Below are 576,716 nucleotides of genomic sequence, written 5' to 3' on the forward strand. Positions count from 1 at the left end.
AATATTATAGGTGAAGCCGCCAGCAGTATCTGCAGTTAAGCCTGTCTGCCACTTTCCAGTATAAGACCTTGTTTTCACTCATGTAATGTTGCCAATTTCTAGCTGTTCAGGATGAGCTTTTCAATCCTGAGTCTGCTTCAAGCTGAATTTTTTGGGAACTTGCAGCAGAAATATTTCTGCTGCTTCTAAGATCGGCATTAAGAGAAAACACATTGTTTCACAATAGTTTAAAATTTCATCCCAATACCTATTTCAGAGCTGGGATGGGAAGTTTTACTGAGTAAGAGAAGAATACAGAGGAAAAAGCAGATAAGTTCCTTTTGTTACCCTTGACCAAAAGGATCCACCCGAGCTTGGCCGCGTTAGAAGCTGCTGAAAATTGTTGAGGTTTTGCTCGCGCGTGCTCAGTCCAGACGGAGGAGTTGGCAGCTACATTTTGCAAAGCCTCCATAGCAGCACTGGGCTTGCTAGACTGGGTTGGATCTGTAGTCAGTCTAGTCTGACCAACATTCTCCCTGACAGTAGGCTGCACTGCTTAAGAGGAAAGGATAAGAAACTCCTGAGTCAGCAGATAGAGATGGGATCTATTCCTCCTTTAAGGTCTCATCCTAGTTAATAGTGGCTTATAAAAAATATGATCAGAATGACTGTCAGCAGTTCAGTTTTAAATTGTGTCTTTTAGAAGTCTATAATTCAACCATAAAAATTCCTTACAGGCTGAAATCTGGCTTGTACTCTTAGTTCAGAAGTCAAAATTCTCTACGGATTTTTTTAAATAGTCTGTTTTGAAGTGAGAGAAAAAAGTAGTCATGAACAAATTCTGGACATTTCTTTCACAACACACTTCATCATTCAGTTATGAAAAGTATGATAAGTTTTAAACAATTTGTTTCAAAGGCTGGTCAGACCTTAAAAGGAATGTGAATAATTAAAATCTTCACCATTAACACTAGACATTCAAATGTGAATGAGGTTCTTTGACCTGGGGATATTAGGAGTATTATGATATTAGGAGCTTATGTGATGCAATACCAAAACTTATTATTCTAGTTTACCTTATAAATGTTTAGATAGTTTATTAAATGCACATATTGAAAAGCAAGGGAGAATCCTTCTGTCTTTTCATGGCAAAACTCATTGTGAAGGCAGTCACTCGGATGGAGTATCACACAGCAGTTTTCCTAATTTAAACATAAGAATCACAGAATCACAGATAATGCTGAGTTGGAAGGTATCCACAATGATCATTGAGTCCAACTCTTAGCCCTGCACAGGACCATCCCCAAGAGTCACACCATGTGCCTGAGAACAGCATAACCTGGAAGTATCCAGGGGGAACAAGTAAGAGGTCCTCAGAGGGGGCAAAGCAGATATAAAACCTTTCTTGGAAGACCACAGTAGCTCTCATTACTACCAAGCTCCTCTTTGTAGAGGAGAAGATAGAGAAGCTCTTCCCATCCCTGGAATGCTTTCAAAGATACTGTGCTTGGCACCCTGAGGTTAGTGCGATTTCTGAGCAGATAAAAGCCAGTTACATGAAAAGGCAGATCCCACCCTCTTTCTTTCTTTTTTTTTTTTTCTTTCCTCTTTGGTGAGAAAGAAAGAAGAGCCTTATTCTGTCTGCAGTTCCACTGATTTCAATGGGAGTCTTCATGGAATAAGGTGCTGCTTCACCTAAGAGAAGCAGAGGAAGCCTTTAGCTAACTTGCTGCTTCAGGTTACTTGCCTTCTCCTTTCATATTTTCATGTCTAAATGTCCATCTTGGTGAAGAACATGTCAAGCCTTTCAGCTCATTATTTCCACTACATTTTAAAGAGCTGGAATAATTTGTGTATTTAGGCACAAGAAAACCGTCTTCCACTGTTTTTGACAATTGAAGAACACGGACTGAGGGAAGCAGAGGAAAGCTCTATTTACTAAACACCACATGTAGATTACCACTGATCGTTTTTCTAAGGAAATTTATGACCTGTGTGGAGTAAATAAACTCCCTTTTTGGTAAAGAATCTGCAGCCAATCATTCATTCTTGCTTAGAGACATTACTGTTCGTGTTGCTTTTATGTGGAAGGCTACAGTAAGGGGTGATGTTATTTCTAAATAGACAGTTGGCAACTAAAAAAGAAAAAAAAGCTATTTCTGACATTACTTATCATGAGATTCTTGCTAGATTATGGCACATTCACTCTGGTTCAGGAAAGAAAGAAAAGATAATGATAGGACAATTATAATTCTTGTAACTAATATGTTATCTTCATGCATGCACTTGCATGCCCAGCTCCATTTACTGGCAAGTTATGGCATTTTACACATCTGAAATAAACAGAGAGCTCTCAGTGTGTCCAGAATGTTTAGTAAGTCTGAAAGCTGTTTGCTCTCTATCTCAGAGTAAATGAGACAGACACTTTGCTTCTCCTGGCTGCCCACCCTGTACTCCCATAATTATGCTCCTTCCCTGCTGCCCTTCCTCTCCCTCATTTCTGCTCTGGGTCCAATAGAGATACAACTTTTTTTAGGAATTTTAGGCAATCATGACAATTAAGTGAGAAGAAGAAGTGAGAAGAAGCTATATAATGTTTTCAGAAATACGAGTGTTTCTCATGTGCAAGTAACTCAGCCATTTTTAGCTGTACCCCTCTTGATTTGCACTGGTGTGAAAGGGGAACTGGGCTGTTACTAAGTCTGCCTAATTTAATAGATGCACACAATATGTTTACTTATTTTCTTCTATCATATGTGAAATTATCAATACAAACTTTAGGACATACCATTCCACAACAAAAATATTTTGAATTTAAAACGAGCAAGTGCCTTCCTGAGTGATGATCCCATGTCCTTAACTCACCTCACTGCACTTCAGCATGTGGGTCCTGTAATGTCACTGGGACTTTGCCTCCTCTAGAAAAATGATCTGTTTCTGATGAGGGGTGTCAAAAATAGTTTTCCACCCTCAGATCCACTCAAGTACTAGTAGAAATAGCTGCCTCACTGGTGTGGACAAGGTCAGGTAGGTTCATTGCTTACTGTAGCAAATCATGCCTGTTGAGGGCTCATGGGACAACCTGCCTACATAGGATTTGCCTTGGAGTGCAGAGAAGAATTTGTTACAATAGGTGTTGAACTCACTGACTTTGTCTGCACTGGAAGAGAAGTTGTTTTCAACACTACTCCAAGGTGTGTGGAGAGTGGGTGGGCATTTTGACAGCAGTTGTCAAAAACACGTTGTTTCTCTGGGGTAGGTACACTCCTACTAAAATATCAATGGTCCCAAAGGACCAGTTCAGTAAACCTGTGACAGGGCAAAGCCTGCAATGACAGCATGGCCTGGGACTTTCTGTGCTGGTGTACACGTGCAGGAAGCCAGATGATGAGCAGGATTTTTAATCATCTACATAAATACAGAATTCAAGACCACAAGCCAATTGTCAAAGATTACGCTGCCTAATTCCAAGAACGGTTAGTGGAAGAAAATACCCACGTTATAGGCAAGTGATCAATACTCTCACCACGTGAAGCTGCTGACATAATAATTAATGCCAAATCTCGCAGCCCCCTCACACACTGTGTGCTCTTCTGAGCTCATGTGAAAAAGCATAAGAACTATTTTGCCAAACCAGACTGGATCAGGCATCTCTGCTTCTCAGATGTTCATTAATAATTGACCAGATCTGTGGAACCAACATAAAAGAAGTGGATTGTACCAGAGGTTTTCTTTTTCTATGGCATTTATTTTTGCAATTACAAAAAGAATAAGCTGGCATATGAGGAAGGAAACTGAAGCAGTAGTTATTTTTCAAACAGATAAAAGATGATGCTATTTTGTACAGAACAACTTTTAGTTGACCTTTGCAACGAATGCCATAAAATATTATTTTGGCCACAAATGGAACAACATTTTTAGGAGGATTAATGTTTAATCTGTCTGTCTGTCTGTCTATCTGTGCATGATTTTAAAGAGACTGGAGGAAGCTAGCAGCTCACTCTCACATATAATTGCATCTGTAAAACTTTAAAACTGTGCAAGATCTTTCTCTGCTGTGCTGGATGCCACTAGCATTAGCAGATTACCACAGAAAAAGAACCTAAGGTAGACAGTTAACTTCATAAGGAGACTTCCAAAAACCTTCCATCCCTCAAAAACTTTAATCCTCAACAAGATCTCGACTCTCACAAAACCCACTATAATATATGAACTGTTCAGTATGCTCATAGAGTTGATAACAGAGTATTTTTTTTTTTAAATGATAAAACCCAGAGCTATATTAGATGGGAGAAAGTAATTTTTGAGGAATTTTGAAACCCTGGAGAAAATTCAGAGGGGTCAATCACTGTGCTTATACTCAGGGAATATTTTTTTTTTAATTATCTCTTTTTTTTTGGCATTGGTACAGGTTTCTGTCAGACCACATGTCCCATGGCATTCTCACAATATTGCATGAGTACCATGACCATGCATTCATACTTTGTCTTTCCTGACCCTGGATGTTAGGTGAATGTGAACCTTAAAAAATAAAATGGACACTCAAAAATGTAGATACTTTACTTTTAAACAGAGACATAAAGGACATAGCAAGAATAGAGAAAGAAACTCTCCAGATTCAAGAGCTCTGTATTGGCACTCTGCAGCAGTTCCCAGTAAAAATGCTTTAGCTGATCCCAGCTGTAATACTGGCTCATTGGAAAGGGTGACTGGGTATGTCCTTTGGCTGATCTGAACACACTGCCTATAGTTTAAAATCAACATCCTGAGTTTTTCATAATTTAAAAAACGTATCTAATTCATTAGTGTAAGTGTATTTTAAAATGACTCTGTATTTTCCATCATGATACTGCATTGAAACTGGCAGAATGGAAATTGGAGAGGAGTAGCAAAGAAATAAAAAAAAGCATCCCGCTCTGTTTCCCAGCTACAGGAATGATCAAAGCTGCCAGAGAAGCACCTTATACAAAAGGAAGACTGTCTGGAGAAGAGGTAAGAACATTCTCAGGAACTCTGCTGAAGGCAGTGCTTCTTATCCAAAAGAAAGATGGAAATATGTAATTGTACCCTTCCTTTAAAACTAGCTCTTGCTGCTTTCCTATGTGTTACAGATCACATGTTATTTTACATTGGAAGCTTACTGCTAAAATCTAAAATGTAAGGGCCAAGTCCTGCTCTTAGATACACATGCACTCCAATGAGCTCAAAGAGAGCTGTGTTCATATGTTTAGCAATGGAATTTGGCCCTAAATATTTAAACATTTATTCACAGGGGGAAAAAAAAGCTTCTCTGATACACTTGTATCTCATATCTAATGTAGACAGATTACCACCACTGGGTACCCAAGCTGAGGCATAAAAAGTGTTGGGGAACCATAAACTCAGCATTCTACCTGCTCTGCATGGTCAAACAACATGAACATGTTTCAGAACATTAAGGAAATTAAACCTTTAGCAACCTGTGGCTGATGTTATTTATTCTGCAGTCCAGCAGTAATTTGATGCAAATTGCTGGCACTATTCCTACAAGTCAAGAAATTACTGTTTTGAATGGACTGATTCTGGAAACTTTCATTATATGAATATGCAATCCAGAAAGAACTAATATCCTCTGTTTATATTTTTTTCTGTAGAGGAAAGCTCAGTCTTCTGCCTGATTCTCACTTATCTTCCCAAGGCTTATGACTGGAGTCCATAATAATCTAACCATGTCATTTGGAAATGGTTAACCTGAGGATCCCACCTGTTCTCTGTGGCAAATGGCCCGGATGTGTTTTTGCTATGGATACAAAGGATTCAGAAACCTGCACTAACCATGGTGACTGGGCTTCCAGTGAAACCTGCTCCTGATACTGTATTTGCCAGAATACATCCTGTTACCAGAGTATCCTCTGTGCTTCTGGTTCAGTTGGGGTTAACTTTGGTTGTGCATTTTGTGCAGCACAGTGGTTTCAGTGAAATGCTGACAGTCAGGACAGTGAGAGTGATGGGCAGGTGTGATTACATGGGTCATGAATCTCTCTTGATGTTGTGCTTCAGTGAGCTCCTTGAGATCCATTAGCTAAAGCTGCTACCTGCTCCCCAGCTGGAGGAGTCTCTGGCTACAGAGTTGGCTCTTTCCCTTGCTTTGGAGAATTGGAGCGTTGCCTCTTCTTTACTGCTCTCATTTTTAGGTGACAAGGATATCCAGCATACTGTCAGAGTGCTCTTTCAAAGCTGCATGGTTTTTTTGGGCACAGTCAGTTTCATAAGAAAGACTCTGCACCATTTTTAGAGCCTTTTGGCTCTAAACCATAGAGGTTTAGAGCTCTCTAACCATAGAGGTCACCCTTGAATATCTCTGGCTATAGAGGTGCAGTGCAGGATGTTGCCAAAATGCTGTGACCTTTGTGGGAAGAATGTAGGAAAAAGAGCATGTACAGACTCGTTAAGTTAATTAATAATCATGGCCAGTTGGGCCTTCTACCCAGATCTTGCATCAGTGCTAACAAGGTGAGTTAGGAGTGATCTATGACCAAGAAATTCTTCGCTGGTACAAATCATGATTTTGGTTTGCTCTGGTGGTTATCTTGGTTGAGATCAAACCTCAAGCGTTACTTCAGATAATATATACAATTATTAGTATAAGCCTCCTTGATTGTGTGTGGAAACTCCCAACCTCATTTGTGGAAGCCATGGTTTTGAAAAGGGTACAACAAACAAACACTACTTAAGCCACAGTCTCAGTTAGGGCAGCTGATTGGAGAGGCTGGAGGAGTCGGTGGCCAGGAAAAGGACCCCTCTAAAGTAGTTTTTCTTCAGCTGCATTGATTCAGATCAGTCAGGAACAAAACTCTGTTTTTATCTTGCTTTATATTTAATTCATATGCTGCTTACTTAAGGGCGTGCCTACGGTGTTGGCTTCTGAGAGGAGTGTTAATACATGTGCAAAATGGCTACTACAGGTTGAAAGTCTTGGTCACACAACTGGATTACACAACATAAGGTTCTGTCTTCAAGATCATGGTGCTACCTAATTCTGTCTCTCCAGGTCTTTAATTTCCAGGCATTGGAATTACCTTAACTCCATTTTGGCATGGAATGCATCATTATTTTCATATTGTGCTAGTCTACTCTCCTGCTTTCATCCATACAAGCCAGGAGTAAATAAGAGTTGGCAACTTCATACTCGACTATTATATTGCAGAGTACACTTTAATCAGCACCCTAATAAATAGCATGCTCAATTAATTGGGACATTTGCCAGGAAACCAATTCCCTTCCCTGCACTTCAGTCACTGTAAATGATGGATAAATAGCATTCTTGCTGTTGTCTGTGAGCATATTTGTTGTAATTAACAGGTATGATTTGGTGTTTGCTGGCATGTGTTACCTCAGTAGCTCTGCTCACTTTTGAGCAGGCTCCCTGTTCCCATGCAGTTACTAAAAATAAATAAAGCAGAGATTTTCTTTTCACTATTTGCTTAAATCAAGGTAGTGCTTTTGTATCAAAAACAAAAAAAAAAAGATAATCTATATATTATATTCCTATATGGTTTTGACAATTACAGGTGGCAATTTAATTAGCAAGTTTCTGGTTTAATTAGTATGGCAAAGAGGACTTTGCCATACTATGGAATAATTTACAATAAAGGGAGGGATCTCTGCTGCAGCTTTCTAACACTATGTTTTTTGACCAGAGGCTGCATGGTGGTTTGCTTTAAAGTGGTATTTCCTTGAGGGAGATCCACAGAAGTACAATCTATTTTCATAAACTGGTATATGCTGTGATTTACTGTAGGCATGTGACACTTTCTCCTATTCAGACACGCTTTGCCAAAAAATTAAATAAAATTGAACACAGCAAACCCTTCTAATCCCTGCATTCCTCACAGATTGCTTTAATGGAGACTGAAGAAATTATTGGAAGTAAATGAATACAAAAAAGGAAATGGTACTGGGGAAATCTCAACAAGGGATCTTAAAACCCAGGGTGGCTATGGATCAGCAAAGGGTAGAAACATTTGTGTAATTAAAGGAGAACATAATTTGTGAGTTATCTGAAAAAAATTGTCTGGGTTGGCATTTACTTTGACTTGTTGGCTGGAGGAGAAGAAACCGCCCTGTACCACTGCATACGGTTCCTTATTAGCTGTGGCTTCTGCAGAGGCTCCGTCTCCTCTTTGGAGCAAGGAGGATTTCTTTCATTACATAATCCGGATTATGTTTTTTTTTTAATAGACTGAATTTTTTTTTCTCCTGTGTGTGCAAATTCTCCTTGCCCCAGTGCTTCTATACTGAGGTTATTATGCCGAAGGAATGCGAGTGTCTAGAGTAACAATGGTTCATTTTCGTTTAATGACTTTGTCGACAGGATGGAGACATTTTTGTGGTGTGATGAATTCACTCGGTCTCCCGTTGTGTTTTCTCCACATGCTTTGGAAACTCTCTCTCTCTCAGAATTGTGGCCATCCACTCCAGCAAGAGCTTCATTACTTTATATTCATTGTATTTAAATGACACCCCAGTGGTACTGACCTCCTGGGATGATTGATGTAAATTATATGCTATGTAGGGGGAAAATAAAATCTTTTTCTGACTTTTTATGTTCTGCAGAGAAATAAAAAGTGAAAACAAATGACAGAGAAAATCAGGCTTATTCAAAGTGAAACTTTGTAAGCATTATGGTTTGAGCAGACTCCAGCTTGTAAAAGTGCTGAGATAGTTTATAATGACCTTGTGATCTGAAAGGTGACCTGGAAAGGGGAAACAATTTTGTATGTGCCCTTTTTTGGTTCTGTACAATGCACAACAAAAACTTGATCAGGTTTTTTTCCTCTCTGTGAAGTATTGTAAGAATTCAGACCCAAGCAGGGAGCAGCCTCTGCACTTTTATGAGCTAGAGAAAGGCACACTACTAGAAAAGACACCTCACTCCTCTTTCCTCCTGTCTTCTAGCAGATTTTCTTGTATTGATTTCAGATTTCATAGCCAGTAGGTATCTATCTTGTCCAATTATTCTGCCAGGAGTTATTACCTACAGAAGTTGCAACAGGGGGAATGTTCTTTCATCAGTTCAGCTCATCACTGGGCAGCAGCTTCAATCCCTTCTGAACTGGTAACCTCTCACTGCAGGCAAAAGGGTTCTGCACAGCAACACAGTTTGTCAGAAAATATTTCTGTCAGTGCTTTTTCAGGCACCTCACCAAGTCACACTGCCTCTTTCCAAGCTCCTGGAAGTTATGTAGTTCACAGTGGACATGCTTAACCACATTATCCTAGTAATCCCCTTATTAAAATTACCATATGGAACTGGCATAGTAATTTCTCTATTTGTCTATGTTTTCATATTACTCTGTCCTACCAATTCTGATATACGTGAAACTATGCATAGAAATCTCAGTAATATGCTGCCTTGCCTTCCTCAGTTTAATGTAAAGTTTTGACAAATCATAGAATTTGGCTAAAAACTTGAGTTGCCTTGAGTTTTTCTGCAGTACCTTTCACAACTTGACAGAACGCTTTGATTCTCCTTTTGGCCAGGGTGCTCATCAGTAACCCTGCTTTGGCTGGGGTTGCCCAGATATTTTAAAATGTCTAACAGGAAGGAATAGTTTAGTGCATCCTCCTCGCAGCACTCACTAGACCTTGCAGTGCAGGCAAGAATCAGCAGCATAAGGCCTCTCGTTCTCTAGGATAACATCTTGGTGTTTTGCCCTGTTGCTGTCAGTGCTCGGGCTGGTATCAGCTTTACTTCCATAACCGTAAGCAGCAGCAGAAGGGAGGGAGGCTGGCAGCACTCGGCAGCCAGCCACAGAATCACCTCGTCTTTCTGAAGCTGATGTGGGAGGTGGGAACAGGGAGGAAGCAACGCAGAGGGGACTGGCAGAATGTTTATATGAAGCAGTAAGAAGGACGGGGAGTGAATGGTAGCCAAAAAAAAAAAAAAAAGACAACCTAAGGGTAGCAGAAGGAAGTTAAGAGAGAAAGACAGAAAATAAGACGGCCTTGTAATAAACTTGAATTCAGATAGCCCCTGGAGTGTTAAGATCATTGCAGTGGTTACCAGAGCTTTCTTTTTCCTCTTTTTCTTATCCTCCACTCCCCCCCCCCAAAAAAAAAGAAGTAAAATACTAAGATTTGCATAAAATTATGAAGTCTCTATGATGTCAGTTTCTTAGAATGAGTCCTAGGAGAAATTATATGAACCCTGTTCTGTGGGTAGGCAGGAATTTGAATTGAGATGGACTGAGAAGGTCAAAGAAGACAGAACATAACTTTGGAATTTATACACCCTGCAAACTTTCAAGAAAAGTAAGATTTTTGGTGGTGAAAAAAGCACTAACAGTTATTCCATTTACCTCTATTGGTCCCATTTATTAATTCCAGTTTATACCATGGTACACTTCAGCCTGTCTCCTAACAAACCTGCATGTGATGAGCGAAAAGACCAAACTAAACTCACAGAAACCTACAGTTAGGAGGTGTCGAAGGAAGAAAAGGTTGAAAGGAGAAAGGAAGGGTTAAAAGATGAAAGGAAAGGTGGCTTAATTCTCCAGCTCACCTAGTCATGCCCTTCCCCATCAACCTATTGAGCTGACAGGACACAGGAAAAGGAAAGCCACCATTGCCGGGAATCAGAGGAAAACACAGATATAAAACCACCTCAACGCCTTTCATCATCCCAGCATAGAACAGTGTATTTAATCTGGAAGGGACCTACAATGATCATCCTGTTCAACTGCCTGACCATGTCAGGGATGACCAGAAGTTAAAGCAAATTGTTAAGGGTATTGTCTAAATGCCTCTTATACACTGATATGTGTGGAGCATCGACCACCTCTCCAGAAGGCTGTTCCAGTGTCTGACCACTCTCTCAGTAAACTCATGCTTCCTAATGTCCAATCTAAACCTCCTTGGCACAGCTTTGAAGAATTAATGGCATGGTTGAAGTAGTACAACTTGGTATGCCATAGCAAGGATCCAGTGGTACTTGGAAGGCTAAAGACAAACCAGGATCGCTGTCGCTCACACTGTGCTATTTTTGAACACCTGTACAGGGCTGTAGCTGCAGAGATGAGGGCGGGCTGGCCTCATCAGCCAGACACCTATGTAAGCCCACACCTCCCTCCTGAGGGGGATCCAGGAGCCTCTTCCCAAAATTCTCCAGATTTTGGCACTCACAGTAGCCCTGGAGCTCTTCCCACTGCCGTCCAGCACCGCCCAGCGCTGACAGGGAAGGAAGGGGTGGCCATGGCCCATTGGGCAGCACCTGCAACAACCATCCCTGGAGGTGTTCAAGGAAAGACTAGACTTGGCACTTAGTACCATGGTCTGCTTGACAGGGTGGTGCTTGGCCATAGGTTGGATTAGGAGATCTCAGATGCCTTTTCCAACCAAAGGGATTCTGTGATCCACAGAATTCTTAGGGTATACTGAGTTGGAAGGGACCAACAAGGATCAAGTCCAACTCTTAAGTAAATAGCCCATACAAGGATTAACCCACAACCTTGGTGTTATTGGTACCAGGGTCACCTGCAGCAGGTGATGTAGGAACACATCCAGGTGGGTTTGGAATGCCTCCGGAGAGGGAGATTCCATGACCTCCCTGGGCAACCTGTTCCGGTGCTCTGCCAGCCTCACTGTAAAGAAGTTCGTCCTCATGTTGAGGCGAAACACAGTGTGTTTTTAGATTATGGCCACTGCTCCTCGTCCTGTCACTGGGCACCACCAAGAAGAGCCTGGCACCATCCTCTACTCACCCGCCTTTTGAGATATTTATATGCATTAATGATCCTGTCATTCTGTGAGGGGCGGGCTGAGGGGAGCGGCTGAGGAGAGAGTTGAGATGAGAAGAGCAGCCCAGGTGAGCGGCTGAGGGGAACGCCGGCAGCGGCGGCGGGAGGACGCGGTGGCGGCCCCGCCTCGCCCCGGCTCCTCCCCGCGCCCTGGGAGGCGCCGCCGCCTTCCATGTGCGGGGCGGCCGCTGTGGCGGAACCGGCTCCTCCCCGGCGCGGGCGGCGCCATTTTACCCCCCCTCCCTCCGTGCCTGCCTCGGCGGCCGTGGCGGCGGCGGGAACAGCGCGAAGCTGCCGCTGCTTTCCGTCCCCCTCGTTTTCTCGCCTCGGTCCAGGCGAGAAGGAAAGACCGAGGTTCAGTTCCTGTCCCTCGCTCTCCCCTCTCGGCTCTCCGCACACGGGGTGGGGGTGGGGGGACCGGGCACCACAAGCTGCTCCCACCCTCCTCCCATCCTTCCTCCCCTGCACATCTCGGCCGCCTCCTCCTCCTCCTCCTCCATCCATCCATCCTTCCCCGGGGGTGAGCCTTTGAGTGAGTCACCAGCGAGGGCACGCTCTTAGGCAGTGTGTTGCTATTAATTAACTTGGCGAGGCTGCTCGGTGTTGGGGCCTTCAGGAGCATTAACGGGGCGGTTCCTGCCCGCGGTACCTGCGGGGCGCGGGGGGGGGGCCGGGCCGCGGGGTTTTCTGGTGTCCTTGGGTGGTGTTACATCAGACCCTCCCCTGCTTGGTTTGTCGTCACGCAGCTAATCTGGAAGGTGTTTCTAGGACTTCTTTTTCATCTTTTAAAAAATATTCTTAACATTCTGTGACAGTGGCCAGGCTTTGGCCTGCAGTACGCTGCAGGTTGTTAATTTCTTCGTGTCACTCTGATGCTATGAAGTGTTACTAGTTTGTAATTTTTGTCTACAGGAAGTGGATTTTATTTATTTTGCCCAAACAGATGTGGTGGTTTATTAATTGTAATTCTATGTATTTGGCTGTTCATTCTTAATGTGAAGTGTTGGATACATACACTGATGCCCTGAATTGATGTAATTCCTGATATTTCAGAATGCTTACTTAAGGTCTATGGTATTCCTTACAGAAATTATTAGTCCTCTCAGAAATTAATGGTAAATGCTAAAAACCTAGGAATAACAGTCCAGAAGCATATTTCCCTATGTTAGCTTTAAGTGACTTTTCCACTCACTGTGTTTTTATACCTCCTTTGTACAGATCAACTGCTTCTGAGTTCCTAGAAATTACACAAATGGATGCTTTGTAGTTGATGAATGCAAAACACAATATACATGCAGAACATATATTACTGTGTGTGTGAAGGGGAGGCAGGAACCTGATGTTGTGGGCAACCAAGTTTGCTGTATGGCATTAGTGCTAATGATTAATTGTGAGACATTTGATTTCCTACGAGTGAATCTGTTTCAAGGTTTGCAGCAGTGTTGGTGATACGCTTACATTTTCTTTTGAAGTCTTTGATCTAACTCCCACATCATTCTCTTTCTTGATAGAGGCCTTGCTTTCCCTCTGGCTTAAGGCAGCAGTGCTTACTTGGCGGGATACAGTGCACCCTCCCTCTCTCCCTTTTTGCATATCTTTCTTCGGCGCTGGCCAGATCCAAGTGGTGTGGAAGGCAGTGTCAGTCCCTCTGTTAACTTCAGTGGACTTTGCACAGGCCCGTATTTGCATGTTACTAATATGCAAATCACATTTTGTTTTATTTTGGTTCCTTTTTCTCCCGTGTATTGTTGCCATGTAGATGGAAATGTTAATGTTAAAAGTAGCATTTCCAACTCTAACAGTTTTTCTGGAAGCCTCATCTCTGCTTGTGAAAGTTTGAAAAAGTTAGTTTTCAGTTAGAGAAAGAAATTCTTAGCTGTGATGTTCCGAAGAAAAGCTTGAGGTCTTGCCAGAATATGCTAAAAAGGCAGGAGGAAGAACTCCAAGTCATGTCTCTGAGAAGTAAACAACAAATCCTTCAGTGCATTAGTGGCATTTTACTTGTGACTTTAAAATACATGGATTTGGAGACATTACTTAAGGTTTAAAAAGATTCAGTAGCATTTAGATTATTTGCTGAGCCTCTGAGTATCATAACCAGCTGAATTACTCTCATGGGCTCAATTCTGAGTAGCACAGAATGGGGCTGGGATTTGATTAGTCAATTAGTAACTTCTCAGTGTAAGCAAACTGTAATTTAGCAAGCTACAAGTGTTTTAAGAATTGCCTACATATAGTAGTGTAGAGCAACAGTGAGTACTGTTCACCTTGTTAGTGCTGCTCTGATGTGATGCCCTCGGGCCGTGAGACCAGCTAGACAGTGTCTTTCTAGGTCATCATTGCAAGAGTGTTCTGAGGCATGAGGCCAAACCCAACAGTGTATAATTATACCATAGAAACTAATTGAGTTAATGCTCTTGTTGCAATTGTGAAATATCCAAATGTGTAGATACACAAGTGTGTGCAGAGAAGGAAACTAGTCAGGCCTCTGCTCTCATGGAACGAGTCAGTGGTGAGTCAGTTATGAGCTTATCTGGAGCTGATCAGAAAAACTGCCTGTCAAAGGTTCTGAAAATGGTATTGATTTGGTCTGTAATCTGTGTTTCAGATACTTGGCACTCACAATGCTGCAGGGAGTCGTTACTAATTTGAAGTAACCTTAGTAAGTGTTCTTTTGCAAGCTAACACTGGTGAAACTTCTATTTATAAATAATCTTTGGCTCTTCTCTACCCCTGTATTTTGCATACGTTTGAAGTATTGCATTTGATGACAATCAGACTTTCACAGAGTCAGCTGCAAAGTTTCTCGTTCACACAGCTCCTTAAACTGTCATAGGAGTAACAGTAATGGAAAAAGAGGTCAGGAGCTTGCATGGAAGAGGTGATTTCCAGTAGGCTTCTGCTGAAATGTTTTATTGAAAACACACACGTTTTTCTGTGCTACTTAAGCACATGGTTTTTAAAAGCACTTAACATTGAAGAGCTACCTTGATAATTTTTATGATTTGAGAGATTATAGCAAGAATTAAGCCAGTTCCTAAGTATACCTGGGAAAAATGTCTATTTTTGACTGAACAGGAATACATTTTAACAGACACTTATTGGTCATCACCTGTGACTGAGATCTCTGGAAAGGGTTGGTGGGCCTGAATGTTACTGACATACTGTCAGACCTGCTTTTTAAAAGCTAATTTTTGTGTTTGCAACTTACATTTTAAAACCATGGCTGTTTTTCCTGTAGTTTTCCTTGTATTAGCTGTTGTGCAAATGAACAACAGAGGTAGACATTTTCTCCTCTAGAGAATTTCTACTTTTGATGGCTAGCACTGATTTCTGAAAGGAGAGGAACAGCTCAACAGCAAGAATTAGGAGAAATTTTATATAATCTCACCTACGTATTTGGCTGCTCGTTTTTGATGAGACATTTTGGATAGATACATTGATGCCCTAACTTGATGGTTTTCCTGATATGGCAGAATATTCAATTAAAGTTAGGGTGGTGCTATATATTAAGAAATTATTTTAATTGCATTCCAAATAGTGAACCAAACACAGAGTGATGTGAAAAGAGGAGGATCAATGTGAGCAGTGTAAGAGATTGAGAAGATAATGCTACCTTGAAAGGAGATGAAGGCAGGTGAAGGTTTAGAGAGAGAAATTATACTGAGGAAAATATAGTTTAAGGCTAATGGTGACTTGGCTGTGCTTTATAGAAAATCTACTTGCGTTAGTAAAACCTTAAACTTTTAAGTTACTTTAGATGGAACTAAAGGTAGATGGGAACCATTGTTGGCAAATGAGCAGTAAAGCATATTGGCAGAACTAATTTGACCTTTGCATATAAATATTTTATGTTTTACTTGTCAGAATAAGCAAAATACTAAGCAAGTCACAGTTTGGGGCCTGTTCATCTTTGCATGCTGGAGTCAAGTGTGCAAGTCCCTGGTGACTTGAAGGTGTTCTTTATCATCAGACCTGTGTTTGCTTCACTGAAAATTGTCAGTGGTTCCCACAGGAAGATCATGGTCACTAAATTGCATCTCTATACAATTATTAAATAATTAGTATGGAAAGTTGAGAGTACTAATGTTTTATGAAAAAACAATTGCTAGTCCAAATGAAGTTATGGTTATAGGAGCCAGCTCCTGAAAGCTGTGGAAACTTTGCTGTTAGTTACAGGTTGTCTGGTCTTTACACTGTTTTGTTAAAGCATTTAACAAAATAAAGGAAAGAAAATAATTGATGTTTGATTTGCAGTGCCATTAACTGCCAGATGTGGCACAGAACAAAAAGTGTGCGTGTTCAGTTCAGAGGGAGATGGGCATATACATTAGATTAATTTTCCCCGCTTTCTTCTTAAAAATAAATATATCACTTCTGGGGAAGGACAGAGCTCTGATTAGACTGGAGCTAGAAATGCTGAGAGAAGTGTTTGTAAACATCTCCAGATGTGGAGGCAGAGCTCTCATGTAAGATTGCGCTGTGTGTTTCCCAGTCTCAAGTAAAACAGTCACATCTGTATATTAGTATTCTTTCAGTAGTCCAGACCATTCTGTGGTCTGTTTCAGAAGAAGCTTAAATAATTGTCCTGTCTAGCTCATGGGTGGACAAATAATAGCTTAAAATATGAGGACATGCAGAGTAATTTCAAGTAAAACAGCAGTTGTTACACACAGTGAAGTCAGAAGGGTATATTTTAGTCTGAGGTTGGTTAGTGACTTTTCTTTCCCAGCTAAGTCAGTGAGAGCATTGTGCTTGTTCACTGCTTTCATTTAAGGTCTTCAGTAAAATTAATGCACAAAGATACATTATGAAATGTAGAAATGAACATGAAGGATTATTTTATCTCCAGGGATGTTGAAGAGTTTTAAAATCATTAAGGTGCATGTTATTCTTTGGACCAAAATCTATGCCTGCTTGTATTAGTAAATTTGTTTTTTCCCTTTGTTATCAGCCATGCATCTTTCTTCTGTAACTTCTCCATGGGAATGAATGACTGAGTTGCCTTTTAAATGGAAAGGGGGGAATGATGTTCAGTTGTGTTCCTTGTATTCGTGTGGGCTTTTCAAGCATGTTTTGTTCCAAGAAGGAGTGTCACAGTTAAAGACGAGATGCTTATTTGTCTGGGTGGTGAAAGCTGGGCTGGGCACTGACAGCTATAAGATGAATTTTTCTTTTTGGTATTCACTTTAAAATAAAACTACCATAAGCAACTAGTCTATGAAGCAGTAAATGGAAGCAGCAGCAGCAGATGTAATGTGTTACCCTTAGCATGAATAGTGCATGCATTTCGCTTTGTGATACTTTGTTAATTAATTAAAAATTAAAGCAAGCTGAGATTGCATTCCCATCTTTGAACAATATTCTTGAATGCAGACCTGGTGCAGATGTGTCACTGCCCGCCCACAGATTGCTCCTAATCCTACATTTGGTCTGACTGTTCCCTGAAAGTTTGGGCCTTTGCTTTATCTACTTGGCTTTTGAAGAGGTGGTGTTTAGGGAATATAGAAGTTATTTATCCTATTGCCTGTAACCAAAGCCATTTCTTAATTGTTGCACAAAAAAGCTGATTTTTTTTTTTGTTAACCTGGACAGGCTTGAGGATGATAAACTAGTTCCATTATATACTTGGAATCATTAATTTGTTGTAAAATTCAGACCATACATGCCCTGTGCATGTCTGTGACCCTTTAGAGTGTTTCTAGTTCCAGCCTGCTTGAACAGCTCAGGAGAACTTAAGGACTTGGTGTTTTCATTTTTACTTTTCCCATATTACTGGGAGAGTGGGTGATAAGCAAAACAATATATGTACTCATGCATTTGGTAATTAATTATTGGTGTTTTGTTTAACCTTCTCTTATTTTTTAATAATTTTGAGTGCACACTCAGAAAGCTGGTCTTGCACATGTTCAGCAGGGGTTGTGGCTGTGTTTTTGTTTTTTAAAAGAAATGCACTAAAAAAAAAAAATCTGTATTTCCTGTATTTAATTAAGTTGTTACATCTCCAATTCCGGAACTGTTACTTTACACTCTTGTCAGCTGGTGAGGCCATGCATCTAGTGAAATACTCAGTGGCAGCAGACTAGTTAATCTAATTACTCTGAAGTAAAGAGTGTGAAAACAAAAGCATTAATTTTAATTTTGTGTTAATTCATAGTCATCTTGGCCTTTATTTCCTTCCTGTTTTGTTTGGGTTTATATAAATGAAAATTTGTCAGTCTGTAAATTTTTGCATGGTTTCAGTTTATATGCAAAATGTGTTTATGAAAGGCAAGAGAAGAGGACTGATGTGATAACTACATTAGATGTATGTTTATGAATTAAGTCATTGTGATGGTAAATTCTGCTGTTATTCAGTGCAAAAAGTTATTGCAAGGACAGTGCTGGGTTTTTTTGGTAATTCTGCACCTTTGTTGGCCTGTCTGTGCAAACCCACTTTTGTTTTAAACAGACTCAGTTTAGACTTAAATGTTTTCTTTTGGTGAAGTGACAGCTGTTATTACTATTAATGTTTGCTCTTCCTGAGTGAGTTTAGGTCACTCAAACTGTGTGTTTAGAGGACTGTTCTCTAGTGATTGTTTGGATGCACTTTTCTCTTGGATCTTCATGTGACATTTTGGCAATGGTGGCTGGTGAAAGTATTTGAGCAATATTTCAAGAGACTTGTTGACTGAGTATATGTTGTTAAGCCTGGAGAAGAGAAGGCTCTGAGGAGACCTCACAGCACCTTCCAGTACCTAAAAGGGCTCTGAGAGAGCTTGGGAAGGACTTTGGACAAGGGTGTGTGATGATGGGATAAGAGGGAATGGCTTTAAACTTAAAAAGAGTAGGATTATATATATTGGGACGTTCTTTCCTGTGAGGATGGTGAGACACTGGCACAGGTTGCCCAGAGAAGCTGTGGCTGCACAATCCCTGAAGTGTTCAAGGCCAGGCTGAGCGGGGCTTGGAGCAACTTTGGAGCAACAAGGTGTCCCTGTCCATAGCAGGGGGGTTGGAATGAAGTGATCTTTAAGATCTCTTCCAACCTAACCTATTCTATGACGCTATTTCTCTCTCTCTCTTTCTCTGTCTCTCTGTGTATGTATATGTATGTTAAGGCTGCATTATGTATGTCCCAAATAATATGAGTCAGCTTGCAGATTTTGTGATTTACTGTTATTGGCTAAATGTATAGCCTGTATATTAAATTCACATTTTAGGAGCAGTGGAATTTCAATTTTTATACATCTCTCAGCTTGCTCTTGAATAAGTAGATGGGTTATACAGATATCTCTTTGATTGTAGAAGAGTCAGTGTGAGTTAGTACTACTTGGTTATTTCAGGATGGATATGGATGTGAAGGAGGGCTATGAAATGAAAGTCTGCCTGGATGTCTTACTGTGGTGAGAGGGATGGGCCTGAACCTGATGAAAAATGACTTAAAATTTGTTTCCCTCAACTGAGATCTCTTTTGTTCTGCTGATTCATATGGAACAAGTACTATTTTCTGTTGTGACTCTTCAGTGTAAAAGACATTGAGATTGCAGGACATGCTTTAAAATATATTAATGATTATATACACATTTGAGTATGCATTTTTAACCATACACTTGATTGTAATATTTTACTTATGGGAAAATAATTTATAAAAGCTGGACCTCTTTGGATATAAACTCATAATTACTACTCCAGATAGTGTTAATCAGAAGTTATCTTCTTTCTAGAGTTCATGATTAAAATACAGCACACTGAAATAATCTGTGACCTAATCTGAACATCTGAATTCATTTTGTAGAATATGGCAAACAGCTGCATTTCAGTTTGGAGTTAAAACAAATACAGTATATCGACCCATTGAAGATTACTGTAGGCTTTTCAGTTCCATGATAGCTGTACTTATTGAAGAAAATTGATTTGAGAGTGCTTCTGCTTTTGAATGATTTTTTTTCTTTTTTTTTTTAATGTCCGGAAGAAAGGAAATAGAACATACGGAGGATGGGACTTTGATGTGTAAAGAAGTTAATTATCTAAACCATCAAACAAAACGTGGGCTGTGGAAGTAATTATTGTAAAGGGTCTGATGAAGCCTGACAAGCTGTTGGTTTTTAATGTCAAGAAAATGCTGTACACCTGCTTGATTTGAAAGTTAAATCATTGGGTTGCAATAGGAAGATCAAGTTGTTAGTGAAGCAATAGCCAATAAGCTTTCAGCTTTCAAGCCTACTGATACTTACACACATCTACAGCCCTGCAAGTGTTTTTTAATTAAACTGTTCTTGTCCACTTGGAGGGCAGGAATCTAGGAAAGGATTTACCCCAAAACAGGACTTGCATGAATTACAAATCTTAGACTATGAGGAGGCAACTGTGGAATTGTCCCAAGGTTTTTGGGAATTTTGGGAGAATGCTTCATAAGTTAGTAGAAAAGAACCTCATGGATAAAGTAAAATATCTGTTATGGATGGTCAAAGGAAATAGCCATATATATGATACTAAATTATATTAGTTTTAAAAACCCCTAAGCTTAAAACCCCCTTAAGTCTTTGTATGCTGTTCAGTTTTTAAACATTTTTTTTTTGTTTTTAAAATTAACTAATTTGACTGTTTAGGTTATATGACTCTGGTAATTGCTGATTATGACAACACTGAAGCCTAGTGTGTAACTACTCATATGATTAAAATCAGACTTTAGTGGGAGCAAACTCGTGATTAAAGTTACACATGTGCATAAGTGCTTGCAGGATGGGGACCCAAATTAGAATCTGCTTGAAGATGAACAGAAGTCTGTGAAAATCTACTTGAAAGCATTAATAAAAATAAGTAAACTTATGACACCAAGTTGGGTGGGAGTAGGGAGGCTGTACAGAGGGATCTGGACAGGCTGGATCAATCAACCAAGGCCAGTTGTGTGAGGTTCAACAAGGCCAAGTCCTGCACTTTAATCACAATAACCTCGTGCAGTGCTGGGGGCAGAATGTTTGGAAAGCTGCTTGTTGGAAAAGGCCCTGGGGGTGCTGGTTGGCAGAGGCTGAACATGAGGCAGAGTGTGCCCAGGTGGCCAAGAAGGCCGATGGCACCTGGCCTGTGTCAGCAACAGTGTGGCAGCAGGACCAGGGCAGTGACTGTCCCCCTGTGCTGGGCACTGGTGAGGCCTCACCTTGAATCTTGGGTTCAGTTTGGGCCCCTCAATACAGGAAAGATGTTGAGCTGCTGAAATGAGTCCAGAGAAGGGCAACGGAACTGGGGAAGGGTCTGGAGCACAAATCAGATGAGGAGCAGTTGGGGGGGCTCATCCTGGAGAAAAGGAGACTTGGGGGGACCTTCTTGCTCACTACAACTCCCTGACAGGAAGGTGTAGCAAGGTGGGGATTAGGCTCTTGTCTCAGGTAACAAGTGACAAGTCAAGAGGAAACAGCCTCTAGTTGTGCCAGGGGAGGCTTAGGTGGGACATTAGGATGTTTGTTCATGGAAAAGGTGGTCAGGCATTGGGATAGGCTGCGCAGGGAAGTGGTTGAGTTCATCCCTCGAGGGGTTTAAAAGACATAGGACATGGTTTACTCATGGACTTGGCAGTGGCAGGTTAATGGTTGGAATCAATGATTTTAAAGGTATTTTCCAACTTAAACCATTCTATAATTCTGTCTAAAGCATGAACGTCTTATTTTTCATCATTTGTCCAGCTGCTCTTGTGTCATTAGCCTTTCAAAGCACACCTTACTTTTTGAAGGTATGTTATGACTTGTATTTAGAGTATTATAAGTTTTCTTCAACCAAAGCAGAATATTTGGGATTGATTGCAATGCTTTTAATGACATTTAATATAAATCTGGTCCTGTACTTTAAGATTACTTTTTAGAAAAGTAATCTATCTTTAACCTTTGAACTTTAAAATGGAGGAAGGTAGGATCTCTTACAGCACAGCAAACTATATCAACATATATTTTATTGTCATTGCTACTGCTACAACTAATAGTACAAGAAATGAGCAGTACAACTCAACTGTTACTAGTGTGCAACAAGCTAGAAGAGGAAGAAATGTAGTGGGAATATATCTATATCCTTTTTATTGGGAGACTTACACAATGTGCAGTTTTTTGTTAAAACATTAAGGGAAAAATGAAACTCCCTTTTACATATTTATGAAGTTTTCCATAATTCAGTTTTGCTTAGTCAGTGTTTTAGTAAATTAAATATTTTTTAAAATGAAATAGTTCAAAGGCGTTTGACTTGCATATTATTAAAGAGGAAAACGTAGCTGAACTAATTACTTCATAGAATAAGAGTAAAATTATACTGTGTTTGGTTTGGAGTTTTTGAATGAGAAATTTGTATAGAAAAGCTGTAATCTATTTGGAATAAGTGTAGTCCCATCAGTCCTATAACTATCATGGTGTTCAAGTCTTACTCTTTTTTTAATGCATTTCCATTTTAAGTAGTGTGTGTACGTAAAGCTGGTGTTTTAGAAAGGAAGGTTGTGATGTCTGTGCTCGTTAAGTTTTAGCTTTTTCTGAGAATCTCTTTTGCTCCTGTTAGTTCAGTGGAGATGGTATGGGTGTGATTCACTAATGGTGAGGGTACTGCAGGAATATAAGAGGATGGTTTGGGTAGCAAGATACTGATGCCTGTGACTACCATCTATTCCAGAATAGCAATGTTTTCATCTTAATACTTCTCCACTGGTGCTCCTAGAATACTTCTAATTGGTATTTCAGAAATAGTGCATGTTTCCAACACTTTGCTTACTGTAAATATCAACTCTTACATTTTCTGCAGTGTCTCACATGGGATTCTCTTTGCATGCAGAACCTTTGCCTGCAATTCTACCCCAAATAGCTTTTATTCCCTTCTGAATATGTGGTGTGAAACCTACATGTGCTCTCTTGGAAATGAAATACAAGTATTAAGTGCTGTTATTTCTTTGTTTACTCAGATGAGCAGCACTGTGGCCAGCCCAATGTCAACAGTTGTCTCCTCAAGCAGTGGAAGAAAATCGACCAGCTTTACTCCTGAATTGCAGAGTATGATGTGAGTAACCAGGCAGAATATCTGGAAACGTCTGCCTTGTGTCTTCATCTTTCAGATGGTTTCTTGGAATGTGTAAATAAGGGTGATGAGGGGAAAAAAGAGCAGGTATTAGTGATGGAGCTGTTAGTATTTTACTTCTGATTTGTAAAACATTCAGAGGTGACTTGGATAAATAAAAACCACACCCTCTGCTGAAAGGAGAGAAAATGCTGCTGAGTAAAGAAATGCGTTTTTAATGCAAACTATAGAAGTCTTTAGAGACCTGTATTTCTCAGTCCTTCATCAAAGAAAGCTAAGCTTCCTGTTGTCATATATACTTTTGCAAAGAAATATGTTGTGTTAACATCTTTCAGTGTTAACACAACAGTTTACTGAGATGTAGACTGCTGAGATCATAGTATTGCTGATGCAATTTTGATATGGAATGCTTGGGTTTTAGCAGACAGGAAGTAAAATTGTTAAAAAAAATAGGTTATTCTTTTAAATGAACAATGGATTCTTAGAAACCCAGTTCCAGGCTGTGGCATTATATTTTTTTTTTTAGTTTGTAACTTCTAAAGCCTTGCATGCTGTTTAAACAGGTGGGTTTTGTCAGTCTTAAAGATACTAGCATAATCAGAAGGATTCCTTAGAAGAAGTCTTTATCTTGAGTGGTAATCTGCTACACTGGGCTGGCTGCAAATCTTCATTTTGTAGAAAAGCAACAAGTTGATGAGACAGTTTGACCTGACATTACACAGCATTTTTCCCCTTTCTATGTCTATCCGAGACACTGTGGGGATGGCAAGTAATGGTCTTGTTCCCATGTGGCTTCATGCTCTGATTTATCAAACACTTTAAAGAATATTTCAGCTTAAAACTAAGAGACATCTAACCAGCAAGGCTGCAGATGGGGAGCTGGGCTGCAGTGGCTTGTATCTAAAGTGCACATTTAAAAAATGGATGATTGTGAATGTAATTGTGGAGCAGAGGAGAGGATGCACATTTGGCAGTTGCTGATGTCAGCGGCACTTTAAAGGGAGCTTTGCTTTATGAAATCTTGCAGAAGTGTCTTACAGGACTTTTCCCTTTGTTCATTTGTCAGAGTTGAAAATGAAATGGAGAAAGTTAATCCCAGAGTACTGACATGTAAATCCATAGTTTCAAAGGATAGTGGTAATCATTGGCTCTTTTCACTAAAGTCTTGGCTCTGAAATACTGTCCAGAATGTTGTTTGGGATAGGATGAGGTGAAGAAGGATGAACTTAACCATGACTTTTAGACTACTTATATTTACTTGGAGTGATCTTTACTTTTCAATAATCTTACCAATATTGAAAAGCTGCTTTTTACTGTGTTGCTGCTTCTTATTTTTTTAATTTTTAATCAGTCATGTATAAATCAAAATAGTTACAGCATCCACATTCTAACCCATAGATCTATAACTATGTTTTAATGACAGAGACAACTTATTTATTAAAATTACAGGTATTTCCTGCATGTTACCATGATACCACCCTTTTGATCATTTTACTTTAGGTCATGAATTGTTGAATCATCTATTAATTTACTTGCATGTGGCTTTTAATATATTACCTTGTGTGAGTTATCATTTTTGGGTAGTCTTATCTGAAATGTTCTACTCTCTTCCTTCCTGTTTCCATTACGTTAGAGCTAAAGATTAGGTGAGGAAGAATGTCAAAGCTTTATTTTTATTTAAAAGAAGTTAAAGTATTTCAAAACTCCACAGATAATAATTTACCAACATAAAGACTGCATTTGGCTTTTTAACGTAATAGAAATATTTAATACCTTAGTATTGCTGCCTCATATTAGAAATGCTCTTTGCTTTTCCTTCTTTTTTACTTGTGAAGGAGTTCATTTAGGATCAGAAAGGTGTCTTAGGTCACTTCAGGCTACATTAGCACTACCTTTTTTTTGTTTCAGTTACAGGCATGACAGTGTTAAATAAGAAAAATGGTAGATCTCCACATCCTGTGCCAAGTCCCCCACCTGCCTTGCACTCACACTCAGCCTGTTCCTACTAGTTCCCTCTGGTTTCTTGTTACTGCTTTTAGGAGATACAGGATTTTAGGCAGGTAAAATGGTGGTGATAACAACTCTGTCTTGCTTTTCATCACATGTAGATTCACCTTCACTATTGTGTAGGAATTTCTGATCTGAGTTGCTAAGTGGGCAGTAGACACCTAAGGAGTTACTTGCCTCTCTGAAATTCCATGAAGAGCTCCCTTTTCAAAAACGAAGATGCAATTTGTTTTCAGTTAAAGGTCCTTAAGAGACTCTTGTCCAGTGGAGCATGGGATACATTCCACTGGAGTATTTTTCAGTTTAATGTAAATGGTATACTGATTTTTTTTCTCCTGTGTGTTGAATCATCTAAAATAGGTGAGTATGTTGTTACAAACCCAATGTTCTGCTGTATTGAGTTCTCTTCAGGTACAACAAGATCAGTGGTCTCCTTCAAGAGAATTCTCTTTGGTTATTGTTCACATCTATTAAAGTGATCTACACTGAAACATATAAGTGTTGTTCTTGGTGGAGAAAATAACTGTAACTGTGCTTAAAAGGCAAACAGCAGCCCAGAAGTTCAGAGTCGCAGCCCGTGCATCAATTTGGATCAGTGTCTGGGGAGCCTGGATTTTACTGAATTGTGGACTTCCTGATAAAGTATTTTGAAACTGCCTTCCCCGCCAGTGTACACATGATTCTGTCAGAACGTAGAAGTTATTGTTGGCCATAGAAATGGAAGGAATAGACATTTTCCTTTTGCTTCAGAACTGGTGCAGTTATCCTTTGAAAGCTGTGCAAACAGATCTGCTGTGCTTTAGAGTAACAGTTTTCAAAGCTTTATTAAACCAGCAGGAACTGAAGAAATTCCTTGTCTGTGATGAAAACATTGAGAGTTACATTTTTATTGTTTGCTGGGGGGAAAAAAAAAGAGATTTTTGAAAATGATAAAGTGCCAGGGATGAACCGCGTAGAGAAAAAAAGACAACTGTTTCCTTTGGCCTGGGCCATAAAATGAAGTTGTGCCTTTAAAAGAACTTTCTATGCTCTGACAGAAGCTGACATTTTTTATAAACAACATGATTTAGGAAGTTACGGATTCTCCCATTTAGGCAATTTATAACAAAGACACTCTGACGTCCTAAGATCGTGGGAGATAGTAAAGACTGGAGCATTACAGTGCAAGAAAGGTAACATCATCTTAAAGAAAAGAAAATAGAGGCTGTGTCTGCCTGGTTTGTTATTGTGAAGTTGAGTAGGGTCGCCTATTTCCTACTGATTGTCATCCCCGTGGATTGATCTGAAGAGTAACTTTGACTTGTCTTGCCTTTCTCAACAAAAACTTTTACACAGCAAGAGGATGAACTTGTGAGAAATAAATCCTATAGAGACATTAAGTGCTAATCCAGAATGGCATGTCATAGTTTGTGTTGATTTTAAAAATGGGCTGTTGGATTTTAGGAATTTGAAAGGCAGAAGGAACACAGGAAACAGTATTTTTGAAGAAGAATATAGAATCCTGTTATAACCCAGTAGCAGGATATGTAAATCTGTGGATAAGAATCTCATGGTTGGAAGATGAGATCCTTGATTAGTTTATAATTTGCAGCACTGAAGTGCTGAGTCAGGGTTTGATTCCCTGGAGTGCTTAAATTTATGTGTAATGATAAGCTTGTGGTTGATCCTTTTTAAGGTGAGGAGGTTATTCATGTATTACATCTGTTAAATACACTACACCTGGTTTTGAACCACAGCATTATTAGGGAATGAGCTGAATCCTGTTGTAGAACTGTGTTTTTATGATAAACCCAGAAATGTTTTTATGATAAGCTCTGAAATGTTTTTCTGATTTATTTAAGAAGGCAGGGAATGTATAGGAGTCTTGAAATCATAAAATACTGCAGAAAAGCTCAAATTGTGTACAAGTTTTTCATTGTATACATAGATATTTTATTAATAAAATGGTTCTGTTTTTCCATTAAGAATATTTAAGATATGTACTTGGATTTGAAGAAATTTTTGTGTTTGTCAGGAAAACAAATCTTTGATGTCTAAATAGTACTGTGATGGTGCTTAATGTGCTGATTACCTTAAGAAGAATACTTAGTCAGATTGTCACAGATCACCCAAACACATCAGTTTACAGTGCATCTTTTGCATGGTTATATTTGGCTTTTAACTGTTAAGACCTTGGAATTACCTGATATTTATCTTGTACCAATTTAAAACAGGGGAGTGCCGTATAGATCTTGCTTTAACTTCCACATCCTTCATTTGTATTTGGATGTTTTATTATGCTACCACAGAAGGTACAGCAGTAAGTGTTAATAATTAAAAAAAAAAAACTTTCAGCACATCTGGTGCATTTTGCCAAGGTTTATTTTATAACTTTGTTTGGCTGATCTACAGCCTGTTTCCAAACTCACTGCTAATGTGAGGTGAGTTGTGCTTAAATTATAGTTCTGCCCAGTAGATTCACAACCACGATGATTTCACATTAGCCACTAGAATTCATGATTTTAGAGATCATCTATTCTGTAATATAAGCACTACTTACAGAGTGAATTTCTGGAAACCCTGACAGTCTAAAGACTTGTGTTGAACAATTTGCTGATTTAAAGGGAAGTTTTCCCCCTCTCAGTAAAATGTCTTGATTTCTCAAAGCTATTATAAGTATTTACAAAAATACTAATTACTGTGATCTGAAGGTATTTGACAAATTGTTTTTATTGATTCATTGTGTTTTTTTCCCCTGAACACTCATAAGCAGAAGGAACAGAGACTGTACTCAAGATTAGTTTGTTATCAAAGGAATACTTTTAAAAATCCTGTAAGATTTTCTGATGGCAAACATTTAAAACTGACATGAATCAAGCACTTCAGTTTCCTACACCCTACACTTGATCCTGTGGGTGAGCCAGTAATTTTATGACAGCTCAACATTTGTAGGATTGGGCTCCAGATTTTTGTGTACTGCATTTTTTGTGCCTCAGTGTCATTGGTAGTGGTAGGCTGTATTACCACAACAATGCAAGCTGGTAGAAAATGCTGTTAGCTTTAATTCAGAGCAAAATGAAAATATGTGAGGAACCTATTTATATTGGCTGAAACCAACAGGTTGAAGCCCATCAGTGTGGATGCAGGAATAGGACACATAAAATCTTCCTGAAGTTACTGGAATTCATTTGCTGTGCAGGGAAGTAGCTATGGAGGATGCAGTTGTTGGAAGAAAACCTTAAATACCTGCTGGATTCTTTTCTGATATAAAAATTTTGTAAAAATCCATAATTCAGATAAATGGGTGACCATATTTATCCTTCAGGCTTGTGGCAACATGAATCATCAACTTGATAATACATTACTTAAACTGAATCAAGGGGCTGAACTATATTCAACCACAATGCCCAGATTGTCTAGTAACATTGGGAATTAAGTGCATTAAAAGCTGCCTTTTTTTATTTCTTCTTTGTACGTCACTTGAATATGTATATAATGTGAATCAAACTTAGATTCCCAATTAGCTCTTAAGGTAGGTTTCATACCAAAAATCAAAATTTGATGTTACAAGGTTATAAAGATAAACTTTAATGATGGAAGTAGTGGAAAAAAACAATGTTTTAATTGGGTTTTTGTAAGGCTTTCTGGTTATCTATTATATTTGCAGTAGTTTGTATTAAAATAATTTTGCTGCTAATTGATTATGTCTTTCCAGAGAGTGAAATTGGGTTTGGGTGTTTACTCAGTTTTCTCCAGCTTGTAGTTTATACCCATCTCTGATATACTTCAGTGTTGGGTTAGTGTGCAATAGAGATCTTAAAAAAATAAAAATCTTCATATTCCCTTTTTCTTTATGAATATATTCTAAATAATACTTTTTCCTTTTTTAACATCTAACAAATTATGGGAGAGACTTGGTAAGGATTGGGGCCAGTTCTTTTTAACTTTTCTTTCCTTAAGAGTCTTTGGACCTATCTGCCTGACTCTTGGGATATTTACTGTGGTCTCTGCTACTAAGCATTTGAATGGTTCCTCAATATTGTCAGTAGTATTTTCCAGTTTAGAATGGGTAGTAAAGAGTGATTCTAGACCCTGATCACTCATGGAGTATCTAGATTGAACATATTTTATTTCAGATTTACAAACATTGTGTATAGGAAATAAAATTCCATATAGTGGGATCTATACAATCTGCTCAGTGATAGTCTTAATTGTGTGTTGCAACCTTGTACCTTGTCAATCAAATAAATTATTTTATGGCTAATTATTTAGGATTTCTCTCCCATTCTGAGATGACAACAACCTAAGGAATAGCACTCTAAATCTTTGAATGTGAAGTGAAATTATCAGAAATATGATCTCTGAACTGATCCTTTCTCTCCTTGGTGTATGTGGATAACTCCTGCTGACTTAAGCTGAATTACAATTTGTTCAGCACTGAATGCCCTGGAAGATCTCACTGATTTTTTTTTTCTTTTTTTTTTTTTCCCCTAGCATTCGATGCTAAATTTGTTTTCAGACACAGAAATGTAAATTGTGTTTGATAATAACAGTGCTTATGTGCTAAAAGTGTTTTCTTATCAGTTAGAAAATTCAGGGAACTTGTCACTGGCTGCTGAAGAGATGCCCACCATATGTAACAGTAAAGCAATGCTGTGATTCCTGCAGGTGTGCTGTGCCAGTCTGGCTTGTGTTTGTCAGTCTAGTTTTAAATATCAGAATAAGTATCACCCAAATACTTCTGTCAAGTTACATGCTAACTAAAAAAAAATACACAGTATGCATTTCCTGTTATTTGCAGGACATAATTTACTGTTGAATATTTTACCTGAAGTGTTTTATTATATTACTTAAGATATTTTTAAAATATATTCTCTGTCTGATTTCTAGATCTTGTCCAAAATCTTTCTTCCTAGCTGTTACAGTCAGCAGCTATTTGGTTTTTAATAAACATCTAACTTTGTTATCCTAGTCTTCAAAACAGGAATTTTCTTATGTCTCTTTGAGACAGTGGATTTTGTTACTAAGTCCAGCTTGCAGTTGTTAAACCATGCCCTTGATTATTTTGTGGTTTACCATTTTATTTTTCTGTTGTACTCAGATGTATCAGTTTGACTCGCCCTCGTGAGGCAGATATAAGCATAAATGTGAGAGCTGCCATTCCCCTCATGCCAGGTTCCTCATGGGGTTTCCCCTCATGCCAGGCTCAGTTCTTCCCCAGGAAAAAGGCTTTTAGAGTGTTGGCTTTCATATGTCTTAGGTTTCATGGAATGCTGAGCACATGCAGACCCTGATTCTACTTGAAACAAGTAAATGATTATAGTGACTAGGAAGTTATGCTGAATAGACAGTCTAGATGATTGTTTTTAATAAAATGGTCCAGAATTTGTCTAGCATGCAACACAATGAGCCTGAATATTAATATTAATATAATCTTACATTAATAATAATTTATTATATTTTAGTGTATGATGAGGTATGGTAGTACTCTGTACACAACCCTGTTACCTTATGGCTTCTTTTGGCTGTATGCTTATCCCTCTCTGCTTTGAAGTTGATCAGTAAAATCATCTGACTTTGGATGGTTCATTTGGAATGATGGTGGAAGAAAACATCAGTAATGACCTGGCTGAGGGAGTGCTTTGGTTAACCAGACTGTAATTTGGGACTGTCAAGAATTTCTCTATTCTGTCCCATACTTGTTTACCATATTTGAACCCAGAATTGTGCTGAGATTGCACTGTTCAGAAATAACCAGTTTAGCCTACTGAGCTGAAATCTCTCTCTGCAAACATATATCATACCCAGGGCACTTTCTCCCCCCTTTCCATAGTGAAATGACAGCGGGGCGGTGGCAGCAGGCGTGGTACGTGGTTATCAGATCATGTGTGGCTGTTTCTGTTCACCTCAAATACATCAGGTGAGAGTGGTATGAGAGAGAAAAGGAGGAGCAGAGCTAAGTTTTCCTTTTATAGGTAGGATGGAATACAGGAAGGACGTTCGTTAGAGAGAGAAATTACTGGAGCTTTTCCTGATGCGGATGTGGTATTTTTAAGCTTTTAAAGGCAGAGTCTCCTCTGTGCACAGCTCAACAGGATTTTGCTGAGGAGGCCTGAAAGGATTTGTACAACTGGTAATAAAAGATGTAAGAGCTGAAAATGGAGTGAGTTTCAAAGAAGCTATTTGGGCATTCATTTTCTAGACTTCCGTGTTTCCGTACTGCGTTTTAAGGTGTAGTTATTTTAGACCTCCCTTCTGTAACACCGCAGTTTCATTTTGCTGTTTAGTAGCAGAGTTCCCTTGAAAGACAGCCTGAACTTGACCTTATTAGTGTCAAACAGTCTGAAATACATTCATTTTATCTCTTGCTTCTCTTTCTTTGTTTTTGTTACAGAGTATCCTGACCCTACTTATGAAGGGCAGGAGGCGATGGAGGATCTTAATTAACGTGTGGAGTAGTACCCACACATAGAGCAAAGAAAATTGTTGAGTGTCTGTACAGACTTATGAAGGAACGTTCCTGTAACTAATTTCCAAATTACACTCGTACTCAAAGCCTGCAAGAGAAACACAAGAAGGATGTTTTTATGAGGGAAGACTGAAGAGATTAATCTGCCTAACAGTTTTTTCTATAAACAAAATTAACTGAAGTCAAGCATTAGTCTGGGTTTATGTGTATCTTGTGTTTCTGCTCAACTAGTACTTTATTTTTCTCTTGTCAGTTCAAAGTTAATATAGGTTTTGCAGTTCATTTGTGAAATCAGATTTGCTAAGTATGAGAAAGTTCCTCTAAGGTTACTATGTGCACAGTTCTACTGAGTGCTGAGTTGCACGCGGCTTCTGAAGCAGATCCTGTGTTTGAAATTTTGTTTTGAATTGAAATATTTTACAATATATGGTTCCAGGATTCTGAGCTTAGATTCCTGAAACTTTCTGGTTTTAGGTTTTGACAGGTTGCTTTAAAGTATCATCTAGTACCTAAGTAAAAGATTATAAAATTTGGAAACGATCTATCCTACTTGAGTGAAGATGTACATATATTGTAACCAGATACTGTTTAAGCCGTAAATTAATTTGTTAAATTCAGCATTTTCTACTTTTTTTTTTTATTTCCCTAGTGTAATAAATTGTAATACATTGTTTTTAGCAGACTGAACCTGAAAATCCAGTTTAACTACAGCTATGACCATAACTGGCAGATGTCTGTTCTTAACTGCTGAAGTCTTTAAACTGCAGCTGCTGGCATCACACATTTAATTCAACACTATAGGTTGTGCATGTCAGCATGCAGTATTGTTACAGACATTATTCAGCCATACAGAACAGAAGAGAGGTGGACACTATAGCTATTAATGTCTTTTTCATTCTTCTGAAGTCATTCCATCCTGGGTAGATATTTCCAGTTGCATTAGAGAATTAATTGAAAACTTAAAGTTGGAATGTAAGTGACCAGAGTTAGAAGGAGAAGGAAACTGCAGATTGCAGGTGGCAAACTTGGAGCATCTTCCTCATCTAGGTGCTATTGCTGGCTCATTCAGCTCTCTGCTCCATGGCTTTGGAGGGCAGCACTTGTATTATTTTTTTAATTATTATTTTTTAATTTTTTCCTAAAGCACAAAAGCTGTATAATCCTTCCCAGGTTTTGTGGGACTGAAGCTGAAGTCTGGTCCATGCTCTCATGGGAGGTACACGATAGTCCTTAGTGGTCAGAGAAATGTGCTTGTTTTTCTCTGTCACTGCGAGTTCAACACAGTAATTTAGATTATGACGTTCTCCCTAAATTGGTCTGTAAGGTGATTAGTTTATCCCTGAATCCCAGAGTGGCTCTGGGACCTACAATGAACCAGCTAAATAATGATAGATGGAATAACTTCTCTTCCTGCATAGTTTCTAGCACTTTATAAATACAAGTGTATAAATGGCTTTATTGTACGCTTAATTTTCATCAGGTTAATCTACTTACTCTTCCATTTGACTTTATTACATATATAATAGATTTAAATCTTACTGTCTATATTATGAAGCTGATTTTAAATCCCATAGACCAGTATTGGATCTTTTCATGTGTTTTTGCAGAGCCTTCTATAATGATGCATGAAGGTGTTGCAGTGATTAGAAGGGGACCCACCCTCCCCTCCCTTCCCAGCCACAGGACCCACGGCTCCTGTGGCTGGGAAATAACCGAACAGTGTTTCTTTTAGCTTGACTGTAGAAATGGTAAATAATAATTTTGCAGTTGTGATAAAACTGGATGGCAGAAATGGCAGTAAGACCAATGGCTAAGTGGGAAGTGGGTGGAGAAGGGTCAAGAAGGAGAATGGTCTGATGGCATGTGCTAGTTTATTATACAAAATAACACTGGCCATTTCTTTAAGATGTTAGCAGTGATGAGCCTTTTTTAGCTTTAAAAATCACCACTACCAGGATGTGTAGTTTGTGTTTAAAGCTTTTTTCTTTTGCAGAAGATGCTGAGCAAATAACTTATTTGCTCTCCTGACTTGGTGGCCTTTTTTCCTTCTTCAGTTTTCAAACAGAAAGCTCTAAGGACTGTATGGTGTTAAAAAGCAGCAGCTTCTGACCTAATGTACCCTTGTCTGAACGATAATGTTTCTTTGTCACTTATTTTTAGCTCAGATTGTTTTTCTCCCCTTTCCCCCAACATGATTTGTACAACCTTTAAAAAATTGAGTAGTTGTGGTTTTGAATCATCCTCCGCTTCTAGACTGAATGAGTATTTCTGAAGAAGCACAGGATTGCTTATGAGTGGGCCTTTTTCTTACTTAAAAAGGCAACAGCCATGACAGTCCTACCCCTGAAAAAAAGAAGGAAAGATGTAGACCCCTTGTAGACTGCATTGTGACCCTCGAGAGGACAGTGTGTTAAATACTTATTTAGTTTTGTCCCAGTGGTATATTGCTAGCAGATGTCCTTTGTTTTCCTTTTACTATGATTCAGAGCCATTTGGATAAAACATTTTGAGGGAGTGTATTTTGGTCCTGAAATAAAGCATGACTATCCATTTAGAAACTGCAGTAATACTTCATTATGGATCAGTCTATATTTGACTCCTTGTTTGGGTGTAAAGCCTTTAGTATATCTAGTACAAGTCCTAAGTACTGTTACTGTGCTCTTGGTGAAGCACAGCAAGATAATATGAACATGTGATGTGTAAATACTGATTAAAAACAAGTCTTACAGTAATAAATTCCACAAAGTATAAATAAAGGTAACTGGCTTTATTATTATTTAGTGGGAGAAAACTAATTAATTTCATGGCAAGCTATTTTTTTCTTATTAAAGTAGTTCATACTTTTGTGTTAGAAAAGATCCCTGTTAATTTTACAAATAAGGTAGATCCCTTCTAAACCAACCTTGTAGTTTTAATTATTGTGTTGTTCTTATATGCTGAATTACTCACAGGAAATCAAGAACCTGAGGGGTCAGCTTGTGTTTTTTTTGTGCTCATATTCTCTGGGTTTTCATTTAAATGGATACACATACACATTAATTCCCAAAATTGCCAGTATTTCTGCACCAATTAAATAATAATAACATAGAATGAAATAATAGAAAAAAAGAAGGTTAAAAGGGATGTCTGGAGGTCATTTGGTCCAGCCTACCAGATTCAGACCTTAGATCTGGTTGCTCCACAACTATATGAGAAAAATGTGCTTTTATTTTATAGTCTACCTTGTTTAACTGCTATAGCCTACAGTAGTAAACTGCTTTTTCCAGTATAGCCAAGCTACTGTAATTACTCTGGAAATATTTTTAAATGTAGACTAGACCTTAATATTAAGCAGCATCAAAATTACTAAATAATATTAGATTTTGATTTTCTGGAAAGTCCCTTTCACTAGCCAAGTTGAAGAGAAAATACATAGTCGTTATGGAAGGTATGTAGCAATGTGGTTTAATATGTGACTCCATACCTATGACTGCTTATTCTGCTGGACTGCAAAGCTACTGCAAAGCTATACTTTAAAATGTAGACATTGGAGTAATTCTGCATATTTCCCTGAAAATGTATGTAATGTTAAACACCCCCCACACCTCCACAAACACTCTTTATTCCCTGTTTCTAATTCTTGGAGAACCTGCACAAAAACCAGTGATAACTACTATTTTACAGACCTGCTGTTCAGTTATGATAAAATGTTTTGTGTTACTGTCAAAACCACAGTATATTATATATGGCCACTACAGTGCTGAAGGCTACTGAAAAGGAATTTTTTTAAGTAAGGAGTTTGAGCAAACCTAGAGACTTGATAGAATATTGGAAAGGATGAAAAAATACCCCTCTATTGCCCTCTCTTTTTAGGAAAAAAGTATTCATGTTTTCATTAAAATAAATTTTGTCTATTCCTTTCTCTGCATGTGTGTATATAGGCTTGTGTACAACCATAACATTTTGCTGACTTCCAGTTAATATGAATCTACTTGGCTATCTAGGAGGAAACATGGGAATAAAAATATTAGCGTGGAGGAAGAGAGTGATCTGTGAGAATGCATTTTCTTAATATCCTTCCACTCCTCTCTTACTTTAAAGAACTTAGTGTTTTTTCCCCTCTTACTAACTTTAAATTGAATGTGTAACTATATAGTTGATAGATTTGTTCCAATCAGGTATTTCTTCTACATTTTATCTAATAATTTGGTAAGGCAGTTCAGTCGATAGCAGTGAAGGCAGACAAATAACTTTGTCTCTTGATTTAGAGCCTTGGTAATTCCAATTTGCTCTTGATAGTGAACAGATCAGTTGTGGAAATCAAATTCCATGTAGCTCTGAAACATTTAATACAAATAATGCTGCTAAATGTAGCTGTATGTAAATTAATTTTGAAAACTGTCGAGGCATAAATGCTGGTTGTCTGTGAATGGGATGAATTAGGAGGTTACAGAAATAGTATTGATCCTGGACTAGGCACTTGCAGGTCTGTTCATGCCAAGTGCCCTGGAACTGCAAGGAAACAGCCCCATGTAGTGAATACTGAAAATCTGCTAAACTGAACCAGCTTTGATACAAGTTAAACAGGGCTCGATGCATATCTGGTGACTTCAAGAGAAAGGTTCTGTAGAGGTTGGCAAACTTCTCTATTCTCTGTTTCTCTGTTAAATGCCAGTTTTATTCCTTCAAGAATGAAACTCTCTTTTGGAAAGAAATGTATTAAAACAAGCTCTGCCTGTGAGTTTGCACTGGCAGGATTCTCCACTTTGCCTGCCCAGGTAGTACCTTCACATACTGCTGCAGTTGTGTGCCCAGTGCTGACTTTAGTGACAACTCAGTATCTGTTGGGTCCTGTTATGGTTCAGATGAGTGAAAAGATAAGTGATCAATTTATAGAAGGGGAGATGAAACTCTAGGGGTTCTTTCTAATGAATCATAGAATTATTTTTGAAAAAGCAGTTCAGTGTTTGAATAATCAAAGTCAAGCATATTTCTGGAGCCAGGATTAGGATGGCAATATTTATCTTTGAATTCTTAAGACAGATAAAAATCAAAAGTCCAAACCACCAGCTATTTTTCTTGAATGTTTAGATTAATCCAGAAAAATAGACCAAAATTTTGAAAATGGCTTATTTAAACATGGATTGATTGAACTATTTAAGGGGCATTTAATTTCCTTCTTAAAAAGACTTCTCTGTGTAGCGACATAGGATTTCAAGGAAAGTTATTAATTGATTTGTCATTATGATCCTTTTGAAACAGGGAAGTCATAACACTGTTTTATCAGCTGGGAATTGAGGCCCTGGGCAGAAACTCCTGGACACCATCTAGTTTTAAATGGAGCTCTTTGTCTTTTCCTTATCTGTTTTAATAAAGCTTTCTCCACACTGATTGATGTAGGTGATGGTGAAATGTGTTTGGTATCTGTAAGGATGTCAGATTTCTCTGTTGGCAGCACTGCTTCCTCCATTCACACACAAGTGAAGATAGTTGTCTTAATAAAAATAAAATAGGACTTAGACTTTTTTTTTTGTATCATCCCTTGTTACATGTAAGTTTGCCATGTGGCTTTCCATGTGTGCCACATGTTTCTTGTATAAGCATCTCCTATTAAAGACAAGTGTTGGTAGCTCTGTCACTAACACTTCACATGCACTGCAGTGAAAAGCAACATCCTCTCCAGCCGATGAGAGCTGTCGCTGCTATTTTGGTAGTCTTTTGTTGCTTTAAATGTGGGGTGATGAAAGCATGAAGAACAGCTGCTGCTACTTTAATCCTTTAAGAGAGGTAATATTCATGTGTTTTTATTTGTGATCGGTGAAAGACTCATTTTTTTTCTTGTTGGAGATGAGAACAAAGATGTTGGGAACGTTTCAGTGCTGATTGTGAGAACACGGCTGTCACTCCTGCAGTGGAGAAATTCAAAAACAAGTCCACCTGTTATAGCCAAAGGTGGAGAAAAACTTATTACAGGGAGTTTTAAACTTCAAAACCCCAAACTTAAGTGTTTTTAGACTGAAGGAATGAGTAAGTGTCAGCATACTTTTAAAGCTCTGCAGTTGAGTTTTTGCATATAGTACAGGAGTTACAATCTGAATTACTGAAGTTATTCTGATATACATGCTTAGAGCTCATGCAGCAACATGTGCAAGAAGTCTTTATTTTTTGCCAAATCGAAATGTCAAGTATTTTTTCAAAAAGGTCTTGATGAGTTGGCGGCCTTTCCTTTCTCCAGTATGTCTCAGTGCTGGTCTTTGGAGACTGTTGGTAGAAGGATCTGTGTGATTGTCTTCATATCTTCTTAATCTTAGGGATTGGCATGATCAGTCTCAGGTAGAGAATTGGAGTCACTTCTTCTAAGTCTTGGTCAGGACCTCTGTCTTAAAGTATTTAATTTGATTGATAAGCCAAAGTAAGGTGGACCAAATTCAAATCTACTTAGAGTTGAAATGCCAGAAAGTAGTTGACTTGTAAAGCTATCAGTGTTCAGACATCTGAACTACTTTGTTAAAGTTTACAAGGGATATCTTTTACCAAAGATGAAGCATGTTTTATTTTATTTTTTTAATAGGAATTTTAAATTTTATCTGAACCAGAACAGAACCACTTTGAAGTCCATTAGTTGAGTCTGTGGCCATTTCTACCATTTGACTGTAAAAAAAGCAGCTGTAAACATAACTAGTTAGTTAAACTAGTTCATCTGTTACTGAAGCAGGACTAAGCCTAAGTAACTTAGTCGAGGTTTAGAATTTTTATTTTTAGTAATGTGTAATGTTAAAAAAAAAAACCAAAAAACAACTCATTGTTCAGTGTATTTTACAATTAGGATGTGCAATTTTTAATTTTTTTTTTTACTTATTTTTCCCTACTCCTTTTTTTTTTTGTGGAGTTGACATTTGGGTGCTTTGAAATTTGACTGAAGTTATCTTGCAGACATTTAAATATTAGTCTTAACAGGAAAAAAATAATGGTAGAAGTGATTCCTATTCTTATCTGACTTGTTTGACAACTAATGATTGAACTCGGTGAACTGAGGTCTTTCCAAACATAAACAATTCTATCATTCTATGACCTTTTTGTTGTAATTGCAGATTAAAAATGAGTTGTGCATCACTTACCAAAATCAGTAATAGAAACTGGAAGCATTTTAAAAGAACTTTACATAGTGAGAACAGACTGTGAGCGGATTATTTGGATTATTCTGGATTTTGAGTAGGATATCAACATGGGCTTTGCTGGGAATGAGATACAAATAACTGTGCATGTACTTGAGCTTTTTGCTGAGTAAGACCTCTTTATTTGTAAATAAAACCTGTCACTGAAATCTAGAGATACCAAGTCTCATACTTCTTATTGCCAGATTTTGTGCATTCAGATTCCCTATAGATAAATAGGATGTGAACTTGTACTGCCTTGTACACTCTGCCACACTTGCTTTTATATCTGCTCTTTTTCATACTAAATGGAAAGTTATTCATTCCCTTTTCATTCAGAATAGATCCTTCAGAGCAGCTGAGTCACTGCAAGGTTTCCATCCTACATTTTTGTGTGGGAAGTTGATTATGTACCAAAGCCCTTACCTTTATCAGGGAGTGTTACTTGTTAGTCACAGAATACAAGAGGTCTAGGACTGGGAGGGAACTAAAAATTCTACTTTTTCCATTTTAGATCACTGAGATAGGATTCTGTATTACCACACTGTCCTGACAGCCAGCTGTCTGATCTGCTCCAAACTCCCTAGTGAAGGAGATTTTGGGGCAATTTCCACAGAACTAACTTTGTTTTTGGAGAGTTACTCCCCTGTTTCTCTTGGGAAATGATGCTGTGAAAAACGGACTTTTTTGTGTTGTACAAAATATTAGAGGAGGGGCAATAAGTGTCAGTGACTCTGGATATAATGTGAAAACAGGTTGGATGTGGAGGATGTATTTTATCACTTCCTAATTGTTTAAAAAATAAGTAAATGTCTCAAGACACAAATAGACTTTAGAAACTACGTAGCCAGGGGTCAGACCTAACAGGCCCAGCTAATCCAAGCTGGCAAGTCCTATTGTGGCATACATGGCATAGTTGCAACCTGCCATGAAGTACTGAACTCCTTTGCTTCTGATTTCTCCTTGTCTTTCACCACAATGCTAAGGAAGAGTTGATTACCAGTAACTTTTTAGTGACTTACTCAGTTCCTTTAACCTTTTCATGTTGATCATGGTTTCTAAAACTGTTACTAATATCTTACTTTCTCCCGGTGTTTTGGGATTTTTTTATTCCCTTCTACCTTGAAAGGTGATGTCCAACAGGCCAAAAAAAACCAACAAACGAGTTCTTTTTGAGCTCTCATCAGTGAAACATGCAGAAGCCATTTTCTACTTTTTTCTGTGTACAGCAGACCTGATGGTATATCTGAGAATGAGCTGAACACCTGGCCCCCATTTAGCTTGTGACCCTTTTTAATTTTTAGATTTTTTTCAAAGTTACCATTCTTGAGAAGATTATTCACCTTTTTCCAATCAGCTGATTCTCTAAGTCTGCACTTTTACACTGGTCTGTTTAATCCTGTTAGTTTTGGGCTTTCTCTAATTGATCCAGTCTATTGTGTTGTCTTCAAATGTTTGTGTCTTCCAACTTAATGTCATAGTAAACTGCAGTAAATACAGTTTCTGTTCTCTCATCTCTGCTGAGTATATTAACCTAAACAAAACTGAGCATAGCATATCTCTGTGGACTCTTAAAATATCTTGTATTTTTCTTGGGAGTCATTGTTATCAACTACAGTTTGCAACGCTCTGTACTGCAACACTTACTCATTTCTGCCTTTCAGGTTCCCTTGGATAATATATAGGCAGCATAATTTTTTTTCCTGAGGCCAAGTTGCTTTGATTATTAGTGAAAAACAGGCAGCAGAAGGTCAGTTTCTCTGTGAAATTAATAATTTAGGTTGATACGGAATTATTTGTTATTAATCCGTTTTGCTTGTATTTGCACCTTGCTACTCTGCATCTTTCTGGGTTGACTCTTTCAGTCTGTTCAGAATCTCAGTTCTGGCAGTGGTTTCAGTGAAGAGTGTCTGTATGGAGGCAGATGCAGGACAATACTTTGTATACAGTGTCAACTCTGCTTTTAGGAAACTGGCTGAGAAAGCACAGTAATCAGCTCTTTTTGTTCAAAATCCCATGTGGTGCTGTTGCTACAACCAAGCCAGTCAGTGAGTTTTCTAAAATGTTTTGAATTTTTTTGAATTTTTAGTTGCAGCCCAAACCAGTTTTCTGATTGAAAGACCTTCAGGATCCAACCCAGAGAAGGGAACAGCTATATTTGGTGATGGCACAACTGTTAGCATTGCTTTCCTCAGGTTTAAAATATGCTTACACAAAGAAAATGGAAGCATTTTGCTAACAGTATTTGCTAAGCATTTTTCCAGCAAGAACCAAAATTACCAAGTCCTGACGTTGTGAGTCATCAGTGTGCCTTTTTAATATTTATTTTTTTTAGAACAGAGTTCTTAAACATACATCAAAATAAGTTAACCTTGGGGACAGCTTTACTTTGGGCTAAAACACACAGATGCTCAGCAAGGCTGAACTGATGGTGCTGTTTGTAAAAGTTACGCTGTTGTTACTGATTTCTGTTGTCATATAAGGGTCATAACTATGGATCAGTATTTTATGGTAGGTACTGAACAAATGTATAACAAAAACGTAATCTTCAAAATTCCTGTTAAAGAAATGAAATATTCAGTTTTTTCTTAAGCTGTCTAGAATTTTCAGGTGGCTCTGGCTTCTGTGTGGGACCAGGACCTCTGAAAGGCTTACCAGATAACCACTGCTATGTGAAAATCAGACGGCTGAAAAACCTTTAGGAAGGTGCTCATGTTCTTTTTGCTCACTTTGAAAGCAGAAGAATATGATTTGTGATCATAACACCTTCAAGTAGGTTTGGAATTGGCTTGTTGTGGAGCTGTGCCCTGTTCTATCAGAAAATAGAGCAAACAGTAGACTAGCGTGAAGATACTGGGAAACACCCTTGGAAGAGAACACCAGTGGCCAAGAACTGGCATTTGAAAATGGGGCCTGACCTGTGCTCCTTTCTTTCCAGACTTGAGAAGATCAGAAGCATGAGGGATTGAGAGCTGAGTGCTACCAGACAAGTTTTCCAAAGTCAAAATATTTCTCTGTGAAATGACGTTCTCCTGCTGCTTTCACCATCAGAAAATGCGTGGAGAATCATTAAACCAAAAAATAAATCTGCTGGGAAATGTGGCAGAATTATCAGAATTGCCATGAAAACAAGCTGTGTTACAGAAATTATGTGTTGCCAAAACGTGTGTGTTGCCTGACACTTGGTGCTCCGGCCCCCCTGAGCCTCTGTGCTGTCACCAAGGACAAGAGTTTTCTGGTGCTCCTCTCTTTGTTGTATAATCCCAGTTGCATGCCAAAGATAGCTTTTCCTTATCTCTTAAGGCTTCCTACTGAAGTTCATATAAAGCAGCCCAGAGGCTGCTGCCTCCTGACTTTGTTTTCCCTTGCTCAAAACACCGAAATCAAGTTTCAGGGTTCCTGAGGTATCACAGTTGCTTCTCTAATAGTACGAAAATTTGAGCAGTCAACTGTGTTGCTTTTTACAGACATCTATGGATATATATGTGTGAGTATAGAAAGCTGCAATTAAGTGAAAATCTGGAGGCAGTTTTTCTGTGTCAGACCTGTGCAGACAGACTCCCTCAGAGCTGCTACTGAGGCCAGAGCTCCTGAAGGTGAACATGCACATGTTCTGTTCCATCGGAACAGAGCAAAAGGTTCCCTACGTGAGTTCCTGGAGGGACCGTGGATCTCCCCTGCCTAGATGGTTGTTGGGAAAGGAAAGAGTTTACAGGTTAAGAGCATGAAGTTAGTTTTCCACCATCTGACCTTTCTCACATGCCAGCACACAGCAGCTTTTCTGTAGCATCAAAGGATGTTATTGTTTGCCAGGGTAACCGTGCTAATAAATCCTCATCACCAAATATGTACAAATGTAGCTATTATGTTATTTAAAAAAAACCTGTGCTACCATAAGTAGTTTTATTACTGTAACTGCATTTAAACTAGGCCTTTTTCCATCCTCACTGTCTGTAAAAATTTGCATTTCTGACGTACTCCACTGCTTTTCAGCATCACTTTAATCCTTCCTTAAGGTGCACTGTAACAGCAGGTGACAACAGTTCTGTTCTGTAATGTCCCAGTGGAAGAGAGGTACAGCTCTGGGCACCAGGCTGTTAGTTATAAAGATTTTGGGATGTGTATCATCTAAAGGATGTTTTTTATTGTAAAATCTATATGTTGTTGTGTCTTCCTCTTGCTCCGTTAACTGTTACTCTACATGTATTAAAGCTGAAATCAAGTAACTACAGTCTGTGTCAATGATCTTTATAGGATCTGGTGTGAGTTACTAGTTATTTATTCATGAATATTGTCCCCAGTCTGTGTGTGATAAGTGGTTGAGTGTTCTCAGGCTGTGGTAGAACAAAGCAAACTGGGTTTGCATGGAGGCAGGCACTTATCTGGTCACACTTGATCTTCATGTGAACCATGAATGAAGGTAGAACTAGGCTGCCCTTAGAGAAATCACTGCAGGTCATATTAAGGTCTTAGTTTCATCAGGTTTAGGAAAGAGTAAGGCTCACATCAAGGGATATTTTGTGTGTAGATCGTTGCATATTTGGGTGCGGATTCATCTTTAGAATATTTCTTAGGAAAAGTGGATGAAGCAGCAAAATTAGTGATGTAAAACTTAGCAGTCACATTAGTCATGTAATAATCAAAATTCAGTCTCTTATTGAGAAAAGACAAAACCAGTCTGTGCGAATTCGCAGATCCAAGTTTTGTCCATGTGCCATGTGTTAATTACAGTTCATGGCTTTGATGTCCTAACCTGTCTACCTTGTGTAGATGAGCACTTATCTCACTAATGAACTGGTTTTTGTCTTTGTAGGATTGCTTCGTGTTTCATTGTAGATGAGAAAGAATATCAGGGGTGCCTAGACACTGTTATCTCCAGTAGTACTAAATCTTCCTAAACTTGATGACTTGTGTTACAGTGTATTGCCCACTGAAACTGTACCTGGCTGTGCTTCTTTCTGTTATGAAGACTAACATGCTAGAATTTCATGCTGGCAGCTATTTCTGTTTGTTTCTGGTGGTGTTTTGCCTTTTTTTTTTTTTTCTTCCTTATACCAAACACCTCTCACACCATTTTCGTTGTAACATAAATGTATTGGCTTTTGTTTGACTGACTCTGCAGTCACTGTATTCACTTCTGCTTTACTCTGAGATTTACCATAATGAGCAGCTCGGAGCAGTTTGCTTTCTGAAAAACAAGTGACTCCTGGTAATGCTCAAGTGTGGTTTCTAACATTCCAGAGAACAGCAAATACTAAAACACAGTATTTTTTCCAACCTGAGCTTCAAAATAATAGAATATGGATCTGGCATCAAGAAATACTGATTTGAAATATGTATGAAATAGATTTCTAATGAAGAGGAAATTCGAGAAATACTTCTTTAAAAATTCTGGTGAGATACACAAACCACCTTCTGTAAGCTCTTTGAATATAACTAACATGCTGCTCAGTTTATTCAAAAAGGACTGTAAATTCTGGAAGTTTTAACTTGATATGTTTGCAGGTAACATGATTGATGTGTAACTCTAGAATGAAAGGGGTATTTAGAATCTTGGCTATCAGTTCACCAGTTCTTGTTCCCTAAACAAAGACAGGTCAGATATTAGTCTTGTCCTCTGTAAGTGTTGCAGTTTCTACCTTCATCCTGTGAATACAGACACATACAAACTCAGAAAATAGTCTAACATGCAAATGCCTATCGATTATTAAATAGGTATAAACAGGATAGTGGAGGGGGGGGTTGCCTATCTGTCATAAGATTTTTTTTTTTCATAACTTCTCAGAGGTATATCATATTATAAATGCATTAGAAATGTTTTGCTCTGAGGATATGTAGCATTCCTATAAAGGTTAAATCAATAAAAATGATTTGGCCACATTCCTAAGCATGGCTAGAACAGGTAGCCCGTTGTTTAAGGTACCCTTGAATTTCTGGATCAGATTATTATGGTGCAGCAAAAAGCCTTACTAAAGGCTTCTTACTGTCTGCAGACGTTCTGTGTTTCTGTGTGAAGATATCGTCAGCCTAAAAAAACCTTCAGATTTTCCGTGCTACTGAAAAATAAGAGTATTTTTAAGTGTAGAGGTCTCAAATGTTGTGCTGTGTGTGCTGTTAAGTTTTAAAGGAAGTTTTGCAACAAGAAGGGGTGAAGACACATCAGTAATTGATAACAACCAGGTATGTAAAGAAGAGAAAGAGGCATCTTTGATTTAAATCAGTGTTGAGACTAGTAAAATTGTTGTCCATGTAAGTACCTTTATTAGTTTGTTTAGATTTTTCTTATTTTATGCATATCTGATCAAGTAAAAAAGCCATTATATTATGTATATTTACTATATCTGGCCAGTTCAGTACGCAAGTAAGATTATAAAATGTAATGGTAGAAGACTTCCAACAATTTGTAGTTCAAATTCTTCTAATTTTATACAAAGCTGATAAAAATTTAGTAGCTATTAAATAGTGTTTATTCAGTGCATCTGGTTGATTCAGTAGTCAGTGCTGAAGTCTCACAGTAGACTGTTTTTATAGGTTTAGTGCATTTTAAAATCTTTCTTTCACATTGAGGAGCTACTGTATATTATTGTTCCAGGGCAGATTTGTGTCTTACACTGAGTGTATGTGCTGTGCATCCAGGCTCCTGACATTTTTATATAGGTTTTATGGAGCACAAGCTTACTGTAAGAACGTGTCACTAATCTTAGAGTGCAGATTCTATGGGTATTTTAAATTTATTTCACTCAGTCTTACTATGCCCTCTAAGAATGCTGGAACTGAAAACCAGTGCCTTTTTATCTTTGTTTCTTCCTTTTTTATTTTATTTTTTTTAAGTATGTGGAAAAAGGTTATACTACTCTTGAGTTATATCCTAAAACGTGAAGAGTAATTCTGATGATGAAGTACAAAGCCCACACTCCTGGTCACCAGGACTATGTGTCTCAAGATGTTTTTCAGTTGTGAAAATTTGATCAGTGAATTAACCACACATCCGGCTACAAACATCTTTGATCAGAATTGGGACATTCCAGCTCGTGTGTGTGTGTATGTAAGCTGGCTCCCTCGAGTAGGTTTTACACATGTGCACTACATATGTGCCTTGAAATTAGTTAGTGAATTAATATTATAATTCAAAGTAATAAAATTACACTCTTTCAAGCCTTTGTTTTGTACCTCCTGAGTATTATTATAATTTATCTTTTTATCTGGGCAAGCTCAAGTCTTCATTTATTTTAAGATGTGTTAATGCACAGTTAGGTAGCTCAGCTGTAATTAAGATTTTGCTTTTGCTTTTAAAGGTAATATTAAAATGTTACTTTAATGAGCTTAGAACCCCAAATTATTATGAGGTCATGACTGAATTAATTGCTATATGGAATAACAGAGAATGATTTTAGGTCCTCTTCCTGAAATGCTGTAAAATTAAAAGTTGTCCCAGTGTTTGCATATGCAATGCACAGTGGTGCACTAGAATGAAACTATTCCTGCTCCAGTATGAAAAGGATTTGCACTGTGGAAGATAAGTTTGTTCCCGTTTGAGGCTAAACTAAATTTGTATTACCTAGATGTTACTTTATTATTGACAAATAACTGGACTTCTTCTGAATGTCGGTTTCTTTAATAAAATGTCAGTATCAAGAGTGTAACTTCTGAATTTGTTTTAGTGTTTCTGTTTATGCTATTTAATCAGAAAGGGGGAAAATAAAAATATACTGAATAGCAAGAAAAATACAGCACTTAGTTTTGAACGTACAGAATTGGGTATAAGAGGGGTGGAAAGGAAGCAAAGTGAATGCCCTTTATGTAGAAAATCCTTTTGGGAAAAGGGAACATTTTTACTGGTGTACACTAAGGTACGGTGCCTAAGTAAATAGCTGCTGCTTTCTGGTGCTGTCAGTTTTAAATAAACCAGTCATTGTTATGGCTTGGTTATTCCACAAATACCCAAACGCTGCAGAGTTAAACTTTGATACCACTGATTGGAAAAATGCAGATGATGGAGTCTCCTAATGTGAATTTATACTGATGGACTTACTTGGAGGAAATAAGTTTTTCAGCTTGTGTTAAGAAGTAAGTACAGTGCAGGCTGTAGTGCTCTGTCACACAGCTGCTCCTGTGCTGGGTATTATACAAGAGCTGGTAGCATTAATTCATCAAACTCTTGTTAATAAAGACTCGCTAAGCTGGACCAGATGTGTCCCCTCAGTGTTACAGAGCTAAAGTGACACTTTTTAAAAGAAAGTTTTCTGTTTAAAGATGAAGGATTCTCAGTTGAATAGATGATGCTTTTGAGTGAAAGTTACTCATGGAACTCATAGAAAATGCTGCAAGGACACAGATGCCACAGCACTTCAGTGTTATGGCTCACCTAAAAGGCTTCTGGGGACATGATAAACTAAAATAGCAAATTCTGACATAGTCTTCAGAATTTTTTTTGTACTCCTGTCTTAAAATGACTTAAGTTATGTTGAATCCTGTTTAATTCATGTAAAATTATTCTTGCTGATTCTACATAAAGATTTGTGTTTGTAGTCAGTTACTGATCTATTATATTATTAATACAAAAATACAGTTGGGAAGTAATACCAGTCCTTGGCAGAACAACTCTGCATTCGTATCACAGTTCTTCCAATGCCGGGATGATGTGCCTTATTTTTTTGAACTCTTTCAGTGGAAATATACTGTGTCAAAAACACCAGCTGACCTACAAATAAGACTCTTTTGGCTAAAATGTGTGTTTTCACTTTGAAAGTTGAGGTGAGTTAAAACTTGGCCAGTCTAATGTCCACAAAAGCAGTTTCTCTCGTCCTGGGACTATGAGAAGAAGCAAGAAGATACCAAGAGACTGACTCCCAGATGTCTTTGTCTGAAGTATCACAAGTATTTTAAAGGGAGTACTTCTGCCATCTACACAATTTATGTAGAACACAATAATAGCATTAATCCTTTTTTTAAACAAATATTAAGACAAGAAATAGACTTCTTTTTTTTTTTTTTGCAAATACAAGACCCTGGCAAGTTCCTCCACTGCATATTAGCAGAGTTAGATGTGAAGAGTGGTAAACATTCTTTGGGGTACTGCTGGCAAATCTGAGCACAATAGCACATTCTCCTTTACAACTTCAGTGTTAGGGTAGAAAATATTGTACCAATAGAGAAGTCTTCTACATTTACACTGTTACTGTTTTGTTTTTTTTTTTAACCTGAATTTCAAAATTTTAGAAGTATAAGTTAGTAGGAATTAGAGGCTTGACGTGTTTACATGTGCATGTTTGCACATACACAGCTCATTAACATTTCTTAAAAGAAAGAATACCCTGTTCTAATACCACACATGGACACATTAAAATATCATGTGTTTTTAACTCTGTCGTTTCTGATTTGTGCTTAAGTGAATTACAGGTATTCTGAGGGATTAACACTCTCTGGCAGGGAATGTACTTAGGCGTAATCATTTATCTATATTGTTTTTCCTTAACAGAAAAACAAACTTTTCTTTTGCTCACATATATATACAGGGTCATATATATTAAATGCATCTGACAAAGATTCAGTTATTAATCACTTGTAACATCACCCTGCTCCAATTTGTTACCCCGGAGCCACTTCCCAGCATATGGTGCTTGCTGTAAGTGTGTGTATGTGCATACAGAGTAAAACTCATCTGGGGAGTGTTAATTGTCCTTGTGATCAGGGCCGGGTCCTTTTCTTCTGAACAATATTACATTATGTAACTGGCAGTGGCTCTGTCTTTCTGTTTTAGTAAACCACAGAGTAGATTTAGATCTAAGATATCTGACCATGAGGGATAAGTAAACAATGGTTTGGCACACTTACTGTTCAAATAAATTCAGGGGAAAATAAATGTATTTAAGGTCATCAGCTTTTAACTTTCCTTAATCAAGAAAATGATAATAAATTGTAAGTCATTATGAAATGCTAGCAATTCTGATGCAATTTAATACATAAAATAAGCTATGTGTATCAGAAATATAGTAACCATATTTGAATGAATTCCTGCCAAAAAATTTTGCCATGGGGTTTTTAGCTATAATACATTAAAACTTAAAACTATTGTTAATTCCAGAACTGCCTGACCCTAATGAATGTGGCATTTTTAAGAGACAGCAGAAGAAACTGTTTTTATCCTTTGCTCTAAAAATAAAGGTAGTTTTACTGGAGATGAAAAAATATTCGTAAGGAGAACTGTTAACACAGTGAATATCAAACAAAAATACCTTACTTTTTAAAGCACTCTGTGTACTTAAAGGAGAAATGTAGCCTTTTCCCCTTTAATATTTTACTATCCTAAAATTAATTTTTATAAATAAAAACATTTAATAAGGAGTAGGTTGTGCAAAGTAACTTAATTGCTCTGATTAAAATGACTTCAGCAGTTCAAGTGAGTCAGGAGAAAACCTATGGATTTTTCCCTCCTGGGGCAAGTTCATACGTGAAATAGGAAACTTATAGCTACAGAAGAAGAAGGCTAGAACAGTACACAGTATGGTAACAAGCAGAATAAAAAATATACAGGAAACAGATGCATGAATAATGGATTTTTTTTTTTTTTAATTGGAAGTGTTAAACTGTTTTACGATACAGTAACTCGAGTTTATTTTGTCTTTGTGCTCATCTTTAAAATATTCTCTTTAGGGTGTGCTTTTCAGTATGTTAAGTGGTAGGTCTTATATTTATTTGTAGAAGAGAGCGTGTTTATGTAAGGAAACCTGCTCTTAGATTTAAGCTTTATTAACTTAAAAACAAAAACACCTGAGAGCAGACGATAGAACTCCTTAGCTTGTTTCCCATAAGACTTTAGAAGGCAGTTTGAAATTAAGATATCTAATAGAAATTAAAGCTATTTTACATGGAGTGAGCAAAATTAATTTTGTCAATAACAGTCGATTCTTGTGGGGGTTCTGTGGTGGAGGAGGTGGATGTTTTCCGCGCTTTGTGGGTGCTGCTTTCTCCGGATGAAAATCTGTGGTTAATTCCTAAGTCTGGCAAAATTTACAAGGAAAATCTCTTTGAAATAAAGCTCAGTCTACTAATTTATTTCTGAGTATGCTTATCAGAATAAATGTTGCATTTAGGCAAATTAACTTTTTATATTGAAAATAACAGTTGTATATTTTCCCGCTGCAGTTTCTTAACTGCTTGTATGAAACTTGGATTTTCTCAGTGCTGAAGTCAAGACCTTAAAATGCTTTGGGTTTTACCATCTTAAACTCACTATTTATCTTGAGGCTGCCTTGATTAAAATATTATATACTCTAGGGCATTTTAAACATGGCAATTTATTGTAATTCTTATTAATGGAGTGTATTTAATGAGTTTTCAGAACCAACTCCTTCACGTACAACACACAATGTTGATTTTTATTGGGTACATAGAAAACACACTGATGGTCTGATTTTTCGGGAGGTGCCCAGCACTGACAGCTGCCCTTGGCTCCTGTCACAGCCAGGCAGGAGAAACGCTGCTGCTCAGCACCTTTGCAGCCTGGCCAGCACGGGATAATTCCTCCCTTCCCTCTCTACTTTCATTTCCACTGCGGTGTGCTGAACTCGAGCACAAAATAACGCCAAATTTTGCTTGTATTTTCAGCATCTTGCACTTAGAGTTTTAGAAAGTATATCTTCTTAGTTGTTATTCATGTTGCCCGTTGATGGGTGTCTGCCACAAGGTGTGACAGTCCTTAAACACAATTATCTGGTTCTCCTGAACTGTCTGCGCTGCCTAATTACCATCTTTTGCAAGCGTTATTTGCTCCTTTATTTTTCCCTTTTCACTTAAATGGATGCATTATTAGATGTTTTGTTATTTACTTAAGACTGCTCTGAGCTTCTTGTTCATAAAGTGCGACTCTCTGCTGAAAAGCAACCGAGAAAAATAAAGGTATAAGGTGCAGCTTTAAGATTAATATAAGCCTGACCATGACCAAGAAATCACACAGCTTGAGAGGAATTTCAGTATTATTGTTATGCTCTTAATGTGGGGTGGCAGAGCCTTTAAATATTTCTGGTAGAGTAGTTAATACAGCATGGAAGTTTGATATTTGTACAGTTTGTAAAGGAATTTGAGGTGTTACCCTATTTTGACTTCAGTTTTCAAGTATGCACTGGTGCATCATTAATCATAGGAAATGCAAAAATAAATAATATAGTCCCTTTGGATTTTTCATGTGAATACTTACCTTTTCCTTTTTTTGTATATACAGTTGAGGTATTTAGGTAACCCCTAACCTTTTGCTTCAACAAGGAGGTACAGTATAAAAATATTACCACAGTCTTCATATGAGCAGTTCTCTCTAAGAAAACCTCTAGATGAATATTTATTGAAAAAAAGCAAAGTTGCAATACAAAATGACTTAGCTTGGCCTGAATATTATATTTTAGACCACCAGTGAATAAAATTAAAAGCACATGGATTTCGAATAACTAGAAAAGGTTGTAATTGATTAGCACTGCATGAAAGTATTGAAGTAGAGTAAGTTTTGATTTGTGAATGGTTCTATTCAATAGAGATTAATCCTGTATGTTTGATAAAATCTTAGTGCCCCTAATGAGGTTGGTTTTTTTTTTCCCTCTCCCAGTTTATTTAACCATCAGATATTTCAGTGTTCTTCTAACAAACTGGAACATTTTGATCTTGCTAAATTTTACATCGATGTAGTTGATTTAAATAACGTTGGCTATTAATAGTCCATTTGAGACAGATAATTAAGCAGATCAGTGCATTTTGCTGCCCAGGAAGCCTGTGAGTGGTGCAGGGCAGTTCTGCAGGGTTTGGGGCTCTCAGATACCAAAAGCCTCAGCGTGAAGCTGCCGCTTTCTTGGTGCACATGAGAATAGCCATTATTGCATAGTTTGCACTATTATTTTTTTAAAGTCCTGGTATTTTAAATTATATTTTATGCAAAGCACAGTGATTCCTGAGATTTTGCTTAGCATTCACAATAATATGGATATGTTAAACAGAGCTGGAACAGAGAGAAAACTTCTGCTTTCTATACATAGATAATCAGAAATGATTTGTTTCTGTCTTATCAATATCCTAATTAAAATAAAAAACCCCTAAGATTCCTTACCAAATAATAAAGCAGTTGAGAATAGAGATGTACAAAAGGTTTGGGTTTTTTTGATGACTAAATAAGAAGGTATTGTAGAGTATTTTAATATAAGCAGAGTAATTTTTTTTGTTGTAACTCGAAGAGTTTAGGTTTACTGTGTCTCTCTGTTGGGATCAGCATCCAGAAATTACATGTGAAATAATTGATTGAATTATAAGCCAAATTGGGATCTGATTTCCTTTCGTCACAGAAATCCTCCTATTCAACAGAATAGAATTGAAAATGCCTTTTTTTTAAAATTGTAACTGTTGTTGGAGGCATTTCAAAAAGATTTCACTCGCTGAAATACTTCGTATAAATGATGTTTCCTAAATTTTATAATAAATAGGCTGTTCGGTTTTTGTTTTGTTTTTTTTTTCCTTAATGTTTATTTTCAGCCATTTTTCCCCCCTTCAAACGCTATGGATGTGAAGACAATAGCCTTTGCTGGTTGAAATGAATCCACTTATTTTTAAAAGCTTGAGAAGGTTTACATGGGCTTGGTGCAGTCAAAGCCTGGGTATAACTGACACAAGGAAAAATTGGGAGTGAAACACAGTATCTAGTTAATGCAAATGCACTAAATTGAAGAGGAATACATATGTTCACATGAACAGGAAGGGATCCTTCCTCGTTGCTACTCTTGTTTTTCCCTTTTATATGAAGTCAAAACCACGCAGACAAAAATAAGTGGAATAAAAATTTTGGGGAATACGGTTAATGGCAAAGATTAGCAGCGTGCGGGTTAATCATAGCACTGTTTTCCTGCCCTATTACGACTTGTCATTATGTTTCATCGGTTAATTCTTGATGAGAAACAATTAAATTCAACAGTCCTGAAGGGAGAAAGGAGGACGTGGGAGCAGTAGGAGATGTAGACAGTACAGAAAGGAAGAACAGATTGTGGGCTCTGACATGCTACTGTGTCATTGAACAGCAAATTCTTGAGTAACTTGGGTCTTCTGGCTTTTCTTCTTTTAAAAATAAACTCTCTCTCCCTTTTTATAAAAGTGGGTTTTTAAAAGCGTTGTCTTTAGCTCAAGATATATTGCTTACACATTGATAGAGTTGATGAGATTTTGTAGTCCCTTGCATCTGTTGTTTGTCTCCAAAGTGAAATTTGGGTACCCAGCCCTATTTGGTGAAGTTTGGGGCAAGTATTAATCACAGTATCACAGTACTTCCCACTCGCTTTAGGAATTATCAGAATTAGGTGAATTAAACAGTCAGACTCCGTGTTTTGATAATTTTAGCCAACTAAGTTTCTTCTAATCTCTTTTGGAAGTAAAAGCAAAAGAAAGTCCCTATACATGTAAACTGTATTTCCTGTTGTAAACACTGGGATAATGTGGTCTGGCTGTGCTTCTGCTGTGCTCCGTTAAGACACCAGTTTGGGTAGAAAAGTTGCTTTACCGGGTTTGTGTTTGCATTTCAGCTCAGTATTCAGGGTATTACAGCTGCATGACCAGCCATGGGTCATGGTATCTCCTCTGGTATCTATAGATCATGTACTAAATTGGTTTTCCTTCTGGCAGGAGCTATTCTTCCTTTCTGTTCCTACCCACGGTCTTAGAGCTTATTCATGTGCTTAACTGGGAACCAGTCAAAGCGTGTGAAGTAGGAGGGGTAAAAGGAACCCCAGTCATCAGTTCATTACAATAATGGGGATGTATAACTGAAAATGGTTCTGGCATTGTTGTTTTTCTTAGAAGGGGGGCAAGGGAGGAAAAGAAATAGGTTTAGCTACGGTCCCAATATAATTTCAACATGATGGACACCATTAAGAAAATCTTGTAAGTTTTCACTATTTTTTTTTCCTAGAGCTTTCAGAGTTTTCAGTTAGTCTTCCTGATCTGCTTCAGTAAAAGATGCTTTGAAAAAATTTTGTGACTATGCTTCTTGCAACTCATCAAGAGTGACCAGAATAAAGCATTTACCAATGTGCTTTAAAATATAATTTCATTTTACTTGCAGATGAATCACTTAAAGTCATGTTCAGTTCTATTTAATATTTGTGAGTGAGATGCTTTCTATTGATTCTAAGTCTGTATCTGAGATAAAGAAACTTTTCAAAGTAAGCAATGATAGAGGTGCAATTTTATAGTGTATTCATGATTTTTATGAGCATTTCTATGTACAGTGTGTATAAATAATTACCTCAATATACATATATGATTTCTTAAAGGAATCTGTGTTTACAGTTCAGAATATTGAAGTAAATATTTGGCAGTGCTCTTCTATACAGACTTTTTAAAATCCCACTTTCAATTAAACTTAAAATTCACCAGCATGTTAGATCATGTATTTTTTTATTTCATAGCTTAATATTTTAATGCATGAATGTTTTGCCTTGTTCATAATAAGTGCAATGAGAAGAATTTGCTTTTACAATTGAATATATTATCAAACAAGCTTTGCTGTGAAATGAGAGCAACTAAGGACTAGAGAACTGCAGATTTGCACTGATAACTTTATCTGAGATATATGCTTAAAAATCAGATGTCTAGAACAATGAAAGGGCAGTTTTGGGTAGGATGTGCTGCCATATGCTCCCCACTACTCATTTTCATCCAGTTTAGAGAACAAGCAGCCTGAACTCCTGTGATCTAAGTCTTTTACAGTATCTTTCATTAACCAGTCATGGTGGAAACATCTGAAAGTGTTACCAGAGTTCTTAATGAGATTCCCTGTGCTGTTGTTGATTAGCTCACAAAGTATTTTATCTTTTGCCCTAAGATAATATTAAACATTTCACCAGATCCCATCAGACCCTTCCAGATTTGTGCAGCTACACCTTGACCCCGGTGACAGCTGAGCACACACCTGCTGTCAAACACTAAGGACTAAGCCACCGACTTCCCTTTGCTCAGCTTGTCAGCTCTGTTAAGAACAAATTTGTTCTTAAATCTGCACAAGTTATTTACAGTTACTACCTCCCCAAAAAACCCCAACAACCAGGTATACTGTTTTAACACTAACATCCCATTCAGCATTTCTTAGTTTAGATAACTCTAGCCAGCATTGTTGAAAGAAAACTCCCGACAAGGGCAAACAGAAGCTCAAATATTGCAGCACTTACCCCAAAAGAAGTTTTGCTGACATGGTGTCACTGAGCTGAACAGGCTGTTTGATGCCATAGTCCCTGTCGGTTCACGCGGAGCTTTCACCTCCTGGTGTAAATACTTCTTGGATCCTCAAACTGAAAACACAAACCATAGCCAAACCTTGTTTTAGTTTTACTGTGTCCCTGGATTGCATAGGCTCTAGAGTTGGTTTTTTCCCTGTCAAAAAATTGTGTAGCACTGGTAACATGTGAAAAGCAAGGAAACAAAACAAAAAAAAAAGAGAATGAGCAAATATTTGAAGGACCTACTATTACTGCATAGACTGTGGTTAGAGAGCACTTACTGACTCTGTTGGTCTCAGTGGCTGGTAGTGACCTGCGGAGATTAACCATTTAAAAACCAGAGGCTTCCTTGCTGTCCTCCTGGAGAAAGTTTGCACCGCACTTGTGGTTCTGTGGTTGTTTGTGAGGCGAATGAAGCATTCACACAATCCAAAAAAGCAAAAGCTTTAAAACTCCTTTTTTTTGCAAGCACTGTTACTGGAGCGAGCGAGTCATGTGGCTGTGACATCAGAGGACTCCAAGTAGGACTGCCTACACTGTGGCTTTTTCTTTCTCTCCTTTTTTTTTTCTTTTTTTTTTTTTCTTTCTTTAATTTTTTTTTTTTATTTTTTTGTATTTTGACAAAAGGCCCGTGGTAAGGCCCTTCCTGGCATCAAGAGGGATATAGTTTTTTAATTTTTGTGACTCATGAGGCTTTGGAGAGAGTACAAAATGCTGTAAGAGCCCAAACTTCTGTACAGTTAAAGCATATGGACAGCAGAACTTTATTTGTACTCTCAGTTCAGGTTCCCCCCACTCTTCTTCCCCCTCCTTTTTTTTTTTTTTTTTCCCTTCTTATTTTTCCCCTCCCTTCCCTCTCCCTCCTCCATTACTGTGTCTGTGGAAAAGTGAGCAAAATTGGCACAAGTGGCTGTGTGAAATTCTGAACAACAGTGATGATTTACAATAATTTACATCTTTGGATTGTATCACGATCTTGGGTCTGCTTCATATTTGCTGGGTGGCTGGATTCCTTCTGTTTTACTTTTTCTCCTTGTCGTCTTATACTTGTGAATCTGTAACTCATTGTAAGAAACTTTACCTTTGCTAAGGTCTAGTAGCAGGCTGCTTGTTGGGCTTGTGTTTTTTTACTGTAATTGGCTGTCACAGGAGTGTTAGTCTGGGGATTCCTTTGCAAATCCTAAATCATGACTGCCTTGCTTTACATGCCTTCAAAACTGCTTGGCAGTTTTATGTAATGCAAATTAAGGGCAATTATGTTTCCTTTATATTTGGGGCAAAATATGTCATTTGGATATCAGAAGTAGTTGAGTGCTGCAGCCTGAGAGATGCTTTGGAATACCGGTGTTGGGAGGGTTTTCCGTGGCCGTTGTGTGGCAGAGTGAGCTGTGAGGGTTGGGAGGATTTGATTGCTCTGACATTAATTACTGCTTATTATACTTTGGGTGTTTAAGAGAAATAGAACAGTCTCAAACTTTTGGGGAGACTATAAATAACTGCTAATTCATTAGCTAATGTTAACACTTAGTTTTAAAATGAAACATAAATTTGATGCATATGTAAGGTTCAGATACTTCATATCATCTGTGTGTGTGTGTGTGTGTAATACTTTTTCATATACTTAACATATTGTAACTTTGACTTTGATTGTGTAACATAAACCCTGACTGTACTGGAATGGAGTGGGTTAACAAAAGCAGTATTTTTTTGTTTATAATAGAGGCTTTGAAATAAATTGCAAAATGCTGTGTGTAGTAAGGAATAATGGGCACAGACAGTGTGTATTAGTAGTCTTGATTTGCTCACTCAGATTCAGAACAAAATTGGAAACATCTTTGAGAAAGTATCTCATTTTTTTGCCTCTTTGGGCATTATATCTAGAACTTTTGATATTATCCCGATTGTATCACAGATGCACTGTAGTTTTTAAGTTTTAGCTGAGTGAGTTTAATTTTTTCCTTTTTTTTTTGGTCATATGTTTTTTTGGGGACAGAAGAAATGTGTAAAACATTTTCTAGATATTGCTCAGGTTTTATTTGTAAAATAAAATACATCTCCTTGAAGCTGCCATCCCTCCTTTTTTTGTTTTATTTTCCTTTGTCCTCAGCTTTCTCAGTAAGAAATTGGCCAGCAATGGTGTGATATGAATAGCTGGAGGTGTGGGTGGGGAGCAGGTTCTCTGTTTTGTGGGAATGAGAAAAATGAGAAAGGAATTTTTTTTTTGGTAACAAATACAGATTGTGTTTTGATTTTTGTTATATATTTATCAAAACAACATGAAACTGTTCATAAAAACTGCTTTCCTAATAATTATTTTAAGGTAAATTGCATTGTTCTTAATTCAGTACCTTGAAAGTTATTAGATATTGCCAAATTTATACAATTCTACCATAAAATGAAAAAGAAGAATTCTGCAAATAACCCATCTCCTTTGAAAATAAAGATGATATTTAATTCTCCTAACCATGGATTGCTTTTAATTTTTTGTATTTTCACAGTATGGTTAAGAACATCAGTGAAAAAAAACTTAGAGGTATAAAAATGATGGAAAGAATGATAGTATTTTTATATATACAGAATATATTTGTGTGCATTTATGTTTTAATCAGCTTGTGATGCAGCAAAAACTTTTGGAGGTTGCTGCCTGTTATTTGTGGAACTCTTAATTGTGAGCTCAAAGATTTTTCAGCTACAGTTGTGCATTGAAGATATTTATCAACTCTTTGATGGTAGGTAGGTGCAGTATTTTTATATAACAGATAACTCATGTCTTGATCTAAAATAATTGTTTCGATTTATATGAAAAAAGTTGTTTGATTTTTTTTTAAAACTCCACAATTTATTCTTAGCTCACATCTTTAGTATCAAAATATTGAACTTCCTAGAGAAGTCTGAATTTAAAAATTTATTGCATTGAAATGCTCTGCTCAGGCTTTCTCTGGAATGGCTTTTCCGTGCTTTCACTTGTGTATGCAAAGTTAGAGAATAACTTTGTTGCTGGTTTGATATGATACCTTTAAGATTTTTTTTTTAATGTATGTACTTTTTTACCTGTTCAGATCAAGAGCGCTACAGCAATGTCTTCATCTAGTAAGGCAAAATCCATTAAAAGCAGAAAAACAAATAGTGGAACTGGGTAATGGCAGATGTAGTTTGTAGAAAGTGTCACTGAAAAAAAAAAAGGCTGTTTTTTTAGTATAGAGACATTTTAAAGCCAAACTTGGAGACCAAGTACCTGTGAAACCGGTGGCTTCTTTTGGTCTAGTTTGCACTTCTAATGAAGCAGATGCAAGAATCCTGAAAATCCACTGTATAAACCAGTGCCTTGATTGCAGACGAGCTCCTGGCAGGCTCTTGTTTAAAAGGTAGATCTGCGAAAATGGAAGTTCACTTCTGAGTTCCATAGGGGATGCTTTGAGTCACAATTCCACTCACAAAGGAAGTATTATGCTAAGGAATGTCTCCGGTAAACTATGAGCTTGATCTTTGACGACGAATGAAATCTTAAAAGTCAATTGTAATGCAACACTAAAAGATAATTACATCTTTCACTGGTTTTGAAACGTGTTTTGGAACTTTTAAGCTGTGCTTTATTTCCAAACATTTTGCCTTATGTCACTCAAAAGGTCATCCAGCGTATAAACAGTGTGATACCCTGCTGAAAGTTTATTTGTATTTAAATGTTTGTTTCTATGCTACAACTGGAATGGTATAAATATTCTGCTTAGAACAGCGTGATGACAAACTTGTTAAATTGCATTTGCTTGCAAGTTTTACGATATATACTATAACGAGATCCTGATTTTCATAATACAGAGAGTCCTGGTGCAGTTTCCTCAGGTGCAGGTATTCCCTGTGGGTGTTGGTAATGTATCTGTTTCCACTAGAGCAGCCTCTATTTTTTTCCTTTAAGGAGTGAAACCTCTCCCCTTGGCTCTGTTTTTCAAACTGAGGAGTAATTATAATTTTTGGAGGAAGAGGACTGTGTTTTCTGATGGTTCTTAGCCAATACATTTAACATACTGTTCAATTTCAAATACTTGCACGTTTTAGGAAACTTTTGTTGTTAGACTTGGATATCTTGTAGACCTCTCATTTCCAACATCTCTGTGACAGCTCAAGTGTGCTGATACCACTTTTATACAAATCTGTTAAAGCAAAAGCTAAAACTGCCGGTTGATTAAAAAAAACCTGCAACAGCAAAGTTATTTTAGCATTCCTTCAGTTTGAAATGGTACTTATTGGTGTCTGCAAGCAAGAGCAATGAACATCTGAGTGTTACTGCTGCCTTTCCACGATGACTTTGTGTTCTCTGCCTTAGAACCTTTTTCTAGGTAAGATACAGTTTGAAGTGGACAGTTCCCAGGACCACTGAGCACATAAAGGGGGAAAAAGTGCTGTTACATTTCTAGGGTAAGCAAGTGTTGTCTGTTTTTTGTACAGTGCAATCAGGCTACTGAAGATCACATTAAACCTTAAACTGAGCTGTTCTTTAAATTAAGAAGATGGTCATCTCTTACCCAGTGAGTACGTTATGTCATAGCAAGTAGTAAAAATGGTTTTCATTTCCTTTGAGTTGCCAGCTCTCTCACTTCTTCATGGCACAGCAAAGATGTTTTCCAGTGAAATAATCTAACCCCTACTCAGGCTTTGAATAAGGGGCTACGTCTTAATGGTCAGATGTGTCTCACCTTGATTCTTCCTGCTGCTCAGACATTTTTTTTTGGCAAGTATTACTTTTCTTATGTTCCTCAAATACATGTCTTGTAGATTGTACAGCAACTGAGGAAAAAGCCCTTTGGTTAAATGCACCCATTCTAAACAGCCAATATATGGTGTTTAAGATCATCCTAACCTTCTAGCTATTTTCTCCTGTGTCTTTTTTTTTTCTTTTTTCTTTTTTTTAAAGTCAACTTGCAGAAAATATGGGAAACTTGTCTCATATAACAGCTGAGGATGTGGCTAGGTTAAGGCAGGAAACTGCTACCCACAATGCAATGTTACATACACTACCACTTAATAAAATTTATTTCAAACATGCTACTGACAAAACCAAAGAAAAATAATATCCTAACTATGCTAGTTAGTACACTAAATATATCTAGGGAAAAGTGAAAGTAATCTCTCCAGAGCCTTTCTTGCTTCTGGGATACAATGCTACTGGTAGTTAAACCAAGGCAGATCTCAGAAGTTGAAAAGTAGTGACCTATTTTTAGAAAATATTCACATTGCTCTGGAAATTAGTGATTATGTGCTTTTTAATAACAGTCAAAGTTATTTTATATAGGCAGAATTCAGATAAGCTCTCTCCTTAGATTTTTCTGGTTGGCAAAATATCCTCTTATGTAGTTTTAAAACTGGCAGCTTTTCGTGCTCCATCCCATTTTCAGTGAATCTTACCTTTGCTGTAGCCAAGCAGCATTTTACCTCTCCCTCCCACTTAATCTATTTGTAGGTTGGTGTGAAAATATTTTCCATGTCGTGTGTGGGAAAGGAACTGAGAAGAGGAAAGTTCATCTTCCTTGACTGTATGAAGATTTAAGAGCTCTAGTTGTGTTATTTGGTTGCCTGCCGTTTGAAGAGTGTAGTCCTTTGTGAGAGGTAAATAAATTAAGTTGAATTCTAAGCTAAATTTAATAGACTTGAATCTTCTGTGAATATTTCCAAATCTTGGACAGAGATATATGAGGTCACTGATGCTGCTGTGCCATAAATGCCCTGAAAATCTTGTTCTAGATACATTCTGGTTTCTGTTTGGTTTTAAATGCATGTATGTTAAGGGTGATCCTCTTACAGAACATTTTTGAAGCTCTTGCCTCTATAGTCAGAGAACACTTATCAAGAACAGCTGCTGGAGTGCTGTGGATCCTATCCATGGACTCATGGTGGTCTGCTGAACAACGTTCTTCAAGTTTGACAGGTGAGACAGAGACTCTCCAGTGCCACTGCTTTTGGATGAATCTAGCTGTGGTTGGAGAAAGTGCATCTTGCCAAAATATATGGGTAAGACCACACACAGCCTTTAAAATAGTTATTGTAAGCTTATTTTTAGGCAGTATATGTCTTGACAGTTCTTTTATTTGCATGCCAGTTTCACTGCTGCTTATAGATTTTTTCATTTATTTTAGTAATGGCAATTGCAGATTTAGATCTATGTTTGTAAAGCTTTTGCACAACATTTACACTGGAAAAATACAGACTTGCTACTTTCAAACCTCAGTCAAGATTAGAGAACAGATTTTAAAAAAATGTTAAAGCAGAGTATTCACACTCTTCAGATTTGGTGTCAGTGTTTTTATATTCAACCCCATTTTCAGGGGCATAGTTCAGCAATAAAAATTTGCTTCTGGTTTTAAAATTATACCAGTTTTAGTAGCTTCTGTGCTTGTATAAGTCTGCAGCAATGTAGATTTAAGACATGAAATTAGTTCAGTAAGTAATAAAAACGAATTTTTTTTTTTTAAATTGCATAGTTATTAAATACTGAATTTAGAACCTGTATTTTTTTATATGTTATAACTTCTGGGCAGTATTTTTCATGTATATTTTAATGTGTAGAATATCCTTTGCATTCTAAGTGCCTACTTCAACAGTTGGCTCCATAATGTGTATTTAAAATACTGTATGTTTAACTGACAGTGTAGAAGGGCCTTGCACCCTGTAGAATTTCTGAGTAAACAATACCCATTTGGTAGCTTTCAGAACAGATGTTTTTTAAATACCCCAAGAGAAATTAAATATAATACTGAAATGGAATATCATAAACCATTCATTGGGTAGTGATGCTTAAAAGTTATGGATCCACAATGACATGTTTTTTTCCCTAGTTCTGTATTTTCCAGATAATCTTGCATAATTAATGCATGACTATTCTCAGCAAAACATTACTCATTTTTTTTATTACTGAACATTGCATAGGACCGTTGTTTATCGCAGTGGACTTTACAGACAATTAAGGAAATAGTCCCTGCCCTGAGGAATATACAATTAAATATATGCAGCCAACCATTTAAGAAAAGTATGAAAAAGAGGGAGGGGAAAACCCCATTATAATGAAGTGTAATAAAAAATGAGTGATTTGAAGAACTTCATGGGGTAGGGAGAGTAGTTACTTGTAATTTTATTATTAACTTTCTCCACATATTCCAGCATGAAAAGTGTTGGTTATTTGTGTGCGATTGGCTAATCTTGGTTTCTGCTTGAACTTGAGCAGGATGGCTGATCATCACGGTTGCTTCTTAATTTTTTTGGAAATAAACCCCCCAAAAAACCAAACCCAACTCCATAACATTTCCTTATGCAGTGAATGCAAGAGGAAATACTTCTGTGCTGTTTGTGATACTTACATAAGTTTGAGATCCTCAGATCTGTAAACAGTATTTTCTAGGAGGAAAAAAGTAAAATCAGATACTTCCATCCTATCTCCCATTTATCTCTCAATGTCTTTTTTTCTTTCTTTTTTTGTGTGTTTTTCTTTTTCTTTTTTTTTTCAAGTGTTTAATACCTGGATTTACTACTTTGTCACAGCTCATCAACAGTCTAAGCTTTCCCTTGTAATTAAAAATGTATTGTGGTTTTCTGTTGGAGAAGAGATCTGAAGATCATTCATGAGAAAGAGTTGAAAAGAGGATGAGAAGGGCATGGAAAGAATAAAATTGGAAGGAGAGTTAAGAAGAAAATCTTGGGTTTTAATGAGTTTTGCTTTTAACAAAAAAAAAATTTTGTAGAGAAGGAATACTGAAGGTGAAAAGAAATGAAGGCACTGTAACAGGGTGAAGAACAAGAAGATGCCCAGGGAGTCAGCACACACAGGAGAAAATTGCACTCTGGTCTCCCAGGGCCTGGGAAACCCAGGTTGTTGTGAAGTGCCTGGCTGGGTTCGGGGTGGTGTTGAGCTCCTTTGGAGGGAATTGGGCTGTCTCTGCACAGCACTTAAAATGGCCTGGGCAGGTGTTCCTAGAGAAAAGTGGAACTTGAGAGATGTTATGGAGAGTATGGGAGATATTTGTATGAAATTTCCAAGGCGTGCTGGGTTGGGTGCAGAGTTGATTGGTTGATTTTTCACACCTGGAGGAGAAAGGCAGCATTTATAGATGGGACGTTCACTGTTGTCCAGATAAGCAGGTGTCAATTCTTTTTAAGATTTTTTTTTTTGTGTGTGTCATACTTTGAGAATAACAAACTGCTTGGTAACTGAATGGTGGTAATGGAGAAAAAGTACAAAAATGAATTGGCATCATTCCTTCCACTCACAGCTCTTCCTCCTCTGCCCTTCCAACCCTGGAAGTGAGGAAGCAGAGCTCTTTTTAGAGAGTGCTTGTGGATTGGTTGCCGGAATCGAGACCTGTAGCTTGTAAGATAAATAATACAAGCTTTGATGAAATATTCTGTGTGGATAAGGCAGTATATGTGTTATTTTCTTGTTAAAACTTAGCTATTTTATCTCTTTAACTATTTGTTTCTGTTCTATTTAGATGGATAAACAGTCATTTGTTTTAAGAAGATAAATCACTGCATGCACTCGTTAGCTCCTTGAGGGAAGTGTCTAGTGAGCACCCAACAGAACTGGTTCTTTAAAGCACTGACAGTTGGGTGAACTGGGTTCTTTTAACTTGGAGACTCAGTCTATAATCAAAGTGAATTGTTGTGTTTCCATTTCAGGACACAGGTTGTGGCTCTGCTGCTCGGCTGTGTTTAGTGTGAGGGGTCAGAGGTGCTAGGTAGGATGAAATCCTCTGTTTTGTCACAAAAAGATGCTGATGGACAGCCCAGAAACTGTTGGGAATTGCCTCCTGATTACAGCATGTGTGAGGACAGGCCACTAAGCACCTGAATTGCTTTTGGAACTGTGTGGCCAAATTCCTTGTTAGCAAAGGGAATAGGAGTGTGTTGGAACAGGACCCAGTGTTGTTGGAAAATTCAGCAGCAAAGTCATAAATTGGTCCAGGCTGAAAAAGAAATAAGGTTCACTCGAATCTTTTAAATTCTTTCCTTAAATCATTCTGCTTCTGGTATGGTGTTTCAGTTGTTCCAGCCCTGAAAAGACTGTGGAACCAAGGTTATCACTTTCTGAAGAGTAGTTCATGACTCAAACTGATCTGTTTCATGTGCTTGCATATCAAAGAGTGTGGTGGTTGGTTAGTATTTGCATGGAATTCTTTTTTTGTACCTTATGACATTGGTATTTTAAAGAATCTTTATTTTAGGGGTGGGGGATCTACATTACCGATTATTTCCTGTGACACTTACTTTGTACTAAAATCCATTAGATGAGGTTGGTTATAGGAGTTCTGCCCTCTATGACATTTGTCTCCTTTGGATTCCATACTTTATGTTTGTGATGCCAGAACAGCTCCTTGTATCCAGGCTCTTTGTGTCTTTGGGAGACCCCTGGGGATGTCCCAGTTGGTGCTCCCATGGCTCAAACAGTGCTCTGGGCACTTGCTGCTTTGCCAAAAACCGTAATGGTAACGGAAATGTGGCTTTTCGTGAGCCAGGGTTCATTCCCATGGCATGGGCTGTAGGGTTGTGGCCCTCAGAAATAACTAATCTCTGCAAGGTATAAAATGAGCTAATGTTTTATCTCTCAGAGTTTGTGCCTCTATTGCTGCATAGGTGGACTATATCTTATTTTAAAAAGAAACTTCAGTAACTGCTGGGATTTGGGCATAAGGCAGACTGTGCTGTTTTATGTTGCCATCTTTATCCTGCTCGTTTGGTAAAATGGCTAATTGTTGCACTTTCTTCAAAGTCTTTTAATTTTTTTTTCTTTTTAATGAACATCTCAATGTTTTCTTGCTTTTTAAGTCTAGTTTTGCCCAGTGTGTGTTTGCAGCAGCTTTGCAGCTGAATGTTTGTATTTCGGTTTCGGGAAAAATGATACCAGTCTGTTCAGAAATGGAGTATTTGCAGTAGTAAGTGGCATCTTTACAAGCTAAACATAATGATCAAAGAGTTGAAGAAATAACAAATTTAGTTGTCTTTTGGACAAAATTACAATGGAATAGCCTTTGGTTTGTCATTTAGCTTCAGTATGATTTATTTTTCTTCTCTTTTAATTGAAGAACAAATCCAATTCATAACTGAATGCAATTCAATCTTCTCATTTTCTGATGTGGGTAGAAAATATCTGTTTTATCTGTGTATAGAAGCTACAGTAATTCAAGCTTTATTTTTCCTTTTGAATAACAGAAATAAACTGAGAGTCAGACATTCATTACATGACATTATTATGCTCAGACACTTTTTTAGAATTCGTGAATTTTGCAGGACATTTATTCTTTGGGTGCTTTTCTTTTCTACTCTCATCAGTAGCTATTCCTGGATTGGACATGTGACAGATCTGCTGCTAAAACAGTAAAGATTCTCTACAAGGTTGCCTAATTATTTAGAGGTGAAATCTGAAGAACTTGTGAACAGAACTATTCCCAGCTGATAGTGGGTTTGGGTTTTTTACTTTGTTTTATTTTTTTCTTTATATCTGTGTTCTCCTGTTAAAAAAAAAAAGGAAGCTTAGCTAAACCTCTACACTGTAAAAATAAGTTGATTAAAAGAGCGCAGCAACTCTTAAAGTTTCCAGTGATCCTCCTTCCAACCCCATTGTGTCTGGTACATTACAATAGTGTTTATTGATTGCATTTTTTTTCATCCCTAGAACTCCTGACTCATTCTTTGCATGGAAGGAATGCTGCTAACTCCAGAGTTAGTTATTCAGAGATTTTTCTCGTTAGCAATTGCTCATTCTGGCTCTCTGCCATCTTTCCTGCACACTATTCAAACTTTAGTATGAAGAATTACTAACTTTCATGTGCTCTGCTGGCACATGTTACACTATGAGAATACTTAACAAATATTAATAATTTTCTTCTCTTCACAGTACTCTTGGGAGAAATATGTTACTGTCTGTATCAGATATATATATATATATATATAGCTTGGTTGGAGGTTCAGAGAATAAAATTTAAAAAATAAAAGGCAACTAAACAGACTTTTCAGTCATTCTGCAGTACACAAGTAAAGGTGTACTTTTTGTGAAAAGGCTTAGCTTTATCTCTACATCTTCATAAGGTGAAGGAACTCATGTTGTCAGTGATGGATGTTGTCAATGCTACAAATCAAATACCTCAGTTTAAACAGGGAATGGATAGTTACTGATCACTTCCTAAGAAGGGGCACGGTTGAAAGGAGTGTTCTGGTCCACTGTGATGTTTCTGTGTTCTTGTACATAGATGAGCTTCATTGTATATGTTTTCCAAAATAAAATTTACAGTTTGGACCTCAGTGTATCCACTTTTATGATGAAGAGCCTATGCAACCTTCTCTAGGTTCCAGTGGGTAGCTTTGTGGAGACCAAGTTCCTTCACAATACTGAAAGTGATAGATTGAGGATGCAAGTCTCCTTCACTTGAATATCAGGAGCTTCATGTGGCCTTAACTCCTGACACATTGGCCCTGTAGTTATTGATTTAGTTCCCTTTGAAAATAGGTAGTTGTGTTCAGCTCTTAACGTGCCCACAGTCTTATTTAGGTCACTGTTACAGTATCTCCACTTTAGTTAAAGATGATAAAAAAGTATGGAAATGTGTCAAAGAAACAGGCCTTAGGTAGCATTGTTAAATAAAGGTCTTTATTAGATGCCTAAATACTGGATCTTAAAAGTTTCAGTCCAAGCTTTTGACCAGTGGTTTTTTTTGTTTCCTTTGGTCACTTGAACTTGATGTGCATTTGTCTTGGCTGGATTTACCATAAAGCAGGAATGACTGTGCTGAAGTTGTTGCAGTTTTATGGAATTAAGAGCTGTAAAAAAGCAGAGAGAATGGCAAAGGGCTGTAATCTGTGGTGCTTGAAAGGTGAGTTGAGCTGTGGGGCTGAACCACAGGCTCCTCCATGAACCTTCAGGACTGGAGTAAATTCTTCTGTCCTTTAGTTTATTGTCTGTAAAATGGGAATGGGAATTTTCTCGTGTTTTTTCAGCTTCTTTTTTTAAATCAATAAATTTAATTTTTGTCACTTGAGGGCTGTTTAGGTACCAGTGATGAGGGTCATAGGAGTACCAACACTAGAACTGAGTTTGCCTCTGCCGTGTCTAATAGAGTTTTTAGTTCTTTCTTACTGAGAAATGGAGAAAACTGCCTGATACTTTGCCATAAAAGTAAAGTACTGATACCTTAGTATCAGTTCTACCTTAGATAGTTGAACTGATAAGTAATACTATGAATTTTTTTTTTTTTTACTTTATCCGTTGCAAGAATATTTGCATTGAAGCACTGAAGGTTTGTTTAGTAGAGTACTAGCATCTTTCAGTTGATTTAACACCCTTGATGAAATCTCCTACAAGCTTTCTGATGCCAAGTTTTCTTCTGCTTTTTTTTTCCCACTATCAAAGTTAATATTCTGGGAACTGCTTGAATTAGCTAAAGAAATTGCTAGTGAATATAGTACTGTGTATTACTGGATTTATGTTGCTATTGAGCCTGTAGCTCTAGGGACTTTTTTCAAGTTTGAGGAGGGTGCAGAACATAAGCAAGTGCTCTACTTAATCTTGTCGATTAAACATCACCATGGGGTCACCACAGCACAGTCACTGCCTGTCCCTCGTGCCTTTCTCAGTATAACTTATTGCTTTGTTTAAAAAAAAAAAATTCAAAAAAACCCAGGGCACTTACAAATCCTCTGTAAAACTAGACATTTCAACCCAGATCAACATTTTGTTGTTCAAAACAGGATAACAGCTGTGACTTTGTAAGCTACTGTTAGTGGTTTTTGGAGGCTAATTTGTCAGCTCGCTGGCACGCTGAGCTCATTTGCCGAGAGAAGTTGATGTCATCTCCCATCTCGTCCTTTGTCAGAGCTCAGCTCTCCTCTGCCTTAACCAGTGAATCCCAAACAGAACGTTACAGGCCAGGGCTGTTTGCCAGTGGCATTAGTTTTCTGTTTATGCAACTTCAATTTAGATCTTTCATGACTAAACACAAAATTCAGTTGTCATGTGAGAGTTGATCACCCCTTTCTTTTTTGTATCCTGTGTCAGTGATATGTGGCTCCTTTTTGTGTGCTTTGAATTAAAAAAAAAAATGTGAAGAGCAGAAATGTTTATTATTTTCAAGTATTGCTACTTAATTTATTCAAACAGTATTCAGTGTAGTTTATTATTGCTTGTTCTGTGTCGAGCACAAAATAGGGATTTTGTGACTGATTATTTAATGACTACAGCTATTGATTAAAAATAAGATTTCTCGGAAGAATGAGTAAATGTCTAAAATCAGTGATTATTAATTAAATGTCAATACTGCACATTGTTTCAACACAAAATTACTTAGAATTTGTGTTGAGCATCTGTTGAAACTGCAAAACCACATTTTTTCAGGTTCTGTCTTATTTCTAAGAAGTAAGTGCAACATTGTCAGGGAATTTGGTGGAACCCTGGTAGTTTTAATCTGGTAAATTGCTCCGTGGCTTTTTAGTAGCCTTAGTGTCTCAGTAGCTTTACAATATGTAGTGGGATATAAAGAAGAGATCCTTTCTTGTAAGATACCAGCTAAATAATAGATGAGACATTAAGGGTAGAAATAGTTAATTTTCAGACCAGAGCAAAGTTACTTGAAAGATCTACCAAGGATCCTGGAGAAGTGAGAAAGCTCCTGGCAAAATTATTTAGGAGAGTGAAATGCTGATTGTGTAGACCCAGCCAAGATATTGCACAGAATTGGTTGGGTGGTAAAATAGGTGGAATTTGTTGCTGATAAACCCAATGTCACCTGCATGAACTCTGTGCTGTTTCTTTTCACAGAGAAAGAAATTTACACTGGAGAACTCTCAAACCTGAGTGGTCGAGGCTTAGTAGTTGTTAAAAACTGATTAGATTTTAAAGGAATTAAGAATATCTGAGGAAAACAGTGTTAAGATAGTTCTGCTGTTGTGCTCACCCTGTTATAAAAAACAATACTGTAGAACTGAATGAATTCTGTAAAAGGAGGAGACACTGCCACTAAACTGGCAGGGTGCTAAAAGCCTGGGAAGACACAACTGGAAGGGGAATGTGATAGAAATCTGGAATATGAGCGATGTGGAGAAAGTGAATGGAAACAATTATTTCCCTTTTTCATAACAAAAACTAGGGGCACCTAATTAAATTATCAGATGGCAGGCTTAAAATGAACACAAGGAAGTAGTTTTTTAATAGTGCATAATTAAAGTGTTGAATTCATCATCTCGTTGCCACAAGGTGCTGAAGAAGCCAAAAAATGTAGTAGCTTAAAAAGGATTAAGAGAAAATCATGCAGGTGAAGTTTATCTATAGCTATAAAACACAGTTGTCTAGTTGTAACCTCAGGGAAAACTTCAGGTCTGTTGGAGGGAAAACCAAGTTGGGGCTTTCCCTAAGAATTCAGTACTGGCCTTTATGGAGAGAACTTGATCTCTGTGCAGATTCCTATTCTGAAGGGTTGTGTACAGATAAGGTGATAACAGCAGTGAGATTATAGAGCTACACACTGAACAGTGTTTTACCGGGGGGAAAAGTCACCAGATCTTCAAAGATCTGGTGTTAGTGCATAAATGAGTAAGTGCTGTAAAATCAGGATGCAGGAACTTAAGAACTTTAATTGCTTATGTCTATAAAGGTAAGTGGGCTTACCTTGTACCTTACTGTAGAATTACTTTTAAAAGCATGTAACCTCAATAGTATTAATTTGATTTGTAACATATCCATCATTCAAACATTAATATTTCACTGTGAGTTTTTCAATCAATAAGGTGTTTTCTGGTTTCAGTTTATCAGGTTAGTATGAGTGCCCTCAATAGCTGTAGGTATGATAAAAGTGGGGGTTCAAATGGGAAAGGAATTACTGTTTCAAAAACTCTGAAAAATGCTGCTTTTAAATAATGCACTTTAATCTTGTCACAGAATCACTGAATGGCCTGGGTTGGAAGGGACCTTAAAGATCATCCAGTTCCAACCCCCCTGCCATGGGCAGGGACACCTTCCACTAGACCAGGTTTCTCCAGGCCCCATCCAACCTTGTTTTGAACACTTCCAGGGGTGAGGCATCCACAGCTTCTCTGGGCAACCTGTATCAGTCCTTTTCTGAAGGAAATAACCCCATTGAAAGTTATGTGAATACCCATGATATTAAAGCTACTAAAATTCTACTAATTCATCTAAAATGACTGACTTTTGGGAAAGATTCATGTGTGTATTTACTATATCCTATTTTTTTTCCCTAAAAGTGTGCTTTGATGAACCCCCTTGGGCATAAATTTGATTCCATTTCATCCTTAGGTATGAAAAAAATTAAGCCTTAAGGTGGGATTAATAATAAAAAAACATTTAAAGATATAACATTATAGATGATAATTTATGTCTTAACATGTTGGATGGGCAAAATACACAGAAACCATAATGTGTACATCTATTATTAAATGCTTAATTTGAGATTTTTCTTTTATTTCAGTTTTGAATCCAGCATTTATCATCTTAGATTTCAGCCACATTTTTATATATGCCTGAGGGTGAACTTTATGCCTCTTTTTATGGAGTAGAAACACAAGAAGGTATCACATTGCCACCTGGACTGATCTATCCTCATATTGTCACAGATTTATGATGATCATATCCAAACACTTAGTACTTTCTTTGTCAGACATTTCAACACAGTAAACGAATAAATCAGAACTTCCTTCTGAAGGATTCATAGGTGCAAATGTATCTGATCACATCTGAAGTATATTCAGAACTCACTTTAAAAGCATTTGTACCGTGTTTTGGGATTGCAGAAGGACCACACGGATTGTAAGTGGTTCTTTAATGGTTGCATAAAACACAGACCTGTTTTCTCTGAATCGTGATTATTTTCAGAGGTAGTAGGTCAAAATTTCTAACTTCCCCTTCCTCTTTCCCATCCATTAAAGACCTTTGTGAGATAGTAGTTCTGTGACCTGACTGATTTCTGCATCGCCAGGTGATGGTATAAAAGCCTCCCACACCTCTGCCAGTGTGGGAACAAGGTAATGGAGCTGCCTTTCCTTTCTGTTGTTCTGAGATTTCAAATGGAATATCTGTAGTAAGACAGGCTTAGCTGTAGACTTCTCTTCCTCCTCTTCCTCCTGCCTGAACTTTTTAAGATAGTCCATTGATTTTTTTTTCTTTTTTTCCCCCCCTAGTGACAATGAATATTTAGATCAGCAGAAATGTCATTTTTATATTTTGATAAATTATTTTCCAGAACTGGATGGTAGGATGAAAGTTTTGTAGTGTGACAGCCTGCCTATGCAGTTACCTGCTTGCTAATCTGTGTATTTGTTGGAGATGATGAAGGAGGACATTTGAGATGAAATAGTTACTTTTTTTTCTTGTTAAAAAGGAAAATTACTTTTATTTCAATGCATAGACCTTATGGAATTTTTCAATGTCTGATGTTACTGTAATGGTATAAGACTAACAGCAAACACAACCCTCTCTTAAACAGTAAATTCATTTTGATTTTGCCAGAATGCCATTGCATTTTTTTATTTGCTTTATTGTTGTAGGAGTGTGAATATTTTGAAAGGATGTAAAACTGAAAACATTTTAGTCATTTTTATTTGCTGATTGCTGAAAAAGCCTGGAGTATGGGTTGAGCCAGACAATTAGCTTAATATTGGCATGTGTGTTGCATCATTAGTACTTCCAAATAAGCATCACCCAAATATGTGTTTGGGGTTTTTTTCCCTAGAAGTAACAAGTAAATAGCTTTGTGAAAATGTAAGCAAAGTGTTTAATCGTGAGGAATTTGTCTTGTTATCACAAACCCAGACTGAGTCTCTTGTTCATATATTTCACTATTTTGTCTGTAGCAGGGCCAGAATTGGTTAATTATGAAGAAAGTATAAAAATTGTGCAGGAGGACAGCTGTGCAAAGCCCGCCCATATGGGGGGAAAGAAAACCCACCCAACCATCAGTTAGTGATTGAAGTTTGTGAAATACAAGTGTATTTCCTAAGTTATAGATAACAGGAATTTAGGAATTGTTTAGTTCAACTTCAGCCTGAGGTATTGTGTTGTATTATGGCCATCAGCACGTTTTACAGAAAGATGAAAGCAACTTTGCAGTAAACAGATGGAATAATCAGCTTTCCAAGAAGGTCTCATTGTAATCCTTAACACAGAGATAAAATTTTAAACTTCAGATCATGAGGTTTGTATTTGTTTCAAAATATGTGAATACTAGTCTCAAGGATCTAAGAGTGTTTGAGTACTAATGGGTAATTGTCCATGTAAACATTGAGCTATAAAACCATTCAGCAAATCATTCAATGGTCCTGTTTTTCTTGATATTTGAGTCCTTTCCAGATTCGTGGAAATTTTCTTGTCCCATTTAGTCTTTTCTGAGGCTGCCCTTTGCTTATCTTTGTCTTGCTAACTTGTCCTACACATCGTAGTCTGCAAATGAGTTATACAACATGAGTACACTGTGTGGGAATTCTTTCTTTCAGTTAATGGGTGATCTGAGGGTTGGGCTACATTTTAGAAGGAAATAAGCATTTCTGTTCTTTGGAACTCAACGGAGAGAGAAAAGCTCCATGAAGCCTTTCTGCTTTCCGTCAGGGCCATGACATACAGGTGATGTGCAATGACGTAACCTCTCATGGTTTTGGTGGTATCATCAAAAGATTCTGAACCAACAGGGAATAGTTCCTTCTCCTGTTGATTTACAGCACTTACATCTCCTGTTAATGAATGATTCTGTATTTTACCCGTCACACAGATGTTTCAGGTTGATATTGAGAAGTGAGAGATTTGCTTTCAAGGCTTGTGAGTGAGAATACCCACAGATCAATAGATTTAGCTGTGAATTCCAACAGCAATGTCTCCTGTGTAAGAGCAGGACTGAGTACACTCTTTCCATTGGATGAAGAGAAACATTTAGTTTGTTTTGCCTCTGAACCTTTCTATTACTCAGAATATTTTAACCTCATAGAGTTGCATAGAGTTTTAAAAACTGGAGCAGTTAGTTCCAAAATATTTTGGGTCTTTTGGTGAGGGCTGCTTGCTGCCTTCAAGTTCCAGGGCAGTGTCTGTCTGAACTTGCTGGTTCTCATTACAGCATCCCCTGGACCAGGATGGGTCTGGTGAAAGCCCGTGTCCCTCCTCGGTGGTAAATCTCTCAGTGGTGGCAGAAACTTCTGTTGTAACTCTTAAGTACATTTTATTTCTGGTGTTAACCAGGCATGAATCTTCTCTTCCTGTTCTCTTATGGCTGAATAGTTGTTGCAAGAGGGATTCATTTCATTAACTTCACATTTGTGCTTGTCAGCGAATGCACCTGAGCGAGTGAGCACGACCCTCCTTTCTGTAGCCAGTGCTTTTCATACTCACACTGATGGAGAGCAGGGCCAGGAGGTGCAGTCTGCTACTTGGATGTTACTGTCAGAATTTTTGCCATAAATGTGTGCTGCTGGACTTGTCACACTGTGTTTGTTGGTGGGTCAGGTCTTTAAGGTGCTTTCTCTGTTGTTTTGTGTGAACGGTGTAAAATAGTGTTGTTATTGACTTTGAAGCTTCTCTTCTAGGCTGTGTAGCTGGACCTTAATCTCAGATATGCTTGTTTTTTTTCTTTTCTTTTCTTTTTAAATGTGCTGATTTAATATTTTTTTTCTTAGAGTACAACCACTTCTATTATATTTTAGTTCAAAATGACTGTATACTTCTATTACTTTTCCATATAATGTTTGTATCACTAAAACTCCTTAAAGAAAGACAGCTAAGAATTTTAAATTTTGTTAGGGTAATCTGTGTCATCTTTCTTTTTCCTTCAGTAACTACAAAAACCCCAAAGAAATAAAAACAATCCATCAGTCAATCCTAAGGCTTTTACCATTCATCCTGTTTCTTCTCTGAAGCGGATCCTGCAGTCACTTTTGTAAATCAGCATCTTTGCTTCTGGAAGCAGCTCAGAGAGGCTTGGCTGGGACAGGAACGTGTCCTGAGGCATCACAAATTTAACACCAGCCCATTGAAGAGACTCTCACCCCAACAGAGAAACTACACCTGACTTCCAGCAGTTTTTGTGTTCATTGGAACCTCTGATTTTTCACTCACACCCTCGATTGTTTGAAATCTTGGGAGAATGTAATATTAGTGGCAATATTAGTGACTGCAGCTGCAGTTAAACTGAGTTCTGAGCTAAAGGCAATGCTTACCTTTCCTCTTAAACCTCTCTTCTCTTCCTGGTAGTGGATGATATGTTCCCTTTTTCCCAAGTTTGTGATTTAGATGTCATCTTCAATTCCTCCAAGATTTACCTCAGAGCAATTATGGCATATTCTGATGCTGAGCGATTTGCAAGATAACAGTATTTCCTTCAAACTTTCAAGTCAAAGTTTAATGCCTTGTGATTTATTTTAATTAACTCTGAAAGAAGTTTTTTTTTTAGATTTTTTTTTTCTTTGGCATGTGAACTCCTTTGGAAATGTGTCTGCACAGCTTCTTTGTACTCTGTCATTGGAGCATGTAAGTAATCTGTGATAATAAAAATTAAAGGCCATTCCAAGAGGAATGAGAATAGTATGTAAAATAAAATACATCATCTAAATTAATGTTTGTGAGTGGATAATATTTAAAATGAGAAATTCTTTTAGTGCAGGTGTTACTTTTTTTCTGAGTTACTATTTCAAGTTCATTTTCATTTGCATTATGTCCATTGTCCTCTCAATAGCAATTGAAACAGTGAATATATTCTCACTGCACAACTTGTGTTGTTTTTAGGAAGTTTATTTCTTCTAAGAAAATAGGTGATGTTAAATATTTGGTCATTCCAGGTGGAAGTAAAATAATAATACAAACAAACCTTAACTCTAAGCTTTGAAGAAAATTGTTTAAAAGCATAAAATTCATATTGGGACAACTCTGTAATCTCAGAGCTGCCTTCTGTTTAATGCAAAGGCTCTGTGAGTCCTGCTCAGCCAAAGCTGAGAGCAATCACTGGAGTCTGGGCTGCTGAAAAAGATGGATTTTTTTTTTTTTCTTCCTTTTTTTTTTTTTTTTTTCATGCGGACTGAATTCCCTTTTACAAAATGGGCATGTTTCCCAGGAAAAACATGATACTTCACTAATCAGGATGGAGCCTTATCCTGCAATGGGACCTACATTTTGGTCTTTTTACCACATCATTGCTGTTTTCTACATGGACAAAAATAGATATAGAGTAAACCAACCCAAAAAGTCAATTATAGGGTTTTATAGTGATGTACTGTGAAAAAGTTGGTCATGTTTTTCATTATACAGAATGTTCTTTCCGAAGACATAAACAGAAAAAAGCACATATGTTTGATTTTAAAAATAACTGTGCTTAGCTGTTTAAAAATGCTGGAGACATTTTGGATAGTTCTAAATGATCAGCATCATAATTATATGATAAAACTTCTGTGTAAAGAACTGTCTGGTTTATAATTATTTAACTGTTGGGATTTTGGGGTTCAAGAGGTATACTTTGAAAAATTTCTCATACATATCTGAGAAGTCTGACTTATTCATCTTCCTCTCCTCTCTAATCAGGAAGTAACTGTTAAATCTGTGATGTCAGTTTAGGGGGAATGATTTAATTTAAAAAGTATTAACATGTGAAAGAAATATTGGAATGAATGAAAACAGTTTGGTCCACTGATATTTAAACCAGTAGTTATGCTGGGATAGCGTAGTGCAGGAGAGATGCTGAGGTAATAGCTACAATTATAGTATCAAAGCAATAAAAATTAATGTATAATAATAGAATTATAAACGAAAACCACATTTTTCAATTTTGAGGGCCTGAAGTTCAGTAGATAAATCCATAGTTGGACATCCACGGAAATGTGGTAGGAATTCCATAAGTATGGAGCTCTGGCCTGTGCTTCACATGGTTTTCATGGCAAATGGCAAATGCTCAGGACTTCTGCAAATGGGTCCAAATTCATTTAAGTTTCTAAATATGGGCACTAATATTTGAAAAATGAGAAAGATTTAAAGATGGTAAGAGTTATATCAATAAGAATAACTACTTTTCAAAGAGTAAATGCAGTTGGCTTTTTTAGGTAGCTTAATTTAATTTGTTACATTTAATTTTTGCTAAATGTAGAGCCCTAGAATCACAGAACGGTTTGAGTTGGATGGGACCTTAAAGACCACCTCATTCTAACCCCATGCCATGGGCAGGGACACCTTCCACTAGACCAGGTTGCTCCAAGCCCTGTCCAACCTGGCCTTGAAAAATTCCAGGGATGGGGCAGCCACAGCTTCTCTGGGCAACCTGTGCCAGGGCCTCACCTCCTTCATAGGGAAGAATGTTTTCCTTAGATCTCATCTAAATCCTACCTCCTTCAACTTCAGCTTCACTCCATGCCCTTGTAAAAAGTCCCTCCCCATCTTTCTTGTAGTCCCCCTTTAGGTACTGGAAGGTCCTATAAGATCTCTCCAAGCCTTTTAGTTTGAGTCTGATCCAGTTCCTAATAAATTTAATGGAAAATTTCGAAACTTTTTATTTATATGGTTATTGCTAATATATTTTCTTAATTTGCTCGTTGTTTTGCTTGACACTGAAACTATGTAAGCAGTTGCTTGCTTAGATTTATATGAAAACAACTTCAATCTTATGCTTTAAAGAAAAATAATTAATAAAAATTGCTATTCCTTATGTCAAAATCATCAAATGTATAATTTAATAATAGAGATACTAGATTGGTTTTTAATTTTTTAATGATTTTTAAGCAGTCTCTTTCTTGTTTGCAAATACTTTGTGTTTCCAGTACAGTGACCACAGTCAAAGATATTCTATTGCTTGGGTAGTGTCCTCCTACTCCTCTCCATTGTCAGTCTCATCTCTTTTATTTTTCCACAGAAAACAGAACTTGCCACCATCTTTTCATTTAGGTGCCATATTTATGAGGTGCTTCCTTTACATGTTCTGAGTAATTCAATACATATTTCCTCCTACTTCCTCAGTACAACTTGATTTCCCCAAGTGATACCACATTTCACTTTCTCGAACTTTTAGTATTGTATTAATTCTAAATATCTTCTAATTAATCCAAGGATGTCTCAGGCTTCCTTGTGCTCTAATTCAGCCACTGAACATGTCTTCAGTTTAGGCATTTAGTGGCCAAAAAGGCACTTTAGCTTCTCTGGTCTTACCTGCTCTATCAGTTCACCCTGATAAAAAGTACTTCCACCAAATATCTTACAGAATATTTGGCTGAAGCCTTTCTTCCAAAATACGGTTTCCAGATTTATAACATCAGAAGACAATGAATGTGTTGTCTATTGGTATTCTGTTTAATCAATCAATCAATCCCTTAATTAAAAAGTACATGCATTAAGTAATATTTGAGTGTGTCTGGTGTTGATTTCCAGTCACTTTGGCCATCTCCACTCTTTCAGGCATCTTCCTCCAGGAAATAGAGTTTCATTAGGCTATTGAGTCACCTCTTGATGTTTTTGCTAAGCCAGGAAAGTTGGATTCTTTCTCTTTTGCGATATTTTCTTGTCAATAACTTGTTTCTCTTATTTTTAAAAATGGATCCTGGGACTGGGCACATTATTTTAATATCTGTTGCATGAGTGAGGCATTGACAAGTGAAATAACTTTCCACTCTTATATCTGGTGATTGCATTAAGAGTTTTTTACTTAATATTGTAGTGAGTACTCTCGATAAATGGAATATCTGCTCTAAATCCTAATTTCTATTCAGTTTTGTCTTCTAAGTGTTGCCCCTTTTGCAGGAACAGTGTATTTTTCTCTGAAATATGTAGCTTTGCTTTGACATTTATATCAGATGGTGTTTGTTTGAATGGGCTCCTGTTTGCTGGGTAATCCACATCATGTTAAATGACTTTCTTGTACTGGATGGTGCTGAAATGACATCACATTGTGGGGGCAGTGTGGACTGAGGAGAAGGTGAGGAAACTGGAGAGAGAGGGATTAAATGGGAAAGGAAAAGATGGTGGTAAAAAAAGAGAGGGGTGGAGAAGGGAGCTCCAAGAACAGCTAAAATTGCCTCATTTCTCAGCCAAAAAACTGAGGAAGTCTCGGTTGCAGCATTCCTTGAAACTCTGATGTTAACAGAGATATTGAAAAAAATTATTTTTTTAACTAGGTTAAGTTGTGTCAGAAGTAGAAGTGCATGAGAGGTCCTTGGGGTCAAGGTGGTGCAGGAATTCCAAAGACAAAATAAATTATTCAGATGTATGCCCATAAGTATCGCTGCTGGGCTTAATGGAATCAAATTGTGGTTACAATAAAGGGAACTTTGTTTACATTCTCTGGATCCATTTTATGTAGTTAAGTCTAAGTAATGTTTCTTCTATAGGGATCATCACAGACTTTAAACCAGGGCCCAGCAATGGAATGCAACAGAAAAAAAGTGTGACTAAAGTATCTTTGAAATTCACTGTTCAGCCTGTAGTCAACTCCTTTAAATTTCCATTAAAATCACAGCTGCATTCACTAATATTATAAGTTAGCCTGGCCACCTGCCTTAACACCAAACTTTCTTTCAGGAAGATAAATAGTTTTCAGATTTCTCACTGCTGGAGAAGATCAACGAATCTCAGGGATTTTTTTTTGGTTCATGTAAATAAATGCATTTCTTTGTGACCACAAGGTAGGCTTCAGGTACTGTACAGCAATTTAAATTATTTCATTTGCATTTTGTACAAGTGAGGGGATGCATTCTGATGCTGCATTTGAACTGGATGAGACATTATAACTTGTCTAGAGGTGATGACCCTTGTTTCTAACTCTTTAAAATACTTTCTCGTTAACACCATGAGAAGTTGTATCTATAGGTAGAAATGGTGTTGGGATGGGAATGAATTTTAGACTGACACATCCAGTTACTGGTGCTCACATTTTTGTGTAAAGATGTGTAATGACTGTAATGTTAATGGAACATTGGAGCAAAAGCAAGGAGCAAACCCAGCTTTTGCAGAAGACATTTGGGGTGGCCTCTGGCTGTGAGATGATGTTGTAGAGATAAAACACATAAAGGGTAAAACAGGACTATCAGCAAGACAAGAGGGCGTGGTCTCAAGTTGTGCCAGGGGAGGTTTAGGTTAGGTATTAGAAAGAATTTCTTTACAGAGAGGGTGGTCAGACATTGGAATGGGCTGCCCAGGGAAGGGGTGGATTCTCCGTCCCTGGAGGTTTTTAAGAAGAGACTGGATGTGGCGCTTAGTGCCATGGTCTAGCAACCACAGCGGGGTTGGACCAAGGGTTGGACTTGATGATCTCAGAGGTCCCTTCCAACCCAGCTGATTTTATGATTCTATGATTCTATGACTCTCTAAGCAGGGCTTTCTTCTCACTGCTGCTGGAATTGTGCTGTCTTCTGGTGCTTCCTGAGCAACTTAATCTCCAGGCACCATCTCATCCAATAGTTTTTGAAGCATTGGCTTTTTTTCCCCCCTTATTTTGAAATTCCTCTATGATGGCCAAAATAAATAACTATCTTGTAATTTGTTTTCTAGTTCAGATAATTCTTGGCTTTGTAAGTAGATTCTGTGTTTTAGCACCACTGGCCTTGTTTTACTCTGACACCTTGGATTTGTGACTGTGGACCAGAACAGTTATTTGGGTCTGTGAAGAACAAAACTGCATCCTGTTACTGTCTAAAAGTGAGGTAAAAGAGGTTGAATACAGACCATCCATATCTCTGCATTTTGCTTTCTGATCTATGGCAAAGAGAGGAGAAACCCTTGATCATTCACGGAGCCTGACTTAGGAGAAAGTGAATCTAAAGTTGCTTATTTACCTCTCTTGAGAGTAATAGGACAATTAATGTAAATTCAGATATCTAATGTTTATCTATCAAAGTTTGGACTGGTGGACCAAAAGGTTTAAATAAATAATAGAGAGTAATGCTTGCTCCTCCCTTAGCATTGGGACTTACTGGGTCTCTCTTCTCTGTCTAGCTGCTAGAAGGACTCAATTTTATTTGGGTCTTCTGCCTCTCTAATAAGATGTTAATCAGCTTGTGGTTCATGAGTTGTTAAGGAGAGGCTGGCAGAAAGACTATAGTAAAATAAATACATTTGTCATCTGTTTTCTTAGAAAATAAACCTGAAGAATATAAAGGTGTAAATCACTGCTACTCTTGAGTCTGAACATAGGAGCAAGTCTGGAGAGCACTAAAGTTTTGGAAACAACAATGAAATAAGTAATCAGAAATCCTCAGAAAGGTTTGGGGAAGGAGATAATCGTCTTCATCTGATCCAGGGATGAACAGCATGTTCCCTGAAACAGACACCTTTCTGTGGGCAGGTGTGTTGGTCAAGTGCCATCAGACTGTAAACAGAACTGTTTATTTGTGAACTGAAATCAATTTGGAGCATCCTTGGAGCTGCAACTTAATTTTTCACTGATGATAAGTTTAAAACTTTGTTGAGATCAATTTTTTTTCCATGCTGTTGCTGTTCACCACCTTTCAGAACAACATGGTTATTAATGCTGCCAGAAGGTGGTTGCATCCACAAATACTGCACTGAAAATCCAGTCCTTCAGTTAATCTTATATGAGTTCTTCCCTTATTTGAGTTTTTATTCTGAGATGCTGCTTGGTGCATCCTGATGTTTGCTAACATTGTTAGTGTGACTTTACCTGGCAGATTTTGGCTGCTTGTTGCAACATTCTGAGGTTCAGCAGACACCGGGACCGTTGTGTGGTAGGGACTCTGCTGCTGTGCTAATCTTTCAGTCTGTAATGACTAATTATGAAGGGATAGGAAGAGAATTAAGGAGGTGTATAGATAGACATTTGCTACTTTTTGTTATGATTTAAAGTTTCAGAGCTGGCCATTGGTGCCTTAGACTGCTCATTATGCTTGGGAAGGAACTGTCCCATAAATAGTACCAAGGGGATGATAATGATGGTATTACTGCTTTTGGTAGTAGCACTTAATATTCAAAATATCTGTTAGCACTTGATTTGAATAAAACTCTGGTAACGTTTCAGGTAAATAAATGGAATAACTTCTTATATATTGCAAGGAAATTATCTACTGAATAAGACTTAGATACAGGAACGGAAGGAAAGAAGAAAAGTGCCTCTATGACTTTTTCGAATGAAGACCAATAATATTTTAGACGTAAGAGACAGAACAGGAAAATGTGATGCTCATCCTTCTGTTATTTCTTCACACTTTGTGTCATTTTATCTCTTCTTATTTGTACACTTCATCCTTCTCTGTGCCTGATGAATGTTTTCAGAAGTTCATTCACTTGGGGAATGATCTGATTCCCTTGAATATATATCTGGGGAATGGCTTTGACTCTGTTATTTCCCAAGGACTAACCAGTCTGTTTTCCCTGGAGGTCTGAAGTAGCCTGTACACAGTTGATTGTATATGAAAGTAGAAGCAAGCTTGCTGGACATGTTCCTTTTTGGAATGTTTTTGCTATTTTCCAGTGATTCTAAGTCATTTAACTCAGAATGAAACAGTCAGAAGGTACATGATTGTGTATTTCTTTGCTGGTAGAATGTTACCAAAATGTTAACTATACAAAATCCATAGTAAAATATGTACACATTGTACCTTTGGGCCAATAGCAAGATGGATTGGTAATTTTAGAGTAGACAGACCTACTGACCCATGCAGTGGATTTTGAATGCAGAATTTGGAGGGAAAAAAAATATCATTTATGTAAAGAACATGTAAAAAGCTGCTGAGATTTATATCTGACAGTTGCATACATACCATGAAATACTTTCTAATCTTCAATATTTTGAGACCACCAGGCTAAGAAAAAGGAGTGAACTTTTCCCTTTAAAGCAAGTGTGTCTTTGTGTTTTGTCCCAGAATGGTCCTGCCAGTTGATGATAATATTTTTCCATTTGGTTTCTGCATTCATAGGTGAAACTTTTGGGGTTAACTGTTGCCTTAAGACTTTCAGAAGGTTTATGGTGGTAGTTGCTGCTAATTTCAGGAAGGCAGTATTAAATATTTATATTTATCCTGAAGAGCTTTTGATCACAGCTCCATCCCACTCCATTTCTGAAGCCTGCATTTTTCTCCCGTCTGTATCAACAGTCCCAACTTCTTAGAAGTTGGAGATCATAAATAAGTATTTAAAGATATCTGAAATCTATTTAGTTCCACAGATTCCTCTCTATTACCCGCCTCTGTGCCACACACATACATGCAGAGGCAGAGCTTGGTGGCCCCATAAAAACTCAATATTGACCCTAAGGCCCTCTGAAAATCCGCTTTGAAATCTTGGTTTTATTTTCTTCAAGTTTTTAATGGGTAAAGTTCATATTCACAAGTATTTAAAAGGTGTGGATCAGCACCTTATTTGTGGTGTTATTTAAAGTCCTTCGTGTTCTCAAATCTGCTGAGGTTTTTTTCTTTTTTTTTTTTTTTTTTCTTTTTATTAGGATAATTACAGTGGGATTTTTTTTTTTTTTTTAATAATCAAAAAGTATTTCTTTGTCCTTATGTCTAAATCTTGAAAATTCCCAGGAGGGAAATTTTCACATTCTGGAGTTTAGGACAGAGTTTTGCAAGACGCCTACTGTGTTTGGCTATTTCCATCTTAATAAGAAGGGCTTTATGTCTACTAAACCACTATTTCTACGTCTTTATGGAATTGGGCAGTGCCCAGTCCCATAAAAAGCCATTATACCATGGCTGCAGCAGCAGCATTTCTACAGGTCAGCTACGTGATGCAGTCTTTAGTCACATGTAAAAGAAGTTAAAAATTGAGTATAGAAACTTCAGGAAAAACAACTTAGAAGTGAAGAAAATCTGTGATTGGCTGGGTTTATTTATGTGATTTAACTGGAGTGGTTTTTTTCACAGTCACTCAGACATCTCACAGAATAAGAAGATAAGGACAAAATTACCTACCTGGAACTGTGAATTACTTCAGTGTTTTTTGAATCACTGTTGAAATGCTTTGGAATGTATTTGTGTTTAGTGTAAATTGTTGCTTTATGTTCAGCATAGCATCCTGAAGCTTTATATTTGTAGGTTTAAAGGTGGGGATTTTTTTTCCTTGTCATTTAATAGTTTCTTATATTTATACTATTTTTATCCAGAATATTTCCATAATAACTTAAGGGAGAAAAAAGGATTTTATGATGTTATTTCAGAGCTGGGGAGTGGTAGTCAGGTAGAATTGGGTAGCTTGGTGGTTCTTTTCACACCTATCACACCTCAAAACTCTTCAGTGCTTCAAAAAAAACTAAGCTGAGTAGCAGAGATACCTACCAATGTTGCTGATGCTATAGGAACAGCTTAACTTTCAGCAATACTGAAGATATTTTAAACTCATAATAAAATAAATTTTTGTCTGAATACTTAAAAGATTTCTGAGGTGTTTGGGACTTCTCAGTAGAAATTAGAGGAGTTAATATGAAAAAAAGATCATACAATTGAAACTCTTCTTCAGCAATTTCATATTCACTTTATAGTGCACAGAAGAATGTCAGGCTATGGACAGAAACTACTCATGTGTCGATATACTGCTTTTAAAAATAAAACAAAAATTAGTCTGTTAAGACCAATTTGTTCTTTTGCAGGAGTTTTGTACATTGCACATGTAATTTTGCAAGAATGAAATTCTTGTAAAATCTGTTTTATGGCAGTTGGCTTCCTTTAGAAATGTTTTTGATCTGGTTTTATAAATGGTGTTAAGTATAAATGCAACATGTATAGGACTGAAACACACTTGTGAAAGTTTCAGGGAGATTTTGGTTTTGAAGAACTATTTGAATACTCTTCTAAGTCCTCATGTGAATTTATCTGCAAATCTGTAGTGAAATGTGCCATCTCCCTGTGAACTCCGAGTGGCTGTAGGGAGGACTGATCAGAGCTTTGTTTATATCATGTACTGGAATGGTCTGTTCCACCACTGATCAAACCATGGCTTGTGGTGAGGCTGGAGCAGGAGCTGGGCTTTACAGGAGCTCTGCACTGGGATTTGAATCTCTGTATGACCACATGCAGCTTAGACATCTTCCAGTGTGTTGAGTGACCTCTTTTGTAGCAACCTGGATACCTGAGCTCCAGGCAGGAATTGCAGACTTGGACAGTGTGTGTTTATATCAGGAACCAAATAAATATTGCTAAAGATAGTTTACTTTCTTAACTTTATTTTATTTTCCATTGAATTCTATGACCTTTTTTTTTGGTTTTCAAGGATCGTAATTTCAGGATTAAATGCTGTTTCCTGGAAGAATTTGATGAAATAACAGAAACGGACTCATTTTTCATGACTTAACTTTCAGTGTGGTCTTTTTTAATAAATTCTCAATATACCAATGAAATACCAATTTCTTGCCTAAAAAAAAAAAAAAAAGAAGAAAATTCAGGCATGAAGATGGCAAAAGACGCATTATCACATCATTAATGAGTTATTTGGGGCAAAAAAATCCCCACAGTTTCTACAGTATGCCTAAGTGGATCATGGAAAAGTTGAAGTTGAAAAGGATCTCCAGTGGTCATCTGACCCAACCAGCCTTTTCAAAGCAGGATCAGTTAGAGCAAGTTGCTCAGAACTGTGTCCAGTTGTGTTTTTTAATATCTCCAAGGATGGAGAACTACATCCTTAGCAACTTGTTCCAGCAGTTGACCACCCTCAAAAAAAAAATCAATTTTTTTTTGTTATGTTTAAGTGAAATTTCCTGTATTTGAGTCCATGCCCGTTGTGTCACCCACCAGATGGCTCCAGTTGGGTTTTGGCTTTTTTGGGCAATGTCTCTCTGTTCCTCCTGGATTGCCTGTGCTAATTCCACCTCTGCTATGCTTTGAGCAGCCTGGTCTGGTGGAAGGTGTTGGAACGAGATGGCCTTTAAGGTCCCTTCCAGCCCAAACCATTCTGTGATTCTCTGATTCTATTACTATGATTCCTTTTGTTTGCAGTAAGTTAGGAGCTCCTTGTGCATCCAAACAGACTTTCTGCCTCCTTTGCTTGATTATCTGCTCATTGTGATGGACCATTCTTGGGCTTGGAGGAGCTGATCAGCCAGGATCCTTGGATCCCTCGTCTCTCCAGGTCTGCACCCCTTGGATGCCTCTCTGGCCTGGAGTCCTTAAAAAACCCCTGTGATCATTGTCCTCACATTCTGTTTTTTGTCCCCACTATATTTTTAGTTTTTCATTTAAATCTGGCAAGGTTTAAGCTTTCCTTGAAAATTTTTTTTTTTCCAATGGCAAATAAGTTTCATGTTAAATCTGTATTGTAAAACTAGTGCTGTTTCCCAAGCCTTGGGGATATCCTGCCTGTGGAATTACGGGTTTGTGCTGCAGCTCTGCAGACGTGATTATTACCAATAGTAGGAATAATTGCACTGCTTGGCTGGTTTGTGGTCAGGCACTGTCTGATACCTCGATGTGGAACAGTTAAAATAAAAAATAAGAGCAGAAAATAGCTGAAATACTTGTAGGCAATGCTCCTAACTGGCAGTTTTGTTTTCTATAGTTGTGCGGGTATGATGAGATTTAATCGACAATAAATTCCGCAAGGTAAAAACTCCTGGATTTTGTCCTAGTTACTAAAAGAGGATGATGTGAAGGGAGCATTATACAATTATATTGTAAATTTTGAAGCAGTTTTTTCCCCACCCCTTTCAGAAATACTGTATATAAACAGAAGTAAATAGAGGGCAGCATATGTTCCATTTGAAGTTAGTTTAGATTAAGAAACTACTTGGCAATAGAATTGATGATTAGGTGAACATTAACGTTTTTATTGCCTTATATTGTTTAATGATTTTTCTTACTTTTAAGAAGTGACCCAATGTTTTCCCTCATCCCTTTGACAGATCTTCACTTCTTGGGCTTAGAACAGGATGTTGCTCCTATGTCGTGTTTCCCTCCTCCCCAGCTGTGACTGTGTGTAATGATCTATCATGAACACATGCCTGGAAAACTCTAAATGTTGAGGTTTCCTTTGCACTCAGAAACTTAGAGAATATAGGGAATTAATTGTAGCTGGAAGTAGGATTAATGCTAGTTAGGAAAGCTGTTGACTGTTAGTATGTAATATCGAACGTGTCATTTTTCATTGACCAGTTTTCATTTTTACCTACTACTTGAGTGACATTTAAACCTCAGTCATTACTATGATGGGGTAAATGAGGTTTTGGAAAGACAATATTTACTTCCATATAAATCGTAGGTTTTAATCCCAGTTAGTACTGTCCTTACTGGCAAAGCAGGTGATAGTCACAGCTGACTGTGGGCAGGAGAGAAACAGCATTCCCAGTGGGGGAACACTAGTGATAAAAGCAAAGTTAAAATACCTTCTGATTGAAGTAAGGATTATTCAACGTTTGGGTTAGAGAAGTTGAGGAGGTGTTCACAGGGAGAAGGAAAAGAAATGAATCTGTACAAATACAAGCCCAAAATCTCGAGATGTTTATAAACTGTCACTTGGACTGCATAAATTGAGAGAAAACTTTGGAGCAAAACTGAGCAGCATTTATACACTTATCTTTCCTTTCTTTTTGGTTCCCCTGCTTATTTGCTTTTCAAGTTTCTTTCCTGTATTTAGTTTTTCAGGGGAAAAGTGGTAACCACCCATGGATCCTGTTGCTGTGGGTCCTGTGATCATGATGAGATGGACATTGGTTTACCTGAGCAGTGCTCAGTGTCCTGGTAATGTTGCTGGAGGTATTTAGAGGATATTGGGTGTTTCTTCACTTCACTGCACAGTTTAGTGTTGAAACAATGCAAAAATCTGTATGAGGAAAGCTTCTGATGGCTTGGATTATCCATGAAACTTCCTTGGAGTTTCCAAGTGAACACTTGAATTCAAAACACTGACAGAAAATGTGGCACTATGTGTAAAATCAGATCTGAAAATCGTTCTGTCATAACTTAAGGGTAAGAAATAAGAAGAGCACAAGTAAGTTAGTCACTGTACAGCTTCAATAATTTAGAGTCAGTTTAGTTCTGGAATAGTTTCAATCTCGTAGTTTTTCAAGCATTTGCTTTTTCTGAGGAATCCTGTAGCTGTAGTTCTACCAAGAGTAACAGAAGGAACTTTAATTATGAATTTCTATAAGATGTTTCATGTTTATTGCTCTTATTGTTACAGAATTCCCCCTTGGTAAGGGATTTCCCCTCTGTTTCTGAAGAGGATTTGGGAAGAGGAAACTGAGATGGAAAATAGTGATGCCACAGATAATCAGGAAGGGAAGACAGCAGCTAATAAACTAAAAGAGATGTTCTTGTCAAAATAAATGTAGTAACAAGTAACCATCTTTTAAATCTTCATTTTTGTGGTGTTATACTAGTCAGTGTTTTAAAAGTAATGTGAAAATCTCAGTTACACATGAATATTTAACTGATATGTGAGCTCTAAAGCTTTGGTTTGTGATTTGTCTCCAAAAATGGTACTTTGAAAGAAAGTATTCTGAAGTGGCAGATCACAAATATGCGTTAAAGCTTAAAATGTTTTTCTTTGCCCTTAGTGGTGTTTTCTCATCAGTTTTTTATATATCATTAGCTGTTTTTGCTAGGGTTAATTCAATTTAACGTTTGGATAGAACAGTTCTCTCAGAAATAAAAGCCACTTTCTTGTGGCTCTTTTTTTTTTCTTATTATTTTAAAAGTAATTTTAAGATTCTATGACATGTCGATGCCATGTGAGAGGAGAGACTGCTGTTTTGTAGGTTCATGTAAGCACAAGTGGGAGGCTAAACGAGGTCAATCACATCAACACTGGCTCCTGCTGTTTGGCATAACCTGCTCCACAAGTATAGAGAGTAAGGAGAAATAATTTAGGTTAGATTAAAAGTAAATCAGGTTTTGTTTTTCAGTTTCTCACTTTTAAACCCTGTATTGATACAATAGAGTGCTAACCTATCCTTTATTAACAGTTCTTTTCTAATATCTGGAAGGATTCTTGTATTTAGTATGAAGAAGTCTGTTTAAAAGTATTTTTCCAAAACTGGAGTGCTAAAACTGTGAGCTGTTGGCATTGGAATTAGTTGCTTGTTTAATTCTGTGGCAGTTTTCAGACCTGTGGAGTGTCCTGCTCTCAATGTGATGCTCATCCAACCCTCCTTTAACTCGGCCCCACCAAGTGGGTTCCAACACCTGAGGCCTTTGCAGAGTGATGCTGTTGCTTCTCCATTACCCACAGGCTGTTGCACTGAAGGAAAGGTATCCCTTTGGAACCTTTTCCAGTCATTGGTATCCCACCACAGTCCTCTCCTGGCCGTCAGATACGTGTGACTGCAGTGAGGGGCTGTCCTAACCCAGACTCTGTTGTGATGTGCTGACATGTTTTACAGACTTCACAGCTCAATTGGGACTGGAAGGGAACCCTGGAGATCATCTGATCCAACTACACTGCTAAGGCAGGTTCCCATGGGGCAGGTTGCACAGGATCACATCCAGGGGTTTTGGATGTCTCCAGAGGACACTCCACAACCTCTGTGAGCAGCCTGTTCTCGTGCTCTGTCACCTCCAGAGACATTGCCCCTCCTATTCAGATTTAACTTCCCGTGTTTCAGTTTCCCGTTGCCCCTTTTCCTGTTCCTGGGCACCACTGAGGAGAGTCCAACCCTATCCTCTTCATACCCACCCTTCAAGGAGTATTTATGCTTTCCTCTTTCTCATCTATAGGAGAAAGAAGCTCATATCTGTAAGTATTCTAGATTTGGAATTTTTGACTGTCACATGCACCTGTAATCTTCAAAGGTCACTTTCTTGGATCTACAGACGTTTTTTCTTTTTCACAACACACTTGGCAACCAAGCCATTCCTTTGTCTCGTTCATAAATGCTCATAATCTCACTTGAGTATATTTAATGAATAGAAGATTCTGTAGTGTACTGCAGATAGAGAGCTTGAATGCATTTTAACAAATAGGATTACAGTACAAAAGGATTTTTTATGCTGGTTTGAGATTTAATTACTTTTTTGTCTACTTCCAAAACACCTTTAACAATTTTTCTTCTTTGTATAGCATACCACATTCTTCATTCAATTGCTCAATAAAGCATTTACCTGAAGTAATGAATATCAAATGAAAATTTTGTTTGGGAAAGGGAAGGCTTTGTTTCTGTGCTCTGATTTAAACGTGCTGTTTGGTCAGAAAGTGCAATGCAGGAATTCAAAACTCAGTGGTTTGGGACATTTCAGAACTTCAACCAGGCTTGCAGTTTTGTGTTAATTTCTTTGAGTAGCAGACCAGTGTAGACTGGGAAACCCAAAGATTTCTTGGAAGATGAGCTTCAAAACTGAACTCCAAATTTTACCTGTATTAATGACAATAATTATTGCACAGAATTGGAAAAGGTATGTAACTCGAGTTTAAAATGTGTCTTCAGTGCTTTGATAATTTGTTTAAAAAAGATGGTAAATACAGGGGAAAGACCAAATTAAAAGACAAAACATAAGGATAAATGAGCATAAGCATAAGTACACATAAATCAAACGCTGAATTAATCCTGTTTAGAAATACCACTAAATAGCATAAAACAGTAGTAACTGATTACACAAGAATGAGAAAACCTATAAAGTAACTTACATTAAGAACACCTTGTAAGAAAAATTATACCTTACTAATAGGCTTTAATCCTACCTTAAAAGGTAGGATTAGAAATGTAAAGCTTTATTCCTGAGGCATCCAGACTAGGATTGTTAAACTTTGTGCTGGGATCAGCTTAAAGCTTCTTTTAACCTGTTATATCATCTCCGGTGCTGACCAGCAGTGGATTTCAAGGAAGGGGTACAAGAAAAGGGGAAACATCCAGGGATGCTTCCACAGGATGCTTTCCTAACCTCTACCTACGTGGAGTTCAGACTTCCTGAGCTAGGGCTGTCTTTGTTTTTAGTAGCTCTCCGTGAATGGTTCTTCCATGAGTTTATCCAGCTGCTGTTTGAACCTGCTTAAACTTTGAGGAGTAGCTTGCAGCGAGTCCTTTAATTCTGTAAGTCTCCTCTTCCTGCTTATACAGCACAACTTGTGACAGTTATAAAAATTCCCTAATCTTTGGGTAGGAGGAGTGATTGGAAAAGTTAATGGGTTTTATCTGTTATTTCTGTAAGATAGTCTGGTAACAGCAGTTGGTCTATTTGGTGTGCGATAAATAAAGCAACTAAAACTTGAGTGGGAATAAAAAAATGATTGTTTTGTCCTATGTCAGTGGCTGATTAGTTGCACAATCCTGGTCAAACTATGTCATTTTTCCATGAGGTTTATTATCCTGGGACTGACTCTTAGTGTGTTAATGCAGGTGAGTGTTTTCTGACCCAGGACTGACTCATGTCCACCTACTTTGAGCAAAGAGCAAAACTTCCTACACTTGTTGATGTAGACATGACTTTATTTCTCCTTTTATGAAGTAGTCATCAAGCTCACATTAAGTAGGCTAAATCCAGGGAATATACTCTGACAACTATGAGTGAAAGTGTTCTGGGAGCCACTTAGTCTTTTGAGACCATGTGAGGAAACTACAGTATGACTCTTGCACTTGGTCTGTGGGTCATCTTATAGATATTTTAAATTATACAAGCCACATTAGCACATGACTCATGTTTTTAAAAATTGGAGGATGCTGGCAGTAAGCCAAGAAAAAGAACTTAATACTTTACACTTAGAATACGTTCTGCTTACCTTATTATATCAATTCCCTAAAAACACCTGTAATGCTCTGAAGCTCAGTGTTTATTTTCCAAATGCAATTAGCATAAGAAAATTTACCTTTTGTAACCTGTTTTTTGAACACCACGTACATGCAGAAAAGTACAGCTGTGACCACAGACGAAAACCTTTGACCAATGCCTTGTAAAATTGTTCAGTGCCTGTGTACCCCCCAAATGTAATTCAGGGTGCTGTCTTATCACCCCTCGGCTTTCTGGAATTTGGCTGAATTTTGAGCTAATCACTGGCACAGAATTCCATTTACTTTAATTTAGAAGACAGTGAAATTAAGCAATTTTCTAACTAACCTTTTCTAAAGGTTCAGTATTTGTAATGAGCAGAAGCTTTGGATAATATCTTGATTTCCCCAGAAGTTTCTGCTTGTAATGTGTGAATTGAGGTAGTTTTGTCCAATTTTTATTTTTAAGGAAGTGAAATAGGGCCTCTTGTGAACTTCCTCCAGTTACCTGCCCATAGCAGGCAGCTGGATCCACATGGTCTGTAAAGCTCCCTCCAACCCAAACCATTCTGTGCTTTTGTGTAAGCTCCAGTCTTCATTTTTAGAATTCAAGAAATTAAAATAATTAATTTATCGCTTGCACTATTGGATGACACCTGTTTTTAAGTGAAATAACAGAATTTTCTTTTTCAGCACAGTATTTAGTATGGAGGCCAGAAAACCCTACAAGACAACAGAATTTGAAATGCTTTGTCACTTAGCAGGAATGGCTGTGTAAAATACACAGTGGAACAAACTGAAATGGCATGACTTTCAGACCTTTGTACTGTTCTGAGCAATGGGTTTCTAAGTTTAGGACCAATATAAGGCTTTTTTTTCTTCATTCTTGGGCAGCAGTCCTAGTGATTAATGTGGTGATGGATAGCAAGGTATCGTGGTGAATTCCTGCATGTTCTCTGTGCGTGGCCCTTCTCAGTGCTCTGGTGCTGAACTGTGGAAGTGAGAGCTGGGGGAGGTTGTGATGTCTGAGGGGAGCACCTGGAGCCAAAGGCAGGTGGATCTCAGCGTGGAACGTGGTGCAGTGGGATGTGTGTGCCACAGAGACAACTCTGGGGTAGATGTTACAAGTTAAGTGTTAGGAAGATAGCTGAGGAGAGGAAGAGGAACCTAAAGTAGGATAACATGCTGGCAGGTGAGCCATAGGAAAGAAAGATGAGGGAAAAAATGGTAAGAGTTACGGAAGTGTAACAACTGGGCTGTGAGAAATCAGTATTGGGCCTGTAGGCAAGACAGGTGCTAAACATGGATGGTACCTGCCAATTCTGTGGATCAAACCAGAAAGGAATAAACTGATTCACGAGGCTTCTCCATTAATGAACATTCTTTGGACATAAGATTAGTTCTGAGTCTCGATATGTCTTTGCTTTTTTTTTTTAAACAGTAGTAGATCCTTCAAATATCCATGTAAAAATCTTCAGAAGCAATAAATGACCTCTCGTTTTTGCCTACAGCTGCATTAAATCAAGTGATAGGTGATAATTTCTTGGCTCTAAAGATTCCAAAATTGCTCACGATTGATACATGCAGGAATTGTTTGCCTTGAGATTAGCATGTGTGTTTATTTATTTAGGTTTTATTTTGAGAAAAAAAAATAAGGCAAATTGCTTTTTGTGAACTGTGTTAAAAGAGCACCAGTGTTGCAAAATGAACAATAAAAATTAGGAAATAATACAGTAAAGTTTACCTCTGTAACTGTGATTCATCTCCTTGAACTGGCACTAATTCCTGCTTCTGTTGTGTGGGGATGCTGCCCTGGGAAGCTGGAGCAGTTCCTTCGTATGGATTAATCCCATCTCACTGACTTACCCGACCATCAGGCCTTTGCTAAAGCCATTTATAGGATCAGTCACACTGTTGATAAGCTTGATATGTGACTTTCCTTTCTCAAAGGATTTTGTGAATTATCTTCAAACAGTCAGTTACTGGAATCTTGTTTTGTGTAGCACTGCCAAATCTGGCACCTTAAATAAAAGTATTGAGCCAAACAGTGAAATGCACTTGTTCTTATTATCTCAGAGCAAACAGTGAGGACTTATTCCAGGTTGAACTTCTGCCAGAAACAACTACCAAGAATAATGATGGAAATAGAATTTTTTTTTAAGAAACAATGCTGCCCTTTTTGTATCTGACTTGTCATCTCTCCTACTTTCTACTTCAGAAAACTACCTGTAATGCTGGTAATATTTAATACTTTATATTGAATACTTTAGTACTTGAGCAGATATGCCACTGACCATTTTACTCTTTCAATTCCAGTGTTGGTGGTACTGGTTTTCCAAGGTCCTGTTCCAGTTTTGGTGGTGCTTGGTTGGTTTTCTGTACCTGGAGTCCATTGACATGAAATCACCACCAATGGCTACAGCAAATTCTTCTAAAGCAGCAAAGTCCTTGCTTTGCAAAGCTAGACTGGTTTGGTAAAGCCTGTCCCAAATTCTCTGCTAACTAGCTCATAACCCTAAATCTTTCTGATGGGCAAAACTGGGAAGACATAATGGTTGGTAAATCTCTCTGACATCACTGACTGTGATGGTGTGTATTGGGTCAAAAGCACAAATGAAGATGCAGAATTGGCATTGATGTAAACTGGGAGCCTTCAGTCCTTCAATACATCTTAGTATCCTTTAGGGATGTACTTTCTTGTCATAAGTGATCAGTGTTTTAAACACTTGAGTGCACATTTCTGTTTGTGATCATCACTTCTTATCAGACACTCTAGAAATGTTTCTATTGTGCAGTTATTTTGTAGAGGAGTTGCTACAAGTTTATGGTAAAATTTAAGCTTGGTTGAATTCGTTTTCTAGCCAGACATAGTTTATTTGAGAAAAATTGGAATAAAAGATCCATTCTTGCAATGCTTCCCTTTGAAGGCTGTGTAAAATCTGTTTTGATTACTTCAGAGACTTTATTTAGCAGAGCTTGATTACGTTTTTCCATTCTTTTTGTACCGGCTGTTAGAGACCATTATATTTTATACATATCAACATGTTGGTATTTAAGGGCTTATTCAGAATTTCCATTCTTGGATCATTATTTGGAAAACCATTGCTACATTTCAGTTATTTACATTTTCCTATTCTTTAACTTTGGCATTAAATAAGCTCTTAACTAACCTGTAAATGGGCTCCATTAGGATATTTAGAAACCACCCTGTAAGCACTTTCAAGCTTTCTGTTCATCTGGAATTCTGAGATAACAAAGAGTGCTACTTTTATTTTTATAATACTGGTGCATGTTTCAAGGCTGGAGTTTATTTTAAGTGGATAATAGTACTCCACAAGTTGTTAGTTTTTCCCCTTAAGATGCTGAACACTTAAGTATGTGGGTCTATAGCTGATGGAAGGATTTCTTTGATCGAGTTGTGTATGTGGTGAATTTTAAGACAGAGACAATATGCCGAAATAAGAGATTTTTCTTTCCTGAAAGGCTTCCTCCTTAAGATGTGAAATGAATCTTGCTGATGAGTTATGTGTTAATATTTGGTTTTCAATGTGCAGCCCCCATGGCAGAATTGAAGAGCAAAGAGTATTATATAGGGAGTTCCATGGCCAACTTGTGAAGACTGGAGAGTGTTTTAGGTATTTAATTAAGCAAATACTTCTTTTCAGTGATCTGAAATAATAGTTTATATTTTCAGCAGGTTTACCACAAAGTGAGGATGAAAAAAACCCTGATTTGGATGAAAATCAGTGTTTAACAGTCTTGATCTTGGTTTGTTTGTTTGTTTGTTTGTTTGTTTTTTTGGTAACCAATTAAATGAATCAGCATTGGCAGACTGAAGAAAATAATAAGTAAAAAAGGAGTTCTTAAAAGTTTGTTTCTATAACACAGTAGAAATTAAATATCGGCCATGTTCAATACATTGATTCACTTTCATGGCTGAAAGCCAAGTATTAATAGTGTTTTTCAAATGTGGAGATCTTCTGTGCCACCTGCACTTTGAGTGTTTTTATTGAGGGCATTCTCCTCTTAAGGAAAGTAGAAGGTTTTTCATTGTAGCTGAGTTCTTTTAACACTTGTAAGCATAGAGACAATGCTGATGGAAATGGGGTATCCATATTTCTGAGGGGCTTGGCCAATCCAGAAAACCATATGTGATCTGTAGTAACAGAACTGTATTTCTGGTGTATTTTAATATGTACTGCAGGTAGTACAAGGCATTTCTGTGTATTTGAAAACCAACTCTAAACTAGAAACATATTTTTAAGTGCTTAAAATATAAATAAAATTATCTGCTTGCATGTAGTTAGTGTAATGTTGTTATATGAAATGTATATAGCTGGAAAAGAAAATAAGTATAGTCCTAATTTTCAAATTACAAGTCTAAACAAAGAAAAAGAAGCAGCTGTCTGCATATGTATAGTTAAAGTATTAGTAAACTCTAATTTTGTATTTTTTAGTACACTTACAGTACCATACTTTGGAAACAAATAGTATCCTGTATATAATATGGATGTATTTTGTTTCACAGCACCATGGAAATCTGTAACAAAATTTGAGTACTTAATTTTTGCATTAAAAATGGCTGAGAAACATGATTATATATTATAACAGGCATGTATACTGTATATTAAAACTAGAGCTTGCTAAAGAGTTCTTGTTTAATCATAGTATGTATAAGATGATTTTATCTGTCGTATCTTCATGCTACCCTCCAATTTTACTTTTTTGCTCCTGTCACATAGAAATTTGTGTTTGATGTGATAAGTAGATTTTAGCATCACTGGAGATACATATTGCTACACAGTATTGGCCATTAAGTGCTTGGCATCCCATGAAGATGAAGGCAGATAAAAAGTGTGATTACAATGGTCAGTGAAATTGGGATTCTCTAAGATTCTTAATAATGAAAGAAATGCAGGTAGAAAAATAGAAGTGTTTTGTGAAACAGAGAAACATTCCAGGATTTGCAGCAAAAAATAAAGGATGTCATCTAAAGTTCTAGAAAGCAGCAAAAAGGTGAGGAGCATGGATATTTTTAAGGATGGTTCTTAGGGACTTAAATTTCTTTTGATGTCCTAGCTGTAATACCTACAGGCCACTGCTGAAAGTACTTAGGCAGGTGTACAGGTTTCGAGCTGGCTTCCCACCAAGTCCCCGAAACTTGACAACAAGGACCTGCTTCCCAGAGAGGGAAGAAAAAAAACGACTTAAGCAGCCAAAGCTATAGCAAAAAATATATATATATTTTACATATAAGACAGATATATACAATGAGAATATTATATACTAGAACTCCAGGAATCCTACATAGCTCCCCAAAAGGGAAGAGGGGGAGGGAGAAGGGAAAAGGATAAAAAGGGGCAAAGACCAAACAAGTCTACACAATCCAAAAACCTAGTAACCAGCCAGCTGAAGAATTAGCAAAATCTCCCCACTTCCCTTTGAACAAGCAGGATGACTGGACACGGCCCAGGGCTCTCCCCTCACATGTGGCAGATAACAGCAGTCGCTGTGGGCCTCAGCTCCAGATAAGCCAGACCGGGACAGGGACCCACCGTTCTAGAACCTCGCCGGAAAGGAAGAGCGAGGTCCCTCCTGCTGGCTTTATTTATACCTCAAGTTACGTAAAGGAATAGCATGGAATACTTCCGTGATCACCTTCCTAGTTCCTTCCTGGTTACAAGCTGGTCTCCAGGAAGGCCTGAGTGAAACCATCACAGCAGGTAACAATTTGTGATTGGAAGAAGTTTTTATGATGAGGATGGTGAGGCCCTGGCACAGAGAAGCTGTGGCTGCCCCATCCCTGGAAGTGTCCAAGGCCAGGTTGAAAGGGGGTTGGAGCAGCCTGGTCTAGTGGAAGGTGTCCCTACCCATGGTAGGAGGATTGGAACGCAATGATCTTTAAGATCCCTTCCATCCCACACCATTCTATGATTCCATAATTTAAAGGTACCTTCTTTAAAGGTACCTTCTTTAAAGGTCCCTTTTGACTCAAACCATTCTGATTTTGTGATGCCTTCAAGTTCTTAAGTTTTTAATGTAATACAAAAAAAAAAGTCCTTCTTGGAGATTCTGGTTTAGGTCTCTTGAGTAACAGATTTTCAAACTTGTATATTCTACGTATGGTACCTCTACCTATGTAGTGTTATTTCAATGTGCTTTGAGGTTGATCTGCCTGACATATAGTTAGAATGCATATATTAACTATAGATTTGAGTTTCACTTGTAATTAAATTTCATGATAACATTTCAATACTTTCAGTGAAGACTTCATTAAAAAGTGAGAAATGGTTTATGTCACCCTCATGTTAATGTCACTTTTTCATGGCTGGCTTTCTACTCAAATTTCAGGCTCTTGGATGTTATCAATTAGGATTTTTTAATAAAACACATTTATAAACTTCCGTTTGCTTAAACTGTTAGACTAGCTTTCTTAATATTTTTATTTTTTTGCCACACAGGCTGTGTGTGGTCAGAAAGGTTTGAGATTGTTGTAGGAAATACTTTACATGCTTCTAAACTCCTCTGTGCTTGGGTGATCGTTGAGTGGCCAGATACTGTCACTGTGAGCCGTGCTGCTCATTTATACACAGCTTTAGTGATTGAAATCCCTTCCTGTTGTTAATTACCCTCATTATATTGACATTTTTCTGGTTTACAAAGGTTTTATTTTCAGGTTTATAAAGGTTTTGACAGTGTGTTCTTGTCTTGCTTAAATTTGCGGCAGTACAGCAAAATTTAAATGAACAAATGATGTTAAGTCGAATGGATGGCAATATGGTTTTCATTCATCTTTTTGCAGCATCTTTTCATCAGCCATACGTTTCAAGTAATTAGGAGAGTTCATAAAAGATATTACACTGATATTTAGACAGATTGAGCAGTAGATCGGACTGGTATTTTAAATTCTTTTTTTCTCTGCCTCTATATCTGTAGTGTGAAAAACAAGCTGAAAAGACCTTGCCTTGTCTGCATGCTCTGTTCCCTGCCTCGATGGATGTGGATGGGCTGGGGCACATTGGTTGGTTGGCATTTGACTTACGCAGTTCTCAAAGGAGGAGAGTTAGACTGGCCTTTACAAACACTTCAGAATTTATGGTAGGGTGTTCTTTATGGGATATAATGAAGGATTTTCAGTTTCACATTTGCTGAGATTCCCTGAGAGGGTGTGGAGTGTCCCTCACTGGAGATATTCCAGAACCGTGTGGGATGACCCTGCCTGAGCAGGGAGGTTGGGCCACATGACCTAATGTGGTCATCTCCAACCTGTCCCATCCTGTGATTCTGTGATGTTGTTCTCTGTAAGCAACAATATATTTCAGAGGTGTCAAGCATTAGGTGATTTTTACTTTCTCTTCCTGATCACTGTCAGCACAATGGTGTCCATTTGGCCTGGACTCTTCTCACTTTTATTTTCTATTGTGATGAGCTACAGAGGCCTAATAATTTAAGCTAATTTTTGCATTGTACCTTTACAGTCTGTGGCCTTCTCAGAAAAATATAAGACATAACCTATTTTTGGAAATCTTACTGACCAAGCTGATCTAGTAGGCAAGAAATCCAGTCACTTATCAAAGAGGAAGTAGCTGAGTGAGTCTGCCACTCATGAGAAGTGTAACACTCCATGGGTAGATTGAAATTTCTCAGTCTTGCCAAATCATTTGTACTTGATTTTCCAAAATGAAATTTAAAAAAAAAAAGTGTATTTTCATGAAGAACCAGTTTGCTGAACCTGAGAGTGACATGGAGGAGTTATCATGGAAATTGGAGGCCGGAGTGGATGAGAAAAGGAAGCGATAAAAAATTTAGTAGTGGAGAAAGAATAAGACAGAAGGAAGGTGTTGAGCAGGATGAAGTGAGTTGCAAGTTTTTGCAGGAGCATAGTTACAGTGGAAGTGTCAATTAAAGAAAATTTGCATGTGAAGGTGAGTGTAAAGCACTGGAAAATCTTTTGCTGACAAGTTGAAATACCTGTGATGCTTTGAAGTGATAGAAGTGTACAATGGTTTCATCAGCACTTGTAAAACTTGGAGGAAGAGAATAAGCCAGAAGAGAAACTTAAGGGGTTCAGGTGGAAAATGAACTGCATATGGTTTGCTAGTAGGGATAAAGACAGATGGATTTTGGAATGTACAAATTGTTACTATTCTCTGTTGGAAATGAAGGTAGAACATTTCAAATTGGAGCTGGTTCTACAGCTGATGTTTATTTGCAATGGCAAGACAATGGACTGTGCAAGTAAGTAGGTTCCCATTAATGGCCTTCATAAAGAATACTTGAGGCAGAAAAATGGAAATTCCAATATATGTGAGCTTACAGAGTGTTTTAATGAAAAATTAAGCTGAGTATTAGATAAAATTTAGCCTGAGTTCAGATTTGGACACCAAATTCCACCTAAGGCTCAGGCAGCAGTTGAGTCCTATAAGCTTTTGAAGGCTACCTGGTCTTTTATACAACTTACATTATCATACTTTACTAGCATTACTTTATCATCCCTTGTGGAAATTTAAACTGAATGATGATCAGAGGTCCCTTCCAACCTAAATTGTTCTATAGTTGTATTTAGTTTGATGGTTTATAGCATACTTAGCTTCACTTCCTCAACATATGCTCAAAAATGCCTGTTCTGGGACGTGGGCATCTGTCTCCCAGCTGTCTCCTACCTACAAACAGTTTTAGGAAGAGACACTTGAATTCTGCCTCTGTATTCCAGATGAAAGTTAAATGGACCATTTTGTTAATAATGCCCATTTTTTCAGAGTGCCATCATGGCATCTGCCTGGACTGCAGCCAGCTGGATGGGCCTTGTATCCCAGGGATTTGCCTTGTGTCCACAGAATGGGGATCAGGCTCTGTTCCTTGGTCCTGTTGAGCTGGACCAAGGTGCCCCCAGGGACAGGAGTCCTGGCTCCCAAACTGAGAACCTGACCCTTCATGGCACATGCATTTACAGAGAAATCATGGAATTCTGGAGTTGTGGTCCTATTCATGGAGCTGGTTGTATCCAACTGTGGTTTGAAGTGAATATACTTACACCTGGTAGGGGGTTTGGAAGCAGCTTGTGCCCTTCCAGCTGAATGTCCTACACATCTCTGGTGGCATGGCTTGGGAATAGTATTGGTGTGGAATCATCACAGGAAATAAAGTTATTAGAGGAAAAGATAGAATACATTTAATGAGCCAGTGTGACATTGGAGTACAAGAGGCTACTGTGAAGAACAAAGATATTTTTTTGTGGTTTAATTCTCTGTGGAGTATTGGCTCCTTCTAAATGTTACTCTGTTGTTGTTAACTCAAATTTCTTCTGAGATGCTACAATTCAGAAATCACTGGGTAGTGTGTTTCACAGTCAAACATACTGTAATTAATACCGTTTGCCTGATTTATAACAGCATGTATTTTTCATTTAATTCTTAAGTTTACCTTGTGCATGGTATCTCTTTTTTCCTTTTCTCTTTAAATACATGTTTCATTCAGTGTCTGCAGATCTTACTTCAGTGCTGACTATGTGAAATCTTACTTGCTGTGATTTGAGTTGTGGCATCATAAATTAAAGTACTGAGAGGTTACCAATTTTATTTTCCTGCCTGGGCAACGTACTGCCGAGAAAGTAAAACAAATTTAACAAATATAGAAATTTAAAATGCATAGGTTTCTGTGCTGTTAACATAATTTTTGAATGTGAGTATTGAAGTTGAGACCTTCTCTTCGGTATATTGATGTTGGAAAATGAAGAGACTGTGTGGTGACTGAATTTCCATTGACACTTTTTTTGCCATTTCTAGCAGTACTTACTTCAAACATTGAACGTTTCGCCCCTGTTATTTCAACTGTTCCTTGAAAATGGCTATTTCAAATCAATATTAAAGCTACATGTCTCATGCTGGCCTGTCACGTGATAATGTCATTTATTTTCACTTTTAAAATCGCTGATCACAGTGGAAAAATAACTTTAAATACATTTTTAGCTATTTTATTATATCTGCACGTATTTTTACAGCTTAACTCTCTTAAGAGGTGCAAAAGAAGAAACCGATTTTTCAAGTACTGTTTTATTCTTTGCTATTCATTTAAATAATATTTAGTTCAGAAATGCTGCTTCTGAGTTTTATGTGTTTTGAGATAAAAAGCATTTAAATGAGGCTTCATAACAAAACCACTTACTTTTGTTTCATAATAAAAACATACTGTAGAGATGGATTAGGAATAGAGTCCATATTGATCCAAATTAAAAAATGTAATAGTTACAGTTTTATCTTTGTAAATCACAGAGGAGAAAAATGTTATTTAGTGATTATTACAAGATAGTAAAGCAACATTAAGATCTAGCCTGGCTTTCTCTTATTTAACTGTGAATTTATATATTATTTAAATATAATAATTTAGTAAATTATAGGGAATTATTGGAAGCTTAAAATTATTGCAAAAAAAAAAAAACTCCTTCTTTGGAGTAACTCTTTGCAATTTCAGTGTTTCAGCAATGTAGAATTTTCAGTGCTTTGACTTCATGTAATTTATCTCAGCAAGTACCCATGAAATAATTTTTAATAAATCAAATTCAAACATGTGCTGGAACATTTGCCAAGATTATAGTGTAGTACCAGCTACTGCTACCTTAGACATAACGCTAAAATTCGGAAAAGAAATTTTATATTATTTTTATTACAGCAGGAAAATATTTTTGTGGAAAAATAGCACTTAAGCAGCCTATTTTTCATTTTCTATTAATGTTGTCATGAGGAAAAGATGTGAAGTCACTGATCCTTCCATCATTCACCCGTTCTCAGCCTTTCTGTTCAGGGAAATCGATGCCACCTTAAGTTTATTCTTACAGAATTCCAGGTATTAAATGCTATTGCGTGGATAGCATGTGTCAAAAGCTGTTGATTCTGTTCCTAAAAAGAGTATAGTTATTCTAAATACTATTTTATTGGAAATACATGAAGCTGAATATCTGAAGGCACTGTGTTTGGGCAGTAGGCTGGCTTTGTTGTGGGTTCTGAGAGGCAGGATCCTTCTGTTACTCCAAATATAACTGGCCTGAAGTCACTGTATAATAGATTACCACTTCTTTTGGCATCTGAACAGCAGCTTCAAGTGTGTCCTGTCACTTAAAAGTTACACAAAAAGTGGCACAGTTAATGGAAATTAGAAAGAAATTTAGCAAATTAAATTTAAAAAGATTCTTCGTGTGAAAAATCGGGAACAGGATAAACTGCTGAAATAGTTTTAAAATGCGGTTCTCTTTAGGGGCATTTTCCAATCACAGCATAGTACCGAAAGTTTGTTAAAGCTGTAACATTACTGACCTTAGTAAATAGTTGTGTACATTTTTCAGATCAGAAATCCAGGGACTGAAGTGACTTCAGGCAGCTGCAGCTTTTTGGGGGAGTGTCCTTCGGTGCAGCCGAAAGCACACGAGTGTGGATGGAAGAGCTGAGGGAGCAGCTCTTCCATAAAAGCTAACATAACTCTGTCATTTTAGAGTTAATCTTAAAATAAAGTCACCCTGGAAATCAATTTATTTTGGTGCTTTACTCAGGTTGCTTTTTTTTGTGGGTAGAAGTGTAAAAAATATGAAATTCATAATGCTTTAAAAATTGAAATAAGCATCTTGTGTAGGTGAGGAGCTGTAGTAAAAAACTGTGCAGCTGTGCATCTTTTACTATTTCTTGGAGGTTTTTTATACTTTACATGCTTTAGTGTGATATAATTTAAACACTATTTTCCCTTTTATTAGAAAATTTTAAATGTGGCTTTTGAAATAATCATTTTTGATACAAAGCAGGATGTCAGAACAGCGGAACTAAATCACCGCTTCTTGAAATCTGAAGACAATAAAACTTCTTCTTGGACACTTGATTCCTCCTTTCATGGTCCTGGGAGGCTGGGCATTATGAGTAGGCATTTTTAGACTGGGCATGATGAGCTCAAATAACTTGCAGAGTAAAGTGTACACATTGAGGTATGGGAGGAATAGTTCATTTTCCATTGTCAACTGCCAGGCAAGTCGAATTCCGAAAGAAGAATGTTATTAGTTACACATAATTTTAAAGGAGTCTGAAAAGAAGCAGCACGTTTACATAATCTAGATGTGAATATAAGGATACCGTTTTTTGCAGTGTCCTTTTCTGAACATAATTAAACCAAGGAACTGTAATCTGTTGTAGGTTCAGCTCAAGGAAGCTTGCTAGAAGTTAAATAACATTAATGTTTTAGTTGGAGCTCGTGTAGAAGAGGTATTATTTTAAACAAAAATGAAGTCTACAGCTATCTGGTTGTGAATGTCTCTCAATTACAGTGGCGTCCGTGGATCTTGGATCTGAATGAAGATTTGGCTAGAAATTCCCCACATCCTTAGTCTGTGTTTTCCTCTGAATAAGAAACAGCATGTGTGAATTACATTTGCTCTAATCCGCTCCATACAGGAGGCTCCAAATTTCTGTGAAAAATGATTATGCACGGTTCAAACCAATTTTGATGGAGGTGGGTAGATGCCTTTTTAGCTCAGCTGGTTAGAAGTTAAAGGTATTTAGAGGAGCACTGCCGAGCGGCCAACACGCTGATATTCGGCCGAACACAAACCCAGGAATAAGAAGTCACTGCCGTTGCAGACAATCACATTCCATCGGTGGTGTAACTTCCTGCATTTAACCGAACATGAAACATTATTCAGTGAAAAGGAAAAATACTCTTTTTCCTGAGTGTGCTACCCGAGCAATTAGAATGAATTGCTACTACTGTAAAGTGGGGAGTTACTGAATGAGATAATCTGTATTTAAGCTTCCCATAATACAAGCCTACGGAATAAAAACATGTTTCTCTTCTGCATCAACTTAAAATATTTTTACAGTTGTAGCTACCAAGTATATAAAGAGGTTTCTTCTGCTTTCACGAAAACGGAACATTTTTGTGTGTTATGGAAATAAATTTGAGTTTAAGTGCTGAGAGTGCTGCGATGCTCACAGCGTTTTCAGAGGAGTCACTGCCTCGGAAGATCTTCCCAGCTCCTCACTTTCCAGTTTCAGTCAAAACAAAGAAACTTTTACCCGTTGCTGGATGTGTATGAAAACTGCCAAACTGAAATGATGGCTGTGTGGGCATTTTCAGGGGCAAAGATAGTGCTCAGTGAAAAAAAAATATCTATTTGCAAAACTTTGGAACTATCGGTAATTTTTGTAAAGTGCAACAACATGAGTAACTTTTATACAATACTGTTAGACTAGAATCAAAGAATATAGTTAAGACAGAAAAATAATGCTACAGATTTAGTGCATCATTTCCAGTTTCTTGTTTTATAGGATATCTTGTGGCCTTGATGTGGAAATTCAGCCAAGTATTATAGTTAAAAATGGCATTTGCTTGTTTTCTCATTTGGACCCAGAGAAGGGACTGTCTGCATTTTGTATAGTCTATATACACAAAGTTTACCTTAGCTTTATTTTAAAAATATATATTATAAATAAACTAATGATAGACTTATGCTGTATTCATCATTTCTATTAAAAATTTTAAAAGAAGTGGATTTGTCTTCATTCATATGGAAGCACTTAAGGTAAAGGTGAAATCCAGTTTGTAAATGTCCAGTTTGGGCTGTTAGCTGAAGATTCCTGAAAGAAAAGAAAGTGCTATTTAGCTTCAGATTCTAATTCATGCAGAAATGTTCCCTCTCGGATGTTACTTTTGAATTAAAGAGTCTAAATTGCAGCTTTGACTGCAATTATCGGTACATCTTGGCTTCTAGATCAATGAAGGCTCTCCTGTGTGAGAGACCACTATCTAAGAATTGGAAAATCTCATGGGAATAAATCCTACAGAAACTCATGTCAAAGAAATGCAGAGAGAAAATATTCATCCTAGTGAAAAAATATAATTTTCGAGGTGCTGTTTCCCTGTCTCCCAGCAAATTAAAAAGGTCAAACTCCTGGCAGCTTGTAAAACAGAAGCAGTTAGCCCATGGCCTCACATAAAAATGCAGCAAGCTATTGCTTATATCCCACCTCTGCATTTAAACCAAGAACTGACTGCTGTTTGTGTTTTTAAAAATAGAAGTCTGTTTACTTTGATTAAGCAGTCCTGTGAGCTGCAAATATTTTTGACCCTCCCACACCTCTCCCATATTTTTTTTCTTTTGTCTTGGGTACAAGTAATGAATCTCATGGATTGTATCTGGACTGTCAGTGGGATATAATATAATTTACTTTACCGACTGATTCCCTTCCAGACGTCTACATGGGTTGAAAACTGGATTATGGTATTTAAGATACAAACTGTCTGCCCTTACTTGTCACAGAAAAATACTTGTCAGTTAAGCCACAAACTCATATAAATAAGACTTTGGTCTTAGAGCAACATATTTCTTAGCTGATGTTTGAAAATATGAGTTCAAAAGCTCAGTTCTGCAGAAGTCCTGACTTGTATAAGCCTTGTGTGCCTAATAGGAGAAAGCATTTTATTTATGGAATTTGAAAAGACAAATAGGGAAAGGGAGATGGGAGTATGTGTTACATACCTCATTGCTGAAAGAACAACTGTAGCATAACTGAGAAGAAATAAGAAATGGATAAATGTATGAGGGATTAGATAACAGTACAGTTTTTAATATTGAAGACATCATTCCTAGTATTTAGTCAAAGTTGATTTTACTTAACATATACTACATTAAAATAGTAATTTTTAAATAATATAAAATATTGTGCATACCTTACCTAGGCATTTTTCTGAGTGTTTCATAAAACCAGACAGAAATAGTATAGTTAAATGATTACATATCTTTATCACTCTTCTCTCTCTTTTTACTTTTAAATACTAACTTCTACTTGACTAGAACTGAGTCATACTTTCACACTGTATTAGGCATTTAATATGCTCTGTAATTTCTACCACCCTCAAGGAAGGAAAAACCCCACCAATTTGCTGATCTTACCAACATTTTAACAAAATACTTATTTCAGAATATTTCTGATGTTGGATTTATTCTGTGTCACTCCTTCCTGGAGGCTTCTCTGTGTGGCAGAAAGGTGTCTATGATTAAAAAATAAGAAAATCAGCCAAATGTTAGTTTTGCTTCATCCTGTGAAATATTTTTTTGTCATTCACGTTGGACAGTCCTGTATGTTCTTACTGAGTATGTGATTCAGCCTCACTTAAGAAAATTTGTTGGTTTTGTTGTTAAATGATCTAAACCAGCAGAAACAAATAAATGTGTTAATCTAAATAACCCAGCCATGGTGTCAGGAAGACTTGGATCAGCACTGTTGCCTGAATTAAGGTTCCTTGACCTGCTGTGGTTCCTCTGGTTCAGTAGCTTTGCCACACTCCAACCATTTGAGGTGATAACTCCCATATGAAAAGATGTCCTGAAAAGTGGCTGGTTGCTCCCACTCAATGGAAGGGTTTCAGCTGGGCATGAAATGCTCTCTGTGTTGGATCCCTACGGAGCAGTCTTGGCACTGGGCCTGTTGGGGTGTCACAGGTGCTTTTTCTGGCAGCTCAGAGAATCTGTGACACCTTCTCTTGGTGCCCCGAGACCAGATTTAAATATCTCAGTTGATTAAAATGGGGAGGATTTAAAGTGATACATCTGCTGTGTGAGGAGTGGGACCAGGCTTAAGCAAAGATCATCTATTAAGTTGTGGACCAAAAGAAATTGTTTGCAGCAGAACATATTTCCATCTATGATGTGAAGGAATAATGCAGGGTTTTGGTTTAACTCTGGATTCTTGCAGTTTCTTTGCTGTAAGCAATTATTTGTGAAAGCTGGAGAGTGCCTGGAAGGGGGGAGTGAGATGTGGTTTGGTGTGGCAAGGACCACCCTCTGCTGGATGAGAGGGATGGAACCCAGCGGGAAGACAAGGGCATGGGAGCAGGGCCCTGTTAGTGGGCTGGGACAGAGACAGGCATTCTGCCACTGGAAAGGGGAAAAAATACCTGTCATCTTAAGACAAGCAGTCCCACCTTCAGACTGACATTTCCAAATGCAGGCTTTGACAGCTCTTAATGTTGTTTGATGCAGTTTTGGTGCATAGTTTTATTTATTTGTGTGGTGATAGCACTCAAAGAGACCAGTCATGATTATGGTGGCTTTATGCAGATGGGAAGACAGCCCCTGTCCAAGAGGGTTTGTACCCTAAGCCTTGGCATGGACCAAATGTTATGCTCAAGAGCAGTTCCCTTCTCAGACAGTGGGTGAGCTCATATGGCTCAAATTGAGCAAAGTCTGACATGTTAGCAGGGGTTTATCCCTAGGAACAACCCTTGGAGCTGTGCCAGTAAATTCTGAGGGGCTTGTCATTATTTGCTGTTACAGACCTGTGATGGCTTTGAAATTCTTCCACATCCGAGTTTGCCAGTGAAGAAGACCTTGTTCACTTCTAGGATAGCATCTTGTTAAGATTAGGAAATACATGCCTGCTGCCTGTTGTTAAAGGTGACTGTGCTATTTCCTGTCATTTCAAACATTAGAACATTGCTAATAATGGGAATGCACGTTCAAGTGCACCAAAGTAAGGAAATCATTTATTATGTAGAAGTCACGGGGACATTCAGCACCAAAGAGCTCTTCAATGCAACGTATAAATTTCATTTATTCAGCTTTTTCAAATTTAGCTGCAGAACTGTCCTGCTGCATCTCAAGAATCTGCTCATGAAACTTTGAAAAGTGTTCAAGGAAAACTGTACAACTTCTTTTCCTGAATTGTAAATATTGCTGACAGATACTTACTGCATCCAGAGAATGGTTCTGTTCCTGCCTGTTTGGTTTAATCCTGCATGTTTCTAGAAGCCAAATGTTTGACCATTCCTATAAGAATGAAGATTTCTCCTGGCTTTTGTGTTGATTTGCTGGTTGTTTGTGTTTTTTTGTTTTGTTTTGCTTTGTTTATTTTAATTTAAATTTGTTTACGGGCACTTGAAGGAAGTAATTGAATTAAATATTTATAAAGGGAAAAAAGCAAGACTTAAGTTCAAAAAAATTATGTTTTTCATTAAGAAAGCCCCCTAGAATATGGACTGCAAAAGCCAAGGGCTGTACTGGTTCTACACCATATTTTCTCCCCAGTTTCCCAGTAAGAAATAAGGCAGACTTGAAACATTTTTTTTATCCTGTGATACTTTCGGTGCATTCCACTTATTTACTCTTCTGCCCTGTTATTTCTACTAAAGAATATTTTTGTAGTTAAGGTAAAGGTTTGATGCTTGCTTCACTTCTCTGAATAGTGCTTTGTGTGAGGTGTATAAATTTCTGCACCGTGAATATGGAGTGTAAAATTAATTTAAGTACAGCTTGTAGAATAAAACATTTTCTTGTGCAATACATTATGGTTAGAAGCATCAAAATTCACTTTCTCTGGAGTCAGTGGATTTAGGTTGTATCTTTTACTATTTCAAATATTTAATTTTTTTTCATAGCGTATTAGGTTGTGGTTTACAAAAGTAGTTGATCCTTTAAGCCCATATTAACAGGTGAGCAAACAGCATTGATTCTGTGTTACACTTATTTTTTGTGTGCATTAGCACTGAAGATGACCTTAGAAAATCATGTATTTAAATATTATTCTAATATAAGTGCAAAAGTAGGCGCTGGAAGTCAGGACAGGTAGATATTAGTAAGCTGCGTGGAGTATTTCTTTAAAAATAAATGAAATGATTGCTTAAAAGGCATGCCATCAAACATTTATTAGTACTCTTGCCATTATTTGCATCTCTCAAATCATTTTTTCCTTTAAAGTCTGTGTATAATGTTGCAAAACCCTTTTGGGTGGCAGGTGCAGTTAACCACATCACAGTATTCCAGTTCTATATTTACAGCAGGAATTTTCCTAGTTAAAATTATACTTCGCAAACAGTTTAAATTTTAAACTAATATTTTTCTTCTAATGAGCAGTTGGGAAAGTTTTCCATCACAAAGCATAATATCCAATGAAAAATACCTGTGTAACACAACGTTTTTTAAGCAAAGCTCAGAAGCTGCTGCTCCCCCCCAAGGAGAAAAATTCCTAATACTACAGGTGATTGTGTGGTGATGCAGTGTGATGTGCATGTCAGCTTATTCAGAGTTAATTAAGAGGGGACTTTGTGATTTATCTTTATTTATGCAGGGCATAATTTTCATTCTGAAACATTACTGATAGCTTTAAAAAAAATCCGGGTTTGATATATCAACATTAGAAAATAAAACATGTAGGGCTCTGTTAATATAAAAGATCTTAAAGTTAGGCTAAAGAACAGAGATAAGTGCCAATTGGTGATTTCATTTGGAATTGAGTTTGAATCAAAAGCACAAAATTGCTGTGGTTCATTTTTAAAATAAGGGTTGTGACCTGTCCCCGTGGCTGCAGCAGGAGCCTTCCCAGGCTCATGAGACCAATTCCGTTGTTGTTCCCTCTTGAGCCTTTAACTCCAAGCTTGGGAATTTTTATTTGTGTCAAGTAGCAGTGGGAAATTCAGTTCAAGAGCACTTTATCCATTTCCAGGTTTTTGGTGGGTGAAAAAAATTATGTGGGGGGTCTGTTTTAATCACAGGATCCTATTGACTGTCAGAAACATACAGTATTTCAGATTTAGTAAATCGGAAAGAAAAATATTATTAAGTCAACAGCAAAAATGTATTTAATGTGTGTGGCTTTTATCCAGTGTCGTGGCCTCTTGGGCAGATTTTTATTCCATGAGCTGACTGGGATTGTCTTATCTTCAGGTTGGATTTTTATGTAATGTACATGGCAAAATCATGCATATATAGATAGATATATAAATGTGTATATATGTGTATATGTATAATATATCTATGTATGTATATATAAATAAAAAATATATATATATATGTCTGGGATTCACTCAGGGTTATTAAGAAATACACAAAATGTCTACTCAGGCAAAAAATCAGAAGTTTATGGAGTTGTTTAAAAAAACCCAAATATGCAAGAAGTAAACATAAATACATAACACTTTATATATAAATATATAAAAGTAAATATATGCCTATGCTGCCTCCGAACCGCGTGGTTAGTAAAGCTTGTAGTAAGTAACCTCTGTACCAAAACATCCCAAATTATAACAAGTTGTATCTATTTTTAGCTTATCTTTTTAGCTGCAAGGGATCAGAAAAGATAAAATATTTTTTCTCTCCATCCCTTAGAAAACATATACGCTTAAAAAAAATTCTTGATACGAACTCATGGATTACTGATCTTGTTTTAATTATTTATTTTTTTAAGCCCGTTACATCCAAAAGGTTCGTGTTTCTTGGGTTAAGCCACTGATAGAAACAGTCTATTGCTGGAGACCATGTTTGATCAAAAGGAATTATGTTTTACCTGTTTCTACTTTTAGTTGAATTTATGTCAGGATAAAATAGTTCACAAATAGCACTTGAAAAAGATATTTTTCTTAGTGAGCTCACTTGAATTTACACATGCCAGGCCTGAAATCTCAGCCCCATCGACTTCCTTGGGATCCAGACTTCTTTCAAGAAGTGTATTTGAGGCAAAAAAATATTGACATTTCCTTCAGGTTTCCAGCCTTTTGATGTTCATTAAAAAAAAGTGTAATCACATTTGTTAATGTGCCTACTCTTACCTTTACCTAGAAGATACTTTGCTATTATGTGCTGTGATTCTTGAAATAAATCCATGTAAAAATATGATATTATTGGATTACCTCAGCTTTTAATAGAAATATGTACATAAAGCTCCAAATATGCAAAAGTAGAATTGAGAAGTGTTGGATTATTTTGAAATGACCTGTGAAACTGGGGGAGGGAAAGAATAATTTGTACATCTCATTTGCTGATAGCCATTAAAATAATTTTGTCCCAAGGTAATGTACCCGAGAGTATTTGAAATGAAACACACTAATGCAAGAGGATATCTAAGGTGAAAGATGTTTGTGTAATGCTAAACATAACCAAAGAAGCTGTGGTTTCAGCAAAGGTACCATGCTCTATTTTATCAAGTGCCAGAAGTTGCATAATGAAAGTCTTTCAGTTAAAAAAATATAAGTAAAGAAAACACAAAAATGCCACCCAGCTGGTAGAGATCTTCCTAATTTTTACCTGATTGTATTTCTGAAGAAATATGGCAGGGCCCTCGTAAATTTTCAACATGAACTGCATTTTTGTTGCCAATTTCCATATCCTTTTAAAAGTGCTGAAGCGTGCATTTGCTATTTATGTTTGCAGTAGACTGAGTACACTTTTACTATTTGTGGTTTCAGAAATTGGAAACAACCAAACAGTGGTGCTATGGTCTAAAAAAATAAATTTTAAACAGCTGCGGGACAGTATTTTTAGAATGGTAGGAGTCCTTCTGAAGACAGACTTGTAACTGTGTCTCTGTGCCCAGGAAAGCTCAGAGGGGTTTTCAAAATTCCAATTGTGTTGACTTCACACCTCTGGCTGCATTGTCTGGGATAATCTGACTCTGGGACAAATAGAGCTACTTGCAGGAATACCTTCACCCTGATATTTTCCTGCTATCCCTACGGGTGTTTGAATTACTTCAAGCAGTTTTTATATCAGATTCTGTATATCCAGTTCCCTCCAGCTTAACTATAAACTTATAAATGTCATACAAGATAGATAATTAACTATAATCGTATTTGTAGAGGTAATAAAAGGTTGTAGAAGACAGAAATCCAGTGTTATAATTCTGACTTATTTTGGCACGCCAGTTCTATTTGTTCCCTAAAAATGATCCTGTATTGTGAATTACTTATTCAGATATAGCAATGCTTAATGCTTAGAGTAATTTGATTAAAATAGATATTTTTAATTTCTTTGCCATTTCATTGGTGAATGTTGTCCTGCCCCAGATAATACTGTGCTACACTTTGGATCTAGTGCTCTGAAAACAACCAGCCATTCCAATGTTTTTTAGTTTACAAAAAAAAAGTTTTAATATTTTTTCTTGCAACCTTTCAGCAATAGCAGAACTTTTTTCTTTTACTCAACACAAGTAATTAAATTACATAATTAGTTTAGATTATATGCCTAGAAAGCATCCAAAATGATCACATGGCTTAGCCTTCTGTATAAGTGTGTCACTGTAATGTGGCAGCTCCTTTGTGGAGGCTGATGAATTTGGTAACTTAAGTCATAATGTGTACTCTGGTTTGCTAATTTAATTAATTGCTACTTTTGATTTTAGCTGCAGCCAGCTGTTGATTTAGAGCTTTGATCTAGGCTTTCGTTGATGTTAACTGTAATTACTTAATATAAATTTAAAATCAAATTAATTCCGATTTATAACAACTTTTTTAATGTCAGCTCTTTCTGGAGCTCAAATTGTAACCACATAACCATTCCAAATTTTGCAAAATCTTTCTCCAATGTCGGAAGAAATGCAGTTATGCTTCCGGTCTCAGCGACGACGCTGAGTTCTGTTCTTGCCGTAGTCCTGTGCCTGGAGCACTTTCTGCCCTCATCCTGTAACCTCCTGCTTTATTTACTGTTCTGTTTGTAGTCCTGAGTCGTGTGGATTTGTTGGCTTTTGGATCCAGCCTTCCAGCTTTGATTTCAGGTGACCATCCTAGAATGGTTTGGGTTGGAAAGGACCTTAAAGATCATCTCGTTCCAGCCCCCTGTCATGGGCAGGGACACCTCCCACTATCCCAGGTTGCTCCAAACCCCATCCAGTCTGACCTTGAACACTTCCAGGGATGGGATTTGCATTTGAATGTGAGTTGTACATAAATAACTTATCAGAATACATGCTGTATTTTGGGATCCAGCAGTAATGTTATCTGTAGTAGTTTTTAAGGCATAATAATATTTAATTATACAAATAGTGACTAGCCATTGTGTTGAAATGGTGGTGTGATTATACTCAGCCAAGAGTAAAAATAAAGCAGACCACTGACAGTTACTCTCTGAGGTTGTGAATGACCTTACTGTAACAAAATACTGTAATTTAAAAAAAATTATATGCCCTTGTTTTCAAAAGTTGAGGTCAGTGTAATATTAGTTTCAAATTCTGACAATGAATGGCACTTTATCTCTGTTCCAAGAAATACACTGTGTGTTCAATGTATTTGCTGTCAGTACAAGATGAAAGGATATGTTGCAATTGTTTACTTTTTAATTTTAAGAAGTAGAGGAAGATATAGCACTTTCACATCTGAGTTACAGCACTTTGATAAAGTTACTTTTCTGAAACGTTTCCCTGAGTACTTTCTTAGAAGAAACAATTCTGTCTGTTCAAAAGTGAAAAGGGAAACTAAGGAAGGATAAATTGTGAGTAGGGTTAGATAGTGTGCTGCTACTATGAGAGTCATTTTATAACCCACATCACCACTAAACACTGATAAAACAGTATTTCTTTCTACATGGCCTTCAGGCAGTGCTTGTAATTCTTCTGCCTATCAAAGAACTTTTGTGCCAAAAATAATATTTTAGACATAAACTTTGCAAGTTTTGTGTTGAATTCACTTTGCCAATGAACCTCCTAAATCAGGTACACTAAGTCCTTATCATTGTCCCCTAAGTATTAGAAATGAAGCCCTCAGTATTTAAAGAATGTATTATCTATTACAAGATTTAAAAAAAAGCACTAGATGATCAGGGTATAAATGTATGTATATGTATGCAAATACATATCTATGTGTTACTGAGTTGTTAATAACTTCAGATGAAAAGGTGCTGTAACAATACATTAGAAATAAAACATAAGGAATGTTTTTCATTAAAAAAGAATATAAATTATTCACAGAAATAATAAAAAGGTTCCAGAAAGCTTTCTTGATAGTAATTGATGTCAGTAATGGAAACCATATTTACTATCGAGTAGATATTTGATGTAGCAGCTTTAGAGCTGTTTTTGACAAAAATATTTTTGGTGCATTTTCAGGAAGATGTGTTAATGTAATTTGCATGACCTTTCAGATGGTCAAATGTAAAAATATAAAAATTTTGGGGAGATTCATTTCAGAACAGTTGTGTTTTGGCTACTCTTTGAATTAGGGTAATTTGCACTCGGACTTCAATTCCAAAATCCAGACATTCTTGAATTCTATGGACCAAGAATTCAAGTTGGATCTTGAGTTAAAAGCATGTCATTTAAAAATGGCAATGCTCTTCTTATGTGAAAGGAGTAGCTGGTAATTGATATTTTAAAAAAATATTTCTAACTGTATTTTTCAGTAAATTGGTACAAGCCATAATTTATAAGAATTTTCAGAAATTGAATATATTTAAACAGAATAAACCCTCCCTTTCTGTTGATATAACATTCCTGTTGTGTTATGTTCTATTTGACAAGGTTTAGGTGATCTTATACACTGTGAAAATCGGATTGTTTTATCATGTTTCTGCTTCAAAAGAAAGTCTTCCACTAACTCAGTAGAAACTCAAGTTCTGTTTACATAACTTGTTCTCTACTCCTAATTTTAATTGCCAATTAATTACATAGCTTGTATTTAGATTTCCATCAGAGCTGGTATCTTAATAGGATGTGTGTATTTTAGATTAATGTGTGAATGTCAGTTATCAACTAAGGTAATGCTTATGATAAATGGATTTTATCCCATAGTTACAGATGAGGTGTTGTGATCCTACAGCTCAGCTAATCTGCTTTGGTCTGGGTCTACCTTGAGTTCAAGCACCAAACTGACCCTACTCCTCTCGATTTGTAAAGATAAGGGTTGTTGCAGTGATTGAAAATCGATTATCCCAATAGAGTTCACATGGTTTTCAATGTTGTAACAAAAATTATCCCAAATCCTGGTCTCTGTCCTAATATATCTAGTTAATGCCTTCTTTTTTTGGGAATCTTAAATCTGGATCTAGCAAGTCACGATGATCTCAAGTGGACCTTGTTTGTGTGTGAGTTCTGTGATTTATGGTATGATTTTTGTCCTATTCAAACAGGTAGGTTCAGAAATGTGTTTATTCCTGGCACAATCTGATGAATGCTAATCTGTAGGTCAGTTAACTGTGATTTCTTAGGTTTTTTTAAGGGCTTTATGTTGGTCCCTGCTCATTGAATACAAAGTGTTCTATGAAGTCAATAAACTTATCTCTAAATTCAGGAAAGTATTTAAGAATCGTTTTAATCTTGCATCTTAGAAAGGGTCTCAGCTTTAAGGACCTCAGTTAGACCCACCATCGTTTCTCCTGGAAGGAGTGCTGTTTTCTTTGGTCCACAGGACTTCCTCTTTAAATTTCTGAGCTTTGACCAGTTAAAATGTCTTTGTGTGGTCTGATGCCTGAGGGTTTGGGAAAAAAAAAAGAAAAAAGTGTGTGACTTTGCCCTTTTTTTTTTTTCATAGAAATAGCAACTACAGACATCCCTTTTCCATTCCCATCTTTTTAGTTAGTTGTAGTTTTTAGCCAAATGCTGGGTCATAGATGAGAGTTTTAGGGTCATTTTTCATAGCAAGCAATTCTTGGCTTAAATTAGTACGATATAGGTGTGATAACAGCAAAAATGAGAGAAGCCTTTTAAGTACAACAGTGTTTCTGTAGTTGTATCAGAGCCATGTTTTAACATTTGAAACCAAATTGTAATTTGATTTGTGATTAGATTGGGTGGAATATAGTCCTATCTTCACCAGTTCTAAAAGGCAAATGGACCAACCTCTGTGCCCAGCTCTCCCTCCTCCAAACATCTCACTGGTGAAAACCCCTGAGCACAACTTGTGGTTTGGTGGTGGAGTAACAGGGGCAGAAATCACAGAATTGCTTGGGTTGGAAAAGACCTTTGAATCCCCAAGTTCAGCCTCTAACCCAGCACTGCCAAGCCCACCACTGAACCATGTCCCCAAGTGCCTTGTGCAGGGTCCTGGCCTTGCCCTCAACTTCCCATGGTGATCAGGCTGCAGGGTTAAAGAACTGGGAATTAATACAGCGAGATAATTAGGGAGTGACAAAGGACAAGGCTGTATAGAAGGAGAAAACAGAAGCTTCTTTAAAGCAAGTACTTAGGATCCAGCCCAAACTTCACATAAAAAACCTCCTTGAGGTCCAGCAGTGGAAACTGTTATGTGAGAGACAAGTTGCCTTGTGGTTGAAGCAGTGGTTTGGTGTGAAGAGAATGGATATGGTCTTTTCAGCATTGCTGGTGGTAGTTGTTGTAATCTTGAACAAACCTTTCAGCTGTGTTTTTCACAGTTTGCCTGTATCTTTAAAGTAACTTTCTGTGTGTGTGAAACTGATGGTTGTTACTTATAGATACATCAAAGTGTGATGAAAGGACATTTCTATTTACTTTTATTATTGAATCTTGCAATTCTCTTCTGTGCAGGATGGCTGTAGCTAAGAATTTCCATTCTGGTGTGGTGTAGCTACACTGTCTTGCTCGTGGCAGCCGAGATCATCAGTGTGTTTTGACCACATTAGCTGAGTGATAAAGATATCAGAGGTATTAAATTGCCCCTCACAGGCACAGTGTCTGGGCAGGGAGCAGTTTTTTTGGCCCAGCAGCACCTGTGTGAAGTGAATTAGATGTAGCACATGCTGTTTCTTACCTGGCAGGATAAAGGACAGGGTGCACGTGACAGGGAGGGATGGATGGATAGTTACTTGGGCAGCTGATGTGTCACGGAGTTTGAAAAATCAGAAAAATAGGAACACAAGGAAAAACTTAACACTTTGTTTAAAAATGGGGTTTCATCATTTTCTTCATTTGCTTCTGAGATTGGTCTTTGTGATGTAAATAAACTTCATCCTTACTTTTTTCTGTCTTTGGAGATTTTCTTACCACTAAAATATTTACTAGAGACAATGTGTTAATTGTTCTCTAATCTAAAATATTGTCCCAGAAGACTAGTTTCACAAAGGTATCAACCATACAGTAGCAAGTTACACTGTGTGTCTGTGAGAACTGTGGTGCACTGGGGACAGCTCACACCTCCTGTAACACCTGTAAATATTGCTCACGATCTGTGAGAAGATCTCTTTGGCAACAGATACTACCCCTGCAAGAGCTGGGCACCAGAACAATCAGCTGGGAATCCCTTTACTCTGCTTTGTTCAGTGTTGGTTTTAACCAGAACATTATCAGAGTTAAAAATAAAAAAGAATGGTTAGGTAGCAGTAATGTAAAAGGAATCGTAAGAATTGCTTGTGATTTTATTCTGAATTATGTTTTTTTCCATCCCATAATAGCCATAATAATTAGTCACAATCGTGGCCCATTTCCAAAACTTTGATTGAAATAAATTAGGTGGTTTGAGTGATCATTGAGTTCTTATAGAGCTTGATTTAGGTGAACCAGAATTTGTAGGGAGAGGTGGTTTGTTACATGAACTGAGACAGCTGGTTACAAGTGAGAATCTTTTAAGTGTTTAAACTCTTTTTCAGACTTCTTCATGCTGTTCTCTGGGTGATGATACACAATGAGCAATGCAGATTATGGGCTGAGGATAAAGATCTCCTTGCAGAACTGTTCTGTTCTCACTCTGGGATCAGGCACACGAGCAAGAGATTTCTATCCTTCTTTCCTCCCTTTTCCTCTCCAAAGATTTTGATGCTCTGACATTTTTCATTCTCCTTGGCTACAGCAATCTTTACAGATGTGCATCTATGAGATAAGCTTCTAAAAAAAATCAAGTGTTACCATAAACAATTATGAAAAATTGCTCCCAATCTCCATCTCTGAACTTGCAAATCTTGGCTCTTTGGGGCAGCTCACAGAGCTGAGGCTCACGTGCTGCTCTGGCTGTGGTTGTGTGCCTGGAACAGCTCACCAGCACTTTCTTTATGACCCTCCCCTAAGACCATGGCTTTGCTTCCTACCCTGCCACCGTTGCAGTTCGTGCTACTTTGACTGCTCTGGGGGAGCTCTGCTTTCACAGCAGGGATTTGCTGCAGGTACAAAAATGGAGCTGAGGTGGAAGAGCTTCAGCACAGTGGTTTGATGCCACCCTTGCAGCACTCACAGTCAGTAAGGATGGGCATGCACAGGCTGGGAAATTTTGCGTTTTGACACATACGGGCATTTGATCAGGATAAGTACTCAAGCATTATTTTGTATTTTGATTTTTTCCCTGATTATACCTCTAATTGGAAATTATTTAATGAACACTTCTGCATACCTGTGAGATTTTAGAAGGATGCCCTTCTAAACTTGACTCTTTGGAAGTCTTGTAATGACTTCTGAAATAATCCAGGGAAATACTTGCAGCTCTGGACTGAAATCAGCCTTAGTGACTGTCACTTTAAAACACATCAGCACAGAAGAGGGAAAGGGAGATTTACTCTAAGCTGTGGACAGTCAAAGTTTTAGCTTTGTAAGGATTTTGCTGCTCAGGTAAAGTTGAATACAAAAAAGCATTCCCACTTGGAAATTTGGAATGGTCACCCGCTGCTGGGGTTACACAGATTCATTTTACTCTCAGGCATGTGATGTGACTCTTGGGGATGATCCTTCTGGGTCCCTTCCAGCTCAGCATATTCTGTGATTCTCCCACTGAGAGTACAATCAACATGTCTCTCTGAGTATGTGTTTGCTTTGGGTGATGACACAGTTCTCGATGAAACAATTTACTTAGAGAAGAAAGTGTAATTTTAAACAAAAATTTTGAATACATTTGGGTAAATCGCAGCAATATACTGTGAGATAAAAATGGACAGAGGTGATGGATCTAAAATGATAACATCTGTAATAATATTTTTTCAAAAAACCTATAATTCGTGAAGCTGAAAGTACAGATTGTTTTTGAGGTACAGCAAAATGTCATCTCTGTAGTGAATCAGACTTATGGTAAAACTCCTGAATATTGTTACTCACCATTGTGATTTATTTTTATTTCCTCTGCTTACAAAAAGGTTCATCGATTATTGATTGTTTTATAGGGCCTTAATGGCTCTCAGTGCTCTGTAAAATAGTGTCTTCATCGGAAAAGGAAATTGTATCCTGACTTTCAGTCAACCTTTTTACTACTTTTCCAATGTAAACTTTACCACCAAGGGTGCTCCAATCTTGCAGGTGGTACAGAACCTCTCCCTTTGATTTGTGAACCTGTGACATTTTTTAAGCACCAGAAGAGCTTTGCAGTGAAGGAGTTTATAACATGCAACTGCACGGGGTGAATTGCCCCGTGTCACTGCTGGGGAGCAGTAAAATGTGGCAGTTCTGTTGCAAGCGATCAGCCGAGATACTGAGGAGTCTTATCAGCTCTTCTGTTCCCTCATCAGTTATCCATCCCAAACTCTGCATTCCATCACAAACCTTTCTTGAAGGCTCCTTTGAAGCTGTTATTGCCACCTGAGATGGTTCTGTGGCCAAGGTCCCTGTTCTTTGCTAAAAGTAAAAGTCTTGCTCTGGAGGTATTTAAGGAGCCTGGATGTGGCACTTACTGCCATGGTCTAGTTGAAAAGGTGGTGTCAGGTCAAAGGTTGGACTTGATGATCTTAGAGGATTTTTCCAACCTAGTTGATTCTGTGATTCTTCCTCAAAGTTTTGCTGAAAATAGGAGTGTGAAAAAGGCCATTAAAAATCTTGTTGGTTTTATGCTTTGCTTATGTTTGGCAAAGGAGAAATGTTTTGGCAAATGGACATTACTTGCAATTTATTCTGTTTTCTTTATTTTTACATGATTGTGAAAAAATCATTTAATTTCACAATACTTTTCCTGTACTATTGCTCACCTTCAAAAAGTATTTTCCTTATTAACAAAACACAATTGAAATGTTAGATACAGTCATTATTATTTCCTACTCTTATTTTTTTAAAGAAGGGGAGATAAGTTATTGTAAGTACATAACCTTTTCAGTAAGATGCAGTTGCTGCCAAGACTTGTGAATTGAATTAAAAAATAAAACAAACCTCTATACTGGCAAACAGACAATAAAAAAATAAGAATTGTAGCATCATTTATAAACTGTAGGATTCATAATAATTCAATCATAAGCTAGTTTAGTTAAATTAATTTTGAAAGTTCTGTACAGTGTACTTTAAACTTTGCAAGTTTGTGGAACCCAAACAATTAAATGTGGGATTAGAATTTGTAATTAAGACACATGTTTGGCTTGGTTTTCTACAACAGCATTTCCGTAGCCTCTGTGCTGAAACCAAATCAATTATTTTATCAGTAGTTGTTTTTATCTTTTTAATATAATTTTCAACCTCTCAGTTGACTTCTAAGAAATGCTAAAATCCCCTCTTCCCCAGGGGAAAAGAAGCACAACGCAGAAAGACCCAAAAAGCTGTTCATTACTGAAGCTAAATTACAGGCAACAGGAAAACCCACCATAATTCACTTACATATGCAAAAAGTTTTGTTTTCACCACCTAAAATAATATTTTTAGTTTCCAGTTCTGCTATGCTCTGCAAAACCCACCAATTTTGCTCTCATCCATTTTATAGAAATGCTTTACATCAAGACTTTTGTTTATAGAAATCTGATTTTAGAGTAAATTGAAAGTGCATACTTGGATACATGAGTTTGCTCTCTTTTTTTCCTTTGGCTTAGAACATTTGGTCTATGTTACAAATGTAAAATTAGTTAAATTGTAACTACCAAGAACTGAGTTTATGCTAACCAGGTCATTCCTGGTAAGGGAAGCAGAGTTTAGCATGGGGATAAATAACTGTTTCCCCACTGACAAGCCTGTACAGTTTATTCTTAAAAAAACCCCAGACAGACAAATTCTCATATTTATTTAGATTTAGGTAAAACATTTTTAGCATCAAATACTTTTTCTTTTAAAGTGTACTTTTTTTAAATTAATTTCCACAAATATTTCCAATTCCTAGTGAGTTCTGGTTTTCAAGCTGAAATTAATGTGCTTCGAAACCTTCATTTTAGATAAAAATGTCTCAGCCTAATTTTTAAAGATTAGGCTGAATAGGAAGTGAGAGATACCATCTCTTGTGTGCACTTCTGCCAAGGAGAAGTCTTATTCTTGAGAGATTTTATAGCTTCTCTGAAAGCAAACATAAAAATGAAGGGCCTATGGAGGCCAAGTAAGAAAGTTATTCAATAACATGAAACAAATCGATGCATTTAACTGTTGTTATTATTCAGTTATTATTTGCTCTCTGACCCAAAGAGCTTGAAGTAAAATAAAGTTCAACCTTTCTTTGATTTCCTGAATGGTTTTGAATCCGATTCTTTGACTGTGTAACAGAGCGTAACACTTTGCTGTATTTTGTTTTTGCAAGGAAGTTAACAAAATACTATATATTTTTCAGTAAAATGTGTGAGAGCTGACAGAATTTGCCACCATGAAAACTATTTTTGGCAACTTCTGCTTATAGCCTTCGAAGTAAGAACTAATAATATACTTTATTTACAAAAGTCCTTCTATCAACCCAGCTAAAAGGAGATTTATTACATACTTGCCTGTGCATTATCAACTGAAGGAACATACAATTCTACATGTTTATTTCAGTGATTTTAAATTTTTGTATCTTCTCAGGAGCAAGCCAGTAAAGTCAGAAGTTAAAGAACAGTTAAAAAGCTGCTTCAGTAGCAGACATTTTTAACTTTGCAGAAGAAAAGATCTATGATGTCATTTTTCAAGCTAGGTGTGAAGAATAATTTATAATCCTTTGTTAGTGGTCCTAGTAGTAACTTTTGTTGATGAATGGAAGGAGATTTCATTGGTATTTCCTCTTTTAAATATCCTTTTATCATACATGTACACTCAGAGCCGTCCTGTCCCCCAGCTCTGTGAGTGGAGTTGCATGAAGAGAATAAGAGATCATCTCTTTCCAACTTCCCTGCCATGGGCAGGGATACCTTCCACTACACTAGGTTGTTCAGACCTCCATCCAACCTGGAATTCCAGGGATGAGGCAGCCACAGCTTCTCTGGGCAACCTGTGCCAGAGCCTCACTGCCCTCAAGGGGAAGAATTTCTTCCTAATATCTAATCTAAACCTTCTGTCAGTTTGAAGCCACTCCCTCTTGTCCTGTCACTCCTGGCCCTTGTCCAAAGTCCCTCACCAGCTCTCTTGGAGCCCCCTTAGGGGCTCTAAGGTCATCCTGGAGCCTTCTCTTCTCCAGGCTGAATAACCCCAAACTCTGTCAACCTTTCCTAATAGGAGAGGGGTTCCATCCCTCTAATCATCTTCATGGCCTCCTCTGGACTTGCTCGAGAGTGTCATTGAGCCTTAAGAACATGTAGTGTATTGAGAGGTGACATCATGGCGTGGTCATTTGTCTTCATTAAATCAGTGCTGAAGCAGAGTAGGCAAAACTCTTCCCTTACCCCCTTGACAGTTGCCTTTTTCAAATTTGATGGTGAGGGTTCAGGAAAGAGCTGCTCATTCTTTTGCATTGCCATTGTTGCCGGAAAGGTCAGGAAGGAGGTAGTAATTTTGTTATTTAAAAACACTATCCAAATTTTGAGTTCATCCACCTGACATTGGTAAATTTAATGCCCTTTGTCATCCTGTGTGAAGAGTTAGCCCAGGTGCCTGCCAGCCTGCGGCTTAGGATGTGGATTTCTTTGGGCCAGCCACATCCAGAGCCAGGGGGAAGCAGGCAGGGTATGCAAAATGGACAGGGGTTGGGGCTGCCTGTGGTCACCCTGTGATCTTGCACACATTTTGGATGGGTGATCTCTGGGGCTTGTCCTCTTGTGACATGACAAATCAATGTTGTCAGGCTCTGTGTCGGTGATGTTACAGGCCAGACGTAAATTCACAGAATCACAGAATATGCTGAGTGGGAAGGGACCCACAAAGATCATCGAGTCCAACTCCCGGCCCTGCACAGGACCATCCCCAAGAGTCACACCCTGTGCCTGAGAGTATCAGCCAAATGCTTCTTGAGCTCTGGCAGCCTTGGTGTTGTGAGCACTGCCCTGGGGAGCCTGTTCAGTGCCCAGCCAGCCTCTGGGGGGAGAAAGTTTTCCTAATGTCCAACCTAAACCTCCCCTGACACAACTTCAGGCCATTCCTTTGGATCCTGCCACTGGTCACCACAGAGAAGAGATCAGTGCCTGCCCCTCCTCTTCCCCTCACAAGGAAGTTGTAACTGCAATGAGGTCTCCTCTCAGTCTCCTCCAGGCTGAACACACCAAGTGACCTCAGCTGCTCCTCACACAGCTTCCCCTCAAGGCCCTTCACCATCTTTGTTGCCCTCCTTTGGACACTCTCTAATGGCTCAATATCTTCCTTACGTTGTGGTGCCCGAAACTGCCACAATATTCCAGGTGAGGCTGTGCCAGGTCAGAGCAGAGCAGGACAATCCCCTCCCTCACCTGGCTGGCGATGCTGGGCCTGGTGCCCTCCAGGACACAGTTGGCCCTCCTGGCTGCCAGGGCACTGCTGACTCATATCCGACCTGCCATCAACCAGGACCCCCAGGTCCCTTTCCCAGCACTGCTTTCCAGCATCTCATTCCCAGTCTGTACAAACATCCAGGTTGCTGCATCCCAGGTGCAGAATCCAGCACTTCCCCCTGTTGAACTTCCTATAGTTGGTGATTGCCCAGTCCTCCAATTTGTCAGTCTTTCTGCAGGGCCTCCCTGCTTGTGAGGGAAAGTGTACAGTCTTGGTTTGAGGCATTTCTAAAGGTCTTTCATAAGGTTTTATCTTATGGGTATGAACCTATTTGTTCTTTCCTTTCTCATGAGGTAGTTGTCTCCCAAGAATCTCTCATTAACCATTATTCAGTAGTAACTATTACAAATAGAATGTACTTCTTCAGCTTCTTCAAACAGCTTTGCCTAAAATTTTAGTCATTTTTTTTCCAGAGTACAGACAATATAAGGCAAAACTTTTAGCAGGGATCTCGTCGCTTGCCATTCCAGCATTTTTATATTTGATGGCAGTTCCATTCTGATTACTCTGTTCCTGAGTGGTTACTTTTTACTTAAGTGTCTTGGAGTGAAAGAACTTAAATGCAATAAAGAAAGGCTGCACTTTGTCCTGTTCAGGAGATGAACCTCTTAATGATCATAAAAGTTTTCAGGTGTTTGTAGTGGCATTTTCATGTGGCTTTTTTTTTTTACCATATGCCATGTAATTGGTTTTTGTGGACTAGATGCTTATGAAAACAGTTATGTTTCTGAACATTGTTTAAAGTGAAAAGGAAAGAGGGCTGAAATATGAAAAGTAAAAGAAAAGAAAAAGATGAGTTTTTCTTTGCCTGAGAGCTGATATTTGAAAAGTTGCATCCTTTAATGCCTCTATTAAAGAGGCAATGCGAGGACTGCTGGCTGATTGATTGCCTTCTGAGAATGATGTCCCAGTCCCAGCATTGCAAGGGGTTATTTTGCTGACAGGATTGCAGCCTGTAGCTCTGGCTGGCACACAAAGGACTTGCCAGTGGCACTTCCCACTTCCTTTTCCAAACTACAGATTTTCTCCCCCATTTCCTGAGAGTGCAGCACAGACTCTGTTGTCTTGCCCCCAGTGATATCATTACCTGAAAATCGTGTTAAAACTCAGTTTAGCAACAAAAACTCTGCAAATAAACACATTGGACTCTACGTGGGTTTTCCTTTGGAAGTGTTATCTTGTAAAGCAAAATAAACTTTTTGAATAATCTTGGGAGTCTTCAGAAAGCTGAAAGGGGCAGGGGGAGCTTCCTGTGCTGAGTAAGGACCAAGCAGAATCACACACACAAATGGTCTTCAGGGCATATTAGTGTGTTTTTCACTGGGGACTTCAAAAGAGGATTCACAAGAACTTTAACATCTCCCCTGCATCATATTTGCTGCAGAGCTTTCTGACAGTGCCTGTCCCTCCCTGGTACTCCAGCAGAGCTCAGGCCTGTGGGTTGTCAGTGTGTTTCCTCTGGTGAAGTGATTATAGGCATTTACACTCTGTATTGAACATCTGTTCTTTATGGCTTTGGTCTACAAGTTAGGAGGGTTCTTTTACAACGTTTTGCAGCACCAGGCATGGGAACAAGGTGCTCATATGTTATGAACTTAAAATGATAGAGTATTTTGTGCCAGGGCTTACTTTGTTGGGGCTTGTTGGTTTCTCCTGTGAAGCTTTTCAACTTGTAGCACATGAAAGCCTCCCAGATATGCTAAACACCCTGGATCTCTGTAGAGATGCTAATGAAACAACAGTTAAGAGATTAAAGGCCTTTGGAGTGTACAAGCTGGATGAAAACCAAGTCAAGAGAGGAACTAAACAGTCCCCTTTGTATCCTCATCTAACCTGATTTGTTTTTGGTTGTTGAAAAGGTCTGTGGGATATTTGGAGCTCATGCTGCCTTGCTTCTGATAAGCACAAGAAACCACAACAGTAGCTACAAAACTTCAATAATTGAGACAATTTTTTTTGCTCCTCTGTATTCAATTTGGTGAAGTGTATCTTTAGCAATGTGTTTAATGATAATTTCTGTGATTCTACATTTTCAAGTCTGTGTTAATGCTGCTATTCCAGTTTCTCCAGGTTGCATAAAAACATCTGACATCGAGGTATGACCACAGCTAGTTAATGCATTTTTCAGTATCTCTTGACTTATGTTTGCATGGACTGAAATTATAGTGGAGGTCATTTTCTTTAAAACACAAATTGGCATATTTTCAAACTTAGTCTATTTTTCGAGTTGTAGAAACACATCCATTTTAGACTGCAAGCTCTAAGATCAGTTGTATCTGAAGTGGCTACTTAAGGGGTACTGTCACTGTTTAGAATAGCTGTTATTTCATGGTTCCCCACATTCAACATGATAATCCATGCCAGTCTTATCTTGGGCTTTACCTGTGTGGTTGTTCCATTAATTGGAATATAAGAATATGGTAGAAATATAGAGATGTGATTGTATGTTAATTGTGCTTGCACATTAATCAGTCTCACCAGCAGTTCTCTTGTGATTTTTTTAGTTGGTGAAAAGGCATTTGAACTCATAACCATATTTCCTACATGGTGTTTTCCTAAGCAAAGTACCTCTGCTTATTGTATTATACAAAAAAATTCAGAATAAAAATCATATGTAAGGGCAGTAAAGACAAGATGTTTCACTCACTGTGCTTATGGATTTGGAAGAAATGATGAGAACATTATTTCCATAAAACTGGGGATAAGGTAGGATGTGTTGTTTCAAGCTTGGGTAACTCAAAAATAAAATGACAACACATATGTCACTCAATGCTACCTGATTCTTTTTCAAGATAAGGTGTTTATCAGTGGTTTAAAACAAAGGGCTTTGTATTTTCAGAAGCATTATTTACCACTTGCCTTTGCAATTTTTGATGATACCTTGATAAGTAAAAGTAACATCCAGAGTCATTTTGGAATCTAAAACATGTAAGAAACCTAAAAGATACCATCTGGCTCTTACTGGTTGTAGACAGCTGTGGTATGTTAGGTGTATAATTTTTCATCAGTGAACACTAGAAGATCAGTGTTAGTGACATCTTCTGTGTGACTTCTCGTGTATTCATCATGCATTATGCAATGTTTGTCATTCTTATTGGTTAAAATGGCTTCCAAAATGCAAATGCTTAAAAATCTGTAGCATTAATAAGGTCATGTTATTTGAAATATCCTTGAAGTATTTAGTGGTTTAATATGCTCTTAGTTTTTGTCACATGTATTAGCTCAAAGTATAACTATCAGACTAATTACATCAGATTTATTTTGAATCAAAGGTAGTGGAGGGACAGGAGCAGATCTTGATTGTTTGATGAGTGGCCTCATGTGAACTGTCTATGTTTTAATTTAAATATTCCTGTCTGGCTTTTGGGAAAAGAGGGGTATTGTGAAAACAGTGCCAGGAACGATTCCAAATCATACATAGTGTCTGCATACTTTATGAAATAAAATGTCAGAAGGTGCTTGGTCACTGGTAACATTGAAAGTTAAGGTCTGTAATCTCAAAGAGAAAGGGTTCTAAACCAGCATCCAATTCACATACTGTAAAAATCTAAAATCCTTTTGGAGTTTGTGCAGCCTGAAGATCTGGTCATATCACTATGACATTGACCCTACATTTGGTCAGCTGAGTAGCTTTCTGTATTCCAGGGGCTGTACTGACTGAATCTCTTGATGCTTTTCAGAGCATTGAGTCCCACAAGCAGGTTAGATACTGACTGGAAACTGAAGTGAGGTAAATTAATACTAAAACCAAAGCATATTTTTACCAGTGAGATAGTCAGTGGAGTAGTTCAACACAGAGAAGCAGTTGTGGGTTCTTCATCAGCCTAACCTTTGTGGTCACAGATGAATAAGTCTTTATGAAGCAGAGCTCAAAAAATGACACTTGTGACTATGAGTTGACCCACTTTCTGTGAAACTTCTCCCTTTAGCAGTTAGAGGTGTGCCCAATTTTCAGGAAAAGTTTCTGGTCTGTCTTATCAGTGTTACCAGAAAAAGGGGAAGGCAAAGTATGAAGGCTGCAAATTTATGGTGGAGGTTGTTTTTTGTTTCAGAGAGAGTTTCCGTATTATCAATAATCTGGCCTAGGAGATCAAGTGCACCCTTGACAAGTTTGCAGACAGCATCAAGTTGGGTGGGAGTGTTGATGTGCAGGAGGGCAGGAAGCCTCTGCAGAGCAATCTGGATAGTTCTGGACTAGTGGGCCGAGGCAAACTGTGTGAGATAAGGCCAAGTGCTGAGTCCTGCACTTAAATCACAACAACCCCCTGCTGGGGGCAGCTGGGGACAGAGTAGTTGGAAAGCTGCCAAGCTGAAATGGACCTGGGGGTGCTGGTTGGCAGAGGCTGAACATGAGCCAGTGTGTGCCCAGGTGGCCAAGGAGGCCAATGGCACCTGGCCTGTGTCAGCAATAGGGTGGCAGCAGGACCAGGGCAGTGACCGTCCCCCTGTGCTGGGCACTGGTGAGGCCTCAGCTCAAATCCTGGGTTCCGTTTTGGGCCCTCAATTCAGGAAAGACATTGAGATGCTGGAGCGAGTCCAGAGAAGGGCAACAGAGCTGGGGAAGGGTCTGGAGCACAAGTCTGATGAGGAGCAGCTGAGGGAGCTGGAGGGGCTCAGCCTGGAGAAAAGGAGGCTCGGGGGGACTTTATTGCTGTCTGCAACTCCCTGAGCGTGTAACCAGGTGCAAATCGACCCCTTCTCCCAACAAATGATAGGACAACAGGAAACAGCCTCAGGTTGCACAAGGGGAGGTTTAGATTGGATATTAGGAGACATTTCTTCACGGAAGGGGTTGTCAAGCATTGGAACATGCTGCCCATGGAAGTGATCGATTCACCATCCTTGGGGGATTTAAAAGATGTGTAGATGTGGCTGAGTTTAGAGAGGAAGACAGAGAAAGGATGCCAGGATTTGGCTGGAAAACTTACTGATAGAAATCAGGAGCTGGTGAACTTGGATAACTGTGTCTTTCTGTTTTCTCTTTTATCCCCTAAGGTATGATGTCCATTTACTGTTGTGCCTTGTGGTTCCAATTCATTTGAATGCTTGCATCCAATTAAAGTTTAAGCAAATAGTTTTTTACACAAGAGGAGGACCTACTTGTACAACGTGAAAATCTTTCAGCCTCCATAAAATTGACTTTGCAAGCTGTGGTTTACATACAGAAGCCATTCACACACATGCAGGAAGTTTTCCTGACTTTTGCTAACGACAGAAAAGTCAATGAAATTAGAGAATAAATGATTCGTTGTAAATACTTAGTGAACTGTGACTAAGCACCTTTTAATAGAAAGTGTCAGTGTTTTAATTCCAGGGGCTAGACTGTTCATGAATAGTTATATTTTATAAGGTACTTTGTCATTGCTCGTGAGATATTTACAGCAAATCTTTTTTTAGTCGTTTTCTTTTTTTTTTTCATTAAGAAAACTCATGAGAATTTCCTGAACGTACAAAGCAGGCTCATGGTTGCACAGTATGTCCCTGAAAACAGCTTTCCATGCAGTTTGCATTTCCTTCCATCTTGATGGGCTGGGGTTTCAAGATGAGTGTTATTCCATACCTACCTTTGTAGATAATGCTTTTATGGGAAAGGAGAGGGGGGAAAAAAAGAGAGAAAAATGTTCTTGTAGTTCTAAAACCATGTTTATACTCTTTACTTTTCTGTAAGTGTCTGGAGAGATGCCAGAAAAAGTTCCTACTAGTCAGGATATGCATATACAAGTCAGTGGGGTTATTATGAAAAGAAAGAAAAAACACCCCATCTTATTATTTTTGTTGCTTAATTTTTAAGCATTACAGTCTGCTCCCTGTCAAAGTGATGGAAGAACAGCAGCCATTAGATGATGATTAAGCTTCTGGGGAAGAAAAGGGAGGAAAACGCTCATACATGGAAGTGATTTTTCCATCCAGCTTTATGCAATTTTGTGTTTTTCTCTGTCAGCCACTGATGAGCAAATTTAGTCTCTGTAAATCCTTCTTAAGCTGAGGTTTAGGAAGGCCCTCAGTTGCAAAGTCTTGGAAAGAGATTCAGCGAGGCTGCTTTGCTGAAATCTTACAGACAGCTAAAGCCAATAAGGGATTTGGTGTTTTCCAGGCATCAGGCAAAAGCTCCTGAGAATTGTAAAAAATACCCCTCTCTTGGAGGAGGAGGGAGACATCAGGAGCCTGAACTCTGCTGCATTTCGGAGGGAGGCAGGGACTCTTTAATACATCAAATCCCCATCTCCTGGGACTGTGTTCCTAAATAAGGCTCGCTCGTACATCAGCATCGTTGTAAGTTAGCTCAGTTCAGAAGCTGAATACTTTAATTTGTAACTTCGGAAATATTCAGTGTATTTTTCCTTAAAGGTAATGTAAAGCATGTTTGCATGGTTAGGGGCTGGACTGCTCTCAGTTATACCTTCATAAGCAAATTGAAGTGAGTGTAATTTCATGGATAATTAAATAAAAATAAAAATTTTAGAAGTATAAAAAGAGACTTTTCTTTGTTCAGCAAATGTTCACCATTTAATATTTTTATATAATAATATTTGTCTCCAATTGATTTGATGAGTCTCTTTTGATTAGTCAAAGGCAAGATGAAAGTAAGTAATTAGAATTAAGGCAGTGGAGGCTAACTGGGAAATTCATTTAAATGCTAGAAAATTCCTTTTTTTTCTTTTTTTCAAAAAAAAAAAAAGGTAAAATAGAAAAATCCTGCTGGGTCATGTCCAAAGGGTTTTTGGAAGTCTTTTTTCTCTTTTTAGATTTGTGAGCTAACTCTACAGACATTTCTACTGTACCTAGTAATCTCCAGGTGCAGTATGAAGCTAAGATTTTTTAAAAAATATAAACTCACAAAAATCAAGACCAGAAATTTCACATTTTATAAATCCCATTTATACTTTGGTTAGGTCTTTTTTGTAAGCTTAATCAGTGATTGCAACCTCATGGGGTCTTTTTCCTTTCTGCATTTACTTCGTAGCAGAAGGCTGAAAAAGTGCAACTTGCTGTTTGTTCCTTCCTCCTCATTGATAACAAAGAACTTGTCAGCAGAATTTTCTGAGGAAGACAAAATTAAGTAGTTCATTTTAGTGAATGGAGAAATTGAGGTGCTAATACTGTGGCTCTTGGGTGGGTTCCCTCCCACCTCCTAAGAAGGAGATTGTCCTGTGCATCTCCTGCCCTGCCTGGCTGAAGGACCACCTTCTTCTCCCCCTGGCAGCTGAATATCACTTCTGTTGCCATCCCTGGTAACCACACTAATTGCTTACATGGAAAAGGAATATTAGGAAAACATGAAGTGAGGCTAAAAATACATCCAATATGATATAGCAGCTGGAAACAGGGAAAGCCAGCACCTTCCACCGGCCAGATCTCCACAGACCACCAGCAAAGTGCTCCGGGGGCCACTGCAACCGTGAACCTCATAATGTGCACTGGAACATTTATATCAAATATCACCTCCTGCTTTTTACCTTGACCTCAGAAGAACTTCCCCAGCAAGCGATAAACAATAAACTTACATAGTGTGCCCGGCAGACTTGGGCTCTAAATAAACTCTGGCTGGTGCCACACATTTTCCAGGAAGCAGAGCTCACCATAGACCACACAAATCTCGGCCACGAGCACCATCCCTTGTCTGGTGAGCGAGGCCAAGCTGCAGCTCGAAGAAGCGACGACTGTGCCTGGATATAGAAGCGCAGTCAGGGTGTTTTAAAGGGAAAAAAAAAAAAAGAAAAGGAACAGCTCAGTGTTTTGTGGCTGCCCCTTCCATGGCACCTGGGCTGCCCTGGAATGTGGCTCTTGCTCTTTTCCTCTCTGACTCTGAAACTGAAAGGAAGGAAATGAGAAGTGCTCGGTAACTGCAGCACGAGGGGAGACATTAATTATTCTTCTGTAACAGATCTTTCTGATACCAAAAATTACATTTGCTTTTGCCTCTGTAGTGTGTGATTCAGTGAAACCACAGCTTTTCTTGGGGAATTTGGTCTCTCTGCGAGTCCAACCCTTGCTTCCTTGGCTCCTAAGGAGGAAGAGAAGGGGGAAGATGGGATGCTGGATGTCATTCCCTCAAACACGTCAGCTCCTCACTTTTGTCTATAGAGGTTAATTCTTGCTTTGGAAGTTTGGTTCTTTTTAAAAACTGTTTGACACTGAGCATCTGAGGGTTTTGTTTAAGATGCTGTTCAGGTACTTAATTTTTTCAAAAATGTTTTTATTCCGCGATCACAGAAATATGCAGTAAGTAATTAGAAGTCTTCATTGGAATGACTTTTGTACTTGTGTGCCTTTTTTCATTTTGCCTGGCTTATCTGTTTTGATAAATAAGGGAGTTAGGATTTTACCTGATATCATTTCATATTGTGTTCTACAGACACAGATAAAAAATCAAAGTACAGTATCCATGATAATGATTTCCTTTGTTGACTCATGTACTGGACATAACACTGGGTGGACTGTGTATTAAAAATAAAAAAAACAAACAAAAAATCTCCAACTTTTTAAATGCTTATATTTGATTGCTGATTTTGCCCCTACTCAAGCAGTCTGAAATTTTTTAATTAATAATTCATGCATTAATACTAATTCAATCTATAATTTTATAGTAAATTCTCTGAATTGTCAGTTATTCAAATTTAAATGCTTGTCATTAAATACCAAGTCATGCACGTTTTACCTGAATGAGCACAACTCGAGTTTGTCTTTTTTTTTAATTGAGAAAGGTCAGAAAAGACAATTTTTTTTAAAAGGCAAATTCGAATGAATAACATTGTTCTTTACACTGACCCTTTTTGAACTGTCATCAGTAAAGTGAAATAGGTAACTAAGCATTTCCTGAAGTCATGGGAGGGACCTGGGGTGAAAAAACAGAGAGGGCAACCATCTACACTGTCCTTTGGACATATGGGAAAACAGGGGTTTGATCTGTAGATTGTGTAAATAAGAAAATCTTTTGTCAGTATTCCCCTTTGGGCTTTTTGTTTGTTTGTTTAGGTTTTTTTGTTTTGGTTTGGATTTTTATATCCCATATATTTAGTTAAAAAATATATTGTGTCAGTAATAAAATGAGAAAAATAGCTCATATTTTTAATAAGACATTAATTATCTAAGAGATGGTTTAGCATCTGTGCTCAGTTTAGCTGCTAGACAGCACATTTTGGACAAAATAAAAAACTAGAGTGTAATTAGTAGACATGGATGTGGTCATCTCCCAGAGTCCTTGCTTTTGTTTTTGTAGCAAGTAGATCAAGACTAGGGTGACTGTAAAACATCAATATTTTATAAAACTCTTCTTTTCTTGTTCCAGAAATTCTGCCAAATTGTACTTAAATGAAGTCTTTGGAGGAAAAAGGCTGTGAGAGTTCTTTACTATAAATACATTTTTGTGATTTTAAGAAGAATGGGGTATTTATAATGGATTGAACCAGAGCTTCTCTGCTCTGTGTTATCTTTATAATGTTTGCCATAAAGTGCTTCCAGGCGACATCTTGACTTCTGTAATTTTTTTCTTCCTTCTCGTTGGTGCCTGGAACAGATTATTGTGGGTTATAACATTTTAAAACATCTAAGTAATCCATTTGAAAGCAGGAAAAGGAGCACACCATTGATATGTAATTGCCCTGACTTTCCAGAAAAGATTTTATCAGAGAACTTCCAGTTTCTTACTCTAGGGAGAAGGTTGCATAGTTTGAGTTCTGAAATAAAATACATTTTTAAAGCACTGAAATTGATATATCTTACAGTAGAATTTTACTCCCAGAAAAAATGAGAGTATTGGTGAGTTCAGTCCTTCCTGAAGTTAAATCTAAATTAAAACCAAGTATTTGAAATAACTATTCTGTATTTTAATTTCTTTTGTATCTTCTTGTCTAGGGGATGTATTTTATCTGTGCCTAGTGGAGAAATAATTTCTATTTTTCACTCACAGGTTCAGTGATAACACAGAGTAAGCACTGTCCCAGCTCACAGTGGTTTGGGTTTTGGTAACTGGGGAGTTGTGGTGCTGCATTACTTGTAGAAGGCGTGAACTGCCTTTCCCCAGAGTTGTTCATTTCAGTTTAGAGCACAGATTTCCAAGCTGTGATCTCTGAACCATTGATGATCCAGAAGTCACATTAAGTATTTCACAGCAGTTTTGTCAATATATGTAATAGATTTTTATAAATCAGGTCTAGAAATACTGCAAATATTCATTTCATAGTTAGATTTTACAGTGTTCATGAGAAAGGCTGGCATTTGTGAGGCCCTTTTGGTCTCAAGTATTTCTGTATTTTTGAGATAGGCCATGTTTTTTGACACCTTTTTCCATTTCTCCCCATTATTACAATGCTACTGCAGCACCTCTCTGACACAAGTACTGCAAAGGTGAATAATGAGAATACAGGCTCCCTACATGCAGGGGTGGACATTTTGGTTTACTATTAAAATTAAATTTAATTTGCTAATTTACTATTAAAATAAATCTAATTTGCAAAGCCTGATGTGTCAGTAGAGCACTTGTTACCCCCTGGCAATGGGAGGCACAGGAGGATAACTTGGTTTTTCTGTCACCAACCACTGTGGAAAAGTTGCTTCTCTTCTCCAGGCATTGACTTCAGGAAGGGTAGTAAAATAAAAAACTGATGTTATGAAACATGTTAACACCTGATAAGGAGGTGTGTTGTTTGAGACTTGGATATAATTATCATCGTTCAACACCCACAGATCTCGTTCATAAAATCATGATGTGGATTTTTAAAACAATGAAAAACGGCCCTGCTGTTTTGAAGAATATAAAAAAGAATAATATTATTTCTCAAAAAATTAGCATAAAACATGCATCCTCGTTTATGTTTTGTATCTTGTGGATTAGTTTAAATTGTCTTGTGGTTTTAATCTAGATTTAAAATAGCAAGGGATTTCCACATTTGGTTAACACTTACAATGTATATATACAATGAAATGATGTTTTGACTTCCTGCTCTCCTCATCACTTTTTCGCCCTGTCCTCATGAGAGCAGACTGGGAATTCATCTCCCTTGGCTTTGTAAATTCCAGTTGTGTTTGGGTACATTGTTGAGATGAACTTTTTCCTAGAGCAGAAGTGACTGATCCTAGTCCAGTCTGCACAGTTGACAAAGTCAGTTGTCTCATTTATTTCCTGAAAAACCGAAACCCTTTGTGATTGAACGAATGGAACATATTATGTTATACAACTGGAATAAATTATATCTTCTTCCTTGGCCAGTCATAAGGATTTGTAAAATTAATTTATGTTTAAGGCACTTAACTGTTAGAGTTTGGTGTATTCTGATTAGTATACAATGGCACTGAAAAGGGGTCTTGCCCACAGCTTTGTGTTGGGATAAATCTGCTGATTTGCAGCAGTTAGGAAGTGTTTACCATAATATAAGAGAAAAAAAAAGAAACCACAGGGGGAAGTATATTGGTTTTCATTAATAACGGGGCTTTTAGAAGCACCTATATGACACAGCTGTCCAAATTCTCACATTTACTTATTTTACAGAGTCACACTCCTCCTCAGCCAGTGTGTTTTGTGCATCCCACAGTTTGCAAAGAGTAACCAAGTCAGTTCAGTGGAACCATCTGTAGAAAGAATATTCTGCAGAGCTTTTAGCAAAGCTTAGAAAATTGGGTTCTGAAACATATATACCTATAAATAGTTCGTTGAAAGTAGACTGCTGTAGCATTTTGCATCAAAATTGACAACGTTTTGCATATTGACCCTGAGGGAGGAAAAAATACTTAAAAAACCTTTTACTCAAATGCATTTTCTAAGTTGTGTTTTTATATACATGTAATCATTTTTCATGTCTTAACAGTAGTCATAAAACTTTAAGTATGGATAATCTTACAACACTTTTTGCTTGAAATTGAGCTTTAATTTACATATTTATTCTTCCAATAACATAATATACAAGATTCTGCCTTGATTTTATGTATGATATTGCTTATGAAGAGAAGTCCTGGCTACTGGGGGAAGTTCATTCCTAGGGAGTAGAAGGAAGAAAATGTCATTTCTATTTCCAAAAACGACAAGAAGGAGGATCTGGGGAATGACAGGCCAGTCATATTCACATTGATCCCTGAGCAGGTCCTCCTAGAAACCATTTCTGAGCCTGTTAAGGATAAGGAAGTGATTGTGAGATGTCAGCATGGATTTATGAAAGGGAAATCACGTGTGACTAATCTGATGGCCACCTGTGATGAACTAACCACTGTATGAGGTGTGTATAACCACATAACCAGTGTGTGAGAGACGACCAGGGAATGCTCACCTTCAGCAAGGCTTTTGTCACTGTCTCCTGTAACATCCTCTTACACAAGCTGATGAAACAGATAAATGAATGGACAGTGAGACAGGCTGAAAACTGGCTGAAGGGCTGAAGTTCACAGGGTTGATACCAGCGACATGAAGTCCCTCTGGAGGGCAGTTGCTGGTGATGCATCCCAGGGGGTGATCATGGGGTCAGCACTGGGTAATGTCTTCATTAGTGACCTGGCTGATGGGACATAAGTGCACCAACAGCAGTTTGCTGATGGTGCAGAACTGGGGGGAGTGGCTGATAGACCCAGGTGGTTGTGCTGTCATTCGGAGGGACCTCACCAGGTTGGAGAAGTGACCCAACAGGAACCTCATGAAGTCCCATAAAGGGGAATCCTTCGAGGGATTGCCTCCAGAGGGGAATAACCCCAGCCACCTGACCAGCTGGAGGCTGACCAGCTGGAAGGTTGGACATGTGGCAGCAATGTGCTCTTGGGGCAGCACCCTGGGCTGCATTCAGAAGGACACTTCCAGCAGGTGAGGGAGGTGATCCTTCCCCTCTGGCAGCACTGGTCAGACCCCTCTGGAGTGCTGGACCTATTGCTGGACTTCCCAGTCCAAGAGAAACACAGAAGTACTGGAGCAAGTGCAGTGAAGGGCCACTAAGATGCCTGAGGGACTGGAGCATCTCTCGTAAAAGAGAGGCTTGAGAGAGCTGGGACAGTTTATCCTGGAGAAGAAAAGGATCAGGGAAACCTTATCAATGTCTATAAATACCTGACGGGAGGGAGTAAAGCTGATAGAGCTGTGCTTTCTTCAGTGGTGGGCAGTGACCAGACAAGAGCCACTGAGCACAGACTGAAACACAGGAAATTCCACTTAAAAATAAAGCAAACACTTTTTTACCATGAGGGTGGTCAAATGTGTGGGAACAGGCAGCACAGAGAGGTTGTGGAGTGTCCATCCTTGAAGAAACTTAGAACCCAACTGGATGTAGCCCTGAAGAAATTCTTTGTGAAGGGAATTGAACTGGGTATCTCCACATATCCAACCTCACCTCATCTGTGATTCATGGAATGGAAGTGATAGAGTGGTATCTTCCTTTTTCCCCCTTCTGTATTGCAAGATAGTGATTTTGTAGGTATGAATTTATTAAGGCAAAAATTGGATAGAAAATTCTTACTGCATATATTATAATGTTTTAAAAGAAACGTTAACAAAAGTTACCCTTTATAAAGGGAAAATTTAGGGTATTTTTTTGTTTCTACAAGTTATTGAAACATTCAAGATCAGCTTAAGAAGAGGATTCAGAAGGTTCATGCTTAAAACACTTTATTGAGTCAAAACAGAATGACCTCCCGTGGAGTTGGGAGACTTTAGCATCTCTGAAATTTATCCCTGAGGATTTTGTGTTATTCTTGATTTATGGTGCTGTCACTGAGGACAGAATTTGTCTTTTTGTGAGAAGAATTGAACTTTTCTTTTGGCAGGATGATGGGCATTGTTAATCCTGCTGCCTGGCAGACCTCACCATTTAAAAACTCAGGGTATAGACAAACTACTTCCACTTTCAGGTAAACAAAGTTGCTCTAACGAGGGTCTTACATTGTTTAAGTTCTAGTGCAGCAGTGAACTTGACTGATGCCTTTGGATGATGATTTCCACCCTGATAATTGAGAAGTGTCTGTAGGGAACTGTTAAGTAAGCATTAAAAAATTTCAATAAGCTCAAAATAATTATTCATCATGAAGTCTCTTCCTGGTTTTCCAATTTTAGTAATTATGAGCATCAGTGAAGCTCATTTCGGACTACAAATATGGAATTCCAACAACCATCTGTTAGTTGCAGGTGACATACATCATAGATTGGGGTCATTTCTCTTTTTTAAGTATTTTAATTCACATAATCAGGATTTCCTTTTGTGTACTTGTTTAACATCACAAGACCCCTCCCCAGTTTTTGGTTAACCTTAGTTTTTTCTGTTTCCAGCGGTGAAACTTCTCTTCCATCTGTGGTGGTTACAGAGGACTTCAGCTCTTGTTTTCAGATGTTTTTCTTCTAATTTGCTCTAAATGTTCCTTTTCTAAATTTTATCTGTTTACTTGTTGCTATGTACTTTTGAATAATTAAGTGGTATTATGTAATATTTCTCTTCTTGTTGTTTGTGCTTTTCCAATATCTGCAGACATCATCATGGCTTAATTTTAGACTGGAAAAAGCCCCATTTTGTATCTGACATTTCAGTTCCTTCCTGTACTTGCTGTTCTCACTAGTAAAGATTCAATAATTTAGTAATCAAATCCTTAAGAGTTAATCTGATAGTATTTAAATACTAAGGCAATAGGATGTCTTCACTTGCTGAATAAGTAGATGGTAATTAGTGACTTCCTAGAGCTCCTCTTGACTTCATAGGAGCAGGAATCAGTGAGTTACTGCTGTTCACATCATCAGGTAATGAGATACATCCCTCAGTTATTAGACATGAAAATGTGACTAATTGTCCAGCAAAGTATAGGTCTAAGAAAGGGAAATACATGGTCTCCCTTCAGCAGTTAGAGGAGGTATCAGTAGCACTTTGAAGCATTATAGAGATACAGGAATACTACCTGGGGGTGTATCCCGTGGGAAGGGGTGGGATAGACAAGCAGAAAAGCCCTGGTAGAGGAAGCAATGCTGGAAGAGATGCTGAAGTCAATACCAATTAACTTCATATGCAAAATAATGTAATTACTGTTATCCAGTTAACTGAATATTACAGCCAGTTATCTACCTATAAATCGACTTGGACATACAAATTGCCTGGTCTGTGCAGCTGTGTATGTACAGCCTTAACTTTAGTAGTACCTGTTTTAAAATTGTTGTAGGTTTTGAATGCTTGCTTTCATTGTAACTTCAACATAATTTTTCTAATCTTTAAAGAGAAGTCTAACACAGCTATGACTTGCAGTTTGACTTCTATATCTCTCCTGCTAAGTCCTGGTAAAAAACTATGTTCTGTGTGAAGTATGAAAACTGTGCATACTTGATTTCATTATTCCAAGCAGATAAATATTAGCTATGAACTCCGATTGGAATTAAGATTACCTTTTCTTTTAAAAGGGCTTTGGTAGAAGTTACCTGATGAGCAGATAAACATATAAATAGCAATATAAATTCCAGTGCTTTTCCAGGTAGCACTGGTGGAAGATGCTGGTTAGTTAACATAACTCAGTGCTTTGATTTGGTCCCTATTTCATTAAGCTCAGGCAATATAGAAAGCAAAATTATTTAATTTTGAAGTTAATGCCTCAGTAAGTTCACTGATGGTATTAGGAAGGAGTGGAGTCTACAAAACAGCAACCTGTCATCATCTCTCTCTCTGATACAATGTATCAATATAAAACAGAAATTATTTTGAGACCTTGATGTTTACCCCTCTCTTCCCTATTGAAATAATCCTTTTACTCAGGACAGTTTCTTCCTCCTGGATTTTGTTCTTTCCACTTCTGCTCTCTGTACAGTGTGTCCTCCTGTGCATGTCTGATCAATTTTCTGGTTTGGCACCAGTCATCCCTTTCCTTTCAGTCCCTACTTCTGCCTAATTTGTTTAGCAGCAGCCATGGCAAACACAGTGTAGAGAGAAGAGCTAACTTTAGCTTTTGAGACTTTGAAAAAGGTACCATCCTTAGCTTATTTTCCGTGGGATGTCTGATGAAGTGATAGGCTCATTCCCATACTCATCAGAAAGAAACCTGTAGTCTTTCAATTTTTTGTCATCGAAGGGACCAGATCTCCACATTTTTATCCTTGTCTTCGTAGTCAGCGTCTTATGGTACCAAGGCGAATTACTTCAAAATATTGTATTACTGATTTTCCAAAGTTTGATTTTATTGATTTTTAATGGTTTGAAGTTCTTGTCCTTCTGGTGTTCAAGTTGCTGGGTGTTTCCTGGATGTTCATGTGCTCAGTACTATACAACTGATCTTCTTTGTCACCACCTGGCTGTCAGGTTTCCAATAATTCATACATTTAGAAGGACACTTGCTTATAATATGGAAACATCTCTGAGAATTAATATGCTGCATATTCCAAATGCATTCCTGCCAAACTGCTGACAGAAAAGAAATTTACAGTGCTGAGGAGATGTGAGCCCAGGTGTTAGCCACTCCATATATATCTAGTAGTTGGGTTGTCCTCTGTGATTTTATGGGATCCTTGCCTGGTTTTAGATTTGTTCACCAGTGGTGAACACTTAGACCGTGATCAGTGGTAAATGCAGTAGCCTCAAGCTCAGTCACTCAGTGCTGGAGAGCCTCAATCCTCACACGCAGAGACACACAAGTCTCTCTGGCACTTGCAGGCACATGAATCCCTGTGATCCATGTTCCCAGTCTGGTTGCAGAAAGGAGCAAATAAATACCTCTGTGCTGAGACAGAAGAAGTATTTGCTTGTCCAATGTGAGATTGGATCATAGAACTATAGAATCATTCAGGTTGGAAAAGACCTCTGACATCATCTAGTCAACCACCAACCCAGCACTGCCAGATCAACCACTAAATCATATCCTTCAGTGCCACATCTACAGATCTTTTAAATACCTCCTGGGACGGTGACTCCCTGAGCGGCCTGTTCCAGTGCTTGACAGCGCTTTCTGTGAAGAAAATTTTTCCTAATATAGAATCTAAACCTCCCCTGGCACAAATCGAGGCCATCTCCTCACATCCTGTCACTTGTTACCTGGGAGAAAACACCAACCCTCGCCTGGCTACAACCTCCTTTCAGGGAGTTGTAGAGAGTGATAAGATCCTCTCCCAGGCCTCATTTTCTCCAGCTTCTTCATCAGACTTGTGCTTCAGACCCTTCCAAAGTTCTGTTTCCCTTCTCTGGACTCACTCCTTGTCATGAGGGGCCCAAAAGTGAACACAGGACTCGAGGTGAGGCGTCACCAGTGCCCAGCACAGGGGGATGGTCACTGCCCTGGTCCTGCTGGTCATACTATTGCTGGCACAGTCCAGGTGCCACTGGCCTTCTTGACTGCCTAAGCACACACTGGCTCTTCTTCATCCTTCATGTAGAGACAGAGAAGGAAAAGTGTTAGGGATTTCTAGAAAAGAAAAAAAAAAAACAGCACATATTTCCCACCAGACTCCCTCACTGCTTTTATACTTTCCCTAGGCTGGATTCGTCACATTTATTCAAGGTGGTAAAATCTGCATGATTTGGGGCAGCTTTGTTATGGTATGAACGCAGTAGAAGCCCCAGTAAGGGGAACTGTTTATTCTAGCTCAGTGCACTCCCAGCCGCCCTGGTTATAGTTCCTTTCTGGCCAGGACAGCTTTTGGAGCCTGTGGAGGACGGGAGGTTGCAGCAGCTTTCTGTCTCCACAGTCTGCTCTCCTGGTGGTCTGGCCACCTGGAGAGCTCTCCATCGGGGTGTTTGAACCATGCCTGGGCCGTGCCTGGCCCACAACCTTTCTTAGGTGTTTAACCCCCCAAAAAAATACAGCAAAAAGTGCTTTATCTATTTCTACAGCTGCCCAAGATTTTGAGGTTCTTACAAATATCAGTCCCTGCTCCATGAGGAGCTGTCAGACCTTATCTTGTGCCAAGTATGAGTGTGTGTTTACACATAGTACCATGATACTTCATGTAGGCACTTAGTGGCTTGGACATTTACCCTTTTGATGAGCCTGGAAACATCATTACAGGAACTTAAATAGATTAGAAATAGAAGCTAAAAGTAAACAATAAAAGCGCTGCAGCAGTCTTTTCTTTCTCCATGCTACTATTTTAATCCTCCTGTGAAAATCTGGGTAAGTTGATCCCCCCCCTTGTAAAAATGTTTCCTTAAAACAGACAAACCTTTGAAATTGGATCTTCTAAGAAGGCTTTGTTATTGCATGACATGTCTAATGGGTAGATCGTTCTATTACCAGGACCGTCTTCCATAACATTTTACTGCTTTGATGCCCTGCTAGTGTTGTATTTTGATACATTTCCTCTTCAGTATTTACCTGTGGAGGAACAGCTCTTTCTTGTTATTTTCAACAGAATTTTTATGTGTTTCATACGAAGACTTATTAATACTTCTAGTGAATGGAAGGTTCTTTAAAAGACTCTCATGAACCATTAAAATCAAAGCACATGTGAAGTGAAATTCATAACTTATATTAAAGCGTCAAGTTCAGTTTCACTTCCCAGAAGCAAGGGCACCAAATTTTGGGTGGTGGAGTTTTTTTTTTTTAGTGTTTTCTTTTAGTTCTTAACCTACTTTGTATTCTGCAACTTTGCAAAAATCTGAGCCCTCTGACTCTTAGTTTAGTGTTTATTCTGCTATAGAGAGGTACCATGCAAAAGTGAAGAAAAAAACGAAAGAGTTAAAGTAATAAACTACTTGTGCAGTTCTAATTATTACCTCTGGTAACACAAAGAGGTAAAAAAGGTTTGTGCTTGGGATCTTAAAACATGTTATCCTAGAAGCATGTTTGAATTTAGAAACATATCAAATGCTATACAAATACAATTAATGAATATAGAAGCTTTACTTTTATTTTAGTATCTAAAAGTCATAGATCCATTGCAAAGAAAAAGGAAGTGGCTGTGGGTGGGTGTGGTGGTTTTTACTTTCTGCTTAAACCACCATGCCAGTATCTAGTTTGCTGTGTGTGGGAAAGAAGTTGGCAGAAGTTACGTGGGAAAACAGTGAAGGCAAACTGAGATAGAAATAACTTTGGAAGGTAGAAAGAGTGGAAGTGAGGAAGGAAGTAAATAGGTGCATCTGAAACTTGATTTTCTTTCTAATCAAGTTGTGCATTGACCTTAACTCTTCTTCATGTGTCAGCATCAACTCTGGTGTATCACAGAATCACAGAATGGTTTGGGTTGGAAGGGACTTTAAAGTTCATCCACTTCCACCCCCCTGCCAAGGGCAGGGACACCTTCCGCTATCCCAGGTTGCTCCAAGCCCTGTCCAACGTGGCCTTGAGCACTTCCAGGGATGGGGCAGCCACAGCTCCTCTGGGCAACCTGTGCCAGGGGCTCACCACCCTCACAGGGAATAATGCCTTCACAGGGAATAATGCCTTCCTAATACCTGTTATAAGTGTGCCCTCTCAGTTTGAAGCCATTCCCCCTTGTCCTAAGGGATGTCCTTTTGTATCAGAATGGATCAAAACTATTAGATGTCTGTCTGCTTTTAGAACAATGTGCTGCACCATGTTTGCATCTCTTCTGCCTCTCCTGCCATTTGGGGAACTGTTAATTCCTTGAGAGATATTTCTGAATGCAGACAGGGAGGACAGCTCAATGTAGGAGCAGCATCCTGCCTCAAAACAAAACCAGAGTTTTGTTCTTGCACTTAGTTGTCTTTGGAAAAGAAACCCCAAGCCCTTTAATTTGTACATGTGGAATGCTGAGTAAAACTGAACAAAAGAAACGTATGTTCAAGATGATGATGTTGGCAACCAGGTGTTTACTGCTCTCTTGCATGGTTGTTTTATTTTGCATTTGAAACTTAAAAAGACAGAATAATTATTTTTAAAAATTAAAAGACCAATGATTAAGAATGAACATTATATTATGGTTGTGATAACTGTTCTGTTTGGTTTTATATACCCCGTGTGATTAAAAAAAAAATGAAAATTATCCTTTTCATTTACATATATACCTTATGGTAAAAAAAAAAAAGAAATATTTAAGCTTTATCCTCTATGTGCACTTGTTTTGAATCTGTGATGGTTTTAATATTATTTAATATTTAAATATACTATAGTAATAAATATTTCTATTTTTAAATGTATTTCCTATATACTATCTAGGTATTTGCAGTTTGTAACATATTTAATAGTCTCTGGATGGATTTCTGTGCTGTGCTTACAAGTTCTAGGAAGTGTCTGACATTCTAATCCATGTACATGTGCACTGCCACATAACAGAGAAGAAATTATTTGAGTTGTGCCTGTTTTTGAGATGTTGTATAAGATGTTATACAACACAACCATCTCTTTAAGATGCTGATAGTCTCAACAAGGGAGACAAATGATAGGGAACAAATCCAGAGTGTAATTTCCTCATGCTATGACTAGTGTAGTACAGTGGGTTATGCTCAGATGTTGCCAGAGTTGTTCTTGTTGTGCTCTTACATGTATCAGGCTGAAATTTGTTACCATTTAAATTAATTTCAAATGCTGTTTGCAGAATATTGGATATAATTTCATTATTGGATAAAGAAGAAGAACTATACTATAGAACTCTTGAGCTTTTTATAGATAAATTACTGTTTTATTTTATTTCAATGTAGAAGAATGCTTTCATAAGGAAATAATTGATACATTCAGTCACCTATGAAGATTTGAATCTTGCTTACAAATAAATTTTCACTATTTTTATAAGAATCTGTAGTGTTATTTTTGGCCTGCGCTCTTTAATTTACAATGTATATATTTCACTGTGCAAGTTTTTGTATTCTAAAAACTCAAGTTTAGGAGGAGAGAGAACATTGTATATTTAGAAATGCCCTGAAGAAATAGTAAAAAGCACCGGTGTTGTCTTTCACCATAATGATGTAAGAGTGGAATAGCATTTTTTTAATTATGATATCCATGCAATGATATTTTATTATGATATCCATGCAGTGAGCCAGCGTTGGGGCGTTGTATGGGAAATGCTCAGGCTCTTCCATGGATCAGAGGTGCTACAAATTGAAGGTCAAGCCTTCAGAATTTCTGCAGCCCCTGTGATGACCACTGCACATCCCAGGTCTAAGGAGCAGTCCCAGCCTTAGCTGGGTGACCAGCAGTCAAGGCAGGTGTAAAGAACAACTTCTGGCATTTCCTAGAGAAGGAATACCAGGAAAAGAAGTAGAAGAAAAGTAGAAAGAGGAAGAAATACCTTACAAAAAACTCATTGACACAATTCTTTATTTTATGACAGCTATTGGAGTGGCTTTGCCTTTTGTTTGCAGTATTGTAGGAACACTTTCATCTCTTTATGACCTCCTGTCATATCATGTTGCAGTGTAGACTTTAAGAGCCTCTCATATCTTATGTATAAAAATGTTTACCTTTAGTTTTTTCCTTCTGTATCTTAGCACTAGCCTTTAGATTTGGGATAAAATATCTGTTGGCATTTTACCTTTTCAAATAGTTATATGGTAATTTTCAAAGTGGGGGCTGCAAATACAGAATTATTTCTAGTGGTGCATATGCTACAGCTTTACCAACTCTTTTCTCATGGAATCATAGAATTGTAGAATGATTTGGGTTGGAAAGGACATTAAGGATCATTTAAAGAGTTGTAGCAAGAGAGGTTGCCATTGAAGACCAAGGCAAAAAAGTTGTTGAGTACCTTAGTCTTCTTGTCATTCATTGTTACCAGTTTACCAACATTGTTTATCAAGTGCATGAGGGGTGTACACAAATGTTCCTGCAAACTGGATTTTCCTCAGTTTCCTCAGTCTTTCAGTTTTTCTCACCACATGCTTTAATGTACACTCTTGCAGCTTTTTTGTTCCTTTAATCATATTATTTTGGTTTATAATAATTGCACCACTCTGAGAGATCCATTTCTTAATACAAGTGTATTAAACTTGTTGTTATTATTCATATTTTCTTCTTTTTGTCTTTCTGAAGACCAGTTGCTTTGTTTCTTTTTAATTTATTTCCATAAGCTTGCAGTAAACCTCTTTCTTTCAGGTTTTCCCTGGGAGATGCTCGAAGGCCACTCCATGAAACTGCAGTACTGGTGGAAGACATTGTCCACACTCAACTGATAAATTTGGTAAGAACATAACCAGTAAAATATTCTTCACTCTAAAACTCCTTCAATCCACATGACATTTTCGTGATCAAATGGCTAATAACATATTGTTCTGGTTTTAGAAACAAATAAAACACAGCAGCTGAGGGTGATGCTCTGGCCTCAAGAATCTGTAGAACCTCCTATTTGTCTTCCTTGTGGTTATGTCCTGTGCATGTGGGATATCTGCAACCCCACCTAACCCTGGGAATAAAGCTCATGGATTTGTTTGTTAAAAACTTAAAGTTGCTAAAAAGAAAAAAACTGGCAATTCATCTGAAGACTTCCTTGCTAAGTTTTTTTTTATATTCTAGTATTTGTGTTAATGCATCATTTACTTAGAATTTGTGCTCTAATATTCCTATTATGTGGTGTTTTGATTTCTGTCAAAAAATAATGCAGAAATATGAAACACATGAATATATTGAAAACCAATGAAAGTGTTATGTTAATGAGGCAGTTTTGAATCTTGTCTGTCAAAAGCAGCTCTAAATTTGAATGTCTCTATAGTTTTTAATTAAAGTTCAACAATGCCTCTTAAGAAATCAATGGTATTTTATGCCATGGCATGAATTTGCCACCTGACATTTTGTATGGAAAGGTATACAACTTGTAGGTTGGGAAGCATAACAGTTGTGTTTTTCTTATTATAGTCTTTAAAAGATGTGTAGATGTGGCACTTGGGGACATGGTTTAGTGGTGACCTTGGCAGTGCTGGCTTAATGGTTGGACTCGATATCAGAGGACTTTTCCAACCTTAATGATTCTCTGATTCAAATGAAATTACCACCATGTGTGGGAAGGGACATTATATGGGACTAACATATATAGATAACACTACTACATATTATGACTAATATTTACATCTGATGAGTCCCTGGATCAGCTAGAGCTTTGAGCTGCAAGTTCCTAGATCTCTTCTCTATAATGAGCCCTTTTAGCAGTCAGAAGGGTTTTTAAGTTGCAAGCTAGGTCCTGGTACTACATTAACTAGAACTAAAAATTTCTGTAAAATGGTAAAATTCAGAATGGGGCACAGCACATATTATAAATATGCCTGTGTATGTATAATATATATTTTATATGTGATTCATATATATTGTAGATGTATTTATAAATATATATTACTATCTATTTATATGTATTTTTATTATATATATTTTTAATAGAAATACACTATAAATGAATTTCCCACTGTTTGCCTGCAGACAGGTGTTTTCCTTCAGCTTTGCACATAATCCAGCAACCATTCAGTAGTTTCCTGCATCTCAGCAAATGCCTTGGCATCCCTTCCAGCTCTGGGCAGTTTCTTTCTGCTCATACCTCTGCAGCCCAACAGTGTATCCCTGTCTCTGCAGTCTCCTGGCACCTTTGTGCCGTGGATTCTTTCCTTATTACGCTCCTCTTGGTCTGTCCTGAACGTGCCCCGTGGCTCCTTGGAGGGGACAGCGTCTCTCCCCTCTCTGCAGGTTTCCCGCTGGTTAAACACGCTGCTCCGGGCGTATATTTGTAATTCTTATTGCAGCTTTAACTCTGACAAAGGAACATTTTCTCTCCGTTAATGACCCGTGTAATTTATGCAGAGCGGTGGCCGCGGCTTTGCTCTTCCCTCTTCCCTGCGCTGCTCAGCCCCGCTGAGCCGAGCTCTGCACCAGCCCCTGCCTTGGAGACAGTGCAACCTGTGGCCATGTGGGCTTTGCACTTTAATCAAAGCCGGGCACTTACTCGGGGGCCGGCGTGACCCGGGGTTAACCCTGCGTGGGGTGCAGGAGCGTGTAGGATTTCCTGACAGAAGGAAGAATGGGAACGGAGCGGCAGATAAACAGCTTTTCTAACCTTTCCCCTCCCAGCCCGAGACAGCACTTTATTTGTGAGGAAGTGAAAGTATCTTTAATAGCTCATTGCTTTGACCTCTGACATTCACATGCCGGAACTCTTAAATCAGGAGCGTTTTACATGCTCCGGACTCCTGATAGGGGATTTTGCACATTTGTCATCCTTAGCTGTGTGTCCTTATTGAGCTATTCTATGTAGTCATATGAAATTTTCACTTTAGTTGTAGATATTTGTGTGGGTATTTACCCAGTAGTAGAAAAATGGTATTTTCATAATTGAAGCTGACTGCAGATGTGAATTTATTACTCACCACCCAGATTTTGTCATATTACTCATGTTAATGGACTAGGCAGTTCTCACTATGTAATGTAGTAATTTCTTCTCAAAATTCATGCCCATTTTTTCCATAACTAACACATGTATAAGGCTAAACTGTAGAAATGACTTTTATGCCTGCAATAAAGCTGCCACGTTGCACACATCCTTCATAGTAAACATTTGTAAGAAGACCTTGTAGTTGTTGATTAAATCCAGGTTTGAGCTTATGAATTAAAAAAATAAGTTGCCAGCATGATTACCTTTGATTGGTTGACTTTTGATATCTCACAGGTTTATAGTTCCAGCTTCCTATTTTCAGAGTTGATCTGAACTCTATTAAATCAGGGTCTGGTATGGACAGATTTATACAGTCACTGCTTCAAACCACTCTACACTTCATGAAGTCCGGCTGCTGGAGCAGATGGGGCACTAACAAGGCAAATTCCTGGAAAGCAGATTCGTAAGAGTCTGCATCACATTTTATGATCAATTTTTGGGTGTATTTTGAACAATATGTACACTGCTTTACAGTAAGGGGAATTCTATTAAAAGCATATAGCAATGGGTAGAAGGAAATGAGCATCTCCAGAGGAAGATTCATGTCATCCTAAAATTACTTTCTGAGTTGAATGAGCTTGTATCTCTCAAGGAATTTATTTTCTCAGCTGACTAATAAAGGGATCCTTTGACAGCTGGCTGGGATTTGAATATCTAGGAGATAAGCCTAAAGGTTAAGAGATAAATTCTATCCAATTTGTGTCAGGATGCTAGCATGAGTTTGAATTTTTTATGCTTATATTGTAATTGTAATTCTTTTGTTATTTGCATATCAAGCAGTAGAAAACCATAAAACCCCTATGCTAGAAGGAGAAAGTTCTGTACATTTTTTGGTCAAGCATAATGTATTTGAAGAGCACAATGAATTCAAGTTTAGTATGAAATCAAATTCACCGTTAACTGATCTAAATATTCATCTATAGGTAAATGTTTAAGGGATTTATAGATGTCTTCATGTTACTCTAAAACTGTATTTATTTATGTATGCTAAGACTAGAAGTTCCAGTCAAGGCTATATTGTTCTATATGGTTAAGCACAAGAAGCAGTACACAAGCAGTACAAGGAAAATTGTGCCTGCAAAAAAGGTTCAACAGGGAATGCAAAATCACAAAAGGGACAAGCTTTTAAATAACTGACTTTTGGTGTGGAACAAGGCCTCTTTTAGTTCCTTCTTTTGTGATATTCAATAGAATCTGCATGTGCAGTAAGAAGGTTATGAAGCATCTTCTTTTATAATAATTAATATCCATTCAGACCCTTCAAAGGGAAACTCAGAGATCCTACTTTAGGACAAATCAATATTATTCAGCACTTTCTCAAAAAAGAAGAGTCTGTAACTAAGAGGAATGGAATAGGAATTTTTGTTCATTATTAAACTGTCACTGAGAGGTTTGTCATCAAAATAGCTTAAGTCTTGAACATATCCAGATGTAAAATTTTTTGGAAATTGTTTTATATAATATTTAAAAAAGAGGAAAAGTCCCTCCTCACCTTCACCAGCTCTCTCCAGAATTTTTATCATGCTGGGGTGGACCATAAGAAAATGTAGTCTTATTAGACTAATATTAAAACCTATTATTATCTTCTCTTGATAGGGCCATAGCTCCCTGTTCATGCTTCAGATGTCATGATCACAGGTGAATAGACAATAAGATCACGATGTGCTACTTAAATCAAAGAGACTGCTAATGAATTACCTTCCTCGTGCTGGGAATGTGTCAGCTGGGTGTTTGTTCCCAGAATGCAGTACCAGCAGTTTATTCTCAGGGCATGCTGAGTGTGGCAGAAGTGCAGACACCTGCTTTCACAGAATTTGGTTATAGATTTGAACTTCAGTCCTTTACATTTTTTTTTCGGAGATATTGAATGGCTTCTGGGAAGAGATTAGATTTGTTTTTACAAAGTGAAAGATATTTCAGCAGTAGAACAGGGTTCAGCAAGGGAATATGAAAATTACACATATACACACCAAAAATACAGGTAAGTAACTTTGTCTGTCCATGAAGGAGTGGCTGCTTAGAGGGGAGGCCACAGCACATTGCAGCAGCCTTGGACTGCATCCTTTAAATGTTTTATCTGCTGTAATTCTTTGTAATGTGTGATAAGTCATCGTGGAGGCTGTCATGAATGATAGAATTCATGTTAATAGAATTGTGGTTTGCTCCCTGTCAGCTGATGTGTGTCTGCTGGCAAATGGACTCTGATCTCTTCGACTGATGTCAAATGATTTAAGCCAAACCCACTCGGTTGGCTTTTCTTAGAATGCAGTAGCATCAACTCAAAGGAACTTCAGTTGCCCAAAATCATGTTGAACGTGGTGTCTGTTGGGATTTTTTTTCATCATTTACTTTTATCTTCCTATGGAAGAATTTAATTTCATACAACTTGTGCTGCTACTTAATACTATAAATATATCACTCTTGCTTCCTTTGTAGGTTTGGGTCCCATGTTACATATATGCATATATGAACACTTTGTGTGTACACATGGATAATTTTAATTTTTTTTCTTGTTTATTGCTTCTGGAAATTATTTGCCTCTTACACAGATAACATATTTAATTCAGAATCAGCCCTTTTGTCTCAACCAAAGCGCAAAGCACAGGTCAGCAGGTGAATAATCTGTACTGGAATGCACAGATTATATTAGTTTGCAGCAGTAATTCATAGGTAGAAAACTTAGAGTGAGATGCAAAGATTCATCAGTATGCCAAATCCTGAGTAAGTCCATAGTAAATCCATCCTGTGGAGTTAATTGCTTTTTATTGTAGGAAGTTTAGTTAAGATTGGGTAGTTGTTTGCCACTATTTGCCTAGGAAAAGGAAAGGTGAAAACACAGAGACAAGCATAAGGATAGGTTTAATCATGCAAAATGCTAAGTTACTTATCATCAGCATGAATTCTATGTTTTCAAAGGGCTGTACATTTTCTGGATCAACATGATGTACTTTCTTCACTTCCCAGCCTTTTTCCTGCAGCTGTTAACCATTTTATTGCAGTTTAAAATGAAAGAAGGAGGAGGAAAAGCTCACCTTCACATGCCCATCAGAAGAGAAAGACTATGACAATAGGAGAGGGAAGTAGAAAAAATGAATATTTAAACTGAAACAAGGTCCATTGAAGCCTGTTCCTACAGGTATTTTTTTTTAAATCAAGTCCCACTCGTTATTGGTTCAGAAACTGGATTAGTCATTTTAATGTTTGTAACCTCACACAGTTCCAGGTTTGTTTACTGCATTTTTGAACTGTTAGACTTGTAACCTTTATATACATAATTGTAGCATTTCTGACATTCCTTTTAAAAAGGAAAAAATTGTAACAAGCTCATTCATGAACAGGAATTGCCCACTGATAAAAACCAACAGCGTGAAGCAGTCTTCCCTCTTGATCCCAAAGGTATGTGCAACTGTCACTTATGCCACCCCAGCAACGGGAAAAGTCCTTGTTTTATGAGTCTGTTTTAAAACAGTAATAAAGTTTCCTGTGCAGGACATTAATTAGAGGGGTTATCAAAATAAGACAAACTAATATAATTTGTGATTGTACAAAATAAAGGAAGTCGAGGGTACCATAGGGACCTAATGAATCACAGGATGGAAACAATCTTCTGGCTAACTAAACATCCAGACTTTGTAGTAAGTCACAGGGTGTATGTGCAGCTCGGCAAAGCGGAACACGCTGTGTGTTTACAGGGATGGGATAAAGGGAGTTCACAAAAACCATCTGGGAAAAATCCCTCCACTACTCAGTCTGTTCCTACTGTAGAGTCAATTAAACAACATATATACATTTGCAGCAAACACATGGCACACCTGCCCTGGAAGAAATCAAACTGGAAAATAAGTCTGGAATATAAAAGATTCCCTGGGTACCAGCACTGTGCATGTGTTTGCATTTCCCATGTGGGATAGAAAAGAAGAGATGGGACTTTATCTCTAGCAAGTGGTTGTTAATTGTTCCCTGTGCGTTTGCAGCATTTAAATGTGGTCAATATTTGGATTTATTTGATAGATTTATACAGTAATTTATATGAAAATCCGTGTCCTGAGTTTTCTGGTTTTGATATGAGCTGTCACTTGTTCACCATATTCAGACCTATTTATTCTAAAGCACAGAATCTACTTCAGGAGATGATTCAGGAGTCCCAGTTAGGGATTCTGGGCTCTCTCTGTTCTTTCTCTTAAGATGAAGGATTTGATGACTTGGTTTTTTCCATGGGGGATCTCCCTGCTATGAGACAGAGATGCTGCTTTTTGCCTGGTCTGCTCAGCATCCAGGGGTGAGGAACTTCACTGACCTTAAAAGTGGAAAGACTAATATACTGTTATTAAGAACCCTAAATTATCAATGGGAATTAATATGTTCACATAAGTCAAGCAACACGTTCTATAGTAAAGAAAAAGATCCAAAGCATTGACTTAACTGAATGGAAAATACAAAGTGGTCCATGGTTAAAGGTTGGGTTGTAGTGCATATAAAATATAAAGAATGAAGGTAATGCAGGCAGCTGTAATACCAGTATTTCCCGATTTTTTATATCAGTCTGGACCTTTATTAAAAATTTCATAGATTTATGTGTTGTGCATGTATGTGGATACATATGTCTATATGTACGAGGCTGTTTTTTCCACCCTTCACACATCAGATTCCTGGTTGGGCTGTTGAGCAAAAGGAATGAATTATGTCTGAAATTTCGCTCGTGGGGGCTTTGGAATTTGTGGAATTCTAAAATATATATATGTACTCAATTCCCTTGGCTTCTGGGGCTTTTATGACACAACTGATAAGCTGATCCCAGCCTGAGATGCCAAAATACAAATACATCCTCCATTTAATTTTTGTATATAATGTTAGAAGTATAGCATAGGTTAATAGCTATTGGCATCTGGGATGAACTGAGATGAGCAGAGACATTCAGTGTGTACAGATGCAGGGTCCTGGATGTTTGGCTACTTCTATTGATGTCATTTACTAACAAATCAAGATGTTAAGTTTGAGAGTAATCATTCGATTTTTATTGCTCAATATGATGCTCTCTGGTAAATCAGTATTTTGATTATGATTTTGAAAATCATAATTACATTCCAAGTTACAGAAGTCAAATGGAAAACTGATATTCAGGGTTTCATTCTTTCTTTAACTCGTTTGTGTGATGTAAACTGAATATTACAAGTAAATGAACATGTATGTAAAGTCCATATCTGCACACAAAGACTCCTCTTGCCTTGTATTCTGATTCTGGCAGCAATTAGCAAATGAAATTAAAAGAATATAAAATTTATCAATGGTGTGCAACACACAGATATTTGATAAGGAAGATGAACTTCAAGTTAACTTACAAAAGCATCTATGTGTCTTTGAAATCAGCTCTAGAATTCAATAAACAGTGTGGAGGGGTGTTAATTATTATTTTTATCATCTTACTTGCTCTGTTTCAAGAAAGTGTCCATATATGTAAACTGGCAGTGCCTGGTGGCAGGTAACATTCCTTCTGCTTCTTCTCTGGGATCCTGAGTGGATTCACCTGAACAAACATAAAGGCAAACATGTTTTTCTAAAGCTGAAGTAATGATGCCAGATCATCTTTTGTGTCACGAGAGATAAATGGGCACTTCTAGCATGTGATTCTTCACAAAGTAGTCTCAAAGTAGTTATTTAACATTCTGGACATGCATTTTAAATCTGGACTTCTTAGTAAAGTGAGAGACATCTCACCTCTATGGCTTCTGGCACTAGCTGTATTTTTTTAATGTATGTGTTTAATCTTTCATTGATTCTGACAAAAAAAAAAAAAAAAGCAGCCTGTAAACTTTAAGTTGTGAAAGACACAAACTGATTTATGGATATCTGTGATGAAAATAGTGTAAAATTCTACATGGTCTTTAAGTGTAACTCATAAACCTTAAAGGTCATCTTAGAGTGGTTAACAGAGCAAATTCATTGTAGTTTTTAAATCACCTTATCTGATTTCAAGCAAACCTGATAGTTTCAGAATAACTTTTTTTAGAGAGATTGGCTTGTTAACAGTGTTATGCAGCTACAAGGAAATGTGGTCACAGCTGCTTCTGGTTTCTTAGCTAATCCACCTGATTGGAAACAACAGGTTTTTGATATTTTTCCATTTCTTACACTGACACCTAGTGTTCAGAGGTCCTGAGTTTCTAATACTGCACTTGGTTATTAATAAACAGCTGTCCATACCAAAGTTCTCCACCTTTGTCGACATCTTCCATTTCTGTTCTTCTGCAAAAGAAAACAATTGCTGAAGGCAAAGGTGGTACCATCATTCAAAACTATTTTATTTTGGAAATGGAAATAGTGCACAGCTACTGGAAAACTTGGCAGAAGCTATTTTACTTCTTGAAGCGCTGCAAGATCTGTTTTCTTAAAATTTAAGTGCTTTAGTTTTGGCAAATACAACCCTTTTGTGTCTGTAAGTGTCACTGGCCAACAAAAACAGCGATAACAGCAGAAACCCTTAGATCAGTATTTATTTAATTGTGGGAGATGTTGATGCATTTTATTTCTGGGTTCTTTTATCTTCCAGCCACGAGTTCTACCTGATAGGACTGTTGATGGCTGCACAGTCCTTGAGTGCACAGAAAATAACTTACACACAACAGCTTGCACAAACAGTCTTTTGTCTCAGACTTGCAAATAAATGGAGCAAAGTATGGACCGTAACTTGTTCCTGACAAAGACGGTAACTGACAGTAAGATTTGCTCTCTGCTTTACCTGTGATTTTGAAGTATGTTAACAGAAGAAATTTCATGTTCTAAAAAATTATATTACGAATTTTGTGTGACTGTATCTAAAATTATTAGTGATTTTCTTCTGTTTTAGTGGTGAGTTTAAGAAAAAAATGAAAAATATTCAGGCATAGAAAATTCATTTTAAGTTTATTCTTTATTTGATGATTCTTCCCTTTTTCTTTTCATGACTTTTCTTGTAGATGCACCAAAAAGCCACCTTTCCAGTGCTTGACCACCCTCAAAGTAAAGAATTTCTTCCCAACACTTAATCTAAACTCACTTTCTGTCAGTTAAAAACCATTCTCCTTTGTCCTGTCACTGCCCAGAGTGCCCATTTTCATTTCTTGGGTAAAGGCATTGTACTTCTGTGTGTGGTACATCAGATACTGTTCTACATTATTGCCTGTCAGTGGCTGATATTCCTGTGAACCAGAGCCTGCTTTGTGGAGAAATAAGACAGTAGAGAGAAATGTTACTTATAAGATACAATTTATTTTACTTCTTTCAGGCATTTATATTAGCTATTAGGAAGAAATTCCGTGCTGTGAGGGTGGTGAGCCCCTGGCACAGGTTGCCCAGAGAAGCTGTGGCTGTCCCGTCCCTGAAGTGTCCAAGGCCGGGTTGGACAGGGCTTGAAGCAACCTGGGATAGTGGAAGGTGTTCCTGCCCATGGCAGGGGATTGGAATGAGATGATCTTTAGGATCCCTTTCAAGTCAAACCATTCTGTGATTCTGGGATTTGTTTTCAGGGTGAGGAACATTCGGACTCAGAATGGTGATTTTTGTCTGTAAATGATGCCGTGAGTGACCAGCTCAGGTGGAGACATCTGTGTTTAGTCAGATAACTCCCCTATGACAGAAGTCTTGAAGCAATGCAAAACAGAAAGAAGGAAAACAGGAATTTCTCTGATGGCAAAAGGAGATGCTAACAGTATCAAAAGCAGCAGAAAAGTCAGAGAAAATAAAGACATACTAGAGGCCCAGGTTTCTGGCCAGGAAGAGGCACATAGTATCCCATATATGAACAGTTTTAAGGGATGGGATTTATGAAAAGTCAGCTTGGAGCTGATCCAAGACAGAGTTAGAAGAGGGGAAGTCTGTGCATTAGCTGAAAACTGCATGGTCTGTGTTTTTTAATAGATGAAGAGGGAGGAACAAATGGGAAAAGATTTGGAGAGACAGGATGGATTGAAATTCGGTTTCTTTAAAAGAGAGGATAGACGGAGGACATCTGTACACTGGGAGGGAAAGTACCAGAGAGCAAAGAAAAATTGAAAACTAAGTAGGCAGGATATGATACAGCTACTGAGGTGGGTCAGAGTTGGGAAAAAGGCCAGCAATTTATGACAAGAGAAGGTGTTCAGGAACAAAAACTAAGTGCAGCCTTATGGGGCATGCTCTTATTTTCTCTCTCAGAGCAGAAAAATTACAGAGCTTCAAGCAGAACCCAGGCTGTGAGTAAGGAAAGGAAAGCCTGAGATTCAGCAAAGAGTTGTTTAAATAAGTGGAATAAAGGAAGACAAAAACAGCCTTGTAGTGGGAACAGTTTGGAAGAGGTTCCCATGACACTTCCTCAAAATGTTCAATAGCAAGAGAATGGGAATAATTGAAAAAAGAGACAGAGGAGTTTGAAAGAGAAACTGTGGCCGGTGCATTGGAGCCTGCAGAAGGTCTGGTCTGGAGAATGAGTTTGGGAAGTAGCTTTACAGGACATTAAGTGCTGATGACAGGGAAGTCATCAAGAAGTAGTGAATGGAGTGAGAGTGAGCAGATGTGTTACTCCCAAATTGAATCTCTGATGAGGCCAGAGAAAGTAGGTGGGTAACGATGAAGCAGGTGGAACATGGCCATTGGTGTCACCTCGGAGGAGAGCACAGGATGAGGATGAAAGAGAGAGACAGATTCTACATTTCAGTGAAGAATTCATGGTAAAATAGAAAGTTTTGTGACAAGTGCTTCTTCTGTGGACAGCACCAGATGCGTGCAAGTGTGAGTGCGGGTGTCTGCACTGTCACATACATGCAATTGTGGATTCATATATATAGATTAAAAATAAGTGCTTATATAGTCCTACACAGCCTGATGCCAACATATCAACTTCAATATACTCAGCAGACATTGCTCCTAACAACCATTCTCACAATACTCAATAACTACATTTTTTATCATCTCTAATTCTTGAGTATGTTTTTATTTGCCATTTTTGCCTTATGTTATGTCATCATCATTCCAAATTAGGGAAAAAATTGGATCACTTTACCAATGAGAAATTAAAGTACAAAGAAGACGAAGTGAATTTTCCCAAAGTCATGAAATAAATTAATGGTAGAGCTGAAAAAAAGTGGACAGACTGTAGCTGAGAGGGAAGCTGTGCAAAGCTATTTTACACTGAAGGTCTGTGTCTCAGCCAATTGAATTTTTATTTGACAGTCCAAAGGCGTAATAACTTTTATTGTAAGAGGAAGAAAAATACATCAAGGCTAATATATAATGGAGGACCTACTAGGGATATGCATAAATGCATATCCTGTTCCCTGTGTATACAAGCTTAATTGTGTCTCTTTTAATTTTGCTGTTTGATTCAACAGGATTGTCAGGTAATCGTCCTATTGAAAGTACAGAAGAGGGTAAAATTTCAAATACCTTTGTAATCTCTTCTGGCTGTTAAACGAAAAGATTTATTGGTATCAAATTTTATTGCATTCTTAGAATTTAGGGATTGATTGTCTGCTAGTTTAGCTTGCTTGTCTCTTCCAGTTAGAAACCCAAACACAACAGAAGAAAGACATTGCATTGAAGCTGACATGCAACAAGTGAGTGAAAGTTCACTTGGCTTTTTCTCTCGGCACCAGGTGCAAAAGTTGGCTAAAAGTGCTGTGGCAGGCAGTTATTTTAGAGCAGTTTCTGGTTTAGTGTTTTATCAAGCCCAGGAGTGAAATATTCTGCAACTACTGCAGTTTCACAAAGCTGCTTTTTAAGGTAGAACTCTGAATTGTTTCACTAATTAAAATGGCCCAATACAAACATTAATCATACAGTAACTGTTAATGGGAGGGTTTTGAGGATTTATGGAGGGCCATGGATGATATTTTAAAAGTGTGTATAATTTTTTTTGTTTAATACACAATACACTTGCAGTCTCCAAATATACCAGGGGTTCTTGAAATCCTGAGGAGTATTTATGATTTTCTACATCCCCTCTTATAAATGCTGGAGGAGGTGTATTCATTTCTGGAGTAAAACAACTTTAAGCGTGTTCCAGTTAGTGACTTGACTAAATCTGATGGGTTTTTTCTTGAATAGCTGCTCCATTACCACCTTACAGTATACTTTAAAATACTAGCTCTCTAAACTGCAGCTTTCTCAGAGTGAAGGTGGAGGCTCAATGATGACATAAGCTCCAGAAGTGTAGAGTTCAAGTGGTTTGCATATGGGATTGCCAAATAACACGGGTTTGGTTTGTTTTCATTTTATTACACCGATTCTCCTCCCCAGATGTCTTGGATTTCTGTGGTACCCCCCTTGCCTTAGATTCTTGCTCCTTGTAACTAACTGCTTTTATTAGTCATCCCACTAATACTCAGCGTTTTTACTCAGCACCTGTTTTCTTCAAAGCACTTTGCAATAATAACTGGTTAATCCTCACACAGGTCCTGAATTTCAGTGTCATTCCCGGTCACACATAGAAAGTGAGCTTGATGATGTCCCTAAAATTGTGTAATGGCTTTGACACCTGTACTTGGACTTTGCCTGTTCCATGTCCCACTACCCAGGCTGATCCTTGGCCTCTCCACATGCTGGGTTTGTGGCACACCAGTTATAAATTGAGCATTTCCTTCTGGTTAATGACACATTTTTTACCCTGATTGCTCTGGAATTTGCATCCTGAACTGTGCAGAAGAACTATGCTGGAAGGAGCCTCAAGAGGTCATCTGAGCCATATCTGATCCTGAACTAATTTTGGCCTTTGTTCAGACAATTTCTTAAATATATGTATATAAGTGGGTGTGTATGTGTATATATACAATTATTTATTGAATCAAGCCCCATTTCTGGAAGAATTATGGATAAATGCCTAATCAAAGTTTAATGTAAACTACCAGCAATTGCTTTGAAATACTTGCACAGAATATCATGATTGAGATTGCTGTGGGAGGTACTAGTACAACAGATTTATACTGAGAAGGGCAAAGCTTTTAAATCTAGTGTTGTGCTTTCAGGAAATATTGCTTCCTTTTTTTTATTTTCCTTTTTTTTTTTTTTTTAAATTTTTTATGGACTTATAGCAAGAAATCCACTTACTAGCTCAACTAAGGTGGTGATTTTGCTGCTTAATAAACCCTCAACTAGTTTGACTATTCTTGGCCTATCCATCTGAAAGCTACAACTTTATGGAAACAGAATGAAATAAAGTGTTCTCTAATATGTCACAAATCACAGTTAAAACTGGAAATCCAGTCTGACACTGTGGTCTTGATTTGTATGGTTTGCCTACCCTTTTTTTGTTTCTGCAAGGCAGTATATGTGTTTGAAGGCTGGAGTTCCAGCCAGGATTTTCAGTCTTAACTGTGAATTTCCTTCCTTTAACAGGTTTAAAGCAAACCTTTCAGATTGCTTCAGTATAGCCTTTAGGACTTGAATTTCCTTTGTGTTCATTTTGGTCCTTTTCCAGTATTTATCTATACATTTGAAACTCCTTCAAATCTGTGTGTATGGGAGGTGATGGCATTCCTATTATATTCCTGTTAGACTTGATTCAAATGATGCCTGATTTTCAACTCAAATACTGCAAGCCTAAAATTCAGGCTGTTGCTCAAGCGTTACAGGGTTCATGTCCAGCTCAGAGGTCTCTGTAATTACGGTGTCTGGCTGGAAAACAAGAATTCCATTTCCTGAAAAATTGAGACGTTTTGACATTTGCTTTACTCTTTCATCAGAACAAAACTAAAAGCTTTTTTTAAAAAATTGTACAAACCTATTGAAATGAAGAAGAGTCTTTTCTAGCTGGTAGCCCAGGGTATAGGACAACAGCCCTGGAGAGGAAAGAGTTGCTGGAACAATGTCAACTTGAACCTGAGTGTCCCATATGCTGAGTGAATGCCATAATATAAGACTGTTAAATACATCCTTTGATGTTATTATTTTTCTGTAAGGTCATTGAAATATTGCTCAGTACTATATGCAAAATTGTTTCAAGGGATATGATTTTTCCAATAAAATATATTTCATTTCAAGGTACTGACCAGTACTCATGACTAAATTACAAATATATTTCACATGTGAACTTAATCCAAAATAATTCTTAGTAGTGATAATTTGTAGTTCAAAAATTCAGCTTAATCTTTTGCTTCAGCTATAGCTGCAGGATCTCGTGAAAGCTTGACTGCTTTTTGTTTATTCACCGTATTAGTGGTGAACATTACTTACAAAAAGTTATTTTAAACATTTTGCAGGTTTAACTCTGCTACATTGTTATAGTACAATACCAAATGCAGCAAACTATTGTCTGAACAGATTCGATGGTAGATATATCGATCTCTAGTCTCATCTGTGATGGGATTTTTTTTCTTAGCGTATACAACCCTCAGATACTGCTTTTACATAAAGAAGTATGTTTCCTTCTTTAAGGAGAGTTTTCTTCCCACTCCATTTGTTCTCCACAGTTTCATATTAGGACAATTTTTGGAAAGGTCACTATAGAGAAAACTCAATCCAAATGATTGAACCTGCTCCAGGGCAACTGGCTTTAGCAGGGGTGTTGGATTAGATGATCTCCAGAGGTCCCTTCCAACCCCAGCCATTCTTTGGTTCTGTGAATTTAGATAAATAAAAATTCTTTGGACTTGTTGCATCAGTACTACATGAAATCATTTGCATGTTTGAAGCCTGTCACAATTCTCTGCTATATTCTGTATCAGGGGTTGGTGGCCTCCATTAAAAAAAATGATGTCGAACTTCTCCATTAGACTAAAGTCAATATTGTAAAGTTAATTTTTCTCAGTACATTCTTATGAAGAAAAGCCACTTTGTTTAGTTCTGAAAAGCAAATACTGTCTTATTCCAAATTCCTTCTAAACCTCCCATCTGTTTTAATATCTGCAAAAATGTCCATACCAGTTGATTTTTCTGAGATTATTGTTATCCACATTGCATGTTATGTTTGTGTGTGCTGTCTCTCCTTGATGTGACAACATCCTCCTTTTTATTTGACTGTGTGATGGCCAACACTTCAATCCCATGACCCACTAGTATCAGTAGCATATTACTGTATGCTCCTGCAATAAAAATAATAAACAACTGAATAAATATACAGCAAAAAAGAGTAACTAAGTGAAAAAGGGACTTATATTTTAACATCTCTGAGGATAATACAATTTCAAGTTAAGGTAAGGACCTCAAATGACTCTTAGGCCCTTCTTGGGATGTTTTGGTAGAACTGTGGTCCACTATAAGCTGTCAAAGCTACTTAGAAGTGTCTTGCAGGGCTATGCTTGAAACAGCAGCTCAGAGTCATGGTAATGAAAGGTTTATGTCTCACCATTATGCATTTTGTGTGTATTTTTTGTATTCTTGCAGTCTTGAAAATGTACAAACACCTGTTTTGGGGAGCAGGGCTGGAATATTCCTTGCTCATAGATTTAATTAGTTATTTTGCTCTTATCTGCTGCTACAGCTCCTGGAGCCCTTTCTACCCCATCCACTCAAAAGATGGGTGAGAGGTGTGTCTAGCTGGATTTACACCTCAAATCATTCTTTATCACATCATTTCAGGGGTGTTTTTTTGGGGGGTGGCAGGTTTTTTATGAGCCATTAGGCTTTTCTGCAGTTAATCTAACAAAGACTTAATGTTACACAGAAGTTATAGCTCTGGTGGATTTCTGGAGGATGGTTAATGCAGAGCTTACATTTCATATTCTGAGGGAAATGTAGTGCCGTTCCGCCGCCGTATGCCATGCGTTTCATTAGTGCTGGAGACAGCAGGAGGCTATTTTGTGGAAATGTTTCTGTCACTGTCAGTAGAAACATGCCTGTCTGGTTGAAAAATAGCCTGTGTCTTGCCAGTTTCCCTACTTCTAAGCAATTGCAGTAGGAGGATGTTAATCTTAACCTGTCACAACCCATTTCAGATCCAAATTTTTATTAAAGTTCCAAATGCTTCAATAATATAAGTATGGGAGACAGGACTGTGCTCTTACTCAAGAGCTGCTACCCCTCTCAGGTGCAGGAAACACTTTAATTAGTGTTTATTAGTGTTTAGTAGTTAGATGTGCTGGAACTCCCAACCAGGCTCTGCCAAGGCATGTGAACCCTGCAGGGTTGGCTGGAATCAACTCAAGAGCACTGGATTGTGGATCTCATGTCTGTTCTGCTGACTGTACACCAGGAATTGCATGTGGGCAAAAAAAGGGGGTTTTGGGCTGTATCCAAAGCAACGTGAGCAGCATGTCAAGGCAGGGCATTCTGCCCCTCAGCTCTGCTCTGGTGAGACCCACCTGCAGAGCTGCCTCCAGCTCTGGGGTCCCCAGAACAGGAAGGACATGGACCTGTTGGAGCGAGTCCAGAGGAGGCCACCAAGGTGATCAGAGGGATGGAGCAGGTCTACTGTGAGGAAAGGCTGAGAGAATTGGGCTTGTTCAGCCTGGAAAAGAGAAGGCTTTGGGGTGACCATAATTGTGGCCTTCCAGCACCTGAAGGGGAGCCTACCAGAAAGATGGAGAAAAACCTTTTAGAAGGACTTGTAGTGACAGGACACAGGGGAATGGCTTCAAACTGACAGAGAGTAGCTTTAGATTGGATGTTAGGAAGAAATTCTTCCCTGTGAGGGTGGTGAGGCCCTGGCACAGGTTGCCCAGGGAAGCTGTGCATGCCCCATGCCTAGAAGTGTTCAAGACCAGGTTGGACAGGGCTTGGAGCAACCTGGGCTAGTGGAAGATGTCCCTGCCCCTGGCAGGGGATTGGAATGAGATGATCTTCAAGGTCCCTTCCAACCCAAACCATTCTGTGATTCCTTAGTGTATTTATTGTAGATATCCATGCCTTTTTGCAGCAACCCTGAGCATATCTGCCCTTACAGCTATGCCAGGATGATTTTTGGGAAGAACTAGTTGCCTGATGGAAAATGTAATTTCCTTGGTTGTTCTTAAAAAATATATTTGTGTCAGAGGCTTTTCTTGTGCCCCCAGGTTTGGGGTTTTTTTTCTGCTTTGGAAGCCTGGGCTGATAGTTACAACCTTTGTTCGGTGGATGGGTTGTTGGAAATGTATTTGGAATTAGATACTCTATGTCCTGGTTGACAGGAGAGGGTATGCATATGGGTGCCTCACTTCCCTCCCTGTTCTACTTGGAGACCAGTGAGATGTTTATGGATATGGGCTCAGTCCTTACACTGGACAGATGATGGTCTCTGCCTGAGTTGTGTCTCTGGAGGGTTAAAGGAAGATTTCATTTCCTGCCATTGCTCCAAGTCATCACAGTGAAGGGCTGCAGGGTGCGCTCCTGCAGGCATCTCTGGAGTTCTCTGGGAATTTTAGGGCTTTTCCATTTCCAAGTAGACAATACCTGAATGAGACATCGAGGTAATGATGTTCAGCAGACGGATCAGTGGTGTAATACACAAAAAATGAACTTACCACTTACCTGCGATGCCTCGCTGGTACCTCCCCTCTGAATCACTGCTCCTGTTTACTCATGAGCAAATAATGAATTTCAAAAGCTTGGTGTTTTATTCCTCCCTGCAAACCAGCATCCAGGCAAGGAAAGCTCATTCTTTGTTGCCAATAGAGATGTACTTGTTTCATTCATTGCAACAGCGTCTTCCTGATGAAATTGGTGTAGACAGAGAAAAGTCAGTGTGGGATAGGGCTGCAGGAATATTGTAGGGATCCAACAGCTGGAAAGTTGTAGAATTTAACCAAAGGAAGAAGTTAAGAATTAAGATGCTATCACTACTGTATTTAGTATTTGCTGGAGCTGAGCAGTCAACATAAAGCTGTCCGAATCCAAGACATTTTTATGCTGTATGTTTTGGGAGTTTTCCACAAGAAGTACTGTAGGCAAGCTGGAAAAGATGTGTCATGGCGCTGAATCCAAAATGACATTAGAAACGTTTTGCCAAGGTGCTTTTTCTTCACAGCATATCCCTTCTGTTATTCCTTATTCCTTACGTTACTAAGCATGATGTTCAAGGAGAACATCCCATCTGGATAACATTACCTGTAGGATGTGCAGCTTGTCTGTATCTTCTGGAGGTTAGAGTCTAATGTTAAACAAAGGAAGCTGATTAAAAACATCTGTAAAACATTTCCATAGTTCAGATTTTATACAGTGGGTATTGAATTACCTTGCACATGACTGCATGTCTGAACTAAAAATAATAAGGTAAATCTTTTCCTTTTATTAAAATTAGTATAATATTAATTTTATAGTTAAACTACATTTAACTGCTTCCCTACTTGGCACTAGAATTTAATGCTGCTGACATCACTATGTATTTTACATGCCACTGAGAAATAATTGTTCATTTATTGATGCAGTATGCTACAATAAGCACATTTTAGGTGCAGTCAAAATATAAACATTAGATTGAAATACAATTTCTTATGTAAAAGTATGGCATTTATTAAATGCTAAAGGAGAGACTTGCCAGCTAAATGTGTAATGTTTCTGACCATTAAATATATTATGTGGAATAGTTATATAGAATATATAAAATTATTGTAGTACTGCCCACTTAGGTATTATGTTGATTTATGAATTTGGTTAGAGTCCCTAGTAAATACCAAAATTGCTGATTCTGGGTCAGTATTTATTAGGTTGGTAAATTTTATGGAGAGGAAGGATTTGTGCATCCCAGAACTGACAGAGAAAGGTGTTATTTATGTAGTTAGAGAATGCAATTGTAATTTCAGAGGTGAGCTGAAAAAGGTTATATACTTTCTTCATATTCTAAATTACTTTCTAAAATAACTTATAAAACCATGTGTATTACAATAGTAAATATTACTCAAAGATCTAAGAGGCTAAGGCTCAAGATTTACTGTTCGGTATCATAAGCAGAAAATTCTTACCTTTCCACAGCTCCCTTCAGCAGACGGACTCCGACGCATGTATCAAAACAGAGAGGCAAACATCATTCTTGGGGAAAATATTTTGAAATTCAGAAAGTGTTTTGAAAGTTATTATCGTTATTGTTTATTGTAAGCGTTCTAAGATTGTGAGAATGAAGTGTTGCTCATAAATACCATGCAGGCTGAATGGCCAAGGGCAGTTCTCATCTCTGACACGCAGACTCCTACCCAAAGCAGTTTCATCCAGTTTGAGTACTTGTTTTTATGATGTTTCTACCAAAGTTCATAAAAAACTGCAAGTGCAGCAAACAGTAGGGTTTGTATATGAAGTTATTTTTATTCAAGGAGACTGGATAAGCACAGAAACGTTTTTTAGAACAGCGTAACGTGAACAGTTTCCATTTCACCAGTTATGACCTTATCTGTGCTGAGAAGTGTCTGGTATCTTATCTGTGTGCTTAAAAGGCAATGAGGTGTTTTATCATTTTAAAAATAAAAAGACATGTTGTCCCACAGTTGTGAGATTTACAGAGTTTATCTCACTGTCCTGCTTGGGAATGTATGTTTCAGCACTGATAATGTGGCTCATTAGATGACTGAGAACAAATAATGCTCTTTTTGAATCATATCTTAAGACAAGATGTCTTGTGATTATTTCTTTTGCTCACTGCAAGCTTAATGTTTTTGGCTGTGTTATTGCATGAGGTGTTTGGAGTTGGCTGATCTTGTAGCCCGAGAGAAGCAAAGCTGCTGCAGCTGCTCATCCCCAGGTCAAGCCAGGCCCAAGGCTGAGTGTGGATTCCCCCTGGGAATATGTGTAAATATGTAGGTCTACATGTATAAATTGATATATATACGTATGGTGTCCCTGGCCATGGCAGGGGCTTGGAACAAGAGGATCTTTAAGGTCCCTTCGAACCCAAACCATTCTGTGATTCTGTGATTAAACTCTGTAGGTCCCCGTAGCAGCTTGGCTTACAATGTCTCATGATTTTGGAAGATTACTGAAGCCCTAACAGGAGTTAGTGATAATTAATTTTAGAAATACAATTGGCAAAGTTGTCATCAGATAGTTATTGCATCTTAGGACTGAAATTGTCTCAAATTCCTGTCCCGTGAAGGTTCTGAAGGAAGGATTTGGGGGGTAGGTGAGGAAAAGTGATTTTTAGTAGGTTTGGACCTGTGTCAGTTCCCCAAGTGTGTGTCTCTGCTGTGTAAATGATATTCCCTGTCACATGTTGTACTGAATGATCACTTCAATCGGCATTTTTATGGCCAAAACCAGCAGCCTGGGGCTCCTGTGTCTTTATCACCAACGGTACTACATGAAGTACAAAGCTGCAAAGTTTACTTGACAGTTTGAAGCTGGAGTAATTTAGTTGTCTGAGACCTTAATGCAGCTCCTTGCAGTCCATCATCGCCGTTGGAGCAGGAGGGATGTGCTTGAAAGCTGGAACTGGAGGCGTTTGCCAGACGGGGCTCCAAACCAAATGCCAGATGAAGAATTGCTGTTCCTTAGTTTGCTTACTTTGTAATTGCAATGCATTGGGGATACTGGAGGAACTGTTTAAGAATGTTGGAACACCTGCATATGGCACAGCACCTTTATTTTAACAACCCTATAGGTGCTCATGCAGCAAATTATCACCCCAATGCATTCCCTTCATTTTGAGTTGAGTCTTTGCCAAACAAAAGACTCAGCTGATAGAAAGCTGGCTGAGGCACAATTGATTTTGGATTAGAACCCTGAATTTAACAGTGTGGGTCAATGGATGCTTTTTTTTTTTCCCCCTAAAAAAATGTCATGATTACAAACCCATTAAAACTGATTTAATTTAAACCCAGATTTTGTTTATCACATCTTTTAGAACTGAACTGGGTTATGTCTATGATGATTTGAAAATGACATTGTCAAGCCGAAAATTATATTAAAATATTACTGTCTTTTTGGTGTACATGACATTCATATAACACTTCAGCTGTGGAAGGGTTGCCTAAATAATATTCACAGGGCATTTTTATCTGTTTGTTCCTGACCTGTATGCCAGCCATATCACAGATAAATCAGATGGGATAGTCCAGTGTCATTGCTCTGACTGTTCTTAAAAGAAAGCATCACTTACAAATCATGAGTGCTAATTAAAATGAATCATGCTTTTAATTAAAAATAAAATCTGTACAGCCCTCAGCAGACTAATGATATTACACATATGCCATGCTTCATCCCCAGTGTAAGTTATTTTTTGTACTTTTTTTTCCTCTGTCGAGAACGTTCCCGTTATGTTCTCCCTCCTTCCCATTATCCCTGTTTGTTATTTCTGGTTTGTTTGACAGTCTGATCTCTCAAGGTGCTTGACTGAGTGTCAGCTGACGAAAAGACATTGGTTTTGTCTTTTAAAATGCTTATGATTCTCAGATTTTAAATTCTTAATTTAGGATTCTATTGCTTTATTTGCTCTGGGAAGTTATATATCTTTGGAACAATTGAATTCTTATAAAAGAACCACCAACAAAACTGTTTGTACTATAATGGAGGGTGGAGGCAACTCGCCTGCCTATTGAAGTGCATCTTTCATCATCAGAACAATAGCTGGTTCTTTTCCCTTGTCAACTGACCATCTTTTTTCCTTCCATTAATTAGCTGAAATCTTGAACAATTGATCCTTGGCCCTCCACTGCCTGCTCTGATAATCCCTCAGGATACTTGGGATAGGATGATAAATCAGAAGAAAAGATGTTCCATTTTTGTTCCTCTGCTGAGGGGAAGGTGCTGTGTCTGCTACGTATGGAAATAGAACCAATTTCCTGAGTTTTGTACTGGAATTTGTTATTTATTGATTGTATAAGTGCAAATGCCTCTGAGCTGCATTTTGCTGTCTGTATAGAGGAATATTTCTGTGTCTTTAAACCATAAATAAAATTTAGATAAGTGCTAATTGTTAAGCATCCATGTAGGAGGAGACACCTAATAGGTTTCTCCCACCAGTCTTGTCTTATGTGCCACTCAGGTGGATGCTTAGAGTGGGCAGAAGGGCAGGCATTGAGAGTGTCAGGAAAAAACCTTCATTCCCTTTTCATTTCATATGCCCAGTGATACATAGAGCTGACAGAGAGAGCTTTTAGGACAAGAAATTGTAGGGAAAATTCTGTTCAACTTCCAGCCCTCTGGCTGCTGCAGATGGAAACTTTGTAGATTTTGCTTCTGAATTCCAAACAATTATCCACTGGCATGTGCAAATACAGTTTTTTTCATAAGGCCAATCAACCACATCTGGTGGCTGATTTTTCTCAGGTATTGCAAAACCCGTTTTATGAGGGCAACATTTTATTCAGCAGAATAAAGATGTTTATAATTCTTTAAAAAATGAATACATAAGTTTTTAAGGTTTACCAAAACTTTTTTTTCCCTTAAACAATGCTGGTAAAGTATTGAGCTATTTCTGCTGCGCTTTATCTCAAGTGTTTTAAAGGAAACAATATTACAGAAAGCAGATCAGACCTGTGCTTAACTGCAGACACCATTACCTCTGCAGCCTGTAATTGTAACAGATGACAGATAATTCCTTCTCGACTGTCAATTCAATGATTCATCATTCACATCTCTGGGACTAGAGGTGGTGAAGATCTTGAGGAAATTAAATTGAAGGTGGCAGTAATTTCCAAGAACCCAAGGAAGGCTTTGAGAACTTTCCAAGCCATGTTGGTTAATGGAGGGATTCAGGACGGGTGTCTGTGGGTGTCATTTATTTCTGAGGACCAAATTTGCTGAATGTGCATTTGATGACTTGTAGTGGGAAAAGACATTGGAGAAAAAACTTCAGATGTGACTGAATGTCTGTACATTGCTTATATATGGCATTGCTTTAGCAGTGAAAACTTATGGCCTGAGTTAGGAATCTCACCAGACAAGATATTGTGTTACCTGTAGTATCTGCGTTGTCTTGAATTATGGCAATGTTCGTTTTTGCTTAAAAAAGCTGTATGTAAATTATTTCCTTTCTGTGATTAACCTAAGAGAAATGAATTAATCTGTGTTTCCACTGGAACTTAGTGATCATCAGGCCTGAGGCTTATGTTATGAGGTTTCCAGAACAATAATTATTATAAGGTTTAAAAAGAGTTTTTTCCTCTATTTGAAAGTGACTAAAGTATTTCTAAATTTTCTTTGAAATACAGAAGAAAACCACCTCTACACCAGGGTTCAGTGGTTTGTGTAGCTGCCTGGCATACACGGGAGGTTGATATCAAGTTCCTGCCCTGTTCAGGCAAGGGAATTTAAGCTTTCTCTCTTCTAGATGAGATCCATGAAAGCCATTTCACTTTTTTGTGAAGAATTAAGTAAATGTCTATTGGCCATCCCATATGATGTGCTTTAAAAAAAAAAAAGAAAAAAAGAGTTTTTTTCCTGGAAAAATCAAATAAGGAAATACTGATACAAAGAGGAGTCCTTCAAAGAGATAGTGAGAAAGACTGCCCATGCTTTTCAGTCACGTTTTGGCATTTGGTATTGAGAGCTGGTATGTGTATTTCCTCTAAAATAGTTTTGGAGAATGGCTATTTTCAAAAACAAAATGCATCCTGTCAGAAAATTGTTAGCAAACTCAACTTATGCTTCATGTTGCCTTTCTGCTCCCTTTTGGCAGTTGTGTATTCTCATGGCAAAGCTCTTGGTTATTGCAAATTTCCAGAATATCATGAGCCCAACTGCAAACAGTTGCTGGTATGATACACACACTTACCAGCAGTGCTCTCCCATTCTTTATGAATCCATCAAAGCCTTGCATTTTGCTTTACATTCCTTCTTATTGACACACTCTGGAGAGAAATCTCTCTTTGTAACTAATTCTGAATTGAAGAGCATAGACTCAAAGAATATCCTGAGTTGGAAAGGACCCATCAGGATCATTGAGTCCAACTCCTGGCCCTGCACAGGACACCCCAACAATCCGACCATGGGCCTGAGAGCATTGTCCAAATACTTCTTGAACTCTGTCAGGCTTGGTGCTTTGACCACTTCCCTGGGGAGCCTGTTCTAGTGCCCAACCACCCTCTGGGTAAAAAACCTTTCCCTAATATCCAACCTAAACCTGCCCTGACTCAGCTCCAGCCATTTCCTTGAGTCCTGTCAATGTTCATGAGAGTGAAGAGAACAGTGCCTGCCCCTCCTCTTCCCCTCACGAGGAAGTTGTAACTGCAGTGAGGTCTCCCCTCAGTCTCCTCCAGGGTGAACAGACCAAGTGCCTGCAGCTGCTCCTCTTACGGCTTCCTCTCCAGCCCCTTCACCATCTCCACAGCCCTCCTTTGGATGCTCTTTAATGGCTTCATATCTTCCTTATGTTTTGGTGCCCAGAACTGCACACAGGACTGAGGGTGAGGCCACAAAAATGGTTGACGGGACAACTGGTCATGCTAAAACTTTAGGAAAATGTCTAGTCCTCCTGAATGGATTAGAGATGGAGGTGCTTGATCCCAATAGCTGTGTAATTAAAAGACTTAGGCACTATTTTAGTGAAGAAATACTGCTGTTTTAATAGACCCCATTTTCATATATGCATCTCTCTGGCTTATCCTTTAAAGCTCAAAATCCAATGAATGGTGTGAAAGCTTTCCCTCTTTTCTTACCTTATTCTTACCACCATTGGGCAAAAATGGTCATTTTTCCAGAGTGCTGTGTTTCACACTTCAGTTTAATTTGGCTGATAATAATTTGTTAAGCAAATGTAAGTATGTAGAGCACAGGCTGGGTCTCACACATGAAGCACTCAGCCACTTCAGCAGTTCCTTTAAAATCCCACTCCAGCCTTATAAAAGCTGCAAGTGCAAAACAGTTTGCCTCTGTACCACTCGAACAGAAGATAAAGGTAACATGGAACTTTATGTTCAGTGTAACTCTTTGGCAGGTGTAATGTTGCAAGAAGAGGACTGGGTTGGTGATTTCCATCAGAAATACACGTTCTAATGAATGGGCTTTCTTTTTTTTTCTACCCCATGAACTGTTGAAGAGAGGGGAGAACTGATCATCGTGTGCATCCAAGTCTGTGACAAATAGAATTGCAAATGGAAAATATGGCACTTCTTGTATTTGGATGGAAGAGGTATTTTTGAGGCTCTTTTGATCTTCAGTCCTCTAACTATGAAGTGATCCTTCTCACAGTACTTACATCATTTTTAAATCTTACTTTAAAGTGGAGGGTATTTTTCAACCCAAGGAGAAACACCATATTCTTCTAATCTTCCTCTCCCTCCGCTATGTAATTCAATGTATCTTTCAACAGAATTTTCTTACTTTCTTTGGGCATCCCACAAATTTCTGTTCTTACCCTGTTTCCTTTTCATCAGTGGGTTTTTGAGCTTCATCTGCTTTCAAGGATTCAATATCATCATAACACTGATGTTTTGAATATTTCTCTCTCCACTCTTGACTCATCTGTGCTTATTCAGGACTGCATTCTGGCATGTTTCCCTAGAAGTACTTTTTTATGCACTGAAATTCAGGAAGGACAAAACCAAGCTCCATATCTTTTCTCCCTTAATCTCTGAGACTTGCTTAAAGCTGTAATGTTCTCCAGAACCTTCTGCCTATTTTTTCCCCTGTGTCTTCCTTATGGACCATACCTAAATCTTGCTGCTTTTTAGAGTCACAGAATCATTAAGGCCTCTAAGATCAAATCCAACTGTTAACCCAGTACTGCCAAGTCTGGCACTAAACCAGTCCCTAAGTGCCACATCCACATGTATTTTAAACACTTCCAGAGATGGTGATTCCACCACTTCCCTGGGCAGCCTGTTTTTCAACATCATATTTTATGTTGATAAACATAGTGTGTTATCAATAATATCAATTTTAGGTTATTCAGCGTAATATTTTACATAGTTAATCTTCATATCCATATTGCCAGAACTGCTTCCATGTTCATTATGATAGGAGTCATTCCTCTTTATATTTTTAGAGTAGGATTTGACTATTTTGTAATTCAAGGAGAATATTAGTGCCGTGAACAAAATCAAACGTACTGCTTTCAGCTCAATGATACTTAACATTTACTCTGCTTCTATTTTCCAACCTTTTAACAAAAATAGGAAAACAGGAAAAAGTGAAGTGGTAGAACAACCCTTTTTAAATTGGAATAATTACTTATCTTGCTTATTTCTAACTTCATTGAACATTTAGTAGATATTTGTGATAATTCTTCACTGGAGATTTACTTTTTTCCAAAGTCATATTATTTAAATACTAAATAACCCAGGCTTATTCTTTTTGAAGTAAGAAATTTATTTTTGTCTTGGCTAACTTGAACATGACCAAGTACATTTTTGTCACGTACTGAAACCAGAACGTTTTTCTTAACTGAAATAGGGCATAGAACATGGCAAAGTAAAAGCTAATTACAGAAAAACAAGAGTGAAAAAGGGATTTACAGCAAAATTTGCTTTTAAAACCTTAGCGGTACATTTCGAAAGGTAAAGAGTTTTAGAATGTTAAAAAAACCCCAAACCTGAAAGGACATAAAAATTCAGCTGTCACACATTCAGTCACACATCGCTGTGTTTTTTCTCCTAAAATCAGGAGTATGAAATGATTTTGAGTAGAGATCATGTTTGATTGGGCAGCAATCTGGAAGAGATGTGTGGAGGAAATTGTAGAAAATTTTAAGAATATCGTGAAACACAGATGACATTTTGAAAATGAATATCTGTGTTATAAGGAAACTGTGCTAGAAACGTGTAGAGGAAGAGATGAGATGCAAATGCACCCTACTGCCCACACGTCCTTCCCAGTGACCTCAACCCTGGCTTGTGAGAATTTGTACTGTGCTCGTCTACTCCTGAGCCCAGACTGCCACTGGTGTCCACAAGCTGTGGACAGGGGATTTTGTGAAGCAGATGGCAGCTACAGATCAGGTGCTGATTTAATTTGGTGCTTAGATCAGCTTTGAATTGTGGTCCCTGTGGTGAAGGGAAAGTGCTATGCTCAGTTTTCCCTGAATCTTGCTCATTCTTGAAACAGGTACTGATGTGGGATGTGGGAAAACAGGCAGGAAAGAGGATAGATAAAAATAGTTAGGAAGGGGAATTCTGTGATTCCCTATTGCCCCATGGAGGTGAACACAGTTTAGATTATTTTTCTTGACAGAGAGGTAAACTGTGGCACATTATTATTCTGGTTTAGATGGGTCGAGAGACACACTTGAATTATGACATATAATTATAAAATAGCTATTCCAACACACCACTGGCTACACCATTATAACAAAAAGTGAACTTGCACTAATCTTTCACCTCCATAAAATAATGCAGGACAAGAAACCATTTCAGTCTTTAGCTCTGCCAAGACCAGGAGGATTCACTTCCTGCTTGCTTGGTGTTGCTGGTTTGCAGGAAGTTCTTTCTGACCTAACTATAAAGCCTGAAATCGAAAGTAATATTTCTAGATTGACTTTAGTACTTGAGATTCACAGACTGGAAGTAGGAGTAAAAGGAAATTTTGAGAATTAATACATTTAATTTCTAGGACTCACGTACATGTAATCGTGCTGCAGCCATAAATGCCCTTGTATGCACTCAATGGTTGACACACACTATCATAGAAGCTGCTTATTAATATTTAGATGAGGAATTTTTCATTTTACACCTAAGATAATATTAGTAATAGAATCAGGCTGTAGATGGTAAATACAACACTATTTCTGCTTAATTAAAAACCCTTTTCATTATAAGAAGCTATTAATAAAAGTACATTGATCTTTTATAGATACAAATCCACTGAAATTAGGATAGATTTTTGAAAAGAAAAAAGGAATTCTTTTTTCTAGGGACTATTTCATCCTATGTCTGGATATAATGTATTTCAAAAGAATTTCCCATTACTGCCACAAGACTCAACTTTTTGTTGGCCAAATGTCATCCATCAAAAGATCCTTTACCCTTGCTTAGATTTTGTTTAATATAGTGTTCAAGAGAATAAATGCAGATTCAGTAATCAAGCTGATGTACGTCTTATACCAGTGTCATGATGGATGATGCATTTCCTGGAGACACAGGACATGTGAGTTCTTGATGATCCTTGTGGGTTCCCTTCCAACTCAGCATATTCTGTGATTCTGAGTCCCTCTTTGTTCACATTGACAGTGGAAGCCTGAACTTCTACAACTGGCTGAAGGCTAAAGACGTGGAAAGCACCCAGTTCTATGTTTCTGTGCATTGTGAGATAGTTCTGGGGAATCAGTGTATCAAATTATCTTTTTTTATCTAGTTTCTGGCACTAAATAAAATTTAACAAAACATTCAGTACTCATCAAATGGCTATACATTGGTTATCACTGAACTTACCATAGGACAAAAAAACGGTGGACATGACAGCAACAGATGCTTTAAAGAATTATTTGCACAGATTACCTTCCTCCTGATTAGATTTCAGATGACTGGAGGGAAACATCCAAAATACAATTTTGACTCTGAAGGCAAATTGTGGATAAAAGTTATAAGGATTCCCCACTGGGTCATGCTCAAGACAGGGACAGGTAGTGAAGTGATGACCTAGAATCAGTAAAAGTGTAAAGTGACTGTAGATGGTTTGATTTTTATTTCTATGCCTTGGGTATTAAATTAGAAAAATGGGAATGATATTACTGAGTTTCCTTGTAAAGTACTTGGAGACAATTAGAAGAGGGTACTATAATACACACTTTCTGTGGTGTTATCTGTTTATTTACAACCTGAAATTTGTCCTGGCATGGGGACCTCTGTCTCAGTTCCATTGTCCTTGCCACCAATTTTACTTCAAGCATCTCTAAAAAGCAGAAACACTCCCTGTGTTGCTGCTATCTCATGAGATAAATCTTGTCTTTCATTCATTAGCTGATACATTACAGTTTATTACTATAAGTTATAAAGGGCAATTTATCGAAAGAGAATCTAAAAACTCCAACAGCCTTAAGTTTATTAACAATAGTAGCTCAACTATAAATCACTGTTTACATGAACCCATTAAAAAGGCCTCAATTCTGGACTTATTCTGTAAAAACTTCTGTTAGGTCTTCAGGATTTAGCTTATGGGTTTTTAAGAAGGCAGATCTTAACTAGATGAAATTATGAAGTTAACTGCGAGGTATGAGCTCAACCACTCTGCATTTCATTACTGGTTGCAGCATGTGGCTGAGTAGACAGCACAGAGATACTCACATCTGTAACAAATAACCTTTTTTTCCGAAGTGAAGCTCAAACACATATTAGCACAGCCTATTTATCTGAATGAACCAAGCCTGCAAATAATTAAGAATCTACTCTGGGAATACTTACACCATCATAGAAGCTGATTTTCATTCAAGTTGTATCAAAAGAAACCCCAATAACCTTGCTCAACTCGTTTTACACACAACTGCCATTCGTCATCCTGATGACTTGCTGTGACCGAGCCCGTTATTTTTATGTATTTATTCATTCTTACTGAAGGAGTCACCAAATTTGATCTTGTCCTACATCTTGTTCAGTGTACAATGGGACAGCTGGTGTGAAGGAGCAGACCTTATTTCTTTTACTCCATATTAACAGTGCTGTTGCAGGCTTTTCCTCATGATAGATATGGGGGATATTGATGGTTGTAGCAGCAGCTCAAAGATGTGGTGAGGTTTCTCTCATCTCAACCTGTCTTCTCTGTCTCTTGCAGAACCCTCAGACTCTGACTTTCTGCACTTCCACTTTTTTGCCACACTGTTTTTGGTAATGATTGTAATTTTGGTGTAGCAGTAGATAGAGGATCCTCTTCCAGATGGAAGGGAGGGTGACTGTTGTTCTGGAACCTGTACAAACAGAACTAAACAATTTCCTTTACTCAAACTCTGTAAAAATACACAAAATACAGGAAACAGTCAAAGCCCTGGAGAGTCTAGTTGAACCCACTCAGAGGAGGACTGTCACCGGTACTAGATCTGCTCTGCTCAGCCATGACTTTGTCCAACCCTGGCTTTGGAAGCTCCTCTGAGGAAATTTCTCAGAGCCTCTCCTGTTAACTGCTGCAGAGCTGCTCTGTCCTCCCATGAGAAAGGTTTTCCTAACATTCTGTTCAGTCCTTCCAAATTGCAATTTCTGGCTGTCATCCCTCATTATATCATCTGACACTAGCAAGAAGAGTTTGGATCCGTCATCTCTCTAATTGCTCTTCAATTATTCGTAGGCAGCAGCCTATAATTGTTTGATCCCCTTAGCTTCCCCAAGCTTAGCTGATATATTTGAATATTAATGCCAGCAGACATTGTTATGTTTACAGTTCATTCACATCTATGATATCCAGTGCTGATGACTGGAGTGCATTAAAATCTTTGAGTTTTACTTCAATTCAGTTCATTAGAAATAATTTCTCTGAGTAGATCTCTTCCATGAGTTGTCCTACTTTTACTCCCTTGCTCAAAACCTCAGTTCTTCTCAATATTCAGTGAAAATTATTCTCCTCCTTTGGAGCTGTGTTTAGATTTTCCATCTTTATTTCATTCAGCACATCTTTCTTCCTAGTGTTTTATTTCTGAAGCCTCCTTTGCTTTGCTTCTTAATTTGACTTGCAAACCTAATTAAGCCTTACTTTTGGCAGTTCTTTTTTTCCTATACTTCTTGACTTCTAATGGTATGGCTGATCCTATTCCTCCTCAAAAAACCACTGGCTGAAAAGTGATTTCTTGTGAATATAAGAATTTACTTTTATAGTAGAAGGTTCAGGTTCTAAACTGCAAACCAGTGACTGTGTTGACATTGTTTATGCTACTGTCTCTTAGCTTTATATTAAAATGACTGATACTATTTGAAAAGCTTTATGGAGGTTTGCAGGTTTTTAGTTTAAATGTTTAGTTAGTTTTTGGTTTAAATGTCACTGAGAATTATGATTCTATATGATATAAGACTGGCCCACTTACTCTAAATTAGAAGAGAAATGTATCGGGCACAGTTTTTATGGTTTGTGTGTCTGCTAAATCACCTCTGCTTTTCACAGCTTTAGGCTCTGGAAATATTTATAGTTTTCGCTTAGGAGTGTGTGCAAGTTTAGATACATTTCTGCATTATTTTGCAGCCTTTCCTATTGCATTAGAGGAGAATTGTTAGCAGTGAAGGAGTGCTGGTAATTGGGTGGGGAGGGAGGCAAACAGAGACAATTGTCTTTGCCCATGTGTAGAGTGTTCTGTGACTCCTTTGGCCTATTTGTAAAATGGATGCAAAACAGAAATCCCTGTCATATGACTGTGTAAAATTCATGTAGGTGACGTAGCTTTTCCACATTAATAAAATCACTCTTGAAAGCAACCGAAAAAGAGAGCCAACTGTATTAATGGAGAATTTTGTCTTTATTATTGTGAGAAATCTTATCCCCTTCTTTCCTGACCTGTTAAATCCCCTCAATAATCAATGTTCCTTCTAAAATCTTACTCAGCCTTGATCTTTTCTATGCTACATCTTGATCTACACTCTGCATTTCACTCATGGCCTTTAGAGAAGCATCATCTACTCTGTTATCGTGAGAACAGAGATTCCTTTCCATCTCTGTGATATCTGTATTGATTTTCCTCACGCTCCTTTTCACTCTCTTTTGGTAAACACAGTTAACAGTTTGTGACTGATATTGGAGTTCACTGCCTTATAAATGCATGAGAGAAATGGAAGTGTTCCATTGTTTTTCAGGAATGATGGTACTTTTCCAGTTGTTTCCATGTATTTCGGTGGGGGTTTTTTTGTTTGTTACAAATTCATCATTTGCACTTCAGCAGTTGAGCTTTACTTATAGTCGACCCCCTATTTTCATAAACACTGTAGAGAATATCTCCAATAATGAGAGAAAAGTGTCCATTTTTTTCACCCCCATTTCAACTGTGTGCCCGTGTAGAAATATAAAGGTCTCTTCTTGTAGAAATCTGTGCTATGATTATTTTAGGAGCTAAACGACCAGAATGCTGGTGATTTTTTAGGGCTCAGCCTTTACTGTGGTCAGAATCACAGAATCAAGAGTTTTCATTCCATCCTTGCTGTTTTGCCCTGAGACCCTCCTCTTTTCTTGAAGACTTCTGTGATATTTCTGTGTCTCTTGAACTTAGACCTCTAGTGCTGACATTTTTCTTTGTGGCTCCCAAAGGATCAAGATAAATGCTGGAAACGCTAATTTTCCTCCTCCCCACAGGCATCATTGACATTATCTTCTGACTCCCCTGGCACCAGTAATGGATATCCTGAATTTGTGCTCAGCCTTAGTGACTTAACATGTGAGCAGTTTCAGTGGAGCTGCATTTAATTATAAAATTGTACAGTTGGATTCCCAAAGCATAGATCTCCTCAGGGCAAGGGAAGTTATTTGTCTTCTCCTGAGGGATGTATATAGGTCCACAGCTTGGACCTGCTGCCAGTTTCCAAAGATTTTTACAAAAGACCAGTCTCTTGTTTCCTCTGTTTTATCAGACTTCTTGCTCAGTCAGCTGAGGGTGGCTTGTCTTGACTGGACTGACTGTCTGCCAGAGCCTTTCCAGTTCATACCCAGTTTGAGAATGTGCCAGTTTTTGGTTTAAATGTCACTGGTAGGTTCAGAAATTCACTGAATCCAACCAAATGCCTCCATAGCCAGTTCAAGTCTGACGGTGGCCAATAACTTGAGTTTCAAGAGAAGAATAAGAACTACACAATGTACGATGAGGTTCGTGGCCTATTTTCATGTTTTCCTACATTCAACAGGTTCTCTAAATATGGTGACTTCTACCCATTAGGAACAAGTAACCTCCTAAATTTTCCTTTGAAGATTGGACTTCTTTAAAAAAAAAGGAATCACAGTGTTCTATGAGACTCCACATGACTAAAAGGAGTTTTTTTATGACCATTTCCATAGACTGTTAGAAGTTTGGAAGTAGCCCAGGGACCAAATGCTAGGAGGACACTAAAATTCTTTGATCTGAAAAATTTTTACAGACAGATTGTCTTGTTTCCTCTGTCCCTCTCAAAACCTTTCTGCATCTTTCACCAAAAAACATCATGCCTTGTACTCACCCCTTCCATGTCATCCATCCTGCAGTGTTGAGTGGTCAGTCCAGTCTCTGATGGGCCCAGGAAATCAGTCTCTGCTGCCTCCAGGAGTGCTTTTTCAAAGAAATGCTGTCTCCTATACCACCCTGAGGCTTAGGAGGAGCTTTGCTGAACAACTTCAAAGATATTTTCCATTGTTCTTCAAATTATTTGTGAAATTCCCTCATATTTTAATGTATTTTAATTTTGAGAGGAGATGGTATTTCCGTGAAAGGTAATTTCAGATCATCTCCACCCCAGTCAAAGTGAATTTAAATTATATACAAGATCACAGCATTTGCACATTCATATCCCAGTTGTGGACTCTTCACCAGTTGCCAGGTTATCTATTCCAACATTTTAGAATTCATTCTATCTGTTCATTAGAATTTAAAGCCCTCCCAATTTTTTATGTCAAGAACATACTTAAGAAATGAAAGATCCTAACTTTTTCCAACAGTTGCATTCAATTTGAAGGATCTAGTAAACATTATGAAACACAGCTATGGGAAATCCCACATGGCTAATAAAGTTTTGGTAGTAATAGGAGATAAATTTAAGTTTTCATAATAGATTATCTAAACATCTCCAATGCAAAGCATTAAACAAAGCAGGCCCAGAAGCTATTGTATGGTTTTTAAACTATCTTCAGAATCTGTAAAGAATCTGAATCAATGTAATAATTTTCAAACTACTGATGTTCTGGCAGAAATGTTGCTGCTTTTCCCGCCTATTGTTACCAATACTTCTGTTCAGAATTTCAGAGTACATTTATTGGTTTTTTTTACGTTAGCAAGAAGATATTCCTACCTCCCAGTAGTTTGATTTTAACCGTTTCCACAGTTTCATTAAAACTGTCTTTTAGCAAGAGGAAGTGTAGTAATTTATCCTTACAGGGATGTTGTGACTCAAACGCTCCCTTCCCTTCCTGTTGCTTGATCCAATGTAATTAAATAATAGATTTCATTTCATAACTTTGCAGTAGCAATAAAGAGGAAATTATGTTCAGAAGGCATGTTTATTTTTTTTCCTCAGCCTTTTCATGGCTTAAAAGTGATTCTCTTCGTGCTAAAGTAATGTGAAACAGCCTTTTCAAACTTATGTCCTTGGGAAATGAATGTTAATTAAAGAATGAACATTAAATAGGAGTTAGGAAATCAGGGCCTTTTTTCAGACACAAATATCTGTTGTTCAGATTTTGCATTTATGTTCCTTTGTGGTGCTTTCTTTTCTCTCTCTTGAGTGAGAGCTCCCTCCTTGTTTCTTTCTTTCATTTTTCCAAGACAAAATCTGTCATGTTCATGTTATCAGCACACAATTTACCTTGTGGTTTTTGAAGCCCTGAGAACTTTAATTCATATGAATAAGAAAATGCAGCAAACCAACACATACGTACCAAAATTTGGACTTCCTTTCCTCAGTTTTACATGCAGATGGGTCTACCTTGGACTGAACTATCGTTTTCATCAATTTCCCTCTGTTTTTCTCTTTATCTTGCAGTAGAAGATTCTTGGAAGAAAGTAGTCATCAATTTAGGATTTTCAAACCATTTTGTAATGTCCTGGAGAGGTATTTTTTGATATAAAAGAATAAATTCACAGAACTGTCATTGTTATGACCCGTTCTGATTATACCTTATAATCATTGACATTAAAGATTATAGAACAGGATGAGATTTTTTCTAGTGTCATAATGTACACTCCATGCATATCTTGTGATTGAAAAATTATTATAAACTAGATGATTTTGATTTCTTTTTTCCTATTGATAATTTGGATACATCTTGCAAGATGACACTTGCCTGACTGTCAAAATTCTGCAGGCAATATAATGAACCTTAAGCCAAGATGCCTGTATGGCCTCTCTAGCATCCAAAACCCTTTAAACCCATAGTCATTTACATCTTTTATGTGTTTAATCTGAGAGATCCTGTAACATTTCCCTGCAGTCACCAGAAGCTCTCACTTGGTTGGAATTTGCACTTGAGCAGGTGAGAATAAAAAGCTATGATGAAAGAGCAATGTGAATCATTTCAGGTAAAATCGTTTAACTTACAAAGTCTTCCACCATTATTTTCAAGTATGAACATGATGGCATATCTCTCCAAGGCTTTCCATTTCCATTAGAATAGGCTTCTAAGGGAAAATGTTGCTATTTTGTATCTTTGGTTGAACCTGAATCCTTTTTTTCTCCTTCTGTCTCCTAATCTAAGTTTTCAAAAGACATCGAATTTGAAAGCAGTGTCTTACTTATGTTTTGAGATTTAAGTTTTTGTCCTTCAATTTGAAGTGTTTGAAGAAATTTTTTTTTATTACTTCTAGATCACTTCAGCCAGAGCATCAGGGTTCTGTCTTCACAGAATCACAGAATAGGTAAAGTTGAAGGGGACCACAATGAGTCATCTGGTCCAACCTCCATGCTTAAGCAGGGCCATCCAGCACACTTGGCACAGGATTGTGTCCAGATGGTTCTGGAATATCTCCAATGAGGGACACTCCACACCCTTGCTGGACAATCTGTTCAGTGCTTGGTCACTGCACAGTAGAGAAGTTCTTCCTCATGTTCAGCTGGAAATTCCTGGGCATCAGTTTCTGTCCATGGCCTCTTGTCCCATTGCTGGGCATCCCTGAGCAGAGCCTGGTCCATCCTCTGCCCCCTCCCTGCAGACCCTGACAGACATGGATGAGGTCCCCTCTCAGTGTCTCTTCTTGGGGCTGAACAGCCCCAGCTCCCTCAGCCTTTCCTCCTAAGAGAGATGCTCCATTCCCTTCATCATGTTTGTCACCCTCCACTGGACCTGTTCCAGGAGCTCCATATTTCTCTTGTCCTGAGGAGCCCAGCACTCCAGATGTGCCTCACCAGGGCTGAGCAGAAGGGCAGGATCTCCTCCCTGACCTGCTGACAATGCTCTCATTAATGCATCCATTGGCTGTGGCCGCAGGTCACACTGCTGGCTCATGGACAGCTTGTTGTCCACCAGGACCCCCAGGTCCTTCTCCACAGAGCTGCTCTCCAGCAGGTCACTCCCAGCCTGTGCTGGTGCTTGGGGTTGTTCCTCCCCAGGTGCAGGACCCTGCATTTGCCTTTGTTGAACTTCAGACAATTCTCTGCCCATCTCTCCAACCTGTCCAGGTCCTCCATACTCAGTACACTGGTGGTTGCCTGCTCTTCATAGCAATACTTGCTGTGCACTTCTTTCACTACCCTGAGGCTTCCTCTAAAAGCACTTTATCTCTGTGCTTGGAGGAGGTAAATACATGTCTCATTCTCTCTGTGTCCAGCAGGGATGCCTGATTCCAATTTGCTGTCATATGGAAAGGAAAAGTATTTATTTAATGTTCTGCTGAAGCTAATATAAAACAGTGATTATTTTCCTTTGTGAGCAATGTAAGGATACATGATTTATACAAATGGTGCTCTCTACAGCAATGGGAGAAAGGAGCCTGTTTATATTAGATGGTGTCTCAATCAACAGAGAGCAGGTTTTTTCCTCCTTGCAGCTTTGGAAACTGTGGAATAATAATCCTGAGTGGTGCTTTCTTCTGGGACTTGAAACCGAAAGACAGGAAGCTGGAGTATAACGTAAACCTCTGCTGGTTTGCATGCCATAGTAATACTAGAGAAAGAGAAGAAATAGAACTAATTGATGGATAGGAAATGAATCTGAGTTAATAGACTAAATATTCCAAAATAATATTATTTTCAGTTCTTAAAAAGGGTAAACTCTAATTGCTTTTTTTGTTTCTTTTACTAAAGGAAAGGTGAATGCATTTATTGATGAAAAGATTGCACATTCTTATTTTTTCACGGTAACTTTTAGTGCCATAAAGGCATTAAAAGATGTAACTTAGGTGGAAGTGATGGTTATATTTGAGATTTGCAACTTGGAATAGCTATAATGATACTGCTGTGAAAATGGAACAGCTCGTTGGGAAAGTTTGAGTAGTTGGTTTTATTATAGTTTGGACTAGATGACCTTTAAAGGTCTCTTCCAACCCAAACAATTCTATAATTTCCTGAAAAACATCAGCAGTTATTTAGTTTAGATACAGGGAAATTTGCTGCAGTGATTTACAGTGGGGTGGAATCATTTAGCTCAGCATCCAGAATATCCTGGCAATCCTAGAACGTGGACAGTCAACAACAGAGGACACCTACAATCCTTTTCCTTAGAAACAGAGAGATCTGTTTGCAGAGGTTGGAGTTCTTTTGGCCATGAGAATTTTTCAGTTTCTTATTGGCTGAGGAGTCTTTCATAACTACAAAGTCCACACTTCACAAAGCTTTTTTCACAGTCTCGTGCTCGTTCTAGAGAACACTGCCTCCATCCTTTCCACTTGGATGATATTTTTCAAGCTTATTTTTTATCCCTTGTAATAATAAGAGCTGGAACAGCAGTTTCCAAGTTTGTTTTCTTGCCTGCTGTTATTACCAGCAGTGAGAGAGAGCATCAGCAGTGGCCATCCCCAGTGACACACCAAGTCTTGAATTAACGCCTGTGTAGCCCCTGAATAACTTGACCACATGAAAACTGAGTTCAGTGAGTCTGAATATTTTCTGTACCCAGAGACTTTATGGTTTTAATGCTGTTGGTATAATTTCACTTCGTTTGGTCAGTATTGCCTGCCATAAATGTCAGGTGTGCAATAGGGTTTCTTTTGTTTCCTGGAGAGTAGAAGAATTACAGTTATAAAATGTTGGCCCAAAATGTTGATTTTGGAATTCAAATTGAAAGAAGGAAAAATAGGAAAAAGTCATGCCTGAAGCTTAAGTTGAAATGTAGTTATTGTTCATGAGTGCATTAAAGTCTTTTCCCTGTGTGACAGAAAATGGAAAAACAAACTCTAATTTAACAAGCTGAGCTTAAATTATTTATAAAGAAGAGGTTTTTTTTTTTAAAAAAAGACTGATATAAACTCATCTTTTGCAAAATAGCAATATTAATTTCATTATTTGCTTGGAAATTTATTTTACTTAGTAATACATTTAATATAATTTTAAAAGAATCATTCTGTTTCGATACATGCAAATTTTCACTCTAAGTAACAGAGCTTGGGAACATAGTGTATTTTCCTGTTGGCCTGTTCCATTACACGGACTGACTGTAGTTTTCTAAAGGCTCTGTACATTTTCCTGATTTTTTTTTTCTGTATCTTTTGTATTTTTAGAAAGATCTTGTTTGTAACGTGAAGAATATCAGCTCAAGCAAGCAGGGGGTGTTCTGCTTTTGCTATTTTCACTCCCTAGGAGCGTGTACCTTCTGTTGTTGCATTTTTTTACTCTGATAGTACTGAATGTGTTGCTAAAAACATAAAAATTATATTAAATGTTCAATTTAAACAGATGTGAATAGTAAGACAATATCTTCATCATATTGATCTGTAGGGCTCTCAGATAGTGGTGGTACAGTTAAAAATGTGCAGGTTGGGGTGTAGGGCTGTTGACTGGAGTTTGTAGGACTGACTTTCACAGAATTTCAGTCTGAAGGCAGCTGAGGAAAGGGCTGGAACATTCTGACATTAACTTTATATCAACTGCTTGTCACCTCTCATGTTAAAACTGTTGAGTATTGGATCTATAGACATGTTCTTTATGCCTTTGGTGGGAAGGAGTCCTTGTGTAACCTGCTAATTGCGAGAGGAGCTTTTGGGGTAATTCTTCTCCAGCTTCTAGGAACTGGCTACAGACTCTCTGTAGGCAGACCCTGCTCTCTGGGCTGCCTGCAATGTGGAAATCAAAAGCTGTTGTCACCTGCCAGGAGAGGAGAAGCAGTTGGTTGTGCTGCAGGGACTCAGTGGTAAGGTTTTTATGAAGGGACAAATATAGCAAATTGTGTCCTTGAAAATGAGTTCTCTGTAAATGCCAGAGACACAGGGGTATGAACTTGTGTTTTCTTATTCTCATGATCTGTATGGACTGAAATTCACTGTATGTCAAGCATAATATAAGAGCTCTTATCACTCTCCTCAACTACCTGAAAGGAGGTTGTAGCCGTGTGGGGGTTGGTCTCTTCTCCCAAGTAACAAGCAATAAGACAAGAAATAATGGCCTTCAGTTTCTCCAGGGTAGGGTTAGATGGGGTATTAGGACATTTTTCTTCACAGAAGGGGTTGTCAGGCATTGGAACAGGCTGCCCAGAGAAGTGGTGGAATCACCATCCGTGGAGAGATTTAAAAGACCTGTGGATGTGGCACTTGGGGACATGGTTTAGTGGTAGATGTGGCAGTGCTGGATTAATGGTTGGACTTTATGATCTTAAAGGTATTGTACCACATAAATGATTCCATGATTCTCTGAAGCCTCAAAATGGGACATGGAGCTTCATCTTCTTGAGGTCACACATAATCACCTGGTGTGACATTAAATGTTCTTCAGTAAAAAATACTTGGATTTGAGACCAGATACCTAGTAAGAAGAAAATTGATTGTCTTTTCATGTGCAGATGGACATTTTCTGGTTTAGTCAGCTTGTGATGATTCAGTCATGCTCTTTAACCCTTGTGCAGTGATCCTAAATCATTACCTATTAGAGTGCTCTGATAGGCTCCTTAATGTAATTACCTCCCCAGGATGTGCTAACTGCATAAAGCACATCCCTGTGCTGACTTATGGAAACAAATTCTGTGTTTTTCCTCCGTGTGTGTGTTAGAATGAGAAGCTCAGGTGTTAGCATTAATAGCATATGAAATATTACATTGAAAGTTTGAAATGTAAGCCTGTATTTACCTCTTTTATTTAGTTGCCTATGAAAAAGTATCAGGATGCTCTGTTTGGAAGGTATTTACAGGACTATATCCAAATTCAGAATATTCTCTGGTAATTATATAGTTGCATAGTTTTTATCTGGAAAAGATGAAAAAATAGGACATTTTAATGCATATTTAATAACAAAACAGCCTTCCTGCCTCAGAAAAAAAAATTCACCCAGGTGAACTATGATCTAATTTTCTTGTATAATGAAAACAAAATCGTAGCTCCTGCAGCATTATTCTTGGCTCCCAGCAGTTCCAAGGTATGCAAACATTACCACTCCAACTCCGTCCTGCAGTTTAACTGGAAGGATTATGTCACAACACAGTATGTTTGTTTTCCAGCTTTTTGTCTGTTTGTCCATCAAGACAGTTTTGTAGAAGAAGTATCGGCGATTGTTGACTTTGGAGGTAGTGGAAGAAAAAATAATTATGGAAAAAAAAGCAGCAGACAGTCCCATTGAAGTAACTGTGCTTCTGTCACAGGAGAATGAATACTCCTTTCAACAAATCTATAATTTGCAGAAGTTGCAAAAAGAAAATAGCTGTAAGGTGACTGTTAACATACTTCAGTTCATCCTGCCAAGAAAGTTAACTTCATAAAGTCATTAAACCCGTGATTACATTTTAAAATATTATTCCCCAGCCATTTCTTCTTAGACTTTAAAATATAGTTACTGTATATACTACTTTCTTTGTAATGTGAAAAATTGTAAAATACACTTATTTTTCATAAACTCCTAATTATTAGCAGAGCTATTTGCGCTCCTATAGTTAAAATCATTTCAACACTTCCGTTATTTAAACTTCACTTTTAGAGGTTCATAATTTGGCTGTAATAAAACATATATTCATACTCTGAGGTCTCAAATATTGTTTGCTGGTGCTAGGAAATTTAGCCTGTTTTTCTTTAAAAAGCTGAGTAATTTGGATTGTTTGCTGTTCTTCAATATCATCCCAAACAAAATATTTTGTAATGTGGGCCTAATAGTTTAAAAATTAAAAAAATTAGGAGAAGACAAGTGAGTATCTTGGAACTGCTGCTGCCCCAGATTCTGTGACTGGCACTGAGTATCCCTTAGGCTTGGAGAAGGGACGTGGTGGGAAATTCTTGCCATATCTCCCCCTTTGCCATATAGGAACTTCATCTGGGAAAAGTTATTGCAGCATTTATATCCCACCCCTGATCTGCAGTCACGGGCAGTGCTGCTCACAGAGACTGCAGCGAAGGGTGAGAGACCTCCTGACTTCAGGGCTGCAGAGCTGAGAGCAGCTTTTCTGGAATGACAAATGCCTGGGTGCTCCGGGATGGATCGTTCCTTTGGTAGGGCTTCCTGAAATCCCCCTTCATCCCGGAATGCGGTAATGACTCAACGAGGCCTTCCGCTCCGGAAATTCAGGGATCGGGGCTTATTGCATATTAATGGCAACTCTGGGACAGTCAAATAAGACAGTTTGTTATAATGCTAATTATAGCAAAGCACTCATGTTGTGGTTTGAGTGAGTCAATTATGTGTGTGTTAAACTATAAATACATCTTCCCCCCAACCTCGGCTGCGTGGGACGTAATTTTTATTTAATTTCTTGGATACATATTTACCTGAGCATATCCCGGTTTCCCAGGTAAATATGTGTACTCATTATGGTCTGTTTGGATAAATAATCCATATTTTATAACTGTACAGGAAGTAATTATTTTCATATTTTGCTTTCTTTAAGCCAAAAAAATTAAATGCTGTGTGTCCATTCCTTAAAATAAAATAGATGCAAAAGTTGGGGCAATACGAGAATAAAGTTTTCATTGTTTTGGTAGAAACTGAGAATATTATTCCAGATTTTGATCTTGTGTTTATCCCAGAATAACTCCATTAAAGTAAGCAGCGTTATTCAGGATTTACTTAGATGCAAATAGGACATGAATTTGGCCTCTGCTCCTTACTCTCCCTTCCTTCATCATGAGGCTCCTGTAAGCAGTTTACACACAATCTGTGCTATAAATGTCATTGTCACGTGTTTATCATTTGGAAAAATAATGTATTTCAGCTACAAAAATTAACATATCTGAATTTTATGGTAAGAAATGTAATGCCTTAGACAGTCACAGAATGGTTTGGGTTGGAAGGGACCAAGAGATCGTCATTGTGGTCCTGTACATTTTAGGGAACTAGAGCAAACTTTCACATCCGATATTTCTCCCATTGTTTTATGTGATATTTGGAAAAGCTGTGTTGTGTTATCACCATGCTAAGGTCAGGTTTTCTAACACTTTTAAGCTCAGTGGGGCCAAACTCAGCCCTGGCATAAATCCATTAACTGCAATAGATTTACACCAGAGAGGAGTATTGGCTCGTACTTGGTAATTTTTTTTTTTATCCAGCTCTTTGTATTTTATGTTAGAAATATAAGTAGCTTGTGTGCCCTCAAACTAATCAGAATAAGAAACAGTTTTGCTTACGCCAAAAAGTAGAACTATCATTTTTCACATTCTTACATTTTTCAAGTAAGATTGTATTACTGTGACTCCTGAATTCCTGAAATCTCTCTGGTCTTGGTGACTGCAAGGGCCAAGAGGGAGTTTCAAGGGGAAGCTCTGAACCTCTTCACGCGGTGTGTTTTGTGTTGTGAGTATGAGATACAGTTAACGTTTTGTGTGCCTGTGATTAGTGTGGAAAAAAATTAATGCAGTCCAGTATTATGATTTATGGACTGAATCTTTTGCCCACTGAACACTTGCCAAAATGAAAATCTTTCCCCCCCCCCGCCCCTTCTTCTTTGGATATTAGAAACAGCTACTGTTTTTGTTGATCTTTTTAACTTCTGAATAGACCTATTTCAAGTCATAGCAGCATGGGAGCTGAGATTAATAATATACTTATTCAGCCAGTGATACTGAGTGAAACCATTGCTAGTGTGAGCACGAAGGATAGGATTTCTTTAAATTATTTTCAGGTGCATTAATGCATTTCTAAGGAATAATATACAGATATTTGAACATAAATTAAATTGCTGTTTATTGATCATGTTGCAGGTGTGTATGAATTTTAATATCATGAATTTTTAAAGGTGTCTCTCCTTTTGATAACTTTTGTACTGTGCTTATGATCAGTTTTCCATCACAGGGTAAACAAGGATGAAAGGAAAAAAACCCTATGATTAAATCTTGCTTTTTGGACAATGTTTTTTAATTTTGAGGATAAAGTATATTCCTTGCTGGGAAGCATTCTTTCCATCCCACCATATCTACAGCATCACGATTTACACTTAAACAGGTTGTCCAGAAAGGTGGTGGATGCCCCACACCTGGAAACATTCAAGGTTGAGACTGGACAGGGATCTGAGCAACCTGATCTAGTTGAAGGTGTCCCTGCTCATTACGGGGGGGGGTTGAACTAGAGGAACTTTAAAGATTCCTTCCAACCCAAACCATTGTATAGTTCTATGATCATCTTGGGGATGGGAGCAAATCCCATTAACTTCTTTTGTGCATTTGGGCTGAACCTCCTCAACTCAGCAGTTTGATAAATATCATTGTACTAATTTCTAACCAAGGCTACAAGGTTTCTGGCCCTGTGCTAGTTTTGATATGATCCATTAGTGTACAAAACAGCCTGATTTCCTGCACCTACTGAAGGCTGATGGAATTAGTCCCTTAGAAAGAGGTTTTTGCTCTTTCCAGCACAATTTGAGGTGTTTAGGGCCTTAAGAGGCAATGGAGTTGAGGACAGTCCATTGCTTCCCACTCCTTTGGCCACCTCTTACCAATTTTCATGGCATTCCTTGCTCAGTCCCATCGTTATCACTTTCACAGCTGAAGGGCCTGATCTGCTCAATAAGGTTTTTTAATTCCATCATTAATAGAGTTGTTTTTTCCTATCAATTCATTTTCTTTCTCCCGGATGAAATAAGAGCACGCCTAAAAAAGTTCTTCATGTGAGTCTGGTTTGTACTAATGCTAAGTGAAGTAAGGGTAGAATTTCTTTCAAAAAATACTTAGGTAAGCTGTTTAAAATTAATATTTGTTATTCTAAAAAATTGGGAGAGGGATCAGCCACCCTTCCACAGTTGCAGATAAAGTGCTATGGCAAGAATTTGGCATTTTTACATTGCCTGAGAGAATTATATGTTCATTTTCTGCGCTAAGGAAAGAAAAAAAAAGGGGCTGCAGTGCTTTTTAAAAGCAATCATTTTAAATATAAACAAAAAAGCTTTTGCTTGAGATTTGTCAAAAGTCTTTCAGGCTTTTCATGAAATTGTTTTTCACTTCTTGGCGAACAAGAACCGAGTGAGTGACACCTTTGAGAGTCCCAGCTTGTGTGTTAGTGCACAGCCTGTATTTTGCTATTCAGGACCGTGCAAAATATTATCTCACTTTATTTATAACAAACCCCAGTGAATAAAGTTTTGAACACTGAAAAAGTTATCCTAATTTAATCATTTATTTTAGTTGCAGCAAGCAGCTGAAGTTTCTCAGATGAGAGGAGCTCGAGTCATCTCTGCTGAAGATCTTCTGTTCTTAATGCGCAAAGATAAGGTACAGTAACAAGACAGAAGTTTTTATTTACATAATCAGCTGCCTTATTGTGTTTTCAAGTGTTTGCTTAACCTATGGAAAAGGAGTCCATCATCATGGATAGCTTTATTTAAAAATATAGCTGCTCTGGAGTTGAATCTTATTATGCACAGTGCAGTCATTCTATAATATTTTAATTAAGTCTTGTCTTTTCCTGTAACTTCAATTATCAATAGATTTTTTTTCACAAAGCTCTAGGGTGGGTAGTGCACCTTCGAGCTCAAAACAATTTCTTAATTAGGTAAAAATATTGATCCTGATCCTTTATATTCCTTTTATTAAAAATCAATAATTCTAATTTCCCCTTGGATATGCAGGGTGTAGATGTGACATTTGACAGTGTGACCATTAGAGTTTTGTCATTTAGACTGTAAATTATCTTTATTCTCTTTTATAATATTTTTTTCTGTACTATATTCCTCTAAAATCTCCAGATTTAGGGATGGTCTTGCTTTCTCTGAATAGTAACAGGTCAATTAAAAAAAATAGTTTTCTTTCCTCAAATTTCAAAATTCTTAGAACATTATTGTCAGCTATTTTTATCTACATTATTTATTCTTCCTGTATCTCCTTTTCTTCCTTAGTTCCTCACTTTCCCTCACCCTTTTCTCTCCTCTTTGTTTTTCTTTCCTCATTTGATAGTTGAAACCTGATGACCAAAACGATTTCGAAACTAAAAACCACTAACATGTGAAAACCAATTGCAGTTTCTTTATCTGATATGAGCCATAAGGCTGTACTGAAAAGAGCAGTTAATATGGATGTCAAAGTTCATGGAAATATGAATTTCTAGGCTTGAATTTCCAAACTTGAGTAAAGATTTTGGAGTGCCCTAAAGAAGCCTTATGGCTGAATCTCTCCTTTCTGAAAGTCAAACCCATTTCTCTCTCACAGCAAGGTACCAAGGAGTTCAAATAAACAATATTTAATGTTTAATTTCTATTTACCTTGAGGTATTTTCTATGTATGGATTTTCTGCAGAATCAAAAATTATGAACATTTTAACAATTATATTTGCTGACTAATGATTTGCACATTACAGTTAGTTTAAATAAAAAAAAATTATACTAATTAATGTAAATGTATTTTTTTCTCTCAGAAGAAGCTTAGAAGGCTACTTAAATACATGTTTTTTCGAGACTACAAATCTAAAATTGTCAAAGGAATAGAAGAAGATGACCTCCTCGAAGGTAGAAAAAAGAAATTACTTAATTTGGGAGAGGCTTGATGTTTTATAAATATGCTGAACAGCTCAATGCAAAGTATTGCTAGCTTGCTTAATAGTTAGAGACACACAACTAGTGTCTTTGGAGGAATTTGTTTGAAAATCTCTGCTTTTGCATTTGAAATACTTCTAAAGTGGGCATCTACCACCTGCAATCAAATGAACATTTGTTAAATTATTGTCAAAAGGTTTTGGCATATTTAAAAAAACATCCCATAATCTGAAGTCATTGAATACTAATATATGACCTGGGTCTTTTTTTTCACTGTGGTTTAACATTTTATACTTTGAATCTGTAACGTAAAGAATGGGAAGCACTTCTGTTTCCCCATTCCATGAGCAAGTCACTGATTTTATAACCAATGCATTTAAAGGAAAAGCTCTTTGAATTAAAAATATATTAATTTATGCCATATAATTTGCTGGTATAAGGTTTTGTTGATTTATATTGACATTAGATTTAACATTTCCGTTGTAAAAAGTCAAGTTAAAACTTATCATAGCAAATCTAAACCTTTCTATACTGTTACAACATCTAACAATGTCCATACACAACTTTTTGTATTTAACTTATTTCCTTTCTCAGAGCCTTTTATTATTTTTTCCCTTACAATGAATTCCTTGTATTTGGTTCCTCTGAGCATCCACACTGATGTTAGATAAACATTGTACTTCTTGCTTTGACTTAATCAAGCTGTGGATAAATTTTTATCAACTCATTTGAGATTTAATTTACCTGTGGCATTTTATTTTCACCACACATGAAAAGGTGTCTTTTCGTGCAAGTAATGTGGCAGTATCACTTCTTACCTGACAGCTTGGGGTTTTAATACTTAAGCTTGTGGCACTACTTAAAATGAATAAACAATTTTCCTAAGTTGTTTATGTGCTCATGAAATGCTTCCTAAACACAGTTTATCCTGAAATTAAAGTTGCATTTTCTGTCAGGCTTTGGTAATTGAAGCCATTAATTTTGTTTTGTGACTTTAACGGTTTTGTAGCTGCTCTTCTGTTTAGAACAACAGAGATCACAGAGATCACCTGCCAGGGTTCTCCAGGTTTTACTGCAGAGCAGTGGTCCATCACCTCTGGAACTGCATCCTAGTGTGTGTTAGGGTTTGCTTTAAGCTGTAGGTAATGAGGATGTTCTGCATGTGTTCAGGGAAGAGCATTTCCTCTATATATTCTGCTCTATGAGTGAGGTTCTTTTGTGCAACCAAAGAGAGGTAGTTTCTTTTACATCTGTATCCGCTGTGGATTCTTTGGTGAGAAGTAATGATATAGGAGCAGCAGGTTTCTCTAGATCATGAAAAAGCTGGGTTATACCAGAAAACACTAAAGGTAATTTTTTACCATCACTGCAGAGTAGTGACCTTGGTCAGCTAGCACAGCTCGTTTGAGGGGACAGTAAGAACAGGCCATTTTCTGCATTGTGCTGATTCTAAAACATCAGCTGATGTTTGGGGAAGCCAAATAAGTTTGTTATTCTTTTCTTGTCTTCGTGAAGACAAATTCAACAGTAATAACACCAACAAAAGACAGAAGCTTGCTCAAGACTTTCTCAACTCCATTGACCAGACTGGAGAGCTCTTAGCCATTTTTGAAGATGATGAGATTGATGATGTCAAGCAAGAGCGAATGGAGGTAATTCTTTTCTTTCAGCTCCAGCAGAGAAAACTGTGAAATATTTCATACATCATGTTGGTCTGATGCTTTTTTCATGCTGCATATTAAATCATTGGTACATGGTTTTTTTCCTTTTGCCCAGATGGTGTAAAGGAATCCTATTTCCATATTTTTCCTATTCCTTCTAATGTTTCCTGATATCTAAGCACACATGCTGAGAAGGAAGATTACAAAAGGGTAGTTATGGATCTTTATGTCTGCCATGTATTTGTATTTTCTTTCTGCAGAAAGCAGATTCTATTTATAAACATTTCACACACATTTTTCACAATCATTTTTTTCTTTTGCATTATTCCTCTCATTAGAAAATTGTTCAATAGCATTTGAGGACTCTTTTCTTATAACACAGCTGAAACTAAAATATTCTGTGCAAACATGCTTCAGTATAAGCTCTACTCTCCGTCCTTCTTTCAACTCCCATTTTCTGATCTATGTAGTTATGAGAAGTTTTGTCTACATTACAGAATGCAGCCCCACGTCACTCTCATAAAGCTCAGTGGAATCAAGAAGCAGCATAGCTGTGGTAGCACGAAAGTCTGTGGTTTTGGCTAAATTTTCTGTAGATGGACAGGACTACCCTGTCTTTTTGATAGTTTTGTCTGTCACCCCAGTTCATGTTTAATTGCTCAATTCCTCCTTGTGTCTTCTGTGGGCAACTAGATGTCAAGGGCAAAACTGTGCTGGGAGCACACTCACAGTTCCAGACTAACATTTAAGCCAATTTCCATCCGTTTTTAGACAGCAGTATAGAATACATGGCTGTTGGAAATTCGTTATTTGTAGAGTGGTTTTTATACCCTTTTGGTGGGTGCATTGGTTGATTTTCTTCTCTGTGCTGAGGTGGCTCATGTGTTTGGGAGTATTTGTGTGTTTAATTTTGACTACTAGGGCCTCATTTTTCTTTCAGGATTTCATGGAAAATTCTAGAAAATAATGAAGTTTTTATCCTGCTCAATTTGTAATTCTACATTTTTTCTTCTTAATGAGGCCTCTTTTCAGAACTGTGACATTCCCAATCTTGTTTCCTCTTCTTTCTCCCCTCTGATGGGAAGAAATCAAAACCTAGTGAAGAACCCCTTCCCTCTAAAAATTTGGCAAGGAAGGAGTCCCATTTCCCCCCAGCTGAGAATTAGTGTCATCGAACAGTTGTTCCCAACCACTGTTTGTGTTTTGGAAACCGATGGTTTCTTTTCTTTAATTTCTTACTTATTTATTTATGCAAAATGTTATGTTTTGCATAAAGGCAAAAGGCAGGCACATCCTTTGAGCTTGTACAGCATTCTTCTGAATGAATGGGTTATGTGCTTGGCTTTAGATTCTCTTCTATCATTCTGGTGTAATAGTTTTATGGTCTAAAAAACTACACAATTTGATAAAAGTATGAAGTTCCTTGTTCTAGGCAAGGGCAAATCTGATTCTATGTTTGTCTGTCAAGGAATGTGTGTCTGTAATTAGATATTTGTCTTTCATCTGACTACATGTTTTGTGTTTTATCTCTAGACTGTAATTCATTAACTGTAGTGTGTATATATATACACACATATATATATCAAGTAATTCTTCTCACTATTGCTTGACTTTATTACATATTGTGAAGTGTTGATATTTCCATGTTAAAAAAAAAAGAAGAAAAAAACCCAAAAGAAAAATCAGGGTCTTATTTTATAATAGATTCATGAAGACAGTACTATGTATTTTCTTTCTTGTTAGTCTCTAAAACTAATGACAAAACATGAAAGACAGTTTGAAGCATGCTACTCAAAATGTTTAATGTAGTTTTGGCTTTGTTTCATTTAGGATTTTGTTGTCACTTTGAGGTGGGTGGAAAGGAATTAAAGATACTAGGAAATGTGATCCATTCCTAAAGGAAGAGTTGTTAGTGGATGGGCTAATCTCCTGAATCCCATTTGCTTTGTGCAGTAGATTGTTTAATCCATGCTAAGTTTTGAAGGAAGTCCAGTGGACACTTTAACAGTGTTCTTTGAGGAATTAGTGTGCTTAAATCATGAACTGCAATCTAAAGGCAATGTTCCTTTTAGGTATCAATTACCTCAGAAATGTGTGGTTATCTTGGTTTGGACAACTGTAAATGATTTCAGTTCCACTTTGCCTTAGGCCAAAATCATGCTAAGTTGTCCAGAGCAGATGATAAACATGTATTTCTGATGTCATTATGGGCTAAACAGGATATGATTGTTTAGCAGTATGGTTTCAGTTATGATACAAAATGCAAATATTGTTTATGCTAATTTCTTTTAAAACATTTCATAAAATTAGAGCTAAGCCTTCATGTGATTGCTTGCAGTGCTGTGAGGTCTATTCCATATTTGTACCATGGAGGAGTAGGCAAAGCTTTGCTGAAAACATTACTAAAGGAGAACAAACAATTCTATACTTCTTTGACTAAAACACACCCACCAATGCTGTCATATTAGTAAGAAAGGGCACTCTTCTAGGATTGTGTATAGAATTTACTGGCGTACCTTGTGATTTTAAATTGAAGCAAAGGGACTGTCTCTGAAACAGTAATACCAACAATGTGCAAAGGAACATGGACTACTCTTAAAATACAGGACAGAATTTAAGAACAAAATTCATGTTACTTGTTATAACACGTGAATATTTTAGCAATACATTAAAATTAGATGACTTAACATAAAAATAATAGTATTAAATGGTGGAAAACCAACCGAGTGTATTGGCAAAATCAAAACAAAATAAAAACTGGAATAGCACCTCTGTCTCACCCCATAACAGTTACTATTTTGCCCTCCTGAGGTAGCAGTAAAGCACTAGTGAAACACTTGTCCAAGTTAGGAACAGTTATAGATGGAATAAACAATTCTCAGTCATAGCTGTAATTGAACTGAGCACATGAAGGAGAGATGGATCATAGAAATCGTTTTTATAATGGGTGACAGTCTCTTGATCTACATGAATGGCAATGTCCCCACACTCTTCTTCCTCTGTACAGGTTGGGCTGTGGAATAGCCAGAGCTGATGGTGGTCGGGAATTCCCTTCCTTTGCCTGCTGTGTGACAGAATCCACAATAAACAAAACCTTGCAAGTGGATTGCAATTTGGCTTTCCTCTGTCTCTTAAAAATCATTTAGAGAGGAGAGTTATATTCCTCTGGGATATGGCTGAATGGGTGTGGGAAGAAGGAACATGTTCATTTAAAATCTTTGAACTTTTCCTTATTTGCAGTTCGGGTAGAGACACAATTTTGAGTGTCCTTATGTTGCTCCTCTGAACCTCTTGACTTCCTGTCCATAGTTAAACCAGTTGCAGGTTTGGCTGTTATTTTGTGAATTGTAGCTCTAGTTCTATTTTTTTCTGTTAGAACCACTATCAAATTCTGCATTTCATGTCACTAAAATCACAAGTGTAGCTGCTTTAAAACTTCGGTCAACATAATTGCAAAGCTGAATTCCCAGTAATACTGGAAAGACCCATTTTTTATCGTTTATTTTATAGCTCCAATACCTCCCCCAGGAAGAAAAAGTCTTGCCATCAGAAATCTGGACTGACACAAAGGAATGCATAGAACATCACGCTGTGAATGCTCTGTTTCACTTTTGTTCCCATAGGATTAGGAGAAACACCATTCATCTGTCACTCTGACTGCTAGTTTAGGGGTATATTTCCAACACTCATATGTTAAATGGCAATAATTCAGTTGCAGTAGCTACCATAATGCTTTCATAGTACATTGCAAGTTTGAATAAACAGTGGAGGGAAAATAACTTCCCTACAAGAATAGACTACCTTGAAAGCCAGCTGGAAGCCAGCAGAATAGTAAAACTAAGTTATCCCTACTTTGTGGTTCTTTTGTGAGGGGTTGGAACTAGATGATCTTTAAGGTCCTTTCCATCTCAAACTATTCTGTGATTCTATGATTCTGTGATTTGTGTATTGTCCTATGAATTACATTAGATATTTAAAAACTACAGATACATATTTTTATTCTAGGAAGTTCATTGTGGATGTGATTTTTCCAGTGTTGCTCACATATCTTTTCTTGGTGGGAAATCTGTACAAAGCTCACAGCAAGGCAATAAGCTCTGTGCAAAAAAACAGTAGATTGCATTACAGTGTAGGTGTGTTTGGAATATATAGGTTTTTACATGATTTTTAATTACTCCCATTTAATTTTGTCTTTCTTCAGACACAGTTAATTTGTGTCTGGACAAGACACCTAAACACACCTGACTGCACTTTGGGATACAAGGAATTGTGCTCTGGAAAGTTCACTCTGGTTTAGTCATAGAAATAAGGTAGAAGTAATAGTAGATTAGGCAGTGTCCAGGAATAGACCTTCCTGTTGGAGTATCATCATCTGCTTTTGACTGGTCACATTTTGACTTGTGCCAGGTTATGTTGTCCCAAACAATGTGCACCTCTGGGCCCTCAACACAGGAAAGACATGGACTTGTCGGAGCAGTTCCAGAGGAGACCATGAAGATGGAGGCTGGAGCACCTCTACTATGAAGACAGGCTGAGAAAATTGGAGGTGTTCAACCTAGAGAAGAGAAAGATCCAGGGAGACCTTAGAGCACTTTCCAGTGCCTAAAGGGGCTCCAGGAGAGCTGGAGAGGGACTTTGGACAAGGTCGTGGAGTGATGGGACAAAGGGGAACAGCTTCAAACTGATGGAGGGTCAATTTAGATGAGCTGTAAAGATGAAGTTTTTTACAATGAAGGTGGTGAGGCACTGGCACAGGTTTTCCAGAGGGGTGATGGATGCCCCACCTCTGAAAACGTTCAAGTAAGGTTTGACAGGACTTTGATCAACCTGATGTAGTTGTAGATGTTCCTGCTAATTGCAGGGAGGATGGACTAGATGGCCTTTAAAGGTCCCTTCCAACCCAAAATATTCTATAACTCCACGAACTCCTGGGATTCAGCAGAGCCAGGAGCTCTCTCCACCACCCAGTTTGGATATGACCACTCTCTTTGGGATTCTTGGAGAGCATTAGCATGGACACAGGTTGCTCTGTGGTGACTGCCCTCAGGCTGAGGTCATGGACCTCGGGTCTTTTAATTGGGAGAGTGAAAATTTGAGGGCATAATTCAGAAATAAACAGCTGTGAGCTCTTCTCTTCAGGGTGGATCTGAAAGATGGTGTTGAAGTACTCAGATTCATTGTACTAATTTGGAAAAGATGTACAAAGAAAATAAGCAGGAAATTATTTAGAAAGAGCTCTGAGGCCTTTCAGTACTACTATGCTCATTTCACTGGCAAAAATTATGCCAGTGTAAGTGCTGTGTGGGGTCATTACTCTTTAGGGAGTATTTGTTCCTGCAGGGTGTATCAATAACAAACTGAAATTTGATTTAAAAGCCCATATGGGAAGTGCAGGCAACACACACTTATTAGGAACTGCATGCTGGAAGATAAACTAAGGTATTTTCTTTTACTAAGCATTGATTCTCAGAGCACATCTTTTTTGCTATCTAATTTTGATGCTAAACTTATTTTTCTTCTCAAAGAATTATTTTTTTACTTCTTTGCTGATTTAAGATTCTTGTCAACAAAATCTATATTTTGGGATGGAATCTTTGCATTTCGTTCAGCGATGTCTTCTGTTATCTCACAATATGGTGCCCTAATCTAATAATTTATTAATTTTTAGAATCACAGTTTATAAGTCCTAAACCTTTTTTTTTTTATTTTAACAGCTACACCCTATGAAAGAATGTGTCTTGGGGTAAGATTTGACTGCAGATGAAAATGTTAAAATTTGGTTTGTGTTTTTGCATGTGAGCAGAAATCTGCCACTGTCACTACTGGAGACCCCAGCAGTATAAATAGTGGAGTTTGGAGATTTATTCAGCTGATTAGGTGTTTGTATCTTCTTTACAGTGAGCTACACAGTTCTGTGCCCTCCCCTGGATGCATTTATCTTGCAGGGAATTCCTCTGCGTTGTCGGTGACCATTCTGCTTCTATCCTGGCCCTATGTGGGCAGTGGAGGCTGAAAGACTCAGATAAAAAGTATTAGAAGTAGAAGAGACTTGAATTTTGAGGAACTAATAAAGGGATGGAGTATATATGCCTACAGGTACGTGAGGTTGCTCAGATTCACTTGAGAATAGGAGTGTAATCCCTGGAGTTTTTTGTGCTGTCTTCAAAATATACTCTCACAAATCTGTCATCTGTTTGTCTTGCGCTGCTCCACGTACAGGATCACAGCGTTCTGGTGTTATGTCCTTTACACCAATTACTCAAATTTCTTTAAACTTATAGAGGACAGGTTTAGATTAAGTATTAGGGAGAAATTCTTTACTGTGAGGGTGATGAGGCACTGGCACAGGTTATCCAGAGGAGCTGTCTCTGCCCCATCCCTGGAGGTGTTTAAGGTCAGGTTGGATGGGGCTTTGAGCAACGTGGTCTAGTGGAAGGTGTTCCTGCCTATGGCAGTGGGTTGGATGGAAATGATCTTCAGTGTCCCTTCCAACCCTAACCATTCTAAGATTCTTAGTTATGGCCTTAAATTTTAAAACATTTTTTCAAACAAAGAAAATAGACAATAATGTTCCTTATTCTTTACCAAATATTGTCCAATATAGGCAAAGTGGTAGGACACAGAAGGACAAGCCATACCATTAAAACCTTATGTCTTATATATTATTTATGGATTAAATAATTGCAGCCCTAAATGTAAATCAATATCATGCTCACCCACGAGTCCTGTCAAGATAGGAGGAGATTGTCTCGGATTTGAAAGGGATTTATAGTGGCTAGGTAAGGTACTCAAAGAGGAGTGGGAAAGTTCCTCCTCAAGGATACTGTACTCTTGGGACACTGATTAAAAAAACCCAAGATCTCATTTTCCCAGCCCCTTAAGCTGCTCTGAGAGCTCAGTGCATCACTACAAGTTGGGCTGAATTTCACTTAACTGTACCTGCCTAAAAGTTTAAACATCTCAGTAACTTAGACTGTCTTCTGTACTCAGAAATGAGAGAGAAACAATCCAGGGAGAAGTTAATTTCCTAGATGAGGGGGAAAAATACCTTTTCTTTGCTTTTTATTTTTTTTTTCATTCCCAGAAACATCTTAAGTTACATTTAAGTGTAGTTCATCAGATGTTAGGAAAAGTACTTCTGGTGCCTTGGGGGTGATTCTCTTTGGAGACTCAGGTTCTGTGTATGCACTGGGACCTTGGTGGTACAATAAAAAAATGTAACGATGATCTATAATAGACTTTAAGGTCACATCAGCTCCCTATTTACTATTTAATGCTTTTGATATACATAGATGCCAAGATTAAAAAGAATGTAGATGAAACATCAATCAAGACAAAAGCCTTTATTCTCTAGGCAATGTTTTCTTTTTTTTTTTTTTTTCAATATTGCAAAATGGAAGTTGTGAATGCAAATATAGAAGGAATTAATTTCACTGCATCAGTCCATTCAGTGTTTCCAGATGAGTGTGAAGAGAGCACAGCAAGTAGCGTCTCAACTCTAAATTTGCTGTCTGGGCATCGAAGTATTTGTAAGCATTATTGGGTATAAAAATAAGCCTGCTGGTATTAATGGTTTCTCTGATTACACATTGCTTGGGAATGTTTGAGATAGTGGGAAAACACTGTTTCTCTTGGGTAATGGTTGAATTGGTTAAAACTAAGCAGAAAATAAACAGAAAGAGTTTTTCCTTATTATCTATATTCCTGTAAATGTTGTGTCATTCTTGTTGGAATGAGAAAAAGCTCCTGAGTGGAAAAAAATTTCTTGTTACAGCCAGCATCCATAGACTTTTTTCACTGCTACAAATTTTAGATTATTGGGGTTTTTCCTCGCGTTGGGGTTGCTTGCTATGGTTACATAAAGTGACCTATTTGTTTGGGTCTTCAGTCCTGTTAAAATATTGGGGTTTTTAGAGCATTTCAGTGAATGTTGCTCATAGTTCAAGTTTAGGCAGTTTTGCTGGGAGGGCAAGGTGTTATTTGCTTTTCTGTCTTTTAGTTCTTTGAGTATTTTTTTGCCACTGTTTACTTTCTCTGAGGAAGAGGAAGATTCTGGGCTGTTGTATTTTGTATTTTTGACACCCAAACAACTGTGTTTTAACTTAATTTTTGGAAGGAAACTTTATATACATACATTATTTATATCTCTGATTAAATGTAGACACACATACATATAAACAGTATTTCCATGGAGAATTTGATTAGGAGCCAAATATAAGACTAACAAAACATTCTCCTTCCAAGTGTATTTAATACTGTGTTTATTTGTGATCCTGTGTGTAACATGTTTGTTGCTTATGTATATTAATCACCATGTATTGGTACTCAAAATACAGTTATTGTTTATGTCAGCTTTGAAGAATTGGGAACAAGGATCAATGGTAAAGTCTGACAAAGATCCATTGGTAGAAGGTTATTTTAATTGCTATCATCCTTTAAAGTAATTAAACAAATTGGTGCTGATAAAGATTTGCCTTTCTGAGGTTGTGTAGAGATGCAATAATGCAAATTTTTTACAAGACAGGATGTAATTCTGAAGCTTTGAGGGGGTAGTTATTTTTTCAGGTCTTTGAACCTTTATGTAGCAAATCGCTAATCTTTGAAGCTCCATTAAGCCTAATAGTTAAGTCTTTACTGACTGAAGAAGAAGTGACAACTGTTTATTTCTTAGAGTAAGATGTTAACCAGGTCTACACTGAGAACAGTCCTATAATCTCGAGCTTTCCAGAAAGAATTCATCACTCGAATAAAACCATTTTCAAGACTGTTTTGCACAGGGTTCACAAAGCTCAAAAGGAAAATCCATGGAGTTGTAGGATGAATGAATGAATTACCCTTGACATTCCCTGTTGTCATGTCTTGCAAGGAAGAGATTTTCTGTCTTCACTATTGTTAAGAGCAAGACTGAAACCTCAGCACAGAGACCCTTTTTTTGGCATAAATCTTCACAACCACCCCATTCTCTCACTCCCACCTGTGAAGCTCCATGGGGCAGGAGCACCTTGAGTCATCAGCCACTGTTTGACCAAGTTCCAGTGTGCACTCCTGGATTTCTCTTTCCTTCCATTTAAGGATTCATATCACAAAAAGTTTTGCGTGGAAGAAAATACTATCTTGTAACAAATTCAGACAATTGAGGAAGGTTCCCTATGGCATGAAATAGAAGGGGATTTGATGGAGTTCTGCTTCAACTGCTGCAGAAAAGAGGGGTCTGAGATGTTAACAGGCAAAGTCGTGGATTTAACAGATAGGTGAGAACAGTCACAAACCAATATTAAGGAAAGGATTTTTTCCTGCTTAATCCATAGAAGGCTCATGCATGCCCTCAACCTAAGGCAGTGTCAAGCTCATTTATCTGTAGTTTCATTTATCTGCTATTTCTAGACATGAAAGGTGTAGAAGAGAAGCCCCATTTTCCTCTCCTTACTCTCTATATCCACTGAGGGAACAACACTGCCCTTCTCAATATTAGACTCCAGCTGTGAACTACACCCTAGTTTGAATCAGGCCTATGGGTTAGCCTTGCAAATACCTTCTACAAAATCACTAAGAATCCCTTTCTTTCACACTGGCATTTACCCTCTAATAGCAGACTGAGCAAGCTGTGTGTCATCAAAGCCTCTCCATCCAGTCTGCAGCATACAGACAATAGAGAGGAGCACTGGAAGTAGTTTTCAGGCTGTATTCCAGCTAAATATAGCCAAAATGAGCTCAGATCTATTGAATTGCACAATTTAATGGGGAAAAAAGTCTATTGAAGGTTATTGAATACAAAGACGTTGCATTTGGTTGAAGAAGTGCTCCAGCCACAGATTGCTGGGTGCTGCATATTCAGGAAAATAATTACTGTAAGCTTATCTTGAAATTACACTAATCATCACCCCTTACTGTTGGAACCTGGGCTAATTGGAGATTTGTTCTGTCCCTCATTGTGTATATTTGGTCTTTGCTTTTTTTCCTTTTGTTCTTGGTTTGGCATTTTGTTTTTCCTTTTTCCTTCTGACCACAGAACTAGCCAGACTGGTGCAGTTTTTCTGCTCAGACGTAAAGAGGTCAGTTTACCAGCTCCTGGGCTGTATTGCCTGTCATATATGATTGAATTCAGATAGGATTTTATGATCCTGTGTCACAGGCACTTAAGCAAAAAATCGAAAATCCCGCGATTCACTCAATATTCACTATCTCTGTATTGTCATCTTCCTTTGAGTAAATTCCAGTCTAAAAGCCAGCATGCCACAAGATTTGATTACCTATTTCCCAGTTACTCGGGTCAAGTGTTGTTATTTTATGTTCTCATTTGCAAAGCCACCAGAGGCCAAACCTTCCCACCTACATTCACACTCGAGTTCAGATGTCACAAGGAAAGCCAAAGTATCTGTTGCCTACAGGGAAGGTCATAAAGATAATCCAGTACTAAGCACATTGCTTCCTATTGAATCAAGAGATATATGAGAAATAGCATTTTTACTTTTAAAACTCATTCTGATAGGACTACACTTGTAACCTGAAAGACTATCCCTAAAATAGAATCCTATGGCAGACTTTTTATAGGAGATATCATTTTAGTACTGGGAGTAAGAATAAGAACACAAGTACAATGACAAATACCAGGTATGTGTGTTAAAGTGATTTTACTTTATCGACTTCCCATATAAATTAACATGGAAGGAATTAAAGTAAGTGCAAGACATCTCATAACCACAGTAGTTGCTTCCCCTTGTGCTGCATTTTCTTGAAGCATAAACAAGGCAGGGGGTTGGAACGAGATGGCCTTAAAGGTCCCTTCCAACCCAAACCATTCTGTGAATCTGTGATTCTCCTTATGCATTAAACTCAGACTTGATTAGCTGTTGGATCTTATAAACTAAATAAAAGCAGTAATTCATAGCATGGCAAATAAACACTGAGTCATGATCCACAGCAGTCCAGTCTCTGGAAAGTGGGCCTGTCATTCACAGGGACCTTTTTGATAGAATGGAAAAATGGGCTGACATGAAGGTCAGCAACAGTAAATGTGGGATGCTGTAACCCCATGCACCAGTACAGCTTGTGGGCCAACCATGCACTGGGCTGTGTCAGCAAGAGGTCAATATCTCCTGCCAGCAGGTCAAGGGAAACAATGCTTCCCCATTATTTGGCACCTCTGAGACCACGTCTGGCATCTGTGTCCAATTTTGTGCTCCCAAATACAAGAAGGACTTTGAAATACTGAAGCAAGTCTGGCAGAGGGTCACCAAGAAATTTAGAGGGTACTTGACAAATGAGGAAAGACTGGGAGGCAAGAGCTTGTTCAGCCTGAGAAAGAGGAGGCAAAAGGGAAAATTCATTGCTGTTTACAACTGACTGATGACAGGGTATGGAGGAGATGGAGCCAGACCTTGCTTCAAAGTGCATGGAGAAGGACAGAGTTTGAACTGATATGTAATAGGAGAAAAACAGTACTGATCAAAGGTTGAAACTGGTTGGTCAGAGAGACTGAGGATGTCTCCACCTTTGGTGATACTCCAAACTTGACTGGTCAGGGTGCTAAACCACTTCATCTAACTGGACCCTTTTTTGAGCAAACTAGAGATCTCTGGAAAGGTCCCAAACCTTTTCTGGTGTAAATTATTGTACCATCCTATGATTCTGCACTGAAGTTTCCCATTTCAGATATTAAAATGGCAGGTGGGGTGGAAATAGAAGAGCTTTTATAAAACACATAGATGATAAACCATCTCAAATTTCTAAAAACTGTTCAAAAATCTAGGTAGCGTATAATTGGACTTTTCAGCTTCTGCACTTTCTGTAATCTGTAACTGCTGGTATTTCCTGGAATAGACGTTTTATGTACATAAGGAACAGGGTTTTCTGTCTTTCATTTTGTCTCAGCCGTTGTGGTTTATTTTATCTGTGATGTTGCTTGCTGTATTCTTCCGTAAGAATATGATCTGGCTGCTGTGCAAAATTGCACTGGGTGAGAGCTTCACACATGTGCCACAGCCATGGGATCAGGAACACTAAGATTTAAGCATCTCAAGTGTCTGTTGAAATGGTGAACTAAAACAATTAAGCTCTAGATGTTGCAAAATGGGAGATGAATCCTTACCCAATCCACTGGAAAAAGGACCCACAACGTTTCTAACAGAGCAGTGCAGGTGGTGTGCTGGCATAGTTTATTCCCTCTACACAAGGAGCATCTTTCCATTTGGATGTTTAGCCTCTCAAGCTTTAAATTTTGTCTCCTGTATTCCTTTGTTTTGCTCTACCATCTTTGTTCAAAATTGAGGATACCTAGACAGGTACACAATTTCATTAAATTAATCAGAAAAGGTTATTTTAATTTGGATAATCAGGAAAAACAGTAACAGTTCTCATTTTCAGATAGTTACCTTACATAAAGTCCTCATGGAGATGTGCACTTAGAGTTTGTTCTTACAGATACTCATGGGATCAGCATTTGACTCTATTAATAATCTGGGATTTGCATTAAACTAACTTTAAAACATGAGAAAAAACTAGGCATTGCTGCTGCTTTGGCTTGAAAAAGTGAATCCGCAACTAGACCTAAATTTTCCAGGAAAAGAAGACCATAATACTGTCACTAGCAAAAATACCAATTTTACACAGAGAATAAATTTAGAAAATAGTTTATGTGAAGATCTTTATCAAGTAGGGAGCCATGGGATTCTTTTTGAGCAGAAAAAAAAATATTTTCAGTTGAATGTTTGGGTTATGACTTCAGAGGCAGCTCTCTTAGCTTTTTTATGGAGGTAGTGGCTTTTAGAATTTCTGTGCCACAGTGGTGTCTGTGCATCTGGTGTGCTAAAGGAGATTTCTGTAAAGGCAATGGTAAGAAAGCAGTGCAAAGGGGTCATACAAAAAATACATTGATGCCTATATTTTATTCTCACATAATTCTGTAACATCTTTTCCAGACTCTTCTTTTGAATGGCACATGTGAGGGGCAAAGACACTCCTTGGTAGGAGCGTTAAGTGCTGTTGAAACTTTGCCTCCGGAACTTCGGAAACAGTCATTAAATTTGGGTTTCCATCTGATCAAACGAAGGAAGGACGGGTAGGCTCTGTCAGAGGGCTGGATTTTATTTCCCAAGGCTAACAGCCATTTCCAGGACTTTGTCAGACCTACTGAGAGTTTTTTCTCCCATTGTCAGATGGTATTATTTAAAATCAGTTCATCCACTTGTGTGGGATCCATATCCTATATCATACAGCGACTCTGACAAGAAGATGCTTTTACTAGGAGTGTTATTCAAAGCACTGTTGATTTTCTCAGGCTTCAGACATCTGCAGAAAAAGCTTGTAGAACATACAGCATCTGGTATCAAGTCCTCGCTCCTTACACAGCCCATATCAAACAGCTTGGAAACGGAACACGTTCCCTACATCCGCTTGGAAATCACTTTTTTTATGTTTATTGTAGATGTATTAGCTGTCAGCTCATATCATCAGCTAATTATTTTATATCTGAAAATTGTAATAGCAGCCTCAGATGTACTAAAGTCAGACAGATTTCCAGCTACTAATCACACCCTTCTCAAAATGGGAGTTAACTCTTGGTGTGCCCCAAGGCTGGAGATCTGATTCCTGGTTCCAGTATTAGAGAAATGGATTAGTGAGGTGGCTGCTGTGTCTGTCAGCCTTGGTACCCTGAACTGTGTTCTAAAGAAAGAGACAAAAAATGCTGAAGAGACATTGGCATCTTTGAGAAATAGTAGATTTGACTATAAAAGTGTCAGAAAAATTCAGAAATCCCGAGGAAGCCAAGATGCCACCAGTGAAGGGTAATTTTTCTCCAGGATGTGTGATGGCATGAGGATCTACAGCAACTTCTAACAGTGCAGTCAAGTAATTGATGCCAGACTGTGGCTGTCAGTGTTCCTGCACTGTGAGCACCTTTAATTCCAAATACACTTAACCTTCAAAGCTGTGCTTCAAAATCCTGTTGTTAAAGACACTGTTCTTTGCATCCCAATGATATTAAATTGTTAAGTATAGTATTTCAACCTTTTTCCATTTTTCTATGGGTAGGGATATGTGATTTTTTAAATTTTTCTTTTTTTTCATAGATCTTGGTACCCCTCTACTTCCCTAAAAGCACCTAACCCTCCATTTCAGCCTGAACCTCCAGGAAAGTCTAAATGGAATGTGAGAAATCCTTAGAGACATGAACAGATTTTGACGTCTCCAAATTCCAAAATTAAGTAATTTTCATTTTCAGATTATATTTACAAAGCTTTCAGTGGCCAGCAATAAGAATATCAATCTTAACTATGGCATATACTTAATGTTTTTATAACTAATTTTGAACAGGAATTAGAGATGTGGCTTCCTTTTCAGGAGGAACTCATGCAAAGTTCTTGAATTCAAGGCTTTCTACCTTTTAAAAATCAAAACTGGAATAAAACTGGAACAAAAAAAAAGAGCATTCTTTCTATATGTTATTTGTTTTCCCCTTTTGGAAGTGAATAAGTATTTTGCATGTTGGATTGAATTGTGCTGACTCCTTTGGAAGGGATTCTTTTCACTGTAAGCAATTTTAAGAATGTGCACAGGAAATAGTGTCCTGTTAAATTTATTTCTATAACAGACTGGATGAATGTTTTGTTCAAAAACCATTATTAATGCAGCGTAAAAAATTGTGTGTCAGGCAGTGCAAATTAGGAAGAGTGAAAGTAAAATTCCCCATACTGTTTCCTTTTGTTGATATCTTACAGTCTCAATACTCTTTATATCCCTTTTAATTGCTGATTTGAAATAAACAGTAGCTTCTCTCTTATGATGGGCCTCTGAGGAGCTGTGCTGATTTAGCAAAACTGAAAATCCCAGCAGCTAGCTTAATAGTTCATAATTAAATTTACAAATCAGTTTACATTGAAATGAATTATTTTTGAGAGATTTTAAATCTACATATTTCTACAATGTACAGTTACATTGAAGTCTGGTGTTGTTGCTGTGAATTATTATGGTAATTGAAAAATGTTTCAAGATATTTTCTAATTATGCGTATCTCTCCAAATGAGGTAAAATTAGGCAAAGCTTTTTCTTAAATCATAGAATTATAGATAGAATAAATAAATAGAATAATAGAATAAATTGTAGAATCATAAATTAATGGTTTTAGATACTCTTAGCAAATCAGAATATCATACCTGAAATTTCCTAATAATTTATAATTCTGATACTCTGGTAAATGTGATTTTTTGGGTATGTGCAGCTAATATGAATTTAGAGTTACAAAAGGGAATATATCTGTATTTAGACAGCACATAAAAATCCTTACTTTTGGACCTAAAATTAGCATCCAGTATCCAACTCAATTTATTAATTAATGCTACATTATTGAGTATAATTGAGAATTTCAGAGGTCTTTGGCATACAGCATTCAAGTACTTTCTGAGAGATATAAAAGTCTACGTTCACTGAATCAAGTCTTGTTGCAAACTAATGGATTTTGAAAATAATTTTGCATGTATATCAAACAGAAGAATAGGGCTGTAGGATATGGTTGAGACAGTGCTAACATTGCTTCATTATAGCAGTACTTGTAAGATTCAGATCTCAAGGGTTGTTTCTTTGGAAAACTGCATATATTCATTATCAGTTTAAACCCTCAGGATAAGAACTGCCTTTGTATTTGAAAAATAAGTAAAGATTTCTCAGTGGAAGATGAAGACTCTTTACCACTTAACAAGTGAAGAGAGTTCATAACAAAGGTTGTAGAAAGCTGAAATTTCAGCTGAAAGTATTACTTTCATGGTCTTATACTAAAAAACTTCAAAATATTTCACAAAAATGTTACTTCTAATGTGTTGTTTTAAATTCTATATTACTTAAGCAAATATTTAAATATTATATTAGTTTTTCTGCATACTTTACATGAATATAATTCTGCCTTTCTGCCAAGTACGTCAAAACCCAAATTCACTTTCATTTGCCAGAATAAATGTTTATTTTGTTTTCCCACATAATGTGCTCTTTAAAGTGTCACCAGGATACCAAATCTGATGGCTTTTTAATAGAGACATGGAGGGGGTTTTTTGCTTTCTTTAGGAAACAGGATAAACTATCAGTAAAGTTTATGGTAATGAAGCCATGTACAGTAGATGCTCTTTGCTCTCCTTCCCCTCAGCATTTTAAAAAAAAAAAAAGAAATTCTCATCAAAACTATTGTCATGGTAACTCATTTTTTTATGAATGCATGAAGGGTCTGTAGTTGGGGGAGGAGAGCAGGACACACAGGACAATTACTTCTGTTAAAGGTAATCTGTGATGGCTCAAGGAGGCTCCCCAGAACAGCTTTGTCATTTGTTTTGCTGTGAAATGGGTGAGATTATAACGGATCCAAGATTATTTAAGAGATAATTCCTTGGAAGTTTGCAATGAACCAACTGGGGTTTTACTACAACAGAACATCAGCGTGTGCTTGTGTAGTTTTCCGTAAGTCAGTGAGTTTCACTTTGAGCCTTGAAAGTCTCGAAGAATTATTCCTCTGATCTTAACCAAAATAACAAAATCTGAGTTCACAAATTAAAATTTTGAATTTTCTGCTTTTAATTGATACATCAGTAACATATCATCTAAGAGTTTTAGTTATACTTCTGACGCAAAATGAAATGCAATCGCTGCGAAAGTTTTATGCATTTCAAAAATTTTTTTTTTTCAGTTTTCCCTTTATTTTTTCAAGAGAAGGGAATGGGGATGTTTAATAACAGAACTCCTGTAGTGGCTTTGGATGGTGAGGATTGTTTTGAATTAATGACAGCATATGTTTCTTTGGTTTTATGTAAACACTTAATAATTTTGTGGTATATTTATCAATGGGCATGGTGTAAGGGAGTAACTAAATAGATTGTTCCAAATTAGTCAAATTAGCTGATGGTTTAAATTAGCTTAATTCCAAACCCCAGAATCTTCATGTTTTCCTTTTCCTCTCTAGCATTAAAAAGAGAAAAGAGAAAGTGGGGGCAGGGGGGTGGGGGTGGGAAAGAAGCATTTGCCAATTAAACAAACTGCCTTTGGGAAAATGATCTTTTTATGGTTCTATTTCTCATGTATATAGTGGAGATAATGCTCACAAGGCTACTATGAAGACAAGTTTGCTTGTATTTAAAGAAATTAAGAAACAATAATGAATAGCAGCATAGAAATGTTTGCATAGTTAAATAAATAACAATATTAAACATGATCATTAACTTTTGACAAAGGCAATATTCACACTAGGCCAAGTTCTGTTCTCAATGTCATGAATGGAGTCCCAATTAAAATCAAAAATAGCATAATGCCTTTGTTCAAAGCCTTTCAATTCAGACAGTGATTTTTAGGGTCTCCTTTCCATACTCTTCATACCTGGCACAGTGAGAGGTTAAGGAAGTCTGGGCTGTTCAAAAGGCAGCCAATTTCAGCTTGTGGAGTTGAGACACATCTCTCCTATCAATTGCTTTGAGAAATCACAGAATCTCAGAATAGTTTGGATTGGAAGGGACCTTAAAGATCTTTGAGTTCCACCCCCCCTGCCATGGGTAGGGACACCTTCCGCTTGCTCCCCGCCCAGTCCAACCTGACCTTGAACACTTTCAGGGATAAGACATCCACAGCTTCTCTGGACAACCTGTTCCAGTGCCTCATCACCCACACAGTAAAGAATTTATTCCTAATATCCCATATAACCCTGCCCCCTTTCAGTTTAGAGCCATTCCTCCCTTGTCCTGTTACTCCCAGCCCTTGTCCAAAGTCCCTCTCCAGTTCTCTTGGAGCCCCTTTAGAACTGGAAAGGGCTCTAAGGTATCCTTGGAGCCTTCTCTTCTCCAGGCTGAACCCCCCCAGCTCTCCCAGTCTGTCTCCAGAGCAGAGATGCTCCAGCCATCTCTGAGCATCTTCATGGCCTCCTCTGGAACTGCTCCAACAGGTCCACATCCTTCTTATACTGGGAACATGCAGATTATATGCAATTCATAGGGGTCACTGTTTGTCTAAGGGAAGCATTGCCTCTAACTCAGTGTATGACTCACTTATTCCCTGAATTTCATGATGTGATTTTTATCTGGAGTTCCATGTCTCGCAATTATCAAATTAGAAAGGCTTTTCCAAAAGACTAAAGCTCTAACCACAGAATTAGATTCAGTGGTGTAAATACCACAAGTAGAGAAATGTCTATATGCTTCTGGGGTTAAGGAAGCAATACATTTTTGAATACCACTCTCTATTGTTCTCTGGTTACAGTGGACTCCTAACAGACAAAGTAAATTCATCTAACTGTGCATTCTCAAGTCACATGCCAAGACTGAACATCTCCGTACACTTAATAACATGTATTTTTATTCTAACTAATTATTTTTAATGTTTTCATTTAAGACATTCATGAATACACTTACACAAATTCATCATAAAAGTTGACAGATTTGGATTTGTCGTGGAAAATGCCTGAGCTAAAATGTTCTACTCATTTTTTTAGTAAATAAGTTATGTGAATTAATGAATGAGTGGCCTTCCTTTTAAAAAACAGATTGGTGTCTTGTGCTGGGTCCATCCCATAGAGCATCCGTGTCCCATTTTGAGAGCCCATTTTTCTGCTTTCCTTTGACAAGAGAATGATAACCATTTATTCTAGGTGTAACCTAAAGTTAGGAGTGTTCATAGGGTGAAATCCTACAGCTGTTATGTTAATGGAAGCTCTGCTGGGGAGATTATAAAGCCAGTTTCATCTATAATTTGTAAGACCAAATTCAGATTTATGAACTGGATTGATCTAAATGCACACTAAATTACTTGTACATAAAGCAAAAATTTTGTGCCTTGAATTTTTTGTTTGTGCATGTATGTTCTGCCATTATTTTGAAAGTTGTTTTTTAAAAAGAAATGAAATGAAGAAACAGCATAACTGAAAAAAGCACCCACATTTTTAATTATAAACTCTTTTCATTCTGCTCCAATTAAAATAACATAAAAAGCATCACTTGCCAAGGATGCCTGCATGGATATGCCTGTAGGATTGTATTGCTTGTGAACCTCCTGCACAGAATGGTAATTTCTTCTGAAGGATGGTGATATACCAAAGAATGGCAGGTACTGTGAGAATTGGCTGTTCTACTGGGAATGAATATGAGTCAAGTCTGTTTTATTAAGGGGAAGGGAAAATACAGAATTATAATGATTAAAAATAAGAAACAGGATTCAAATTAATTTGTATTGTTCATATGGTCTGAAACTTACTCAGATTTCTGTCAAAGTTTTCTTTAATCTTGTTTTGGTCATCCTTTTATAGTGAAGCTTTGGGAGGGCATTTCAGTGTCAGTCAGCAGAGCTGCTCCACAGAGCTGTACTGTGATACAATGAATTTCATCACAGTTATTGCTCACTAGTGTGTACCGTGGGTTCACCTTCCTTTCTTTCCTTTTCAACAAAAAGTGTGTAAGAACAATTCTTTTGAGGACTTCCTCCTCCTTCATTTCTCGTTTAACAGTAGCCAAACTCTCAAATGTCATTTTACAATGGTGATGGCTATTAACGGGGCAGAGTTTTGCCATGCAATTTTTTTCTAAATTAGGTTTATTCTCTTGCTTGCATTTCTCAGTTAAAGCCAGTGAATGAGAGGCTGGTCTCCAGCTGTTCCCAAACTTACCTGCAGCTCAGTTTAACAAACTTTACTGGATGTATTTCTTAAAAAGTCATGGCTATAAAGTAATTCTGGACATATTGTAGCTGGGTGAATAGATAGAATATGTCTGGGCATTGGGTTTCACTGAAGCTGGTTATGTGTAGGATTGATTGCCTGGTTAACTTTGAGTGGAAATAACCCCCTTCACCTTGTGCCATTCCATTTGGATCAGTAGGAGCAGGACTGGATCCTCCAACCCTGTTCCACACCTAGGATGGTGAGGAAGCCTTGAAGCAAAAGCTACTTCATGAATTTCTGGACATGAGTCCAAACAGCAAGTCAGCTAAAACAAATATTTAAAAAATAGAGTACAATGGCTGGTTTTGACTGCCACTAAGACAAAAAAAGTAAAATTAATTATGCAAATGGGTCTGCTTTGCTCTCTGTATCTCCAGATGTTGCAGTGATGAGTGTTTTGATGACTGGAGGGTTTACTGGTGAGATGCTAAAGCTGTTTATATAAACCTCATTTATGAATGGATACAGAGTCAGGATAAATTTTCAGAGGAATGTTATCCATAAGATATAAAGGTATCCTAATATTAACGTGGTATGTCAAGTTTTTGATGTACAGCCAGATGGAAACCACAGTAAAGTGCTACAATGTCCTCAACCAGAAAAGTGAGGGAAGTCAGTAGTCTTGGTTTATTAATATATAAATATATCTCCCATAACTTTTTTTATTTAGTAGCATAGTTTATTCAGAATTATTTTATGTTTTTTGGAAAGCACTGGTAGAAGATAGCCATAAATTTAACACATAGTTTTACAGAATTCACTATGATACTTATTATAGAAGAAAAAAATATTTTCCTGTAGAAATCAAAGATATTCCATGAAATGGAAATGTTTCGTTTCCAGGTTCCAGCTCCACATTTCAGACTAGCAGTAATAAATTTGGACAAGGAATTTGGCTATGATATGGAACTGTTTCAAATGAATACAGTATGTGTAGATTTTGCATATGTTTAAGGGCGAAGTATTACAGGGGCAACAAGTCCCTCTCAGGAGGTCAGTTTTATTTATTCCTTAAGCAATGAGATCATGACTGCTGGGAATTAATCCACTCATTTTGTTATTGTCTGTGCAATTTCATTTGCTTTCTTTCTTCATAATTCTCTTGAAATTTTTACATAATCTTAAATAGTCTTGCCAGCTCCCTTCCCCCCCTTTATCTGCACATACTTTGTTAGATTACACGTTTCATAGTTTGAGGGAGATGAATGGAGTTAACACACACTGGGTACAAAGCCGCCTTTGTTTGGACTTGAATTGCTTTGAGCTCAGAGCAGGAACCAAATTTACTGAGTCATCCTTTAGTCTGGGCTTTTGCTTGGCCCTGAAATGGAAGTTGCCCTCTTGGTGATGTTGTTCTTCACTCCTCACTCAATAGAGGAGGATTCATCCTGCTTTTCTGAGGATGTCTGTGCCGTGGATTTGCAGACCTAAACTGGTGTCCCCAGGGCTCCATTGGTGATACCCACAGTAGGTGAACTTCAGATAAATTCACAGATGTCATTCATCTGATATTTTAAACAGTGAGTTTAAGATGAAGCTGCTCACTTGAAGTGTGTAATACTTTTTTTACTATAAAGCGACTTTGGATGACTAATTAGGATACTGTAGATATCTTCAGTTCTTCAAGTGAATCCCATCTTTTGTCCCTGGACAGAGAATCACCAATTTTCTATAATAAAGAATTATAATTTTATTTTAAAATCATATTTTAACTAATATTTAATATTTGTAATCATACACAGGTTTTTTTCCTTGTCCTTTACAGTTGTATATCCTTAAAATCTCTGTAACAATTAGGATTTTTAAGGTTCTTAAGGTCTTAAACTCTGTTTATTGCAGGGAATGAGGTTAAAAATATTGTAGAGAAAAAAGCAAAACTGTTTTTACTGTGAACGTACATTAAAATTGAGATCACCTTGGTCTGCCAGAAAAAGACCTCATCTTTTCTTCTAATATTGGGCACTTTGCACTAAACACATGGGCACTCAAAACCAGTATTATGTCAAAAGCCTCAAGTTTGCTATGTGGACTTGTTCAGCTTAATGGTTGCTACAGAATGTATGGTATGTTCTATAAGGGGTGGGTAAAAAAATTCCCTGTATGTGTGTACTTTATAGCCAAATCAGGTATTACATTACAAAAGCTATTGACCTTTCCCCAAGTGGCATTTTTATTTTCTGTATAAAACTCTGAGTAAGCTAGAACTTTGAAGCTTAAACTCCTTTTTTTCTTTGCTTACTAATTCAAGTGATTCTCAGAAGAGTAAATACTTTTTGCCTTTATGTAACAAAAGTCTTCAGATAGTGATAATCTCAGATAATGTCAAGATACAGAAGACTAAAAGTGTATTTTCAGCATATTTTGTAAACACCTCAATACTGAGCTACCTTTTACTTTATTTCTCAGATTATTTTTTTTAATCTAGGTAATTTTTCACAGAAAAACTGAATGGTTTGGTTTGGAAGGAACCTTAAAAGGCCATTTCTTTCCAAGCCCCTGCCATGGGCAGGGACACCTTCCAGTAGACCAGGTTGCTCCAAGTCCCATCCAACCTGGCCTTGAACATTTCCAGGGATGGGACATCCACAACTTCTCTCTGGACAACTGTGCCAGGGCCTTACCACCCTCACAGGAAAGAAATTCTTCCTCATATCCCATCTAACCCTGCCCTCTGTCAGTTTGAAGCCATTCCCGCTTGTCCTGTGACTCCAGGCCCTTGTCTCAAGTCCCTCTCCAGCTTTCTTGGAGCCCCTTTAGGCACTGAAAGGGGCTCTAAGGTCTCCCTGGATCCTTCTGTTCTTCAGGTGAACACCCCCAGCTCTCCCAGCCTGTCTCCAGAGCAAAGGGGCTCCAGCCCTCGGAGCATCTCTGTGGCCCTACAACCACCCTGCAGTTTGGGCCTCCATCACCCTGCTGGTTTTGTCCTCCAACCCCAGAGCTCTCAGGTAGAGCACACAGTGCCCTGTTATTCTCTAGTGTAAATAAAAAATAAATTATTTAACATACTATTTTGGTAATATCAGCCATTGCAGGGCAGCTTTACTCTTCCCTGGTGTAGCCACCTGGCTACTTGGAAGCTGTGATAGGCACACAATGAGAGGTCTTGAGCAAAGGGAATCAGGAAATCACGCCACAAGATGAATATGTGAGTGGCTTGGGAAGCCAGAGCCTTCATCCTTAACATTGTTGCCAAACACAGGGGTGTCCAGCCATGCCTCCAATGTTTCTCAGATGTTCCAGTTTAGCAGCTCCTCGGCACATTTCCTCCAAACACGGAGCAGTCGGTAAGCAAGTTAATGTTTGGCCTCTTGCCTTCCCCCCACACAAAGAGCTTTGTATGTCAAGTGTGAAAGCTTTAAAATGGAATAAAAAATAAGGTTATTTTTCATCCTGGATGGGAGGCGACAACATGCAACTCTTTACCTTTTCTTTCCTTTCCCTTTTTAGTTTTTTTTGTACTGAAAGAAAGATATAATGCAACACATTTTTGGAAGACTAAGCAGACGTTTACTGTGCCAGGTCCTATCTACTGCATCCTTCAGCATGTTCCAAGGAAAGCAGGCAAAGTATTTTAACTCTGCTATACACCACATAAGTCAGCTTCTTAACTGCTTAGAGTGACTGGTACTACTAGAGAGGGAGTAAAAACTATCTATTTTTAATTCTTTTGATAAACCAGCTGAGCAGTGTCATTGCTGTAACTTACTGTGTCTGCTTTCCAGCTGAGATTGCTTCAAGGTGGTGTATCATCAGGAGTTTCACTGTTTCTTCATGTAGGAAAGATTCCCAGCAAACTGGCTTTTATACTGATGAAAGAGGACTTCAGTCCTGTTGGAGTGACTTGCTACTCTTTCCAACAACAGAATTTGGAAAATTTCACTTGCATAAAATTGAAGTTGTTTCTCAGTTAGAACATCCTGTATCATTTCTTGTTTTCAAGAAAAAATAGTTGAAAAAAAACCCCCAAAGACTGTGAAAAAAAGAATGAGTGAGTATTCTTTAGGTTTAAAAGAAAGCATTACTTACAGATAAAGTTATTTTAACTTAAAGTTTCTGTGACTTCTTCTCCAATACTGAATACCATTTTCTTTAAACTCCTTTGGCCTGGAGTCATTCTGTGTTCACAGTGATGTGCTCATTCTCTCTTTCTCTTTCTTCTCCCTTTTTATTTCATGTTATTGATTCATTTTGAGTTTATAAAATATACCTTAGAAATGCAAAGGTAAGGGAACATTACATTTTTTCAAAGCAGGGATGGTGTAAGAGAAAAAAAGTACTGTTTGTGATGCTGAGATGTGAAGAGGAAAGATGATCTGCTGTTTTCTTTTGCTTGGGTGTTTCCTTAAAGATGATACAATAGTGCTATCCCTCTGTTCATTTCTCCTGCATTAGCTGGTTATTTATAGACTATTCCAACACTGGTAGGACTGATGGAATGGCTCTCCTTATCCCTTGAACTGTGAGGTTCCATGCCAGGATGTGGTGGGGGTTTTTTTTGTTAAAATGCGTTAGGAAGAAAATAGAGTCCAGTCATTTATGACAATCACTGTTTTCTTTGGTGGTGGTTTAGAGCATCGCATGAGAATCCACCTTGAAGAAAGAATTACTTTAAAGACAGAATTGAAGGCAGAAAACAGTTTTATTTCACATATGTGTAGGTAATTTTACTAAATTAAAAATATTCATACAGAGAGACAGCAATTGTAAGTATTTTTTTAGTATTTAAGAATAACGTTAAGTCCAGTGTTTAGACAACTACTGTAGACAACTTGTAATGAGAAATTTAGACTTTATTGGAAAAATCCCTCAGCAGCACCTCTCTTTTAATAAAACTTTTGAGTTTTTTCACTTATAAAGAAACTTGTAATACTTTTAATGAAACTTGTAGCCTTTGACAGTATGGATTTTCAGAGCTTTGTAGTCTTATCTGCTGAGAGTAGCCATTGCTAAATCATTTAATTTAAACATAACTGCTCTTGGGATGAATCTGGTTTTACAGTTCCCATATTACCTTATGGAATGTCAGTAAAAGTAAAAGTATCCTTGTCAAATTTCTACATGCCTTTTTTCTTTGTCATGTCATTTTGTTTTTCCATGCCTTCCTTGTTTTTGCAAGGGGTTTTAAATCCCTGGGACTGCTGATTGTGAAGGCTTGACATACAGGTGGCAACAGAAAAAAAAGGGATATCCCAGTATTGATACTGGGGCCCACAGTGTTCAATATCTTCATCAACGGTGTGGACCAAAATGTGGCCAAAAAGGCAGAATACACGTTCTGTAGATCTGTTGATGGTTCTAAATTAAGAGCAGCTCCACACTGCTTGATGGAGCTTCAGGCCACACAGGTCCTGAAAACTCTCCGAGTTGAACCAACAGAACCTCACTTGAGTTTCTGCATCTGGGACAGGGTAACCCTGTGCATCAGTACATGATGGATGCCATAAAATCTCTGTCCTTGGTGATGTTTGAGACTTTGCTAGAGAAAGCCATAGCTGAATTCCAGTGGTTTGGGCAAGAGTCCTCGTTTAAGCTGGGAGGTTGGACTAGAGACTTCTAGAGGGAGGATTGTTATAGACAAGCTCAGTCTGTTTGATGAGCCACCTCAGGTTAAATTATTTCCTTATTATCTGGTAGTACCCAAATAGTAATTTCTGACTGCCAGAGAGACAAATTATTACAGAATTTAAACCACATTGCATAAAAAATTAGCTTTTTTAATTATTTGAAGATGTAATCTCTTACTATGTGAAAAACTAAAACCCCAAATTAGATGCTTTTCTAAAGCATACAGTAAAATTACACAAGGAATCTAAGACTGCCATTTCTAGGATGAATTTTGTGAGAAGTGTCCTGTGCTATGCAGAAGTTCAGATTAGATGATTTTGGTGATGCCTTCTATTTTCAGAAGTTTGGCTGAATCAATTCGAAGGCAAAATTGAGCTCTGTAATGGGTTGAAGTTTTGCAGCATGCATTGTGAAAATTATTTTTAAAGGGTACAAACTCAGTCTAGACTTCCTTAATGTCTTGATGGAATGGATTAACTGAAAATTTTTAGTAACCTGAAATGGCAACTCCAGAAAATGTAGTCAAAGATGCCAGAAGTGTGCATAGAACTGGAAAATGCCTAAGTAGAACAGTTTCTATCCTGGTGACTAAAAGTCCAAATACAGTGGAAATGATTGACTGGATAGAGAAAAGAAGAAAAGAAGGACTATCCAGGTGTGTTTCTGGTCAGTTTGTAGTTCAGTTTACAGCTAAATTGAATATGTTGACTGTCAACCTGACCTCTAAGTGATGGATTGAACTGTCATAGAAGAGTGACCTAAAAGGCAGAAAACAGAGGAGGAAACTGTGTATTTGAAGTACTAATTTTATTTTCTTTTTGAGAATTGCTTAGGCCAAATGCAGCTTATATAGATAACATATGTCTCCAAATCGACTGACCAGTATCCCTTTGGTTTTCCATTAAATCAGATTAAAGAACTCTGCGATTTCCATTTCATCGAATGTGAAAGTGCACAGGGAGTCAGAGCAAAATTTCTGTTGCGTGTGCATGTGGATTTTCCCTATTGTTTTTTGTCCTTGGTGTGGACACACCTGTGCTTTACCTACTTTATGGATGGTTTCTTGAGTTGTATAAGTACAGTGTTGGTGCCATCAGCCACTCCTGATCCCACTTTGTATCCACAGTGACTGTTCTTACCAGGTGTGATGATTTAGTCACTGAGTTATAGTTTCAAAGACAGTTACATTCATTTCCTTGTTGTTTAAGACAATCTACTTGATTGAGAGATTGAAGTAAGTTGTCTGCTTCTGACAAGGATAATCATTCCTTTTAATCTGACTACTGCTTCCTGCCTCTCATTACGGGAAGGATTTAATCTCTTGTGGAGACTAAATGCTTACCTTGTGAAAATCACCCCCTGCTCTGTTGAAGTAAGCAGAGCTCAAGCACGTGTTCAAACCTGACCACAAACTTCAGTGCTGCTTCAACCATGATTCAATTATGGCATCATATATATGTGGAGGGTGTGTGTAATGTGGAGGGTGTGTGTAATGTTTATGGTTTCATACCTTGTCTCTTTTGAGATACACTCTTTTGGTTGTCATTGGACCCCATGTGAAATACATTCTTAAATGCAACAGTGAACATTTTAAGGTGTTTTTCTTGAACAAGCTCTAATTCAGTCTAATTTCCTTCCTTTTCCGGAGGTGTTCAGAAGTATAAAAACTCAAGCATTCATTAACAGTCAAAAAAATAGAAACAGATACATTTACCACTTATTTGTTACTGTGTATTGAGAGTGGGAAGGGGCATTTTAATGCTCTTCTCCATCTGACACATCTTCAATGTGATGGAATTTATTCATTTCACAATTTAAATGCACGTGGGTTCAGTTCTGCAGAGTGCAGAACGTGTTGGCCTCGATCCAGGAGAGCGTTGTATTTGTCTGGTCACCTGTAAGCACGTGGGCAGAGGGCTCATGTGCTTCAGTTTAAACGTGCCCCTCAGTCAGGGCAGGCTGCTCAGCACCTCTCTCGCCTCAGCCTTCATCCCTGAGAGTGAGCCTTGTGCAGGCAGGTTTGTAAAATAGGAATTGACACCCTCCTGTGGGAAATTTAACTCACAAGACTAATAACCCATCTGTGGTTTATATTTCTTCATCTTGACTTGTTCAATGCATGTTTAATTTGGGAGGGTTGCTTCAAGGTTGTGGCGAGGGCGCTTTGGCGCTGTAATTTCTGTTGTGGAATGCAGTTCTTGTTGGAATAAGGTACATCATGTACTTTTACTCTTTTGTCAGAGAGCAGAAAGACAAACACGAGCCATGGACTCAGTCCAGTACGCAGAATTCTGTGAAAGTCGGCAATTGAGTTTTTGTAAGTATTATAATGGCTGCACTGTATGGAGATGTTTGATTATTATTTCATGTAATAGAGAGCACACCAGAACCTCGTGTTTTTTGAAAGCACTTTTGTTTCATCCTCAATAATAAAACTTTAAATTCTTTCTCTACATAACTCCTGGGAACAGTTAATTTAGCAGTTTCAGGCTGTATCGGGCAGAGTATTTTATTTGAATATCTACCAAGCTTTCCATATGCTGGGATACTGTGCTGGTGAGGACCATAGAACTGGTAAGGAGTTAATGGATTAAAACCACCACTTGCCTCAAGTTGTCATGGTGGTGTCAAAGTTGGCATATTAGGAAGTTTCATGGTTGCAGGTTTTTCGGAATGCATCTAAAATTAGAGAAGAGCAGCAAGTTCTGCTTTTATTTCCCGATCCGCAGAGACACAAAGAACTTACTAAAGAGACTCTTCTATTTTAAGCTGTAAGCTCCTGCTGTGGAATTTGTTCAACATTAGCCAAGTTCATCAGTATACGCCATTCCAACACTAATAACATGATGACAGAATTAGGGCTTTTCTAGCACTGAAAACCAACTTACTAGAAGTACTTGTGGGCCATGACTATAATGAGCTGTAAATTAATGGGCTTGATCATGTAGCAAAACATCATTACAGAAGCGGTTAAGTGATGACTAAGGTTTTAGGTCAAATGTCAGAGAAAGGGAGGCGAAGGAGCCAGTAAAAATCATGACAAAACAGCACATGATCCTACAACGCAGACTTGAACACAATGGTGTCTTTAAAGGAGAGACCTTATCTTGTTCTTCCTTTTAAATTCAAAGAAAGACTGACTCATTTATGGCCAAAAAATGACACATTTGAGATACTGTTCTGCATCAGCAAATGTCAGCAAACGTAGGAAAACATGTTTTGCAAGCATTTCTTTTCTTAATTCAATATGTTTTTTATGTTTAGTTATAATTTGGCATCACACATCTGTGAGCCATTAGATAAATGATACGTCAGATTAGGGCGACTTGAGGAAATGAGAGGTTTGTGATAAAGTAATTTTGAAAACCCAAAAATTGCCAGCTGGACACAGAACAAATAGAAATCTTAAATTTGAGAAATAAAATTGAATGTTGCTGACCAGGGGATTGTGATCTATAAAAATATCTCAGTGCTGTTTTCACAATGTTTTTAAATGACCATATCTATAAAGTTCTTTTTCACTGACATTTAATGTCATTAAAGAATATGAAAATTACAGTGGTTAGAAGATAGTAGCAAGAGAAACTCAGACACAAATTCAATTGCATAACATGAGCTCAATTAGATAGAACATAATAAGTGCCACGGAGAACATTTGTTCAAAACTAACATAAAAGCTATTTTTTAACTTCTTTTCTTATATTTTAATAAAAATTGAATGTATTACTATGTTTAAAGAAGAAAACCCTTTTTACTGTAATATAAACCCATAAAAACTGTATCGTAAGAGAATAAACCTGGAAGGGACTTCAAGAAACCTGTTTTAAAAATATATATTAATAAACACAGCTCCAGATATTTCTGTGCACTTTTAAAGACAGGCAAAAGAAAATGTCCATCAAAGGATCGAGTACCACAGATCTACAAATTTTAATTGTAGAGAACATTTTGTGGTTCTTCTGTCACCTTCACACTTCTCATATTTCTTTCTTTTTATTTTTTTTTACTTTCCTTAATGACCCCATGTAGCCTTCTCATTCCCTCCTAAATAAAAATAACCATTTATTTACACCTGTTTTCTGTTTAACACCTGACATGGGTAGCTTTTTAGTCCTAGTTGAAAGCAGGTTGAAAGAGCTGTTTCAGATGGTTCTTCACCTTGTAATCACTTCATTTTGGTTGTCCTGTCACACAAACAGCCCTCATTAAGACCTCTGTCTTAACAACTCTTTCTATCCCCACATTTCTGTGATCATCTTGTCCACCACTGACCTAAGTAAGATCATCTTTTTTTTTCCTCCTTTTACTCTCTAAGCAAATACAATGTTTCTCTGTTCTGTATTTTTCTCTGCCCTTTCTCCAAAGTGATCTCATCCATTACCAGCGTGAAGTTCTCGTGTGGATGTTGATCATTTGCAGATCTACAGCTATCCTTATTTCTTTTTAACCAAAGCACATTTAAAAAACACTCATCTACAAATCATTTTGGCTCCCCTGTCAGCACCTAAGCCCTGTATGGTTAACACCAGGACTGCTGAATTCTTCTGTCCTTCTTCATTTGTCTTTGCTCTTGTTAATAAAATTATATCAATTTTATCTGGGCTCATATTTGTATTGATTTCTTTTAGTGCTTTCTCTAATTCATCGTTATTCCTTTTACAATACATTCCAAATCAGGTTTGTCCTGTCTACACTCCTCTGAGGTTGACCCTTCATTGTTTTAAATCTTCTGTATGATTGATTACCTTGTGCTTTTTTTCTCTTTAGTCCATGTGCTTATGGGTCTCCAGATTGCTGTGTATGAAATAAGTCTTTACCCACAGGTTCCACTTTGGTAATTCCTTCCTTGATCAATCAAATCACACTCACACTAATTGTTCCACATTTTCAGTATTTCTGTTACCCAAAAAATTGATTATTTGGACCTACCTGTTGTTAACTTTTCCTTTTCCCCCTATGGTTTTAAATGACAGCAAAGAAAGCATCCAAATTTCGTGACTGGTTGGACTGTAGCAGTATGGAAATAAAGCCAAATGCAGTTGCAATGGAGATTTTGGCATATTTAGCATACGAGACTGTGGCCCAGGTAAGGGACTCTGCTGCCTGAACTCTAATTAAAATAAATAAATTACTCTTGGATGTACTTCAGCCTCAGTGACAGGGTTGTGAGCCCCTTCAGAAGTGCAGTCACTGCTTCAACTAACCAAGCTAACTGGATTCATGGAATCAAAGAATGGTTTGGGTTGGAAGGATCCTTCAAGCTCATCTATTTCCAACCCTCTCCTGCCAAGGGCAGAGACACCTTCCATTAGACCAGCTTAGAAATCCTGTCTGTCCTGGATGACAGATGTGGACTGTTCTGTACTCACCCCTCTGATACACAAAAAGAAATGTTTTATAATGGCTACAGAGGAGAGTGGAGTCCAGCACGAACTTTATTCAAGTCCAAACTGAAACCACATACTTTGCTATGTGACCTTTGGCAGTGTGCTGAGGCTCATTCAACCCCATTGCACAATTGGATTATAAAGAAGGATTTCCTGGAAAACAAAATGTTACCTTTGTGCCAAGCCGAGCCCTCTTGGGTAGATAGATTGCTCCATATATTTACAGAAGTGGAAAAGAAAGGTTCCTTAGGCTGAAATATCTCTGAATAATTTTGTTTTCAGCTGAGAAACACTAAGAATATTCTGCCTCAACCCACAACCCCTCACTCATTGTTGCAATGGCATTTGTAACCCCCCTCTGTTTTGCCTCTCCAGCTGGTGGACTTGGCCCTTTTGGTTAAACAGGACATGGCTCCCAAGGCTGGTGACCCATTCAGTCATGCCATATCTGCCACCTTCATACAGTACCACAATTCTACTGAGGTAAAACTTGCTTGTTCACTTACTAATGCTTTTTGTGTTTTACTTTCAGATGTATTTTCTTCCGAAGTAGACGTTATTGATTCTGGTATCGATACAGACTTTCTGTTGTGGAGTTTATGAACTTCGAAGTTATGGGTTTAGATGGAAAGACATTAAATTATAGTTCTGAATGTTAAATTCTTAGCAGCGCCTTTATAATTAAATGCAAATCCTCTTTTCTTCGGTGGAAATTCCTTCTCTCAGCATTCAAGGCTCTCTCTATTGCAGATTTGGAAATTGAAGTTTTCAAAATTGGCAAGCACCACGTGCTGTATTGCATTGCTATAATACAGATATTCTAATTACTTCTGGAATGAAGGACCCAAATTTGGCATTACATCTCTTCTAAGAGGAAATCTAAGAAGGCAATAATTGGGGTGGGTTTTTTGTGATTTGATTATATGATGGCTGTTTGACATCTTGCTTTTATAGCCACATCTCTTAGGGCAATCTACCAGTGTGAAGACCAGTCTTGACTCTCCTGAAAACACACCACCTCCTACACCCACCCCCCCAGCATCAGCAGGACAGCAACACCTTGGGAAAACCCCATCAGGAGCCTTGGGGAATGGTGGAATTGGACAGGACTCTACCAAATCCAAACAAAGGAAAAGAAAAAAGGTATTTGGTGCACAAGCCTGGGATTAAAAAAAAAAAAAAAAAAAAAAAAAAGAAAAAGAAACCAAAACATCTTCAGGAAATCAGTACAGAATCAAATAATAGTTTGGGTTGGAAGGGACCTTAAAGACCATCTCGTCCAGGTTGTTCAGAGCCCCATCCAGTCTGGCCTTGAACACTTCCAGGGATGGCTCATCCAAAACCTTGTCTTGACAACCTGTACCAGGGCCCCACCACCCTCACAGTAAATAATGGGTCTCATTTTAAATATTAATTTTAACCTGTATCACATATTAACTACCGTTATTGTAAAGCCAGATGTGTGGTTTGGTGTTTTTTCCATCAGAACTAGGCTAAAGCTTCCCTGCAAACTGAGTTTTGTTAAGGTAACAATTGCTGCTGCTCAGATAACCTGCTCTTCTACAGCGACAGCAGGAGTCACCACCCCAAATCACCATCCCCTGCTCTGGCAGTGGCAGCAAGCATAGTTTTAAGTGTCAAAACATAAGCAAAGTAGAAAAAGAGGTGCTTGTGATTTTCCTGCTCCCAGCAGCCTGTAACAACTCTGCCTGACTTGCTTTATTTTTATGCCAGTTTGTTGCATTCAAGCTAAATATTTGTTTACTTTGCATAAAATACAGATATTTCGTATGCAGAGTGTGAAATGTAAATGTTGCAATTCTTGTCTGCTGTTGTAGAGTCTTGGTGTTCTGTCTGAGAGGGATATATGTACCTTAAAACCACAAGGGAAATAGATTTGATTAAATAAACTGAGTAGGAAGCCCTGTATCAGTCACATGGGGCTGTTTTGAAAAAATGTGATGTCAATGCTCATTCTGCTTCAAAGCAATGGAGTGACTTGGGATTCTATCATGTGTTTTATTATTAAAAAATACTCATTTTTTGGAGTAAATCTGGTGATTTTTACAGTAATAGACAGAAAAAGATGTATTTTCTCCTTCTTTCTCCTAATATGTTCAACTTTATGGCTGTCCTTATACTCCAGTTAGAAAGCTATTAGTGAATCCTAAAAACCTTTCAGAAAACTTCTGATTTTCCTCTTCCTTTTTTATATTGCATTTTGTTTCTGTGGCTGATTTCCATTATCATTCCTAGGACCGGGAATTCAACTGGCAATCTAGTTTTTGATACATTATATTTTGCTGGTGTTATGAGTTTATTTTAAATTCTTAGTGTTTTGCTTGATGCCTTTTAAAACAATTGTATTCCAAAAAGTGCACAGTTTTAATGAAAAGCTCTCCTGACTTATCCAATTTGGTTAGGTATCTACTGGATATAACTGAGGCATTGAGACAAACAAGTTAACTTGGTGAAGAATGTTATTTTTAGGCTATGAAGGCCCAGTCCAGCAAAACATATTTGAGTTTCATATTCCCTTTATGAGTGTCAATCAGCAAGGGAAGAATCTGCCATCGTATTATGAATAATTCTGTGTGTACACACAGGCTCCAGTGGACTCAGCACTCTGGAAAATAAAACATTTTGCAAAAACTATCCCCAATCTGAGAGCATTAGTGTATCATGTGAATGTATGAGGGGGCTGTTCATTAAACTTAAGTGTATAACTTAACTTTTTGTCATTCTCTGTGCATTCACTAATATAATTTTCATGAGTTTGTTGCCAAGAAGCCATCGTCTGATAAGTCATCTGAATTCTGGCGATTTAGGTGGAGCCTAAAACAGCATTTCAGATTGACTAACAAGGAGAAAAGAGTAACTTTTTGTTTTGAAATCCTGAGGAAACTTTTGTACAATCAGTACCCCACCACCAGTGAGTTCTTCTTTTTATCTGTTTATGGTCCATAATCCAAAACGTCATTTGAAATTTGAAAACATTCCAATTTGAGGTAATTAATTTTTTTTTTTTTTTTGCTTCCTTCTAACACCATTATGTCACGTTTCAGCTTCAAATTTCAGTCTGATGTTACTCAATGGTGATTTTGGTGTCAAATTGCTTTCCACTTAGGGTGCTTGTTCAATATTTTCCCCACCCCTTGACATCATAATAAGAGCCTGAAATGTTTTAAAAATAGTTTCTGTGGTTATTGCAGTGTGACTTATATGACCCTCTCATTTTAGTTTGAACATTTTCTGCTCTTTTCAATTGCAACACACAGCAGCACTAGGTGAAAGATTTAAGAGGACAAACATGGTGTTCTTTGGGTCTCTTAAGCAAAGTTCATGTAAAAGTCCTCTTTAATTTGTTAATAGCTTTTTCTCTCTAATGTAATGTGTGGCAGCAATGATGTGTATCCTCAGGAAAAAAAAAAATTGCTCCATTTTATAAAGGTTTATTTTCATGCCTTATGCACTGTAGGTCTGTTGTGTGTTTTTGATTTAGTAACAATTTATGTGTTTTTCTGTTGCAGAGCACTGCAGCCTGTGGTATAGAGGCTCAAAGTGATGCCATCCAGCCCAGCCACATCAGAGAGGCCATTCGACGCTACGGCCACAAGATTGGCCCCCTTTCCCCATTCACAGTACGTAATAACAGAGTTATAAAAAGTTATATTTATAATCTTAAAGAACTTTGATTTTCAAGTGGTCGAATGAAGAAGCTTTGGAATTGTTGAGAGCAATTTGTGGTGACTGTAATTTTCTTTATAAAAGTGGCATAATTCTCTCGGGAAATAAAACTTAGTAATTTCTGTCTCTTTTTGGAAGGACAAAAAAGTTTCTTTTTTTCCTTTTAAATATTATTTTCTTTCAATTACAAATTATGCTTTTTTGTTAGTGCTTGAATCTTCTGTTTTTCCAAAGTTTAGGTTTACAGTTATTTTAAATTATATGTATTGCAATATGGTGAAGAGCACTTTATATTCTAAAATTAGTTGTGTGTCAGATACTGCTCCTATTGGAAGCTGAACTCTCAAGTGTCACATTTACAGTTGGAGAAAGAAGAGAATGGTTTCTTTAGACAACTTTGAACCTCCACTGAAATGTAATAGAACTGAGCTTGTGGTAAAACACTGATGGGTTCTGAGGTTTTGCCATCATTTTTTCTATGCAAATTGCAAATCCATTGTTCAGAGCAGCCAAACGAATTCTTTATTTAATTTTCTCAGCTGATGAAAATGTGAAAGCAGTCCATCTCCAGTGTCATAAATTGGGGTTATTTTCTTCTCATCTGCTCCTCCAAGTGGCATAAATCCTGCTTACCTCAGAATATCTACATTTGGGAAGCAATAAATGTCAAAGAAATCATTATAGGAAAAACAAAACAAAAAAAATACCAGCACCAAACTAGAACTGAGCTTTTAAAAATCAGGAAGAAATTGTTCAATTTTTAAGAGATTTTAGGAAAAGAAAATTATTCTGAATTTGGAGGAAGTTCATCTATATAAAAATTAAGTGTATGAAGACCATAAATATCAAAGAAATAGTGGCCTCTGACCTCAGAAGTGAGGAACAAAAAAAAAAGAAAGTAAATGAATATGTGAAGTAATAATTTTCCTAACGTCAAAACTGATCAATGCTTTTATAAATGACAGTGAATGTTTGGTTTATTAATGATAGGCAGTACACATTTGCAATTAATTGTCTTTACATAATTTTACCTCTCAGAAATGACAGATTAATATCGTGTAAAGCATAGGATAGAATTTCTAGTCCAAAAAAGAAAAATATCTTTAACAGAAGTGTGCTAAGAGATGTAGCTAACAACATGGCAATAGCTTCTGAAAGCAGAGAATGTATTTAACTTTATTATAAAGAAGTAAAAAGCTCAAATAAACAGTTGCAGAAAGGTGAGTCTTCCTTGCCTGACCCTTACTAAAAGTGGTTTGGTCAGTTATTAACCAAAGTTTAACTTTTTCTGCAACCACAAGTTATAATAAAATCGTCTGGTTTGGGTTGGGGTTTTTTTATGTCCTCCAATCTTATGAATTTCCCAAAACAGGGCAGCTAACTGAACAATTTAATTTGTTAACATTACTTACTGTCAACGTGGTTGATGAGATGAGCAGATCTTGTTCCCTCTCAACAAGCCAAGAATGAGAGGGAATCTTGGGTCAGCTCCTGGATGCATTCAGATGTTGTAGGGCTGTAATATGATCCTGCTTTTAATGAGAAAGCTCAGGAAAAGCACTTTGAGAGGTATTACAGAGTATGCATTTAGGTCTGTCCATCTGCCCACTTCTCTCAGTGCCCTCATTGGCAGCTTTGGGGATAACTTTGCTATCACACTTGTCCTTGCAATAATCATGACCTTTATGTCTTAATTTGGCAGAAATGTGGATAGAGCACTGAGTAGCCTCTGCAATCTACATAAAAAAACTTCTACAACAGATAGACTTCAATGATGGAGAGGTCTGATGGCATATGTCTAACCAAACATGAGGAGTGAGATTAATAGCCCTACCACAGATTTTTATATAATCAGGCAAGGCCATTTCCTCAGATCTCAGACAGGAGCTATGTGACACAGTCTGTGTAGGTACTGAAAAACTTTGACATTATATTAGAAGTCTGAGTCTCTGAGGGAAGAACTGTATCAGAAGGATCTAAACCCTTCTCTATCTCTTTGCAGCCACTATAATGGATATTTTTATGGATCAATGTAATAACCAACAGGCAGGCAGTTGTCAAGGGCCTGCTGTATTCAGAAAGTTCGTATCTCAACCCAAACCAGTAAGGGATGGGTTTTCTAACTAGAAGAATTCAGTCTAACAGTCAGGTGTTATCCTACACAAAGATGGGTGATGTAGAAAGACAGCCACCAATTGCATCCCAAGAGTACTTAGGGAAAAACCAGACCTGAGGAATGAAAAAGTTTTGTGTGCTGATATGTCTGGATAGAGAATTGTGTCAATGGAGTCATGCACTGTGTGGATTTGAATGGAAGTAAGTCCTTGAAGGAGGAGAAGTTATTTTTGTGTAATGGATTTGCAGGTATGATTTGCTGTGGTTCTATGATATTTTGATTGTATATTTTCCATTTTGCTCATTTTTTCTCAGTTTTTTCAGACTCTTATGGGGGAGAGAGAAACAAAGGGCTGTTCTGGCAATTTGACCAATGCAAAATACTAAGCAATTATGGCTAAAATCCACTTGCCTGGGAATCGTAATGGTTTTTCAGTACTTCAGGAAGGTGCTATTCCTGAATACACCACGAGTCATTGGTATTCAGCATCCAGTGTTTAACTGGGTCTGTATCTAAGTTGACATTTACTGGGTTAGTGTCCTGGTGTGCTTTGCTTCTATGTGTGAAGAGGTTTCCCAGAAGAATCAAGGTGTGTTTCCTAAATGCACCTAAATGATGGGCTGGTGACTGTTTAGCCCAAAACCACTTATGTCACTATCTGAAAATTAATTTAAATTGTTCTAAGTGAATTAATAAGTATTTCAGTACTGTTAGGTAACTATTGTTTTTTTTAGAGGGACATTTTTTATAGAAACAGAGATGCTGAGTATTTTCAGGCATTAAACCAATTACAGAGGTGAACAGCACTAGTAGCAATAGTATCTGGCATAACAATTTATAACATGTTCTTACGGACATCTCAAACTGCAAACTTTTTGCTGGCAATGTTCATTGAAATATCCTCTTGATATTCATGGGGTAATATGTGACTTCCTCTCTTTGGCAATTTTCTCTGCAAGAAAAAGCCTGTGAGCCACATGTTCCACGAGGAATTCTGTATGGCAAGGGTCTCTCACAGTCAGCAAGCATCCTGGCATGCATATTCAAAGAAATTTTGCTTTGTTTCTTCTCTTCCCTTTCCCTCATCCCTTTACCTGGTGTCACAGACCTAAGATGCAACACGTTTTTCCAAATCTTTCCCTGTTCTGCTGTTTAATCATGATCGTCCCTCTCTTCCTTCTGATTTGGTCATGAGTGTTCCTAATGAAGCAGTTTTGGAAGAAGAGTTGGGCTGGTTAATTTATTCTTTAGTGGCATTTGATGGATGTTAGTTTGAACAAAAAGAACACTTTGAAAGTTTTATAATCATATGGTAAATGAGAACTAACATTAAACTAGTGAAAATGATCTGTTTGCATTTATTTTGACCTTAATAGCTATGTCAAAATGACTAACATAATTAGAGCATTTAGGTTTTGTCTCTAAGTGCAAGCCACAAGGGAAAGCAGCAAGTGTACTCTGGGTTCTTCTGCACTGTATCATGACCAAGGTAGTTTAGACATACATTTTATCCATATATTTTCTATTAACAGTATTGGGTGATGCTCAGTGTTTCCTGCTCTAAAGCATGGTCCAGACTTGCAAGAAGCAGAGAAATGTTTAAAAGTAGTGACATATAATTTTGCAAGACAGAAATGGGAAGTATGGAACTCTCCATCTTGTGGGGTAATGTATTTCCATATACTGGATCTGTGTCTATTAAGTGCATTTGAGTTACAAAAGTGTATAGTGAGAATGATATGCAGTCTTGACTGGGCCTGTAGGAATAATCCTAATATTAATTCAAATAATATTCAAAATAATAGTATTTATTATGCCAAGGTATTCACAAAAATATAGATATATGGAAATATGGATATTTCTTACCAGGAATACAAGCATAATGCAAGCATAATATCTCAGGAGAAATTATTTTATTTGAATTGATTGTATTTAAAACAGTTGGGGTAACAAACAGATAATTTTTTAAGAGTATTTATTCTGTGAGCAATATACAGTGCTTACCTGAAATCTTGATGTGAGCAGTTGTAAGTGGTACATGAACAGTTTGTAAGCAGTACTTGTGACCACGAGAACAGCTCTAGTAAAAAGTACAGCTCGGATCCTCTTCTCTGAAATTAAAAAGTGGTCTCTACAGCAGTGGAAGATCACAGGCAAAAAGAAAAAGAAAACGTTTCCAAAGCAGATTCTTTGTCTTTAGTTTATGCCAGTTGTGAAACAAAATGCTTCAGATGTTTAGTTAAGAGAAGCTGAGTTCACCAGTGTAAATTGTAACCCTGCACAGGCTGCAGACAGTGGCCATTATTCAGCAGTGTGTGTGTAAATGGAGTGGATTGAATGAACAGAGGTATAACCAACGTTTCTTTGGATATTTATGTTTTGGAGGGAATGCTCCTTCAGCCTCCAAGGCATTTCAGTATGAAAAGGCTTGCTAGTCTAAACCTCCTCTTGTTAAATATGTCAGTCTCATAAAATTGCCTATGCAGCATAAAACAATTAATATTTACAAACCCATGTTTATGAAACTGTTGTGACATTCCCTGCACAAAGAACATGTAACACCAGAGAATGTGATTTGGTAGAGACTTATATTATTTGGGTCTATATTATTTGGCCCTGCTTATACTCTTGGAGGTTTTTAAATAATTAGTGCAAGTATCCCATGTAGACTTCAGTATGTTACATGTACGTGTAAATCATAATTTCACAATCAAATTATATACTTAGTCAGGACTTTTCACTTCTGATGTTTTTTAAAGTGCTCATTTTTGATCCTGATTGAGCTCAGCTTTTATGCAAATACTTAAATCAATTTCTGAGGTGAAAACCACCACAGTTCATCACGTACCTTTAGTGACTTCAGTGTTATAAAGATTATGTTGACTCTGCTGATTTCCCCTATAGAACAAAATCTGTGGAATAGTAGCTGGGAAAACTGAGCTTGTGAGAGACAAACCATCAGATTCAGGAAAAGGTTTTTCACCTAGAGGGTGGTTGAGCACTGGAACAGCCTCCGCATGGAAGTGGTCACAGCACCAACCCTGTCTGAGTTCAGCACTCTGAGACACATGGTGTGACTCTTGGGCATGGTCCTGTGTGGGACCAGGAGTTGGACTCAATGATCCTGATGGGTCCCTTCCACTTTGCATATTCTCTGATTCAGGGAGTAGAGAGAAGAGAGGAAACACTTAAAATACAAAGGATGGTGTGGCAGTATATTTGTGGAGATAAGCAGAACAGGACATTTTGAAAAGAAAGTTTGGGTTAGGTGCCTTAAACTTCAAGAAAAATTTGTCTTCACATTTCACAGAATCACAGAATGTGTAAGGCTGGAAGAGACCAGTGGAGGTCATCTGGAAGACTCCACAGCCTGGAGTTGTCTCTGGGGGGATTTGGTCTGCAACTTAGTCTTAATTGAAAGAAATTTCTTTTTGCGTGTTTCAGACCAAAATAGTAGCGCGAAGAAGTTCTGGAATATAATCTTCAATAATTGCTTCAGTAGACTCAATGTAGATACATTACATCTAAATTTTCCTAGAGCACTTGAATAATAAAAAATTTTGATGCTGTTTCCAAAAGAAATTAGATACATGGAAATCAAATTAAAAAATCTCTGATATTTAGGGTCCTGTATAATTTATACTGCCCATATTGATATTCAAAATCAATTGATACTGATTTTGAAGAAGTCAGGATTTCATTCCTAATCGGTTCTCAAAAATGAAATGTATGTATTTATGTCAAAAGGCATTTGAAAACTTTTCCTTCAGTTACACATTCAGTTTCTGATACAGAAGAAATCAAATTGACATTTTTATTCTTTCTTCTCATTTTGAAAGTAAAGAAAAGGCATTCTATTTCATTAAACACTTACATACTTAAGATGTCTTTGTCTATACTTCAAGCTGTTGTCTGTATTTATTTGTTATTCTACAGTGTTAACACTGTGTGTTTGAAAAAGATGAGTTATTATTCTATAAAACCAGTAGGAAGTCGAATCACAGTTTGGAAATCTTGTTCCCTTCTCTCCCAACCCCCATCCCAAGGTTCCTCCTTTCAGATTTATGAAAGAAAACATTTCTTTCTGTAAAAGGTTTTTGTATGCCAGCATCTGGAAGTGTTTATTTCAGTGGCGTGTAATCTATCTGTGGATTTAGTTAGCACCAGACCCCCTTTTGTGTACTCCTGACTTAAAATTTTTATAAATGATCTTGTTGAATTTGTGCCAGTGTGCACATGGTTTGGCTGATTGCTGCTTATATCCTTTACCTGCCAGTCACCTTTGATTTATATCCCTTCCCTTCTGCTTTTACCTTCCAAAAATGGTGCCACTGAGCTATCCTCTAAATCATCTTATTGGATAAATTACTCCAAGATGAGATGGCACAGTTTTGGCTGACTCCTCGACAGAAGACATTCCTATAATCCATCCTCGCCCACTCTGTGTAGAGCCATTCAAAAAATCGCATGAAAAGGGGAAATGGGGCTCCCCCTTCCATCCCAGCACTATTTCTTCCAGTGCTGTTCAAACATGTAAAATGGGACATTTGATTTATACAGCTCTCAATACCATCTGAAGACACATAAACTGTTTGAGAATCTTTCACATCCCCTCTCCTGAACTTCTTCATTAGGTGAGTTTAATCCAAAGAATATGGTTATACAGTTCTCTCCCAGAAAGATTAAAACGTGAAAGAATAGTGTATTTAAGAATGTTTTAAAGCATTTCATTTGGAATAGATTATACAATATATATGACAGTTCTTTCCATGATAAAAATCCCTATTGGTTTCCTTAAGCTAATATTCCTTCGGAATAACAACAGATCTGTAAGCTTTACTTAATGACATTACTAATTTGGAGAGTTTTATGAAGTTTCCTGGAGAAAAGCAGGTGGCTTGGCAGTAATTTAAAAGGTTCCCAATTTGTGGTAGCAGTTTCAGGGGGTTTCATGTTTCTAAAGAGGGAGACCAAGCTGCGTATTGCTTAAGAGTGTCTGACACAATGATGTATCATTTTGGACTAAGTTTCCAGAAGTTCATTGGTCATTAAATGTGCTGCTTGACTTTATGCTGCAGTTTCCCAGCTGTCTCTACTGGGGGTAATCTTAACGCTCAAGCAGAATTTATTAATGAAGGCATAAGCTTGCAGCACTGATGAAGCAGTAAGTTGCCCAGATGATTTTATTAAACAGGAACATAGATTTTTAAGATAAGACAAAAATGTCATTTAAGTAGATTTGAAAAGAACTGGCTCGCTTTCTGCAGAGCGCTGGGAAAGTATTTACTAACAGTCTGGATAGTATTTGGTATCCTGCGGGGATATTTAAAATTCTTGGATCGCACATACATCAGTGTCTTACCACACAACACAGTACATGAATTGTTGCAAGCAGCACGTGAGGCTCTCAGGCAGCATCGATGTGGTTCTGTGGAAGTAGGAGATACTGGCATGAAGTGACTCTGATAATGTACAACCCTTGTACTCCATTGTGTCACCTCCTGTTCAAGGATGTTGCACTGGAAGGACTGAACAAAATGTGCATCTTACTCAACGTAGGAGCTCACAGTGTAAGATTTTATTATTTTTAAGGTGTAATAGTTAAAAAAATCTGATTTGGCAAATAAATTTACTAGCTGTGTTACTGAGAAGATAAGTCAGCTATAAAGTTTGCAATCAGCTGAATCTCTTATATAAACCAAAGCAGCTCCTGGTCTCATAAACCTTATATGATTATTTTTTTCCAACTGTATGTCTGGATTCAAATACATACTAGAGACATTTTAAGCTCAGTTGTACTGATGTGAAAGGATCCAAGGGTAAGAATATGTTACTTTCTAAATGAAGTGTATGTTCTTATGTGCCTCCTGAGAGGCTTAAAAAACCTTAGTATAGATGAGAATCTGACTTCTGGTACTTTGCTCAAGGCAATCTAACCTGTAATACATAAATATGTATTTCAAAGGTAAAGTGAGTGAATATAATTCTAGAGCAGGTACTAGGACAAAAAGGTAATTTAATTAAGTGTTCCAAGATATTGCACAAACATAAATCTGTCCTTCTTCAATAATTTATATTAATTTTTGTAAAGACAGTGACATTGCATCCATGCAGCAGCGACATTTGGTACAAAGGTAATAAATAGAATCCTGGTAATTGAAGAATCCTCAGAACAAAATTGAAGACTCTTAAAAACAAAGTGTCTTTTTCTTACCTGTCACTACACAGAATAATAGTGCAGCTCCCTGCAGGTTTCATGTCTGTGTGAATCTGCAGGGTTGTAGACAGTATCATGTACTTACAAGTTCAGCAGTTGTATTCTGTACCATTCTTTCAGATTTCCCCTGAAAATGAGCATTCATTCATATTTTTCTCCTTGAAAGGTTTAAAAGTGCTTTATGAGCTGGAACTGCTCATAGCTGTCAGTTCACCTCTGTGCTGGTCTGGGCCAGCTCAGATGTGAGATGCAGCAGCTGTGAGAGTGTGAGTCAGCAGCAGAGCTGCACAGCTCTGGAGCACAGGATGTGAGCTGTCGAGATGAAACATTATGGGAACTTTGGGATCATGTAATAGAGCTGTTTGACTTGGAATTAATCTACAGTTGAAGAAAAACCACGTGAAACTTAATTTGTCATGAACAGGATCTTCATTTTAGACATTATTTGTACGACTAACACTTGACAAATGTGTCCTGCTGTATTGAGCTTGTTGGATAGGACAGGTTGGATGGGACTCTGAGCAACATGGTCTAGTGGAAGGTGTCCCTGGCCATGGCAGGGGTTAGGAACTGGGAGATCTTTAAGGGCCCTTCCAGTCCAAACCATTCCAGGATTCTGTGATTCTATGGTAGAAGGTCTTACCTGTGGACATCTCTGGCATCACTTTGCAAATAAAGAATGTAAAATCTTTAGAACCACAGGGTAAATCTAGAAAAGGACACCAAGTGGAAACATTTTTTATAACTCTTTTTATCTCTTATTTTCCATTCTAATCATCTACTCCCTTGTTCATAAAGTCCTGTGATAAAGCTCAAACTTAAGCACTTGTTCAACTTGGCATTGCACGTAGGAAGAGACAAAAGATTCCTGAAGTTTAAACAGGGCCTTTGGGATTTGTTTCTGTCCATTTATCGTGTCCCACTCAGTGAGGTGTCAGTTCTCATTTAAATCTTTGATACCTCTAACAGCAGAAGAAGTTACTGAGCCTGCAGCAGTGCAGATTATGTTTGATTGCCTCTCCTTTGTGTCCTCTGTCCTCTCCATCCCCTGTGGCAAAGGTGCTTGTTCTCCTCTTATCCCTTTGATACACCTCCAGGCATCAGAAGGCAACACTGGGATTTGGTTACTAGAAAATGTCTTTAACATCAAATCTTCGCTTTTCTCCAAACTAGACCCATTTCAGGAAGCCTGGCTGCTCACTTGGTACTGCTTGGGGATTTTTGTGTAGCAAAATCAAGTGAAAACACCATGCTTGAAGCAACCAAACACATTCCATGAATTTGAGTTTGGGGTTTCTGTGTTTCTTCCCTTCCCTGAGGTTTTGTGTTATTCCACCTTTCTGACTTCAGCTTTAAGGTTGTATAATCTTCAGTTCAGCAAAGCAGTCACCTGCTTAATTTTTAAACTATACCTTCAGTCTGACAAAAGCCTGTGCTAAATTGAGGCTTCTGGTGTTGTTAGTGATATACATTTGATTCATCTGTTATTTCAACATTCTGTTTTTAAAATTTATTGCATCAGGGAAAAGGATAGAAGGATACTTGTAGGGATGAAAGGATCCTTGAAAGGATTTTCAGAGTTGCAAACAGAGATGCAGAGAAATACATGTTTATAGTTTATAAATATATCTATATCTAAAGACTAAAAAATAGTCTTTGCCATGTGAAAAGTTTTAATATTTTTTATTTGTACATTAAGTGATTCTACCTGGCATCTTGGTTTCTCTGGAAATTTAATTTAATGTAGTTCTTTTGTCAGTGATGGTGATCTTAAAGGTGCCTGTAGTAGATTTGATGAAAAAGACAATTATATTATCTGTGTTATATTTCTGCAAATGGACACTGCTCAGCTGAGAGAGTGCAAATTATGCATCTGGGTGTGCTGTAAATATAAATGGCAGAATAAGAGAAGATGGCTAAAGGTCCTTAAAAAGTACTTGCAGTACACCTAAAATGGGATGGAATAAGATCAGATTCTTTTTCTGGGCTTGGTAATATTTGCCTCACTGGAATGCCTCACTTTTCAAAACTTTCCGGTTTTGGAAGATATGTAAAGTGTTTAAACTTAAACAGGATACAGTGCTGGATGAATATTGAAAATGAGAAAAATTATGAAATGAAGAGAAATTCTTGAAGGGAGTATCAGAAAAATTAATCAGGTACCAGTCATGTTTTTAGTGCTGTGAATTACTGTACTTATATTTTGACTGTGGTGTCCAGTTTAGGATTAAGCTTCAACCAAGGCTTTCTGATACATCTCTTATATCAGTTCTACTTGTTCTACAGTGGTAAAATTTCACAGTCAAGATGATTTTCTTGCTTTTAAACCAAGCTTCCTACTGCCAGTAAATATCACCCTGGATAATTCAGTTCCCTTCACAGCAATTAAGTTCTTTAGTTATTTATTAATAGAAGTTACACCCCTTCCTCCATGGCAGTCTCAAGGGAAAGGATATGAGGAGGGATTTTTTTCATTGTTAAGACACTCTTCTGTCTCTGAGTATTTATGTTAGTTAATATGCATGTGGATGAAAATGTAAGGTATTGGGCTTCCATAAAGACCCTGAGGTATTCTGGAAAGCCCTGAGAACTTGAAATGAATAGGTGGTTTCCTTCAGGCTTCAGTTGCTGACTGACTGTGGAACCTGGAATATACCTGAGTGGTTTAAGAACATCCTATTCTGTTTTACTAATTTGAAATTAATTCCACAGCCATGAGCTCTGCCTATGAATTATATGCCTCTAATTTCACATAATTTAAATTCCAATAATGCTGGGAGAAAAATAGGAATAATAATAATAAGTAATAAGAAGAAATAAGAATAAGAAAGAATTAGGAAAAAAAATAAAAATAATAAGAAAAATCACACAATGTTTGCACAAGGTTACCAACACTGGCAGGTGTGGTAGGTGGGGAAGAGGCTGGTATCCAGCCTGGAGAAACTGTACTATTGCAATATTCCAGACTGAACTTCTCCACAGGTCAGTCCTAAAGTGTGGTGATGTGCTGACAGGATTGTCATTTTTGATGGCAAAGAATTGATACAACAGGAAAAAAGTAAGACTCTCTAGAGATCTACATGTGTTAGTTTTACTGCAGAAGGTGATAAAACTGCTGGAAGCAAGCAGTCTCCATGCAGAATTATTGCAATACAAACGGCCTGGAGGTGAGACATATTAATTTCACGAGGTTAATTTTGTCGGTGGTGAAGGCTTTGGGTATTTTTTTTTCTTGCAAGAAGGACAAGTTATTAATATTCACCATCAAAAAAACTGTAGTTCTAATTGGTGTTTAGGTACGATGCTTACGTTATCCTCAGAGATATGGTGTAGATTTGGAGTGTAGATTAGGTGCTTCTGAGAAAAAGCATTCAGCTGTTTCTGCATCTGTTAACAAGGAAGTTAAACAGTCTCACCATTGTGCATGGAGGGTTTTGGGTTTTTTAAATAGCAGATGGTACAGAGGAAAGGCTTGTTGCCACTTAAGGAAGCTTGAGATTTAATACTCTATGGGGTAGATGAGGCCCATCTTTGTCCATAATTTACTACAGTAATATTTAGGTGATAAAAAGAGTTAACTGGGTACAAAACAGAGAAACTGGATAGCTCAACAAGTTGATAAAAAGCTATTAATCACAGCTCTTTAGAACATGTTGAAAGCCATTCATGTGATCAAGGAATACTAATTTTGAGACATAATTTTATAAATAGTTCCAAATTGTCAAAAGTGACCAGACATTTTGAATATTAGCCTGAAATATGTAAAAGAGCACTGGCTTTATTGTGGTTTTTTAAAAGTGCGTGGTGCCATTTCTTTAAAGTGGGATTTTTATTTTTTTTTCTGGAGTCTCAACTTCTGTAACATATGTAAACTGTCATTTAACTTTAAAAAGTGGGAAAAAATCTTATTACTGATGCTTTTCAGTGTAAGAACATGAGTCAAGATCCAGGACTCCTCTGTATTTATATATTATTCATCTTGCACAAATGAAGAACAGAAGTTAATGGTGGCTCAATAGATTTTGCAATATAGAGACATGACAAATTACAAGATTTGATAAGATAAACAGGAGAGTAAAAGGGAGATGCTGTTGTTTAGCTGGTAAGGAAGTGGTCTCAGTATATAAATTATCCAGTCAGTAAGAGATTCTTTCCTGTGCGAGTCACAGCACAGAAGAGTTTTAAGAACCAAGTGACAGTGGGTGATGATGTTAGCCTGCCCTTTGCTTCTTCCTCCCAAAAAGATGATGCAGGAGATGTGCTGTCTTGGACATTTGATGTGTGCGCAGCAGAGAGTGGCAAGTGAGGTTGGAATCTGACATTGGATGGGAGATGTGCTGCTGCACAGGAGGGGGATGCGCCATGTAGGAAAATGAAAAGTATCTTCTAAAGGAGCTGGGAGGAAAATCAGAGTGATGAGTGAGAGAAATGAGCTTGGCAGGAGCTTTATGGCTTGGTACAAACAGGAAGACGTTGGTTTTTCAAAGCTAGATTTCTGAGCATTTCTGTGACTTCCTCAGAGAGAAGACAGGAATCTGGATGAAGGGTAAGAAAGGCAGTTACCTGCCACTAGGGTTGTTATTTGGAAAGAAAAATATAAAATACAGCCACAATCCCAGTGTGAACACAGATAGTATCCAGTATGAGAGATGATATCCATGTTATAGACCTTCAGGGTGGTGGTCATGAGGTTCTTGATGAACAGAGATGGAGGATTTGGAGTAGGCGGGAGATGAGGAATTCCAGTTTATCCACATTCAGCCTGAGCTGGCAGCCTGACATGAGAGCTCTCAGAGGGACATAAAAAGCTAACTAGCCCTGAGTTATTCAGCCAAGAATCTTTATCGGTTGTACTTCAGGGTAAGAAACACTTACTGCCATGTCTGTGAGCAAAGGTCACAATGCGGAGTATTATTTGCTTCCCCTAATTTATTACACACTTCCCAATTCATCAAAGCACAATTTCCTTTTAGGTTGCTGAAGTAAAACCCTTATATTTCTTTTTTTTCTTTTTTCATGGAAGGAATTCATTCCCAGCTTCATAAAGTTTATTTTTAAGAAATTGTGGGTTAAAAGTTTCTAATAATGTCTTTTTCCAAAAAAAGTAATATTTCACTTCAAACTGATGTGGCAGCATTCAGCTGCCTGTAGTCAGCAGCAACCGTTTGGCTTTAGTACTTATTGACATAAATCCCGAGAATAGCACTGGATACTGGGAAGTTCTGACTTTCACAATTATAACTGAGGCTGGCTTTGTAATACCAATGTAAAGGCAACAAAGGGAGACCTTGTCACTGACTACAATTCCCTGAAAGGAGGGTGTAGCCAGGTGGGGGGCGGTCTCCTCTCCCAAGTAACAAGTGACAGGACAAAAGGAAATTACCTCAAGTGGCACCAGGGGAGGTTTAGGTTGGATATTAGGAAAAATTTCTTCATGGAAAGGGTTGTCAAGCATTGGAACAGGCTGCCCAGGAAAGTGGTGGAATCACCATGCCTGGAAGTGTTCAATAAATGTGTGGATGTGGCACTTGGGGACATGGTTTAGTGGTGGACTTGGCAGTGCTGTGTTAATGGTTGGACTTGATGATCTTAGAGGACTTTTCCAACCTAAACGATTCCATCATTCTATGAATGAGGCTTTGCTGGTTGTTCTGAGAAGTCCAGGATGCTGCTGTGTTTTATAGTATGGATATAGGCAGAGTGGCTGGAGCTCTACATTCATAGTGAGTGTTACAGGTTTGGAAAATTTACTTTGCAAACTCTTCAACTTTCCATTTCTCCAAAGGTAGTTTATTTAGGGTCTAGTTTCCTTGTCAAATATTTTTGGAATAAAGTTAATTGAGGATTGTAAAGTAATGAAGAGGACAAGGTAGTGACAGAGAGTTACTGAGTTACCGTTTGATAAATGAAGTGTAAGCAAATTATTTTCATTCCAGAGGAGCCAGATGTTAAGTATTTCATCTGCAAATTAAGAAAATGGGCAACATTTACAGTCTCTGGGGCTGTATCTTGCAGAGTAGGGATTTTGAAAATGTCCTGGAGTCTTGAGGAATCAGTGATAGGGCCAATATAGCTGAAGAGATTTAGGCAGTCCTTGGTCAGGCAGGCAGGGGAATAGGAAATAGAAAAGTTTTCTGCTGTACTGGGGCAAGCACAACTAAAATACCACTGCAGTTTGTGTTTTAATAAAAATCTCGACAATTAGAGAGGGCTGAAAGATCTGGGAGAAATTGTGAAAGATTAGAAAATCCCTACACGGAGATACACATAGTGGAGTTTATCAAACTGAAGAAAGTGGCATGTAGTCAGTCTTTAAGGACTCACTAAAGAAGAAAAAAATCTCACATCTTAGGGTTTTTCGGTCCTAGCATGCAAAATTGCAAGGATATGCAAAGTTGTAAGGATATTCAGGGTGGGATTCCTCTGGCTACATACAAACACCTGCATCTGAGCACAATGGCAAACATTTGTGAGCAAAACTAGACAGGTTTACCAGAGAAGCTGTAGCTGCCTCACCCCTGGAGTAATTCAAGGTCAGGCTGGATGGGGCTTTGAGCAGCCTGGGATAGTAGAAGGTGTCCCTGCCCATTGCAGGTGTTTGGAACTAGATGGTCTTTAAAGTCCTTTCCAACACAAACCACTGCATGATTCTATGACTTCCTTTATAGTCAATTGAGAGGAATAAGCATTTTTGGACTGTAATTTATCTCTTCCTAAGGTAGACGTTTAAGAGGGGTCAAATGGACCATGCTGTGGAAGTGCCTTTTTCTCTACCTTGACAGGATGATGTGTGTGAGGAGTCCTTCCAGTGTGCAGCTTGACATTTAAGCTAGACAAATTCAACCTAGAAATAAGGCATATATATTTATAACAACCTAACTAAGTGCTGAAATAGCTTAACCAATGATTGTGACAGATTATCCATGACTGGAAATTTTAAAATCAAGAGGAGATGTTTCTGTAAAACCCATGCTCAAGTTCAACCACAGCTATTGGTTCTGGAGAGCCAATTCAAGAAAATTGTGTGGGCTGTGTTATGCAGCACAGTGAGATTAGATGGTCCTTTCCATCCCCAAGGGCTATGAATCATCCTTTGCTGGTGCTTTGGTAAACTGTAAATGTGAAAATCCACTTTGAATGCAGGTCAGCAACACATTCTAATCGAATTCCTGATGTTCACATGCATAGTTTCAAAAGAAAAAAATTGCTAAATATAGCAATTTCACTTCAGAGTTACAATTTTCAATACCTTTTCATTAGTTTTGTGTTACACAATGAAGTCTGATCTTTTTTTTCTAAAAACAAAAAACCAGAAACATCATGACAATGTAACGTAAGTTTCTGGAAAGAAGCTGTTGATTATGCAATTGTGACATTTGTTTTTAGAAATAAAGTTTTGATAATTCTTTATTAGAACAGGTAAATTAGAAAGAAAACATGGGCATTGCTCTTAAAAGCCAATGGAATAACCCTTTTTAAAACCCTCAGAAACTTTGGGTCATTATTTCTGTATGTGGTATCTCTATACATTCTTATAAATATTCATATTACTCCTATATTATGAATAAAATGGACTAAATACACCACCTTAATTAGAGTAGTGGAAATAACAAGTTATTTCCATTCTTTGAATGTCTTTGGCAAATTTCCATTGTGTCAACATAATTAAGATATATTAATATTAATCTGGTAAGTACTAAACTTTACATAGTGGAAAAATAAAATAAAATGGACCATGAGAACATTTTTCAATATCAGTTTCAATTTTAATACTTTATATTCTTGTGAAAAGTTATAAAAATGTGTTATTAGTTTATTACCCCATTAAGAAAACAATGCAGCAACAGATGCTTGTTACCCCGATTTTCTCAGTCTGTTTATGGGGATGTTTTATCAAAATGGGTCTTTTAAAAGTTATAAAGATGTAATACTCTCCTAAATTAGGTCATAAATGCCTAATGTGGAAAACTAATACATTTTATTATTTTTCAAGTATGGGTTTATGTATATTAAAATATGCAGCTGTTTGGAAGTCTGGAGTGTGTATAGCAGAAACATATTGCATTACAAGATGTTAGTGTCTCTCTGAGTATGTACATTCTTTATGCACATACCCACACAAGTTTTTGGCATGTGGAAGAGACTACATTAACATTTTGGCTCAGTATTATTTTCTAATACAGATTATTTTTTATGAATAGATGTAAATGCTAAATATACTAAGCACATACATGTATTTTTACTCTGTATTTGCCAAAATATTTACTGCAGCCACACACCAACTGAGCAAGTAGATCAAAAATGCAAATGTGAACAACTTTCGGTTCCAACCTCAGCAATTGTTTGCTGTGTTTCTGCACAAATGGTAGATATTCCTCTACCAGGAGCAGTAACAAGATAATTTCTTAGTTTAAACCTTGTTCTGTCTTCCATGCTGGAATGGATTTGTGGTGCAGGAGGAAGAGGGATTGAAACACCTGCTTGTTGCAGGTAGCACTTGGCACAGGATTGTGTCCAGATGGTTCTGGAATATCTCCAGTGAGGGACACTCCACATCCTCTCTGGACAATCTGTTCAGTGCTCAGTCTCTGCACAGTAGAGAAGTTCTTCCTCATGTTCAGATGGAACTTCCTGGGCATCAGTTTGTGCCCATGGCCTTTTGTCCCATTGCTGGACACCCCCAATGGACCAGAGCCTGGTCCATCCTCTGCCCCCTCCCTGCAGACCCTGACAGACATGGATGAGTCCCCTCTCAGTGTCTCTTCTCAGGGCTGACCAGCCCCAGCTCTCTCAGCTTTTCCCCCTAAAAGAGATGCTCCAGTCCCTTCATCATCTTTGTCACCCTCCACTGGACCTGCTCCAGGAGCTCCATGTTTCTCTTGTACCCAGAAATGGTACAACCAGAAGGATTTTGCCAATCTAAATGATTCTCTGATTTTCAAAATTCCCCATAATTTGAGGTGGATGGACTAGTTGTCAAAGATGTTGCTGAACCTCAGACTTCATGTCTCCATTGAGGGAAGCCTTTAATGGTCACAAAAATGTGTGTAAAGTATAGACAAAATGTGTGGCAATGATGGGAGCACACTGAATTAGCAGGGGCCTGTTTCCCACACACACACACATATCCTCTCAGTAATTTATGTATTTGGGAAAATTTATGTATAGTATTAGTTTGCTATAGAAGGGAGACAGGATTGCATAGTTTTGTGATATTTTATTCTAATTATTGTGGCATCATTTTGCCACTTATCCAAGTGGACACATCCCTGAGCAACCTGCTCTAGTTGGACTAGACAATCTCTAGAGGTGCCTTCCAGCCTCCGTGAATCTGAAATTCACAGTGATGTTGAGAGCATATTTAGGCATTGTGTCAATTCAATTTTCCTGTCTTCTCATCTTTCTCTGAATTCAAGACGTGCATTCCAAAGGCTTTATAGATGTACCCATTTCAGTTAAAATCATGCTGTAGCACATTTGCCTCCCTTCTAACCAAGTTAGGAATTGCACATGGAGCCTGCATGCCATATAGTTTTAATTAACCTAATTGATCCCAGTAGCTGTGCTGCCAGCCACCAAAGTGTTGATAGGACTTCTCCGGAAGCTCAGCCAGTCTGTCATCATCTGGTCTCAAAATGTGGTTCAGATGATCCTCCCCTTCCAGAACTGTAGGTTTTTATGAAGTCTGAAATTCGGACCACTGTGCAAAAGGCTGAATTTGCTGTCATATTCTGCTTTTCAAGCTTTGCAAATAGGTGACTCACTGGAGTGTCCTGGGTGTCATTCACATTAGCGATGTAGATCCTGTAAAGGCAGCATAAAATAAACCATGGTTTCATTACTGGGAATCCACGGTCAGCAGAGAGTTCAGTCGACCCTTCTGCGGGAGTTTGTGCTTCAGAAAAGATAAGTCAGAAATAAGCCTTTACAAAACTAAAAACTGGAGACGTGTTTTTCTGAGTTTCATACGAGGTTGTTGTTCCTGGAGGCAAGATATGCCTGTTGCTTCCCTACAGCCCGATAACGTATCTTATGGACTGCATATTTCTTAATTTAGCACCAACTCCAAGTGTTCATAACAAAGTGGAGCAAGTCCTGGTAAACAGTGGTTTTGTGGCTTCAAGGTTATTTTTTGAGATATTATTTTCGGGGTTAAATATTTCAGAACCAGTTTAGTTATCTGCTTGTCATTCCTTTCTAAGCCAAACTAAAAGGCATTAACACTTGTACACTTTTCTGGGGCCTAAGGCTTCATTAATAGAATATACCTTCTCTATCTGCCTTCCCCACAAAACTAGGGGAAATAATTAAAATAATAATAATTTTATATTTAATAGTAACAGTAGTATTAATAATAATAATAGCTATTATTACTATAATTATTATTATTGATTCTATCTGACATAATTTTTCTCATCTGCACAGCTAGCCTAATTTTTGGCCTCTACATACTACTAATGCCAGTCCTAGGACTGGCAGAAGAGAATGCTCAATATGGCATTTCCTGAACTTTAAGGTGCATTGTTTATCCTGCAAACTTCATCCAGAACCACATCCCCAGATGGTGCAGAGAAGAGTGTGTTCAACTGGACCAGGCTGCAGGGCCACCCACCCTCATGTCTCACTCAGCAGGGACCCAGATGGCTGTAGCTGTGCCAGTTGACTCCTGTTGTAGGAAGGTCCTGCTGTGGCTCATGTACCTTTTACATATGTTTTTAAACACAATATCGGGGGGGTAAGTAAGTCCTGTGGGATGCACTTACAGAGGATGCAGTCCAGTGCCTTATCTCGAATACACTGTTGTGTGATCTCTGAGCAAGGCACAAGGAGGGTTCTCTGAATCCTCATTTTATAGCCTCAGATTTTATAAATATAATGTTTTTGTCATCCTTTGTATGAATGGAAGTGTTTGCTTTTGTGAACTGTTCATCTTCCAGCTTGTAGGGATATTAATTCCTCCTGTTTGCAAAAAGAGATTTGTGCATTCTTGTTTCCATACTGAGAATTCCTGTCTTAAAGGTGGAACAAGATGGGAGGGTTTCTTGTATGGCAAGTCACTCACTAAGAATAGAATTGTAGGATCATGGAATGGTTTGGGTTGGAAGAGCCCTTAAGGACCAACCTCGTTTCAACTCCCTGCCATGGGCAGGGACAACTTCCACTATCCCAGGTTGCTCAGAGCCCCATCCAACCTGGCCTTGAACACTTCGGGGATGGATGGGGCAGCTACAGCTTCTCTGGGGAACCTGTGCCAGGCCTCACCACGCTCACAGGGAAGAATTTGTTTCTAATTCCTGATCTGAACCTGCCCTCTGTCAGTCATTGAAAAAAAAGGAAGTACAGTTCCAGGAGTTTCCATTAACAATCTGGTTTGTTGACAACTGGCTTGATATTTAAAGGAAGCCAGTGATAATTTATCATTTGATGAAAATGTTCATGATTAACCACTCTGCTTTTTCAGAAAGCTCAGTATGCTAAAATAACATCTCTAATCAAATAAATTGTGGAGTTTTATACAGTTAAACTAAACAAGTTCAGATTTTCCAGAACAAGGGGATTGGAATTCATCTTGCCAAAAGCAGGCATGTAGGAGAGGGCACTTTCAAGGATGCATGTCCTTCCAAACAGCATATTTCTCAGCACTGACTATAAGTGGAGGGAGGTGACAGCTCAGACTAAGAGATGTCTGTGGTCTAAATCAAAAAAGGTTAATTGATATCAATGCACCTTAAATAAGTGGAAAATATTTTGGGATGTCTTATTTTTATTCAATATAGAGGGTGATGTTAGCACCGTAAGGTCTTAGTTATAGGATTGTCAGATACAGGGCATATTAGATTTTTTTTAATTAAGCATAAAATATTAATAATTGGTATAATTTTTATATTTAAAATACTATTGTCTGATTTTTGTTTCATATCTCAGTACTTGTTAGTCATCTTAAAAGTGGTTTTGATATCCATTATGGCTCTGAATTTCCTTACCAGTTTTATAATCACATTTCATTAATTACATAAATATATTTCTTTCTCTCTCTTTCAGTTGCAACTAGGAGAGATCTCACAGTAATATGTAAAAATACTTTAAGTTGATTTTTCTGGGGTTTTTTCCATCTCATGTTAATATTAACTATTTTTAAACCCTACATAGATAGAATATTTTATGTTCCTGAGTATTTTGTATGGATTTTTTTTCTATGCAATGTTATTACATCCTAGCCCTTAAACAAGTTGTGTCAAGAATTAGATAGAAAAATAGATGAAAATTAGATAGAAAAATTAATATTTTTAGTAGGAATCAGATTCAGTGTTATGAATAGACAGATATTTGCTTGCAAGACAAATACCCAAATCTAGAAAAATGCGGAACCCAAACATTTAAAGTAAGTGATGGATTTGGAAATTTATGATACTGTTGGAGATTCCTCTCATTTGTTGTCACATTTGTTAAAATCACACCCCAAGGCCCTTAAGTGGAACCTGAAACCTCACTGAGCTGAGCAGGGTATGAATACAACTCTCATTTTAGATGTGTGAAGTGAATTAAAGGAGAGATATTTAGTTGGAGCTGCCAAGAACAGGGATGGAGAGGCAGGATGAGATGAAGAGATGAGCAAGCAGTCCCAGGGCAGATGTGAGCACTAGTGATGTACATGTCATTAGCTCAAGCCAGCACAGCAAAACAGATAAATAGAAGAAGGCTGAATTACTGTAGATCCCAGAGAAAAGGGCTGAAGATGCAGGTCTTTTAAAGAGAAATCCTAAAGGGATGATGAGAAGTGGGACGTGAGTGGGGAAAAGAATAAAGTCACAACTGCTAAAGGAAGCTGGGGTTTTAAGGATATAGTCTTGGGTGGAAAGGGACTTTTAAAGGTCATCTAGTCCAAACCCCCTGCAATGAGCAGGGACATCTTCAACTAGATCAGGTTGCTCTGAGCCATTTCCAACCTGACCTTGGATGTTTCCGGGAATGGGGCATCTACCACCTTTCTGGGCAACTGTGACATTGTTTTACCACCCTCACTGTAAAAAACTTCTGCTTTATATCTAATCTAAATCAGCCCTCTTTCAGTTTAAAAGCATTATCACTTGTCCTATCACAACAGGATAAAAAGTTTGTTCCCATATATAACTGACGTGTGCAAAGCAGCTAAATAATGTGAATAAGGCTTACTAAATATACATACATAACTCTTCCTTTTTGTACACATAAGTATGACATTGTGTAATAGCTGTAAGACAATCCAGAGCATTTCCAGGGGATTATTGCACATCTCAGGTAGTTTAAGTCATCCAGCCTTTTGGCTTCATGCCTTAAAACACTACCAGAGACATGTTATAATCACCCAGAAATGCCCTGCCTGTTGTGAATTACAGCTTAAACCAAAATACTCAGTACTTTACACATATACCCAAAATAGACAATTTAACCAGGTATTGTGCATGTTTTAAAAAAATAAAATCTGAATATGAATTTCAGTATGTTCTTCCACAAGCTGAAGAGGCAGTTTGTGCCTACCCATCCAGAACAGGTCCAGAAAGTCCTTGCTAGTTTGCAATATCGTTTCCTTCTGTCCTTAATGATCTTATTGTCTGATTTTATTTGACTTTTCTCTCTTTTCCCTTCTTTTTGGATTTGGGCACTTTGTTGGATCCCTGAAGTGCCTCCTGTGCTTTGTGACACTCGAATATGGGATGTGATTACAGCAGTGAAGTGTAAACAATGTCACATACAGCATTTGAGACTGTACAGAAAAAATAGGAGGGGAGAATAAATAATGACTAAAACTCCACCACCATCACTGTGATGTTTCTCTAAGTTACACTTCCCAGGAAGAGGTTTTCCTGTAACAGAACATATAAGTGTCTTAAAGGCAGGTGCCAAGAGGATTGTGCCAGACTCTTTTCAGTGGTGCCCAGGACAGGACGAAGAGCAATGGCCATAAACTAAAACACAAGAACTTCCACCTCAACATGGTGAAGAACTTCTTTACACTAAGTGTGGCAGAGCACTGGAACAGGCTACTCAGGGAGATTGTGGAGTCTCCCTCTGTGGTGACATTCCAAACCCACTGGGACGCACTCCCATGTCATCTGCTCCAGGTGACCCTGCCTTGGCACTGGGGGGTTGGACTGGATGATCTCCAGAGATCCCTTCCAACCCAACAATTCTGTGATTCTGTGAAATGTCATTATTTATTTATTTTCCTGTCTTCTCTTATGTGAAAGATGAAATAGTAGATCCCCGTTTACCTTCTTTCTAACTTTTGGTGCTATTCATCCCCTCTAAACTCTGCCGTCCTGGGCTCTTCTCTGTCTCATCCTGACGAGCAGCTTTCTTAGCCCAGTGTTTTTATTGTTCCTGTCTTTATCAGCCCTATGATAGTTTGCTCTGAATCAAGCCAAGCGTTCCCCACTAGACAGGCTGGAGGAGTAGCCAGCAGCCAGGCACACCTTCTGTTGTTTCTTTTTCCTCAGCTGCCTTGTTTTTGCCAGATAAAATTGCAAGCAAAAAGCAAATTATGGTGTTTTCTGATATTAACTGTAATATTATGTCTTCTGCCTTGTAGGCAGCATAGCCCAAGCTGGCAGCCTGCCCATCCTGAAGCACAAGGACACCGTTTTCCTGGGAGGCTGTGTCAGATAAAGCCCTTAGTTTTTCTGGAAGCAAGGGCTATTTTTTCCCCCTCATTAGTTAAACAAGACCTTATCAGCAGAGAAACACAGCCTGCATGGCAATACAGTGGTACCTGTTTTGCCTCATACTCGACTTCCTCACCAAAGCATATTTCTTGTGTGGGAATTAAAATAATGGCTTTTAAGGTAGAAAGTCTGCTGGCTCACACTGTGATTATTAACTACTCAATTAGGATACTTCTCCAGCTATCTGGGCTGAGGTTTTCAGAGGAGCCAAGGGAATTGACTGCATAAACCTGTGTCTGCACCGAGAGATTAACTGTGTCTGTGCTCCCTGACACTGAGGCTAATGAGCATGGGATGGCCCATGTCCATATTACTCAGTTTTTGTGTTCTCCAGAATAGGGTGGCTATCTCCAAACTGTCTCCTGAGAAGGGTTTCTGGCCTCCCTATACCTCAGAGCTGTGTCCTGGCATTGGGGAATGTTATTTGCCCTATGCCAAAAGCATTCCTGGGGCTAGTCAGATGATTTAAGTGTAAAGGATTTTTTCGAGAGTCCAGGAATATTCCCTAAGAATGTTTGAACTTGAGGTCAAGTCTTAATGCATTGACTGCCCTAAAACTGAAGTCTTAAGCCCTGGCCCTCAAAGCAGCCACAAGACATGGTTTCATGGTGTTACCACGTGCTCTTTGAGCTGTGAAAAAAGGTGCCTTCTACTCAGGGACTTTATGCGGTCAATTCTGTTTTATAATTAAGTCATTCTTAACTATTGAAATATAGAAAATGCAGTCATCTTGAAGAACTGCACAGCTCTGGCATGTTAGATCCCCTTTGACAGCATTCAGTATTTGATCCATCTTTTTATATAGAATCATAGAATTGTTAAGGTAGGAAAAGACCTTTAAGATCATCAAATCCAACCATCTACCCAGCCCCACCACCATGTTCACCATTAAACCATGTCCTCAAGTGCCATAGCCACACATTTTTTTGAAGACTTCCAGGGATGGTGACTCCACCACTTCCCTGGGCAGCCCCTTCCAATGATTTGCAACCCTTTCTGTGAAGCAATTTTTCCTGATATCTAATCTAAACCTCCCCTTGGTGCAACTTGAGGCCATTTCCACAGGAGGCTTATTAATAATATTAAAAAGTATAAGAATATTCCAGTCTACCCTATGGTAGGCATCAGCATAACGTGAGGTGGCCCTGGCTTCCTAAATGCTGCAGACATCACTGCTGCTTAGCTCAGGGTTGTCTGAACTGCAGATATTGATGGTACTGTTGTCAACAAGTAGAATACAATCTTTTTTTGCCGTTTTAGTTTCCTATAAGAACATCTCTTGTCTTCTTTAATGTCATTAAAGACCAGGTTGGATGGGGCCCTGAGCAACCTGGTCTAGTGGAAGGTGTCCCTGCCCATGGCAGGAGAGTCAGAACTGGATGGTCTTTAAGGTCCCTTCCAACCCAAACCATTCTGTGATTCCATGACTGGGAGGATTGATGTCAAACCATGCTTTGAGATCCTCTGATCAAACACTGTGTGGCTGAAGCTGGTATTCTTGTGTACCCTGATGTGGTCTGTATGTTTGTTATAAGTTCCTGATGATCAGAGACCTGCTCCAAAGCTTCTGTTAGTTTTTTTTATTCAGGCCCTGGATATCTCTTGTGTAGACTGGTTATGTTTTCACGCAATCCTTCTGTGTTTTATATACCCATAACAAAGTCACAGCACTTGCTCTTTGGCATCAAAGCCTGTCACTATGAGAATGGGGGTAATCTAGGAAATAATGACCACATTGTGTGTGTAAGCAGGGAAAAGAGAAGACAAGTTATAAAACAGAACCTTTTTCATTTACACAGCAATGTTTTAATAACCAGCAGATTTTGGGAAAAGGGCTGGAAAAATAGTAAAAAAGATAAATGTACTTATGTTTCAATGTTGAGATTTTCTTAACAAGTACAAAAGTTCACTTCTACATATTAAATAAAAAATACCCTTGGATTTTTGGGCAGGATCCTGAGAGAGCTATTGGCATTCCCAATCAATGCTTGTCAGGATATTTTCTTTTTTCCTCCCCCCCCCCCCCATCCTTCTATGGTACTATTAATGCAAACCTCCTTAGCTGCACACTTGAAGCTGCTCAGTGTGATAGCTTTACCACAAAGGGCTTCTGTGTATTCCAGGAGTCAGGATATAGCACTCTTCTGACAGAAAATGCCCTGTAATGAAGGTGAAGCTCAGACATTATTTATTCCAAATACAGGATCTTTCCATCTGCAAGTTTATAGAGGCTGAGAAATTGTTGAATTTGGAGATTTGCAAATAGAAATTACAAGCTCGACTCTGAAAATATTCTCTCCTGGAAAACAAGTCCTATTCCCTCTTGTGAGCATTATCCTTATGCAGCATTAGATTGGTACGAAGGAATTTTGAAGGTGGACAATTTTCCTCATAAAGACACAGCACCACCCACTCCTGGAACGGAGCAACCGATCCCGAGCTCGGGAACCTGGAGAGAACAGACAGTCACTTGTGTTGAATTACGTGGAATATTTTCTGTGTGTTTCTTAACCAGGTCCACTTTTTAGGCTGCAGCAGGTTAAAGTTAGAGCTGTGCAAATTTTGAGAAGCCTACTTCCAAATTAAGGCTGGCTCATTTCCAGGAATGACTGGAGCTGGCAAATTTAAATCATTTTCAAGTTGGAGCTGGGTTTTTTCTGGGTTTTATGTCATCACTTATGAGTTAAAACTGAGGAAAAACCTGGTTGTGACTGATTTAACCTCTTTTTGCCTCCTGCCTTGGTCTAGAGTATTTTTTCTGTATGTGTGACTTGTTTGTTGAGAACTAACCACTGATGGGATTATACAGTGTGTCGAGTCTCTGGAATTGCCCGTCTAATAAAGCAGGGGATTTAAGCTTTTATTTTAAACCTTTATAGAGCATCAGTTGCTGACGTATCTAGAGGAAAGTGGGGTTTAGAACATTTTCTTTAAAATAAATTATTTTTCCACTTTATATTTTTATGCAATTCTGATATTAAATGACAGTTTTTAAATTAACTGGCATTACCAACACCTTGGGATGTGACACACTTCTGCTTCAATAATGAATTAAAAGTTTCTTAGCACATAGTTTTTCTGAAGTATTCCTGTGGTAGTGGGATAATTTATATACATGAACTTGTGGATGAAATCACTCTGAAGCCCTGAATCACTGCCTAACTTTGTCCCTGCCCATGGCAGGGTGATTGGAACTAGATGATCTTTAAGGGCCCTTCCAAACCAAACCATTCTGTGATTTATGGATGGTTATGAATGTGGATGGTTATTCTGAAGAGATCTGAGAAGCTCTGGAGAAGGTGCTGTGATCATATCATGGGAATCTGAGGAAACAGTTTACTTCAGTAAAATACAGGTGCCTGGTTAGGACTTGACCTTTTGAAGAGCTGTCCAAACATTTACTCACTCTCACAACACCCTCATGAAGTAGAGGATAAATATTATCTCAATTTTATGGACAAAAAGGTGAGCACCAAGAAGGTCTGGATTAAAACTCAGGAATTTGTGGCATGCAGATGCTTGCTTAATCCATTAGACCATGGTGTTTGGTTTGTCAATAGTCCTGTACTTTATAAATTAGACAAAACCTTTAAAATACCAATTATTTAGATAGGCAGGAGTTCATTTCTCCCTGCGTAAAACAGAGATGAAGCCACTTCACGTCATCATCATCATCAAAGCCAGATTTGGTGAATTTTTTCCATATTTATCTTAAAGTGAGGATTGCTCTTGAACATGGTAGTGTGTACAAAAAACCTTCTTCTGGACAAAGGGGAGCTCAGAGAAAAGGGTGATATTTCCATGTTAAATTTAGTAGATCATCTCTTTAACCTTAATTTATCAAAGCACACTGTTAGGGAAGCAATGCTGTACGTGTAATTATCTTAGTGAACAGTGCTATCATGTTTGCAGTGAGTTTACATTTGGTTTATGCAGAATAGGATTTATAAAGCATTTCTATCATCTACACCAAGTCCTTGTGATGTTTTCTGCCACCCATCAGTTGAAACAAGGCTGAAAAGCACTGTAGAAATGACAAAGACTGCCATCATGATCCCTCCCAAAGTGCAGTAGAACTGAAATGATACAGGACAAGAGGGCAAATGTTGAGAACTGGAAAAACAGAGCAGCATGAAATGTCAAACCACATTTTTAAGGCGCTTTTTACTATATTTCCATAAATGCATGAGGGAATTATGTTGCAAATACTTGAAACTGTTTATTTTCATTTTTGGCTTGATTTTCTAGCATTGAAAAAACCATGTCTAATGACCTTGAGTATTCTTAAAGAAAAAAATTATATTTTACATAATGGTTTGCATGTGTGAGTTCCCTCTGGCAGGAGGGCTGTAATTAGCCTGTCGTCCCTCGGAGAAGAGACTATCTGTCTTAAAGATGCAACGGTGAGTCTTGGCTGCTAGAGCTAGGAGCAGAACCTTGTGATTTTGTTAAAAGATAAACATTATCCCTTTTCACTTATCTTTCTCCTCTTCCTACTTCTTTGGCTCCAAGCTAGCCTGGAGAAGCAAAGGACAGCTGGGCACAGTTTTGTTCCTTCCTCATTCAGCAAGGCATGGCAAAAGATCTTGGCTTTTGGCATCGGTAACTTTGCTTCAACTCAACTTGGAGTTGTTTGGGCAGCCTTTCAAAAATAGAAAGGTATGATAAGAGGGGACTGAACTTCTTGTTTTATCCATAAAGTAGCAGATTCAGCTAAGGCATACACTTTCCTTTGGGATTGTCATAGAATTGTTAAGGTTGGAAAAGACCACTAAGATCATCAAGTCCAACCATTAACCCAGCACTGCCAACCCACCACTAAACCATGTCCCCAGGTGCCACATCCACACATCTTTTACATCCTTCCAGGGATGATGATTCCACCACAGTCCTGGGCAACCTGTTCCAGAGCTTAACAGGCCTTTCTGTAAAGAATGTTTTCCTAATGTCTAATTTCAACCTCCCCTTAAGGCCACTTCCTCTTATTCCGTCTCTTGTTACCTGGGAGAAGAGACTGACCCCCACCTGGCTACAGGCTCCTTTCAGGCAGTTGTAGAGAACAATAGGTCCCCCCTGAGCCTCCTTTTCTCCAGACTGAGCCCCCCCCAGCTTCCTTAGCTGCTCCTCATCAGAGCTGTGCTCCAGCCCCTTCACTAGTGAGTTGAGGATGTGGAATATTGTTCCTTTGCACAGCGTTATTGTAGCTATTAAAAGACAATCAGCCAGAACAGGGTGGTGGCAGACAGTGTTCTGTGTTTCAGCCTTTTGTGGTCTCATTACTAAAGGAGAGTAATTTTGGTAGAAGGGCTTTGCTGCTTTTGGGTATCCATGTGTGTCCTTGATCAGAGGAGGGGGAAAGAGAGAAGGAAAACTCAAAACCACCAGAGAGTCAGAAAAATGTAACTGGTTTGAGCTGGCATGGATGTGCTGGTGTGTGTTAACTGTTGATATTATCATGCCTGAGGTTTCATTTCCAGCATTGACAAAGAAAGCTGTAATGCAGGAGATGATCACATATGGATGGCATCCTTCCAGGACAACTGGAATGGCCAGCATTGCCAGGGACTGGGTAAGAAGGTGAGGTTTCCAGTGGGAACCAAAGTATATTGGATTTCATTTTGGAGACTGTCATTACATGTGCCAGTCCATTAGAGAATGTGTTGATGTGCTGGGGAAAACTAAGTGCAGTGGCAAGGACATTTCTCCATGGGTAATGATCTGTGCACCAGGTTCCTTGAATGTACCCATTGTTGAATTCTTTGACTTGTGCCATATCCATTTATTCTTGAGCTTTCTTTGTAATCCTTCTGCTTTTACTGTCCTTCTGCCCCTCTTCTATTTTGTGTAATTAGTCTGAACAGTATAATTTTCTTTTCTTATGCCTTGCAACCTTTCCCTCTCCACCCCTCTGCTTTCCTGATACTTTCCTTTGCCAAATAGTCAGAGATTTCACTCAGTTCTGAGTTCCTATGTAAGCTATAATTTTATTCTATTATGAGTGAGCACTGCTACTGCAGGCCTGGAACTGATTACTGTTTGCATATATCCAGCATCACCAGCCAAAGAGTCAAAGACCAAAGAGACTTCTCGGAACCTTAGAAGGATTTCAAAATCACCTTGTTATTCTTTTCAGATTCCCCTTTTTGTTGGGAATTTCTTTTTTCTTTCAGTTGTATCTGGAAGTCAAAGGCCAAGTTTATATTTTTAAAAGTTGTTGTATATATTCTTTGCCTTCTCAAACAATCCAAAACCTAAAATCTCATTTTAAATTAGCACCTATTTCCTGTCTTGGAGATCTAGAAAAAGTCCTTGATTAGATCAGCATGAACTCTGTGCTTTTCTGCAGTGAATTTCAGTTTAGGGGATTGACAGACCTTTCTGGGAGGTTGAGAGCAAAGCTTTTGTGTGTTTTTTGTTGGTACTTGGCCGTGGCTGAAACAAATACTTTTATTGTTTTTGAAATTTTTCAGTACTTTATTTCTTCATCCCAGAAAGGAAAAACCCCATAAATAAATAAATAAATAAATAATTTAGAAGGGTACAAATATTAGAAGCAAAAAGAGGATTTTTTTTTAAATAAAAGAACTTATGGAAGGTTGTGCTCTTCTGAAAGTGCAAGTTGAAATTTCTGGGGATTGTTTTTTCCAGGTTTAAAAGTTATGTGTTCTGAAAAGATGAGATAATTAGGAATTATGATATAGAAGAGGTCCTACTGGCCAATCTGATACGTCTTCTGCCTTTCAGCTCCTGAAAAGGAACATTTACAGGAATTATGATTTGAAAACCATGGTGAACTAAGACTTTGCTATCCCAATCACTTTCCTGAAGAGCTCCATAATAAATCTTGATGTGCCATGATCACTCATGCATTGACCTTTTTAGTCTCCAGAAAGTTTCCTCAACAAAAATAAAAGATATTCTGAAGTGATCATTGATCTTACCATCTTCTTGCTGCTTTTTGCTCATTTCTGGGTAGTTTCTACCCCACACAGAAACATTTATTGCTGAGAATGGCACTGCTAGTCTGGCAGCCACAAGAAAACCAACTTCCTTAAGTGGCCTTGTGTGGAATTACATGTCTCATTTTAAGCCTCCTTCAGCATAAAATGCTTAATTGGCCTGTATCTCCGGGCTGGGTAGATGGGTGCAAGTTCTGAAGATATATTCCTATTCCTCTTCCCCTTGACTGTTTATTGAAGGTCATTGACTGGAAACAAAGGGTTAAATCAACTATCCAAATTGTCTCTAAAATTTTGTGCAATAGCCATTTCTGAATTGTGAATTCTGTTATTTATTAGGCCAGATTTGTTGCCCTTTTTCTGTGTCAGTGTCTCCCCTTATCTAGAACTCCTTTGTTTCTGAATTGATCTTTTCAGGATGAGCCAGGTAAATTAGTCCACAATATTAGTTATTTCCCAAACGTAAGGATACCACTGAAAAAAAGGAACTCTCTTGGCTGTAGTACCTTCTGATCACCATTGTTCTTCAGATTAGGGATTAATACCCAGCTATTGTTCTACTAAATTAATTCCTCCTGATATTCCTCCTGTAATTAACTTCTTCTTCTGTTCTTCTGAAATTATTTGCCAAATCTTGATTTTCTGTTCTCCACTGCTGCTGGCACAAGGTTCCCTAAAGTTGGGAGGAACTAGGCTGAGACTGCTGTAGGAATTTTAGGAATTAGGCTGTGACTGAGTAACCTGGTCTAGTGGAAGGCGTCCCTGCCCATGGCAGAGGGATTGGAAACAGATGATCTTTAAGGTCCCTTCCAATCCAACCCATTCTATGATTCAATGATTCTGTGCTTTTGCAAGCAGTACAAATAGGAGCAGATGTGTAGAAGGCAAGTATTTGGTGCTGACCCGACATGCACACGATGCGTGTTTCAGAGGGGTTTGCTTTCTCTCCAGCACCAGGCCAAGTCTGGCCCCATCGACTGAATGCCTGTTAGTGGTTGCAGTGCATCTTTTGATTTGGTTTTATCCAAAAAGAGACTAGTTAGTGTTCTCTGAAATCATACTGTGGTGCAAACTGATGTGCAGTAAGGGTGGATAAGTGGGAGATTTGTTTCAAACCCCACCCCTGATCTAAACTAAAACACTTCCATAGATGTATCTTTTTGTACCTGAACTCAGACATCTCAGTAAATCCAATTATCTGGATCAGCTGGTGCTTAAATATTTCTGTGCATGTGGCCAAAAGGCTTCTTAACATCCCACTTGGACATACTGTTTTCCCATTAATGGCACCGTTATTGTGGAGACAGTTGTAATTGCTGTTCTTGTAACTTGTATTTATGTAGTAAAGTAATACCAGAGAAATTCAATGTAAAAATAAGGCACAAGGCAATTAACAGTGGAACAAAGTACCAAGTGAAGTTCTGCATTGTCTAGTTCTTGACGACTCCAAGCGGAGCTCAAATGAATTTCTGGAAAATATGCTTTTGTCAAACTGGTTACTGGCCCAAATTAAGGGCAACTGGCTGAAATTCTGTGGTCTGTGGTACGCACGAGGTCAGACTAGATGATCTAATTTTCCCTTCTGACTTTAAACCGTATGAACTGAATGCGAGCAATTCCCCTTGTTACAGGACACTTCTGGCCTTCGAAATCTGCAGATCGAACTGTCAGTTACCAGGAAAGAACACTTGTTATTCTGCCATCAAATTAAGAAATTAATTCTAGGATTTCATGTTGTTGTATCCTCCTTTATGATGTGTATAAGCAAAAAAAAAAAATCTCTACCACCTGTAGCATGATTTAGATTAGGCCAACTGTGTATTGTAAACTTAGCCCTTGTTATTGCTTATCACAGCTGAGATTCAAAATCAGAGCTGAAATAGGAGTTTGTTTCAGAGTTCCAGTGCCAGGAAGGTTAACGGGTTATTGACAGCTTTAGGAATGAAATGTCAGGGAGGAAATTAGAGCAAACATGGATCATGAGCCAGCACACAGCATGGCTGGTTTTAATAGAGGCGGCAGATCTTCTGTGGTAACGTCCCCATTAATAGAGCCGTTATCTGCTTCCAGATGGCCTGATCACAAACACACAGGGCTTGTGCAAGGACCTATAATTTATCCTGATCCCTTCCTCCTCTGGATTCACCCAGAAGGAAGGCAAGTGGTACCACAGCCATCCCCAACTGTTTTCTTCTTTTTTTTTTTGCCAGGAAGCGTGGGGTGTGGGCAGGATTACATGTGGGGGTGTGTGGAGCCCACCAACAGAGACTGCTCCGAGTCTTGATGGCATGGGAGCATCCACTGAGCCACTTCCTGCTCACTTCGCTGTTCCACTTGGACTGGGCTGGTCCATGCCCCATATTAGAAGGCAGATTGCTGCTCCTTTGCACCACTTTTAGGTCCTCAATCTGACTCTTCATTTTTTCTTTTTTTCTTTAAAAATCGACAGGCAGCCTGGTCTAGTGGAAGGTGTCTCTGACCATGGCAAGGGGGTTGGATATACGTGATCTTTAAGGTCCCTTCGACCCAAACCACTCAACCACTGCAAAATCATCATTACAGATAAAAACTCGGAAAACTAGGAAATGGGAAATATTTCTAACTATTCTTGACAAAGCATATTCCTTGGGAAAAAATTGATAAACTGCTCTAGTCGTCACAGTAAGTAAGAGTTTGAATACTGTTGAGAAGTAGATAAATAAGGGGTGTCTTCTAAAGAGGAAAACTGCAGCAAAAATATATTTTTTTCTTCCTATGTACTAATATAAAGATGCAGCACTGTGAAAAAGCATGTCTCAAAATATACTGAAATGATGCAAGGTTCTTTTCAGAAAACTCCGATCTTAATGTTTCTCGGAAGTAGGAGATGCATTTGGCAATTCTAAAAAATTTATTCTTTGCAAAATGCATTCAGAACTTTTTCGCTTCTCAGTTTAGATCCCTCAGCAAAAGTATATGTGAAAAAAGGTATCTACTGTTGGCATTTAAGGGAATAAAAAAGGACCAGCATGCATTACCAGTGGATTTCTTTGCCGTGTCTGCCTTACACATTTTGGAGGAAGAAATGGGAAAAGAAAGAAGGATCCAGTTTCTGCTAAGCTCTGTTTGGTTTTGAACTGTTTGAGTATTTCCAAAATCCAACTCTGGTGCCTTAAATTTTGTTTTCGTCGAGAAGATGGTAATTCAGAATAGTTGGCTGAATTTTGGTTAGTGGAGCAGCAGGTCTCTTCATATCTTTTATTTGTAAGTAAACACCCATGATTTATAGAATATTTTGTTTCAATTATTTTGACTTTGCCTTTCACCTCTTTGACCTAGAAAATCTAGAGTGCTTTAATAACCACTACCCTTGTTAGAAACTTATTATGTGGCTCTTTTTGGAACGGGAAGTCGAGTATGTGGCATAGTATAAGGAATTTCAATATGATTTGTTTAGAGAGGCTGTTGCTTGACAAACCTTTTCTGAACAGGCTACATGGTAACCAAAAAATTGGAAGTCTCAGGGCTGGGAAGGATAATGGACAATAGATGCTTTCACTTCTGGTGCCTGTTCAAGTCCAATCTGTCAAAGACTGAAAATTGTTCCCTTTTCAGACTGGGCAAGTGGCTTGTGAGTAAGTATTTGGTTGACTCTGCCTGGTGCCTGATAAAATTTGCCCACAAGACAAAAATGCCACCCCATTTGGCAACCTGGCCACTCGTTTCAAAAGCCAAATCAGCAACTGTCTTTGCTATACGCTCTTCCGAATCAGGACCAAGATGTTTTATCATGTCTATTTATTTATTTATGTTTCAGTGTCCCCTGTTTTGATATCTGTAACGCCTGTCAGAAATCCTAAATAGAACACAGCAAAAAAGGGTGGTTTCCTTGAGAATTAATTTCATCACCCTACAGAGAGCCGGGATCACCCCATCAACAGCACCCCTTGAGGAATAAGTATCACCCCAAAACACACTCTGCAGCACAGTATCTCTTCAATTACTAAGAGCTCTGGGAGACTCAGTCATACATTTTCAGTTGACTATTGCCCAGCTAAAGACAAAGGGAGGAGATACAAGCAGTTGAGAGACACCAATTTATCAAGAATAAGTGGAAATTTGCTAGTAATGATGGCTTGTGAGCTCGTCCAGTCTTGGAGCACAGCAAACTTCAGGGCCACCATTTCTGGGAAAGAAGTCCAAGCCTTTCACAAGGGGAATGTTCCCACAAAGGTGGTTTTGAGCAATTTCAACAGACACAGCACCAGCTGCTCCTTGACACGAAGGTGGTGAGGGGCCTATTTTTTACCCTCTCCCTCTTACTTTCTTTTCCTTAAGCAAACTGAATAATTACAGACCAAAAAAAGCAAAAGAAGCACTTAGAGAAAACTAAATGCTTCTTTTATATTTAATATCCAAGATGGGACTTCAGTTTGTGGGAAGTACTAAAGCTCTCAAGCTTTTGAGGGCTCTGTTGTGCCCTGGGTGCCAACTGCTGGCTACTCCAAATTGGTGTTTATGGTTCTGCTGCTCCAATTCACAAAGACTGAACTTCTCTCTTGCGTGGCCAGTGCCCCCTATGGTATTGCCAAAACTCTTCTTCTGTCCTACAACTATCATAACCAGTAAATACAGTTTCCTACAGTTCCTACAACAACTGGAAATACAGTTATAGAGCCCAAAGCTGGGTGGGAGACCATAAAGTAAATTTTGGTTGGAATTATATCAAGACACAGAAGCCCTTTGCTTCTTTACATAGATGATGTCAGTAAGAGACAAGGACCTGCAGAAGTAAGGTTGGAAAGAAAAACAGCAGAGACAGAGATACACTGGGCAAAAGTGAGTGAAAATGATGTCTTATGTAAAGATAAGAGTATGGTCTGGGAAGCAAGGGGTGGATAAGCTGAACTGAAGAGCAAAGAGATAAATAGAAGGAAAGATTTAATTAAAGTTATACATAATAGAGTTGGTAACAAAGAATTAGGGGAAAAATGCTATTATGAGGAGCAGAAAAAGGTGATCAGGAAAATATGTTGAGAGAAGAAAATGAAGATATTTTGGCTTATTGGGGAATATCTTGTATTTTCTAAGAAACGAGTCAATGGTGGTGCACATTTTAGAAAGCTGAGAGGGAAGTAATAATGAAAAAGCAAAGAAGAAAAGTTTAAGTAGATATTATTTAAGATTTATTTCTGAGTCTACATAACATTTTAGCCACATAGGTCCTGGTGAAATGACCATGAGTGAAATAGCTAAGATCGGTAGCTGGCTTTCCAAATCTCAACATTAGAGTATATTTTGTAGAAACCTTAGAAATTACATTACTATTATGCAATAATATGTAGTAACTAATGGTAAAATTTACCAAGTAGTATGTATGTATATTGCTAATATTGGCTGGCATGAAGAAACAACAGTCCAGTTATAAATTAAATACAGATTAGCACAGACAGTTCCATGCCTTGTCTAATACCAAAAGCACAGGGAAAGAGGCAAAAAGGATTTTTTTTTTTTTTAATCACATGCATCACAAGCTCCATGTATGTTTGGGTTCTTTTTTATTTTAAAATTCACTGCTTTTGCGAGAAGATAATTGTGTGTTTTGGGAAAGGAGTGATTGAGAGAAGGAAATGCCTCAGTTACACATTAAACTCTTAGAAAGTCACACCTGTATTCAAGACTTGAGTGTTAGAATAACTCTGGCATCCAAAAAACTATTGGGATTTATGAAAGGAGAAAACATCCTGAGTACACCTAGGGTGATGAATTGTTTGGAACCAGACTCTAAGCATGACAAAATGATGTTTTAGAGCTCTAAAATCTTCGGAAGATTCCCTTACAGATGCTGAACATTTGGAAACACAACTCTGCTCTCTTAGAAGTCCAGCTGTGCTTCTAAGTCCATTTTAATTATGGCTGTTTTTATCTATTGATAGGAACTTGACAAAATACAGGGCAACAGATCAATTCTCCACCCAAAGGCTGTCTGTTACCAGGATAGACTTGTGAATGTACCTGTGTATGACTATGTCCCAGTGTCTAAAAAATGGGTCTTAGGCCTGCTGAGGTGCCTCAGATTCTTCCTCCCTAAAAATCACGATCTTGTGCTAGAAAAAATTATCTTTCCAGCCTGTGAGGATTAGAGGGAGAAGGTGCTGAACCCACCAACTGATGCAGCATGATAATCTGCAGTAATCTGTACTTATTTAACCTATCTTTTCCATTTCATCATTTGAGCATCTGAATCCTAGTCTTGCTTCTCTGACCACTTACCCCAGGGTTTTTGTGCCATACACTGGTAAAATGGGAAGCTGAAGAGTCAAAATCCTCCCCATAAATGGGCTGCAATGGTGTGTATTCCTGCCCTGGCAATGAAAATCAGGTTCTTCATGGGCAGGACGTGCTGATGGAGACTTCTGTGCAGTATCATTTACAGCCTTTGTAGATGCCTGCTACGATGTGAGAACACTGATGAGTGGAGGGGGAAGGGGCCAACCTTCCACATACCATATGGAAAACATCTGTAATGGGTAGCATAGCTCTCTCTAAAGAAATGTGCTGCCATTTCATAGATTCTTCAAAGTGTTACGTAGACAAAAGGTATCAACTTGAATTTTTTACCAGGGTTGACTCTCTTGGCCCCTGGAGCCAGACATTTACTGTAATACCAAAGTATTCTTTTAAACAAGACAGGCAGTAGTGTTTTAAACTGTCTCACCCAAAAAGAATGCAACATCTACTGGAAAAGTATAGAGTAGTCAAAGTGCTCCAAAAATAAAACAAAAGGAACAATATCATGCCCTTTTATTGTGGCCCCTTAACTCTAGTCCTCTGAGAGCAGCACTGATTGATGTCAGTGATGCAACCTAAAAATTAATGTCAATTACCCAAAACAAAATGCACATAAGCAACGTTAAGGGTCTGATTTCAGTCCACAAAAGCCAGGAAATTCAGAGCTACTGAAGAGAAAAAAACCTGGATTTCACATTCCCATCTTACCAACAGCCATTCTGCTGAGGGGAAGAGGAGAAACAAAAGGAAAGGGAGTTACACCGTTACAATAAATAATGTGATGGAGACAACACACTCTCTCTTTTCTGAAGCCTGGATCCACTGTGTCCCATTAGCCTTAAGTCCAGGAACTGCAATGTGTTCTAGGTTTGGGGCTCAGTTACCCCCCTACCACCTTTCTTCCTTTTTAAATATAACTCTTTTATTGTTTTAGTAACAACAACATTTAATGAGACCCAACTAACTCTTCATTTACGGAAATTATTTACTGTTCTTGCATTCCCAGCCGCCGGATGTGGGGGTGTTGCTGTCACCATAATTAGCCTGCGTTATCTATTGATGTAATAATTGTGCATCCAAACGGGATCGACCCCGCACCCTCTGATAAATGAACATGCAGTAATCGAGATGTTCTGGTGTCAGCATGCACACAAATCAAAATGTTCTAACATCAAAGAAGTGCATATGAAAAAAACTTCCATACAGGATTTAAATATTCCTCAATGTTATTAAAAAAATATGGGCTATGATATGAAAAGCCCGTGGTGGGGTTACAAGCGGGTAATCCATCTCCCTGTTCCTAAACCCATATTTAGTGACTGAACAATGGCAATCAGCCAGAAGAATCTCATGGCCTGGCCAGTTAGTTTTCACACAAGTATCACTTTTATAGATGTGCATATAAATGTGTATCTGCTGTTTCACTGGATGCAAAAAGGAAAAGATGAGATGCGATGAAGGAGGAGAGTTTGATGTGATGGGTCAGACCACTGAGATGTTGTAAATGGCATTGGTCTGTCCTTGCATTTGAAAATAAGTTTCATTTAAGTAACATGTGCCATAGCAAGTGACATGTGAAAGTGGGTCTATGGAGGGGGAGTATGGCATGAAAGTTGAAAGCCTGATGAGTTATTTTATTTTCTTTGCAAAATAAATATTATTTGCTCACACACAGGCCTCCCAACCAATCAATCAGAAACTACCAAAAGGAATTTTTAGTCAGTTCTAGGAAGGACATTTTGGAATTCTGCTATTCTTAGCAACCATCTGGTCTCTCTTGGATGACCTATTTGGCCAAGATGTTGGGAAGGTAAGGAATGGATGGACAGAAAGACATATAGAAAGATTACAGGTAACTTGAGCTGCACATTAGAGAGACTAGAAGTCCATCTCGCCTTGTGCACCAGCTTTTCCAACATGTGAATGTGGATATAATGTATTTAAAAAGTATAATGTAACACAAAGTCTGGCCTTCCTTGTGATCCCAACTTTCTTGGTGCATCCTTGCAGCTCATAACTTACCAGCAGCTTTTTGAAAGTGCCTGATGAAGGAGCCTGTGAGGCTTTGAGCAGTCTTTGTACTCTGGCCAATGTGCCACTAGAACAGTTAGTGCTTGTCATGGAATCGTTCAGGTTGGGAAAGCCCTCTGAGATCACTGAGTCCAACAGTTAGCCCAGCACTGCCAAGCCCATCTCTAAACCACATTCCCAGGTGCCACATCTACATGTTGACCAGTGCGTTCTTGTTATCCACTTTTTTCTTCTCTTACTTGCTTTGCATATACTGAAGAAATCTGTCATTCATTCTCCTTTCTTTTCCACATCCTCATGCTTAGATCTGGCTTTAATGGGATAAATGTGTCATTACTTTTTGCAATACTTAAATTAATTGTGAGTTAAGGAGAAGCATCCTTCTGAGATTATCACCAATTACTAGTGAAGTGTTAACTGTTCAAAGGAATCAACTGCTCTGCTTTATATTTTTTACATGCACATTGCATTCTTTGCATAAGGAATAGGACATCCTGCGTGTAATTAAAGAATAACCTTTGCTTCCTGAATTATAAATGCTTCCCACCATCAAAAATCAAATACCTATATCAAGACATCTCTGGATTAAAACTCAAATTTAAGGATGGAACTTTGTTTTGAAGGATAAGGGTATTTGACTTTCATACTTAGTGGACCGTTTTTTAAGTTTGGATTTGATCCTGATATTCAGAAGTTCAGGAGGGACCAGGAGATGTAGTTTGATTTGGGGCTATTTCTAATATAAATGTCATAAAACCTGGTAGTGTATAATAATTTATTCTGCTGATAAAATATTGGTTTAACTGGTTAAACTGCCTCAGCACTTGTATTTTTTCTCCAGCATGTTGCAGAAATACATGTGAAAGATTGATTGGATGCCATTCTGCAGCCTAATCCTAGGTAATTTATTCAGTTTTACCTGAGAGAAAGGTCTAAAGATATGTTCTTCTGGTTTTAATCAGTCCAACTACAATTGACTCAACTTTTGCCTGAATAAGGAGAAGTAAAAGCTGAGTGAGAGCCTCAAGATTTGGCTCTTATTCATTAACCTCAGGGCAGACTTCATTTTGTATGATTTTTAAGCTATTAAAATTTTGGTTGGCTTCCATTTTAGCTCAAATTCCTAATATCACCAAATAATTATGTGTAGATGATGAAATGAAAAAACAGGCGTGTAGTCTCCAAATGTGCATTTCAGTCTGGGTGGCTGAAATGGCTCATAACATCCAGTGCATGAAAATGGGGTGGATTGAATAAATTAGCAGAATCACAAAAGGAAACCACTATAGGAAATAGTTTTACACGTGTAATCACTGAAATACTCCAGTGAATGTGTCAATCTGTACTAAATAAATATATTTGTTTATAGACATGTTCTGTATTAGCTTCCACTCTTTCACAGCACTTTGCCAAACAAAATCCCACTAGAAGTAGGATGTTCGCACCCGAGTAGGAGTTTCTTGGATAAATATTTTTTCTATATTGAGACCAAAACCACTTCTACAACTTTCAGACTTTGATTGAAATAGTATATTTCTTTTCCCTTTTTTTTTTTTGCCTTTTTTTTTTTTTCCTCTCTCTTCCCATCTCCTCCACTGGCAACCACTGATGCATTACCTTAATTCCTCTTACCTCCCACCGCTCCTGTGCGCCGGCCCCGCTGCAGACAGAGCACATCAGTCAGTACAGAGCAGGGCCAGAAGTGGCTGCACCCCAGTGCTGCCACCAGCAAAGGGCCTTGGAGCCTGAGAAAATTCCTCTGTTTACAGACCTGAGGTGTTGGTTGGGTTCTTGTTTCCCCAGGGAAATGCTTCGTTCAGTCAAGGGGAGAGCAGAGATGCTGTGCCCTCTGCAGAGAGCCTTCACAGGATGCTTTCAGGGGGTGGAGGAGGAGAAGTATGTTGCAAAATGTCATTAAATGCTGCTTTTCATTACAATTTCAACAGTTCTAAGGAAAGAATGTAGGTGAACTGCCTTGTTTTGCCAAAATAATTTAATTTCAAAGTAATCCCCTCTCCTCCTATGCAGTAGCTGCCGATTTCAGCATCCATTTCTGTACATCTGGTATTTTAGCCATTACAATGGAAGATACAATGTAATGAAAATAATAATTATGGTGTAGTATACAGTGTATTCAAAACACCATGTATTAGCTATGTAATCAAGCAATCCTCAAAAAAACGGTTTTCAGTGAGTGATAGTATTTCTGTTTCAAAGGCAGGGGAAATTGAAGCACAGAGGCACTAAGTGGTTTGTCTGAGGCCACACAGCAAGTAAGTGTCAGAGCTGGGAGCAGAGCCCAGCCCTGGCTCCTGCCCTTGTACTCAGACGACTGTACCACACCATATTGTTTCCAAATAAATTTGCTTTTTAGCTCCTATGCTGAGCTCATGAGCAGTAGTGACAGAGAGGGGAAATTTAACCTCTTCTGTCAATTCCTACAGAAAAAAAGTCTGAGTTTCTACAGTAGTAGAAGAAAATCTTAAAAAGTCAAGAAAAATCATCCTTGGAGACCAGAAGCCATCCAGGTTTCATGCAGGATTACTCTCAGGTTGAAGGAGTTTTTATTGTTAGTGGTATATTTTCACATGGGAGTGCTGTGACTGTGCAGTGCCCTGAGTCATAAACCAGAGGTTTCAGTATCCAACTATACCTGAAGTCTCAAGGCTTCTAGTTTTAATTTCATTTTCAGACATAATAAAGTTGCCTTGAGTACATTATAGCTGCTGTACAGCTACAACAGCGAGTTGAGACACATCAGAAGAGGAAAGGTTGACCCCTGAGCAATTCAAGGTGTTTTGACCAGTTTGACTTGAGGTGATAAAATTGCAAGTGAACTAATTGCAGTGCTCATGAGGAGATCAGGGACCCTCAGGAACCACTGCACGTCCATTGTGGTGGGGATATTAAGCTTTCCCAGTTATACTGGGGTCCAACAGGTTGTATCCATCAAGGTCTGGTGCCTTACGGAGACTCGCTGTGTGCTTTGCCAGTAGCACATCTTAGACAGACAGTTATGGGCCATTAGACCCATGGCAGTAGTAACTTGCTGGATTTTGACTTGGTCCACAGGAGAAGCAGCTGACTCTGTCCATGGAATGGTGGTGATGGAGCCCAGCTACAGGTTTTGCAGCCTGGGGGGAGGAATTCCTCTCCCTGACTGTGAATGGAGAGCAACGTGCTGTGCCATAGAAGTAGGAATTTCTATCAGTGTGCAAAGCAGCGTCGCCTCTTCTCTGGCAATTAAAAACGGTTTCTTGCTCTCAGACAAATAAAACCTATTAAAGCTGGTGGCAGTGATGGGAAGAACTTTGTGAAAATATGTTTGTTTTGCAAAGCTGGCTGCCAAGTATTGTTTTATAGTTCCGTTTTTTCCTTCTTTCTCCACTGTTTACAGTACCCTCTGAGAAACTTAAAATGATCCCTCCCTCCCCACCAATTTTGTTCTTTTTTTCTCTTGGCAGACATTGGTACCCCACTCCCACACCCCAGTTCTTACTGCAACAGAAGCCATGATCTTCTTGCTGCAACAGAAGCTATGATCCTTTTGCCTTGTTTTTCTTTCTTACAACACCAGCCCAGCCCTGAGAACAGCATTTGCTGGTTAACTGCAGCGTTGCAAATTTGGCCAAATGAGCTGGAGGGCAGCGGTACAAGCCCTACATTTTGTTCTCTGTTCACTGGTGGTACTGCATGAAGTGTCTGAGAAATACATTTGGTCCTTGTTTTCCAGTGATCCTACATTTCCATCAGCCTTGGGAATGTCATTTATCCCAGAGGCAGAGAACAAGAATAAAAAAGTTGGGTAGTTGAGATCTAGACTATGTTCCTTAACAGACTTGGATGATATAACCTGGATATATCTTATTCCTGGACACAGCAGCCCAGTTTTATGTGATTATTGAAAAAGTTTACGCCGTTTGGCAGATAAAAGGTAAACCAAAGCCCAGAGCTGACTTTGCTGGAAAGCATTTTGTTACAAGCTGTTGATGGGTGGTTTACCGGAGAAGTGCTTTTATCGGCATGTGGTGTTGGTGGGCACCTACATGAAGTGCAGTGGTGATCCCAGCCCCCTTCCTGGAGGGCAGGTACTCATGGCATGGAAGCTGCTGCTGTCCCTGGTGTCTCAGGCTGAGGACTCTGGGAGCAGACCTGAGGAACGGCGTTGTTGGTGTTTCTTACACTGAACTGTGATTTCTTGGGTGCTGGCGGGAGCACCAGTGTGGTTGTGCTTCCAGAGGGACCGGTCCTGTATGGATAGATGGATGCTGTAGCTGTCAACACATCGGTCTGCCCTCATCATAAATGAGATTTCACTGATACAGCAGGGCAGATCACCCAAAGCATTGTACAAGTTCATAATGTACTGAGCCAGGGTGTCCACAGATGCATATTTGGGATGTGTTACTCATTATTGACCATGAACTAGATGTTACATACATAAAACGTTCCCTCATCCTTTGAGTAATATCAGACATCTGTGCTTTGGCTACTGATTAAAGATGGGTTTGTGGAATCAGAGCCTTCAGTGCTATTGTTTTAAATTGGAGAGAGAAATATCCATAATATTTCTTTTGTAACATAGATGCACTTCTAATAAAGAGAGTTTATATCCACACAAATTTATTTAAACCTAAACAGAAGCAACTAATTCTAAACAACATATGGATTTTCTTTTTTAAACAATGTTGCTTATACTTTGCCTCTTTAATTATTATTTTAATCTCTAAATAAGCTGACACTTCTTTGCATGTGGTTTGTCTATGCAGGCTGGGAAAAATTAGAGGAGTAACCTTTTAATCACAGGGGGTTTAATGTAGATGTTTTTATGTACAGAGAGCTATGAATCTGTCCAGGGTGACTTGTTTGATATTATGGCAGGCTAATGAAATTTCAAAGTTAACATTCCCCAAATAAAATGGAAAGAAGACATAGGGAGAAAAGGAGTAGATTTAAAATTAGAGAATCTTGGTGGTTTATGGGTTCCAGGTTATTTGGAATGGAATGAAAGTTAATGCTACATCCTTTTTTCCATCCTGCCAGCCAGTGTCTGATCCAAGAATGTCTCTTATTTAAAGGGCAGGGCTCCCTCCACTGTTCTTAAATAAAGGCTCTCACTGTCTGAGATCCAACCCTCCCTGGTTTTCACAGTACCATTGTAAGGCTGCATGAAGATAATTATTTAATGGCAAGGAGTTTTGCATATGATTCCCCTGTCATAAACCTGCTCAAGTCATATAGTTCGATTTACATTTATGCAAATGTCAGAGAATAGAGTAAAATTGCCAAAGGCGGAAAGGACCGTGGCACGTCCCAAACAAGATGTGCCTATTTGCATTTATGTTTGCTAATGAAGTTCAGCCAGGGCTTGCTCTTTGATTTGGATGTCTCTGTCTGCTGTTCCACTTTATGCACTGCAATTAAAGCACTTGCCCACACACATACAGGAGGACACCAAGAAAGGGAGACTCCAAGTTTTATATATGCTGTTCTGTAACTCGCTTACATAGGACCTATAATTCAGGATTTAACATCTCTAAGTGATAAAACAGACCTGCAGTATGACACTGTGCTTCAATGTAAGCAGAACTACAGACTTAAACCAATGGAGGATTTGGCCCAATAAATTTCAGTGTCTCGGGTGCCCGCTGGAGGTGTTTTACCCCAGACTTTCCACATTTTATCTCAAATAAAAATTAAGCATCAGCCCACTCAAAAATCACAGCTGTTTCTTTCTCTTGCCAAAATTATTCTTTTCCATCATGCTACAGATGCGAAATTATGCACTAGTGTAAATTGTTAGCTGAGGTGCCCATTCAGAAGTCTTAGTTTTCTAATTTAATCTGTTACCTCACTGAGGAGTACTCACACATCTTGCGTTTTGTCTGGGATTGTTTCTGTAAATCATTGATTCACAGAATGGTTTGGGTTGGAAGAGACCTTAGAGATAGCCATGGGCAGGGACATCTTCCACTATCCCAGGTTGCTCCAAGCCCTGTCCAACCTGGCCTTGAACACTTCCAGGGATGGGGCAGCCACAGCTTCTCTGGGCAACCTGTGCCAGGGCCTCACCACCCTCACAGCCAAGAATTTCTTCCTAATATCCAGTCTAAACCTACTCTCTTTCAGTTGAAAGCCATTCCCTCTAGTCCTAAATCACAGTATATCTTGTCCTATGAACTCTTCAGTTCACAGGGTCATGTTCAAAAGGGCCGTGTTTCATTTCATGGGACCTACTGTGAGGACAGGAGTTTTGCTGTCATCTTCATGCAGTGGTTCTTTGTGTGCCTTCGTAATAACAATGCCTTGGGCTATCACTACATGAGAGAAATGGGACCAAACAAAAGAGAGTAGAAACAGGGTGATTTTTCATGATATTTGAGGAGTTCCTTAACCAAGGCCTCTTGTGCCACATTGGCTTTTTAAGTTGTTAGTTTTCCCTCCTTTCATCAAATGAAGGGCAAACCACGATCTTGCTTCTAAGTGACTGACAGCAGTGAACACTGCTCATCTTTTCTGCTTCATTGTACCTCCTTTCAGATTGTTGAAAAAAACCCTGCCTTCACTTATTAAATAACGATAGCATTCCCAAAGAGGGTCTTAGAGTACAATGTGCTTTGATAACTTGAAGGAGCAACTTTTTCAAGGCAGGGTTCCTACACAGAAAGTGCCTGAGAAGCTGTGAGAAGGTTCTTCAGAAGGTCCACAGATGGGATAGAATCACAGAATGGTTAGGGTTAAAAGGGACCTTAAAGATCTAGTTCCAACCCCCCCTGCCATGGGCAGGGATGCCACCCACTGGATCAGGGTAGAACTGGGAAGTAGAGGACTAAGCAGCAAAATCATCACACCTCTCAAGTAGGAGCCAGTGGTAAGAGCAGCCTGAACAAGATGAAAATTTGTTTATGCTTTCACTTCGGCCCAGCCTGTGTCTCTGGTTTTGGATGGCAGCAATCTGTCATTTCACCTTCAACGAGGTGGGGAGGCAAAATCTTGTCGTACAATAGCAAGGAGCAAGAAGTTTCTGTGAGAGTTAGATTGGCCAAATAAGGTTAGATCAGCTTTTCAGAGCAGGAAAGCCACTCTGGGAAGGTGAACTGTGTAATTTGTGCCAAGCTCAGTGATTCCCCATGTCTAAAAGGTGGTCCTTTGACCACCCGCACACAGGACAGGTACAGTAAGAGGCTGATGGACCTTCAGCCATGGCAGAGACTCAGCCCACAGCAGGACAAATCAAAGCACATGCTGGTAAGACAGTAAATTTTAAGAGAACACGCAAAAAATTTGAATGCACTAGACACTTTTCTAAAAGGAGCTCCAGAAGGGATCATGGGCTTATGTTACCTCTTGACACTGGGCTGCAGCAAGACATATCCAGCAAAATGAGTACAGCTATTTTAATCCCACATCAAGAGTCTACATCATCCTCTATCTATAATTCTGAGCCAAATAATCATATTTTTAAAAAAAAATAAATAAAAATTGGATACTGCCAAAGTGGCATAAAGCACCCAGAAGTGTCATCCAAACCCTCTGTGTTATCTCCAACCACATTAAATGTCTGCCACATACATCCAGACTCTCTTACAAGGGCACATACACATGCAAGTTTTATAAAAAACATCTTGCTGTTTCTCTTCACAAGTCTTGGCATGTAAAGATCTGTCTCTCTGTATCACAAATTCGGCTGTATAAATCTCAAAGATATCTGGTATAACTCAGAATGATGGGATGACTGTAAAATAGTTTCACTGTGCATAAAAGCATTTCAGAGGTTAACCTTTATTATCTAGTAATGTATCAAAATAAGATGAAGTGTTATCTTGTTAGGGAATGGGATGAACCAAACTCTGAAATACTGATTTTCAAAACAGTTGCCTTAAGCTGAGGTTGAAGGCAAGGATGGTTTCTGGGTAAAATGGTTCAATTTATGGCTAAATTCCATAATAAAATATGCATATATCAGAATCACTTTCTCTGGCACGGGAAGGAAAATTGTTTTGTTTTCATTATTGCTAAACTTCAAAATGGCTTCAGGAATTTAGTTGGTCTTTCCAGAGAAAGTGAACTTCAAGCGGAGATTAAAGCAGAGGAAACTTCAGCCCAAGGGCAAATGTTTCAGAAAGTTTAAAATATGTGAAACGAGGAGTGAAGTAGGAAATAGTTTTCAATCCTAACTATAGCCACACTGGTTATAATATATCGCTAAATATAGACCTGTGGGTGTGTCCAGCTCTCTGAAGGTGTTCTTCTCCCTCTGCTGAAACTGGCTTCTGGAATGACCTTTGCAGGGATACAACTGCCTGTATAACACTGCCTGTGTTGGAAAATGTTAAACTTCATTATTTCCCAGGTGAGCCCAGCCAAGCCCAACTTTGCTTTGCAACCAAAATTCCTTTTGCAAAATTCAGCCCTTTATCTTTCATGTAGATCCAGCTTTACACTTGGGATCATTTAACTTCGAGCAAACCGTACAATAGTCCTGAATATTTTGTTTATGTGCTGAAGGTTGTCACTCAGGTTATAAAGCTCTGTAAAAATATCAGGGTCAAGGAGCTAAAAACATTACTTTTGCATCGACTTCCAAATGCCAGCCATAATGGTTTGGGCAAGCTGCACATCCAAACTGCCTTGGACTTGCTGCTTGTGGTTGTGGGAATATATTGGATCCTTTCAAAGTTATTGGCTAGTCTGTTTTGGGCATTTCATGTTTGAGTATAGAGCCTTTGGGTTTATTTTGTGTTTTGTTTGTGGTGATACTGTCATGTCTGATGCCTGGCTGTATATCCCAGAGTTAATGTTCTGCTCTTTGATTTTAAGGCCATGTGCTGCTGGATCTCTGTACTGGAGTGTGGTGTTAATGTAGAGGATGCTGTAATGAGCATCTTGTACATATTTCCTTTTGCATATTCACTGTCTGTAAAATGTCTGTCTGAATACATCCTTGCTGGTTTTGAAATGATTTCCTTACCGTTCAGTACAAATACTATTTATATCCAAAGTTGTTTGAGGTTATCCTTTACTCCTAATGTTACTCTAATTCTAGTTTAAGAGGGGAAAAATTGATCTGGCTGAAATTAATTAGGAAATTGGTAGAGCCACTAAAAATGGTGGTTATATATGGCACTTCCTAAGTGCTTAGGCTGAAGAGGTACAAAATAAATCTGACGAAGCACTAATGTAATGAAATAGATGACTGTATTTTCATTTTTAAAACTAGATGACTGCTGAAGGTGAACCAAATAAAGCAAAAGTATTTAAACTCCTCTGCTTTTTTAAAGATACCATTAATATTAAAAAAAAAAGGCATTTTTGAACTGAGAATATCCCCTCAAAATATAGGGTTTCCAGTGTGCCTGGCATAAAAAGGCATAGTTTCCTATATTGATTCAGAAAGAGCTGTTAAAAATGCATGAAAAGTATTTTAGGGAGACAGTGTCACAAGATCTTTTAAAATTATTTTCTCGAGTGCTTCTTTACCATTGGAAACACTTGAGCCCAAGTTACAATATATGGTATATCAAATTATTTCATACTGACCAGAGGGTCTTTAAGATTAATTTGGGTTTGGAGTGGTGGGGGTTATACCAGTGTCTGTTTACGTAACTTCAGACTCAGACTATAAATTAAGTTTGGAAAACTGTAACTATTCAATAATTTATGGACTATTCAGATAAGTTAGAAATTATTCTTGAACGTGGTGAATAGAGAACACGTACCTATAAAGGACAAACAGATTTAGCAGAATGGTGTATTTTTGGCCTCATCTATTTTGCAGGCAATTAGCAAAATAGGATGTTACATTTTTTGCCTATCTCTTGCTCTCCTGAAATAGAGTCACTAACCACTTGTTAACCACATTGATTTTTTAATAGACAAAGTGGTTGCTTATAGCTTCCCCACCAGAAATGTTCAGATTAAGCACATTATTAGATTGCAGCTAGAATAGCCTACAAAACAGGAAGAAAGCCTTGCCTTTCTCTGTGCCTCCTTGCCTTGTTTAAGCTGATGTGATAATTCATTACAGATTTTCTCTCTCCCTGACAGAGTGCCTACCGCAGGAACGGGATGACTTTTCTCGCCTGCTGATGTGGATGTGGCTGCAGCAACAGGAAAGACAGTGTTATATTAAGGTGATTTTCTTTTCCCCTCCATGGAAGGAAAAAAAATACAAGCTCCAATGTCTCCATGTACCAGTGAGTGGGCTGGTTTGTTGTGACTATCTGCTGGCTGTCTCTGTCTCTCTTTCCAGCCCCCTCAGTCGTTATTCTTGTTTACTAGCTGGAACATTTAGCTAATTAATGGCAGGATGTTTGGGATAGGGTGTAGGTGGACAAGAATGCAGCTCAGACAATGCTGGAGTTTGCAGGGGACTTGCTGCTGTCAGCCTCTTTCTGACTGCCATGTCATTTTTATTTAAGTGTTTGGAAGTCTGTGTGTTCTCCAAAAGATGTTTTTTTCTAAAGCAGGATGGGGCAGGAAGAGGCCAGAGATAGACTGGGTTGTGTTGGTTTATATAGGTTATATTAAGGTTACATAGTTTTCCTTGTGATTTTTACAAAAATAAAAATTATTTCCTTCTATTTTCCACTAATTTCTAGTTGTTTCTCTTGTTGATTTAAGTGTTCAGACAGTTTAATCCAGTGAGGGGATTTTGATGACAGTAATAGCAAGTTTGGGCCCAAAGATATTCAGAAAAAAGTTCAAGTAAACTGAACTTAGCCAGTGAGAGCCTTGACTTTTTGCAGACCCAAGGATAGGCTGAGCGGTCACCCCCAAATTCTCAATGTTGGCATCTCCTAAGGCTCGAGTCATTACTCTCTGAAATCTAAGAAGGCCTTTGCAGTGATGTGGCACTGGATTGGGCCCCTATTCGGAAAAATACATCCTAAAGTATTTAAATAACTGTGTCTGTCTCAGTGGTTGTAGGCAAAGGCTTAACGTTATGTACTTGCTCAGCGTTTGCTGCAGGAAGCAGATGTTGTCCCTGTTGTTGACAAAGGCAGCATTACTGTTGGATTTGATTAAAGAAGAAACCAAGCTCTTTTTGCCTTTTTTTTTTTTAAAACATATTTTAGGTAACGTTGTTTGTTTTCAAGATTTGTTTTTTAAATCTCAGTCCCTCCCTCTATGCTTCTTCCCGTCCCCTGCTCCTCCAGCCTTTGCTGGCCTCACAAACACATTCATTTCTTCCCATAAAACTGTACAAATATAGAGCTGACCACGATGATGCTTGACCAGAGAAAAGCGCTCGTGCTTCAGCCCATCACCAGGATCTACAGGCACTTCCTGCTGGTTTCCCTGTGCTACCCATGGGCCAGGGTCTGCTTCAGCCGGGCTTGGAATCCAACTTAAACCTCAAATTAATACAGAACACTCAAGGGATCAACAGGAGATCAGCAAAATATTAGTTTTATATAGTGCAGCCGTCCTCCTCCTTTGTGCTTAGTGTGTGAGGTCTTAATTTTTACTCCTACTCTACTCTCTTGTGGTCGTTCGTAGGTGGTTCTGTTGTCCTTCTCTCCTGGACCTGCTCGCAAAAACTTTAAATATATGTATATTTTTTAAATAAACAGCAAAATGTCTCTTTGCAACCAAAATATTGTAAAAGTGAACTTTGTGCATCGAATATTACTGACGTTCATAAATTGCTTTTTCTTTTGCCTACTTTTTGCTTCTGTTTTCTGGAAATTATCTGTGTGTAAAGGACTGAAAGTAACGTGTACAACGCCGTGTATTAAACGAGGGGAGGGGGAAGTTTTCTGATGCTCCATCTGTGCTTCTTGAAATGTATGATTAAACTTTTCTTTTTATCATCACTCTTTATTTTTGTTGGCATCCTTAATCATGGAAAATTATACGCTTGCTGTAAACATCCAGACTTTTTTAAAAGGACACCAGCATTTATTGTATTTGGTTTCGATATGCAGGGATAGAGACAGAAGAAACCATTTCAGGCACTGGGTACTGGAATCAAAATTCCTTCTGTAGCTGTATCTCTCCCGGATTTTACATTTTAAAATATGCATAAGCAGGAAAAATACTGGCACTTATTTTTTACTGGTCTACTTAAAGTCCCAGAGAATGAAGACTCAACATACATTTCTCTCAGAAATATGACAGATCATGTTTTTGTTGGTCTGCTGTATGTTTGTCTATCTTGAACAGCCTGACAGGCAATTATTTATAAAATCTGTGTTTGCCCAGTAAACCCATATAATAACCTTTCACTTCTCTGCACAAGTCAGGGAGCTGAATTTAGAGTCAAACAAAGTAGGTTGTGTCTCCCTATCTTGGACTAACCCAGTTTATTCTTATTTTGGGAAGTAATCACTTTTTTTTTTTTTCTCATCTTCAGGGTTTTCTTTTACTCTGTTTAAAACAAAAAAAGCAGCCAGTAATACTCGTGCTGCGTTTGGAGTGTGTCTTAGCACCAATTCCCATGCTGCAGAAACAGAGATGTGTGTTTGAGCTGGTGCTACGCATTTTTATTATATGTATAAAAATCGTTTTGAGATTCAGTTAATGGCTGCATATGAATAGCTTTATTCCTGTGTAATTTCAACTTGCAAAACATTTTGATTCTTAGCCCCGATTTCCAGTGACTGGATCAGGTGATATTCATTATTTCACATTAGTTACCTGAAGAAGGGAAACATCTATTTCAGTAGGAATAAGGCTGTGTAAAAAGGGAGTGTGAGTTTTGCTGACAGTTCAGTCTCTGCCCTTCTGTGTGGTTATACTACCTCAGTTTTCAGATTTTTAGTCCAGCCGTGTGCAAAACAGGGATAATAATTCAGCTTAAAACTTCTTAGAGGTGATGGAGCCACAACGCAAATTTCTGGTTGGGCTTCATCTCATTTCTCAGGCTTTCCGGAGAGAATAAAACCCTTTAAAAGAGTTTTACCGTCCTCTGGAAATCGAGAGAAGCTGACAGAGCTCTGTGTTTCTCCAGAGACACTCAGACCCTGCAGAATGTGCCCCCCTGGGTTTTCAGAGCACACTCCTCTTTGTCAAATGTCACCCTCCCTGGGGAGGGGAATAAAAACGTGGGGTTTGGCATTTCTTGACTGTAGATGAACCTTTGTGTTGTATTAAGGTTCTGCCATCAGCTATGTGTAGATCTCATAAAATGTTTTATAGCTTACCATGCAGCTCATACAGAATGTTTCATAGTACATAAACGCTTCTAATAATTATTTAAGAATAAATAGATAGTGACATTAGTCACAAGTCTAACCTCTAGTTGAAACTTAAGCAGTTACAGGGTTGAGGGGTTTTTTTTTTGCCTGAGTGAATCATCTTGTCCAAGGTTGGGCTTTTTATACCTCTATTTTTTTATGTCTCTACTATATATCCACCTCAACTAGCCAGGGAAAGGCAGTGGTGGCATGCATTAAATCCAGGGCTTTATTCAGAGGGCACGGAGCCAGTGCAAAGCAGCAGAGCCATCCCTGAAGGAATTGAATGTAAATTTGATGGTTTAAATAAGGCCAGATGCCTTAAAATTATTTTGAAGGCTGTATCTTTAATGTAGCCCTTAACTTTTTTCTTTTCTGCTTAAGATAATGATGTTGCCTTTACAAAATAATAAGAAAAAATAGCTCTCATCTCTTGTGGGGAGACAAAAATCAGATACTTTGGCTTCTATAAATCACTGAAATGTTGGCAACTGAAACAAAGTTTTAGAAGGCAGATGACTGCAAATTTGAAGGAAACCTTCATATTTTACTGTTAAAAGCTTTTTAACTGTCTAGAGAGTGCTCTGAGACACTACATTAATAGCCATTCTCAGTAATCAAGCTCCACTATACTTATATACTATTTTTCTTAAACAAGATAGATTAATAGTGGAAGAGAGCTGGAAAGATAAATAAGGAAAATCAAGAACTAAAATTATAATAATACAGTTTCATTTTACATTTTATAGTTCTCTATTTATGATTGATAATTCATCTTAACTCCTATCAGACAGAAATATTGGCACAAGAGTCTTATACCAATATCTGTATATTTCTGGACTTGTCTTCATCCAGATGCTTTGCAGATTTTCTTACTGGTTTTGTGAAGATCTGATCTGTCAATTTGGTCCTTGTATGACTTTGATTACTGTGATATCTGAGTGTGTCACAGGTTTCCATGTGTTCCTGCCCACAGCACCACTTTAAAACAATAATAATGTGTTGTTATCTCTGTTTCTTCTGTAGAAAGACTAAATGATGGGAGACTAAATGACTCCATATTGGGAAACCTGGGGTGTTTTAGAAAACCTGGATTTCCCAAATCCATACTGATGCCCTGGGTTCTGAATTGTTTTCCCTCTGCAGTGAAAGCAATAGGTGTGTCAGCACATAAACCAGCCCTGCAGCTTAGGAGAGAAAGGGGCAAAAGCAGCCTCCAACTGGATCCACGAGGGGATTTGGGGGTGGAAGAATGCAACCACTCAATTTGGACCCAGTCCAGGGCTCAAAGCTTTAAACCCTTCCAGCTGAGATGTGCCACGGCCACTTAGTGACCCTGTGCAGAAACACAAATGATACGTCTCCACCAAAACATGGACTGTGGGGCACTTTGCCTACTCCACACTCTGCTGGATTTCTGCATCAAAAATCACCACGAGGAACATATTCATTACTTTGGCACTGCCAGTGTGTTCCTACCTTCATCTCCCAAACTGCCTTTGCAGAGTGCCTCAGAGCTGCAAGAAACAAGAGGAGAAACACAATTAAGAAACATAAATGCTCTGTTTTAACTGAGGCAGCAGCTGTGATGTGTGTTGACAAAGATAAAGTAAAATGTTAATTTTTCATAAATGAACTGGGTCTGAACATAATGAAGTGCTGCTGAAGTGGTGGTGGCTGATCTTCAGCCTGGAACTAGACCTGGGAGAAGAGAAGGTGTAAGATATCAGAAGCTGTAGCAGGATTCAGATAGTGAACAGCCAATAGAGCAAGTTGGCTCAAACCAGTTCTGTTTAGCTCTTATTTCCATAACTATTTAATTAATCTGCAAAACAAAACAAAACAAAAAACCTCTCCAAAACTATTGCATTTCTTGTACTGACATGATTTGCTCAGATCTGCAAATGAAATGGCAGCAACTGTGTGTCAAGGTGAGGTGAAAACAAATCTGAACCATGGCTGCAGAAGGAGAAGGAAGGTGTTCAGAGGAGAAAGGCTCCAGCCAAGCTTCTCCCCTGAGCTCCCTTGCTCAGATTATCCTGTGTCTGCTGCTCACCAGTGACTAAATCTGCTGCTTGTGCACAAATTTTGTTGCAGCTTCAAGTAACTAATTTTATTAAATTAGACAGGATCTGTTTAGTGTTCTCCATGTCACCTTGTCCTTTCTTTAATATTAAAAGCATTTCTGTTCCTCTGTTTTGGAATGTTATCAACATAATGCAGAGTTTTCACTGCTCAGCAGATTTTGGTGTAGACAGAACACAAATAAATGGAAGCAATTATTAAGGAGTACTTTGAGCACCTGGGAAAGGGTCTGACAGTCAGTTTCTCCATGGAAGGTGCTGCTCTTACTCATCTTGTCTGGGATGGTGGAAAAACTGATACATGACTCCTGTAGAGCTTGAACTTGTACAGCAAGTTGAGGTAAACCTTGAAGTCTCTCTCAAACTCATGAGCATCCCACTGGTCTCCTCACTGTGTAAATCAGGCACAAGCCCAAGAGGAAAAACATGACAGATTCTTCCACTGGAAGATCAAGAACCACAACACTGAATACTCCAAGGTAAGACAGAATGAAATAATCTTGATCTGACTGGACTCAGCCCGATGTCACTTGAGAAAATACATTTATTTTTTCCTGTTTGACCATTACATCATGATTATTTCCACTCTTTGGTGATCAGAACTGTGGCAGTGAAATAGTTAAGAATAGCTATTTCTCATGTGAGGTCAGGTTTCAGAGCCAATACAGTGGTAAACAGCTCTCTGTCCTCTGCAGTTGTTGTTTTTGACTGCTGAGTTAAAAACCTTTCACATTCTAAGGGCACATGTATTTTGGAAAGGAGTCTGAGTTGATCACTTTTATTCACAGTACCCAAATAAATACTTGTAGCCATTTAAGCTAGCCCACGTTGCTCAGCCATTTAAGCTAGCCCATGTTGCTCTGTTGATGTGTCCAGGAGAGAGAGAATTAATGTTGTCCCTGCAACAAAATCATAGAAGAAATGGCCAATGCTCCATCCACACGAGTTAATGGGAGCAGTGTGAAAATTATTCCACAAGGACTCTGGAGTTTAAATATTCATTAGTTGCTCAAATCCCTGCTAAACCCCTTTGGACAGGTGTCTGTGAAGCAGAGGACAATATCCTCATGTCTGGGAATGGGGCTTATGTAGGAAATTAATGTTGCCTTGGGATCGAGTGTGTGCTACTGTCAGTGAGAAGAAGGAAAGTCTTGACTGGACTGTGAGAGGAGGAGTGGCCACACTTGCAGGTTACAGTCTTCCCAATGTTATGGCTGTGAAGATAAAATTTGGTACAAGCAGCCAAACATTTGAATTTTTGGCCAAGGTCCAAACCTTCCCAGTTTTTGCCACGGCTGGTTTTTATAGGTGCTTTTTTACAGTGTTGAAGTTGGGCTCGTGGATGATGCCGGATTCATTTTTATTTTGTTGAGGCTTGTTTTATGTGCACTTTGGTATGTAGTTGTGGTGCACGGTCTGAAGGGATTTTGCATCTTAGTTGGTTTCTTTGGTGGTCCTGAAGGCAGTGCAAAATTAATGCAGCACTTAAAGAGCCTGTTATTAAAACTTTATTCATAGGTGAGCAGAAGAAGCATAGAAAATATATTAGTTTATATGCATATATATTAAATAAATCTGAATATATATATATTCAGATTTTTCATGAAGACTGAATTCCAAAAACCAGCTCTGCTTTTACAAATCCCTGTTTTGATGCCTCCCTCACTCTGCAAAGAAAGTATTTTATTCTTGTAAAGATAAAAGATTTTTACTTTCTAGAAGTAATTTAATTTTGGTTTCTTTGCTGTCTGTCATTTTTCTCTTGCAAAAAGTTTTAATGTCACACTGTGGATCTTTAAGAGATTGTGAAACTTCCTTAAGTTTTGGGAAAAAAAACTTTGACCTGTATGTAAAAGACATTTTTAAATTTGCAAGTTGCTTTTTTTGTTGGTAGTGGTTTGTTGGGGTTTTTTAAAGTCAACAAAATACAGTTTGAGAGGGAGAGATCTCAAAGGGCTGGGAACAAGCCCCCAGTTTGGGCATTGAGGGCAACAACAGGCATTTTTGTAGCTCTTGAATGTTGAAGGGAGTTGTCAGAGCCGGACACTGCAGATATACCTCATTGCTCCCTTAAATTGTTCTGAAATGTCCTTATATTTTACAATACATGAGTTGTGCTCTTGGCTGCCATTTCCTTCCTGCAGCCTCCCAAAGGTAAGTGGATTGTGCCCTCTGGGGGCTCTCCACTGCTTTAACTTGGATTTAAGTATGTGGGTTTTTTTCTTGTCTTTCTTTCATTCTTTCTTTCTTTTTCTCTTTCTTTCTTTAGTGTAAAATGTCACATTGATTTTTTTCCCCCCTCCTTGTGTCTTATGAAGGAAGAAATTTATGGCCTTTTTACATCAGGAAGTCCAGCTTTTCCTGACGTTTTATTGCTTTGAATATTTGAAACATTTCAATCCCAGACAATAAATATTACATGATTATTGTTTTCATATGGATAGGCTATTTCCCCCTGTTTTTCCTATCCAACATTTTACTAGCAAGCGACACCCAAAAATTTATGGATTCTAAAACCATTACTATTCAACTTTGCTTGGAAGGTCAGAGATAGTCCCTCAATTTGCATGTAATATATATTAAAAAAAAAAAAAAAAGTTAAAATCATCTCATATGTTTTGAATCCTGTAGTGATACAAACTTATGCCAGAAAAGGAGGTATATTTTTTTTCCCTACAAAAAGTGCACATCTTATGGGTCAAACTTTGTTTCCACTGAATTCAATGGCAGATCTTGAGGCTTAGGTGGGAAAAGCAGTGAGCCCCAATGGAGCATTTCCCAGATCAGCAACTGGCAGCCTGCAAGTGCAGAGCTTGGGAGTTTTCTGGCGGTTGGTGGGATGAGTTACACCACTCCATGACTCAGAGTGTAGGTTTTCTGCTCACCCAGGGCTGTATCTTGTTGTTTGCATGGTAGAAAGAATTCCTTGCCAAGTGGGACCCATGAAATCCAGTCTGAAGTTGTGCTATTTGATGTTTTCAGTTTGGGGGAAGGCAGCTGACTCCTCGCTGTGCTTGTGGAGCACCAGTTCTGCAGCACAACTTGTGGCAACCAAGTCTGTCTTGCAGTGCCAGGTTTGATGTGACAACCAGCAGATAAAGCAATGTATGAAATCTCTGGTCAAGTCACTGAGGTCATGAGAATACAGGAGGCACAGGTTCTGCTCAGAAGCACTAGATTGTCTGATTTATTTTTTTATATTGGCAGTTTTTCATGGGTACCGAGCAGGCCCCTGCTGCCTGTGTTCCATTAACCATTGTAGAATCACAGAATGGTTTGGGTTGGAAGGGACCTTAAAACACCATCTTGTTCCAACCCCCTGCCATGGGCAGGGACACTTTCCACTATCCCAGGTTGCTGCAAGCCCTGTCCAGTCTGGCCTTGAACACTTCCAGGGATGGGGCAGCTACAGCTTCTCTGGGCAACCTGTGCCAGGGCCTCACCACCCTCACAGCCAAGAATTTCTTCCTAATGCCCCATCTAACCCTGCCCTCTGTCAGTTTGAAGCCATTCCCCCTTGTCCTGCCACTCCAGGCCCTTGTCCAAAGTCTGTCTCCAGCTCTCTTGGAGCCCCCATTAGGCACTGGAAGGAGCTCTGAGGTCTTCCAGGAGCCTTCTCTTCTTCAGGCTGAACACCCTTCATTCCCTCACTCTGTTGAGAGAGTTATTACCATATTATCAATGACTTCATATTGATCTTGATTGCAGAACTGGGTCCCAGATAACCAATAAATCACCCTCGTTCTGTCAGTTCCTGATCAACTGTTTCATCAAAATTCAGTGACCGTCTCTATAACTCTGAGGAGAACAATCCTAATGTGTTTCCAGAGAAGGAAAGCTGTCAGGCTGTGGGGATAGAAAACACATGTACATGTCTTTGGGAGTTTATCTTCAGAGGAGCATCAGACCACTCTCAGGTTGGATAAAGTTTTGCTGTGGGGATAAGAAAAAAGACAAAATCTGGCAAAGTTTTCCACTACAGCAATGCCAGGAGCCGGTGGTTCTTTCTCTCCTTTCCTTATGCAGACAAAGGGAACCCGAGTCAAATCCACTCAGAAAGAAACACTAGTAAGTACTTGTTTAAAGTCTTTTTTAAGTGTTGTTGTGTCTTTAACCCTCTATCCTGTCTCATCCCCTTTTGGGAATGTTGAAAATAACATTCAGTTCTGTGCTGCCTTTGTCTGTCCTTTTCCATGTGGTAAACATGGACTTTTCCCTCCCTGTTTCTTACACTTTCAGCCAACTCAGCTTTTCCTGTTTACCTCCTTGTCAAAGACATCGTTGGTGATATCACTCCCAGTCTAGAAATAAGGGCCGTTGCTGCTTTTCCTAACTAGCTGTTTGTCCATTTGGTATTATATTGAATTTGCATCATATCAGATTTGGCACATTTACTGATTAATTTATTTTTTAGGGAAAGCAGATGCTTTCCTACCCCCCTTACCAACACATGTGGAAGGTGAAGGCACTGATGGCTTTCTGGAGACCTGGGCTCCCATCCAGACCTCTCAGTGCCTCAATTCATTATAGCTGTACCATGGGAATGAATTTGTGGACCCAGTCTTTTTAAAATAGTTGTGATAATAATGGTAATGAGAAGCCTGGAGGCCTCAAAAGTCAAATGAAAAGATGATGGTGTGGAAGCTGCAATAGCTCTGTGACTGGAAAACTGACCACCACAGCTTTGCAAAACTAGTTTTCTTCTTGCACAGAGAGAGATCAGTCCAACACAGCAGCTGCTTTATCCAGTGCTGAGTTCGTGTCTTCTGATTTGGAAACCCCAAATATTTTAGTGTCTTAGGAAGACATTGAGTCCTGATAAAGGCAGTTACTGGCTCAGAGTTTCCTCAGTGGTTTGGACACAATTCTTATAATCTTACAATAGAAAGCAAAAGGATTAAAATGTGATCTCATGTAAACCCTCCATAGTTATCAAAACAGTCTCTGGTTTAATCTGTCCAGATCTCTGATTTTTTGCTGAACAGTAAAGGTACCACACATAAGGTAATATCTGAGTTTTCTTGACTGATGATACTTGAAAATGTACAACAGTCTCCTCCTGGAAGCAGCAGCTTCATGGCTGAAATCAGAATTTCGGGTTTTCATTTAAGAAAGGAAGGTGCTGCTTTCAGAGCACCACCTGGACCTGTGCTTAACCAATTTACTGAGATCTGCCTGATGCCATGGGGATGGAATACCTCTGAGAGGAAGAAAGTGATCCATTTTTCCACCTACTTCTCCTTGAAGGCTACTCAGAAGTACCCTTACATTGCTGAGTATGTAGAATCATAGAATCATGGAATTGTTTGGGTTGGAAAGGACCTTAAAGATTGTCTAATTCCACCCCCCCTGCCACGGGCAGGGACATTTCCACTAGACCAGGTTACTCCAAGCCCAATCCAGCCTGACCTTGAACACTTCCAGGGATGGGACATCTTGCCACCATGGCTGCATTTACAAGGACCAGGGGCATCATTTGCCACCCATCTGACCTGAAACAGTCTTGATAGTTGGTGTAATTAGAGCACGCTCTTAAAGGAAGACTGAAAATAATAATATTGTCCTGAATGGAAGTCTGCCTGATCAAGAAAGAAGGAAAAAAAATATAAAATCCCATGGACATCTAGGAAGGAAAACAAGTCCCTGGTCTGTGGTGTGGTGCTGCAGGTACAGCTGCACTGTTGGGGAGTGGTGATCTGCAGCCGCCAGCAAGTCGTGCTGGCGCTAAAACCTGTCCCCTTGGGTCCCTCACCATTTTATTGCTGCTCTGTAACAGGATGTGCAACTGCTATGCATTAATACGTTATTACAGGTTGGCTGGTGTAAACTCCAGGTGTTGAGAACATGATTTATTCTATTAGTATAAAAAGGTGTTTTCTATGGCCGTATTAAAAATTATACTAACTGTTGGGCTTGCCACTGCGCTGTGTGTGGCACATGCCAATTTAAACCTGTCATTTCCTCTTAATTTAAGGATATGTCCTCAGAAGATCATTAATTTGGGGTGGAGCTGGGGATCATAGTACAGCTGTGGCCTGTTAACCCCCATCTGGCCATTAATCCTTGCAAAGCACCTTCCCCAAAGATGTCTGCTGCTACCATATGGCCACTGAGACCAAAGAACTTAAATTTTTTAGTCTATTTTATATTTAAATCTATTTTTTATTGTATTTTTACAATTACTTCTGTTTGTTCTGTATGATTCCTAAAACCCCAAGATTACCCACATAACACCTTTGCTGAGAACCCCCAAACCATTAGGATGGTGAGGCCCTGGCACAGCTTGCCCAGAGGAGCTTTGGCTGTCCACTCCTTAGAAGTGTTCAAGGCCAGGTTGGATGGGGCTTGGAGCAGCCTGGGATAGTGGAAGGTGTCCCTGCCCATGACAGGAGGTTGGAACGAGATGGTGTTTTAAGGTCCCTTCCAACCCAAACCATTCTATGATTCTGTGATTCTGCGATTTCTGTGCTACCTCCCCTCCACATGTTTCTTGGGGTGATTTTACCATTTTACTTTCCCACTCCTCAATGCTGTTCTGTTTGCTGGGTGTTGAGCTCAGCCTCAGTAAGCCAAAGTCCCAGCTTGCATTCCTAAAGCAGCCCAGCTATGGTCAAAATCATTCTTCTGGGGAAGTCCACATCAGCTCATCTACCAACAAGACGACCTTGAGGGAAGCACAGAGAAAAGGCTCAGGTCTGCTCATGACCCAGCCTCGTGTCCTTTGCTCAGCTGCTGCTTTTTTCCCACCTGCCCATTCAGTTGCATCACACAACCACAGTCTCACCTGGAAAAGCTCCAGTCTTGCCTGACATAAAATAAACTTGTATTTTTCAGGAATCTTGGGAGTGGAATATCTCTGTGTGCTGCACTGAGCTACCAGCAGCCTGTACCCAGTGCACAAAGCCTGACCAGAAGCTCATCAAGCCTCAGGGCATCACTGGAACACGCACAGAAAGCCTGTAGCAGTGCTGCCTATCTTAAACAGGGGCCCTTGTACCTGTTTTTCCTGGCAAAAGTTTATCCAGCCTGTGTTTAAAGACCCCCAAGGATGGAGATTTCACAGTCTTGAGTCTACTGATGTTCTCGATCCTCATAAATTTTTTTCCTATCTGGTTTGAATTTTTCTTTGCAGCAACGTAAAGGCTTTCCTTATCCTGCCAGTGAGGATGGATTGTACCAGTGTGTTTTTAACAGCCTTTTCTGTGCTCAAAGGCACTTATATCCCACCAAGGCTCTCCTTTGGCTCATAAATGTAACTCGATCAATCTGTCCTCCCAGGCTGTGTTTTCTGGCTTTCCAGCCCTGCTTTCTGTTTTGACAATGAGCCATTGATAACTGCTCTCCTGGTGCATATATCTGCAGCCCTGTCCCCACTCTCCAGCAGTTTTATCTAGACCCATGTTTCCCTCACCTGATTAGGAAAGTGAATATGAGACAGTGTCAGAAATCTGCAAGTGCCAATGATGAATCTATTGCTTTTTCCTTCGCTGTGAGGCTTGTTACCTATCACAGAGATCCCACAACAAGAGTTCAAATGGCCACCAAAAGTCACACTTAGTGTGCTCAAGAGTAGACAAAGGATTAGCTAAAAGTGAGGATTTTTCAACCTGCTGGGGAACTGGTCAGCAGAAGGATTGAAATGCCAGAGTCCCAGCGAGGGTACCCTGACCTGCAGCCAGATAGGCATTCCAGGAGGTGGCCTGTGTCTCTCCAAAATCCCATTTTCTCACCATGCAGTGTCTTCATGCCAGTGCTGGTGCCCTGTGTGACAAGACAGTGAATGCTGACAGGCAGCACTTGCAGCATCTGATCTTCTAATTCACCCTGCGAATGACCTGTTGTCATCACGCTGATAATCAGGTATTTTCCTTGACTTTGCTCAGCAGGTAAACTGAAAATAATAGCCCTTACAATCAAGTTAAATTAATTTCTAGTGATTATCTAATGGCTCTCTTAATTATATCTGAGTTTTCCAGCTTTGAGTGTGTTGTTACTACATGCATGGAGAGAGCCAGAGTGCTTTCATCATGTGATCCTCCTACTGATCCAGATAAAAGAGCTTCATCTGTTTAATTTCCAGGTTTTAATTTCTTGCATCCTACTCATCAGAAGGCCAGGGAATAAAAGGAGTTTCATCCCTCAAAGCAAGCATAGAAATGGGATTTATGGCTCCTGGACTTCATTTCCATCTCTCTCTCAAACTTCATCAGCTGAACACCTCAATGACCCCATCCAAAAAATTAACATCTTGCTCAGTTCATCCTTGCTCTCAAGGGAGCTTTCCAAAGAAGAAGAAATCATTATCCCAATTTTATAGGTGGAGAAACTGAGGGACAGCAAAGGGAAATGACTGCCATTCACTTCCCTCAGCCTCTCCGTGTTCAGGGGCTTGTCCACCAGACCAGACAAGTGCTGGAGTGGAAATAAATATTCCTCCTGATGACTGTGGTCTCTGTGGTCAGGGCTGAGGGTCAAAATGTTCGCACAAGGCCTGCACGCAGAAACCACAGAATCCCCCACAGCTCCACTGCACTTTATTAAAAGTCACTGCTTCTGTGAAAAATGGGGTTTATAAGAGTTAGGTGCCTTAATTATAAAGTCATGTGTGTTTGAATGACTCCTTCCCTGCTAACCGTTTGTGACAGCCTACAAATGTGAAAAGTATTACCAAGCCTATTTTTAACGTGGCTATGGAGAGGCTGTAGTTGGGGAAAACCAAATCCTATGGGATCCTAGAAAGAAAGACCAGTGACTCCTTAAATATGGTTAACATTGAGTTTAGCAATTATGCCAATGGCATCCAGAAGACCATTCAGATGCAGGAGTCTTGCAGAAGCAACTGTGTGTTAAATAAGTGATAGGAGCAAGGGATATACAGGGCTAAGTTTTCCCCTTGGAAGTAGCTGAATGGTCTTGGATAGAGATAAAAAAGTAATTTCAGAGAGGTGCTGGCCCTTGTCATCAGTGTTCAGGCTCTACAGGTGTTTTCTGCAGAGCTGTCACCTCTCAAGGATTTATTTGATCCTGTTCTTTATTAGACAATTTGCCCTCTAATGGGCTACACAAACTGCATGGGGTTTAATGCTTTGTAGAACTGAGTCCTTAATATAATTCCTCTGTGGATTGTGGCAGACTTGAGGTGTGAAGCATCATTTTATCACCCACCTTTGGTCATAGACTCTGCAGGGGAAGAGGGAAGCGCACAAAGGGAAGATCCCTCTGGCAGTCATTGCATCCAGTAACAAGGGTTTCACCCCTTCTTATAACAGGGCTGGACACTGGAGAAAGAGAGCAGGCCAAAAGCAATGTTACTGTTAGAGCAGTGTCACAGTTGATTGGAAAGGAAATGAAAGTGTTGAAAAGGAAATATTCCAAATAGAAGGAAGGAGAGAGAAAGAATGATGTTCCTTGTTGGTTAAAAGGTAGAGATTAAGGTGTAGAAGATGGATAAAAAGATGACGTGGTCAAGGGTAAAAGTATTTCTCTGGGTTAGGTTTAAGTTTGATGGACACCATTATGGGAATTTCCTGTGGTCAAACATATAACTAGTTTTAGCTCTAACCATATGATTCTTCCTCCATCCATGACTTCTCATGGGATTATATAGACCTTAGTCTTGGTGTAAGGTCTTCAAAAAGTACCACTTCACCCCTGGACAAATCATCTTAGTGGTTAGCAGCAGTACAAAATTTACACCTTTTTTTAGTCAACTATGATTTATCCCCATTTGTCCACCACTGAATTATGTCAATTTTGAGTGAAAAATAATTTATCTCCCCCTACCACAGTATCATGAATATCCTATGCATATAGCCTGTAATTAAACTGATTCTTTACCATTTCTTAAATAGATAAAAGACTGTATTTCTCTCAGTCAAGGCAGACTTTACAGACTTAACTATCATGTTATTTATAATACTTTAAAGATCAAATCTAATGGTCATGAGATCCTTCACACCATAGAAGCAGAAGCAGAAATGCAAAAAAAAAAAAAAGTTGGTTTGTTTTCAAGACCTTTCCATTTCTTTAATTGAGTACTGTGAATATGCATCTGAAAAGAACTTTTCCTCTTTGTAATGCAGACTGAGGCTGAAGCACATCTTGTCCCTTGAAACAGCCATTGGTACCAAGCTGTCACAGTACTGCCTGCAGTCAGACATAGCAAAACTAAAGTGTCAGAACTTCATGTTACACACCACTCCACGTGGGATTTCACAGAACATGGTAGGTATAACATGGTTTCCACCTATATGTATTTCCTGATGAAAACATTGGACAATTTTCTCATCATTGAACTGAAATGGGTACTTATTTTGTAAATAAACCAAGCCCAAAGTTATGAGGCTCTGACACGTTAAGGCTTAGTATTGAAGGCTGGGTTAATTTTTCCTGTTTTCTTTCATGACAAATGTTAAACCTGGATTTTCATTCTAATCACACTTGTCTGAAATCAGGAGTCCGAGTCAGGAGTTTTACATCTCATCATGGCAAAATCTGCAGTGCATCTAGAGACCTGAGGGCTCAGGGAGACTGAATACTTGAAGGCATGTAGTTGGAAATGATAGGAAAATTTGGAAAAGAAGATAGGAAATCATGGGTTTTTCTGATACATGGCTTGCCTGCTTAGGTATCTTTTTAAGTTTTTTTGATTTGTTTGGTTTTTAAACCTAATAGAAATTGCTTTCCACTGTAGACTGTGGATGAGACAGAGAAAAAACATGCTCTGTGAAGGTGAACCACTGGCTATAACAGATGTTGTCTGACTTAGAAACCGAGGCTGTGATTATAAGGTTGTGTTTACCACTGAGAGAGTCAAATTCAAGTTGGTCGTGGCTCTTCACTAGAGATGTCACTCTCCAGAATGACTTACATTTGAGAGATTGACCTGGAAATCTTCAATCTGGCTGCCTCCTCCCTGCTGCAGCCTAAGAAGCTGCAACAAGGAGACACAGCTACCTTTCCCTACATTCAAACATATCATGGGAGCAACTTGCAGTTCAGGAAAAAATATGTAGAAAAAGTAATTTGGCAGAATGATTAACTGTGCATTGCAGAGAACGTGTCTGGTTGCAGAAACCAGGAAGGGTTTGGCAGCTGTGATATGGTTATTTACAATTCCTTACCAGTTTGCCTGCCACAATCTTCATTTCCCATGGGTATAAGAATTAAACACCTTCAATGTGTCCCTAATGTATTTTTTGACCACCTAAGATAATAATAACATGCTGAGGGGTTTTTTTCAGTGGAGGACAGATGGTCAATACCATATTGATCCTCAATCCCACATTTTTTATGAGAGGTGCTGTCACAGTGCACAGCTCTGGATAAACATGAGAGAGGAGCTCACAGTCCTACACAGGCAAGGCAAGCAAAGAGCGGAAGAGGAACAGGAGACAAATTGACTGGATTCAGGCAGGCAGGACACGGGTACCAGGTTGAGACAGGCATGGAGTCACATTTCCTGACTTGCTGCATTCTGTGCTGCCTCCAATGATGTAACACTTCCTGTGGCTCTTTCCAAAAATATTTTCATAAGCTTTGGGTGATGTGCACTCTGCTAAGGAATTGCCTAATACTATGATCCCGTGAGGATTTGGAGCTTTAATGTTTTAAATCACTTCTAGCTGGATTAATTTCCTCAGATTCATATCGTACAGAATCAGCTATTATTGGTTTATTCCTCGTTACAGCTGCGACAGCAGCACACTGGTACCTGCCTAACAAAATATCAGAGGAGTTTGTTTTATTAGCTTTAGCTAATGGCTGTGTACTGATCCCACAGTAAGATGATATTAGTGCAAAAGTAGAGGGGTTTGTGCTGAGAAAGTTCACAGGCACCTGTGTTTTCCCAAGAAATCTTGGAAAGTTGGGTTGTGCTACACTGGTTAGGTTTGGTGAGCTTTCTAATTTTTGGCTACTTCTGGTTCCCTATTCCAACCAAATCGAGGCTATAGATGAATTTTAAGTGTGGAGCTCATCCCACCCAGCATTCACACCTCAGCTTCTTGTCACAGGCTCCCCTTCCAGTCAGTGCAAGCAGACACTTTCAGGCAGTGATCACTCTGACCTATTTTAATTGTCTGCTTCAATGTTATATAAATTGCACCCTAAAGACACCTGTTTGTTTGTACAGAGTACAAAAGGAGAGTTAATGTAGTTGTCAGCATTGCAGCTGTCTGCACTTGATCAATGAATGCTGCCCTTCAAGCCATGTTTAAACTTACTTCTGATGGGATGCATCTGATAGATGATGCATGTCTGTGTGTAACCTGGATGTGTAGAATCTCTTCATAGTCAGAGCAAATAAACAGACTTTTAGGGTGGAATCTATCCCACATAATGGCAAATATCTGAAGCAGCTTAGTTGAACTGTTGTTGACTACACCAGGGAGCCCAGAACGACTAGAATTTATTTCTGTGGTTGATATATACACACATGAGACTAAATCCAGCCCAAGGAAAGACACATGACTTTTTTTTATAGTGCAAAGCATCCCACAACTCTGTCTGAGACCAGTGGGCATTGAGCATGTTGGATAAACATGTTACTCATTTGCATGTGTAAAGATTGATTCAGGAGTCTACCTGCCTGGGCACCCACGCCAGGAAATCTGGGCTTTCAATCATTTTTTTTTATTTCTGTTCTTGTTTGCTATGCTATTGGTATCAATACTAAAATCTAAAAAAAAAAGAAAAAAATCTGATAAAATCCCCATCCCCCTACTCATAATACGAAGGAGGTTGTGAAGTCAGTGTGTTACCAAACACAAGTATGTTACATCTGCACATTTCATACTTTGCAGGGTTTTTATCAACGGATATTGTCACAGTCATAAGAATAAAGAATGGAGGAGTGAAGAGTAAGGGGAAGAGTAAACCTTTTGCATTAACCAAGGGTTGTCATATGATTAATTTTTCCTTTCTAAACATCCAGGTTATGCAGAAGAAACTTGAGGTAATTCTACCCTATAATATGGAGATTATCCCAAATTGCAACTGCAGCCAACCATGTGTCTAAGGCAAACCTGATGTACCTTTCTCTCTAGCAGACTATGCCAGACAAATCTAGTGCCAAGGAAATGGACATGCTGTTTCCAGTTATTCTCATTGGGATGAACCCATTATGATCTGGTTTGGGTCTGCTGTGATGAAAAAATGATTTTTTTTTTTTTTTAACAGCTGTAGGCCAAGTTTTGAGTGCAGCTGGGCCAGTTCATGGTTACAGATGAGCACAGATGAAACAGAACAATTTCAACCTGAAACCAGGCAGAACACGTTGGCTTTGGCTGGATGTGCTGGGAGTTATGGAGTTTGTAGGAAACCAAAACTCAGAAGGGGAGAAGCCCACACAAACTAAAGCAAAAGCAGGGATTTGCAGGAGTGCCTGCAAGCTGAACATGCACAATTGGGTGAGTTACCCCACACCTCAGTCCCAGCATCTTGGGCGTTCAGAGCCCCGTGGTGGCCACAGGTGCTGCCAAGGCACATGGAGCTTTTCCTGATGGTGCCATCCAAATGTTCCCCCCTCTGATGTTTCATCGAGTAGGATAAAAGAACACAACCATCTTCTCCAGAGATGAAGTACCTTTTTGAGTTTCATTTTGCTCTATCCATGTCTCTTTTCCTCCTTGCTGCTCTGATCTTTGCAGCACTTGATTCCTTGATTCTGGTCCCACATGTGGCCATAAGCTGTAGAAATGCACTGTCTCGACATTGCTGGTGCCAGCACAAGCAAAGGCATTTGTGTCTAAACTTTCACACCAGAGAACTCAGAAATTAAATGCCCCATCCCTGAAGTGTTCAAGGCCAGCTTGGATGGCGCTTCAAACAACCTGATCTACTGAAAAGTGTCCCAGCCCATGACAGGAGGATTGGAACTAGATGAGCCTTAAAGGTCCCTTCCAACCCAAACTATTCTATGATTCTATGAAAACTGCTGCAAACTGATGCTAATTTAAGTCCTTATATTCCACAAAGTCACAAATCAAAATCTTTTTAGCCATGATGAGCCTCACTTCTCATAGTGCTAATCCTTGTATTTCTGGTTTTGCCCACAGAGCTATTCATGCATAAATTTAAACATATTTTCCATTATTCAAGTTGACTTTGGTCATTCAAGTTCACTGTGAGCTTTGCTTTTGTTAGCAGCATCTCTGTAGCAAACATTAGCTGAGATCTGCATTTGTCAGGTAATCAGATTCTTTAAAAGCAGTGTGTAATTGCCATCTCCAGCCACAGCAAATTAAGTGAAGATACAATATGGAAAGGAGAATTTTCTTATGTATGCTACATAAAAATCAGGGTGGAATTATGATGACTACAGCTAATGGAATAATTCACCACAAATAATTTATTCAAATGTAGCCTTTTTTTTCCTGCTGAGGGAATAGCTCTGAGGTAAGTGCAGTTTCCTATGCCATACTGGCTTGGACAAAATAGCATTATGAACTTTTTTGCCCTCTAGCTTATTCATGAATAACAAAATTTGAGATGTGCTGGTCAAGCCAGTCACATGGTGCTATTCCTGCCTACTTCACTGAAATATTGCTGCAGCAGCCTCCAGTATGAATATCCAGGTGCACATATTTAATGTTCTGTTCCTCTTGATGCTCTTCCACTCAACTCTGAAATGTCCTGTCCTTGCCTGTTTAGGCCTCTGAAGTTCATTCATAGGAATGTCCAGATGGAAGCTGAACCCAATTAATTTAGAAGTAAATCATAACAAATATTCACTTAATAAGAAAAAAATCCCAAAGTCAGCAACTTATATGCATGTGGAAGGTGCCATACTTGTCAATGAACCAAAGTATGTGATGTTGAGTCAATCACTGGTGCCCAAATTTTATTCCTTGCTTTAACAAGAAAGGGGAATTCCATTCTTAATTAACTTTGTCATGATGGGCATAATCTTACATTGTACATACAGACCAGATGGACTCTAACACCAACCTTCTTCACCAGGGAGGATTAGTGGCACTGCAGCTACTTAACTGTGAAATTTCCAGTCTGATGTCATCCATCACCAGTGTGTTACAATGCTCGCTCCAGACAAGCTGGTTCCCTGTTATTGGGGTTGTCTGACACTTCCCATTACAAGACTCTGTTTTCAGTTGCTCAGAGCTTTGCCAAGCTGTAACCATTTGGATTTAAATTCTTCATGCTGAGTGTCTGCCTCAGGCTGAATTCATTTCAGAAAATGTCAGCCAAAATCAGGGGAAAAAAAAATGCATAAAAAAATCTGACAACCTTTATGTGAACTGCTCTTTTGCCCCCCGTACTTTGCAGGAAGGACTTGACATCTGGCAAACAGACTGACCTTTGTGTCAAGGATGAACATGCACTGAAAGTCTGCAGGGAAACTCACAGAATCCCAAACTTGCTAAAGTCTCCAACTTTTGCCAAGCTGCAAGGTGCAAGGTGTGAAGCCCAGGTGAGATTTTGATGTCACTCACAATGGATGTGGGTTTTTTTCTGGGCTGCTTCTGCTGTTGTGGGGTCCAAGAATGTTCTTCATCATAACCATTAAAAACAAAAGGAAAATCCTGACTTCTTCAGTCATTCTCAGGCCTGTATGTACCTCATGTTGTCTTTTCTTCATCCATCCAGAGTTCAAGAAGTGCTTGGATAATGCTGTCAGGCACATGGTGTGATTCTTGGTGTTGTCCTATGCAGGGCCAGGAGTTGGACTTCAGTGTTCCTTTTGGGTCCCTCCCAATTTAGGATATTCTATGATTCTATTTATTATTTGCAGTATTTGTCATTTCAGATAACCCACATCTCACTTCCAGTTCTCACTTTATTCCTGAATTACTGGATTACTAATCTACAGCTGCTGGCACCCCATTCTGCTCCTTTTAAGCAATCTACTAACTCCTGATAGTCAAGGCTGATGATCTAATTTTAGTCCTGACAGTCCAATTCAGTTTTCAGTCTTAACACTGAAACTCAGTGGAGCAGAATCCACTAATGGGACCCCTGTATTAGTTAGCATAGCACTTCCTAAAATGCTAAAAGCACTGCTTATATTAATTGTCCTGAAGACACTTGAGGTAAATGGGATGAAGAACAAGAAATCATATTGATAAACAACTTACATGACCTTCTCATAGATGGCTTTTTGGCTGGAAAAAAGGATTTCATCCTTTTGCCATGACCAAAATTGTTGTACTCCAGAGATACCCTTTGATATTCCAAATCATGCAACACACTTCCACATGAAGGTCAATATTTATTTCAACCCTTTCATGTAAATCTCTGAGCTGGGCAAATTGCAAGTGAAGGAAGTAAAAGACTTGCAGGAATCTGTTGTGAAAAGGCTGATGATTACAGCTGAGATTCCTCCTGTATGAGAACACCATCCCTTGGTTGATGGTGTGGCTGCATCTTGGAACATCAAGCACAGTGTTTATGTAAATCTGAGTGTTCTTCTGCTTGTTCTGCTACAAAAGCCATTCTCCCTGGGACACAGAAGGAAATCCAGTGAGACAAGGTAATAGAGATGGAAGACTGCTAATGGAAAGATTAGGTCTCTGGGCTGTCAGACTTGTCTCTCTTAAGCACATGTTTATGCTTTAAGTTAAATAATACAGCATGTTTATGCATGTGAATATATATATACTGCATATGTATCTGAATGTATGAATGGTAAGATGCTGTTCTGTGCAAGAAAGTCACATCAGACTAGTTTCACATTTTTATGTATTATATTACATTTCATTACATTTATATTACAATGTAAAAGGTTTCTGCCTTTCCCCAGAAAACACAATCTTAACATTCATGTGCTCGTGTTCAACAAGCCTGTACACACACAGGATCTTGGAGAGCAAGTTGGTTTGGATGTTACCAGAATTTTCTTGCCCCGCAGATGGTTTCTGTCTCCTAGCTCTGGATAAAATATGTCCTTGCCATTGCTTCAGTGCTGGATTCAAGTCCTGTTGAGGGAATCAGTGGGTCGGGGTTCCCACTACTCCTTGTCCTTTTGTTCCATAAAAAAGTTTTATATGTTCCTGTCACTGTACTTAATAAACAATTTAAAAAAAAAACCCAAACCCAATCCATCCAAGTCTATTCTACTTTACCAAGTCTAATTTTCTTGCCCTTTGCAGACCTTGATATTACTTGAAGCAACCTGTATTTGGTGCAACATAACTGCACTTAAGAGATCAGGTCTCTCCATTTGTTTCTCTTTGTAGGAGTAAGGATTTATTTACTGTTTTGTGGCTGGTAACTCTGGGACAGAAATACCTTTCTGTGTTTATTTTCTATGACAGTCTTTGTAAAGCTCTTTGGAGATACTTTGTAGTCTTTGAAAATAATAGAAAGGGAAGGGAAGGAGTTGATTTTGCTTCATCTTCTTCATTGTCTTCCCACTTCTTTTCTTCCACCTTGAGGGGAAGAGAGCACACTAAAGGAAGAGCTCATGCCTCCCACTGAAGCCTTTACCTGAAATGTGCCACATCTGGTGGGTATTTGTGGAAGCAATGCATGTCAGCAGAGTTTTCACAATCGTGAGAGGAAATGGCTGGGTTTAGATGTGCTGATTTTATTGTATATTCTTGGATAAGATGATAAATACTGACATACGAGGCCAGCAAGTCGATTTATTGATTTCAATTCTGCTTCTTCCTCTGTTCAGCTCTTCATGTGTATTTTTGGATGATCAGGGAGAGTTGGAGGAAAAAGAGAAATTCCTCCTATGCTTTTGGCAGAATGGAACTAACTAAAAACCTGCTTGAAAAATATACAGAAAAAATCTAACTCAATATCTGCTCTTTATACTTAGGGATCCCCATAGTGGTGGCTGCCAGCTGGGGTCTGTTTTGCTGCTTTCTCCAGCAGTTCAACGCACTTCTCACTCCAGCACTGCCCATCCTGTCTCCCTTGCAGCAAACCTTAAACTGTGAATTATGATAGGAACTGATAGGTAAAGGGGCAATTTTCCGTGACATTTCTATTGACTATAAGTGAATTAATCGCAGTCAACCCCGTGCAACAATGTCAAAGACTAAAAAAAAAGACTACAGGCTTAATCAGAAAACAATTTACAGCTGAGTAATTGCTGCTTTGATACTACTGTCATTACTCATGATATTACACTGAGCAGTATTTTGACTTTCAGAGGTTGCTGGCTGGCAGAGGCATGTTGGGATTCAACGTGAGCAGGATAACCCCACCAGGGATCTATCAATTAGAGCAGAGCAAAGCCCAGGAGTTCTCAAAAACATCCAAATTGGCCTGTTCAAGGCCCAGCAGTGTTTTTACGAAGGAAGGTGAAGTTGGGGAGTTCAGAAGAGCCTTGTTTGCCTTTGTATTTGACAAGACAAGTAACTGGGATTGTGCTTGGAAGTGGTGAAAGCAAGCTCCACAGGGATTGTGGGCTTGCTCTTGCTGGAAATGAAGTTTTTTTGGAAAAGTGAGGGATGCAATCAAAGTCAGAGGTTGGGTTTGTTCCACTAAAATTGGGTTGCAATCCCTGCTCGCTTGAGGAACTTTATTGATGTGAGTAGTCCCATTGAGAGTACGAGTATTTATGTAGCTGAGAGAAACTAATGAAATGAAGTCAAGTGAAAAAGGGATTGTTCACATGCCCAAGAATTGTATGACAAGGGCCCTAATCCAACCATTGTGGTTTAGGGATTTGCAAAATTACTTATTTTTGCTATTGAGTCTATGTCAGTTTTGCTAACTTTTCACACATTCCAGGCTCTCTCCTGAAATCTACCTTATTTGCTCTGAATTTCTTCTTCCAGGACAGACATAGCAACATACTGACCTAATTCTTCATGTTGTGCAGCTGTGTACTCACTGTTTTAAGAGATAAATGGATAACAGTCTCTCCATTCTCCAGTGTAAATTGACCAAAGCCTCTTCATGTCAATGAAGCGACATATGAAGTTGTGAAAGCTGAGAGCCTGGGGCTAAATGTTAACTGCAAAAAGACAAGGCAGCTATTGCATTGGACTTTCAAAAATTATTGTGACCATACAGCATTTTCAGGTAGAAATGGTGATCTAGTTGAAAAAAAGAACTATGTCTGAGGTGAGAGGACTTTGTTGATGTTCTCTGGGGTATCACAATACAGATCTTGCGCTGCCCAGGGTCATCAGTTGTTCAAAATGATTTTACTCAGCAGGGATGTTTTCTGCCTTTTCAGATATTAATTTTTTTTTATTTTATCAGGGTTATATTTTTGAAGGTGTCTGTACTCTCGTTGGCTGCTGGACAGCTGTATCACAAGGATTTCCCTCTGGTATAGAACACAAAGCTCTTCTGTACCAGTGTGGAATGCAGTAGCAAATCACTGTACAGTGGCCCATAAGGATACCAGCTACCCTTATAAACTTTTTATAACTTAGGAAAATAAACATGTGGTTTCAGGGCTCTGCATAGTCAGTACTAGCTGACTTGGAGCTTGCTTTACAAAGCTAAAAAAGAAAATATTGGTAGAGCTAATAAATTTCCGAGGGAATCAGCAAATAGTGTTCTGAAAGGTCTGAAACATTTGATGGTTTATGGATAACTTTGTATTTTATCTCTTGAAGCATCATCCAAGTTGAGCACTAAAGTGCAGTGTTCTCCATAGTGAGTGCTGTTATCTGGGAGCTCCCGTGGGACACCAGCCTCACATCAAGTTATCCATGGAAAGACCTGCTAATCCAGAGGATGTGATGTGCTCTCTGCAAGGCCAGCAGACGTGTCTCTCTCAGGGAGAAAATAACTGGTTGTAGCAGCAGCAAGAAAGCAACCAGATCTATGCAGGTATTTGGTAACTCCTTTTATATTAAATAACCCTTTTCTTTAAATAAATCTAGTGGTTTGAAGTCAGTAGTTATTGGGGATGGTCAGAATTGGAAGGTACAGTTTGTGATAATGGATATCTGTCAGATTGTGTTCATTGTTATTCTGCAGCCCCACCTCCTTCTCTGAGTGCTGTGTAAGCCAGTTCCTCCCTAAAGAAAAAGGGGATGGATCTTTGGCACATGGAGAGCAGAAAATGGGACTATAAGAAAAATTCATGCCCAGGTTGCATGCCACCAACTCTCCAAATTCTAAGAGTAAATGAAACAGAGAAAAATTAAACTGGTATGCAGATAAATGAAGATGTGGGAGGCTCTAGTTCCACCTCCTTCCCATGGGCTGTGAAGTGCCCTTACCAACACAGACCCTTGTAGTGTGGTGTGCGGGGGGGGGTGGAGGGTGGTGTTCAAATCCTATCTCCACACATGGCAGAACTTGCATTTGACAAATCTCTTGTGTCTTCTCTGTTCTGAGCTGCATGAAAGGGTAAACTGTACTCTGGCTTTTGGGAGGCTTTCCTGGTGACACTTTCACTCCTTACCTCAGGTGAACATTGCAGTGTGTCCTGCCATGACCTACTGTCTGAATTGGTGAGTGAAATTCCTGCAGATGGAGTTATTTTGGTTTAGGGTGAAAGCCTGCTTATTGTGTGCCTGTGAACTTCTGGCTCTTGGTGGAGCTTCCCCGAACTCTTTAATCACCAGCTGTAATGGTGGGACCACAGGTCAAGGTGCATTTTGGGATCAGTCATTTGATCCTCATTTTTCTCAGGAACTACCCTTCCATTTGTGACCCAGTCTTCACAGAAAAGCACAGAAACACGTCTTGGACAAATACTGAAACAAGAAATATGCCTCTTCTCTGCCCATCTGAAAGCCTGAGCTAACCAAAGGCATGACCCAATCCCTCGGACACTCAAACATAACTATGTAATAGAGTCTATGCTCAGCTGTTCTGTGGCTCAGCTGACAAATCTTTCATACAATCACAGAATAGTTTGGGTTGAAATGGACCTGAAAGTTCATCTTGTTTCACCTCCCTGCCATGGGCAGGGACACCTTGCACTAGACTAGATTGCTCCAAGCCCCATCCATCCTGGCCTTGGACACTTCCAGTGTAGGGGATCTTTCTGGCCTTGGAGACAAGAATGACAAAAGAAAATATTTTTATATATTCCCTCAGGTGGGAAACTGAGGCAGAGAAGGATTAAGTGACTTGCATACAGGCAGACTGTGGCAGAGCCTGGAATAAATCCCAGAAGTCTGATTCTCAGTTTAGTTCCTTAACCACAAAATCACCCCTTGCTCATATCAGAGCATCCTTTGTCACCACAAATTGAGGGTCACAGGCAGTGGGGACAAAAGAGCTGGAGGTCACAGTAGTAAGAACACGTTTACTCTGTTTACGTAAATTCCCTTCCTGATAAGGCCATTAAAGATATCAGTGTTTTCACCTGAATGTGAAAGGTTCTGCATTCTCACTGTCAGTCCCTTGGGTCTCTGTATATTGCTTTTGAAAAGCCAAAGCAGGAGGGTTACAAGAATAATAACATTCATTAAAAAAAGCAATAATAATAGAGCTACAGTGCAAGAAGGAGGTGAAATTAAGTTTGGATTTGTAGCCTGCAAACGGCCGTGTGAATGCTAAAACATTAACTCTGTTGTTTAGCTCAGATAAAATTGTTTTGGTGCCAGCAGAAAATACCTTTCTTCGGGAAGGTCTTCTGGGCTCTAATTTGGAAATTCCAAAAGACTCATATGTATCCAGTTGTGCACTTGTAAAGAGGTGAGAGACCTGCCAATAAGTGATTTACAGTATGTTTTCCCATGTTTTACATTTTGGTAATTTCATGTTGCAACTCAATACCTAATAATGTAAAATCCAGCTTCTCCAACTAAGCCAGGAATGAACTCATGGAGGAGTGTCCCATAGGGAAGGGCATATACTTCATTACATGTCTGTGTGCCAGCACCGGAGACACAAAAACAGCTCCGTGGAGATTTGTCCTGTAAGGTCAACCCCCAGCATTGAAAGGGTTGGCTGAATTCACCTCTTGCTACTGACTGACTGCAATTCCCAAGACTTGGACATCACCACGGAGTCTGCTGAGGTCAGGCTGCTGAACTTTGGGCTCAGATGTGCCTTTAGAGGAAACTACCCATGAACTACAACTCAAGAGAAACCTGAAGGAAAGTTGGAGAAATGCACAATTCCTATGTCAACATGATCAAAAGAGTACAGATCCACATCTGAACCATGAGATGAGGTATGAACTGGCTCCTTGGTCTGAATACTCCCAAGATTATAGATCTGCACAGCAGCTTGTGCCTTGCTATGAGTCAGGAGATCCCATTTCAGGCACACATTTGATTTTAAGGTGCACAAAGTGGTACAAAAATAATTTAAGGGTCAGAGAAAACATGCTATAGTGGAAGACTTAAAAGATCTTTGTCTACTAAGTTTGTGAAAAGCAAGGTTGTGAGGTGGTTTGCTTATGCCAGATGAATTATCTTCATGGGGATAAACAGCAATAGCGAAGATCTCCTGGTCAGCTACACAGAGACATAACAAGGGTTGGTAGCAAAAGCTGCACCCAAACTCGTATCCTAACAAGAAACAATGGCCAAATTTTTAACTGTAGGGGTGATTAATCATTAGCAACAACTGTGGATGCAAGTGGGTGATTATTCTTTTTAATCATGCTGTGAATCATCCTGAAAAGAATGGTCTACCTGAGCACAAGGCATTGCAGTCACAGCAAGAGGAGTAGAGGGTCTTTGAGGGTCTATGTTGGGTAGTTTCTTCTGGCTTAGACTGTGTGGATTTACTTCTCTTTCTGAAGCCTGAAAGACATAATCCAAAAGTTTCTTATCAAAACCTGTGTGTGAAGGATGTAATTTCTCTACCTTTCATGCTCTCTGAAATTCTGAGGGTATCCCAAACTCTCTGCTCTTCTGTTGTTCAATTTGCCTGACTTTATCCAAAGGAACAGGGTTTTCAGCCAGCCTGGGCTCAGCTATAAGGAAAGAAAGAAAATAAGGAAAGCCCTGGAACTCTGATTAAATTTATCATTTAAAAGGCAGAGAAGAAAAATTTCTGTTTGTGTTCAATGACTGCTAAATCTTTTTCTTTGTCTGAGGAAATTTGCCCCTTCCAGATCTTAACATGACTTGTGCTGTTGCCATAGTTCTGTCATGCTGGAAAAATCCATGTTATAAATGTGATATTTGGCTGGCTCTCCCAAGCATTACTAGATAGCACTTGTATGTCAGGTTCTGTTTACTTCTCTCAGAGAACATTTTAGGCAGGTTGATACTGTTTATCCCTGTTTTTTTCAAAGGCATATTGCAGATCATAGAGAATGAGAGACTGAGACTTATCAGCTCCTACTTCCATATGCAGGAATTTTTGGCTTAGCCATATCACACAGTCACACAGCTTAGTGCAAACTTCTTAAACTACCACCTTGGTACTTCTGGTTCATCCTCACAGTGATCTTGCTGCTCCCCAGTCACCTAAAGGATTCCCATCCCATTAGGCAACAAGAGATCTGACATTTATGAGGAACTCAAGCACACGTGACAGAAGGGGAGAGGTCTTTTTGTGATACATTTATCATCCGGGGGGGTCTCTGATATGGAGCTACAAGGCAGATGAAGCCTCTACTCTGCTGAAGACTCTGTCTATGCAGCTAAATAAAACTGGTCAGGTTGAATGTGCTTTGCACTCTTACGTCCATCCTTTCCCTGCTAAAGCCAGTTCAAAAGGGTGACCACAACAAAATTGTTATCACTAGCAGCCCTTGCTCATGACCACAGACCATGTTATCATCTTAAACAATGCAGATGGTCTTGGCAGATTCTGGAGCTCACAGTTTTATTAACAGTAAACTTCTATTTGCCAGCATACACCTTGCCTGTTTGACTCTGTGAAATAAGGATTGCAGTATTGCCTCTCTCCCATTTTTGCTGCCTTTTGAACTGCCTTGTCAAGCCCTCTGGGGGAAGGGTCTCCCAGTCATCAGGTTTACTTACAACACCTAGCTGTGGTTTCATCTGCATCCCGTGGCAGGTGCTGTTTGAGGATGTTCCTATCCCAGCAGCAGGACACAGGGAGGAGAATTTAGCAATACCACCTTGGACTCCAGGAACTCTCAGTGGAGTTCAGTATCTGGGCAAAGATTACTCAGCAAGGGAGTTTAAAATTGCTTTTTGGCTAAGAAAGCAAATCCTTCAGCGTCAGTCGGAAAATTGTATTTTTGATTTATTTTGTTTAGATAAGGGTTAAGACGAACAATTCAGAGCCCCTTTATGCTGTGATGTGGGTGGAAGTTTTTTCAGCCTCTGAGATAGAGCAGTTGCTCCTTTCCCTTCCCCTCACCACTTCACCCCCATAGCTTGCCCTCACTGTGTTTTTCTGTAACATATGGGCCTAATTCAGGTTGAAGACTAAAAAAGTTTGCACAGCGCTGGATAAAAATTATGGCTTCTTATAATGAAATCTTTGTCAATGGAAACTTTAAATAGCAGCTTGGCTTGTGACTTATGGGGAGTCTGATGATGGAAATCAATTAATCATCCTGTTTCCCAAAATCTGAACAGGAGGGCACACTTGAATCAGAAAGGGGCTCCCTTTTATGAGCTGCTTGCACAGCTTCAAGACTTTCATTGAAAACCCCAGTAGCATGAGTGGGAACAAATATGTTAAGACTGAATGTTTTTCTTTGGGAAGAAGAACTGCAATAGAGATCCTCTGTCGAGGAACGTTTGGGTTTGTTTGAGGGGGCTTTCGTTGAACTGGAAGTGAGCTCTTTGCAATCTTGAGCAAAATGCACTTTTTTAATAAAGCTCCAGTGAGTAATTTTATTGAAATCTGCTAATTCTTACCAGGGGATAGTCAGCAAGGAGCTGTTCACTGGCTTTACCTGTGCTGGGCCAGCTTGGTGGTGCACACCACCAAAAAGAGTGGTAAAAAACTTGGGATCTCCTTCATGAATGTGGGAGATGTCATGTCTGGGACCTTGGCAAGGCATGGGGCATATTTATGTGAGGTCCAGATCTAGGCTGGAGTCCACCATTTCAGTAGCCTGGGGCTACGATTATACTGTTCCACATCTGCTTATTAAAAGAAACCAGACCATAATTAGAGAAATGAATGTAATGGATTCTCTGGTTCAAAGGGTGAACTGAAGTGTTGTGGGGAAGGCTGCATTGGGTTGGATGGGACCAAATTTGGAAGGAGGAGGATCTGTCTGGGTCATCTTAAAATGTTTTGCTTGACCTGAAATGACGTTTTGCCTTTTCTGAAATTGCTTAACCCTCTTCTCTTTATATATCAAAACTTGGAAAACTTGGTTTAAATAATTTTAAAAATTAAATCATCCACACACCCTAAAACAGCAAAACAAGAAATCATGTAATAGATACTCCCAAAGCTATTTTATTAGCATCCCATTCATATTTCATACTCTATCTTGCCATAGAAAGGGTTACTCGTCCATATGATTATGCCATGACAGTCCAAATTAATTTGAAGCAAACACATTATTCTCTTCCAGAATATCCCAATCCCAATCATGCTGCAGAGGAGTTTGGTCCTCCCAGCTTTGCTTTAAAGGGGAACAGCTGCCCTTAAGTCCCTCACTTATTTGACAGAAACAAATCAGATGACTGGGGCAGACAAGAAAAGAAGGGACAAGGAACCAGAGAAGCACTGGAGCAAAGGAGCCTGAGGAAATCTCACCATTTGGCACAAGGATGATTTCCTTTGTCATCCTGCTTGCTTCCTGCCAGTGGGTTGACTTTAACGAATAATGGGAGATAATAATTTTGGTTTCTGCCTGGAGTGGAAACAACTGACAAAGCGTTTAATGGAAGCTGACAGTTAAGTACCCCGCCACAGCAGTAAAGTGTCAGACAAAGCATATGAAAATAAACAGCCCAAATGAAAGCTATTTCTGAGCATATTGCTGGCACACTTTCCCAACCCCAGGCAGGTTATCTGAGATGGTAATTGCTGCCAAAAAATTCCTCCTCGTCCTTTTTTTTCCTTTTTAAATACCTTATGAGACTTACCTCAAGGGACCATAGAGCATATTTATGGACACGCTTAACTTCAAAATAAGCAAAATCAATACCAGAAAAAGCAGAGCTGTTTTAGAGACCTTATACTAAGTTTGTTTGCAAGTTTAAAAAAGTTAGTTGCCTCACAGCAGCTCATATATAGTATTTGCTTATATATATGTGTGTATTTATGTATTTAAGAGGTAGAGGCTGGGGTTAGCTGGAGCCTTGAAGGAAGCTACAGTGCCCAGTTGTCTCTGCCTTTCTGTAAGAGCCCAAGCCAAAATGGTCAGGGGACATGATGAACTACTCCAACAGGGTCAGCAGGACCTGTACAGCCAAGGTTCCCATCCAGTATTTCTGCAGTAAAAACTTGCCACCATGAGCTGTACTTTTGAAGTCTTTTTTGCCCACTGTGCACGTTAGTTCTGCTTGTGTTGCTTTCAGTCTTGCAGAACAGTTAATCAAAGCTGATGCAGGTTATTGAATGTTGCCTCATGTTTAAAAATAGGTTCATTGGCTTTGTGGCCAGAAGGGACTGCTCTGTTCATCTCATCTGACCTCCTGCATATAACACAAGCACAGGATAAGTACTATTATATGAAGGTTAATGCACACAGTGCCTTCATTTATTAGCTTTCTACCTCATATATTAGCTTTCTTGTGAAAACAGGTGACTGAGAGTCAGCATTCTCGGTCCCATTCTTGGCCAAAATGGGCTGTAAAATGGTTATAATAATATTTCCCTGTCTGTGATGCTTAGCTGATTCCTGCACAGAAAAGGCAACAAGCTTGTGGTGACTTAACAGTTACTGAAAAGAATAATCCTGTTACAGCAAAAATAATAATCTAAATACCATAACCAATTCCCTCCCCAAATCCAGGCTTAAACAAAGATATATATATAAAAAAAAATACTTGAAATTCTGAAATCTTGGCTGCACTAAACCTTTAAAATGCTGGAGTATGCATTTTCCATTTCCAGGCTTGACTCTGACACCACATCCTTGTGTTCCATTGGTGTGATTCATCTGCAGATACCAGGACTGCATAATTCATCACAGATCTTAACTATAGATATAACTCCACTAACTCCTTTAGCCTAAACAGCATGAAGCCTTCTTTAAGGCGAGCACAAGAGCTACTCTTAGGTGGTGCTGCTCTGGTGTGGTTTGAAAGGTGATGGCTACATGTTTTGTGGTGACATCTGCAGTGGAAAAACCCAAGTGCAGTGAAATATATAAGGAGACAGAGAAGGAGCAAGTTGTGGCACTGCACTCTTGAGGGAAGGCACTTGTGTTGGTTAGTGGGATGAAAGCAAGAGGTGGGAAGTGGTTTCCTGGCCGTGTATAAAGCATCTCTATTTTTTCCCATTTGCACTGGAAGTTAACACAGCACATGAAATTGCAGTTCTCCAGGCCTCTGTAAAAGTGTTGGGGACAAATGGCTCTAGAGCTGTGGGCATTAGAGGAATATTAACTGTGTTTCTATATAACTTCTATAAATTGATTTGCCAGTGTAATGTTCTAGTGTTTTATTGCATTTACTTTTTGATAGGTTGGTCTTCAAGAGCTCCACTTTGAAATATTTTTAGGGGGAGTTACCTAGAGGAGAAGGGGTCTTAAACCTAGTCCTGTCCATACCTCAGTGCCCTCAACTCATTCTGTAGTTCCTCTGTGTGCAAAAGACTTCTGCAGAAGTTAAAACTGGTGAAGATAAAGGTTTGAAAGGACAATTAAGTAATTTAACCTGAGTTTTGGAGTATCTGAAGCCCTTGAATCACACCCAGATCTCCTGCATTGAGCATGGTATATCATGTTTCAGGAAGACATCCTCTTTTGGTTTGGAGAGGTTAAGAGATGGAGAATCCACCACTTCCCTTTGGTAGGTTGTTCCAGTGGTTAACCACAATCCCTGTTAGAAATGTGTACCTTTTTTCTAATTGGAATTTCCCTGGCTTTCAGGTCTTGTTGTGCTTTTCTATTTTCAGCTACAAAGCCCTGTAATATCTGGTATTTCTTCCCTCAGAGATATTAATGTGCTACAATCATGTCATCTCTTTCAGTCTCCTTGTCACCAAGCTCAACAGCTTGGCCTCTTGGGGTGGAATATCCCTCCAAGTGGATTGGTTCTTTGGCATCTAACGTTGAAGGCATCTCTGAGTTTGTCTTGGAGTTCCTTCAAAACTCCAGTCAAACATATGCTCAGAAGTGCCTGTTCTGGCACATGGCACCACGCCAGCTTTGAGCAGTGGGATTTCTGTGCTCTGCTGGAGAAGGCCAGAACTGTTAAAGATGAGATCGGTGCCCCCCTTTGGGACAGAAGTTTTAAGGGGCAAAGCAGTTACCTTGAATGTGGAAACCTGGACTTGAGGGCACTAAACCTCATCTCCCGTGTCAGGGAGACGCACTGGGCTGTGGAGGTGTTGAAGTACAAATGTTCCTCTTTTGAAGGAGTAACTAGAGGAGCATGGTCTGGCAGAGAGCAAGCACAGCAGATGCACATACTGACACTTCCCCAGGTTGCTCTTTCAAATTCTGACAATTTATGGCTTAAGAAGCTACTGTCTTTTTTTTTTTTTTTTTTTTTTTTTTTTTAGTAAAGGAAATGAGATTACTTTCCCATCAAATTGTCCAGTCTCTCCTTGATGTGAATTTTCAGCATTCTATTGGCAGGTCCTGCAGCTTAGCTGTGTGTCCTCTAAAAAAAAAAAATATTTCTTTTGGTTTTACCAACTGCTAACTTTGATATTTCATCATTTTTGCATTGGGATAGACAGGGAATAATTGATCCCACTCACTTTCCCCACTTCATTCGTTTTATACAACTGTATAAATCTGCCCTCAGTTGCTGAAGTTTGAAGATTCCTCATACTCTGAGATCCTTCTTGTTGTGATACTCTCATCTGTTATAATCTCTTTGAGAACTGCACGTAGTATTCAAGATACAGGTGTTTCCGTGTATTTGTGTTACTGTTACAACAGAGTCAGGTAATAATGTTTTTCTACTCCTAATAATTTCTAACATTCAATTTACTTTTTTGACTGTTACTAAGAATTCAGCAGCCATCTGACCTGTCCAGTGGGGTTAATTTTGTGATCTCATTTCATAATGGTAATGGCCAACTCCAACCCCATTATTTTATATGTGGAGTTAGAATGTTTTTTTCCCCATTGTGCTTCAATCTGGCATAAGAAAGCTCATCAGGCCACAATCTGCTCAAATCAAGGAGAGCTCCCAGAGTTCCCAAGTGGCTATGAGCTTTGTGGTCACATCTCACCAGTGGAACTGCTGCCACCACAGGTGGACACTGGGAGTCAGTGTGACCCCTCTGGCAGCACCAGGCTGACCATGTGATCCTGGGCACTGTTTTTACTCCCTGGTGCAACCTCTCCTTCCAGTGCAATCCTACAGCAGTAAGGGACACGTGCTAGGCCATCCATCATCTCCAGCAGGGCCCTGCCTGCAGCTTGCACAGATCACTCCAGAACAGATGGAACAGGATTCTGCCTGCATCCCGCAGCTCAGAGCAAGAGAGGAATGTTCAGATTAACAGAAAATTTTGCAGTCGACATTTTTTCAACAATGATTTTCCTCCAGGGAAGCATGTGGTCCAGTTCAGGGAAATGAGAAAGAGGGCAATATTTTTTTCTTTAATTTTACATTTCAAGCAATAACAGTTTTCTGGCTTCTTGTGCAGGTCACTAACAATGCTCCCCAGCGAAAAAAGTTAGCAGTTCCCACATCTCCGACTCACTTGACTTTAATAAAACCTGAAGCAAAAGAGCTCTAGGACCTGATGTGCATTTACACTACAGCCTTTTTTTGCTTTTCCAGTAGTATGAACTGGCCTTCCTGCAGGCATCAATGTCAAATCTTGCACATTATAAAGGGATGTGACTGCAAATAAGATCCAGCTTCATCTGTGTATATGTCATCACTGTGGGGGAAGGGCAGGAGAATATTGATTTTGGGTAAGAACTGCAAGACTTTAAGGCAATAGAGACAGAGAGGAGAATTGGGAGTAGGCAGAAATAAATCAATGCCAAAGCAGAGCTAGAATGGGTGTGTTCCTGAGGGTACAGGACTGAAGTCCTGATTTAAGATTAGCACAGTGTAATATCAGTAGAGCCTAGAGAGAGTGACTTTGGGACTGGGAGATGGACAGTGCTAGAAAGGGGTCACTAATGGAGAATCCTCACTCTATGGAGGCTCTGAGGGAGGGCTCCTAGTTTTGGTACATTCAGCATTTCTGTCAGTGAGCTCAAGAAATAAATTTTGCATCATTACTAAGAAAATGTGTTAGAGGATCAGTGGAGGGCTAACTAAGAGTAAATAGGAGTATGACCAATAACTCACTTGATAAACTAGGTCAGTTTAGGGAAAATGCTCCAAATGAGCTGAATGTGGAAGCACAGGTTTAGGAACAAAAAATACAGACTATGTTTGCAAATGGGGGTTGTCTCTTGCCCCAGGTAAAGGCTTCATTAAGACACTACCTACAGGAACTGCAGGTGTTTTGCTCCTGGACAGGGAGTGATTATGAACATCACCATGACCTTAACTTCAATGTGTTTGGGATGGAAAGAGCTACATGTCATCAAGCACCTTTGAAGAGTTGCCCTGTGTGATTGTCTTTTATGCCTTGGTCTACATCAGGAATTAAAGCTTGGCTTTGCTTAAGCTAAGTGCCAAGTTTTTCCACTTTCAGCATAGACCCCCAGAGGAAATATAAGGCAAGACTGCTCAGTTCTGCTCTGGGCAAGCAACAGCAGAGAATGAACCACCTCAGTGAGAACCTGGGGCCCTTCTCAGCCCAAAGCTTTCAGGAAAATAATCAGTCAAAGATCCTTGAACAGATAATGTTAGGAGGAATGGATAATGGCTACGAAGAAATTGTGTGAGTTTTCACTGGGGAAGAGGGTAACCAGTAAGTACCATGGATACATGTGATGGCAACAGATTCACAAATGATCTTGAAAAGGAAGTTATTAGTGAGGAGTTCAAATTTGCTAATGACACAGTATTTCAGAACAGACAAACTCGTTTGTGAAGAACAGCAAAAGGAATTTATTTCACTGAGAATGATGGTGTTAAACTAGCAGATGAATCTGAGCTCAGGATCGCCAAAGACGATCTCACAAGTGTTAATTCTGATCCTGGCATTCATCCCTGAATGGATTAAAGCATCCCTGAGAGACCATCCCTTTCATTTTTGCTCAATCCTTGTTGCATAGAGAGCTCTGATATATTCCCCCTCTCCTACTCTCTCTCTGTCTCACACCATATGTTAAAGATTTTTAGGAATGTACCTTTTTTGCAGCATCTTTTGCTCCTAGATTTTAACACAGTCCTGATGCATTTAACATAAATCTCTGGAAATACAGCAAATCCAGCACAAAACTTGTTGGAAGCAGAAACTCAAGTTTTACACGTGTGTACAGTCTTCCTTGCCTGGGCCCAAGAGCTGCGTGATTAACTGGATGAAGAGAAAATTTCTCTATACCCAGTGTCAGCAAAATTCTTTATTGAAGATATTTTTACATTAACAAGTCCTCAGTGTCTACTGTATTCAATGTAAAGGTGAATCATGACAAGGAGCAGAATGGAAGAAATGTGCTAATTTGATAAATCTTGATATTTTTATCTATGGGGGGAAAAGATTTCTGTGAAGGCAATAGGAAAAACAGTGAACATTTTTGTGAACATTTCTGTTTATATGAAAGTCTTTATATACTTTCCACTAGTTCTATCACCTGGCAAAATTTTTCGGCAACTTTCCCCATTCATGGTTTTCTTTTTAAATCTCACATTTCCGCTTTACAAAGCTCTACCCTCGGGCTCTGAAATCCTGTTCTATTATTTACCTGCTCTTCATTTTATAAAATATTCTGCTTTCTCAAAAAACTAGTCAGCTTTGGGAGAGAGTGGTCCTTAGTGGTCAGGCAGTCCGCTGGATAATAACATCCAGTACCACAAAATTTTGTCACTTTTTCTGCTGTGTCCTGTGGAGTGATTGGTGCATACTGTGGTCCCAAGACAAGAGAAATTCTAACACAACATAAGTTTCATGGCATAGGAATGTGTCCTGCAAAGGTTACTGGTAACAAGAGGTGTGGGAGAGGAGGGCATCAGAGTCAACATCCTAATAATTCCCGGTGTTTCTGGTGCCTTTGCCCAGTTTTGGTCCGGAACAGTGTCCAGGGAGCCCCGTTCTCCTGTAAATCCAGAGCAGAAGAGAGGCAGAACTGACCAGGGAGACAGTGCATTCACTTCTTTCTATGCACAATTCCCAATTCATTGTACTCTTCCAAGGAAGTCTGCCTACAAGGCATGCCTTAGTCAAGACAGACAGGAATAAACACAGATTTCTACTATGAGATAATGAGGTTTTCTGGTTTTTCTCTGTTCTTTTTCTAATAATCCATTGTGCTTTATCAGCCTTTTTGGTGCTTATTGAGCACTGGGTTAATGTTTTCAGAGAACTATCCACAAACCCCAGTGATAGCTAATTAAAGGTATTGTGACATATATATAATTAGAGTTATTTTTATCCCATATTGATGTATCTATCAACACTGGATTTCTTTCAGTGCCATGAGATCTCATCATCAATGAGTATCACTCAGTGTCATGAGATCCTAATGAGAGCCTATAATCTCCAAACTCTGTTATTTCATGAGTCACTGTTTCCCAGCTTTTATGAATATGTTGAACAACACTCATCTGCGTGGAACTTCATGTGACCCCCCTCTATTACATAAGCTGACTCTTAATTCTGTGTCTTTTTACTCAGTTATTAAGTGGGAAAGATGAGATCTCAGTTTCTTTTTTAAGCCTTTTTTAATCAAAGTACATTGCATTAACCAATCTTAATATCACAATGTTCCCTTCAAAATGCTCTACAAGATACATGAACTAAGTTTTCCTTCTGCATGTTCAACCTTCTGGCTGGAAAGTTATGAGAAGGACAAAAGTAAGTTAGAAAGAAGTCCTACATTTCTCAACATGCCCCTCACACTCATGTCTCTGAAATCGGTGCAAGCATCTCCTCACCAAGTAGACTTGGGCATAGCCTTGAGCTGAAGGAGGGTGGTTTAAATATTAGGAAGAAATTGTTCCCTGTGAGGGTGGTGAGGCCCTGGTGCAGGTTATCCAGAGAAGCTGTGGCTGCCCCATCCCTGGAAGTGTTCAAGGCCAGGTTGGACGGGGCTTTGAGCAACCTGGGATAGTGGAAGGTGTCCCTGCCTATGGCAGTGGGGGTGGAACAAGATGATATTTCAGCTCCTTTCCAACTCAAACCATTCTATGATTCTATGATCACAGCCACACCACAGGCTAAACCTGTTAAAATTCAATATGTGACATTGTGAAATTAAAAAGTAAAAGCAGTATATTAAAAAAAAAAAGTAAAAAATTCATCTAAAATGAAGACTTACAATAAAATTAGGCAGTACTTCAATACAATGGCATAATTTTTCAGGTGAAAAAAATCTCTGGGCAGAGAATGCAGAAATAAAACAAAAGGTTGGTCTTGGGTGTTATTTCAGGCTGTATCCTGGCTGGGCTTTCCTGTTAAAAGCAGCCTCTTGTTAGCACAGCACTAAGAGTGATTAAACAGCCAAAGCTAAGGCACGGAGCAGTCATGCGTAAATTATTTCTTTTAATATTCCCAAAGGATAATAGCTCCTTTTTAAAAATACTTTTATTTAATTTTGTTTCTCATTTATTTCTAGGAGCTCTGGTTATGCAACAGAGTGGTGTGGAGTGGAGAGGGACTCTCTTATGCTCAGCCCAGACTAATCCAAGCGCTGTGCTCTTCCTCTTTGCAGAAACACTAGAGGAGTTTCTATTCTCTTTTGTGCAGTCAGTGAATTCTCCGTGGGGATCTCCATCTATCTGGCAGGTCACATTACAGCTCTGCTCTGTAACTGATCTGTCCATGGGTTTCCACAGAAGAAGTGTTGTTGATGAATGACTGCACATGGCGCTGAGAGTTATGTTGCAGAGTTGTTACTTTTCAACTAGGGAGCTTTCCTGGGAACTTTCCATGATGTGCTGGACGTCTAAAGAGCTTTGGACAATATGTAGGATACAGCTGCCATAACTCATTGTGACCAATGAACAGAGAGAGCAAAATGGATAGAGAAGTTGAAGATCAAAGATTCCGGCAGGACACACATATCTGTGATTGGTGATGAATTTCACTGCATTAGAGAAATCTGGCTGACTTCAAAAGATGCTGAACCTCCTGGCAAGGCATAGCAATAACCCCCCAAAGTCAGCGTGCTATGACACTTGCAGTTTCCCTCAATGTGAGACAGCACTGATTGCACTGCCAAATGCCAGCTAAACAGATTTATTTTCTCTGAGACCACTTTTTCTCTCCCTTGAAGCCTTCTCTGTGCTTTCCAATGAGGTGTAGTTAAAAGCAAAGTTGGTAGCATGGCTCTGAAGTAGGTCTACGTTACAGCTGGGCAGAAAAGAATTTTGCTGTTCTGTTACAATATTTGACATTCTGCAGTACAGTCCCCTAACACAGATAAAAGCACCCAAGATTTAAAAAAACCCTGAACCTTGAGACGCTAAAATTCATATTGTCATAGAATCATGGTATGGTTTGACTTGGAAGGGTCCTTAAAGATCATCTAGTTCCAAACTTCCTGCCATGGGCAGAGACACCTTCCACTAGACCAGGTTGCTCAGAGCTCCATTCAACCAGGCCTTGAACACTTCCAGGGATGGGGCAGCCACAGCTTCTCTGAGCAGCAATTTTAAAGGTTGATTTGCATGAAATGAAACATTTGATGCCACTAATTATAAAACTTTTATTTTTAGCAAATATATATTTTTTTTATCTTTACTGAGTCTAATTTTCTCAAAACAACACCCTTAATTTTTCTTTTATGCCACAATATGGCACTTCAATAATTTCTGATTTTTGGCATATGTTGAGTCAGGAAATGAACTGAAAACAATGTTTTCCTGAAGTGTTTTGTTTACTAGGAATTGGGGTGGTTTCCTATTAAAAATTATTTTAAATTTTCCAACCAACTCCAGTATTTATGAAAAATGATTCACAGCAATGTTCTGTGAATTGTTAAAGCAAAGGCAGCATCAAGAGAAGGAGTTAAACACTGCAGATAAAAGCTGGGTGATGAAATAAAGTGCCAATGCCATCCTTATTCAACCTATTCATGCAAAACTTCTTAAAAAAGAGGATATTGGAAAAAATGATCACTAGCTCTTCAGTAGATTGTGGAAAGATGAGAACATCATCCGTAGAGACATGACTGGATTCAGTTCTTGAAATACTGCTTATGTCCTCTCCTCTGGAAATATCATGTGGAGGATGATGAGGAAAGAGCCCCATTTATCAAAATGGGAAGGGATGAAGGTTTCCTGCCCTACTGAAAAGGCTTAGGAGGAGTGTTAACCCAAGCCAGCAGAGTAACAGATCTTGGCTCTGATTCCCAACTTCCATAAACTGCAAGGATGAATATTTGATTTTGAGCTTGGATTCAGACAGTTTCAAGAGCAATTATCCATCCGTGCTCTGTAATTCAGCTATGAATTGGTCTTCCAACTCTCCTCTCATTAAGGTCTGAGTTTCTATTTATTTGGATTTCGAAGTCCATTCCTGCTGTTGCCATCTTGACTTTTCCTCACACTGCAAACATCCAAGAAGGTACACGGAAAAGGGGGTTGATCCAATATCTTCTTTATTTAAGACAGGAAACGTGTAAGCAGATGATCTATTAATACAGCATTTATTAATACCCTCCTCACACACAGGAACCGAAAATCACAAGGCTGGCTTTGAAGCTGGGACTCCCTCACAGCAAAGTTTCCAGCAAAGTGCAGGTGCCTGCCATATGAGCAGAGCTGACCCTGGGACCACGAGTGAGCAATTTGATGACTGCTGTGTGCTCAGTGCCCGGAGCAAATTCATGTCAAGGTGACACTTCCCTGGCTCAGGTCTCCCCTTGTCTCTTACCGAGGAGCTGTAGATATTTTACTCCTGCAGGTTCCTTTTCTTACTTTTTTTAGTGCCTGATAGATGTTGTTCCTAAACACTTTTGCAGGTGATTACTGTGGGGAATTAGTAAGCTTCTTATTCACACCTTTCTGTCCAGCCCCTCTTGACTTGCATAATTCATTAAGCCAGAGGAAACGAGGGATCTCACAAAGCCCTGGCCAGCCCTAGAGGGGCTTTTCAATGGTTTAAGTTAATGATCGTTTTGGGAAATGTCTGTGTAGCTGTTAAGTGTTTTGAGTCCCCTCCCATTCTTTCCCCTGTTAATAGGTGATTGTGCCACTGAGACGTTCCCCAAGAGAACCCTTAAGGTGAAGTATGAGCCTTGTTGCCTGTTGACATGCTGGCTAACAAGGATGAGACATCAGACTTAGGTTCCCAGAAGCAGTGCCTAAATTTTTGTGGTTTTCAAGCACTATAAATTTTGCTTTCTAGCACAGGTGAGGTTTGAACCCCTACCTGCAAACACTCATGTCCCAAGTGTCCCTTTCCAGTCCTAGGGACACTGGTAAAGAAAAATACAGATGTGAAAGAGGCCCTGAAGCCTTCAGACCTGCCAAGTTCCAACAAGTTTCTCGACTCCTCCCCAAGGTGGATACGTGGAGTCAAGGCATGAATGAAGGAGTAAAGCTTTCTGGCTAAATGATACAGGTCCAGTGATGCTGCTTCAAGGGTGTGAGATCAAACTCTTGGGCAATGTCCACACTTTTCGTGTTTCAAAGGAGCGTTCCTAGGTGCTTTAATTTGCTTTTGGTCCTCAGATTGGTCCCTTGCATATTTTTGGCCTTGGCTCACCAGCATCTGTCCAAACAGTTTCCAGGCACCGTTGGGCAACCAGCACGGCAGGGGCCATTCCCAGTTGGCAGTTTGGATATAGCTCCTCTGTTTTGGAAAGTGGGAGAGTTTAATGAATGGACGCAGGTATTTCTGTGCCAGTTGGCCTCCAGGGCTAGAGAACAGTCAGGGTTTAATTTTCTAAAAGAGACATAGCCTCGGGTCTCCTCCTTATCTCTGCCATTAACTTCCTGGGTAGTGAGGGCTTGGCTGTTTACCTATAAAAACGACTTTGTGAAAATGGAGCTTGCATGAAAGAATGGTTTCAAAGACTATTTATTATGAATATGGTTCTTTTTAACCTAACAAGTCATTCACAAAGTGATCTTGGCTTCCTTGGACTGAGTTAGTGTTCAGAGACATTCACTGATCATTTACAGCAAGAAACATTCAGCCTCTGGTTTGTTTTCTTTGCTTCCTTTTTGCAGTGGGGACCGGCCAGCTGAGAGATCTGCTTTTGTTTTCCTCTCCTTGATTTGATGATTGAAGCTTTTCAAACAGATCTACAACTCACGGCAAATATCCAGGATGAATTTCTATATAAATAAACACTTGGGATGAGGTTATTTTGAAGAATGGCAGTGTCAGTGCCTCTAAATGGCAAATAATAGAGTGAACTGAGCCCAGTCACTTTTTTTCCTGGTGTTGAAGAACTGCTATCCCTCCTGTTAACCTGTGCCTCTCTGTTTTGTGGTCTTTCCTGGTGCCTCTGAAGCACAGGGTAAGACACAGTAAGGGCTGGCTAAGGGTCAGTCCAGGTCCACAGTGAGGAAAAGGAGACTCTTCCCATTAAGTTTCCCTTAAGTGGGGTGAGGATCACTCCAGGTCTGGCTGCTCATGGGATGTGGGCTCAGGGGAGGTCAGCCCCTTGCAGGGATGTCCACACTCAGCCTTTCCCAGGCGGGGATGTCTCGGGAGACGTGCTGGAGGCAGGCTTGTGTTGCCTAAGCATAGCTCTTGGCTCCATTGCTTGCTCATCTGTGGCTTTGCCTTTGCTCACTTGTTTCCTCAGATGAGTTCCTCTGCCTGCTTATTTGTGTTAGGAAAATTATCGTTCTTGTGTTTCGGTCTGTGTCGCTTCCTCTGGGCCTGTTTTGTTATTGCACCGAGGGATGTCTCTAATGAAGTGGACGGAAGGAGGAGGACTCGGGGCTTATTTTTATCCTATACATAGGAAGTTGGCCAGGACAGGGAAAAACAGAGCAGAAAGTCCTCAGAGCACTTCCACCCCTCAGGGCTGGAGACAGCAATCCCCACAGACCTGGCTCAAATGTTCCACTGCTGCCCAGGGACGCTGCCGAGGGAGGGAAACTTTCTCCGCAGTTTTGCTTGTTTGTTTTTGAAAGGAAGAGCCATGTGCTGCTTCCTGCCACAAGGATGGGGCTTTCTGCCCTGCCATTGCTGCCATCCATGCTTCTTTTATTAAGGAATTGAACCTCAGACTACGAGAATGACTTAAAAAAAAAGGGAATTTGTATATGTGTGTCGGTAGTGTGACAGTACCATGGGGCCCTGACAGGGCAGTTACATCACACTTTTCTAAAGGGATGTGGGAGCTGGTCCAATGAGCCTCAAACCCAAACTGAACAGACAGAATCAAGGCAGCAACACACGGCAGAAATGAAGAAAAATGTAGTGATTATGCTGGTACCAAAGAGAAGAGGATAGGATTAACCCAGACCTTGTGGTTTTTTTAGTTTGCTAGGAAAAAGGGTGATGGCTTTAAGTCAAAGGAGAGTAGGTTTAGCCCAGATATTAGAAAGAAATTCTTTACTATGAGAGTGGTGAGGCACTGGCACAGAGAAACTGTGGCTGCCCCGTCCCTGGAAATGTCCAAGGCTGTGTTGGAGCAACCTGGTCTAGTGGAAAGTGTCCCTGCCCATGGCAGGGGGTTGGAATGAGATCTTGAAAGTCCCTTCCAACCCCAAACCATTCTGTGATTCTATGATTCTGTGGTTCTATGATTCTGTGATTCTGTGGTTCTATGATTCTACGATTAATGGCTCATTAGATCACACTGTTATCCTAGAAATTTTTGGGAAACTGAGGCACATGTTTTAAGGCTAGATGTTTGCCTTGCATTCCCATTTTTTTTGTCATATTTAATCTCCTTTCCAGAAGACTGCAGGCTGTATTTTTGCTTTTTTTTTTTTTTTCAGTGGTCACATCCAAGGAGAGGAGCAAGAGGCTAGACAGTCGGAACTCTCCCACACAACTTCCCTGGCACAGACCAGCATCACCACTGAGCATCTCCCTCCTCTGCTGCTGGTCCTGTCACACAGCTGGGCTTCAAAAGAGGATGCTCCTCTCCCATGTGCTTCAAAGAGAAACCAGGAGCCACAGAACAATTACTCCCACTCACAAGACGAGGGGAAATCCTCTTCTAACAAGGGATCATCCTGTTACAACGAGGATGTCTGGTGATTTATGACTTGCTGCTTTAAACTCTCCTTCCCCTATGAAGAAACACAGGAGACAGCAAAGCTGGAGGGAGATACAAGAGAGAACTGACACTGGCAATACTTGAAATATAGTGGGAGAGCTGGGAAAACCCTTTCTTTCTGTCCTCATTAGCATGACTTAATTAATACTTACAATCTTATCAAACAGAAGTTACCATGCAGGAGGGATGTGCAGGCTGGAAATCAAAGCTTTAATAAATAGATATTTTAAGACCAAAAAAGCACCACTGTAATTTTGTCTGGCTTCCTGTGTAATTGATGCCAGAGATAGACCTTTTCAGCTGAAAAAAAAAAATTTAATGGGGAAGTATTGTGATATTTTTGGGTAAAACTTGTAACAAGAAAACTTTGAGTGGTTTATTCTGCAAAATCCAATTTATCTGCACTTGATTGGCTTCTATTTTCATCTTCTATTCTTAAGCATCCTCTAAATCCCAAAGACTGCCTGCTCTGTCGGGCTTATACATCCATTTTATTAATCTTTTTTCTCTTGTTGACTCCAACTTTAGAAAAAATATCTCAAGCTGGGGCAAAAAAAAAAATTGGCTTTTTTTGATGCTGAAAAACTCTTGCAACTTACATTAAACACTGCAAAAATTAATATCTCTGCCATCAGTTCTGTTATTGTCTCTGACATTTTTATAGATATCCCATCTCATTTAATTTGTGTTGTGTTTGTGCCTTAGTCTGGGTCTTCGGAGAGGTGACATCTCTTAATCTCAAGAATATTTTGTCATCCTGATGTCTAGTGTGGCAGTAAGACAAGTTGTCCCCACAGGAATCAAGAGGAAACAGAGTTAAAGCAGAAGCTCCTCTGTCACCCATGGAAATTGAATGCCAGGCCAGCTTGTGTTAGGAGCAAGCTCATCCAAAATAGCTTTTGAATATAGAGAAGGTCATGATTTTAATCCAGACTGAGTCCATGAGTCTCAGAGGATTTTACACCAAAATCACTGAGATTTGAATTTGCACCAGAATGTTAAGAAGAGGCCATTAACAGGATAGATTTCTCAGTGCTAAAGGAGGAGAGAGTAACTGTGAATTATAAAGCCACATCCTTAGTGGTGGCTATAAATTTGGATAAACCTCCTCCCCCAGTGCTCTGGATTCTCACATGCTGTCTCATCAGGCTGCTTCCCTCTCACTTGTGAAATATATTACAGTAGCCAAATTACCAGGGGATGAATGACCTCAATAAATTCAGTCATTCTGCTCTAAGAGAAGATACCATGCTGTGGAGAACAGAGTGAGAATGCATTTTTTCTCCCCAGACTTGCAATTATTCCCATTGTCTGTCAATTTTATTGGCAGGTGATTTTTTTTTCCTCCCTTGGTTGGCCCCAATTTGAATTTTTCCATTCTGCTTCCCACTGTAAATGCCTTTTCCAATCACTGTATTTTAGCTTATATCAATGAAGCCTGTACAGGGTAAGAGAATAAAGCAGGACAGGGCCTCAGCTGGTGTATATCTACCTTGCTCAACGCATTTCAAGAAACTCCCTGATGCTCTGACAGCTCAGGATCCATGCAGTGCTGTGAACATTGGACATAATTCTACCTTATTTTTTTGTAGACAGACTTGTTAAGCTGCGCATGGGAGAAGTTGTCCCCTAAGTTATTAGAGGAATTTGATTCTTTTTTTTTTTTTTTTTTTCTTTGCAACATGTACTTATAGAGAATCACAGAATCACAGAATGGTTTGGGTTGGAAGGGGCCTTTAAGATCATCCAGTTCCAACCCCACTGCCATGGGCAGGGACACCTTCCGCTAAAGGTGCCCCTCCAATCTGACAAAATTAAATATTTATTTCCAGAGAAAAATATTATACAGATTCAAAATCAGCCCATCTTCATCTAAAATTCAGCAAATGCTTTTCATCTTCCTGGTAACTTGACTCAGTGCTCTAAGCAAAGAGCCTGGGGCAATGGCATCTGAGAGGCTCCCAACAGCAGCAAGAGAAGTTCAAACCTCACTGGGCAAAATATCCTGAGCTCCCTGGGGAAAGCCTCTGAATGGCAGGAGAGGCAGAAAACAGGTGAGAAAATCTCTACCCCAAATCCCTAAGCACTGTGGGGGTTTTTTTACAAAACCTTGTCAATATTAATGTAGCTTCTCTTCCAACTGAGAGCAAACAGAAAGGACTAAAAGTTTGTTTCAGCATCCATCCAGACAGCTCCAACATTTCTGAGGAAACAGATGCACAAACCCTGTGCTGAGAAGAGAGGAGGTGCAATTTCCATGAGAGACAATTTAAAACCAACAAACTGATAACGAAAATTAATTTATTACTTCTTTAATCAGCTTCTGGATAGCCAAAAAAATAAACCAAATAAACCCAAACCACCAACGATGAGTAGCATCTGTAAGAATCATGGAATTATAGAATCATAGAAGGGTTTGTGTTGGAAGGGACCCTAAAGATCTTCCAGTTCCAATCATCGCTGCTCTGGTTCAGTTCCAAGTGAATCACCACCACGTCTGGAACTGACTCTTGCCTCATCAACTTATAACCTTATAAGTAAAACGTGGACATCTGTTCTGAACTTCTCATGGAGTCTGCCCCTGAAGCATCTGCAGTAAGACTGACACTTGTTGTTGGGGGATGATCTCACACCATGACACCCCAAGGGGTCCTAATGCCAAAATGACATGATGAAGAATCGTGACCACAGGACCTGGAAACATTGAAGATCAGGTTGGACAGGGCTCTGAACAACCTGATCAGGCTGAAGATGTCCCTGCTTATTGTGGGGAATTGGAATAGATGAACTTTAAAGGTCCCTTCCAACACAAACCATTCTATGACTTTATGACCTTGGACATCTGAGACTTGATGGCTTGAGAAAGGTCTTACTGATGGATTTGTTCCCATTCTTGCATACTGGAAGAGGACCTGTGGTGTTTGCTTTCTCCCCAGCCAGTGAGCTGGATCATGCAGCAGCTCCCATGCCAGTTGAAGAGCCTCAGTCCCAACCTGAGATCCAGCCATGGAGCTTGAGAACAAGTTTGACCATTGCAGTCAGACCTGGTGGAGACAGTAAGTCTTCATTTTGTGCACACTGCTTTTGTGTGAGAGCAAAGCACGTGAAAAGGCTCCTCCCTAAAATCTCTGACCAGAGTAATTGCTCCACAACTCATTACCAAAGTCAGCAGTGTTGCAGTACTGGAAAGTTCATTCCCTTTTGCTTATCATTAAGATCAGAGATGGAGAGAGATAAACTAAAAGACAATGTCAGAACAGCCCTCATTTCTCTAGGATGAAGAACAAATGTGGAAGGTATGATAAGGCAAACAAGAACCCCCTAGCAAGTACTGGAGCCTTGGTGCAGCTTTGTCTCATTCCAGTTGGTGTTGGAGCTGTTACTGAGCAGGGTGGTGGTGGTGGCTGCAAGAGCATTCATTACCCTTAGTTCTCAGAGGCAGAAACCCACTGAGATCAGAAACCCACACTAGAGCAAGAAAGTCTTGCAGCTACAGTTGCCCAAATCTACACTTTCTTGTAGATTTTTGATTATTTTTTAGCAATTTTAATTTCCCGTCTGGTATTCTTGGTATTATCAATGTCAGTTTTTTCTCTCTCATCAGACATAAGGCAAGATGCTCTTGATAACACCTGGATCAGCTTCCAGCTTGATTCTTTCTCCCTCTGACCTGAATCATGGTCTCACAGGAAAGGGCCAATGGTATCCTCAGGTGAATTAGGAGAAGCATTGCCAGCAGGTTGAGGGAGGTGATCCTGTCCCTCTGCTCAGCCCTGGTGAGGCACATCTGGAGTGCTGTGTCCAGTTCTGGGCTCCTCAGGACAAGAGAGACATGGACCTCCTGGAGCAGGTCCAGAGGAGGGTGACAGAGATGATGAAGGGACTGGAGAATGTCTCTGACAAGGAGAGGTTGAGGGAGCTGGGGCTGTTCAGCCTTGAGAAAAGACACTGAGAGGGGACTCATCCATGTCTGTCAGTGTCTGCAGGGAGGGGGCAGAGGATGGACCAGACTCTGCTTGGGGGGGCCCAGCAATGGGACAAGAGGCCATGGGCACAAACTGATGCCCAGGAAGTTCCATCTGAATATAAGGAAGAATTTCTTTCCTCTGCAGTGACTGAGCACTGAACAGATTGTCCAGAGAGGGTATGGAGTTTCCCCCACTGGAGATATTCCAGAACCATTTGGACATAATCCTGTGCCAAGTGCTCTGGGATGACCCTGCTTGAGCAGGGAGGATGGACCAGATGACCCACTGTAGTCCCTTCCAACCTGACCCATCCTGTGACTCTGTGATTCTGAGATTATTTCAAAAATGCCCTATTTGAGAAGGCCAAGGGCAAATTGGGACACCCATGTTCTGCTTGTGCTGCTGTGACAAAGGAAAGAAAAGGTTGCTAATGTGGGATTCCCCTTAGAGTTGTTTCGTCTTACATTGTCACTGTAAAAAGAGAGTGGTGCTTTTTCTTTATCTTCTCTTTTATGACATCTAAAGGTTGAGAGAAAACAGGATACAACATTAATAGAAAGCTAAATTTTTGCTTTAAAGCCAAATCCTTTCATAATGCCCTTAAAATCTCAGTGACTGCAAAGTTTGCAGGAAAGGGTGATTTCTTCAATTTTCTAATTTCAGCTGATAAAGTTGCAGGGAAGAAGAAAAGGTGCTTTGGGGCACATGAGTCTTTCTTTAAATCTCTGTAGATTTTGAAATGTCATTGTTCCCTGATTTACCTCATGAAACATAAACTTTACTAAACATGGTACATTAACGACAAGGTGTGCAAATGTGCCTTTTCAACTCTGAAACAGAGTTGCTTCTGTTCCAGACAGAGCTACCTCTTTGGACCCAAGATGACAAATAATTCAAGTTTAAACATAGGTAGTTGTTTGTAGGCCCCAAGACACTTCGTGGCAAATTCGTTCCAGCTCCTTTTCTCAATGTCCCCATACAAACAGGACCAAAATGTCAATGCCAGGAACAAGAGAGGAGACAGTTACGTACAGTCTGAGGATATGAAGCCACAGTGACTTTTATATATACATAGACACATGTATATATGTATGTATGTATATGTATATAAATTAAGAACCCTGAAACTTAAATCCATATGCCAGAAAGCCTGCAAACAGACAGAAAGCTGAGGGCATTTTGGAAGAAAAGGATATTGCTGCCTGCCAGTGTGAGTGTAAACTGCATATAGGTTTAGTATCTGATGCTTTGGGGGTTTGAGATTTTCAGCTGGGTAGTTTTCATCTAAATAGAAGTCAGGTGTTTTTCAAAAGGCTGCTTTTTTTTTTCTTTTAATGCATCAAAGTATTTTTCCAACAGAAAAGGACTGGCTTTTCAACCAGAATGGAAATTTTTAATTCAATCTGAAATTTTGTTTATGTTAGGGGGGAAAAAAAAAAGTAAAAACCAACCATGAAAACACTCTCAATAAAAATGCTGGCTTTAGATCAAAAACCCTGTTGAGATTTTTTCAAATGAAATATTTCCCTTTAAAACTTTAGTTTTTAAAAGAACCTGCTTATTCTTCTGAGAGTTTTTAATTGGAAAGGAAGAAGAGACTAAAAGGCGACAAGTAGAATCAACTTAGAAAACCTTTGTGGGGATAATTAAAAAAATAAACTTATGTTGAAATGATGATATCTTCCATTAAAAATAATTGCCATATTTTGATCAAACACTGCAACATCTGGCCACATCTGACAGGGCTGGCAATGCTGTGTAGGTGGCTCCAGGGGCTGCACCACGCTGGGGAAAATTTGCACTGTCAATAAAACCAGCCATGGGTTGTTCGCTTCCTACCTTCCCATATGTTGGGCTCATTAATGGAACATCAAATCCACAAATGTGGACATAAAGTCAGCCTATACATACCTAACTTCTGATATGAGCATCCGACCGCTGCTTGGGGCCTGTGTTTGAAAAGCAGGGCCATGTCCTGAGGGCTGTAAATCCATTCTTTCTTGATGGAAAACAAATCTCAGCGGGATTCTTTCTTTCCTTTTTTTTTTTTTTTTCTCCACAAAAGAGTCTTGTGTTCTGCACTGTGAGCCCGAGTTGCAATGGGGAGGGGGAAGCTGCAAATCCAGCTCCAAGGCTTGAAAGATTTCCACTGTCATTGCTGGAGCTCTGCAGAGTCAGAGCCCCTCGGTGCCAAGAACAAACACATCATCGCCACCGCGTAATGCAAACACGATGCTCGTGTAATCTGCTGCGGGACACTGGGAATCTGCCTCCCGGGAGGCGAGGCGGGCAGGGAAAGCCCTGGAAATCTTTTTTGGTGACTAAAACCAGGCCTTATTGTGAAGTGCGTAAAGGGCCGTCTCTCCTTTCCAGGCTGAACTTCCCACCTGCAGCGCGTTGCTGATTTAATAAGGGCTGAAAGGGATTATCAAGTTGTGAAGTTGTTTGCATCCTACTGGGCTGTAATGAATGAAGGGTTTTGTTCAGCTCAGCCTAACTGAATGCTTCTTGGAGGGATCATAGCTGGGGAAAGGCTGTAACTGACCGGCGTTTTTGGTACATGGTTAGTATTAGAACATTACGTGATGAAATGGTGGGTGCATAAACTCCTTGTTAGTTTTGCAACTTCTTTCCCTTACTCCTTTCCCAACACTTGCTTCAGGCTAAGTCCTTGCAATGTTTTTTTAGTCTGCTTTAGTAACTCAGCATTTGGTGGAAGAGAGAAACTCAGTACCTTCTGCTCCTGTAATTAATGAGCAAAAGGAAAGTTATCTCACAGGTCTCTGCATTCACCTTCATCCTGTAACTCTGCCCCGGGTTGTCTCACCCTTAGGGAGTTTGTATCAGTTGCAATTCTGCTCACAAAACTAATGACAGCAAAGATGCTCATTCTCTGCCAATTCCCTGAAAGCCAGTTGCATTCCCTGTTGAGAAGGACAAAGAGTGCCACAGGCACACTGAGGTAAGATCCTCTTAATCCAGCTCATTTTCAACCCAATAAAAGAGCAGAGCAACTCCACCCAATTAACAGACACCAAACCCACCTGCCCCTGAGTGACAAGCATTTACAACTCTCTTCTTTCTTAACCAGAATCTGGCACCTTCATGAGAAGCAGGACTTGGTCCTCTCCTAGACATCTTCTCTCCCTCTTGAGACGTCAGACTTGGCCTGTTAGAAACTTCTCCTCCCAGTGTGGCTGGGTTTTGACCCCTCTCCTCGTCCCAATAGACTGTAGTTGTTCACAGTCCCTCTCATGTTTCCTGTCCACCAGTGGACTTTGTATTGAGATGTTGACCCATTAGTTGAGGAGTCCTCTTGCCCCTTCTCTTCGATGGTGCTCCTGCACACAGAGGGACAAACATGAGCTTTACCAGATCAGGAGAAGACAAAGCCCCAGATCTCCTCCTTATCTAGGAGTGCCTAGCAAGGACAAGCTGCCTCAGTGTTTCTGCTCTTGAAATTTCCTTCAGAATGTGTAATCCACCAGTCAAGAGTGTAAGATAATTCAGGATCAACCAATAACAAAAGTTTGATACTTTCCTAAACTTTCCCCATGCTTCAAGAAAATAAGAAACATCACCATCTGCATCATATCTGTGGTTCTTATCTGTATAGTCCTGTATCTTTTCTTGTCATAGCTTTCAGATATTTTTTCATTTCCTTCTCCCACCCCCGCCTCTGAGCACTTCTTCCTTCCTGCAGATAACTTTTGGGAAGGGAGCTCAGCACACTTAATCAAGTATGGTGTCTACCCTATCCATCTTTAGACTCTCAAGTCAGCAGACTGGTCTTTCCATACAGCTTTCACAGTTCACAGAGAAACTCCTCCACTGCCTAAAGGACCATCCCTAAGCCAAACTCCTTCTCTGAAACCTTCAGAAGAGCCCGAATCTGTTCCTTGGGAACACAGGAAGCTTTGTTAAGTTGTCTGGCAAACAGATGACCCTTGAAGTGGTATGGCTATATCACAAAGACATCCCCTTCTCCTATTTCAGGTGCTGCCTATGCGCTCATATCTCTTGTATCTCTTATGATGTTGTAATAAAGGTGTGTAGCAGTTAGTGGAAGACAAAGAGAGTAAATCAGGAGTTTGTGGTGGAGTTTGTATTCTCTAGTCTAACACAGTAAAAGATATCCAGGCCAAAATAGCTTAATATTATAGGAGCATAAATGATACCAATTGGAAAGGACTTCAAGAGGTCTCCTCAAAGTGGGGTCAGCCACGAGGTAAAAACAGGTTACTCAAGGTTTCTTATTAGAAAAGCTTGGTGTTTTAGGTGCTCCATTTGGAGGAAGATGATGAGGAAGAAGGAAGCATATGCAGTTCCCCCTGCAATTCCAGCCTCCTGTTTGTGGGAAATAGGCAGGTGGGGTGGGATGGGTAGCTTTCCTGTAGGTGTGTGGTCCACAGTGGAGTCCAGGCTGCTCTAGCTGCAAGTGTCTGAGATAATCAGGTGGGAGAAGTCACCATTCTGGGTGTTACTTAGTTAGAGATGGTCTGATGGGTTTATATCCCATTCCAGGGTAAGCTGCACTGCAAAGTCAGAGATAACATCAACTAACATGGACTGAGCTTTCCTTGACATTCATGTGCATGAAGAGGTCCTGTTTTAGAGTGAACTGGTTTCTTAACAGCCAGTTCTCCCCTCCCCCAGAGGAGACATGTTCCTGACTCATGTTTACCAGCTGGAGAAAACATGACCAGAGAGTGAAAAAAAAAAAGAGATCTGCTTAGAGCGTTAGACTTCATTGCTGAAAGACTAGAAACTACTGTTTGGCCTGCCAAGGCTGTAATTGCCAACTTATGTAAGAAAGGCTCTTTTTTAGTCCCTGTTTGCATTCACCAGGGGGTTCATAAAACAATTATAAGAATCTAGTGATAATCTTCTTTCAGCCTTTATACTCCAGACAGACCAAAATGTCAATCCATTGATGATTGCTCGTATGTGAGGTCACTGAGCCACTGACTGGCCCTCTGACTCTCTGACTTTATTATTATTATTTGTTTTTATTAGTTACTGCTACTATATGGCATGTGAGTCATTTGCCCTGTCCTCAGTCCTTAATAGCTTCATTGTATTGTTCCCATCAAAGCTGGTCCTTTCTATTTCCCTTTCATGTGATCTTCAAAGTCATTTTTGGGTGACTTCAGATGAACTGAAAAATAAAAATCTCAAAGGCAATTTTGGGCTGAAACAAAAATCGACAGCCCCAAGTTTTTGATAGTTCAAATATTAAAATTTTATGGTGTTAGACTGTCATCTTGTGAACAATCTAAGACAGGCGTGAGACAACCACAAACCCTGGCTGGAAGCAAATCAATGGACTCTCCCCATCAGATTGAGGGGCTCAAAGCCAGTAAATGACAGATTCTGGTACTTCAGGTTGGCTTGAAGTCATTACACATGCTGGATATTAAATTATACACTTTAGTGCTAACTGATTGCTGAAAATCCTGTCTTGTGTGTGAATGAAAAATAAAACTTTAAGACTGTTTTATATTCTCTTTTGCAGCCTTGATACTGCTTGAATGCAAGTTGTATTTCATGCAGTATCCCTGTCACTTTAGAGACAAACTGCTGGAGATCAGATCTTTGCATAATATATTCGTTCAGGCCTGAATCTAGAAAGTTCCAGATCTTACAGGACAGTGCAATATTTCACCCTTTGATTTTGACAGCAATTCAAGCAGGAGAAAAGAGGACATCTTTATAATGCCATATTATTTGCTAAAGAATTAAGTATGTACTAAAGTCTTGAAGATCAAGTTTATCAAGAGATCTTGGGGCCTCAACTGAAGCACGTGCTTAAATATTTTATTAATGTAACAGTGTGCCTGGCCTTCAAGTTGATGTTGGTATGAAATTCATGTCACAGAGACAAAGCAGTTAGAATTAATCTCCTTCCTCACAATCTTGTGCACCTGACTTGTAGGCAGCATAGTATCAAAATGGGCTGAAGTTCAATTTCTACACCACTGTTCTTTAAATCCAGTGTCATGACAAGCTGAGAATAGAAGGAATCCAGTAAAAGACATTAAATAACAGGAAAAGTCAGATGGCATTGCCTTTTAATCCTGTAGATTGTCCTTTCAATACAACTCTGGATATAAATATGAATATCTTGTGGGATTTACAATAATCTTGTAATGAATAAAATAGTCTTAATTAAAAATACTTGTCAGATACAAATATTTCTAGAGGACAAAATCTGGAATTTAGGGCTTTTTGTCTGAAGAAAAAGTTATCCTAGAAAATAAAAGATTATTTTCGTATCAAGAAACTGGCAGAACATTCTATCACTCATTGCTTCCAAGATCAAAACATTTTCCTCTGATGTGGGAAAGGAGTAGTTTATATCTACTTTGTATGTAGTGGTGAAAGAATAGAGCTTAATACAGTGGTAATAAGAGAAGCCACTAAAAGCTTTTCCATAGGAACCAGCAACCTGGAACGGGGTTTTTCACCACTGCTGGTGAAAATGGGCCCATATTTAAAGGGTATCTTTGCCAGAGGTCTACATACATTTTAGGTTGAGCAGAACTAATATTTTTGGCTTCTAATTTCTCTCTCAAGCTTCATAGTGGCCAATTTGTGAACTGTCTGTGCACCAAAAAAACCTCCCATAAGTATGACTTCGTCATATTTACATATGAGGCACAATTAAGCACAAGGAGGAAGATTGCAGAGTAGCATGACACTTTCAAAGAAAGTTGTGCAGAACTTTTGCATAAGATCACAGGACATTTCAACTCTCTTCTACATTTCAAATTTCCCCTTTAGGTGCCTAAACTCCTGAGTTCAGGGAGAGTTTAGCCATTCAAATCCTTCAGTGGATTGGACACCAAGTTATCACCTTATGGCTTAAATGAATTAGATACTTCAAGGTTCCTGAAAAAGGTTCCAAATTGGCATTTTTTTTGCTGATCTCACCAGAGGTCCAAGAATGACTGAGCCTAGAGACAGCAGCAATTGGCAGCTGTAACTTGGGAGACTGGGATTTCACAAGGTTGGAACAAAGGGGCTGTACAGCGTCATCTTTTGGTTAGGATTTGGCAGATTTAAGGACTGTGGGAAAAGGTGTTCTCAATAACAGTGAGCAGAATCGCTAACATAGCCTTTAAACATAGCAGCCCAAGGATCAATTTGGCTTTGGACTTTGCCAAAGCTACTTCTTAGCAGCTGCCTTGAGAACTGCAAAGACGAACTGTCTTTTTTGCTCCCTATGGGGAGACCACATTTTGACATTGCGGTTCCTAAATGACCAGCAGATAATTTCATATGCTGGAAATGAAGAAAAGGGAAGGAAAGAAAATAAAAGATGCAATCTTTTCTTTTCCTCCCCTCAAGTTAATGAATTTTTTATAGATGTGTAAGCATGTCACTATTCCAAGCCACATCAAATCACTCCTAAAATCTGTATTTTAAAAACAGGAATGTGTATAATATGAATGGCTTAAGGAATAAAATGCAAAAAGATGTTGATGATGCTGGATTACCAGCCAGCTGGAGAATTAAAAAAGATGAAGAGAAGAACAAAAAAGCCCGTGTTTCACTCGCCAAGTCAACAACCGTGTTTTTTCAATCGCCCCTCATTATGGAAAAGTGTACTCAGGTTGTCCTGGAATCCGAGTTCACTGTTTTTGAGGAGTCACATCAGGAAAAAAAGGCATGATGCAGTGAGAGTGTATGACAGGGAACATCTGGACACCAAACTACTGGAGCTGCCATGTTTGCAGAGGAATGGCTCTGAGGATGAAATGGAATGAACTGTAACAAATATGGGATTTTTCTGGCAGCTTTATTTTATTTAAATGCATCCCTGGCTTTTGAGCTATTTCTTTGTTTTGGATAATATTTAAACATGTCAAAAATCCTCACTCCTTCCTGCCCTTCATTACACATGACAGGGAGTGGATTGCTCTGGCCATCTGTAGGGTGGGAATGAATGGAGCTACATCTGGATGGGCTGGGGATCACATGAACGCTCACAGCAAGCCCTGAGCAGTTAACTTGAAACCTGCCTTTCCCTGGGTGAGTGGAGACAGGATCACAGCTTTTGCCAGGATTGTGTGAAGCAGTGTTGGAGCCTTGCAGCTAAACACGTCTAGAGCCTGTTTGGGGGCCCTCCCTAAACTCAGGCACCTCTGCCAACCCCGCCTGTGTCTACAAGTTGTGTTCGATAATAACATTTGGCATTTATTGTGTGACATCTTGAGCTTATGAAGCCATTCCTGAGGCTTCCCTGTAGCCCTACTGTGATTAGAAAAGCTTCAAGGGAGAATGCAAAAATACATGTGGCAGTGTTCAGAAGAGGGAAGGGCTAATATTGGGGTGGACAACCTGCAGGTTCAGACACATGCATGGCTTGTGCCAAAGCTGTACCATGCTAGAGTAGGGTGCTGGTAAGTCCCAAAATCCTACCTGGGGAGAACCAAGGCAAAGGTTGGAATGCTGAAGCTGCTACCATTGACCCCATGGAGGACTGAGCCAAGCTCCATCCTGAGGGTGTGGTGGGACAATAATGTGTGGATGTGGCACTTGGGGACATGGTTTAGTGGTGAACATGACGGTGCTGGGCCAGTGGTTGGACTCAATGATTTTAGAGGTCTTTTCCAACAGTAATGGTTGTATGGTCTAATTCATAAGGTGATGTCAGGTCAAAGGTTGGACTCGATGATCTCAGAGGTCTTCTCCAACCTAGTTGCTTCTGTGATTCTGTGATTTTATGTTTCTATGATTCTGTGGTAACTGGGAAGCCACCACCACCCCCTGCCTGTGAACTGCTGCCAGAGATCTCTCCCCCTTGGCTCTCTGATATGTCCCGTGGCTGTCAGCCATCTGTTGCTCAGAGGAATCAGGAAAGATGGTAGGTGGGCATTTGCGTGGGAGAAGTGGCCACAGTGTTTATTCCCTTTGAAGCTGTTTCCATCTCAGGGAGTGTGCTGAGTTCCTCCTTTTACATCTAATATATCAGGGAAAAGGATATTACCACCCAACTGCTAGAGGAAGTCTCTGGCTTTGGCCTGAATTGCTTCACACAGTCAGTGAGACCTTTCTTCTTCAGCATGTCAGTGTCCTTTCCTGAGTTTCATGGTGTATGAAAGTGCTTTTGGTAATTTTTTCTAAAGAGAAAATCTTCTTCGCAACTATAAAGGTGGAAGACACCTCTTCTGGGGTGGATATCTGGAAAGGATCTCCTCTCCGAACCTCTCCTCTCTGAACCTCTCCTCTCCAAACCTCTCTGAACCTCTCCGAACTTCTCCTCTCCAAACCTCTCCTCTCCAAAACTCTCTGAACCTCTCTGAACCTCGCCTCTCTGAACCTCTTCTCTCCGAACCTCTCCGAACCTCTCCTCCTCTCTTTTTATTTCTTTCTCCTCTATTGAACTTAGTGATCCTTAGGCTGGAGAATTCACAGTGTGTGACTATGACAGTAAAAGCTGACCATATGAGCCACTGACCCATTGGCCCAAACTGGCCTGGCTCGTGGACAGAGAAACTGTCCCTCTCTCCATTCCTGAACATGCAGACCTTGACCCATCTGGTGAGCCTGCTTAGAGAGGGGCCAATTAGTCATAAATGGTGGCTTTCATTATGTGGATATTTCTTCTTTTGAAATGAGCCCCAGTCTGCCAGCTTGCAGCATTTCAGGGATAATTTCCCCCCACATGGAGTGGGGCAGCAGTGCCCCCCATTGCAGGAGGGGTGGCTGTGCATCGAGGATGGTGCTGGAAAGCCTTTACTGGTGCCCTGACTCGTGGTTTACATGACCTTGAGCTTGTCCTGAGCTGCTTTTAGCTGAGGGAGAGGAAACATGTTGCTCAACGTAGCTCACTTCCAAACACCACCATGAGGGTGAGAAGGGCAGGAGGGGTCATGGCCAATGTTCTGACAACCACAGGGGGAACCGCAGCGGAACAGCCACTGACAGACAGCGGGACAAATTGAGTCAGCCAGCTCTGACTCTGCTGTGGGGAAAGGTCAGCACCTCTGACAGGGTTTTGATCACTGCAAAAACCAGCCAGCACTGAGTCATGGCTGTGCTGGAGGTGCCTGGAGGTTCTGAGCATCCCATCCCAGAGATGGCTGCTGTCGGGAGGCAGGGGCCATCCTAGGGGCTTATCTCCATGGCTGGGCACTCTGACTTGCCTTTTGCAGTCCTGTGGCTCTTCGTTGCTCATATCTGCACCCTGTCTAGCATCCTCAGCTATTCCTGAGTCAGGAAAATTTCTGAGTGCAAAGATTACACCGAAAGGGTTTCATGAAAGAAAAAAAAAAAAAAAAAGAAATATCTGAGCTCTCCCTTTGCTGAGGCCAAGCTGTTGTCAGCTTCAAGAAAATGTTTTCTCTTTGTGTTTGGACAGTTTAGCAGATTTATTTCCCCCTCATTTCCCTCCCCCTTCTTGGATGAAGATTGCAGGGATTTCCACAAAATACGTTTGGAGGAGCCAAGCCTTCAACACCAGCAGTTTTTAGTCAGAGCTTTGGAATGATCAATAAATCGGCACCGACTGATCTCAGAGTCTGAGGATGTCTATGAGGCCCAGGCAGCTCTTTTAGGTAAGCTGGAGCAAGTGAGTAAACCCAGTAGCTCTGGAGCCAAACCCTAAAGTGGATGCAAAATCTTATGGGGAGCCAGTGCTGTGATTTTCACTATGAGGGTGATGTAATGATTGAGTACAGTTCAAGTAAGTAATCTAGTCATCTGTTCACAATTTTGAGTTATGGCTGATGCAGTCTCTGCCTGTGAGCCAGCAAAAAAGGAGAGAATTACAGTTATTAAGTCAAGACAAAGATAGGGACCGGCACCTTGGCATCAGCATGGAGATGGGGTTGGAGCGGGGGTTGTGCAATTCAAAATGCAGCTTGGGGTCCTGCAGGAGCCTGAAATTTCCAGACAGTTGGGATCCGAACAGAAGGTGGTGGATGGACAGTGCACTGAAAGGTAGGGACATCCATGTCTGGTCATTGCCCCAAAGAAGAGGAGAGGCATCAGTCTTGAGCACAAGTACCAAATCTGAATCCATACCACCCAAGACAACTACTCTGAACACATGTTCATCTGTGGTGTTTTAATTCCACTTAAGAAAATTTAGAGCCATCCAGGCCCTGACCTTTAGCAAACCACAAAGGCAACCCATAAACCACAAGGCTGGATTCAACTCGAGCGGACAAGTAAATCCAACATATTAGCATAGACTTCCAACGCAGCTGGGAACCAGGGATATTGCAAACGGGAGACACACCAGTAGCATCCATGTAAGATCTGAGAGTGTAAAGCTGGATTCGGTCAGGGCTCCACTGAGATCATCGCCCAAAAGGGGGAATAACAGCACGACAGTTAATAATGGTAAGTGGCTGATTTCACCGCCAGGCGGAAGCAAAATATTTTTAAGTGTCAGAAACCATAAAAACATGACATGATTCATCTTAAAGCAAACAGTTGCTCGTGTAACTAGGAGCAGAGGATACATGGAAAGTCCCAAGATGAGACCATTTCCAGAGTGATGTTTTTTGGGCAAAAAGCACATACTGCAAGCTAAGCAATGTAGCCTGGTCAGCTGGAGACTACTGGTGCTGGAATACTAAAGGATGTACTAGTCATTGGTAAATTAAATCCCCCCTCAAAATCAATACCAGAGCAGGTTATTTTGACAAGATAAATATCTTTCCCATACAGTGTACAACTGAGGGATTATCCACTAATCATGGAAGATCTTTAGGCATTCAACAAAAGCATAACAAATAATCCTTTGTCATTTGCCAAACTCTCTCCACTGAAAGTTATATTTTCCCACTCTAAGTTCTAAGCTGACTGCAAAGAATAAGAAGATAAAAACATATCTCTTGAAATTTCTGCATAGAAACGCTACACTTCAAAATATTTCAACTGTTTGTCAAATAATATTGTGCACAACTCAGCCCTGAGGTGGCTGCCTTTCTTCCATGGGACAAATGATGCATCACACCTTCTGTATCCATATGGTGACCTCTTATTCATTCTAGGGAGGAAGTGATTGCTCAAAGCCGAAACGTGTTTCTAGCGATCTTTAGTGTTTGCTGTGACTACTGTATCAACAGAGACTTAGGTCTCAGTCTCACAGTGATTCAGTGGGATTATGACTTTAAATATTATGACTTTATAGTCATATCTGTATATTTTAAGGGTGTTTGGGCCAAGAGGTATAAGACCAGCTGTGGCATTAACGCAGTAATTGAGTTCAATAATTGAAATACATGTTCCGGAAAAGCCTCTTGCTTGTTTTGTAAATGTCATTCTGTATACTTCCTGATATTTTTTTTGTATTTCTGGAGACTTTCTAGGAATGATAATCATCATTTATTTGTCCAATTATTTGCATTAAGACACTCCAAAATTATGTACACTGGTTATGCCTGATTTCCAAAGGTTTTGTATCTCATGTTGACTGACTTTTAAACTCAATGACATTGAGGATGCAGGTGAACTAATCTTGCATTACATATCAGAGACTTCATACTACAAAAAACCAGTGATGTGGGATGTAGGTTTTCTGATGTCTTCTAAGTCAGGAATGCTGGTTGAAGCCTTTGCATATTTAACATTTCTGTATTTACCATCCACTACATGGAGTCTCAGGTGTCTAATAAAAGCTAGGCTCACCATGAAGTCTTTTCTTCTTTGGGAGAATAAAGAGCCCTGTCCTTCTGCACTGAGCCACCTATTTTAAGTTTGAAATTATTAAAAAAACCTCAATGTGCAGATTGTCAGGGAGGGAAACACAGACAATGACTCAGTATGTCTGAGTGAGCCTCTTTCCTTAAGGGAGTAATGGTTTTTGTCTGAGGAAACCTGTCATGGCATTTATGACTTTTTGCAGCCTGGTGGGTCCAAGTCAGGAATGCTGTTACTGCAATTGCAGGTAGCTGGATACAAGTCCAGGTACCTGGATACAAGTCCAGCCTGAGGTGGAGGCTCACACAAAGGGCTGCCTCACACTTCAGTTTTCATTTGGGTATCATACGTTTCACAAACTAAATGAATTTTATCCCCTTAAAAAGTCTTCGGTTGTTCCTAATTCCCATTATGAAGACTGGATGTTCTCTTTATCATGCTACACTTTTGGTCTCACTGCAATTGGCTCCTTGTCCAGAGTCTAAGCAAAACAAGCCTTAAAGAGCAACAGAATCTTCCCTGCTCTGACACAAGCCAGGAGTAACTCTGTTCAGTATCAGTTTCAAAGACTTCTTGGTAAGAACATGCAATCTGAAAATACCATGGACAGAGATAAATCTGGACAGATTTTAATTGGGATCAGGATGGAGTGGCTGTAGCCTCTCCGGTAGTGCGGAGGTGGAGACTTAAGACTCCAGCTTGTCTGCTTGATGTGATCTGGGACATTACCACTTGGGATCAAATGCATCCCAGATATTTCCATCTGTCCTTCCTAGGCATTTATACTGTGCTTATTCCTGCATGATCTGACTGCTGATAAAGTGGTTCCTGTGTGTTTTGTTTCCTTCAAAAGCAAATCCGTGACGCTTGCCTTTCCCCAGAGACAGAGGGGTGGAAGTTCATTATTTCATGTTGATGTGCAGCTGAAAATAACATCTTGTTGAAATAATACTTAATGTCATAAGAAAATTTCCTTTTTCACTACACTCTACTTAAGCAGAGCATAATTTCTGAGAGAGTAACATTGATAGAACAGTGTTCCTCTACCAGGTTGTGGAGCTCCTCCAAGCACTTTCCCTCAATGTCAGCTGGGATCTAGGCAGTGAGCTTGAATGATGCCTTGGAAAAAGGGAACATTCTATGATGCTTTACAGGCATGGGTTACTTTGGTCTTTCTCAGTGTTTAAATCTTTGTCCCAACATATTTGAGTGACTTTTTCAGGAGCTTTTTGGCTCAAACTACTCTGCTGTATTGACAATTCTCCCTCCTTTCCCCCGCAGCTACCCCACTGAAATAAACCCTTAATTTCCCCTCAGCAAACCTCAGTGTCATCATATTATGCATTGTTCTGCTTCAGGGTGACCAAAAAACAAGTCATAGGCAAATCTGACTAATCTCCCCTGAAACTGTGAAACCAGTGAAAAAAATTTCAGTTGGGTACAATTTCAGCATTGTGCCCATGGGGCAGCCACAGTTTTTAAAAGACCCTTCAGAACTACCCAAAGATTGTGTTGCTGTCATTAATGGCACCGATATTGTTGCCTGAAATAGCTGCTTTATGCTGCAGTAGACAAAGAATTCCTTCTTATCCCATTGTTTTCAGAACTTCTGTGTTTGGGGCGTTCCAGGACTGCTGTAAATTGGTTCAATTCTTTTCTGACATGTCACTCACTAAATGTTCAGGGAGTGTTTCTCTAATCCTGTCCAGATGAGCTGTGGATTCCAAGAGGTTTCTATTTTGGGACGTAGGCTTCTGCCTATATGCTACTGTTGGGCTCAAGTTCATTCAGAGGAATCCCATTAGCGGGTATGTAGATTTATTTCTTTGCTTCTGCAGAATGTGAGCTGAAATTGTTTGGTTTTGCCAATTGCCTTTCCTGTGTGGGGGGATCAATGTCCTTCCTTTGCATTTTTCATAAATTGGAGTTCCGTTCTGATGAATCAGAGCTTGATTTTTATTAGTTTTACATAGCGGCTGCTTCCTTCTGCCACCACTTAATTCAGTGGGAATTTTTATTATTCCCAGTTCTTTAACAGTGGCTTATTGGGATCCCAGACAGGATTGAAAACTCTCTGTGTTGACAGGGAAACACATTGAAAGAGACAGTTTCTGCTTCAGAAATTAGAATTTCAAAAGAAAAGACTTATATAAAACAGGAGAAAAATAGTATATTCTTCTTGAGAGACCTGGTTTGACTGATACACCCAATGTCAACCACAATGTTTACTGCAGCTTCCCACTGGACATCTCCCAAGTCTCAGTGTGACACCTGACCTCAACTTTTCTTGTGTCTGTGCATAAATTTCGGATTTAAAATTGAGAATCATGATCCAGAAGTATGAAGTATGAACTGAATCAAACTTAAATGGAAATATCAGCCAATGAAGTTTATTGATTGACATGCTCTAACACAATACCTGCCCTCAGCTGTGTCCACAGCATCACTGGTTTCCTTCCATAAACGTAGCCGTTTTGCAATTCTAGCCAAAATTATTCCTAATGTCACAGGAAAAAAAGATATTGTTAGGCTGTCTGGAAAAAAAAAATAAATCTAAGCAACCCTTTTTGTTAAACCTCTAGTAAACTTGGTCTGTGGAGCAAAGATTTGGAATGGGAGGAGTGGGATGCTCTGGAGTCAGAGTTTGACTTTGGCAGCTCCGGTCAAAATCCGTCGAAGTTTGGCAAATGCCTCTGAAAATCTCATTTAAAGGCTTCTTATTAGGACTGAGACACTTCATTTTTCCAGAGTGCCTCTGCACTGACCATAATCCAGCCCGTAGTTACAATTGAAGACCCTGATTTTCGCATCTCCCATGTGGATCCATTTCAGTGATGGGTGGAGGAGATGAAAGATTGTAATTACAGTGCTTTAACTACTCACCATCCCAGTACCATGCAGAGCACAGGGTATGGAAGCAGCCTCACAGTAATTCCCCTTAATCTGTAGGTGAGGATCCTGCCAGCTTCACGAGGGAAGAGACTGGTAGGAGAACTGGCAGGACATGTTTAAAAGTTGTGGGGAGTACAGTGAGCTGGAGCTCCAGGCTTTGAGTTAAGAGTGTAAACCCAAAAAGATGAGGATGACTGAGGTGAATGAGTCTGATAGGGTCAGCAGAAGGCTCTGTGCTTGGTGTTAGAGAGGAAAAAAACTCTGTAATAGGTATAATTGTCCCTTAATTATTCGGTGTGCTTCGGCTGCTGCTACTGATTGGTTTTGCTCTGATGTTTAACATCAGGTTCCATTTATTTCAGGGTCAAAAAGCGAATACTTCACACTCCTGTAGTAACTTCCATGATATGGATCACAGGTACCCACATATTTAATTAACATTGAAGCATTTTATGTTCCTGTGAAGAGAGGGAAGACACTGTGGCAGGGTAAAACCTGCCTCAAAGTAGACCATCATTTTAGCTGCCCAGTTACTGATACTTGTGGCCTGTTTTTCAGGGATTACAGGATGTCAATTTAAATTTAAAATAATTAAATTAAAATAATTGAATTAAAAGAATATATTAAAATAAAATGGTAAAATAATTTTAGCAGCTTCAGAAAATCTCTTAAAATTTTGAATAGTTAATATTTTGGGTACTTTCAAAGCTGCTCAAATCTTATTTTATGTCCTTTTAGTAAATAAAAGAAATTACAAAATGTGCAAATGTGATACCAATCCAAATCAAGGCCTGGAACAAATTACGGAGCTCTTTGCTCATCAGTTTGGAGCCTGAGGAGTAAGCATGAGAATCCCAACATATTCTTGTTCATACTGGATGTCTCACCTAAATCATCAGGCCACCAACTCATCAACTAGAAATGTAGAAAAAGAGAGAGTGAGGAAAGATGACCCAGATTCTTCCTCATTTCCCTCATGACTCTGATGTAATCTCAGGGTGTTCCAGGAAAGGGAGGAAAATAAGGTATTTTTTCATTGCAGCAATAGTTTTAAAACCAAATGAATCTTACATGCACTGCTCTCTGTTCTGTCTGAGAAAACCTTCTCAAGAGACAATGTGAAGGAACAAGACTATGAATTAAGTAGAAATTTTAGGAGACATTTGAAGGCAGAAGACAGGATGGTGGAGAATGTGGCCCAGAAATGAGAATCTGACACTGAGTTCTGTTATCAGCTCTCCCAGCCCCTTGCTTGGTACTTTCCTTCTTTCAGTCACAAGGTCTCATGGAGCCCACAAATCACAGGATAAGAATGTGAATAGTGTCTGGAAATAACCAAAAAAACCTAACCTTGAAAAACAATTCAAACCTGAGTGAAACCTCTATTTTCAAGACTGATGAGTCATATTCAGATAGATCCTCGTATTCATTCCATTAACTGCATCAGAAACAAGGCTCTAGCTTTTTTTTTGCTGTGAAAGATACCCTCAGGAACAATTTTCTCTGGTAACATAGATGTCTCAGAGATGTTTTGTTACCCTTTATCAATGAAGATGCTGAAGTCTTAGCTCCCCACTGCAGAAGACCACCTTAAATCAACATTGTAAGTGAATCTTAGACATCAGCTTGTGGAATGAGGTAGGAAAAAAGTTAGCAATTTCTTTACCTTCTAAGCAAATTTGTAAAAGCAGAAAAGGTTCATTCAAACTCTGAGACACTACTTGTTTGTGAACAATCAGAATTGCAGTATTTTCCAAACAGCTTTAGAATAGGAAAATGCAGGTGGGAGGAAGGGTGGAAATTGAAAGACTTGCACAAATACACATGTGCCAGTGATGCCTCTTTAGAGAAACTGGAATTCTCGGTGTGAGGTGAATTTGTTCTTCTCCACTAGCAATTTCTCTTCCTCCTTCCTTAGTTTAGGAAATGAGTCTCCAATGTTTTGATTTCTGTGTGTCTAGAAATCAGACAATGAAATCATAAGTACATAGTCAATGAAGAGAGTGGCTGACATGCAAACATGGATGACTGGGCTGCACCTCCATCCTTGGAAGTGCCTTACAAGGTGGTCTGAGATATTTTTAACTGAGATATTTTAACTGTGACCTGATGTGCTACTTCTGTATTGAGGCCTGGTCCTTTTCACTAAGGCTTGACTGGTTATATAATTAAATTATTATAAGCAGGACTTAGGCCAAATATCACCCAGACAGTTCCTAGGGCACAGTTCAAGACCTGACAAAGTCTTGAAACACTCTCCCATCTGCCTTCTCTGTGTCTCTATGTCACAGTTGCTTTCAAATGGTTCGGCCATCCTGTATGAGAGCATCACACCACCAGAAGAAGCACAGTGATGGTATTTACAAGGCCTTTACAGCCCACCTACCTTGGGTCCTCATAGCTCAAGATACTGAGATCACACCTAAAACCCAGTCCTTTTCCTGAGACAGTCACTACCACAGGCTATTTCCCTTGGCTGAGAGCAGGCTCTCAGGTTGTACTTCCCTCATAACTGTAGTTACTAGGTGAGAGAAATATGTTTGAATTAAGTGCCTTCATAAAGATGCAGATCTCCTTGTTGCTTGGTGTAGATGGAGTTACTTCCAGAAAGCACAATCTGGAGCAGATGCTGAAACTGGGTCCTCAGCTTCATCCTTGAAAGTAGGATGTGTGTCTTCTCATGGATTATGTGGAGCACTTACAAAGGACAGCCACCCTGAATAGACAGCTACAGCAGCCGTTTTTATGGCCTCCAAACAGTGGGTTTGGGGAGAGCTGAGCTAGTTCATCTATGGGTGAGTGGTATACGGTAGATACCGTGTTTCCCATGTTCAGTGCACCCAATCAGGACTACAAACCCCTGGAAGTGATCATGGCCAAGTTGGATGTGGCCCTGAACAACCTTATCTAATGGAAGGTGTCCCTGCCCATGGCAGGGGTTTTGAAACTAGATGATCTTTAAGGTCCCTTCCAACCCAAACCTTTCTATGTTTCTATATAAACAATTAATTGCACATGAACTTGTTCTAGGATGGAGGGCTGGACTACATATTAGATGAATGCTAGTTCAAGCCTATTTTTTCTATGAAGACTTGAACGTCTGCCAACTCATACCACTTGAGAATTTGGCCTCTTGCTCCTTATTTTGTACAATAACTTTACTTAATTGGTAGACTTTCCATGCTTAGTAATTATAAATATATAAACAAGAGTGTTTGTTTATGCTTGTTAAAGCAGGGAAGGAATGATTTAAAAGAAAAAATGTTTTAAAAGTGGCCTAACTTCACTTCCATATAAAATCAATTTGATGTCTGCCATGTGAATTGGTGGAACTCGGAGGAGAGGGGTGTTCAAGAGCAGTTCTGCAGTATTTGCAGCTCATGCATCAGTGAGAGATGAGGTCAGGTCTCTACATATTGCACCTACACCCTTTTCCCCATGCCACAAGTGACTCTGAGTGGCCAGAAATGAATGTAGGAAGGAGTAAACCATAAGGAAAATTTTTGAGACCCAGAAATAAGTCAATCCCCTCCCTGAGCCAATGTCTATGTGTGGGCTGCGTGTTGCATATGTATTTTCTGTGGCAGACTTGGATTCCTTTGAGCTTGGCACGTTCTGGTTAAGATGAACTCAGCATCCAAATGTTGACACGAAAGCTGACTACACCATATACCATGGCCCCATGCCACCTCCAGCTGGCCTGGAGCCGTGCTGGCATTGGCTTTGGTTCCCTGATTTAAGACAGCTATAGGAGAGGGAAGGGCAAAGAGTGCCTGAGGTGGGTTTACCTGGCATCCTACCTAGAGGAAATAGCCTGCGTTCTTCTGCAGAATAAGGAGAGAGGGATGAGTAGAGGGAAATAAAATAAATAAATCAAGCCAATGGTGTCATTAAAAAGAGGATGTATCACGTTTACCGTGAGAGCAGGTCACCCAGACATCCAGACATGAACATTCCTGCAAAGCTCCAAATGCACACATGGAGCTGAATTTCTTTGGCTTCCCAGAATGGCTTAATTTTATGATTCCATGACTCATTAAAAAAAGCCAAGTCCCTAGACATTTGCATCAAGGCTCAGTAAACATGAGCTACTGGTGGGGACACACAGGGACAAAGGAGCAAGTTAAGGATGGATGGAGGGATGGAGGGGAGAGCACTTGACTTCTTGTCCCCCCCCTTACCCTTCTAGTGGTTTTGTAAACATGTTTCTCTCTCTTACTTTCTTTCTTTTTCTTTTTATTTTTAAGATTGGAGTGGAGGGGTTAACAGAGGTCATGTTAGTTTAAAAAATTATGGTTAACCTTACAAGCTGGGTTGCCTTAGGTCACAGCGATACAATTCCCCTCCCTTCTCCTGTGCAGTGGTGGTTCACAGGCATTCCTCCAACGTGGGGAACGATAGGCCTGCCAAGGCTATGAGCAATGCAGAACAGACTTACCTGTTTTTATGCACTGCTTAACTAATTATTTTAAAAAGAAACAGCCAAGTTGGAACAACTACCTTTTTCTTCGAGGAGGAACATTTTCCCCTTTTCCTTTTCCCCCCACATCCCCCTTCTTCCCTCCTCCCTCCCCTTGGTTTTTTTTTCCCCTCCGTTGCTTGACTTGGCATTTGAAGCAGGTTCTGGATATCTGACACCTCTTGAAAGTGTAGTTTGGCAAACAGGAATCGGGTTCGGCTCCAAAAGGGCCCTGCACAGGGCTCGCTGTGAAAACACCTGGGTGTCTCTTATGCCTCTAAGAACCAGTCCTGCTTCTGTAGGAATAACAGCCACTCTCTCCCTTCCCCCAGCCCCTGCTTTCCCTTCAAAAATTAAAAAAGAAATTGAAATGCTGGCACTGTTTTAGTAAAAAAACAGGTGGTTGGAAGGCTCTGCGGAAGGGGATGAAGGACGTCTCAACGCCAGCATGCAAAGATCCTGTGCAGAAAGGGTTTTGATTGCAGCACATACATCTGCAATTCGTTTTCCCAAGCTCAGGACAAATTAAGAATCTTCCAGCAATTAGGGGAGAAAAGCTTCAAAGTGCAATCAGCACTTCTTAAAAGAATTTTTGCTGGGCTTTTAGGGAGGCTAATCCTGCTGCCCACGCCGGGCTCCTCTCTGCAGTTTGCATTTTCCAAGGCCAAAATTTTGGCCTGCTTTTCAGTCACACCATATAAAATAACAAACACGCAGTCTAAGGAAAACAATTTTTAAGACACAGTGGAACCCACTTTAATGAAGAAAACTGTTAAATGCATAAAACCCCCATGTGCCAATGGATAAATGTGCTGGAAGTGTGAACTGTTAAACCAACAAAATTGTTAACACATCATACTGCTGGGCAAAAAAATAAAAATACAAAATATAAAAAGGGGTGAAACGGTTTTCTAACATGCGACCCACTTTGCCTTTATTGTTCACATTCCTGCTGACATAAACTTTCCTGATTTGTCCCCTGGGCCCCGAAATATGGCAAAAGTGGGAGCACTAATTGTATTTGCCCCCTTTAAACTGCCCTCCCTGCTTTTTAGCTCTCAGTGGCCAAGAATAGCTTCATGGAATGGGGAGAGTTTGCCCTTTTTTGTTCAGGGTGATGAGTGAACAAGTTCACGTGGGTTTCATTTTTTTTCTTCGAACTGGTAAAAAACTTTAAACTATGCCTAAACATCTTTTTCCTGTATCCATGGGGAAAATCAGGACTAGTTCTGTGTTTGTGGTTTCTTAAAATTCTGAATTCTCTCCGTATTCCTGGTTTTCCTTGGGGTCGATGCTGAAATGAGGCTGTTCCTGTGGCCTTTCTGCTCCCTTCGAAGACGTGGAGCTCTCACTGAGTAAAAGTTTGATCTCGTGAGAGCCCTGAAGGCAACTGCTTTGATAAGCATCCAACCCTGCGGCCGTGCTGGCATGGGGGAACCTGGATCCCTGCCTCCCTCTGAAACATAAGGAACTAAAAATCAGTCCATTGAATTTATCTTCATCCGATGCCTAAATTACATGCTGTTCACAGATTTCATTTCCAAATGAAATTTTCCATCAAAACGTGATTTCCACAAAAGGTGGGCTTTTGTCACAAGTTAAGATTTTCCCTGGAAGGAAAAGATTCTAAAAAGTGCACCAGCTTATTTACTGAGCACTGAAGGTTTTTATCAAAAGCTTTGCCAAAACTACAAGAATAGTCTGCAGAATGGAATAGGTCAGCGTGTCTTTTTTTAATATTTCCTTTAATGAGACAATAAAAAAAAAACAAACAACACCAAATTTGGACAAAAATTGGAAAGTCAACAAAAATACTTCTTATTATGGAAAATAAATTAAAAATAATTTCCATTTCTTAAAATGATTCTTGAAATCAGAGCATCTGATGCTGCTTGCCTGTCCCAGGGACTTTTTAGGTGCTGGTCTATGCATTCAGGTATGAAAGTACATTTATGATGACTAAACTCCAACTGTGAATGGTGACAACGAGTAGTTTATTCCTGTGGTTCAAAATGTTCTCATTTCTCTTCACTTTTCCATGCCCCTTGCAAAATAACACGAGGTCGTGCCTGGCTTGAGAATGGCTCCTCTTTCTCTTGGCATTTGCTGATTTTGCTTCTTAGACTAATGTTTGCAAAGAAATTCCAGTCCCCCGAGGGCCACTAAATATGTATTTCACTGCAGAGTCTCCACAGGACAGGTTTGCACCTCCAGTGTGCTTGGATCTCTTGCTCCTAAGGAGGCTCAGTTGCCATGTCACGTACTTGAGACCACTTTACACACCCGATGAACTTAAAACAGAATGAAGTTTTGTTGTACTTAAGCAAAAGAGTTAAGTTCTTCGCCACAAAAAAGGAAGCAAAACTACAACACAATAATATAATTCCTAAAATCCAACAATGATCTTTTCACTGTTATGCGTTTGGGGAGTCCCTGGGGTCCTTTCTCAGCAGCTCTGAGGTCAGTCCAGCTGCTCCTCACCTGGAAGGTGCAGTTTTCTGAAGTGCACTTAGATCTGCTTCTTTTATCCCAGTTGCAGCAGAAGACCATCAGGGTGTCAACAACACATAGGCTGCTGTCTTCCTCTCCATTCTGTCATTGCCAAGGTGCATTTTCAAAATTCTTCTGCTAATTAATTTCTGTGACAGCACTTTTGACCTCTCATGATGTTTATGAGAATGCAGATGAAGTGTTGTTTTGCATTGTATCCTGACTTTGAAATGAGTCCTTTGAGATGTGTGGGTGCTTATGGGGGCTCTCTTTATGCCAAGAAACCATGAGATAATCCTGCTCCCTCTGCCCTGTTTGGCTGTGATGTCTCTCATCTAACTTCAGTAACCAGGAAGTCAAGTCTAGTCTAGTTAATAAACCAAAGAGTCAAGTGTCCAGTCTAGTTACTTGGTCCAGCCCCTCTCTGTCAGAGGAGAAAGATGAGGGATGGCTTATCCCGATTTTGAAGGATGAATCCTCCTTTTGCCATTGACTTATGGCCTTCTATAAGGCTCCCACACAACATCTGGTTTCCTACCATTGCAAATGTTATCTTTTTATTATTGCCCAATCTGAGGTTTACTGATGCATTTCCATAGAGACCACCCATGACTGCTGGGCACAGTGTTAGGGTGGAAAGAGCTTCAGTTCTTTGCTTTTACCATTTATAATGTCTTGGGCTGCCATGGGGGCTTCAAAGCAGTAGCTGTGGGATCCACAGAGGTCAGCTTGCTACTGCATGAGTTAAAATCCTCAAAATGGGGGTAATTGTAGAAATTCAGGGCTGGAAAGAGCATTGAACAATTCTGCTGCTGTGTGGCAGGGTCAGGAAATCTGGTTTATTCCTGACAGATGTCTGTATAATCTGTCCTTAAAGCCCTCCAAAGCCTTCCATAGTAAATCACTTCGAGATCTAAAGGTGAAAAATGCTATGTAAGACCTGAATATTGTTATTATTATTAACAGTGTTGTTGTTCAGAGGACAGCTTAGCAGCACAGTCCCAGCTGGCACTTTAAAACAGAGCCCAGAAGGAACGAGTTAGAGTGAGTTGCACCAGTCCTGGTGGAAGTGCTGAGCCAGCATCACTGGTGCTCCTGCCTGCTGCTGGATTAGCCTGAAATTAAACTCCACAGCTTTTCCCTGTGTTCATACAGCGGCCAAGTACTGCCAAAGGTTACCCTGTTACAGGGTTGGATTGCTCTAAAGCCACCAGTGCCATTCCTGAATGATGCCCATTGTGAAGAGAACTGGATGTTGCTTACTCTGTCCCTTTTGTATCATGTGCATCATGCACAGAGTATCAGGTGCTTCTCCCTCCGGAAACATGGTTCATGATGCTCGGTTGAACGGGCTGTGTAAGCAGGAAGATGCTAATTAAGTAGATACACTGATCCTGCACTCGCATCGTTGTTGCCCCCAACAAACTGTCCTGAAATGTAATTGCCCCTCAGCTCCCAACCAAACTGATCCTCTTTTTGTTTAGTTTTCAGCATGTTCCAAAAAATCTTATAATATTCAAGTATAAGTCTATCATGAAAAGTGTCTCAGACAGGGGATGAGCTATTGGCCCCTTCACCTATGAGATTCCCCCTTTAATCTCATGGTTTCCCTTTCCCCCCATTGCTTCTGGTGCCACCCCAACCATACCCAGCTCTGTTTAGACAATGAATAAAGCCATTCTCTTACACTGAGAGTGGCCAGCACTTGGACCAAGTGTAAGGGTTTTGAGTAGAAGATGTTAATATAATCTTGGAGAAGTTTCCTTTCTAGCCAGTAAATCTAACACTGCCCACACAGGTGCAGTCCCTGGCATCTGTAGGTGGTACCTAACACCTCCTGAAGTTTTCACAAGCCAGAGACTGTTCCTGGTCCATAGTTTGGACCAAATAACCCTCCTGTGCTCAGCTCCCATATCTGCTATGGGGCTGTGCACTATCAGGAAGTTGCCTGGCTTTCAGTATTCTTGCACAAATTGTACAGTAACTGGTTTAGAAAATACCCACGTATATAAAAAGTCATACACGTGACAGAATCCTCTAAAACAATGACCAAGTGTCTTTTGCCTTTACATTTCTGCAGGTGAAATCACAGTTTTATGAGAGCTGGCATAACTACTCCCCAGGCATCCAGTCCGTGTTCTCCTTTCTTTGGCTGGAAAGTGTTGTACCTCAGTTACCAGCCTTCGAGGAGGAAAAAATTTGGAGCTTAATTCCTCCCTGGCTTAAACCTTTGTATTTTTTTGGCAGTAGATTTCTGTTCCAAGAACTTGGATTTACATAAAGACGTATCTATTTGCACATAATTTGCAAAAGTTCCTTTTAGCCTATAATTGTGCTAAATACGGTTGTGGAGGCCACAGCATACCTAAAGTATTGCCGAATGGATTTTTAAGAGCAATTTTTTTCAAAAGTGTGCTAAAATAGAAAGATGGGGGGGTAGGCAGTGTGGGGAGGGAAGAGAGAGAGACGAAAGATGGCCTTGTGGTTAAAATCCTGGCCTGCAATTCAAGAAATCTGGGTTCAATTTCCAGCCCTGCCACTTACTTCCTGCGTGACCTTGGGCAAGTTGGATAATCTCAGTGTGCCTCAGTTCATGGGCATGGTAATAATATTGCCTTTGTCTCTTGTGCTGCCTAGAGCATGAACATCCCCCGTGTTTGTTTGCACAGTGCTTACACTGGGACCTGGTCTTGGCACAGCCTTCTTGCTCTACTGTAATGGGAATGATCATAGTAATAATGTTTTTCCCTGAAGACTATGCGTTGAAAGAATGAAGTGGGTGGCAAAAGGGGTTTTTCTTTAGGGTCTTCAGTAGGTGCAATTGAAAGGAAGGAGCTTCATTTCTTCTGCCTTGAGTCCCCATTGGTGACACTGTCATGCACAGATCTGAACATGGAAACCCAGCAGAGGTTGTTAGATAAAAATCTTGTCTTTTAACACCTCACTGAAGGGTGCAAGACATTGTAAGAGACAAGTTTAGTTTGCAAAACCCTACAAAATAATGTGGAACTACAGAAAAATACAGAGCTGTGTGCTCCTAAGCCAGCTGTGACTTCAGCCCTATCTTGTTGAGTGTGACTATTCTCTCTCCATCCAAATAGGTCTCATTGAGTTCAGAATAAAACAGGCCAAGTGTTTTACTTCACAAGGTAAACTGGTTGAAAACATCAGGGCCTAAATACGGCTGTTAGCTTGGAGTACCTTGTCCAGATGTGACTGGTTAAACTCTGTGGTGCCAAATTATGAGATTAGTGTTGTGGATTTAGATCACTGACTGATTAGTCTAAGAATAACTTCAGTTTCTGAGCTCTGTCTTGGTTACCTGAGTTTTTGGAATAAGTGTCAGGGATCTGGAAATAACCTTAAAATAACAAATAGAAAGCTCACTTAAAGAAAACATGTGCTGTGTGTCCTGACAATCTGTCATCTGTCTAGCCTGTGTCATTAGGAAAATCACTTTTCTTGTGAAGGAGAGGAAGGAGACCAGTCAAAATCCTTGTGTAAAGAAAAGGAGCTGAAGGAAATTGAGTAGCTCCTGTGAGCTACTGTGGGCACGCACTCCTAAAAAAATGAGACCAAATGTGAAAAAGGATCAGTGCCTCTGGGTGCTTAACTTGGGACAGCTTGGAGAAGACCTGATTTTCAGAGATAGGATGTTCAGCACCATGTGAAAAGCAGGGCAAGGTGGACAACTAAAATGGCAGTGTTTGTGACATAAAGGCCTGATGGGAGGCTTTTAGCAAAATGCCTTTTAATTGACAACACAGTTATGTTGGCAATTATTTAGCTTCTCTTTTCCATCCTGTTGCTATGGTTGGATAAAAGCTGGCTTTGATCTGCTGGATGTCTTTCTGGAGTCTGGCTATAGGGTACCCATCTCTCAAGGAGGCCTGGGGAAGATGAACAGCTTGACCTGGGCACCAGTTTTAAGAAATTATTGCAGCAGGGACTTGTTATAGTGATCTAGAGAAAGTGGTGAAAGGTTTTAGGCAGCTCTTTCCCTTCAGGCATGGAGCCTCTTTGCAGCCCAACTGTCCCTGTGGCCTTACTGTTCATAAGACCTTTCTAAGCATTTTTCAGCATTTCATTCACAACATTTCCTTTCCCTCCAAAATATCCTCCCAAGATTTTTCAGACATTCAGGAAAAGTATTTTTGCCTCACTGAAAAGCTTTGTAAGTGCTTTTTGGTTATATATATAACTTGGAACAAGTTGTCAATGCGGGTATATCCTACTTCCCTTCATTTAGAAGGGAAACCCCGGCATTTTTGATTAAAAACACAAATTTCAACCCAAAGTTTCTGCTAGTAAAATTTTCCAATATTTTGAAGAGCAGCAATAAAGAATAATTTTAAAAGCTTTCAGCCTTTCAGTGGTACAGAAAAATTTCATATCCACAACTCTTCTAGACTGTACAGATATAAATAAAAAATAGTTTATACCAAAACAGTTTTACATTGGACTATTACTTCGAGTGTATACCTCTCCATGTTGCTTTGTGAAAAAAGAAGGTACTTGTTTACATGAAATAAAAAGGAGAAGACTTTGGTAGTGCACTGAAAGTTTTTTTTTCCCCTTTAGTCTCATTTTCTCCTAACAGTCTTGAGGGAAGATACAAGGTAAAAAGTAACCCCCAAAACTTTCCTGAAAGCTGTGTTGTTTTTTAGGTTTCCAGTGTCTTGTTAAATCTCAAAATTAAGAATCAAATCCTTGGCTACTCTGTCACTGTTCTTTCAAGGAAATTACTTTTAGGATTATTCAAGTATGTAATTTTTACTAATTTCCATGCCCAAACCTTTAGGATTATACACATATGTAATTTTAACTAATTTCCATGTCCAATTTTTTTGCAAACTCATTAAACTTTAGTTCATTCAGAGGTATGGAAAAAATATCATGCTCAGGAATTCTTCTTAATAACATTAACTTTGTAACTCATGCAGTTTGGGGACTTAGAAAGTTTCTTCACCTGAGGTTTTTGTTTGTTATTCCAAATTTACTGCCAGAAACTTGACACTTACTCTAGAAACGTTTGTCCAAGATGGGTTCCAGAGATTAAAGACTGGGTTTACTTGAGCAGTGTGAATTTAAGACTATGAACTACTTTCTCTGTTCAAATACTTATTTGCAAGTTCAATTTATGCCCATGGATTTGATTTCCAGAAGAAGTAATTAAGAAAAGAAACGATTCATTAAGTAATACAGAAAGAAGTGTGGTAGAGAGGTTGAAAAACTATAATCTTCATTTCTGTGCTAGGAGACACAAGTTTAATCTACATTACAGTCTTGACAACAACTCTGAAATTGTATCACACTGTTATAAAAATGTAGGGGATTCCACATCAATACTTTGATCCAGTGATTACTGATAATTGTGGCTTTTAATCAGGGAGAGGGGAAAGGTAGGAGTAGTGTTGGGATATGGGCACCATAGTAAGCCATTTTGCATTGGAAATTTTCTTATTTAACATTAGGTGGTTCCAAAGTAGACATTTGAAGCTGAGCTAGTAATGCTCTTGGAAAGTCAGTAGCAATGGAAGTATATTTTTAAGACATGATTCCTCCAACCTGTTCTAGATACCCACTTTGAGATGGGAGTCATGTGTTAAAGTCATGTCCTTTGGTCAAATAGGGCTGGGGTCACCGAGGTGGTTGAAAAATTTCCAGATGAATTTTCCTTTAAGAAAATGTCAAATTTCTGTTATAAATGTTGTCATGATCCTTAATATATAGAACATGAAGGAATAGAAAATAAAAATACAATGGAGAGATGCATAATATATAGATATATGTAGGTACAGATATTTATAAGTGAGATTATGTGTACCTGTTCATACATAGATGTGCTGAAATGACAATAAAAGATTTATAGAATGACAGAAGCTCAATGCTTTGGTTGATCTGATGTAACCAGAGAGAAGAAGGGAAAATGGCAGTGCAGAGAAGGGATTTGCTCCATGTAGAAATCCTAACATTTGATCTTCATTTGTAAGGAGATGCCCAGGCTCTGTTAGCAGAGACAACCTGGTTCCTGTGTCTGCCTAAATGCCAATTCTGCCTCCAGCTTGCTGTATGATTTGATTTTGGAAGTAGCAGTTTTAAAAATTGAACTGCTTTCTGTACGTTTTCTGGGCTGCCAGTTTTAAATCACCTTCAAGAATTAATCACCCCAAGCAAACAGTCATTTTGCTCATCCCCTTATTTTGGTTTCACTTCACCTACAGATACCAACCTTGGCCAATAATGGTCCTTTGTGTCCTCAGCCTTTTCTGCTCACTTTGGCTGGAGCTACGTGGTCAATTATCACCACTGCTATTAAAAAAAAATAATAACTCTCCCAGAGTAAGAGTGTTTCTCCAGCTTGTTTTCAAACAGCAGCTCAAAATCCTCTCCAGCCCTGAAGTAAGAAAGAGTTATGTCTGGAATATTTCACTCCAGCTTTGAGAGAACAACTCTGTGTATTCCTCAGTGTGTGAGCACTGGATGAATGGCAACAGCAGTTCAAACTGTTTATTCCTTTCTTAGCAATAATGTTTAGGTTCATGAAAGCCTTCCAAGATATATAGAATTCCTCATGCTGAGTAAGGGCTCCTTCACTTATTGCTGCTGCTGCACACTATGGACCATTCTTATTATACCTCCCTCCCCATTCATACCACTATAGTTAGGGGACTCTCAATGTTGTCATTATAAGCCCCTTATTTTTCAGGGTGTATAATTCAGCTGTAAAAAATTTGCCCTGGGCTGAAACTTGGCACATGAAGGCCAGAGAGAGGATTTTTGTGTTGATTATTTTTTTAAAGCAAGTTTTTAAAATAAAATAAAATAAAATAAAATCTGTTCACCCATATTATGTTGTAAAAAGTGCAGGAAAAAATAGAAGTTAGTGGTTTCAGATGCTTTTTTTCAGGCCTCTCCTGTGTAACTCAAAGCCAGCTTTGTTTTTTAAACTGAAATTTTCCAGGCTATTAGTCCATAATGTGAACTTGTGCCTTTCAGGTTTCTCTTTAAACACAGGCACACACGAAAAGAAGAGCTGAGTTATTTCAATTAGGAATGGGGGCTGCTGTAATTTATTTTATGTGCACTTTTTTCACGAGGATTTTTTTTTCTTATTTTCCCCCTTCTGGAAAGCACATGGGTGCCCAGCACCTGAATAAGCGTTAGGGTGAGCCCCTCTGACCCTGCCTGCTGGTGTCTGGGTCTCTTTGCTGTGGGTTTGATGGATCTCCAGAGAGCGCTGAATTGGACGCTGCTCCACTCAACCCACTGTCTTCCCAGCACAGAATAAATGTTAAGGTGGGACTGAGCTTCCCAATGGGTGGTTTCCTCAAGGATCAAGCAGGTCTGAAATTTAATCTGAAGGAGCTGCTGCATTTCAGATTCAACCTTCAGGTCTCTTGGAACCCAGTCCATTGTCTTGGCCGCAGATTCTGCTCCTGAGGTGGGCTGGATGATATCTGATGCAAATTTGGTTTGGCAAAGCCGTGAACGTGAAGGTTTCGAGCCTGTTGACTTTTGAGGAAACTGTGGCCTGGAGTTCAGATCCTGTGTTAAATCACAGGTTAAAATGAATTGGGGGGATGGTGCCTACTGCCTAGTTTGTTAATGGCTACAAACCCCAGCATGATGGCAGACACCTGCACCCCACGGCTGGGGCTGGATGAGCAATGGAGAAGGGCTATGCAGAGACAGAGTTGCCTGCAAGCAATCCATGTCTGTATAAGGGCAATTCATCAAGTGTTCTTAAATGTTCAGTTTCCCTGGTAGTTTTTCTTTGTTATTTCTCAAGGAAAAAAGGGTCCCTAAGATATAGAAGAATTGGTTAGAACTGGTCTTCTGTTTCATTAAAAGCAAAACAAAAAACAGTTCTGGCTTTCTTTAATTTTTTAAAAATACATGGCTTTCTCGGAGAAGAATGTAGACTGGTTCCTTAATTTTAATTTTTGTTCTATTTTTATGGTAAAATTCTATTTTGATGGCAAGCTCTAGGCTTTTTAATACTTATAATAATTATTATTAGAGGAAGTCTTTCTTAGAAGATCTCTATGAGGAAAAAAAAAAACAAAATAAAGTAACATGGACCCTATACTCAAAGTTAGAGGTTTGAAATGATACAGCACTACCTCTTCAAGTGGCTCCACCAGATTTTCCTCCCGGTGACAATGTGTCCGTTGGTGGGTGGATGAGGGGATGCTTACCAAGGTGAGCAACTTGAGGTATGGTAGGGAGCACGGCAGAATAGCAGACTCCAACTGGGCAAGACCCTCCTAATCCTGGCCACAAAGGTATTTGTGCCCTTACTCTGCACATCTGTACCTCACTACAACATCCTTTCAGGTATTGAAATTGCCCTCTTTCTGTCCAGTGAGGACAATTCTCTCTACTATTAAAAGCTCTGAGATCAGGATGCAAGCTCAACCATCCTTTCTTTTCTTTTTTTTTTTTTTTTTTCCACAGTTGGAGAAACTCGGGTGACTTGCCAGAGGCAGAAAGTAGGAAATGGAAGGGATTGATAGATATTATATCTTTTATTTGCATTTTATTTTTTGTGTGTGTAGAGGGGAGGGAGAAGAATTGGTCACAGTTGCCTTCCAACATGTTGTGATCCCCCAGCCAGGCCCTCATGGCTCCCATCAAAGCCCACAGTTCCTTATGTTACCACAGATTTTGGGTTTCCAAGCCAGACATGACTGTGAAATTCCACAGGGTGGAAAGTGGTTATCCTTAACCCTCCTCTCACCTGGTGGCATGGTCTGCATATGGGGTTTTCAGTTCATGCTGGGTGGCCATAGAAGGAGAAGCCTGGACACAAGAACTCAGTGATTTTTCAGGGTAGAATTTTGTCATTCCTAGAGTAAAAAAAATTGCTCTTTTGTTTTTTTGTTTTTTGTTTTTTTTTTTTTTAGCCAATTAATACTGGCTCCAGGCAGGGTATGGAGGGGGTTTTTTTTGTGTTTTGGTTTTGGGTTGGGTTTTTTTGGGGGGTGGGAGGGGGCTTGTGGTGGTTGGGGGTTTTTTTTCCTGGTTGATTCCATGCTCCTACTGGAGGCTTGTAGGCAGGGAATACCACACACAGAGGCAGGGGCTCCTCCTCACACCCCATGTTGCAGCCACCATTCCTGCAGACAAGGAAGCCGAAATGAAGCTGCCTAGAAAGTCTGTCATCACGGCTCTCTAACCAGCTGGAAACCGTCCTGCTGAGCAAGGGGAAGAGCCACCCCTTGAGGAGTGTGAGCCCAGCCCCAGCCCCAGCCCCAGCCCCAGCTCCAGCCCGTCCTTGTGGGCAAAGAAAAGTCCACAGGGAGGACCTGGAGGCTGTTTTTGGTGTGTGACGGCACTCAGAACCCAAGCCATAACAGCAGCACTTTGAAAACAGAAAAGAAACCAAAGTGTCTAATATTGGGTCAAGCCAACGTCTATAAATCAACGTCTGTGAATTTATAAACTGTTCGTAAATTTAAGTGCTTTTTGGAGAGCTGTTTGTTATTATGTCAGGGCTGGGAAGGGGGGTGAGGGAAAGTACTTATATTCACTTGCTGTCTCCCGCTCCCGACTTGCTTCTACATTGTTCAAGCAGGGAGAAGGAGCAGGAGTTGTCTGGGCACAGGGAGGAGTTCGGGGGATGCTGCTGTTGTGCCCCAGAAGCATTTGGTGCAAGATGAGCAGAAAGGATGAACCATATTGAAACCACATTTGTGCCCTTCAAATCCCCCATCTATCCTTTGGCTGTTTTAACCCTCCACCAGCTCACACAGCTTTAAATGAGCCAGAGAGACTTGCAGCAGGAGGGCCTCAGCCATTACTGCCCCTTCCCCTGTGGTGCCTCCAGGAGGGAACAGAGTTACAAAATCATCTCAGCAGCTCTGCAGCCCTTCTTCCCCCATGCTCTGAGATATGGTGACAATCTTCAGTGACTTTCTGTGCAACGCAGTGTAGTAATAGGGAATGAGATGTCACTGCTGTTGATGAGAGTTGGTAATCAGCTTTGAGGGGGGAAAAAAGGAAAAAAAAAAAAAGGAAAAAGAAAATTCCTCTGCAATCTTTTTCTGAAGTTCTGCTATATTTGGATAACTTTTCCTCCCACCTCTATTCATTTTTGTTCCTTTCACCACCCGCTGTTTCCACAACCAGAATAGGGCACAAAAGTGTCCTGAAAGGAGTTGTCCCAGCCTGATGGGAAGCAGGAAGTATTGGAAGGCCTAAGAGGGTGTGAATAGTTTTGGAAGGTGCGTTCACAAAATAAGACATTGTTCTGGTACGGTGCTGCTCATTCAAGTATCTCAACACTTTGCACGCATGAGTGAGTTAAGTCTTATAAAACACCTGTAGGGAAATGGCATCCTCCATTTTACAGGTGATGAAATGGAAGTACTGAGGGAGCTGTGGCCAGATTTTAAATCTGAATGCCTCCAGTTAAGCTTCTAAATCCAAAACAAGGCATTGAAACATGCGTTCACGATCTATCAAATCATGCTGATATGAAAGGAATGGCTGGGTGTGTAGCCAAACCGAGGCTCCCTGTTGAGCAACCTATTTTTATAAATATAATATATTATATTATAATATAATACATAATATATATAAAGTATTATTATGAAATATGTACTCTGGGATGACCCTGCTTGAGCAGGGATGTTGGACCAGAATGACCCACTGTGCTTCCTTCCAACCTGACCCATCCTGTGATTCTTTGATTATACAACCTATATTACTGATATATTGATGGGCTGACACCAGTGGTATGAAGTTCAACAGGGCCAAGTGCCTGGTCCTACACTTTGGCCATGACAACTTTAGGCAGTGCTCCAGGCTGGGGGAAGAGTGGCTGGAAAGCTGCCCAGCAGGAAATGACTTTGGGGTGCTGGTCAATAGTGGCTGAAGGCGAGCCAGCATGTGCCCAGGTGGACAAGAAGGCCAATGGCACCTGGCTTGTGTCAAGAATAATGTGGCCATCAGGACCAGGGAAGTGACTGTCCTCCTGTACTGGGCACTGTCAAGGTCACACCTCAAGTGCTGTGTCCAGTTTAGGGCCTCTCATGACAAAAAAGACATTGAGGTGCTGGAACATTTCCAGAGGAGTGCAACAGAGCTGGGGAAGGTTCTAGAGAGTCAGCCCCTAGAGAGTCAGAGGAGAGGCTGAGGGAGCTGGGGCTATTTAGGCCTTGAGAAAAGGAGGCTCAGGAGGCACCTTCTCGCTCTCTACAACTCCCTGACAGGAGGGTCTAGCCATGTGGGGGTTGGTCTCTTCTCCCAGAAAACCAGTGGCAGGAGGTTCAGGCTGGGCATCAGGAGGTATTTCTTTACAGAAAAGGTTGCTAAACATTGGAAGGGGCTACCCAGGGAGGTAGTGGAGTCACCATCCCTGGAAGCGTTGAAGAAATAACTGGACATGTCACTTAGGGCTATGGTCTAGTTGACAAGGTGGTGATCAATTAGAGGTTGGACTTGATGATCTCAGATATTTTCCAATCTAAATGATTCTGTGATTCTGTGATTATACCAATATTTTTGTACTGATCAGTAGAGACAAACACAGCAGCTGAATTCTAGTATACAGGTGTGTGTCTGAATGTTTTCTAAAACATGTGGGCCTCTGTAGTGAAATAAAAGTCCCCTTGGAAGCTCACCTTGCTTCTGAACTGCCTAGAAATACCTGGGAAGAACCATTTTCCTGGAACCCGAAAGCTCAAGGATAGGCAGAGTAGTTTCATCAGTGTAGTTTCTAAAGATGGAGGGAAGTTAATCAAAACATTTTTAGAGCTCTAAAAGATGGGTTTGGCATCAGTTAAGTAGCCCTGGGCAAAGATTTGTGGTTAGTTATCTACTTCACTTGAACATTACTTGAGTTGAAGCTCCTCATTTCTGTGTTTCATGTCCTGAGTTGACCTCCATGACTTCTGAGGTACTCCAGAGCATAATAACTTTTCCTGCTCATGCATGTTACAGGAATAACCTGTCATGGCCTGTTTGCCAGTATTTACAATGTTTCTTTATGTTATAATTATTGTGTGATCTGTTGAATTTGATTCTTTAATTTCTGCAGTGCATGTTGTCAGCCTCTCTTGGAAAATTAGCTCTCTCTGTGTGAAGGGACTAATCCATTCCAAGGATTTAAACATTTTACTATTGTCATATTTATGGTGACTCTCTAAGCTCTTTTGTGAGGCTGCCAGGCAAGTCTGTATTTAATGAATTTCAAATGTGTGGGTTGGGCGCCCTATCCAAACATGCTGCTTTCAGGCTCAGGTAGAGGCTCTGGTACCTTCCTCTCTGGTACACAACGTTTATGGTTTTGGTTTCAAGGTTTTAAATCAAATCTTTTCCCCATAGGAAGCATCACAAGGACCAGCTCTGATCATTTTGGACCAAAACCAATTGAGGGCTTGAAGTGCCCTCAAAAGAGCCTATGCTTACTTCTGAAGAGTTTTGTGAGGGTCCAGAGACAGCACAATTGTAGGGAAGAGGTATTTCATGAAATATAATCCATGCCTACTTTCATCTTCCTGTAATACTCTCACTGCTGAGTTAGTGAACCACTGTATATATAATCATAGAATTCTAGAATAATTAAGGTTGGAAAAGACCTCCAAGATCATCGAGTCCAACCATTAACCCAGCACTGCCAATATATACCAATTATATAGTAAATGTATCAACACTTGTAACCCTGCCCTGCATCTCTTCTTCCTTCACCATGGGCTTCAAACACAGAATCCAGATGCAAGCTATTTTTTCTCCCAGCCAAAGGATCTGACTTTTTGGCAAGCTGTGCAAGCTGTTGTGCGGGTGGTTTGAAATTCCCATCCCTGTCACAGGATGCAGGGCATCCTTGAGCAGTGCCATTCATTCTATCATTGCAGTCCTAGGTTATCCAGTGGCTTTTCTTTGGGAAACAGCAAGGGTTACTCATAAAGGAATAATCTCTTTGGCTTTCAGAAGCAGTTAAAGAGGAGATGACCCTGACTGTAGAGATTGTTGTGTAGAGTCTGTCTTTGTAAAACTGTGATAGGAAAGACAGCAGGTAAGGAATCCACACACTCAGAGATCTGTGATGAAATGATATTGATGGGGACTTACCCAGTGTTGGGGACCCACCCAGTGTTGAGGACCTACCCAGTGTTGGAGACCCATCCAGTACTGGGGACCCAGCCAGTGTTCTGGCTTGCTGATAATAAATGATGAGATGAATGGGTATGTTTGCTCAACTTGGAGCACACTGCTTGCAGACCTGGGCAGTTGGGGCTTCTCTCCTGGAGTTGGGTCTTCTCTTAACCAGGAAGATGCAGAACACTCTTCCGATTTAAATTAGAGAAAAGGGGAAAATTCTGGCCTGGTTGTCTGACTCGTGGTGCTCTGGAGTCACTGGGGACACCTCTCCATCTGTTTCAAGATGCAGAAGCAAACCACTGCTTGCACATCATCTAAAGGAAGGCAGGCTGGTGCAGAGGAAAGGCAGAGCTGCAGCCCTGACAGCTGGAATGAGACCTTCCTGATAGACTCAGAATAGACTTTGCTGCTGACTTAACTAGTAACACATGACAGAGCATGAATTTTCATGGAAGAGACGCTCAGAAAGTGAGTAGGAAGTGGCTCAAAGTGAAGTCAGAGAGACAGCTATTTGCAGGGATTTCCTCCTGACAGCATCGTCTAGTGAACCCAGCCAAGGGACTTCACATGAGCGAAAAAAAGCAGCAAAGTCCTGGCTCCAAAGTGCAGTTCTGTGCAGTCCCATTTGCTGGGCACACTTGGTCCCAGCTTCTGCTGGAATAAAAGGTGAGTCAAAGGAAAATGGTGTCCAGAAGTTCAGAGCAACCCAGACAGCCCTAACCACATGACAGGCCCAGAGGGAAGTTTTAAACCACCCACACAACAGCTTGCACAGCTTGCCAAAAAGTTAGATCCTTCGGCTGGGGGAAAAATAGCTTGCATCTGGATTCATGGGCTGTTTGAAGCCCATGGTAGAGGAAGAAGAGAATGAGGAGGAGGAGTGGGAAATGTGTTCTGCACAGACCAGATTGCAGTTTGATTTGAAGCATAAAAGGAAGGAGTTTATTATTCTGATAGTAATAAGTCATTTCTCCCTATAAGAGTAAAACAACCTTCTACGAGTGGCAGCTCAGCCAAGAACAGAATTAGGGCCATTCCTACCATGGTTTCAGTCCAGCCTGCCTTTGTTTATTTTAAAAATAAAACACAGCTCTGTGTTTATTTGAATGGGTAGAGAATAGAAGGAGAAGTTCATCAGCTCCTAATCATGCGGGCTAAAGTAAATCCTTGGCAGCTGAAGCCACCATAAAGAGGCTGGATGTAAAACTAGCAAGTGTGCTCATGTTAATGGTCAGGTAACTGCGTTTTGGAAAGTCAAAGCTGACCAAATAATCAGGTCTTGAATTTTGGGCCAGAGGATCAAAGTGGTGCTTATGTTTGTGGCACTAGCGTAGCAGATGATCCTGAGTAAATCATGACTCTCAATTTTGTTTTCCTCTGCATGGTGACACTGAGAGACAGTGATGCTTGTCTTGGAAATTCTTGAGAACAAGGTATCCACATTACTGACTCTAGCTGTACTTTGGCTACATGGGCTATATATGGACCAAAAAATTGAATCGTATCAAGTCTTGGCCTAAACACTATAACTAGGTTGACTGTGCCATTGATTTGTTGGAATTGTCTCTGGCAAACTTTGGGCCCAGGAGAGAAGTACTGTCAGCAATTTCCAGACATTGTCTGGGAGTTAGCCCAGGCCAAGCACTGCTCTCTCCATAGGCATTTTGGATACTGTCACCATATTTGTTCAGACTGGAGAAGGTTCCAGGGAAACCTTGTTTTGTGGACTTTCAGTTCTTAAAGGAAGCCTATGAAAAAGAGTGAGAAAGATTTTTCACATGAGATGGTAGTGATAGGACCAGGGGGAATGAATTTAGACTAAAAGAGAGAGACACAGATTAGATGTTAGGAAGAAATTCTTGGGTGTGAGGGTGGTGAGGCCCTGGCACAGGTTGCCCAGAGAAGCTGTGGCTGCCCCATCCCTGGAAGTGTTCGAGGCCAGGTTGGATGAGGCTTGGAGCAACCTGGGACAGTGGAAGGTGTCCCTGCCCATGGAAAGGCATTGAAACAAGATAATTTTAAGATCCCTTCCAACTCAAATAATTTTAGGACTCTATGGTTCTGTGACTTAGGAGTTGCAACTTGGAGACAAATATGGCCACACTGTCCCACTTGGTCTCAAATGATGGGTTTAGTTATTAGAATTGATGTAGCCAAAATGTCCATAGACTGGTTAGAAAGAGGCAACTGTGGGTCATTATCTGGTGGGTTGAGCTTGGGATGACAGGCTTTGGGGCTGCTGGATCTGGAGGACAGGAAGGGATGGTTTGGATCTGTCCTGGCATAGGGAGCTGCAGCAGGAACTTTGTCCTGAAAATTGCCCTATGCTGCTGCATTTTGTGCATTGGTAATGAGGCAGGTGGGTTGGCACACTTGTAGGCTTGGTGGCATAGCCAGAGCTTGTGGGCATGGAAGGCAAAATGTAATTTTTCACCCTTTTCTTGGTACCTGTTCCATGCTCACATAAGACAAAACAGAGCTGGGGCTGTGGGCACCAGATGACTGTGCTGTGGGAGGAAGATGCGTGGTGGAACAGAGGATAAGGGTTCTGCTTGTGGCTTTGTCATCAGCTCCCTCTGACCTCAGGCAAATTACTTAACCTCATTGCTTCCATTTCCCTTGCTGCCACATGGGGATAATAATACCATCACAGGACGGTTGTGAGCATTAATTAGCATATGTAGAGCACTTTGAAGATGAAAAGATTTTAATGACTGCTGGGGATTATTAAAGCTGTTCACGTTCAGTAAGTGTTATTAAAAAGAAACCAAATCTGAATGCTCTGCACTGAACCTCATCAGTTCCTGGGGCTTGAATGTTGGTGGAAGGACTTGTACACCACACGATGTAATTCCTCAGTAAATTGCCCACAGGCTGAATTTATCGCTGGAAACCACAACCCTGAGAGCCAGCCAGAGGAACCGAGTGTTGTCTGCTGTGACTCACTCCACCTTCCCAAAGGGGGGAAAAGGCAGTGGCATGGCTGTAATTGGGTTCACTTTTGATCTGAGTGGTACATACTTCCCAACACTCCTGAGCTCATTGAGGAGATTGGGGATTATCTGTGGGTTATTTGAAGTAGAACATCTGCTACTCTTGGAGACAACCAAGATGCACTGGGATGCCGCCTGAGTGAGGTGCAGGAACTGGTTTGGGATTGCACAGATGAGGATGGTGTACTGTGGGCAAGTTTCTTGGAGTGGTCTAGCATGAGCAAAAGCCTGTAGAGAGGCCAAAAAAAAAAAAAAAACAGGCAGAGGGATTTCATATAAATATGTGGTGAAATACTGAAACACAGATAAACATATGTTAATCGAATGGGCAAGAAGAAAAAAAAAATCATTTCAATCTTCCTACGCTTGCCTTTACAGATGAAATGGAATATCTGAAAGGCCGTCTTTTGCTTTTGATCTCTCTCTTTTACTTGGAAACACTGCTGTGCACGAGGAGTGATGCTTGTGCTGTAAGGCCTGGTGCTGGGAGACGTGTAAGTCTGAGTGCTGTGGATTTGCAGTGTGACTGCAATGCATAACTCAGCTCTGCCTCAGTTTCCTCCTCTGCCTGGTGAATCTACAGCACATGTCAGCCTTGCACTGCCTTTGACTTTCTAGTGTGTCCAAGTGCTTCCACAGGGCTTGTGGGTGATGCCAAGAATAGCTTCTTTCTTCTGTGTGTTCAATTACTAAGGACAAGATGTTAAGATCCCACAGTGATTCAAGGTAACACCAGGTTTTAATTCCACTAAGACTTTAGCCAACAGCTTTCCATGCAGGTTATCAGTGAGAACAATTTGCTGACAATTTGGCTGATTGTTTGGTATGGGTTTTCTTAATTTGAGGTGCAATTGAGATAATATTATTTTTACTACTATTATTATTATAATTATCTTTGTTATCATTGATATTACTATTACTAACATTGATTTTAATATTACTGTGGTTATAAGAACACTTTACTTAATCCCCTAACTAAAAAAATAATTTCTTTTATCACAAAAGAGAGACATGGTAGTGCTTGCACATGGACTTTAGAGATCTATTTCATGAAATCCGTTCATTTTACCCAGTTGCATTAATTTCCCTCTACAGATAACAGTAATAAATAATTCTAATAATTGCAATGTTTTTTTCCATATCCCCTGTTTTTTTCACACTGAATCTCATGGCTTGTCACAAGTGAGATTGGCACTAACATCCATATCAGAGAACAGAGCCCATCACCAGTGCCTAGCCTGGGAGTAACGTTAGTGCAAAATTCCATTTGCTATAAACCAAATTAAACGTATTCCGTGCTGCTCCAGGGCTCACAGACAGATAAAGTAGAGGAGTGTCCTACTCCCTTTTGTTACATTTGGAGAATACTCCAAAATACCCTTGTACAAGCTGCCACTTGGAAAACCACACTGCAGTTTAATCAGTACTTCAAGATTCCATGAGCCGGCACTGCTGCCGTGGGCAGCAGATGTACAAACATCCCTCAAACTGAAAAATCTCCCAGAACTCTGTCCTTATTCAAAAAAACAGATCTGAACTGGTTTAATAATGTCAGAAAGGACATTCTAGAGGGAATTCTGAAAATCAGGGTTTTTTTCGGCTTTAAAGTGAAAATGGTACAGGATTGCAGTTGTGGTGTTATGTGGAATGATAGTATGATGCTTTTGGAAGGGACTTTATAACATCTGTGGACACACAGACATATTAATGAACAAGTCTTTAAAATTCCATTTGATTCCCCAAGTGGCTTCTTGTCCCAGCTTCATCCCACCCCTCTGGAACAGCCCTTTTTTCCCACCTAAGACCCAAATTGCCCCTTCAAAGTATTTGTTTTTCTTCACTGGTGATGCAGGAAACCTTGGGATTATATCACCAACAAAGATTTCCTCATTGAATGCCAACTGTGTTGTGGCATCCCACTGAAACCAGTACCTTCACATTTGTGGGAAATGGATTTAAGACTGGTTGGATCGTCATGAAGGACTTCCTTCTTCCTTCCTTGGCTCTCAGTGTGGTGGGAACCACCCTGCTTCTTAAACAAGATAGTGTCAAAGTGCTCTTTCAAGCCTACTGATGCCGTGCCTGGACTACTGAGTCACAGCTCCACATGGACATTTAATCTCGTGGCAAGATTAATCTCATCCCTGAGGACACTGGAAAAGGAAGACTTCTCTGCTACCTGGTCTCATCTGCCTTCGTGGTGGGACACGAATGAGAATTCCCAGCTGACTGTGAGTACAGCCCTTTGGAGAGAAGGCTTGGAAAATCTGGTGGTGTGAATGATGCCCCTCCCTGTGCATCTGCCCTGTTGTCTGAGTTCTCCTAGGGGTGTGGAAAGGGGTGCAAGGCTCAGGCTGCAGCTCTCAACAAGAGCTCATAGAATCATAGAATCATAAACAAGAGATTATAGAGTCATCAAATCATGGAATGCTGTGGGTAGGAAGGGACTTTTGAGAGCATCTAGTTCCCACCCTTCTGCCATGGTCAGAGACACATAAGCTGGCCTTGAACACTTGCAGGGATGGAGCATCCACAGTTTCTCTGGGAAACTTGGCTCTCTGCCACTTTCAAAAACTATGATACTCAACTGTCTCCTTCTCTTTTTTTCATCCTTTTGGTAATTTTTCTCACCTCTCCCGTCCCACTTAAGTTTGACTTCTGAAGGGTTCCTGTCTCTGAATCTTGTCCGTGAGAAGGAACTACATTATACCGAGGGCTGCTATTTTCAGCAGGTGAGTTGCAGAGTGGGAAAAAGCTGCCAGAGAAAACGAAGGAAGACTGGTGTTAAAATGAACAAGCTTGATTCTGAACTCACTCTGGCTTTACACTGCTGTAACACAACTCACTTGAATGGAGTGTTTTCCCTGATTCATAATGATGTCAGTGAGAAGAGAAACCGAACGGACTCTAATTTAGTCCCAGGCTTTGGCAAGAACCTTCATCTCCCTTTAATGAGTGGAGGTCCTTTTCATTAGACTCTCAAAGACCCCGGTGTTGGGTGCCAGTACAAAACCCTAGATAGGCAGACGTTTATGTAATGGCAGCAGGGAGAGTGCTCTGGAGAAATGGAAAAGGCATTTTAATCATGGTATTAGGTTGGATTCCGCAAGACAGTATGGAAGGCATCAAGATGCGAATGCCATAACAATCTGGACTGTGTTACCACTGCATTGATCTAATATTGCGATGTAGTAATAGTAATTTCAGGGATATCTTGCAAAAATGCACTCTGAGTTACAATGGAAAAAGTAGGGGGGAGGAGAGGGGGAAGAAAGGAAAAGTTAAAGCCTGCTCAGCTGCAAACATGGGAGCAGCTTTGTATTCGGCACTCCTAGCTCCAGTCTCTGCTGTCAGTCAAGAGCAATGTCCAAGATTTCCTTGGAGAATCCAGGGCTGAATTGCCCTCTCCAGTTATTCATTTATATACAAATCAACTGAGTGTCCCTTATTAAGGTATCTGTGGGCTCTGCAGCCCATCTAAAAACAAACATATGGTTTCTCTCCATGGATTGGTGGAGAAACTTGGCTGGGGAAGAGACAGGCAAAGCCAGTGGAAAGCCCCCACTTCTGATTCACTTCTGAGCAGCAAGAAATTTGGTGATTGCAGAGGGGTTAATGAAAGACACTGTCTGTGCTCAGCTCTTATCTCAGGGCTGTATCAGCAGTGAGTTGGCTTCAGACAACGAGTAGAAACATTTCACCAACACCAGGCTTGATACTGCCAACAACCCTTTGGAACAAGCCTGGCTGTGTGCTTTGGAGGGGTTATTCCCAGACCAGAGACCTGTATTCATGATAAACCTGCTCTCTGAACACATTATGCATTATGCACTTCCCACATTGCTCTGGAGAGCCAGTACCACACACCATGGAATCACAGAATGGTTTGGGCTGGAAGGGACTTTACGGATCATCCGGTTCCAAATCTTCATTGCAAGGGCAGCTGGGAGGAATGCAGCTTGCACAAAGATTGTGAAACACATTCTCTTGGCTCTACAGGTATCCCAAAGCTGGCCATGAAGATGTCCTGCAGCAATGGAGGATTATCCACATTATCCACAGCAGGATAACATGATCTTGGGACATCCCTTGAGCAGGTGGGAGGTGTGGTTGGAATGTTACAGGAGCATCGCTTGGGTTCACAGTTGAAGTTGATATAATCTGGTGAAGTCACAGAATCACAGAATCATTAAGGTTGGAAAAAGCCTCTAAGATTGTGGAGTCCAGCAGTTAACCCAGCACCACCATGTTCACCACTAAACCACGTTCCCAAGTGCCACATCCACACGTCTTCTGAACACTTCTAGGGATGATGACTTCACCACTTTCCTGGGTAGCCTGTCCCAATACCTGACAACCCTATGGGTGAAGAAATTTTTCCTAATATCCAATTTAAACCTCCCCGGTACAGCTTGAAGCTGTTTCCTCTTGTCCTGCCACTTGTTAGTTGGGAGAAGAGACTGACCTCCCCCCAACTCCCCTCCTTTCAGGGAGCTGTAGAGAACAGCAAGGTCCCCCCTGAACCCCTTTTCTCCAGGCTGAGCCTCTCCAGCTGCTCCTCATCAGACTTGTGCTCCAGACCCTTCCCCAGCTCCATTGCCCTGCTCTGGACTAGCTCCAGCATCTCAACGTCACCAGTGCCCAGCATAGGGGGATGGTCACTGCCATTGTCCTGCTGGCCACACTATGTCTGATACAAGCCAGGTGCCATTGGCCTTCTTGGCCAGCTGGACCCACTGTTTTCATTCTGGTAGGACTCTTGGATTGATTCTCCTGCTCTTCACCCACTGACGTTGCCCACCATTGTCTACAAACCATTTTCATTCTGATCTAGGGGGGCTAATAGGATGTCAGGTACATGTGCCAAATTATTCACACTCTTTACTATATCAGAGCCTGCATGATCTCATGTGGGAAATGAAGGACCTTGCACTTGCCATTAACTTCACAACATCCATATTCTTTTATTTTATTTTTCATATCTGTCATACTTTTGTGTCCTTAGTACTGTGCAGACCAAGAAGAGGGTCTGAGTTATAGTTTTTAGGAAGGTGGGGCTCTTTCCTTTCCTTTCAACTTCCACAGAAGAAATAGCCCTGCAGTCATTAGTGAAGTGAAGAGATGCTGTTTAAGACAGCAAAACCAATTGTTTAGGGAAAAAAATAGGAGTTAGGAACAGAGAGAAGAGAGATGTGAAAGGACAGTCTATGAGTCACAGAGTTTGGCTTCTAAGAAGTTACTTAAAAGTAAAGTTAAACTCTGGCTTAAAATTTTAAATAAAACTTTTGTTATTTATCAACCCTAAAGATCAAGGCTCAGTTTTGTTCCATTTCTTATTTTGGCCATGCTTATGTTAGATTTGAGCCTCCACTCAGTGAAAATCAGCCTTTCCCTCTGGTGATCTGTACAGCAAGATCTGCAGCAAAAATGAGATCACACAGGTAGTACACACAGTAAAATGTACAAAAGTTGATACATATAATTTTAAATCACATGTTTAAAAAACATTAAAATGATGAAAATTAGAACAATGGCTTTTTTTTTTTTTTTGCCCCTTATGTTTAAGTCATCCCAAAGAAGATGTTTGAAATAGCTTAAAAGTTGTGAAGTTTCTTACTCTCTCTGTACCATGGAGGATGCTGCGAGCTCTGAAGCTATGTTGCCACCTTGTGGAACAAGAAAAAATTCTATTCATCTAGAGAAAAAGAAAAAAATTACTAGCTTTCCCTCCTTGTATTTGCTACCTAATTAGAAAGAACGATCCTGTGAGCTGGGAGGAAAAGGGACAACAGGCCGAGGATGTTTTGGGAAGGAGCTGCAATTGGAACATCCATTCCTCCATTGGTCATTCTCAAAAAGAAAAATATTGCCCTTGATTTTCTTCTTTTTATTTCCCATCCCCTGCACCCGGGTTTTTTCCTTTCTTTCTCAGAAACTGGTCATCTGCCCATTGTTTTGCAAGTAAAACTCATAATTTTCATAAAAGACCATGGATTATCATCCTGTAAGAAGCAAAAAGAAAGATCTCCTGACTTTTATACTCTGTGGTCCTGCAGTCCTTGCACAAGCAAAGCTCCCGTTGACTTATGGCAGATTTTTATCTGGTTTCTGAAGCCACACTTCCAGTGAGATTCATAAAAGAAACCTTCAAGACCTGTGGGTACCTGCCCAGCTTGTGTGGGCCAACGCTTTGGAGAACACACATTACTTTTATGCTCAGGAAATCAAAACTGGGCACAGGGAAACGATCACTTTAGCTTTCAAAAAGCGTGAGTGCCTGACCTGGAATTTGCAGTATTTAATTTCAGTGTGGATGGGGAGATTTTGCTGTGTTGGGCAGGAGGATGCAAACCAGTATCACCAGGAACGGCGGCTCTGTCACACACAGCCTCGCTGGCTGGAGGGTAAAATCCAGATTCCTCACAAATTTACCTTCTTTCTTCCTCTTAATAGTATCCAGGGCTGACCTGCAGAGTGGAGAATTTAAAGGAGGTTCTCAGAAAAATTCAGTGCATGGAGAGATTATCCTACCTTTTTCTATAAAGTTTTAACTTTCCTGAGCTACTCCATCTCGCCAGAGCAAAGGGGTAATATATTTTGTATCTACCAACAGGCTCTAAACACCCATAAACTATTATTATCAGGGATTCTAGAAGCTTTTTTTTTTTTAATAACAAAAATTTGTCTCTGGCAAAATGGGAGTTTTTGTTTAAAACCTGTTTTAATTAAAAAATGGGAGTTCGAGTTTTCAACAAATGCTCAAATGCTAGAATTTTTCTGTATTTCATTATTTCTCTTTTCTTGTATTTTCTTCTGCCCTTGCTGCTTTTTACAGTAGTAAAACAAAGTAAAATAGAATATAAAATAAGATAAAACAAAACAATTTTAAAATAAAATTTAAAAAATTCAGTTGAACCCCAGAGCTTAACAAAATTAGAAGAGGAATACAACAGTGTAGAGAGAAGACAAGGGAAAAAAGGAAATATCAATAAAAGCATGTAGTTTTAACTCTTCCCCTAAAAATGAAAAAAATATTGAAGGCTTTTTTTTCTTTTTTTAATGAAAACTCTTCACTGTTTCTGTTTCTGGTCAGCACTATTTATAAGTGATCGCCGCTGAATCGTTCAGCCTCTGGCAACGTCGGCATCCGAGCGGCGGTGGGTAAACAGCAGCTCCCGTGGTACAATGTGAGTAACAAACTTCCATTTACAAAATATGTTTACCCCCACTATGTGCTTGGGCATGAATGCTACCTTCTTTTTTGTTTCCAGGTCTGGATTTCTCTCCAAAGAGTCCTGGAGAGCCCTAAGAGCTCCAGTGCTTCCCGCGTACGTGCGTGGACACACACACACACACAAAGCGGCTTCGGAGCCTCCCACCTTCCCACTGGGACATGGTTTAGCAAGTTATAAATCCAAATCCATCCCAAGAAAGAAGGTCTGGGCAGTATGGCATTCCTGCTTCATGCTGCCTATGGCTCCGAGGCTTTGGTGCTAAAGGAGTAAGGGGAAAATTGGTATTTTGGGTTTTTTTTTAAAAAACAACCCAAATTAAACTGTTGGACACTGAGGTTTGGGCCACCCCAGCAAGTTAAAGGCACTGGGGGATCCTGAGCCAGCTGATAAAAACACAATGCCATGATAAGCTCCTCTTTGATGGTATTGGAGATGTTGGGGCCTGAAACTGGAGGATTTCTGCCTGTACCCCTCTTTAACCAAGCACAGCCCCAAAATCCTCATTCCCACCAGACACATTGCCAAACCTCTGGGTTATTCCCATCCTAGCAAGTAAATGGGATGGCAGCTACAAATATCTCCCTTCTATACTAGCCCACATTGAATCACTTTGAAATGCTATGGATGTTTCCAGCAGGATCAAAGCTGGGCTCCTGTCCACACCAGTTCAGCATTGGGATAAACACATCCCTTGAATAGAGTTATATTTGTTCAGAAAGGGAAAGGAAAGAAAGAACATTTGCCTTCAATGCTGTATGATTTTTATGTGTCCCTTTCTTTTAGATCATCAGGAAACAAATTTATCTTCAGACCCCCCCTTGAAAGAGCTGGATTCACAGAAATTTTGACCTGGAGTGTAGTTTAGTAGTAATGATATTTTCTTGTTTGGTCATATTTTACCGGGAAACAAGTCAATGTCTATAAAAACACTACAATGAATTGACAAAATAATTCCTGGAATTTTTTTTCCTGCTCTTTTTCTTGTACAAGGCAATTCTTGTTTGCAAAGACAAACTCCTGGTAATAGAAGTGCTGAAGCTTTGAAAGGCACAGTAGGCAATTTCCTGGTCAGTGGCATACTTTTATTTCAAAATTATGCTGGACAACTAAGATAAATACATGGACAAAGTTTGCAGATTAGGGTAAAAAAAAGCTTGTGGGCAGCTAATCAGGCCTGGAAGGTGAACTCATGCCTTTACCCATTTATTCTCCAGCAGGTGCAATAGAGTGCAAAGGGGTGACCAGTTTTCCCATTCCAAGTCTATGGTGCTACTGGGAGCAGCATGAAACTCCCCCAACAACTGTGTGAGTGTTGATAACCTTGGCCTTGAGCAGTGATTCTGTGGTTTTTGAGTTTTCCCTTTGTCCCTCCCATCCCAGCCCCATCTTTCCCCCGAAAACATGACAACCCCTTCCTGAACAAATGACTGAAAATGCTGGAGTTTGGACTATCAGATTTTTCCTTTGGACCAGTGAAGTGGAAGGAAGGAAAAAAACACCACCTAGTAGAGAAGGAAAGTTTAAATCATCAAAATGAAATAAAACAGAAGCTGGGCAAAGCTGTCTTTAATGAAGACCATTATAGGGAGAGGTGGCGTTTTCCTTCCCTCTGTGTTTGTGTGTGTGCAAACCCTTTTCTAGCCGGTCACAATCAGGGAGCTGAAAAATCTGTCTTTAATTGCACATGTTGTAAAAATAATCACATAGGAGGCTAAACTAGCATTAAAAATGTGGATTCTTGACTTGTTGCCCTGGCATGGAACATCTTTCTATTGAACTGCTTATAAAGCAGTAAACTATGAGTCAAAATTTCTTCAAGAAGATGCCTTTTCTTGTTATGGTTATTTCACTTCAGAGGGTGTTTCTTGGCTTTGCCAGAAAAAGGAGATGGTGGGGAATGTTTTCTCTGTCTTAAAAGACGCCTTTGTTTTTAATTATCCTCACTGCAAAATACAGTGAGATCTTTCTGCTTCCATTTTTTTTTTTAGCTCAGATAAAATTCTCAGCATTTCAGCATTTTTTTTTCCTCCTCTGCAGCTTTTTCCCATTTCAACTGTTATTTATTACTTCTTTACTACCTTTCACGCAGTTAAATGAAAATCTTGATACTTAATGGTGAAAACACCCGAAAGGAATTTAATTTTATTTTCAGGGTAATGTCGCCCTCAAAAGAACAATCTACCTCCAAACAATGAGAAATTGTTTCTCCAATCCCACCTACCTTTCTCCTCCTTCCTTGAGTCTTCTGTTGAGTTTCAATCCCGCTAAGGGAAAAGGGGTATTTTGTTAGTTTGAAATCAGATTGCTGTTGCCTTTTTAGTACCTTTATAAATCCAGGAACATTAGCTGAAATGAAGTCTAGTGCAAAATGTTTCCTTTCTATGGGACCTAACACACTGAAGAGTGCCAGTAGGTGGTCACTGTTCATAGACTTTAAAATGCAGATTAAGCCCAGCTGAACTGTGCCAAACCTTGTTCAACCCCGTTGAAGTCCAAAATAAATTCACACCTCCTCATTTCTGTCCTATTAATCAATCAATTCAAGAAACTGCAGTCTGTGGTGGGTATCAGTCAGAGACTTGTCTGTTCACTTGGGCTGATGCACAGAATAAATGTTTTCATATATTTTAAAATTAATTTTATTTCCTGTGTCTATATTTTTAATTTTGTTTTCTTTTGCAAGAATGCAACTGTGACTACCTGTTGTCAGGAAGACCATAAATTTCAAAGTTAAAATAACATTATATTCCAGTATTTGTTTTTCAGGGGAAAAAATCAAAATAGCAATCTAAAAAAAATAAAGAGGAAACTGTGAACCCTGCTTAGTATAAATGTACAATAATAAGATTTATTTTTACTTTGGCTGTTTGAAACTTCTCTAAGTTTATGCCAACAAACATAACTAGAGTCCTAGAATGATCATAATCCATCCACACCAAGTACAAAGAAGGGTTTCTCTTTCTTATGGAGACTTGACTTTCCAAAGTTAAATTGTTACACGAGGCAAAGGCAGCATTAGTTAATATTAATGACCTCTAATTATTTCCACTTTTAATATTCAGGTTTCCAGCAGCTTTGCACAGAGCAATGAGACAAGCATCCCAGGAGCCCCATGGAAAAGGGAAGAAATATTCTCTCCATTTTGTACCCTGAAACTAAGGCACAGAGAAATTTAGGCAAAATCTGATGTTAAGGGAATGGCAAAACAAGCAACAAGATTCAGATGGCTTCTTGTTTCAGCCACATGAAAAAATTCCTTCCCCATAAAATAATAACAATAACTGCTTTCATACCAAGGAATCCAGGCAGGATGGCAAAGGAGTGCCTCCTGAGCTGATACTTCCTTTGGCATTCCCTAGTTCACCAAAACAAAAGGGGTCCGTGGAGAAAATATCAACATTGCTATTTTGTGCCTGTGAGACACCAGTGCCTAAAAAGTAGCAAAATTCATCACCACTCATCCTCAAGAAGAGAATGCAAATGAAACAACTGCAAAAAAAAAAAATGCAAATTAAGCAACTAGATCTAAATCAGTCCATTCAGGGTGTTGCCAGACTTAGATATATACAGTTGTGTAATCATCCTTTTGCTCTTTTGTAATTTCTTTTCCTAAGAATTCCTAATGCACATGTTATCTGACATGACACAGCAAAGATAAGATTTCCAGAGAATTAACCGTGGAGACTCAGATGTCATTCCTGGGTGGTAAAAGATATTTTGTACTCCATTATTGCACATAACTCAGTTAATATTTTTTATATGCGCCCAATACTTTTTTATTGATGTTGCATTTGATTTGTCACTTTATTATCTGGTGAATTTTTTTCATGAATACATTTCAGCTTTGATGACCTTGGATAAACCATTATTTGCTCCCCTCAATCTCTTCCTAGATCTGCAAATAGGTTGAACAGCACAAGTCTTACCTCATCTCTCTGTTGGGCATCATTCTTAAAACCAGCCATTTATTTCAGTCCTTAACTTGTTTCCAACCTTTCAACCATTAACCCATGTCAAGATACTTCTTATTACATCACGAAAGGTTAATTTCTTAAGAATACTTTGCTACATCTAGAATTCAGATTGTTCAGAGCACTGTCCAATCTGACCTTGAATGTTTCCAGGGAAATTTAATACAGTGTCAACCAATGTGCATTAAATAGAAGTTAGAATGCTATCTGGCATTCCCAAGATGATGTTTGGAGCTTTAAAGAAAAAGATAACTTTATAAACGCTGTAGTCTTCTTGTCTACAGTGAAAATACTTATACAGTGAAATCACTATATAAGTGGTGGATCCCATATCACAATTAGGAGGTTTGCTGCTTTGTGAGTGAGTTTCCTCAGAACTCGTGCATGAATGACATCCAGTTTGGGTTGTTTCTTACTGTTACATTTTATTGGCTTGTTCTAAAATTTCTGCTAATAATTCTTTATCTTGACACCGCTCTTGAGTTTAATCCACCACAGAGGTAAATTTTGTTGTAAGAACCTCTCATCGCTTCTCAAAAAAAAGTATTTTGCTTTTCTGCTGTGGTCTTATCTTGTCTAAGAACTCTCTTTTCTTAGAATTAACTGTTACTTCTTTGGACTCTCTGGTTTTCAAAGAAAAGTGTTTGGAAGATTTTTCTTAGGGTGTTTTTAAATGGTTTTGGCATAAGTTTCCTCAAATTATTTCTTGTCCTGCTTTATTAATGTTTCATATTTAATCGAACGTAGTATTTGCTGCTGTTTTTCCTTCCTTTATAAAAAACTTCTGAGCTTTTAAAGGGGGGTAAAATTATGAGAAATTTTAGGGAGAATTTTAGTTGATCAATATCATAAATCATTATGGTACCTCATCTTTAAAAGTCTCCATAGTAACTGCAGTCATTTGAGCCTTTTAGCTGTGCCTTTCTATTTCCTAAAAAAACCCTGACCTCCTCATTTTCAAGTGGTTCCATTCTTCCATTCTTAAAGTTAAATATTACAGTGGTAGGTACCTTTTTCCTTGCTTTTTTGCATTATGGATGCTGTATCTTGCTGAGACTTAAACCTATTCAGTTCTTCCTGTTAGTCCCATGGTTTTTGTAGCAGTTCTGCAGAAATTTTTGTAAATGCAACATTGTCCATCATTTTTCAGAACGGAAAGGAGATGCTCATCATAATGATGATTATTAGAGGGTCTACTTGGAAAAAAAAAAGGCAAATATTTTTAAGAAGAAATTAATTGATTGGAAAATACCTTTTTTTTCTTTCCTTGGAGAAGAATAAAAAAGAGAACAGAAAAAATATTCAAATATGAAAACCTTCTCTTATCCTTCTCAGTTGAAATGAAAGACAGCTTTCCCATTCCCTAGCACGTGAATGGAATAAGATTTTACTGTGGAATCACTTACTTTGCCTCTGGAAACCTAGTTATCAAGACTTGGAATTGTGTCCTAAAGCCACCAAAAGCCGGTGCCATTTATGTCTCCTGAAGTATGTAAAGAATTTGGGATGTTAGGACCACTCGCATAGTTTGGAAATGACAAAGCACAGCCTTCCATAAGACATTTTTATAAATACGCAGTAGCTTATCAAAATCCCAGCTCCTTCTAAAGCTCTAGCAGAAGAAGTAACTGGCTAATTAAGAATCCCCAAGAGCAACAAATAACTATTTAATGAGTCTTGATCTGGCTGAAATGAGCTAATTTACCATGTGCCTTTAGCTCCCATTTGCATATGACCACAAAAGGTTTAACATGGTGACCTAATTGCCACAGCAAGAGCTGAGCTTGGTAAAGGATGTTAAAGAATTGCACCTTCCAGCTCCATTTGACTCCATGGGAGGAAACTTCTCCCTGAAATGTGAATTTAAATTGTTTACGAGTCTTCCCACTTCAGATGTAATTCTGCATGGGCACAACAAAGCAGCATGGAGTAAAGGAAATTATGTGATACAAAGCAAGGGTGCAAAAGAAGGACCTCCAGAGAAAATAAAACCTTGGGAGATGGAGAAATGTCTAGTGGAAGGTGCCAGCTAATACACTACTTAGTGATTTGAGACCTTCCTCTCTTTCTGTTTGGTGGGTGCTGAGTGTCTCACTCCTCATCATTCATTAAGGAATGTCCATCCACACTACACATTCATCTGGACAGCATAAAGCCACTGGAGTCAGCCAGCTGCAAATATTAAACCTGAATGAGATCTGGGTTGGCTGATAAAATGTTGGACCAATAAGATCAGAGCTTTGATCAGAGGATATTGGTGTCCAACTTGTGGCAAATCATGAAGACAAAAAGAAACAGCCTAAAGTTGTACTAGGAGAGATTTCAATTAGATAATACTAGGAAAAATTTCCTCACTGAAACAGTGGTCAGTCATCAGAACAGGCTACCCAGGGAAATGGTGGAATCATCATCCCTGGAAGTGTTCAAAAGGCATGTGGATGTGACACTTGGGGACATAGTTTGGTGGTGAATGTGGTGGTGTTGGGTGAACAGTTGGACTCCATGATCTTAGAGGCCTTTTCCAAGCTTTACGATTCCATGAAATCTAGGACACTATGTGGAGACCTCTGTGGAAAAAGAATGACTAATCGTGAGTGAGATATGTGGCTACAACATGTCTCTTGATGTCCTCAACTGCATGGACAAAGAGATGCATATAAATCTGTGGTGGCCTCCCATAAACCCAGGCTGGATCTTTGACCAGACATCTGTGCTTGGCTCAAGGCTAAACTAAGAAATCTGTCAAGTCTTCATTGACATCTTTCATGTCATGTCATGTGAGCAGATGCATGATGAAAGAGAAAAATATGGACTGGAAATGTGAAGGGGCAATAACTGAACACCCAAAGGTGAACTGTGGGGCCGGGAGTGGGTTTAACAGTGAGGTGCCTTAAGGACTAGTCAGCATTTCCTACTGATCTATGTACATATGGGAGGAGAATGCCATGGCTGACCACTGATAGAAACTGGAGGAGAATCAGTATCAGGAAAGGAGATGGAAAGTTCACTGAGTTATAAAATGCTACTGGTCTTCAGCTGGAACGGAGTACATATGCTCTGCTCACAAAGGGAAGGAAATGAGATCTCTATTTTATGATCTGCTCTCCTGTGCTTTTGGGGGCCCTTGGGCTGTGCAGTGCTGAAGGTGGAGGTGAAACCAGTGGGTTGGCTTCCAAGGCCATTCTTGCATGCAAAGAGTGTGAGGACCCTCACGTCTGAAGTTCAGTCACAGAGGGCCATATCTGCTCCTGTTACTTATTGCAGAGAGCCACTGATTTCAGCAGGGCACCATAAATACCTGTTAACAAAGTGTCTAACACGTGGTTTCACTGAGAAATTGTTTTCGTTTTGTGTTGAAATGATCAGGCTAAAAAGGCAGGGAAGAAGCTGAAAGGTTATTTGGGGACAACAGTCCATCAAATCAGTGATTTACCACTGTGTGGTAATCACAAGTATCAGCTTATTTTGTGGACAGTGTGAGGAAAATGTAGTTGTTGCAGTGTGTTATCAGCAAGAGCTGCTCAGACATGCTTGTGGTTGGGCTGGGGGACCGATGCTAATAATTCAAGTTATTTCTATTTAAGCTTTAAAAGCCTTCTATTGTGGTAAAACTGGAAGCCTCAGGAAATGTTTGCACAAACTCAGCAAGAAGGGAAGTTGTCACTGGTTTCAACTCTCTTATACCTCGTGTGCTAAAAATGAGTAATGCTTGGAGATATATGGGGTTCTTATTCAAGGACATTTATCTGTTACACAATTCTTATCCTTCTGCCAACCAAGGAAACTTTGTCCTGTTTTGAGTGGCAGAATAATCTAAACTGTCCAAATAATTTACTAAAAACTCAGAAGTCTGTGGGGTCCCATCTAGTGGTTATTTATATCTGTTGGTACCCAATTGCCATCAAACTCCATTATCTTAAGTGGTAGTATTTGTGTTCAGTGCATTTGTTTTAAATCACACCAATTAAGGAGGACAGTGCTGTCATGCCCACTTTTCAGGTGGAATAGGAAGCTGAGAGAGGCAAAGCTATATTAGGAGCTATATTAGGAACCTCATGCTCATTGGGTGGAGAGGAGAAGAGGAATATAAATAAACAAACAAAAAAAAATTGTGCAAGTCCTTGTGGAAATTTCCTACAAAGAAGAGCAGCAATAAATCAAACATAGTCCTACATCTCTGAAAGTTGTGATCCCTAAATTTCCTACTGTAAGATCTCAATCCATGTGAACTGTTCAAGTCTGTGGCTAAGCAGACTTGAATCTGTGTTATCAGACTCCATGTGACCCCATTGACCCAACACCTCTTCTTCTCCTGAGAGAACAAAGAAATGACAAAGAGACTGATAACCTCATATGTGTCACAATGGGATTGGAGGGAGGAATTCAGGTTTTGTTAAATAAAATGAGTGATTCCATATTAAAAACTTTTATCCTCCCTCATTGTAAGGCAACTTCCCTACCTTTAACTTACTCATCTTCGAAGCACATGAAAGATGCTAAACGGAGTCCATGAGCAACTAAACCCTGCAGTTAGTCAAAGAAAAGGGACAGAGCAAGAGTCCTGTGCAGGTCTTCTCTTTGACCAGTCCCTGTTTACAGAAGGATCTCTGCATCCAGCCAAACGATTTTCACTGCATGAAGCCTCTGACCTGACAAAAAGGGCTCCTTGCCTAGCTTGAGGAACTGTAAGCCCATTCAACAACAGACTGTCAGTTTTTGGCTTTAAAATGAGATTTTTCCTCTATGGAAAAAAACCCCAACACACGTGTAAATTTTATGTAACTACAACTAGGTATCTTTACACTGCAAATAATCTTCAAATGGAGTTACATCTTGTCCACAAAATTTGACAGGATGAATTACAAGTGGGCCTTACAATTTGTTGAATGTTAAGCGTTTTTGCAGCAATTATGTAACCCAATGGGTTTAGTTATTATTATCAGAACATAATTCTACAAGACGTTTCCAAAGTAAGTGACATCTTTTGGGGATGGTAGAGGACTGCAAGATTCCTGGACTCATATCACTCCTCTAGCCCCGAGACTGGCCCCAGACTTCTCATTTCTGGGATGAGAAGAGGGAATGTCTCAATGCAAACCTGGTGTGCCGTTTTCCTGTGGGTCTGAACATGTTTATAGTGGACAAATTAGCTGATTTGTAACTACTGTATCCCTTAGTTGTGACCATCACAAACATTATACCGGCATACACAACCACAGAACTTCTGAACCATTTGCCAGTCTGATATTCCAGAAAAAAATTTCAGTGAATCGAACAGTTTTTCACTGGCATGTAAAGCAGTAAGAAGACACCTGATGTTCATTATTTTTTATCACTACCAGTCTTGTCTGGATATAAAAAGCTCTATAAACAATGGCCAGTCTGTGGATTGTCTTAGTTAATGTATCATCATTACTTCAGCCTCAGTCTTCTACCATCAGTGATAAGTAGGTCTCCAGGAAGAAACAAAATACGGTGCCAGAAATTAAAACAAAAGATTCTGAAAGCAAAAGCAATTTGAGTATCAATCTTAAAAAACAAAACAAAAAAAATCACTGGGAAGAGGAGACAGCTGTAGGGCTCACCTGGTCACACCTGAATCTCATGAAAGAGATGATGGAAGAGGATGCTGGTCAGCTAAAGAATACTTAGGAGCTTATTGTAACAGGAAGGAGTACTAAGGGACAAGAACAATGCACATGTAAACCCATTCCATACGAAGAGGACTAAGGTGAAATCAGGGACTTATAGGCTTGCAATAAAGTTTGATTTTGACAGTAGGCAAGGTCTTGGAGACATTAGCAGAGGATGAGATCACAAAACATCTGGAAAAATATGAGCTGATATAAAGGAATTGGGAGAGTTTCAGGAACATAAAATCATCTCTGACAAACCTGATGGAATTTTTGGAGGCAGATGAGAAGTGACATGATGAATTCTAAGTGCTACACATTTTATGATGGTCTTTAACACTTTGCCAGCCAGTGGATGTAACTGTGTATGATAAATTATGGTGCATATCTTCATTAAATAAATAGAAGTCTTACACTGTGACCAAGAGTATGTCAAAGTGGCAAAAGTGAGAGATTAACAAGAAAGATTTGAAGGAACAACTTGGTTTGACTATGCTGCTTCCTGGATCTTGTTCCTGAATAATGCTCAGGTAGCAAAGTGGCAGATTAAAGCTGGGGAGCAGCGATCAGGGGCCAAATCTGATCTGGTCTGATCTGAATGGTCTTTTCCATTCTATTTGCACATTTATACTTTTGAATTAGCTCATCATCCTTTCCTTTATGTTTCCAACAGGTGTAAATTTTCTTCTTGCTCAGGCCCAGGGCAGTCTGTTGCTTTGAGCTGAGGTCTCTAAGTATCCTGAAAACTCTTTTTTCAAGGTGACTGATGCAAGGTGTTTAAACCACAGACAGCTGTGATCTGCTCTGTTGTGGAGAGAGCTGCTGAGTTACGTAGGGACAACAGCCCAGACCCAGGATCCTGCAGGACCTGGGAGGGAGGGAGGGAGCCCAAAACTCAGTCTGCTCAATCCATGAGTTTCCTGAAGAAAAATTCAGGTACCTGCCTCCAAGAGGTGCACATAACATAACCATATAGAGAGAACTGCCTCTAAAGACCTATTGAGAACAACCCATTTTGTTTACCTGTGTGTCTCTTCTGAGAGTGCAAAGAAGGAGAAGTAAACTACAAGTAATGGCAACAGTGTAGGATCCAGGCCACCCACCATGTTCTCATAAGGAATGCGGAATGGAGAGGAACCATGTGCCCAGGTTTTATATAACAATGGCATCATGTCTGACAGTCTCCCCAGAAGCCTAGTCCTGGGGTCTGTGTAATCTCGAGGATATTTGACTTGTCATTTCCCACTAAGGATTCCCTGATCCCAAAGTCAGGGTCAGACAGAGTCTGGTCTCCCTTTCCTCCATGAACCTGTGTCCTGGAATACACCACTTGCATTGTGTTACCAGGACCAGGATGTGACATCCCCGCTCTATCTCTGACCAGTAGACTTTTGTATGCTTTTATTTTATTCTTTTTTTTTTTTTTTTTCCTTGTGTCTGTCTACAGCTCCACAACTGACCAGAAAAAAAACCCCAAAAACGGTTTGTGATGTGCTGGTTAAAATACTGAGGAAAATGTGAGCTCACTTTCCCTGGATTCAATATCTTCTGGTTTCTGTAACTTTTGGATTCAGGAGAAAGGCAGATCATTGTCCTTGTTACCTCTAACTCTGAAGCCCTCTCTAGAAGACTTTGGTGGAGGCACAGTCATGTAGACTTGGGAAAGGTCAGAACTTTGATCGCAACAGAGTTTGAATGATGCATATGAGAGTCCAGAAAAGGTTCTAGTGCATTTAATGAACTTAGGAACTGTACAATGAGGACTAGTTTGTTGTCTGTGACAAAAATGGGATTTAAGTGAACTGGATTTCATTCCAGAATAACTAAATCTAGACAATTGTCCTGAACTTAACTCTGGGCTAATACAGATATGATGCTTTCATTTCTGGAACTAGCTTATTTGATTATTTCCCAGATATTTCTTCTCTATGCTGCTTCATGTGCCACTGACATGCTTCAAATTGTGCAGTAATTCTTATGCTCATTCTGTGTTTAGTGTGTGAGCCTGGCACACATTGGTCAGATTTTAGTAGACAAAATGCAAATAGATGTTCCTGAGGGTCTAATACTAAAATCTTACAAAGGATTAGATGCACATGGACTGATTTCTTTTACCTTATCTTTTCGTTTTAATGTCTGTAATGTCATAAAATCAGATTTTCCTGTGGCTTTTCAATTATTTCCTTTATTTGTCCAAGGTGGAAATAACACAAAAGACGACTTAGATGCAAAATGTGAGTATTTCTACAGTCAGTATTACACACAGAAATTATAAAGGGCATTTGAAAATTGAATTCTAAAATTTTCTCTGAGGTAGCCTGAAAGTAGCCTCGTGGATCAACGAATCCAGCCCTATGCTACTCCAGCCATGTAATGTAGTCTGTTCATAATTTGGTGTGCTCCTTTATAAAAGGGGTTAGGTTTCTTGCCATAACTATTCCTATGGGAAAGCTGCTTCAAACCTTCACTCTTCTGACAGTTGAAACTCCTTTCTAATGTCCATCTGAAATTTATTCATGGACAGCTAGTACCCATTTGTCCTTATGCCAACATCATCCTGTAGTTTGAATAGCCATATCAGCTTTCACCTTCTGTTTTGATAGTTAAAACAAGGCCTCTCCTCCCATGCACAAAGTTCCACATTTCTTAGATGATCCCAGTGATCTTTTCTGCACCATCCTGATTTCCAGTTCATCTTTCCTGATCACAGGTGACCTGAACTATTCCAGAAGTAAATAGTTTTGTACCTGTGCAACTGTAGTCACCAAACCTACAGTTTCCAGATTGGTTCAGCCAAGTGAAGACATGTCAATAAGGTTCTGATTTTAGCCAGCCTGGTTTGTGTAATGAAAACAATTCCCAGTATGTTTCCACATTGCTTTCAGCTCCAGCTAGATGAGAGACAGACTTAAAAAGCTGTAATAAAAACTATCTTCCTGTATCAAGTTCTCATCAATCTACATTAGGATTTAAGTGTTTTATTCTTTGATTTGTCAAGAATGCAAATTACATGTTTGCATCTGAGCTGTTTAAGAGTTATGGTTCAGAGACACAAAAAAGTCATCCTGCTTTTGCAAACTGCCACGTTCCAGCTGACCTGCCACAGCTGACTGTATTTGTTGCAAATGTGATATAAATGCACAGTTTTGCTTGCAGTGAAAGAGGCTGATGCTATGCTGTGGAAGCTGTTGGATGCTGTGGATGAGGATTGAACTTTAATAAGTTACAACCTAAGACACCCAAATTTAGTGCATGTGTGCATAGAAGTTTCTGTTACAGTCAATGTGTGTCTGGTCAATCATGAAGAGATGGAGTAAACAATGTCCTGGACCTTTGTCTACTAGTCAGGGGGGCTGTTGAGAGTCAGTAGAGAGAGAGAATCGCTTGCAGATAACAACATATCACTTATCTTCAGACAACCTGGGTTACAATCTGCCCCATAACTTGGTACAGTCCAATAATTCAGATATATGTTCCTGTGTTTTTGGTGGAGCTGAACCTGATATATAGATCAAATGTCAGCAGCAGAAATAGCTTTTTCAAGTATTTTTAACACATCTGTCTCGGTACTGACTACAGGCAAAATACTGTGCTCCTTTCTACTGCTTTTTGAGACCAAGAGATGAGAAGTGCTCTTTGACTGTGTGGTTACTGATGCAGTGTGCTGGATGGAGCCTCCAAACACTTCTAGGCAGCTACATGTAGTGTCAGAGTTCCTACTGTAGTTAGAGGGCACAGAGTTGTGGTAACACTGGAGGCCAGTGAGTCCTTCAACTTGTAGTAAATATATCACGAATTATGTGATTCTGCTGCTCAGTACCACCTGAGATATCCTACCCATGGCAGGGCAGTGGAACTAGATGATCTTGAAGCTCCCTTTCAGTCCAAACCATCCTGTGATTCTCTGAAGTATCTCAGCAGTGCCTTCCTAAAGGATCTCAGCTGCTGGTCCAGCAGGACCCAGCCCTCATGTGTTTCTCTTGTTAAGCCAATCCATTTCAGGCTGGGAAAGGATCTTCATTGCCTAGAATGTGATCATAGTGACATACTCATAGGTGTTTGCATTTATCTTAACTCAGTCTCACCCTGTGGATATACTCAGTGTTCACCCCAAGCAGGCCTTGCCCTGCTGTTACATGACTGGGAGCTACACTCAGCCAGGGGCTCTGGAGTAAAACCCGGGAAGGATTGTCTGGGAAGAGACCTCAGTTCTTCTCTCTGTGTCTGGAAGAAGTTTAGTCTAGGTATTCTTCTGTCAAGTAGTGCTCCTAAGCAAGCCTTTATTAAGCAGTAGAGGACCCGGATGCTCCCAGATTTTCCAGCCATTCCCACATTACCTTGCACTAAAGGATAGGGACACACTGATGCTTTTAGTCCCTCAGAGCCGTTTCTAAGCAGGTACCGTGGAAAATGTTCTTTTTCTTTTCTGTCCTTTTAAAGAGTCATCCAAAGCCTTTAATCCAAGTCAAGCCACAGGTCAGAGTTGAGAAATGGTTTATAGCTGCAATATTTTTCCCCTATGTGTTTCAAATAAAGAAAAAAACAAACTCAAGAAAACACTCTTCTACTTTCCCGCCCTTTTCTACAAATTCTTTTGTCATTTTCAAAATGGTTTGATTTGGCTTCCTTGAAATATTGCAACACACACACAAAAATTGCTCCCCAGCTAACCTTTTATATCAAGTTTCAGCCCTTATGCTTTTCTTTTCCTTTTTTTTCAAGAAAAGTTACAAACTCACGAAAACAGGAGGGTTTATAATGACAGTGCTGGCAGGGCCTTAGCTGTAGCATTTCCAGATGTGCTGGTGCAATTAGGGCTGGTCAAACAGAGTTGGGTAAAATCAGAAGTGACCCAAAGTCTTTGTCAGAGCCTTGAACTGAACCTTTGGGGGCTTGAAAATGTTTAGCTGAGTTTTTCTCTGTGTTTTGTTGGGGGGGGGGGGAGCTGCTATATCCTATCTTAAGAGGTAATTGAATGTGAAGAACACTTTTTGTGGCATAGCACAGCATTTCTGCTTCCAGTCACAGGTAAAATGGGAAGGCCAGAGGCAATCAAGAACAAGACTCTTCCTTCCTTCTCCCACGTTGCCAGTATTGAAGGAAGAAGCTTCTTGCCCCAAAAACATCCAGACTCTGGAAAACTTTTAGCATCTTTCTAGGTATGTAACTAAGCAAAACAAAATTTTTTTTATTTGGATAATTTGATGGATTTCATCCAAAATTGACTCTGGATTAAAGCTCTGCAGTACAAACTCATCTCACAACAACTGAAGGATCTTATTATGGCTTCAGAAATGCGCAGACACACATCCCACTTCAGGCTCTGGGAGTCCCAAGTGTGTATCCACAGCAAGGCTGACTGATTTTTATATTTTCCTTGGTTTTTCACTTCCTTGTTTGAGTCTAGAAAGGAAATGGATAATGGGAAAAATCAATATCTTCCCAGAAGGTGCTTTGGGGTTACTGCAGTGGATTTGCTATTCTACAGTATTCGGACACTTAGCACAAGGATTTAAGAGAGGCAAAAATAACAGGGAGCAGAGCTTACCTGTGTCTTTTGGAATAGAGACACTGTCTCTTACATGGACTTTGCATATCAAGCTTCAGAGGAAGCCAGAAAACCAAACTAATTCATGTCAGAGGTTGGGGAGAGCCAAGAGATCTTCAAACCTGCAGTTGAAAACAGAGGAGATTTCTCCTACCTGGGTTTGTTTTTCCATGCTGTCACCTTGACTTGAAGTTTAAATCCCCTGCTTAGGTTTCCTGCAGGACTTTCCCTCCATGTCACATAATTTACTCAGTGAGGCAAACAAATTCCAGCAGGTTTTTGAGTTTTCTGAGCCTTGTGTGGTGTGTTACTCTGAATTTCCATTCCATAGCCATGTCTCTGCTCAGCTAAAGTTTCTTATTTTCTTCCAAGACCCAGTGGCCCCCCTCTGCCATTATTGAATAGCTGTATATATTAAAAAACAAATTAGTAAGTAAGAACCCTCCAAGAACACCCAGGTGCTGAGGAAGTTGTATTTGTGCCTCCAGACGTGGCATGCTTTCCCCCTCAAATGACAGCTGATCTAGTGTTATGGTATTGTGTTAACTGAGCATTATCGTGCTCAGAAGAGCCACAGCTCAGATGGGACATAAATTTGAGATCCTGCTTGCTTGTAGCAAGCCCCTTAAACAAGGGAGAAATTTATGGGAAGGCAGTAGACATGACAAGGAATGGAGGGGATTTCTCTTGCTGTAGGCTGCCCTCTACTAGGATTCATCCAGAAGTGTTTTTTTCCCATTTTTTAAAAATATTCTAAAATTACTGCTGCCCACCCTCATACTCAAAACATGCTTTAAACATAAAATACTCTTGCTCCTTCTTTATCTTCTCTGTTGTGATTATGAGAATATAAATGGGAGTGAGAACTGAAAGCCATCAGACCTCTCTTCTTGCCCGCACATGGAAAGTGTAAATAGCGTGATCGGTGTCTTCCAATTTCTTGAACTGGACAATTGGACAGATTTATAGGGCCCTGGTACCTCCTGAGTCTGCCCATCACAGTTACAAGGCACTAATTCCCATCTCCACGTCTTCCAAGATGCCCAACTCGGCAGCTCAGGTCCCCAGTGTCCGGGAGGGCTTGCTTTTTCTAGGAGCTGACAGCGATGTTGCATACCTCCAAATATGTGAAAAACACACAAATCCTCTAGGATTTACTCCTGGGCAGCATCTATCAAACCAAGGAGAAAGCTGGATCCTTGGATCCCTGCCATTTTAAAGCTCGGAAGATTATTTCTGGTTACTGAAGTTTGACCTCCTCATTTCAAGCTGGAGCCTGAACTCCGTGGTCTAAATCTAAACCAGTCTGTAGCGTAGCTGTGGTTTTCTTCCAGGGTCAGCAATGGCTTAAATCCATGCCCAGCTCAGTAAATTGGAAATGGCAGAAGAAGATTCCAGGGTGGTGGCCTGAGAGGAAGATGATTATATCAGTTCCAGATAGTTACTGCCTTTTTAAAAAAATTTAGGATGCCTTGAGCCTGTTTTTGTGTATTCATATATTTCATGTATTGGACTGGAGATAAGGCTACATAATTAAAATTGTTTCCTTCATCTTTAAAAATCTATGAAGGGTTTGCAAAATTGGTTAGCTCTGAAGAGTGCTTTGGAAATCTCAGGGGAAATATATTGCAGCATAAAAAATCAGTGGCTGTTTATTCAGGATGTAATGAATGGACAGCAGAAACACCTTGCAGAATAAGCCAAAACCCTGTGTTCAGGTAGCATTGTATATTCTATTTAAAATAGATTTAATTTTTTAATTTTTTTTCCCTTGCCATAATCATCTGTGTTGTATTACGGAGATGAATAACAACAACTAGTAAGTTGGTCATCTGTCCACTCCCATACTTGAACTAGGATTAACTCCAAACTTTCTAGCAATTACAAACCATGTTCATGATTCAGGTCATTAATTAATATACTGTACAAAGCCAGATCAGGAAAACTACTGGATACATTTTTCCACTTTGACTGTGACTATTACTAACTGCTTTGTGACTGTGAAGAGCAGCAGAACCACTTTACTGTAGTCCTATTCACATTGCTTTAAGTGGTACATGAGAAACTCAGATAAAACAATGTCAAAAAACCTGTTTTTAGGCTTCATTTTAATGAAGAAAAAATATTTAAGATTCTAGGAATTGTCCTAGGAATTTAAGTCAACTGATATGCAAGTGTCAAAGTCTTGTTTTTCCCCCTATTTTCAAAAATAAGCATTGAATTTGATCTAGTTGTCCATAATCTCACCTATGTTTCAGGAGTTATTGGAGATAATGCCTAATAGCTGTTGTCTCACAGTTTGCTGCTCTTGAACTTTCCAGAATGAACTGGACAAACTGTCTTGCCATTTATAACAGTGCTTCTAAACTTAATTTCCTCGGGATCAAGTCCAAAATTCATACCTACATAATAAAATAATAATAACAACAGCAGATGACATTGCCAATGCTTTCTGCTTTTCCTGTTCTTTATATATTTCTGTAGATTATTATCCTAACAGTGCTTGCTAAGTAGAAAAGTATTACCATCAAACAATGTTCTGATTTGTTCCTTGTCACAGGAAGAGAGGAATCCTAGAATAGGTTTTCAAAGTGCCTGAGTCCTATGCCTGCATTTTCTCCCAAAATAGTGGTATTGAGCTGTTTTATTTGAGGCAAAAGTGCTCAGCATTAAGTTAATGGCCCCTGCTGAAATCAGCTGCGTCATCAGCAATGTTGAGTGCATCCAAAGCCTTGACTCTTGATTTTGGTGGTTTAATACCTATATAATACAGAGGTACCATGCAAAAAAGTGAGATTTATGCCTTTTTACTTCTCTTGACTCATGACATTTGTGTCTGTGATCCATTTCCTATAGGCAAGATGATATAACACCCTTATTTTACAGATGAGGGAATTTAACAGCAGGGGTATGACAGTGTACTAATGAATCTCAGTGTCAGAAATGTGTCCTGGCAGTGTTTAGGTTACACAGGATGTATCCTTGGTGCTGTTAGTTCAGCAGGAGGAAAAGTGGATTCAGGACTTTGCTGTTGCAAAGTGATAGGAAAATATCATAGACCTTGAACTTTGGATTTAACTAAGCAAAGATGTTGTCCAAAACTGCACATTGGACCTGGAGCATCAAATGGGCATCATCTGGTCTGGCCAAAGGACTCCTGGGATGACTTTTTCCTTCAGTGCTACCCAGAGCTCTCCCTTGGACTGGAAGAAGTGCAGAAGAGTTTTTTTCTGGTATAACTCAGTGTCAGGCCTTGAGACTGACAAGTATGAAAATATGAGCTAATGCTTAGCAGGTGCACATATGGAATCATAACAGAAAAACCTAGAGGTAAAGACATCCCAAGTCATCTAAAGCCAGCTCCTGACTTCCTAGGATGCCAAGCATCTTTGCAACAGGCAAGGTATCTGATACCTTCTAATGCTTCAGAAATCTGGATATGAGCTGAGCCAACTGTTGCTGCTCTGGTTTGTTTTGCCTCAAAGCCCTATTTTCCAGTTCTCCTAAAGCAATACAAAAAATGGGGTACAAAAGGAAGCAGAGACACTGTGGTGAGGTGACTGTAAATTCAGAGAGATATGAACTGGATGGAGGGACTGAGAGTGCTCAACATCATCATTAATGTCCTTGAAGATGGGCCAGGGAGCACCTCAGCAAGGTCCTGGATAACATTAAAACAGGGAGAGTGACTGGAAAGTGGAACATAGGGATACCATTCAGTAGGAATCAACCTAAGGTAACATTTTGATAAGGAATTTATTGTTTCATGAGAGTTTAGCTCTAAATATACATTGAAGCTGAGAGATGGGAACCTACTTGTTCCACACTATCTCTTCCCTGTGGAAACCCTGAAGAATAGCTCAACATAAATTATCTTCAGGATTTTATGTGGTTATTCCTGATCTGAGCCCAAACATTTGTGGTTGGGAGTCATTTATCAGTAGGAGCCATGGGCTTCTGGAAATGAGAAAGGAAGGTGGAATGACAGAGTCTGTTGTCAGCAGAACAAAGTTTCTTAACAGTCCAATGTAAAGGTTAACCTGGAAACAGGTGCTATTCATCCTCTCTACTCCTGCTTGCAAGAGTTTGCCCTTGAAGAGAGGATAAATTGATATATTTTGCAGATTTTAATGGTTTCTAAGGTATAGGGACGCTAGTGACAGGAACTAGGCATTAAAAATAGTACATAGTTATGTTAAAAACATTCCTGTTTGTGAAGGCAAACATTTTTTTTTTTTGAGTGAAGAATTTAATACTTGTGAATGGAGTGTCAGCACAAGGGGATTATAAATATGGAGAGTGGAATTTTCAGTGAAAGTCTCACCTGAGATATAGTTCCAAGACCTGCCTCCTATTTATCGAGTAATTCCTCATATTTCCCATCTCACTAGCCCAGACTGACTTCAGCCTTGTCCATTAACTCAGCAACTACTTTGCTGAAGGGGAAACATGATGGAGGCTGAGTTTCAAATGGTTTCAAGGTGGTGGTGACTTTTACAAACTGCACAGACACCTTTTAGTGGTTAAAGAACGTGTTTATTTCTTGCATTATTGGTCTGATTAAAACAGTTCCACTTGCAAGTATGTAAAATGTGGCTTTAAAACAGTGAATGAACACCTGCAGGGCTAGAGCCAGTCAGGTTGTTTTCAGCCACCTCTTCTAAGCCCGTTGAGCAAAGCCAGGCTCTTTGGATGTGTGTTACTTATAGAGCTTGTGGATGCATTAATCAGGGTATACCACTACTTCTAAGTTGACTTACTTTTATGGCCTTGCTCTCTGGTACTGATAGTGATGTCATGCTTCACCTCTTGGAACTGAAAATTTGGATTCTCTGTTTTAAACTTTGTCAAAAATGTTTCTCATATGTCTGAGCAAATGGAGAAGTGGAAGGAAAGAGGGGAATTTCTTTGTTTATGTGAAATTCAGGCTTAGCAAAGAGGCTATAATATAAAACCAAAAAGAGAACATCATCTGGGACTGACTAAGAAGATGAAGAACAGATCAGTACAAGAATTTTAGATATGGAAAACACTGAGTGTGACATCCCATAGGGATCTGACCTAAAGACAGGGGAGGAATGGGCATTTTAGGAGGAAAAAAGCCCCAAAACAACAGACATATAGGTAAAGGAGCTGGGAGGAGAAATTCAGAGCCTTATTGGTTGAGAAGATCTGGGGATCATGAAAAACAGGGCATCTGGGAACACAATTGGTAGTACTTGATGGTGAGACACTGGTACAGGTTGCCCAGAGAAGCTGTGGATTCCCCATCCCTGGAAGTGTTCAAGGCCAGATTGGACGTGGTTTGGAGCAACCTTCCATGGGTGGAAGGTGTCCCTACCCATGGCAGGGAGTTGGAACTGGATGATTTTTTGTCTCTTCCAACCCAAGCCCTTCATTGTATTACTGCCAGGAAGCTGGGACCAAGAGCCCTGAAAGGAAGTTAGGAATGGCTTGAGACTGGGACATAAACTACTGGCATTGTGGGATGGGAGATAAATGGAACAAGTAACCAGAGATGTGAAAAGAGCAGACTTGGATGTGCCAGTGAGCATGTGGGTCTGCTGGATGTGCTTAAGATGTTGAGACTCGTGCATCCATCTGAGAATGTGGGATATGTGTCCATATTGTCACAGCTGGTGACTCTCAGCCTTCAGAGGCCCCTCAGGGCTGTTCATGACAAACATTGGGGCATCCTGTCTATAAGCCTGGAGCTCATTTCACCCGACTGTACAGCTCCACGATGTAAATGCCAAGTTTCCTCTCAGCCCTGGAAATAAAAATAGGTGCTTGAAAGGCATATCTGATCTGAAGTTACTCATCAGCCACTGTAACTCTTTCCCCCTGTTAGGTGGAGATCTTTTGTGGGACTTTGTATCAACCGTAGCCTGTGAGGATAGTGCCAGAAGACTTCCAAAATACCAACACCTCCAGATGATACTATATGGTCATATTTCTGGCTTTTATCTAGCTGATAAATAGCTTTGAGAATTACAGACAGCAGCTTTCTATGTTGAAAAAAAGCTCCCCCCAAAAAACCCACAAACAACCTGAAGTCACAAATCCTGACAGAACATGTTTAAATCCAGTTTTAAAATGAGAATAAAACCAGAGGGTAATGAGCTGAACCAGATTCTGAGCTGACCTCTTCAGGAGAGATCAGTTTGATTTTGCTGTTGAAATGCCTCCTGCTGACAGATAACCCATATAAAATTTGGATCTGGAAAAACTATAAAAGAAGCTGAGTGCATGACACTTGCTCAGGTGCTGACGACCCTTTTGATGTAGAAGTCTTCTGTTCTGCCTCCATCAGCTGCATCACCCCTCTAGGTACTGGATTGCACAACACTGGCCTTTGTCCTGGAAAAAGTTAACAGTCTTGTCTTTAAAAATCTTTGATGCAAGACCAGAGCTGGCACTGCAGCATGCTGTGGTGTTGCTAATTAAGTCCACAATATCCAATAAGTTACTGTGAGAGTTGACATTGCATTAAGCAACTGTGTTAAGCAACTGGTGTCACATACTTTCTACAATAGTTTTAGGAATGAGATTATTTTGATGCTTTGTGCAACATTTCGAGGTGCTAAGGGATGATTTTTAGCCTGTCAATTAATGATGTATTACAAAGGGAATAAATGCATGTTAGCTTTTTGATCCATGAAGCAATTGTATAATTGTGTCTGGCTCAGAAATCTTTGAAAGGACCCAACTGTGCAACAGACCTTGGGTTAGGGATGTCTGGGTTGCAGCAAGACCACAGAGTGCAGTGATAAGCAGAAGTACCGGGTAGGGCAAAATGCAATGGGAATGTGCATGTGTATTACCAAATCTCCTGAAAGATATCAACAAGGGTTAGAAACCTGAACAGCATCAGGCAGGTCTTGTTCCAGTGCTCAGCCCACTGGTTCACACTCAGATTTGTGTCCAAAACATCAAACCAAAAAATTTTTCAGCTTGTCCCACCGGACCAGCTTTCCTCCTCTTCCCAGCACAAAAGAAACCCAACAATTTCAGCAACTAAGCCAAAAGGATCTGCTGCAGCTCCCTTTGCTGTTGAAACCTCTTGCTCCTCTCGGTGTAATGTCTCCCCGCCCGCATAAAACCCAATGTCTGAGGGCTGACTGGAAACATATGGCACAATCCCACATACATGTGAATTCAACACAGGAACAAAGATCACAAACAAGGCCAGGCTGTCTGTCTCATTCACTTGCATACCTTTCACTTAGAAATGTGCTGAAAGCTTCCCCAAATTTTCCTTCAGAGCAGAGACGCTGTATAAATGCACAGAGAGACATCCTGACCCAGAGGTCTGCTGGGGCAAAGAAAGCAAATAGCTGGAAAAAGAAGGTGAATCCAGAGTCTCCCTCACTCAGTCTTATTCAGGCTACCAGCCATTCCCCGTGTCCCTGTCTTTCCCTGTTGGTTTCACTGTCTCTTGCATAAGATTGTGTGTTTTTTGGGGAAAGGACTATTTTTCTGTTCAGTTTTTGCACAACTCTTGTAACAGCTTTCTGGTTTGGGTGTGAGGCTGCTAAGAGAAGTAACAATACTACCAATAGTAATAATTATCCTATTTTTCACATTTATGCTTTAACCTTGGACTCATCTTTCTAGGCTCAGCTCATATTTGTGGGAGCTTGGTTATTTAAAAACAAATTAATTCCATACAAATTGGCCCTTTTCCTATTTGCTTCACACAGAAAAGGATTAGCTCACAAGTCACTTGGTCAGACAACCTGCTTCACCAGTTCCAAGAAGAAACCAAGACCCAGTGAACAAGTCATTAGGGTAACCACTATTTCCATAGTGAATTCATGGTGATGGGTAAGATGGAAAATTTTTTCATTCATGGGCTGAAAACCTGTGTGTTTCCACAGAAATCACTGTCATTTTCAGCAGATTCCAGTGCCTGCAGCATCTGCAGAGAAATTCATTTGGCCAAGCTGTAAAAAAAGGAAAAGGGTGTGGGGAAAGGAAATAATAATTGCCTCAGCCATCGGTGTTTCTGCCATTTGCATCTTGGAGCTGCTCCAAATGACTTTGCCTCCTTTGGAAGTCGCTGTTTGCTCCAGTTGCTTTGTACTGTGCTAACGGCTCCAATAAATTCTGTGCTATTCCTATGGCTGAGGGTGGCTGTCATCTGAGTTTATGAATGTGAGATTTGTTTGGCTCTCCCCCCCATGAGTGATTGGGGTTAGAAAGTGTGATTATATTTGGGCAGAGGGAGAGAGATGCTGCGAGAAGGCAAACTGAACAGACATTGTGAATATTTATTTTTTTTAGATGGAAGGCAGTTGTATTTATGTGCAGTTGTAAAACAGAAAAGATATTGGGTTCTGGTGCAGGAATTATATACTAACTCCAAAAAATGTACACAGTGAGAGCTTGTAATAGAAACTTATTCCAGCAGAATCATTTTTTTTCAACAAACATGTAGATTGGCATGTGGAGCACGCTGTGCTGAAGAGATCGAAGCTTGATTGTGGTTTCATATCTGGCATTCCTGAGTGAACAGAGAACTGTGGTCCTTATTCATAGAATTTTGGGCTGGGGGTAGGATAGGGGACACTGTCATACAGAATGTTTCTTGGTTTTGCAGGGAATAGGTAGTCAGAGGAGCAGCCAGTTCTGTTGTCCTTCATTTTAACTCCTCTGCTCTCTGTGGGTCTTTTAGATGTGGCAGCATTGAGGCAAAATGCCGAAAGAAAGTGGAAAATTTTGTCCTCCTAGATCATATCAAATCAATTAATTTGCTAAAACAGGCTTAACAAATGTAATTCATTATGACAACACAGGAGCAGGCTCTTCTATTTCCTTGGGTTGCCTGGGCTTCTCATGAGGAAATCAGAAATGCAATTTGGTTATCCATGATGGAGTAGCACATAATGTTATATGCTTAGAGGTTTCAGGAGAACAAAACATTTTCAGCTTTGCCTTTTCAGTGTTTGAGACCTTATGAAAGAGATGGCTCTTCCAATTCGTATTAGAAAACTCTGTTCTGCCAATACACTGCTGGAAAGGGCCTTTTGTGCTAAAACACGTGGTCTGTCAGCTGCTCAAGAGCTGTAAAGACATCATCTTAGCCAAGATGGCATCACCATAAATACAAGAATTTATACAGTTATGTTAAGTGCTATCTCTCTTTTGGGTCAGAGAGAGGGTTGTCATGTCATGAAGTTCATCAACCTGAAGAGCTGGAGCTGTACTGGTGAGGTGTCAGGTACCATCAGTCTGTAAACAGACTCTGCCATGACTGCTACCAGAGGAACTGCATTTTAAGTCTAATTCAGGACCCTTCAATCCTTCAGTGGCCCCAAGGTCTCACATTGCTGAAATTTCCTGCTCTTGCTTTCTAAGGAACTGACGGTGAACGTGACACATTTTTAATATTTTGTCCATTCAAATGGAGATGTTTTAAAGCTTCACCTTTCACTGTTAACTAAGGCTTTGGTTCACTAGAAAAATTTCTTGTATTCAAAATATATGTCCCTGATCTCATCCCATTTCAGCATTTTTAAATAATAAAATTGCTGGGGTTTTTAGGCTGGCATAAATTAATAATCTTTGTTTTCTTATCCTTTCCATGACCTTACTTCAGCCTTGCTCATATAGCTCATAGAGGCAATAGGAGATCCTCATTGGGATGGGATTCAAGAGTATATACAAAAAATGACATTTGTTTTCCTGCTTCCTACTGGATTTGCTGAGTGATGTGCTGCTGAGGAAAAGCTGGCTAGCACTGCAAGCAAGGGACCTGGGTTATGTGCTCTGCAGGACACCTAGGGAGGCATTTGGAAGCTGAATGGAAACAGGGCAGAAAGGCACAAAGCAGAACTGATGAATTTGATGTGTTCCAGTGGTTTTCAGAGAAGCTAAGATACATTTTCTCCTCTAATACGTGATGTCATCTTCAGTTCTGCTTTGTACTCCAAATCTCAGAAAAATACTTGAGTTTTTTTCAAACTTTAGATTTGTATTAAAAATTGATATATCTGATAGAAAGAAATAAAATATTGCCCCATTGATAGGATTCATATCATCTAACTCCTATGGTGTAGCTCTGTCCATCTAACTCAGACACACTAGGATCATTTTAGAGACAGTGGAAAGAAACTGGTATGTTTAGGAATTGATTTCTGAAGCCACATTTAGACATTTCCTTAGGCTGACAGGACCAGTGTTCTGGAGGAGCCCCTCAATCCCATGTACTGCAAAAGGAAGGGGCCACCCCTCGGATTACAGAGTTCCAGGGATCCTGTCCTTTCTGTCAGGAAGAATCTTAACCCTTTCATAAAATGATTATCCTGCCCTCTCAAACCAACCAAGGTATTTTGCTACCATGGTAACTATACGAGGGTTTCAGACCTTTACCATCAGAAAATTTGAAAAGTACATTTTTAGAGTAAATACACTCCAAGCCAGCAGAAGCCCATTTGCACTCATTAGCTCCTTTTCCTTGTTGAGAGGGACCAATCCCCACTGCCAAACTCCAACTGCTTTTAGACTCCTTTCAGAAGGAGATTTTAGACTTTTTTTTTCAAATTTTCTTAACCAAACCCAAGATGAACATAAACCCTAAACCTTTCAGCTAGAAGTATTTGAGTGATGCCTGGAAATATCTGAAAGATTTATTTAGTGCTGTAGATTAACAATCAGTTAAAAGTATTTTTGGCTCCTCTTACTTTTATTCAGAATTTACTTGAGCAACTTGGTCAGGTTCTGAAGCAACTCATACTCAGATCAAAATATGGAAGTTTGTGGGAATATCTCACAACACAATGGTGACTGTCATATCTTATTTTTCTTAAAGAGATGATTTCTTATTGTATAGTGCATCAAAATATAGTGCTGTGTTTTAACTTAGCCTTCTGAAAGACAATATGGGGCTGCATATCCAAAATCACAGAACTGACATTTTTAAAGAGGTAAATGATATTGAGTTTTCAGAGGGAAAAAAAGAAACCAAACAACTATGGAAAAATTAAAGCAGTGTGTTTGAGTTGCCATGGAACATATGGATGCCAGATTGCAATGGTGAAAACCCTTGCATGATTTGAATGCTTTGACTTTTCACAGTGGCCTAATTATGATTAAGAACTGCCCTCTGCAACAATGTGCAAATCAATAACTTGTTTCCATGTGCAACGAGGAGGAGGAGGAGGAAGAGGAGGAGAGCTCTTCAGGTTGCTTGGCTGGACGACAATCAAGGACATTGCTCTTGAGCACTGATTGCCCTTCATGGTATATTATTATTCATGGAAATATTGCTTCCCACTCTTCTAATGGTGACATCATGAAATTAGTCAAGACAAGCCCCCTTTCTCAGCAGGACAGGCGCCAGGATCGGATGGAGGCATGACTGACTGGTCCCAAGGCAGATGCTTTCTGGTTTCTGACGGTTCCTGGAGGGGGCTGGTGGGAGGGGGTTGTACAGGACTAATCTTAACAGCTCATTTTAATGGTACACTTATCTTTTCTCTGCTCATGAACTTGCTTGCACCATCTCTAGAGGGTGAATTTGTGAAAAAGAAAAAAAAAAGCCCCACGAATTGAGAATATGTGACTGACCTGCAGTGTATTCAACTTTGTCCTAGTGGAGAATTTTAATTCCCAGTTAATTTCCAGTTCTTTCAGGGAAGTCAACCAGACAAAGTAGATTTGCTAAATCTTTACTGTCTCACAGTGAAATTATGGTTGAATTTGATAACAGAGGTTAAACTGGATTTGGCCAAAAGGAGTTAGGAAAGGGTTGGGTTGGATCTAGACCATTAATGAAGGAAAGGTGATGACTGGAGAAAAGGTGAAAATAAATGCAAATGTTTATTGGACAAATCTCTGTAGAAATAGTTCACAGCTAGTACATCCAAGATGTACTTTCTGGCAGGACCAAGGAAGTTCAAGAAGGCTGAAATCAGAAATGATCACAGAAAGACACAAATGATCCACTGTAGTTAAAGAAGAGAGTGAAAACCTCCAGCCCCTTAAGAGACATATCGCCTCTGTTAGTGCTTGTCTCTTTGCTCTAATTAGAGAGGAGCTGAAGGCAATTATGCTACTAATTTTTGTGGCTCCACTGTGTGCCTAAAGTTAGGCAGGATTAATACAGGCTTTGGAACTGTGTTCATATTACTTATTTCCAAAATCTGTTAGCAATGTATTCAGACTGCCAAGGTTTTTTATTTCTTTCCTTCTTTTCACTGCGTAGTAAATGTCCTGAGAGGCAAAGATGAGTCTACTCAGGGCCAGGCCAAAAGCCAAGTGCCTTGGGCAGATAGGAAGCTGTCTGGACAGGACCTCACTGGAGATTGGGTGGACTGGATTATGAGGATCCCTGTAGCCTTGTAGTGTCCTGAGGAGTCATTCCCTCTATTTTGGTGATGTGATGTGATGTGATGTGATGTGTGTACCTCTCCTTCTTCCTACTTCCCGCTGACTACCTTAAGAAAACAAGGCTGCTTTCTGGTTTCATAGAATCACAGAATCCCTAAGCCTGGAAAAGACCTGTGAGATCATTAAGTCCAGCTGTCAAACCAGCACCATCATCATGCTCACCATTAAACCGTGTCCTCAAGCACCATATCTACATGACTTTTTGAACACTTCCAGGGATGGTGACTCCACCATGGCCCTGGGCAGACTCTTCAAATGCTTGAGAACTCTTTCTGTGAAGACATTTTTCCAATATCCAATCTAAACCTCCCCCATCACAACCTGAGGCCATTTCATCTTATCTTGTCACTTGTTACCTGGGAGAAGAGACTGACACCTATCTCCTTACATCCTCCTTTCAGAGAGTTGGAGAGAGCAATAAAGTCTCCCCTGAGCCTCCTTTTCTCAAGGCTAAACACCCCCAGCACTCAATGCCATCCCCAAGCCGTGACTGATGCCATGCACCAAGTACTCCCAAGAGCTATCACTGAGCACTGAGCCCATTTCATCAGGGCTTTTTTCCCCACAATTTTGCTCATGAGGTTCTGACTTGAGACACAGTGGGATTATTGCACTTAGGCTGAGTGTGTAGCTGTGTGTGCATCATTTGTAAGGATCAGAGATTTGCAGCTCACTGGGAAGGGTGACCAATTCCAGTGCAATTGGTGCTGAGCAGCTGTACAAGAAGAGCTGACTTTACACATTAATCCCTGAGCAATTTGCACTGTTATTTTCTCTGCATCTGCTGCCTGAGCTCCTCAGATGTCTCTTGTCATCAGTGCCATTGCAGTGACTTAGAGCCTGTAGTTCACCCCAAGGACAACTCCTAGTATTGAGGAGCCTCTCAGGGGTGCACAGCTCTGAACAGCCAGTTGTCTCAGCAAAATGCTTCATAGTTTCAGTCCCCAAGTGGCTACCTCTGTGCATTTGACCTTGAGTATCTGGTTATATGTAAATATATATATATATACATATATATACACACACACACACACACACTCTGGACAGTTTGCTCTGTACTGCTTACAGTGCAGCTCCATTTAAGCTCTGTGTTTTAAATGTTTCCCAAGAGCCATGGTTTAAATTGAGTGGAGTTGACTACTTATATGAAAAGTCATCTTCTCCTGAATCCCATCCATATCCTGGCAAGTGTCTGCCAAAAATATTATTCCCACCTTCTCTTCTCATGAAATATGCATATAAAATGCCCCCTGAATGGTATCCTAAAAATTCATAGTTCCTGACCACATTATAGTGGTGGAAGCCAGCAGTGTAAAAGATGCCTTGTGACTCTGACAGAGATGATGCCCTATTCAGGAAATTAATGTACAGGGGAACTCTAAGCACACAGGCAAGATTCATGTATATTATTTTGTAAGGCTTATTCATGTATTTGGAAAAAGTGCTGTAGCTGTACTCATTTAAAATATTTAGTGTGCTTGATAAATATTTGCCGTTCAAAGTATATAAGTATTTCAGTATATGTCTAGATATACATTGAAATATACAGATACTCTACAATAGAATCAGAATTATAGAATCTTAGAATGGTTTGAGTTGGAAGGAACCTTAAAGCTCAACTCATTTCAACTCCCTGCCATGGGCAAGGACACTTTCCACTACACCTGGTTGCTTCAAGCCCCATCCAACCTGGCCTTGAACACTTCCAGCATCAACTTCTTGTCCTCTCTGGGCAGCCTGTGCCAGGGCCTCACCACCCTCAAAACAAAGAAATTCTTTCTAATATCTAATCTGCATGTCTCCTCTTTTACTTCAAAACCATTCCCCCTTGTTCTGTCACTGTCTGCCTGTGGATAAGGGAGCTCTGAACTGCCTGAGGAGGAGAACAGGCAGCTGAGAGGACAGTGTTTTGAACTTCCTTGCACAGCTCTGCAGAATAGCTTTGTAAGAACCCAGGGCCTTGAGTTTGAGCTCAGAGAAACTTGTCACATCAGAAGACCTTTGGCATGTGTTTTCAGTGTTTGGAACCTCTGAGTTTAAAATAGGTTCCAAAGAGGCTCTAAAGAGCAGATTTTTTCTGTGACAGGTTAGGCTTTTTAATCTACTTAGCAGACAGGATGCACTCCTACAGGTATCCTAACTTGTGCTTGGAAATCATGATTTTGTAGACTGTCTGGCTTCAAACCTGCGGGAGATATGTGCACTCAGAGCCCACTGGGAGAGGCTGCTCAGCTGCTGGTGGTTGATCAGGCTGTCTTTGTATGCTCTAGGCTGAAGCTAAACCTCAGATGGGTACTCTGGCCCTGAATTTGTTCTTAACATCTAATCTAAACCCTCCATCTGTCAGTTTGAAGCCATTTCCTCTTGTCCTGTCACTATATGTCATTGTCCAAAGTTCCTCTCCAGCTCTCTTGGAGACCCTTCAGGCACTGGAAGGGGCTCTAAGGTCTCCCTGAAGTCTTCTCCAGACTGAACTGCTGGAGGAGCTGGAGCCCCTCTGCTCTGGAGACAGGCTGGGAGAGCTAGGCTGCACATTGCTCAGATCATGTCCAGCCTCTCCTCCACCAGCACCCCCAGGTCCTTCTTGACAGGGCTGCTCTCAATCCATTTTCCACCCAGCCTTCACTGTGAGGTAAGAGACTTTAGGCTGCACTCCTTTTAATTGCAATCTCATTCAGTAACAGGAGAAGAGTAGTCTTCTAGTTGATACATAACCATTTTCTTAATAAAATATGACCCGTGATTGACCGAATTTAGAATTTATAAATATTCCTCAACAAAAAAATAATTGAAGGGCTGGAAAAAAACACTTCAGTCTGTCATTCTGACTTTGCTGGGAACCTGGGGAAAATGTTTGGGGTTTTTTTGTTTTGAAACACAAAGGTAAAACTGGCTAGTAAGAGCTCTCTAACAGAGATTTATGTTTAATTCCCAGAAAATCCATAGGGAATTGGGAGCTGGGAAACTATCATTTATTCTTACTGTTCAGTTTTCAATCTCTGAAATGGAGATAATTCTTTCTGTAGGGAGCTGAATTGGCATTCCTGTCCTGGCATGCTCTGATTTTTAAACCTTCAAAAAGTTTTCAGCTTTCAGTAAAGGTCATTCTTTGCCTTATTTATTATCTACAATAACCTGCTAAGGGACTTTGGGGATAAATGACTCATAATTACAGTAGCACTTAGGAATCTTCTCTGAGTTTGCAACCTGTTGGGGAAGGCCACATATCTATGTGTAACAGGAGACACTGGCTGCTCCAAGGAGTCTTGCTGGATGAACAAACTGAAGAGAGGAAGGAAGACTGCAATTTGTTTTTCTCATTTACCAGGAGAACAGAAGCACAGAGGTATTGGATGAATTGTTAAGCATCATACGGGCAGGCTGTAGGAGAGCCAGAAACTGAATCAACATCTCCTGCCTCCTAGTATTGTGTTTGTCCCACAAGATCTTTCTTTGCTGCTCGCAGAGCCTGTGTTTCCATTAAAGATGTAATTTTTCATTGCAGTTGAGAGCTGTCAAGGGAAGGGGAAGAAAAACATCTAAACAGAAGAACACGAAGGGAAGCCTGCCCTGCCCACCTTGCATCAGTCACTATCATTAATCCCTCCTTGCTGAGTGAATGGAAGAGTTTCCAAACCCTATAGAGCTCAGCAGGAAGGACTCACCTTATCTGAAAGGCACTTCTTGCAGCTTTGTCCACACAACATGTCAGAATTAATAAAGCAAGTGGGGAGAGTGTGAACACATCCACTTAACCAGGAAGCCACGGACAACTGGATACACACCCCTATGTGTGCCTGTGAATGAGAGTTCAGTGGGTGTCAGTCCAAACAGCATCTGTCTCCACTGGCAGGGATTTCTAAAAAACCCAGCATGCTGTATCTCTGACTCTTCTAACCATTGCCCAGCAGCCAGCATGCTAGCAGAGCTCCAAGAGGCCAAATCAATGCCTGGCTCCCCTCCCAAAGCTTATTAACTGACTAGAGCTGCTTGCATATCGTTTTCTAGCAAAGCGATTTGAATTTGTGATTAGTTAATTTTATTTTTTTTTTTAAAGTCTAATAAAGCAGAGACTGTAGTTGTGAATAATTTAACTGATGGGTTTTGCACTCATTCTTGAATAACTTGTTCTGGGGAAATCCTGCCAGAAGTCAGTGGAGTTGGACTCACACACCAATAGGGACATCAGCCCACATTTGGAGTGCTATATCAGCTCATTTAGAAACATGTAGAAAAAAAGGTGTTTTGTTCAAATTAATCAATTCCTTCCATCCATGCCTAGAGCAGATACTGTTCTGGCAAAAGGTAATGTTTCAAAATTTTAGGGATTTTTATTTTCTGTTTTCCAATTCCAACTTTTATTTATTTAAGTTTGATTTCCCACTAAGCTGGATGTAAATTAAAAAATATTTCAAATTTCTAATAGATTTCTTCTTGCAGGGCTCCCAAAACTTGATGGCTCTGAAAGTAAATGGGATTTTTTGACACAGGTATTTTCTTTATTCCGGTAAGTGCCAGAAGAAGAGACCACTGGAAGCCCTGTCACTGCAGTCATTGTCCTGCTGGCATACTGCTCCCCAACTCACACACTGGTCCAGATAGGTCCAGATGAGGACAACTTGCATTTGGGATGTTTCCCCAGCCTTAGAGACTGTCCCTCTTGCTCAGGGTCTGCAACCTAGAAGCAGGGAACTAGCGTGCTTGGAGAACTCTGGCTCTAGCCAGGCTTCTCCGAGCTTCCAGGCTCCCTGCTGTGGACCTGGGAGCTGAGCCCAGATTATATCTACTCTTCCAGGCTCTTGGCTCCAAGAGAGACTGTCTGGAAATTTTGGCATCACTCCCTGCCCTAAAGCTACAGACCCTGTAATCCTGAAGGCCTTGGCTTTGGGGAAATCTTCTTGGTGGGTCTATCCAGGGGCTGTCCTACCTGGAAAGCTTTCTGTATGCATTTGATCCTGGTGGGTCTATGTGGAGGCTGTCCCTCCTGGAAAGCTCTCTGGATGAATTTGAATAGCTCTCTAGTGACAGAAGAGCTAGCACATGAAATCCTGGACTGTCTCTCATAGGGGAGCACGGAACAGAGGTCTCTCCCTCCTGCCCTGTCTCTGGTACAGTCAGGGATTCGTTCTGGGAGGTGAGATGGGTGGGTTTGAAGCTGTAAAGACTGAGGTTGTAGGTGAATGAAGCTATTTCACTTCCCAGATTAGAAGCATCAAACTACCGGCTGCAGACTGCCCCCCATTCTCCATTATGATCCAGGGAGTAAGGCATATTTCTGCAGATTCAGAAATACACTGCAAAGATGTCATTCTAGTTCCCAAGGCATTTTATGGAGTCTCTGTTTCTTTCTCATCACACAGACCCACTAATTTTATCAAAAAAATCCTGGAAACAGTAAGACCATGTCTACTGGTGTAAATTTTCATTACCCTTTTTTGTTATGAGATAGAAAACCATCATCAAACTAACAAGGCAATAACTGATCTTTCATTCCACTGTCTCATAAAACTGCTTTCAACCACAAAAGAAAACATTGAGGCAGCAATAGTAAGTCCTTCCTTCTCTCCAAGTTTTATTCAACAAGTTATGATCATTAATGCCTAGTCAGGGCTAACTAAGGTATTGACTGAAGTATTATTTACCATAAGAAAATAATTTTCTTTTTGCTTTTTAGAATAGTCTAGGAAATTAAACACAAGACAACTTGCATTAATTCCAAGCACAATCTCCTAGTAGAAACAAATATTCTTGCTTCACGACAGTGTGACTTTGCCTCTAAGTTAGAAAAAGGAGTAGTTTGGAAATGTGGAGGCCAACAGTAAGGAAGAGTGGGGAAGGATCTCCTTGCATTCTCAAAGAAGCAAAAGGAGAAGAGCACTGTACCTCTGCAGTCAGGGACTATATTAACATTGTATTTAGAGTACATTGATGACTTTGGGGGTGATTTGGGAGCTCTGTAACATTACCCTGCTTCTAGACACTTGCCTTGATTGTTTTTGTGTTTCTCTGAGTATGAGGAAAGTTTCAGGAAGAGGGAGTGTCCTGTATTTAGCTGAGTGAAGCCTGGTGAGACTAGATTTTGCAAACTTCCTGGAGAAATCTTCTCATGGAAAAATATATCAATCCCCAACCCCTGCATAGTAAAGCCACGGGACTGTTGAAAAGCTGGTGGATGACTTTGTTTCAAAATTTCCAAGATGAGAAGACCCTCTCAGCACCTCCAAGGGCTGATGAATGGCAGTCTAGTCCCACTCGCTGAGGAGCCAACATGGAAAATCCACAGGGGGGACATGAGTGATGGAGTTTGTAGTTTGATGCTCGTTTGAATCACAGTCTGATGAGAAAGAGAGAAGGAACAGCCAATACAAACCGTCCCCATCCTGTTCTCCCAGCAGTCTCTCCTCTGAGGCATTGCTTGGAGGTGAGCATGCTGGAAATACTATTATTACTCAACTCCTGCTACTGTGAGACCGCCAGCGACTTGTGCCGAAGGAGCCAACTTAAATGACAATAAAGTAAAACCCTTGGCAGCTGGGAGTGTTTGCTTCTCGGTGCCTGCAAAGGGAGCTCTGGCCTGTGCTCCCGCTCTCATGCTGTTTTGGAAGCTTGAAGTTGTCCATAAGGCATCGTCTGTGCAGAAGCCCTATGGCCAAGCAGCGGGAGATGTTGTCCTTAGCTGTGACAAATGATTGCCAGCAGTGATTTTGGGGGGAAGAAAGAGCAGCTTTCAGATCTCCTCCGTCCTGCAAGCCACGGAGCAAAGCCGAGCTGTGAGAGGCTGTGGTGGTGCAAACACGGTGGTGCCACTGGGAGGGGCCAGATCCTGGGAGCACTCGCCATGCCGTGTGGGTGGTAGGATTTGGCTGGATGCTCGTACTGTCACATGTCATTCCCGATATTCCAGGGCCAGCTCCCGCAGAGCTGCACTGCACTGGCCAGGATGGAGCTCTGTAATTACCGAGAACTTTCCGTATGGTCTGGGTTGCTCCTGGTCTGGCTGATCCTGCTGGACACAGCCCTCTGTGCTTCCCATGCCTGACCTGAAAGGGTGATGGACACCTTCCTGTGAGTACTCATTGTTTCTCTGAATTAATCTGGGACATCTGATCCAGTTTTCAGACAAACATGGAGAGCCTTTCCATTGATTTCAGTGGCTCCTGGATTGGTGCCTTATTGCATAAACTCAGATCTCTGCTATTTCACACTTCATTTCCTTCCATACCCTTGGGTGAAGCTCATCAACTCCTGTTGATTTACTGCACTTAACTTCTCAGGTTTCTCCATATTTTTTTTTTTTTGAAAACTTGGAGTTTCTTTCAAGACCACATTCAGATTTCTCCATAAAAATTCCCTGAGAGGAGGAATTTCCCCATTAATTTTTATGGTTAAAGAATAATGCACCAAAAGGAAGAGCAAAAAAAGCCTTTAACTTCTCTGAATCTTTGCTGATGTCTTTAATTGCCTCACATTGCTCAGCTTTGTCTCCCATTCTTTTAGATATTATTGGGCTTCACCTGGAAACACCACATTCTTCTGTGCATAAACATAGGGATACTTAAAACCAGACCCTGATTATAGGAGTACCTGCTGAATTTTCTTTCACAAATTTTAAACCATACATTCCTGTTTACCAGCTGGAATCAGAGCACTGGAAGAAACATTTACCTGGCTTTAAAGTAAATTGTTATATAACCTCTTCTTCCTCCATTCCCTGCATCCCAGATTCACAGCACCCCCTTGCTCAGATTCATTTGAAGCATTCTTTCTGCTGATTCAGAGGCAAATATTTTTTCCTTCCATGCTGTGATTCTTACACTGAAAAGCTAATAGGAAATGGCATTTTCTTAGCCTGCATGTCTCCTCCTGTTTGTATTCAGAGCCACTGGCTTTCAGCCTTCCTAGGGTTGCAGAATAAGCGTATTTAAGACAGACTCAGCTGTCTCTCACTCCCTTTGCAGTCAATAAAATTACTCGTTTTCCCTTCAGTTATTTCTAATCAAATCCAATGGAGTTTAACAGTTTGGACACATCCCTGAATATCTCATTCAGTGGCCATGAGGTACATAGGAACTAAGGGTATCATTTATTCTATAGGATCCCCTTTGAAAATAATGCTACAGGAAAGGAGACAACCCCTTGCATCCCAGATCTGAGGCTATCTTTGAAGGGATGGAAAATTAAAAATCATCCTGCATAAGTGTGTGGACATAATGCATGATAGGAGATTGCAACTGAATGAACAGGTGGTCCCATGAGCCACTTTTGCTGCAAGGTGGCTTTTCAGAGCAGAACCAAGCTTATATCAGTTTAGCTTGGATATTAGAAAGAAGTTATTTACTGTGACCATGGTGGAAGTGGTTGTCCAGAGAAGCCATGGATGCCCCCATCCCTGGCAGTTCAAGGCCAGGTTGGATGGGGCTTGGAGCAGCCTGGTCTAGTGGAAGGTGTCCCTGCCCATGGCAGGGGGTTGGAAGTAGATGATCTTTAAGGTCTCTTTCAACCCAAACCTTTCTATGACTATGATTCAAATGTCCCATTGTTAGTGGCATCCTTGAAACACTGATTCTCACCCATGTATCTCTTCTGACAGCAATGGTTTATAATGCTGTAGTCTTACCACAGGGACTCAGTGAATGAAATTCCTGCTGCAAACTGTTCCTTGTTTGAACCTTGTTTTCACATATTTATTGCCTTTGCCACAGAAAGGCCTTTTTCTCTCCAAGATAACCAGAACCACCAGCAAAATTTGAGTCTCTGCTAGGACTCATTAAGTGATACTGCTGAAACCAATTTTCCCTCGAGAAGGATCACCACTATATTTTATCTGCCTTGGGGACTCCTTTGCCCTGTTTAAGTACTGTATCTGATTTCTGCACCATGAGATGACAGAGCAGAAAGGAGGACTAGCAGGTCACCTGGACTCAGGCTATGCACAGCACCTGATACTTCTTCCCCCATTCCCTCTTAAAATCATTGCTTAATACCTCCCAGTCTCATCTCATGATGTAACCAAGACATCTCAGGTAATGTGGTTTTGCCCTTTCTGAGATACATATGTGTTATGATTCTTGAAGTAAAGATGAAAGATGACACACACAGAGCTTAGGAGTCCCTTTATGAAAAGACTGTTGGGTTTTCATTGAAAAACTTCTCATATTTTAGGTGCCTGGTCCCTGGATGAAATTCATAGATTCTCTTCACTCGCTCTGGATTCACAGCTTGGACTCTTCCATACCTTTGCAGACTACATTATCCTATTAGATCTCTGAAAATATGAAAGGAGTAGAAGATGATCATGGGTCCTTTATATGAGTTGCCAAACCGAAGGAGAAGAACAACACTGTCCTTCAGAAATGGTACAGATCTCTGCCTCTTCAGAGGGGATGTGGAATGGACATAGCTTTTCCATACATCAAACTTCACTGTCAAGTTATCAAAATATTGATGAATTTATTGCTCTTTCCTCTGCAGTGAGGCACAGGTCACTGCTGCCCAGCTCAGGCCCACACCTTTTGGTGGTACCTCCCTGCAGTCTTGGCTCTTGGTATCAGCTCTGCTTCTGGAACAGAGCTCAGAGATGTGACACATGAAGAAGAGAAAAATCCTCATCCTCCTTCCCTGTATTTCTAGGTCTTGGTGTCACCATCACCTAAAGGTGGACCCTGGGAACAGGTGAAAGTGGAGAGAAGACTCCTTCCTTTTCTGTCCCAATCATTCCTGGATGTTGATATCAACTAAGGGCCAGCAGCCAAGAAATTATTAACAGCAGCTTTCCAAGCCCCTCTCAGCTGTATTGCACATCCTCTTTAAGCTGAGTATGAGAAGCAAGTCAACTTATTCTTCTTCCTATCAACTTACCTGGCCCAAGGGCTCAAGGATTTCACAGCCGAGGTAGGGAGCTATTGCAGTGTGGATTTAGGACCTTCCCAGTCCGATAAGAACTGAGATCTGGATTTGGATCCAGTTGAGATATATGGTTTAAGCATATAAAAAATCTTTTTTTGGATATCACCAAGGATATCCTAATATTAATTAGTCCCTTGAGTTCCCTAAAGGTAGCTGACAACTTCATTTAATTTCTAGAGAAAGTTTTACCAATTCTGCTGCTGGCACTGTTTAAATGCTGTAGAGATTTTAGCGGGGATACAGGAACACTCAAATACCAACAATGCCCTTCCCTGTATCACTTCATGAGGAGATAGCCCCCAACCCAAGGTGCCACCCGAGCCAGCCACCCTTCTATACCGCCTCCACGCAGCCATGTTCTGCTTTTCAGGTGCAAGCAGGGATGGGCAAGCAAAGAAGCAGAGATGGGCACTCACAGACATGGGCAATGTCTATGCTGGTCATAGAATCACAGAATCACAGAATATCCTGGCTTGGAAGGGACCCACAAGCATCGAGTCCAACTCCTGGCCCTGCACAGGACAGCCCCAAGAATCCCACCATGTGCCTGAGAGCATTGTCCAAACACTTCTTGAGCTCTGTCAGGCTTGTGGCTGTGACCACTTTCCTGAGGAGCCTGTTCAGTGCCCAACCAGTGAAGAACCCTTTCCTAATGTCCAACCTAAACCTCTCCTGACACAGCTTCATGACATTTCCTCAGTTCCTATCTCCATAAATCCGGAGGAAAACGGCCAGGATGTGGCAGTAAAATCTGTGCTTAGTCAACAGATAACATGGAGTTCAAATCCAGCATCTAAATCCTGGCAAGCCTTTTTCTGGATTCCTTGCTTTCATGTAAATCCTGATTAGCTCCTTGGAGAACCTCACTGGGATGTGGATGTCGAGACTGATGTGCATCTTGGTGAGGGCCTGTCCACACCTTTGAAGCTGAGGAGGCTTTGCTCTGGATGCCCACTTTGAAGTTGAGCTGGGCTTTCATTCGAAACAGAGCCTGGCAGCTCAGCTGCGGAGCAGGAGGGATCGGTGCTCCATGGCTGCTGGACAGGCTAACAGAGATGTGTTAACAGCTGCTAATGTGCTGCAGCTCCAATTTCAATTTCAGAGCATTGTGTGTTAAAAAAAAAATTAAAAAAAAAAATCAGACATTAACAGTTAATAACAAGGGAATATTTCACTGGTTTCGCTTTTGACATAACGGAGCAGGAGGCTTGGTGAACCAGGAAAGGCTCCATAATGCAACGTCCTGAGGCTGACACGGAGCAGAGAGCAGATGAAAAAGCTCCCACTCTGCCTTTAATTTATAGCATATTTTATTACGTGACACAGATTTAATAAGTGAAAATATAAATATCAGGGTAACAATTACAGAGGAAACAAAACTTGGAACTCACGTCAACCTACGAGGCCCCACAATTGCGTCCAGAACCTCTTATTTCCTCTGGCACTCTCCTCTCTGGGCCTAAACTGCATTCTCTCCATCACAGACGTGATTGGGTGGTGGAGGAAATCATTGCAATAGCTTCTTTGTGTTGCAGCTGGGAGAGGCAAACAGTTCCAGAGGTGTCTCTGGAGAGGCACACTTTTATGATGAAGGGTTGGTGTAAATAAGACTTCAGCACCAATCAAAGAGGTTTTGAAACAGATATTTTGATACTCAATTAAACTCAATAAAAACGTAAGAACAAGCAGATCCACGCATTAAAGACAACAACAATTCTCAGCTATAAGCAGGAAAATAGCATGTAGAAGATGGTCTTGCATTCATATTTTCATCAATGGGGCTGTCACTGCCTTGCAGATCTGGAGAACTTCAAGGAAGACATGGGATAAAGAAGAAAAATTCAGAAAAGACTAAAATAAGGCATTCAGGATCTGAAAAATTCACCTGATAATGAAGCTGCCTACTCAGTCCATGGGGCAGCTAGGGAGCCTAGGGAGTGATTTAAACCATGTCTGCATGGTGGAGCTGGCCTGAATTCACCCTGATCTTTTGCCATGTGTCTTCTGTTAGACATCTATGCCTGCAGCCAAAGTTGGGAAGCCCTCTGGGATTCACCCAGCAGGTTCAGCCTGCTGCCCTGAGCTCCGACATGTGACCTCGGTGATGGCTTCTGAGTTCACAGCCAGCTTGGGAAGTAACTCTCGGCTACTTTGCCTGTTTCATTGGCCTTTTCTCTATTGTGATGCTGAGCCACATCAGATCTGGACTTTGACCTGATGGGTAGTGGTGCTGTTGGCTGAGTCTGGGTCACGACCACATGCTCTTCCCTGCGGGCAGGAGTGAGGTGGGAAAGGCTTTCATGTAGACAGGCAACAGGAACTCCCCCATTTCTCAGCTGAAACTAGAGCCTGACTGCAGTTTCTGCCTCTGCCCACTGTTTTGGGATATTCCTATCAGTTGGTTTGGCTGCAGACACTGGTCTCAGCTGAGAGGTAGCATTTGCTAATGGTTGCTGCATCACTGTGAGCCAATGTCATGTACCTCTCAGTTGGCATTTGGCTGTGGATTCTTAAGGTAACAGGCCAGCTTAGATGTTTTCTCAAGTGACTCTTAGGAGCTACAGCCCTCACCATGGTCTGCAAGTCTGCACAGCACATTGCAGAGTACCTTCTGAAGTTACTGCAAGCTTGCATGTCTTGAACTGGGACCAAAAATGTTCTAAGCAAAAACTTGGCACAAATTGTAGGGGTGATACTCACCCATTAGGTCTGTACACCCAAGGTTGTGGTGGCTCCTGCAGGATTTGATGCTTGAGTGGTTTTCTGGAAAGGGTTGTTCAGTTCCCATAAAAATGGACAAATCACTTCATGAAATGCTATGGTCTGTGGTGTCCAACCATCTAAATAGATAGTCTAAATGGGTCATTCCCTCTGGTCTTCAAAACTGTGACTAGTCTAAAAATAAAAGTCCTTGAATTTCCCCCCCTTTGCATTCTGCAGTGAATGCTTGGAAAGGGGAAGGAGGCTGGATCTGATTTGAATCCTGGAGACAGGTTAGAAACAAAATAATAAGAAGCATTAAAGTGAAAATGAAGAGTAGCCAGATCACTGAATTTTAAAAGAAAAACAAATACACAATAAAGTGATACCTCTGCTCCTTGGACCAGCTCCTACTCCAAACCACCTATCACATCTCATTAGAACAATGTTGAGCTCTTTGGAAAAGAGGTGCCTGCCTAGGATCCACTTTCAAAGAAAACTGCTGGGAGTTTACTTAGAGATGAAGAAAAAAAAAATCAGAGCTTTTATAAGAACCAGAGAGAGTAGAATTCCTCACTCCAAAGCAATTGTTATATTTTAAATATTCTATTAAAGAATCCATTTTCTTCTTTTTCCTTAAATGTCTGGGGATAGGTTTCAATGTACATCTTGAATTGGGCTCCGCAGAGTTAGGATTTCCAGTGGCATTTGGTTTTGATAAACCTCTTTTTTTTTTTTTTTTTTTTTTTTTGCCTTGAAGCAGTTTGTTCTCTTGGCAAGAATACAGAGACTGGCAATTGTAACTCACTTCTTGTTGCCAGCAGTAAGGAAGGCTTGAGGTCCTCTTTTTCAGCTGTAGCACGTTTGGATGTTTGGAACCAGAGCAGTGAAAAGAGGGGGAAAGGAGGAGGGAGAAGGAGAGTGAAAAAAAAAAAGACCCCTAAATCTGTTCTTTTCTCTACTGTAAATTACAACCCTGCTTTTTTAATTTCCTTTCCCAGCACAATGTTATTCATTCATTTCCAAAGTAAACAGGGGACTTAGAGAGTGAACAGCTTGGGAGAACAAACTGTCCTCTTTTCACAGTCTTTACCTGTCAAGAGCCTGATTAAACACATACATGTTGATGGCAAGTATGGTATGGTGGCCTTTGGGAAGCTTCTGCACCCCAAGGGTTGACACGAGGCTGATCCTGAAGCTCTGAGGTCTTCAGAGAACCGATGGGTTCTTGTTCATCTGAGCTACTGAATGAGGCTAAAAATACTTTCTTTCTTTTTTTTTTTCCTATAAAGGCTCTGTTTTTCAAACACAAAACCTTTGGGACTAGCTTGGAAGAGACTGCAAAGAAAGACTTCTCAGTTGCTAAGCCTATTGAAATCCCTGATTTGGGATGATAGACATTTTTTTTCATGAAAGGTGAATTGGGAGATAGTAAGTCCTTTACTAGAAAACAATCCATTCTAATTATGTAACTGTGTGTTTCCTGTTTCTGTTTGGCACAACAGGCTAGTCCTCTCCAGTATAACTTCATGGATCTTCCAGAGTGGCCCCATGGAGGTATGTGATTATATGTTTCTTGATGAGGAAGTCAGATGTTCCTGCTTCATAATTTCTATTTCCTCAGTAGATTCCAGTATTTCCTTTAAGGAGTCTCTACAGTCTGGACTAAAATCTTTAGTAAAGGTAAAGCAGGACACATTTCACACAGGTCACCTCCCATCCATCTCCTGACCCATTTCCCACCTACCCCACCCTCTCTCACCCACCTACTGATTTCTACAGTACCTATAGAGGTAAAATTCATCACACAATTAGCAAGCAGGGTCACAGAGCAGGCCGAGAGGTGGAGGTTGTCAGCTCTGTTTGTGACTCCACTGCTGAGATTGCAATAATAACCTTGAGCAAATTTATTAACTTGTTTGACCATCTCGACATGAAAATAGGCTGAAGTCTAACATTTTCAACCACCAGTAAGTTTGGCAGGAGTCAATGGAAGCAGGAATGCTGCTGGTGTGGATAGGCTACCCAAAATCATCAAGAATCCGTGGGTCTTGGTGTTCTCCATCCCCAGACATTGTCCCCACACTGGGGATGGCTCTGGGTAAGTTCTTCTTTCTCCTGGCTTGTGTTCCCACTGCAGGGTTGGAGGGCATCATGTAGAGCTGGGTGACTGTAGCTCTCCCTATGTCCGTTACTCCCACAGAAACCTCACTCTTGATGGTGGCAGGGTCTGGGAGAGACACGCAGCAGACAAGAAGGATATGAGAGCCAGTTCTCCTAGTGTAAGAGTAAGATGCCCAGACAAATACACTTTTAGCTAAAGGGAAAAAAAAAAAGAAAAAACAAGGAGGGAAAACTATTTTTTTTCTTTTATTTTACTGTGTATATTGGGCACATCTCACTTTCTGAGGTCATTTTCAGGAGTTTTCTTTCTCCCTTGCATGTAAGCGGCTAAAGGTTCTGGAAAAACTTTTAGATTTTTCCTGTTTATGTGAGTGGGTTGATTTTGTGTGGGGTTTTTTTTGTGTATATACTTATATATAAATAATGCTGGAATACAAAATAATTACTGGTTTTTAGAAAAACCATCTGGGAGTTTCTCTGTATCCTGTAAAGCAAGAACCAGAGGGAGTTGCTGGGTCCATTTCACAGGCAACAAAGTCAAAATGGATGCAAGGAAATACTTCTGTTTAAAGCATGTAATCACTCTAAGGAATTCCCTGCCAGAGGAAACCATTGAGGCAGAGTTGAAGAAGGTCAGAGCGATATTTTTAAAGGCTTGAATGTTTATGTGAACAAGCAACACCCATTACGTCCTTTTTCTCACTGACCAAGAAGATTGATCAAATATTACAGGGACACAAAATATATGGCCACCAGGGAGAAACTTGAGTGTAGAAAAGTAACTATTTTCACACTATGGTTCACTATGCACCATTTAAAAAAGAACTGTCGGCCAAATAAAAGCCATTAACATCTGGAAGAGCACGTTTCAGATAGCAACAAGTTCTAGAGCCATACAATGATACTGCTACAGAGTTATGATAATGTGTGTAAGAATTTGTAGTATCAAAGCACCTTCTCAGAGCTTTAACCTTAACTTTTCTCACTTGTTTTAGTATTTAGTTACAAAATAATAATAGTTTCCCCCTTTTTCTCTCTCCTTTGTGGAATACCATCTCAGCCTGTTACAGATCACTGTGTAGGTGTGTTATCACTGCCACTCATCCTGTACTTGAAAACTGCAGAAAATTTGGAGACATGCCTTGTTATCCACCCTCTAAAGCTGCAGTTTTCGAGGGTGATCCTTAGTGCTGCAGTTTATGGGGGCCAAAACCAACCCTTTTCACAGGCATTCAAACCCTGACCACACTTTCCCTGAAAATTGCCTCCTTGGCTTTATCTCCAGCGGAGCTCCTATAAATGATGCACTAAAAAAGAAACTCATTACTTTTGTAAAATTCCTTTTCCTCAGGTAGGATTTTAGACATAAGGGATTTGCTTTGATTTTTCTTACCTCTCAGGGCAATACAGAAAATGTAGGGTGGGCCTATCCCACCACAGACTGCAACAGCCTGATACCCCAAGGCTACCAGCCAACAAAGTGGCACTTGGGAGTGCAACCATCTCTTCATTGCACTGCTGAAACTTACCATGCCATGCTTTTGGTTGGGGCCAACTGGCAGTGCCCAAATAGTGTCCCTGTACAGCCTGGAACTAAGACCTTGCAGGCACCATGCCCAACAGGCAGGTTACATCCAGCCATCCTATTAAGAAGATTCAGAGGTCGTGCTACATGCAGGTCCCACCATGCCAGTTAGCCTTCATGTCTAGGGTTTAGATTAGACATTGGGAAGAAATTCTCCACTGTGAGGGTGGAGAGGCCCTGGCACACGTTACCCAGAGAAGCTGTGGCTGCCCCATCCCTGGAAATGTCCAAGGCCAGGTTGGACGGGGCTTGGAGCAACCTGGGATAGTGGAAGGTGTCCCTGCCCATGGCAGGGGGGCTGGAATGAGATGATCTTTAGGGATAGACTGGACATGGCACTTAGTGCCATGATCTAGTTTACAAAGTGATGTTCGGTCACAGGTTGGACTCGATGATCTCAGAGTGCTTTCCCAACTTAACTGATTCTGTGATTCTGTCCCTTCTAACCCAAACCATTCTATGATTCTCTGATTCTCTGATCTTTGAGGTCCTTTCCAACCCAAAACTTTCCATGATTCCATGATTCTATTCCCATCCATCTCATTTAATAGCAGAAAAGGGGCACAGTGGGCTCAGGGCTTGGATGCAGTATCTCATGTCCTTCGACCACGTGCCCAGGTTCCCTTTCTAGTGCAACCTTGCCATGAGAGGGGGAATGAGAGGATTTGAGGTCTTGATCTGAGGAGGAATCTTCTGCAGATAAAGGATTCAGGTGAGGCTACAGCACTCAAATCCTGCAGCATAGTCACAATCACAAACTTCTCATCCCATTCATGCCACTCAAAGGTAGAAAATAACTCTTTTTTCTGTACAGATGGAACAGAATTTTAGAGAAATTAAGTAAACAAGGTTGTCTTTCACCCTAGGGCTGTTAACATTGTCAAGATAGAAATATGACTTATTCCAAAGTGTCAATTAGGCCTGGACAAAAGGTTTTGAAGTAAAAATTAACTCTCCTTGCCTTTTATTCTTTTCATTTCTGGACTGCTGTAATTTGGATGTTTTTCATTCCAGTCAGCAATGCCAGCAGAAGGTTGAAGAGTAATAAACTTTAATTTTACTATCTCTTTCCTCACAAGAAAAAAAAATCATACCTCCATAACTGGAAGATCTATGTCCAACAGCTGTGCCCATTGCCTGTCTCTAACAATTCCTATCAATGACTTGAAAGAAATATTGAAGTTACTCTGGGGATAACAAGGGTCTGAGCATCATTATGAACTGTTACCACCCATTAGCTCCCTTCCTAGCTAATCTTACTTCATCTGGTCTAAAAATTCTGGTGGTTATGAGTACCTTGTTTGAATACTCTAACTGCTGCTCACAGAAATGGTAGCACAAGTGGGTGTTTTAACAAACAAAGCCTAGCAAAGAAAGACTCAAACTGAAGTCAATTAAAGACTCCAGTGGACTCAAGCCACTAGATGCCATTCTCCATCACCACACTTCTATTGGTACCTTATATTTCAGGAATTAATTTAGAAAACCCAAACAATAGTATTCCCTTTAAAGACAAGTTGGCTGCAGTCCTGCATATTTTGTGGGCTGACCTGAAAGCATGGTCTACAGCCCACATAATATCTCATCCTCTTGGTCTATGACTGAAGCAACTTCTCCACATGAAAGCATTTGCAAAGGACTCTTTGCCACTGGGTTTATGGTGGGAGGTGTCCTGGGAGGATGAGAAGCAATTGCAGAAAATCAAAAATTATTAATTGCTCTGTCATGAAATGCCTCCTCAAACTTGCCAGAATCAACTGATTCCCTGAGGAAACCTGATTAGAACACTAAAATCATAATTAAAGACCATCTCATTCCAACCCCCTGCCGTGGACAGGGACACCTTCCGCTAGTCCAGGTTGCTTCAAGCCCTGCCCAACTTGGCCTTGGACACTTCAGGGATGGGGCAGCCACAGCTTCTCTGGGTAACCCGTGCCAGGGCCTCACCACCCTCACAGTGGAGAATTTCTTCCCAATATCAAGTATAATCCTTTTCTCTTTCAGTTTAAAGCCATTCCCTGAATGTTTCCAGTTCTGCAATTCTTTGTGGGAGCAAACAGCACAATGCTTGCTCAGTTATGTGAAAACTTCTTTCAAAACTCAGATCTTTCAGAATTTTGGAAAATTTTTCAAATCTCGCTGAAGTGATAAGAAACTACTGTAAGACCATCAAAGGCCTTACAGAAGTCCAGAAAGTTGACATCTGTAGCCCTTCCCTCAGTAGTCAGAGCCCTCTCCATTAAAAAGCTTCCTTCCATATCCCTGGAATCACATGTGGCTCATGAGTTCAGGTTCAACTCTCCTAAGTTTTTTATTCCTAACAGTGGAAGTTTCCAAGGCTTTTCATCTGGTGCAGCAACTAATTTGTTCTAAATTTACTTGTCACTAAATCTACCGTTCTTTCTTTCCCATGTCTTTGTGCTAAGGATGGAGGTTCCTCTAAAAAAGAGTAAGGGAAAGGACCACATCAGAATGACATTAGAGATGAACTGGAGTCCTGCCTCTGGAAGCTTTCAATCAATTGGGGATGACATTTATTTAACCAAGACAAAAGTCCTGTGGCTCTGATTTTGTTGTCACACAGCAGCACAGCTCTGGAAAAGCTAAGCAAGGGGCTGTTTAAACTCAGATTATAGCAGGTCCTTTTTTCTTATCCCTTTGGAACAATAAATCGGCTTAAAATATAAGACGATACCAAATGCTTATTACTCCTGTGGAGAATTAATGAACCGTGGCATCTAAACTATCAGTGGTCAGACCATATGTTATTAGAAATGGTGGATGCTCTGTATTGGTTAGGGATGTTATGCATTTGTGATTAAGGCTATGAAACTTAACCAATAAACACAGCTGAGAAATGAGCGTAAACAGTCAATCCATATGAGGGAAACTGCTCACGTGAAGTAAATGTAGCAAAATGCAATTTAATGAGCCTTGTAGGGAAGACTTGCTACATCCAAGAAACTTTCCCATAAACTAATATTGCCTGAGACCAGCTGCTAATCAAAATAATCCTTGGTCTTACTGGACAGTGGTCCTATAGACATAGGGAGTATAAGAGGCGTCAGACACTAATAATCTTATCACTCTTGGGATATTTACTGCTGGCAATATTGATCTTCCCTGCTAGAGCTTGTAGAGCCAGGCAGCAACCATAAACTGCAAAAGAAATTGTGAGGCAGGTCAAACCACAAAGGCAAGTCACTGTTCTGTGCCTCAGATTGCCCATCACTGCAATGTGATGCCAACATATACAGCCAATGTAGCTTCCCAGGTTTGTACTGGAAGGATTTAATTAATGTGTTAATGAATGTCTAAGCACTTCAGCTCCTGTATTCCTTCATTGTCTCGGGCATCATTTAGCAGATAATCAGAACAAAGCTATTCATCACAATGAGCTCCTTGGGGTCCTGGTGAGTTACCTCTGAGTGTTTACAAAATGCTGTTAGAGAGTTGGCAAGTATTAATAAATCATAGAATGGTTTGGGTTGGAAGAGACCTTAAAGATCATCTAATTCCAATCCCATGCCATGTGCAGGGACACCTTCTACTAGACTGGGTTGCTCAGAGACCCATCCAACCTGGCCTTGAACACTTCCAGGGATGGAGCAACCACAGCTTCTCTGGGCAACCTGTGCCAGGGCCTCCCCACCCTCACAGAGAAGGATTTCTTCCCAATTTCTGATCTAAATATACCCTTTGTAAGTTTGAAGCCATTCCCCCTTGCTCTGTTCCTCCAGGCCCTTTTCTAAAGTCCCTCTCCAACTTTCTTGGAGCCCCTTTAGGCACTGGAAGGGACTCTATGTTCTCCCCAGAACCTTCTCTACTCCAGATTGAACATCCTCAGCTCTCAGCCTGTCTCCAGAGCACAGGGGCTCCAGCATTTGGAGCATTTTTGTGGCCTCCTCTGGACTCACTCCAACAGTTCCATGTCCACCATATATTTGGAACCCCAGAGCTGTATTCAATACTTAGGCAGGGTCTCATGAGAATGAAGTAGAGAGGGAGAATTCCCTCCCTTGACCTGCTGGCCATCCTTCTTTTGATGCAGCACAGAATACATGGCTGACATCTAAATCTAACACTGTGAAGCAAATATATCTCTAGAGTTTGGCTCAGCACTGCTCCCAAGCCATCGTGGTCCCAAAGGATCACAGCTCATCTAATGCCAACTCAGCAACACTGTTCCTAAGCAGAACTTGGGCCACACCATTCCCCAGAGAGCAGTCTCAGCTTCACTGAGAGATGTGCCTGAGATAGCTGGTGCACTGATTTGATGGAGCATCCTGATTTGCTCAGGACATTTTCATGGGTGGGGAAAAAAAATTATGCAATTAGAATCATAGAATAGTGTGGGTTGGAAGGGGCCTTTAAAGGATGCTTAGTCCAACCACCCTGGAAAAAGCAGGGACAGCTTCAACTAGATCAGGTTGCTCAGAGCCTTGTCCAGTCTGGCCTTGAATATTTGCAGTTCTTTGTGGGAACAAGCAGGATGATGTGTGCTAAGTTCTCTTAGAACTTCTTTCAGATATCAAGTCTTTAAGAATTTTGCAAAATTGTTCAGAAGTCACTGAACTGAGAAGAGATAAATGTAAAGCTGTCATGAGAAACCTGATGAAATCCTGGTGGCAGCAAAGCTGAATTCCTGTTATATACACGAGGTTCCCTCTAACCCCTTTCAGCTTTCCCTTGTTTATTATTCTTCCCTGGTTTACAAGCTGCAAAGAAACTTGACATAGATTATTATACACGAACAGGCTCAACGCATCTTGAGATGGATTATTTCCTTCCTTCAGAGCTACAAGAAGGCTGGAGTTGCTCATGGTTTGGTATCTTTTGACATTTCACTGGAAAAGCTTCCTTTTAGCACAGTAAGTCTGCAGTCTGGGGATGCCTGATCAACACAGGCCCATTTACCTGCTGGCGTCTCCAGCACTCGGGTCTGTAATGGGATTTGCTGTTCCTGTCATGCCTTACATCTGGTTTTGCTGTTTAGAAAGAGCTAATTTCAACCTACAACAGCACTGAGATTTGCTATAATGTCCATTCCTGTGAGGTGGCCTCATTTTCCACAAGAACCATATGATGAAGAATAGGAAGTGAGAGGAAAAGGAAAAAAAGTAACTGGAAAATCAAGAAAAAAACTGTTGAGTTGTTTGACACAGTTTATTTATTCATTTGCCAAAGTAAATAATTTCTGAGCTATGCAATCAATGAGCATTTGGAGGTTTGAAATAATATTTAGGCTCATGGATGCCTGAGCCGTTTCTTCAGTGTACAGGCCTGCTGGACAAATGGACTTGTCTGAGTCTGCCTCTATTTCATGTACAAACTGGGGAAGTTTCAGTTTTCCAAAATTGAAATATGGTGTTGGTACCATCTCCTTTTGAGTATCAGAACTGAAGGAAGCTGGTAGTGTCTCAAAGATGTTTGTGTATTGGATGGAAACTAAAAACTTCACCGGGGAAGAATTGCTATTAGCATTTCTTACAACACACTAATAGTGTGTCATGGCTGACAGAGCCCAATAAGAAGATGCCACATGACACCAGAGACAAGCAGTGAGTCTGGAGTACACATGTCACATTGAGATTGCCCAGCCACCAAAAGGAATTGGATCCAGTTTAAAAACCAGATTTTGGTAAGATTATCTTGATCTGCAAAATTATCTTCTTGAAAATTGCAGCTAACTCTTACTGCACCATCCTATCAGAATACAAGCAGATGGTTCTCCAGTGGTGCTGAGGCATTTTATATATATATTCTGATATAAACCAGCAAGCAGGACTCATTGCAAATTAGCATAACTCTTCTAGTGCACTGTATGGAATTCAGCCCTCTGGATTATTCCATTTTCCAGTGAAGTACAGATTATAATATAGCATGTGTTCTGTTTTTAAAGCAATTAAGCTTAAATATACTTGTTCTTCAGTTTAATTTTCCTTCTGAAAGCACAGCAGTCATCTTCTATCAACAAATCCATTCCAGAATGTTTTTGCTAGCAACTGTTACTAAGATTTTTTTGATCCAAAGTGGAAGCTTGAGAGGGGTATAATCAGCTCTCTAGCATGGCTAGAGACATTTGCCAGTAGCTAAAATACACACTAAGCAAAATATCTGCCCTTCGGATGTTTTTAAAGCAAAGAAAAGCCATCAAAACTTTAGGACATAAACCCCATCTGCTTCTCATCCTGGAAAAGCAGGATTCATTCTAGTCTAGCTGTGGGATGGCTGCTTTCAGACAGGAAGGAACAGCTCTCTGGTCCAAGCAATCAGAGACTGTATGACAAGAACGACTGGAAGAAACCCCATTATTGGCATTAGGCAACAGGATTGGGGTGTGGACTCCAAAAATGCAATTATAGAAGGCTTCCTCCCAAAACAGATGTCTGCAGTTGGTGTCTTCTCCTGGATTCCCACTGACAGCCTGGTAGATGCCAGGCTTGACCTTGGGAGCAGTTTTGGCTGTAGATACCATGTTGCCGTGGGTCTGTGCCCAGGAGCAAAACCCAAACATGTAAGAAAGTGGTGAAGCAAACACCAGGCCCCATCCCTGGCCCTTAATGTTGAGGCAAAGCACCAATTTATTGTGCTGAAGCCTTTAATTGTTTTACCAATCACTGGAAAACGCTTCTTCCATTTTCTCCATCCTCATCCCATTGTAGGGGATCAAGCAGAATAAACAAGCTTGTGCATTACTTGTTGCCAGGATTTTGGGGTTGTCACCCAACCAGTGGATTGCACACATCCCTGTTCCCTAACTTGTTATAAACAAATCCAGTTCCTACCAGTGAGCATTTTGTCATGTCCCATTCTCACTGTGCACGTGCGTCTACATGGTCCATGAGGTTTGGATTGCTTCTGAGGTCTGCTCCAAGAGCTGTTTCATGTGTCTGTGATGTTATCAGGAGTAGCTGGAGAAACAAAGGTGTTTCCGCAGAAAAATTGGCAGCTAAGGGAATAAGGAAATGATTTTCAATTAATTTGTTTTAAGGTACCTTTATCATGCTCAAATCTAAACATATTGATTTATATTACGGCTTTGGCATCATAAACATTTGATAGGAATATTTATTAGCATTGTGCTGGTGGTTTTGGCTTTTCAAAGCAAACTTCTAAGGAAATATTTAAACACACACATGCTACACAATTGGCTGACTCCAATTCACCTCCTCAATACAACTGGATTGCATGAATATTAACTTCTCTCATAAAGCAATCCAGCACTCAGGGGTGCAGACAGATCACAGAACCAGGCTTCTGAGCTAAAGCTACAAATGGACCTAAGTGCTACTTCCAGCATGGTATTTTACAGGGATCCTTCAAATTCCTGTGGCTGAGGGCTATGCACAGTCACACTACTGCTGGCAAAGCCCCACGGGCCTCGAATCTCCACCAGAGAAACTACAGCAGCCTTGGAACTGTCATCCTGCTCAGACCCCTGTGTCACATCAGAGGCAAAGCAGAGCTCCCAGGCTGCCTGTCTGCTCTGTAGCCTTTCCTCTAGGACCTGCTTCAGGGTTTATTGTTCTTTGAGTACAGTTATTATACTTCTTTGGGCACTGTTGTTATACTTGGCTTTGCACCAACCAGAGGTAGTAATGGAACTTTCCAATGTTACCACCTGTGTCCCACCATATCCCACAGAGCAGTGACTGAACTGGACTATTTTCCTTCTCCTTTGCCTACCCCACCAAAGAGATGTTCAGAAAACTGCCCCAAAAGTCAAGATGTGGATTAAAGTTCCTGCCTCAAACAAGTGTAAGGAGTATCTGAGAAAAAAACAACTCCCCATATTCCTCTTTCACTGTCAAAAAACAATTTGTTGTCCTGCAGGTTTCCATAAAATTGGGCAAATGTGACTTACATGCCTAATGTAAAAAGGATTCAGAGCTTAAATCCCAGCTAGACTCCCAGATGGACAGAGAATCATAGAATCACTGAATCATTAAGGTTAGAAAAGACCTTCAAGGTCATCAAACCCAGCCTTTGACCGAATACCACCATGACCACTAAACCATACCACAAAGTGCCACATTTACTCTTTCTTTGTTTTCTCAACACTTAGCTTATTGAACACCATGTCTTCCTTTATCCAGAACCAGGAATCTAGAAGCCCTGAGTCTTGCCCATCCTCCTATTTTTCACAGGTGTCCCCAGGTATATTTAAGCTCTGCTTTCTGGTTTTGGATAATCCCATTCATTCACCTAATCTGCTTACAGAGATCCTGATAGCCTGATGCCTGGAACAGCCTGAGTCTGCATATAGATCTAGTTTTAGTGACTTTTCCAAGACTAGGAAGAAAGTGAATGCAAGAGCCAGGAATGGAAGCCAAGTTTCTTGTTTTATAAACTCCTGAGTTAACCACTTCTGCTCATAAGAATCAAACATGAAAAGAACATAACAAAGGGGAGGGACAAGTAAAGCTTTCAAAGGACCCAACCCACCATAACCCGTTCAGATTTCTTGAATGCCTTGTGTTGCCAAACATTTACGGCTTTGAGCACTGCTGGAATTCTCAAAGCTGGTGGATAATTTTCCTCACAAATTTTATTACTGTAGAATTTGATTCTGTTACCCTTATGCATCTTGGTAAGCCTCACTTTTTTCCCCAGAGGTTGAAAAGAACCCTTAGGCTCAGAGGGTACAGAAGAATGCTAAATGCAGAAACTAACTTTTATTTTGTTTCCTTTTCCCTAAAAATAAAAGGAAATGAGCAGATGAAACCCACGTTGTTTTCTGAGCTTTTTTTTTCTTGCTAATGAAATTTACCTTCCCCTGTGATGATCACTTTTCCTTGCTGTACTACTCAGGACAAGGTAACAGTGACTATGAACCTGATCCAGTGAGAACTTCTCCCCTCAGATCATGTTCCTGTCAGGAAAGGCAGGTTTACTCCTACCTGAATGGTTCCTGGAGGTGGTTTGGTTTCGGCAAATCTCACAGGAGACCTAAGTAACAAGTTGCACTGGAAGCTGGTGCTATTTTCTGTCGGCTCAAAAAGATGCTTCTGACTTTTCAGTGGCAGATTTAAGAAGGTTTGATGAGGACTGGGCTGCTCAGTGACCAGGGCCTGTGATTCTTTCAGTAAGGAAATTTGGTGGGAAGTAGGAGTGGGTCTATATTTCATAAGGTGCTTTGAAGTAAAAGAGAAAGAGAGACAATATTAAAATGGACTTTTTTTGCTACAATTTAATATGCATGAAAGCAATTTCCACAGCAGTTGCTGTAATGGGAGTGTAAACATTTTTTAAACAGCCATCTACTCTATTTCTTGGGGAAAGAAAAATACGTAAATGAGTAAAACCAACAACAGTGAAGAAGAAGTGGTGTCCTGGCTTCTGATCAGAAGGGGGAAAGAAAATTTAAAAAAAAGAAAGTGACTCCTGTACAACATAGAGGAGAAGAAAACTCCAGTAAACAAGACAAAACAGATGTAATTAGAAACAGGGCCCCAGCAGCACTCGGGGCTGGAAGGTAAGGGGAGAGAATGTGAGAGCTGCAGAGGAGAGTAGAAGAACTGGAAAACTCGAAGAAAACCAAGGGGAATTGAATAAAAACAACAGTCTGCTTATAAAAGTAAACAGAGGGGGAAGGGAGAATATGCAAAGGGAAAACAGATGCACAGTGAGACAGTGCTCAAGAGACAGAGGGAGATGAAAGCAGTCTGAAACTAGAGGGAAACTTGGAGTGAAAAAAAAGGAACAACCGAAAAATCCAACAAAAAATGTTGGCAGCAATGCCTTGGTGACCTTCACACAGTGAGATGCCTCTGTTTGTTTGGGCGCTGGGGAGGCTGGTGACATTTTATCGACATGGAAGAATTTAACACCAAGAGTACGCTGAGGAACCTGAAATACAGTAATGCTATCTTACTTGGGATTGTTTTTAAAGTCTCTTTCCTGTTTTACCTCAGTCACAGAGATCTGAGAGGGAGTAGATGAGGAGGAACTCTGAAATTGGGTCAAGGTACCTATGTGAGGTCTGGCTTCAGCCCTCAGAGAGCCTGATCCACCATTATTAGCTGAGCATCCTCTTCCAGTGGGCTCTGAGTGCACGTGTCCCATAGGCTTGAAGCCACACGGTCTACAAAATCATGATTTCCAGACACAGTTTAGGTTATTTGTAGGAATGTGTCCTTTCTGCTTAATAGATGTACAAAAGTAACATGTCATGGAAAAAAGCTGTTTTCTGGCTTTTGTGGAACCTGTTGGAAACCCACAGTGGTTTCAAGTACTGCAAACCCATGCTGTAGGTCTTCTGACATGAGAAGTTTCTCTGAGCTTTAACTCACAAGGCTGGGATTCTTACAAGGCTACAGGGGAGCTGTGCAAGGAGGTTTAAAATTTTGTCCTCTCAGCTGTACATCCTTGTCCTTGGGCAGCTCAGAGTTTGGTGAGTCAGTGCAAACTGACTCACTTTTACATAGATAGTGTAGGACAAGGGGGAATGGCATTAAACTAGTAAAGGAGAGATTTAGATTAAATGTTAGGGAGAAATTCTTTACTGTGAGAGTGGTGAGGCCTTGGCACAGGTTGCCCAGAGAATTCCTGGATGCTCTGGATGTGTTTGAAGCCAGATTGGATGGGGCTTGGAGCAACCTGGTCTAATGGAAGGTGTCCCTGCCCATGGCAGGGCGTTGGAATTAGATAATTTTTAAGGTCCCTTCCAACCCAAACCATTCTGGGATTCTATGATTCTATGACCCTAGGATTCTGTGACTCTATCATCATGACAAGACACAGTAGACACAGAAAGGATCTGTGCCCTTTTTGCCAGACTCTATGACAGTGTTTGACTTACTCCACTTCAGAGTTTAAGGGTTTCCAGAGCATTGGATGAGTCTTACTGACAGCATTGGTAAAAAGAGCCAATGACTGGGTCAGGAAGGCTGAAGATGTTCTCAGAGGGAAAGCTCAACATCTTTCTCAGCACTGTGATTTTGGGTTAGTGATATAGCATGAAGTGCTGCTGCTGTGTTATTCCTGTACAGAGAAAAATCAGAGGACTTATAGTCCAGACTTTTATCTTCTTCCTGCCTTTCTCTCTCTGAGTATTTAAACATGCCTGGCTCTCCAGTTTGTCTAATTGACCTCAATGGCTACATCTGTATTAATAAAACAAACATTGCCAGGAGTGATTCTTGTGCTCGGAGACTGACAATCTGGTTACTTTCACCTTATTAAACTCTGTTATCCTCTAAAACTGCATTCAATCATCTACTAGAAGTGGTCCTAGGAGTGTTCTTGTTCCTGCACCATCCTTGAGAGCAGCCTGTGAGAGACACAGAAGCCTGATGAGGATCACTCTGGCAGCATGACAGAGAACACCACCAGGCAGGTCTGTCCGAGGAACTGGTTATTCCTAATGTGACCAAGGTAAAGAGTAAATTGTCCTATGACTGCTCATCTCTGTCCATTGGTTCTCACCAAGCTGATTCAAAAGTAATAGAGAAAGGTTGTACCTGTCAGAAAAAAAACAAAACAAAACAAAACAAAACAAAAAACAACTAAACCCTGGTACAATTTCCTTTATAAAAAAAAAAAATCCCAAATCCTTTTAGGACAAATCCCCAAAGACATATATAATTTCCTCACCTTGTAAAATTTCACTGGTTTGCCCCAAACCACGGTGTTTGCCAGGAGAAATTTGGAACAAAATGAAATCTCTGTCCAAACACAAGAGGGGTAAAACTCCAGTTTCTGCTTTCTATTTTGTTTAGAGAGAGGTCATGAGTGCTTTTTTGTCAGAACCAAACTCCCTCATAGCCTAAGTCTCCTAGAAATGAATTTTTGGATCACTTTTGTTATAAGGAACAAACTCCACATCCAATAGCATTTAGATTTGGGACTTAGGTGTGGGCCTATTAGCAAATTAAAACTGTACATGATGCTAGGTTGAAGATCCAAACTCCCCCAAATGTTCAGGGAGTGATCAGATCTGTGGTTTTGGTTCAGCTCCATCCCTGCTTTAGAGGGAGGGAAGTAGTTTGGACTTTGCTGATAAAAGAAACTCGTGCTTAAATCATTTAGTACCGGTAGTGTATTAAATATACCACAGCAGATTCACAGGGCAAGGAAGTATTTTAAGCATTGCAGTGAGTTAACTAAAAGGAACCATAGGAAATATATACCAGAAGTTAATTTTTTCCAGTTCTTTTCCAGCTCTGCACCCTGCCTTCGTTAGCTCTTGTGTCGGGTGGCTTATTTTCACTTAGAACTGCTTTGGAATCATTATAAAACACAACTGGTGTGCCACAGGGAGTCTCTCGGCTTATATTTTGCAGATGTCCATAGTTTAATTGGGCTAGCAGGTGACCAGGATTACAAGGTCACCTTATGATGGTGATCAGCTCATGGCTGAACATGGGCTGCTCACAGGAACACATTGGGGCTGTTGTACCCACACTCGAGCCCTGAGCTCCACAGCTTCCCTGCAAGTCTGCTGTGGGTGTTAGGTGCTTTCTGCCTGAAATCTGTCCTGGAGGTCGAGTTTCAAAATCTGATAGTGCCTCCTGGCCCTAAAAAAATGTGTCAATTCAGTGAGACCATGGTTTTGCTTAAAGGTAAAGCAATCCAGGGAGTTTTCAGGTCTGGATGCAACAATCAGTGATTATGGAGTTTATCTTGACATTTGTTAGTTGTTAATGGCAGTGCTTCCAGGGAGCTCAGCACGTTCCAGGGAGCCACACAGCATCCTTGGCCTGCACAAGCTGGGAGTTTAAGAACACGCACACTAAAGGAAACAGCAACAATAAAAAGGTGTTCTAAATGTTGAGGATTTTTTCCTGTCATTAAAGGTCACTTGAGTCACTACTAGTTAGAGGGTGGCAGATTCTCAGAGGCGGAAATATCCATGGGGAGGGAAGTTGCAGGTTGACCTAGATGGGCATGGTGAGGTCAGCTGAAGCCTGGGCTTGGCCCTCTCCAGGTGTAGGGAGTGCCAAAACCAACAAGGATTTGCCTGTAGTCTTGTCAAGGAAAACCACTGCTAGGGCAAAGAGCCTCAGTGACAGTGGCAGAGGTTGTGACCGAGAAGAGGGTCAGCAGAGAACTAACGAACAGCAACTTGGGAAGTCACATTGAGGAGTGATGCCCCTTTCAAATGCAAGTGGTGCTGGGACCATCCGTGATGGCTGGTGACCCCAAAACTATGGGAATACAGCTGTTCCTTTTCTACTAGAAAGGAAAATCCTGAAAGGCTGAGATCCTTTTGGGTGGCCCTGATGTTCAGTGTCTGGTGCTGTCCTGCAACTGGGGATAGAGGAAGGATTCAGATGTCCCTTGGCTCTGGCCAGGCTTACAAAATATAGAATCATATGATGATTTGGGTTTGAAGGGACCTTAAAGCTCTAGTTCCAATGTCCCTGCCATGGGCAGGGACACCTTCCTCTAGAACAGGTTGCTCAGAGTCCCATCCAACCTGGCATCCCAAATGACATCCCAAGAGAAAAGAGCATGACATGACAAAGTTTAGTCACTGAAGGTCAGTGTTGCTTTATCCAGCATGGACTGAGTCATTTCTCAGCAGAGCTTTACACTCACCAAACTATTCCCTATTCCCTTGGGGGTTGCCATATGACAAGAAAAGTCCTTTTCTCTTTTGCCAGGAGAAAAGCTTCTTTCAGCAGATAACAGAAACATTGCAGTGACTTTCAGTAGAACAGAGACAAGTGGATGAATGATCATGGGAAAAGATCAGGTGTATCACTTGAGTCTTTCAATATATATTTATTTTTTGAGGGACTTCCCCCTAAGTCCAGAAAGTGAAATTCAACTCTGAACTCTTCATCTACATGACTTGGGAAGGCCTTTTTACCTGTTTGGGCTTTTCCATTTGGGAAGAATGAGTAACAATACCAGGTATCCTCAGTAATTGCAGAAAATGCCCTCATGAAGTAATTCGCAGATCAGAAAGAACAGTATCAATGTCCAGAGATCACAAAGGACTGTGTAGAAATGTTTTTAAATAATGATGTATTACTTCCTTATGGTAATCTCATATTTCAGAGTCATCTTATACCGCACCCCATGTCTCCTCAGAACGTAGCAGTGACACTGGAAGCAAAACCCAAGTTAGATCCTGATACACAGATCTCTACCTTTCCATTAAACTTGGTGCCTTTAAAATTATTAAATTATTTATAGTCATTTATTTAAAATAAAGAAGACTGCTACCAGTGCAGATCCTCTAACAGACCCACAAACACTTTGACTTTCTCCTGACAGATGCCCTATGTACAGACTAACTCATTTTAACTAATTTTTTGATAACTGCATAGGCTTAAGCACCCATGGCTGCTCTGAGAGAGCAAGTGCCACAGGACAGATGTGCTGAGAAGGTTTACTCCTGTCTGAATGGTTCCTGGAGGTGGTTTGCTTTTGGCAAATCTCACAGGAGACCTAAGTAACAAGTTGCACTGGAAATTGGTGTTATTTTCTATCAGCTCAAAAAGATGCTTCTGACTTTTCAGTGGCGGATTTAAGAAAGCTTGATGAGGACCAGGGGCTCAGTGACCAGGGCCTGTGGGTCTTTCAGTGATGAAATTTGGTGGCAAGTAGGACTGGGTTTATATTTTATAAGGTGCTTTGAGGTAAAAGAGAAAGAGAGAGGATATTAAGATGGACTTCTTTTTGCTACAATTTAATATATTATTTTATATTAAATAATAAAATTATTAAAATATTAAAATATTTAAAAATATTATTAAAATTAAAAATAAAAATTAAAATAAAAAATTAAAATATTATTTAAAATATTAAAAATATTATTTATAATAAATAATAAAGCAGGGCTTTATTATTTAATATAAGCCCTGTTACAAAGATGAACTTGTCTGCTGTCCCTAGGGCAGCTGCAGATCTGGGTGAAGGCAGCAGCTGCTGCTCCTCAGAACTACTGCTCCAAAGGCATCAGTTATGTCTCTCTGTGCTCCTCAGCTTTTATTTGCAGCCATAAAGAGTAGAAACTTTAAAACATAGAATAAAGCAACAGATAATCACGGATGTGTCAGTCCAGATACAATATCACCTTTCGGGTCCAACATCTGGTCTGTTAAGAAGGTAGGAACCTAAAGAGGCTGCTGAGTGCGGGTTGGGGCATTGACACTGAACACGGCAGCAGCCCCAAAAGTGTGGAAACGGGTCAGCTTGAAAGTTTTACAAGTGCTTGGGAGGGATAAGGGCCTGCAAGAGCCTGGAAGAGACGCCTGGAAGCTCAAACAATGCTGAATGTGGCTCAAAAAGCACTCCCTGTGGACAGACCATCCTTTCCACACAGCCAGAGGTTCCCCGCACGCCTTTAAAGCCCGTCACACGCTACATGTTGCATTGATTGTGCACAGCAGCTGAGAGCTGAACAAATAAGCTGCCGCTGCTGTGCTGGATGGGGAAACATCCTGGTGTTGCTATGACATTCCTTGTCAAGTTTTCAGGCTCAAATGGATCCCACATGGGGGAGTGCATCAGGCTCCACTGGCAAGTGGGAGATTTGGAGGCTGGAGTGCTCCCCATCTCCTGTTCGTGGAAACAAAGCAGCTTTTATGCCTCCTCCCAACCAGGACAAGGAGTTGGAACAAATCATCAAGTGACCCAGCCACTCCCCTGCTATTATAACAAGCAGTTGGAGGGCCACCAAAACCGGGCAGCGCTGCTCGTCAAACAGGCGCTTTCCCGCTCGCCTTTTATTGGGATTCACTGGTGGCACTCTGGGGGTTTGTCGCTTCTTTCTTTGCCTCCTACTGTCCAGAGACACTACCAGTAAAACCCCAAAGCAATATTAAAAGAGGCAGGCTGGGCTGGCAGCCAGCTGTTGCTAACAGATGTGCCTGTGAGCATCGCAGAATAAGCCAATTTAGCCGATCCAGCCCTGCTTGCAAAGCAGAGCCCATTGTTCCATGGGGCACAACAAGCAACTGCAGGAGGTTAAATAAATCCCAGGGCACAACTCTTTCAGGCTGTGGAAAGCTTCCAGAAAGGTGCTTATTGCTGCAAAGAGAGGCTGGGGAGCTCTCTGAGGCAAATAGTAGGTGTTCAAACACCAGCACCATGGCAGCAAAAATATACTTTTGCATTTTTAAGCTCTCTTTGAAGATAAAAGGAGTGAAAAGTGCATTTAAGGGGTCAAAGTGAAGTTTCCCATGTATCCAGTTTGGATGGGGTTGACTTAGACTCATAGAATCATGGAATCATAGAATGGTTTGGGTCTAAAGTGACATTTAAAGGTTGTCTAGTCCAAGCCCCTGCAATGACCAAGGACATCTTCAACTAGACCAGGAAGCTCAGAGCCCTGTCCAACCTGGCCTTGACTGTTTCCAGGGATGGGGCATCCACCACCTTTCTGATAGGATTTATATGACCTTGGAGATAAAGAAGGTTTATGGCGGAGTCAAAAGCAGATGATCAGGTCTTTTGCTGATGCTTCAAAGCCACCCTCCCTCCACATTATCCTTGTCTGGAGTCTGTCCTGCACTACACAGAATAGGTGGCCACTGCAGCCCACAGGGACTTTCTTCTACTTCAAACAACAGCCTCAAGGAGCAGCAAAAAAACCGAATTTGGTGATGCCTTGCAAACCAGCTGCTTTTCTGGGCCTGCTGCCTCTTCTCCTGGAAAAGGAGAGGGGCAGCTGGGGGGAGGCAGCTCCAGCTGGGAAGGTGGGGAGGGCGAGACGAAAACTGTGAGGGAAGTGCCTGAGCAATTTCACAGCAGAGGCAGCGTATGAAGTTCCATCGGTTCGTGGTCTGCACTCTGGGGTCTGTCTGTGGGAAGCCTGCAGGGGTGTTGCAACCTGCCAGTGCCAATAAACATCACCACAAGACCAGAGGAGCTCGGGGCCTGCAATATGAAAGGCAAAGAGAGGAAAATTAGAAGCAAAAATATGAAGTTAATAAAAATCCTTTATCCAATCAGACTCTAAAGAGAGCACAGCCATGGGCTGGAAGCAGCAGCCGGGTACTCCGAGCCCTCACTTTGCTTAATTACCTAATAGCTTGCAGAGCCCCTCCAGTTTTATGAGTTGCACATTTATTTGCAGCTGTCCTGCCTTGCAGGAGCCATGGTAGCTGGTAGGGGGGTGTCTCTGCCTGTGCCCCCTGCCTGGATGCAGGGCAGTGGGGCTCTGTGGCCCAGATGCTCCACATCTCAAGGTTTGAACAAGCTAAACCCCTTTAGGTAAATAATCTTTCTTATAAACTATATAAGTTGCCCACTAAAGGGAATAAATTCCCCCTCCCCACTGTTTTCACAGCAGGTCCTCTGGGCGGTTTATCTGAGCCCCTATTCCCAGGACAGAGGGTTGATGATTTCATGAAGATCAGAAATCGTGCCTGTGGCTTGCTGGGGGCTGGCACAGGCTTGCTTTGGTTTTCCTGCTGCAAGAAAATCCCTTCCCAGCTCAGCTCCTCTCTCCTGCTGGGAGCAGCTCCCAGAGCAGGAGGTGGGTCTGATGCTCTGCTGGGGCTTTGAGGAACCTGGTCTAGTTGAAGATGTCCCTGCTCCCTGCAGGGGGGTTAGACTAGATGACCTTTAAAAGTCCCTTCCAACCCAAAGCTTTCTATGATTCTATTCTGGAAAATCTTTCAGCACTGAGGGGTGCACTTTGCAGGGTTGGAGCTAGGCGTGGACAAGGTAAGCACACAGCTTCCCAGGATGAGGGCAGTATCCTGGACCCTGATAAATATCTTTTTTAGTTCTGGGTCAGGGTGATACTGGATCTAGTGACGCTTTTCTCCAGGTTGGACTGATGAGGACTGCTGGGGTGTGTTGTCTTCCCCTGTGTCATGAGGTCCTTGCTGATTCCTGGGCATTGAGTCCCAGTGATCCATCCCAGTACCTCAGTTCTGCCAGAACAATCCTTCTGTGTCTCCATCCAGTGACTGAGCTGCAGGCATAGACATTTCAGAACTCCTCTGCTGGCACCATGGCCAAGCCAAGCCCTGCCTTTGCCAGCAGATGGTGAGGTGCCAGGTAGAGCTCCCTGTGCTGACAAAAGATGTTTGATACCTACTGCCTCAGCATGTCCCAGGAATAAGCAGTGGATGAAGACCTCTCTGACCAACAAGAAATTCTCTGAAAGGTGCCCATGACTGGAGTACTTTGGCTCTGATTAACACCTTGATTAGCAGGGCAAAATATAAAGGCACCACATGCAGTAGTGCTTGTCCAGCAATGCTGGATCATTATTTCTGGGCTTTGTTTCCAGCCCTTTTCTAGGGAAGGATGTATACCTAGGTAGCTATGGAAAAACCTGCTGGCTTTTTCAGGGATCACAGACCCAGAGGGCAGGAGTTAAGGTTGACCTGCAGGGCTGAACACTGACCATCTGGAAGGAGCTGAGGGCTTACTGTTGCAGCTGAGCACCATTAAGCCCACCTGGTCCATAATCCCCAGGAAATTGAATCATATTACACAACTGGAGGATAAATGGGTTGAGGGGACCTTGCGGGATCATCTTATCTGACCCTCTGCAATGTGAGAACATCAGAGAGCCTTTGTTCCAACACCTTTTGGTGTTACAAACTAAAAATTAATAAGGAGTGGGAAAGGAGAAGAAAAGAAGTGTGACAGAGCAAGGTGGAAGGATTTAAAACTAAATCAGGGGAGATTTAGATTAGATATTAGGAAGAAATTCTTTACTGTGATGGCGGTGAGACACTGATAAAGATTTCCCAGGAAAGCTGTGGCTGCCTCATCCCTGGAAGTGTTCAAGGCCAGGTTAGATGGGGCTTGGAGAAATCTGGTCTAGTGGAGGGTGTCCCTGCCCATGGCAGGGGGGTTGAAACTGGATGACCTTTAAGGTCCCTTCCAAACCATTTATGATTTATTCTATGATAACTGAAGAGGGAATATTTCTTGTGGCACAAATTGTCTCAGCGAAAAATTTGTGTCGAATGTCTGATTTCTGCTGGTGCATCAGGAAGGTCTTTCTGCTCTCCTGTCTGTTGCTGCCAAATGCTGATGGGCTCCAAAGTAAAGCCTGCCCGTGAGCCCTAAGGGGCAGTGCCAGGTGTGTGTTTGCAGGATACTCGCCCTGGTCATGGCTGTGCCTTCCCACACTACCAGGTGATGATGGTTCATTGACTGGTTGGCTTTTCTTCTGGGCAATCACAGTTTTTTGCTGTGATTGCCCAGGAGCACAGTCCTGTGATTCTGCCCTGTGCAGCACTGCCTTGGTGAGACAGAAGAGCAATGCCCCATTCCCCTGATAGGTTAAGTTAGACCCAGAAACTGATATGACTTTGTATATGAGAAACAATCCTACCAGACCCATAATTTTTTGTTATACTTGGAAGAAAAAAAAGAAAAAATTCAAATCAATATTGTGCCTGCAGTGGGTGTGTGAAGAAAAAAGTTCACAGTGGTGTCTTTTTCTGCATTTTGCAGCTCCATTTTCCAAATTTGGGCTCATTGTGAAATCATTTTATCACACATGGAAAATATAAGTAAAATAAACATTTTTTTTTCATACTCATTCATACTTTTGAAATAGAAACTCTAAAGCTTCCACTAAATCACAGCCAGTTTAAAAAAAAAACAAAACACCAAAACATAGATAAATGAAAATGTCCAGGATTCAAAAGGAAATTTCATAGGGTCTGAGAATAAAATATAATAAAAAAAAAAATCCCTTTCTGTAAGTATTAAACAGGAAGAGAAAAATCTCTCTCATTTCCCCCAAACTGCTCTGTGTAGGAAACTTGATATAATGGGAAGAAAAGACTGTCCAAGAATTTCTGTGTTGTGAAAGAGGAAGATGGTAGATACTTGCTTAATTGAATTATATGAAAATATATGAATAATTTCTTAATAGAAAAACTTTTGATTAAGTCCAAACGTATCATCTCAGGCTGCAATTGATAAAGGACGTGTAAACCTGGCTTTTCATATCCTCAGTGCATGTTTTGATTCTTACTCCCACTTTTCCAAAACATCTCAAAGCCTCATACTGGGCACTTTTGAAAACTTGCCCAATGTCTTCTCAGCATCTGAGCTCTTTTGAAAATGTATCTCCAGTTGGGAGAGGTGACCACTTCTGGAAATCTGGAACAGGTTTTCAAATGGAATAAGATGCCAAGTTTTGAAAACACTGGTAGGCATCTAAATACCACCAAAAGTTTGAGTCTAGGTGCTCTGAGGATAAAAACCCTTTCTTCCCTTCACATAGTCTTTCTTTGGTGTCCTCTTGGACTGTAAATCATCCTCTGTACAAGCTGTCCATGCCATGCACATGTTTGTCACAGCCCTGACTTCCGTTAGAACTTCTACCCATTGCCAGAAATACATTTAAAAATATTGATAATCATCCCTTTCCTATCTGTAAGTGAAGAAGGATGCAGAATTCAGACACAGGGGAAAGTAAACTGATGGGTTCATGCAAATCACCAGTGTCGCTCAGGGACACAGAATCATAGAATGACAGAATGGTTTGGGTTGGAAGAGACCTTAAAGATCATCTAATTCAGACCCCCACACCCCACTAGCTCAGGTCCAAGCCCCATCCAATCTGGCCTTGAACACTTCCAGGGATGGGGCAGCCACAGCTTCTCTGGGCAACCTGTGCCAGGGCCTCACCACCCTCACAAGAAAGAAGTTCTTCTCAATATCCCATCTAACCCTGCTCTCTGTCAGTGTAAAGCCATTCCCTCCTTGTCCTGTCACTCCAGGCCCCTGTCCAAAGTCCCTCTCCAGCTCTCTTGAAGCCCCTTTAGGTGCTGGAAGGGGATCTAAGTTGTCCTATGAGCCTTCCCTTCTCCAGTCTGAACAACAACCCTCTCAACCTGTCTCCATCGGAGAGCTGCTCCAGCCCTCTGACCAACTTGGTGGCCTCCTCTGGACTTGTTCCAACAGGTCCACATCTTTCTGGAATTGAGGTCCCCAGGCCTGGATGCAGCACTGATGGTGGGGTTTTGGGACACGGATTTGTGGTGGACTTGGCAGTGCTGGGTTAATTGTTGAACTTGATGATCTTCAGGGTCTTTTCCAAGCTAAATAATTCTATGATTCTATAAATTGGCTTTTAATCTCAACTTGTTCCATTATCCTGTTTTTATGGTTTTACTCCAGGCAATTCGACAGCAAGTATTACCTCTGCACACTGCTCAGAGTAAGCAAAACTTGCAGAGTGAGTTTGGTGTGAGCTTAGTGATTACATAGCCTGAAACCAGGTATAATGTCAGATCTGACACTCGTGGCTTTTCAGCAGAGATGCCCAAGCAACAAGTGAATATTTACTCCTGCTCCCCTGCATCTCATTCCCTAAACCCATCCTGCCAGCACGTATTGCTGTGAGTGCTGGGTCTACTTCTTTTATGAGCTCATTACATGTGAGGATTTCTGGAGACAGGAGGGGATTTGTGAGCTCCAGACACTTCTCGGTGGCTGCAGAGGGCTGGTCCATCTGCTGCATGGTGTTCACTTACTTGGAGCCAGTGGAGTTGGCTGCCAGCTCCCAATAGACAGATCAAAACAGCATAAAACTAGATTAGTATCCGAAGTCCGGGTGGAATTCCCTGATGTTACCCCTTAAAAGTTTCAGGTGGAGGATGAAGAAAAATCTTGTAACTCGAAACCTTCTGATGTCCAAATTGTTATGTTACATAGGAAATCTCCCTCTTTCTTACAGCCCCTGGTGGACTTTCACTGATGAGTGACTGGGCCATCTGTTTAATTTCACGATTAACATGTGTGTCGTGCAGCTACAAACTCTTTCCTCCCAGCACTGTCCGGCTGCCCATATCTGAAGTGTAGCTGATTTTGGTCCAAAAACCACAGCAGAGTGTGTAATTAATAAGGGTAATGTTGTGATACGATAAGAGCTGCAGTTTAGTGTGTGGTTGAGCCCATTGTTAACCTCGGAGCTGTTAATTTCAGGGTAATGTTTTAAGCTGATTTACATGAGAGATAAGCAAATTCATCTGCATTACAGCAATAAGACTACTTAGCACTTATCCAGCTGCAGATCTTAAAGCAATTTATAAACATTAATGAATTAATCTCCATGTTCAACGAGGCTGCAAACAAGTTTACAGTGTTATAGCCCCATTGCTAGAAACAAAATCCAGAAGAGTGGTAGAGAAATCGCTCTTTACCAGCACAAATGGAGAGAAACTGCCTCCAATTTTTATTACAAGTCGTAAAAAGCCTATTTTGGGTCTCTGTCCTCCTTTTGACACCTGGGACAAAATTCCCCTTAACTTTGATGGCCATTCCATGCTAGGTTTCCCCTTACAACTTAATAGAGAGATATCCCTTTCCCAAAATATAGTGTTCAAAACACACCAGTGATAAATGAAGGGAAGGGAGTGGGTCAGTTTTTCCTGTGGTGTTGCAATCTACACTTGAAAAAAAGTCTTTTATGCCCTATTTATCTATGTCTGTGTCTTCTCTGTCTCTGCTCAAAAACAGCATGAAAAAAGTTTAAATTTTTCAGCAATCAGTCGAGGCCCATTCCCAGCTCTGTGTAATCAGTGAAAAGGGTCTTCATGGTTCAGAGTGGCTCTAAGTTAGACCCTGAGGATAAATGCTCCTTCTTGTTTAAAGTTAGGGAGCTCTGCAGTGAGGAAGCCAAACCCACCAAGTGAGATGAGAACATTTTAGTTGCCCTACAAAAAAACCCTCATTGATTAACTGGGACTCGCTCCTGCAGGTTTTGCAGGATGCAGTGATGCCCTGCAGGCATTATTTCGTGGTGGGAAGGGCAACCCTCAGTAAGACATCCAAAATTGTTGCTATAGGGTTTCATAGCAGGAATACAGACTCAGTTAGACGTGATCCTGATTGCTTATGCCAGGCATTTGACTACTCAGTTGAAATAGTAAATAGGAACTTTAAAGCCTCATCAACCAAATATACCCACAGCTGGAGAGAGTCCGCACATGGTGCAGCATTCCAGGAGATGGGCAAGATCAACTAGAGCAAAAGTCAGATGAGGAGCAGCTGAGGGAGATGGGAGTGTTTAGCCTGGAGAATAGGAGGATTTGGGGGACCTTCTTGCTCTCTGCAATTCCCTGAAAGGAAGTGGTAGCCAAGTGGGGGTCAGTCTCTTCTTACAAGTAACAAGACACAGGATGAAATGGCCTCAAGTTGTGCCAGGGGAGGATTAGACTGGATATTAAGAACAATTTCTTCACTGAAAGGGTGGTCAGGCATTGTAACAGGCTGCCCAGGGAAGCAATAGAATCACCATCCCTGGAAGTGTGGATGTGGCACTTGGGGACACGGTTTAGTGGTGGACTTGGCAGCACTAAGCTAATGGGGGGACTTGATAATCCTAAAGTTCTTTTCCAATCCAAATGATTCTATGATTCTAAAACTAAAGAAAGGAGTTGTAGGAATTTCCCCCCCTTCACGTGGACAAAGAGTCAGAGAAACATCCAGCCAGATTTAAAATGAGCTCCACAACCAGCATCAGTGGGATTCATCCTTTAGGTGTTATTAATAAGTGGCCATGTCTTCTAAAGCTTCAATGACCTGCTTTGGCCATCTCTGGCCACCAGTGTCACAGAATGGTCGTCCTCATGTGCTCTGCTCTCACACCTCAGGGCAGGGTCATGGTCTCCATTTGAGCTCGATGAACCCAGAGGTCTTTTCCAACTTTAGTGATCCTACTATTTTATCCATGACAAGCTCTGAGGACAGGTCCTGCTGTCTGGAGCACTGAAACAAGAATTTCATCCTCTGTTCTTGTCCCAAAGGCCATCCATGTGCTGAGCTGCCTGTGCCCATGTTCACCTCATTGCATCCCAAAAAAACCCCAGGGCTCTGCTGGCAGAGAATCAGAGGGAATTGCAAAACTTCACACTCATGTAGTGTTGGCAAGAGTCTAGTTATCTCAAGGACTGACTTACTTTGCATCAAGATATTAGAAGTCTGCTATAACTCTTCCTTTGTTATTGAGAAAAGGAGCTAGCCAAGCTGAAGAAGTCTTTTTAAGGAGACTGTCCACCATATGAACGGGGTCCATATCACTGTAATTCAAAGTGTCTGGGATCTGGGGCCAGCCCTGGAGAACACACTCATGCCAGCATTTTCTTTTCTCAGCTTTTTATCAGCTTCAACATAATTTCTGCATAAATCTCTATTGTTATTGGCTGAGATGCCCATGGACATCACCTGTGTTTTGCAGTTTTGTGGTGAGATTCACAGTTTTGTCTTGGAGGAAGTGTGAGTTGCTTCCAGCTGCAGGTCTTTAGTTGCTGGTGTCACCAAAAAGAATGTCTTATGGATCTTTGCAAAGCCTGCTGAGAGATAGGGACCCACAGGGAAGAGGAAAGCTGCATTTATCTGGTTGGCATTCCCAGATGTATGAGCTGGGACACTCATCATAAGCCCTTTGCTCACAGACAGAAAATAATCACTAACAGGAACTTTCCCCCTTCAGCTCATCTGAAAAAAAAATAAAAAATAACTGTGCCAAGAAAACTCCTATCCAGGGCCTCCTAGACACTTTCTCAGTGCCAGAGGATGATCTTTGAACATCTGTTACAGCTCTGCACATGAAAGGCACACAGGCACATTAGTTTGCATGTCCAGCCATCCCATCTCCGAGGGGGATGCGCTCATCGCTGACGGAGCGATCTGAAGGATGTGATTGTTCATGCTGCATCCAGGTACTTGGCAAGTGAAGTGGGTGACGAAGTTCTTGGCATCACACCTGCCTTGTGTAATCAGCCACGGGTGGGATTTCCGCATCGCTATCTTGCTCTGCTCCGGAGGAGAGCGGCTGCGAGCTCACAGCTGGAGCTGGCTGAGCACAGCAGCTCAGGAGGGAGGATTTCGTCTCTCCTTTCAAGGCAGAGCTGTGAAAAGATATTGCACTTGATGCGTTTTTCCTCTCTAGTTGGATTGAAGACACTCAGTGAACTTGGTGGATGGTCTTTGCTTCAGTTTTGACATTTTTTGGGTAAAGGGGATGGAGGTGACTCGCAGGAGGTGCCGCACCACCCCAGCTCCACCATATGCAGCTGGTGGTTTCAGAGCAGCCTCAAAATCACCAGGGCAACATCAGGAGCTGGGCCTAGCTGTTACCAGCTCCTGTATGTTTGCTTTGACTGCGAAAACCACCTTCACCAAAGCAGCACTCACTCCTCCCTGTCAGCCACCAGGGTATCAATTTAGATTGTTATGAGTTTTATAACCATGCTTTTATGTCAAATTTGCTAGAAATCACCCCAGAAGGGTCAGTTGTCTGAAATGTCTTGTCCTTCTTGGTATATGCCCAGTCAGAACTGCTGGCAGGAAGCAATGCCCCCCAGGCCAGCTCTTCCAGATGTGTCGAGCATGGAATTGTCTTACTTGAACCTCTTTGGTCATTTGTCCCTGCTCCTGCCTCTTATCTCTTTTACATATTTGTCTCAAAGAAAGTGTTTGGATTCTTCTTAGGCCAAAGTTCAGTTCAGTCCCCTTCTATATCTTGGAATCATAGACTCATTTATATTGGAAAAGACCTTTAAGGTCATCAGGTCCAACCATTAACCCAGCACTGCCAAATCCCCCACTAAATCATGTCCCCAGGTGCAACATCCACATGTTTTTTGAACAATCCCAGGGATGGTGATTCCACCACTTCCCAGGGCAGCCTGTTCCAGTGCCTGACCACCCTTTCAGTGAAGAAAGTTTTCCTAATATCTGGTCTAAACCTCCCCTGGTGCAACTTGATGCTGTTTCCTTGCTTCCTGTCACTTGTTACCTGACAGAAGAGACTGACCTACCAGTGTATCCATCTTATACTTGGATTTAGGAACTTTCATATGGTGTGGAAAATTACCTGCTGGAAACTAGCAGAGAACAACACCTAGGTTCATGCAGGGCACCTGTGACAGATTTTGGTCACCAGTGGTACAGGCTGGGGTTGCATTTCATGGATGGTAGTTGAAACATTTTTTCCTGAGCCAAATGTTGATCCGCCTGGTTGTGAGACTACCTCCTTCAGCAGAAGGAGACACAGAGATGGGGCAAAACTCCATCCTAAACCTTACCAGAGCATCAGTCTTTCTTTCTCTTTTTCCCAGTCTCACCTCATTTAATTCGACTCTTACTTTCCAATTTGCAGTAGTGGGTTATTTTTGTCTCTGCAGACACAAATCCAAATCCTGATCTCATTAATGTTAGTGGCAAAACTTCCAACAACTTTGACTGCACCAGGACTTGGCTCACTGTGAAGAAAATGTTGTTCTGAAGGCAATATATACTGCCACAAGGATTCAGACATCCATAAATCCATCAGACCAGTGAGTATTTCCATCTGCCATCCAGCATTCAGAGTCGGGTGTGTTAACAATATGAGCTAGAGAGTGAAAGTTACCAGCAAAAGCATTTCTGCAACCATTTCTCCCACTCTTATTGATGAGGTTTTTGCATCTACTGGCAGGAAGATAAAGAACAACCTCCAGAGCACAGTAGTTTCTGTGCAGGTTGTGCTCCTAGGACAGTATCTTGGATGTCAGCATGATGGACACCTTGAAAATGGTGTAGTTAGACCTGTTTTAAAGAGGTTGCTTTGTTTCTAGGAAAGCTGAGCTTATTTCCCTGCTCTGCCACTGACCTCCTGTGTGTCCAGGGACAAATAATTTGGTCTCATTGTGCCTCAGTCCCTGTGCTACAGCATTTCCAACTCCAATCCTTTGCCTATGCAAACTTTCAGGCAAGGCTTTAATACTAATAACAATAATAATAATAGTAGTAATAACAATAATGAAAATCTGGTATATACACTGCATCAAATCTCAGCCACCCACATCTGGCCAGCTGCGTTCTGGCAGGACTCTCACAGCTGAGCAGCACACACGGCAACCCTTTAGCTGGGAAAAAAAGTCTTTCCCTTTCCTGGTGAGTAATTTTAAGGACTAGACTGGTAGCAAAGCCAGAGAGTAACCTGGAGGCAATTTCCCTGGTGTTCTGAAATGAGTTTTATTTAAGTCCATAAATGTTTTTGAAAAGTCTGTTTTAATGGAGGCCAGAGTGCCCTGGGTTGACTCTCTTTAAAGAGCTTTGTTTGGTTAATAATGATTTGTAAACACTGTCTGTCATAAGTATCGCTACCACTATCTTGGAAAAGTGGGCTGGGAAACACAGGCACCTTGTTTTTCCTAACATGCTTTGAGTGTTTTCCTTTGCAATAACATCTGTTAATGCCATGAGCCTGTGTGGCCACAGAGAAATGATGCTCTGCTGAATGGCCAAGGTCTCGGGCTAGATCCAGACATCCATTTCTTCGGTGGCATATGGAATGTCACCATGGGGAGCAGCTGACATTACCCTGGGGATGAACATCTTGGGGAACTCACCAGGTCATTTCTGAGCAAGGACAATCTCTGGCAGATCCCTGCTGCAACTGCAGCTGGACGTACCATTGTCCTCAATAAAGGACCCATCTCACCTGTCAGAGGGAGGACTCAATTCATGGCACAGAGAATGTCCCACTGGGGTGGAGAACAGCAGCTGTGGGGAAGCCTTGAACAGAACAAAAAAGGTCAATGCCACAAATCCTGCCATTAATTGTCAGAGAAAGGAAAAAAAAAATATCAGTTATTTCAGTCTATATTTGTATTTAGTGGGAGTTAAGATTTCTAAGCGACTTCAGGAAATACTCAGAATTGTACTTGCTTCTGCTATGATTCTGAGCATGGACTGTGTGAAAATATGGTCACTGCTATTTCCTGCTAAAATCCCACAGTTTGGTTACTCTACAGGCACCGTTTCCAGCCTCTGGGTCCTTTTGGAGGATCCAGCCCCATCTTCCAGGGATCAGCAGCACTATTTCTGCCCCTCAAATCTGCTCCAGGAGCTCCAGTTTGGATAAAATTACAAGGGCCATCAATCCAGCCCTCTTAGGTCAGACCTAACGCTGATCACCAGAGAGAGGAAGGAAACAATTTTCTTCACACTTTATTACAGTGCAGCCCCTACATTACAGATCTGGTGCTGCTCTTTGTTTTGCATCCTTGTGGAGCATCCGTCATGTCCGCTGATGGAAAGCCTGACAGAAAACCAGGCTGGACAGACCACCAGCCTGCCCAGATGGGATTTGCCCGACCTAATGTGGCTGCCTGCAAGTTTGGCTAATGCCAGATATATTTTGTTGGTGGAGAGAGTGGGAGAGGGTCAGGAGATGATTCATCCCATGCTAAGAGAGGTGTCTGAGGGAGCCAAAATAAATCACCCTTCGGAGGCCCCCAACTCTGCGTTGGGTGTAGGTGGAGCCCACATGATTCACCTCTGGGAGATACCAAACTTCTCCACAGCTGTAGTGGAGTGAGGTGTTTTTCACCTCCCCTGGCCATACGTGCTGTATTCCTGAACCTCTGCAGCATTTCTCCTTCAGATGAATGAAATTCCAGAAGATTTGCTTATGCTTAACAAAAAATTGCCCTGAGCACGCTTCCTCTTACAGGTTGACACAGGACACCAGGGTGATATGGATGTGACATAATGATAATAATTTCTATTTTGGATCAGGGAAATGTAACAGCTGTAACTCAGCAGAAGGGGCCAGCAAGAAGTCCTGTTCCAAAATGATTGTGCACTGAGATGAGGTGGAAGAGGAGGGGAAGTTTTATTAATTATTGTGCTTGAACCTGAGTGAAATGGCAAACATTGCTGCTTTTAAAGCTTCCCAGCTGTTCTTTCCTTTGTTCTGGTGACTGCTTGGAAGTCTGAGCGGTGATAAAAGCAAGGGCTCTTAAAGCAGTTTGCAAAGTTGTAGGAGACTTTAAACAGCTGGTATGATAAAACACCCCCATTTCCCCTGACAAATGTAAGCTCCACCGGTAGCTTTTAGTGAGGGGATCCATAGCAGAGCCATAAAAGACATAAAATGGTTAAGTGTAGAGGTGACATCCTGGGTTTTCCCAGTCAGTAAAGATATATCCAACCAGCCATTATCACACAGGTGCGCGTATATCATTCCACATCAGACATCAAGGAAAAATAATTGCCTGGAGTGAGAGAGTAAAGTTCAATGAAAGTTTGAAAGCATTACACACCAGCAATCCTGGAAGGATAATCAGACACCAGAAAAAAAAAAAAATTAAAAAAAAATTACTCCCATGCTTTTGTTTGTTTGATGAGTTTGGGTTTTCTGGCTGCATCAAATGAGATCCCCTACAAATCTGTCTTCATTAGACTCTTCTAAAAACAATTGTACATTTCCTGGAAGCTCATTAACAAGGGAACATTGCCAGGCTCTTGTTCATAATGACCCTGATTCAACAAAAGCACTTAAACATGTGCTCTGGGCCTGATAATTTATAATAGAAAGTATGAAAGGAACTCAAATTTTTTTCTAAGTTGTAGAAAAAACTAAGCCCAGATTTCATGTGTGTTTTCTGTGAAAATTCTGGTCAACTCCTCTTTGATTTGATTTGATCTGCATTAAACAATATGTTCAATATCAACCTATCTGTGATTGCATGAGTCATGTTAAGCTCAAAATTCTTGGTGACTCCACCTCTGCATCTCCTGATTTCTCCTTGTCTTTTCTGAAAATGTTCAAATACCCCACAGACTGGGAGGGCTATTACCTGTAGTAGCTATTACTTGTTGAGCACAAGGACATAGAAAAATAAAACGGTTTGGGTTGAGAGAGACCTCAAAGTACACCTATTCCAACCCCCCTGCCATGGGCAGGGACAACTTCTACTACCCCAGCTTCCTCCAAGCCCCATCCAACCTGGCCTTGAACACTGCCAGGGATAGGGCAGCCACAGCTTCTCTGGGCAACCTGTGCCAGGACGTCTCCACCCTCCGAGTAAAGAATTTTTTCCTACCACCTAATTTAAATCTACCCTCCTTCAGCTTAAAACCATGTAGGTAAAGGTTTTTTCATTTAATTTTTTTTAATACTTTAAATATCTTTTAAATATCTTTTCCTATTTTACTTTCCTCACTAGAATAGACTCACTGTTCCCTGCTGAACTGTGATCCAATTTTGGTCCTTATTCCAACCCCCTCTGAGGCACCAGCATCTACGGCTGCTATTTCCAATTTATTGCTACCTCACCATTCCTGTTGCCATTGCATGATAGTCCCAACAGTGACTAATCCCTTACCACATTCTAGGCACTGTGCAAACATGTAGGCAGAGATTAACATCCCTCTGAAAAGCCTATAAGCTAAAGAGATGAAATGAATTAGGAGGTGAAGTGATTTGCCAGGAGGAAAAGCTGATTTTTGGATTTGCACCTGACGGTGCCAGGTCTCGGTGCCTGGTCATTAATCCCCCGTTACCCAGGGGAGGACGTGTGTTACCTGCTGGAGGTCCACAGCTGGAAAACCTTCCAGCTCCAGCTTTCCTATTGCAATTCTGCCAGGGACAAATCCCTCCTTGCATGACACATGGAGTTGTACGAAGCCTCATTACAGAAAATGTCTTTTGCTGTTGATCTTCCAAAGAGTTGTCACTGCCAGCAGGGTATTGGCTTCAGAATGGGGGGATTGTGCTTCCAAATGCTAATTAAACTCATTAGTGTTTCTCTCAGAGCAGTTGCCAGAAGTTATCCTTCATGACAGCAACCTCACATTCCCCCTTTTCTTCCTGGGTACATTTAAGAGTCGTTCTGAAGCTTATAATCTACCTTTTAAAAAATAATTCGTGGTTATTTTATGGTAAGTAAGGGGAGACATCTTAAAATGATTATATATACCCAGATAAGCAATAAAAATCAGAAAGGTCAAGAAAAAGAGGGTCTGTTTTGAATGTTACAAGCGTTGTGTATCTGCTTCTGGGTCCAAGTCCAGAACCTTTGCCAAATTCCCTGAAGTCAGATATTTTTGATCTCTCTGCCTGTTAAAAATGGCAGCCACAACGCTGCCCAATGGGAAGGGGATGGAAAGATGAAAGGGGAATTCTCAATCAGAAAGCAGTCACGAGATAATATCACCATTTAGGATTTCTTTTTCTTTGCCCCAAGTTTCTAATTCCCTCATACTCCACCGATCCCAGCTTTGTATCCTTTGGAAATGGATAGAAATGAGAGTTTCATGCGAGCTGGTCTATGTCCATTTGTGATATGGATAAAAACTCTGACAAGTATTTATACTGCTTATCTGAATAGTAAAGGGTAGAGCTGCAGTAAGGCCCTGGACAGAGAAGGGTGGTTTAGTTCACCGAACACACCATCGATAAATCAAAATACTGCTGCTCTCCTCTGAACCCTTACTTGTCCTGTGTGTTTAAAGTATGTTATATTTGCCTTTACGCTGTCATACAGTGGATTCTCCAGGTGCTGACATGAGGCATTTCAAGGTTTGTAAGCCACAATACACCTGTAAAGTGCTGGGTGATTGCTGCAGAGGTGCATTCATTTCAGCTATGCTGAGAGCTCCTTGCTACGAGCATTTGTAGGGAATGGCTTTAAGGTGGAGGAGAGTAGATTTACATTACATATTAGGGAGAAATTCTTCCCTGTAAGGATGGTGAAGCCCTGGCACAGGTTGCCCAGAGAAACTATGGCTGCTCCATCCCTGGAAGTGTCCAAGGCCAGGTTGGGTGGGTCTCTGAGCGACCTGGTCTGGTGGAAGGTGTCCCTGCCCATGGCAGGGGATTGAAAATAGATGATCTTTAAGGTCCCTTTCAGCCCAAACTATTCTGTGATTTTGGCAGTGAAATCGAGTGGCTAAAATGAAGGATTTGGGGCTACTGTGAACAATTCTTTGTGTGGCTGATGGCTTTCATCAATGTGCTGAAAACACGGTTCTAACAATTAAATTAATTTGGATATTTTATATAGTCTTGGTTTAGTTCCGTAATAATAAATTCCGGTTTTCTTTCTGTTTGCAGCAATTTAACTCTTACTGGAAGAATAATTTCCACTCTACTTTTGTTTTCTGCTTACTGATTAGCTCTAGTGCCATCTATTAAATAGATTTATCCACACATATAGTTTTTTAAAAGCGTGGGAGCACTGCAATTTCTCTATATTTGTAAGTACATAAAATTAGAGGATGTGAATCTATGAGTCCTAAGTGATTAAACTGTGGCTGAAGTTGCTTAACAACTCCCTTTTGCTCTGGTTGTTTAAGTGAGATGTCTTTTCAGGTCTCAGGTAACTCTGCCAAAGTCTCTTGCTCTTACTCTGGTTTTCTTGACCAAAAGGTGCAGTTCCCATTAATGAGGATTATTGGCAGCAATGGTAATGGAGAAGCGAGGTCTCTGAGCACAGCCCTGGCTGCAGGAGTTTGCCTGCAGTGCCTGGGTGAGCAGCAGAAGACCCACAGCCCTGCTTTGCCTCCAGCCAAGACTGGTTGCTGCTGATACTGTCCTCAATACCCATCTCAGGGTGCTGTCCTGGGCACCAGGGTACAACAAGCTCCAGGAAGGACCTCTTTTTTTTTCTCCAAGACCTCTAAAATTAGAGTGTTTTCTGGCTGCCAGCACTGGCCACGCTCCTGACACTCGCTGCAGGGTAAGGATCTTGCTCACCGGCTCCTGATGGAGATTCCAGAGGTTTCCTTTTCCCTCAGCAGAGGCTGCTGCCCAGGGGCACACATGAGCTGTTGGCTGTCCTTGTGCCAGGTAACTCTTTGTGAGATCATCCCTCACCCAAAATAACTTACACACAGATTTTTGGTACTTGAAGTCCCCTTAAGAAGAGGAGGGGAGTCCAAAGCTGGCTGTGTCACTCAGGGGGGAGGCATTTAGATTAGATGTTAGGAAAAAATTCTTCCCTATATTGATGGTGAGCCCCTGGCACAGGTTGCCCAGAGAAGCTGTGGCTGCCCCATCCCTGGAAGTGCTCATGGCCAGGTTGGATGAGGCTTTGAGCAATCTGGTGTAGTGGAAGGTGTCCCTGCCCATGGCAGGGGGGAGTTAAAATGAAATGATCTTTAATGCCTCTTCCAACTCAAACCAGTCTGGGATTCTTTGATTCACCCAAGTGAATGTCCTCCATTAAAGGGTTAACCTGCTTTGTTCCTCAGCCTAGCTCCTCACATAGCAGTAGCTACCTGCCTACTGCCCAGTCCAGCTCTCTTCCAGCTGAACCTCTGTTCTCCAAGTGCTCCACATGCTCTGGACCATCCCAAGGCATCTGTAAGATGAGGATCCCCATTGCCCCCCAGCCAAGCCAGTCTGTGATTGTTGCTTCTGCTCAGGGGTGCCAGTGATTCCAGCTCAGCAAAGAGGAACTCTGGGTGGTTTTGCTCAGAAAAGAATGTTCTTTATGACTGACTCCTACAATGAGCATCTTCCATACTGATTGAAGGTCCTGGTCCGGTTCCTGCCTGTCTTTGAGTGGATGCAACCTCTTTCCCATCTGGACAGGGTACATAAAAAGAAAAACATTTCCAGGCTTTAGGTGCATTGCTGCTCAGTCTGGATCTGCTCAAATTCCTTGAAATAGCCATTTAAACCCAAATATGAACAAAAGCTTCCGCAAGCCTGATCCCTGCCATGCAGGAAGGCTGTACCTGCTGCAGCTGAGAGCTGAGCCACTCTTCTCAGTGACAGCCACCTCTGCAGCCATCCTGGAGGGAAACAGCAGTTCAGCCACATTCATCAGCTCATAGTGAATGAATATAGTTGCTCTGTGTGTGCATCCTTCACCTAAGCACAGGCTGCTTTCAAATGTTTTATAGCTTTTTCTTCTTTTTTTTTTTTTCTTTTTTTTTTTTTTTGTAGTAGGAAGCATCCTTCCAGTGAACATAAGACTATCTGATGTTACAATAAACCATTCTGCTGGCTCAAATCAAAGATGAGGCACCGAGGTGTTGTAAAAATCTTTGAGTCAACGAAAGACAGCTGGTTGAATCATTTCCCAGATTTTCATATGACTCATAAATTTGTTACATAGTGAGGAAATTCCCTGAAAGCTTCTTGGCAGGCACTACCAGTCTGACCAGTAGCTAAGAAACACATAATCTTCCAGTTATAGGGAAGGAGTGGTGTGGAGAGGAAACAATGAACACTCTGCCTTCAGGTTTGAGCATGGGGTCAACTGGAAACGCGTTCCTGACACCAAAGCCAGAATCATTCTGCACAAGGGGACAGCACAATTAAAAGATAGTTCTTGGTTGTAATGACTATGTACAGGAGAGTCTGTGTCCTTCCTCTCTCTCTCCTTTCACCCATACACCCCACTGCACTTGTGCACAGAAACACACATGTTCAGACTCCACTCCTGGTGGTGCAGATACCTGTGGATCAGTCAAATACCTGAAATTAGACTTTGTCCCTGCTAACCAAGAACCATAAACCCACAAAATTATTTGGGTTGAAGGGACTTTAAAGATCATCTAATTCTAACCTCCCTGCTGTGGGCATGGACACCTTCTGCTAGACCAGGTTGCTCAAAACCTCATCTAATATGGTGTTGAACACTTCCAGGGATGGGGCAGCCACAGCATCCCTGGACAACCTGTTTCAGCATCTCACCACCCTCTTAGGGCTCGTGAAGTACTTGGACATGACAGGCAGCCCAAACTCTGTCCTATTTGGGCATCTAACTAATGACAAAATTGCAGATGTTTCTCTCACCAAGATCCACATTTCTTTGGGTAATTAATGATAAGCACCTTGGAGAGCCTCTAAAGGAAAAAGCTTGTCTACCATAGGTAGGCAGGTTAGTTGGGTGTTGTGTTTGGGACTGTTTGTGTATACTTATGCTCGCTGCAAGACCTTCAAAGGTTTTTTTCCTCTTACCACTGACTGTATGTGGACAGAAAGGATTTCCTTCAAGGACATCAATTAGACACCTGTAGTCTTGGCACAGATTGAGGCCTCAGTGACACGGACCTCAGCTCCCTTATGTAGCTCCCCCAAAATTAAGCAGTATGAATAAACCCCAGTGACCATCTGTGTTGACACAAGCACTGGGACAAGATCTTGCCTGGCCCCTTAGAGATCTTTTGAGCATGGAGTTGTCTCTATTATCCAAGAAAAATGGAGTTTATCCACAAAACTCCCCCAGCTTCAAATGTTGCTGGTACAGACAACTGCATCTGAGTTGCTCAGTTATCCCTTCTTTGTGCCCAAAGGAAAGCAAGAACAGGCTCCTCTCATCCCTAGCTAATTGAAGCTCCATGTGGCCTCAGGTATCATACAGATAAGCTCTCAATAATTTTTTTTCATGTCCCTCTGATATATAAAGAATAAAACCTGAGATACATTGCTGACAGTTGGGGTGTAAAATCATTAGTAGCTCTATAGTAAAATTCAACAATGCAGCATTTGGTTGTTCTGCTGGGTCTCTGAGTGCTGCACCTCGTTGTCTTTTGAGGAAGCACCAAGGCATCTTGGTCATACAAACTCTCGCAGAGGGGGTGTGCATGTCTCAGGTTGTAGCAGAAAGGCTGAGGTGCTTTGTTGTCAGATCAATTCAGGGCCTTTCCCTGTCACTGGGACCACAGGAGTGTCCCACAAACCCACAAACCACAAGGAGTACCTGCAGTTGACTCCAGCGTGTTGGGTTGGGTGATGGAAGTGAGATTGTCCAGGTCAGAGAGTGTGAAGATGATGGGGGCCACCTTGCAGAGACTTGGGGACCACTAGAGAGATGTGGGCTCAGGTTTGGGACCCCTCAGCTCAGATACTTTGACTAGTGCTCCAGAAACTGCGTGACCTGGCAATTCACCCCGTGCAGTTTGCACACATTTAATTAATTCATTAGCTAATTCAACAGCCGTGGACAATCACGTATAAAAGTCCTGCCGAAGTCCGAGTGGATGGGGACACACAGGCACAGGCACATCCAATGGAACACTGCTCCCTGCTCCCCAAATCCCGCCGTGCCTTAAAAAGGCCAAAGGAAACACAAATGACATTTTGTTTCTTCCACACGAAAAAAAACACTTGCAAACCCTGAGCAGCAAGAGTGGATTGCATTTCAGGGACTCGTTTATTCACCCGAAGCTCAAAAGATTTAAGAGTTTAAATAAAACGTCTGAATGAGGCTCCATGTGTGTGAGAGCCTCTGAAATGCTCTTTTTAAGAGACAGACGTCTGACGCCTTGGAAGAGCTGCTCGGTGGCACAGAGGGGTTTAGCAGCTTCAGTGCAATTAAAGCTGATCAGGGCTTCAAAACAGTTGACAACACAGAAAATCCTGCCCAGTTCAGTCCTCCAAAACGCTTCCCCGTGTCACATATTTGTCACAGCTTTTAGCTCCAAATTGCAGCATGAAACACGCATCCAATCACCAGGTTTAGAAGGCAAAATGTTCCTAGGAATTCAGAAACTTTACCAAACCATTCTCCTGACTGCTTTCCAGATTGAGCCTCTTTTTTTTCTCTCTCTCTTTTGGTTGCTTTAATTTACTAGAGGAAGCAAAGGCAAATAGTTTAATCATAACCATCCCTAGGGGCAATTTAGAATCATTTTCTCATTAGTGCCTATAATATGCAGTATAAGTAATGTTCAATCAGATGGTTCTACAAAGGCCTGTGCAGACACTGAAATGAAATGCACTCCAAAGCCATGAATAGCTGAATGAGAATAATCTCGTCTTTTTGTATCTTGCTTCTTTGCTGGTGGGTGAATAGGATTTTTTCCCCTTCCTTTATTCTCTTTCTGGTTTGGGGGGAATGAATCAAACTTTCTCCTAAATAGTAAAATCAAGTTATAGAAGTAGAGGGATTCCAAGACTATTAAGGCTCCAAGAAGTTAAGTCACAGACAGCCAAAGGCAGGAAGCATTTGAAGAGGGAGAGGAAAATAAAAACACAAGGGAGCAGGAAGTACGTGTTCCATAAAGATGACTTAACTGGGAGACGTGTCATACATCCACAGGAAGGGTCCAACAGGAGTACCTGAGGATATTCTGGGGGAGCCAGCAGCTTCAAAGGCTTCTTCTTCCCCAAAAGCTTCTCAACCTATGATGCAATTACCTCCCTCCCCAGTTTTATCATACAGGGCTTGAAGTCAGATCATGGAAATTACTCCAGTTAAAAAGCAAGCTATGAGGATACAAGATGGTGGGGCAGGATGTTCTTGCACCATCTCTCCTGCCAAAGCTGGCACATATGGGATTACACCTCAGATGGGTAGATAAACAAATTAAAATGCCTGTTACTTGGGTGGCCACCAGCTCAATGGCACTCTGGCTCCTGTCAGGTGGGATGGGCTGCTCAGTGACAGCTGCATCACAGCTAGGATTTCATGGATCATAGTGACCATGATGGGAAGCCCAAAGAGCACTGCCTGTGATTCTGGCACAAGCTGGGAGCTGAGGAAGGTAAATGCTTTCCTCTCACCAGAGAAAAAAATCAGTAGGTCCCCTAGCTCTGTGCCTTTCTCTCTTGGCATGCTCAAGGTGGTACCTGCTCGCTTTGACAGAACCTGTCTTGGAGAAGGGCAAATTCAGGGATTTCCTACTTTCCAGCTGGCCCCAGGGTGGTGACTGGGACTGGATGTTGTCTCTTGCATAGCGAAGTCTCTACATAAAAAAGAAATTGTAGCTTCACCGGCATATTTTTTATGGGTTGGAAGAGATACTGGTGCTGCTCCCAGCATCCACAGAGATCAAAGGTAGGAAATTGGACTCCATAGCGAGGGGTTTTGCAGATCATTTTTCAGGATCATTCAATGAGGGTTTGAACCTCCCAAGTTTCACTTAATTCTTCATAACTAAATAAAACCAAAAATTCAAAGTGAAACTCAACCCAGAAATCCACGTTCAGCTTGGTTTTGGATGGAAACCAAAGGAAATCATTTAATCCCAACATGGTTTCTACCAGAAGCTCTGCTTTGGTCTGGATTTGGTTGAAGTTCAGCTTTTGCTTCCCTTTGCTGAACAGTTCATGTAAACTATGGGATAAGAAGAAACAAATTCAGGAAATACTTGTGTATTTTCCTTTAACGGTTCAAAAAATATCTCCTGAATTCTATCAAACACATCAGTTCCATGAAATACATCAGTTCCAGGAAATACATCAGTCCAAACTCTCTGTAAATTGGAAAGAAGAGAAATTTGTCCCTGTTTATCTTCAACACAAATACAGATATCCCAGCACTGGAAGAACTCGGATATGTAGCCTGCAATTTTTTCCCACAGGTAGAAGAAAAAGGCAACTCCAAAATGGATTGTTTGATTTGATAAACTCAAATAAAAGGCCTAAATATTGTAATAAAGAAGTTTTCCTCTCATTTTTACAGTGTCTGAGGGAAGCAAAAGCATCACGCTTGCTGCTACAACAGACTTGGAGAATTTTCTTCCTAGATCTTAAAAATGATGGAGTTATAATAATGTCCTATCGGGCAACAGACTTCAAGCGATTAAGGAGAAGCCTAAATAGTGTCTTATCTCACGGATCATGGCAAGGAAAACTCCATTAAATAAGAAGATGGCAGGACAGTTCAGACTGTATGTTAGTAGTGAGTAATGTGTGTGGAAAATGGATGTTTCTTATTTTAGTGTGTGTTTGTCCCACGAGAGACTGTCCCACAGAGGCATGTTTATGAGACAGGCTTGTCCAGCTCATATCTCTCATATCTGCTTGGCCATGAGAACATGGAGCTTCATAGGAAGGGACAAGAAACCATAATTTATGTTTATGAGATGAGCAGTTCTGTGCAGGATTATTTAGTTCAGCCAACAATTAGGGGCAGCCTGAACTCAGAAGATGAAACACTTGCTCCTTTGGGCTCACAGTTGGTGTCAGTAGATCTGGACTTCACAGGGCCAGGTTGGAAAGGACTTTGAGCAACCTGGTCTAGTGGAAGGTGTCCCTACCTGTGGTAGGGGATTGGAATGAGATGGTCTTTAAGTTCCCTTCTAACCCAAACCATGCTCTGATGCTATGATGCTACTGTAAATTGGTATTCTCCTTTGTGCATGCTGGGTGGCAAAAATACTTGTTTCCAGAGTTTGAGGTATGATTGTTACCCCACAGGGAGCACTGGGCATCTTCAAGTTTTGTGCTTGGCAAATTCATACCCTGGAGATATTTCATGGAAATTCCACTCGCTGACTTTTTGGTTGTTTCTCCACAAATTCCTCATTAATATATTCTCCACTAATAAATCTTTTCATTGCTCAACCAGCTCTGTAGAAAACAAAAGTACTGCTTGGGGAGTGTTTGATTGCAACATTTTTTTGTACAGAAATAATTATCATCCAATAAAGTTGGAAGGAGCTTGGCCGAGCAAAATCCTCCGCTGGGATTGGATCCTCTTGAAAAGACTTACATTAATTTTGCTTTTGCCATGATTTTATTAGCTCTTGTTTCACATGTGGTTGAGCTTCAAAACAGAGATTTATAGCTGTGCAGCTAACCTGTGCCACAGCACTTGTTGCTCATTTTGACTTTATTTAATACGCTGAATGTTGCACATAAGCGTATTTTAAACATGTAAAATAACATACTTAAAGAAAATATTTAAAATACTGACTCACACACATGATGCTGTTGTGCTTCTCTTCTTACATTGACTGTATGCAAAAACATAATGTGTTTTGACCAAGCCATTGTCAGAACAGACAGGGAATAATTTCTGCAGCCATATGTTCTGTTACAGAAAAGAAAAAAAATAACTCATGAGTCATGACAACAGTGAACACTGTGGAGCCAAACCCTGCATCCTATTTGCCATTTTCTAGCCTCTGCAGAGAAGAAAAGATGTGATTTTGAGCAATGATCTGGCACTATCTTTAGTCCCTCCGTGGTGTTTACACAGCCAGGATAGCCAGTGTCTGGCACTGCAGAGGTGGTCTGGGGGGAGGGTGTCCTGCCTCAGGCTGTGGAATGTAGTGTTGCTGGATGGAGCTGGGAAGGGTTTGTGCTCATCAGGAGATAGGGCTGCAGGGCAGAGACACAGCCTCAGCACTGCTGAGGCACCTCGAGTCCTGCGTCCAGTTCTGGGCCCCCCAGTTCAGGAAGGACATTGAGGTGCTGGAGCAGGTCCAGAGAAGGGCAACAGAGCTGGGGAAGGGTCTGGAGCACGTCTGATGAGGAGCAGCTGAGGGAGCTGGAGGGGCTCAGACTGGAGAAAAGGAGGATCTGGGGGAGGGAGCTTATCGCTCTCTGCAACTCCCTGAAAGGAGGTTGTAGCCAGGTGAGGATCAGTCTCTTCTCCCAGATAATGAGAGATAGGACAAGAGGTCACAGTCTTAAGCTGCACCAGAGGAGGTTTATGCTGGACATTAGGAAGAAATTCTTCACAGAAAGGATGATTAGATATGGGAATGGGCTGCCCTCTGCAGAATATCCTGAGTTGGAAGGGACCCACAAGAATCATCAAAGTCCAGCTCTGCACACAACAACCAAGAATCCCACTATGTGCCTGAGAGTGTTGTCCAAATGTTTCTTGCACTCTGGAAGGCTTAGTGCTGTGACCTCTTCCCTGGAGAGGCTGTTCCAGTGCTCAACCACCCTCCGTGTGAAGAATCTTTTCCTAGTATGTAACCTTAATCTCCCCTGAGATAGCTTTATGCAATTCCCTTCAGTCCTGTCACTGGTCACCAGAGAGAAGAAATCAGTGCCTGCCCCTCCACTTCCCCCCACGAGGAAGCTGCAATGAGGTCAGCCCTCAGCCCCTTTTTCTCCAGTCTGAAGAAATCAAGTGACCTCAGCCTCCCCAGATGTGGCCGTGCCCTGCACAGAGCACCCTGTGATCTCATGGGGGCAGGCAGCAAGCAGTGAACAGCCCTGGACTCTACACCCAGGCCTGAGGACTGTTCAGATATTTTTTATTTAACTGTGACTGGATATAAAATAAGCAAAGACAAACCTGGCCACAGCCTCCTAACCTCTTCCTTGAAGTGCTCCTGTCTGCCTAGTCTGGGAAAGGGTGAAGAGGAGTTGAGTGCCTTGTTGCTACAGCACAAAACGGGACAGCTCCTGGTCCAGGCATTGCTCAGTAGCAGAGAATTATGACGATGAGTGTCTTCCAGTTGTGGCTGCCCTTTCCCTTGTTTTTTATTGGGCCAAGTTCTCTGTCAAGGACCTTTGAGCCAGAGATGGCCAAAGACCAAATACATCACCTGAGCACCATCATCTGTGGGAGTGTGGTGATGCCAGACAGAAGGCATCTGAGGTCAGCCCTGCATGTGTTGCATGAGCACGAAAGCATCAGGACTCACTTTTTATTATTATTTTTTTTAATTTCGCTGGCACACATCTCGTGTGTCAGGTCGTTCCTTCACACATATGCATGTGTGCACTTCATTACTCCTCCTTGTCTCCCTCCCTTCCTCTGCCTTGCCCCACTTCCCTGCAGTATCCTCCTTCCACCCTGGGGCTTGGAAGCTGCGCTCAGCTTCTGGAAGAAAACTGCTTCCATCTGTGGGCTCTGACAGGCTCTCAGCCACTGAGCAGCTGTTCTTGGGCTTCTGGTCCCTAAACCAGGGTGGGGAAAGGCTGATCCATGCTGAGCACTGTCTTCTGAAGGGGTTACCTGAGCCTGAGTTTGGAGGCCACCATGTACCTGAAAGAGATGTCCAAACGCTTCTTGAACTCTGTCAGGCTTGGTGCTGTGACCACTTCCCTGGGGAGCCTGTTTCGGTACCCAACCACCTCTGGGCAAAGAACCTTTGCCTAAAATTCCACCTAAACTTCCCCTGACACAGCTTCATGACATTCCCTTGAGTCCTGTCACTGATCATCAGGGAGATTGGTGTGTGTCCCTCCTCTTCCCCTCATGAGGAAGATGCAAACCACTGTGATGTCCTAGGAGGTGCCTCCCGGCCAGCTGGCATCTCTTGACCTCTCCTGGCCAAGTCTTTGTGGTCATCTTTTGCTTGGTGCTTCCAGGACATGTGTCTGCCTGGCTCAAGCTTCGCTATGAACCCTTGTTTTGGCTGATTCAGCAGTTTCTTCAATTACTGTCACAGCCACATGGGCTTGGCCGTGCTCCTGGGATCCCTCGCTCCTGCTGGAAGCAGGGGAGGCAGACAGACTTTGGAGCATTCCCTGGTGATGCACAATCCGCCTCCTGTGGTCACTGGGTAAGTGTAAAACTAAATCAGATCCTTGCTGTTAACCAAAAGGCATCTGCAATAAAAGGAAGTTAAACACAGTGCCAGAGGGGTTGTTTTGTTGCTAAAAACACATTAGGAAAAGCGCTAAAAACTTGCTAGGAAATTGGATTCACTATTCTATCCCCACCCCGATGATTAAGTTCACCCCCAGTTTAATGTGATTTAGAATTAGCTGGGATATTTTATTTTGATTGTAGGTTCAAGGACCTCTTTTTTTTTTTCTTCCCTGGACGTTGGTAGCATTGCCATTATTAAGAATGACAGCATAAAATAGCCTCAGGTTGCACCAGGGGAGGTTTAGATTAGACATTAGGAAAAATTTCTCCACAGACAGAGTGGTCAAACATTTGAACAGGCAGCCCAGGGAAGTGGTGGAGTCACCATCCCTGCAAGTGTTCAAAAACTGTGTGGATATGGTACTTAGGGACATACGGTTGTGGTGCTGGGTTGATGGTTGAACTTGATGATCTCAGAGGTTTTTTCCTACCTTAATGATCCTATGATTCTATAAAATCCACAGGATGGGCTATAGCAAGCATGAAATACATAAAACACAATTCTTTCCCTGCTGTACAATCCTTCCATGAGGTAGAGGATGGCCAGCTACTCCCACCTTCCTGTCTAGAGATCAGGCAGGAGGCCAGAGCCAAAAAGTTCTGCCTTCACCAGAATCTGGATGCTTTCCAAGCAACACAGCGATGCTGGATGGTTGATTTCTGGGGCTGGCAAAAGTTTCACCGAAGGTTTGGACCTTCAAATCCATGACAGGGCTGAAGGTTTGGCATCTCCCCCAGAAAGGCACTTTATCATAGTTAAATTACACATTTGTGTCACTAAACATCTTGCCAGAACGGGGACAGAAAATGGTCAGGGCCCTCTAAAGCAATGACTGGTCATTTAACGGGGTGAAAACACCCCAGTGGGGTGAGGGAGCAGTGCAAGGTTGGGGCTCTCCTGGCCTGAGGAAAAGTAGGGTTTGTGCTCTGCTCCAGGTTACATCTGTAAGACTTTTGCTCTGCCTCCCTAAGGAAGTGCTTCAGTCCTGACACAGCCAGGGATGGTGAGGCTTCTCCTCTGCTCTCCTGATAACCTGGTCCTTTCTCCATCAAACGCTACACAGGCTGGTGACCCTGCAGGACTCAGCTTGGCCAGGGCTGCGGGTGGTACACATGTGAATCCTGTTGGGATGCTGGCCACAGGTGCTGAGAGAAAAACCACAGAGGTGTTACGTGGTAATGAGGCAGGTTTCTGCAACCCCAGAAAGCCCAGGACTGGGTTTAGACATGAGAAGATGCACCACAAAGCAATATCCTTGGGATTCAACCCACAGAGCTGAGGCCTGACAAATCCACCTCTCCCATTTCCCAAGGCACCTGCTGGGTACTGGAGCCATATTCAGCTTATCAATGGTGGAAGATAAACAGGTTGGCTGTGAAGGTTCTGTGCTCAGAGTTCCTTCCCTCCACATCAAGAGAGTGGTCTTGAAGCACATGGGATCCACTGAGAGCTGGGGAACATTAGTAAGAGCATTCTCTACTTCCACCAAACTACTATTCCTAGTTTTGTCTTGTTTTCCTCTGAACTTGAAGTAAGAGGACCAGAATTGTCTCTTTGCAACTAAAGCACCAGGAATACAGGGAATGAAAACCTTTGAGGTCACTGTTGGAGCCAAGATGAGCTCAGGATGTAGAAGCAGCACAGTTCTTCTGCAGAGAATATCTTTGAATAAACCAACTGGAAAAGGGAGGTGAAAGTCTAGTTTCAGAGTTCAGGACTTTGTGAATATCTGTGTTCTCCACCTATATGGTCTAATGAAAGACCCTACCCCTTCTCAGACCTTTGGAAGTGCTTGGGAGGAGCACTGACCAAGAACGGACAAGCCTGTTCTGTGCTAGAGATTGATTTGGTCGCGTCAGAATTAAGAAAAAAAAAAAGTGGGAGGATACAGTCTGTGGAATAATTTAACTTCTATTTATAGTTATTTTATGGTCTGCCATGCAGCTTAATTAATGTGGCCAGTAAACTCACTCTTTTTTTAAAGGTCAGTTACAGTGATGGTCCTGCACAAGCCTTAAGATAATTCATGAACAATAATAGATAAGAGAGAGACAGCTTTGAAATCAATGCTTTACACAAGGGCCAGATATTACAAAGATCAGTGCAATAATTAGTTGTTTTTAAAAAATAAATATGTCATACAGTTGAATTACTCCAGGGGTGCCTTTGTGTCTGAGGTTCAACCAGTAGATTCAGTTCTTTTAATCAGAATTAGTTCTGGAATAGATTTTGCTGGCTGTAGAGCTAAAAATGTAATCCTGGCTGGCTCGTTCAGCTTTATTAAGCATCTATGACTATTTTTCAAAAGAGGATCTCTTTCTTCTCTTGACAGAAAGGCTCATCAAATACAGACAGAAGAGGAGAGGGAAGGAAATCTCAGTTCCATTGAAGCTGAAGCCAAATCTCTCATTGGTTTCACTGGGGCCACAGTCTCACCTAAGCTGCATAACACGCTTTAAAATGCTACTGGCCTGATAATTATACAAAATAGAGCCCACATTTCTGTTCCAGGAGAGAGAAGAGGGGAACCTAACACACATTTGTCTCATCCTATGAGGCATTTACCAGTAGCATGTACTTGGCAAAAGATCTGATATATGAACTGAATAAATAATAAAATAGTCTGTGTTTCCTCATGTCGCAATTCATAAATGCTTTCAATGCACATAAATGATCTTAAAAGAGGTACTTGCATTTCCTTTGAGGAATCTGTGAGGAATCCAAATACATCAGAACCACAGTTGTAACTTGGAAACCTGAAAGTGATCTAATGAGGCAGACCCTGTCTAACCTGATATGTGAAAAACCTCTGACTTTGAGTTGAAAGCAAGATTTTTCTAATCCTGACACTAAGGCATCTCTCAATAAATTATAATAAACCCAGACATCACCCCCAAACAACTGGCAAACAATCAAACCCGCTATGAGTAATCACACCAGCAGCAGAAGTGATGCTACAAAACCCTGCTCATACCCATTCCTTTACCTTTTCACCTACTGTGTGCACCAGTTGTGCCTGAGGCAGCAGGAATTGGTTAAACCACCTCATTTAAATGCATAAAAACGTTAATGAGGTTTGCTGCAGGGGAGATGACTTATCTAAGGGCCTGTATGCAACCAGAGAAGTGAAGCTCCTCTTTTTTTATCTGCTACTCCCCTTTCCTTCAAAATTATTAAAGTCCTGATTCAGCAAAGTGTTTGGAGCTCCTGTTGAACTTTTAAATTAAGAGTGAGACAACCGTGTGCACTTAGTGGAGATATAAGGATGAATTGGCTTAGATATATGTCAAACATACTTTTAAGACTTTTTCAGAGCCTGATCTCACTCCTGGTGTCCGTGCAAGTCTTCGAGACCAGCAGAACCAGGTATTTTGTGTTTGCAAGGAAAGGCACAAGCTGGAGCCCTAGAAAGGTAGAGAGCACAGGTCTGGAATCAGTTATGAGGACATTTTGCTTTTAGATGAGTTTCTGGCTCTTTTTCAATATGCATTTCACTCAGCTAGGAAAATGGGGGAAATGCTATTTGATACTTCACTTTTAAATCCTGCTTGGAAGACAGGTGTTGCTTTGAACCCACATTATGGAAGATAACTGCAAGCTGGATTCTGAGATGAATGTGAGGCAGATTAAGTCCAGACCACAATAATCTCTCTTCTCCAGCAACATCACTGTCCGGGGATGCCGAAGGCAAGCCAAAGTTCACACACTGGTTTATGATACTGTTAGCTAGTTTGCAGCCAAGACAAAAAGTTCAGACATGGTTTTTGATGCATTTTATGCGGAAATCGATGTTCAGGCCATGATCACAAAGAACAATGAATCTCCAGCGTTTTCATCAAGGGCTCAGATCCAGTTCAGTTGGTTAGAGGAGCTAATTGTGGGTAGTTGCCTCATGGCCTTGGAGCACTGCAGCCCGTGTTTCTCACTCACTTTACAAAGACAATGAAGTGGGATGTCCTGTGACAGAGGCAATCATAGAATCATCAAGGTTGGAAAAGACCTCTAAGATCATGGACTCCAACGATTAACCCATCACTGCCAAGCCCACCACTAACCCATGTCCCTGAGCACCACAGCTACATGTTTTTTGAACACTATTGGGGGTGGTGACTCCCTGGGCAGCCTGTTCCAGTGCCTGACAACATTTGTGAAGAAATTTTTCCTAATATCCTCTTTAAACCTCCCCTGGTGCAATTTGAGGCTGTTTCCTCTTGTCATATCACTTGTAATCTGGCAGAAGAGACTGACCCCCACCTGGCTACAACCTCCTGTCAGGGAGCTGTAAAGAGCAATAAAGTCCCCCCTGAGCCTCCTTTTCTCCTGACTAAGTATCTCCAGCTCCCTCAGCTGTTCCTCATAGGACTTGTGTTCCAGATCCTTCCCCAGCTCTGTTGCCCTTCTGTTCTGCACCACTTCCATCTTCATTTGCTCTTCCTACCTTGATTATGACAAGAGTTGATCAAGGGAAGCCAGTTGATGTAATCTTTTTGGATTTCAGTAAAGCTTTTGATACTGTCTCTCACAGGATCACACAGCTGGATAAACACATCATGTGGTGGGTGAGCAGTTGGCTCACAGTTCGAGCACAGAGACTAATTGTGAATGGGGTAACATCAGACTGGTGACCTGTCACTTGTAGGGTACAATAGGGCTCCATCTAAGGCCCTGTGCTCTTCAACATCTTCATAAATGACTTGCATACAGGACTGGAAGGGATACTCAGCAAGTTTGCTGGTGACACAAAACTGGGAGGAGCTGTTGACTCCCTGGAAGGCAGGGAGGCCCTGCAAAGAGACCTCAACAAACATACAGACTGAGGAATGAGAGGCTGGAAAGCAGTGCCATGGAAAGGGACGTGGGGATCCTGGTTGAGGACAAGTTGAATATGAGTCAGCAGTGCCCTGGCAGCCAGGAGGGTCAACCGCGTCCTGGGGGGCATCAGGCAAAGCATCACCAGCTGGTCAGGGGAGGGGATTGTCCTGCTCTGCTCTGCACTGGGGTGGCCTCACCTTGAATATTGTGGCAGTTTTGGGCACTGCAATATAAGAATATTAGGCTGTTAGAGAGTGTCCAAAGGAGGGCAACGAAGATAGTGAAGGGCCTTGAGGGGAAGCTGTGTGAGGAACAGCTGAGGTCACTTGGCCTGTTCAGCTGGAGGAGACTGAGGGGAGACCTCATTGCAGTTACAACTTCCTAGTGAGGGGAAGAGGAGGGGCAGGCACTGATCTCTGCTCTGTGGTCACCAGTGACAGGACCGGAGGGAATGGCCAGAAGTTGTGTCGGGGGAGGTTTAGGTTGAATTTTAGGCAAAGGTTCTTCACCCAGTGGGTGGTTGGGGGCTGGAACAGGCTCCCCAGGGCAGTGGTCATGGCACAAAGCCCGCTGAAGTTCAAGAAGCATTTAGATGATACTCTCAGCCACATGGTGTGACTCTTGGGGATGGTCCTGTGCAGGGCTAAGAGTTGGACTCAATGATCCTTGTGGGTTCCTTCCAACTCAGCATATTCTGTGATTCTGTGAAATCTGGCCTGGCTCATGTTTGTTCTGTGCAGGGGATTGGACAATCAAGCTGCATTAACATATTTTAAACCAAATGTGCTGCCCCAGCAAACAACAGTGCACAACCAGAATAAGCAGCAATGGGTGACAATAAGGTGCTCTTTCTGTTCTCTCTGCTTAAGGCAGCCAGAGAACTCCAGTGTGTTCTGGCCATCCCTGGCTGCAGTGACTAATTACAGTGTTACAAAGTTCTTATTCCTCTGGAGATTTGCCATCTTTGGAAGAGCTGGCTCCAGCTCCGCTGGATTTCTCACAGGGAACCTCCTGTGCTTTAGAGAAGTCTCCCCCTTCCCTCTAGCTCATGATTCCTGTTATCTGCCAGGTATGGATGAGACACCCAGCTGTTATAACTTAGCCCTGCTGTCCCCTTGGCTTTCCCAGGTACCTGAATCCAACTCAATTGAAGTAAAATGACGGTCTTATCAACTCCATGGACTTTGAAGCAGGCTCCAGCTACGGGATTGATCCAATATGTAAACGCCAAGTCTGATTCCAGGAAGGGAGGAAAATCATCAGCTGAAATTATTTAAAGGCTTGCAGATATATCTTGGCATGCTAAATGGAAATGAATTTCTCAGGGAGAATGTTAAATAATTCTCAAAATAATTGTTAACACACACAGCACAACCCCCATCCCACCTCTGTCAGTCAGTCAGGGTAGGGTTTACCCATTGCAGCAAAGTGTTCACTAGTTTGCAATGTTTATGGTTATACTTACTATTGTTTTGGAAAGAAACAAGAGTAAATGTAAATCAATAGTAAATCAAATAGTAAATCAAATCAGTGGCTGGCTTCAGAAATTTAAAATAAAAATTTGGTATCAAGGTGTACTGGTCACTTATGTCCACCAAACATCTGTATTCAATTATGAAGCAACTTAGAAGGAGATTCAGGGAGTGCAGTTTGGGACATAAAACCGAGCCTAAGCCCAAGAAATAGATCTGGCAAGCCCAAGCTCCATCATCACCTGTGGCTGGAAGCACTGACATCTACCAGCATTCAAACTTAGCTGAACAGATTTTCCAAGCACTCCAGTTTAAGCTACCACACCTGAATTTCTTCATCTTGACATGTTCTAGCCAGGCTCTGCTGCTCCATTCACATCCCTCTGGATCCAACAGTCACATGCACAGAGCACCCAGTGTGCAGTTTTTGGGGTAATTTCACCAGATCTAGGACTGGCTGCCTTAGGGCAGCTCAGGGCAGGTAAAAGCCTAAAGTAGGGCACAATCAAGCTTAAAGTTAAGGCAGGAGACTTCATTAGTTTTCTGTCAATATTGAGATGGACATAAACCTTAGGACTAAAACTCTGACTAAAGACAGGGAAAACTGTGAACTTAAGTTTAAGTGTTGTGTAAACAAACTGAACTGCAGAAAACACTGAGCAAACCTCCTGCAGGTACCTCTCAAACATAACCACCTGGTATCTGCTGTTTTGCATGCCACAAATCCCTATCTGCTGCAATTAATGACTGGTTAATTGCATGCATTTCAAGAAAAGTCTTTTGTGGATTGATCAGTCCTTCCGAATTTGCCATTAAAACTATTTGTTAAGGAAAAATGTTTGAGTATCTGTCTAGCTCCCATCCCAAGCTGTCAAAAATACAGGAAACACCAAAGCGGCTCTGCTGCAGCCCTAAAAAGAAAGCAAATAATTGTAGTTGTGGTATTGGTAAACCCACAAGGGTTTTCAGTTAATATCTCCAGCTACCACACAACCACAAGAACTGTCATGATATGCCATGATTTTTCCTTTTGGGTATAACCATCCAAGCTAAAATACCCCATATGCTACAAGATTGATGCTTAATACTTTGTTCCAGATGTGCTCTGGCTTAGTTAAATATTTAACACATTTCTAGAAGTATGTAGTCTATAATTGCATTAATACTTCAGAAGAATGATGTCCTGGTGAGTAAAGGGAAAGATATTCCAAGGCTGGCTGTGTACCTACTCCTGCCAGTGATCAGCAGGATTCGGACAGGTTACATTTAAAAAAATATGATTATCATTGGTTTCCATGGATGGCACTGAAAGAGCTACACAGCCACAGCCCTGACAGTGTCCCCCAGTAACATTCCCAAGTGGAGACAAAGTGACACTAATCTGGTAAAACTGCAAATAGCAAAATCCTCATTTAAATCCAAATACGTACAAGCAAAATTGCAAGATGCATCCAACTGGATGTATTTAATTGCTGAATTCTGTGCTGTTGAAATACAGTTTTGCCTTTTTTTTCCTGTGCATTGCCACAAACAAAAGACTTACTCTGGGAGTAAGATGGATCTCTGAAGAAGTGATGAACACCACTGCAAAAATAAAAATGTGAAAGTGTCTTTTTTATTTTTAAGAAAAATTTTTATAGAAATCTCTAATGAGATGCCTGATTGTGGCAAATTCCTGTATTAAAAACATTGGGAAGGGCACACAAAATTTTAAACAGCAACATCTAACTCAAGTGTGGTGTGACAACTGTACCAAGAAGATTTTTGGATAAAAATTAGAAAAATATCAAAGAATAGGAAATAATGAATTTACCCCCAGCCTATCCTTACCCTTTAGGTCAAAGCAATGAGAAAACTGTATCCTGTTGGGATGTGGTGAAAGGAGAAGAGTAGCAAATACGGAGCTTTTTTCCCCAACCCACACCATGGCTGCTCTGGGCAACAAAGCAGATGGTTTTAAAAGAATTAATACTTAGAAAATGTAATGGTACTGCTGAAGTCTGTGGGAACCACTAGGCTGTGCTGGGATGGTGAAATTATGCCACTGTGACCATTTGAGCATCTTGATAAAGCTGGGAGTGTTTAGTCACATCCACAGAGAAGAATCAGGAACAGGGTATTACCTGGGCCACAATTATCCTGCACAGGTACTTCCTATTACAAATTACAGCCCTGGAAAATAAAGGTAGCAGTGGGGAAAGGGAAGAAAGACAATTTACCAGAAATATGAAAGGGGGCTGGGATAGGGGAAGATTCAATTTTAGTTAAAAGACAGACATATTATTACTTCTTTGTTTTTTAACATTCCAGGTTTATTCAAAAGACATTATTCTGCAGGCACGTATCTTACAGGTCTTAAGACTGATAAAACACTAGGAATAAAGTGAGTTCCCTAGCAAATGAAGACATGGCTAAAATCATACCAGAGTGATTTTTTTCTTTCAATAAAATTTTGGACATTTCAAATCTATTTTTAACACTGGCCAGAGCTATTCATACCTAGATCATTTGGAACAGTCCATTAAAGGAACAAAAGTTGACAAGATGCAAACAGCAGGCTACACTTGATTTCTGCAACTGCTGGCAAAAGCTGCTGGAGAAGTATCTGCACACTTTAAAAATGTTACATCAGTGACAAATGGAATTTTGTGCTTTAATACTTTGCTTGAAAAGTCTCTTTATCCAACATGAAGTCAGCAAATCTCTGCTGGAGCTCCTTTTCTCTTTCCTGCTGTCGCTGCACATCTTCCTTCAGACACTGTAACGAAAATATCATTAAACAACCAGTCAGTTTTCCAACAGTCACACCCATGAAGAGCTTTACCAAAGGTTATAGTTTAGTTGCTTCAGAGGAAGAGGTCAGAATTGTGACAGGACATTGCTAAAATTACTTATTTTAAATAGAAAAGTAAAACAGGGCAGTTGATGTAAAGTATCAAGAATCACAGTTATCTTATTTCAAATCTCAGGTATCTCACCCTGTCTTTGGCAGCAGTTAAGATCAAATGCTTCAAAAGGAAGAGATTTCAAATTGGAACCTTGCCATGTACTAAAAACAGGTGCTATTAGCAGCTATCATCTGATTTAATATGTTTTTACTGTTATCTTTCACTAAATCAATTAATCACTTTGGAGTTTGTAAAAACATCTACCAGCATTTCTAAACCACCAGTTTTAAGGACTGATCTGTTTTAATGTTTTTAGAGCAAAAGGTTGAGAAGATCTGAGACTCAATGGAACTCTCTGTTTTGGAAGAAAAAAAGTGTTAAAAAGAAAAATTGTGCTCAGGTGAGTACTAAGTCCTTGGAAAGCAAGCCTGGCACTCGCTCAGACATAGGACTGAGTTGTGGCTGAGGGTTGTCTCGTTAAGATGAATAAAAAGAGAATATCCTGGAGATCCTTGAACTAAGAAAAGTGGCTCCAAAGCACTGATTTCAGGTATATACTAGCATTTGGTCCACTGACTTTTATGAAAGTAAGAGATTTTACACAAGTTTTACAAGTTCTAACTGTAATTAAAACCAAAACAAGTCAAATTAAGAGAGATATGGAACTTCTGCTGATATGCATTTCAGAAGGTTTATAAAATAAACCACACAAGGAAATAAAAAAACCCCAAAGTTAAAGAACACACTGGCAGATTAGTCCCAGCTTCTAATACATGTATCACAGAATCTTTGATATTGAAGTAAACAGCAGATGAATCTGGTAACAGCCAAAATTTTAAAAGAACATTAAACACCTGATACCAACTCAGGCTGTGAAGCTCAGAGCTCGTATCTTGTAAAAACATCTTTTCCACAAAATGCCTGTGTTTGACCCCAGGCATTACATTCAGGAATCTCACCTCCAGTCTCCGAGGGATTGCAGCATCCTCGTGTTTCTTCAGCTCCTCAAAAGTTCGCAGCTCCAGGTGGGCCTGTTCGATCTGGTCCCACAAATCATTCAGCTGTTTGATGAGGCCCATGGCTCGGGACTGGTAACCACCCAGCAGGATCTTCAGCTTCTTCTCCATCTTGGCAGCTCTCTTTGCTTCAGTTGTCATGTGGCCTCTGTTTATCTGCCACAAGGAACACAAGAATTGTTTTATTTACCCAGAATTCAGAAGTCAAGAGAAAAAAAAAATCAGTAAAAATGTATCTGTGGAATTGTATCGAGTTGATTGAGTTCTTTGATTTCTATTAAAAAATAGTTCTTCACATTTTGCACCAACCTAGATTCCTGGATTAAAATCTTTACAATATACAAAATACATTATTCCAGGGGTGAAGTCCACTAAACCAAAGAGGGTTGATGACACACTGTGAGCACAGCTTCACACACAGGAACTGTTGCAGTTGCTGAGCTAAGTGGCAAAGTCACACGATTGCTTGTGAGGCCATATCCCACTTACACAGGAGATGTAATCTGCCTCAGTAATGGAAAACTAAATAAAGATATTATGCTCCACCTTTTCAAAATCATATTCTTAGTCTGCAAAAACATCTATCAATCCTGCCTATCCCAACAGAATTCATTTAAATCATATTCCACACAGGAGAAGACCACTGGGAATGTTAAGGCAGCTTTGAATCCTTCTCTGTTGCAAAGAGCCATAATGAAGATACTTTAGACTGGTGTAAGTGGCAAATGAACGGCAGTGTTTGGGCATAGAAACACTGCAAGGAACAGCAGGACTATTTGAACGGGAACTAATTCCTACCACCACCCTGCATGTGCTTTCCCAGGACAGCCACATCAGCAGACAAAGGACAAAATCCTGGTAACTCACTGAGGTGGGACAGGATGGTGACACCAATTACTTATTGCCTGCTTCTAAAGGGTATGAAAAGCAAATCCCACCAAAAAACACAAACAAAAATACAACATGTTCACCATCCCAAGAGCAACCCAGGTGCCATGATGAGAACTCCACAGGTGGTGATGCCTCATTCCTGGTGTCATCATAAGGCATCTCAGAAAGACTCTTGGATTCACACCAGTTGAATGCTGGATCTGATTAAGTGTTCAAGGCCAGGCTGGATGGGGCTTGGAGCAACCTGGTCTAGTGAAAGGTGTCCCTGTCCATGGCAGGGAGTTGGAACTGGATGAGCTTTAAGGTCCCTTCCAACCTAGGCCATTCTATGATCCTATGAAACCAACAAATAACACAGGACTACACCACTGAGCACAACTGTGGAGAGGTGCAGCAGTTCACATCTCTGAACAGAGACATAAAGTTTCTGGTTGAGGCTTTTCTAAAGCTATTTCCTTAAAAAAGAATCCTTTTTTTTTTCAGAAAGCATTGTGTGAATGATGCCAAACTCAACAAAAAAAAAAGGAATCAGGCTTTTCAGATTTTGATTCTTGGCACAGTTAAAGATAAATTAGTGCAGGAGAAGAAGAAAATATTTAAGTTTCTCAAGTGATAAAATATAAAAAAAGGCTAACTCAGAACCACAGTCTCTGAGTCATCAGCCCTCACCTTGTTTCTTTAAAAATCAAAGTTTTACTGGTGAATGTTGTTACACACAAAGAAATTACCAATGATCAACCACAAGCAGAAGCTTTTCATTGCTACAATTACCCAATATATTGTCTCTTACCAATGAAACTGAACTCCATTGGGAAGGAACTACTTTCTGATCTGCCTTTACAGTGATAACCACAGTCAGCTATCACAGTCTCATGCACCAAGCTACTGCAAAGCGCATTTCATCAACCTTCCAACCCCCCAACTGTACTGAAGTACCCTCTGTTACACAGCTGCACGTTTCTGTAACATGCCCTCCTACTCCTTAACAATTTATTCACTCATTTGAAACAGTTTTGGTTGGTGGTGCAGAGATAAACAAAGTGAATGGTCAAGGGAGCAAACTGTTAATGGGTGAGTGAAAGAGAAATTTGACTTTCTGAGCTGTCTAGTTTGCTCCTGGGGAGAGAGATGCAGACTGCTGTGCTTTTCAAACTCTGTTTGCAATGTAGACTTAAGCTATGCCCAAGGTGCTTTAAGCATACAGAAAGGCGCCTCTTTTTCAATATTTATATAAATCTAGAGAAAATTAAATAAATAGATTAGGGATTTGTGAGGATACTCTCTGATGGAAAAGTATGAAAGCTTTAAATGTCTTCACTGGTAAATAATATGCTATTACTGCAACAACAAATACAGCTGTGCGGTCAATGAACTATTTTCCAATTACTGTTCCTTGGATGAGAAATGTGTCTTGAGAGCCACTGACATTTAGAGATCATGGAATAGATGGATGCACAGGCAAACAGAATTTTGTTTGTAACAGAGGCCTAATGTAACAAAGGTCAATTGTCCACGTTGCTCCACAGCATTATAGACAACTTTGAGTATGCCTGGTGTGAAATGAAACTCCCAGTGTCACTGTTCTAGAGCAGCTTAAAAAAGATCATTTAGAGAAGTTCCACTATTCTGTCGTCCTGAGTGAAGATCTTATTCTTTACTGTGGGGGTTGTGAGGCCCTGGCACAGGTTGCCCAGAGAAACTGTGGACTCCCTATCCGTGGAAGTGTTCAAGGCCAGCTTGGATGGGGCTTGGAGCAACCTGGTCTAGTAGAAGGAGTCACTGCCCATGGCAGGGGCTTGGAACGAGATGGTCTTTAAGGCCCCTTCCAACCCAAACCATTCTGTGATTCTGTGATCTCTCAACAATCTAATTTTCTAATGGAACATTTAACACTGAGTACCTGAGGACATAAATACAGATATAAGCACTAACTCCACCATACAGAAAAGGGGCTGGACCAGGGCACTGTGGGCAGAAGTCCTGGATTATCCACATGCTCTGAGTACCATCAGTAGTGGTGGCAGTGGGTCGATCTCTCACTTTTACATACTTCAGTTTGGATTCACTTTGCTTGGCTTTAGACATGAACATCTGAGCTTGTCACATCAGGCCCTTCCATAAGCAGGAGAGAAATTGGCAACTCCAGGGGGTGGCTCATCTGATCCAGAGCTCACGGAAAGGCTCTTCACTGACTATAACAGGAGCACACTCTGCTGGCTCAGGCACCTTACTCAAGGTCAGGTGGACCAATCCCACCCTAAGTGTTTACTGTTTTAAGGTATTGTATATAATAAAGCACTGTTTTTCTCCAAGAAAAACAAAGCCAGTTCAAGTCTAATGCCTATTAGACCCCCATTATTTAAGCACTCCTGAAATTTTCAGACAATGAGAACTGGACTTAATCTTTTCGAGTTGTTCTGGACACAGATTCTTACTTTTAACTACTAGAGCCCTTAGGTTTTATGCTGCTACTTAGCCCTTGCTTTTCTCAGTTCCTTGTCTATCTTGGATTATCAGAGGCTTCACTGCTGCAAGAAAAAATTAAGAAAAGAAGGGAGGAAAAAAAAAAAAAGAAAAAAGCCTCCCACGTATCTAAGCTCAGAAATAACAACCCTTTCTTCCTTCTCTGGTTATAGAGAGAAATGTGAACACTAACCACCTTTCCTCCTCCCTCTCAACTACAAGATTTTAGGACCTACTACAAAAAGGTCAAAGGGAGGTCTTAACTTTTGTAACAAATACTATTTATGAAAAATTGCTGACTGCTGCATAAATGCCAACAACTGCATATAATTTTAGTTCAAGCTTCATAAAATTTTAAGGCTCAGATACCGAGCTAAAAATTCCAAGCAGTTATGAAAAGGTGTGTTTAAACAGTAGTCTACATTATTTACTTAAAGCTAAGAAATAGATTTCAGTAAAATCTGACAACCATTTCCCCCCTGAACCTAGCAGAAAAAGGAAAGATGTGAAAGATCTCTCTACTTATTTATTTTGTACTACTCCTTGGCCAGCTTTGGTTCTGCTGACTTCTACACCAGCTACAGCAAAATGAGAACAGCATGTACAGACACAGGGTAAGATGATATATGATGTCAGGGCAAGTGTGAGAGCCTCATACCATCCCAAATCTCTGATGTAAAAGCCTTTCCTCGTGTCTAGTAGTGTTCAGTTTTCAATACAGCACTAGAGAACCGAGGAAGAGAAACCAAAACAGAGCAACAGACATAACCAAAAGTTCGTAAAACATGATCTAGAAAAGGGAGACTGACTGTAAAAACAGTGTTTCTTTGGTTTGTTTTTCCTCTGTCTAACAAAAATAGAGAAAAAGAATAAAGACACATGCTTTAAATATCCCAAAGGTCATTGTGAAAAATTAATCTGGTTTTATGGCCACTGAGAAAGAAAGAGGGATTTAAATTGGCAGGGAAATTTTAGATAGGAGGTTAGTTGTAAGGTTTAACTAAGGACAATAAAAAAGAGGGAAGAACTCCTAATGAGAACAAACATCCACTGGGAAAGATTTAAGAAAAACTGACCCTGAGGAAGGAAGAGCTCAACTGCCTTCAAAATTGCATTTTCACCAAGTCTACTGAGGACACCCCTCCTAATTTCAAAGGGCTTTTTTCCTGTACTGACTATTTTGTTTTCCTTCTATTAAATGTGGAGCTTCTGGTAATCCCTGAACAGCATTAAGCTTTAAGCTCTCTTGTCTTTTAATTGATCTTAATCATGCCTGATGGATTAAACAAACATGGAAGAAAAACTGCTGCATGCTCTGACTGGAGCCAAAGTCAAAAGTAAACCAACTTGTTCCATGACCTTGGAGAATCAACATATCATCATAAAGCTGCTTCACTTGTGCACAGAAATCCTGTGCCAGCTCCAGCTCCGCTGAATAGGTTACTCTTGGAACATATAGAGCACTACTCTGAACTTTACTGTAACTTCCTTCCTCACCTCAGACCCACAAGTGGCCCTCCCATACCCAATTCTGCTGGCAGGACATGGATTAACTCAATTTAAATAGCAGGGTTTGTGAACTTGCCTGATGTTGGCTCAGCCAGCTGGAGGAGCTGGAATGAGAACACACCACGACACCCAGTGGGATTCACCAGCATTTCCAACCACCCTGGGGGCAACGATGATCCAAACACCACAGCATCCTCTGGGCATGGTGGGGTCATCTGCCTTCACAACCTTGATAGTGCACTCAACAATAGCGAGGTTTTTTTAAACAAAAACTCATTAATTGCTCTACTTAAAAATACTTTTCCAATTCCATGCCCTTGGACAGATTTGCCATTTTTTGGCTTGAAACACTGTTTCATCTTTCTACAGTTTGATCAGGGAAAACTCTCTGTAAACCTCTGCCTTTCACTTACCCCTGAGTTAGTAAAAGGTAACAGTCAACTGCTGCAATCTGAGGCTTGGGATTAACATGAAACAAAAATTGCATTTCCAGTGTAGAAGAATATGGGTTCAAATCTGTCAAACTGACATGAGCTCAGCTCATCAACTAAAACCACTCCATGGCTTGACACAACCTCACATCTCTGCTGCAACACTGAAGATCACAGAATGGTTTGGGGTTGGAAGGGACCTTAAAGATCATCCCTGACATGGGCAGGGACACCTTCCACTGGAGCAGCTTATCAGAGTCTCATCCAGCCTGGCCTTGAACACCTCCATCTCCAGTAAAATACTTACTTAACGTACAAGGGGGAAACAAGGATCACTAAGAAAAAGGGCTGATAAGTATCAGAACAGTCAAAGAAGGACAGAGTGTGCAAATTTAAAGAGAAAAAAAAAGGAATTAATTCTGATTGACTGGGATCCCACCAAGTTTTTCATGGGAAGATTTAGTTACAAAAGATCCTCAAATTAAGGCACTGCTGGTAAGCAGCTGCAACTTCACAACTGAAACCAGATCAAATATTCAGAGCTTGCATGCCAATATAGAGCCACTTTTACCCAACTGAATAGGGAAGCCTGGATATAAAGTCCTATATTTGCCATGTACATCACACAGCATTACAACTTACTGATGTCTGTAGGACACTATTTCCTCTACTCACAGCCAAATCTAATAACCCAAGAGCAGTCTCCACCTGAACTACATTCCTTAAATTATAATGACTTGTCTTCAAACACTAACACAAGCTGGAATGACTGCTGAGTAAAGATAGTACAGGGTATATCAAGAGCTAGTGCTCCCACAGTTCATAGCACCCAACTTCTCAGAACTAGAATAATCTAGAAAGTTACTGGGTAAATTAGCAGCCACTGCTGATCTACAGTGATGACATTAAAGCCCACTTAGAAAATTTTTATTTGGGAACTGCTTCTAAGACTAGCACTACTATCAGTGATAGCCATATATGTTTTCTACAATCCCCTGAAAGGAGGTTGGAGCCAGGTGGGGGTCAGTCTCTTCTCCCAGGTAACATGTGACAGGGCAAACAGAAATGGCTTCAAGTTGCACCAGAGGTGGTTTGGACTGGATATTAGGAAGAAATCTTCACAGAAAGTGTTGTCAAGCACTGGAACAGGCTGCACAGGGAAGTGCTGAAGTCACCATCTCTGGCAGTGTTCAAAAATTGTGTGGATATGGTACTTTCAGACATGTTTTAGTGGTGAACACAATGGTGGTGTCAGGTTGATGGTTGGACTTGGTGATCTCAAAGGTCTTTTCCAACCTTAATGATTCTATGATTCTACCTCAATCGCAGTAGAAACATGTCTAGAAGAGCACAGTTCAAGAAGAAAAACAACTAATTTATTCTTACTAAACTTTTTTGGAAACTCTCTACCATTCAAAAGTAAAAAAAAAAAACAAAACAACTGCAGTAAGATCACAGACAGCAACAAGTACCGAGGTCAAGAGCTCTGATTACCTGTAAGCAAACACGGGTTACTGCTGTGTCTGTGAGGTAACAGGGCAGCAAGCACAGTGTAATTGCCTTCAAAAACCACCCCTGCAAACCCAGACTGCCTGCACTGGTCTCCTCCAGAGCAGAGGCTGACAATCCTGCAGAAGCTCAGGCATTAAACAAGTCAGCAAACAGCCTGGTTCCCTCTCAATACCCAGCAGAAGTCTCATGGTGAGCTTTGGACAGTGATGGTGTGCAAAGGCCCTTTGCAATGAAGAGCTTTGTCAATGCTGAACTTTATTTCTAAGCATTGTAAATTATCAGATTCTGAACAACTTGGCAGTGAAGACCACTGATAACCCTTTGCTGTGATCCTCTGGTTCCAATTACTCTCCCAAGAGATCTTATTAAAAAAAGCCTATTCCACAAAGGCAACACATTAGCACAAAATAAAATACGTGAGCATAAAAGCAAGACTACTCAGGATTTCCACCATATTTTAGTTTTGTGAGTATTTTCTCTATTCCTAGTCTTATAAAATCTCCTATTTTCTCCAGGTGTTTTCTCAGTAATAGCATATCTGAAAATGTAAAAGAAACTGCAAACTTTAGAAGCATGTAAACTACAGAGAAATTAAAATACAATCTCCAATAAACTAGTAAGTGATACACCCTGCAGCAGAATGTACCATGTAAACCATAAAACTCCAGCTAAGCAAGTGGTTTTCAATTTGAATTAATTCAGAGGACTTGGGCTGCAATCAAAAGCAAAAATGGACACTGGTAAATTATCACCTTGATATATCTTGGATACTGCAAAGAATAGATAATTTACTAAATTTTGCATAGACAATGTACCTTGAGCCTTCCCCTGTGGGCTTTCAATAGTGTTTATAATTTAACCATCAAATGAAATGATAACATTAACTACCACAATTTTAATAAAAATATTTGTATGCTGCAAGCCAACTTTATGAACTGTCTTCAAAGAAAAAATAATGCTGGCAGGAAGTTCCTAAGTTATGAACTACAAAGGGAAGCAACTATTTTGTTAAATAGATGCCTCTGCTATCTCATTTCATCTTATAAGGTCCCTAGTGTAACACACACCTTAGCAGGAATGCTTTTCTTTGCAAATATATTGTTTGGAAGAGAAGGGAATAAAAGCTATAGCACAGAAATGAAGTAGTAAATGCAACTGTAAGCATCAGCAAACTCCTATTTCTGAAATGACTTGTTCTACAGTGTAGTCTAGCCTTGAAAAAATATGCTAGACTTCCCAAAGCTACTAGAAACATCAGAAAATTCCGCAAATCTAAGCTGTACCACAGACACGCAGTGAGGTCACAGAGATTCACTTGCATGGACCTGAAACTCCCCCTCTGTAATGCAAAAGAGTTCACATACTAGTCTTGTAACACACTTTATCCACAGTAAGTAACACATTCAAAGAGTCCAAAACCCTCAAAACAGAGAAGTGGAAAGTATTACTAATATATGGCAGGACAGTCCATCATTGGAACTACTGCTGGTGGTGCCTGGACAGGATAACCCAGCCAAACAGAAGCTCTCCACAACCGCTCTGCTTTCCCTCCTCGAGTTCATCAGTAACAGCCCAAGTCTGTTTGTGGTATCACCGTCCATTCCAGAAAGATAAATGTCGTGTCAACATCCACCAGGCTGCCACCACGGAATCACTGAGGCAGTGAGAACAGCCCAATTAAGGGAAGATGACTGTGTGTCCACACCATCAATCCAGCCAGGAATCTCTGAGCGATGAACAGGCCCAGAAAGAGCCGGAATTTTTTGCACAGGACCTGCAGGGTGTCAGCAGTCCCATATGGAAGTGTTAAGACAGTGACTACCCGAGGTGCAGCTGTGCCAAATATCAATAAACTCTCATGGCTTTTTCTTCCCTGGTGATCTTAATACAACATAAAGCAGAAGCAGCAGCCCCAGAGCTGACCAATATCAGTTGCTGTTGCTGGCAAACTCTATTTTACAGTTTCTTCTCTTCTCTCAAAGGAAGTTAAGAGTAAAGCAAGTATCTTAGGGTAATGAAAGCTGAGCTAATGTCCCTGCTTTTCATTAAGTTTGTCTGATACTTCCCATTAAAATATCTATTTCAACTGATATTGCTTTCAGACAATTTTCCTTGGAAAAACATTAAAATGAAGGTGGCTTTTGACATTGCTGAGAATGGGTTAGGGGAAAGAAAACTGCTGTGCTTTTTTACTGCATATTCATTTGTTCATTAAACTGCTATGGTTTTTATTCATTGTTTAAAAAACAATTCAGCAGGTGACCTATGCTTAAAAACCTGTATATGCATATCTTGCTTTTAGGAATGGGCCTTTTAAATAGGTCAGGCCACAGAGCTGCACTAAACTGCATTTTGCACACACTTGGGAGAAATTTTCAGCTCAAATTTAACTTTGCAAAGAGTCCACCTGCACTCAGGAAACAGTGAGTTGTGAGAGGCAGTGCTGCACCTGCAGCCGTGGGGCACAGAGAGCTCTGCTGGCCCCAGTGCCTGACTGAACTGGGGGATGGGATTTTGGAACACAGTAAAACAGGAGAGCAGGATTGTGTGTAGAAGTGCACCAAGCCATCAGCCTCATCCAGCAGCACTCTGAGCTCCCAAGTGATGCAGCTACATTAGGGAGAGAATCCCATGATTGCAACGACTGATCGTTGTCACAGAATCACAGAATGAGTCAGGCTGGAGGGGACCACAGTGGGTCACCTGGTCCAACCTCCCTGCTCAAGCAGGGTCATCCCAGAGCACTTGGCATAGGACTGTGGCCAGATGGTTCTGGAATATCTCCAGTGAGGAAGACTCTACAAACTCTCTGGGCAACCTGTTCCAGTGCTGTCACTGCACAGGAAAGAAGTTTTCCTTCACATTCAGGTGGAACTTCGTGAGCATCAGTTTCTGTCCATGGTCTCTCGTCCCATTGCTGGGCATCCCCGAGCAGAACCTGGTCCATCCTCTGCCCCTTCCCTGCAGACACTGACAGACATGGATGAAGTCCCCTCTCAGCCTCCTCTCAAGGCTGAACAGCCCCAGCTCCCCCAGCCTTTCCTCATCAGAAGATGCTCCAGTCCCTTCATCATCTTTGTCACCCTCCACTGGACCTGCTCCTGGAGCTCCCAGTCTCTCTTGTGATGAGGAGCCCAGAACTGGACACAGCACTGCAGATGCGCCTCACCAGGGCTGAGCAGAGGGGCAGGATTGCCTCCCTGACCTGACGGGACACAGCTCACTGGATTTTGTTCAGTGTGTTCCACAGAGTCCCATGCAAATGTTGGCAGCAAATAAAAACCAATTTTACTTTTTTTTGGCAAGACCTCTGATTTGTATTTTGCTTCCTGAGTGACTGTCTTGTGACTATAGAGCAACGAACACTTAGAACAAACATACAGGAATCTGATGAACAGATGACTTGACCTAACTTACTTTGCTTCAGTATCCTTAATAAGCATTCCACCACCAACTACTCATTCAAATATTGGGAAAAGATGGACAGAGATCAACAGCATAAGAAAGCCCACACAGAAGTAACCAATTTAGACTGGAGAAACAGTACACAGCATAAAGGCACAGGGCCACACACCGAACAATAAAGAGAAAACAAAATATTCAAGAGCTACTCATTAAGCAAGTACCATCCACCCTGTGCAGCAAATGAGTCTGTGGAAAAACTAGGCCTGCAATCACAAAATTAAAGACTGTCTCATAAAGCACATGCATAGGCAAATTAAGGCTGTGCATTCCCTAACTTGGACTGTTTGACTTTGCAACTTTAGTAACGCCCTTCTAATGTCGTTTTGGGCCTGAGATATTTAAATTTCAAAAGCATTTGTACACAAATTAGGTGCAGCCCTCTGATTCCTGGCATGGTGCCCACCTGGCTGCACTGCCATGCACAGCCAGGCTGTGCTCTGACAGCAGTTTTGGGGAATCAGAGCAGAGTGAGAGCTGGGCAGCATTGGGCAAGGCAATGGTGCTCTCTGCTGGGGGAGCAGCAGCACAACAAGGGCTCTGCCGTTCCTACTAAACCCTTACTACCACTCTACACACAGGTGAACTGCTCCTGGCCTAAGAGGTTGACAAACAACTACAGAGTCTATACCTGGATGACATTCTTGACTGACAGGCTTCACAAAACACCTTCACACCGTGTTTCATGTGTATGAATCAAGTGAAAATTCAGCCTTTCTGGTCTCTCTTATGTTATTTCTGTGGCAGCAGCTGTTGGGGGGGGTTTACTTCTAGCAACAGTAGCTATGTTGATGTTAAATACAGAAAAATTTTTTGGTAAAGTTTCCTTTTACCGTGGAACAAAATAATCTGATGCCTGCAGAATTTAAAGAGATTTTTAGGCTAAAATGGTATTTTGGAAAACATTTAATGACTTACTGCAAGTCAGAACAAACACATGTTCTGTGGGAAGAAACCATTTCAAATCAGCTCACTTGTTATCATAAATGCTATTTTGTGGGGTTTTGTGTGGAGTGTTTGAGTGAAGCTCTAGAGAGGACACAGGGAAAGGGTCTGATAAAGTGGAATGGGATCACAAACACCCATCGTTTTCTTTTTGGAGGGAATCACTGGAATTGCCAAAGGATGCCAGTCTGGAAGGAATTCAGGACTATCTGGACCTTCATGTATGTCATAGTCAATCAGAAACCAAATGTTAAGTTGGAAAGAGAACTTGAGAGGAGCTTTGATCCAGAAATGTTTGTTTTAAGCATCTTTATCTGAAATATCTCATACTGGTCACTATTAGGAGCAAGGTGCAAAGGTAGAAAGATCAGGTATCTGATCTGTTAACAGTGGAGATTAGGAAAACAATAAAAAAGTCCACATGGAATTACGAGAGAGCAGAACCTGACTTTCCTGATGAGAATAAAGTTGGTGAGATCAGCTGTTCTACACCTTCAATGACCTTTTCAAAGGAATCCCACCAAAACACCTGACTGATTTATACAGTAACCTCTAACTCTTACATAGAAAAAAGAAACGAAACACAAGGAGAGAAACTCTAAAAAAAACCCCAAAAGCCGGTGCAAAAAACAGGAAAAAAAGGGACACTGACCTCAAGCCTCTTTTCAAGTGACTCTATCCTGTCTTTTTTGCTGGCCAGGTTGGCCCTCGTGTATCGGCTCTGTCCGGGCAGGTACAACACTTGGCTGTAACATTCTTCCCACACCTGGTTATAAGCTTCACTTGACAGCTCTCCGTGCCCCATTCCTTGCTTTACCACTTCCATCTCTTGTGCCAGTAGATCTTGTGCCTGTTGGGAAAGGATGAGAAATAAATTGCAGTTACAGTACACAGGATACAAGAAAATTTTTCTTCTTTTCAATCCTTCAATGTGCAACTCATGGGGGCAGCTTTTCCTTTCATACTAAAAGCTCACCACCAGGTTAAGCTAACTATGAAATCAAAGACAGATGCTGTGGATTATAAATGAAACCCAGGCTAGGAGGCTGCTCACAGTGCAACTATCCCTCATTTTATATAATTTGGCCAAGCCTGACATCACTCTGCCGTGGCTAATGAAAGCTGTGGCACAGCAAGATACTTCATCTTGCTGCAGAAGAACAGAGATAAAAGCAAGGACCTTGAGGGGAGGGAGAACTGTACAGACAGAAGCAGCTGTTCTATGAAACAAAAATCACTTTTCATTTCCTTTTGCTTGCCCTTGTCCACACAACCTGGAAAGTCAAGTCTAAACAGTAAGGGGTGAGCTGTGTAAGCTCCACTGCAGGAAACACTCCTCTGAACACATTCTGTGGCTAGAGAACTAGTGAGATATGAACACTCTGCTCTTTCCAGCTTAAAATGTAACTTACAGTGAACTGAAACGATTTGAGTTGTTCTCACAACTCTTACTATTTCTGACAAAGAGCCTGGCCCACAAAACTACACATGCATCCAGGTCCATCTGAATTTATTTGTAATCAAAAAGCTAAAATATATTTGCTGCTCTGGATTTCATTGGTTCTAAGTGCATGGCCATGTCCTCTCTTTCAACAGGATTTGCATGTGCATCACAAATTTCCATATCAGCAGTCAGTATCTTCAAGCAGACATTATATTTTATAACAGCATATTGCCCAGGAAGTAATTCAGGCATCACCAGATCAGATGATCTCAGGGAAAGGAAAATTAATTCCTTGTCCTTGATGGTCAACAGAGATAAAATAGGAATCATCTAACCACACCTGACGAAGCTGAATCTTATAAAGGTTCTCTTTCAATTAGCCTCTATTAGTACACTGTGAAGAACTACTTAAGGCTATTTAGTTGTGACACTGATGAGTTCCCCATCCCTAAGAGCTCAGCACACTGTGCTCAGCACCACTGCTAATCCTTCCCAAAAGACACTACACATCAGGAAAAGAAAACAGCATTCTGTATAGGGATTTTAGGAGGAAGTTGTTCTAAAAACAAATGGAAGTTAAGAAAAATAAACAAGCCCCAGATGAGAGCAGAGAGATAGGAAAAATTCCTGGTTTGAACTGGATTTTAGACAAAGAGGGAATATTATGCCGAATGTTAAAGAGTAAGCAGGAGCAAGGATGCAAAAGAACTTCTACCCATCAGTTGGGAGACAGAATTTCCAGGGACTCTGAAGAAAGTTTCCAGACAAAAGCTACTGGACCATGTAATAGTCTCTAAGGGAAGTGATAGAAAACCTTACTGAACTTGAAAACAACCAGAGAAAGCAATTGGAGAGCATTCCTAAGGGAACAATTTGACACTGGCAGGGCAGTGAAATTCATGATCTAACTGTATTTTCCATCTTTAACTTCTTCTAGTAAGAAATCTTCAAGTAAAATTTTTCTTTTAACAGCGAATTGGAAGTACATACTGTTCAGTGTTTGTCATTTTAGGCTCGATTCACTGGTCAGATATGGTCAAGGAGACTGCTTGTGTATCTTTAGAGTCACTTGAAAATAATAAGGGATTTAGGTGTAGAGACACCAGACCTACTGTCAGAGCACAGGTCTCAGAAAGCAGGACTCTGCATAAAACAGACGACTTGGTGGCAAGTGAGTTTGTCCTTTCCACTCACTTTTATTCCTGTAAGTATTTGGTCAAAGGTCACTGGCACAGGTGAGGCTCTTTTGAAAGACCCAAACCACAGCCCTGTGTGCCTGAACTGCCTGCCTGTCACTTGGCAGCAAAAGGCAACATCTGTAGCTGCTTAAATAACTGAACACTCCGAACCGGAACCCTGGTCCAGGGCTGCTGTTTAACTTGGGATCACAATGCAAAACAGGACAGAGTGCCCAGAACACCCACTCACTCCAGCCAGCAACCATTGTGCCTGCTCAGCACTTCTGCACCAGGTATGCTGTCAGATCAGCTGCCACAGCCCAGCAGGCTCTGCACCAGCACAGCTCTCCTGGATCAAGCCTGACAAGCATAATTAAACAACTTGATTTCCTGCTCCAAGTTACAAGCTGATACCACTGTCCTATTTAGTCTGCACTGCTTTAAAAAAAGTGCTTTGCAATTCTGGATTAATAAAATACAGAGGCAGCAGATGGTGGATAGCACACCTAGTTAAAGCCTCAATGATTTAACCCTAAACAGAAACAAAGAAGTAGAATTTGGTAACTGTTGGGGTATTACACCTCCTACCCTTACTTAAAATGATAAGCATATTCAAAATTGTATCTAAATAACAATGTCTATGGGCAAATACAGCATCCCCACCATTCTGCTGCGTGCCCAGATTAACATCAGCTCACAGAAAAGAGAACGTGCACCTAAATTATCCTCACTTAATAACTTCATAACTTATCCTTACTTAATGCTTGGCAGTGCTGGAGGATTGAACCTGATTATCTTAGAGATCTTTTCCAATCTCAACGATTCTATGATTACAGCTCTTCATACAACCCTCTGGAGATCTCCTAACTGAATTCTGTGCAGGCTTAGATTCTCCTTTTTTTGTCAGATTACAGTATGATGTCAATAAGGAGATATTAGGTCTCTTTAGGCCACATAGTTCTCACCTTCTTGAGATCCTCTTTAGAGAACTTCTCATAAGGATTTTGTTCCAAGTAAGCCATGTGCTCTGCGTTGTTGCTTCCAAATCCTGGGCCTTTCCCTTTCTTACCGCTAAGCTGTTCTCCAAATGGGTGGTGTAAAAGATCAAAATGGAGCATAGTAATCATCTCTTTCTTTATTAGCTCTTCACTTTTCTGCAAGTCTGTTAGAGGTGGTTCCACATTCAAGGGTCTCAGTATTGTTTCATTAACCTGCCCAGGAATAAAAAGAAAGTTAATAAACATCATATACACCAAAGATCACATTAAGTTCATAGATCTCCACCCAAGTATACATTTTATGTATCAGCTAAACCCTGGAGAACAGGTGCCAAAATCCCCTGTGGTGTGAACATACAGCAATCTGAACATTTGCTGTGAGTTTCCCTTCAAGCTGAAATCAGCACACTTAAATAAAGATTTCACTTTCTCATTATCTACTTAGACTGTATTTTCTCCTATAACAGTTAAAATCTTTCTTTCTTTTTTTTTTTTTCTTTCTTTAAGAGTGAATTTTGTTTCCACTTACTTCTGAGGGCCGTGGTAGATTCTTCTGCACAGCTTTGTGCATTCTCTTCAGCTCCTTGGCACGCTCTGCTTCCCGGAGGGCCTACACAAACAAGCCAAGAGTTATTCCAGCTACTGTAACACAATCAGATGCTTCCTAGAAATGTATGTGATATAAAAACTAATTGATTAATGCAGTGAAGATTCCTTAAAGAATAAAGACTTCATGTTACGAAGCCAGAGCTAAATAATGTGATGACAACATAATTTACTGCCTCTAAAGTGAATGGGAAGAGCACAGCAGACTAACTCCAAAAAAAAAGATCTTCCAAACTCATTTCCAGCCATCAAGCTCTCTTTCAGCCTCAACTCCATCATTCTTTACACATTTCTCCACATCAAGTTTGACAACTGCTCTAACTCTCCAGACATGAAATCCATCAGGAAAAGAAAGACTCTTAAGTTTACAGCCAGGACTCTACTTGTCATCTTCAATGACTTTTTCACTAAAGCAATACTTGTCAAAGTGTAAAAACATGAGTTCTCTTTCCAATACACTTTTAGGCAATGAATAACAGGAAAAGTCAGTGTTGTACAAAACTTCAGGAACAATGACCAAGATCTTCCATGTTCTAATCCCAGCACATCACATCTTCACTTGAAAGGCAGAAAGCCTCTCCCATATGATGGTACAACTCAAATTCTTTCCTCTGTTATAAAAATATAAATTACTAATATTTATTTTATGCACAAGACATACATATACATGTATATAACATGTTCCTCCCCAAACGGGGCATACTAGGAATCAAATTCTGGGAAATGTTTATCCTATTCAAAGATAACAAAGCATAGGATTTTTTAAAATATTTTGTTCCCTTGTCAAGGCACAGACATTGGCAAAAACCTCTCTGGACTCAAAAAACCCATTTATTTGAAGATATTTGCATCACAAAAATTAGGATAAGCAATAAATGGAAAAGGGACTGTTGCTATAAAAATTTGAAGTGTCTCTAAGTACTGGCCAGTACAACCATTTAACTGGCAGAATTTAAGCTAGTACTTTATCCTTGATTCTTAAATAAAATCAAGTATTGATTCTTAGCCTTCCTTGATTCTTAAACAAAATAAAACAACAGGGACACATTCACAACTTGGCTGTCTAGGTAATCTTGTGGTACAAGTCAAAGGTACCAATTCACTGCATGGCACATTTCTATTTGTGTGCCACCAGCCTGCCTGAATTTGCATTTCAGCAACTTTTAGCCTTGAGAGGATAAGCTAAAACTGGAAAAAAAAAACCAAAACACAATTCTTATGTGCTTAAAATCAAGCATATGCCTCTATCACATTTTTACCTTCTGGGGAACAAAACTCAAAGACATTTCATCATGGAAAATGTTATGTGATATGTAACATTAACAAATTAAGAACAGGATTTAGAGAGAAAACTGATTTATTCTGTGTACGTATATTCCAATGGCAGCAAAGGAAACAGGTACATTCCCCTTTGTTATCCTGTAGAAGAATCTTCCACTGAGCTACAGGAACCATACAAAGAACACATTTTATTTTAAACAGAAGGCTGTATCCACATCTCACACACACCAACCTGTTTGCGGGCTTCTATATCGGCAGCATCTTCCACAAAGGTTTCATCTACTTCATGTTCTTCAAGCTCTTTTTCTGCATTTTCAGGTAACACAATCTCAAAGTCGTTCTTTGGGGCAGGGAGGGCCATGAGTCCCATGCGCAGGTGCTCACGAGACTCTCTCTCCTGTTGGAATAGCAGGAAGACGTGATGCTTCTGGAAGCACTGAGGTGCAGTACAATCACCTACATCAGCAGACAGAACAGTACACTACTAATATCACCTGTCCATCTTAGTCTGCTGCAAAGCCAGAAAGCACCAGCAGAGTTCATCAGGAAACTGAAGTCCCAGTTTTCCTTTTAGCAACAAAAAGCCTTTTTACTATAAAAAGGCTAGGACAGAATCACAGACATCCAATAAAAGTTCTCAGATATTCTCAGAATATTCTGAGTTGGAAGGGACTCGCTTCAAGTCAAGAGGAAATCTGAAATTCTGAACTTGAGTTATTTTTGTGAAAACTAGCCAAAAACCTGGAGTGGATATCCTCACCTAGGCCAAAAAGAGAACTGTCAATAGCTCAGGTGGGAGATATCCAAAGCCACAGCTGAGGCTGCAGAACCAGCCACATAAAAGGAGTTCCCAAGGTGCTCCCTATTAGGGATAGGCCCTTTTATACCATGTCTAATTGGCAGGGTCCATCTGGCTGCATCTCCAAGAATGGAAACATCTGTTGCCAAAGGTGATGAAAGAATCTGGATGGGACTCAGATTACTGCACATCTCAAATCCAAGTGCTCCTAATGGCAAAAATTAAACTCCTTTAGCTCAGTGTTGTCAACACGACAGACTGATGAAAAGGCCCTGTAGGCAAATGGGGAAGCCAAAATGACAAGGGATTTGAGGGCTGTGCAGGATTGCAAGAACAACCAATCTTTGCTCGATATATATTTTCTGCTCAGCTTCGAAGATACATGTAGGATGGAAACTTAACTATGTCTTCTTTGACAAACAGCTTTAGAGCTCTACTGAGCACACTGAAAGCCACTCTAAGTGGCAAGATTTCTGTTCTTTCACATAAAGATTTGATTTTATCATGTGATGAGGACAGACTTGCAGACAGGTGGAAGAAATAACACTTGCTTTTATTACAAAATAGAATTCTGTTCAGCAGATGAAAATTAAAAAACCCTGCAAATTACAGAGCACTGAATTCCACTGCTTAAGTACTTCTTACCATTTGTTTTGCATAAGATGGGTCACTGTAATCTGCCATTCCCTCCTCTGGGTTGATGTTCAGTTTATCCCGCAGTGGAGTTCTTCCAGGAGTTGTGCCAAGCGCAGGTTTGGGAGTTAGTCCTCCTCGAGGAGTTAAACTCTCTGATCCCTGAGAGGGTGTTCTAGAGAAGTGTAGTTAGTCAGTACTTTTTTCCCTAAAGAGCTCTACTTGAAGTCTGAATGCTGGAAAATGTTACATAAACACAGTCAATACACTCCATTTAGAGTTTTTTCTTGTGAGGCAGTGAAACTGTAATGTGCAATTAGAAGAATCCAAAAAACACATTGTTTAAACCTGCCAAGGGGTAACCAAGGACCTGTCAAGCTAAAATGCAGACATATCATGTTGAGAGAAGCTTCAGGAACTACACCAGCACAAACTCCCACTGCTGCTTTTGAGAGAAGAGATTCCCAGTCACCAGGCATTATCCTGGGATACAGTAATCAGGACTGAATTGCAAGCTCTGACTTCCCCACCACCTGGGCAGCTCATTCTCTCCAGAATTATCTGGCTCAACAGCTGTCCCATCTTACAACCCAATGAATCACCCTCAAGATGCCTCTTTGCTTTCACTGACTCTTGAAGGAGTAATTACATTACAATAATTACTTCTAAGCACCTGTGAATAGGAAGAATGGACTGAGTCTTAGATTTTGTGGGCCTCAGCTTCTCTTTGAGACTGGGAAGGACTATTGTTCTCTATCCCAATGACCTACTACATGAATCCTGTGCTACTCCACGAACAGATTTATTTTTCCCTCTGCTCAAGGTCTTGGATTTTCCCACTGATAGAGCATTTCTGCGAGCAAGCCAAGCTGATACACAGGCACCATAATAACATGTGCAATTCTGAACTTCAGACGCTAAAAACCCACCACAAACAAAAATCTCAGTCAAACAACAAAATCAGAATGTCTTTACATTTTTAAATATAAAATAACCCAAATGAACAGCCAGACCACTCCAGGCCAAATTCTACATTCTTTCTGCACCACGCTGACATCAACAGATCTCCAAAAAAAGGATTCATTGCTTTATAGCTGCTCTTTGAATTAAAAGAGCAGGGCTTTTGCACACAGCTTCTAAACAAAATAAAGCTGCTTTGGAAAAGCTGCCATAAAGGTCCTTTTTATTTCATTCTCCACTTTTCCTACTAGCATGATACAAGTAAAATTAGAACCTAAGTGGAAAAACCTGACAGACAAAATGTACCAAGTGTAACATGTTTTAGCTGTATGGTATTTGGCATTTGTGGGATATATATTTGTTCAGGACCCACTGTAAGAGTTAAACCAGCAATTCTGTACTATTTAGACTGGCAATATAAGAAATATTTTATTTTGGATATATATGGCTTATAAAATATTTACTCCAGCTTTTCAAAAATTCAGTGTGGGTTTGGCTAAGGGACCTCCCACACCTTTGACTCCGAGGTAATACTTTGGAAAGGCCAGGATCCACACACAGAATGACTCTCCATCTTACTATTTATACTCTTGTATTACTCCAGTATATTTTATATTGCTCCAGACCACAGAAAGCCACATTTTGGACCAAAACTCCAGTGAGCCATACACTGTATGAATACAAATGAAGAGGACATGGCTGAGCTTTCTAAAGACACGGAGAAGGAGAAATTTGTACAACAAGGGCTTGAAATAAAAGCGAATTAAAATCTGTTTTGAAGGACTGATCATGAGCTATTACCTCACACATCAAAATTTGTCCACTCACCTCCAAACAGAAACACACCCACCCAAGCACCCATCAGAAAAGGAGTCTGTTTACCTGAAAGGTGTGGAAAGCACAGTATTTGGAGTCTGAACAACTTGTTTCTGTGGTGTTACCCCTGAAAAGTCACTTTCATGCAAAGGAGTATTCAGACCTCCTTTCAGGGGGGTATCCACATTGGTGAGAGCCATCAGATTCTGGGCTTCCTGTGTAACAGAAACACATGCAGTGTTTGACTACAACATTCACAGTCACACTCTGCTATACATGTTTAACAGGTTCAGTAGCAGTAAAAAAAGCTGAAGAGTCATTTGAACATCAGTTTGTGGAAAATGTTTAAAAGTTCAAAACTTTAACACCCATACACTGATATTTACAAACACTGAAAGGGATTTGAATCTTCATTTCCAGTAAAATATATTATAAACTGGAGCTGCAAAAATGAGTGGGTTACTTATTGTTTCAACTTCTTTCAGTTTGCCAGACTCTATAGATATAAAAGATTTATTAGTGACTGAATACTCCAGTCATCCCAAGGAATCTGATTTTCAGAGGGAAGAGTACACTTACACTCTGAAATCCAAATTTGATGAAGTTACCCAAGCTGCATTTCAAAGAGAATGGTCCAAAAGAGATGGTCACTATTCAGATTTTTGGTCCATGACCCAATTTGGGTTCTAATGAATATCCTCCTAATATTTATTTTCTTTTTCCTTGTTACAATGAAGAATTAAGTCACTCTGAAAATGAGTTGAGGAAATTATACTACTGCAAATAGCAATTATCTTCCCAGAACACTAATCCATCTAGAGAGCTGTGCATATATGCACAATACTGTGATATAAATTTGGATCAGAATACTCCATTTGAAGGTGAATATGACCATTCCTGCAAATACTGCATAGAGACTTAGGTCATTATCTGTAAAGTCAGGAACCTTCCCTTTTCTCCTAACAAGAAACTGCTGAAATACAGCTCATTATGGGGTTTGGGGTGGTTTTTGTTTTGAGGTGGGATTTTTGGGGTGGAATTTTGTTTATTTTACACACCAGCCACACTGATTCCATTTAGCCATTTCCCTACACTCAACAAAACAATATCCAACACTACTGGTTTCTGAAAAAATCCAGGCACTCACACAATTAGTGTAACGCAAACATAATTTGGAGGTTGCAAAGGAATGTTTTGGCAAACTTTATCTTAAGTGGTTTTAAGCCAATCAAGCGCTAGTAAAATATTGTTGCAGTTAATTACTTGTTAACTGAAATAAAAGCTGAACAACACAAAATACACTGTTCTAAGGACGTGAACTCATAAATATATATTCAACACTGAGAGACACCCAAGAGAAAGGGAAATTATAGAAGACACTAGGAGAATGGTTAAAAGCTTCAGGCAATATATGATTAAAAGAAAAAGTATGGTAGTGCTTTGAAACATAGTGACAACTGATCAGGTAGCAGAGGATCTACTTCTGTGCCCTTCAGTGTGTCCTGGAGATCATGTGTCAGTTCAAATCCCAGTATTGCACACAGTCTAAGGAATGTTTCTCTGGTACTTACACCTTCAGTCAACCACTGCTCTAAAACTAAGAACTCCTTCTGTACATTGATGCTCTACCTGTAGGATCCTGTCTTGTGCTGCCGGAGTTTTGGGAGTCCTCAGTGCTATGCTGTTGTTGGTCACATTATATTCAGAGAGAAGAGTGCTGGAAGCTGAGTTTGTAATTCCAGATTCCTCAGCAGTCTGGCGAGCAATCTCACTGGCCTGGCCGACTTTTACAACTTCTTCAAGTTCGGTATCAGAGATCTTTAAAAGAGAAAATCCCAAGGCACAGTGAGATAGGATACAACCCCACTTGGTAAAACAGAAATCATTGTTTGGCACAACTTATAAGTTGTTTATCATCAGTGAACACCTCACCTGAGGAGCTGGAAGCACGAGTTTACTTCTTTTTTTGGTAAATTCTGACACTCCACTCGTCTGCAGAATAGCTGAGGGCAAGTCTGACTCTTTTTTCCGTTTCATATGTTGCTTGTCCTTTTTGCGCTCTCTTCCCTCCCTTTCCCTGTCATGTGGACAACAGAATCATTTCACAACACACAAAACAGCTACAAAGTAAACCAAACAAGCAAAGAGCACCCTAATCAAAAGTTAGATATGTGCTGTAGAAGAGTGAAGCACCTTGAGGGATAATTAGATGTGATCTGCAGATCTTGCAGCAGAATCTGCTTCAAAATTGTAGAATCACCCAACAGGTTCAGCTCTTAGGCTGCTTCAACTACAGTCAACAGGGTCACTGGAGCAAGAAGAAAATGTCAGGCCAAAAATTGAGACAGTAAAAATAAGGAGATGTGAACAGTCTCTTTTTCTCCAGCAACAGCTAAGGGAAGATGAACATTTTCTGTGGGATATGGGAACCAATTTCTCTTGAGTATTTAGCAAAAATGGTATTTTCTTCAAATAGCAGTGGAGGTAGACTATGAAATTATAAGCTTCAGTTTGAAGCTCCAGCCCGACCTGAATTAAATGCCATACAGAAAAGTCAGTTCACAAGTTAATAAACCAAACTGTACAAGGCACTGGACTGACTCTCAGCAAAAAGCAGTTGGCAGAAGCAGTGGGAAATGCAACTGTAGAATTAAATCTGTACCATACCGCTCGTGATCCATTTAACTTCTCAGCTGCATGGGGATTTTTTGGAGGGATGGGGAGAAATTAAGCATTTAAGGACCTTCAACTTAAAATCAATTCCATCAAAAGTAATACTACAAGCAAAATCTACTCCTGTAAGCAATCTCAATAAGGCTAGTACTTAGACAGAGGACTGTAAATACACAAGCAAATGAACTGCTAAAAGAAAACAAACCTCAAAAAACATTTCCATTTAAAGAGGAAGAACATGCATGAGGAACTTCGTTCTCATAGACAAAGGGTAAACTAGTAGAAAGCTAAAAGGTGATTATAGATAAAAGGTGAACTGGACCCTTTGGAAAGATAAAAATACAGGAAACTGAATAGGTAGAATCAACCTGCACTAATATCTGTCCCATGGAAAACACATTTCCTGCCCACATAATTAATATATATAAATATATAAGTATATATATATATACACACTTAACACACATATATATAAGTTGGTTTTTTTAAAATTTACCATTCCCTCCTTAGTCTAACACACACTTACGATCTTAATTCTCCATCCAGGTCTTGCTGACGTAACCTCCTGAAATCTGCATCCAGGGACTGGTAGTTTTCCTCTGATGTATCATAAAAACCAGGGGCAGGTTTCTTTTCGAATGGAATTTCTGCATTGTAATCCACACCTCTCTTCTTTTTCCTTTTCTTCTGGATCTCAATCCCAGCAGCCCGAAGTTCTCGTCTTTTCTGGAGAGCAGCAAGACGCCTAAAGGAACAGTAACACCATATGATTTAAAGTGCAGGGGGAAGAAAAGCAGTCCCAGTTTATGAAACCAAACAAAAGTTTACCTAGCTTCTTCCAGCTGCTTCTCCCTGGCTTTCCTCTTGGCCTTTTTTCCTTGGGTATTAGCCAGACGTGCTCTGGCTTCAGACAGCATTTCAAGCTCATCTACAACAGTACAGATAAATACAGATATGACTTTGCACTTACAAGATGAGGGCAAGGAAAAAAGTGACATTGAGATCATAAAACAATCTTTAAAAGCTGAATGAGTCAATATTTTCACAGGTGTTCTGCATCATCACTAAACTAGTTTTCTTCAAGTTGCCCCAATATATTTACTAAATCATTGGCCAGACGAAATGAAGACTTTTAGAAAAAAGCCTAATGTTGAAAATAATTCAACAAACACCTACAGCAAATCAAAATATTTACATAAAGAGGCAAACTGACCACATTAATAGAAGAAAAATTTCATTTACATCTGTATCTAAGAGTATTATATTGAGAACTTGTTAATTGCATTTTCACCCAGAAGAGCGTTGTATTTGTGAACCTGTGACTGTTTAAAACTATTCCATTCCTGGAATTATAGAAATGTTCATTTGTTAGTTTAACAAAAAACAGTTTAACAGTTAGTAAACAGTTAGTTTAACACTGCTATGTGCAAGGCAAAGAAAAAGTCATGTAGTTTTCCAGTGCTTCAGCATGGATTCATCTGAGAGGTGTGAGCTGATAGGAAAAGACAAATATACACAACTTGGAATGCAAACAAGCAGAGCAGTTGTCAAAGCAAAGGTCAGTCAGTCATTGTAAGAGATGAAGATGAGAGATAAGGAGGCAGAACACACTAAGAAAAGAAAACTGGAAAAGTCTAATTGACTGGCCAGATACAGAAATAAGACAAAACCTGTAAGAAAATTAATGATCAGGGGATGGAGAAAAAAAAGACAGAAGAAACCAGGGTACAGAGGCTGAGTAAATACAAAAATGAAAGAGATCAGATTTCTGTCAAAAACGGTAAACAAACTCCTAACTCACCTTCATCCATGTCGATGGGATCTGGCCTGGCTGGTTTGGTTTCTGGGTTTGGATCGATTTCTCCAGGTTTCAGTTTCCGAGGATCATCAGCAGTTTCTTCCTCGTTGTCTCTCTGAGCAGCTTTGTCCCTAAAAACACATTGTAGGTACTTCACCACTGGTTCTTTGTTTGCCCCAGGCTCATAATAATATCTGTTCCAATAATAATAATATATGTCCCCAAAGACTGACTATAAAAAAGTAATCTGTAATTGTACTGTGGACAATACATTTCTTATACAATTCATGAGTGTGGTACAGTTACATAATCTTAAATCAGACACGAGAAAGAAACCAACATACTAGAACATTAAAATATTACATAAAATACAATAGTGATACAGCTTGTAAGAGAAATCTCCTCAGGTAATCTTTAACAATAAAACCATGAATTCAAGCAGTGTGACAAAACAAAATATCAAGTTTCCCATTATGCTTTTATACTCAACCAATCTCACCAGAATTACCAAAAGTCACAAAGGAAAATAGCACTTTCCTTCTCTTCTCATAAAGAGATGTCTCTTTTTTTTTCCTCTCTTACACATCCACTCTTGCTGATCAGCCAGCCAAAAACTACCCAAATAAACCTGAAATGGAAGCCTAATAAAAGCATCAGTCTTGATACTCCTCTAAGCCAGGATGACCAGGAGCAAAAAAATATACACCTATCTCTATTCCAGCCTGCTCTCCTGGTTCCAGGAGCTTCTTCTTTCAAGCTAGACATAGTGAGTGAAAAGAAACAATCCTTAAAGATTTCCTTACAAAATGACTCAGTCAACTTGAAACCACCATAATTCCACACCATCCCTACAGCAAACTCCACAGATTTTCCAGGTATCTGCACCTCTGGCCAAAGAGAAACTCACAGGAGAAATTCATAGTGCTCCAAGCACTGGGCAGCAGTTCTCCCAATAATGGGGGCAATGGTTCTCCACTGGGTTGGCATCAGCTTGGCCAAGTGCAGCAGCTTCTCCTCCTCTTCCCGGGACCACTCTGTCTTTTTGATGCTCGGGTCCAGCCACTCATACCTGGAAAAAGGGAAAAAATTAAGGATGACAGATCCAAGTTATCCACTGATTTGTCTTCAAGCGTTTTTATGACATATGTATTTGAGCTCTAAAATGTACTATTTATCAAGCATTTTTCATACAAATATTGCATCTTCTTCCTGTCCTTGACTCTACTCTGGAAAAGTAAGGAGTCACAAAATTAATCCTGAAAAAGAAAATTAAAAATTGCAACAATCAAAGATACCAGAAATGGTAGATTTGTTTGGTCTGGAGCCTTCAACAATTATCTTACTAATCCTCAACTGTTCCAGTACTGTTACCTTTATAAGAAGTATTATAATAAATATGTGCAGTTCAGTACTCGACAAACTAAGTCTGAATTTCAAACAGACTCATACTGTATGTATTTGAATTAGTTTTAAGCTCCTATTTTTTATAAAAAATTAAATTTCACAGTGCAGTTTCTAAACATTTAGTCTCAAGCCAAACTCCTATTACAAGAAATTAGAAAATTATATGTAAAAGAGATTAATATCTTATAATTATATTTCCTTGGCAATACCCACTGATGAAAAAAATGTTTCAATACAGGGAAAAAAATTTTAAGTATATAATTTTAAGTGATCCTGCATTTGGTAACAGTGCAGTCACTGGCAAAGAAAACATCTGGCTACTTTTGAACTATTTTCAAACAATAAGAATTCAAAATACCCACAATAAAATTAAACATTTTTTAATCTGTTGTTGCTCTGAGGACATAAATTAGTCTGTGGTAATGTCTAAACTTCCACTAATTATGAACCTTATATTCCAGACATGGCACCTCTCACTCACCATCTGGCTTTGCACTGCTTTGCTGATTTCCTGTGCAATAACGAAGCAATACGAGACCACTGGTTTTTGCCATATTTCATAACAGCTGCTTTCAGAATTTCATCCTTAAAAGAAAAATAAATAAACACTGTTATGGATCACAAAAACTTGCAAAACAGAAAATGTGAGCTCAACCAAAGGAGAACACAGTGTATTTCATCTAACAGGTGACCCAGTGGAAACAGCACAGCACTGCTGCTTCTTTCCCACATTTGATTCTCAAGATGAATATGGATTTGTATTTCGAAGGCCAATGAAATCAATAAAGATTAAATGAAAAAGACATATGATTAGTGTTCCAAACTTCATATATCCAACAGAACTTCCAAAATTATTACTTTCAATGCTCTCTAATGCACTAGTTTTTAAAGGCTCTGTATGCCTTCCTTGAAGGACAGCAACAAAGAGGAAGGGAAGTTTTCGTCTGGTAACGGCATCACAATTGAAAAAAAAAAAAAGTAGAATTGATGATACCTCTGGGTGGCTTGTTTTAAATAATACCATAAAATTATCTCCTTATTTCATATCTTAATTCAAATGGAGTGAAAATGTAATGGATGCAGCTTGGGAGTCATGTTGTTCACCTACGTCAAAGTGTGCACTGAGATTTGATCAAAAGCCAGAAGTCTATCAACTGTCTGTCAATTCATCCATCAATCCCTCTCTCCCTTCCTCACAGATAAATGGGTTCAGTATTTTCAGTTTACTCAGAGAAAGTGGTATTTTAAATCAAGTGGTATTTTAAAATCAAAACTGTTCCTGCAGTCTCATCAGCCACAGATGCTCCTGTTCCATATCCAGTGAGTGTTCAGGGAGTGTAGCTGTGCTCAGTGTGCTCAGCTGCACTGTGCACATGTTTGTCATCAAGCATAGGCACTGTCTCACAGACACTTCCCACAGCAGCTCTAACTCTGACTTGATGATCAGCTCTGGCTCCAGCTGCTACAGAAACAATTCATGTAATTACTGTCATGAAATAAATAATAAACCCTCCCTTTTTTTTCCAAATTTACTTGGTGCTTTATGGGACACAGGAGCCTCACTGGTGACATTAACAGGCTTTTTTGCAAGTAACTGGTCATTTTGTGAATGACCTGATATCAGCTGGTTCCACGCTGTATTTTTAATGTTGTATGTATAACCAAAATGTTAATTTAAAAAAAATTGCACCTATTTTATCTCTGGTGCACAAAAATTGGTAAAACAGTGACCTATTTGGGCTCTGAACAGGCTCCCCAGGGCAGTGGTCATGGCACCAAGCCTGACAGAGTTCAAGGAGCATTTGAACAAAGCTCTCAGGCACACTGGGGGTTTGTTGGTGGTGTCCTGTGTAGGGCCAGGAGTTGGACTTGATTATCCTTTTGGGTCCTTTTCAACTCAAGACATTCTACGATTCTATTTAATGCACAGTCACCAAAATTAATCAGCTATGGAAGGCCATAGGAATGGGGTGAACATAACCTGGGTTTTCCTGTCCTCTGCTGACCCCCAATTCAGCTGCCTCCTGGCACATCACTGACATGTCACAAGGGCTTAAAAAGCAAACACAGCACGTTTTATCTTCTGTTACTTTTTCTTCACTGCTTTCTGGAACTGTGCACATGCCTGGTGTTCACAGCACACAGTGACAGAGTTCTGGGTTTTACAGTGCCAGGTACATCCTTTGGCTTTAAACTTGTCTCTAAAAAAACTCACATCCTTGATTTCTCCTGTTACAATTTTCCTTTTCATGACCACTTGTAGTTCTGAGAGCAAGTGACAGCAAAAATAGGGGGGAAGGGGAGGCTGCTCTTTTTTGGAACAACACACAGAACACTTGGGGCTGCAGAGGAAGAGCCCATACCCATCGACAGGACAAGAGGAAACGGCCTGAAGTTGCACCAGTGGAGGTTTAGATTACTTATTAGGACAATATTTTTCATGGAAAGGGTTGAAAAAGCATTGGAACAGGCTGCCCAGGGCAGTGGTGGAGTTACCATTCCTGAACTGTTAAAAAAACAGGTGGATGTGGCACTTGAGGACATGGTTTAATGGTGACCGTGGTGGTAGTGCTGGGTTGACGGTTGGACTGGGTGATCTTAAAGGTCTTTTCCAACCCAAAAGATTCTGTGACTCTGCCATTTTCACATTTGGAAAGATCTCCAAATGCAAGAGATTCCTGCTGCCTCATTCCCCTAGAACATAAGAAACCTGACTATGCAGTACAAGCCTGTGAGAGGGACATCTTGGAGCATAGTAGGGCTCATCCTTTCCCTCCAGGGCTGTGGGGATGGTTTCCCTGGAGGAAAGGACACAACACACACATGGCTGAGCTTCCTAATCTGCAGCCCTCAGGAGAAACAACATCAATGTGACCTTCACCCACTAACACAGCAGATGAGGAGGGAGGCACAGGCTGCTGGGAAATGCAGTCCAACAGAGCCACGGGATCACAGGATCAATTAGGCTGGAAAAGGCCTCTGAGATCATGGAGTCCAACTTATGGTTGAACACCACCTTGTCAACTAGACCAGGCACTAAGAGCCACGTCCAGTCCTTCCTTGAACACCTCCAGGGATGGTGACTCCACCACTGCCCTGGGCAGCCCCTTTCAATGTCTAATCACCTTTTCTGTGAAGAATTTCCCCCCAATGCCCAACCTAAACCTCCCCTGGCGCAGCTTAAGACTGTGCCCTCTTGTCCTACCGCTAGTTGCCTGAGAGTAGAGCCCGACCTCTACCTGGCTACAATCTCCTTTAAGGGAGCTGAAGAGAGCAATAAGATCTCCCCTGAGGCTCCCTTCCTCCAGGCCAAGCCCCCAAGCCGCTCCTTATTGGATTTGTGCTCCAGACCCTTTCCCAGCTCCGCTGCCCTTCTCTGGACTCGCTCCTGCAGCCCCCAAACCCTCCGCATGCCCGGACCCAGCGGGATCCAGCAGGACCCAGGAAATCCCAATCTCCCAAAGACACCCTAAAACCTGAGCCTCATGCGCAAGCGCAACACGACTCCTCTCCACCCCCCCCCCCCCGCGCCTGCGCACCAGGGAGGGCTCCCCCCGGGCCCTGAGGGGGAAACAAGGCATTAAACAAACCCCGCCGAGTCCTACCTCGGTGTTCCGCCACACGCCGCCTTTAATCATAATCCGCGGCATCTTGGCGGCGAAGGGAGGGGGAGACGAGCCCCTGGAGCGAGAGAGCGGAGAGGGGGCGGGAGCACCGCTCGCTTCAGCGGGACCGGCCCGGACCGCGCGCAGGCGCCCTCAGCGCCGGAGGGGGTGCCGAGGGCGAGGGAAGCGGGGCTGGCTGATCTGCCAGGGAAGCAGGGAGCGGGGTCGGCGGGTTTTCCAGGGAAGAAGAACCGACGGCTTTTTTCCAGGAAAGCGGAGCCACTGCTCTTCCAGGGAAGCGGGTCTGGCGGCTCCGCGCATGCGCAACACCCTCGCGCTCCCTGAGGGGCTCTCCGCGCTGGCGCCCCCTAACGGCCGGAGGAGCGCCCGGCAGAGGGGCCCGGGCGACGCCGGGGACTAAAGGGGGTTTGCTTAAAATTCCTTCACATTTCCCCAAGGGAGTCAAATAAGGAAGGACAGGAACGGCAAGAAGGAAATCAGGTTTCCGTAATGTCGTCTTTATAGTGTGTGTTTTGTTAATTTGAGGAAACAACCCGTGCGTTTATGTATGGAAGGAGTTCATCCCTGTGAGGGTGGTGAGGCCCTGGCACAGGTTGCCCAGAGAAGCTGTGGCTGCCCCATCCCTGGAAGTGCTCAAGGACTGTCTGGATGGGGCTTGAAGCAACCTGGGATAGCGGAAGGTGTCCCTGCCATGGGGGTTGGAACTGGATGGTCTTTAAGGTTCCTTCCAACCCAAACCATTCCATGTAGCCCAAATGGACACTGCGGCAGCAGCACATAATAATGTTCAATAAAGTAAACCCCAAATTGTCTAATTTCCTTCTGTTGTAGGTAAATTTCGCTGGTGGTTAACCACAGGTCTTTTTATTGCAGTCTTTCCCAGACTTTATACCCAGCTGCTTTTAAATGTTCCTCCACACCCTTCCAATCATGCCAGTTACCCTGAGCCCATTCGTCTGAGGACTGAGGATTTGGACTTACTCCATGCTTTTGTAAGTAGTCAGTGATATCTCCTGCCAACCACACCAGTTTGTCACAAATGAGTCCTTTAGGTCACTCAAAGTATCACTGGCAAAGGCATCAGCAACAGATTTAATATAAAGGTAAAAGCTGGCAATGTTCACACTACTACTTACTCTGTGGTTAAAGCACAGAAAGAGAAATCTGAATATCTAAAATCAATCAATCAATATAAAACTAAATCAACCAAAAATTATGGATGTGGATGTTGGGGACAAAAAAAAAAAAAAAGGGTAAGGATGGGAAAGGGTAACAATAAAAAGGAATAAGTGAAACCATCCTGTTGAGTCACAAGGTTCAGAGGGGACTGTGCTGCCAAACTTAACCCCAGGCTTGACCAGTGGTTTAGGCCTGAAGGTTTAACAGCACTTAACAGCACTTAATCAATAACTTAATTTAAACAATTTAACAAAAGATTCATGTAGAATTTACTATAGGCAGAACAGTAACTCACAGGCCTATCTTATTTACAAGTCTAAAGTACTTAAGAATCTAGGAGAAAAACATTCATAGCACATTTGCTAAGGCATATTCACACACACACACACACAAACCTAAAGGAGTGTGTAAAAGGTATACCTGTGAAAATTTCCCCTCCAGTTCAGAGACATACTCACATTGGATGCCTTTGCATCTTCTCAATGGGCGAAGGGCTGAGCCTTGAGGAGTGGGGGTATCAGCTCAGGATCTGCTGTCATTGTTTGGCAGTGATCCTTCAAGTACAGCAAACCTGAGAGTTCACTGGCTCTGAGAGGTATCCTGCTCACAGGGAGGTGCTGGTCACAGCCTGTTGTGGGCCAGGAGAGCTCCAAGGGTCCCCTTTAGGACCACTGCTTGTAGGGTCACAAGAGAGTTGGCTTTGGTCACACTGATTTTCCAGCCTGGTTGCAATTCGGGTCAGTAACTCTGAGAGTTTAAGTAACAAAAATGTTGTTCCACTTGGGTTGTTATTCAGGCATTAAAAATAACTTTCCAAGGCTGTTAAAACCCAGGAGCTCATTAGACAGCACTAGTCCCCAGGAGCAGACAGTGTTTCTGATAAGCTCAAGAGGAGCTGAGCCCAGGTGCTGTTCAAGGCTGAGGCCTAAGGAGCATTTCTGAGTTCAGAGAGTGGCCTGAGAGGGAGGATGCACCACCACACCACAGAGGTCTGACCTATATTCACTGACTTCACCCTCTCTTTAACTTTTATTCACTTATTTAGAAGATGCACAGCAGCTAAAATGACACCCTTCTGCTCAAGTTGTTTGTCTCTATTCAAGATATGTTCAAAGAGAAAATAAAGCAAAGTTTTTTGGTCGAAATAGGAAATGTCTTAATATGATTTAGGAAAGGCTTTTGTTTAAAGTACGCAGGAATAAAAAGTATTACACTTTTAGCTACCAAAAAAATTACCAAGAACAGCCCATGTCTTATCTGAGTAGGCCTCTACCTTTAAATTTCACTGACTTGGCAGACTGAGAATACCTTTGAATCCCCAAAATGCAGTCCAGTGTATAAAGAACAGAGGAGAATGTCAGGAGTCAAAAAACTGTTTATTAGAAGGAACAACCTGGAATACTTGTACAAAATTGTCAAGCTCCATCTGAAAATATCTTGTTCTTCTTACATCTTGAAGAAACTGATGTTTACCAACTCTTGTAAAAATTTACTGAAATTAAATTATCCCTATAAACTGGGCTCCCTTCTTTATCACTGTACACCACACTTTTAAACTCTACCAGATTTAGCTTTCCTAGTCTCATCTGATATAAAGGCTTACAATTTCTTCGTTGTTTTTGTTTCTTCTTCGTAACTGTTCTTTGGAATTTTTCTTCAAATAAGCCATCAGAATTGTACAGTAATGCAGGTAAAAATGCCTCCAAATTTGTGTAACTGTTAATATTTCCCAGAAATGCTTTTCTTTCTTCATACAGGATAACATTCTTCTCACAACTGTATCAGGTGGTTGCCTCAATCGTTCCAAGATCTGAATGATTCATTCCCAAATGGTGACTTCCCAGCTTGTACTACAAACATCTGTAACCACCATGGTTCAGGCAGTTTTCTAACTTTACCTCAGCTGCAAAGTACTAGATCACTTGAATACCTTTGCTGATCTGGCCTTAAATCCACACATCTATTCATGAGTTTCAGTCCACTCTTGAAAAATCGTGTTCCAAATCACAGAATGCCCAGGATCATGTAATGGCTTTTCAATATCCAACCTCCCTCCTGCTTTACCAGAAACCCTCTGCAAGACATTACCTATATTTCTACAGAAAAGCACACATTTTAGGAGCAGTAGAAAAGCACCATGAGTGCCATGTTTACATTCTCTAAACTAAGCTACAGGTTTATTCTGCTTCTTCATGGACTGAGATGTAACATCAGGGGACAGTTCACACCAGCCCTTCGCTGTTGTCTTTCCTCAGACAAGAGAGTAAAACATTGTTATCAAAACCACTTAACACAGTCAGTGATGTCCACTCAAGGTTTCTAGCACTCTGTAACTGTAAAACAACCAAAGATTTGTCTAGATATAAATAGAAACTGAAAGCAGCACCCACTTGCCTTCACCATACTCTGTACCAACTGTTTGGTGCAGGTGGCTCTTACATGGTATTTTAGATGAACAGTTAAGTTCTTAAAATAAATTTAAGCAGTTCAAGACATTCCTAAGTTTTTCAATGTAACTAAATAGCATTCACAATTAGCAGCAGCTGCTCAAAATAACAGAAGTTATTTGAAAATTACATCATTTGTTGTAACAAACAACACAGTAACTGCCAGCCTGAGAAAAAGTAAGGCATTTTCTACCACAGTTATTAACATTAGACACTAACATAAAACTGAAGATTAATTTAAGGATTCTCAGTATCATAAAATAAATTATTCAGGACATTACCCTTCCTGTCAGACTGCTCACAAAATTATCAAAACTACAAACAAGGCAACTGCCTAATAAACCTTTTATAAACATATAGAAAACATCTTCATATCACAGTTATGCAGTGATGACATGAATATTTTGTTTCCATAGTTTTGTGAGAGACTGTTTTTCTTCTCTTACAAGTATTGCAAAAGAACCTGGGAGGCAACTTTCAGCAGATGGGAGGTAGCATTAAGCCTCCAGATGCACTGATAATTTTTATATAACATGTACTTCTTTCCCTCCCTTTAAGCATTCTTTCAGTTAGAAAAGAGATTTTTATTAATTTTTTACAAGAAAATAAGTGGCACAGAGTAACTGTTTAAAGTGATGGCCAAATCCTAACAGGACTCATGATATTAAGCAGTTACTCAGGCATGAAGAAGTGTCTCCAAGATCTTTAGCACAGCCTGTGCTAGAACTGAACCTCTCTGAAAAACCTGGAGCAAACCAGTCCTCCAAGTTTCACTCTCTGGACCAAAATGCTGGATGTATCCCTTACCAGCCCTTGTTCTGAACACACAAACCACTCTAGAACCAAGTGCCAACTGAACACACAAACCACTCTAGAACCAAGTACCAACTCCCAACCTTATACCCCATCCTTGTGCTGCCGCTTGTGCTTTTCCAGCAGTTTCTGGGTAGACAGTGCCACATTACACCTCTCGCAGGTGTACTTTTTTCTGTGTGTTTTTATGTGCTTTTGGAAAGCCCGTTCATCCAGCGTGGAGTATTTACACCTCCTGCAGTGCAGCCTCGAGTGAGTCAGCAGGTGGCGCTTAAGGTGGCTGGAGGTGCGGAAGGCCAGGGCACACTGCCCACACTTGAACGGCCTCTCCCCGCTGTGGATCCGCAGGTGGGGCTTCATGTTCCCGTTGTGGGCCGTGCAGTAGCCACACTCCTCACACCGGTACGTTTTCACAGGGAGCTCCTCGTGATCGCAGAGATGAGCTGTGCCCAGAGATGAGCTTCCCTCGCCGCAGTGCGAAGCCAGGTGACGTTTCAGGGCCAGCCATTGGTTTGTGGAGTAGTCACAGTTCCTGCATTTGAAATGCTCTGTGTTAAAATGTGTCACTCTGTGTCTCTTCAGGTGGCTGGAAGTACGAAACTTCATCTGGCAAACAGTGCAGCTGTAAGGTTTCTCACCTGTGTGAGTTCTTACGTGGAGTTCAAGGTTGCTTAAACTGTAAGTACTGTACCTGCACTCTGCACACTGGTAGAATGGTGGCTGACTTTGTGCTAGCAAATCGTTTTTCCTGTCCCTCTGAACATCTGGCTGTACTCCAAAGACTTTTGAACCAAGCAAGGAGCTGTTTGAACCTTCCGAGGAACCCAAACCCCTTTCTGGACGTGTGCCTCCATGAATTTCACGATGCAACTCAAGATTTTCCAAACATTTCTCTACATAGAGGCAACTGCCCAACTCCTGTTCATTCTTTACATGAAGGAGGCTGTGTTTCTGCAAACGGTTTGATGTTTTAAATGTCTTATTGCAATCTTTACATACAAATGGTCTTTCATCTGTATGTATCTTTAGGTGCAGCCTGAAGTTGTTTTGAACATCAGTAGCATAACTGCAGTGTTGGCACATGTATGTTCTGAATGTATTTAAAGTGGAAGAACATGAATCCTTTGAGTTTTCCACAAAGTTATGGTATGCACTGTCATCTTGCACTCGTGAATGAGAGGCCTCTGACTTGAAGAGAGGTTCCTCTTTGTAAAGGACAGCATCCATTTTGTGTGAAGTCCAAGTGACTTCTGATCTATTCCCAGTAATAGCCAGGCTGTTGCTTCCAAGACTGTTTCCAGGGAATTTCTTTCCAGAGCGCATTTTTTTATTGCCCTGCATATCACCTGCTTGCTCACAGGCTACTTCTGAAGCCAGCATTGCCCCACTGAGACAAACATCTCTACCAAAGAGAGAAACGTGGCCCTGAGAATCACTCTCAGCTTTGCCTATTTTGTGGTATTTATTGCTCTGATCTGTATAACCATTAGCCTCGAACTGTTCATGAAATTTCTTGTGCAAGCTGAGATCTCCTTTAGCGTAAAACACTAGGTTACATTCATCACATGAATAATTCTTTAAAGATCTTCGAGTTCTTTTTCTTCCACTTACACAGTCAAGTTCCTGCCCTTGGCACGTTTCTGCCCCTGTGTGGAGCCTCCTGTGTCTCTTTAACTCCAAGCTGCTGCTGAAAGCTGACTGGCAGAACTCCCAGGAACATGGTTTAGCCCCTGTGTGGATGGAGCTGTGCCTCACCATGCTTGCAAAATATAATGAAAAGAAGCTGCAGAATCTGCACTGGTACAGCTTATACCCAGCATGCCAGTACATGTGAGTTAACAGGCAGGAAAAGGTAGTGCAGGAGTAGTCACACTGAGGGCACTGGTATGGTGGTCTCTCTTTATGGCCCTTCATGTGATGAATAAAACTCCTTGGATTTGATGAAGCAAAGAAACACATTCTGCAGGAAAAACTAACTGGCACACACAGAGGTGTAAAGTCCCTTTCAATTTTAACAAAAAATTTCTCATATTTACGTTCTCTTTTCTTGGTCTCAGATGTCCCTTCTTCAGATCCTCTCTGCCTTCCTTTTCTTGCATTTGTTCTGTTTTTTCTTGCCTTTTGCAACCTGGTAATTTTTTTATGCAATTTAAGGTGATTCTTAAGGTTGAAAAAGAAGAAAAAGGTTCTTTTACAAAAGCAGCATTTATGTATTTTCTCATCTTTGTGAGCTGAATAAATGTGTTTCTTTAGGTGTGCACTGCATTTATACATAGAGCTGCAAAACCTGCACTTGAAATTCAATCTTTCATGCTTATTTGTAGAACGAGATGTTTTAGAAAGGGGCGAGAGGGTCAAAGTATTACTCTGCCACACTAAACCTTCTTGCTGGCTTTGAAATTCTTTTTGTATTGCATGAGAAGAAACAACTTTTTGTTGCCGATATCTTTTTCTAGGAAATGGTGTTAATGTCTTATAAATATGCTCTGCAGTAGTATTTGATTCAGCAGAAGTGGAAACATTCACCTCAGGTTTCCCTACATCTTTTGGAAGTTCTTTAGAAGTAGGAGAACATCCATTAAGAAATGGATCAGAACAATTATAGGTAAATTTCTGTTCTTCCTCTAAGCCATGTTCCAGAAGAGAACTCAGAGTTTCATCTTCAAATTTGCTTATTTTTCTGTTATCAGCTTCAGTATCAGCTTCGTTATTCTTTGAAGAATCAGGATCTACAGGAAGATATAAAAAGTCTCATGTATGACATTTCATACAATTACAAATGTTCATTATTAATTGGTTGTAATAATCCCAAATTGCCTAATGACTTGCTTGGCACTCTTCTCCTTCCTTAGTATTTCCCTATATCCACTTTTTTTACTAATGCCTCTCTTTATGTTCCCCTTTGCCCCCAACATTTAAATGCTGCTCCCAGTGAAAAGCCACTTCCTTTCCACTTTCTCTTTTCACTCAAAGCTGAATTTTGCAGGACAACACTGCATTCCCTGCAGTTTTTTAACAAAACTGCCTCATGCCAGGATTCGTATCAAAGTACTATCATCAAACTTTGCTAGGGCTCCATTCTCACAAATATGATGCTTTTTCAACTTTTTTATTTTCAGAACCTTTTCCCTGATGAAAGGCCACCCCTTTGGTCACTGTAGTTGAGTGAAACAGTACTAACTTCTTGTACTTTCACTACTTTTCACAATTGTGTGAAAGAACTAAGCCTATTCCAGCCAATATTCTCCTTCTGCTGCACATGATATTAATCTAATTTTAAATGCTTACTCTAAAATAAATGGGTTTGATATTGTTTTATACACTTTTCTGTTTCAAAAACTTGAGATTTACCAGATTCCTTAAACTCTTGCACTAATCTTATTAAACAAGTTACCTTCCATTTCAGCAACTGCCTCCATCTCCTTGTGGATTTCTGGTTGTCCCTCTGGACTGCCATCACAAAGAACACCTGCAACACTGCCAGGTTCTTCTTCTTTTTTGGGCACCGCTGGCAACATCAATGGGCTGGTATCATCTCTGACCTCTCTGCCAGCAGAGAGGAGAGGAGGAATCTTCTGAAAGCCACCATCACATTCTTTTCCACCACTGGTTTTGTTTATCTCTGTTTTGTAAGGCGATGTAGGTAACGTGCAATTTTGGCCACATTGCTCCAGGCCTGCACCACACCCATCACTTAAAGATGATTTTGATGCGTTGCACACACCCTCAACAAGCCACTTCTCTTCAGAGTATTTAATACAACTATCTTCATTTGAAATAGTTTTGTTTTCATCCCAGCTGCCTATACTGCTACAATCGTTTGAAGGTGCCACAACATCTTTCAGGCAAACGCTGTTGTTTAAGTTAAAATCCTGCTCCACCTCGGGAACGGACACGTCCTGCTCCTCAGCATCACCCTGGAGAAAATCCTCATCGCTGAGCACCAAGACAGTGATTGGGAGCACGATCTGAAACACGTCTGGCTCTGCGGGCAGAGACAGACAATCAACGCAATTCCCAGAAAACCCCAAGCCACCCACCCTTCTATGCCAAGTGCGCATGCGCAAGCACCAGCAGGCCCCACGCATTTTCACTCCCTCAACCTTCCCCGCTCTCTCCGGTCACTCGGGCTCCTCATCCCCCGCGAGAGCCACGCTGGGTCCCTGCCGGGGCATCGGGCACCTACCGCTGTCCCCCTCCGGCTCTAGAATCCCCGGCATCTCCCGGCCCGTCCGGATCCGCGCTAAAATCCAACCTCCACCCCCGCGCGCGTGCGCGGCGGGTAACAGGCCAGGGGACGCCGGGACGCCGCCTTTTGATTGGACTGAACGGGGGGGCGTGGCTGAGGAGTGGCCCCGCCCCTTTGTGTGGGGGCGTCTTGTCCCAGCGCTGTGGCTTTTAAATGTGGCTTAAAGTTCAATTTTAAATGTGCTTTTATTGGTCTGAAACTGAATTTAACTTGCCCCTTACATGCGCCCTGGGTTGGGGGTGGGGGGTTTCAAAAGCTCTGCGAAACCTATTCCCGTTTTAGGCAATTTTAATTGTTATTTCTCCTTCTGCAAAAGTAGATTTCAGAATCATTAAGAGTCTTAAGATCGGGATTGTTCTCACAATAAGGTCCTCCCCCGCTAGGGGCTGACAGAATCATAGAATAGTCACAGGCAGAAGTCACAAAATTCGTAGAAACACAAACAGCACTATAGGCTTCATCCTGTTCCCTCCCCTTGGCCAATCAGGCTGAAAGGGTGAGAGTGGGAAATACATAAATCTGCATACAGACACATTTACATGTGCAAATATGTAGGTATATGCATATATAAATTCTATATATATGTAGAGTGTCGCTGCCCACGCGAGGGTGGTTGGAATGAGATGATTTTTAAGGTTCTTTCCAACACAAACCATTCTGTGATTCTTTGCTTGTCTGATTCTGTGAGTTGTGGTTGGAAGGGAGCTCTTGAGATCATCCAGTCCAACACCCTGCTGGGGCAGAGTCACCTGGAGCAGATGACATGGAAATGCATCCAAGTGGATTTGGAATGTCTCCAGGGAGGGAAAATACACAAAATCTCTAGGCAGGCTGTTCCAGCACTCTGTCACCCTCAAGGTAAAGAAAATCTTCCTCTTGTTGAGATGGAACTTCCTGTATTTTATTTTATGGCCATTGCTCCTCATCCTGTCGCTGAAGGGAGTCTGAAGAGAGTCTGGCACCATCCTTTTGGCACCTGCCTTGGAGATATTTATATGTATTGATGAGGTCTCCTCTCAGTCTTCTCTTCTCCAGACTAACCAGGCCCAGCTCCTGCAGTCTTTCCTCATAAGAGAGGTGTTCCAGACCCCTCATCATCTTCATGGTCTCCACTGGACCCTCTGCAGTGACTCCTTGTCTTCCTTGAACTGTGGAGACCAGAGTTGAAGACAACAGATGGCAGACCCTGCCTAGCAAGGTCCTTGTCCTGTCAGCCCATGGACCCCCTGCTCCCAGCAGCCTGGTCCTGGCAGTATTTTATAACCCCCCTCAATTGTGATCCCACATCCTGCAATGCTATAGGATTCCCAGCTCTCATTTTCCAGACCCTGTACTCAGTAGTGGTATCTCCAGAAGGGGTGGCATGTTTAGCCATTCCAATGAGAGGAATTTCCCCTATTCCTGTCTTCTTCCTCCCCAAAAAACTTGTAAAGAACTAATTACCTGCCTTAATTTCAGAGCCTTGTACCTGGCATACATGGAGCTGCACCCATTTGTAGGCACATTTGTTCAGTGTGTGAAATTCAGATGGCATCCTTATATTTTCAAGTAGAAGTGGCAAAACCTTGTGACAGGAGCATTGTCAAAACCCTCCAAGCTGGAAGTATTAAATTAGGAAATGATGAGAGAAATATTGGCTTCTGTGTTTCAGTTCTCAGGGAATTTGGGAATCTCTACAGAGTTAGAGGACTTGTTGATACTCCAGGGTGGGTGAAGCAGATGCTGGGTGGGCAGGATGTCTTGCCTAGACTTCTTCCTGCCAGATCAAGCTGTAGCATGTAAAAAAAAAAAAAAAAAAAAAAAAAAAAAAAAAAAAAAAAAGTAAAAAAGTCTCCTCCGGGCAGACCCGTCTGAGCCTCCTCCACAAGATGGCTCTGCAGCCACAGGCTCTGCAGTGGAACAACGTGAAATACTGGACGGATCTCAGTAATCCTGCCCCTGTTCGACTGGTCCAGTCTGTTGTCGGAAGGGGAAGTAGAGAAGATCTGAGTTTCAAGTAGAAATTGAGGAGGGAAAGTATATAACTTCAGTTGTAATTATCAAAGCTAATGGGAAGATCATATTCCACACATTTGTTGTTCCCATTCCATGGGTGACTTTCAAAATGCAAAAAAGCCCCCAGCTGTTGTAAAGACACTAAATTGCAAGAAACCCATTGTGAATCTTAAAATCACTGAATTGTTCAGGTTGGAAAAGACCTCTAAGGTCACTTAGTCCAGTCATTAACCTAATACTGTCAGATCCACCACTAAACCATGTCTCTGAGCACATGTTTTTCAATCATTCAGGAATGGTGACTCCACCACTTCCCTGGGCAGCCTGTTCCAGTGCTTCATAACCCTTTCTGTGAAGAAATATTTCCTAATATCCAATCTAAACCTCCCCTGTGGCCGTTTTGTCTTGTCCTATCATTTGTTACTTGGGAGAAAAAAACCACCCCCACCTTGCTACAACCTCCTGCCAGGTGGTTGTAAAGAGTGAGAAGGTCTCCCTGAGCCTGCTCTTCTCCAGTATAAACACCCTCAGCTCATTTTAGTTGTTCATATAGTCTCACTGAAAGGAGATTAGTATCTGCTTCCATTCTTTCTTTTTTTAAAAGCATGAACTTTGAAAAAGAAGATAGCTCCTTCACTGGAAAACCTGCAAAACTCTGCATAGTCTTTACAAAGCTGTAAATGCCAAGTCTTTTCCCTTGAAACTATTTTCACTCTTTTTCATAAAGGAACAAACTATAACTCTCACTCTAGTTCTTCATGATGCCATCATCCAGTGATCAAAGTGATCATGCAATGGCTGAGGAATAAATGTGGCCATGAAAAGTGGGTGTGGGGAAGGTTGCAGCTGCCTTTACAAGCCCATTACACAAAACTATCTTCTGCAAATTCAACTTGCATCGGAGTAAGAAGAGTCTGTCTGCAACAGTGCTTATGCCCACACTCTAACATGCAACAAGAGTTGTGGTAAGATTCTTGTAAGGAATAAGACAAGGAGGAATGGCTTTAAGCTGAAAGAGAGTAGATTTAGATTGGGTATTAGGAAGAAATTCTTCCCTGTGAGGGTGGTGAGGCCCTGGCACAAATTGCCCAGAGAAGCTGTGGCTGCCCCCTGGAGGTGTTCAAGGCCAGGTTGGATGGGGCTTGGAGCAACCTGGTCTAGTGGAAGATGTCGCTTCCACAAACTCAAACCATTCTGTGATTCTGTGAAATATTGGACATTATGAGAAACTGAAGCAACCCCAATAAAATGTAATTATTTGAAGCATGGATTTTGGACATCTTTGTGGCCAGAATAGTTGCACAGATTCACCTCAACTAACATAAGATATTGACCTAAAATGTGTAATTTGAGAGTGCAATCACTTTAGGCTGCTGCTAAAGCAGTGGTTTTTATCCTCATGCATCTAATGCTGTAGATTGGAAGGGCTTGTGACAGTAATTTCATAATATCTTGTATCAATATCCTTCAGTTTGCCAGCCAGGGCACATAACAAAAAATCAAGCTGGAAATATCTCTTACTTGAACAAAAAGCCTGAAAGTCCAGGGATAAAAGACAATGTCACTTTTAAGCCAGGGAAAGTCAGAGAATTATTCCTGGGAAAATAATGTAAGAGCAGCTATGGTCTGGCAATAAGAGCAGGAGAGGTGGTAGCTGAATATAAATCCAGCTGGAAAAGCATAGAAAAAAGGCTGGACAAGTCAGAAATGAAGTCATTAATTACCTGAGCAGGTAATGTAAAGAGGGAAATATCTCCAAAAAGGGTTTGTCAGCACAGTTTCGGCTGTGTTAGGACTGTGACGAGCTACAGCAACTGAGAGCTTTGTAAGAGTCAGGATGTTGCAGTAACAAACCAAGGCTTACTAACTGGCTTTTTTACTGTAAGACCTGCTGGGTTGTTGTTTTTTCTTCCTTTTTCATGAAGCCATTGACCTTTCCCCCTCCACCGTCCTTTTTTTGCAAACAGCTCCACTGAAGTCTGTTCCAGAGGGAAGAGGAGAAAACACATCAGTGTGGACAAAGAGCTGAGCACCACTTGGGGACAGAGCCTTCTAACACCAAACGCCCACAGAGAGATGGAGCTGGGGATTGAGAGACACCAAGTCCCAGCCCACTCTGCGTTCCAATACTTTCTGCTCCAAGCAGAACTCCTTATCACTAAGTTCACCTTGAACTCGATGAAGCTGTAAGACTAGAGAAGAAATTCAGTGTTATGGTTAGGGCACAGCAGCCAGGAAGTTTGACTTCTATTCCTGATTTTTTTCTGCAGGTTTGTGAAAATCCCTCCTGTTTGCAAAGTGTTTCAAGCTCTTCACATTGCTTAAGAGAACAGAGCAGTACTCTTATGTGTTTTCAGCTCTCAGTACTGGAAACAGAGTTTGATTTATTGACATACACAGCATTTCCCTAAATCACGAGACAACTATTACAAGGTAGAACTCAGGAAAACCTGGAAATACAGAGCCTTTTCTCTGGTAAATTGAGCATGGTCCATTCTACTGAATTTGCTCTTTTTCTCTTCATAGAATCACGGAACAGTTTGAGATGGAAGGGACCTTTTAAAGGTCATTGATTCCAACCCCTCTGCCATGAGCAGGGACACCTTCCACTATGCCAGGTTGCTCCAAAGCCCATCCAACTTGGCCTTGAACAATTCCAGGGATGGGGCAGTTCTCTCGTGCCTTTTCGATATGAAAGACAAAGATGAGATGATCTTTAAGGTCACTTCAACCCAAACCATTCTAGGATTTTATGATTCTGTGTGGTAGGGCTTTTTTTGCTGGCTGGAGCCCTTTTGGTGTGATCTGGTCATGCCCTATTGTGAATTTCTCTCACCTTCCAAAATTGGATGGCTAGATCCCAGTTGCCATTTGGATATTATCCATCCATCCATCCATCTCTCTATCTCTACCAGGCTACACCAACAAATTAAACAGCAGCAGACACCTGCACAAGGCAGGAGAACTCAATCCATCTATAGTCAACAAGGTACTGGCCTGGCTTATCATAGAATCATGAAATGGTTTGGTTTGGAAGGCATCTTAAAGATCATTTCGTTGCAACCCCCTGCCATGGGCAGAGACACCTGCCACTGGACCAGGTTACTCTGGCTTGGATCCAGGCAAACTAAAACTCTCCTGCACAATTTCCAGGTGCACTTTAGGAGTTATCATGAGCCAGGGACAATTTCCCAGGACAGAGAGCAAGACAGAGAAACAAACAGAAGGAATGACCAGAGAAGATTTGTTTCCTTACTAAATCAGGTGACAACCTCATCTAGAAACAGGATTGCTATAACATGCAAGTGACTTCTTTTTTATTGTTTAAAAATATTTCTTAAAAAGTTGCCTCAAAATCTGGACTATACACTGATCAGGTATGTTCTGTGGAGTCTTAGTCAGCTTCATTACTTGTCTGCATTTGGAAAGGGTGTTTCAATTGAAAGCAAAAGAGAGAAATGGTCTTTCAACTGTTTTTCAACTTTGTTTTGTATTCTGCAATCATAGCAAAAATCAACGGTATTATTCATGCTGACAAGACTGAAAATGATGAAAAATTATGGAAAAGGAGTAGCCAAAGCTTTTTGTGTTTGCAATGTTTTCCCTGGTTAAACAGGTCATGTCCCTCCTAACCTGCTTTTGTATTTTCCTTCCAGCTTAGATTATTCCATCCTAAAATACTTTAGGTTATTCTTTTAATAATGTGAAAAACACGAGTGGCATTTTATGTGATACTAAAATTCTCTCCAGAATTGATTTTCCTCTGCATGTTGCAGAGTACTAAATCTAGTTTCAAGTGAATTAATGCAAGTACAAAATACTCTTTCTTTTCCATCATTTTGCCTGGCACAAGTGACAATTACACAGTATACTGGAAGTGATGGAGGCATTCACCAAATGGTATGGACTGCTCATTAGAGTAGGATGATTATGAGGGTGATTTAGCAGTCAAAAGGCTTTATATTTAGATTTTTACTGTGAGGGTGATGAGGCACTGGCACAAGTTTCCCAGAGAAGCTGTGGCTGCCCCATCCCTGGAAGTGGTTAAGGCCAGTTTGGACCAGAAACTTGGTATAGTGGAAGGTATTCCTGCTTTCATAAATCTGTCTTCATGCTTATCTGTATTTCTTTATAGAGTTTTTGAGAACAGAAGTCCAATTCTTGCCCCAAGCGGAGCTGCATTCCCTAGTAGTTGATGTGAGTCCGTACAGCTCAGATAGATCTGTTAAGTTCACAAAGTGCTCTGAGATTTCAAAACAGAGCTATTATAGAAATAGCCATTGTTATTCTTGTTTTTAATAGCTGCTGACAGTGAAGAATATTTTGAGGGTAAGTGCCAAGTAAGAAGCTGTGTTTCTGAATAGAGCTTTTCAAATATGCAAGGGCTCTATTATGTTTGGGGTAATTTCATGAGAAGCTTTATGTTGGTTTGTCTGGACTATCATCCAAGAAACATCTGGTGGGAGGGGATCAGACTGACACAACAAAGACTGGCAGTGGTACTTACATGTCCTCTTGTGGAGCCACTTTATGAGTTTGGTTGTGCTCAAGATGTTGCACAGTTCATCTTTGCAAGGCTTTACCAAATTTACTTGAGCTACGTGAAACTCAACATTTCCATTTCATGGTAAAAGTCAAAGTTTCACAGTATATTTTCATTCTCAGTATGAGCAAACCCACAAGTACAAAACCTTTTTTGCCCATTTATAAAAGTGTTGCTTTAGAATAAATATACAGAGAGAAACTTTGCTTTAAAATAAAATTATTAGTTCAAAGTTTATTTTGTTGTTTGTTTTTTAATCTTAATATGAGGTGCTGGAGTATATCCAGAGAAGGCCAACAGAGCTGGGGAAGGGTCTGGGGCACAAGTCTGATGAGAAGCAGCTGAGGGAGCTGGGGAGGCTCAGTCTGGAGAAAAGGAGGATCAGGGAGGACCTTATCATTCTCTACAATTCCCTGACAGGAGGTTGTAGCCAGGTGGTAGTCGGTCTCTTTTCCCAAGTAACAAGTGATAGGACAAGAAGAAATGGCCTCAAGTTGCACCAGAGGAAGTTTAGTTTGGATATCAGGGGAAATTTCTTTATTAAATAGGTTATCAATTATTGGAACAGGCTGCCCAGGGCAGTGGTGGAGACACCATCCCTGGAGCAATTTAAAAGACATGAAGATGTGGCACTTGGGGACATGGTTTAGTGGTGGGCTTGGCAGTGCTGGGTTAACGGTTGCACTCAATGATCTCAGAGGTATTTTCTACCCCAAATGATTCTATGATTCTATGATTAACTCCTGACATAACAGTCCTAGTGGTCCAGGACATGGGGCATCTCATCCCACTGTATCCTGTCAGGATATGGACCAGGTAAGGATGTTATTACTGGGCAACCAAGTGGGCAGTTTCCAGTGGATGAGATTCAACAGCAATTACCTAATTTTAGGTGACTTCTTTTTGTCATGACTGCATTCGAGGTGGTGGCCAAATTCCTCATTTGGAGAGTGATTTTCTACAGCCAACAGAGCTTAGTGTCACTCTAAATTAGACTCAGGTCACTCTAAATTAGATACCTATGTTTAGGCAAGTGAGTTCCAGTCTCTATTGCCTGTATGGACTCCTTCTCCATTGAGCATAATGGGAGTCCAAACTCAGTTGTAGACATGTCCTTTAGGTTTGAATTTGGTGCTGAATTTCCCCATGTACTCTTCACCACTGGGATGAGAGCTTTCTGAGAACTAATACGTGGTGATAATTTGAAACCTCTTGTCCATTTATTATTATTATTATTATTATCTTTGAAATATACCTGAGACCATTTTAGACCTATGATCCAGACCATGCAACCACAACAGGGTACATGAAAGGCTATTTTATCACTGGAATATATTTATGTTGTTAATATAAAATCCTACTGAGGCAAAGCTCTGTAGTTCACGCAAGACAACTGAAAGCCAGCTGGGTTTACTTGAACCTGTCTCCATTAGGATCTTGTGTAGACTTGGCTGTTTGATTTAGCAATCAGCTATAAAAGAAAACATTTTTGGAGCTAGTCTAATGAAGATACTTGGAATGATATTCTTCCCACCACATGTTTGTGTTCCCTTTATTGTCAATGGGAAGAAACAGGAAATTAGAGTATGAATCATCTGACCTATTTTAGATGTCCATTTTGGAGATGAAGTGTTGAACTTTTCTCCACTGAGTACCAGAGTGGGTTTAACTTAGATGTAGGTGTCTAATGGGATTAGTTGAACTCATCCCATCCCCATTTCAGGGTACAATGAGGGTGTGTTTGTCCTTATCAGCAACAAATAGCTTTATCACCCACCAAACACCATGGCTGATATGGGACCTGTCCCAGGACTAACGTGCATGAAGATGAGACCAGCCACTGGAACTGGAGCTCTATTCCCACTTGAGGATGATTCACAGCCCACTGAGGTCAACAGGAATCTTTCCACTGCCTTCAGTGGGCTTTGCAAACCCCAGGGTTTCAGCATACATTCATTTAGCAGCAGGGTGCCACAATTTGAGATAATATCATGCTTCTGTTTTTTATTATTAATGTTTTGCTGAGGGTCAGCACTCTCACAGCAGAGCTGGCAGAGCAAAGTGAGTCACAGACTCCTACAGGGGCTCACTGGGTCAAAAGGCTGTGCATGTGCTGTCCTGTACTAACAGGGTATTCCTTCCCTTAGTACCTGAGTCTCCTCTGCCGTGGTTGATCTAGTCCATGGTCTTCATAATCACAGCAGTCTATACTTAATCCCTTTGTCCACCTACTCCAACGCTGCCAGTGGCCTGTGGTTTATAAAGAACAGCTTCCTCATCCAATCCCTGTTCCCTGGCATACAATCTTTGTCCATTTATCCTTTGACCATCTTGAAGGCTAAATTTCGGTAGCAAGTCTGGTGTATTAAACAAACCACCTCTGGTGATGAGGGGACTGGAAGTACCTTTGATAAGACTACAGGGTAGACAAAAAGTTTGGGATAAAAACTCCATGTTCTTCCTTTCTGCCAGGAGGAGATTTATTATTGAACTGTATAACTGAAGCTTGAAATATCAATAATTAACAATTAAATAACTTGAAAGGACACTTAGGGGATGCCCAGGATACTGAGCAGACACCATAGATCCCTCCAGGATGTTGGACCCCCCAGTTTTTAATGCCCCACTATGGGATGTTCAGGACACCAAGACAAGTCCACCGTTAATCCCCCTTTTTCTCTCCCAAATTTTGGGGATCTTTCTGAGATTTTGGGCTTCCTCCACACATAGGGGACCCTCTGGATGTAAGAGTCCTCCCTAGATTTGAATGTCCCACCATGGGATGCTTATGACACTGGTATCCAGGGAGGGGAAGTGGTAGGTTGGGGGTCCCTGGGGAGGTGCCCGGTGGACACCCCTCCAAATCCTGCGGCCAGGTGGCATTACAGTAGCATTGCTGTGGGGACTGGGACAAATCTGTTGCGCGCTCACCATCCATTCCTTGAAGTTGCCTCAAGCAGCTTAAAGGAAATACAATGTAGTCATGTTTGTGCCGTTCCCCATTAAAACTCTGTAGTTGTGCAGCATGTTAATTTTTGTTTTCATGATCCCTGTGTGTGTGCAGGTTTAACTGCTGCTCGGCCTTCTCAACATCAGCCTTAGTTGCATTAGTGCCATTGTTCAGTCATTCACACCTTTGCTGTGCCTTCTCTGCCTCTGCTTCCAGCACGTCTGGATACTGCTGAGCCTTTCACCCTTTCTGAACATGCATTTTCCTCTCAGTTTTTAGATCATGAGAATATCTCATCAATTCTCTGTACACTCTGTGTTCCAGTTCTTCTGCAACTACTTCTCGTTGTCCTGCATAGTCATTCAACTCATTAAGGATGTTAAAAAAGGCAATACAAGAAGTAAGCCTGGGTTCCTTATCTTTCAGTGAATGTTTAGGACTCTACTTCTTAACCAGATTCCTCAGTTGTTTTGCAGAGTTTTGCTCAACTTCTACCCTTTCTTTTACAAATTTTGTACTCGCAAGCGACAGCGCTACCGGCGGGAGCGGTGCGGTGCCCGCCGCGCCCCGGGGCATCGCTTCGGCTACCGCGGGCACCCTCCTACCGCTCGCACGGGCTGTTTCGGGCGCTTGGGCTGGCAAAGCGATGCCCCATCCCCGCTGCCGGGCGGGCGGGGAGCGGGCGGCACCGCGGGGCGATGCGCGGAGAGCCGCGGCCAACCCGGGGGTGCGGGCACATGTTGCGGGGGGCGCGGCGGGGCGGGGACGGGCCGGGCCGGGCTGAGTCACCTGCGGGGCGGTGCGAGAGGTGCCCACTGGGAGCCGGTGACGGAGCCAGCGGTGCCGGGTGCCCGCCGGGAGCCCGGGAGGGAGTCGGCGGCGCTGGGTACCTGCCGCGCCATGGAGCCGCCGCTGCTGGCGCTGTCCCTCGTGCTGCTCTGCTCCGCAGGTGGGCAGGAGGGGAGGGGAGCGAAGGGAAGGGACAGGAGAGGAGAGAGGGAAGGAGGGAGAGAGGAGGGAAGGACGGAGGGAGGTGGCGGCGACGGCTCTGTCGGGCTGGGAGAAAGCGCGGCGGGGCCGAGGGGCCGCTGCCCTCCAGGCGCCCGCCCCGGTGACCGCGGAGCGCCGCATCTCCGCCCCTACGCGTGTGTGTGTGGGTCTCCGCCGTGTGTGTGTGAGGAAAAAAAAAAAAGTATTTAAATTCAAACCCCGTGTTTAATACCTCTAGCACCCGCGTTGGTTCTGGTTTTGCTCTCTGGGTGGCTTCCAGAGAGCCTTCGGAACCCAGTTGTCCAGACCCGATGGCCGCGGTTGAACCCTGAGGAGGAAACGTGAGAGAATTTAAAGAGAGGGAGGAAAGGAGTTGAATTGGATGGACCTGAGAGCGTTTGGCTTTCGTGATGAAAGAAAACAAAAGAGTAGATAGTCTCAAACAAAAAAAGCAATCAAACCCCAAAAACACATAAACCAAACAAAAGGTGCCTGGGCTACTAAAAAGTAGCAAATATTTTTCATCTCAAATATTAGGTGTTACTGTAATTAGGTGTTACTGTAATTAGGTTCCTGTAATTAATTATTTAATAATTATAAATAATAAACCTGCTCCCGAAAATGTTTTGGTTAGCTTTGTATGGTTTGAAAGGTGTAGCTACCTGTTGGATGTGATTCCAAATGAACAGCACGTGCATTGTGTTTGGCAGCAGGATCTGCACGGGATCTCTCCAGCACTGACAAGTCTGACATCATTTCTGTACAGGAAAAGTATATGATGGATTTGAATACTGCATGTTACTTGTTTTTTAAAATACAAAAATATATTTTTATAGGTCTAACAAGAAGCCTAACTATAACTTCAGTTGACCAATCAGTGTTTGAAAAAGCACAAGGAGAGAAAGTTACGTTGCCATGTACTTTTGAACTCTTGGAAGAAGATGAAGGCCCACTAGATATTGAGTGGGTGTTCATACCAGCAGATAATCCAGAGAAGGAGCAAGTGGTAAGGAGAGACTTTTTTTTGGGCAGTGTTAATTCAGTTGTTTGAGTAGGTAAATGTATAAGTTTTGTTACTGATGTTTTTAACTTATACCTTTCAGGTTGGGGTGCTTGTGATCTTAAATTACTTTGAAACACCAGTCATATGAAATATAGTGGAAGTTTTGGAATAGCGGATTAAGTATGAAATGTCTAGAAATTTTTCACTATAAGCTTGCTTTCTAATGAAAAACTCAAATTAAATACACTTCGGTTACAGAAAGCAAACTTTGCTTTTGCTGAATGAAAACATATTAACTCCTTTAGTTAGTAACAATTTCCGTTCTTTGGAAGCCTTGACAATAAGATGATTCATTTTAGTAGACAGGTTTTACAGAATGAAGTCAGAGCAGTTCTAAACAGTTTTCTTTAAGTTAGAAGTCAATGCTGAACTACTGGTACATGGACAGATGTTTGGTTGCAGTATTCATTGTAATGCTGTGTATGGTGATATATTGAAGCTGGAAATATTTGGCTATGCCATACTTCTGGGCTTAAAACAATAGAATGAAACTATCAAGAATCTGAGGACAACAATTTTTTTAAATGTTTGCAAGCCAAGTGGATTTCTGAATCATATTTCTTTTTTTACAGATAATTATGTATGCTGTAAACAGGATTTATAATCGCTATAATGCTGCTGAGATGGGGCGGGTGCAATTTACTAATCCTTATCCCAGATCTGGCGATGGTTCATTGGATATCATGAATTTAAAGGCAGCAGACACTGGCACGTACCACTGCAAAGTAAAGAAGGTTCCTGGAGTTCAAAGCAAAAAAATACAGTTGACTGTACTTGGTAAGATAATTTCTTTCCTTGAATTTTCAGTGACATTTTGTATGTGCTTATTCCATCCTATCTTCGACGTCTAAAATGAAAACTTCTGCTGGGTAAAGTCATATTGAATCTCTGATAATGCAGTCATTATTGAGGCTTTGGAAGGAATGGACACAACCCTCTGTTCTGGGGGTGAAGGGAATGATATTCAGAATAATGAACACTTTTAAAAATTCTGCACCTGGCTTGTATTTCATAGAAAATCTTTTCATCCAGAGAAATGGTTTGTTGCACAAGCTTTATCTTTAGCAAGATGGACTGACCTACTAGAACACAACTAGTAAGCATTTTGATTGTTACTGTTATTAATCCAGTGATATTTTGTTTATTAGTAAAGCCAGCAGGAACTAAATGTTCCATTGAAGGATCACAGGAGACTGGAAAAGACATTACCTTGAAATGTGCATCACGAGAAGGATCCCCACTTTTGTCTTACGACTGGAGGAGAGTATCTGGCACACAGGAACTTCCTGCCACTTCCATGCTGAGTACTGTCAAACTTGATTAATTACTCTGAAATATTTAAAAAGATTACATTAGTATTTTTGGCTTATCTTGACTTGTGAGCATCTCATGCTTAGTATTAATATAAAGTAGTCAAGATAAATGTCACTTCTGCCTTGTCACTGGGTAACAAAACTAACATTGAAACAAGTTGGGGTTTATTTTGTTTTTTTAATTCATAGTGGAAAATGTTTCAAGCTTTGAGATTCTTACCATTAGGCTCCAGTATCGTGCTCACCTGTGCCCAAGTGTTGTGAGGATAGAGTTAGATATTCTGAATTTTGACTGATGGATTTCCAATTATTACAGTGGTAATACCGGATTTTTATTGTGAGAACTTCATTGTAGAAGGTTAATTTGTGAGTTTTGGCTTTGTGAAAGTCATTCTAGAATATTTTTTTGGCAGAGCACCAGTTCTTGATGTTCTTTGTAGTTATGAAAACCTTAAACTTTGAGATGGTAGGATTTCCTTGCAGATGTAGCAGTTTAACAATCTGCTTACAAATAGACATATATTAACTCAGGTTGCACAGAATATACAGGACAAAGTGACAGCATGTGTCTAAGAGTAGCCAAAGTGGATTTCTAGAGGAGAGAGAATAAGACGTGGTTCTTCTCATAGGGGTCTCCTATCCTCCTGTAGTTTATTCCTCAGAAAATGCAGATGTGGCTTCAGTTTGATTTAAAACAAGCAAAAACTGACTTCTGTGAACATCTCCATTTTTTGTAAACTTCTGTAGTCTATTAGAATCTGTAATATCATAGAACACAGATCCTTAAAAATCAGCTACAAAGGCAGAACCTCGTACTGTTGTTCATTTTGAACTTGATTCCTGGTAGTGCTGTTTGATTCTCTCTTATTTTTCATTAATGTCTTTCTCTGTACCACTCAAGACTTTAGGCTACTGTTGTTATGCCCCTTCTTTTTCCACATATAACTAGTTCTAGTCATGTCAGATAACTTAATGCTTATTGGCTGTAGAGCATTGAGAGTAGCATCCATTCCTATCTATTGATTAGTCAAATTAGCAAATAAGTCAGATGCTGTGGAATAAATTTCTAACAGGGTAAGAGACTTTTACAAATAATGGTATTTTACAGCACAATAGACTTTTGTTTTTATTTGGATGTTTTTAATACAGCATTTTTAAATTAAGATATCATTAATAGTTCTGTAGTATTGAATATGGAATTAAACTTAAGGAAATGGTAAACATCTACCTTCTGTTATATTCAGAACTTCTTCTGAAGAATGTCACTCAAGAAGACTCTGGTGTGTACAACTGCGTTGCCTCGAACAGAGTTGGCATGGATGAATGTTCTATTGAGCTGAATGTCACCCCTCAAAGTGTTTGCTGGGTAATGGTCATGTAGTGTTCTGCATATGAAAACTGAATATCCTTTTTCTCTAAACTCAAATCCAAAGCCTTGTAACTGGTGGGTACCAAACCAAGGCTTATTATTGTTTTAAATAAACGCATGTGATTGAGCCTCTCTCTGATTCACTGATGTACTATTAACTGGGTCATGTGAAACATACTGGGTTTAATGTTAAAAGAAAGTTGGTCTTATAACTTTGACACTTAACAAACAGTATTGTTATTTATCTATTCTAGCTGTAAGTACAGCTGGTGTAGTTGCTGGAGCTATTATAGGAACTCTGCCGTGTCTTTCTGAAAAGGGACTCTACCTCATTTGGCTAAAGAATCTTGTGGTCTTCTGAAACTTGTAAAGAGCTGTGCCCTAATTAGCTAAGGAACTTTTGCTGATTTGTGTTTTCTTGGACTTTGTGATTTTAGCTGTTTTTACTCAAACCTGTGTTTAACTTAATGTCAGTAAAAAAAGATTAAAACCTTGATGCCCGAAGGAGATTAGGGAATAACTGAGCTCTGCACCTGTAGGAAATAAGTCAAATGATTTTTCCGCCCCAGGGAGTTGAATCAATAGACATTGTTTAGCTATAAAAGCAATAAAGAATTGTTTAAGTAGAAAGAAGCTGTGGGTTATCTTTAAGCAAAGATAAATGTGCTGTCTCGTAGTGATTTAGAACAATGAGATAAGGGCTAAAAGTCAGCAGAAATGAACTGTGCTTGTGAAGTGCAGGGCCTGAACAGGCCCTGAGCCAAGGTGGACCTCTAGATGAACCTTCCAACCTAATGTTGTATTTAGCCATGTATCTGCATATTAGCCAAAGTTCTATATAATCCTTAGTAAAATACATAATACTACACCTGTGTCAAAAAAAGTTGCTTGTTGATAAGTTGGACACTCATCAGACTGTAGCTGAGAAGGCTGCAGTTTGGGTGGCACAGTACAGGTACAAGAAAAGGAGGGGGAAAGTGAATCATAAGAAAGTGCATTCAGTGATTACAGAGGCAGTTGTGCAGTGGGATCCCAATAAATGGGATGGAGATATTTGGGATTCTACAGACTCTGATGAGGCTGGTTCCCCAGATGAATTCATAGATGTGAGACTGGCACGGAGATGGAAAATGGAATTAGGGGCTGATGGGCAGCTGATAAGGAGGGATGTAGTGGATTATACTCAGAATGAAGTAAATGATAGAACTGAATGGTTTAAACAGAGACTGGGAGAATCTCTGCTGACTTGGGTGGTGTGTGTGCACAGTCAGGGAGCATCAGGGGAAACCCTTGATTCGAGGGATTCCAGGAAGTTTTTAATCTTGAGTTCAGACTCCTTTGTGCAGGATGCATTTTGGAATAATGACACTAATCTGTGAGCATTGGCTGCTTTGGAATGCAGTAATAAATATTGCACAGAAAATGACTGGCCTGGAGTTGAGCATGCATGGTGTACATTGTGGGATTGTGTACGGCAATTAAAGGAAGAGGGGATGGAGTCAATGATTTTCACAGGAGATGCTGACAGTATGATGCAGCATGCTCTGTCTGTTACTATGAGAAATAAGCTGATTAAGGTTTCTCCAGCAGCCTACGAAAATGTAATCCTGACTTCCTTGATTAACGAGATGGGAAATCCCCTCTATGAAGTAATTGAAAAAATACAGCAGCTGGGTTACCTTGGAGAGTGGGGGTCATGATTGTTTCTAGCCCTGAATATAAAATGGGGATAGATATGCTAAAAGGATTAACCCTGAATCTTCCTGATGGTCAGTACCAATTTGGAATATTAATGCCTGGTCAATCTTAGTGGGAAAAATAAAAATGCCTCCTGTGCAGATTCCTGCTGCAACTAAATTAGTAACAATGAAACAATACCGGATGCCAGGAGAGCATGAAGAAATATCACAGACAATTAAAGATTTGCTGGATGCTGGAGTTTTAAAATCACTACCACAGCTTGGAATAATCCGGTATGGCCTGTAAAAAAAGAGTGATGGGTCATGGAGAATGACTGTAGATTTTAGAGAGTTAAATAAGCATACCCTACCTCTCATGGCAGCTGTACCAGATACTGTGACTTTAATAGAAAAAATTCAGAAACATCCTTAATAATGGAGCCAAAGTATGGGTCCAAAAACCAAATAGCCCTCCTGAACCGGCTGAAGTAATAGCCACAGGGAAGGACAATACTATTTTAATCATGAAACCTGGGCAAGAAAAATGGAATATGTCCCTGCAACAAAGTGTTATAGGTGAGAATAACTAGATGTTATAGAATCTTGTTTTACACATCCGCTGCGACTGAATTTACCTCCAAACATCCTTTTCTGTGTCTGGGAAAAATTATTCTTTTAGAGCCCAGAGAATGCTGCAGAGAACATGCTACTGCCTCACTAGAAGAGCCTTACAGGTGCCAAAAATTTTCTGCATCAAAAAAGTGTCAAACTCATGTTCCATGTATTGTTCAGATCAGTGACTTTCACAGTCAAACCAGGATCACTCAAATACTAATAACATCATTGTCCTTGTCATGTTTCTACAGGAAGAAATCGGTAATTAAAAACCTTTGGGAAAATTAATATTAAAATTGCACAGCTAAAATATATTTTTATTTTAATTAGGCAACTGTTCCAGTGCCTCACCACCCTCACAATAATAATAATAATAATAATAATAATAATAATAATAATAATAATAATAATAATAATAATAATAATAATAATAATAATAATAATAATAATAATAGATATTATTATTATTTTTATTTAATGTCAATAGGCACTTCCAAATAACAACTGATATCATCCAGATGTGGTGCATATTTCTCCACCAAGAATGCCTTTCACTCCAATGATCCTTCACCACTGACTCCAGAAGTCTGGATGACCGGTTTCAACTAGATCTGAAACTTTTAAATGATTTTATTTAGCTGAAATAAATTCTGTGCTAATGTTAGGGATATGGAATCTATTTAAGTACATATGACAGATTTTCATATATTCAGTTACAAGTCAATAAATGAGTTTACTTCAAATGTTCAGGTTATAAAAACCATTTCAGTACCTGTGATAAATATTTTAATATATTTATTAATGGGCAAAAATAGATTGATATTACCCTGTCAAGTCCACACATTAAAGTGGTCACAAGCCAGTATCACAGAAACTATGAGTGAAAAAAGGGTCATAATTTACCTCATGCTTTTTGTGCCTGTTGTGTTCGTGCTGTCAGAGTTTTTCTAAATAACCACAATGGATAAAAATGGCCTCGAATCTTCCCTTCTGAATGAATACAGAGATTCTCTCCTGATGAGGACATGGAGTCTACAAACAAACAAACAAACATGTTTGCAACACAGACTAAATAGAAAATGCTCCGGGGGGGGGGATTCTCCAAGAGAAAAACATCTCCACTCCCAGATAAGTCAAAGTGTGCCATGGGGACTTTTGTCCCCATGTTCTGATCCGAGTTCAACAAGCCCCCAACACCAGGCCCCTTTTGCCCCAAAGCTCTGTGTTGATGTGAGCAGAACAAGCTCTGAACAGCAGGGCAGGTGGGGTAGCAGAGCTTAGATCCAAGTGCCTGAACTTGCTTCCCTCCCAGCACAGGAGGGAAACTGCCCACCTGGAATAGTCCTGGAAGAAAAGGAAGGTTTTTCTTCCTTTGAATCGTGTGCAGCTGTTTCCTGAGAGAATGCTGATGTGCACAGCCAGAACTTTGACACCAGCTGTGTGGTGAGGTCAACATGCTGGAGGGATGGGATGGCATCCGGAGGGACCTGGACAGGCTTGGGGGGTGGGTCTGTGTGAACCTCACGGAGCTCAACAAGACCCAGTATCCACAAGGCCCTGGGATCAGCACAGGCTGGGGTGGAGAATGAATTGAGAGCAGCCCTGCTGAGAAGGACTTAGGAGTGCTGGTGAAAGAAAAACTGGACATGACTTGGCAATAACTGGTCATTTCTTGCATTTGCAGCCCAAAAAGCCAACTGTGTCCTGGGCTGCATCAAAAATAGCCTGGGAAGTAGGTTGAGGGAGGTGATTCTTGCTCTCTGCTTTGCACTTGTGATATCCCACCTGGAGTGCTATTTCCAGCTCTGGACCCCCCAACACAAGAGAGACGCTGACTTGTTTGAGTCCAGAGGAGGCCACAAAAATGCTCTGAGGGCTGGAATTCTCTTCTGGAGACAGGCTGGGAGAGCTGGGGGGATTTAGCCTGGAGAAGAGAAGGCTCCAGGGAGACCTTAGAGCCCCTTCCAGTGCCTAAAGGGGGTTGACAAGAAAGCCAAAGAGGAATTTGGCTACAAGGGTATACAGGGACACAACAGGGGAAATGGCTTCAAACTGACAGAGGGTATATTTAGGTTAGACATTAGGAAGAAATTCTTTACATTGAGGTTGGTGAGACACTGGCACGGGTTGCCCAGAGAAGCTGTGGCTGCCCTATCCCTGGAAGTGTTCAAGGCTGGTTTGGATGGGGCTTGGAGCAACCTGATCTAATGGAAGGTGTCCCTGCCCATGGCAGGGGGGTTGAAACAAGATAAGCTTTAAGGTCCCTTCCATTCTTTGTTTCTGGGAAAATGTGATGGTGATTTAAAGGATATAAAGAAGAAAGCTTTTATTTGCATCCATAGTGTAATTCTGGGGAATTAAGGCAGAGAAAAAAATTAGCCACTGGCCAAAAAGGAGACAGGAAGACTGTGGGAAGGCAAGGATTCGAACCTAGCTTGCCTCAGGGCCCTCACCACAAAACTTGTTTTTTTTTCTGAGGTTTATCTCTGTTTCTTCAGTGTAATTGAGTGCAGAAAGTATTCACAGTTGCTGTTGCTGGTTTTGAGCGTGGTCTATTACAGCGTAATCTGAACCAGTGTCTTAAAAGCAAGACAATACTTTCCTGATGCACAGATTACTTGAGCAGCAGAGGAATTGGTGTCAGGCCTACCTGAGGTGAGGAGGCTGCAGTGATGCTTTTGTGAGGCTCTTTCTTGCCTCACTAGTTTTTCACTGTAGAGTAGCCCCCAGAAGGTAAGCAGAGGGATAACTCAATGTTAGCAAAACATAGCTGAGCACTTGACAAATACAGAGAATATCCACTAAATATTTAACTTGCCCCTTGATCCCACTTTTATTTCCTGTCAAGTATCAGGAGCAATGAGCAGAAGATGTGGCTCCACCATCAGTAAGACTTGTGGGATTATGATTTGCTACTTTCTTGATCTCTTATATCCCTGCCAAAGGCATTTCACACCACTGCAAGGAATGAAGTGCAAGAAGTAAATCCTAAAGCACCTCCCAAGGTGTAGGAAATGCTGTCTGAAAGCAACATGTTGCTGCAGCTCAGTTAAGTTTGAAAACTCAAGCAATTAAAATGCTGATGACTAACATAGAATAATATTGAGAAAGTAGTTTCTCTTCTTTCCCTCACAATACTACTCTGTGCCACATTTACAGCCATCTTGAAGATTGGCAGTTTTGTGCAGGGGGAATTAACCACTACTTGGCTCAAAAGGTCAAAAAGCCTCAGAAAGGAAGTCAAGACAGAATAGCTGTGACTTCTCTCACTCATATAATCTGAAGGCTGAAAAAGAGCCCTGAACATCATTTTACAAATTTGATAAAGACCTGAAAAGCAACAGAGGGTCTTCTAAGTGTTCAAGGCCAGGTTGGACAGGGCTTGGGGCAACTTGGTCTAGTGGAAGTTGTCCCTGCCCATGGCAGGGGGGTTGGAATGAGATGAGCTTTAAGGTCCTTCCAGCCCAAACCATTCTATGCTTCTGGTGCTCTCCCTGTTGCTAGGGACCCTTAAAGTCCAAGCAGTTCTTTCCCTGGAAGTTGAAATCCAAGGAAGGTGCCTTAGCAGTGTGTTGCTGTATTAGTTTCTGGGCAGGCAGCTCTGCTGAATGCTGTCCTTAACAGGGTCATCGTAAAAGGGCTGTTGGTGCCACCACAGCTTATTGTAGAGCAGAAGTTTTGTCTTCCCCATTCTACCTAATAAGAGATTTGTTATCATCAAGTCTCTGTTGTGCCTTTGTTTCCCAATCTTTCTGTCTTCTTTCTCCATTAAACATTGTGTTCCAGGTTGAACAAAGAAACCTGTTCTTTTCCATTCAAGAGAAGCATCTCCATAAATTTCCACTCTTATCTACCACTACATTTTTTCAGGATTCAGTCTCTCAGCAATTTTTTTTTTTTTTCTCTAAACAATAAGTTTAGAGAATCCTGGCATTTCTGAATTCCCAGTGTGGGTCCATTTAGAAATTACTAAGAGTCAAATTAGCCAAATCCTAAAATGAAAGGAAATTGGCCTCTTTCTTCAAACCATTGTTGTATCACAATGGTGCTGAGAGGCACAAGCCAATAACGGCGCTCCATTGTTACCAGGCACTGGGCAGGAACAGCAGGAGATCGGTCAGACCCTGACAAACGTACAGTCCCACTGGATAAATCAGGGGCAGCAAGAGAAAGGAAGTGCCTCGGTGTGTGACACAGTAGGCAGCAGCAGGGTCAGAGCAGTGCCCTCGAGTTCATCTGCAGTGCAGTAGGATTGCACCCTTGAACCCTGCCCTGCTGTCTGTCTGTCTGTCTGTGTGGGATACACAGCCATGCTTGCTCTAGAATCACATCCCTGGGCTGCTGTATGCCTGCCTTTTTGGAGAAATTGGAACAGGGAATAGAGGTGGGTGCACCCAAACTGTGTTCAGAGACTCCATGGCGTCAACACAACTAAGTTAGACCACTTGGGTAAAGATTATCAATATTATATCAGCTCTGTCTCCAAAAGTAGTATAAGTGCCCTGATCTCTTGTCTCCCACTCTGGTAACCTTTCTTCTGACTACCTTTCAATAAATGTGAAAAGGTTCTTTCAAAACAAATCCCGCTTTCCCTCCTTCAGCGAAGTGTGCAACACCAACACCAGCGGGAATGTAATCCATGAACTCTTTTAGAGTCAGCACTGGGTGAATTTCACTGTCCCCATGCCAATGTTCAAAAAGTCCCTCCACTGTTTGCCTTTCCACATGACCCTGTATGCCAAAATTCCCCTTCATGGCCAACACCACCACAGCCTGTTTTGTCCTGTCTCAATTCTGCCTAGTCCTGCTATCAAAGTTAAGGAACAAAAAGAAGGATCAATTCCACCTGTGCTGTTGGAGGGATGCTCCCTCTCAGCATGGTTCTGGATTTCCCAGCAAAGGGGAGAGGATGAAGTTCTGTCATTCTTCAGAGGAAGGAATCCAAAGCAGTTCTAGGTCATAGGAAAAAGAGACAAATGAGCAGAGCTGAGACTAGTCCTGAAACTGGGCAGACTGCTGCAGAGTTGGCCTTCCTGCTCCCAGTGCTGCTGGAGGGATCAGGGCAGGCATAGTACCAACCCTACATACTCTGATCCCTTGTCTCCGAGTGCTATTTGCTATTTTGAGGCTTCCAGAACACTTCTGAGCTCAGGATCACAAACAGTCAAGTCTTTGTTGCCACCATGATCCAGTCACACAGAACCAGAGAGTCTGAAATAATTCAATCTGCTGAATCTGGCTTTTTGCAATGTAGAATGGCTGGAATGTATTGCTCCCCCGTTCATCTTCTCTTCAGCCACACTCCTGCATGCCCAGGGCTGTGCACACCCTAGAGGTGTGCAGAGGATGATGATACAATGCTCCTGCACAGCAATACTCTTGTGGTGGTAGAGTCCTGGGTCGTCCATTCTACAAATTTTACTAGTTTTTCCCATGGTCTGAATGACACAGAGGAACTGTGAATAAATGGAGTGCAGGACCAAATGCAAAGGAAAAGTCAGTGGAGCTTGCTACCAAAAACTACATGTCAATAAATGGTCACAAAAATACTTACACTGCAAGCAAGTGTCCACATATGATTATTTGTGTAATATCCAGCATAACAGGGCATGATTTTGTCTTTGAACCCTTGAAAATGAGAGGATGAATGCTGTTCATATGACTGTTAAACTGAGGTCTCTCACCATTTTAAATCTGACCAGGTTTGCATTGCCAAATCCCACTATAAGCAATATATTTTATTCTTCTCTTTTTCTGGCATAATAGTAGTTTTCGTTTTATGTTAGCACCTCTAGTGCCATTTCCTTTCCACTCATAGTGTATTGGAGTCTGTTTCTCACACCTTTGAAAGAAATAGCTGTAATGTGCTTCGTACTTGCATGTTGAATTCCCCTTTTTGTATCCCATTACCATATTTCCCTTTCCACCTTATGCTATGTTTGATCTTTGTCCTGTTTTCATATTGCTTCTCAAATCAGTGCCTTTCATTGCATATTTGTAAAAAAAAAAAAAAAAAAAAAAATAAAAATTAAACTTCCCTGAGAGGGCAACCCTGTTGAAAAGATCAGCTCATATGCAACTTCACAGAACAGTGTAGATTGGAAAGGTCATTGAAGCTCACCTCGTTCCCACTTCACTGCCATGGACACCTTCCACTAGAGCAGTTTGCTGACAGCTGTACACCTTGTCCTCTCCTTTTCACCAGTGCAGAATGAGTGTCAGTGGTTCCCAGCTACAAACAAATGATGATGTTGTTGTTTAATAAGTCACAGAATCACGGAATATGCTGAGTTGGAAAGGACCCACAAGGATCATGGGGTCCAAATCCTGGCCCAGCACAGAACACTCCAAGAGTCACACCATGTGCCTGAGAGTCCAAACACTCCTTGAGCTCTGGCAGCCTTGGTGCTGTGACCACTGCCCTGGGGAGCCTGTTCAGAGCCCAACCACCCTCTGGATGAAGAAGTTTTTCCTAATATCCAAACTAAACCTCCCCTAATTCAGCTTCAAGCCATTCCCTTGGCTCCTGTCACTGGTCACCACAGAGAAGAGATCACTGCTTGCCTCTCCACTTCCCCTTTTGAATTATCATTCTGTCCTGTGCATACAAGATGGGTTTGGAGCCCTTTTTCTGCTCTGGAGTCAAATCACTGGAATAACAGCTCAACTCAGGTTTTTCTGGTGAGTCTCTATGTGCTATGGTGAAGATCACTTGGACTGGGTTAACCAACAGCCAACTATTATATGTAAACAAAAGAGCAAAATATATTGATCCAAAGTGGATTCTTTAAGGGGGCAACTACCTTCAGTTCCTGCTGGGAGAGTTTAGGGAGGTTGGTGTCCCTACACTGAATTTAGACTTTGTAAATAAATAACCCCTCAGGCAGTAACATGCAAGGCAGTGCAGACATCCAGAAGAAAACAATTTTAAAAATTACTATGCTTGAAGTTGCAAAGACCAGCTTAAACAAGATTTGGTTGTTGAAAACATACAACTTCATGAGCAGACTCTGAGAATTCCACTTAAAATGCTGTTTCTGGTTTTCATAAATGGAGGTGAAAGCTGGAGGCTCAGCTAGAGGTCTCAGCTCAAAGATGAGCTTCCAAAAGTAAGATTGCAGAAACAGATGAACATTTAAATGGAAGGAAGTTGTAGGAATTGCTGGAGAAGATGATGAAGTCATCTCCTCCAAGGAGTTTGAAAAAGGTGGCATGTGTTAATGAAAAAGCCTGAGTGTGCATCATTGGCAGACTCGTTTCAGAGAAAGGAGAGGGGACTGTCCCGAAAGGGAGTGTCCACATGGACTGTTTGCAGGACTCTGCTCAGCTTGAAATCTCAGGGTCTTCACAAAGAGAAGATCTGGGCCGAGCAGCCAGAGATAAACAAGAATAACAAAGTCATGTCCTCTTCTAAACGATACAGGACTATTTTTGATAGATATAAATCCTGTGCAGGTAAGGACACAGATTCATAGCCCGACCCAGATATCAGAAGATACTAATGATTTTGATATATGGTACCAAACCCAACCCAATATTCTTGGTCCAAACAACTACAAACAGTGAGACATTTTATCTCTGCAAAACGAACTGCTACACAGTGGCAAAGTGATAATTCAGAGCAATTCCGTTATTCCTACTGAATCAGAATATTCTTTTATTTTTTTCCTGCTGAAAGTAAAAATAAAGTTGTAGGACGTTCTCACTTGGTAGTATTAAGTAATTCTTCAACTCATACTCTGTTTTATGTCAACAATGGGAACTTGTTTTATATATATGTCTGTATTTACATCAAATATGTATATATAATTTCATGGTGTGTTCATTTTTTGTTTGAAGTTTCACATAACCTTTCAGAAATGAGTAGGTAGCAACTTTATTCTTCCACCTGTCTCATTTGAAGAATATTTTCTTAACATGAAAATAAATTTCACAAAACAGTTCTAAAATATGACACCCCTCCACACACACTGTCAAGATGTATAAATTTTGACTATGCTTTGGTTGTAAACAGTTCATCTGGATTGATCTGTTGTGCAGGAAGATAGTGGTGAGTACAACTTGCTATTGTTAAACAACACATGAATAATACACTGGATTTGGAATCAGTCAACTCTTCTGGTTTTAATAATTTATTTTCTTGTCTTCCATTTCGTAACTGAACTGTTGATATAATCCTACCCCATGTGAATGCTCAGTTGAGGGTTTCACAATAAACAAAATGCCATCTAAACCAGCATGAAATAACCACAGTGTAATCTAAGGTGCCCACAAGAGCTGGCAGGAGACTGGGCTCCTGATGTAGCCAGTGCAGTCACCAGGGAGTCATTAAATTCTCAGCAAAATGTTTTAATCCTGCCTCTGGTTTCTCTTTGCTTGCCTGCAGAAATGCAGTGTCTTATTTCAGGAGTGAGAGGCTGGACTGTGCAACAAGTGGGAAAGCAGGAGAAGGGAATTTTATCAGAAAGAATTTTATCAGAGTTGTAACCTCTATCTGAGCACTGATAATTCTTTAGAATTTCTCATCTAATGGCTGTACCTTGAGAATCTATTTCTCACCTAAATTTTCACGCTCAGGACAAGAGCAAAACCCATGGGCAACACCTCTACCAGTGAACTAAACAATGTCACTTTGTCTTCAAAAGCAATGACCTTCCTGCCTCCTGGGAACAATCCAGTGCTCATTTTAGCTGACCTATGCCTGGGAATGATTCAGGACAGTGTTAGTTGGCCCAGCCCAAAAGAGTGCCAGCAACTGCTCTGTGAATATAACAGGTGAACAGTCAGATTTCAGCATCTTTGTGGTGATCTGGCATTGTTTAATTTACCAATACCGTGGGTTTGTGTGCACTATACTGGATTAATTGTCAGAATACAGCAAATTACTTTCTGTCACAGGATTTACTGTGTCTTTTGCTACTCTAAGAGACTTTTCTTTCCCAAATTGGGATCTCTTTCTTGAACAGACTACACTAAATTGATCAAACTATTTAAAACTTTCAATACTAGGCATGTTTTTGAGATATATCTGTCCCTTTTCAGCCTTTTCTCAAAGAAAGACTTCCTTTTATAATTAATATTGTATATATCCTACATTCCTAGACTAAATTAATGCTTGTTTATACATCCAGAGCTTGAGAGCATTGCAACATTCAGCTCAATGTCTACTTCTGAGGAACATTCAATGAAGGATCTGCATTGAACAACTAACAAGCAGGTGCTTGATTTCATGAGTTAGGTGGTATCTTTATTCAAAAACTGTATGAGGCTTTGAATGAGACCACAGAGGCACTGGAACAAGTGTTGTGGAGTCTCTGTGCTTGGAGATACTCAAAACTCTGCTGACACTCAAGACTTCTGAAGTCTCCCAGATTTGTAAGTTTTTCACAATTTAGGCTGCTACTGCTATACTTGAGCACCTAAATTGCACATGTGATGCCCCGTGTGCTCTTGTGAATTTTACATTTCCCTATCATGGAATCATAGAACAGTTTGCTCAAGTATAGCTACTGCTATACTTGAGCACCTAAATTGCACATGTGATGCCCCGTGTGCTCTTGTGAATTTTACATTTCCCTATCATGGAATCATAGAACAGTTTGGGTTGGAAGGGACTTTAAAGCTCATCTCGTTCCAACACGTTCCACTAGACCAGGTTGCTCCATCTAACCTGCCCTTGAGCACTGCCAGGGATGGGGCATCCATCTATGTCTGAACAGAGTAAAATAGGGCAAGCAGAGAATGATGCTAATGCAGCTTAGCTTATTCAGGTACTGGAATTAAATAATTTAGCCTAGATCAGCCCTTCACTGTGCTGGCTGGGTGCTGCCCTGGTTGAAAGTGAAGTTAAAGTTAATGACATTGCAACTACAGAGCTGTAAGTCTCTGTGCACCAAAATCAACACCTGTGTATGGAAACAGAGAGATGAGCTTGTGACACACATTCAGAGCCTGGAGCCAAACTTGACATTGTTTAAACAGACAGAAAGAGCATTATTATAGAATCACAGAATCATAGAAAGTGTTTGAAGGGACCCTAGAGACCATCTTGTTCCAATCCCCCTGACATGGGCAGGGGGCACCTTCCACTAGACCAGGCTGCTCATTATGATGGTTTGATAATTTAGATCATGATGATTTTAGGCTCAGATGTTATAAGGTGAAGGCAAACATGGAGATGAGGCCCTGCTGTGGCTGTTTGCCAGGTCAAACCGCTGGAGTGTCACAGGAGTGACCTTTGAGGTTGGTTCTCTTGTGCTGTGCAGTCATTCACAGATCCAGCATCCTCTAGTTCTGCCCTGGAGCAGCTCTGACAGCCCTGTCCTCAGCAGTGTGACTTTGATTCTGCTGAGCCCCTGCAGCAAACAGCTTCCCTCTAACACCTCAACACAGAGATCCCTTGACCCAACCTCGTGTCTCCCATAGTCAGCCATTAACCTGGAAAACGAAACACCCAACCTTCCTTCCCTTGCCTGATCCCTCAGCCTGGATTTATTTCCCAGGGCTGCTGATCGTTGAAAAACAATTGGTTTTACTCATCTGAGGGCATTTGCATTGTGAAGTTTCTTGACATGCCAAGGAGCAGAGGGCTGAGAGAGGAGAGGGTGGGTGGAGAGATGCTCTGCCAGCCAGGCAGGCGGGATTGCTCTGGCAGTGGCCCTGCCTGGCTTTCACTGTACCTCCCCAGGGACAGAGCCTTCCTCTCACTCCAGGCTTCTCCCCTGCCACAGCAGAGGGAGGGAGAAGGAGAGAGCAGAAGGATCCCTGCACTGACAGCATCCAACACCCGGCTCACACCTGCAGCAGGCAAACCATGAAGACGAGCTTCTTTGCTCCTACAGCCACTTCACCTTTGATTTGAAACCTTTACCCACCTCCAGCAGGGATGATGGAGGAGCAGTACATTTCCAAACTCCACCCGGTAGTGGATTATGGAGCTGGGGTCTTTCTTCTGATCATAGGTGAGTTCACAGCCTGCTCATTTGCTTGGAGCCTGGGAACAGGCACACAGGGACTCCCTGGCTGTGCTGTGGTCAGACAGGGGAAGCTGGAGGGAAATGACAGACAATCTATTTCCCCACAGGTTCCTCTGCTTAGTGCCCTTCTGGATGCCAGGATTAATCTCCACTCTCAGATTCATGTTTTGTTTTGATGCTGAAGAATTGCCAGCATGAATTTGCCTCTGTGGCATCACAAGTATTCAAAATAAGTTGTTTATCTCTTACTCTGGCATCTCAGCCATGTGAGCTGAGTCGAGGCAGCTCATTTCATGGGACTGATCACGGGAAACCAACTGTGGTCTTACCCTTTGTGGGGGGGAGGTGTCATTCTGCTGTGTCTTGGTAGGATGAACTGCTATAGAACAGCAAAGTGTTTCCGAATAGCAGTTCCGGTTTTTTTTAGCAGCCTGTTTGCCCTACTGCAAGCAGAGTTAAAATGAAATACAAGTGGAGATATCTACTAGCCTGCTCCAACGTGGCTTGTCACCTTGTTGCATGTACACCAGGATCTGTTTTCTACTGTTGTGGATTTGGGGAGGAGTGGAATTGATTTAGGAGTGGAATTTTCATCTGGATTTTGCCAAGATGAAAAATTCCTTCCTTCAGCTCACTTGAAAACCTTGGTTGAGATAGGGAAGATAAGACTATGTGTCCTTTATTACTGAGGCTTTGGGCAGCAGTGCTGGGCTTCAGCATTTCACATCTCCCCCTGCTCTGCACAATTCTCCCTGCACTCAACTGTCCTGTGCTGTCCCCTCAGCTGTGCTGACAGAATACAACTCAGGGTGAGGAAAATCCATGCCCACAAAACATCCAAGGGTTTTTCTGTGGATCAAGTCAGGATGCCAGCTCCCTTCTCTCAGAAATGTAAATATATAGATGCAGTTAAGGCAATGAATGGGAAGGGCAGCAACAAAGGGCTAGAGGCTGGAGCTCCCCTTGCTGATGGGCCACCATGCTATAGTCTCACACTTCTTCTAAAGGGCTTTTAGGCACTGAAACTTCAGGCACAGCTCCCAGCACTGGATCAAGAGCCCTGTGTGGCAGCCAGGCTCACTGTGTTGCATAGGGGCTCTCAGAAATGAAGGACTGAGTTTAACTAGAAACCATGCTGTATTTATCCATAGCTTTGCCACCTCACTGGGGCTGCCAATTTATCCCCAGGAATTATGTTTTTATTAGGAAACAAAAAGGCCAGGGCGTGGGCTGCAGCACTCATCACCAGTTATTGGATTACTAGCCACTCTTGTCCAGTTTTGTCCCATGCCAGCCAGCAGTCCCACGGAGAGTGGGACGGAGAGGAAGAGCTGCAGATGAAGCAAAAGGGAGGGTGAGTTTGGATGTCTCTCTCTGAGAGTGAGACTAAGGGCAACTTCTTACATCATGTTTAGTGGTTAGGGCTCTCTCAAAAGCAAATCAATGGGGTTCATGTTCCTCCTGAAGCCAGAGGATGGTCAGTTTTGGGCTCCTCACTACAGGAGAGACATTGAGGTGCTGCAGCAAGCCCAGAGAAGGGTAATGGAGGTGAGGAAGAGCCCGGAGCACAAGTCTGATGAGGAGCAGCTGAGGGAGCTGGGGGGGCTCAGTCTGGAGAAAAGGAGGCTCCGGAGGGACCTTATTGCTCTCTACAACTCCCTGACAGGGGGTTGTAGCCAGGTGGGGGAAGGTCTCTTCTCCTAAAGTAACAAGTGACGAGATGACAAGAAACAGTCTCAAGTTGTGCCGGGGGAGGTTTACTTTGGATATTAGGAAAGATTTACTCACCAAAAGGGTTGTCAAGCACTGGAAGAGTAAGCCCAGGGCAGTGGTGGAGTCACCATCCCTGGAGAGATTCAAAAGACATGTAGATGTGGCACTTGGGGACAAGGATTAGTGGTGGGCTTGACAGTGCTGGGTTAACGGTTGGACTCGATGATCTTGGAGGTCTTTTCAAACCCAAAGGATTCTGTGATTCCATGATTCTGTGTCCCAGCTTGTGGCTGTCATTTTTCAGGAGAGTGCTCTTCCCACCACGCTGCAGGTTGCTCTCTGTCAGCAGGCGCTGAGCCACCGTGGGCATCCTCCTGTGTGTACAGAAATACAGCTCCTGAGAGCTCAGGGAACTCTTCCAGTGTATCCAGAGGTGCCAAGTGAATATGTGTTGTCAGAAAGGGAATGAATGAGGAACGTGAGGTCTCAGATTTGCGTCTCACTTTTGTTTAAGCCTTGCCCTCGACATCTCTGCGATTTTTGTACTAATGCCAATACATTTATTTTATTTTGTTCCATGTGCCTCTCTCAATTCCTCAGTGGGCACTTTGTTAAGTGGTATCTGTGAGCAAACGCAGCCTTCCTGCATCCACATCCACAGGGGAACATGACAGAAGCTTTTTCTGTCTCCCTCTCTCACATCTGAGTTTAGAGGACAACTCCTCAGGAAAACCTTTGAACAAAATGTCTCTCCAGCACCATGTTCACTTTGAAAAAAAAGAGAAAATGAGTTGTTTGGTACATGTACTTCTGACACAGCTTTCATGAACAAGCCCCGTGGCACACCTGAATACTGTATGTCTGACAGGTCCTTTTGCGAGGCAAACTCTGGGTCTGTTGCACCTCCCTGGCGAAACAATTCCCGTGGTCCCACTGCACTCAGAGACCACCAGAACAGTGGAGCTGTCTGAACTGCTGCACATGATGATTCTAAGGGAGCAGTGAGGACCCTGAGCTGCCCAGGCAGCACATGCACAGCATCGGGGCAGCTCAGAGCCCAGAAGGTTTCAGTGGAAGATGCGTTGCAAAGAGGGAAGGCTTTGGGAAGTGGAGGGCAAATAGATGAGAAAGGACAGGCAGTTTAGCTGGAGCTCTTCAGCAGGAAGGAGAAGTAAGTGAGGATATTCTTTCTCAGCACAAGAAAGACGTGGAACTGCTGTAGTGAGCACAGAGGAGGCCATGATGATGCTCCGAGGGCTGGAGCCCCTCTGCTGTGGAGACAGGCTGGGAGAGCTGGGGGTGTTCAGCCTGGAGAACAGAAGGCTCTGAGACCTCATTGCAGCCTTCCAGTATTCAAAGGGGATTTATGAAAAAGAGGGAGAGTGACTTTTTACACCAGCAGACAGCGATAGGACAAGGGGAGCATTCCAACCCCTTGCCATGGGCAGGGACAGCTTCCACTAGATCAGGTTGGTCCAAGCCCTGTCCAACCTGGCCTTGAACACTTCCAGGGATGGGGCAGCTACAACTTCTCTAGGCAATGTGTGTCAGAGTCTCAGCACTCTCACAGGGAAGAACTCCTTCCTAATAGCCAACCTAAACCTGCTCTCTTTTGGTTTAAAGCCATTGCCCCTTGTCCTATCACTACGTATCCTTGTAAAAAGTCCCTCCTGCAGCCCCTTTCAGATACGTCACATCCTTTCCAGGGACTTCACAGGTGTGTTAACTCTGTTCTTATCTGTGCTGATTCTTCTCTTCCAGCCATCCTGACAATCCTTGGAAATTCAGCTGTCCTTGCTACAGCTGCAAAACGCTCTTCCCTCCTGAAGTCACCGGAGTTGCTCACAGTGAACCTGGCAGTGGCAGACATTGGGATGGCCATCAGTATGTACCCGCTGGCCATCGCCTCCGCCTGGAACCACGCCTGGCTGGGAGGAGATGCCTCCTGCATTTACTATGCCCTTATGGGCTTCCTGTTTGGAGTCTGCAGCATGATGACCTTGTGTGCCATGGCTGTGATCCGGTTCCTCATCACCAACTCATCCAAATCCAACAGTGAGTCATCACCTGTCCGGTAAACTCATCGTGGTGTGTTTGGGCAGGACTGTTGTGGAATATGGCATGGAGTATCAGGGCAGTAACAGTAGAATAAGCCTCAGCTTTTAGTCCAATATCAAATCCCGATGTTCCCAGAACGATCTGATTAAATTCTTTACTAACCAGTGAGGTTTTTCACTTCTCAGTTTTACCAAATGAAACTACCTGAGAGCGGAGAGCCCAAATGTTTTGCTGGACCAGACTGTCTTCTCCTCCTATTTGTATCCAAGCAGACATACTGGATTTTGAGAAAGGAGTATTCTCCTGGCATTCCAGGGCTGGGACTACAGTAAATTTGTGGTCAACTTGATCATTTAAAGCTCCCTGACTTACTAAGCTTTAGATGAGCACTGAGAGCTGTGCTCAGGTCTCATCCAATCTATGGACACTTTCTCAAGAAGACCAAAGGTTTGGGAACTACAGCAGCAGCCCAGGTGTATCTGTAGCTACCATCCTTCTGTTTGAGGAGCAGTTATGGCAAAAACCATGTGTCTGAGGTGAGATCCATATTTACTTCCTCTTCCTCTTTCTTGCAGGTAACAAAATCACCAAGAACACCATCTTCATCTTGATTGCTTTCATCTGGCTCTACTCCTTGCTCTGGGCCATCCTGCCCTTGGTAGGCTGGGGCTACTATGGCCCTGAGCCCTTTGGCATCTCTTGTACAATAGCCTGGAGCAAGTTCCACAACTCCTCCAATGGCTTTTCATTCATCCTGAGCATGTTCCTCCTGTGCACAGTCCTGCCTGCGCTGACCATCGTTGCCTGTTACTTGGGAATTGCCTGGAAGGTTCATAAGGCCTACCAAGAAATCCAAAATATTGACAGGATCCCTAATGCAGCCAAACTGGAGAAGAAGCTGACACTGGTGAGTTATCCCCTGATGGGTCTGGAAGAGTCTGCAGTAATCAGGAGCTTGCAGAGAGCTGGCTCTGCTATGCACAACTCATAGAATCATGGCATTATAGGATAGTTTGGGTTGGAAAGGGCCTTTAAAGGTCATCTAGTCCAACCCTCATGATGACCTTCCCCATCACAATGACACTTCATTACTTTTGTCTGGTATTGACCAAAGTTGGAGATGTGGTTCCAGTCTCATCCATACTCAGAGGAGCACAGAGCTCCTGAAAACCTCGTCATTTCAGCAGTTTGGTCAGAATAACCTATCACAGGTACAGAACAGCTTGTTAAATCTTTAGGCAGTTGCACCAAGATTTTCATGGATATATAGATTTCCAGTCATGCTGGAATAGCTGTTGAAACCTTCCTGTTCTGTCATCTCAGATATTTTCACTTGACAGAGTGGCTATGCTGAGAGAGAGCTCCACAGAAATTCTGTATGGAAACAGGATTTTTTAATACAACATTTTTTCAAATATGCACTTCAGTTGTGCGTTTCTTGTGGAAAAGCAGAATTGATCCAAGATTTCTAGAGGCCAGTCATAGAATCCCTGAATTTTTAAGGTTGGAAAAGATCTCTAAGATCAAGTCCAACCATTAACCCAGCACTTCCAAGTCCACTACTAAACCATGACCCTAAGCACCACTTCTACATGTTTTTTGAATGCTTCCAGGGATGGTGACGCCACCACTGCCCTGGGCAGCCTGTTCCAATGCTTCACAACCCTTTTAGCGAAGACTTCTTTCACAATATCCCATCTAAACCTCCACTGGCACAACTTGAGGGCATTTCCTCTTGTCTTATAATTTCTTATCTGAGAGAAGAGACCCCCACCTGTCTTTCAGGCAGTTGTAGAGAGTGACAAGGTCACCCCTGAGCCTCCTTTCCTCCAGGCTGAACCCCCCCAGCTGCTTCTCATCAGAATTGTGCTCCAGACCCTTCCCCAGCTCCGTTGCCCTTCTCTGGACTCCCTCCAGCACCTCAATGCCTTTCTTGTAGTAAGGGGCCCAAAACTGACCCCAAGATTTGAGGTGGGACCTCACCAGTGCCCAGCACAGGGGGAAAGTCTATTGGTGGAGCTGTTTTGGGGCTGCATCTCCCAGGACAGGTCAGGGAAGGAGATGAAAACAACAGCTGCCTCATAAGAAATGCACGGTGTAGATCTGCTGGGTGGGACTAGAAGCCTCTATGCCCTGTCCAGTGTTACCTGTGCTCATGGCACAGCACAACAAGCACAGCTCCAGGTATTTCAGGTTCAAGCGTGCTGGAGTATGAGGCCCTGTTGGTACAGGCTGTGAACTGAAGGCCTGTGTTCCCTTCCAGATGGCCGTGCTCATCTCTGTGGGGTTCCTGAGCTCCTGGACCCCGTATGCGGCCGCCAGCTTCTGGTCCATCTTCAACTCCAGCACCTCCCTGCAGCCCATCGTGACGCTGCTGCCCTGCCTGTTCGCCAAGTCCTCCACAGCCTACAACCCTTTCATTTACTACATCTTCAGCAAAACCTTCCGCTGTGAGATTAAAAAGTTGCAGTGTTGCTGTGGCTGGCGAGTCCGTTACTTCAGCTCCGACAACTCCGCGGAGAATCCCGTGTCCATGATGTGGAGTGGGAGGGACAACGTCCGTCTCTCCTCGGCGGTCAAGCTGGAGAACCCGGGAGCTGCAGCTCGTTGAAACGCAGCCGCGGGTTCACAGCACAGGTCAAACCTGGGCTCAGTCCTGGGCCTAAATAAGTAGGGATGCAGCACGTGGGATTGTCACTGCACATCTTATGCCAAATACAGAGGTTTAATTATACATTTTTAAGCAACTCTCAAATATTGGCTTTAGACTACACATAAAAAAATCTATTTTTTTTTAAAAACTTCCACTTTAGAGGAAATAGATTTATGTACTAAACATAAAATCACGTAAACTAAACTTATTTTCAGGGAAGCAGCTATAATTAAAAGGGAATTTATTATTTTTGTGGTTTTTTTCTTATACTCCTGATTTTTTAATGCAATTTATCTGCCAGCTCTTGGCTCCAGCAGTAAAACAGCCATCAGAGGAAATCATAGGTTGCACACAAAGTGTTACCAAATAAATACAGCTGAGAGTGTAACTTTCAAGCAATACAGACTGAAAACCATATGGGGAGCAAGAAATATTCCCTGCCAGGGAAAGATGGTAACGTGGCTGCTCTCAAAGTGTCTTGTGGTTCCTTGCTCCCTCAGAGGTGTAGTTCCAACTCCTCAAAACACAAGTTCAAGGAGTCGAGCAGCCTTAGTTGGAAGAGGTTAGGTGGGAACGTGGCAGCCAGTGAAGAATGCCTTCTGTGTGTCCCAAATGGCACAGTGGGAAGTGAAGGATGCTCCCAGCAGAAGGAATGGTGCACTCGGGCGGTTTCTGGATGAGGCACAGCAGCTTTTCTGCCATGAAAGCTGTTGGAGCATTTGTTTTAAATCATGATCGTTAGCGTTGGAAAAGACCTTTAAAATCACCAGCCCAGCACCCCCACCATTAAGCCATGTCCTCAAGTGCCATACCCACATGTTTTCAGAACAATTCCAGGGATGGTGACTCCATCCCTTCCCTGGGCAGCCTGTTCCAATGCTTTACAACCCTTTTTCTGGAGGAGTGCTCTGTATAGGATGACACAAGGCATCCTCAAGATAACCTGACCAGCAGTAAATTGTCCTGCAGTGAGGTCTTGGCTCTCATGGCTTCCATGGGAGCTCCTGAGTTCCCCACTGGCTGGGGCTCTGATATGATTGCCACTGAAGACAGAGTCTGCTGATTCAGTTTAAAGGATAAGTACAATCACACCAGGTTTAGCCAAAGAGATTCTGGGGTGGAACTGATGAGCTCCTAGAGCTTAAATCTTTCTCCAACTTACTGTCTGTGATTTTAAAGGACACAATACCTACCCTCAGGGTTTGAAATCTCCGACAAAATATGGGTTGGTGGCTGCAGCAGCTCTTGCTTCCCCTGACCACATAGAATCAGAGAATGGTTTGAGTTGGAAGGGACCTGAAAGACCATCTCAGTTCAATCCCCCTGCCATGGGCAGGAACACCTTCCTGGTCTAGTGGAACCTTCACCAAACCTTTGCATTGGGTTTGGTGGAGGCAAGAAGAGTTAAGTCACAGGCAGCTTTGGCCCAGATTTTAAACAACAATAGTGAATGGACTCTCAGTTCTTGAAAACTTTTGCCACACTCAAACCGTGATAATTAGTTCCATTTTGTAAATTGCAGCTAAGGCCAAGTGTGGGATTACAAATAGGCTTAAAGACTTCTGTGGCTCTGAGAATTCCTGTTACATGTCTGGATTACAAAAGAACAAAGAAAATTAGGCAGGAGCTGTGACATACACTAAGGCACTAAGTAATTCCTAAATTGGGGATTAGAAAATGATAAGGAAATCCCTTGAAATCCTGCACTGGAAGTGTCGTGAGCACTAAAGTAGCTTTGTTTTTAAAAATTTGTGGAAAATCCCTAAATTAAGTTGGCCTCCAGGACATTATCTTGTCCTGGGTTGTCACTCACAGATGCTCCATATGGAACAAGGCTGCACTCAGCCTTCTCTCCAAATACAGTGAGGTGAAGCATCCTCTGGAAAACAGTCACCTCCAACAGCCCCTGGCATGTGAAAATGGGAAAAGGGGAGAGGAATGTGAGGAGCAGGAGAAAACACCAGCAAGTGAAAGGGGAGTATGTGAAAACTGAAGGAAAATCTATGGGAAGAAGAGGCAGGAGAGCCTTATGCAAGTGTGGAAAGGGACTTCTCATGGCAAATGTCAACTATCAGTACTTTTTCAGCTTTAAAAAGTAACCTGATGGTAAATGAAACTGTAATTCAACCACCACCTCCTCAGAGTTTTTGCTCAATTGCTTGATGTTTAAAATAAAGAGTAAAATAAATATTCGTATCAGCTGATTGCAGATCAGTGACTGGAACAAGGACATCCAAGTTAATAAGGTAGCATAATGGGAGCTTCTGCTGGGAAAAACTTAGGAGCAGAACAGGTCCACATCCCTTTGTAAATGCTTTTAAAGTGTATGTAACATGAAAAATATGCCACTCTATAGCAGGAAAAACTCTGTAACCCCCAAAGAGCTGTATCCTGTTCATGTTTAAATACAACACTTTAATAGCCCAATCTATTATTAACTGTTTATGTACTTAATTTTTAAAAATCCAATCCAGGTGTTTGTGTATCAAATATGGCTCAAATTTATTTTTCGTTTTTCAGACTCAGTAAGAAGCAAATCCAAACTTCTCCAGTAGAAACTCTGAATCATAGGTGGGTTTATCTTATATATAGGAAATTTAAAAGGCAGGGCTGCCCTTGACCAAAGATCCAGGAAAGCCAGTATAGCATGAATATCAGGGGACTAGTTGTTTTGGGTTTTTTTTAAGTTTTGGGAAGTTAATTTATGGTCAAATTATAATATAATTCCATATATATATATATTCCATATATATAAAAAATATAAACTAATTCCATGGTATTTCCTATCCAGCCCTGGACTGTGCTGTCAACAAAATGATCTTTTCAGACATGGAAGCAGGATGCAAGCTCTTCCCTCAGGAGTGAGTCTGGGCACCTTATGTTTGCAATCACCAGCACAGTCACCCCAATGCAAACAGATATTTAAGGTAAAAACTCCAACAGATCTGGCCTGTTCACATTCTAGGAGTTCTCTCACCAAACTGAGGGAGTTTACAATGCAGACACCCACACCCGAGTGAGCCACCTTTGGCTCCTTTCTTTCCATTGAGGATACTCCTCCTCCCTACTCAGATGATGACATAAAGTTAAATAAGAAAATTAACACTGATTTGTATTAAAATAAATTGGAACTCAATGCCTTTTTTGATGAACAGCTTCATAGAATCACAGAATGGTTTGGGTTGGAAGGGACTTTAAAGCTCATCTTATTCCAACCCCCTGCCATGGGCAGGGATACCTCCCACTAGAGGAGGTAGATAAACCATAATTTTTGAATTTCATGGTTTAATAAGATAAAAATATTGTATGTGGCAGTAGCCCACACAGGAGCAGCTGTGCACCTGTGCTCTCTCTACAGCACTGCTGTTCCCCGAGATGTCACCATTTTCCAAATCAAAGTGCTGCTGGATTCAACCATATCTCTGCTGAACTTCAGTGATTTTGCCTGAAGAGTTCCAGGTCCACAGTGACTGCCAAAAAAATGCAAAACAAGTTCTCTACATGCAAAAGAGACCAACCAAAAGAGCTGCAATTAGTTTATTTATCAGTATCTCTGGAAAAAAAACCCCAAACACACTTTCGTGAATTCCCTTCATTTCCTGAAGTCACAGTTCTAGAGATAAAATTTTCTGGTGAGTACATATATAAATAATCCTCTAATAGAACAAAGCAGAGAGTTTACAACTTTCTTAGAAAGCACAAAACACCAGGCCAGGAGGCAGTAGAAGCAGTTTGTGGCTGGCCATCCCTTGTGATGATCCCGTTCCGTAGGCAATTGGTGTAAGGCTGCTGTGATGTGACATTCCAGAGTTACATGGATTGCTGCCTCTTCTCCAGGCACTTCTCAATATCATCCAACACTTGCACAGCTGCCTTTGGAATGCGAGTCCCTGGACCAAACACATTGGTAACGCCGGCATCATACAGGAACTCGTAATGCTGTTCAAAAATAGATTTAAGATCTATAGTTAATGGTTCAACAGAAAATTGCTCTTTCATTTATAGCTGTGTATGCTCTATCCTGTATGCTGGCCCTGAGAAAGCAACCAATCCCAGAGAAAGGCAGCACAGCTTCAAGGAGATGGGAAAAGTAGGGTAGTTAGGAGGTAAAAAAGAAATATAAAAAAAAAATCCATAGGAAAGATTTTATTTCTTTATAATCAGACTCATGTCAATCCTTGGCAAATTTTCAAAAGCCAACTGGCTGTGACCCTGAATGACCTAATTTAAGTTTGATCTAACTTCTAATTTTGAAAATACTGCTGTAAACAAGGGCTTGGAGCAGATGACTCCCTGTGGTCTCTTGCCATCTAAGTTAATCTAATTTTATGATTGTCCTGAAATATCAAAAAGATCTGGGAAGCAGTTCTGCATTCACTCTTACTTTTATATAAGGTATTCTGTACCTTTTTCAACCACAGGTTAGTAGCAGCCTCTTGAGAGGTACTGGATAGAACACAATTTGTCTCCCAGAAAAATACTACGAGTTTTGTTTGTTCAGTTTAAAAGTCTGTAATTCCTGAATGCTTTCCTAATTAGCTAACAAAGGGAGAAGTGTGGGAAAAGGGGAGATCTATGTGCAAAATCAATTTGAATCACTCTAGACAGAGGATAACCCTAAGGGTGATACAGCCAGGCAAACTGTGGATGAGCTAAAGAAAAATGTAAGAGAAAAGCACAGATGTGACTGCACAGTAATCAAACAAACTGTTCAATAGTTTAGGAGAAAGCAGAGGGAATGAGAAGCAACACTGAGGCCTAATGATTGTGATGGTGAGGAGAGGCTGAACAGTGAATGAGATGTGTGATGGGACCTGCCAGGTGTCTTAGTCACCAGCTGTGGCTCTTCCCAAATTTATGGCTGGAAGCCATGAGGTCTCTTACGACAGGAGTGAGCCTGTACCAGTGACATGCAAAGTACTGGTGATGGGAAACAACAGAGCATAAAGAACATCTCCCTGAGGCTCATCTTTTCACAACACAGCTTAATATTCCATCCCACAAACACTGTAAATTAAACTAGGACGTGGTGTAGCAAAAATCAGAACAGTTAGACCTGACAGTGCTCTGCGACCACCTCGTACCTGTAAATCCCCTCTGACACGACAGGATAGAGGAAGCAGATAAAACAGCACAGATAAAGCAGCTCTTGGCCTGGATGGACAGGATGCTGCTCCGTACCTGAGGTGGGATGACACCTCCACAGATGACCAGGATGTCTGGGCGGTGGAGGGTGTTGAGCTCCTTGATGAGTTCAGGCACCAGGGTTTTGTGTCCTGCCGCCAGCGTGCTCACCCCCACGCAGTGCACGTCGGCATCCACCGCCTGCTGCGCCACCTCCCGCGGGGTCTGCGCGGAGACAGGGCATGAGGCAGGGAACAGCCCCAGCCTGGCCACTGCACCGGCATCAGAGGGAAAACGGATGCATTTGGAATACACTGGATTCAATCGGTCCTACCTGGAAGAGGGGCCCGATGTCCACGTCGAAGCCGATGTCTGCGAATCCCGTGGCGATGACTTTGGCCCCTCTGTCGTGGCCGTCCTGGCCCATCTTTGCCACAAGAATGCGAGGCCTGCGCCCCTCACGGTCCATGAACTTGTTAACTCTGGTGGAAAACACCTCTTGTATCACTGCAAGTCACTGAGAAGCATTAGAAGTATTTCCACACATAAAAAATGCACTGGCTGCAAGTGTAGCATAATTTCTGTACATCAGATAAAAACATCTTCTAAGTCATGGCTTGGCTATGCAATATATTAATATATTAAATTCATGTTGTATAATTACTAACCACTATATTAATATTCATGTTATACAATCACTAACTCACTTCTTGTATTTATCAGCCTCACCAATAAAATGTTCTTTTTAAAAAAAACCCACTCCACTACCCTTCTGCTTTCTAACAGACAAAATTCTGAATTCTCTGAGGGTTTAATGAGCTGAATTACAACAAACTAAAATACAATTTTTATATTTTGAGAATAATTATGTCTGATTATTTCAAAAGTACTTGCACACAGGTTATAGAGACAGGTCCTGGATATCACACTCTGCATCATCACCATTCCACTGGGCACAAGACTGTCCAGAGAAGGATTACTGTATCCCATATTCTGTGTACTTGTTCCATTGCCCCTCTTTTTTTGGATAGTAGCTGTTGATATTTCTCTTGTATTGAAGAGCCTCAGATATTATTCTTTCATCTTATTGCTCATTATTCATGTACCACCAGGATCTGTCTGTGAGCGGGACACTAAGACTACCCCTTCTTAGAAATAAAAGCTTTTGTGGTTTTGTTTGGTTTGTTTTGGGTTTTTTTGGTTTGTTTTGATTTTTTTTTTAATATTGTACTGGACAGCTTGAAAAGGAATTATGTCAAGACAGCCTGAGGAAGCAAACTAACAGAGCTTGTGCTTGAGGGTGTACAGGAGTCAGGCCAGCCTAAGGACTGCTAAGAGTATCAGTGAAGCAGGTACCTGAATTGATTTGTGACATCTCTAAATCCTTTTCTCTGTATTGTTTTCTGTTTCCATATTCTTGTTTTCTTACTTCCCCATCCACAGGCTCCCTCCCAACAAGAACAGCTCCAGGTGCTCCAAGCCTGCCAAGGCTAAGACCACATGAGACCCTGTAATTCTGGACTTGGTTTACGTGCTGAGCACTGTGAAATCACCCTTATGAAGGGCTGTGCAAAGTGACACACAGCAAATCCAGTTTTGTCACCATGTTTACTAAGTGGTACACATGACCTTGGACATAAAGGCAGGATGGTGGTGGAGTCACCAGCCCTGGAAGTGTTCAAGAATCGACTGGACGTGGCACTGAGTGGTCTGGTCTACTTAACAAGGTGGTGATTGGTCAAAGGTTGGATTCTATGATTTTGGAGGCTTTTTCCAACCTAAATGATTCTGTGATTCTCTGTAAAAAATGGAGCTACATCTTGATTTTCAAGGAATTAGTTCAGTTCAGTTTCACGTAAAAACCATAATTACAAATACCTAAATTTAAATATTTAAAATAAGACATTCCCCAGCACAACTACTTTCAAGTCAATCTGAACATCACCACTGTGAAGCCATCAAGTAATTCCCTTTCCAGACAGCCTGAACTCTTTAACATGTAAGCCCCAACACAGCAGGGACTGATGAGCATCGATTGGAATTACATCACCTCCCACTACAGCAATTCAGGCTCTTTACCCCTGAGGGCAGCAGTGAAGGCAGAAGCTGAGAAAAGGCACAAATAGGCAGCTGTTTTCACACATACCACCATCTTCAGATGTTTTCTCCATCGGGATATGAGTAAGTAGCACCCAGAGACTGGAAGTTGTATGTGGATATCCAGACAGATTTTAGCCTGACAGTTTTAGTAAGGAACAATTATGGGTAGATCAAGACTTTGTAATATGAATTGCTGGAAATATTTTAGAGATTACTATCACACAGCCTCGAAAAGAAGCAACCCAAGGTACAGCCATTTCAGGTAGAGTTTCTCAGCTTCTCAATCCTACGGCTGCACAGGATATCTGAACAAAATCCTCAAATCATAACATCACCTTGGTGTTTGCAAGCAAATACAAGTTCAATATTTTACTATTGTCTTACTGCACTTAATTCTTGTCATTCTCCTTCCTTGCTTATAGGCACAAGAGTGCTTGTCATGCTTTGCAGGTCATTGTTGTAGGTCATTGCTTTGATCTGGGGACGTCACTCAGGTTTGGGAAATGTTTTTTTAAGGCATTGTGAGTAGCACATGTACCTCCTGGATTAAATGTGAGGTTATTAGATGTCTGGTTACCTGGGAAGCAATTCTCACCTATTGATGGCATGCAGGATTTCATCACTCTCTCCAAATTCCTGGCGATAGGCTCCACTCACCATCCGGTCACTGGCTTTGTGCTCCCCGAACACCTTCTTCATGGCATCTGTTATTTCTCCCACGGTGCACCTGAGGCACAGACACAAAGCAGGAATATTATCAGAAGGCTGAAAGGAAAAGAGGAACACAGGCATCACTGGCACTGGCCCAACTATTTCCCTTGCTGCAGGACAAATTAATTTCCATTCCTTTCCCTTTCGCTGCTGCAACTCTGAACATGTGACTCACCCCACTGTCACCCACTAACAGAACATGCAAAGGTAATTTTAAGAAAGTACTTTATTGCTGATGTGAGAATTGATTTACAAGTGACAAGGCAATGGGGACCACTGCGTGGCAAAATATTTCAGAAAATTAAATCAGATTTTCTGAACAGGGTTTTTTGGGGGGCTCAGACTGTAGGATCTTGCATTTGGATGCATACTAAAACATAAAATATAAATCAAGGGGGGACAAAACCAGGAAGAACACACAGAAAAGACTGACACTAACATTCTAACTGGAATACGCTTGCCTTTCCCTTATGTTTTTATTTTAGTGTTTATTACTCTTCTCCTCTACTCCTGACTCCTTATCCACTAAGATGCAGAAGAATCTGGGAAATTTATTTGTGTACAAGTTACAACTTTTGTTTGCTACTGGACACACTGTGCACATTTGAAATAATACACACTTTACTGCTGCAGCACAAGTGAGAGAAGCAAACCAGGCTGTGCTGTTTTCTTGTACAAACATCAGAAATAACAGCCTCTGTCCTAAAGCAATTAAAAAATTCGTGCTGAATACAACTTGCTGCAAACTTTGTCAAAGGAAAGAAATAAAAATACTGCTTTAATAAAACACAGGTGCTGAGATATAGAGACCAAACCAACCAACCAACTCAGCTCCTGCTAAGCACATTTCAAACCTCTGGAATTCACATTTTCTCCTGCATTTGTTCCTTACAACCACCTGAAAGGAGGTAGCAGCCAAGTGGAGGTTGGGCCCTTCTAAAAGAGAGATAAAATCCCTGTAAACCTTTAAATCTAAAGTTCTTAAGTAATAACAGGAGTTTTGCTTTTCAGCTACTCATGAATGCTCTCCTACTGTTTACCAACAAACTTATAAACTTTTTTTTAAAATCTCTGCCACATATGCATCCACAATGAAATAGCTCTCTCTGGAGGCAGGAATACAGCCTCTTTTCTTAACAGAGTGAGATTTTTTATCAGTCTATAGCCCTTAAAAATATCTGATGGCTGAGGCAATATGTTTGTATATAAACTGTTTATGCCTTATTAACTGCTCAGAATTACTGCTGACCAACTGTGCTGGATCAGAGCCCTTCACTGCTCAGAGATTCCCTGTGCTTCCCCAAAAGCAGGTGATTTCCCAACAAGAGGAGCTTGGCTCTTGGCTAAGCTTTGGGTCAATCTCATTAAAGACAAGCACAACTGTGACCAGCAAAGATGTTTTTCATTTGTGTGTCCTACAGGGCACAGGATCTGTTTCCTTTGGCAACTTATGCTGTGATTCACCCAGTGGCTCACAACAGGCTGTGCTGCCCAAATACCAATTCAAAGAAAATCAGTGACCACAATGTGCCCATTAGAACTGTCACCTTCTGTCTGCTCAGCCTCACACTCCTGCCTGTGCATTTCAGCAGTAATGAGAGGCAGCAGTGTGAAATCAGGTGACCAAGTACCATGAGGTAACAGGCTGGGCAGACAAAGGAGCAGAACATGATAAAATGCACTCCTGCTTTCCTTTTCCATCACTGGGAGCTGGCACAGCTGGAACTGGAGTCTGGAGAGGGACAGAAAAACAGCAACACAGATGGAGGTGAGAAAGAACTTGGCATAACCTGCCTCATACCCTACCTAACTACACCCATTTGCCTGTAACTTCTCATGAGAAATGAGGCACAGAAGGGGGGCAGCACTGCTCCTGTTCCCTACCACCTCGGATCTGCCTTATTACTTTGGTCAGAGTACCAAAATTACTTTTCTACTTGTGTTTGTCAGCGCTGAAATCTCTGTATTAGTCCATGGAGTCTCATCACTGAAAATTCTGTGCCACTTATTTTATTCCAAGTGAATAAGATGACATCATGATCAAAATCCATCATTTTCCATTCAGTAAGAAAGAGGCACCTGTCACTTGCTGGTGACACTGGCCCACTTGTCTACTGCTAGGGAAGGGTGAATGTGCTTCACTTGAAAAGCTTTTCCCACGCTGCCCCCAACAGAAAGGCTCCCCATAAATGTTCCCAGAGCTCACAATCCCCCTTCAGACCCTCTGTACCCGATGCCAGAACAGTTTCTGTTTTGGTAATACCCCATTTATAGTTTTGGGGCAGAATTAAGTTTTGTGTTTGCAGCTTACAAAGTAGATCTGTGGTCTATTAAAGCTTTTACAATTAATGAAGACATGGTCACCAAGGGGAGAAACTGAGAATTAACTGGCCAGTTTTGGTACAGAAGATATGACTCCCTTGTAAATCCAACACAACCCTCCTATGTGACCTTCACAGTTCACAGACAAAAATAGACTTGCTGCTGGAGACTCCTGACAAGCTCTGTGTGGGAGAAAGTGTATTCAAAATACAGCTGTTAAGTGTTCAATGAAAGAATTTGAGATATCACAGTAAAAAGAGGCCAGCACTCCAATAAAGAGTGAATTTGGTTTGCTCATTTTTGGGGCATTTAGTTAATTAAGGAACAGACAGACAGGATCTATTCTAGAGACTGATGCTGACCTTGAAACAGGAATGAAAACAGCCTCAAAAGCACCTTGGGTGAAAAAAGTAACTGTTCCACTGGACTCTGAGAATGTCTCACTGCACCACTCAAGAGCATCTTTGACATCTTTGCCTGACTAAGCAAACTGATTTCTCCTTCAGTCAAAAAATGTTTTCACACCAATCTGTGGTGCAAGGAAAGATGAAGCAACAGAGCATGATGAGATTGTGAATATCCATTTTCACATCTCAGACACTTCTTAAGCTCCTTGACCCATGAACCAGCAGGGTGACAGAGAAACCCAGTTACATCCTGAAGCTGGTAAGATTATGAGTTGTAAACAGCACAGTGTGTATGAACAATCTCAGTTCACACAAGATGCTTTATAACTGCATGGTTCCTTGTAAGAAATTAAAGCATGGCCTTTAGAGGCTGTAAAATATAATAATGGTCTATTTGACAGTGTGAAACTGCAGCCACTTTTTACTTCCACCTCTGAAGAAAAATCCCAAAACATCTCAAGACACCAATCTCACTGGCACCACACCCAGTAACAGTGAAAAGGTGAAAATGAGCCACTGATTTTTCAAGCAGCAGTTGCTTGTTCACCCCCAGTACCTGGCACGTGCTGCTTCCACTGCAAGAGCAAGGAGGTTTCCTTCCCCAGTGGCAGCACATTTTGTCAGAGCATCCAGGCACTGCTGGGCTGCTGCATTATCTCTGCTGGCCTTCACCTACAGTGCAGGGGAAAGATATTGGGTTAAAACAAACTGCGAAGTGAAATGGGAAGTTGAGTGTGTAAGACTGTTTGATTTCAAATATTAATTCTGAAGGTATGGAACTGGCAATATGCACTATATAGTTCAATAAGATTAGAAGTAAAAAGGCACCTCAAACCTTAAAATATGTACAAGTCCATAAGCCAGTTTTATCTACATTTTTACTGATTATGAAAGTAGATATTGATTTCTGGTTCCATAACCCTGTCCCTCAGTAGCTCTTGACAAGCTGCACCAAACAGTCTGAGTGACTAAGCAATGTTACCTGTTTTTAGAGCAGAACATTGCATAGCTGTTTCCTATCTTATTTTCAGGACCTGTAATGCTCCCAGTTTTTAAAGGTTAGATATACTTTCACGAGACTATCAGAAATACAACGAGGAAAATCAAGTCAATGTAACGAAAACATTTTTGTCTCGATTCTAATACTGTGTTTCAGTATTAGAGAAATTAGCAAACCACCTTTACTCAAGTTCTATCTGCAATTACAAGAAGTTCCCTTTTTAAAAAGGTTGTTCTCACCTTGTTGATCTTCTCAATCTGCTTGGCACGGACTGTAGTGTTATCAATGGCCAGAACTTCCACTGTCTCCTCTTTCTCCAGCTGATGCTTGTTTACTCCAACAATTACTTCAGACCCTATTTCCAGTGGAAACACCAGAAACTCAGAATACAATTGCAAACTACTGTGAAAAGACACAGTATCAACAGGACAAGAAGTTTTTGAGCATTATAATGCATTATAACTATATACATTTCAAACATGTAAAATTTTCTCTTATAGAAAGGATTTAAGTCTGTATTCTCCAGATTTTATGATGAGAGGTGATTAAATGCATGAACATTCAACTCAGGGAACACTGGGCCAGAAAAAAAGATATGAAATGGAACAATATTTATCTTACAAACTGATGTAGTAATGAGCCCCTAATATACATTGGCCATTTTCTATTTTTAAGCTTATATAAGTGAATCTTATAGAATTAAGCAGAAGTGCTGGTCTCCTGCACTCCTCTGCATTTACTTTTCTGACTTATCAAATAGAGTGAAGTTCCTACCTAAAACTACTCCATGTGAATAAAAATGGAGTGGAAAACTATATTTTAGCTTTCAGCCAGTATGAACTTATCAATCATTTTTATTTGCAGTGCCTGATAACATTAATATGCTCTTTGAAGCAACATCAAGTAATTTACCTTGGGAGAGAAAACACAGAACTTGACTGATTATTATTTATTGGTCTTAATTAGGACCTGCTTCAAATTTATCCTCTATACAAAGAAGTTCATTTAACTTCTTTTATGTATGAGTTATCCCTGTTTTCTGTTATTGGACTGCTACTGAAATTCAGATTACAAAAAGTGGAATAGAGTTATAAGGACACATGTAAAAATATCTCTACATATATATATATACACCACATGTGTACACATTCATATACACGTTCATATATCACAAATAAAGAGCTGTATCATCCTTTGCACTGCATTTTTTCTGGTCTTCAGGAATAACGGCTTCTCCAGTAACCCCAGGAATCTGGCCAGCTGCATTCCATACTGCCATCTGGCGGCATTCCTGCTTTTTAATTCAGGAATCACGGATAAAAGCTCCTATCAGAAATTAATCTATTAAGTATTGAAGGCTCCAAATATCCCTTTAAAATGGTCTTTCTAGTGCCTCGTCTAGTCTAATCTTCAACATGTCAAGTAAGGCTTTTTGCACTGGCACTGTATTTCACAAAACTTTTTCCAGAAGCTTTCACTGGCATAAAACTATCACCATTCATTTTACCACTCACAATCTGCTACTCTTAAACTAAGATGACAAAAACCCAATGAAAACGTGTGTAAAAAACCCTTTATACAAAGGTTTCTAGTGGCAGTTTTCCCTACTTTCATCTCCCTGCTCCTACCAGAGTCAATCCTGGCTTGTCTCCGGGCTGCACACTCTTCAATACGAAGTTTGGGAATCCCCTCAGCAACGGCTTTGGCCATTCCACCCATGTCTTCTATCTCCTCAATAAGCTGAGAAATGAAGAGGATTGAGAAAGTGAGTAGTAACAAGGTCTAAAAAAATGAGCTTTGTACTTGTACTACCATCCAAATTTTTATTATGCCTACCTGTCCAGTCCCATGCTCTAAACTGTATTTTGTAAAGTTCATTCACAAAGAAATCACTGAAGCAGAAGTGTAAAATAATTCCTTGCTTAGAAGTTACCAACTTATCAAATAGTCCCTTAAAATATATTTCTCAAAACTCCCATCCCTAAAGTTTTCCCAGGATAGCTTATGCAAACTGACCTTTAAAGCAGCTTCATAGACATCATTGGTGAGGCACTCCATGAGGTAAGATCCCCCCCAGGGATCTGCCACTTTAGGAATTCCTGATTCCTCTTGGATTATGATCTGTGTGTTCCTGGCAATGCGAGCACTCTTCACTGTGGGCAAACCCAGGGCTTCGTCAAAGGAATTTGTGTGCAAGGACTGTGTTCCCCCAAAAACTGCAGCCATGGCCTCGATCGTGGTGCGGATAACGTTGTTAAAGGGATCCTGGAAGGGAAAGGACAGCTCTGGAACTCAGAGGTTCTGCCATGGTTGGTCACACACTCTGCAGGGAAACGGATGCAAGACTTCCCACTGAAACACTGGAATCAGAACAAAAGCTGAGAAAACCCCAATCAGTAACAGGCATCAAATCAAACGGATTTATCGCTTGTCAGTATCTTAACACAGAGATTAATCCAGAAAGAAAGACAACATTATCAGTGTGTGAGTAAACTGGTGATGGTAACAAATCAAAGCCTAACTTATACTTAGTGGTGCTTAGAAGGCCTTAATGAATCCAAGTTGGAGAGGATGGAACAGGTAGGCCTGATGTCCTCCATTCTCAGAATCCAGAATTCTTGGAACAGTGAACAGCAAGTGTGTCAGACAGGTTACTAGTCAATATCTGTTTTGGAACTAAATGTACTTAAATATTTTCATTAATGACAACATTACCTAAAGGTAGAAATTACAGTTGCAACTTGCTAGTGCTATAAAATTGAAAGATCGCTATAGAAATAGAGTCAGTATTACAGAATATAATCTCAGTCTTTAGGTCAAAATTTTTATCTGCTCTTCTCAGACACCTAGATAGTTGAGTTGTATGTGTGTCCTCACAGTTAAAGAGGAGTTCTGGTGGTCTCCATGTTCCGAGATGGAGTGAAGACTCACACAGTGAGCTGCCTGTACTTTTTAATGTGATTATTGAGAGAATTCATTGATAGGTCAAGACTGCACACCTACTTCTTGAAGGGCTTTGGTGAGATGAATGTATACAAAAAAATGTAGAGCCACCAATGTGGCCTTGAAGAAAGCAAACTGAACCAATTTGAGTTATATTATCCTCCATAAAGAATTGGAATTAATATCACTGTTTTACAGAACGTGGTAATTCTGCCTGCACTGGAGCCTTTCTGGTTCAAGTATTCCATTTAAAGAATTACAGGTAAATGGGATTTGGATAAGCAAGAATGTAACACCTAATTTATAAGTAGGTCATATCTAAAGGCAGGTCAAAGGAAAATATATTTGCCTGCTGAAACCTACTGGAGTAAAGAGCGGGCACTGAGAAGTTACATTAAGATAACTGCAATGCTTAGACATGAAAAAAGGGGTTATGATCCAGGCAGAAAATTATTTACACTGGAGACTTGAAGATGGCTGAATATTGTTTTAGTAATATTAATATTTTTGTACCCACACACCACTTTTAATTGGAGGACCCACAAAGGCCCCTGCTCAGAAAGTTCCATTGTTTTAGTTGTACTGTGTTGTTGCAATGTAAGTAAAAATTACATTTACTTTGACCAAAAAACAAGAATAAAACCAAGGCACAGAAGTCAAATAACAATGGTTGTAACCTAAAAATAACTCCTACTGCCTGACTTTGATTGAGAAGCAGGCCTTGGAATCAGAGCTGGAACTCAGCTCCGACCTCACCTGGGAAACTATATGTGCTCCAATGATTTATTTTCTAGTTGTAATGTAAGTGAACAGGAAGAACAGAGTGCACCCAGTTTCTAAAGAACAGATGAACTGTAACCATTCCTTCCCTCTTCAGCAGTTGTCATCAGGGGCATGAGTGACTTCCTTGGCTCCTCATATGCATTCTCAAGCCAGTGATCCTGAGAAAAAAGTGCCTCTACTTCCTTCCTCAGCTGCATTTTGAAAAGGTAACTTACAGGACAAATACAAGAGGGGGCTTCATGCTCTGAGTCCTGAATGGATATAAAGATGTATCCAATGCTTGTGTATGCATCTGTCAAACTCAAGAGTGGGACAGGTGTCCTCCTTCAGGAAGCTGCACCTTAGTAACACCAGCAGGCCCCTTTTAGATCCACACCATGAGAACATATTTAAGTGAGGAAGATGATGACAGTCCCATTTCTAACCTGCTCAGTGAGTGACCAGCCCGAAGTCTGACAATGAGCTCTCAGCAGAAGAGATTTGGGATCCTTGGGCTTAAACATTTTCTCAATCAAGTCAGCCCAGAGCCGCCTCCCGGCTCTCAGCTTTGCTATTTCCATGTAGAAGTTCATCCCAATTCCCCAGAAGAAGGAGAGCCTGTAATAAGAGCACATGAACAGGATAAAACATGAAACCATTCTAATAATTTTGTTTCAGTAAAGGATAAATCCTACAGCAAGGTCTCTGATAATTTATTTTTGCAGATGATGGGAATGTTCCTGGACACTGATGCCAGCTGCTACAGAATGTACACGCTTATGTCAATAAAGTGATTTAGCCTCCAAAAGAGTGACTGCAAGCAAACTGCCACTGCCAGCAGCCCCTGGAGCTGCTAAACTGTCCCCAGGGACTGTTTTGGGGGAGCTCTCAGTCAAGCAGTGTTCCAGCAAGTACAGACAGTGACAGTGTAGTGCCAGGGAATACTCCCAGACACCATCTACTACTGCAGTTACACTCACAAACTACTTATCATGAGAAGACATTACATATTACAAGCAGGTTTTCATCCTTTTCCTGATGATTTTAATCAAAATCCAAATCAGTTTAATACAGGACAGCATATCAGGGAACAGACTGATCAATATACTTTTGCTTACTTACAGCTTTTATGATTTTTAAATGTAAACATGCACAGTTCACACCAGTAAAAGTCATTATACTAAAGATGCACTTTTTTAACAGTGAATTAGCTATGGAAACAATTTGCCAAAAGCTCTTACAGAATTCCCTGTCACTTCAAAGTCTGAAAATAAGGCTGTATCTTATTCTACATGATACACTTGGATCTTGCCACAGATGTCAGGGATGGGTTAATTCATTTGATTTCTACAGCTTGAATGTGCAACAGGCTCCATGCACCACACCTCTTCTTTTTTAAACTCACTGTATAGTGAGTAAATAAACAAGACCACTGAAACTATAATTCTTGCCTAGTCTGGCATTAACTATACAAAAAATAGAATATTCTGCTGAAAATTAAATTAAAATTGACCTTGACAATGCTTGTGCATGAGCTTTATTCAGTTTATTAGCCTAGGTGTTGGACAAAATAGATTTTACAACTGAAATCATGTAACAAAAACAACCCCAAACCTATCTGCAATGTGAGCATTGCCAATATTGCTTGTATGACTAAAAATATAGAATTTCATATTAAACTGTCTTAGAGGTTTTACCAAAAAGTGAGTTTTATACTTGCAAATTTCTTGAGTTCACCTTGGTGCAAATTCATCAATGGTGAGGCCAGCTTTAAGCCCAGTTCTGCAGTACTCCAAGCCATCTGCTATGGTATAAGCTAATTCCAGAATGGTGTCAGCTCCTGCCTCTTGCATGTGGTACCCACTGATGGAAATGGAATTAAATTTTGGCATATGCTGTGAAAAAAAGAGACAATAGGGTATAACAGCAAGGGGTGGGGTGGATAATTCCTCTATCAATATTCACAAATAATCCATTCACAGAATCACAGAACGGGTTGAGTTGGAAGGGCCCTTAAAGCCCTTAAAGCTCACCCAGTTCCAACCCCCTGCCATGGGCAGGAACACTTTCCACTGTCCCAGGTTGCTCCAACCTGGCCTTGAACACTTCCAGGGATGGGGCAGCCACAGCTTCTCTGGGCAACCTGTGCCAGGGCCTCACTACCCTTACAGGGAAGAATTTCTTCCTAGTATCTAACCTGAATCTCTCCTCTTTTAGTTTAAAACTGTTCCCCTTGTCCTATCACTACCTGCCTGTGTAAAAAGTTCTCTCAGTCTTTTTTATAAGCCCCCTTAGTCACTGAAAGGCTGCAATGAGGTCTCTTCTTGGAGCCTTCTCCGCTCCAGGCTGAACAACAGCCTGTCTCCGTGGCAGAGGTGTTCCAGCCCATTCTTTGCACTGTAGACTGCAAATATAATCCATCCCTATGAAATGGTGTTTGCAGATCTTTACTTCATGTGGTTTCACCTTTTTGCACTATTCATTGTACCTGTACTATCACTCACCATGCTAAGTATTGTTCTCCATCACAGGCTGTGTGCCACCTCTCCAATGAAAATGCAACTAAGAAAACAACTGGGAGCACTGAACTTCCAGTCATCAGTTCCAGACTTCACTCCTTTCATTACCTTCTTCTCATGCTTAATTTTGCAGCAGAAGCCTCTCAAGACTCTTACCTCTTTGCTCCTGCAAATAATGCTTAACTATGTGGCTTCTTACTGTCTCTGCAAAGAACAGCCTGAATGTTCCTCATCTCCAAGCTTCCTGCATCCTTTCAGGCTTAGGCTCACCTTAATCTGACTTTGATTGGGATTGACTTAAAAAACCTTCAAATTTATGTTGTAAATGATTTGGGATCTTAACTTCTCCTGCCAGCCCTTTCCACAACCTCACTATTCTTCACTATGACAGGTCTTCCCATCTTCTGCTTTGTTCTCCAAAGTGCCTCATAAATAGTTAACTTGACATAGTAACAGAAGTACATTTAAACAGTGAATACCTTTGAGGTGTACTGGAAGATGTCAGCAATGATCCTCATGGATGGCTCTGGGGGGAATATGTACGTATTGCGGACCATGAACTCCTTCAGGATGTCATTTTGGATTGTCCCTGTCAGCTTGGCCTGGGGCACTCCCTGCTCTTCTCCAGTCACAATGAATGTTGCCAACACGGGAATCACTGCCCCGTTCATTGTCATGGAAACAGACATTTTCTCCAAAGGAATTCCATCAAAAAGGATTTTGGTGTCTTCCACAGTGTCAATGGCAACTCCAGCCATTCCAACATCTCCTCGAACTCGTGGATTGTCTGAATCATAGCCACGGTGGGTGGCCAAATCAAAAGCAACAGACAATCCCTGCTGGCCAGCTACAGGAAAGAGAAACAAAAAACCGTGGTATCAAAAGATGTAGAAATCCCCAAACAACTCCTCAACAACCACAGAGAATTGGTTTGGGTTGGAAGGGACCTTAAAGATCATCTAGTTCCAACCCCCCTGCCATGGGCAGGGACATCTGCAAAGGACAACACTCTGCAGAAATATTGGGAAAACTGTTCTCAAATAAGGAAAATCCCCATACTTTGTATTTAGTAATATGCCATGAATGACACTATTTATAGGTATTTATGAGTTCCTTCAGAATATGAGATGGAAACCCAAAACGTCAGAATGCGCTATCACCAGAAGTTAAGTTACATAGTTCAACATTTTTTTTCCACTACAATTTTCTCTCATGGTCTCAAAACAAGGGTGAAGTGCTCCATAATCTCTGCTGGTTGGACTCTGGGATGGAGACAAATTATGTCTCTCTATGTGTTAAGGTGCAATAACTAAAACCAGCATTTAACACATTCCTTTTCCACAGCAAAATGAAGCAAAGGCAGTTCCAGAAATGATCCAATTTCCCAATAATAAAGAAATACAGTGCCACTGGGAAGATTCCATCAGAAACCCAAACTCATGAGGCAAAACAATCCCATTTGCCATGTAAGTCACTGAATCCATGTTCCCCACTGCTTCACAAGGCAATGTTTTTTCCCAAACCAGCTGCCCTACCTTTTATGTTGTCCTTGTAGAACTTGTTGCTCTCCTCCACCGTGCTGAATCCAGCATATTGTCGGATTGTCCATGGCCTATAGGTGTACATGGTGGGATAGGGCCCCCGAGTGAAAGGTTTCACCCCCGGTAGCTCCTCAGGGAGGTCCTTGGTGTCCCTCTTGGAGTACAGCGGCTTGATGTCGATCCCCTCTGGGGTGTGCCAGATTAAATCCTTGGGGTTCTTGCCTTTCAGCTGCTTTTCAGCCAGGGCAGCCCACTCTGGGTGCAGGGGCTGCCTGTGCAGGGAACGCCATGTGCCCCGGCTGGCTGGAATCTGTGCTGGGGACGTGTGGCGGCACGGCCGCAGCCGCAGGATGATGTCCCTGGCCCTCAGCATGGCTGAGCTGTCAGCTTGGGGTGAGCTGGACAAAATAAATACACGTATCTGCATTATCATTTTCCTCTAGCCAAGGAAATGTTCCCAAACCCGTCTATATTCACATCATAAATGTGTGACTTATTCAGTCCCTCAGCAGCACCATAGTTAATCAGTCACTGAAAAGCCAGTGTGAGGCATGAAGGTGCCATGCCCAGCTACCCTCTGACCTTCCCATCTCTCTCATCTATGAATTCCTTAAAGGCAAAGAGGGACCCTCTTCCAGGAATGGGGCAGCCATGGCTTCTCTGGACAACCTATACCAGGGCCTCACCACCGTCACAGGGAAGGTATTCTTTCTATATCGAACATGAAGGAGGCACTCTGCAGAAAGTGGACTGTCAGAAAATTGCTGATATATCACAAACTTTGGAAAAGGTGGCTTGGGCTGGATGGTAACCAGAGACACTGAGAAAAAAAGGAGAAAAAGATTGTGGCATGTGAGAACACAGGGATAATGCAAGAGCTCCAGAGCTCATCCCACCACACGTGAGACTGGTATGGAAGACAACTTTAACTTTCTCTGTGAGGGTGGTGAGGCCCTGGCACAGGCTGCCCAGAGAAGCTGTGGTTGCTTCGTCCCCAGAAACGCTCAAGGCTGGATGGGGCTTGGAACAACCTGGTGTAGTGGAAGGCATCCCGGCCCATGGCAAGGGGTTGGAATGAGATCATCTTTAAAGTCCCTTCCAACCCAAACCATCCTGTGATTCTGTAAGCTCAGTAACTCCTGAAAGCTGTAAGCTCTTTTGCTGCTGCTCTCCATACCCTATCCCTGCTTCTTTCTGAAGCCACGACTTTTATAGCTTGGCTCCAAGGGCCACTCACCTCCTCTCTGCCTCATTTCCTTCACAACCCCTGGAAAATCACACTTCCCTGACACCTTTATGAGAAATCTCATATAAAACTGGAAAACACCTCTCTCACCATTATGGTGTTGCAGCAACACTCCAAACACGTGCTTTAATAATATATATGCTAAATGTGGTATCTATATAACCTGCTGGGCACAGAGGAGCACCTGAGGAGCACTCATTCCCTGTGGGCATGTGATGCTGCAGCCAGGTTGAAAGGTAACCTGGGCCCCCACTGCTGCATCAGTCACAGAATCACAGAATGGGGCAGGTTGGGAGGGACCACAAGGGGTCATCTGGTCCAACCTCCCTGCTCAAGCAGAGTCCTCCCAGAGCACATGGCACAGGACTGTGTCCAGACAGCTCTGGAACATCTCCAGTGAGGGAGATTCCACAAACTCTCTGGGCAACCTGTTCCAGTACTCAGTCCCTGCACAGGAAAAAAGTTCTTCCTCATGTTCAGGTGGACCTTCCTGGGTACCAGTTCCAGCCCATTCCTCTTGTCCCATTGCTGGGAAATCCCAAGGACAGCCTGGTCCATCCTCTGACCCCTCCCTGCAAACACTGACAGACATGGATGAGGTCCCCACTCAGTGTTTCTTCTTGAGGCTGAACAGGCCCAGCTCCCTCAGCCTTTCCTCATCAGAGAGATGCTCCAGTCCCTTCATCATCCTTGTCACCCTCTGCTGGAGCAATGTAAGAGACTTAAAAATCATAATTGTCTTAACCACTGTTAAGATCACTGAAGGACTTTGCCTACCATGCCAAACTGTATAAAGAAGCTCCAACCACAGAAGCCCACCCTGTCCAAATATGCCTCCTGAAACTGGGAAACTGGACTGTGAGTTAAGCCACCTGAACTTGAGATAAGATAAAGGCAGTACTACTGTCCAATTATCTCATATCTAAGGAGAATTAAACAAGCCTGGGGGAGAGCAATGTATCCACAAGGAAAGCCAACTCAGCAGCTGTGCTGAAAATCAGCCCTGGCTGGGTCTGGCAGGGGGAGGCCATAGCCCCCAGACTTATTTCTGAGCCCTTCCACCCTATGATCCACAGTGTTGCAAAAGACAGTGTAAAACTCCCTCCTGCAGGGGAGGTGCTTGGGCACCCCATATCCCTGAACTTATATTAATCCATTGAACTCTGTGTTTTGTGGAACCCTCACCACCAAGAAGCCACGGGCAAAAGGACTACAGGACACCACCTGGATCCATGAGGTGGTGATATCTGCCTACTCTTTGTCACTCTCTTTCTCTCCCTCTCCCCTCTTTTCTATTTCTTTCTCTCTCTCCCCCTCACATTTACTGTTAAATAAAATCCGTACTACTGACTTCGGCATGTGGTCTCTCTTGCACTTTAAATGGGCTAGAGGCATCTCTCTAATAATCGTAATAATCTGATCACAACAATCCGCTCCAGGAGCATCACGTCTCTCCCGTCCCAAGGAGCCCAGAGCAGGGCACAGCACTCCAGATGTGCCTCCCCAGGGCTGAGCAGAGGGGCAGGATCTCCCCCCTGACCTGCTGGCAATGCTGTCACTAATACCCTCCAGGACTGTTCCTCACCAGGCGCAGGACGCTGCACCGGCCCTTGCTGAGCTTCAGTCAGTTCTCTGCCCATCTCTCCATCGCCAGCCCCTCACCCCGAGGGAGCCCCAAAGCCGCCCTGTCCGCTGTCCCCCCTTAGCGCCCACAGCCGGGGGGTGACCGGGCGCCCCCCGCCACCACCCCCGCCCACAAACACGCCCCCTCGGCGGCCAATGGGGACGCGGGGCCGGGATGGCGTCAGGGTTAGGGGATCGGGACAAGGACAGGGACCGGGACAGGGGCTCCGGACATGGATATGGACAGGGATAAGGGCAGGAATGGGAATAGGGACAGACATCCCCCCCGCCCCCCTTCCCGTTACCTGTCTCGGCCCCTCCGTGCGCGCTCGGATCCCGCGCACGCGCAGCGGGCGGGAACGTCAGTGCGCGTGCGCGCGGGGAGCGCGGTTTATTTTATAACGTCCCGGCGGGCTGAGGCAGGAACGCTGAGGAGGAGGAGGAAGAGGAGGCAGCAGCGCCGGGCCGGTGAGGCTCGGGGCGGGATGAACCGGGAGGAGAGAGAAGGTTTTTGTGGAGATGTTACCCGGGGTGTTATCAGGCAGCGGCGGGAGAGCGGGCGTTTAGGGGTATTGGGAGTATGGGTGGAGAGGACTACGACTCCCAGCCTGCATTGCACTCGGTGTGCGAGTGCACCGAGCGGCGCTGGGGAGCGGTGCATGCCGGGAGTTGTAGTCCTCGCGCCATCTCCTGTGAGCTGCGAAAGCTGTCCGGCAGCATCGGCAGCTGTGGAGGGGAAAGACACTTACCTGGTTTGGGGTTTGTGTACCTTTTAGGGGGCTTGCTTACCTCGTTTAGGCATTATTTACCTCTTATAGGACTTCTTAACATGACTTGCTTAAATAAGCCTGGGGCTTTTTTATCTGGTGTAGGGTCAGTCACAACGCTCCCCTGGTGAGCCGTGACAGGACCTGAGTGAGCGGAAAATGGTCCGAGGGGATGAAAGAAAAACTGAATATATATATAGGGAAGAGAAGGGTGGTGGGATGTTGTGGCTGTTCCCTTCTGTGGGATTGCTCTTCCCTCTGTCTCTGTGGTAAGTAAGAAAAGAAACTATAGGTTTAAATGGCGGCAAGGACTGTTGTGATTAGAGGCTAAGGTAAGAAGGTCTGGTAATTGGATGACTGTGCTCAGCTGCATTAGAAAGATAAAATCACACAATGACTTGGGTTGGAAGGAACCTTAAAGACCATCTAGTCCCGCTCCCCCGCCATGGGCAGGGACACTTTCCACTACCCCAGCTTCCTGCAAGCCCCATCCAGCCTGGCCTTGAACACTTCCAGGGATGGAGCAGCCACAGCTTCTCTGGCCAACCTGTGCCAGGGCCTTACCTCCCTTTCAGGAAAGAGTTTTTTCTTAATATCTCATCTAAACCTGTCCTCTTTCAGTTTAAAGCCATTCTTTCTTGTCCTGTCCCTCCAAACCCTTGTGCAAAGTCCCTTTCCAGCTCTCTTAGAGCCCCTTTAGGCACTGGAACAGAGGCACAGAGCCTTTTCTAGGTGAACACCCCCAGCTCTCCCAGCCTGTCTCCACAGCAGAGGTGCTCCAGCCCTCAGAGTATCTCCGTGGCATCCCCTGGACTTGCTCCAGCAGCTCCACATCCTTCTTATTTTAGGGGCCCCAGAGCTGGACACAGTGTTACAAGTAGGGTCTTTTGAGAGCAGAGAATTTTCTACTGGTGGAAACCTTTAAGAACAAATTAGGCTTTTCTCAGGTCAGTTCTGTTGCTTTGCCATTGCTGCTCTTTGACATACCCGTCATGCTGCCTTTTGACTTTAGAAACAGATGTGAAACAAGTAAGAGTTTGTCTAAAAGGCAGATGGGGATGCTTTTTTAGGAGTCCTGCACTTAGGTAAATATACAAGATTTAGGCTTTAGATTAGCAAATATGCAAACATTTGTGCTCATTTAGGCTCGTAATTGCTAGATTTTAATTTTGTCTTTTCCTTCTGTTCCCGTTGGTTTATAGATAATGAAACCCCGCCACAAACCTTCCACTAAAATGGGGGAGACCCCTGGTGGGAGATCAGCAAAAAACCCTTTTAAGTCTCAACACAAACTGAGGCCTTCCAGCAAAAAAAAAGGAACAGATGGAGAAGGAAGAAAACAAGGTCAAAAAAGACAGGTATTCATTATTTTGGATCAAAGTAGAAAAGTAACCAAAGGGGGGGGAAAAAAGAGGTATTTTTGCCCATTTTTAAACTGAAATTTCTAGAGAACAATTAAGTAATTAAATGTAACTCTAGGAAATGCCCAGTGTGAACAGCTCTTTTGAGCAGCCTTGACTGCTTCCTGGTTTCCAGAATTCCTAGTTGGGTGCTACTGTGCCTGTCACAAGTAGAGGGAAGCATTGCCTGATCATGAGCAAAAAGGTAAGCTGGCTGTGCAGTTGTGAAGAGCTGCTGAACAGCATCTGATTGAGCAGAGTGATCAGGTCAGAGTTCATTCAGCTCAGTTTATTCACCTTTGGAAGATATTCTCTGTGTGTCTCAGGACAGGATTCTCCAACAAGGTCTCTTGCCCAGCCACTGAACTGATGAACAGCACGATCTCAAGATGCTGCTGAACAGACAAACATCCTGTGCATTTTTTTCATGATCTCATTCTTGGAATGGGAGGAATTGGGAAGAGTGAATTTTTTTTCCTTAGCCTGTTTGGCATGAATTACTGTTGCACAGTTCAAAAAAGGTGGTTTTTTAGTGGTTAATATCAAAGGCTTTTGTCAGGCACTAACACAGTGGGTTGATGGTAGTGGACGGATGAGGATGTTTCAAAATTGCCACATTTGCTACAAATTTTTCTCTTCAGCAGGTCACTGAGACAGTGAAAAGGACAGTTAAGGAGCAGAGGGACTACTCCCCTGGAGGTAGGACGTTGTTCTTTTCTGTTAAATCTGAACTGTTACACCTTTGACTCCCATCTGACTGAAATGAGTCACAAAACCATCTGTCCAGGTTTGACAAATCATATTTTTTCCTTTTCTTCCTTTGTGTTAACAGGAGAAAATGTTTCTTCAAAAAAAGTGAAGCTTTCCAGTGCTACAATAGGATCTTGGCAGACTCTCTCAGAGAGCAGTAGACAATTTCTGGAAACTGTAGTGGATTCAGCAGTACTGTAAGTACCAAGTATCCTGGTGGTTCTTCTTTGTTTCCACAAGGAATAAAGTAAAAATTGTAGTGTTGCTTGAACTGGAAATGCTTTGGAGCTTTTTTGGGCAATATGGCTGTCTGTCTATATTTTATGCAATATAATATAAAACTTTCTATCTGAAATTGGAAATCTTTACCTAGAGAAGTTCTGACTGTGTGCACTTCATTTGTTGTGTTCTCTGTGCTTGCAGGCTTTGTGACGGGAATTCTGCCTTTATTTTCTTTCCAGATCTGTTTTGCACCAACAGAGGAAGGAGAAAGATGATGTTCAGAAGCACCTCAATGTACTGAAAAAAAGGTAAGAAATTATAAATTAAAAGAAAAGAGTGAGAGAAGAGATTTCTTTTACCCAGTTATTTTGTACCATGCTTTGAGGACAAGCTAAACTTTCCCTCTGACAAAAAGCTATACATCCTATATCATGTTCAGGTTTTACTAAAATGATGATTGTTTGAAAGCAGCTAAATGCTGATTTTAGAACTTAGTTTTACTTTGAAAAGCAGAAGTGTCAGAATAGTTTATAATCAGGGAATGTACAGGCCAGTGGGATGGAAATCACACAAGGTCAGTGCAGTAGCAAAGGAGAGAATGGTGGGATTTCTTGTTCCTGGTTTCTTCTTTAGATAGACATCTATTCCACATGATTTTGGAAAACAGTTCAAGACAGCTTTCCTTCCTGTCTGGAGCCTTTTACTTCACTGGCAGCAATTGGGCTAAACTGAGTTTAGTTTTTCCCCAGAGAAGTAATTAGTCACTTCGAGTTTTGCAAAGAACTCCAAATAAGTCATGTTTTCCTTTTTCTACACTTAAGGGTGCTGAGAGTTTTCAAGACTGTAAAGGTGCCTCCAGGGAAGCTGGACAGCCTGAAGAATATCCCAAGCCTTCAAATGGCAGAGAGACAAATGCTTGAGGCAAATGAGGAATCTTTGGCACAACTGCAGGTATAAAAGGCAAGAAAGGGAAGGAATTACCTTACCCAGCTGCTGCTGCTCAGTGTGTGTTGTAACCTTTTAGTAGAGAGAGAGCTGACTGTGCCTATGCTCTTGTGGAGGAGTGTCCACTCCTCATCACCTACCTTTGCTGCACAGCAGTGTTTCTGTCTGGATTGTTCTGTACAAAAGGCTCCCTATCTTTGAAGTAAATTTTATTCTGGTTTTGTGTCTGTTTTGTTTTAGGAAGAAATAACTGAAGCTGAGCGATCAGCAGACCGCATTGAGGAAACTGTGCAGCAACTGCAGTACAAAATCCAGCTGCTGAAGAACCAGTTAGAGGAAGATGAAAAAGAGGCCAGGAAGGTATCTCCAATAAATACTTCTGTACCCTAACCTATAGGAATGGGCTAACTTCCAGAGCTGTCCTAAACAAGCTGTTTCTCAGGGAATGTCATTTAAGGAAGGCCTCGTTTGCCTTTGGGAATGACTCTTTTCAATTTTGCCAACTTTAGTTGCAAAATTAAGAAGTTTAGTTTTCAGAAGTTGGATAATGACAGCCAGGTTATTTTCCTACTGAGGAGCCTGATGTTTGAGGTTTTTTTGGATTATTTCTTCTTTTTCCCTTCCTAGGTATTCCAGGAAAATGGCAGTGGTGCACTCCACCTTCCAGAACTCCCCAAACACAGTTTGCAGGCACCTACTTTGCAGGTGAGTGTGGAATATATAATATATTTATATACACATAGATAACTGTTATTTATATAAATATATATATATGTAATACTTTGGTTATGAGAAGGAAGGCAACAGAATGTGCTTTTATCACATCTTCTGTCAGAGGGGGCAATTCTGAAAATTCAGAAAAATTGGAGAGATTTTCTTTTTCCTTTTTTTTTTTCTTGTTTCTTTTCATTGGGAACTATGTACTTATGTTTTAAAAAGAGAACAAAACCCTGGAAACTCTCTCCATCCCTGAAAGTGTTCAAGGCCGGGTTGGACGGGACCTGAGCAGCCTGGTCTAGTGGAAGGTGTCCCTGTCATTGGCAGGGGCCTTAGAACTGGATGATCTTTAAGGTTCCTTCTAAGCTAAATCACTCTCTGATTGAAAGGATCACTTGTCTCTTCCTAGAAAAACCTGTGGTCCTAGGGAAACTTTAATCATACCTGAAACATATCTATAACTGTTGAAGGGAAGACTTTGTCTTTTTGAATCTTTTTTTATCTTATTTTGGCTACAGCTGGGCTGCATGAAAGGGGAATTCCTGTTGCACTTGACAAAAGCGGTTTTTATTTGTTGTCCATCATTCTTCCTTTCTTTAGGAAGAAATTTTGAAGACAAAGAATCAGAAAGGTCTTTTAAAGGATTTGAACACTATTCAGCAGTCAGCTGACTTGAAGAACTTGTTAACCCTCATTGAAAAGACCTATGAGAAGGTGGACTTGCTTTGAGAAGATGAAATGTGTGGAGTCTCCTTTGAAGGAGATAATGTCGGCCAGCACTCTGTGTTAATGTAGAGCAGCAGGATCCTCAGCATGGAAACTGTTTTCTTTCTAATGGCTTTGCTGTTGTGACTGCTGAATTTCCCTTAAAACATTTTCTGTGAATATTGGTATATAAATCTGTAGATACATTCTGGGACTCCAGTGATTTGTGTCAACTATCAAGGATTCTTTTGGGTTTTGACTTGTGATGACTTCTAATGTTGATATATCCTGTCTTAGGAGAAGGGAGGGAAATGGATCCTGGGTTATTTGGACATTTTTATAGAATTAGGCAACTATTCCATTATATTTGCACTTCTATATCTACATCTGTAGATCACTGAAGGCAGAATCTCTTACCAAAGTAAGAGTTAAATCCTCTTTAAACCTGAACCACCTAGTGAAAATATGATTTTCTAATACTCAGTTGTAAATGCCCTGTTCGATTTTCTACTTTTTTTTTTTTTTTTTCCTTTTTAGTAAAACCCCCTCCATGGCAGGAAATTGAATCATTTTTATCAACTGTACAGGATTTTTTTGCACTTGCATGTTCACTGCTAAAAAATAACCCCACCTGATTTATCCAGGTGCTTGGGGAAACTACTTGAGAACGTTATAGAGCTAAGCTGTGATCTCAGAGTTGGTATTTACCTTGTATTTCATTAACTGTCAAATACCTTTTGGCTTTGGAGGATGAAAATGAAATTAAAAAATCTGTTTTCCCATGCATAATTATTTAAAAATATTTCTCAAATTTTTGATCACTTGACAAGGGGAGCATTTACTGACTTTACCCAAAAGTACTTTAACCCATGATTTTCCTGCATGCCAGCATCTTAATTTTTGCTTTGTTTCATTAAGGGTGATTTACTTGTGAACAAATGACTATGTGGGTTTTGAACTGCCTGAACCAATGGATACCTTTTCATTTTTTTTTTTTTTAATACTTTCAAAAGAAAGTGTGGAAAAGGGCAGTAAGTAGGAGTCAGATACAGCTTCCACACAAGGAAAGCTGAAATAGCAGTAATTGAAGAAGGAGCTTCTGCATTACAGGGCTAGATAGGTACACGTTAATTTTTTTAATTAACTATTTTAATTTTATTTTTTTCCTGAGACTAGGTGATTTGTGATAGGCTGGCTGTTCTTAGGATGTTGTTATCTTGGGTTTGTCATGCACACATAAGCAGAAAAATATAAACCAGGAACATAAATCCAGACATTTAGGCAGTGGTCTTAGCTCAACTTCCTTGATGTTGGATACACTTTATTCAGTGCAGAATGGTCAGATTGTGGCTTTGATGAGATTAGAAGACCCCTCTAGGAGCAGGTTCACTGTTGATCAGTCTGTGTGGAGCTGTGAACTTGTGTGATATGACCTGGGAGCATCTGAAACTTCAATTTCACAAGCCTTGGCTTCAAGCAGTAAGTTATAAGCTACAGATTTCTTAAGATATATCAGTAACATTCATCTGTATCCCATATCAACCCTTTCTTATGTTCAAGCAAAACATCTGCATGTCCTCTTGTGTAACACTTCGACATTATTTCTGTATCGACTTTTCTGCCTTGTTTGTAGGTTATCCAGTCCAAATCCAGAGGACAGGATGGCTTAACATCATCAAACTGGACTGACAGGGACAACTGAAAACTCAGGCAAAAGGGGAACAGGGCTGCCACCTCAAAGTGGTGTTTGGGGCCACTGAGCTGGGTTGGGTTTCTCTGGTCTCAGTTTACCTCATGGTAAGGACCTTGGCACCGTGTCATGGTTTGAGATAGTCCCCAAATCCAATTCCCTAGTTCCATCCCCCCTCCCACATCTCTACCTAATGTGAGATGGGTTTTTCCAGACAAAACACACCAGACTCAAAGTGGGGGAAAGGGAATATATTACAGTGACTGTACAAATAAATACCATATCACATTATACACACGATTGCAACTATCTCTACCATGACATATGTATTTACAATGATCAGATCTCTTCTCCCCTCCAAATAAAAGTCCAGGAGGGAAAGAAGGACAGATCTCTTCCAGTCTTTAAGCAGCAGGATCTTCTAATGCAGCAGGTTCTGTCTCTCTTCTCCACATGCAGCAGCTGATAGCTGGCTTTCTGTAAAGCACTCAACGAGGGAGGTATCAAATTCCCTCGGCCCCATCGCCTCAACCAAGGGGTCTTCCGTGGGCTTCGTAACCCCAGACAAGGTCGTATCACCACGTCATATCACGAAGACACAGAGGGGTCTTCGTGAAGGTCTGGTATCTCCAGGAGACTCAGCTCCTTCTTGCAGGGCTTCTGTGCCACTGCCTCTCAGGCTGCCACCGCGGCAGCAGTGCAAGGGGGGGAGCCAAGGTCAACTCCCCCCGCATTCCATCTGGCCGTCCCGGTCCAGCACCCGGGACTCTCTGAGCTTCTCAGCTCCTCTCTCTCTGGTGCTGCATACTCCAAGGCTCCTCTCAAATAGGAGTCCATGTCCCTCTTCTCCAAGAGGGTCTCCAAGGGAGTTTTGGGGGATCTGGTACAGTCTCTTACCCCAAACTCTGTCTCTCTGCTGCTGGCTCTCCTTTTCCTGGCTCTGTCTTCCAGGAGTCTTTTCTCTGGTGCTGCATGTTGCTTCTGCTGCTCCTTCAGTTCTGGTTCTTATCTCTGGCTCTCTGCCACCGTTTCTCTGGTCAGTCCCGGCTGCTGTTCTGTGCCCATGGAGAAAACATTCTCCCGGCATAACTACAGGCACCTAGCCCAGGTTTATGCTGTTCCAGGTCCCTGCAGCCCCCAGCCAGGGGCTGGGAGGGGGGCCAGAGGCCCCAAGGGGCACAGAGCCCCTTCCTCGTGGCTCACAACATGGCCACCACTTCTACAACCACCAAAAACTACAACTCTTCTCTTCCGGTGAGTTTGTGAGATGTTGACATTTCTGCAGGAGCGCCCATTGGGCAGAACTTCAAAACTTCCAGAGGTTTCCACCCCTTGGGGTCTACCACTTCTCTCAGCCTCTGGGGGAAAACAAGGTCCAAACCACGACAACACTGAGAATGAGAACTGACTAATTTCCCTCCCACTGAGAAGAAAAGAGATCATTATAAGTGTGTGCAAAGCATACCATTCACTGGTATGAATGCAAAGAGATTAAATGTCTTCATGAAAAAATTAAAAGTTCTTTCTAGAACATATGCTCCTGAACAAGCCCTGTGTCACTTTTCTTACAGAGTCCCTCCTCCTCTGAAGGTGTGGCTGGCTCTGGCTTTTATTTCCATGCTCTCCCCAAAAAAGAAAGAACAAAGCTACTAGGAGCAGTATACCAATTTAGAACAACTTGGATCAATAAAATTATAAGTTTGAGATTCTGAACGAGGACTCTCATCATTCCCTGTGCAGAAGCAGCCACGAAGTGGATGTATTTTATAGTCTCCTCACTTAAGTTATTGCTGCACTTCAGAAGGGCGAGCTCCAAGATTCAAAGCAGGTAAGTGATTAAGGGGGCTATACATATCAATATTTTTTCCAAATCAAAGTATTTCCGGGCATAAAGGTCTTAGAACTGTGCTTAAGTAAAAGTAGTTGTGTATTCAAACATGTACCAATGCTGCCTTTAGATACAGTTGCACGTACAGTGATGCAGTGACCCAGAGACAGTTTTTCCATTGAATATGGTGAGAAAATGGAATATAAGATTCAAGGAAAGTAAATACCTACATGTAATCACATTTGAGTTGGAAAGGACATTAAATCTCAACTGGTTCTACCCTCCTGCCATGGGCAGGGACACCTTCCACTAGATGAGGCTGCTGATCTGTGATCCTGAGGGGTGGCTGTTCGTAACATGTTCCTTATTAGGAAGGTGGATACTTGATGGTTGCAGTAATTCTTAAGGTATGTTAATATTTATAACAAAATGCAGCAAAGGGAAATGCTTTTAAGATTAAATGGTGCACATTTAAGAGGTAAAAGAAAGAATGAACATTGTGCTATCTCTGAGAAACCTTAGGATTTGAATTCTTCCCTTAGACTTTTTAAGTGAAGTTACTCTTTTTTTTTTTTTTTGACTTCTCAGAAACTTTTTGGTTTTGGAAATTGTTTGTTTTACAGAGGTACATTCTGAAGCAAGACACTTGTGGGAGATACTGTATTTTATGAAATTAGCAATTATACCACTCAGTTCCTTCACATTATCTCTTTTTTTGAGTGAATCTTTATATTTTCTATGTGTTCCCAGCAAGAGAGATGCTGGTACTTAACTGCTCCAGGAAGCTGCAGATGCTTGAGAAAATGTTAAGGAAGAGTTTTCCTGAGTCCCTTAAGGTAACATAGCACTGACCTGCATTTTCTGTGGTATTTCCATCAGTGATTTTGGTTGTTTGTCAGGGAATCAAAACTGTTGGGAAAGGGTTGTGCTTCCTCTGGACTGACTGATAGTTGCTGTTTAGATAACTGCATCTGAGATATCATGGAATCAAGGAATGATTTGTCTTGGAAGGGATCTTAAAGCTCATCCAGTTCCAACGCCCTGACATGGGCAGGGACACCTTCCTCTAGATCAGGTTGCTCCAAACCCCATCCCACCTGGCCTTGAACACTTCCAGGAAAGGAGCAGCCACAGCTTCTCTGGGCAACCTGTGCCAGGGCCTCACCACCCTCACAGGGAAGAATTTCTTTCTAATCTCTAATCTAAATCTACCCTCTTTCAGTTTGAAGCCATTCCCCCTTGTCCTGTCACTCCAGACCCTTGTAAAATGTTCCTCTCCAGCTCTCTTAGAGCCCCTTTAGGTACTGGAAGGTGCTCTAAAGTCTTCCCAGAGCTTTCCCTTCTCCAGGCTTAACAACCCCAACTCTCTCAGCCTGTCTTATCCTTTGGTCCTGATTACTAACCCAAGTCCCCATTCTTAAGAAAAGAAGAGCATTGGTCCACCTCCTCTCCATAGTGATTAGGGTTGGCATAATTAGATAATGGTTTGTCTTCATGGTATTGTGCCTTACTGGTCAGTGTGTAGGTCTCAGCCTACACACCTGAAGGGTTACATGAGATGTGTGTGTGTGTGTGTGTGTCTGTGTGTGTGTGAAGCTTTCAGCTCTGTGTCACTGGTTCAGTCTCTGGTTTACAACACATGGTAGCATGTCTCAAACTGTCTTTCTTCTATTGGCTCTTCCTCCTGCAGGTTTATGGAGCTGTGATGAACATCAACCGAGGGAACCCCTTCAGGACAGAAGTGGTGGTGGACTCATGGCCAGACTTCAAAGCTGTTATCACCCGGCCACAGAGGGAGGTAGATGGAGGTGGTTTTTATCTTTCTTTCCGAGAGGTGGATCCAACATGACTGGAGCCTTCCTCCCAGCTTTCTGAGGGCTTTATGGGTGGAGCCAGCTGTATCTGGGAAGTGTGTAATGGGGAGGTGGGAACCATAGAGTGCCATAGGACATCCCAGTGGGTGCCAGCACAAAGCACACTATAGGGAGTGCTGCTTTTTCCTGAGACATTCTGCCTAGGAATTCTAGCATAAACAAACTTAGTTATGAAATACATGCTCTAATTGATTGTAATTAGCCTGATTACGCTGATTGAAGATTAACTTGCAGAGTTTATGCAGAGACACATTTTATTTGCACTCATGCCACTTGACCAAACCTCTCCAAGGATTCTTTGGTCTTTCCAGCCTTTGTGCAGATAGACACACAAAAAAAGAACCTTAGTGACCTTATGGTGGGGCAGATGCTGCTACAAGGTGAAAGAAGGGTCCTTCTGCATTCCTGTAGTTCATTACAGGCTGTGCTACAGAGGGTTTCAGAGGGGGCATTGCCATAACTCCCTCTATCCACTGTGATAAAGCAATCTCTGAGCTGCACAAATTCGTGCATGCTTCCCCAACTCTAGGCTCAGATAACAATCCCTTGTTCTTGTAGGCTCATATGAGGTACAACTAAATCCTTGTCGAGGTCTCTGGGACAACCAGCAATGAAGGAGTCAGCACAGGATGTGAACAATCCCCAGCTGGCAGTTTGAGTCTTTCCAGCTGTTTCGGAGAGTAAGAGGGTGCAATAGTATTGATGAGGCCAGGCTGTGCTATTTCAGCTCTTTCAGGGGCAGGGAACATATTTTGTTTTCCAGAAGAGGTGTGGTCTGAAGACCTTGGCAACCAAATAACATTTTTTACATCTCTGGAGTTGGCCTTTAGTGAGTTTTGATTCCAATGTGAAAAATTTGTGTGTGGGAAGGGGCAGAATTTGTAATTCTTCCATAATTTTTCCCCCTAGATTGAGATGGATGACCTTGACCATTACACCAATGCTTATGCAGTTTTCTACAAGGAGCTGGAGACTTACTGGGAACTACTGGAAAACACAAATACCATCAACTGGGGACAAATTTTTCAGATTCAAGGTACAGTCCAGTTTTACTTGGTTCAGAGTAAACAGAATGGGTCGTTTTCATGGACTATAAACTTTGCCATTCTGCTCTACAGAAAGGGTGGGTTTTTTTGTACTTAAGCAAAAATCAAGATCTAGGATATGGAATATTTTTAGCTTTCTGAATTTCATCCATATCATATTCACTGCTACCATTTCAAGTTCTGCTTTCACATAGATGAACTTATTTCCTTGTCAGGAAGGGATGCTTATTGATGTTTAATTTTGCTACTGGCCATAGGATTCTGTAGACAACATACAGACTGAGCTGAGCAGTAAATAATGTGTCATTAGAGGTTTAGTGAGAGCCAGTGTTTGAAAAGCTGAACTCAGACAAGACTTAAAAAAAGAATTTTTAAAAAAACCCCCACTTTATTTGTGAAGTGCCTTAATATTTATCTTTGTATACACAGGGCTCCAGGATGGAATATGTGAAATATCCAGGACTGTGGCTTTATCCAAGCAAGTAGATGTGAAGACATCCTCTTTCCAGATGGTTATCCATCCAGACCCGGACATGCTGCCAGATGTCAAACTTCAGTATGTCTGAGCACTCCATGTCATTTTCTGAAGTCATTACTGTAGTGATGTATTTCCTAAAAGTACATTTACATCCAAAATACCAGGAAGACTGTTAGGCTTTCTCTGTGACTGTCTCAAAAACCTGACTGAGGAATTACTTGGTAAGGAAGGAACTATTAAATACTTATCAAGATTTTTCTTTAATTAGTCAATCACTCTTGCATTTTTACGTTTCAGGATACTCCCCATCCCCTCCTCCTCATGTATCCACAGATCTGCTCTTTATGTCCTTTGACTTTCCTGTGTCAAAGCTTCTTAGATTTGATAAGGTGGATCTTGGATTCCTGCCAAATTTGTTTTTCACAGAGCAAGCTTTACACAACTCCTTGAATCTAAGTTTTCTAACGTCCCTCTGCTGGTGAAATATTGGTCTGACATGAGAGCAGAAGAGTAGGGGAACCAGAGGCCTCACTATTCCTATAAAAAATTTCTCTGCTGTGTATTTGAAATCCAGAAAGAATCTATCAGTCTTGGAAGATGAAAGACTGGAAATGAAATCCTTTCCACTCCTTTGTGCCACCTAATGTCTCCTTGCCTTCCTTAAGATATTCTCCAGTCTTTCTGTAAGGAATAAGGCACTTCTGGAGTGTGCTGAGTGGATTCAGGAGCTTATAGAAAATAAACCCCCAAACTGGAAAGGTGCTACCCTCTACAATTATTTCTAAATCTCCAGCCTAATGAACTCAGCTTGCTTTGATTCCCCTTTCTGATACAGACCTGGAAATCTATTTGGCTGGAGAAGGCAGCTTTAAATGTAGTGCAGTTGCTTGGAGAATGAGGGGCACAGCTTTGTGCCTAACAGTGTTTCTGTGCTATCCCTTAGGATGGACCCCAAATTGACCTTGGCTCACCTGGATATCTCCCATGCCAGCCTGCTCAGCAAAACCTGGTCACGGGGAGGCAACCCAAGGTGCCAGAAGTATCTTGCTGGCCTCATTTGCTGCTTCCCCAGTGCCTGTGTCTTGGACGAACATGGGAATCCCCTCTCCTGGAGCCTGACAGACCAGTTTGCCACCATGGTTCATAATTACACCCTGCCAGAGCATCGAAGGAAGGGTTACAGCAGGCTTGTGGCTACTACTCTAGCTAAGACATTGCACAGGTGTGGCTTTCCAGCTCAGGGTAATGTCCTGGAGACAAATATCCCATCAATAACATTGCTGAAAAGCATGAATGCCCAGATCCTTCCCTGCTCATTTTTCAGAGTGATTCATACACCTTTTCATTTTTTAGCCAAATCTCACTTGTAGGCAAACCTCACAAACCTACATTCAGATCAGCTTTTTTGCACTGCTGGAGAACTTTGGTGGAATTTAATAACTTGGGTGAGATCAGAAATCATAGGAGAGTTTCTTGTGTAATCCTAGAATCAAAGGTAGTAAATGCTCATGACTTCTGTGCTCAAGGAAATCTGTGCTCATGGCAATTCCAGATGACTGGGCGATAGTTCTAAGTGTAATAGTTTTGCTGTAATTCAGTTGAAATTGTGCTGCTTCTGACTGAAGAATTATTTCTTCTGTATAACCATTTTCTAGAATATCTACAGCAGGATCCTTGGACATCTCTAACCCCATTTGCCTGTCTTAGAATAAGTCCTCAAGCCTCTCCTTTCCCTAACATGGCCTAAAAGAGATTAATCTGTGAAATTAAGCAGAGAAATCTGCAAAGAACTGTCTGAACTAAAAAAAAAGCTTTATAAAGAAATCTTTTAATGTCTAATACAGCAACAAGTCTGTTTATGCTTATTTAACAAGTCTCCTTTATGCTCAAGACAAATCTATCTGTCCATCTGCTACTTGTGGTAGAGCTAAACATGCCAACGCTGGATAAAATCTTGCAGCACTGCTGGTAAGGTTCCTCACAGTCCTCAATTAAATACTTAATGGGAGCTATTAAGATTTGGCCTAAAGCTTGTGTTTATATTCTGAACTGAAAGGGCACTTCACAGAAATTCTGTTCAGAATAAAAGGAATCTCTTTTTGAAAAGGAGATTATCTAAAGCCTAAGTGGGAACCAGTTTTGCCAGTCCTGCCTGGCAAAGGAAGGAGAGCAGAGGGTGGAGGATGGACAAAGAACAAAGAGTCCAGGTGGTGGAAAGGGACTCTGTGAAGTTCTGCAGGTATATTCCTGAATTTGTCTGTGAAACAAAGATGGAAACAGAGAGACATGGGGGAAAGGGAAAGAAGATTTGCAGCATTAGTCTGTTGGAAAAACAAGGTGAGCCTTGTCTCTCTACCTGAGACAAAGAATCATGAAATCCAGGGAAAGGACTTCAGGGAACAGAGCCTACAGAAAGGCTCTGAAGGAGGGCAGAAAGATGGATTGACACATTTAATTTCCCTAATAGTCAAATATTCCATTAATATTTTAGATTTCTAAGGTTTATAGTACGTTAAATATAAGAATGGCATTTGTATGTGCAGTGCCATCTGAAAGACAGTGTGTGCACCTGAGTCACTCATACAGGGCTGAAAGATTCGTTATTGGAAAACCAAGCCATGATTCTGCTTTATAAATTTTTAAAAACTGATTTTTTTTTTAAGTAAAGCAGGGAATCCCAGCAGGAGGGAGCTATTGGCACACAATGGAGATTTTTTGCAAGCCCATAGAAAAGCGAGAATTTTGGGAAATGGATCAAAGGCCAGTTTGGATTTAAGGCAGCCTAGTATTTTAGGAAAACTGAATTTATCAACATCACTGTGTTTTTCAAATCCAGGTAATTGGATTTGGTAATTCTTCTATTGCCTTCAATAGGGCCAGATGTCTACTTCTAGATACTTATTCAGCCTAATTAGACCATTTTTACAGAAGCTGTGGAGATCCTACATTTAATGAGAAGGAGAATAATTTCCAGGTAACTAAATCTGGTGGCTGTTTGTTTATCAGGTGGTTAATTTCTGTCTCCAAACCAGACACCTCAGCGAAGAGCCTGAGGTGATCATGCAACACAGGGCCCTGCCATGTGAAAGGCAGAATTTCAGACTGCCTCAGCAAATAGAGGTTCTGGAGGAAAGAGCAGGGTCAGTTCAGACAAGGCTGTCAACTTTTTGATTTTTGGGATCTGCAGACTCAGTACTGGAGCAGGCTTGATCCCAGCAGAGACATTTTGATGTCCTTTCTATGGATCCTCACAGAGTCATCCATGATCTTGTGCCTCTCCATAACTGCTTATTTTCATGCTTTATATATTAATCCCAAACAATAGGGGTTATTCATAACTGAGATGATCTCTTTTAATTGGCAAAAGTATTTTTGAGATAAATCAGAAATTCTGTGGTGATGTGATAAAGGCATCTACAGTAAGGAGAACGAGTTATGTAATACTTGAAGTTTTCCTCCTTTTAGGTGGAGTTTTGTTTAATACCTGTCATTCTACACCTGGGTTGAGGTTTAGGCAGAGCACCACCAGAAGTACTTGACTGTATGGTGGGACAGGAGGAAGGAAAATAAGGTTTACACTGTCATGTCTGGGAGAGTCACTTCTGATCTGTGACGGACACGTTTCCACTGATGTGTAAAGGCTTTGAACTATTCCAGGAACTTTCCATTTTTCTCAGTCAATAGAAGAGTCAAGAAAGAGGTGACCTTGTTGTGGTTGGTGAGGGAACCATAGGGATCACTCAGTATACAGCGCTGTTCATGTCCCCAGCACTTGGGCCATGAGCCCTGATGTGTCTGGGTGGCACCTGAGGATGCTGGACCTGAACCAAGAGCACCACCCAACTCCCACGCTGCCCTCAGGGGCAGAGCAGTTGCACAGGCTTGAAGCAGAATCAGCCCAAGGCTACTTTGGCTCTCAGTCAATTTTAACTTCCTTTTACAGTTGCCAGGAGGTGGGAGCCCTCTGTCAGCTAGAATTTGCACACAATGTTTATGCAATGTTTAACAGCCCCTTAGAGGGTTCATTACAAAATCACCAGCCATTTTCTGCAGGTGTACACTTTATTTTTCTGAGCTTATCCATTTACAGGAGATTCAGGAAAAGTCTTAAAGACCCTCTGGACTCAGGTCAACTTGGCTTAAGGTTTTTCCTGAGAAGTGATTTGCTATTACAGGTACAGAACTCTGATTTCTTTGCACATGGCAGTGGAAGGAGTAGGGAGAAGAGCCAAGGGAAGAAACTGCAATGAGACATTGGGGAACAGGATACCCAACCCAGCTTCAAACCCATCTGACTGAACAAGCCCTTCTGTTCTAAAGACATTCACCACAGAGGCTCTGCAGTGCTTATCTTTAAGTGCAATAGTACAAACCAGGCACAGCTTCATGGTCTCTTTGGAGAAACCTGCACTTGGGAGGGTTTTTTGAGATATACTTTCAACAAACAGTGAAAACTGAAATAAGAATAAGAAAGCTGAAGGTCTGTATTATTTAGCCTAGATGAGGTAATCTAACATGAGCCATACATATAGTTCATATTTCTGGTCTATTTCTGCCCTTCCCCAATAAATAAAAAATAAAAGACCACTTTGGTTTAGAAGTACTGAAAACCTTCATTAAGTTGTGAATTATTTTGGTCAAAGGATTAGGAAGGCAGATGTCATGGAAAAGTAATTTGAACATTTTTGAAACAAATAAGTGCTGCTTAGAGCTCTAGGAACGTGTCACAGCACACATTTTATAGGGTTTGGGGATGATATTAAATGAAATAGCAGGGCTGAGGTCCAGGTCTGAGGTGGAAACTCCAGGTGGAGGCAGGAAGTTGAACCTCTGCAGGAGGCTGGTGAAGAAGAGGAAGAGCTCCATTTTGGCCAAAGTCTCCCCAGCACAGATCCTCCTCCCTGGAATAAAATAAGAGTCAGTGGGAGCTGCTTCTTTAATAGTTAGAAGAAAAGAAAAACCTTAAGTATCTCTTATTTGGAGAAAGGTCATTGGGAGTTCAGAACACCTGAAATGTCCTATCCCAGCTATGAATGAAGAACTTAGCAGCTTTTAAAAGTCTGTTGAGTAAAGAAGTGATCTTCAGAGGTATGATAACAAAGCCAACTGGTGGTGTTTTTTTTAGTTTTCCTTTGTCTAAATGCTTGCATTTTGGGGAGAAATGTATGGAAATGCAATCTGAATTCCTTAATTCTAGTTTTCAATAAAATCTGAATTTTTTTTCTTAATTTTCAGATTTTTTTTGTCTACTTGGCCCAATTTTTGAATTCCAGACCAACTGGTTGAGTCTAGACTTTGGCTCTGTTAGTCTATGTATAGGCAATTTTTTATATTAAAATTTGTCAGAAAATTCCTTGGAAACTCACAAATGCTGGCCAGACTGGGACTGAGAGGGGAGGTGGGGGGCATATTCTATGGATAT

General features: G+C 40.3%; 9 protein-coding genes and 4 long non-coding RNA genes across 33 annotated transcripts in view; 8 read left to right on the forward strand and 5 right to left on the reverse strand.

The window, feature by feature from the left end:
• The first annotated feature begins 11,791 nt into the window (after positions 1-11,791).
• On the forward strand, positions 11,792-318,964 carry SUPT3H (SPT3 homolog, SAGA and STAGA complex component). Of its 12 annotated transcripts, none has more exons than XR_010429531.1 (17): positions 11,792-11,824; positions 22,669-22,763; positions 144,321-144,405; positions 188,672-188,758; positions 189,897-189,987; positions 191,530-191,666; positions 219,157-219,232; positions 221,889-222,001; positions 222,678-222,785; positions 223,257-223,445; positions 225,833-225,943; positions 274,312-274,417; positions 289,632-289,773; positions 292,729-292,958; positions 294,835-299,310; positions 299,824-299,939; positions 318,441-318,964. XR_010429531.1 is itself a non-coding variant. In XM_064650750.1 (13 exons), the coding sequence occupies exons 1-12, from the start codon at positions 11,807-11,809 to the stop codon at positions 274,371-274,373; spliced, it is 1,152 nt and encodes a 383-aa protein (XP_064506820.1). In that variant the 5' UTR covers positions 11,792-11,806; the 3' UTR covers positions 274,374-274,417; positions 275,500-276,103. The 12 variants fall into 12 exon arrangements, 9 of the variants coding, with proteins under 9 accessions (XP_064506820.1, XP_064506818.1, XP_064506819.1 ...); XR_010429532.1 differs by having other exon boundaries at positions 274,332-274,417; XR_010429530.1 differs by lacking the exons at positions 289,632-289,773; positions 292,729-292,958; positions 294,835-299,310; positions 299,824-299,939; positions 318,441-318,964 and adding an exon at positions 275,500-276,103.
• Positions 61,516-86,818, forward strand: LOC135412206 (uncharacterized). Of its 2 annotated transcripts, none has more exons than XR_010429534.1 (3): positions 61,516-64,166; positions 70,517-70,612; positions 84,479-86,648. It is a non-coding gene; the product is annotated as an uncharacterized LOC135412206 (long non-coding RNA). The 2 variants fall into 2 exon arrangements; XR_010429533.1 differs by lacking the exon at positions 84,479-86,648 and adding an exon at positions 86,658-86,818 and having other exon boundaries at positions 61,519-64,166.
• Positions 318,965-360,989: 42,025 nt separating the features above from the next.
• Positions 360,990-363,663, reverse strand: LOC135410656 (uncharacterized). Its single transcript, XR_010428819.1, has 2 exons — positions 363,473-363,663; positions 360,990-361,521 (listed from the first exon to the last, which is right to left on the reverse strand). It is a non-coding gene; the product is annotated as an uncharacterized LOC135410656 (long non-coding RNA).
• Positions 363,664-462,923: 99,260 nt separating this feature from the next.
• Positions 462,924-494,080, reverse strand: CDC5L (cell division cycle 5 like). 3 transcript variants are annotated; one of them, XM_064650759.1, is made up of 16 exons: positions 493,949-494,080; positions 490,825-490,928; positions 489,847-490,008; positions 488,943-489,070; positions 487,970-488,069; positions 487,668-487,886; positions 486,401-486,545; positions 486,098-486,286; positions 484,535-484,683; positions 482,705-482,867; positions 481,493-481,657; positions 479,903-479,983; positions 479,341-479,586; positions 476,406-476,603; positions 464,484-464,696; positions 462,924-463,394 (listed from the first exon to the last, which is right to left on the reverse strand). In XM_064650759.1, the coding sequence occupies exons 1-16, from the start codon at positions 493,991-493,993 to the stop codon at positions 463,290-463,292; spliced, it is 2,412 nt and encodes an 803-aa protein (XP_064506829.1). In that variant the 5' UTR covers positions 493,994-494,080; the 3' UTR covers positions 462,924-463,289. The 3 variants fall into 3 exon arrangements, with proteins under 3 accessions (XP_064506829.1, XP_064506830.1, XP_064506831.1); XM_064650760.1 differs by lacking the exon at positions 490,825-490,928 and having other exon boundaries at positions 489,847-490,001; positions 493,949-494,051; XM_064650761.1 differs by lacking the exons at positions 484,535-484,683; positions 486,098-486,286; positions 486,401-486,545.
• LOC135412210 (uncharacterized) lies at positions 489,064-491,148 on the forward strand. Its single transcript, XR_010429536.1, has 2 exons — positions 489,064-489,705; positions 490,805-491,148. It is a non-coding gene; the product is annotated as an uncharacterized LOC135412210 (long non-coding RNA).
• A 270-nt stretch (positions 494,081-494,350) lies between the features above and the next one.
• On the forward strand, positions 494,351-509,432 carry LOC135412209 (uncharacterized). Its single transcript, XR_010429535.1, has 3 exons — positions 494,351-494,961; positions 498,991-499,086; positions 506,620-509,432. It is a non-coding gene; the product is annotated as an uncharacterized LOC135412209 (long non-coding RNA).
• Positions 496,506-502,709, reverse strand: LOC135412207 (zinc finger protein 493-like). The gene is made up of 3 exons (XM_064650758.1): positions 502,595-502,709; positions 501,803-502,393; positions 496,506-501,137 (listed from the first exon to the last, which is right to left on the reverse strand). Exons 1-3 carry the CDS (start codon positions 502,626-502,628, stop codon positions 498,493-498,495), a joined length of 3,270 nt encoding a protein of 1,089 aa, XP_064506828.1. The 5' UTR covers positions 502,629-502,709; the 3' UTR covers positions 496,506-498,492.
• A 3,531-nt stretch (positions 509,433-512,963) lies between the features above and the next one.
• Positions 512,964-517,012, forward strand: LOC135410708 (coxsackievirus and adenovirus receptor-like). The gene is made up of 5 exons (XM_064647418.1): positions 512,964-513,094; positions 513,972-514,141; positions 514,771-514,975; positions 515,347-515,507; positions 516,689-517,012. Exons 1-5 carry the CDS (start codon positions 513,046-513,048, stop codon positions 516,890-516,892), a joined length of 789 nt encoding a protein of 262 aa, XP_064503488.1. The 5' UTR covers positions 512,964-513,045; the 3' UTR covers positions 516,893-517,012.
• Positions 517,013-529,881: 12,869 nt separating this feature from the next.
• LOC135412217 (opsin-5-like) lies at positions 529,882-539,259 on the forward strand. The gene is made up of 4 exons (XM_064650775.1): positions 529,882-530,135; positions 533,625-533,918; positions 534,497-534,828; positions 536,185-539,259. The coding sequence occupies exons 1-4, from the start codon at positions 530,060-530,062 to the stop codon at positions 536,530-536,532; spliced, it is 1,050 nt and encodes a 349-aa protein (XP_064506845.1). The 5' UTR covers positions 529,882-530,059; the 3' UTR covers positions 536,533-539,259.
• Positions 539,260-540,096: 837 nt separating this feature from the next.
• On the reverse strand, positions 540,097-559,257 carry MMUT (methylmalonyl-CoA mutase). 2 transcript variants are annotated; one of them, XM_064650763.1, is made up of 13 exons: positions 559,178-559,239; positions 555,998-556,401; positions 554,942-555,309; positions 553,681-553,838; positions 552,390-552,561; positions 550,255-550,503; positions 549,867-549,978; positions 548,478-548,593; positions 547,795-547,910; positions 544,394-544,525; positions 542,033-542,180; positions 541,756-541,923; positions 540,097-540,513 (listed from the first exon to the last, which is right to left on the reverse strand). In XM_064650763.1, exons 2-13 carry the CDS (start codon positions 556,374-556,376, stop codon positions 540,385-540,387), a joined length of 2,247 nt encoding a protein of 748 aa, XP_064506833.1. In that variant the 5' UTR covers positions 556,377-556,401; positions 559,178-559,239; the 3' UTR covers positions 540,097-540,384. The 2 variants fall into 2 exon arrangements, with proteins under 2 accessions (XP_064506833.1, XP_064506834.1); XM_064650764.1 differs by lacking the exons at positions 540,097-540,513; positions 541,756-541,923 and having other exon boundaries at positions 542,064-542,205; positions 559,178-559,257.
• On the forward strand, positions 559,069-564,584 carry CENPQ (centromere protein Q). 5 transcript variants are annotated; one of them, XM_064650774.1, is made up of 9 exons: positions 559,069-559,336; positions 560,842-560,997; positions 561,681-561,738; positions 561,872-561,986; positions 562,251-562,319; positions 562,833-562,962; positions 563,197-563,316; positions 563,584-563,661; positions 564,274-564,584. In XM_064650774.1, exons 1-9 carry the CDS (start codon positions 559,106-559,108, stop codon positions 564,400-564,402), a joined length of 1,086 nt encoding a protein of 361 aa, XP_064506844.1. In that variant the 5' UTR covers positions 559,069-559,105; the 3' UTR covers positions 564,403-564,584. The 5 variants fall into 5 exon arrangements, with proteins under 5 accessions (XP_064506844.1, XP_064506839.1, XP_064506842.1 ...); XM_064650769.1 differs by having other exon boundaries at positions 559,254-559,340; XM_064650772.1 differs by having other exon boundaries at positions 559,254-559,340; positions 561,684-561,738.
• A 2,879-nt stretch (positions 564,585-567,463) lies between these two features.
• GLYATL3 (glycine-N-acyltransferase like 3) lies at positions 567,464-574,289 on the forward strand. 2 transcript variants are annotated; one of them, XM_064650768.1, is made up of 6 exons: positions 567,464-567,896; positions 568,647-568,732; positions 569,587-569,694; positions 570,680-570,806; positions 571,246-571,372; positions 572,238-574,289. In XM_064650768.1, exons 2-6 carry the CDS (start codon positions 568,655-568,657, stop codon positions 572,662-572,664), a joined length of 867 nt encoding a protein of 288 aa, XP_064506838.1. In that variant the 5' UTR covers positions 567,464-567,896; positions 568,647-568,654; the 3' UTR covers positions 572,665-574,289. The 2 variants fall into 2 exon arrangements, with proteins under 2 accessions (XP_064506838.1, XP_064506837.1); XM_064650767.1 differs by having other exon boundaries at positions 567,464-568,732.
• A 1,593-nt stretch (positions 574,290-575,882) lies between these two features.
• LOC135412212 (cytochrome P450 2K6-like) overlaps positions 575,883-576,716 on the reverse strand; it is a 7,752-nt gene continuing 6,918 nt past the window's right edge. The window contains exon 9 of the mRNA XM_064650765.1: positions 575,883-576,195. Coding sequence (XP_064506835.1) covers positions 576,008-576,195 — 188 coding nt within the window. The 3' untranslated portion in view covers positions 575,883-576,007. The remainder of the gene's footprint in view (positions 576,196-576,716) is intronic.

Source organism: Pseudopipra pipra, chromosome 3 (assembly GCF_036250125.1).
Source record: "Pseudopipra pipra isolate bDixPip1 chromosome 3, bDixPip1.hap1, whole genome shotgun sequence".
NCBI lineage: Eukaryota > Metazoa > Chordata > Aves > Passeriformes > Pipridae > Pseudopipra > Pseudopipra pipra.

What these genes read in the sequence shown, in the direction of transcription:
- SUPT3H (XM_064650748.1), top strand. An exon ending in ACACTCAACTGATAAATTTG is followed by an intron (nt 144,406 to 188,671) that starts GTAAGAACATAA and finishes CATTTATTTTAG; the next exon opens with TTGCAGCAAGCAGCTGAAGT. An exon ending in AGAAGATGACCTCCTCGAAG is followed by an intron (nt 189,988 to 191,529) that starts GTAGAAAAAAGA and finishes GTCTTCGTGAAG; the next exon opens with ACAAATTCAACAGTAATAAC.
- CDC5L (XM_064650759.1), bottom strand. Translation starts at nt 493,993, where the DNA reads ATGCCGCGGATTATGATTAAAGGCGGCGTGTGGCGGAACACCGAG. An exon ending in TCCCATCGACATGGATGAAG is followed by an intron (nt 488,070 to 488,942) that starts GTGAGTTAGGAG and finishes GTACTGTTGTAG; the next exon opens with ATGAGCTTGAAATGCTGTCT. An exon ending in CTAAAGAGGATCTCAAGAAG is followed by an intron (nt 476,604 to 479,340) that starts GTGAGAACTATG and finishes CTTTCCCAACAG; the next exon opens with GCACAAGATCTACTGGCACA.
- LOC135412207 (XM_064650758.1), bottom strand. Translation starts at nt 502,628, where the DNA reads ATGCCGGGGATTCTAGAGCCGGAGGGGGACAGCG. An exon ending in AGAGCCGGAGGGGGACAGCG is followed by an intron (nt 502,394 to 502,594) that starts GTAGGTGCCCGA and finishes CTCTGCCCGCAG; the next exon opens with AGCCAGACGTGTTTCAGATC. An exon ending in GGCAGTTGCTGAAATGGAAG is followed by an intron (nt 501,138 to 501,802) that starts GTAACTTGTTTA and finishes ATCTTCCTGTAG; the next exon opens with ATCCTGATTCTTCAAAGAAT.
- LOC135410708 (XM_064647418.1), top strand. Translation starts at nt 513,046, where the DNA reads ATGGAGCCGCCGCTGCTGGCGCTGTCCCTCGTGCTGCTCTGCTCCGCA. An exon ending in ATCCAGAGAAGGAGCAAGTG is followed by an intron (nt 514,142 to 514,770) that starts GTAAGGAGAGAC and finishes CTTTTTTTACAG; the next exon opens with ATAATTATGTATGCTGTAAA. An exon ending in AATACAGTTGACTGTACTTG is followed by an intron (nt 514,976 to 515,346) that starts GTAAGATAATTT and finishes TTTGTTTATTAG; the next exon opens with TAAAGCCAGCAGGAACTAAA.
- LOC135412217 (XM_064650775.1), top strand. Translation starts at nt 530,060, where the DNA reads ATGATGGAGGAGCAGTACATTTCCAAACTCCACCCGGTAGTGGATTAT. An exon ending in CAACTCATCCAAATCCAACA is followed by an intron (nt 533,919 to 534,496) that starts GTGAGTCATCAC and finishes TCTTTCTTGCAG; the next exon opens with GTAACAAAATCACCAAGAAC. An exon ending in TGGAGAAGAAGCTGACACTG is followed by an intron (nt 534,829 to 536,184) that starts GTGAGTTATCCC and finishes GTTCCCTTCCAG; the next exon opens with ATGGCCGTGCTCATCTCTGT.
- MMUT (XM_064650763.1), bottom strand. Translation starts at nt 556,376, where the DNA reads ATGCTGAGGGCCAGGGACATCATCCTGCGGCTGCGGCCGTGCCGCCAC. An exon ending in TCTATGAAGCTGCTTTAAAG is followed by an intron (nt 549,979 to 550,254) that starts GTCAGTTTGCAT and finishes TTCATTTCTCAG; the next exon opens with CTTATTGAGGAGATAGAAGA. An exon ending in GTGGAAGCAGCACGTGCCAG is followed by an intron (nt 544,526 to 547,794) that starts GTACTGGGGGTG and finishes TCTGTGCCTCAG; the next exon opens with GTGCACCGTGGGAGAAATAA.
- CENPQ (XM_064650774.1), top strand. Translation starts at nt 559,106, where the DNA reads ATGGATATGGACAGGGATAAGGGCAGGAATGGGAATAGGGACAGACAT. An exon ending in GTAGTGGATTCAGCAGTACT is followed by an intron (nt 561,987 to 562,250) that starts GTAAGTACCAAG and finishes TTTTCTTTCCAG; the next exon opens with ATCTGTTTTGCACCAACAGA. An exon ending in ATGAAAAAGAGGCCAGGAAG is followed by an intron (nt 563,317 to 563,583) that starts GTATCTCCAATA and finishes TTCCCTTCCTAG; the next exon opens with GTATTCCAGGAAAATGGCAG.
- GLYATL3 (XM_064650767.1), top strand. Translation starts at nt 568,655, where the DNA reads ATGCTGGTACTTAACTGCTCCAGGAAGCTGCAGATGCTTGAGAAAATG. An exon ending in TCACCCGGCCACAGAGGGAG is followed by an intron (nt 569,695 to 570,679) that starts GTAGATGGAGGT and finishes TTTTCCCCCTAG; the next exon opens with ATTGAGATGGATGACCTTGA. An exon ending in ACAAATTTTTCAGATTCAAG is followed by an intron (nt 570,807 to 571,245) that starts GTACAGTCCAGT and finishes TTGTATACACAG; the next exon opens with GGCTCCAGGATGGAATATGT.